Genomic DNA, 563,239 nt, shown 5'->3' on the forward strand with positions numbered 1-563,239 from the left:
AGTGCAGTCTGGTTTCTACAATAGCTGCGGCACTTTCAGATGAACGAGCTGAATCCAGGAGCGGGAAGCGAGGAAAAGCATTACGACGGAAGCCAGGAGACATTGTCCCACGCGCCAACGCCAAAGCTGTTTATTTTACACATCAGTAAATCATCGTTTAACTTTCCTCGCGATGTTTTAGTGCTGATTTGTGGCTCCCATTTTGTGGCGATGGCATTCTCGGCGCCACAAAAAAACAAAAAAAACCAAAACAGGATTTAGCCAGAAAACAAAAAAAACCCTTGAATGCTTTCTGTCTATTTCTGTTCAACAACAGCCATTTTTCTGCCTTGTGTTGTGAAACAAGGGGTGCAGACTTTTCTGCAAGAATCCAATGGATGCCACACAATGAGCGAGCCTGCCAGCTGTCTCGGCAATGACGTCGTTTGTTTGTTGTATTTCTGTCTCACAATGTTTTCTCCTTGATATACAGTACTGAACATGCATCCTATTGTGAGAATGTTGGTGATATTCAATTGACTCAACACTGGATGGAAAATATGCTCTGAATACATTTTGTCTCTCTTGTGCAAACGAACCACAGGCAACATTTCTCCCAGTCGTCCCGAGGAAAGAATCTAATATTGAACTGCAGCCGTTTCAGATCGGCCTCGTGGTAACACAACGCTGATGTTAATTGCTTCTTATTTAAAAAAGGCAGAGACGCTATCCAGAGCCCCACGCTGCGTGACAGTCAATAATGTGTCTGGACTACAAAAGGCATATTGTCTACTCGCACAATGCCGTGTGATGTAGACGGCTTTACGAGCTGGAAGACCATTTACTTCCTGTAAACTCGCAGTTCCTTTCCATCCCTAAACTGGCAGTACACAGGTTTTCTGCTTTGACTGTAAAGTAAATGTTGATTGGTACGATGGAATAAAAAAATCACTGGCGTCTGCATTGGTTAAAACTTGCTATTGAGGTACAATTTCTGTTTGCCACCGGCAAAAAGGAAGGTCAACTGGTTCATCAAGACAGGTAAGTTGTTACGTAGGTGTGCTTTTTAAAGATTTGGCTGTGAAGCAGTCAGATCCGAAGGTTGGCGGTTCGATTCCACCCAGGGACGAGTTCATTTCACACAAACTGAACAGTGAGAGAGTGCAACGCCTGTGTCTGCATGCATCGGGCTGTTGTAACTATAACAAGACCCGACAACTCCTTCAAGTGCGCTGTACTAGAGCGGCTGTGGGGCAGGGGTAGAGCCGGCGTCTTGTTATCGGAAGGTCGCTGGTTTGATTCTCCCTGGTCTGCATGTCAAAGTGTCCTTGAAGAAGATACTGAACCCCAAACTGCTCCTGATGTGCTGGTTGGCACCTTGCATGGCAGCCACCACCATCAGTATATGAATGTATGTATGAATTACTGTCAGTCGCAGGAAACAGTCCAGTTGTCTTTGCAGCAGCGGCACCAACAACAACACCACCTGCAAAAGCTGTTTGTTGCCACTTTAAGTTAACTTAAGGCTCATTTGTTTTGGCTTTATAGAGTTTTCAGACTTTTTGTCCATTTTGATAATCACCTCGCTATCAAGGTAGCCAGTCAGCTAACTGGAGGCACTGTCGACTTCCTAAGCATGAGGTCGGAGTTTTGCCACACACATTTATAATAGTTACCGATCTTTATTTCCACTGCACTGAATTATAGTTTCTGTTACCAAAAGTACCAGTGGGTGATCTGTAGCGTGTGTGAGTAACACCAGAATTCAGTGTTGAATGACAACCATTTCAGAGACGAGTATCACATCTTATTTAAATATAGCAATGTAAGCAGGCTAATGTGTCGTACAGTCTGTTTTGTGCTCCGTCGCATGTGATCGTGGTCCCGAGACACATAAACAGATAAAGTGACGTGGAATGTTGTTGAACGTGATAAACAGTGAGGTGAATTAACATTACTGCTGTAGAGTCAACTCTAAGTAGTCGTTAAGGTGGTTTACTTTTTTTTTTTTTTTTTTTTTACAATTAGCTTTGTGCATATTACCTTAAATGTGTGTGTATATTTAGAGACAAATACAATATGTGCCCCATTTATTTGTTGTTTTTGTTTCATTGTGAGATGTGAGTCGTTTCGCAGTACATGGTTCTGTTGTGTTGCACTGACAGTGGTGTGGAATAAAAGGGAAGTCAGAGGGGGCAATCAAGTGTTGTAGCTTTAAATATAGCGTGTCATTAATGATAGCTTGCAGGGCACTGTACTGTGCTGCATCTTTACCACTTACACGTCTGTACATACTGCAGCTCTCCAAACATAACAGGGACGTACAGACTGAACCTCAAAGCAGCTCTTCAGCTGTAGTCTTCATTATGTCTGCCATCTGTTATTTCTCCTGAAAATATGTTACAGGCAATTTTCTTTAAGTTCCTTTGTGGAACGCAGCAACCAGCGCTGCACAGCAGTTAGTTAGCTAGCTCTGTTTGAAGAGTCAGAATTACTAAAGCAGCACACAGAACCTGTCACAGACATCAATAGTAGGTGTGTACATTATTTATTTCCAACACTGGAGATTTATGGTCCCATTTCTCATGTCTTTCTGAAGCCAGCCTTTTTCATCCCGGTACGACATGAATAGTGAGAGCTTACCTCTCACTGAAATGCCACGCTGTTTAGCCGGGAAAAAACCTGCAGATAGCGAGAGAGAGAGAGAGAGAGAGACAGCTCTAAATTATATGTCTGTGTATATTGGGCCCCCGCAGGAAGACGTGAAATAAATGCATGTGCCCTTGTGCTGCACGAGGTCCGTCGCAGGTTGGACAGACGGCGCAGATTAATTTGTGCCACTGGCGTCGGGGAGGTTCCGTTGGGCGTGCGGCTCGAGCAGCGGCCTGGAAAAAGAGGGAAGAGGGCAGGGGAAAACCACGGGAGCACTTGCGCGCCCTTCATCGAGCACCGCGGAAAAAAGGACGGAGGTGAGGAGATGTTATGCATAAATGGATCCATCTGAACTTTCAGCGCCGCTGCCCGTTTTTGACTCCCGCAAAAGGTCCCTGGAAGAACGGAGGCCTTTTCCAACGCTGATATAACCTGTTTTAACAGCATCACCTCAAGTGCTGATAGTGAATAATGGAGTGCCTATTAGTCTCCCATTTGCCTGGATGCAAAGTCTCCTAGCAACATTGCTCGACTCTGCGATCAGGTGGGTGTTTTGTGTCACAGGGAACGCTGATGTCGAGGTAGCGCCGCACATGAAATGTACTGCAGTTTCAGATTTTAAGCATTTGACACAATCACCGGGGTACGCGAAACGATTTGGAACACCTCTCTGTGCAATTTACTGGACAAACTTTTTAGCGGCGATGTGGATTTCATCTTTTTAACCATTTGAAAAAAAATCATCCCTCCCACACAGATAACCTTCATTCGAGTTCCCAGGGTTTGCTAGGTAACACTTAAAGCATTTGAGTGCTAGCTCAGAGCTCAATAACAACTAGATGGAAAGAAAAAATACTCTCCTGTCCCTCTTATTTATTTCATTTTTATTGAGCGGGAAATCCAGTATTCTGCAACGACCTTGTGCCGAGAAATGAATCCGACCGAACGCTGAAAGCGGATGGGACAACAAGCCGAGTAGAGTGCAGACGCTATCAACAGGGAATATAATGAGCGGGCTGAGATGCAACGATGAACGTCCGTGATGTATAAAAATTCACTAATGATGACTCAGACCAATCCACCGCACTCACATTTTGATACAGGCACGCCTGCCCACACTTTGAGGCTGCAGAGATTGTAAATGTCAGTGCCTTGTCACTCAGACTCAGTCCCACATGGGCAGCGAGATGGAGCCTGCTAAAAGGGAGGACCGAACGACAGGACGGACATTAGTACCCTGTCTGACTCACTCAGTGTCCCGCTGTCAATCTGTGGACATGTTTGAGGCACTGCTTTCACGCTTTTATGCATTTTTTTTTTCTTTTTTTCTCAAATTTCTTTTCAGTGCTTGATTATCTCCATTCAATACCTCACCGCTGGATGCTGATTGGTTCTCCTCCTTGAATAACTGTTTAAGGTCTTCCAATTGGCCCTGGGTCCCAAATTGCTTTCCCCCAATTTCAGCGGGGTTAGGTTGAAATGAAAAAAAAAAGGGGGGAGTGATGTCTTGGATTCACGGATAGGACGTGAGTGAACGTCTCCCCGCACAAGAGAAATGAAAAGTTAAGCCTCTGCAAAACATCATTACAAATATCAGACATCCTGATATATAGCAGAAGCATGATACTGTCGACGACAGATCCAGAAACTGATCCAGTTTTTCTGTCCTCTTTCACACATTCATTTCACGTCTGTGAAAATGTATTAGAAAGCAATGAGGAATTCAAATCCACCGTCCACTGAATTACAATTATTTATCACCGCTGGTGGACTCAGGGGAGGGTGCAGTCTCCTCTGATGCCCCAATATTCGAAAAAATGCAGAGAAAGTGCCCTCTTGGATGCTCCCATGAAAGATAAAGTACAAAAAAGTGTCCTCTAGGGTGACCTTCTAGTGGGGGCTGCATGATAAAGTTTCCTCTACAGTGCCCTTCTAGTGGGGAAAATGTGTTGAAGTGTCCTCTACAGTGCCCTTCTAGTGGGGAAAATGTGATGAAGCGTCCTCTGGGATGTCCCTGTAGCGGAGAAAACTGCCGTCTCTTCACTATAAACATGTCAGGACTTGGACGTGCCGCACCACACACAGCTGGTGCCGCCGTCCCTCAAACATCCTGAGTCTGCCACTGTTTGTCACATCCGATTCTGTTGGACAGAACGGTCCGCTATAGGTTGAGATGTCTCTGCTGCGTGAGACAGCAGTGATACGCGTCCATATGCATATCTATGGCAGCCGTCCAGATCTGGCTTCCTGCAGTCATTTAGACTCTGCACGTCGGGACTCAATAACAAAACACCGTTCTGGAGCCAAATGGCCACTGGGCTCCTGTATTAGTTTAAATAAATCCCCCTTTGGAGAGGAATGTGTTCCTCTGGACGCTGACGCAGTACAATATCCTGGGGTTTGAATAAAGTGACTGCGAGCGCACCAGCGCCTTCCATCTGCTCGTTGAGTTATGCTTGTAAATTCTGCAATTAGATGCATAGTTAATTTCTGCTATCTATCAGATTATAGCTCATGAGTTTGGTGGCAAAGACCACCAAGCTGTCAAGCGCTGGCACCAAGTCGAGAACATTTTATCTCTCGGCGCGATGACTCGTGTAGCGACTGAGAGCTGAAGAATATATTAAGTGTCGGCTCGAGTCGCCATGATGGAGGCTTTCCACGCTTGTTCCCAAACTTCATTCATTTCGTCTGCGCTTTTAAGAACCGTTCGCATTCGGTGAGGACGAATTAGTTTGAAGTTTTCATCGAGAAGAAATATTCTCACAGTGGACGAGACTGCCGAGAGAACGTCTAAAATCATTTGTAAAAGCCACTTGAGGTGTCTTTGAGACTCGGGGAAGATTTTCCCGGGCTGGGAATGACCGTGACGTGGAAACCGGACAGCTTGGCGGCAGCTCACAGGAAGCAACATGGTCGCCCGGTTGGAAGCAGGATCTGGAGATTCAGGGATCATTAGACACGGACCTTTATGCATGAACGGAGCTGCAGAGAACACGGAGAAAAGAGCAAAATAAACCAGCAAAACCACTAAACCATCTCACTTCCCCTTCTACTAAAACACAGCAAAAGTGATCACATCATCTATTACTGTATCGATCAGCACTAGTGGGAAGTGAGAGTACAGCAGCAGCCTCCCACACAAGTCTCCGTCAGCACCTCCACCCCACCACACCCCCCCACCCATGATGACAACCTTCCCATCTGTTTGGCCACTAATTAATATGGACCATGAAGTCGCATTGTCACAACAGAGACGAGCTAACGAGGAAAAAAAGACATGCAGAACACTGTCGCAAGTAAAACTGCTTCGTCACGCGCCGTTTGAGCTTGAAAAAAAAGATTTTGAGCAACAGAAATATGACACGCACACACATTCTCTGTCTCTCTCCATCTCTCCGTCTCTCTCCATCTCTCCGTCTCTCTCCATCTCTCTCTGTCTCTCGCCGTCTCTCGCGCTGCTCTCCATCACGAAAACAAAACTAGGCCAAACTGTGGGAGGATTTCTGAAATTCTAACAGGTGGGTAGGTGTCGTTTCCAAATTGGAGAGGAATCAGATTTGACTGACAAAAAAAATAAAAAAATGGGCACAAAACTCGGCACAGGGCGAAAGCAATCGATCGCGTGCACAAGGCGTATATCTTGCGTATTGTCCATGTTGCATGCAGAGACAAAATGCTCTCCACGTCTCCCACGTCTGTGTTTGACCCGTTGAAAGACTGTGATTGCAGGAGTGCTTCGTTTAGATTTCAAGGGTGGACTCAGGATGTTTGCGGGGGGCAGGGGCGAAAGACAGGGGGAGTGGAGGAGGAGGGGGTAGTTCAAGTCCACCAGCACTTGATTGTTTTCAGGTAATATCAATGCACGTGCATGGGACAGTGTGCAGTAAATCTGCCATTGTATAAAGAGGTAAACAACATGCGGAAGTGGATCCCAGGTCAGATAAGGAGAAAAAAGGACGTTGTGTTTGTGTGGAAAGGTTTCGTAAGACCGCTCTTCCTGGGCGCGCCGACTTCTCTTCTACATCCGAGATTGCAGAGCTCAGAACGTAATGGCAGCAGAAGGTGAACTACAGCAACCAAAAAAACTGAAATCATATCGCTGCTTGAGTTGTCTGGGAAACAGGTAAATGATCTCTCACGACACTATTCAAAAATCCCTCAGATGTATTGGTGTGCTGTAGAGTACACCCTAAGTCTTCATTCCCCCCCCCCCCCCCCCCTTGTCCACATGCACACACACACACACACACACACACACACACCAGCGTCAGGGGCAGCAACCCTCCTTTGGCAGGGACACTAAGCACTGAACAGCTCTGAGCGCAGCAGGAGGCTCCGGCCACCTGCATACTGTGGCGAGGAGATAGAGGGACAAATCCAACACTGAAATTGGTGATAGACGCTACAATACTTTCCTTTTTTTCCACTCCAAGGGTTTCAGCAATTTGTTTTGGGAGGTTTACACTGTGCTTATACATACGCAGGAGCAGCAACGCGATAAATCAAAGATGTCAGGATTGCTAAAACTTATCCTGCTTCCACAGTAAAGTAGGAAAAATAAACTGCTGTTATTGTTCCCCAGGCCCTTTAAAGACCTATGCAAAATGTAAATAATGTTTGAACCCACCTCTGAGCCTCGTTACAAGGGGCCAACTACTGTGCAGTGTTCATTAGAGTGGAAATGATATGTGCAAACAAAGAGAGGCGCCCGTGCAGCACACACTGCTGCGTCTTTTTCATCTCAGAATTGCAAATGAAGGCAGCCTCCTCACCTGGTCCCTGCAGGCAGCGTCCCAGCGCCTCCCAATCAGCGCTTTATTGACAGTAGGCATCCAGCAGGAAAAAAAACGGGAGCACTAATAGTCGAGGATGATGCCTGATAAACACGTTCTCTCTCCCCTCCCTCCGAACGCTCCCCCACATATTTTACTGCCTGGCAGAGTGGCCTCCAACCAAGGTCATGGTGTGAGGATGCTTGGCAAACGGAGCTGCTTATGCAAAAAAAAAAAAGAAAAACTGGCACGCAGTTTCACTGAAGAGTCAGTCCTGGCTCAGTTTGGCTGTTCTCCATCTGCTTTGTAATTTTAAAAAGGTGCAAAGTGTTTTCAAAGAATAAATCAAGAAGTACGCGGACGCATTTTTTTTTGCAGACGAACCGTAAAGAATGCGAGGAAGCGAGCGCCTGAGATGTTCTGCTCGGTTAAGCAAATGTACGTTAACGCACGGCCGCTTTAAGGCTGTTCGCGTGTTTCTGTGGTGTTTTATAGGGGCAGCTGTGTCCATAGAGGCGCAGCATTAGACTTCCACTGCGGCGAACGTCTGTGTCCAAACCGTTCTGTCTAAATAACAGGGAGGGTGGCACCGTAAACACAGCCTTGCTTGGCTTTGTCGAGCTAATGACTTCCTGCTCCAGTGGCTTGTGAAACAGTGTTAGAGCCCAAATAAGTAAAATCGGGAGCAGAATTTAATCTGTCACTCAATGGAAAGCCTTTAAGCAGAAACATGCAGCCACCCAGAGGGTGCACGCAAGTGAAGTGAAATTACAGCGAAAGCTCCCTGGCACCGAGCGAAGCACCGGAGCAGGTTGTGTATAGGAATGAGGATTACAGATTGGTTGGATAAATAGCAGATTCTTTAAAGCAAAAACACACGGCGCGTGAATGTCAACCAAGGTGGTAAGCTAAAACCATCAATCCCCTTTGAATCTCAGTAAGCTCCAGCTACGTAGAAATCGAGATTGATGTGGGTAGGAAGGCTGCGCTTGCTCTCCATGTTTTGATCTTCCTGAATTGGCCCCGAGCTTTGGTTTTGAACCTCGCAGCCGCGCGGCAGTCATATTAACGACCCCGAAGGGCTGCGAGGTAGTGCGGGGAAACGTTGGGTCTCAGAACGGATCCGAATTAATCATTCCGCCGGATTGTTTGCTTCCTCTGTAGCCTCCTGGGAGTGCCGGGGTGGGGTATGATGAGGAGTTACTCTTGGGGTGGATGTGCTAAAATTAATCAAACACACCAATGGCTTGTCTTTTTTTTTTTTTTCTAACCTCCTTCTCTGCGACGGCTCTCTGACTGGTGGCGCCGATGAAGATGAAACAGAAAAATCGCATTTCCAGATCACACCTCCACGCAATTACAGCAAAAGCCAACACGGATTCTGTAAACAAACAGCTGAATTTATTTACTGAAAAACACCTCCAAAATCACTCATGTTACAAATGATCTGTTCAATAATGAAAATAGACAAGCCCCCCCCCCCTTTTCTCAAAAGATGCCTGGATGTACAAACTTGTGAATCATCATTTGTAAGTGCCAGCATCACCATCTCAGAGATGCTGAAACTTACAATATCTTCTTTTTTTAAATTTAACAAGTCTATTCTGAATCACTGACATCAAAGTTTCTTGTATTCCATATTAATATTCATATGTGAAGAAGAGGAAGGAAAAAAAAAAACCTCATAAAATAAGACATGAAATGCAGATTAGCCTCTTGTGAGAAGATATGCAAATAGCAAAAGCCCAGACACTCGGAGAGCTTTTCTTCTCTGCACATGAGCAGACACTTCATTTGCTCACACATGCTGTATGTGCTCCTGTACTCTACCTACATGTCATTTAAATAGTTTTAAAATGCAAAAAGTCACAATCGTCTAAGGATATCTTTTTAATTCCGTAAGGCCAAATATAGAAACAAGAAAAAAGAAACGGCGAGCGTGTCTAGACAGCAAAAAAAAAAAATCACACAGTACTGAATTGTAAGAGCAGACTGGCTTTGAATTAAGGGTATTTTTGGCAGTAGTCTATGAGGTAACACAGAGTCAACAGGCAGCTATAAATAAACGAGGGTCTGACATGGAAAACTCTCCCGAAAACTTCACATCTACCATCAGAATAGTGTTGGATATTGAAATGCACACAGCCTGGGAATCACTCGCTAACAGAATAACTGTAAATCTGAGGGCTGCTCACGACCTGCGGTAAGAATCTCAGTCCCAAATGTTTTCACCAGTTCTACCAACACCGTCTTTGGCGTCTTGAAAAAAAATGGGAGGACCATGTTGTGCTGAAAAAGGATGTACTTCTTTTTTTTTTTTTTTACTACTTAAACCAATTTGGCCCAAAAAAATCCCTCAGTTCAAGACAGTCCGAAAGAAATTCAAACTTGTAATTATAACATTTGCAATATTAATGAGGTAATGATATGAACTCATAGATATTTATTTCATACATAACTGAATAAACAGGCTGTCTGCAGCAGGTCTGCCACATATAAGCAAAGTAAAATAGTATTGTACTGTGTTGTTCTTTAAGGTCAGTTTGTTTATCCAGTTTATTCAGTCATGAAAATAAAGAGAGTTTGTTTATTGAGTTCATTTGGACGCAAATAAATCAGTCAATGATTCAAATTCCTTCCTCACAACTACATAGTGCACCTTTAACAAAGGAACATTATACATACGCTTCTCTGTCTGGGTCTCAAGAGAGAGAGCTCCTTTCTAACGGTAAATAAAAAATTTATCCCCTTCGAAACCTAAAGAAATATGACACGGGTGGATGAAAGCATGAGTGAGCCTCAGATAATTTAGGGGTCTCATTCCACTACAGGATGAGAATATATGAAATAAAGCTTATCTTAATATAATGTTCTCTCACTAGCTTTAAATCGTCTTAATTCATTTTAAATATCACATTCAGGTAAAGACTTCCATTCCACATATAATGTTAAATAATCTATGTAAACTGTATTTACACTTCTTAGATCAGACTCTGCTTTAAATCCGTTTGTCGGCGTCTCAAACGTCACATCTTACAACTCGGCTCAAATGGGAAACACATCCCTCCGCGATGATTTCGCTCTGATGGGAGCAATCGCGAGCGAGCATCGCTTTGTTCGCGCGATGGCTATCTCAACGCGGGAACAAGAGTCGCGTGTGAACTTACAGCGAGATAATTAATTGAAAATGGGTTAATTCCTCCCACTGTGCTAGTCCACATTAATGGGAAAAGAGATAAGAACAGTCTTAATAGTTGGTCAGACCCTCTTGGTGAAGTGTAGCCAGAGCGGGCTTATCTAAATCCTCTTGGCAGAGCTCTGTGGATGGTGAGAGAAGAGGGCAGAGGAGTGCTTAAATTTGCCTGAAAAGCAGCTCTTATAAATAAAGCGGCAGCATGAAAGCTCTTCTGATAGCGCTCAAATTCACTTTTCAGTTTTGTCTAACTTTTTTTTTTTTTTTTTTATTTCCACAACAAGCACATATTAAGCCACAGAAGCGACGTCACTTCATGATCTATTGGAAAATCTAAAAAACAGTGTTCTTTGCGAGCCTCTTCTCCGTCCTTTGCCTCTGGATTCCTCTCTTGCTGGCTTGCCAGGTGGTGGTAAAGTCGAGGTGGGGTGTACGAACCATGTCCCTCCTTTTTTTGCGCTTCGATGTCACCGTAAAGCACCGGGTGACCTGAGTTTGGGTTACGACGCGCTCTCTGCCAAAGTGCCCTCACCGCTGCTCTGCCTCGGCGACTGCCCGCTGGAGTCTCTGTCCGCCTCATCTTCTTCATCAGATCTGCCAAGACCCAGGTGTCTACGGCAAGCGGGAGGGCTGCAGGGGTCAACACACATACAGACACACCATTATATCATTACTTGGCAAGTTACAGCAGAAAAAAAAAAAAAACAGAAAGGTGGAGGGAAGAAAAAAAGGTTGTTGTAAAAAAAAAAAAAGATGGCACGGGAACGCATGAGCAATTCAGGCTGCAGGATTACACTCTTCCCTAGGCAGGAAACAGCACGTCCCCCTCCAGGTGTGCACAGCATATGTCCACATACATTTTTTTTAATGGCATATAGAAAAGATGCATTGCGTATATTCTTGCTCCATCATCCTAGACACAGTTCTACTGAGCTGAAATCACACAGAAAACTCTTGTCTTTTACCCTACAGGACAAATATTCACACTTTCCATGCACGAGCAACGTTCACACACGGTATTAGCAGACAGTGTGTGGAGTTAGTGAGGTAAAAAAAAAAAGTCAAAGGGTCAAGATTTCAGCACTGATGAGCTCAGGAAGAACTCAGGGAGAATTAGTGTGTCCGGCGTTCTGCCTTGGCTCTACCCCCACCACCGCATTCATTAAAAAGGTCATTTAAAACCCAGGTTCTTTACATTCCTTAGATTATGTTGTCATGACAACACATGGCACGGCAGTCACTTAATGCTTTTTTGCTTGACTGGCAACTTGATTCTCACACACGCCTGAATTTAATACAAACCCAGAGGCCGAGAGGAAAATAAGAACTGCGACGTGTCCTCAGCATGTCATTGAATTCCACCCCACAAACGGGTGATGTACTTCTGAAGTATCAGACACAAGGACGTCACTTTGTGCCGAGCAGCGGTGAGGACATGATGACTCAGAGAGAAAGAGTTTTTTTTTGGGAACAGTCTTCGACATGCAGTATGGGATTACAGCCGATGTGTTTGGAGGACGGTGTCGTGTTGGAGGTTGGAGTAGATATTCACGGCAGTAAAAAAAAAACAAATGTTAACCAAAGATAACATTATTTAAAAGACGTTAAAGGTGGAATATGTAAGAACTGGCCATCTGTTGGGGGAAGCTTAACACAAGAGCAACCGCTAACTGTAGCTGCTGTTAGCTTGTTAGCTCGGTTGGCCTTACATCTCGAGAGCTGTTCTAGCTTGTAATACACTGGTTTGACTGATTATTCAAACTAGTGTATTACATTCTGATTTTGCAGTAAAAAAAAAAATCTCATATTTATCCAATGAAAAAGGGTTTTACTGCACATGTTGTCGGCTGTGGCTTAGCATTAGTTTGCATCAGAATAACCAGCACAGTTTTGACTGGAGGTGCCGATGGAGAGCAGAATATTTTGTTTTTCAGAACATTTTTAACAAATGATGCTTTCTAAGAGGTTATAGGACCAAAACTTGCCATTTCAAAAAAGTGGTTGAGACGTACTGTATTGGGGTCCTTACGTCACCCTCGTTCCCTGAGTGCCTGTAATTTCACATCAAAACGAGTGGGGATGAGAACTGAAGTGTCCTGATACTCAACTACAGGCACGTTTATGTAAAGCTGAAGTGACGCTTTGTTCAAAACGAGTATTTCAATTAATTTTTCCAGTTTAGCTGTTTGTAAATATGCATTAGAAAACAGTGCTCTTGACAAACTGGAAGCCTGGAGGCTCTGTGAGTATTGTGGTGTTGGTGAGGTGGGATTTCAAACACAGAGTGCTTAATCTCCAAACTAAAACACTGTTTTGTCAAACTGTCATTGAGTACTATTATGAAAACCGTTATATCATCAATGTGGCCACGTGATGTAACAAACCGGCACGTTTTGATCCTCAGTCCGTTCAGCCTGGCTCTCTAGTTTTCAGCTAGAGAGGCAAACATGTTCAAGGACAATTAAATAAACAATGAAAGAGAAAAACTCGAGCGCGCTGTCTTGCAATTTTTTTTTTTAAATCACAGAGGAGGCAGAGATGCTCAAACTGTCAGTTAAATTACTTTCAAAATAGATGGGCTTCTGAAGCTTAGAGCTAATCTCAGCGTTTTTAATTATGATGCAAAGTATTCTCATATCAGCAGTCGCGTCACTCCTCTTTAAACTCATGTTAAAGCAAAAATTGGCGTAATTGCGTTTTTGCCTAATTGCCAACATCTGTTTGTGCTTGAAGAACAGCTACAGTCAGAAAACCCTCTTGCAAAACACTATGTACTTACAACAGCATCAAATGCAACATTAGGAGAAACGCTCTCATTTTGGGGACGTGCAATCCATCTTTGCAGAGTGGAGACAGTGGAAGTGACGCTGCTTTACAACACTGGCATGTCTGATGACTGGCGTTTCAGTGCGCTGCCTCTGATGGGACGAACACGCGTTCGAGCAACAAAGAGAAAAGTAATCTTCACTGGATTGCGATGATGAATTACACCCATACTTCTCGATAAGAGGTATCCATGCCATTTAGAAATAAAACTGAGGCGACTGGAGTGTGTCGGCAGTGCAGACCAGAGGTATAACTATGGCATACAGCGGTAAATTGATCAGTTTTTAAATAAAGACAAATGTTGACAGGAGCAAAAGAAAAAAAATCATCGGTGGCATGCATTAAGTGGCTAATGTGACTTTCTGAAAATAGTAGCTAGTGCTTATCTTAGTCAACGCAAGTGTTTCACAAAGGTCAGTCATGAATTCAAAACATTCACACGCAGCAAACGTAGTTAGTAGAGTGAGGACGAGTTCCGTCTGTCTCAATCTCAGTTGCAGTTATTTCAGGCTCCTGAGTTATTATCACACCAGGCATCACCTTTAACTGCAGGTATCAGTCACTGTCAGGCCTGTAGAGGTACTTCATCACCATGTTATCCATCTTCTTCTGCTTCTTCTTGGTGTCCTTCTTGCTTGATGGCCGATGACCTGCAGGCTCCTTGTCATCATCATCGGACGGATGCTTCGGGCTCCTTTTAACACTGCTGGAGCTGCGGTAGGAGATGGTCGAGTCGGATGAAGAGGACTCGGACGTCTTCGACGAGGAGGAGGAATCCTCGGACTCGCTTTGCTTCTTCTTGGATCTCTTCTTGGACTTCTTGTCCTTCTTCCCCCTTGAGCTCCTCTTGCTGTGGCGATCATCCGAGGAGGAGTCGTCGGACAGAGAGACTTTGCTTTTTTTATCTCTGCGACTACGGGAGCTGCTGGAACTCATGGTGCTGGATGGTCGATTGCTGTAGTCCAGAGCGGAGCTGGATGAAGAGCGAAGCAGACTGGATGTGCCGAGACCTTCGTCTTCTCCCCTCCTTCTGCTGTCTTCGCTTCCCGGCCCCTTCTTCTCATCCTCTTCCTCGCTGCTGGACTCGTCAAGTTTGCTGCGCTTGAACTTAATAGGTTTGAAGCTCAGCACCTCGTTGATTGCAGCCTCTAAGTCAGGGTCCAGGTAGTTGCGGTGGGAGACCGTCTTAATGTCGGACGAATCCGGCAGAGCGCTGTCCGAGGAGCGCGACTGGCCCGGGTTGGAAAAGCTGCGACTGAGGGAGCGGGGACTGTAAGCTGACGTTCCCCCTTCACTAAAAGCTACACTCTTGCCGCCATCATCGTCGTCGTCATCATCTACATTGAGGCCGAATTCACTGAGGCCACAGCTACGGGCGAGGGACAAGCGTGAGCTACTGCGTCTGTCGTCTTTCCAAGAGGTGCTGCGATGCAGCGCTCGGGGGCTGGAGCGGCTCACGCTGCTGATCGTCGACTTGTTGTCATCATCCATGTCCAACATGCCCCGCCTGGTGGACATCCTGCTGGGGGCCACGGAGGACACCATGGAGTCTCTATCAAACTCAGGACTGCTACGGGAGGCCCAGCGGGACTCCAGACCCTTCCTGGCTCTGCTGGTGGCTTCAGAATAGGCCTGGGAGATGACAGAGCCTTTGTCGTCGTAGTCCTCTTGTGCCTCTCCGGACTTGGACTTGGCTTTGCGGATGCTGGTGTGGTCCGGCGTGTCGGGCTGTTCTTTGAGGGTACTGAACAGGGAGCTCTCATCGCCTTTTCCCCCGATGGAGTCCTTCAGGTTGGAGCGCTTCCTGTAGCTTAGGGTGCTCATGACGGACACCGATCTGGCCTGATCAACCTCTTTCCCATCTTTACTGCTGTCACTCAACTTCTCCTTACCTTCTTTCACATCCTTGACGTCTGCATTTGCTGCATTTCTAGAGAGGCCACGTAATAAAATCAACACCAGAGGCGACCGACAGAACACAAAAAGTAAATATTTAGAAACACCGGGAACTTAAAGGAGTATATTACACACACAGCATGTAATTTCTGCCACTGGATCTCAATCAGAGCACCACAAAAGACATAAGCAGCGTGGAATCATCGCTTTCAGTGCTGAAACAAACACTACTGCAGATAAAAAAAAATCTGTTAAGACTGTTCACAGATAAGGTCGGTTTCTCAAAGTTCTATTCATTAAGTCACCTTCCCTCAGCGGATGTTTCACTGGATGCTATAGCAACAGGGGTCCACAGAATCACACTGTTACCTTGAATAAATGTACAGATTTGTTGGGGTTTGACCACTGTTGGAAACATTTGGGATGATGTTGAAGGTTCTCAGTCATCAGGGTCATGGTAAAGCTAGGTGCTGTATCGTTGGCAACTAGACTTGTTTCAGTTTCTTGATTTGGGAGAATGTAAGTATGACATCCCAAGAAGATAAATAACAAAGGTCCAGTTGTTTTATCGCATTATAATGCTGAAATGTTGCATACTTTATCTTTAAACCTCACCTGATGAGGAAACTGAGACTCACTGGTTTTTGGTACCTTGACTCATCCCTCTCATGTCAGACCGCTACAGAATAAATTAGTCATTTTCATTTTTGTCCTTGGGACCAGTCATGAGTCAGGGAACATATACAATACCTCTGGCTGTCGTCGTTACGTACAGTACACACTGTAGAAAGTGAGGCAATCAACCAGTGAGAAGATCTATCTAGCTGTGGCAGAGGCGTCATTTAGCAGGCGTGCCAACTGGCCATGGGCCACTTCAATAAATTTGACAGCAGCCGCTTCCCCGTTCCGCCTTCTGTCATTAGACAGATTACAGGGAGAGAGAGATGACACCTAATCACATGAAATACCCATCCTTCTGTTACAGTCTGCCCCAGGTAATCCTAGGGCCTTTTCAAGGCTGGGATTGTGGGTAGTTTTATCTCTACCTTACCACAGGCATGTACATGGTTATCTGTCACAATGGGAAAGGATGTGAGCACTAACCTGGTGCTCTTCAGGCTTCCCTCATCCGACACAGTCTTGCTGGAGCCTTTGTTCCTCGAGAGCCAGGACTTAACTCCGTCCACACGGTCCTCCACCTCTGAATCTGTCTCCGTCTCATCCCCACTGGGAAGACAAAAAAAAAAAAAAAAAAAAAAGGCAGCTAGAGTGGATGAGAGGCACCTGGGACTCCAGCACCACTCAAACTAAAAATCTTCATCTTCACAAGTCATTTTTAACATCTCTAGTGCAAAAGTGCAGAAATCTTGCAATCAAGTGAGACACTCGCTCTTGTTTCTAATACGATTCTTTGAACAATTTTCCCCAAATCCTCACTCAGCTTCTTTTTCAGAATCAATTTACACAGAATCTCAAGCAAGAAATTTGACTAAATGACAACTTGTCATGTGAATAATTTTACACAGTGTCACATCACAGACAAAATAATGGTTAGCTTTCACATGCCAGAAGCTTTTGTAGGTAATTACACAGTTGCATTAGTTGTTTTATAAAGAGATGGGTCAGTGCGATGCAAGGCAATACAGATGGTGTAAATCTATAACATCAGCGAAGTCAAGATGCCTCTCGACAGAGTGTGCAGCCGACGTGGGTGAGTGAAGCCAATGCATTATGTAGGCAGCATGTAGATGAAGCTGTCGGAGGCATAATTAACTTGTTTGGCTGCTTCTGGGCTGCAAGCATCTGTGTGGCGTGTCACCTGCTGCCTGGTGATTGTTATTGGAGTGGAGCCATGAGACAGCGCCGTGGCCCTACGCCTGACATAACAATCAATATACAGAGAGACCTGCGGATCCAGATGAAAAAGCTCAGTGGATCCCATCTGAATAAGGTCACTTCTCATTCGTTTAAAAAATCCACGGAGAATTTTCTGAATTATTCATCCCCGTTGTCCAAGGTTAATGTGACAGGAAACAGTGGGGGGAGAGGAGAATAAAGTGACACGGCCTCTAAGCCTGACCCGCCATCGTGGCTGAATGTGGCACTGAATGCTTTATTTGAGAAATTCCTTCTACTTGTTTTGAAGACTGCCTGTCTGATATCGCTGCGTTCTGTGTTGATCTGACAACATCGTAATTCATGTAGTGTCAGGACCAGGAATATATTGGTACAGTGATCACTTCATATTTACACTAATTCACTCATCACTTCCAGCTGAGAGGTTATGTTTTTCACCTTTGTGCATTGGTTTTATGGTTGGTTGGTTGGTTGGTTGGTTCACTTGCTACAGAATTCCACGTAACTTGGATGTAAAATGAGTCTCGTCCCAGAACAGACCTCCCTATTTTTTTGTGTGATATGCATTTAAAAAAAATGGATCGGGGAATTTTTTTTCTCGCTTTCTTTACCATTACAAGATAAGGTGCTTTTGACATTTTTGTGATGGAAAGGTTGTACTGACATATAGGGACATTTGAACTGAAGTCTTGCACCTCTTAATATAACCTGTTTTTCTACCCTGGTTTAGGGAAACGAATATTCACCCTGTCTGAACTTTCTAGGTTTACGTGACTTCCTCTTTCAATAGACTCAATAGTAGTCACAGAAATAGAGTTTTAAGACACACCAACAGAGACAGACACACACATATATATATATCAAGCTTTCCTCCTCACAGTCTGAGACTTTCCTCTGTAACAAACCCGTGTTGTTGCTCTGTGATTGCTCCTCCTGTAAATTAAACTTTGTGAACTTTGAGCTGGCTCCGATCTCCTTCCTCCAGTTCTAAATTGTCTTAGTTATTTTAACAGAAATACGCATGGATCTTGCTATAAAGAAATAAGGCATATTTAACTGGCTGGTATATGGTTTAGCATTCATGGATGGTTTAAATTTTGTGTGTTTATTATTGGATTAGCCTTGCTTGAATTAAAGGAGACTGTTGCGCCTTGGCAGAGGTACCTCTCTACTTTTTTTTTCAGGTTTCTCCAACAGTTTGCTAAGGTTTTAGAAAAAGACGTGTGAAATAGTTTCCAAACAGACTCTTTCGCAACATTAACCGTGTGTTTGAGACAATAACTCCTCTCGTGTGTTTTAATTTCCATCTTTTTCTCGTCCCTTGAGTTGAAGAAGGCATTACAGAAATGTTGTCCGGTTGCCATGATAGTCCTGAAAGCAATGCACCAAATTGGTGATATCATCTGAGTCCCACTTCAGCGCTAGATACACAGTCCTCCTTGGCTACGTGACGTGTGAAAATGTATTTGCACATTTCACAGGAGACAGTTCAGACAAATCACATTTTCTATTATAGAGTTTTTGTTCCATAGCAGGGTGACGTACTGTATATTAAACACACTGTAGCGGTGGGTTGTTGTAGGGGAGCTGCAATTTTCCATTCCTCTTGATGTATAACGGCCTTTGAGTTTCATCTCAACTATTATTCATAGCCTCACCTACCCATCAATCTAGAATATTTGCCGTGTTTATCACTGCGCTGTACACACATTTCATCCGCCGTCTACAGACAGCTGACTATCGCTACAAATGAGGAACAGCAACGCAGGTAACAGATCCCGATTCTTGGACAAGCTTATCTACCTGAGTCCTGGAACACGAAAAAATGCTCTTAAGGAGCAAAGACTGTATTCAAAGCAGTGTGAGATGACAGGCAGGCTGCTGAGCTCTGTCATTTGTCCACATGACACGTATCCGTCTGTGTAGGTGTGCCAGCAGAAAGTGTGCGAGCTCTTTGTCATCGAGCTTTGTGTCACACATTCACTCATGTTTTTCTCAGAGAACAAAGTGTCCTCTCTGCTCTCTTCTTTTTTTATGTTTGGTGGTCTGCCTAAAAAGCCATTTTTTCACACAAAAAAAAGGTGGCAGCGGTGCTGCTGGTGGTGTTTCGAGTATTGTGAGGGAGCGAACACAGAAAATAAAGAGACGCCTCGGATTCTTGGACTGAATGGTATCCAGGCTTTCAAGCTTTTCCAAGAGCATTAACATATTTAACTTTCTCATCATCGACCTTAATACCAGGCTTTTCCGGGGGGACGGTAATGATGATCTCAGAAAAGACTAAATGGCCTGATTATATTATTTTCCACCGGAAAACCTGCTCATTCAGGACTGTGAGAGGTGCTTCATGAGGCAGCAAGCAAAAATTGTGAGTACAAGTTCAGCTATTATGTGTCATCCCTTTTTTTTCCTACCACCTCTCTTCTCCACCGCATGCTAAATACAACTGATAAAAGCCCCGACAGAAAAAAAAAGATAGCAGATTCATTAATACTCGAAAGTTGATTACGCACGCTGCCCATTTGTCGTCTCTGTGATACTTTGACTCCTTCGCATGATACATTACACAACAAAATACTGAAACCAGCCCACAGCAAAATCATCCCCCTCTTTCCTCTCTCCCTAACACACACACAGACACACACACACATTTGAAATAGAAGGTGGCTTGCTATAGAGTGCTGTGCAAATGGTGTCACAAACGATTTGTCCTTGGCCCCACAGTACTAGCTAACCAGTCCTGAGGCTCGCAGATACAAACAAGCCCCGAGAATTTAGAAGCGAACGTTAATAGCTTCTGACAATCGGCCCGCGCTGGTTGTAAATCTGTGTCACAAATGCTTACAGTCAGCATCAAATCTCGTATGGCTCGGTTCTATCAGTTTAGCACGTGCGGTACCGACACCCTGCTTTGATGATGTCTGCTAATTTGTAATGATAAAAACAAATGACACAGGGCATCGAAATTTTATACAAAAATAAGAATACTTTATACTGATTCACACCTTCCACTAGGGGTGAAATGGACAGGGACAGATGGAGGCAGAAGCCATCCTAAAGACATCCTGTTAAAATCAAGTATCTGATATTAAATGTCTTAAAAGTATCAGAAGTAAAAGTAAACTATACGTATATCAACTTGAATGTAAACACTGTATATCAATCATGCCGATTGTTGGATCCATTACTCAGCGTGTTTATTACCACTGTTTGTATAATTATTATTATTATTGGAATCAGTCTAAAATAAATGGCTTTTAAGACCTATCATGCTTTTTTTGTTTTTCTTCCTTTCGTTCAGGGTCTTATATGTCTGTAGTCCCGACTTGAATTCTGCAACTTCCTGACACAAAACTACGTGGCACAAAGATATTTTAATTGATGCTACAGAAAAAGGGGCATGTAATATTCCCTTTAACTCGAACCTAAAAACACCCGAGTGCAGGCGAAAAACAGAGAGAAGTTCACAACCGTCCATTTGCATTCACTCCCACGTTGTAGTTCTACAAAGCTGGCTGAAAATGGTCAAAGTTCACGTCTTAGTACTGGAATAAATGTACTTATTTACATTCCATTGCCGGCATTTACATACTTTGCAATGCACAGTCCTGTATTATACGCAACCCCCCTATACTTAAATAAGGCCTGCTGCAGTCTGCAGGGAGGTCCAGCTTGAAAACCAGTCATTTAACCTTATTATCTCCTCCCACAATAACGAGAACTCAGCCGGCGTAACCTCTGTTTTGAAGCACTGAGTGCAAAATATTGAATAGTAATGTAAATCATCTGGAAAATCCACTTCATAATTAGGAGAAAAAAAATCACCTCATCCATTACTGTTCATCGGTGCCGCTAATGCAATGATGTCGAAGGAGGGGAAAACGCAATTAAGTAAACATGGGAAAATCATTGCTCCTTTCCTCGAGTTGCACCAAGAGAAAAAAAAGCGGAGCACTCGCTACACGCGACTGGTTTGATGAGAAATGGATAACAAAAAAAAAAAGGCAACGTGATAAAGAGCGTGACGCCACGTCTCTTTGAAGAAGCAATCAGAGGTTAAAGCGGGAAAAATTATGGATCGGCTGCAAACTGAGGACTACGTTTTCTTTCATACGCTCTGGTGAAGGTTTAAATTATTGAACATGCCACAAAAACTCCTTTCACTGTGTAAAGACTGCAAGAAAATGAGGATTCACTCGAGTCAGTCAAAAGAAAAGGTATTTAACATTCACAAGCAATGACTACACATTTTAGAAAGCCAGACAAGGTGAACATTTGTGTGCAAAGTTAAACGTTTCACAACGCCGTCTAATGGGATCGGATGAGTGGAGTGTTTGCATGCGTGGGAAAAGGAATAATCAGTGCACGGTGCCGACACTGTCGGCTCGTTCACGGTCGCATGCATCACTCACACAGTTTGTGTTTGAGACTTTTCCAGATCACATGTGAGTTAGTCCCCACTGTGCCAAGTTTGTGTAAAGGGAACATGAGATAACTTAAATGTTTCTTAAGTAAATTGTGCTGAATCATTTACAATGGTACCATACTCCCATATATATACACCATATAACTGTAGGACTTATTTATTACCATATGTTAGCCAAAATAGAACAGAAAAGGACTTGGATATGGAGCGGTATTGAGAGGAAAAGATGAAAGTTGGCAAATAATATCATGTCATCTTAATTTAAAAGGAACACCAACTGTTTTACACATTAAAGTGTGTTTACACATCTTGGGGAGTTACTACTTGTGTGGCTCCAGAGGAAGCTGCACGTAATCTGATAAATTGCCTTTCAAACTTATATTGGAATTTACTTTTGATTGCACGTACAGTTATCATTAAATGAAAAATAATCAAGAGTATATTCCCAAGACAAACTCAGTGCCAGTGAGACTTTCTTGCATGTGCTCTGGAGAAGCCACAGAGGAACAGACGATGGGTAAGAAATCAGTGGAACAGCTTTAACCCCTTGATCCAAACAAATGCACGATGAAGGTGTTTAATGATGCTGCAAATTTAAGGGGGAAAAAATGGCGTCTGATATATATTCACGGAGACAATGATGCAGTATCACCGCAGGTCTGTTTCATATATACTCTGCTACTCTTGAGTCATATTTTGGTAAAAGTATGAGCAGCAAGACTCCAGTTTACAGTTTCTCTAAAGTATCCTGGGTGCCACCAAGTATTTCAAATAACTTGTTGCTGCTCTGAAAGTAGAGGACCAACAAGCCCCTGAAAACATCAGAGCAGGCCGACTGCGTGCAGGCACCTGCAGACACTTGGTACAAAATGAAACGAAACTGAATGAAACACCCGGGCCGGTCCATTAAGCTTTTATCATAGATGCATGGCACAGACGCCAGCTTTACATTCGATTTTAAAATTACTTCTCCTCTCAGTGTTATTTGGAACAACACTGACTGAAGGGGATGAAGGAATACTGCATGATTCTCTCCTGCTCTTGAAAATCGGTGAGGAAAAAAAAACACACACAAACAACTCCCCCCCAAAAAAACAACTATAATGACGAAATACAAAGCATGCGTTTTTTTTTTTGTTTTTTTTTTCCATTCTCACGTTTTGTTCTTTCTTTTCTGATATTTTGTCACCATGTCTTGCAAACTGGAACACACCAAAAGGGGAACAAGGGAAAAGAAAAGAGAAACAGAGGAGGTGAGATACACAAACAACAGCGTGAAAAGAGGACAAAACGAGATAACAGTAAATAAATAGTTTAACGCTCGCACATAAAACAACTCTCTGTTGTAAAGCAGTGACTCTGTAAAAAACAACTCTCCCCCTCTCTCACGCGGAGCTGCTGTGTGTAATGCCTTCCTCTTTTTTTTAGAGATCTGTATTATTTCAGGCTGTGTTTACCTCAGCGGGCTCGGAGCTAGCATAACCCCTCAACCCCTCCGCAAAGAGCGTTGGAGTAACCAAACAGGGCAGGCTGCGCCGAGACAACAGATCAGAAGGTGAGGAGTCGAATTAAACCAAGTGAGAGGTATTTGGAGAACAAAGTGCATTATGACTCGCAGAGTACAAAAGACGTACTCTGGGGGAAGACGTGGAAGGCTCAGAATCAAAATATACAGGTTGTGATTGACAGGCTACGAAACTGCAGTTCTCATTTGCTGGGTTTCTTGCAGTGTCTTGGTAAGGCCTGATGTACCGAGCGGGCATTACAGTGAAGGAGAGGCAATTACATCTTCTTCTGTAGGAGATTAAAGGTGCGCCGTACCTGTTGATCAAGTCGTCATTGTCATCGCTCTCCATCTCGTCCTCTATTGCAGCCTGCAGGTCGCCTATCCTCTTGAAGGCCAGCTTGAGATCCACTTGTAGGCTCTGATTTGCCGCCTCCAAGCTTTCAATGTCCATTTCCTGGTGAATGGATCACAGCACAGAGGAAGCACGTTTACCTCCCCCAGAGCAAACTCCAGCCGATCGTATCAACTCTCCCAGCACCCCGTGAAACCTACCAGTTCGTGCTTCTTGCGGCTTGCCTCGCCCTCTTTCTTGGACAGCTCTCCCATTTCTTCTTTCATGTCCCTTATCTGCCGCTGCATTCGCTTATTCTGCTCCTTCTCCCTGTTTTCTGCAGCGATGCGCTGGTTCCTCTCCTCTGTCATCTTTTCCAGGTTCTCCTTCAGACGACCCACCAGGCTCTGTGAAAGGATCAAGGTGAAATCAGTGAAAGGTGACAACAAGACACATATCTTATTGTGATTAACTTATGAAATATCAAAAATTTTGTCAAACGTTTGTTATGGTTTGCTTCCTTTGTCCAACCAACAGTCCAAAACCCACAAACTTCATTTACTATCATATGTGACAAAGAAACAGGTGCATTATTTATATTCAAGAAGCTGGAGCCATCAAGTTTGAGGCCATTTTTGCTCATCTATTATCCAAATAGTCTGCAGTTCTAGAATATCAATCAACACATCTGATGTTGTGAGGATAAACAGCAGCCAGATTGTGAGCTCGAGGCATCGGGGATGTGTTTGTGTTAGCACAGGAACCGCGGAGTGGTCTAGGCTAGGGTCAGCTGGTTAGCATGCTAACTTCAGTAGATATCGCTGCAACACAACATGTAGACATCGCAATGACAAAACTGTTGTTTCTTCAGATTATATTAATAATTCTAGCTAATTTTGGAATATGCACCTTGTCTGGTATCATAACATGCAAGCTGCAAGCTGCAGTAAGTATCAGTGTGATCCATCAGTGGCCCTGACGCAAGAACAACATATTCTTAGCCTTAACTGTGAAACTCTCTTAACTGTACAAGTTGGCATAAATCATTCATTTCAGTGCGATGGGTGCCGCCTGCTGGTGCAAATTTCACAAGATTTCATCATTAGCTTAATTAATGCCACCTAGAAGTTCTAGATAAGGTGAACTGCTCCCATTTGTTGGTATGTCTCATTCTCAAAATGTTATCAGAGAGTAAAAAAAATAAGAATTTGACACTGTGGAGCTTCAAGTACTGCTCTCAGAGATCAGTGTATTGAAATGCAGTATTACTATTACAGCTGTCACGTAATCAAAGCCAGCCATGTAGTGAAAAGGGGGGGAAGGGTTCAGGCTACATGAGGTCAGACGCGTCTCTCCAAAGCGAAGTAGTCGGTGAATAAAACAAGAGATATTAGAGAGAATGATTTTGTAGGCGATAGAGGATGTTGTTACACTGGACAAAGACCCAGAGACAGCTGAGGGAGAGAACTTTACCCTGTAAAAGTGAATTCATTCTCACTTAAGCATTATGATTTCAGGTCAATTGACAGGTCTGGAATAATGTGCACACCTCTGAAAGAAATGACAGAATGTAAACGACAGAAATTCTACTGTGTGCCACTCCAGAACAAATGATTGTTTGTACGAGTGGTTCTTGAATGAGGCCCCATTGACTTTGATTACAGTTTATAATGTTCACGGCCGAACCTGTAACAGTAATGCCTGCTATAAATTCAAGTCATAGTCGGAGATGATTGAATGCATTTAATAGTCCTGTTCGGCAGCACAGACTTTTCACAGATTTTTTTCTCTCGTTTATATTATACAGTAAATCATCAGCTTCCCCCCAGTTGAAAATTACTTACTCGACCTTTCAAGCATGTAGAAATCACAAACGTACTGGACATGGTTTTTTTCTCAATTATGAATAAAAATGCATTTATTCCCTGCTGGGTCCCTTTTCTTTACCTCAAAATACGGAGCCGCGCAAGGGGAGACCGTAACCCTCCCCCTTTATATCACCTCTACCTCTTGAAAAATATGAAATAAAATGTCAAATTTTGCAATTATCTCTTCACAAAGCATGTCTTTCCCATTTAGGAGCCACAGAGGATTATCTCACCTCCAAGCGTTTGATCTGTGTCCTTTCATACTCCAGCTTGGTCTCCAGCTCGCGGATCTTTGCCTCCTGACGGCACACAAGAGACTTTTCCACCATGGACTGTTCCTGGAACTCCAGCTGGCTCTGCAGCGAGTGGAGCTGGAGGAGGGGACACACACATGCATACAAACATAATGCATGAACACTCGTACATGCCTTGAGGAGCTGGAGCACCTCTACATTTGACCTCTGCGTTTCCACTTCCTCTGTAAAACTTAAGAGGAGCTGATGTTCCGTGTATGTATTCAAACTGAGTAAATGTTCACTTTTCCCCCCCTCATTTCTGTGTGTACTTAATCCATCTTGGTGCATGTAAATACTGTGCATCCAGTCAAAGTAATGAGGTCTAGATAAGCCCCCCCACATCACCACCCCACTCAATCTACCATAAATGTTCAAGAGAAGAGCTTGTGGTTCAGCCTGAGTAACGTCGAGTCACAGTAATTTCACAGGCTTTGGGAAAGAGCCGAGCTTCATGCAAGGCACGTTTGTTCCATCTCAATCGTTTTCTCATGACTGATAAAAGGAAGAAAGATACGTCACAACAAAACCGGCCCAAAGGGCAGCGTGGCACCTAATGAGGGCCTTTGCATCTGAGACAAGGCAGATTCAGAGTTCTCCTTTGATATTACTAAAGAAGCCAGACTTCCCTCCTACTGGGGATGTGAGATAACCACTTCAAGGTCAGGTGCTTTTGATGGCTATCGCTGCGTTCCCTGGCAGGTTTTAACAATGCCTTACAGCCTGCTGTGTGTCTCTAGTGTAGCCAAAAATATTCTGATGGGTGGGCCTTGCATAAAATCGACCGGCGATTTGGCACAGGTATGGCCTAATCTAATAAGAAACGGCGTCTGCGGTTGGAGGGTGGCAAGGGCTCCATTCTGTCCTTTAGCGAAATCATATTTGAAACGCGTTCTGTTCCAGGCAGATGCTTTTGTTTGTTTCGTCTACCGCGTGTCAACATTTGGAGGGAAAAGTCCAGTCATTCCGAGTAATGTGCATGCAAACAAACACTTAAGATTGACAAATGCCAGAGCTTGCTCGCGGCCCCTGGGAGATACACTTTGAACAACAAATGCATCAACAAATTATAGGCTTGCATTAATACGTGACACACATGACATGTCAAGAGGTTATCCTCTGAATAAACGCGGCTCCACTGGGAAAACTATTATTAGAAAAGCACTATCATCAGCGCAGGCACAAATCAGGTGCATTAACCTTTTTACCACGTGGATCCACATTTATGCCGCGCCTCAGTCACTTAGCTGACAACTCAAGCAGCATTTGCAGCAGCTAAAGCAATCAGCTCCGAAATGGGCAAAATTAAGCAATCTTGGCAAAGTACACTGTTTGACAAGTAGTTCCATCTTCAGTCAATCACTATAGGCATGCTAACCCTTGCTAAATGACACTACTTAGCACAATGTACAGCTGAGGCTAGTAGGTCATGAATAAAAGTACTGAACAAATTCAAGTTCTGATCTGACGATGGTGCCACTGTAGATAAATCTCGTGTTACAGTTCATTCTGAGGGGAATATATGAATGTGCATGTAATGTCAATCCAACCGGTGGTTAGTGGAAAAACTCCCTGACCCAGAACCTCAAACGTAAACCGCAAAATCAGGAAGCTCAGGTGATCGTGAAAGTAAAACGATTCATCCTCTGGGGACCATGAATATTTGTACAAACTTCCACTTTCATCCATCCATTGCTTAAAGCATCTGGACCAAGAGATGAACCGGCCAGCCGATATATTGATGGGACTATCTAGGACAGAAAGAGCCGATAGCTATATGTCAACAGGTTAGAATGATACTTAAACTCACGTAGTGTTGTGGTTTTGGTTTCAGTTTTATTTTGTAGAATTCATCCTTTTGTTTCTTGTTGTAACTTTCCATTTCCTGTCTTTGTATTTTTCTCGCAGTCCGGCCTGTGTTCCCCGAGTTTCATGGTTGGAGCTTGATTTAGTTTTGTATCTCTCTTTAGTTTTTTGAATGGGCCCCTGAGCTGTGAGATAAAGTCATCTTCAAAACATACCTTGTTCAGATTGTCCTCGGTAATGGTTTATGATGACTCTAGGTAATTACCGCAGTCTGCTTGTGCTTCCTTACAACAAAGTTAGGAGGCATGCATGGATGGCAAGCCTGCAACAAACTAACCCACAAGCTAAAATTGTTTCTTTGGCACACAGACAATTAATTCTCACATTGTTTGACTGTTTATACATATAAAAGCACAGAGCTACAGTCATTACTCATGCCAGAGCTAACCTTAGAAACATTGATATTTATCAACACAATTATTCATATTTATTCAACATCATTTTTTGGGTCATACCTCTGCCTTCTAGTAAAAGCTCCAAAAGGCCATTTACCTATATAATATATGCAGCAAATATTCTGTGGTGGTGATGACATCTGACTGACATCTCTCCATGGTACTGGAGTTTGACATTTTCAGTAAGACTCTGCTGTTAGCATCAGTCATGAGGACATTTTTCCATGTGTGAGAGTAAAGCAGTACCTTTCAATTGATTGCAGTAATCGTGTGAATCACATATGAAATGTGCAGTGCAGAGTGACTGTTATGTCCAATTACCACACTTTTTCCCAAGCCCTATCATTTCACATGGTTTTTATACTTGTCTTCTATAACCAACCTTCTCGTTTCACAGAGAATTTTCTGATATTTCAAAATAAAATGATGCACTGGCATTGGCGATGACACAAAAAAAAAAGACCCAACTGAGATAAATCCCAGAGACAGAAGCTGCTGCATCACGTTGAACGATAAGTGCTGAAAGGAAAAGAGGGAATAATTCAATCTAATTTATGAAACCTCTGAAACAAGGCATTGACTTTATGTACATGACCCTTCCTTTAAATACGAGCACTGAGAGAGGAAAAGAACAATTTCCCCCCTTGACTCTAAATCTTTGCTGATTCCTACCATTTAAATGCAAATTGCGTTGCAATTTTCGAGAAGAACGCTTCCACGGAAATGAAGCTTTTTTTTTCTTTTTTTTGGTTACTATAATCACAGAAACTCTGCGAAAAGCAGTCTAATCAGAGAGGAGTGTTGAGGCAGCGGGCAGGTTGCTGGCAGGCAGCTGTGGTGCTTTTTGAACACTTTCTTGTACCTTTTCCTGGATCTCCTGCTTCTCCTTTGTGGCCTCTTCCAGCTGAGCCTGCAGGTCACTGATCTGGCTCAAGTCCCTGGCAGACTAGTGTAGAGACACACACAAACACACACACACACAATTTAGTCTAAGAATTATATATAAATATATGTAAGACAAAGGATATGCAAGCGTCAAGTTATGTGTCAAATATCAGTGCATGACACTGATAAATAAACATGGAACGTCCATGCCAGATAATTTGTCATGTGATCTGCAGCAGAACAGATTGCATCTCCCTGATTGCAGAGCACACACTGTGTTTAGAGGGGAACATGTCCTCCAAACCTCAAAGCCACTCGACTTGAATATGCAGAAAAATAACAAAATGTTAATGCCAGGGTTAGAAAAGGGCACCCCGCAGCTAAATATCATTGAATCAATACAAACAATCAAAAGGAATCACATAAGATTTTTTTTTATCTCTGTCATGGTCAGTTTCACTTCTTTTCAACGTTGGATCCTGCATAGAGGAGTAAGACTGAGTATTAATAACAAAGGGATTCTCAAAATAGCGTTCTCGATGGTTTTCCGAGCTGCCCACCGAGGCATCAGGCAGGTTGTTACCTGGGCAACCGCGGCTTTGTGTTTCTTCATCAGCTCGTTCATGTCCTCCTGATCCTCCTCCATCCGGGACTGCAGGTCATTCTTCTCCCTCTGCAGACGGCTGACCTGCTCCTCCAACTGAAGCATCGAGAGGAACAGGATTTACACACACTTTAGAAGAAAATGACAGGATTTTATTCATGAGCTATTGAATATGATAAATGGTCATTAGCTGGCCGGGCCGTGGCAGTCCTGGAATCTCATCTAATGGCAATGAAACACAATCTGGACGGAGGTTCTGGCTGGAGGATGAGACCAATTGGAGATAATCAATTGGCTCATTTAGGTGGGAGAAGAGTGCAGCCAGTGCAGCATACTGGTGATGTCCTATTTAGAGTTCATTCTCCGTGTTCAGTGGGGGGAGACTCGGGGGCCCCTCAATATGCATTCTCTAATCTGAGACATTTACAAGACCTTCCCTCGCCATAAATGCGGCAATTAACAAGCAAAGCAAAGGCACACAACACTCTGTGTGTCATCCCCAGAGACACAAACATCCTCAGTCTACGAGTGTGAAATGCAGACAGTGCTCTCCTGAGACAGCCATTAATGAGCAGATGGAGGGAGAAAAAAAAACATTCGACAAAGCTTATTTATCCATTAGAGCAAAATGTTGGAATCAGATATATGCCAAAGGGCATTTATTATTCTAATGTCCTACTATGGTTTGATGATGTGCGCATATTAATTCTAGAGCCCTGCTGCACTTTAAAGGGTGCAAATTTGATAGGCAAATGCCCTCCATTAATTAAACACTGTTTGTTGTTTGTTGTTTTTGCCTTTTTAATTTGCGCATGAAAGGAAGGGTGCAGAAAACACTTCCTCCGACAACTCCTCTTTTATTGCAAAAATCTGTTTCTCCACTGAGATTTAAAAAAGGGCTGGAATATTGTACTCATGTCTGAACGTGTGATACCATCTTAATGACTGATTATGAACAAAAACATAAGTAGCACTGATTGGCATTCAATTTAGTAACTGAAAGACAATTAGTGAAGTTCTGCTCTATTATTATTTTTATTCTATTCCAATTTCAAATCTGCTTCAATGAGAGAGGGTTATGAAAGAGTCTCAGTTTAATTCTGATGCCTCTATATGAGCTCCATAAGCAAACGAGACCATCAGCAAAAGGATTTCTGAAGGCTTTCTGAAGTTCACAATCGAGTGCTCATCCATTTAGTGTCATGCAGATGGAAACTTGGTTGTTTCGCGGTCAATGAAACATTTCTGGAGCTTCACGGCAAAACAGCGATGCAGCATTCTGACTGTAGGTGGGGGCTTGTTTTAAAACGTTAAAAACACAACTGGTTTGAATCCCGACTTCATCTCGGTCGGATAAGTCAAAAAAATTACATAATTTCTACGGCGGAGTGCTGAGGATGAATCGAGGAGTCTCGCAGCCTGAGGAAAGTAGCTGGTCTGCAGTCATTTTGATTCACATCCTCCACACTAGAACTGCCAGAACTGACAGAAACGAAAGGTCCTTGTAGCAGCTTTAGATATTTTTATACATTTGACATTTCATCGTGCAGTCCTGTGTTGTTAAATGACATGTTGTGTGCTCAGGCATCATAGCTGAAAGATTTATTTAAAAAAAAAAACTCACCGAAATCTTGTTTTTGGCCACATCCTCCATTTGGATGTGCAGGTCCTCTATTTCAATCTCCATGCCCTTTCGGGCCTTCACTGCCGCAGCACAGGTGAACTCTGACTCCTCCAGCTGTGAGAAACGGGAAGGAAGGAGGAGGTACCAGACAGATTATTAGACAACCTGTGAAAGTGTTATTGAAATGTAGTTTGAAAGCATCATCTCCTGAGACACAGTGAAGCGTTCACTAGAGTGGCATACCTGATTTTTGAGCTGGGCGATCTCCCTCTTGCTGGGGGCGTTACTCTTCAGGTGGTCCAGCATAATCTGTGCATCAGCCAGAAGGACTTTGGTCCTCCTCAGGTCTTTCTTCAGCCTCTTCTCCGTCTCCACATCCCTCTGGCTCACCTGAACGGCAAAGCACCACTGTTTAAGCACATGCTCTGTTTTTCCCCATCCTCCTTCAGAAAAAAGCCGCCACAGCTCTCGAGAGTCAAAAAGGCAGTTTCTTTCCAATCAAAAGAAGTGCCACACACTAAATCGCACACACTTAGCCGCACTGACAGAAACCGGAGGCAAGAGTGATGGAAAAGTACCTGGTCCTGGGTGCTGAGCAGTTTGGACTCCAGCTCTCTTCTCTCGCGCAACACTTTCTGCTTGTCTTCATACTCCTCCTCCAGCTGCACCTCCATCTGTTTCAGCTGCGGGACGCACAAGCAAGCGTGTCAGGATGCACAAGCAGATGATGGGCGATAAACAAAGTCAGACATAACACACCGTGGAACCATCCTGTTCGACATGGCTGCTCTCACACATCAAAGACACACGGATCGCCCCCCCGAGCGGATCTGCCGGCCTCCACGCAGCTTTTCAAAATAAAATATCCTATTCTAGCAAATGTTAGCAGTTTTCTTCACCTATGATACAGATACAAATACAAACATTGCATTTTAATTTGTATCCAGTTTTTTTGTGATTGACATGCATGTACCGTTTTGGAACAATGTATGATTTTAAGGAATATTTAGTGCTTGTTGTTCCTCATACATGATAAGATGATGAACAGCCTCTGCAGGGTTTTTTATCTAGACTTTTTTTCTGATGAATACAGCAAATTTGTATACACACTCCTAAATCCAACATGAACTTGAAATGAGAAATTCAAGAACTAAATATCAAACAAACTAGCTATGCACGAATCTCAAAGTACAATGAACTTTAACACACACTGTGAATATAAATGTTGTTTCTCCTCAGTTCTTTCCTTGACCGGGCCTGAGCAACTAAAGACGGAGAGCTATATAGACCCGGTGTCACCATGCAGTTCTGAGTGATCCGATCACAAGTGGACAGTTCTAGGTACAGGCGTGAACGCCACCGAGACGCACTGAGGACACAAGGAGTGGAAGGAAACCGCAACAGTAGACAGAATGGATTACACTCTGTCTGATTTCCATGTGGTTCGGTGAAATACAAACTATTTGTCCGGGCTCTCTTACCCTGCCAGAGTTTGTATGCTGACTGGAAACCGAAAATAACCAAAACATCCCCAGACTCCCTTATAAATTGTGCTATTTCGAGAGTTGTTGAGTGAGAAGAAAAACTAAGAAAAACTTCACAAACCAGCTCCTGCAAGGTGTAAAATTTGTCAGGCCTTCTTGTAAATCCTTTCCGATAAATTGTTTTTCTGTTCTTGTAAAAAGTGTCAGTCTGCTGTTGGCTTCTGTGCCTAAGATGCATCTTGCACTTGTTGAAACACGCAATTTCAACTTATCACATAATTGATCGCTACATTTATGAATGATGACAACCGTCTGTTGATGTTCAACATGTCAGTAAAAAAAATACAGGAAATGGTAACAAATATAGGCAACTTTCTTTGACGCCCAGAGAGAAAGTCCCCAGACACACTTTTAATATCTCTCGATTTAGTGGCTTGTTGAATTAGGAGAAACTTTATACACTTTGTGAAACTACAACAAATGCTTCACTGTTTGTGCCATCTGGATAATTCGGCAAATGTTATACAGGAAGTTCTCTCTTCCTTAGATTAAAAGTTTTGTTTGTCTGCGATGTTGACGAATGATCACTGAGGACGGATCTTAATAACCAGGTCTGAAAAACTTTGTGCGGATGTAAGAGTGAATATGAGCAGCGCCTACCTTCTTACTGCAGGACCGCCTGATCTCGTCGACCTCTTCATCCTTGCTCTCAATCTCTTTAGAGTGGGTCTGCCGGCGGCTCTCCATCTCCATCTCAAGCCGCAGCTTAGCCTGAATACATGGTGACGAAACAAAAATATAACAGCACGTTAAAAAAAAGGCACAAACAAATTTGAGAGACAGACATACACAATATGATGGTACCTTCGAAGGCAAAAAGTTTTCTTTGAGTTTGCACAATTAAAGTTTACCTGCTCTAGCATCTGGATGGTTCCCGCCTGTTCGTCCAGCTCCTCCTCCTGGTCTTTCACCTTGGCCTCCAGGTCGCGAAGCTGCTTCTTGACCTTTGCAAGAGACGCTTCGTCCTTAGACTCCTGGGAGGACAGATCGTGCAGCTCTGCCTCCAGCTGCTGCACCTTCACATTCACGCTGCACAGTTCGCTCTCCTTGTCCTGCGGGCACAAGAGAAGACAGTCAAGCAGCCGCCCATCTGGACCCAGCCCAGTTATGTCAAACAGGGAGCAGGGAGACCAGACATGTTGTCCCTAAGAGAGGACATCAGAGAACATCTGTGGTACATGCTTTAAAGTAGCTTACCTGAATCTGCTGGCGAAGGTTGAAAACCTCGCCGGTCATTAAGTCTTTGTCTCGAGCCAGCTTCTCCCTCTGGCTCCTTTCTCTTTGTACCTCGGCCTGAGACTGGTTCTGCTCCAGGTCAAACCTGGAACACGCACACACAAGAATACACACACAGATACAAAGCTCAGCAAAATGTTGCTTGAACATAGAAGAGGGACAGTTGAGTGCCACTATGTGCCAGTTTCAAAGAAGGCCAGGCTTCTGTGACTATCTCTATTTCAGCGCTCCCCTGTTCTCCCTTTCCATTAGCCATCAATTTACAATTGGGTTGTAATAATGTGCAAAATGTTTTCTTCAGTTGTCTAGGGCAGAAACACTTATGGTTAGTGAACTTAACAGCTAAGTGTTTCATGCTGTCAGCCCGCTGTAATTCCCTGTTTTTCTCTCTGAAGCGCGGCTGAAAATAATTTCACCCACAGAGCATCTTCAATTAGCCACAAGGGAGAGATCACATTCTGCCACAGCGATAGCTTCTCAAGTGCTTAAAGTCTGAGTCATTTTCTCGGCTAATGCAATTCCACAGATTACAGAACATTTCAGTCACTATTCAAATTAAAGAAAACGTTAGTGTTCTGCCGAGTGGGTCAGAGTGGCCTTTCGGAAGAGAGGGGGAGCAATATGTTCTCTGTGAGAAAAGGACAGACAGGAAAAGGGGAGAGAACTGGAACTGACTTCCTCTGTTTCTTCTCCAGATCGTGGTTGCGGCTCTGCAGGCCCTCCAGGTGGAGCTTGGTGTCCTGCAGCTCCGCCGTCATTTTCTGGCACTTCTTCTTCAGCTGCTGCACAGAGCGCTGCACATCCTCGTTATCTGTCTGCAGATCAGCCAGCTGCAGCGTGCAAACAAACACACGCGCTCTTCTATTATTCTTCTGTGACAGCTCAGTGCATATCATTAGATTTGTATAACTAAGTGTGGCAACCAAACAACTTGATTTAAAAAGTGCAATATGCAAGAATTGGCCACCTTTTTTAACCAATAACTGAGCATCTGGTGGTCATCTTGATACTGACTGTGTCACCCTTTGACGTACAGACTGATCGGGGTTTGCTGGTTAGCCTGCTCACTCCAATTAATATGTCAGCAACATTGTACAAAGATGCTTTGATACCACGTCAGCACTGTCACTTCCTCACACTCTGTTGATAATGTGAGTTCATTTTTGAATGTTTTAAACCAAAATCCTTACACATTGCACCCTTAATGACTCAATATCGTAGGAAAAAGCTTCTTGCCCTTCTCTCCAGATGTCTTTTGGCCTGCTGCTCCGTCTCCAGCTTGTCATCAAACTCCTGCTGCAGTTTCTTTTTGGTGAAGTCCATTTCACGAATGGCTCGGTTGTACTTTATCCGCCACTCGCCGCCTGGAGGAAAAGTGTACAATTCAGAAAAATGCCCGAGTGACATTTGGCTGTCTCCTGCGTCTAATGCAGGCCTGGCACAGCATACAGACGGAAAAGGGCTCAAAAGCTCGGAAAATGATGGATGCTGTGGATTATGGAGTGCACCGTACTGCCTGTGATGGTTATCGCATTCAAGGGCTGAAAAATAATAGAATCTTTCAGGAAATAAAAACTATTTTTAATCAAATCCCGACCTTCTAAGGTCAAAACATTGGACAGGAAACTAGAAAAGGAGGCTTTTGCATTTCAGCTCTAATCTTGGATAAACCTGAGGTAGGGATTCAGAGCACGCCACAATAGTAGTTAGAGAAGGACATGTCTAAGTGGCACTTTCCACAGTTCTTAGCCGGGCCTAATTCTGGAGCTGTCAGAGGCTATCAGAACTATAACAGCGGCCGGGCAGACATTCAGGTTCAGGTTCATTTCCAAGCCTTATCATTTTAGAGGCTGTCCATTTCTCCTCCACACAGCAACACCGGCTCCTCCATCAGTGCTGCTCATTAGCATATATATAGCATAATGACAACTTGCAGGGCCACCGGCTCTGATCCCAACGATTATTTTCTCATTCATCTAAGAATTCTGATATGCTGTGTAATGGCTTGTCTGCTGAGGTGGGTTGAAGGGGGTGTAGGAAAGCAGCGGAAAAAAAAAAGAAAAAAGAAAAAAGAAGTCTTGCGGACAATATGCTCTCAGCGGGGAGCCCTCTTACCCAGCAGGTGGAGACCAATCAGTAACAGGCATTAGTTGTATGCCTGGGAGCGAACATCTTAATCCCCTAGCGGTAAATCCCAAACTTGGAAAATATACTTAATAGCATAATGCAAGATGGGACCGAGTCTCACTGCCATGTCTCCTGCTGAAGCAGTCGAACAAAGCCACTAATTCCCGCAGCCACAATTAGTCTAAGAGAGATTTTTCAAACTGTGCACATAATGCTGGTATGAGCGGTTCAGTAAATTATGCCTCTGACCTGAGCTGACATGCCCATTAGGCAGGCGAAGGCATGCTGCAGCCACATGTCACACAGTACAACTAATGAGGGAATTGAAAACAAATGTTTAGAAATAGTGACGGAGAAAAGAGAAAAGGCATATGCACAAAGTTCCTCAGATTTTGGGCTTAGAATAGGATTCATCGGTTGGATCAGAGCCTGCGTGGCGTCAGTACTAAGTGACAACTGGCTCAACTGACCGGCATCGTCGTCATCGTCCATCTCCCCATTGAGCTCCGATGTTTTCAGGAGCCGAGCTTCCATCACCTCCATCTCCTGTGACTCCAACTGTTTCTTCATGGCATCACTCTTAGCCTGTAATGGAATGGAATGGAATGTAACTTAGTACATTTTACAAGTACTGTTCTTAAAGGGTAATCCCACCACTTTTACATAGAAGTGTGATTACAGGTCTTGTACGACAGCATATGTGGAAAAAATAGTACAAAGCCCCCTGTGGCTCCAGAGGGAGCTGCACTTCATCTCATAAATTGCTTCCAGTGATGTAACTCACTGACATCCATCCCGGATCAGACATTTTCAGCTTAAATCTGTCGCTACACATCACAGCGCCATGCACGCATGCTGGCATGGAACTCGAGATGACGAGATAAATTAATAAGTTATCGCGAGGAAATGATCTTTGCTATCTCAAGATACCGTGATGAATTAACTTGAGATCTCGAGATAGTGGCATTAAACAAAAAAATGAGGTGGTCCATCAAAAAGGGGAATACTTAAACCCTTAATTGGTCGACCAAGGGCTTACAGTGTGTATGTGGTGTATATATAGATGAAGATACATGTATAATTTACTGCATTTTTACTTGAACCTTAAATACTAAAGTAGGCCTCCAGTATGATTTTTGGGGAACTCTTACAACACTGCTTGTCAGTCACATTAGAATCTGAATCTTTTCAAATATTGTGTTGGTACAGTGGGTGTGTCATGTGTTATTAATGTGTTTATATGTGCCTGTAGATCCTTCAGGTCCTTCTCCAGGCGGAGTCTTTCCGAAGTCTCCGTCTCCAGCATCTGGGACGCTGACTCACTGGTGCTTCTCTCATCAGCCAGTTCTGCCAACAAGTCTGCGATCTGGACACAAACACAGAGAGAGAGAGAGAGAAACGCACAAGGTGTTAATGCAAAACTAAAGTCAAATCTTTAACTGAAGTTGAAGCGGGCCACTCCGCCACCGATCTCAAACGGCGTCCTCCCAGCATGCGAGGTAAACCCACCCTGCTTTCCAATCGATCCGTGTTCAGTCTCAGCTCATTTCGCTCCTTCTCCACCCTCTCCAGCTTCGATTTCTGCTGCTGGATCTCCTCCTGGAGCACAGAGCGCAGCAATGTAGGTCACGTGTAACATTACAGGTACAAACTGTGATGTATTAAGTATTACAGGAATTATTAAAAATGAATAACACAAAGTTCCCCTCTCTGCAGAGGCAGACTGAGAGGAATCTATAACGCCCGGTGCACCACACTGAAAGGTCTGCTCACGTCTTTGCTTCGCATCTGATCCTCAGTGAGCTGGACCTTAATGAGGGGCTGGACTGTGGTGAAGAGCTTCCACCATGGCCAGTCCTTCACACCGCGGTTCTTGTTGATGTTTTTCTGGATGCAGCGGATGGCCAGATCCTGAATCTTAAAAACACATACAGGGAAATTGTCACTGCAGAGAAACACGTACAGGAATGCAGAGAGACACACACAGAGAGACACACAGGCAGCAAAAACAGAGATAATAATATATTTATCGTGGCTTCATGTCCATGATGTTAAATTTAATATAAACCAACAGATGGTTTGAATGCAACGCGGATACTTCATCACACGAAGGCAACGTCCAGAGGTCCGTAAAGCAATGCCAGAAAATCACAAACATTTTAATTACTCGCTGGAATAAATGCTTAACAGAGCTCATCCACTGTGACTATATCATCCGCAGCACTGCTAAACAATATTTGAAAAACATTTCACTCCTCATTCTCATGTTTTATTGCCTGTGCATGGGCTACCAGCTATCCCAGGACTTGCCAGCCTCCTCTGGAGAGCTTCTGCAGACTGCGTTCCAAGGCTGGAAGCTAATTTTTGATTAATTAAATCAAACATGTTGGCAGCTAATTCCAAGTATTACACATTTTCCATGCTGCTTATGCATGAGGCTCTCTAGCAGCAGCAGATTACAGGCAAACCCAATTAGAGCAACACAATTCTCAGCATCAGGTACATTTCGCCCTGAAGGTACGCTCTATGACCAATTAGGATTTGTCACACAGTGAAAGCCTTAACGTGGAGCAGAATGCAGCAAATCTCTGACGGAAGATTTAAACAGGTCTCACTTGTCATATTTAGTGGAGAATGAATAGAAAACAAACAAAAGATTAGACTACGTGAAGACCGTGGATAAACATTTTAGGTATTCGCATCACATTACCAGAATGTGACAAGTGGAAACACTGTGGGATGTGAATGAGGGATTGCGTGCCAACATTTAGACTGGAACATGTTTTCCCATTCTTTTCCTCGCATATTAAGTATAAGTGGAGTGAGTTTTTAGTGTGTGTGCATGTATATAAGGACGCAGGCATGTCTGCTTCCATGTAAGATACATACGGTGGACTCAAAATGGTAAAAACACATCATATTGCAATACTTCGGACGGACACTGCGATTGGATTATAATTCATGATTTGTGGGAATGATCTTTTTCTGCATTAGCTATTTTTGGTAAAAGCAGTTACTGAATAACCGGATATATGTCCAGGAAACTTCCAACCAGTTTCTGTCCAACGTCCCTTCAGCAGGCCAAGAAACTGAAGTGAGTGGCTGCAGCTTACATGCCAACTAGCTGCAACTTCTGCAGGTCAGAAAATTACTGTGCATTTTTTAACCATTTTACATTTTCAGCTGGTATGCATAATTTCAGCAGGACAGTCCAACTTCAAGAGACAATTTAATTGCTAATTACTGACAAATGTAACTTCATAATCTAGAACCAAGTGACCTATTTCTTGTTTTAAAGGTTTTTTATTCCTTAACTGCCGATACAGAAGTTGATTGTTAAATTGATGAGAATGTTGCAGACGTTAAGATGATTTTATTTATTAGCTGCTTGATAAAAAAAAACAGCAGAATACTATTATGAAACAATATTGGGCTCATTTTGAACACATTTTGAGGTACTTGTTGTTGTTATTTGGAGGTGATTCCAAGGAAATTTCAAATATGTTATGTTGCTTGTTAAGTACCACCTCACCATAAAACTTTTGGCCCAAAAAAGCATGTTTTCTTACACGTGGATAACAAGATTTGGTGAGGTGAGGGCACCTCTGCAGCACTACAGTACTTCATTACAATGCTTATTTGTCAGACATCTCACCTTCACCATTAAAATTCAGTTTCAATAATATTTTGATGGAGTGGAGCCCTAAAACCAACTGAGAGCTGCAATATCTGATCATCTGATGCTAGGTTTATCCCACTGGAACCAAAGAAAATGTTACTCTGATTACATGAATGGCCGAATCAGGAGCTACTGGTTTGTCATAACGTAACATGATCCTATCAAATTCAATTTAATTTCAGCTACAGTCCTAGCTGTTGCCTTCAAAATTGACAAGGGTTCACACTATACAAAGAAATGTATCTCATATCAATGCAGAGCACATCCACAGCTTCACAGCGGAGGTATTCATGTTTATTCGATATGGAACTATGGGATTGCATGTTCCAAATGAATGAAAATCCCCCGTCTGATAAAAGTGCGTCTTAACATTCAGTGAGCGCTGTTGCAATGAGGGGAAGAGGTTCAAATGAATAGGTATAGTACCTCCAGGTCAAAGCTACCTATATGCACACTGCTTTACATTGATCTCAATGCAAATAACTGAAAAACACATGTAGGGTACCTGAAGGACAAAACTCCCAAAGCGGTGAGTGCCCGCTGAGGCAAAATAACAGACTTTTAAAATGTCAGGTTGTCCCCTTGAGCAGACAGTTGAAAGAGGGGGGAGAAAAAAAAACAAGAGAAATTGTGGCTTTGTCATTTAATGTCACATGGGGCTTGGCACAGCTTCACAAGGGTAAAAAATGCCAGGGAATATCAATCTAGGGAACTTGTGACTTTCTGTCACATCCGTATACATCAACCAGCAAGAGTCTGAGAGGCTTTACCAGAACTCGTCTGCACTGTTCGCATTATCATCTACTGTAACCGCTGCTGAGGACTGGATACTTCAGACAATGCAGAAGGCAACAGAGCCCAATCAATTCTCGTGAAGGGGATGGCAGAGGAAACAGCAAGGGCACAATTGGCTGTTATTATACGCTGATTATTCGAAGAATGAACAGCAACACACTCTGTAAATCTTCTGCACGGAGGGAGTTAGGGAGATGGAAATCACTCACCACAGCCCTGTGTCTGTTTCATTACTCTGGTGTCAACTAATTGAATCAGGAATAACATTTAAAAAAAATAAATAAATAAGGAATGAGATTCAGCTGGAATAAATGCCCCTCAGGTGATCAGATGTGGCTCTACACGTCTCCACATCTTGACATGATGCTGCAGATACTGACCTCATAATGAGAAAAGCTCAGGTTTACATTTTGACAATTTTAAAGATCGCCCTTTGGACATGTTTTAAGAAAAATTCTGTAGTCTGATTAAATCCCTTAATAGTGCATGTAGTCCTTCTCCCTTAATAAAAAACCTGAATATAAAAAAGGTTTTACCGCCTCACAGGCGATGTCTCCTACTTTAGGAGATAAAAAAGTTAATTTTCAGTGTTAGTGCCTTGGTTGGTTTTTCAAGCTGCCGATGACACTGGGCTCTGTACTGTATGTTTAGACATAGCTCAGCCTGAACGGCTTTTCTTTTAATCCAATTATCTTATCAGTGGTCTGTCATCCATTGATATTATCACAAGTTATTTTAATTACACCGTGGTAATGAAAAGAAAAAAGGCCTGGGAATTCATTAATGAGGGGAAATTGTTGCTCAGACATAATCACTTCCATGACTCACCACTATTTTTTTGGGAATGATGGATATAACATGGTGGCCATTTTTCCTCTAACATCAAGCTTAGTTATTTAGAGGAAAAATTACATTCTTCTGTCTTCCGAGGTTGCAAATCGTATAAACACAGAGATTCTGAATGATGCCTAATCATTTCAACGCTTTTTAATTGATCTGTTAGCAATATTAGCATTCATCCACTTTCAAGCTAACATCACCAGTTTCGTCCAGTGTTGTTTCAGTTTCTGATTAATCACGAAGCAATGAAATAACAGTTTGTCAGATTTGCTGTGTTTATAGGCTCTGACTTGTAACACAGCAAAACATAATAATCAGTTTGAGCTTCCAAAGTCAATGAAAAATGGACGCCATATCCATATCTCTAAATATTGGGCTACAGTTAGCAGTAAAATTAGCTTAGCTTAGTTTAGCTCATTGACTGCAAACAGGGCTGGTTGTACCATGGTTGTATTACCATTCACGCAGAACACTGGTATTAATCTTCATTTGACTCTCTGCACAATATTGTTTTTCTAACAATTCTATTTCATAGAATACTATCTATTTGGTGTTTTAAAGAAAAAATGTGCATTTGTGTGCCCTGCTATATATACTTGTTAACTGCTCTACTGAGGATATTTTTTTTTTTTTGCTTTTTTAATAGAACTTATTGATTTTTTAGGGGTAAACTTTGTAAAACAATGTGCACAATCTTGTTTAGATAGCACCGCTACACAGATCCTCCTGCGGCCCTGAGCTGATACATCTATTGGAAGCCGCAGTTCTCATCACTGTCATAATTACACGTTACATCTTACCTTAGCAACCTAAACTGACTTTAAGTGCAATGAAATTACTAGATAAAATAAATATAAGTCTTATCTTTCTATTACAGCTACATTTGCAGGAGATGGGTGATATGTGGGGGCAGAGGGAAAAAAGGGGCCCTCTTCGCTAATGGATTTTGTAATTGCATGGCTGCCAGGCAATTCTGAATAGTTTCTCTCGCTGTTGATTTTCTTCAAGTTCAAGCGGATTATGAAGCACCAAGCTCTTAGCCCTCTTCGCTGTGTGACGACCTTTGAACCTGATAATGAAAATAAACCCCGGCCTCTATTGGTTCCTCATTTTCACCCAGCGTCCATTACTCAGACAGTCAATACGGTCTTATGGTACAAACATTAATAGCAGACGAGGAGTCGCAGTTACATAAAAGGTCATATTGATTTACCTTATTTCAAGGATTTAATTGTTCCAGTGGAATCAAATACAAGTGAACAAGATATTTACTCTCTAACAGCGTGTCATGCTGCTGTGGTGCAGCAGTGGTGTTGACTGTGCTGGTTCATCACTGGCCAGCTGAAGCGGCACATTCACTTAAATAGTAATCACAGAGCTGGAAAGGGACTGCAGGGCTCCATACATCACAAGGGGACATGTATCAGGTCCAGAGAGATGGACCCATCGCACGCCAGGAGAAAAATGGAAGATGGGTGGAGGAGACGGGGAGTGTGAGTCAGCAGCACGTTTGATGAGGCTGCATTTAAGGGGGAACAGTTTGATGAAATGCAACGTAAATGGACGTGTCACCATCAAACATCCCCCTAGACCGCCCCCCCGGAGGGGAGCCGATTGGATGGATTACAGTAGAGGGGGGAGGGAGGGAGGGGTGAGGGCCGATAGATTTAGAGAACACATTTATAATTAGTTGAAGATTTACAGCAGAGTTGGTTAGATCTTCCCCCCGAGTGCAGAGCAAACACGCGATAAAATTAGCTCTGGGAAAGGAACTCGCTGCTGCTGGACGACTCCACGGCAGCGAGGCCTCTTGAACTCACATTCCTCACCTGCTGTTTGCTCGAATAAGAGACAAACAGATCTTGAAACGTGCTTCGTTCTCTTTAGCGAGTATCACATTTTACTTGATTTGCATGAAATGTGTAATAATAAATACTGTATCTCCCTTTTGAACTTGGATGAATACACGCTTTGTGTGTTTAGGATTTGGACTGAGTGTTTACTTAAAGGGGACAGCGCACACCGCAAATCAAAACAACCTATTTGTTCTGTTTCCTGTCGTGCTGTTTATCCATCTAGATTGTTTCAGTGTGAGTTGTAAAGTTCGGGAGAGGTATCTGCTGTAGAGATGTGCTGCCTTCTGTATAAAATAATGGAACTAGATGAAGCGCCACGAAATACATGTGAAAAACTCAACAGCCAGAAATCATGACCCAATTACTCAAGATTATCCGCAGACCTTTGCTGTGAGCACTTTCATGTCAGAGCTTTCCTTTCTTTTCCTTTCTATTATCACCGTAAAAGAAGGAAGTAAGCCATTACTAATACATTTAATGGGCAGTAGACAAGATTGTGTAGTAATTAGTAATTTTGTAGTAATTTTCATGTCTTAGAAATCGCAACCAATTTTTTTTTTTGACAGATGACCCTGATGACACAGACGCTGCTCTCTGTCTTTACATAATCTGACAAAGATATATTGGGTTCTGGGAGGGTTAACTGTCCCTTTAAGACAAAGACGTCCCTCCCGATGTGACCTCTCTCCCACCTTTCTCTTCTTGAAGGCCTGTCGTGCCAGGTAGCCTCTGCAGGAAGCTTGGAACAGGCTCAGGTTCCGCTTGGTCTGCTCATCCCTCTGCTCCTCCAGCTTAGCCAAGGTGCCAGCTCTGAAGAACAACTGGAGCAAAAAAAAAAAAAAAAAGAAGAGACAAACACACACAGAGCAGCAAATTAACTTATTAGCAGAGGATACAATTATTGAGAGATCATGCAATGCTTATTTTAGCCCATTAGATTTAGAGGCAAGCGCTTTAGTGTGAAGCACGAGAGCCTAAAAAAAAAAAACAGGGCTGAGTTAAAAAGTTGCACCGGAGCAGCAAATCAATAAGAAGCAGTGTAATCCATGGACAAGTGAGTGTTATCTAAGTGAGGGAAGTGGTGATTACGTTATTATCTCCGGACAATCAGCCCTGTCTGTATCTAATCTGGGCCAAAGGTAAAACACAGGTAAACAGCCAGCAGAAAGCAGATCACGTCACGGGCTCTCTGCACTTCAGAGGGATTAGTGGGCTGTGAATGCGTGCCGGATATGATGGCAGCGAGCTATTAAAATGGATGGACGATGAAGTATCTCTCCACCCAAGGTCTCTCTTGACAAGTCCCAGCGATTTATTAATTACCAGATCCATATGTGATCGAGCGGCTTCAAGCAAGAGGAATCTGCAAAGCGGTCGGGGAGGTGTGATGCGTTCACTGAGATGAGGGGAGTATTTCTTTCTTTTTTTTTTTTTTTAATGGCTTCATCCGGCTTGAGCAGACGCTGTTTTGTCTCTCATCGTGATCAGATGCATGTAGCGCTTTCCAATATATATATGTAGCGGTGCTTGCTTGCTTTTTTTTTTTTTTTTTTTTTTTGGAACGTTGCTGTCTAATGGCAGATTTCTGTTCCTGTCGAGAGCTGTGTCATTTCCACTGCTATAGGGTTATTCGGGGCTGGTGTAATTGGCATGCAAGTGAGGCAGGTTGCTAGGGAGCCACTGGAATGCTTTGTGAATGGCCAACTGTGCTTGTCTACTTCTGAGCCCATTTCACACTCCAAAGTGTGGCACCATGCTAAACTGCCTCCGAACCCATTCTTGTGTCGTGTGTTTTTTTTAAAAAAGCCGGCCCTGAGCGGCGGCGCACATATCTGGGAGCATAAGTTGCACTGTTTTGTACATTATTGTCTCCTTTGATTTCCTTCTTGGCTGATGGCCACTTTTCCCGGCTGATAGGATTAGACCTCCGTGTGCCAGGCAGTGTTTACTGTGATTACTTTACAACGGTCTCGCTGAAAAACAAAGAGGGCCATCAGTTGCGAGAATTTGCTCCGATGACCCGAAAAAGGAAAGAGGGAGTCGCGGTCACACACTCAGGCAGGGTAGAGACATGCCTCTCGGGTAGCTGCTGGCTAAAAAGAGTGGAGGGAGGGGTAAGGGGCTTGGCGAGCGTCCAAAAAAAAAAAATGATGGCAAAAACAAACCTCAAAGCGGGACAGGTGTAATGAGTCACACTCCTCCCCAGACAGCGAAAAAAAAAGGGATAAAACGAGCCATGTACTGAGCTTCAAGGGGAGGGAAACTGGCGGCGAATCACAGCAAAGGTTTATTCAGTCATTTTTAAAGCTGTTAATTTCTTTGAGATGTTGTGGTAGCACTCACCCTACTCAGACCCATGTGGTAGCTGCTCTTCTCCAAATCCAAGGACTCCAGGAGCTCCTCCACAGCCTGCGTAACGGCACACATGTACACAAACACACACACACACACACACACACACACTTTAGTCTTTCAACGGCTGGATCCGGTGGGAACTTCTACTGACACCGCAACACTTCAGTAGTCCACAGCTCCCCTAAGTTGTCATGCTGAACTAATGGTACAGTGCAGCTTCCTCTCTTCTATCACATCCATTCCCCGGCTGGATATTTCATTTTTTTTGTTTTTGAAAGTAAGTCGCTGAGCACGCGAGAAAGTTTTTGGCTCCCTCTGAACCAATTACAAACTTGTCCCCAAGAATCCACCTGCTCCTGGCTTGTTCCTCGTGACCCCCCCGCCACCCGGTGGTCTCGGCCCTGGACACATAAAGCCTATGCAGAGGTGCACCATTAGCCTGCCTGGAGCCTCTCCCTGCACATCGACCAGCCTCTGCGTACTGTAGGTGTATTATTGCCTCGGCCTCTCCTCTCTACTTGAGCCTCCAACATGAAAGACCACATCTAGATTACACCAGGAGAGGTTTGCCACGAACACTGAGGGGCTTTTGTTTGCCGGTGTTTCCACAGAAACTCAGCGCCCAGCGCAGAGACACAGGGGAAAAGAGCTTTTCTCTTTCTTAACCCCATTCTTTCAGTCTCTCTCTCTCTCTCTCTCTCTCTCCCTCCCTCATTCCTCCCCAGAAACAAACTTCTGTGTTTTTTTTTCTTCTCTCCACTACACTTCAACCGTTTCCTGTCTCGCAGAGGACCAGTGCACTAATGCACAACACGTCCTCACTGATAGTTAACTTTTAAGAATAAAACTTTCTCCTCAAGGTTTCTCGTTTCTACGATCATTGTTCATAAATTAAAAAACAAAGCTCTGAAGAGGGTAACACACCCGCACTGTCAAATTAACAGGGAAAAAAACCTTGGCAGGCTTGTCTGCTATTTCGGCATTACAAAAGATGATAAGCACATCCACTCGGATGGTTATTTGTAGCTTTGAATGCAGTAAAGAACATCCCCAGCCACGTTAATGCTCTGCCTCTTTACCAGGCATGATACTGATAAGGTTAAGTTGATTAGATCATTACAATGGCCCTGATGAATGAGGGTTTACTTCTCCGTCAGTTGGCTGCTGACAAATCAGGGGCAGATGTAATGAAGCTGCCTCCTCACAACATTAATCTTGGCCGTGCTCGGGCACAGGCGGAGCTGCACCTCCGCATTCCTCTCTCGCTGATTGACTTACTCTCTTCTCGTCCTTCACAATGTAATTCCTCCCGTGCTTCTTGGTGAGGTGCGGCGCCAGCACATCAAAGCGTCGTCGGAACTCAGAGAACACCATGTGATCGGGGTAACCTGTGAAGGTCGGCGTTGGATAAAAGCATTATGTTCTGGGAATGTTCCAAGAGTGTAATAGATATTTTGGGAAGAAGAAAATAGATTTTGGTGAGATTTCTTTCTGGACAAGGAGGTCTGTGTCCCTATTGCCTGTCCTCAGTCTTTGATTTAAGCAGCTGCCTCACCTTGCCTGTAGATCCGGAGAGCGTCAAGCAGCTTGGAGCCACGCAGCTGAGCACGGAGCAAGGCTACATCCAGCTGCATTAAGCAGGGATCTCCAGTCTCCCCCTGGGCCTCACACTCCCCCCCTTTGAACAGGGATCCACTCAGAGCCTTGAGGGCATCCGCCTTGGGCAATATGCAGTGAACAAAGTGAATCCTGGACCTCCGCACCATATCAAGGAGGGCATCCTGGAAAAAGACAGAGCACGCTAAGGGACTCTGGTAGGCAACAGGCCAGCACCAAGTATAATATCTTTCACTATATGCAATAGGTAGCATTACTTATTTACTTTAAGGAAAGATATCATGGTCATTTTCAGGGTTCATAATATTATCCTGGGTTACTACAAGAGTGGATTTACATGCTTTAGTGCTCAAAACAAACATCCATTTTCTCACACTGTAAGAAAATACTGTCAACAGACCAAAGAAATATATTTTCATCATGTTTTTAGGGATTAAATGTAAAATGAATCAGGCTATGAATGATACACGAACTAACCCCTCAGTAAAAAACCTTCAGAATATAGATAGGGATAGAAAAAAAAAAGTTTGGTATGTGTGAGCATTACCAAGTTTTCTAAAATTTTATGTTGAAATATGCAAATGAGACTTATCTATTTAAAAAGTCCAGAATAGATATCTGAACAAAAATAAATCACAAAATATATATAATTTTGGACCTTTCTGGACTGAAAGAAGACGTGTTATGGGAGCAAAATCGCACCAGATCTCAAAGTTTCTGCAGCGTCTCCCTAAAATACACCGTCTTAATTCTGTATGATGCTGCTACCTCTATGACAACACCGGGGGAAAGTTAATAAAACACTATTATATCTATGTTTTGGTGTATGTGCTCCCTCATACTATATTCAGTAAAAGCTTAATGTGGATCTTCCAGTTTTTTACCAATTTGTGTTTTCATGTTGATTTTATATCCCTTCTCTTCCAAGGTTGTGTTCCGCTGCAAGAGAGAATTCATTATTTTATTTTGTCCGTTGCTACTACTATTTTTTTTAAGCATCCGTTTTTTGGGAGCAACCAGCCCCCCTTTATTTGTAGGAATTTTAAATCCACGCCTCACAGTTAATCCCCTGACCATATCTCGATTATTGATTGGTCAGAACAATTCCAATGCGCATAAATTGTAGAAGGCGAGAATTTTTTTTTAAACGGCACAGCGTTGGACTTGAAAAGCATCGGCTGTTAACGTAATCCAGGGGTTTGCAGAGTCGAGTAACAGCGTTTTTGGTCAGGTAGCCGAGGTTGGAGGCAACATAGCTGCAGAACGGAACTCACAGCACATTTACGCCAGGCCTGATATCATGTTCAAATCCATCTCTGGCAGTCATTTTGTCCGTTTTCCTTAAATGTGCATTAAGCAATTGTGCCCAAGCACACCACACTACAATTCCAGAACTGTTAGCCTTGATATACTCATCACATCAACCTGTCAAGTTCCCCAGGAACCTGTTGGCAAACCAAACAGGAACCAGAACAGGATACTGGGATGTTGATTCGCAGTGTGACTGGCAGTTAGTTCCATCCTCTCCTCTCACCACTTGAAGCTTTATCTGGATGCACAACGACTTCTTCTTGATAGCGGCCACCCCCGTGGTGAAGGTCTTCCTCATGCTCGTGGCCCGTCGCAGCGACAGCTGGGAAACACCCTCGAGGCCTGCGATGGAACCGGACAGAACGTTGGTTCCGCCCGGTCGGCCCATGAACATTGAGCTGATGATCTTCCTGTAAGAGACACGCTGCGTCAGTCTCAAATTTCATGCCACAATCACCCTAAGATAGACTCTTCCTGTGTGATTCTTACTTTTGGGATTCCTGCAGGAGGTAAGTAGCGTTGATGGAGGCAGGATTCTGCTTGGCGTAGTTGAGCCATCCGCAGGCGTCATACTCCACCCAGTCAGTCCCGTGACTGTGGCCCAGCAGGAAGTGTTTATCCTTCTCACTCTTCAAGAGGAAAGTGTGACCTGGTTCAGATACAGGAGGCAGTGTGAGATTCCCTGGCTCATTATAATTGCAGACTGACAACAAATATGAGCAGTCTTCTTCGGGGAATGGGGTAATATTTACACAGGCTGCATGAAGGCTGATTCATCTCTTCATATGTACAGTCACAAAAGCTTCATAAACTTTAAAGGTACAGTGATAATAAAAGGCAACCTGTTCCCAGCCCAGTTGTTAATGGCTCCGCTTGCCATGTCCACGCAGATTTAGTGCAAGATGTTTAAAACCATCGCACTGTGCTTGCATACATTTATTCATGAATTTATTTTTTATTGTGCAGCTCAAACACAAACGCTGCCATTTGACACACTGTGCCAGATTGTACCTTCAAGCTAATTCACATCAATAATCAAATGGCAGGTCAAAGTGAAGAAACAGCACAATAAGAGACGTCACTGAGAAAAAAACAACCGCACTCTTTTCTGATCAATCACTTTTTTTTCCAGCTCGACAGCCAAGTGAAATGTGGACTCTTTGACTTTCTGACCCCCACCTTACTGAATATTAACTGTGGCACATAAAGCAGCCTTATGTAGCTACGTAACCTCAGTGAGAGGGTCAGATCACAGCGTTACGTACGTGTTTACTTCATTACATGACGCATCATGTTGTGCACAAACCAGTGAAGCTGTTATTGTGGAAGGCTACAATGACACTGTGGCTGCTTTTCCCTTCTTTTAGTTCTGTTGAAATAAATGTTAAAAAACAGTAACCTTGGCAAGTAACAGTTGTCGAGGTTACCAACAATATACATGTGAAGTACTTTTGTTACACTGGTTCATCTGTCAGATAGTGCTTTGTGCACAGGCTAGATATGAGGAGATCATTCTCAATGATACAACATAGTCGACAATGGCAGAAAAACAAGAGTCAAAAATATGTTTTTTGGATGGTACTCTGTAGAGCGCCCTATCCCCAACCCTAGCCCTCTTTTGTGCTCACTCATATAGCAGCCATCAAAGTGTTATTAAACTTTATTTGTCATCATGATCCATGCATCATCGCCTTGAGAAATGAATGTAAATGTCGCCCTACACGCACTCACTCGCAATGTTGAAAAGAAAGTGAGATACAAATCTGCGATCCGTCCCTTTATTTGGATCCCCACCAAAAGTTAATGGGGTCGATTGTGGATTCTCTGACCCGTTCTCCATCCAGGTACTGTGGAAATCAGTTGATTGGCTTTTGTACAATCCTGCTCGCGAACCGACGGAAAGACGGACACGGTTGAAAAAAAACAGAAAAATGTGATAACTGCCAAAAAGAGAGAGTCAAAAAGGATTCTGCTCTCACAAATTGCACATCGTTTTTCTTCAATAATTCAATAGTTATGATTATTTCAACAATACAAGCATGTTTGTTTACATCCTTTTTATTGGTTTGGCAACATCATCAATATTAACGTGATGTCAAGTATATTTGTATTTTAATATTCATGTTGGGAGTTTTTTAGTTTTTTTTTTTCAAAAGATACACTGACATTTTCTAAAAAGGACTTTTCAGTCTGTTTCTTTAAACGTTATGTTACAATGGGGGTCAAGTGGAAAAGCTTGTCGTGTGTGTGTGTGTGTGTGTGTGTGTGTGTGTGTGTGTGTGTGTGTGTGTGTGTGTGTGTGTGTTTGTCCTCCCCTTGCCTTTACTCTCTCCCTCAGCAGGTCCGTAGTAGCTGAAGAGACGTCCCAACAGAGTTTCCTCTGATCCCCCTGGTTGCAGCGCTTCCTCCTCCATCAGCCACAACAGGCCTCGCGCCTCATCTGTTCGCACTGTCCGTACCTGTCACACACACAGAGAGGTCATAGGTCCTATATATCTGCCTCTGAAAAGACTGCCTTTTACCATTATTGCACCATACATGAGTAACAAGCCCCAAGGACGTTCAGCTTTAGCTATTTAGTGGGAACACGTTGATGAATCAGATGATATTTCAGCCTTTATTTGTTATCCACCTCCTGGGTACAGGGAGAAAAACACATATTGCTACTTACATAAAAGATTATGAAAAGTATCTTGAGTGCTGGCCTATATAGTCAGTGTTCCCTTAAAACAGTGTGCTGTACAATATGTTTTCCCCAGTCTGAGCCGGTTGTCACAGGGCCTGACAGTAATACAGGCGTCAGGAATTAAAGTTTCAAAAGCATTTTAGGTCTGTGCACCCTCCAGCAGTTGCTGCGATAATGGCATCATCAATTAGGCTTTTCTCGTCTAATCGAAATGGAAACAAAAAGCAGTTCATGAATACGGAAAGTGGCGGGGGATAAGGGATTAAAAAGTAATACAATTAGTGACACAATTAGTGAGAAAATGGAGACGAAAATAAAACCCTCTCCAGCGCTGGTGAACATAGAGTAAGTACACGCGGGGAGGGTTTTCTGCAGCTTTCAAACAGGTAAACGTGACTTTCCTGGGATTTACTTGAGCACAGTTCAAGATTGAAAAGTTCCCCAGAGTCCTGGGTTCGAATAATGCACTTTTTATCAACAGACATCTGGAATAAGCCACTTTTGTTTTTGTGGACGACAATGAGCTCCACACAGAGGTAGGCAGCTCGGCTAGCATGGCTGATGCCTGAATCCACCCTGGGAGCACAAAACCCCCGAAAACAGTTTTTCCAAGCTATCAGGAAGTTACACTGGAGACATCCTTATCAGCAGTGCACACTACACTGCCTTCAAATGCAACACAGAGTATCAGTTTGGAGGAGACGTACGGCAACCAAGGCGACCGAAGCTTGTTTGTGATAGCGGACATCAGAGCTCCAGCAGGAGAAAAGAAATACGTGAGAGAAGAAACATCCATCTTTGATCAAAATGCAGCAAATCTTCAGAGCTGACTTTAGAAATGACTTTGAAGAATCAGTGTTTTCTTTCCCCTTTGGTTTTTTTAGTGTGATGTACTACAGTTCACCGTTTCCGATGACATTCCCATTAGAGCGTGGACCCTTTGGAAAGTAAAGCACTCAAACCAAACACATTTGAATTATACCAAAGTGATCTATGACTCTGAACTCCACCATTTATGTTTCCATGGTGCGGTTCACGGGGCTGCAAAGGCCACACATCGATTTTCTTTCTTGAAGTCAATTCTCTAACCTTTCTTTCCCTGCTGCTTCTCTCTCTCTCTCTCTCTCTCTCTCTCTAAACACCTTTCAATATTCAAAAAAGAAACCCCCCCAAGACAAAACATGATATTCACTGTCGTGAGAATAGATCATAAGATGGATTCAAGCTATGACACAAACACCAGATTTGTGCGTGAAACTATGAAGACACTCGAGACAGAAATGAAGACATCAGACACATTAAAACATCGAACTTACCAGGGCTTGGCTGGAGGCTTGGTCGACCACTGCAACAGATAGAGATGTGCTGGGCTCTGAGTCATCTAAAGCGAGCTCTATGTTCTCCTGAGGGAAGACAAGCAGATGGACAGACTCTTTTATGACTTGTGAGGATGCTAAATCAAAGAAAAACACAACAAATGTCCAGTGGTGTTTTTTTGGAGAGGAAAGGAAAAAAAAGAACAAACAAATCTGCCTAATTTACATTTGGAATCAGATATTTACAAGCCATTTAGTGATTTAGCGGGTTTAAAATGCTAACTTTGTATTGACACAGATTGTTTTATAAAGAGCGGCCTGATATTCATGAAACAGTAGATAAAAAGGAATAAAACAGCTCTTTCAGTGTGCAGTTAGAGACTGCTCATGCTTTTTAATTTTGTCCTCTCCTTTAGTTTTCTTCCACGCCAACGGAAGCTCCTCTTTCCCACAGAAAAGACTGCTCCTTAAACGCCTCATCACTATGTCAAACATTAATTCTTGCATTGCAGCTCGTTTGGTGTGTTAGATTTGATTTAGCATGCATTTGATTTGGCTCAGGCATGTGTGGGCTGACCAATCAGAGCAGACTGGGTATTTTGAAGGCGGGGACTTAAAGAGACAGGAGCTCAAAGAGAGCATTTGAGACAACATGAGAACACTGATGTGTTTTTTGAGTATTAAGGCTTCAATACTTATTCTAGTAGTAACTGAATATTAGCATAATGTCTTCTTTAATACAGACAAATTCTATGCATGCTTAGTTTTGTGAGCTTGTATTATTCTATTTTCTTTTTATCATCTTTGTGATTCTTTCTTTCAGAAAAGGCTAATCTCATTTTATCTTATCTTCAGAACACTGGACACTGAATCCAGGAGTCTATGGAAACACAGTTTGACCACAAAAGCCTGTTTTCTGTTGTAGTTCATGTCCCTTAAAAAAAAAAAAAATCCATGGTTTTAGAGAGTACTGTCAGATTACCGAGGTGCTGTGGAGACAGCATGACTGGACACTGCTGACTGGTCCCACACAACCCTTATCCCTGAGCCCTGAGACATAGCTGATTAATCCTTTCATCTATAAGATGTCAAAAAATTGTGAAAAATAACCAACATCATTTTCAAGGGCCCAAGTGAACTATTAATGGAATAGCTGATGAACATAAAATCAATCTGTGTGGTTATTTTGAAAACGGATGTAATGGTATTTTCTTAAGCAAAATGTCAAATATTTTTTAAATCTTTGTGACATATGACAATGTTGATGAATATCTTTTGCTTTTGTCCCAAATTAAGACATATGAACACATCGCCTTGGACTGAGGGACTTAAACACACAGATAATTATAAATACTTTGAGACATTCGGAAAAAAAAGCACAAAAAAAATAACTGTTAGATGATTTAATTAACCTAGTGGTGCAGTAGGTGCAGCAGTTGGAGGGTTTCACTCCCTATTTGTTACCGTATAGCAGCTAAAAACTCCCCTCTACGAAAACACATCTAAATCTGTTAGATCTGGGTTTTTTACTATATCTCGCACTGTTACAGTAAGTGATAGAGAAAGCCCTGGATCCATCCCTTTATCCAGATCTGCACTAAAAAGTTAATGGGGTCTATTCCAAGAGAAAGCGTCCTCCATCCAAGTGTCGTGGAAATGTGCTCAGCAGTTTTTTGCGTAATCCTGCTGACGGACCAACAAACCAAACAAGAAAAGGGCTGGGGTTGAAAAAAACATCACCTCCTTGGCGGAGAAAATAATATCATCATCAAAGTAATCGAAAATGTTTATTTCAATTTATCATGGTAAATGCAGTGGCGGTGTGAGAGAGACTGTTACGGATGCTGAAATGAAAACAATAATAATGGCATATTAGACGTAAGGAAGCTAAAAGCCACAACAAATCTATTACAATAACAAGAACGCTTGGCCTTTACGAAAGACTGTTTTTCCTTATAGGTAAATGGAGACTCTAAAAATTTCATTACTGTTGCAGATAATAGCATTTCTGGGGATGAAGTGGAAATAAATATACTAAATTACCTTCACCAGAGCAAAACAGGCATGCAGCAGCTTGCAGTGACAAAGAGCAGGCTGCACTGGAAATGTGGGAAAATGTTGGCAGTGCTAATAGTGTGGCCCTGACAGATGCCAGTGTTCGAGTTGACTGTGTGTGTCTGTGAAGTAGCCTAAATGATTTTTGTTCTCTGCTGTGCTAAAACAGAAAAAAAACCACATCCACACAGCACTCACGGCATTTAATTTTAACGAAAATCTAAAGCAAATGCCTGTTGTGTCAGTTTAACCTGCCTGTCGCTGCCATTGTTGATACGGTGTGCTGTTTAAATGAGTTTGACCCAGTTTTCAATGACAGCTTCACAGATCCTTATACCTTTCAAGATGCACCGACAACAGAGAATTACACTACACAGATTTTATGCAACGCTTCATTTTGCTCCAATTCCCTTTCTCCCAGGCAGGGGATGTGGGTGGAGATGTGGGTGGGAAATCCCAGGATCCTTGTTCACAGTATTAAAAGTAATATGGTGAGGATTTGTGCTTAACTTTAGTGCGCCATCAGCTGAGTTTTGAATAAGAAGGATATTTTCTGAGATTAGAGCTGGGACGGCAGTAATGGGTGGATATGCTGATGTAAGTAATCTCTGATATTTAGCTTCAAACATTTTTTTTTAAATTCTCCAGGATGACTGTGCCTGGTTGTGGTCCAGCTCTGTTAGACAGAAATCAAAGGAGGAGAAGAAGAAAAATAGCTCCCTCATCAGGGAGCAACACCGCGGCGGCACAGCTGGGCGTGTCTCCCAAAGGCACTTGTGAGTGACTTCACTTTGATCTCGGCAGAAGAGGCGAAGACAGGCACCGCTAATGAGAAGGTCTAACACGTGAGCTTGGCTTGCCACGGCCTGTGACAGGTGGAAGGGATAGTGCATCTGATGTGTGGACACGCAAACGTTTGGAGCCGATACATCAGAGAGGGCGCGGCGGTCAAAGAGAGATGGGGGAGGATAAAGACACAACGAGGCCCTACGAGTGCACGGTGCAGAGCGCTTCCCGTGACCTCACCTCTTTGTATCTCTCCAGCTCCTGAACGAAGGTCCGCTGGTAGAAAAGGCCGTGCAGACGCTCCTGCGTGTAGTTGTGGCATAGGTCCTCGAAGGTCGCGCTGCACTCACGCTTGGCCAGCCTGGGGTTTTGAAAGCCTGGCGTGTCCACAACGAGCAGAGAGCACAGGGAATGCTGGCTGGATTTCAAGGCCCTGAAGCGCACAGTGCAAAGACACACACATATACACACAAAAATAATGTTAGCACCGTGATACAGAGGCAGCACTATATTGATTACATTCAGTGCATATAACCTCTAGCTTTAACCTTAGCTCTGCACCACATGCCGAACTTTATCCCTCACTACGCAGAGACTGAAGTGCAGAGACGTGGACTCCAGTGGATTCCAGATATCACGACTTGGACTTGATGATGACTTGACAGGAAATAAATGACTTGAGACTCGACTTGGACATGGAGGTTAAAGACTTGTGACTTGTCTCAAGACGTGATGACTGGAATGACTTGTCAGTGTCTTTTTATGTTTTCAGCTTTAACCTTAAAAGTGCTACAAACTTTAATGCCTCAATACAAACTACCGTTGTCATAGTTTTCCTTAATACCTATCACCTGGTCGAATTCTGACTAATCTGGGCCTGGTAAGGTAAGACACAACCCCAAAAACCTGTGACTTGACTTGACTTGATCTGACTAGGCCGAGAAAATAAATGTCTGCATTATTTGGCCCAGGACTTTACCCTGTCAGCTCCCTGCTCCTAAGTCTGGGACAGCCACATGTAAACAGATATAACGTTGTGCATCACTGGCACGTAACTGGAAGAATACGAGTATCCAAGGGGGAGAAAGAGCAGTCATTTTACACTACGCTGACAAAGAAAGAGAAAATATCTGTGAAACTGAGGGATGACTAGGTTAAATTCTGGCAGCTCAAGCCGATGCCAAAATCATCTGTCAGATCCAGTCGACAGCGAGAGATTTGTTGTAAACACTGAGGATTCCCGCAGTATGTGTTTTTGCGTCATATCCTGCCTCCTGCATGCTCCTACACAGGCAGTGCCCCTCGCAACATAGAGTACTTCCAACGTGTGTGTGAACACATCTGACATGGACAATCTCCTAATGTGTGCCGCATGTGTGAACATGCAAAGATAGAGAAGATCCTGATCTGATTCACTGGATATTGTCCGACGTTTATACACGATAAGGGGCTTTAGTGTGAGGATTCTGAAACCTAAACCCGAGCTCTAAATTCGAAACAGCCTCTTATACTCCTCAACTACTAAAAGAAATCATGGTAGTCTAAAATGGGTGCCAAAGATTTTCAAAAGATATTAAATATCTCCAGCTGAAGGTATTAAATGTGTTCATTAAATAACGTTTGAGGCAGTCTGCATATTTCCATTAAATAAAGGTGCAGCCAAAAATCACCAATTCAACACAGTGGAGCTTTAGTGCTGGTGTCAGAAGTACTGACCGGTTTATCAAAGAAATGAGGATGGTGAAGAGTTCGGAGTAGAGCCCAGATGCCATGGCTTCTAAACACTCTCCGGCTGTGGCCTTGGATCCTGGTATGAGAAGCGTTCACATGGAGAACAAATGACAAACAGCCAGTACACAACAACATCTCTATCAATACAAAATAAACACTGGAACAAGTTGAATTAGAAGCAGAAATGAGCTGTTAGACTAAAAAATATGGTCCCGACATGTGTCTGTAATAGCACGTACGACAGCATCATATTTTATGCGTATTAGGCCCAGAAGTATTCAAACTGGGCCTGAAATTGTGTCATTCGGGACGCAGGTGTTTCCGAACCAGTCAGATCAAAACAGAGCACACTCGTGTCTGTGCCTGGCGGCGATGGCCACCTGTTAAGCTCTCCTAATTCATCCCACTATCAGACAAAGTAACGGGTTTATTGTGCCTGAGGGGTATTTAAATGTGTGCATACACATCTACGACTGTATGCTCCCATCTTGTGTGTGTGTGTGTGTGTGTGTGTGTGTGTGTGTGTGTAGGGGGATACAGGAAAGGTGAAACGGAGGTGAGTTCCGTCCATCCCTGCTGTGGCAGACTTTTAACTGTACCCCTGTGCCCTTCAAAGTGTGTGGCAGTCTTAATGGAAGTCCGAGGACGCGCATGTGTGAAAAATCAATGCGAGGCAATTATGATTTCAAGGACAATGAATGAAGAGAAGATCCAAAATTGCTTGTCCCGACATAGCGTGTGTACTTATCTGTCAATAGCCATTGTTAAGCTCTGGTATTCATTACTAAGATAAGCTTTACTTTCTCCACAGCATGCAATTTCCCTCAGGTGACGAGCAGAGGCATATGTGTGCGTGTATGTGTGGAAACAGTGTGACAAAGAGAAAGGGGGGAGGAGGGAAGAGGGGACGAAGGGAGGTTCAGGAATGTAGAGGCGAGACTCGGTGGGTAAATGTGCTGTGTGGAGTACCTGCATCTGCTGTGCCATTTTCGTCAGAAGCCTGGCGAACGGAGCTGGCTCTGGGCAGGGTGCCCTTGGCCTGGTGCTTGAAGATGGAGGAGGAGAGCTCCTCCAGGGTGCAGCCCAGCAGGTAGGCCGCCTTCTGGGCCCACTCGTGACGTGCAAATTGTTTCCTGCCAGCTGAGACACGTGCATGAAAACCTCCATTAGCCCTTCTGCCAGCAACCCCGGGCACATGGCTAGTCGGGTAGCTTTGTGACAATCCTGTCTCTGACAGGGTAGGATTATGTCTGTGGTCAAGCTGACACAGACACAGCTGGGGAGAACATGCACTAAAAGCATACTCAGACGCTGGCTTGAATACATTTAACTACAGTTGAAGCAAAAGATATATCCACTGGCCTCTGCAACTCATGTTCATAAAAGTCTATGAAGTTGAAGTGATAATTGCCCCTTTTATCATCTGGGGAATGAAAGCAAAACTTATCATTCGGGGACACAATTCATTTATTTATATAAAGACCTCTGTTGGGAGACACAAGTTTCTCTTTAATCTAGCGGCTGAGTGATGGAAACACGCAGATATGAGCGCAAACATCAGTTTTAATCCGCCGTGAAGTGGTATCTTCTAAGACTTAAGAGAGAAACTGGGGGATTTCACACAGAGAGTAGTGGGCCCTATCTGTTTCATCAGCGCTGCAGAGGCCCTGCATGCTCCCGCTGACGATAAGCAGGATGGTTGCGGAGGCTAGTGAAGACATTTGAATATTTGCTTTGAAAGATATTCACCACCACAGTTATTTAAATTGCGGTCAAACATCAAAAAGAGGAAATTGGATTTGCCAATATTACTGAATCAAACATTAGGGAGTGTATGACTCTTAAAGATTAAAAAAAAAAAACCACAGGTTTAATATTTGTTCTTAAAAAGCAGATTCACAGCCTTTTTTTGCTCTCTTTACTTGTCAGATAGAAGTGTAGACAGTACACTATGTGGAGATGAATTCATGTCATGCTGTCCTTTTTAATTTGGGTTTGGTGGATTAGAGACCAGTGCTGCCCTCTTGTGTTGCACCGCGAAGCTGCACTGTCACTAAACAGAGTCATTAATACAGTTTATATTCTGTGTGACAGTCCAAAACACGGACCAAGTCAGGCGGGCGGGGAAAGCTCTTTGTAATTAGAGTATGATTATGAAAAAAAAATCTATACGTGCCATGAATGTGTCATGACTTTCATCCCATGATGCATTGTCGCTTCGTGAGAACCACTGGAGTTTAATGGGAGGTCAGCAGGCCCTAAATCCATAAGTCACCTAGTAAGTAGTTTATGATCTGTATTCCAAATAGCAGATTCTATGAGGGGATGGAAATCATATAAAATCATATAAAACTCTTTCTGGATAGTGTTATAGTGCCATTGAAAAAAGACTGTCAGCCAGCTGGAGAGGATCACTGAAAATAATTTGGCGAGCAAGTCTGAATAAGTGTCTGGCAAGTGTGGAAAAAGAGTGAAAAAGTGAACAAACTAAGTATGGAGTCACTGCTGCTACTCCTTCCTTGTGAATCATATGTTGACTAATATTTCGGTATATCATATTCTGTTAGAAATTGAGTTAATTGATGCGACATCCTCAATTTGACTTGAGAGGTGCCATAAAGACAGCTTCAATACATGATATACAGAGTTCAGTGTGTGAAGTGTAAGCAAGAAGTCAATCTCTTTATTTGAAAAAACATGCATAATTCTATCCTCCGGGCAAGGTCGCCTTCATACAGAAAGTAATCTGAGTAATCATAGCTCACCAACAATATAAACTCTTTTCGACACCCTCAGCCTCTTCACATGGCAGACATCCAATTTTTAAAATAAGAGCAAGAATGTTGCAGGGAGGCAGATCTATTACTTTAAAAGCAAAAACCAGTCAAACTCTCTTACGTTAGGTGTCATCATACAAACAGCTTCAAAGACGCTAACAAATCCTCATGTTTAAGGGGACTGCTGCCTTCCCATTAGTCCTCTGATGCATTCTTATGACAAGATAAAAGGTTTGTCACGGTTTAAGGCCAAAATCAAAATTATGTTTTGTTTTTTTTTTCCCTGAGCTGGCAACAGTGTTTCCTTACAATTATGAACTCTGGGAGTTTGCCAGTCGTACGAGCTGCTGCAGCATAAACAGCATTTGGTTTATTCAGTCTGATCGTTCAGGAAGGATTAACAAGGTCAAACCTGGCAGAGGTTCAGATATAAAGAGATAAAACACAGTGTAGGCCCCAGAATAAAATGCTGGTAATTCATTCTTGCAAACCACTGATGCGTCACATTTGTACATGTCATGTGTACCATAATGACATCTCATTTCACGTTCCTATTACATGATTATGACCTGACTGTCATATCAGGAGGTGGAGGGGATGGTAGTTGAAGAGGTGCCCAGGCCAGTGACTGTTGATCGAGACCGTGTTTCAACATTTGTAAGTGTGAAACCAGTGGATAGTTTTAAAGTGATCCAGTGAGCATCTCCAACTGTGTTTGTGACAGCTAAAATATGATATCAGGGAGACAAAAACAGTTATTCTAAGCCAAAACATCATCTTCTTCTGCGTTACCACAACACAACATTGAAAACGGAACCTAAAGAGACGGAATGTTGTAACGTAAATAAATAAAAAGTTTCAACATATCCAGGATTTTTTGCAGAAATGCACATTGCCAACATTTATTCTGCCGATTCAGGGACCCAAACAATAAGACAAGAGCCAGCAGAAAAAATAAATCTGTGGCAAGGAGTCTCTGGATATTATAAGTCACTGAATGCTTTCCTGCCTGTTTTTCTTTTTTTTGGTACAGATCAGTGCAGTAGAGCAGTTTAACAACCTGTGCACTGTGCAACATCTTCTAAAGTGCAAATGCATTATTGAGTCCTCTGGATTACAGCAGTGTTGCATCACACTGAAGCTGTTACCTGCAGTGAGATAATGCAGGTTTGACATTTTTGAGATTACATCACGTGTCATTGAAAAGGTATCAGCTAACTTTTGGCCATTTTGGCTGTTTCACCGTTCACTGTCGGGTGAACGAATACAGGAGGATCCTTTGCATGTATGCAGGTATGTTAAGCTTTTCCATACACATAAATGATGCAGCTATGAAATGAAAAACTATTTCGGTGGGTCCTCTTACCCTTAGTGGCTCCTGCAGCTCCGAGATGGTAGATGGCCCCGAGGACAAGCCAGAAGGCTCTCTGCTCATCAGCACTGATCCCCAGAACCTTCATGGCTGCTTGCAGCTTGGAAAACTGCTGCGAGGCCCGCTGCTTATCCTCAGTCTGGCAGATAGCACACATCAAAAGTAAAATTCATTTTTGAACTTTTTACCGATAAAAACTTCTCTTTTTATGAGTTAAAATAGGATTAGAACAAGCTGACTCCATCTGCCGTGGTTCAGCGAGGTTATTGATAAATATCACTGATTGCTCTGCCAGTTGTTGAGATTGCACCATCTTTCAAAAACATGCTCTCTGGCCCATTCTCGTTTCTATTGATAAAATTCTTTTGAATTATTTGTCTGTTATAAGAGCACCACATGTATTGAGCAAAGGACTGATGACTTACTGCTCCTTTGAGTGACGACAACATGGAGTCTATAATATTCAGCGTATCTTGGTGTTTTGATAACTCCTGTAATCCATCACAGGACATCGTGCCTCTGTGTGAGAGCCGGTGAGTAGCACTATGCACAGTGTATTTAAAGAATAATAAAACATTTTAGTTTTACCCTTGGAGTGCTGGTGCACAACACACAGGGATTTGTTTTCAGCCGTGCCCGCCAGAAATAGCTGCATTTCGTATAAATCAAATCAAATCAGTTTTTATTCAAATAGCAATTTAGCAATCACATCGCCTGAGTGGGCTTTACAATCTGTTCGGTGAACGACATCCTCTGTCCTTAGACCCTCGATTCAAGCGAGAAAAAACTTGGCATGAATATGCATATAAAGTGCATAAACATTCAGGTTTATAAAAGGTAAAAGTGAGCCAGTCTTCCATTAACAAGTGGTATTTACCTTAGCCTGAGGCATTATTGTGAATGCATGGTTTTCAGCAAAATGGTTCAGATGCAGCTCAGTCCTGATGAAAAAATGAGAACACATAAGACATTAACATCACTCATGTCTGTTTATAACTACATGTTTAGAGTTAGGGAAGCAGTATTATGTAATCGCGACATATAAACATGCATGAATGTATAAAATCCTGACCTAAGAGAGCTGTCTACTCCAGCCATCAGGTAATAGAAGACATTAAAAGTCGACTCTCCGTCTGGTCTTCTCGTCACTCTCATCTTCTCCAGGAGCATCGTCTGCAGGGCCACAGCAGAACAGGATATTAGCAGGATAAACAATAGCATTTATAATAGGCAATGCAAGTAAACATCATAACAAAAAAAACGCTGGAGTTTGGTGAGAAATCTATGCTACTTTATGACACATTGTCTGAGATCATAGCAGATATTGCACGCATGAGTAGAAACTCAGAGGCTGAGCACCAGTGACTTGAAAGATGAATACATGAATCTGTTTATTCCGCCCAGTCACCAGAATAAAAATGTTGGCATTTTATGTTTATGCAATCTCACGGATATGTTCAAACTTGTATGTAGTATCTTATGTAACTTTCGTATCATATTAACATTTCAACAATGTGTGTCACATCCACATTGCATGTATGAGCGAACTTTCACATCAGGAGGTGTAGTGGGATTGTGGCGCCATGACAGCTGGCCGAGGCGGCTTCCAAAGCCAGAGAACAATGTTTGAGTAGACATTTGTGGATAATTTTAACAAGAGAGCACTGTTCTGAACAGCCTTTCAAGATGTGTAAGCACAGAAACCACTAAATATTTTTAACAAGAAGTCAGGACATATTCAAGTTGTGTTAGCGGCAACAAAACTGGCTATTTTTGACAAGATGTCGGGACAATTTGTCAGTGTTTGTGGTGACACAACGTTGTAAGCCCTAAAAATTGTATTTTTCAAACTCTAACCAAGTAGTTCATGTAAACACAACATAAAAATGAACAATGAACCTGGTTGTAATATCATTTATCTGTGGTTTGCAGAAACATTACATTCAGTCTGGTGGACAGATTAGTTTGTACCTGGATAGAGGCTGAGGTCACCAGGCCCGCCTGGTCAAAGTCCAATGAAACAATGTGAGAGAAGCGACTGGCATTCCCATTCATACAGGTAGAGGCATTCCCAAATGCCTCCAACACTGTGTAGACTGCCTGCCATTTCTCTGCTACAGACAACAAAGAAAAATCAAATCAAATCAAAAAAAAGTCATTTGGTGGGTTTTAAAAACATTAACAACAATTTTATACAACAACATGATTACATTCCCTTTAGAGTTTGGATCTTTTCCCAACCTACTGGAGAATGTTTTGTTGGTGCTGCCAGCAATGGTGAGCAGGTACTGGATGATGTGTTGACAATTGGTGGTCTTGCCACAGCCACTCTTGCCCAGCAAGACAATGGATTGATCCTGGCGAGTGGTCAGGAGGTTCCTATAGGCAGCCTGGGCCATGCTGTAAATGTGCGGGGCAGTGTCCTCCCTCCTGCAGCCCTTGAACATTTGCATCACCTGGAAAGAAGACAAAGAAGTAGTGAAGCAGGGGACCAAATAGGACAAAGGTTGTACATGTCAATTTGTGTATTCACTGTGATTCCCATATTCTGATGATTCCATAAGAGATGAGTCATTGCATGAGCGCAGGCAGCAGCTTACCTTCTCAGAGTACATGGAGGGGGCGCTAATGGGGTTAATGACCACCATGTTGGGCCCAGCGTGGGTGTGCACCAGGTTAGCGCCGTACCGCTGCCTCAGGGAGTGCATCACGCTCGACTCATTCAAATATTGCAGCGAGGCCAGGTCTTCCACTCGGTCGAACAGCGGAGGGTTCGCCTGGAATTCAAAGTCAGAGGCGGTCAAATACTCACCCGGTGTCATCTGTAATTGATGTGGTTCAGAGTTGATTTGATGATTAAATACCTTCTCTACATCATCTTCGTCCACGTCCAATAAAGATCCATCACTCTCCAGGCGGATTTTCACCTTCCCCTCTGGCAGACTGCCTGCCTCCGTCTTCAGCAGGGTTGCTGCGCGCAGGAAAAACATGGGAGTTAATTTATCATGATATGATCTTGACCCTGAGTGCAAAATCTCCATCTTATCATACAAGTCTGATAATATGGGGCGGTTGTATCTCTTTTAATAATGTCTGAGCTTCATTAAAACTGAATGAGCATTCGATGTTGAAAACGTGTTGAGGCTAATTACACGCAGCCTGAGGGAAAACAGGGCAGTCTAGTCTGGTTGGCTCTTATAACATTAAAATATTAGAAGCCCCAGAAGCCCACCTCTACGGAAAAGTCACCACGTACCAGGATAGACGGGATAGAGAAATGACAAAGTTTGACTCACCCAATGAGAATCCATCCTTGTGGACAAGCCATACTTTGTCTGTGTTGTACCAGGCTTTCTCCGCCGTGATCTGCTCCTCAGTCTTTCCCTGTTGGGACAGGTTAACGAAATGAGAAAAAAACGCGTAGAATAACCGCACACTACGAACACTGATCGACAGTTACGGACTTCCACAAGGATCCTACGGATGACGAGCACAGATTAACATGCAGTTCACATTAACATGAGACATACTATGAGACGGACTAAAATTCCTTGGGCAGAGTTCTTCTTTCAGTGGTGGCAATTATACACCAGAGCTGCACAAAATAACTGCAGTCCCTGTGATTCCCACTTTAAACCTTTTCGAGAGAGTGCATTTAATGTGTTGAGACGTACAGACAGAAGGTGAGACGTGTGTTTCATCACAAAATACAGTGCACAGAAATATACACCTAAATAATTTCAAACACTACAAAGTACCATGAGTCATGCAAGTAAACATGCATACTTCCCTCAGACATGCAATTAGGCATATCAAACATAATACACATCGGACATTTGCACCAAGAAAGCATATTTGTGCCTTCTCTCCCTCTAGTTACAATGCTGGGAGAGCAAGAAGAAGTTCTGTGATACCACAACAACTAAAGGGGATATACTGTTAAAGGGATTTCCTCACTAACTAAATTATTCGTATTCTTTTTCTAGCTCATCACAGACTAAACCACAAAAACACATATCACTCTGAAAGACGGGGGGATGCAACGAGAGCTACAATCAGCTGTAGCCACTGTCAGACCTTAGCTGCAGCGGAGTGCGCTGCCTGAAGGATCGCCACAGGGTCCTCGACGAGCTTTGACTAGAGAGGAGGAAGGGAAGGAGCAGAAGTCAACTGAGTCAGTCAGTATTTTTAGCGATGGGATATAATTAATACGTTAGGCCGACGTTTGACAGCACGCCTCGAAGTGCACGATCAAAAACAGGATGGTGAGCAACTTTTACAGCACGTCGTCAAATCATTACGAGCGAAACACAAAATACACAAACGCTGCAGAGGTTCAACGATGCAATAATAAGTCAGGCAACAGCAGCAGAATGAGTCATTCAAGTGATCACCATAAAAAAAATTACAATATCAATGCATTAATGAGCAGGGATTACAAGGTGCACTGAAGTGCAGTGTGTGGCTCTGTGGGGAAATTCATGCTAATTCATATTAACAGTCACAGTTAATAAGATCAGTTGTTCACAGTGAGCTATAAATCCAGGGAACCGTGCAGCTAGGTGTAAAACAATGCAATAGTCAATGCTAATGAACCCAGCTATAGAATCAGCACAAGGATATACTGTAATATAATGTACAAATATACTGAATCACTGCAAGCAAAATCAGGGATTCCTCGAGTTTGTTTTGTTTTGATTTTAAGTCACAGACACCCATTTCATCAGAATTATGTAACTGAAGGTCTGTAAAAAATGCGTTGCTGCAGCATATGAGCACAGTTTAACCTCAGTATATACATGTGAGTGTAAAGAACAAAGGCGGAGAAACAAACAAACAGCTGTACGATGAAGTAAAAGTAATCTGTTCTCAATCTTGATCAAGAATCCCTGACCCAACTTTGGTGACCACTGTTTTTGTCACTTTACAAAATTCCGGGCCCACGAACCAGACAAAGTCAAGCATGCAGCCACACACAAAACAGGGCAGAGACGGGTCAGTAGAAGAGAACAAACAGGTGAGGGGAGTGCGGCGGGCCCGCGGTCGAGCAGGCTGTACCTGAGCGGATTTGTGGCCGCTGGCACGCTGGCCATGCAAACAGCAAAGAGGACAGCAGCAAGTCAGGATCCAGTGACCCACGGAGAAGCAAAAGCACAGACATGGGACACAAATTGAGACAACAGGAGATCATAGCAAGGAGCACTCTCGACTTTGAGAGAAGAACTGCCTCATAAGCACCGCCAAAATAATCACAGCAGGCGAAGAACATCGTCGAACAACACACAGGTGCTCCTCTGGACCTGATAACGAAGCAATTATTACTCCAGGATGAATGAGAGCAAGGCAGTGAGAAAGAAAAACACAGAACTAAAGCTGTTAAATTAAATATCAGAGGTTTACAATTGAGTTCAAGTGTTACCAAGAAACCTCAGAGGATACAATTTAAGATAGCATTTATTGAAGATAAATTAATATTAAGAGGTGAAAATTAAAATCAGCGTATCCACAGAAAGTTTTTTTTTTCCCATTAACATGAAGGGATTGTTTCAACAAATCAAAATATTTCTTTCCAAGACAGTCTATCCCCTTCTCCTAAACTAACGCTTAAGTATGAGTCATAGAAAATATCTTGCAAACATTCAGATTTTACACCAGGTGGCTAACAACGAAGGGAGGCCCTGTAATTATAACTCTGGAAGATTACCTATGTTCCCAGGTTCCTATATTCCCCAGGTCCTATGCTCCAAGGGCCCTATGTTCTCAAGGACCTATGTTCTCAAAGTCCTATATTCCCAGGGCCCTCTGTTCCCCAGATCCCATGTTACCAAAGTCTTATGTTCCCATTCTCCTATATTCCCATTCCCTATGTTCTCAGTTCCTATGCTTCTAGGCTCCAAAGATCCACAAGTACTATGCTCTCAGGGCCCTATGATTCCAAGTTAAATAATCTGTTGAAACACATGAGCCTCCTCTTGAATTTGGGTCGTGAAAACTAACCCTTACACTACCACATAGCATTTTGACAAAGCAGATATTGTTGTATCAGAAAACATAGACTCCTTTCTCATGTTCCTCTTATGTGCCACATAAAATCTGGGGGACACAGGGCCATGGGAACATAGAAATGACACCAACACTATTGGCAGCAGGACCTGGTCACAGGGTAATCCTTGGTATACAGTAGCAAAGCAGTTGCAAACCAAACAAATATAGAGAGACATAAGTTACATCTTTGCCATCAGTGGTGAAGATCCTCCTCACGCGCTTGTGATCTTCGTCAGTGGGAATCAGCTCTTGGACCTATAGTTATAGATAACAATTGCAATTTGCAATAGCCAGAAAATAAAATCAGAGCTCCAGGAGTAAATGCCACAATCGTCTACTTTCGACAAACCGAAAAATAAACGAGCACACACACATTCCGTGTTAAAAAAAAGAAAATGTTTAGTGATTCTGAATGTGAGAAACACACACGGTTACATGAACCACTGCAGCCAGATGAACACACACCTGTTTATTTGGTGCAGATTGAGCCTTGGCTGGGTCAACAGAGGAGGGTTTACCATTTGGGGCCACAGGGGGAGAAGGTGTCTCCTTTACCTTCACACAATATATGTGAATATTCACAGACGCACAGTTTTGACATACAGACACACACACACACACACACACACACAGATGTAAATGAAATGGGAGGATGAGAGTGAGAAAGACATCTACATGTTGAGCTTTTCTTTTAACTGGATTCACACATCCAACACTACAACCAAACTTCAAATGAGCATTAACAACCCTAATTTAATTTTCCAATTAATTCAACCAGGAAATGAGTCAGGGAAAATGACTATTAAAGAAAATTGGATCATTAGGCACTGCAGCAAAAGAAGGATGGTTCAAGGATTTTGTTTGTCGGTGGTTACTTACTAAAATCTGTTGCAAATAATTAAATAACTTAGCGTTGTCTCAGCGGAATTCACATACAGCTGCATCCAAATCCAAGAGATCTGGGATTAGCACCTGAAATTAAACCTTCAGGTTTTATGATTTAGCACATTATTGTGTGCAGCTGTGGCACTAGGATCAATGTCATTTGTTATGCCTCATATCTGCTTCTGTTTTCATCTAAGTCATATTTAAAGTTGAGGCTGTGCAGTTAAAAACTTTTCTAATCATGATAAAATCTTTACTCGTGATTCATTTTTACTTTTTGAGACTGGCTGAGTGGAACAATTACAGAGCTGGATTTAGTAATAACTTTTTCTCTGTTGGGCAATATGCTAAAAGTTAGAATTCAACAAACTTTTTTTCCAGGGAAAGTTTTGTTGTAATTAAAAGTAATGGCTGAAAGAGCAAGGTCCATGTGTAGCTCCAATGAGAGCAGAGAAGTCACATATAAATGTACAGTTCAGGCAACATCTTGATCCTGCCCTTAACATCAGAAGACTGAATATCTCCCTAGAGCAGCTCAAAACACAATATCCCTCAGCCCAAATACCAGGCACATATCTCCAAAAATCAAATCCTTCGCTCCGCGGCCAAATTCCAGCTGGTCGCGAAATTTCATGGACATGTGTTGATAAAATTTTCAGATGGCCTGCTGACAGACAAAAATGCCCAAGACACTAAACAACAGGACAAAAACATAACCTTGTCTGAGCTACAAATTGAAAGAGGGGCCATGACAGCGTATATGAGTTTGAACCAGGAGAGCTGCAAAATGACACTGACGAGTACGAGTTCCAACCTGCACATACACATGTCAAGGGAGTCATGAGTTCAGTTCTGCCTTGAAAATCACTCAAAATTAGCATTCGTCTTCAGTTATCAAAACGAAAGCAGTATGTCTCTCGTCTTTACCATGTTCAGCGTGTGTCTGGAGAAAAACAACAACACTGTTGACCCTATTTGTTTTTTTGTTTAACAGCTTGCTCCCTGTTGAATGCTGGAATATTATTGTTACGTGGCCTAACTTTTTAAAGAATGTGAAAATGTAAAGTTGTCAGAGCAAAAAACCAATGACATGCTGATCTTTACAAATCTAGACTCGGTAGTCTAACAATGGCATTAATATCTGAAAAAGGACCTTAAAGGACATCTATTGTGCATTTTTTGCTTGTTTTTTCCTCTCCTACAGTGTTTCACATATATTCTTTAGTGTGTAAAAGATCTTTTAAGTTAAAAAGGTCGAAGTCCTCACCAAAATTAACTCCTTGTCATAAGTCTCGCCCTTAATTCCGTGACTATGTGACATCACACTCTGTCACGGAGTTACACAATTTCATAATTTATGCCTGGTGGCTAGTTAGAACTGATTTAACACAGCTGCTTTGTTGTTGTTAGCAGTGCTGGGTCAGGCATGTGTGAGCTGACCAATCAGAGCAGACCAGGAATTTGGTTGGGGAAGCCTTAAATAGACCGGAGCTAAAAACAGAGCAGAATGACAGTATGACAAAACTGAAAAAATATACAATTATAACCTAAAAATGAGCATAATACGTATAATGTAATATATCAGATCTGTATTGGAAAAGGGTTGTTTAATTTGCGAAAGACCTACTCAATCGTTCGCTTAACAAGAATAGTCGTCAACGTCGTTCATATCCTGAAGGGTGTTTCTTCAAAAAAACCAATCCAAAAAGATCCTTAAAGCCTCAGCCTCAGTGGTCTAAAGCAGACAGAGCACAGCTTCAATGCTCTGCCTGACGAAAGTGACAGTAATGAGTCACAGCTCAGCGCTCATAGACAACTCCAGCTGACCAGTCGACCAGAGTGCAGGCCATTAGTACACCCTTATACCCACTGATGAAGTCTGATCATGAGGTGGTACATGCACCCTGCTTCCCTTCACTTATTCAGGCTGGCTTCATTATATCAAGGCTCGTTTTTTTTGTCAGCACTCAAGAGCAGAACTTGTACTTTTGGAAAAGTGTAAAAAGTGTCATTTGGTTGTAGGCTAATTATAACTCCAAGTCACGATGATCTATATCCAACGGGCACATTTCAAGTTGAAGATTTCTCTCGGGGGTAAACATTATGAGGAGGGTTATATGAACGGGAATGTCTGTGTTATTGTCACGCTGCATGCTCCACTCAGAGGTTAGGTAGCAAAACATGCACCTCTTTCGATCAGTACCTCCGGTTTCTTCACAACAAATGAGCGAGGCTTTGGGATGAACCCTGCAGGAGGAGCCAGGGGGTCTGTCTTTGTGACAGGTATGAATCCTGGAGGTCTTGCCAGGGGATTTTGTTTTGGAGGGACAGGACTGGATTTTCTGGCAGGGATGAAACCAGGTGGCGGAGTCAACAGATTCTGTTTGGGGGCAGGGATGAAACCAGCTGGTGGTGCCAAAGGGTCTGGTTTGGGAGTCGGAGCAGGAATGAACCCAGCAGGAGGGCTGAGGGGGTTGGACTTTAAGGGTGCAGGGTTTGGTGCAGTTGTGGCCTCCTCTGGTTTTTCCACAGGAGATTTTTCCTCTTCTTTCTCCACTTTTTCTTCACCTTTGACCTCTTCTTTGGCGTCCTCGTTGCGGTCTTGGGTTCGAGTGCGAGGCCGGTGTTCCTTGGTTCTACTTCTGCCCATTAGGCTGGTAAGGCCCATGGAGATATCATCCTTGTCCACCTTAGCAGGGAAGGTGGTTCTGACCACAGATTCTGCAGCGGAGGCAGCCTCAGAAAGAAGAGGCCGGGTCTGCTGTTCTGTCCCAGCAGGAACCACACGTCTCACAACTCTTCTCACAACCCTCACAACTTTTTTGGAAGTTGCCTCATCTTTCGGATCATCCGGGCCGCCCATGTCGGCATTAATGTCGGACTCTTCAGCTGCAGATGCAGTCGACTGTGGACCACTTCCGGCGTCTTGCGTAGGTTTAGTCACTGCCTGAGGCTGACTACTATCTACATCAGACTGGATACAAATAGAGCAAGGCAGATGATAGCACAGTTATTCCCATGGCTGATAAGATCAACTGTCAAAGACTTCAACAGCCAGTTCTGGGCACAGAAACTCTGTCAAGGATTATTCAAAAACTGATTTATATGAGCCTGTGTATTTCCATTTACGTATCTTAAAACCCTCACTCAAGCTCGTGCATGCAAACAGGCTGGTTGATCTCAGTCTTTTGGCAAACTGAGCAAAAAATGTACTCAAAGCATCTGTCTGACCTCAAATACGTCAACATCAAAGATTTGGCTGTTATGTACTATAGAGATGTGTTGCATATTGATGCTAGTATCTGCTGGATAGCATGTATCACATGACTCTGAGATTCATTAGTTATTTTCCTAATTATTGTGCATTATATTCAAAAGTGAACTGGTCAGCTTTGCCGTCCAAGTCACTGGCGTGTTGTTTTTTTGCTCTACAATGACATTCTTTGCAAGACGCCTATTTTCTAAACTTTGCTTTAAACTTGAAACATTCTCTGACACTGGGGGGAAAAAAAGTCAAAAATCTAAATCTTGGTAAGTCTATTTGTCCAATTTCTAGTCAAAATATCTCATTACACTAGAAAGCAGCATTTCAGTGAGTTAACCAACACCTTTTTTGTTCAACTTGTTCAGTTGGTAGATTTTTCTTTCTTATTACAGCCAAAAAACACTGTATTTGTTTGTTTTTTTAAGCTGTTATATAAGAACTGGCTGCTAACATACAGGGGACAAATATTCCTCGAGTAAACGCTAACTTCTGCAAACTGTAGCTGTCGTTAGCTAGTTAGCTCTGTTAGCCATGAACATCACTTCAAGAGCTATTTCTACACTCTCAATAATGATTATGGACTGTATTTGTCATCACCGTTTTCCAAATTCCCCACATGGTGTACTGACTTCACAGAACCATGGCGAATGAAGCTGACTTCAGCTTGCAGAGCATTGTGATCATAATTAGTAGCCATTTTTTCTCTTTTATCTCGCACACAAAACATTTTTCAGCATCATGCAAATTACGGCGCCGGTGAAGGAAACACTTACATCTGGCTTGTTTTCAACTTTAACCTACACAAGAAAAAGCAACACAAAAAGAAAAGATCAAACCGCATACTCAGACCAAAGCTTAACTACATCAGCAGCAAGGAAACATTTTCACAGATTCAACAAGCCATCGCATGCAGATATGAACTGAAAAGCAAAAACAAAGAAAAAAAGAAAAACCACAGGAAAAGCAAGAGACTTCCCTTTTGCTCCCAGAATGAAAAGCGTGATTTGTACGCCATGGTGATCGGCCAGAAGTCATGGAACAAGCTGGACGACGTGGAGGACAAATGTATGGAATGATGAGAGGACAGAAAAAAAGAGACAGTTGGAGAGAAGAGGAGGAGGGTGTGCTGTGCGGAGCGATGAAGAAATGGGATTTTTTTTTTTAGGGGTGAGCGGTGGGATACTGGGAACTTGTTTTCTGCACACAACAGGTCATACACCAACAGGGCAGTGGGACCATGCAGCACTGAGGACAGAACACATGAACAACAAAATGAAATGTTTCGCTTTCATCAGACAACAAGAAACAACTGAACAAACAAGACCAACACACTGTGTAGCACGTGGGCGTTACATACAGTACAGTACGATGTATGAGGAACTAACTTTCGGTGTGACTTTCAGAGTTTTTGAGATATCAGCCAAGTTATCTGCCTTCATTCAAATATAACAGAACTACATGGCCCTCAAAACACCAAAAACGTATATTTGTAAAACATCATGACCCAGTTACTCAAGACCACAGACCTTGTTGTGAACTGGTTTCTCAAGATCATCTGCGACCTTGTTGTTTCATGTGGGAACTATTTTCTTTCTACCAAAGCACAACACATCATCATTCAGAAGTAGGCAACGTACAAACCTTTCACAACAATAGCTGTGGATTATCTTGAGTCACCAGGTGATGATTTCCGAGAAGAGGCATTGCTGTCGAGTGTTTTTAAAATACACTTTTCTCGCGCTTCGAGCACCACGAGCTAAGTGCAATCTAGTTCCATTGTATTCGAGAGAAGACAGGCCGAAATCTCCAAAGCTTTGTCACTCACACCAAAACAATCTAAATGGATAAATGGCACTACAGGCAACAGGAAAAATATGTGTTCTTGATTTTGAGGCAAACAGTTGGCAATATTAACGGTTGACTGACAAAGGAATCAAACAAACATACTTGCAATTTTCACACTTAAACATCACTCCACTTAATCACCAGGCAAACATGCAACCTGAGCAAATGTCTAACAATGCCTATCACCACTTTTCATCAACAGTTTATAAACTAAAGTTGGCCTTTTCCACATTTCCTCAGAATGTTTCACCATCTCTGGCCCCGCTTTCATCAGAGTCCACTCCTATAAATAGTTTTCAGCAGGAAAGGAGGCCATTCTGAGACGCCATCAGAGCCCAAATGGAACTGCTAAGCAGAGCATGTACACTCTGAGCCGATTCACACTGCTCGCCACACACACAGTCCACCAGAGGCCCGAGCCCATTACCTTCTCTCTAGGCCTGGTTAACCTTCCAATCTTCGCTTTGCCACTGGAGCGGTGCAGTCAGGGCTGAGGCAGGCTAGGACCCGGGTCTGGCAAGGAGCACACGCTCGCAAGTCCTGAGTGAGTGGGAGGGCAACCTTCGAGGGCGGGGTCACAGTCAGCACAGCACAGTAAAGTAAAGCTGTGTCTGGGGAGTGGAGGGCAGTAACGTGAGAGGGAGCTGGGCAGGGAGATAGAAAAGGGACAGCTGCTGAGATACTGCAGGGCTATAAATAGGATTTGCAGACCCACATCAATTAACACAGACACTTTTCCCTGTCACTCACTTCTGCTGCCGACTGGGACTCAGTGAGGCTGTGTTCCTCGTCATGTGACGTAACATTTATCTCCATTCCACAAAAAAAGAAAAAAACAACGCTGTTAAAAGATTCATCTACGGTAATATTTCCCTGCTCCAGATTATTTCATCTTTCATTCCCCTCCACAATGACAGGCTGAGTAAGACGTGTAACAATGTGAAGCATACTGATATCTATAAACTGAAGGTGCACTATGTAGTTTTGTGGAAGATTAGTAGTTTTTTTTAATGCCTAAACAGTACAAAGAAAAAAACTCTATTTGTTTCCACGACTGAATAAACTGAATAAACAAACTGACCTTAAAGGACTTTTCATACTGTTTTAATTTGTTTATGTTTGGCGGACCCTGCCACCTTTCAGACGGTAGCTTAGCTTCAAAAAAGTGTTCTGGAGACCTTATTATCCTCTGAGAACAGCGTGTTTACCCAGTTATGAAAAAGAATATTAATTGATATTGTGAATATCAGAATTCTGACTTTGAACTACGTAGTGCCCCTTTAAACAAGAAACCCATTCTTTCCCTGTAAGCTGCGCCTTTAACAGGGAAATCTTTCTCTCTATGCAGCCACTTGGAGACGGATAAACATGCAAACACATGCAAACAGCCAAAGTGTTTGGACCTATTATCCAAGACCACAACATGTCTGTCATATTTGTGTGAGGCGTGTTCCTCACTGTGCTTTTCACACCACAAGAGGGAGCTATAAACTCATCTATGGCTCTTTCCGTTTCACAGAGAGACTCTACTGACCTAAATTTGACATGCTGTATTGTGCAGTGACAGACCTTAATAAGAATGTAACACCAGACAGACATTTTAGCAGAACAGTCCCACAATACAATACAATTCTAACAACATGGCTTAAAGTGAAAGTTTTGTCAATACTGCGTTGGTGTAAATCCAGTTTGGTCAAAACATGTGCTGCGTTGCCTGGAGGCAGGCGTTCAGCTCGTTCAGTGCCATGGAGTGTAGCCACACAATGAAAACACAGAGATGTAGCAACAGGCTCAGCTGGGGCAGGGATGAGCTAATCCAATCTCACGCTCTTTTCCTCTTCATAAACTCATGAACCGGTCATTTTATCAAATAAACAATGCTTGTGCACAAAGTGCAAAGCCACTAAGTGAGTCAGCAGAAGCGAAAGCATCTCTGACAACAACTTATTTGTTTCCATTTTAATTGGAATGTGCAAAAAATAGCAGAACAGTCGTCCTGCAAAAAGACTATAATCTACTATAAGGCATTTCTTCATATAAAGTTCCCATGTTAGTACTTGGGCGAGGCAAGGCCAAACACAGCCGAGCTGCTCTATCTAGCACAGTTTGCTAATCCCCAGTTTGCTAATCTCGTGTCGGCTGTTTGTCTACACAGGGCTCGTGCAGACCAAAGATTAAGGACTGTACACCATCAACACTGCTGATTCTGTCCCACTTAAATCCTTCGTCCACATTATGAAAGCGGTTTCGAATCATTTGGCATTGCTGTGTAGTGTTAAGTGGAGTTAAATACGACATTCTTGCAGTATAACATAGATGTTATATACAGAAACAACATAAATTCTCTGTTTGTCCATGACAATATCTTCTATTTCTTTATTGAGCAATCACTTAATCCAGGCACTGACCAAAAACACAGGACGGCTGAACATCAGAACGTCTCCCTGAAATAAAAAGCATTACATTACATCTATTTATATATTTAAGATGATCATTTCAGATTAAAATCTGCGTTCAAGAAGACATTTGACCTATGTCCATGCTTTGGGAACTACTCAGTGAGCATAAATGAATCATGGGACATCACGTCACAGTCAGCAGTTTTTATGAAAGTCCAGGATGTGACCCAGATTTGATTCACTAATAGTAAATAGGCCTGTGAATCAGAACTTTCTTTTCTGAAAGTGGGACACACGGGCTGGATTTTTGGAGCAAAGAATCTAACGTCAGGTGTGAACTCGCCTGTGGTTTGGGGGGGGAGCAAGAAGTAAAAGTTAACAAACTAAATAAACAAACTGACACAATTACATACTGTTTTACTTTGTTTACATGTGGCGGACCCTGCCACCTTTCTAGCTTCAAACAGTGCTCTGGGGACCTTATTTTCCTCTCAGACCAGCTTCTTTATTCAGTTATGGGAAAACTAAATATTTCTGAGTTAATTTGATGACTTCATTGAGATTACAAATATTAAAACTTTGAGTTTGAATAGCTTCTCCAAAACTACACTGTGCCCCTTTAAAACAGACATACCCATAATCTCAATGAAGCAACAATGTATTGTATGCATTGTATCTATAAATCAAATAAATGATGCCCTATTAAAATATATCTTACTTATTTATGGCTTACAAGATGAGGGCGTGCCTGACAAGTGTCAGTTTCCCATTAACTGACAGTCATGCTATCAGTCCCACACCCAAGAATGTCAAACATGTCTCGCCTCAATATGTCAAACAGCAGTCAAAACACTCGCAGTCACTCATTTAATGAGAGGGCGGCATCTGAAACTCGCTCCACTGTATGCATCGAAGCAATAAAAAAATATTTAGTTACAAAGTATTAAATGCATGTTGAGAAAGCAGGGAAGGGAAAATGACATCTTAAGTACAGCGTCTATCATCAAACAACCGGCTTTGTCCTTAGAAAGCCCTACCTCTTTCTAATCCACGCCTGTGCTAATACTGTCTGTTACTGTAACATAACCCTGCTGGAAAGGGGGATGACGTGATTTAAATGGGCATCCTGGGGAGGAGATTACACCATTTGCTAATTTCCTAATGATAAAACTGTGTCTGGACCGCAGAAAGACAGGAAATGCACGGACTGAGAGATAAGTGATGCGGGGATATTAGACGAGACATTAGGCAGCAGCAGGTCAGCCACAGGTCACCCTGGCTCCCAGTGTTAGCAAATGGAAACAGGTGAAAATAGCTATGATCTGGGGACATTATTGAAATATCACATGTATCTGCTTGTGCCTGTGTGTTGCTATGCTGCCACGTTCAAGCTATGTTTTTTAAATGACACCAGCGGGGACACTGAGACTGATCTTGGTTGCTTTGAGCTTTTTTTAATTATCATCATTTTGCTGTGTCATCTCAGCAATTACATGTTTAAATGGCCTGAGTCTAAAAACCAAGATGAAGAACTTACAGTGAATCACAAAAAAAGGCACTGAGAGTACTGGAAGAAAAACAGAAGAGCAGCTTGCTCTGGCCTGTAGAGTAGTGTGGACGGTGGCTGCCACCCAATGGACAAAAAGGTTCATGTGCTCAGCTTCACACACTCAGTCTAGGCATGTAATAATATAAACTTAGACCCAGAATTAATGTAAGGACACATTTTAAGTTCTTTCTTTTTTCTCTTGAGAAGTGACCTGCAGTAGTACTGAGTCTATGAGTACCAGATAAGACAATGTTGGATGAGACAATTAGATTTAGTGAGACAGACTCACGTGTAATTGGTGAGGGGTACATTATTCAGCCTGATGCAAACTATCTGATGATACCGTAATCAGAAACCATATAATGATTGCAAAAAAACCCCAAAACACTTAAAGGGACAGCAGACAGAGAAAGAGCAGGTGTTCAACTGATACCAACTCTGAATAGTACGTTTGTGATCAATAACACATCGACACTGGTTGCCTGGTGACCTCATGGCGATGACAGGTGTCCAGGAAGTCTCTGCACCCAGCCAGCAGATAGTCCAGACCATTAAACCCACAACTTCCAGTGTTTATGCTAAGCTAAGCTAAGAGTCGTCTCGCCGTAGCTCAATTTTTACCAGACAGATACAAGAGAAGTAGTAAACTTCACGTCAAACACTTGAATAAGAAAGCGATTAAACATATTCGCCAAATGATTTTACCGCATATATAATTTCAGCCAACATGTAAAACATGCATTGCATATGGTTGTGAACTGTGTTGCAGAGCTCCAGATCCAGAATTCACATCTTATTATAACCACCTATAAATAGTGCTGTTGCTTCTAGGTCACACTCACATGCACATTTTTCTGCTTTTAAAAAAAATGGCCTGTCTTATAATGATCGGGATCGGTTGAATGTAGGACAAAGCAAAGTGAATGAAGAGGGTTTATTTTGTCCTGGCTGATAACACATTAATTCCCGCAGTCTCATGTAATTCCAATTGCTATAAGGTAAAAAGAATTTGATAGCGGGAGAAGATGAGCACACAAAAGCACATATCAAGGTCACACCTACTGTTTAACAGCGCACTTGACACCATTTCTGCCTTACTTAATATTTGATCACACTAATGGCCCTTTCCTAAACTCAAAGCATGTAAATCCTGCATGAATCCATGTGACGTATCATGATTATTTTTGACAGATTTAACAATTTCAGTATGATTCAGGATTAGTGGGAGTGACCTTTGAAAAAGCTTTTGAAACCAACGATGATGTGACATTTGTTGGGGCCCGTACCAATCAAACATGTTTTTCTTACATCTGCAGAACAATATTTATAGGTCAGAACTTCTCCGCAGCACTACAGTACTTCATCATAATGCTGTTTTATCACAAATTCTATTTTGACTAAAGTTTGATTTATATTTTGCACCTCGTCCCAGTGCCCACTGACATCCGATTTTTCTGGTAACACAGCAGACCAACACGCATGGTTCTAATAACAAGCCTCAAGGACTGACACCGGTGACGCTGGTATTGTTCGGGTGTCTGTTGTAACCACTGTAAACCTGTCAATGTCTCAAGTTTCTGCACACCAGCCTTGTACAGTGCACCTGTGACATCATAATGCCTGAACAACAAGCCAAGTACGGCCCAACGATATGGGTCAGGCACTGAACTTTCACACTAAGCTGAACAAATCTGATCACGGCCAGTCTCCCTCAATACAACGGCAACTTTATGAGTCCGTCTGTGAATTATGAATTCACCACACTTGTACTATATAATTCTGAACAAATCTGTATCTGGCGATCAGCTCACTGTGGTGCTTTCAAATGAACAGTCTACATATTATTTGATTTTCGTTATTTCTATAAATTCTAAAAAATACCTGATAATAATTAGAGTAAGTTAGAATAGAATAGCAAACCATGTTTTTTTGTTTTTTGTTGTTTTTCAGGGCAAATATGGACACTGATTATTAATCATTAATGAGACCGATAGCCTATATTTGTAACAATATAAAAAAAATGGAGGTAAATACAATTTACACAAGTATTTCCATTTTATGTTACTTTACATTTGCACACCACTATATTTAGGAGATATACATTATATATTTCACTCCACCATATTCACTTCATTTATCTAATTCAGGTTACTTTGCAGATTTAGATTATGCAGTGTTGATAGGCTATTACTTATGAAGCGTAACTAATTAGACAGTGTTGTGGCTGGGACATAGGGTGAGATCACAGAGTGGTGACTACAGACAAAGAGGCGGCTGCATCAGCGCCTAAAGTGGCGCATTTTAAAATTAATTTATTCTCTCATAAATCAGAGAAAAAAAAACTGATTACAGTAACCACAAAAAATGAGAGTCAAATCTTAAGGTGTAATCAATTTGTTTGGGCTTTTAAATTATTACTGTCCATTCCATTTTGTTAACATTTTAGGATTAGAAAATAAACCCCAGTGTAATTATTCTTTTTTTTAATCAAATTACTGTTAAGACATTACTGGGACACCTCAAATAAGAGTATACTGGCCAGAGCTAACCTGACCCAAAATGTATCTCACCCACTTTCTAAACTGTACCACAACAAAACACTTGTGTTTGTTGCACCGGCTAATAAAGAATTTAACTTGATGCTCCTCTACATGATTATCCGAGCGAGAAAGAACTGAATGGGCTGCCTGCCAAGTCTTAAAAGACCATATGGCCATGGTCTGTGGTGGCGTTTGGGCCGTTGTTTCCTTCAGCGTCCTATTGTTTGGTGTCAAAGGACTGAGGGGGGGGAGGGGGGATTATACACCAGAACACATTCTCTCTTTCAAAACACACACAAACACACTCCCCCATACGTACAAGCAGAATAGCACATTGCCAGTGTCATTAACAGTTCCGCCCATGATCCAGACACCCCTTTAATCCCCTATATGTGGGTGTACAGCCACATATTTAGAATAAAGAAATATCAAGGCTCGCAAATAAAGCAATATTAGGTGCTGATAACTTTTACACCATGCATACATGCATTTAGCTACGATTGATCCAGATGCACGAGTACAATGCAAAAATATGGGGAATAATTTCTCTAATTGTCAAAAGTGCTACAGGAAAATCATAGCAAACAAAAAAGGAGCATTTTGTAGATGTAAGCACGAAAGAATTGAAGAAACTAAATCAGTAACTGTGGAATTTGTGTTCACAAGCTAGAGTCACTTGCTGACTGTGGAACCAGATCTTTGTCTTTCAACAGCCCAAAAACTAGTCTCATCGTGACCAAGGACTAACTAAAACAGCTTAAGACCACCATTTTTATAAACAAGAACTAGTGTAGTGTGCGTTCAGCTATGCATGGGAGAATAAATAAAAGACTATCACTATGGGCACCAAATCACAGCAACAGTAGTCCGAGGACCAGACATACTTGAATGCCAATAAAGTCCTGCAAAAGAAAATTGGTCCCTGTAAGGTTTGCAGGTTGAACCAACTCCGAACCAGCACTGGCACCAGAACCAGCACTTGGTCCGTTTTGGTTGAAAGGGGAATTCAGTGGGCTTTGAATGAATCAACAGCGCTACTTACATCAAAGATTTCTTTGTGAGGACCTTGAGTCGCCCTCAGCCAGCTGCGGTTCAACTCACTCAGCTCCAAAATCGTCTGCACCTTCAGCCGGACCGTCTCACCCGACTGACGGATCATCTCCACGATCTCGTCCCTGTTCTTGTTCTCCACATTGATGCCGTTGATTTCCACCAGCCTGTCTCCTGGCACCAGGCCCAGAGCCCGTTCCTTGGTGCCAGCGCCCGGTTCCGCAAAGTGTACCACACGCCGGCACACTCCACCGTCGGGCTGCCTGTCGAGCATGGTGGTCCTCCGCAAGGAGAAGCCAAAGTCCCCGGTGTTGCGCCGCTGCAGCTCGAGCTCTCTTGGATCTGGAATCGGTGGGGCAACAAGCGCAGGCAACTGTAGATCCGCACCGGGGAAGGTCTTCTCCACAATCTCAGGGATGTTGACTGCACTGGTGCTTTTTGTGTAGGGGTGGAACTTCAGAGAAGATGTAGTCCAGCTCTTACCAGAAAGACTTGAAGCCTCTGTAGAATCTTCCTCTTTGATCTTCAGGGAAAATGACACGTGCCTCTGGACCGCCACAGAATTCAACTTGGCCAATTCCCCAAACTTCGCTGCTCTCTCCTTCACAGAGCGCCGATGATGCTCCAGTTCGTTCTCCTTCACGTATTCACCGGAGGTGCTTGCACTTAGTTGGTTCGTATCCTGCTCCGGGGTGTTCTGAAGACGCTCAGCCTCCAGGTCTGTCAGGCTGAGCTCCATGTTGCTGGCCACCTTAATTGGAATAGGGCTAGAGATCTCCAACCTGCTCCTGGACTCCCTCTTGGAGCTCCCTCGATTGAGGTTGAAAAAGCCTCGGCGTATGCTCATCTCCTCCAGGCTTTTCAACTCTGCCTGAGACATACGCTCTTTCTTCTCTTTTTTGTCTTTCTTCTCCTTCTTGCCCAAGTCCTTCTCCTTCTCCTTCTCCTTGTCTTTCTTAATTAGGTTAAACATGCTTGAACTTTTCTTCAGTCTTCAACCAGTTGGAATCGTTAACAGCAAGAGGAGGATGGATTCATGGAGATGATTATAAGACGTACCTGAGATTATCGACAGTGGGTACGAACCTATAATGTCACCTGTAGGGAAGAGGAAAGAGATGAGAAAGTTAGGGAGATATTTGCTGACAAATTAAAGGTCCAATTTGTAATGAACTATCCGACAATTTAGACCTTAGAACCATCTAACTTAGTTTGCATGCCAATTATTGGCCGATATTGATTGACCATGCATATGTGTAATGAAAAATACAGTTTGATGATAGATAGGCAAAAGGAAACTGCAGTAGATAAATTCAGAGAATGCTTGGAAAACCATTTCTTGCATCTTTTTAAAAACATGTTTGTTATATTTCTGTTTTTATCTAGATTGTGATACTGGTCTTCTTCCATACATCTTAGAGTTTTAGCTACTTCTTATATTTAATGTGATGATTTGTGTGTTTTGTTTACTCTATTTGGCTTCTCTTGTAAAGTGCAGTGTAGCTGGGGACACATCTGAGATGTCTATGAGTTGTTAACAGCACCAACAAATAGTGATTTTTCCCTTTAGATATTGTTTCATTTCAATAAAAGTTGAAATGATCCAACAATCAAAGATTAGATTAAAGAAGACATTATCAGGTTCATAATTTTATTTAGGGTTTACTTGCTTTACTTAAAAAAAACACATCACTTTTCTCATACAGCCAAACTGTATTCTCCATATGTCTCTGTTTTAGCTCCTCCTCTCAAAAAAAACCACTCTATTATGATTGGCCAGCTCGCACACGCCTGAGCCAGCACCGCTCACTATGTCTCTCTGTTGTGTTTTCGGTTTCCAGTTAACTTCACCTCTGCCCTGAGCCTTGGCATGAATCATGTAAATATGTGGCACGGTGACATAGTTTGATGTCAGGATGTCGAAGGATTAAAGGCGGGACTACTGACGTGGTGTCAAGCAACTTCTGTGGAACAGCAGAGTTCCCGCTGGGGTGGATTTTAGTCTTTTTAACTTTCAGAACCTTTTGACAACACACTTAAGATGGTCTGTATATCATTGTTTTTTCCAGCAGCTAAAACAGTAACATGCTGATCACACACTGATGCTACTTTTATCATAATATAGCAAAGCTAAACACTAACTTCAGTTTGCTGCTAATACTTATGTACTTTTACTCAAGCAGAATTTGAATGCAGGACATTTATTTGTAATTGAGTGCTTCCACGTCACTCTATCAAGGTACAAAGGTGTGTTAATTCAAATACTTCTCCCACCACCGCCTCTCGTCTTTTGCAGTTTTAATGGTAATTTCTAAACATAATCAAAATCATTCACATCAGAGGAAAGATACTGTGTCAGCTGTGTTTTGGGGGAACTGACAGCTTACACTGATGCATTAAGCTGCAGACAAAACAAAGGAAATGGCCTAAAAACACCAGTATAGATTTGGGATTTATTCCCTTTAGTCAAATATACTGGCACATTAGAAGTTGCCCTACTTACAGACACTGTTTGGAGGTGCTTTGACCTCATCTGTGTTGCTGTCATGTTAGCATCACCATCAGAGTGAACATTTTGTGCATGAGGTTCTCCATGCCCTGCACACGAATGAAAGCCTCTGTGTGAACACAACAAACAGTAGATTCGCACTTAATCCACATTTAATCACACGTCCTGAGCTCAGAGACATTAAAACAGCAATTACAATCACTTCACAGCACTTTTGCAATTCTGTTATCATATTCACCTGGTGACTTCTGACAGGAAATGAGAAAACGTTCCTGTTTTTTTGTTATTTTTTCTTTAGCTTTAATGCCTTCACTGTACTCATGGTAAGCTACAGCTAGGTTGTCGCTGCTACTGGTCCAGAGCTTGGCCGTAATGCTCTCCCTTTAAGCTGCTTTGCCCTCATTCTCTAGCACCGGTGGCCTTAAGGGAACACTTTCAGTAGAGACTGGAAACATGTCATTCATATCAAATAACGAATTAAAGCCTGTTAGCAGACATGACACTGACCTACCTGTGACCGCCCCGCAGAGGACCGCCTTGATGTCCTGCTTGAAGTTTGCAGCATTTTGGAATTGACAGTAGGTGCGAGAAATGTACTTGTGGTGCCTTCAATTGTCTCCCGTGAGCTCCGACTTTCGAATTTATTGTCATACTCAATGATACAACCAACGTTGAATTGTCGTTTTAATTAAAAATAACTGCATTTTCTTGTAATTTGTTCAACTAAAAGACGAAAAGAAGAAAAATGCAAATACAATTTGAACGCACTTGGGTCGTCAGTGCGTAACTGCTCGCAGACTGCATAATTCCAACGGTACATGAAGGCAGCACAAGTGTAAACCGGACAGCAGTGACCCCTCCTGGTACTTTCGGTAAATGGAGCACTGGATGTGCAGGTGCAGCACAAGTAAATACTGCCAGGGTTGCTGCCCAGTTCTGCTTATCTGGACTCACCTTTGGACTCAGCACACAAACACATCATCGTCATCTTTCTGTATTTATAGATTTGATGAGATATGGTAAGAATTGTTTTAAATCTTTTTCTAATGTGATGTGGCTCAATACACACCACGTTGCCCTAGTTTGTGCCTTTGAGACTTGTCGCATCACACTCAAATTCTCAACTGTGAGCTCTTGAAAACTTGATACATTATGGGACGTATATGATGCAGGACAGCAAATGTACCATTTGCACAGGTAGCCTTCTGCACAGGTTACACTCCGCTGACTTTGTCTGCATTTGTGAGAGACAATTTACCAACAGACTTCTGCACCAAAAAAGCCTTACTGCATTGCTACTTAAAGTGCAAAAAAAAACAATTAGGTGTGGCCCCAGAGGACCTACCCTGAAAATGTGTCTCTGGTGATGTCCCTCGGTTTGCTAAGTTGCATTGTGGGTAATGTAGGCACCAGGTTTTTAAAAAGGAAGAAGAATGCATTAAAAGGTGCAATATAAGAGTTTAGTGTCCTGGTTCAAAGCCTCTGTGCTGGTGCTAAACGCCAGTACTTCCCCCAGTACTCCGAGGTCCCAGTCAGAATCACTAGCTGCATGGCTAACTGAGCTAACTAGCTAAGGGTAGCTACAGTTAGCAGCAGTTAGCGATTACTGGTTCTTCTGTATTGATTTTGATCATTTGTTTTTATGCTGTCCATTATAACAACTGGCTCCAACATTACCCAGAATGCAACTGAAGTTGCTGATGTTCTTTTGTGTTTTTTTTTGTTTTTTTTTTACATAGGATCCTTTATGGCACTCGTTTCCTCAACAAGGGTAGTGTAAGTATAGGAGTAAATGGAGGTACAAATAAATCACAGCAACTACATTGATTTGACAATATTTACAGACACGTTTTCATAAAATGTTGCACTACAGTAATATCAGCGATTCCCTCTACAGTACACCTAATAAACCAAGAATGGTAAAATGCAAATCGTCCCCAAATCATTCAAAAATTCAATTTTCTGAGTTACAGAATCAAATACACTGAATCTATACAGTTTCATCCCTAAAACCTTTCAATTTCAATCAGCATAGAAGTACATGTGCATTCATAGATAAAATATCCTGTATATGACACCAATTTTGACATAATTCATAGCCATGATTTTTTGCCTCTTCCTATTTTGGCCATGTTGTGCAGTTTAGTCTTTGTGCGTTCCTTCTCATCCGGATTTCTTTTCGACGTGCACTCCAGCGTGGAGTCCGTCTCAAAGGAGATGGCCGGGGCCTGGTTTGGCACGCTGCTGATCTTGTCCCGGGACATGGGAGAGGTGGTCTGCAGGACCACCCTGCCGCGTAAGGAGTGTTTGAGCTCAAGCAACAGTGGGTTGCTGTCCGAGTACAATTCCACCTGCCGCAGGGGGTCTCTGTTTGACTTACAGCATATGCAGCATGCAGAGAACAAGACTCTGAAAATGTATATCCAGCCTAGATAATGCAGCTCCACAATGTTCAGGATGAAGCAGCCCAGACTGACACTGAACATGAAGTTGAGGAAGATGGTCTTCTCTGTCGCTCGAGACACGAAGCAGTCGGTTCTGTTCGGACAGGGGTATGTTTCACAGATGAAAAGGTGTGGAACTTCAAATCCAAATAGGTAATACTGCCCAATGAGGAAGATTAACTCCATGATGGAGCGCAGCAGGACATGTATGATGTAGATAAGCAGTACTTGGCTGGAAAGCTCGGTCGGGTCCTTTCCTACCTCTCTTCTTTCCTCATCCAGCTGGCTCCTCTCCTCACACTCTTCTCCCCGAACACACCACTCCTCATTGTTATAGGCTGGGTTATAAGAACCGCCAGCTTCCACCGTCGTCTCTTCTCCTCCCATGTGTTTGTCCCTTTCCAGTGAGGGCGAGGACCTGGTGACCACTTCGACCTTCTTGACCTCTACCTTTTCATTCTTGGTGATCTTCTGCAAGACGTAGACAATGTAGAAGATGGAGGGCGTGGAGACGAGGACGATCTGAAAGACCCAAAAGCGCAAGTGTGATACAGGAGCAAAAGTGTCATAGCAGACGTTATTGCATCCAGGCTGTAGGGTGTTGCAGGTAAACTTGGACTGCTCATCGCTGTAGACGGCGTCCCCCACCAGGGCCACGAGCAAGATGCGGAAGATGAGCAGCATTGTCAACCATATCTTGCCGATGACCGTGGAATGGTTTTGAACCTCCGTTAGGAAGCGGCCAAGAATGGACCAGTCTCCCATTTCTGTGAGAACACAACAGTTAAAAACACATTTTAAACTGAAGCGGTTGTTCATACATCCTGCACTCCTAAGGGATGAAAAATATGACTCTCACCAAGGCAGCAGGTGCACGAAACCAAATGTATTTGCACATGAAACATTATCCAGATTCAAATAGTGAGCTAGAAATCCCTCATGAATATACAGTGAATATAATAAAATAGCTTTCTCAGTGTGTCTCTGCTTCAAGATAGTATGTCACAATCTGGCATGACCATATCCAGATGGGAAGAGCACTTTAATGTTTTAAGTTTGGAAGCTACAGCAGAGATTCCATCTTTAAATGGATTGCTTTGGAAAAATCTGAAAAACATTTTGTGGACTAAGAAACTACTTTTCATCCACACGAGGAATGAGTAGATGATGACTGAATTTTCATTTTTGGGTGAGCTGTTCCTTTAAGTGAACTTCCTGAGTGATAATCAATGACTTGTAAATGACTTGTGTTTTCTCAATTACTCGAAAGTTTACCTTCTCAATGAGACTACTGCCAGTAACAGAAAATTGTGTATTTTCACAAATTAACACCCAAAGTATTATCCAAAGTCTACTCCTAATTCATGGTGAGATTATTCAGGAAAATGTACCATATAAGAAATTAAAACCAGTTTAAATGTAATCCACCTCTGTGATGTTCACTCTGTTCTCCTGCCCAGGAGGAGCTTACCTTCGGAAAGTTTTCCTTATCCAAAGCTGGAAAAATATCAGAGGAAGCAATCTGCATAACTGTATTTTCAAGTGGAGCCCGTTGCTGGATGTTATCGTGTCTTTTGAGCTGGATGAGGGGAGAATGGGCTGACCACACATATTCCCCAACTCTAACTGAAACGTTCATTGCACTGTATGTGAATAAAGGCTTTCAATGTACAGTGGGACAAAGATTGGAAAGTACAATGGGGGCACCTTTACTGAACAGCCATTCGCGGGCGAGCAGAGTTCAAAGAACCTGCTGGAAAGAGTGTGCACAATACTGTTTCAAGCACGGATATTTGTCCACTTTGATTTTAGAGCTGAAATACAAGTTCACCAGGAGGATTTTCAGATTTTCTTCTGGCCTCGGTGGATACATGAAAAAATGCAATGTGAAGAATCCCTACAGCGCTGTGAATCAATTTTGTCATTACTTACGGTGAAAGCTTTCAGGATGACAAGCAATCTTTCTCTTTGTTCAGATTTGATTTAAAGTGAGTAGTCTGCGGTGTTTTTTTTTTCCACCTTTGGCTGAATGCAGTTTAGTAGAGGATTCTATATCTGAGACGTGTCACTGGGATACAGATGATCTTTTTATTTACCCATACATTGGTCCTTAACTCATGATAAATTCAACACTGTCTGGCTTGCAATTTGGGCTATTTTGCTTTGGTGACGGTAGCTTTAAACTGCATGCTTTTTTGCTGCCTTGAAACTGATTGTTGAATGGAAAAAAGAAAAAGATGCTGAGGCGACATCTTACATCATCCGGATTCAAATGAAAAAGTTGGAATGACATACAATCGTATGTGTTATCCGAGCCTCTAGGACCGTCCTTGTCAGTTATGAAGGTCATCTGGCATTACCTACTGTAACTCCAGATGCCCTGTGCCGTTCTGTTGGCTGTCCACAAGGTTGAAGGTGTCATTCGACCTCACACAGGCATCCTAATATTGCCGGCCTGCATTTAGTGAGACCTGTTATCCTGCTCCAAAAAGAGACATTTGTAATGAATTAATCAAACGACTCATGAAAAGATGAGTGAAACATCTTTGAGACAGTTGCAAAAACACCGGTACATCAGAAGTAATTAAAGGCAGCTATGATTCAGCGTGAGTCACTCTTCCTGAGGGTTGAGTCAACTACATGTTAGTTCACCATGAGGTATACAGCGAAGGACAAATGTGCACTTAGCTCTGAGACAGTTCGTGAATCATGAATAAACAATCATGAATGAGCAAGATTACAACTTGTCCGCAGAACGATTGCACAAATGATCAGGTTTGGTGAGATGGAAAGCGTCAATTCACATTTTTGTGAGGTGCATCAGACTATCTTGTTTTTCCCGACACACCCAACTTTCACTTTAACAAATTATCAGCCTTAAAATGTGAGTAAAAATGTTTTGTGTGGCAATAATCCTAATATTAATTTATACATTTTTGTCCTCCCTAGACCAGAAATAGGGTGATTTCCTGGAGTAAATGCACTTCTACCTATTTCTGTAATGCACAACGTACAAGTGAAAATCACGTTTCGTTTTTTTTTTGTATTATGTTTTAAGGGGTTATTTTTTCCAGTCAGGGATCAGACCGAATATATGCTATTTTGGTCCACTAGAGGCAATACGTGCAATTTATGAGCTCAGTCGTTTTCATTCATCCCCATCCCATGAATGAAAATAAACTGCTACGCACGAGGACTATTTCCTGCTCGGTAGAAACTGAAACACCTGTATTTTGTGTAGAAATGAAACTCCCCGTGTGTCCTCCCCCACTATGTTTCCCCGCCATTTTAATTTTCTTGTAAAAATAAAAACGGATGGAAGGTTTCTGAAATACAATCAAATCCCAGCCACATGCGACAGTAGTCGACTAACAAATGCCCCTCGCAGACTCAGCGAAAAACCATCCAGAGGGGTGTTGCAGACGTCCAAATGCGTTCTGTGACGGGACAGGATCTATCCAGGCAACCTCTTGCAAATATGTTTTAGACTAAATTACATGTTGACAGTCTTTATTATTTTTCTTAATGTTACATAATCCATATTAACGATTAAACGAAATCTTTTTTTACAATCTGAATTGAACACCCCGCCCCCCGAATAGTATGTAAAGTGGTACAGCCCGCGAGGTTACCGGAAGTTGTTTCAGCTGCCATGTTTGGTTGCTTTGTTGTAGGCTTCTACTTGGTTTCCTACAGAATTAGTAAGTGTGGAAATGGAGCCGAGCTGGAGTACGTTTCTTTTTCAAGTAAGTTGACTCGTCGGGAGGGGGAAACTGGGATCGCTCGTAAAACAATCTCGACAACGTGCGCACAGTATATTTTAGCGGTAAAAGCTGTTTTTCAACGAGTAACGCCAGTATCAAGTAACCAAGCAAAACAATGGTATATGAATCCAGGCTTCCAGCTGTGAGGCTTGGGAATGACGCTAGAACAAAAAATCAATTCTCCCCAACGAGCGGGTTGAAAAATATGGCTCGTTCTTCTAATATAAAGAAAACTTGGACACTGGATGTTGAATAACTCGACAGCGTTCGTGTTTTTCTCAAAGTTTGTTTAGCCAAGTCGAAGCTAGCAAAACATGCGGGATCATTTGAAGTAAAGGCTGGAGACGCCACTGCACCGTTACAATCGAGACAGACCTGTTTTTTTCCCCCTGCCCTGTGATTGAGGGCTTTGATCGGACGCCGTAGCATAATGAGATGTAACGTCGTGGAGGTTTTTTTTTTCTTTTCTTTTGTGGCGAGGATAATGCCACAGATAATTTCAAGATTTTTTTTTTCAAGTAATCCGTCTTTAGCACGGTCGAATAAGTGTACACTTGGGTTATTAGCTGCTGAGATTTACTAACGGCTATTCTCAAGTCCGCGGTGAACTTTCCGCTTGCCTCAGCCGGCTCGGCAGTTACTAGCCAAGTTAGCTAACGATGTTGAGGCAGCCTTTTTTTTGGGGACTAAACTCGCTGGGTAATTTAGCTTAATTTGGGCGAGGCTGCCGCACCGAGCTTGCAAAACTAAACGTTACACGACCCCCGGTAACGAGCCCCGTAAAGCCCCCTTGTTTATTAACTCGCTATTTATTCTGGGAGACCGCGGTGGAGGAGGAATTCAAACTATGCACACAACATCGGCTAACACTAGCAACCGAGGGGGGAGCACATTTGAAAATTAGCAGAACGACATTACGCAATTTTTATAAGTCCATTTTGAGCCAGAAAAAAGAAAAAGTGAGCGCCGCCGTGGACTGATAACTGCCACGGTTTGGTGGTTTTCAACCGTGTGCTAAGATGGAAGTCCATTGTTCGGTGAAAATGAATGAAAATGTTTGATTCCCATGGCCTTTTACTTCGGCTACAAGAGGGGGAAAAATCCAGCCTGGTGTGGAGAGAGGGAGTGTTGGAGATGATTAAATGTTTTGCCGCGGATTCTATTGTTGGATTATTATTTTTTTTTTTTTTAAATGCTGGTTTCTGTCCGATTTCGATCCATATGTGAACCCTTAGCTCAAGTCTTGTGATCTCGGGTGTATTTCCAAGTCTTAAGAAGATTTTCTCTCCCCACCACACACCACCACCCCCCTCCATGTATTATCTATGAAGTTATGCCTTAGTATGAGTCTGGAAAACTCCTCTTTGGTGGGGGGGGGGGGAACTTCCTGAATGAACTTTTGCAGCAGTTCAGTAAAACTTCCCATGCAAAAAAAAGAAGCTTTTTTTGGAATTTGATTATTTTTGTGATCAGATCTACAGCCCTCACATGTTCCAGGACAAGAGAGCTGCAGCCTGCTAAATTCATTTTTACTGCAACTTCAGATGGGCGACTGTAATGGAGAGCAGGGTCAGGTATAGATCATGAGTTCAGTGCCAGTAGTTCTCTTGCCAGTGCCAGCCAATATGTGTATTTACTACTTGGTGTAGTACACAGAGAAACATGTTTACTTTGCACCACTTGCCATCTGCTGCAATAATAAACTAATTAACAAAAATAGGTTTATAAAAAATGTGTCAAACAGCTGCTGAGAAGGATTAACGGGTGTAACATAGCAGAGCGGACCTATAGATTAAAGTTAAAGTACCTTGCGTGCCATCATTAGCAGGCTACTGGAGCTGGATTCGTGTGAAGAAGCAGTCAAGAGGAGGTAGAGTTTTGTAGAAGTGCCACAGGGAAGCATGAACAAAAATATGTTTGAGAACGTCTTTTTTTTTCTCTCTGTCTCTCTCTCTCTCTGTGGATAAAGGTCTTGTTGCGCAGGCCAAAATTAACATTACTCATCCAACGTTAACACTAAGGCTGCCTAGTTTTTAAGCAAGTGAAGAGTTGCAAATTGTATGAATAAGACACCGTGGGATGTTTTTTTTTTCCACTCATATTTATAATAAAGTTATCACAAGTGTGAGGGTGCATCACCTTTTCTTTTGTGATATCTGTAACATTTTGTTGAGCTGTCAGAGACTGACCGCTCACTTGCATTTTTAAGCATTGTTTTTTTTTTTTGGGTATGAAAAAGGCAGCTGGACAGTGTGGCTTGTTGTGGAGTATCTGGCATCTAGCCAGACGCCCTGCATGTATTATGTACCTCGCACTGTTACTGTGTCAATCTCATGTAAATCTGTGTTCAGTTAGCATTCGGCCACTTGACGTAAGGAGGACAATATTTCATTTAACTACTAGCGTGCTGTGCAGCCTTTTTGTTTGTTTGTTTTAAAGTTCTCCACTCTAGCTGTTTTATAGAAAGGTATTTTTTATTAAGAGGTGTAGATTAAACGATGATGATTTACATATTCTTGTTTCAAATTCTTTGTCAGGCTCTCTAGATTATCTATATTGTTGTGTAAATGAGCTTGAATATTACCATAATCGCAGCTGTATCGCCTCCTATTTTTGATAGATCTTGCAATATATTAAAAAATCCAATATCTGACAGACTACAGTAAAAGAATCATGTTGTTTTGACCAGTTTGAATCTGAATTAAACCAAATATTCTGTAGAGATAAAACAAAAAAAAACAGGAAAATGCTAAAGAGTGCCCCAAAGTGAGAAAGTCACATATTGCAATCCTTATGTGCATTTAACTCCATTCTGACTTCCCTAGGAGACTGCAATAGCCTCTCAAACACTATATAAATGGTATTACAATAACAGAAACACTTATTTTTTTTTTAAAAGTGCTGCTAATTTATTAATTCTAGATGGATCTGGCCAATTTAAATGCATTTGGCCAACAACTTCCCAAATGTCTAAAAGAGAATGATGTTCAACAGGTGGACACTTCATACTGAAAATGAGTAATGGTTTGACAGATTGACTCATGTTGGGCTCATAAAATTGCCTTTACAAGGAGACATACAGCATAAACTCAATTCAAAGAAAGCTGCAGGGTGTGCACCTGACATTTGGAGGCCATTTTGTTGACTTGCTGGTATAGGTCTGTTTCTTAATCCAGTAAACAACCGCACACATGACATTTTAGTCACATTCAGCGCAGTTTAAATTACATTTTTAAATTGAATTAATAGATTTTTTTCCTCCCACAGGGGGCAGAAACGCATTAAGTCGAGCTATAATATAGACTGCCAAGTAATGACTTGCGTGATAGCAAACCCTTGCGCTTCAGGCAGACGTGAAGCAACATTATCAATTATTGACAAAGTCCAATGTTTTAGCGCTGTTTAGTTCACTACTAACACCTGAATATAACTAGACGGTAAGATGCTCACCAGCTAGCCACTAACTGCTCCTCTCTGCCATGTGGTGCTGTGCAGGTAGCTTCACCACTGGATTGTTATCAGTGCTGGTTTTGCTTGAAATGGGTGCATCCTAACAAACAAACCTCTATTTGAAAGTAATCTGATTACATTCATAATATGTTAATGGATGGAGCTTGAGCAATAGTCAGAAAACCTTAAAAGTTTAAGTTCCTGCGCCGGAGAATCGTTGCAACATCTTCTCACTTGCCCAATCCTGTTTGTAAATTTTAGAATATATGAAAACAGGCTTAATAGTGCCAGTAGGAAATGTCTCATCAGTTCCATGTAATGAACTGCTCATTTATGTTCTAAGTTTTCATCAATGATCTTATTGCAAGGTAGTCATTGTGACTTGTCATAGCAGGAAAAGCCTAGCGAAAACACATTTTGTAATAATATGTCCCCGGTGAGTCAACATGCACACCTAAAAGGAATGCAGCAATTTCTAATGTAACGGTTGCACTTGTCCTTTTTCTGCTGTAAACAAGCCGAAATATCTGCTGTGAAAAAAATGTGTATTATCTTTCAGAAGTGTAGTAATAATCACTTCTGGGCAACAAAAGCTGATAACAATGGAATGTCAGTGAACATTACTGCACAGCACAGATTCAAATTATCGAGAACTTTATCAGTATTTTACAACACTGTTTACAATGGTTACTCACCAGGTGTTTTCATTACTGTTTTGTGTTAATTACTGCAATGTAGTTATTTGCGTGAGGTAGGATTTTCAGTTGAGCAATTTAATCACGGCTGTGATGCCAAAAATCTTAGATCAGTCCGCATCATGCGTACGCATGCTTCACTCTAGATGTACTGTATGTCAAATATTGGGTTGCTATTTTAAATACTAGATCATGTTTGATCAGTTATCATCTGTCTGAATGTTTTTCATGTATAGTACCTCCTTATTAAAGTCCCAGTTGTGGCCACTTTTAAGAAATGTTTGCAGTTTTCTTGAATCAAAAGAGCTCTTTGTGCTCTCAAGTGATACAAGCTTCATAGATTTTTAAACTGCGTTACATCTCACAGCTGTTAGGCATCTACTCTGTATTCCTGACACGACTGTTTGCTATGGGATGTTGTAATAAATGCCATCACTTTTTTTAAAGGTTTTGGCTCATTGATTTCAGTGTTATGGGAAGACGGATGACGTGGGTAGAAATGGCTTATATCATCCTCTTGCATGATGCAGTCCAACCCCAGGCTAAAGAATTAATATATCAAAAACCTCCACAAACATTTTTTGCTCACTCCTAGCAGAACTGAAAATACCTCTCCTTGCAGCCGACAGCAGCATCAAACATTGCGCTGAATTGCCGCAGTATTTGTATAGCTTTACAGGCTGTGAAAAAAAAATCCACAAGGATTACAAACATTACAGAAGTGATGTTTTGTAAGGACTCGCGTCAACTCAGCAAAGGCCCTGAGTAGCAGCCAGATTTCAGAACTTGTAAACAACCTAGAACAAACTCATAAAATAGGGGAGAGAAAACTTCACATATCCCCTAAAAAACAAATAATATATTTATACATAAGTATTAAGTCTCCGTCAGCATTATTTCCCCGCCTATCCCCTGTTTTTTTGTCATCAATTATTGTTTTGCTTAGTAAAAACAGGGATTTCTTTTTTTTTTTTTTTTTTTTTTTTTGGCAAGCAGCTGTAAAGTGTGACACAAAAGATTTCAGAGACAGTGCATAATCTGACTCAGACCATGAGCTCGATTCAAGTCTACAGTGGCCCGTGGAGCCATCAGGACACTCCCTCCATTTTGATGTTATTTATGAGGGAGCAGCCCCAGTTGTCAGAGCGCATTTGTGTCAAAATGGTCAGAGCTGCATGAAGGCACAGCAGCTTACAGGCCCTGCACCTCTGTGTAGAGGCAGGCCGTCTGCAGCGGCTGTGTCTGCTGCTCACAAGCCTCACAAAGAGGGTTCCCGGCTGGTACCCCCCTCTGCCCCCACCCCCCCACCCCTGGTGTGCCAGCGGACTGGCATGATGATGACTAATCCTGGAAGGTGGCAAGTGTGAGCAGGTGCTTAGACAAATGGATGGGTGGGCTTTGGTGGCCTTCTCCACGAGTTCCCAGGTCCCATTGCATATGAGGGAATGATGGCTAGTTTAGCTGAGTAGTGTGTGGATAAACAATGTCCCCGTCTCATGAATAGATGAGCCAAATCAATGAAGATGAGCATACAAAGATCCCCCGCTGAGGCATCACTGCTCAGATTTGTGTCTCTCACAATAGGCTAGATGACATAAGGAGGACATTGTGTGGTTCATTTTTCTTTTCTCTCCACTGCCTCCTATTTTGCAACTCCTTTCTTGGCTGGCCTTCTTCGATGGATGATTGAACCTCAAAGGGAAGGGTCAAGCATTTCACCTTGCCCTTTCTTGCTGGTGGCTGACAACATTGTTGTCTTGACTGTGTCCGTTTTACCGAAACAGCAGTGTTAACGAGACACAATTTTTATGTCATATGTTGGAAACAATGCTGTTTTTTTAAAAAAAAAAGTTGACTACAGATAACCCTACACTTAAACAGAAGTATTAAATCAAAGCATTATTTCCCAAGGGCCTCTGCGGGTCCGCAGGGAAGTTTGAATTAATAGAAACTAATGATTTTCCTAAAACATTGATCCTTGCCAATTCTGTGTCTGCATCCCCTGTTTAATTGCAATGTATGTAGGCAGGCTAGTCCTGAGGTTAATGGGAATCTAAGGAATTTTGTAATGGGGGTTACCAACTCGTTAAAAACTGGTGTGACCTGTGTCTGAATGTAGGTTAAGCCCCAATTTCTAACCTTAAAACCTAACTAATCTAAGCTGACAAACACCAATCTTTATCAATAGCTGCTCGGCAATAAGAGCCATAATTGTTTCTGCTGCTTTTACTTTTAGGGGACTGCGTAGGAAGTGTCACATTTGAAGGCAGCTACAAGAGCCATGTCTTCTCACTGAGCTCTGTCGCTGAGCTAATGGGTTGTTCTCTTCAGTGCACTGGTCTCTGCCATGCCTCTAATTTGGTATGCTTGCTTTGCAGTCACATGATGAATCAGCACCGTCATGATGGGATCGTTTTTCATTCAGTATATTTGGATTCTTTTGCATTAGTGGCACGCTGCGTGCTCCAGTGCCCATTTTGTATTCTGTAAGATCTCCCTCTATCCTTGTTGTTTTCATGGATTAGTAATTCTGATGCAGGCACTGGGAAGTAACGACACAGTAGAGATTTATCACTGTTTTGAGTTGAGCTTGACAAGTGATGGGTTATATTTGGATATTTGGCATTTTTCCACCATCAGAATCTGTTTTTTAATAAGATTACAGGGGAGGTAAATTAATTAAAAGATCTGTGGCAGTCCTCTAGGTTCAACATCATATTAAAACTCTCCATTTGTGTGTTTTTGTTTATTTAGCAGGCCAATGAAGCCCTCCACCACCAGCACCATGTGGCCCAGAACAGCCTGCTGCCACTACTTAATGCAGGAGCTGAACCTATCGACCAAAAGCCTATCCTGCCCATCCAGCTAGACCAGAAGCCCCCTTCCAGTGCCGCAGATCTCCTCAAAGACAATGTGGCCAGTGGAGGAGGCCAGCGTCCGCCAGTGCCTGTCATAAAGAAGGAACACAAAGGCAAGACACCTTTCGTCTGTGGCTACTGCAACAAGGCCTTCCGCGACAGCTACCACCTGCGGCGCCATGAGTCCAGCCACACCGGCATCAAGATGGTGTCGCGGCCAAAGAAGGCCGCCCAGACAGCCCCCACCATGGTGCCCATGATCTCCACCATGCCGCGAGAGAACAACGGCAACCCTTCCTACATCTCCACGGTAGCGGGAATCCTCTCCACAGCAACCACTTCTGTGTCCTCCAGTATCATGACATCATCTGCAATGGGCAACCAGCCACAGCAAAACATGCCCAAGAAACCCGCCAAACCTGTCAAGAAGAACCACGGCTGTGAGATGTGTGGCAAGGCCTTCCGTGATGTCTACCACCTGAATCGCCACAAGCTGTCCCATTCAGATGAGAAGCCTTTTGAGTGCCCTATCTGCCAGCAGCGCTTTAAAAGAAAGGACCGGATGACCTACCATGTTCGCTCTCACGACGGAGGAGTCCACAAGCCCTATGTTTGTTCTGTGTGTGGAAAAGGCTTTTCCAGGTAAGGATGCAATTTTGGGGGGGCTTTTCAAAATGGAGCTAGCCTGTTTGATCGAGGCATCCTGTGATGTTGTGAGTGATACTCAAGTAAAATATGAAGTGTTTCAAAAATGGGAACAATGACCGCTTTCAGTATTACCTCGGGTAATGCAACTGACAAGTGCACACTTGTTTTCTGAACAAGCCTGTTTTTCTCTTTAAACCTTTTTTTTTTCTTTTTTTTAGTGTCTTAGTGTCTTTTTTTAGTGTCTTACAACAATAATTTATTTATTGTTCCACAGCATAGTTATTCAAAGCTCTCTAATACTCATTCTTCCATAAAATGTCCCTTTTTACAATATTTGAACTATCAGTAAAATGTGGAGAAAACCCTAGTGACTTTTAAATGTGTAGACATATTTTCTGCATGCTGCCAGACAGACTTGTCAAAGTAAGTCTGACTGGCAAACCCTCAGCAATGGATGGCTGCTAAGTGCTAGCAACAGATTTCATGGGGGGGATTATATTACCCGTTTCAAATGTCTTTCTACATTCCTTATATAGCTCTTGAGGTTGCAGAATCAGTTATGTTCCCTCCTAGACCAATTACATTAAGGTGAAAAAAGAATGACATGCTTAGGACATTAAAAGGCAATTTAATTGGACTTCAAATGCTCTAAACTTCCAGTGATATGTCAGTTACGAAAATACTTGGTTTTATCTGTTAATAGACTTTTACTAAGTCGAATGGAGTCTCCCTCAAATCCATAGTGGGGCCTAAACTGAAGCATCTGTTTCTGGTATTATTCACTGCTGTTTTCCAGCTAAATCAGCTTCTTGAGACACGTCCAGTGCGGCCCCTTAGACTCCCACAAACATAACTGGAAGTGTTTTCCAATGGGGGGCCAGCTGGGGATCATGACCTTGTCGCTGCACTAGCCACTGGTTTGTTTGTGATGTGTCCTAAATGTGAGCGTCTCGGCCGGTGAATCCCTGAGTTAAACTCTCCCAGTGAAAAGAAAAGCAAAAACAAAAGGCTTGTAGGGCTTCTGTATGAATCAGAATTTCTGAGTGTGTCTAAGGAGGTGTTGGGTTGGTAATGGGATCAGCAGCAGCACTGAGCAGTGACAATAGCAAATACTTAAGTGGTGAGAAAATGGAGGGGGGGGCCAATGCAAAAGCAGATTGTTTTTACAACTCCTCTAGTTTATCCGTAAGCTTTCAATCAACATGTTACAAGGCTTTTTGTAAACAGGAAGTATGCTTCTGAGATCTCATTTATTCTTATGTTAGTGTAGACGGAAAGTAATTTCACCCTCTGATGGTTGCATTGAAGGGTCAAAGAGGAAAGTCTAGGCTTGTCTGCATGGAATTTAAAAAGAACATAATGACAAACAAATTCTAACAAACATACCTTTTTTGACTCTGTGCTTGGCAGTCTGAAAATTAGCTTTTTGATGTGTTTTCAAGTAAGAAAAATATGCTGACTAAACTGAAGTGTATCCTTGTACTGTATATTTATACTGTTTGCAATTAGAATGTTTTTTTGGCAGCGAATACAAAGGGAGGATTTATTGTAGCAAAGAATGCCATCGCCAGATGCTACATTTTTTTTCTGCTTTATCGGCGGCTCACTGAACAGCGACCCTGTTGCTCGTAGCATGACTTCTATGTTTGAGTTATTCAGTCGCACCATGATCTCATATAGAGGGGTTATTGTATAGCCATTTACTGTTCACGTAGCCTCCCAGAGGCTGTGTTTCCATATTTATAGTCGTGTAGCAGTTTGGATTTGTACTTGTACTGACCCCCCACGCCATTTTAACCACATGTTTAAACAGTCGCACATGGGAGAGCACCAGTGGTAGAGTATCAAGGGAGGGGGAGGCGTCACTTGTCACTTTGCGGTTCCCGCCAGCATGTCACAGACTCCCTTTCCCCTGGGAATTCAGTGAACCATGTAGTAATGTTCAGGTCAACACATTTACTATGATATTTTGTCTCTAAAGGTGGCTTCATATTTAGATTTATCGACACTTTGCTGTCTTTTTGCTATCTATTAAGTCAGCATATCTGGTGTGTGTTAGTCAGCATGCAGTGAATATTAATAACATCAGATGAGTTCTGTGCTGAAACACAACTTCAACAAAAACATCAGCAGTGTTCCCTAGTCAGCCAAGCTGTAACATTAGCACTGTGCTTTGTAGGGCAGTTTCAGGCATGCCTCCAGCACAGTGACGTGGGGTAGGGATTCATCAGCATACTGGAAAGTGAGAATGGGGACTGAATAACAGGGCACTGAGTCACTGCCACTCAGCCAGATATGTAGGCAGGCACTGTCTGCAGTCTGCGCTCCTCATCAGTGGGACAAAAAATAAAAGAAGGAAAGAAAAAAAACCTGATTCCGGTTCATGGCACTACTGAGAAGACTCCACTTGACTCCTAGTTTAAAAAAAAAAAAAAAATCCAGCAGCATGAAACTTCTTTCCGGTTTGGGAGCAGCTGCCAGCGCTGTAACCCTTACTCACTCCATTATGGCACTTCTAACATGATTCAGCTCACAACTTCAGTAGAACTAACAAGCTGACCGACGAGGATCAGTGCCAAGAAGAATTTGTGAAAGCTGGAGTTTCAGTGTAAAGGTCAAGAAGCAAAGAACAGTTTTCTTTTTTTTTCAAGCGCTGATATGCAGTGAGCGGCAAATTATATAAAGAACGCTGAGAGATATGTTATCTGTTTTTTATTTTTAACTTTCATTTATGCACAGATTTTTTTTTTGTACAAGCGCTTACTTTAGGGCACTAAGTATTTGAATTATAAAGATAACATTGTGTGGGTAAAACTTTGATTTAGTTTAGCAAGAAGTCATTTGCATTTATATTTACAAACATTCAGAACCAGGGTTGTGATAGATTGCTCATGTTTTTCATCACTTTCAACATACTTTTAATATTTTATTAAACCGTTACAATACAATAATCCGATCCTCAGAGAGAGATGTTGCACAAATTCAGTCTAGGATTTTCTTGGAAACTACCAACTAAATTCCTGGAAAATCTCAGTAGCATTCTGTTCATATTTCTGTAAGTAATGCCAAAGCTGCAGCAGATAAATTGTACTAGTGTAATGTAATATAACTGCCAGTCAACGCTCAGTAAACAAGTGGAACATGTTCAGAAGTGCCATCTTGGTGTGGTGCGTTTTTGAAACTAGGTCAAACTAATTCATGCTTGATTGATCACGGAGAATTGACCGCTATTGACTGAGATTTTACAGATTTCTTTTTTTTTTTCTTGTGCTCATCACCTCATTATCAAAGCAAACAGAGCACATCCGAACACACACTGACGTTCTTGCATGTAAATAAAGGTCGAACATTTGGCTTTCTTAATATTGAATGTTATTTTTCTTTTTTCAAATCCAGGCCAGACCACTTGAGCTGCCATGTGAAGCATGTGCATTCATCAGAAAGACCATTTAAATGTCAAGTAACGGTAAGAGTCATTACTGTCAGCTTCATTATTATTACTATTTTGGTCATTAGTGTTGTTGTACCCCACTGACCTTTGACCCCATCTGCAGGCCTGTACCTCTGCTTTCGCCACCAAAGACAGACTCCGTTCCCACATGATCAGACACGAAGGCAAGGTGACCTGTAGCATCTGTGGGAAGATGCTCAGCGCGGCCTACATCACCAGCCACTTGAAGACTCACGGACAGGCCAACTTCAACTCCTGTAACAAAGGTTTGCCCGTCAGAAATACGTACCCCTAACATCACAATACCGAGGGTGTGCAGTTGAGTCAGGAAAAGATGCCCAATTCTCATTATCAGTTCTTCTTTTTACAGGCTTCTGTAACACTATCTCTCAGTGTGAGTTTTCTCTTTTGTTTTTGTTGTACATTACATTACACAAATAATTTCAAAATAAATGTAACTTTTATATAGCGTGGAAGTACCTTGTTATGATACGAAACATTTCTATAGCGGTAAATTCACAATTTTACTGTAAGATGTTAACACTGAAACAATATTTAGAAAAGTTTCTTGTTGTGACATAAGTTTGTGTTCGTACTAATGCGAAGACGTCTTGTAATGTAAAAAACTTATCATTTATTATTGATCCAGTCTTGTTCTTGTGTGGCAGCAGTACGCTTCCGTAGTCATGAGGGTGTTGCCCTTTTTATTTTACTTTTTTATCTCTAATCAATGAACCAATATTTTGAGTTACTGCAGAGCAACATTTAAACACTCTTTCCTGTTTTTTTTGTTTTGTTTTGTTTTTTTTTTTTTTTTTCCCCCCCAGATGGAAACGATGTCTGCAACTCTGCCTCAGCTACACCTGTGACCATTTCTGCCCCCATCACCTCGGCGATGAACCGGAGCCACAACAACAACCCCGTCACCATAGCTGCCCAAATGAACATTAGCACCAACACCGTCAACATTACATCTCCAGTCAGCCTTCAGCACCCAGTCACCATCACCGGGCCTGTCAACATTGCCTCTGTCAACATCCCTGCCTCGGCGTCCATGAATATAGCCCACCCGGTCGCAATAACGACCCCAATGCCCATGAATATGGCCGGGCCACTCAACATCGCCATGCGGCCAGTGGATAGCATGTCTTTTCTCTCCCAAGTCTTGCCTTCTTCCCCACCTTGGTAAAAAAAAAAGGAGAGAGAGCGTTGGAACTGGCCAGAGAGAAAGGGAAAAATGAAGTAAACCAAGAGACTCCTGTCCAACATGATTTGCACCTCGAGCCGAGCTCTTTCTCCTCCCTGAACCACGTTTACTTCACCAAACCTTGAAGTGAACATTTACATGAGCTGTGCGGCCGGTAGGATCTCCACCACCCCCCAAGACACAGCTGCATCCCAACTTATGTAAAGAGGCTGGCACGAGATGCAGAACACTTGAGTAGAAATCGAGTAGGATTTACCTTGAATCAGGAGACTTAGAGTAGTCAGTTAGAATGATGAAACTGTGATTTGTATCTTGACAAAGGAGAGGTGAGGATCCCTCAAGCACCTTGAGGACCCCGTAGGAAAACACACCCGTGCTTTTGTAAAAGGGAGATGAGACATGGACTAAAGCAATAACTATAAATTGCTGTTTTTGATGTTTTACACGTTCTCTCCCGAAGCCTCTGGGTGTTGCTTTGTATGTTGTTTTTTTAACTATAGCCTGCTAATCACTATCTATTTAATGTTATAGGAAATGAGTCTAGTAAAAGGGACAGCAGCTTCCACTTGCATGGAAGAATATTTTTTCACAGTGCTATAGCTTTTTTTTTTTTTTTTTCCTTCTGAGATAGTAGGTATGCTCTTGAGGTACAGTGACTAACTTGTACAGTTGACATAGTAATGTATTTTCATGTCAGCGTTTTAATTTTTTGCTTTCGTCATTCGAGGGGATAATCTCGACACTGTCCTCTCGACAATGAAAATATTTGTACTTTGTTTTTCTGTTTGTACGGAAACGCAAAGGTTTGTTTTTATTTGCCTATTTGTAGTTTCTTCTTTTTTTTTTCTCTTTTTTTCCTCCATGAAGTCAGAATGGAATGAGTCTTGCACTGAAAGCATATCCTACATACAGGTGAGCAGCAGTATTATCAAAGATCAAATTGGAGTCTTAAGTGTTTTGGTTAGCCAGCCTGCACTTAAGGGCCATCTAGTGGCTGACCGTGGAGGAGAGGCCTGGCCTTGTAGTGAAGCTTTTTTCAGGCTGTTACTGTCATCATAATGGTGACTATTAGTTTTGTCTGACTCTTCTGTACACTGTTTTTTTTTGTTTTTTTTTTTTGTTTTTTTTTATCATTTATCTCTCATAGCCCCTAGATGATACTAAGGACCCCTCACTCAGGAAACACACCTAAAAGCCCATAAATCATGAATTTGGTTCCTGTTTTTAAATTGAGTATATCGACCATTTTTCTTGATTCTTGACTTCTACATGTTCTTTTTTTTTTAGATTTCCAAAAATCATTCGGCATTAAGGTGCTAAGATTTGTCCAGCCTTCCATCGGGGACAAGAAGTCCGACAACTATTGATTTTAAACATAGCCGTCCATTTAAAAACATTGTCAAGTTCAGCTCTGGCTGCACAGTTATGTAGCTGATTTCTGAATAGGTTTGATGAAATGCAAGTACGTGTCCATTAAAGTAATGGGACAAGATTGATGTTGCATGATCCCAAACACTGTAGCTGTTGAACATTAAGTATTTTTAATGAATGCCATGTGATCTCAACAGTGTTGCAACTCTTTGAGTTGAGACAGTTTATACTGAAAAATGCAATATGCATGTTTGTCATTTTTCCCAAGTTTTGTTTTAAACAAAATGTTAGTGTAGCTTTTTTGTTATTATGCATTTACGTAGATACACTATGATAGCCTGTTTGCCAAATTTGATACAAAAAATATGTTAAACTGAACAATTCTCGTGGAATCGAACATCTCTTTATTTTTAAGGAAAACAAATAATTGGAAATTCCAGGACCCTTGTGGAAGCAGTTGAATGTATATCTTTGTACAAAACTATTTTAGTTCCAAGGATACGGTAGTTACAATAGATGTGAAAGATAAGATAACCTTTTTTATAAATCTTTTGTATTAGAACATTAACAATGGTAATTTTGTATATATGAGAGGCTAGGCTTTCTGATTAGCAGAAAGGTCAAACATTCCTACATTTTTTTTAAATGTACGTTTGTCAAATTATTACATAAACATGCGCAATGTTATGTGCCTTTTATTTGGGTTGTCTAAATAAAAGAAAACTATCAAATGTGTTATGTATTAAGTAATTGAGAAAGCACAGCTTCAAATAGATGAGTTTATTGCTTTTCATTTCTTTGGTAGAAAATGTCCCATGTTTTGACTTTTTTAAGTTTGTTTGTTCATGAGCACTTACCATCAAATACAAACTTTTTAATGCCTCGGCAGGTATGCACAGTGTACCATACCAACCAAGAGCCGGGACCGCTTTGCAGTGTTCAGTGCTTGAGTTTCACATTTTATAAACAAACAATAAAAGAATAACTAGACTTAATTAGGAGCATCAACTCAAGGCCAACTCTGTTGTACCACTTCCTGTTCTCAAATGCATTGCTAGTAATTGGCTGGCTTGCAGCAACTACAGTTGGACCATTTGGTGGCCAAGTGTTGGAGTTTCCCCACTCACTGTTTTCAGTTTCTGAATGAGTACAGAAATCCTTTCACATTACATTATTGGGACCACACTGACCGTACTCTTACTAGGTTTAACGTGGTCTTGCTGGTTGTGGGAAAGTGAGCATCATTTGGTTAATGATGGCGGGGCACCCTCAAAATTGGTTTTGGCTCTAGGTGAGGCTGAAAGTTGGCAGCCAAGTAAGCTTACTGACAAAGAAAGGCAAGGATCTCAGTTGATGAGCTGATATCCCAAATATTTACTGTACTGGGACGGTAGGAGTGGTGTTGTACCATGTTTCCTGGAAGTGTAAGTTGAATACTTGCCAAACAGTTAGCCATAAAACCTACGTTTCAGAGGAAAATCTAATTTTTACTGTACTCTATCAAACAGCTGGTGTTGATGTAAGCAGTTAATTTCATTCAAGGTTTTAAATAAAAATAACATTTTATAAAATACATTGACACGAGGTTGCCATGTTTTTTTGGCTTGTTGGCGATTAACAGAAAAGTCATGTCTCATTTGAGCCCCGTGTCATGTTACATACATGCTGTCAAATGTACACTCTAAACAAATGGGGTGGCAGCATATTGCCAAGATTACAGTTGCTAACTGTAGCGACCATAAGCTAGATATCTTAGTTAGCAGTGCAGCTAGAAGTTCAGACTGGGAGCTCGAGCACCAGACGCAGTGGTGTTTACATAACTAGCATAGGAGCTTTTGAACAGATATGGAGCTAGTAGGTTAGCATGCTAACTCCTATAGAATCCCTGCATGGCAATGCATAGATGCTGTGATGACAAAACGGCTGAATCTTTACATTATGTTGATAAATTAGGTTAATCTCATAATGTTGTCAACTAAACTCTGTACATATTGCACGTCTGAAACTATTGTCAGTTTGAAATACATTTTAAAAGCCAAAAGTTTAGTTTAAAGAGTACAAGAGTGCATTTAAAATGTTTACATTATATTATAAAGTACACTGTAAAATACACTGTCCTCGGGGTCAGACTGGGTTAATGATTCAAACCAAAAAAATAAACAACCCTATTCCCGGCCACGCATTCAACCCAGACCAACTGTTGAACTGTGCTCATGTTGAATTGGTCTTGCTCTGTCTTGCTCTGATGTCACTCATTGGCAATTTGTCTTCACCCACAGAGCTGCCTCTGTCGATACTCAATTCTGAACGGCGTAGCTCATGAAAATCCCTCAAGGGCAGCTGTTTTTCTGAGATGGCAGCGCTCCCACATCTGGCCCAAACAATCACACAACATTCAGAGTCTCTTAGATCATGCAGCTTGCCCCTCTGCCCGCTCAGACTGCCGAGGCTCTCGTGTTGCCTGCGTGTTTACTGAGTGGCAGCCAAACAGTGTGGAAGCCCATCGGCTGTTTTATTAAATTGACATTTACTTTGAAAATGAAAGTGAAGCTCCAGGAGCAGGTGTTCGTGTAGAGCCATTAATGTCCATTGTACTTGTGACACAAAGATGACTCATTTTATAAAATCTTTTCAAAATAGATGCTTTTTCTAGTTCAGATCAACTTCTTCAAGGAATCAAACGTCATTTGCTGGATTCTAGATATTAATCTGTCTTGTTTTGCATATGATTGATTTGGAAAGGTGTCATTTACAGCCTTTGTTTAAGATGTAATATTCACTGTAGCGGCTAAGCTAAAAGCATTAGCGCTCAAACTGTGTCGCGGGTGCGTGAACTTCACCCCTGAAAGGAGTCAGTGATCAATTCAAATCAATTTGGGATGTCTGGGAGTTCTGAAATCCTGGATTATGCTAAACGAGTTCATGAAACCATTTAACGTAGTTAATTTTTTATTTTTTTAAATCTTTTTTTTACATATTAAAACAAGTCCCCATCTACTTCAGTTGTCTGGGGTACCAAAAAGACACACCATCAGCATGGGGCCGAGTAGATAAGGTCAAAATCTCTCATTTTTGGGTGAGCTTATCCTTTAATGCTTTTTTTGCAGTACACAGTTGTCCAGCAGATGGTGTTGTCTGTGCATATTTCCCTGCCCTGTTCCACTGGAGTCCCAATTTTATCCACCCCTTGTTCCCACTGTAAGGAATAATCCACATGGTCTCCAATGTGAGCATTTTGACTGACATTCTTGTGTGCGATGGCGACGAGTTTGCCTACTTAACGGCAAAGTTTGTATTCTATTTGGCCTGGATGATGTTTATCCTGTGGCGTGTAAGCTGACTGACGCAGCTGACACATACAGAGACACTCTGGAGAACAGTATCTGGTGGAGGATATCCTAGAGTCGAGCGCATAAGTCAACATTTAAGTCCTGTGTGCAGAGGCAGTTGTCTCTTTGGATTGCAGCACGAGGCGTGGCAATGTAACATCCTCCTTCATGTCATATCCATCTGAAGGTATTGACAATCCTAAAGGTCAGTGAGAAGAGACAGGCCGGATGCAGCTCACAAGCAATGTCTGTTTGTTTTTCCTCTTGAGAGTCTAGTGGAGTTCAGCAGCTAAGGCTTCATGCTGGTACAAGACTGAAGCCCAATACTTTTTCTCTGGTCCCCTCCACCACCTCCAAGTTTCCCCCACCTTTGTTTTGCAGCTGTATGTATGCAGTAAAAATAGTAAAGGCTAGAAGACCGCCTTGTCCCTTGGCCACTCTGTAGGGTGGAGAGTTCAGCTGGAGTTCACGGGAGGCCTGCTCTGTCCAACTTCCTGTTTTCATATTAATGTAATGATATCAAACAAGACAATGGGCGTGGATATGCGCTCTAGATTTATTTTTATTTTTCCCAAGGGGCTTTAAAATACATTCAAATGAAGATTTTTAAAGCGACTGCGCACGCTTAAGAATAAAATCAACTTCTATACTGTGAGCGTTTATTCGGAGATTTGTTATTTAACATACAAGTAAGAAAAAGAAATATCAGATTAAAATAAAATATTATGAATACAATCTACTGTGGTACCAGTATGATGGTGCTCCTACTGTCCTACACCAAAACACCAGTTGGCATTTAATTCAGCTTTAATCACAACAGGGCCTGCATGGTCGGAGACGTGGCCAAGGCTGCTCAAAGCGGGGCCGGCGGAACAAAGTTGGGCCACTGTGAGGGTTTTAAAAATGGCAGAATCCCAAATTCGTAATCTCTTCTGATAATCTGAACATGGTGGGCAGAGTCACACTTTGTGCAGGAAGTCAGTCAATTAAGGTCATTAGTATTTTACATTTTGCATGTAACAATACAATACAATAGGTGTTTCCTTTTGGTGTGTTGTCCACCATTAAGCTTCAGTTTTGGCCCACTTAGGGAAACGTTTGGGCACCCAATGCTATAGAACAGAGAACTGGGAACCTTGTTGCATAATTTCCTACAAAACACATGAAGTTAATGGGCTCGTATAGCTTTTAGTAAAAAAGCAGGACTTGAAAATGTAGTTTTAATGTTCACCATCAGGAGGATGATAACAGAAATGTTCGATTGTGTGATAACGACTATGTGTGAGTCAACAGAATGACTGAAGGGCTCTGTGGAATGGCTTCAGGCAAGCATTATTATATAGTTTTTAGCACTTTGTTATATTTAATTGTTTGAGATAGATATGACTTATATACTTATATGTAATTCACATTCAGTGTTTCCAAAAGACTTGGAGCTTTCATGGCACACACTCGCACTATAGAGACGAGGTAAAAATTGAACATTTCTATAAAAAGTTGACATACTTCCCTGATCGTCACTTCTATGTTTTGTTATTAGTCATCCCTCAAACCCGCCAGAGTTCTTGTATTTCTCGGCACAGCTAATGTGACGCATATATCACACTCTAAAATTGATAAACTGGTTTTAATATGAAAATTTGATTGTATTTTACGCTAAATCCATAATGTTATGGCTGTTTCGTGACACTGTGTGAGTTTCGGAACAGACAATGTACATTTTAATCAACTTATCGTCACACATTTGCAAAATATGAAAATTCTGCAGCTGCTGCCTCTGAAGGTAAGTCTTCGCTGACTTAGGAGACCTCTGCTGCGCTCTTAAATAATTTGGGAGCTGTGAAACAAGTACTAACACTTTAGGAAACATTTGCCTACATCTATATTTGGCCCCTCATCTCAATTCTAAGAATAACAGAAGAATGACATCATTTTTAAGAAAACAGAATTTGACTTTCAGCAGCTTTATGCACATTAAGGCATCATTTTTTTAGGCTACTTTGCTAACAAACATCAGTATTAAGAAATGTACAAAAACTATTTGAAGGAAAATGCAAACAACATTTTCATTTTTTCCATTTTAATGCAGCAGCAGTTAGATGATTAAGAAAAGTATGAGGCATCTATGAGAAAATGCTTAACAATGATAATCTTTCTTATGCTATTTATTTCAGGGTTTCCTTTATTAATTGTTTAGAAAAGTGACTGGCAGTCAACTGTGTTCTACTTTTCATTATATTTGTTAACCAACATAATTGAAGTCTATACTAAAAAAGATTTAAACTTGCACCCTTGAATGTGTCACACTGACTTATGCAACGACTGGACCTGAATCAGAATCATGTATCCAGACGGTGTCATTTCAATCTCAGCTGCAGACTTTAGGCTAAAGGCTGTGACTCTACAATGATCCCGTCAGGGCTCAACCTCCCCGAGACCTTAAGGGTTAGCTCCTGGAAATCCTGGCCAGCAAAGACGCTGAAGTCTGACTGTCCACAGTCTAATTTAATCCGAACACCCTTGAGCGCCACGCTGAATGTGGCGTCCTGGCTGTCCAATAGTACAACAGTTTAGACGGCTTAAGAGACCGTCAGGCTGGGAAAGGATCATGCTGTCCTCAGCTGAGTGAGTCGTGTCAACAAGCTGTCAAGTGCCTGTGACCGTTTCTCATGCATCTTTTATTTCACAACATTGGTATTTTTTATGAGCTCGCCTGCATGATGCATGTGATTTGTTACTGAACAAAGGTCAGTTGTCCTTATGTGTTGGGGGGAAATGAACTGTCGGGAAGCTGCAGCAGAAGGTTGGAGGAGGAACACACGGTGAGACATTGAGGTGTTTTTCATCAGAGATGCCAGAGTCTTTAATGAAATACATTGCGCATGGGATAAGGAGATCGAGGGGAATGGCGGCATCTGCCGCACTCACATTTCACCTTGCTGTGATCAGTCGACTGAGTGGTTAAATAATCACAAAGATAATCACTTTCTCACGACCAGAGTCCTTATGCTGCAGTTATGCAATCGATGATGAGCCAGACATATGGAGCCAAAGAGGTTTAAATTAATATTTCCCCAAAACTGCAAGATTTAACTTGCTCACAGACTTGGCTTTTGTGCTACAGCAATATTATATTTTCTGAATTAGTTGCCATTATGTTAAACAACTGAAATAGGACTCATAAACTTCACCCTATTTGTGTTTGTCCAAATTATACAGTCTTTGTTTGAAGTTAGATATCAGTGCTTTCTAAGAGCTGGGCACATACAACTACAACATTTTCCCTTAAAGCCTTTGCTCCGATCCCACTGTTGCTACTTCAGTAACTTCAGTTTGAAGGAAAAGAAGTGTTGAAGCTGGCACTGTGTTCTGCTGGCATGTCACCATCAAGTCTGTGCTGTTAATACAGCAGGACAGAATCTACAAAGTAGCCTTCAGGACCAACAACAACAATTAGTTCATGGTCACGACTGAGACTCGGCTTTGTGCCTGTCTCATTCCATTGTCTGCACAGTTTCATGTTATTTCAGAGGAATTTATGTCACTGGTTTTGGTTTAGTTTCAACTTCAAATCGGAGGTCGACTTGCGGTGCACCAAAACACCCTGACCGAGGTTCCCAATTCCTTAATTTGGTTTTTCACTCAGATCCCTATACGTTACCGTGCAGGGGCTGCTATTTAGACCGGTTCATGTCTGGCCGGCATCAGATGCAGCACAATTTCTCCCGCGATCAGAGTCTGAGAGGAGACAAGATAGACAGATGGAGAGGAGGAACACGGGGCTCCATGAGAAGTGACTCACGTCCCATTGTATAATCAGGGTATATTAAAGGCAGGAACATCACACCCTCATTGCAGCAGTGAGCCATGTGTACTGTTGCTTCATGGTTGTGGAAACCTGCACACACCTCCCACCTCCACACTTATAATATGCGCCGTCCTGATATGACGGTGCATATCTGTGAAGGTATGGCAGTGAAGTTGCAGCAACTTCCATCGCTGTCAAGATTTGTAACATTTCTTAATTTTTTTTTGGCTGCATGCTATTGTTTTTAGTCTGGGAATAAGACTGAGTGGGAGGAATTAAGTGATCAGTTTCAATTTGACCACCTCATTTGTAGTAACTCTTTGAGCTTTTTGGAGGAGTGTGATTGTAAGCACCAAACAACAAAATAAAATGTGTACTATTAAAAGCCCAGGAGCTCTTTGGGTGCTGTACCCTTTTCAAACATCACATCATTGTGGAAAGTGCACAGTCTGCATTTGAATGCAGACCATGTACACTCAACTACATGCAAGTGGAATGTCAACTATGTGGACTTGGACTGGTGGGATGGGATGGGAAGGGAAGGGGGCTGTGCTCTGATCACAGATTGTACCTACGATAAAATACAAAAAGAAACCCGTCCTACTGCTAAAAATCTCTATAGTCGTCCTGTCCGCCTTATGGTGCATCTCTTTTGCTCAACACGGAGTATGTACTAACAGTGCATGGAGCTGCGAGCGAGGTGAAAGGTGGTGATTATTCTTGGGGCCCAAAGCTGCTCTCACATTGCCAGCCCTGCCTCTCCACACGACCGTGCTATTGTTGCTGTACCAGTGTAGGAGAGAGAGGGAGAGAGAGAGAGGGGAGTGTTCTGGATCCCAGAATTCCTCACAGCACCCTGTTGTTGCAGAGCCTATCATGTTACTTCACAGCACTATTATTTATCAGCAGACATGTTTGACTTTTTACAGCAATAAAAACACAGGTGAAACTAGTATGTTAATTATGACTATTCCTCTTAAAGGTACAGCTCATCCCCAAATCAAGAACATATATTTTGACCTCTTATCTGTTTTGAGTTTTGGAGATATCGCCCGTATTGATGTCAGATGGCATTTGGCATGTGGTGCTTATAGTGACCAAAAAAACCAAACAATGTCTCTTTACAGAAATCACGATCTGGTCCTCAATAAATAATCCACAAACCTTGTTGTCAGCAGTTACATGCAGGGACTGTTTTCTGTCAAACAAACTACACCCACCAACTATATCACCGTGCGGAAGGGGACATGGAGTTTGTGCTCCTGACAACATTAACGACATCCTGCTCGGCTTAGCTGTCACATTAGCTAGTTAGCTTAGTGAGCTAGCTTCTACCATGAGTAGTCGCATGCTTCCTTCCATGCGGTGATACAGTTACTTGAGTAACTGGGTCATGATTTCTAGAGAGAGCACTTTGAGCAGTTCCATTATATTCCAGAGAACGCAGACATGTCTCAGCAACTCACACCAAATCTATTTAGATGGATAAACAGTATTACAGGTAAGAGACTAAAAAAAATTTATATTTTGGATTTTGGGTGAACTGCCCCTTTAAGCATCCCATCAAGCCACACCAGTGCAGCAGGCACAATAGGCCTTTTTCAAAGCACAAATTCTGACCTGTCAGGAAAAGCACAGGTGTTACCAAGGGCTCCATTATGTCCCAGGAGGCCATGACGGTTTGACAGTGAGCCAGCATAAAACAGAAAGCAGCAGGAATTAGTCTGACAACCCCAAAATAATTTAGCATATTTCGCTCTTCTGATTTTACTCGTCTCAAAGTCAGTGGGTTATTTGAATGTGGAAGATGCCTGAGATAAGGTCTGTGGTTAACACAGGGTTTAGGTATTTACATGTTTTGTTTAACGACATAAAACACATTTTAAAGCGTTCATATCTTTAATAATGAGGTCGCAAACAACTGGCTAAATATTACAGACATTTCACATCATTACACTGAACACGGAAAATCATCTCCAATTGAAAATGTGGTCGTTTTTTTGTCGAGGGTCAAGGCTAATGTCCAGATTAGCAAAAAAAAAAAAAAAAACCTTCTATCTGAAGCAGCAATATGGAAATCAGCCATATTTTTTACTCTTGTGCTTCCTTGTTGTAACATCAGTATGCCAGTATGAAAAATAGTGCTATATTAAGGCCCTTAAATTTAAATTAACCATTATACAGTGCCATCATTGTTTAAGCTAACTTTTTTTCTCTTAATAATGTTTAAACCTCGCTTGAAGAAGCTATCAAATCCCCACCGTCAAATGCTAAATGCTAAATGCTAATTGATTTCCAGGTTTAAGGGACTACAAAGGACACCAGCAGAAGCAGCGAAATTGAATTCAGCCATATTATTTTGCACTTGTGCTTTACTATTGTAACATGACAATATTAAAATGGCGCAATATTAAAGCCCTTAAATTTAAATTAACCGTTATATAGGCCATCATTGTTTAAGCTAACTTCCTGTCCCCTCACTCCTCTTACTGTTTTAATAATCTTTAAAATGTACTTTTCCTGTTATAAACGTTTGAATCTCGCTTTAAGATGATAATAAATCACCTTCGTTATCAGTCAACTGTCCCTTTTCTTCAGCTGTGTGTGTGTGTGTGTGACACGGCGCCGGTGGGGGGAGGTTGACGGGATGTAGCGTAGAGCAGTGCAGCCCGTGTGACTTCATTTCCCACACTGCACCGCGCCCCATGATGTTCCCAACAGCTGACAGACGGTGAAAGCCTCTGCCAGAGCTGTCGGTGGAAGAGAGTAGCCTCTCGTCGGTTGGTAGCATACACGGACCGAAAAAAAACACAAGTCGCGGCATTAGCTTGGACTTCGGACCCGCTTCGACAACCCCGAGGTTCGCCGTCGAGCGTCTTCTTTTATTTAGCTCACTGAACAAAAAAAGCAGAAGAAGAAGAAGAAAAAGAAAAAGAACAAACTGCTTTTCGCATCCTGACTCTTCCAGATTGGGAGCTGTAGGGGGGACAATCCGCTGTCAGCTAACTTCCCCCACGATAAGGTCGCCACCGGACTGCTGCATATGTTGTATTCGAGCTTAACAGTTTGACTCCAGCCACCTTCCAGCCGTGCCCGATGCTGAGGAATGGATAGTGTGTCTGCTAAAGGTGGGAAGATGGTCGAGAGTGATGAGCAGCCGAAGAGGGATAGTAGCGGCGGCAGCGGCGGCGGCGGTGGTGGCGCAGCGATGGCCGCACTACATCAATGCGAACTCATCCAGAATATGATTGAAATCTCCATCTCCAGCTTACAGGGGCTACGGACCAAATGCGCCGCGTCCAACGACCTCACACAGCAAGAGATACGCACTTTGGAGGTAAAGGAGCATTTCAACCAACCCCCCCGTGCGTGCGTGCGCGCGCGCGCGCGCGTGTGTGTGTGTGTGTGTGTGAACCGCAAAGCAGTGTAGTCAAATTGCGGAGTCATGAAGCCCAAACGCGATGTCCGCCACACACACACACACACACACGCATATGTATATAGGCTGAATATTGGCTGCAAGCGAGGGGCCCTTATTATTCCCCCTTAAGTGTCAGTGAGCTGTGGGCACATTTTGTCGCTGCTGGGTCGATGCATGAAGTGAGGTGTGTGTGTGTGTGTGTGTGTGTGTGTGTGCGCGCGCGCGTGTGGTATGGGCTCATGAAATGATAGTCACTTGTTTTGAGATTTCTTTGTACCCCCCCCCCCCAAATTGAGGTATATCAGTGATGTGACCTCTTTTCTCTTTTGGTGGAAATTATTTGTGAGGACCCCCCTCCTCTCCTCCTCCCTTTGGATAGTTGCTGTGCAGCTGAATTCAAGCCTGGCCTAATGGCACACATTCAATAATCTAGATGCTGCTGCTATTAGCTATTTATGTCCTCCCCCACCCCCCCCCCACCCCCACCCTCCACCGCCTCCTCCTCCTCCTCCTCCTCCCTTGTTCTGTTCCCTGCACAGGATTTTCGTGTGTGTGCACTGTGAACGAATGTACGACGTGTACCATGTGTGTTTGTCCGCCTCCCCCAGCCGTGCAGGGGGGGAGAGAGGAGAGAGAGAGAGATAGAGAGAGGCCGCTGCTTTTTTTTGTCTTTTCTTCCCTGCATCTGGATGCAGATTCGGTTCAGTCCGTGTTGGGATGACTTGACATTGCTTTTTTTTCTTTTGCGCAAGAGCCACACGGCTGGTTGTAGGCCCTCAGCATGCCCCTACTATAGTATGGCAGTCATGCCTGGTAGCATGCAGGCATCAGCGAGAGGCTGCACTTGGTATTTTCACCCCTGCACATCAGGAAAAATGATGCTCTGGTGGAATTCAGATGCAGGTTTTTTGAAAATGCAATACACGGCAATCTGTAGTTCCACGCAGAGCTGCAGCGATTAACCGATTAGTTGTCGATTAATGGCCTAATATTTGGATAATTGATTGAGATCCTCTGTGACAGTAAACTGGATATCTTTGGGTTGTGGACAGTGCAGGACGTTTGAGCTTGGTGTCCTTTTTAACCGTTTGTGACCGATTGACCGATTAACCAACAATGACTATAATGAAATTACAGTCGCCAAAGCTCCCAAGTCGTGTTGATGTAAGGGTCACTTCTTTTTTTCTCAGGCCTGCATGTTTTCCACCCATGGGATGTTTACAGTCACGTAATGTTTTTGTAATAATCTCAGCTGCAACATGACTGAAGGAATCATGTCATGGAAAGTCCGGCTTCATGTTGTTAGTAACAATGCCATGAGCCGACAGCAGGCTGAGGGGGGGGCGATGGGAAGAAAGGAGGTCGGACGTGGAGTTAGACGGTAGAACAGCACATGGGTGATGGCTACAAGAAAAGCAGGTGAACGTATCGCTGGCATAGGCTCCAGACAGGCCGACACTTCGGGGATATGATAGATGGTAAATGGGTTTTCTGGCTCATGCTTTATTTAAACTTTATACCTTGGATAAAAGGAATAGTCCACTCCTGATTGGCTCGAGGCTATCAATTATCCATGTCTTGTTTTATTTCGGTATAACTGAACACCCCATGAACAATTGTGCCGCTGCCCCTATAAACCAATGTTCCAGAAAGCTCAGAGCATTTAGTTTCAGCCACACGGCGACGCAGCGTAGGCCTGGCTGGACTGGGTTATTTTGTTTACTGACCTTCAAACTGGTCAAGAATCACGGCCCTTAAAGAGAGTAGCCCTTTATAAAGCAAGCTGCATTGTATACGTAATCTTGTTCCTGTCAGACGGTTTTGCTTCGGCCAGTAACTCCTGCTCAAAAAGACGTGTTTGTATTTGCGATGTCTGCAGGACAAAATAAGAGATAAATTAGAACAAAGGAGAGTTGACAAAGCAGTCCTTTGTCTAGCTGCAGCTTTTTATCCATTTTCATAATATTAATGTCTGCAAAATAATTTGGTAGCTCAGCTGGCTGGCAGGCATCAAGTGCAAGTTGGCAAGCTGCTGTGTGGGAACACATTTTCACAGGCTCAAGCAAAGAAGCCCAGTATTAAATGAAAAATTCAAAGTATTAACTGAAAATGGAAACCAGACCCGATCAGTTTGCATGTTTTGTAGTCGTCCCCCTTTTATTCCTCCCGACGCCTTCCTGCAGTGAGTGTGAATGAATCTGCTGTACGTAGCGTGTTTCCTCACACAGATTTTCTAGTTACAGGTTAAAACGCGAGTCTGGATGCAGGTTCACGGCCTGTTCCTTTGCTCCACACACTGTTTCAACCCTTCTTCATCCGCTGTCATGCGTGCCTCCTCGCTGCGCGGAACAGGACGTGATCTGGCAGAGTACTTCCTGCGGTGCGCTTGTCTCATAGGTGCATTTTTGGACGGCATTGTTCGACACGACAATGGGCAGGCCGCGCCGGGTTTCATGTGTTTCTTGAAGGCTGTTAAAACTGCTCCGAGGTCTCTTTCCTGTGGTCGGAGGCCGTTTTTAGGGGGGAATCTCTGAAAGTCAGAAGTGCAAATAGTGGGTCCGGTTTCCTGGAGTTAGCTTTGCTGGTTTGTGGTTTGGAGAGGGTTCAGTTTCAGTTCAGGATCAGAACAACTAGGAGGCTGCGCTGGACACAGGTATAGTTTGTACTCTTGTGTTTTACAGCACAGCTAAACGGTCTAAGTGGTACATTTATTTACATTTTGTTTCGTTTACATCTTCTTTCTCTGTTTCTGGTCAATGGTGAGTTCATAGTGCAGCTACTCAGCCTAGCTTTGGCTTACGGTGTTTCTGGCTGTCACGAAGACTAAAGTAAAGATAATGCTCGACTAAAGCATCCTAACATCCCACATGAGTGGCGATGTCTGAGGTCACAGCTCAAGATGAAACTTCTAGGAACTTCCCTTGAACTGATAATTTGCTGTTTGTCTCATAATGCATCAGCAGAGTTGTCGTAAGAGTCTGTTTTAGCTGTTAATGTGCGTGATACAATCAGCTTCAATTCCCTTTGACCTCCAACATGTTTTATTCTTAAATGAACTCTTACTTACTGTCTTACTGTCGTGTGATTATTGCCTACTTTGTTCTTGATTCTTTCAAACCACATTCCTGTCACTCAAATGAAGTCACAGCTATTTAATCGCATGTAAAGAAAAGCAATGGAGTAGAGAGGCTTAATGCGTTTTGCTTCTAAGATTAAAGGAGCAACATGTAAAAGAATTGGCTGCCTGTCAAGTTCATACTTAAAACAAAGAGTGAGCAGAGTAACCCCCAATTGATGCTAACCTTTAGCTCGTCAGCTAGCGGTTCGGGCAGCTAAACTTTGTACATACTGCCCCTTTAAGTTGCACTGTTAACATCAGTACATATGCTGTCTGATGACACATATGCTTTTAAAATATGACATTTTAAAATGTTTTAGAAATGCTGTTCTGTAACTGGCCTTGACCTTTTGAGCATCCTGCGGTGGGCTGGGGGGATCAACAACATGTCATTCAAATACAGAACCTTCAAATGTTCATTGTCGTTTCTAGGAAGCCTGGCCTAGATGTCTTGCAACACAGTCTTTCAAGTGGGGCTCACGTGGCATGTCTTGATCAGCAGTCTTACTTCCTATGTCTTTTACTGGCACGCCGTTTTGAAACCGCGTCTTGCCATAAGTGTGCACTTTCACTTCTTGCTTCAGCCCTCATTGAGATTTCCCTTGCCACATGCCTCGAACTTCTTAATGTCAGCAGATTGTGGAAGCTAGGAACAGTTGTATTTGGCGGGCTCTTCAGGATTCGCGATTTCAGCCAATATGTCAGTTTGGCGATGCACAAGACGTCCCGAGAAGCTCCTCCGTGTTGTGTCTGAACCGTGACCTCTTTAATGCGAGAGATGTAAAAACTTCCACTTCCATCATGCAGGTGATCGCCATCCTGTAGCAGAGGTAGCCGGACACCATAGACGTCATTTCAGCTACTCTAATTCATCGGATGAGTCCGAGCGAACCGTGTGAGGGTCGGAGTAGTTGTCGCGCTCGTGGTGCAAGCGGGTATCGCTCTCGTATTGCGCTGGAGTGCCATCAAGAGGGGCTTGAACTCGGTTTATACTCTTGTTGAGAGAGCTTTATTATTCCACTTGAACTGTGTTTTTTTTTTTTTTTTTTTGCCTTGCCAGTGAGAGGATAATGATACTGGCCTCTCAAATGGAGTGCTAACTGGTACTTCACTTTTCACATGTTAATCCCACTCAGCCTGCTCTGTGCCTCTCACGCTGTCTCCGTGTTACTTTTACTGTAGCTCTTTATGTAGCCCTGACTTTGGCTTTATCATGTCCTCCCTTGCGCTGCTCCAAGTTGGCACCTTGTTTCTTTTAAACCCAGGGTCCAAATCAGTCTAGACAACTGGAAACATGAGCTCATAACATCCTATAAACAGCAGACCTGAAGTGGTTTTACTGATGTGCTGTGTTTTTAAACAACCTTGATATTTATGCATTGGTGTAAATCTTCACGGAAAAAGCAGCTCTTATCCGTTTTAATCACTGCCCTCGGTAACGATCAGCAAACAGCAAAGCGTCACTCTGTTTTGTCTCCTCATGGTGTTGGAGAGAGTTTTGCTGTGCGCTCGTGGTGCGAGCTGTTGTGGCTGCATCTATATTTAGACATCTTTCTTCCTACGCATTTTCAGGGTTGGTTGTTAAATAAGAAAATCAAATGACGCGCAAAGAGCCTGTGCGAGAGGGGAGAGCGGGGAGGAAAGGGGAGGGGAGAATCAAAGCCAATCCGCTGGGCTGCTTCTTATGACATGACAACCGCTGCGTGTCTGTGTGTGCGTGTGTGTGTGTGTGTGTGTGTGTGTGTGTGTGTGTGTGTCTGTGTCTCTGTTGGAGGCCGAGGAGAAAGACAATGGAGAATGTTGCTCACATGAGAGAGTAAAGGAAACACAGCTCTAGTGAGTGTAGCAATGCCGACCCACTCTTCGTTTCCTTTTTTCTTTTTTTCCTCCTCCAGTGCAAGCGGTGCAGTCAATAAGAATGGACGGCGTGATGTGGGACTCGGAGATGAACAGTGTAGGCAGGCCTCCATCTATTCTTGAACTGACTCAGGATGAGTTGCATTACATCCTGTAATTTTGAGGTCTCCTGTGCCTCTTTTGTGGGAGAGGGGGCATTTGCTCATCCCAGCTTCAAATTATAAGGACGTTAGCGTGGCGTGGCTGCTTTGCAAATCGTTATAATTGCCATTGTGTAGTGCTGCTGCTGACGACCGTTTTCATCACAGTGATTATTTGATCTATGTAATGTCAAACAATTGGTGACCCTGACACGCCAGAGCCAGAAGTGACGTCAAATTTGACGTCCAAATGTCTTCTAAACACAAAGACTCCATCCATCCAAAAATATGTTCCTTGCGATTTATTGGTCACACTAGCGCGCCTGTTATTCAGCAGATCAGATTAAACACTAACTGGGTTTGTGGACTGTTGCCTTCGAACAAATGTACTCCTATTTCCATTCATTTACATAATTTGCTAAAGCATTAAATGAATTGTTAGGTTCACCTAAATGAAAAAATGAGGTGCACCAGTGTAAGAGTTTTGTCTGGAGCCCTGTTCTGTCATAAAAGCAGCAAATTGCAAATTTTAAGAAGCTGGAACCAGCAGATGTTTGATCCTTTTCCATGAAACAACAAATTTTTTTTTTTCAATCGGCTAATCAATTAATCGACTTATTGTTGCAGCGTCAGTCACGATTCCAATGAAGTTTGGATGCTACAGTTCTTACCACTTTAAATGATACTGCCACCGGATTCAGTCTGAGCGTGAATATTTCAAAAAAGATTAACGATTAGAAAGTAATCAGCATTAACTGCATTCTGTGTTTCAGATTTCAGAACAGCCTCCCAGCTCTTCTGGAATCTTGATTGTACTGTATATTAGCACTTAGAGTTGCAATGATTAATCGATTAGTTGTCAACTATTGAATTAATTACCAACTATTCATCAGTTTCACAAAACGTGCCTGATGTTCAGTGTCACCTGCAGCAGCGTTACAAATTGTGTGTGCTCGTATATGTTTGAGACGCTTGAAATGGCCCTACGGACCACATGTCCGTCTGTCACAGATACGTCACAGTGTAAGCCTAAACTAGGCCAAGGTTCTGTCTGTGTGTATGCGTGCAGGTCGTAGGCCGGGATGTAGACTATCCTTGCACAGCCCTTGCCGCAGAGAGTTGGAGGCCACTTTATCACCCCCTCCTCCCTCCCAGCCCAGTTGAGGGGTCAACTTGCACTGGTGGTAACAACAGTGATGGAGGAGGGGCAGCAGGCCATTGTCTGCGACTGTCAACCATGTACGTTCAGCCTACCGTGAAAAAAAAAAAAAAAAAGTCCATGTGACCTGGCCTCTGCATAACTACCTCTGCCTGGCTCCATTGTGTTTTTGTCTTTTGGCGTTATCGTCATCATCTTTTTTTTTTTTTTTTCCAAATAAAAATTGTGCGTCAGCCATTAAACATCAGTGTGCTCTCGACGGCTTCCGTGTGTGAACCTGTATGAAATGTGTCCTTGAAAGCAATATTAAAATTAGCCCGTAGATTTGCATTATCTTCAAGCTCCAGTGCTGCTGTTGCTGCTGTCACATTTCATTTGGACAGTGACACTGACTGGAGCTGCCACATGTAAAGACAGAGGAGACTACAGGCTAGAACAACCAAAGCACCCCCGCTCTCCTCGTCCTCCTCATAGTGACGGTATTGTGTGCAGATCTGAGATCTTCTAGGTGTTTTTTGTTTTTTTTTTGTTTTTTTTTTGTTCTGAGGCACTTTTTAGTCTGAGAGAAAACAAACTGACCTTCCTGTGCAAATATAATTTTCTGGGGTAGAGCATTGCTGCTCAGTTCTCAAGATAGGCCAGTGCTATCCTTGGCAGGTGCGCCAAAGTTGCTGTGTCAGCAAGAGCCTTGAGAAAACAATTGGAGCGGTGGGATCTGCTCCCCAAGTCTGCTGTGTCAGGCAGGCCGCTCGCTGCTGGGACTCCTCTCGCTCCCCGGTGGCCGACACACTGGCTGTCACTCATCTCCTCGCAGCATTAGGCCGTTGCCATGGTGTTGTTTAGCTCTGCTGACAGGTGGGCTCTGACGCCATCCCCCTCCCCCTCCTCCCCCTCCTCCCCCTCCCCCTCCTCCTCCTCCTCCCACCTCCAGGCCACACGTCAAACGCTGCTTTTCTCCACTCTGCACCAAAAATAATATGCAATGGGTGCCTGTCATGTTCTGGTTTTGTTGATGTTGCCCGACTGTGCTACCCACCACGAACACACACATTACTGATATCAGTGAGGGATTTGGGGACTTGTGTAATCCTATCCACCTTATTTACCCAGGATGATAATGGGCGTATTGAACGCTCCGAGTGTGACTTGAGATTAAAACGCTGCTCGTGTTTTGTGGCCACGACACTTGCCGTCCAGCGCAGACCCGCGGTGACATTTATGTGTCGAGATGCATTGTGTCTGAGCCCCGTGTTTCACATGTATGGGGAAAATCCCACTGAAATGTTGCTGACGACTCAGAAGAGGGGTTGCTAGGTAACCTGACGTCACAGCACTGCACTGGTGTATAGGGAGGTAGAGCAGGAGGCTAGCTCATTAAACACATCGAGTAAAGGCCTCTCTCTCGCTGCTGGCCCTGCTAGTGCGGAGCTGCAGAAACACTGGATTCACACACATGATGTGAAGCCTAATAATAATCTGTGTGTTTGAGCAAAGCTGCCTGTCTCTGTCTCATCCACCCACAGAAGGAAGCTGCTCTTACCGGCTGGACTCTAAGGTCAAATGCTCAAAGGAGCTTCATTTTGGACACCATTTGAGGGGGCACGCCAGTGATTTATTATTCCACTGGAGACTCAGAAAAGAAAGATTGTGAAAAGAGCAACAGAAAGATGTCCTCACTGCTACTCCCCAATATCGACTAAGCTTAATAAAAAAAAAAAAAACGCTGGATCCTACGTTTCCCATAATGTAGCTCAAAGGTGTCTGTAATTACACTCCACCTGCCTCAGTATGTCATACTGATCACAGTTTGTGAGGCAGACTCTTTGTTAAAGGTGCAATATGTAAATATAGGCCACCTTTCGAATTCAACACCATGCACAGACTCAAGTCGACGCTGTTACTTCTTCACATAAGTTTTAATTTTTTTAACTAAATTTCTTAGAGTTTTTTTTTTTAATCTACAGGATGTGAAGAAATAACCGTGCTGATATTATGGTGTCTGTGCATTACGTTGAAGAGAGATCTACTCAAGCTAGCAAGCTAACCAGCTAGCCTTGGTCCGGAGCTCCCGATCTAGATCCCGATCTCCTCTGGTGCTCCAAGCAGCAATTACAAGTGATTACGCTGGAGAAATGCTGCTCCCTTTTTTGTTTTAAGTTTAAATTCTTACATATTAAATTTTTGAGCATGAGCAAACTGAGCTTAATGTGCAGAAACGATTGAGTGCCTCTTTATTTTTTTAATCGTTATTTATTAAAATATTTTGTAAGGATCGACATTTAAGTCCTGAAAGTTTACAGTTAGGCAAGTATGGGGTTGTTATTGGCATTATATTTTCCTCTGGACCCGTCAGATCTTGCTTGTAAGTTTTTGAAAACATCACCTTTTATTAGTTTGCATTTAATGATGCATGCTGTATTATTATTATTATTATTATTATTATTATTATTATTATTATTATTATTATTATTATTATTATTATTATTATTATTATTATTATTATTTTTATTTTTATTTTTTTAGTATTATTTTTTTCATACTGCTCTCAGTGCAGCTGCTAATTGACGAGTAAAAAGCTGCAGTCAGAGTTGACACGGAGAGCGTTTACCTCCATTCCATCCTCTCTCATCTCTCTAGCCCACAGTGGAGGTGCTTTTGTTGGCAGCCTTTTTACATCCCAAGGCCACACTTTTCTGAGAGCAGCGAGCGCGGCTGTGTGAGTTTTTCCTGTCTGTTCGGCGAGTGAATGTGTCAGGGAGAGACCGTTGAATGAGCAGAGAAAGACATGCGCTGCCTCATTGCTGCTCAGGCACTCGAGAGGTGTGCGACGGGGTCGAGAGCCGGCTGGTGTCGCGCAGCTCATCTGAAGGTGCGGCCTGCTGTAATGGACTCTTACAGATAGACGGCGAGATAAGGAGACACACTATACGGCCGCGCCGGGCTGCACAACGCGGGCCGCTGCAAACCAATACCACGGTGTTCATTGTAATACTTACTCACAGGACCACTGCGCTTGACATCGGCTTGGAAAAAGTGGGATAAAGTCTCCCGGCTTTATTTGTTGTTGATCATTTGAGTGTCGTGCGATTGTCACAGGTCCAGCTGAGGAGTTTGGGATGTTCTTGTCATGTTAACTGATGCTCCCCCACGTTATGAGACACTGCAGCAAAGGTCCTCACCAGGGCTTTAGTCATTAATATGCTGATTAGCACATGCGAGCACGAAGAGGAAGATGAGAGGGGGGTGTTGCTGTGTAAGCAAGTGGTTCCAACCTTGGGGGTCCTAAACCCCATTAGGGACCCCGAAAGCTTCAAGGAGGGGACCGCACAGTTTCATACTGTTTGACTCGGTTTATATGTGGCGGACCCTGCCACCTTTTCTAGCTTTAAATGGTGTTCTGGGGACCTTATTTCCCTCTTGAGAACAGCTTGTTTGTTCAGTCGTGGAAAAGCTACATATTTCTGAGTTTGTGTTATTACGTCATTAAAATTGTAAATATTAAAATTCTGACTTTAAATTTTCTCTCAAAAAAGTCCACGCTGCCCCTTAAGATATAGAAAAAATCTCACAGGATAATGGCACAGTGACGACCTTAAACACAGGCTACATTCACAGAGCCTTCACTCTCAGCCTCGTCCTGCATGAGCGCACACAGTTCTAATAGGCCGAGCTAATAGATTAATGACACTAAACACTAAATTTGTCAAAAACAAAATAAAAATATACAACAGGGAACTTGTCTTCAGTTATGAAAGTGTCTGGATTTAATAGTAATGCCCTCTACATGACGTACACGAGCAAATCAGGGAGAAGTTTGGTTATTTCTGTATAACAAATTACAGTAATTCGTAATGCCTGTGATCTGGTTGGAATTCCAGCTTGTCTGGTCTGGAAAAGCCATAAAATTAAGACGTTTTTTTATGACGGGGAGGATGATTTGCGGAGTCTTGCAGCCAGAGGAGAGAAGCCGCTCTGTAGTCTGGTGGCACTAAAAGAAAGTTTACTTTGTCTAACCTTCGTCATCTTTTGTCTCCAGTAGCCGCCAGCGTCAACAAACAATTAAGGTTCCCTGGTAGTAGCTTTAAGTATGTATGATTGTCACAAATGAAAAAAAAATACATAATAGAGAGAACTGTGTAGAAGTAAGAAAAAAACTCATCTGTGATGCGATATTTCCAGGAAACAATTTATCCAAATCACTTGTTTCACCATAAATTACTGCAGTTTTTAAATTTGCTCACACTGGAATCATGTCAGATATATACATCACGTCAAAAGGTTCAGGTCTTTATCATGTCCTCCAGGAGCCGGTTGATGAGGTGCAGAGCAGTACAGTAGCTTTGTAATTAACCGGGAAATTGACCGGTCATGTGGCACTTTCTTCCGTCATTAAGTCACTAAGTCGCTTACTTGTTCCAAACACACTTGTTTGCTGTGCCAGCACCGCAGACGCTCTCATTAGATGACCGGCTCGTTGTTCCCCTGTATGATAATAGCTGTTTATATCTAATTAACTGTCTTGTGCGCTGGGGGCATTGGGGAAATTGGGTTAAACAAACACTGGAATCGTCACTGCAGGTACGGCTCCGAGCTCGGAGTGGAAAGAACGGTGCGAGTATACAGCACTTCATGCATCAGGTTAACCTTTTATTGTATTGATGGAAAATATATAGCGGCGTGTCGCCAGCCGAGGTGATGAATGTGCACACTCTGCCCTCTCTGAGGTCACTTTTGTAGAGGCGGCCAGTGGCAACTGTTGCAGCTGCAGAGATTGAGTTATTGTGTGTGTGTGTGTGTGTGTGTGTGCCTGTGTGTGTGTGTGTGTGTGTGTGTGTGTGTGGTATTGCAAGAACAATAAAACACGGCACGGTGCCGACACACAGAGGTGTGACAGATATCCTCCTCAGTGAAGGCCTGCTCCTTTTAGCTGTAGCTCCTAGCAGGCTGTGAGTCTCTCCTCTAAAACTGCCCCTCCCATCTGCGCTGTGTTCTCTATTGCTCCCTGCAGGTGAAGCTGATGAAATACATCTGTAAACAGCTGCAGTGCAAGCAGAAAGTGCCAGAGACGGAGAGGCCCGAGGCCCTGGACAGCTACCCACACTTACGGGACTGGCTACGCACCATCAACCTGCGACCGGAGCTAATCGAGGTAGGGTCATTTATCTCTCCTCCCCCCGGTCACTCTGGCCTGGGTAACTGTGTGTGTTCAGTTTGTGTACACTCACATGTGCATGTGGAATACTTGACCCAGTGACCATCACAGTGTCGCTGGAGTGGGCAACAATTCTGAACCTGATCTGATTTAATTTTTTGCAATGTTTATCTGCGAGCCCTCCCGTCCATTTAAATGTTTATCTATTGAGGAAGGAGAACCCTCGCTACATCAGACTGTTCAGCAATAGTTTGTATTTTACAGCCGGTCAGATAATTTCACTGATCCGTAATCTTTAACAGAGAAAAAATATGTAACAACGCCAACTGAGGACAAAGTAAAGAAAACCCCCCAAAAAATCAACAGAGAAAAATTAGTAAATAGAATTAATATCTAAAAGATGTAGAAAATAAATGAACAGGGTGTCAGACTTTGCCGCAGCAAGCAGATCAATGTGCGTTTGTCTATTTTGTTAAAAATCGAAAACATGTATTTAATAACTACTCCATCTGTTGTCGTCAGGACATGTGAGCTCAGAGAGGTGACCATACTGCCTTGTACTTGTCTAGACGGCCAGTATTCATGATCATCAGTGCGTTAGTTTGGTCTTGAATATGTGGAGCTGTTGATACTGTCCAAACAGTTCTACTTGTTCTCACACTTTTGCCCCACCAGCTTAGTCATTCTATCCACATTACTGATGACTGTTAATAAAAAAAGAGTCATTTGTTGATATTAATGTACTGTTAGGCATCCCTGAAATATTATTGCAACGTCGATACTGAGGTTTTTGTTAACTGAAATATTTCAAAACATCGAGTTGTAACATCCCCAAGCTGATGGAAAGTCAGGTGAAGTTTCGCTGTCTACAAAACTGAAAGAAAAGCATAAAATGGCTCCAAACATCTCTGGAAACGCTGAGATCCCAGATTGATTTAATAGATGTCATATACACTGATTTCTAAAGCTGAAATCTTTACTGCAGCTGCTCAGCTAAAAGCGTTAGCACACATTGGAACGAACTGTATGACTCCATCTATTGTACTTTTTAGCTTAACCAGCTGTAACTCTGGGTCTTACAGTCCTCTAGTCATAATATAGCACAATATGAGTGTTCCTGAATAAAGCCTGACTGATACTGATATCAAATCTAGAAACGTCGCACTTAACGATGTTTGGCAACTTACACCAGCACACAACCACCGGATGCTCACACACACCTGACGAAAATGAATCAGATGGTTTCGTGCAGCCGTCATCCCACCGCGTTTTGTTTTTGTCACCTTTTTAGCGTCATTTCCTCGCATTCGTCTGGCTCCCCTTCCTGCGCTGATGTAAACAGTCCTAATCCCTCTCGTCTACTGTATGTTTTCCTTCTTCTTGTCAGTTCGTCCTTGTTTGTCGACCTAACCGCAATCTGCTTATTTTTACGTGTTTCTGCACTTGTTATTCTTTAATATGTCTCCACTTTGTGCGCAATCTGTGTTTTCGTTTTCACTGCCTCGTTCCAGAGAAGATTATGTGTCTTGTGTTTTATCGCTTACTCATATCGGTTTACTTTGCAATTTAAAAACCTCAACACTTTCCCGTCAAAGAATTCAGCAAAGTGCTGGATTAAAAAAAAAAAAAGGTTTCTCGATTTTTATGCACTTGTAGACCAACCGGGATTTCCCAAATCATGTAACCCCGTCATAGCACGATGATGACCCATTTAGATTAAACATCATCGGATTGCATTGTATCTACAATGCATCCCCTCACTCTATAGCGTGAGAGCGTGGATTATGTAACGAGTAGTCCAAAAACATTACAACGATCGTATGCAGCATTTTTTTTTCCCTCTAACCTGGAAACCAACCCCTCTGTTCCTGTGCTGCAACTGACAGAGAGCTGTTGCATAATGTTATACAAGCGTGTGGCTGCCATGATGGCAAGCCTCCTAAATGGTAATCTGTGCCTTTCCGTGAGCTAATTAATCTTGTCTCTGGCTCCACTAAGTAGCCTGGTCATGATTAAAGGTACAGCTCTCCCCCAAAATCAAAAATACACATTTTTCCTTTTGATTGTTCGTTTTGGTGTGAGTTGCCTTATTTTGGACATATCTGCCTTCTGCCTTTTGAATGTCCGCTGTCCCTTGACGATAACTAGATGACACTCGGCTTGTGGCGCTAAAACAGGCGAAAATATACATTTGAAAAACTCGACATCGATTGTCTCTTCTTAGAAACGATGCCCTGATTACTCAAGATAATCTGCGCACCTTGTTGTGAGCTGTTTCTTCTCTGTGTCGATGTGCAGAAGCAGGCGTGCATCTACTCATGGACCAGAGGCTATCTAACACGAGGAGGACGCCTTCAGACCGTGAGCCCTCCCGTCCATGAGTACTTGCACGCTCGCTTCTGCCCATTGATACGAACAGGAAATAGTCCCTACGTGAAATTGCTCACAACTGAGTAACTGGGCCATGAGTTCTAGAAAGAGAGATTCTAAAACTCTGCTTTCCCAAAAATAAAAAGATGGATTATTAGTACAACAGGTAAGAGGAAAATTATGCATTTGTGGTGTTTGTGTGAAATGTCCCTTTAACACTTGGCTCACTACAAGGAAAAAGGTAGCCAAAGAATCTCGAGCCAGATCCAAGAGAGGCAAAAAACCTGTCTATGTCTAACTACAGCATGCGCACGTGAGTTGTTATATTTCATTTATGTTCTATTCTTATGCCAGCCAGCGCAGGGCTTCATATTTAGGCTACTAAAAAAAAACCCACTTGACTTAATCTGTAGAATCAACAATAATGCGACGTTAATTGCTTTGCCAGGCCACTCAGCAAGTCTGACCAATAACACTGTATCAAGGAGGCCCACAGCGCGGCAATCACGTATGCAAGCTTTGCTGTTCACGGTGCTAAAATTGTAATGCTATTATGAAGTGAGTAGGTGGAAGGGGAGCGGAGGGCCCACAGCCACTTTGGAATATCACATCACTCACCCTCGCCTGTGTGTCGGTGTGTCTGTCTCTGCGTGTGTGCGCTCGCTTCCTTTTTGCTTACAGTGTACACACGAGTGTGGGAGGCTGCCCTAGTTTTCTGATCAGTGTTTGCCCTCTCAGAGCAAAAGGGTTTAACCTGACTGATAAGCGATTGCGTACTTCCCATGTCCAAAAAACATCCTAAACTCACTGGACGATCTCCCATTTCCTTCTGCGGTCCGTGTGTTTGTGCCGTCTGTCGCTTTGCCTGCCGTCACAGTAACAGAACATTCACGTGGACAGTGAATGCGTCAGGGACTGTAGGTCTGCATCCACGTAGCTGCAGTTTGTTTAAACCCTGGTTGTCAGCTACTCTTCTCTAACAGAGAGAAGTCTACACACACACACATGGGAATATTGCTAGCTTCTGAATTGTTTCTTACATGTGTGCATATTAGCTGGAGCTAACGGTGGCTACAGTTAGCGGCTGTTATTCTGGCAATATTCTCTTGTCAGTTCTTTCATAATGCAGCTTTAACTCAATAATGATCATGCACTGCAAGGTCAAGGGTACTAGGAGTGCACATTGTGAGGAAAACCTGCAATGTGCACTAATGTGCACTGTGTCAGCTACAAGTAGTTGGATGCCACTTGTCACATAATGTAGACCTTTAATTTTGGAGGAAAGTGTTTTTTTAATTTTCTTTTCCTGAATATGTACATATTTTCACACACAGACTCACACACACACACACATTCAATATATTTGTTCCTGGCAGCATTGTATCTGTGCCTTGTAGCCGTCCAGCTCTAGCCAGTCTGCCTCCCACTCTGATAGTGCTCGACTGAGGAATGTGTCTCCACTACTACGCGTATTACATGTCTGTCTTCTTCCTCCAACTCATAGATGCGTTGGTTTGGAAATCCTGAGTGAATTTTAATGAACCACAACTAACTCTCAAACGGCGGAGTATGAATATATTGAATGGAAACTGATAAAATTGCAGTTAAAGCTGGAATCAGACTCAACCCTCACTCGCCTCGCTCATCGGCGGCCTTCACCACCTCAGATTTTTTTTAAAGTTCGTACTCGCATCTACTGATACAGGCATAGAAATCATGTCTGCCGTGCTGTATAATCTGCTCTTATCTCCCAGATAAGTGGAAGAACTGGTATGTGAAATGCCCCAAACAAACAGGATTACACTGATTTCCAGGAAAGGCGCAAGTCAGAGGTTGTGTGACCCATTTAGTAGGCGACCACGCTGCCCTTTTAATGCTGCGGCACCAACCTACTGGATCACTATAGCCATGATGTTAAGACCACTGCAGTGTCAGAGAGAAGTTTTTTTTTCGTTTACTGATGTTACATAAACCTTCTCTTTGCTTTCACCTGAGCCTCTCTCACTGATGCATCATGTGTTTTTCATTCGTGTACTGTTATTGAGTTTCCCCCCACTCTCTTTCTTTCCCTGGTAATGCTCCTCTGCAGGGAGTGGAAGCCAAGTTGTCCCTGGATGCCTTGCTGCAGATGACAGGTGCTCAGGTGAGGGATACTATGCGAAGACTAGGGTCCAGCTCAGAAGAGTGTGCCAGGCTCAGTGCTGCCCTCTCCTGTCTGAAGAGTGCAACTGAATCGGGTATGTTTTCCTCCATGAGCAAAATACATCAGGTCATGTTCTCCTTTTAGTTTTTGTACCAGATGTTTTATTCTGTGCCGTCCAGGAGGTGAGATGAGGGAAGATGGCGGCCCCTGGCTGTCTGAGCCCACGAGGAGGGACAGCGGCTCTCTACTGACTGCAGACCAGCTAACCAACCTGGGCACTCCTCTCCGCCCTCACAGTCCGTCGCCTCTCGCCCGCCCATCCACCATCCAGTCCACCCCATCCACCCCCTGCGCCACATTCCCTCATCCCCGCTCGGGGTCAGTGTCGGCGGTGCCCACGCCCGAGGCGCTGGCTTCATACCTCCACTGCGACAGCCCTCTCACAGACCCATTCCCGATGTCGGCGGCTCGGGCAGCTCGGCTCCACGGATGCACGTCCACCCCACCCATCACTCCGCCCTCAAAGAGGCGACACCGACTGAAGCCCCCCTGCACCCCTCCGCCTCCGTCCCGCAAAGTGTTGCATCTGCTGCCCAACATCACTCTGACGCGCAGCAAAAGCCACGAGTCCCAGCTGGGCAACCGCATCGAGGACCCGCCCACCAACAAGTAGGTGTTCAGGAGGCTGTTACAGAACTCACCTCCTCATCTCATCTGGTCTTTAACTCGACTATGCAGACTGAGTTATCCATTACAGCCAGCTTGAATGTCTCAGTCTGTATTAACCCTTCAGTTCCTTTGTTCTAATGACTAACACACACATCCTGCTTAGATCTAAACTTAACTTTCTTGTTTAACAGATTATTCCTGTGCTGCCACTTATCACTAGTAGATGAGGGGATTCCATCAATTCTCAGTGACGTACAGAACATTTGTTTAACAGTTTGCCAGTCACACTGATTCAGGATTTCACTGACACACAGAAATTGAATTGACAAGGGATCATCAATTGCACATCAAACTGGCAAAACATGATGTAGTTTTTTTGAGGGCTGCAACCAATTATTATTTTCATGTTCCAGACGCTGGAACCAGCAAATGTTTGACATTTTTGCTTGAAAAGTGACTTAATACAATCAATCAAATTTAGATGAATTTATCAAAAACGGCAACAAATATTCTCTTAAATTGATTGACAAATCATTCTGGTTCTTTCTGGTTCATACTTCAGCTTTTTGCTTTTGGCTAGTCAGAGTTACAAAGACAACTTCATAAGTTGTGTTATTCACAACTGTATACATGATCAATTGTATCACCTATAAATCACAGAGATGAATAATCATCTGTTCAAGGCCAAACTGTCCTATGAGCACAGTGAAACTGGGACAGCTAAAGGTGCAATATGCAACAATAGCCCACCTCTCAGATTCATACTCCAAACAAATACGGTGCAGCATTTAAATGGATTAACTGCTAACTGCAGCTGTCATAGCTCATTAGCTCAGTTAGCAGTTAGTGGTATGGACTGCTGAATCAGAGTGGTATTAGGAGACAGGATGGGTCAGCATGCTTAACTTCAGCAGACAAAATATCTTTCACATAACGTCTTATTTCCTCACGTTCTGTTGATAATTGTAGTTGATGTTTTTCTTACATAAATAAAATGTCTACACACACACAGGTTTTCCTGAAATCCCAACAAATATCAGTAGTGGGTGCTGTAGCCTCTCTAAAAAGAAGCATAATCACGGTGGTGTAACAGTCAGTGTGTTGCTGCTGTAGCCTCGTTCCTCTCATCACCTGCTGATGAGAGCAGTCGCCGGTGCAGTTTTCAGGACAGAAGCCGAGCTTTTTTTTTCTTTTTTTCCCTCACATGCGTTCTCTCTCCCTCTTTCACATCCTGTTGGTCCTTTGCTCTGACTGTGCGTGTGTCTGTGTGTGTGTGTGACGAGCTAATCCCCGCACAGATTCCCAGAGATTATGACTCATGTCAAAACAGGAAGTATTTCCTAGGACTAATGCTCAGAGGTGGCTAGACACACAATCTCTCTCTCTCTCTCTCTCTCTCTCCCCCCATATCTCCCCCCTCTCTCTCTCTCTATTGTGATTGGATGCACATACACAAACAAGCCACATGTTTATCCATAATATCCTGTCTGTTTATGGAAAGCTTTACTGGGGGGTGGCATAGGCAGAAGTAAATAAGGCTGACATGGATCCAGTGCATCTAACACACACACAGACACACACAACCAGACGACCCTGCTAGTTTGTCTTGGTATTTGTACAACACTGTACAGTAAAACAGGTCAGAGCTCTCATAGCTGGTTGAACAGAACACGAGAGTCAACACATGGATTAATTTTCTAGCTGGGATTGCTCACGTGCGTATGTGCATGTGTGCGTACAAACCAGAGAACTGGCACCGCTCGCTCCTTGTGACATCAGTTTGGGTGTTAAGGATGTCACCCTGGCGATCCCGTGCCAACGCTATTTACGTACTCCCAACGTGCGTCTCTCTCTCTCTCTCTCTCTCTCTAACACCCTGACATAACTTGCCCCAATGCAGTTTGGTGTTCGAGCCGACCCGCTTGCAAAACCCAGTCTTAGCTTTTGCCCTGAGCCCATCTGCTTTTCCCTCCTCTGCAGGTGTGTTAAAAAGAATAAGTTGCTCCTGAATATGCAAGTCAACGGGAATGGATGTGAGGACTCGCCTTCCCGTTACCCTGTCATGCCTGCGCGCACCCCTGGAGTCGCCCCAGCTGCCACCACAGCATCTTACACCCTGCCTGGCACGCCCACCCTGCTGGAAGAGCACAGCACCATCAAGAGTGAGTTTTTTTTTTTTTGTTTTTTTTTTTTTTATAGCTGATTTAGTGAATATGAGTGTTAGACAACTTGTAAAACAGTCAGTTATTCAATATGATCTGTCAAAAAAAAGGGGGATTTCTAGACTGATGCAGCAGTTTGTTTGTAGAAATTGGTGTTTATTTCATATGTATTTATGTGCAAGCTTGTGTGTTTGTGTTTGCGCTCGACTGTGACGGTAACATCGCCAAAATCCTTTCACTGTAAGGGGATCACATCCCAAATGTGGTTCCACCGTGTTCTAGTGACAACATCCAAACTGTTAAATCCTCAGTTCTTTATGTGATTAACCACCTAATGAGATATCAGTCTCCTCGTGCCATATCCCAATGATCTTTTTCTCCTTGGCTTCCCTTTCTTCTGTCTCTCTCTCTCTCTCTCTGTCTCTTCCCTGGCCAGATAACGTAGCAGTGCATCGCAACTCCCCGCAAGCAGTGAGGAGGGACATAGGCCTGGCAGTCACACACAGGTAGATCTTTGTTTCACTCACAACATGTTCTGTCCAGTTTTATAATAATGCAAACAAGCTAGATGTGTTGGTAATGAAATGTGACACGTATCTGTAATAATAATGGTAACAACTTAAAGGTGCAACATGTAAAAATTTTGGTTGAAGGAGTTCTCGACATTATGACTTCTGTATTGTCTTTGAGAGCATGTTTAGCGTGCTAGCTAGCTAACTAGCCCCAGCATACCCCAGTCCAACACTTCCCTGGTGCTCCAAGTCCCAGTCTAGTTAGCTAACTGAGCTAACAGCAGCCACAGTTAGCAGCAGAAAGCAGTTACCCTATTTGTTTTGAGTATCAAGTGAATTCTTGCATATTGCTCCTTTTTAAGAGTGATGTAGTACTGTGTTTGTGATGCCGTTTCTTGGGTTCATGAAGGTTTTCCACCAAGTCCTGGCTGTCCCAGACGTGTCAGGTGTGCCAGAAGAACATGATGTTTGGGGTGAAGTGCAAACACTGTCGGTGAGTTGGGCGCTTTTTATGTAAAAGAGTGTGTCTCTCACTTCGTTGACTGAAACGGGAGAAAGCCTTAACAGTGATCAGTCTTGGCCTGATATGCGGCTGCTGTTTCTGTGCAGGTTAAAGTGCCACAACAAATGCACAAAGGAAGCCCCATCCTGCAGAATCTCCTTTCTACCAAGTAAGCTTTGTTTTAATCCTCTGGCTGCGGCTGATGGACACACGCTGCACGTTTGCATATTCATTGTGACATTTTACTATTTTCCCTCCTAGTCGCCAAAATTCGGAGGACCGAGTCTGTTCCGTCCGATATAAACAACCCTGTGGACCGGCCGGCAGAAGCACCACAGTTTGGCACACTACCGAAGGCCATTACGAAAAAGGTAAAGGTGCATTACAACACCTAGTATCACTTTAATGTTGCACTTTAAACAGTTGTGAGTTGTTACATCTTGATATAAACTGTGTAAATCCATAAAGTGTAGAGTTCACTTTAAGTGTTTGTATATATGAAAATTAAGACCACATTTGTCATAATCCTCCATTGGTTCCTGTTGCACAGATGACCTCTTGCTGATCCTCTTGTGGAACAGACAAATAATAATTCTGCGACTGATTTATCCGTCAGATTTCAGTCTTTGTACCGTCTGGTCTTTCCGGTCAAACAGTCATAAAACTATTGACGTTCTCCCGATTTCATGCCATCAAACAATCCTTTTTTTTCTGCTAAAACATAATCCAGCAGTTTTCCCATGTTGCTGCTACAATGTGAAATGAAACTAACACAAAGTGCAGAATCAGCGGGAGTCATCTTGAATATATTTGCAATGTGACTGTTATCGATGAATACTGACCTGTGCTTGCTTGCTTGCATCCATCCCGCACCACCAGGATCACCCTCCAGTGCTAAACCAGCTGGACTCCAGCAGCAATCCGTCCTCCACCACCTCGTCCACGCCTTCCTCCCCCGCACCCTTCCAGCAGAGCAACCCCCCCAGCGCCACTCCGCCACCCAACCCCTCGCCCAAAGGCCATCGGGACAGCCGCTTCAACTTCCCAGGTAAGAGGAAACGCACCAGGTGGAAATACACCAGAAACCAGACCCATGTACAAATACAGATTCTGTTCCCTGGATCACTTTTTGAGTGGCTCGCTCCACAAACACTCTTCTCTTCCCCTCCTCGCTCCGTATACGACATTAACACTGAACAATAACTGTGCTTTTGTTTTTTTTTAACAACAAAGCTTCTCTAACCTGACGTCTCTCTCCCCTGCCATCCTTGTCGGTCTTTCTCCTCTTTCTGTTTTTTTTCTAATCACAAAAGCTGCCTGTTACTTTCAGCATAGACAGCAGTTTATCTTCCCCGGTGAGTTGACGGTTGCAAAGCGTCGCGCCGCATTGTTCTTCTCCCACTTTAGTAAACCTTCGATTCACTGCCGCACTCTCTGTCATCTGCATGTTTGCTTTTAGGGCTGGGGCAGTTAACTGTAGTTCTGTCTCACTGTGTGCCAGCGTAAGGATTGCATGTTGACAGTAAAAAAAAAAATAAAAAAAAAAAACAGGCTTTTGACACCATCTGGTGGTGGTAGTGTGAAATTGCATGAGCAGTCTTGTGTATGTGTTTTGGGCTGCGAGGGGTTCATGAAGGGAGGAAATACAGGAAAATTTTGATTTTTGTTCCCATCATTCCTCCAAAAACCACCTTCTTTTTTCCCTACAGATGTTTCCAGTCCTGCACATTTGCACCCGGATGTCCTCCAAGACACTGTGTAAGACATTCATTAAAAAAAAAAAATATTGAATATTAATTATGTAGTTTTTCCTGGTGTTTACCCCTCTGACATCAGTTCTCTGTATCGCAGCACTGAGATAGAGCAGACGGACGACATACATGCTGAGCTGGTTGAGGATGAAGATGAAGAGGTAATGTTTTCAACATACAAGATACAATTAATATGTATTTTTTCAAACAAACTTGTATAATTAAATGTAGTTTGTAGTCACTTTAGGCCAATCAGAAATTATACAAATGGATAAATCATGAAAATAAAACTGGTGGTGCGACCACAGAGACGCTAAAAGTGATTGATAATGATTCAACCTGAACTTTTCCCAGTTCAATACTTATATTAAGACATTCTTTTGTATTACTAGTTTTTGGAAAGTATATGTTCATGTATGACAATGATGCTTGTCTAGGTAAAATGCACAAATATGCATTTATTCTTGAACAAAAATCTGTGCATTGGATCCAGAAATCAGAACAGAGATGTCATTTGTATCACAGTTTCAGTATTACCCAGATCACTCGGACTAGAGGATAAGAAACATCACATTTACAGCTGCAGTCACAATTACCAAGACTTATATCACAGTTTCATAATACTGCACAGTAACCTTAAGTTATACTCTTAAAACAATTGAATATAAAGTTTGATAATAATGTGTCTCAGACCGGACCCCCTACACAGAAAAATTAGAAAATTAGAAAAAATGAGAAAGAAAATGGAAGAAAAATGTTGAGTGAATCGTGTTTTCAGTTTCTTGAAGACGTTTCACCTCTTAACTCGGTACAGCATAGTAAGTGGGTGATAAGCTGCAACACTGAGTTCTCTCCACAAACAGCTTAACTACCATTCACACCTGGTCTCACCGAGCCTTAGCAACCCCCATCAAGGCCGGTTTGACCAATAAGTGGCCCTAACGACTCTGAAACTCAGAGCTCACACGTGTCCTTAGCGTCTCTGTAAGAACACTCCCACACAGAGTTTAAAACCCGGCCAAGTCTGTCCAGTTAGATTTCTTGCTCTTCAAGAAACTGAAACAAGTCCAGTCGCCTGCGCTACAGCATTTAGATTTAAAATGACCTGGATGACTGAGAACCTTCATCAACAAACCCCCTCAGTTAGAAGTGAGCAGTTTAGTTCATGTCAGTGCAGCTGAAGTGGAGATTTCTGACTGAGAGTTTTAAGATAATGGATGTTTCTTTAACTAACAGATGTCACATGAAACTGAAACAGGATTTGGTAAATCTGAATTAAAAGAAACACCTAAATGTGTATTTTTATTTCCACCAGCTCTAAAACAACCCTTGTTATTGAAACCCCAAATCTCAAAACTGATCAGTGCATGAAAAATTGTGTTTTTACCTTTAGTGTCTCCCCTAAAATTACATTTTTACTGTCAGTATAATGAGGTTGTTTAGAGTCATATTTCTAAAAATGTATCCCGCATCACATTCTGTTCAATTTGTGGAAACTGATATTTCCATCCATCACAGGAAAACACAGAGATGTCAAAAACAATAAAAATGAGTGGATGCATCCGTCCCAGCGCCCAGCAGGATCTGAGTAATAATGAGCGTAAACAACCTCTGGAAGGAAGCACTAGACCTGTGACACAGGAATGCAGATGGCCTGCTAACCTGAGACAAAAGATGAAAACGGTGGCGGAGAAAACACGACGATAGTTACGGCACCAAAAATGAGTTTTGAAAATCGTCTGTCAAAACGGGGTGACGTGGGTCAAACTAATTTCTCTGGAAACCGTGTTGGACTTTGAAGATTGAAAGGGCAGAAGATCTGTTCGATTAATTCAGTTACAGCAGGTCACTTTTTAAAAGGAGGAATGTAACATGATTATATCAGTTTTTCACAATATCAGGTATCTTGTTAGTAATTTCAGCGAGACGCTCCCTCCTCTGACAGTTTTTTTTTTTTATTGGAACCCACTTGACTTGTTTTGCCAGTGATGTTATTAATTTATCCCGGAGAGTCTTGCTGACATGAAAATATCACTACAATTTACAAATGAGACAGCAACACAAAGCTGGAGACACAGTAAAAATAAAACCTTCAGGTCCCATGCTGGCTCACGTTTACAGATGCTGTTGAAGAACATTGTGCAGACTCGTTTCCTTTCGCTTATGTGCTGTTGATTAACGAAGCCGTGCTCTTGCAGGAAGGCGAGGAGGAAATTGAGGTCGAGGATGAAGACCCCGAAGCGGAGGAGGAGAACGAAGACGATGAGGAGGAGAACGATGATGAAGGGGAAGAAGACGACGACGACGATGACGACGGGGAGGACATGAGGATGAACGTGGGCTCGGACGGAGAGGTCGACGAGCTGGACGACCTGCCCAGCTCTCGAGGAAACCAATGGAAGGGCCCCATTTCCCGCAAGGCGAGCCAGACCAGCGTCTACCTGCAGGAGTGGGACATCCCGTTTGAGCAGCTGGACCTCGGGGAGCTCATAGGAAAGGTTAGCAATCGGACCTAGATGTTTAAAAACACATGTATTATGTCCCAAAATGGCCCTTTTTTAACTGAAGCTGACGTTTGTTCAGGGCCGCTGGGGCAAAGTGCACAAGGGCCGGTGGCACGGCGAGGTGGCCATCCGACTCCTCGAGATCGACGGGAACAATCAGGACCACCTGAAGCTCTTCAAAAAGGAAGTGATGAACTACAGACAGACCAGGCACGAGAATGTGGTCCTCTTCATGGGGGCCTGCATGGCTCCACCCCACCTCGCCATCATCACCAGGTGAGAATATCAAACGCATCTCGAAAAATGGTTTTAAACCCAAAATCCATGTTTTTAATCTCCAATTATATTTTTTTCTTCTCTCTCCCTGCAGTTTCTGTAAAGGGAGGACGCTGTATTCAGTTGTTAGAGACACTAAAAACACTTTGGATATTAATAAGACGAGACAAATCGCTCAGGAGATTGTGAAGGTAATTTTTTTTTCCTTTTGTGAACAGGAGCAGCTTAAACCTCAACATCCCTGTCTGATATAACAACAACACTTCACGGACCATCTCTGTTTGTTTTTTCCGACACAGGGAATGGGCTACCTGCACGCTAAAGGCATTGTCCACAAAGACTTGAAGTCGAAGAACGTTTTCCACGACACCAATAAAGTCGTGATCACAGACTTCGGGCTGTTTGGGATCTCTGGAGTTGTTCAGGAAGGGAGGTAAGAAACGCCACTCAAGAGGCCTTCAAAACACAAACCTCAGCTTGGAGTGCTGTTCACACTGCACTGCTATTACCTGGAGAGGTCCGGTGATTTGTAATAATTGCTGAGGTCCACAGCGGCTTCAGTCCTGCAGGCATCTCCCCCTGTCAGCCAGTGTTCTGTGACTGAAGTCTACCTCTCTGTTTCATGTCTTACTGAAACATGTGTACCCCCCCCCTTTTTTTTTCTTTTTTTTTTCCTCAGGCGCGAGAACAAACTGAAACTTCCACACGGCTGGATTTGTTATCTGGCGCCAGAGATTGTGCGCAGGATGAGCCCAGGTAACAACGAGGACCGCCTCCCCTTCTCCACCTCAGCAGACGTGTACGCCTTTGGGTAAGTCCTGCACACTGACGCATCGTAGAGTACTGTGTAAGAAAGGTCCCAGGTTTGTGGAAAGAGAGATTTCCTCAAATGAGCCGGACTTCGCAATATGCATTCAGTTTCGACAGTGCAGAATCGCACGTTTCAGATATTCTTTATTGATGAGAGGAGAGTTCACTCAAAAAGAAAAAACTGAGCGGAAAAAACTGCCAAAGATCCTTGATGAATTTTTTTGGGAAGATGGTTTACTGACTAAACTTTGTAACATCTATCTTTTGCCATTTATTGTTGAATCACTGAAGGTTTTTGAACTCTGGACTCTTTATTTTTTTATGTATATTATTTGATCTTGTTTTTGCCTTAATCTGCAAAAAGCATCCAGGACAAACATCTGTTGTTGTAAGATTTCCCCTTTTTAAAGAAGAATGAGAAAATGCAAATGACAGCTGTTGGGGCATAACAGTCGACGTCTAACAATAGCAAAGATGTCGGTGCAGAATTTTTCTGTTGTCGAATCAAACCCCTAATCACAAACTATACAGTCGCCACTCTCAGAAATTACTGGTTGACAATCAGGCTCAATCAGTCAGTGTGTTCATGTTTGCAAAGACACTGGCAGAGCTGATTCAAAGACCTACTGCTGTGTTACAATGAGAGAAAAAGAACTTACTTTACCATTTGACATAATAATCCTACTTTTGTCCCCCCCTCCCCTCTTTTTCAGCACCATTTGGTATGAACTTCAAGCTAGGGACTGGCCAATCACCAACCAGCCTGTGGAAGCTACCATCTGGCAGGTGGGGAGCGGAGAGGGCATAAAGAAGGTCTTGACGGAGATCAGCCTCGGCAAGGAGGTCACTGTGAGTTGAGACAAAAGCACAAATGTGTCTGTGCATGTTCATTCTGCAAGTGATCAAGCGTTGATTTAATGGTGCAGAGATATCATGAGCTCCAGTGCTCCGCTTAGACGAGTACATTGACTGAAGGTTGGTGTGTGTTCTCAGGAGATCCTCTCTGCCTGCTGGGCGTACGACCTGAGAGAGAGGCCGACCTTCACCCAGCTGGCCGACATGCTGGAGAAGCTGCCCAAACTGAACCGCAGGCTGTCTCACCCCGGACACTTCTGGAAGTCTGCAGAGTAGGTATCCAGACAGGGACGGACCATGTGAAGACACTGGATATGTGAAAAACACAAAGAAAAAGCTGCCGTAGTTTTACTGTGGGTTTTCTGGCTCCCTGTGGTACAAGGGCTCGTAGTTTTCAGAGTATTCCGGAGGGTTAAAGAGTCTTATTTATAGTTGAGATTGATAAATGGATATTTGTTTGTTATATTTTTGAAAATAAGTTAAACAGGTTTTGAATTCATTCATTTTTTTTTTTCCTTTTTATCATCGCACATGATCCCAAATACATTCTGTCACTGCAGCGGCTCAGCTCCTCTCGTGAAATGTGAACTTTGTTGTTTTAGATGTCTGAATGTGAATTGTAAAGTTTTAATTTATTAACTGTCAAAAAAACAATCCTGACTGGTTGTTGGACAGAAATGGTGCATTTTTTAAACATTTTTTTGCATACTTGTCGCTGTCATCACAGAATATAAAGGACATTGTGAGCGACATCACATGCTGCCGCACAGTTTGATTGGATTGAACACGGCAGGCAGGACAAGTTAAACAGACTAATGAGACAGATGTGCACTCATGTACAGTTTGAAATGGAGTTGTATTCATTTCTGTCAAACAACAGTAATTTTGCCACTAACTGTGTGATCACATTAAAAATCATTCCTTTGTTCACGCCGACATCGAGGAGTAGATACGAGACATTTTACAACATTCCATCTTAAATTTTAGAGTCACTAAGTGTGAAACAAGTCCGATTTTAAAGGAGACCTATTATGCTTTTTTGTTTTTTTTTCCATTCCTTCAGTGTGTTGTATTGGTGTGGGTGCTTGTAAAACATCTTAATAGTTAAAAAGTGAATGGGAGTTCCCTTCTCCCACAGAAAACACTGATCCTGAAACGCCTCATCAGCAATCGCACTCATGACATCACTGCGTCACTGTGTCATATATTTCCATAATATATGTCTATATTCATGGTAGAAAGTGAAGGGAACTGGAAGATGAAAACACAACAGAGCCTACCGGAGACACACGGCAAGCGGTTTTGTCTCAGGCATTCGTGAGCTGGCCAATCAGAACAGACTGTGTATTCTGAAGTGGGGCCTTTTTTAAAGAGACAGGAGTGTTTCAGACAGCGACACTGTCGTGGCACTACAGACACTAGAAAACTAGAAAAAAATCATTTTTAAGCGCTGAATTATGAGCCTAGAAATCAGCATAATATGTCTCCTGTTGAATACATACAAAAAAACGTAGAGTCTTTAGAATTTCTGGACCTAAAAAGTCACAACAAGAGTATAAGTCCCCCCCAAAAAAACGCATTTAAAATCAAACCTCACATGTCATCTCATCGGTCTGTGGTAATCCTTCATCTTCTTTTCACACCCAGATCAGCTTTTTTCCACTTCCTGCTGCCACACAGCATCGCTATGTTTTAATTTCATGACCTCATCGCAGCTTTGCTCTCACGCCACGTGTTTCCCCACTTTTTTTTTAAACTCCTCATTCATGATTTGCTTTTTTCCACAAAGTTCTGTCGCGTCTGCTCCGAGACCCCACACGATCAATCTCTCGTGGTTAAAAATCCAGTTCTTGTTTAGATGGATGATAAAAAGAAATGGAAGCATGCTTTTCTTCAAAAGAGAAACATTTTGCACCAGGTCTGCTTGGTCATAAAATGATTAAAAAAAAACAGATCTTAAAACAATGATTCGATTGAACTCGCACGTTTGCAAGCGAATGTCCTTTTAACTGATCTAAGTGTGTGTGATATGCTGCTGCTTTTCTTCACTGTTACTCTCACTAACCGTCTAACGTTTGTGTTTTTCCTTTGCTCTCTTTTTTCCTTTTTTCTCTCTCTTTTTTTTTTTCTCTCTAATCTAGGTTGTAGCAGTCGCTCTGAAAACATAAGCAATGCAAAACAAAGCCTGGGTCTGCCTTGCATGCTCCTGTATCCTTAACTCTTACAGGATTGATCAAAGCATTGCCGCTGCCTGAAACAGACACTGCTTCCACTAATCCACAGTCTGATCTTCCATGTCTAACCGTTTTCTTGTCGGAAGGGAGGGGGGTGGGTGGAAGAGAGGGACCGGTGGAGCGAGGCGAGGAGGGGGGGGGGAGACGGCGCACCTGTCGTCCTCCACGCTCTCCCCCTCCCTCTCGTCTCATATCTTTGCCTTCCTCTTGGTTCTGTTCCGTAACGTCTTACGAGGGGGGAGACTCTGCGGAGGCTTGCGAAAATAACCGGCTTGTGCTGAGACCGACCGGCGTGCTGTGGTCTGTGCCCGCCGACGGCTGTTCCCCCGTCCTCCATCCCCCCCGCCACCCCCGTTCACCTTCTCTGTGCTGCTGTACCGTGGTCGCTCTCGCCCGGGCTCCTACCACTCTTTCCCTCAAAAAAAACACACACACAAAGAAACACACACTGCTGGACATAAAAATGGACCCTTACGACTAAATCGGACCACTTCATTTATCTATGTTCGCCCCCGAGGGGTTGACACACGTCTGACAGGCTGCTTGAGTGATGTTCTCGACACCACCTGCCCTCCTCTCCTCTCCTCTCCTCTCCTCTCCTCTCCTCTCCTCTCCTCTCCTCTCCTCCCTCGCTCCTCTCTCAGTTTTTAATGTTCGTGCGACGGCGTGTGCTGAGATGGTCACCAGCCCATGTCTCCACACAATATGCACTTTGTCAACAACGGAGGGGGGAGAAAATAATCATGAACTCTTTTTTCTTTTATTATTATGATTATTTTTTTGTTGATGTTGTTTAGTTTGGTTTTTTTGAATAGTCATATTTGCAGTGTTTTTTATATATATATATATTTTTTTCTCTTTGGGAGGCTTGGACAGTGTGAAGTGCTCACTTTGTGTGTTGTCTTTGTTGGAGTGTAACCCGGTAAATTCACTGTTTCATTGGATCGCATTTGGAAAAACAGGGCACTGATGAAGACCTTCTGTATGGGGGTAGAAATAAAAAAAAAAAGAAAAAGAAACAGGCGGAAATATTCCCCTCATCGTTCAACAATCTGCGTGGGAATTGGAATGATGCTGGCTGTTTATGAGTCAAGATTTTTTAATTATTTTTTTTAAATAGCAATGTCCATCCATTGAAGTGTAAAGTGCACCTTATAAAGAATACGAGTTGTTAAGAAAGATCCTCCTCTCGAGAAGCGATTTCAATTCTCTGCGCAGAAAAGAAAAAGAGAGGAAAAAAAAAAAACAGAAATCAGGAACCTGGCGCAAAAGTGTCCTATATCTTCCTAAAACATTACCTCTTGTGCGCGCTTGTGTATACTGTTTGTGATTGCTGGCTTCAGTTGGCGTGCTTGTATTTATGTGTTTGTGTGTGTGCGTGCGTGTGTGTGTGTGTGTTGGGGTGCACGTGCGACTGAGTTGAGCGTCCTGTGTTGGAACACGTGGGGTCGTTTTTTTCTCGTGAAAAAGACTGCAGTTAAATGTCGTGTTGCAAAAATCCAATGGTATGTAATGTACATACATTATTTAATGTATAGCAAATGAAACCCGATTCTTCTAATATTTGTACAAACGTTTTATATGTAAGAAAAAAAAACAAAAAATACATCACGACATTTTTTGAATAGGTACTGCTATGGCTATTACAGATGTATATATATTTATATTTTTTTCATGTATAAAAAGACTGTAAAAACAAAACAAAAAATAGCTGTACAATTTTTTTAGAATGGGCCAATACATGTTTTTTTATGTTATTGTAAAAATTCATATTTTTGTATTGCATGTGAACTACCATTCTGTACACGCAGTTTTTGTTTTCATCCATGGAAGACAATAAAATGAGGCTTGTCATGTAACAATAACGTGGGCGCTCTTATTTCCCTGTTGTGCTGCAGCGGCGGCTGCGGCGGCCTTCCTGGCAGTAGAAGACTATGAATGATTTAGTTTTTTTTTCTTGTCTCATTTTCCAATACAGGCTTAGACGGTGCATTCCAGTTCCAGATGTTGGATTTGTGAATATGTGCACTGGCTGCATGAGTTGTACAAAGAAAAAACAAAACAAACAAAAAAATTGTGGCAGATGAAAAGAAGCAGGACTCTCGCGCTGCAAAAGAGAAAATGCAGACGAGCATAAGAGATGTTAAAAATGCCCTAAGAAATTCAACTTTACTCAACTTAGGGTTTTAATTGGTCCACTTTCACAGTGAGTACTGTAGGTGGTAATTACCAAGCAAGATATATGAAGTTTCTTAGAACTGACCTCCCCATGACAACAATAATTACCTCAAAACTGATTTAAAAATTACCCCCAATGTTATTTAATATCATTCTGCTGTTTCTAACAAGCAGCCAATTAAGTAGCTGATAGTTTCTTTAGTGGATTTCCAGGAAACTTCCAACTGGTTTGCTGCTGATCGTATCATTTTTTAAATTCCCAGCTAATTTCTGTCTTGACTTCCTCTCAGCAGGCCACTAAGGCCCTCGTCCACGCGTTCACGGGCGCTTCTTAAAATGGCCTTTCATACATGTAAACGCCGATCAGGGCGTCCAGAACTGATCTTGTTAGAAAACTCCAGCCAGGGTGAAGAAATTTCGAAACTCACTTTTCACCGACCTGCAGAATGTGTTATGGTATCGTAGTATTTGAGAGACAGTGTAAATCTGCCTGCTCAGTGTACACGAATGACAATGGGATTATGCGTTTACTGACCATGAAATTCGCAGACCTGTAAAATATTTATCAGTCAAACATGTTATAATGAGATAGATGAGAGGCATATAGATTCTACGTTTTAATAATAATGGTAATACAGTTTATTTAGATGGCACTTTTCATGATACACAAAGAGACAAACACAGACAGAGATTAAAAGAAGCACGTATTTTGAACGAGCAAGCCGGTGGGATCATTAGTGCAGCGGGTAGACGAGTGAAAATAGGCTTGTTGTCGTCTTGGGAAAATGAAAAGGCGCCACTCTGGAATGTGTAGGAAGCAGAGCTCTTCTCACTCATCTGAGGGTTGATGCACATAACAGGCTTATGAGAGCACATTGGGCGGGTTTCACGTTCCCTGTTGGTCCCACTCGAGATGGTCAGCCCCGCAAACACACGCAGAAACAAAGAAACCGCTCTTTTCAAGGTCAACGATGAACCCTCGAGCTCATTTGAGCAGAAGGTTACGTCCTTGTAGCAGCTGCAGGATGCTTGATATCCCAGTCGGCCTCTAGGTGGCATCAAGAGCCAACAGAAAGTGATCACGGTCATCTTTTAGTCGTTGTGTTGTGCCTTATGCTGTAACTCTGCACATTTCACATGAAGTTTGGTTGGATTTTTACCCCCTTTTTTGTGGCATGGTATTCTTTTCTCATGTGTGTGCTGTGCAAAGATTACCGGCTGTGAAAGAGTCATTTGTCTGAATCGGATTGAATCAGAAAATCTGAAAATGAAGTCCTGAATCTGGGAGCCACTCTGAGCTGTGTGCAGATCAGTGTGAACTCAGAATGGCTTGCATGCCTTTTCTCACACTTCTGCTTATGCAGCTTTTCATGAGGACTTTATCAAAAGTTTACAAAATGAGGGCCTTGGGAACTGTCAGTGAGATGATAACTACAGTCCCTGAAACCTGTTATCAGGAAGGATGCATCTGAAGCGTGGCTTTAAATGATGAAAAGTGATGGATAGACTTCTGTACACTGGTACATCAATCCAGCGGGAAAAGAAAAGGACCTGTATCTCGTATCCCCCCCTCCGCTGGTGGTGCACTGCAACCAAAAGCTCTTTGACTCCAACTGGTACCGGATCACGTGAGCAGCGTTTGGTGAGAGGAAACTGGGAGGTCGGACACAGAACGGCCTTTCTTCCCCCGCCGCCCGCATGGTAATCAAAGCAAATGACAATCAGTTGTTTGGTTTTTTTTTTAATGTTTCTTTGCCAAATTTCTGTGTCTGATGATTTGAAACATCTTTGTAGAATATGTGCAAAACTGGTGCCAACGATTATGATCACGTCATGTCAAGTGATTAAAACTCAGAGATGATAATCGTTGCAAAAGTCACATTTAAAGGGACGCTGTGTGTTTGTGTTGTGTGGGAGGCCTGTCGTTAGGTTATGATTGCGTTCTCGCCGCCTTAAAATAGCGTTCCGCGCTCCCGTTGCTCTCTGTTAGCTGAGCGGAGAGAGATGTTGACATGAGGCACTCGATGAACATGCATTAATCCACAATCCAGCTGCGTTAAACAATTTATGGAAAACGTCTGTAGGCTTGTGTAGGAAACTGAGAGACATGTGGCTCTTAAAAATAAGACTTGTTTTTTTATTTCCTTCCATATTTTCAACAGGTTCTTGTGCATGTAAACGGAACTGAAAGTTAAAAAGTTTCCACCAACTGAAGCACCTTTTGTGTGCCTTGAGTGCCTAGCAGCTTTGTCACGTAGGAACTGATTTAGCACAGCTGCTCTGTTGTTGCTAGCGGAGCTGGCTCAGGCATGTGTGAGCTGACCAATCAGAAGAGACTGGTTATCCTTAAGGTGGGGGGGGCCTGAGAGAGACAGGAGTTAAAACAGAGCGATGGGGAATACAAAGCTGCAGCACTGGACAGTATGAGAGAACTGATGTGCTTTTTGAGCATTAAAACATGTAAACCTCTTTTAGTAGTAACCCAAAATAAAATGATGAACCTGAAAATAGGAACAATATGTCTTCTTTAATAGATCGCTGCATACTGTACAGCTAGTTTCTTGTAACTACTGTATAAATTGGATGGATAATTTATCACAACTCTGGATTTCAATCACCTACTTTGAAAAGCTTTTTGCTTCTCACATAACAGTAACATGGTGGGCGAGCGACAGAATTTTTTGGACTGCACTACGCCTCTCGTCAGAATCGTTGAAGTGCACGGGCTGTCATAAATTGTCAGAGATGATGGCCGTGCTGGAGACAAGGGGTCCGCGCTGAACGAGTCCTCTGAACTCCCCGACACTCGGCCAGCGCCTCCTGCCAAGCGAGTTCGTTCGTCAGAATTCGACCGGACACGTTTTTAATTGGGATGGCTATCTCTAAATGACGCCGTAACTTTCCCCGAGACTCACTGAAACGAGACTGGCGAAGTCATTGTGCTGTGAACGCAGACTTGTAGCTGCGGGGATTATCTGGCTGCCAAATCTAACGATAAGTGCCAGACTTTACTGTTACAAAGGGTCAAACTTTATGGATTCAGTTCAGTTCAGCAGACTCCCGAGAACTCGACACATGGCGAAGCAAAACCAGAAAGTCCAGAAAGGGATCAGCTACATTGATAATTTCAATCTGTTCTGGGGGCGTGGGCATCTTGTCAGGGGCAGATGGCCTCCACCCAAGCAGATCTGGAAGTGATGCACTAATGGGCCTTTTTTTTTTTTTTTGCAGCCAAAGACAAAACACTACAGCCTCAATGTCAGCATGTTGTCAACCAGCTCGAGGAGCAGTCTTCTAATCCCCTCTCGCCCTCGTGGGATTTACTGATAAAATGGAGGGGTTGGTTAACACCGACATTAAATTCGCCCCCCCGACCACCACCACAGTCGCATCCACGTCATCTGCCTCCACCTCAAACCCCGGCACATTCTGTAACACCAACCTTGCTGATAACAAAAAACGACTAAAAGAGAGAATGGCTCTCTCCTGCCCAGGCGGACAAGACTGATAAGAGCGGCAAGGTCACCTAAAAATTTGCCTCATCAGTCTCCCCTCCCCTCCCCTCCTGCCTGCGTACAGACATCTCTAACAAACCGAGGTCGGAGATTAAGGACCCCAATGTGATTGCTAATAGATGCCACTGAATTGACGCAACTGCATCTCAAATGACCGCCGCTGCAATCAACACTGAGATAATCGGCCTGGTATCAGCTCGGACAGAAGAGGAGACAGACAGGGTGTTATTCACACAGAGGCCATTTTCCTCTCAACGTCACAGTCAGGGTGGGATCGCTAAGATGACGTAATGCTGCTGTGTTTCATTTTGCGGTTCATGTAAACATGGGTTATTTACCTGTTTACCTCCGCACCCTTATTTACAGCTTCCCGACTGATCAGCAACTGAAAAGAAAGTGAAGTCATCCGGAGTTCAAGATGCATGTTGATATATGTGAATTAGTTCACCCCCTTCCTACTCGTATCGCGTCAAAACAGTGTCGTATCAAACTGTAATGTTAGCTAGAATGTAGCTGAATGCTAATGCTAGCTGTTGTCTAATGAAAGCTAATCTGACATGAAACCTGTTGTTCTACAATGACATTTTTGTTCCGATGTCCCTCTTGATTAAACTATCCATCATCTTAACGGTTGCTAATAAATCAGGAAGCGGTCAAATGAAAACAACTTGTTGGATTGCTCGCGTTTCCACCCCAGAACATGGCAGTAACCAACAACATTTGAGCGTAACGTCAAATGGCCGCCGTGTGAATATGGTCCATGGGCATGTGACTACCTGCTGCCTTCCATTCAGTACAAGCAGACATCTTGTCTAAGTTTTGTTTGTTTTGAAGACGTTGTTGAGATCCTCATGTCGAGCTGCCATCTATTATACTTTGACTGTGACCTTGCACTTACTAGATTTTTAACATTTACGTTGATTAACCTCCAGAACAACAAAAAGAGCTGCGTTGTATTCTGGACATCTGCTCTTTGACTTCCACACCCTCCCTTTGCATGGGTCTCAGTAAGTTCAGTTCTAAAATTCCATGTTGATCCCCACCATGGTAAAGGGAGACTCTGGTCAGAAAATAATACAAGAGAATGAAGGGCAGACGAAGAAAAACAACTCTCCAGGTGCACTGTGACGTCTAGTAGGAGAGACTTTTTATTTATAGCTTTTGAACTGAGAAATAGAAGGAGCCCTCCTTCTTTGACATCACCACCAGAAACAGTAATCGGTGCTGACAGGCTGACAAACCCCTCCAGTGTCAGTAGCCCCTGAATACTTCCCAATAAGTTTGCCTCCATTTGCAGTGACGCAATGGAGAAGGTTTTTTTTATACATGCTATCAGTTCCTCCACATCAGCATAGGGAACATATTGTACTTGCATCCACTTAAAATCAGTTCAGATTGTATGAAACAATCTGCTCCTGTCAGAGAGCATTGGAAGACATTGTGCGACATCTGAAATCCCCCTCCTGCTACCGCGACATTCTACCTACTCGAAAGTAGCCAACACTTCACCCTCTCAGGTTATTTCCCACAGGCCCTGAAAGCTGAAGTTAATAAACCCCTGTTACCTCACTAATGAACAACTACTGGCCCGTATAAAACGTCCTATTTTTAAGTATCATTGTGTTTTCTTTTGACAGCTTAACACAATCTTGGCTCTTGAGAACAGTTTTTTTATGATTTCCATTTTCTACCACACCACAGCACCAAGACTGCTGTTAAGGTCGTAAACAGCATGCACTTTAGTCTAGATGGGAAAGTTTTCAGTCTTGGTAGTATTTAATCTATGTGCTGCATTCAACACGGGTGACTACAATAGTTTATTAGACGTGCTGGAAAACTGGGTTTCTGGCACAGGGGTTACACTGGTCTGAATTCTTTGAAGAATGGGAAATGTCTTTGTGCTTTTAGAAAATTGTACATCTGAGCATAGAAAAATTACAGCTGGAGTTCCCCAGGGCTCCTCTCTCGGGCCTCTTTATCTCCCATCTACTGTACATGTTCCTATGGTGCAGACTTTGAAAAACAATAAGACGTCCGACTCTCATCATGCAGACAACACATAGAGCTGTATAATACACAAGCACTGAGTAAGTGCTGTTTCCTCCAGTTAATGAAGACAAAACAGAATAACTGTCTTTTGACCGAAAGAAGAAAAGAACTTAAGTCTCTATAGAACTTTTTTCAGTCTACTGACCGCTCAAATTGCTCGGCAACACTTGTCACATTTACCTTTTCATGAACACATTCAAACACTAATGGCAGAGGCTGCCGTGCATAAGCCAACATGTTCACCAGGAGCAATTTGGGATTTCGGTATCTTGGTCAAGGAAACTTGCAAGGACGTGCAACCAGGAGAGCCTGGGAATCAACCCAGAGACCTTCCGATTCCTGGACTACTTGTTCTACCTCCTTAGTTGGTTTTCAGATCATCACAATGATCCCCTCTTTGTCAAAGAATTGATATCTGAATAATATCCTTGTTGTTCCAGCTATTATGACTATTATTTTCATATCTTGCACTGGACTCTTTCTTTCGAATCAGTGTCATTCTGTTTGAGTTTATTTACTTACTTTTTTTGTTATATTCTCAAAAAAACTAAAAACGCATTATATACTATATGTATAAAATTCCTACCTGCATGTTGTTATATTGTCTTTTTTTTCTGCCTTGATGATAAAAGGTGCTTTACAAATAAACCTGCCTGGCTTAATGGCAAATGGGACTTTCCGTTACTCGGGGGAAGAGGTGGGTTTTTTGAGATGAAGTCATCTGTATTCCTTCTATACTCTCACTTCCTCTCACACATAATTAGCCTGATGATGCTTTTTTTTTCTTTCCTTTATCGGATTAAATCTGCGCCAAGGGTAGGAGCTGAGTGAACACTGAATGTTATCTGTCTGGGTTGACAAAACACTCCATATTCACTGTGTTTAATCAGCATCTGTGGCCACTGCTAATATGTGATGAAAGTGATTTTGAATGGCAGGTCGTGTGTAAATAAAGCGACTTGTGTTTCAACTTGTTGCATTTCAGAGCAACATTTATAACACAAGTCTTGCAATAGTCTTCAGTTTTACAATTAGGTCCTTTTGACGGTCATGATGATGAGAATGTCTTGACGGATATTTTTGGGTCGCTACGTTGCTGAACACTGCAGAGCACACTGGCCTGCGGGGTCTTTCGTTCCAGGGTCTTAATCTCAGTACATGCAACAACAGTTCTCATCGAGGCATGGCGTGTGTCGATTGGCTAAATCCTGGGCTTGGTACCTCCTGTCTTGCATGCTGCCGGTATCATCTGTGGGGAGATGACTTGCTAAGTCAAGCATTTCGCTCAAGTGCAGGTGCAGACACACTGCAGAAATGAGCAGAAAATGCCCAGAAAACTCAAACATGTGAACTAAATACACTTGCAAACAATCTGCAAATTGGTAACACTTTGTGTGATAAGAGCTGCAGCATTCTCAGTTGCGTGTGGTTTCAACTAAGGCCTCATTTGTGCGTTCCGTTCAACATGAGCTATACTTGGACTGAACTATGAGCAATTGTGGCTTGGCCAAAAATACTTTGATGACACTGAACAAGACACACGCATGTATGTTGAACAAGGTTACATCACCTAAAACAACTGTGCAAGTGCTTGTCAGCATCTCAGCTTTAGATAAAGGGACACCTGCGATGTGACAGGCTTTAAAGATAATATAATAACCATACTGGTGAAGTTTGCTGCTTTCCTACTTGTGGTAAAGCCATACCGTTTATATCTTTGGTTTCATGCAGGTTGTGGGTTTGGACTGAGGGATTTAGAGAGTTTTTATTGATGTCAGCTTCACCACAGCTGTAGTTGCACATGGCTAAAGTGCTTGTATGCTATATGTAAAGCCCAAATTGCATAAATTCAAAGGTTTAAGAACAGTAATAATAGTACAAAGTAGAAATTAAAGTTTTGATCAAGGTCTTACTGGACTCAAGCAGCTCAGTTTAGCAGGGCCTTAAGCTTTTTATAGTCTAGTACCTCGCAGATGTTTGTGTGACCAACTTTAGCTTCGTACATCAGACCAAAACCACTTCCTTATCTTCTCTGAGTCCAAATGGAGAAGTAGGAACGAGGCAGCCAGATGAGTTTATAATTGATTACAGTCACTTTCTCTCGGTTCTTCTTCATCTCGCTCTACTTGCACACAAAGCCCTTTTTTCTTCTTCTTGGAACTAGATCAGGATCACCGTCAGTGTAAGTGACACATTTCATTGATACTTTAAATTTGAAAACTGTAAATGGTGATAAAAGATTAAATGATTAAATATATGGACTTCACTTTTGGGACACTAATGGAGAGAGCACAGAAGAAGGAACAGGTGCTGACATATGTATCAATAGTGTTTTAGCATTATTCGTCCTAAATCTGGATACTAAAAATCTGCTGTTTTCTGCTGTTTTTTAAAATAATTTTCAGACAGCCTCGTAAATGAAGGGAGATACTGTTACTGTTTGTATGTTGACTTCACTTCAACATGAGTTGAATTAGTCATTTAGAGATAAAATATAAATATTATTAGTATTATTTCTTTTTTTTTTTACAATTTAAGTAAAATTTCAAAAAAAATCTCAAAGCTAAATCACTGTTTAAGGACGATACCAGTATTTCAAAGAACATATTGTATAAAGTGCAACAACACTGTTGACCATTTTCTAAACCATGCTGACGTTTTAAAAAGGGCAGTTGCTTTGCATGGTTTCCAATGATGTGAGGATGCACCGTAATGAAAATGTTTTTCACCACCTTCTAAACAGGTAGTGCTAATGTATTTACAGTATTCTTTTATTCACTCTTGCCTGCTTACTTTTTTCTTTTGGTTTGGATTTTCCAAAAACCATAGCTTGTGACACAAAATCAGCTCAGTAGCTGACTCTTAAGGGGCCGCGGCACATGAGCCGTGACATACTTTTCAGATTTCTCCATGCGTTCAAAAGCTGACAAATAATTCTTAGACAACAAAATGCTCATAATATTTAATGTTTATTTTTGTTAAAAATGGTGAAATTATGATTAGAAAGGAGAAGTTGCATTGTATCTCAAAATGACCAAGTAAAGTAGACGAATGGTTTAAACTGTTTAGATTGTACAATTTAGATTTGGTAGTATCTTTTACTTGGTAACTCTGAACATGCATTAATATCAGAACATATGCAAATTACTAAAAGTGAAACTACTTATTATGTAGAATGGCCCAAATTTGGAACTATATATATTATGTATATGTCTGGACCACCAAACAGTTCAATTTAACCGGCCAGATTAAAACTTTATTTTATAAATATAAATAGATATAGACAATATTATATATAAGTACATAAGTATATAAGTACACAACATTTTGCATCTTTACAATACAGTACAAACAATACAATACAACACAAGACAACACAACAAAATACATAGAAATACAAAAAAAATACGAGGCGATATGATATGAAACATTACCATACCGTACCATATGATACGATACAGTGCAATGCAGTACAATACAAAACGATACAATACGAAGCGATGCAATACGATTCAGTGCAATGCCATGCGATACGATACAAAATGATACGATGTGATGCAATATGATACAACACAATACAATACAATACAGAACAAGTACACTAAACTACATCACAATACAACAGAGTGCAACTGTACTGTTAGTACTTTCTATACTGCCGGGTATTTAAATCATTAATATTGTACCATAACGTATGTGTTGATGATATACTGGAATAATTAGAATCTGCATAATAACTCAGGTAAAAATTAGGTTTAACCACAATCCATTTTGGTTTAATTATTGCTGCCGCATAGATTTTATATAGTACAGTTGTTATTAATGTTATGGTTAGGCTTACTTCATCTGTGCTTCCTCCTAATTCTCCTTACTGTATGACGTTTGTGTTTCAAAACTCATTTTGAATTGAACTCCCAACCCATCTCTTCGCAGATACCAACATGAAAGGCCTCCTCTTCCTGTTGTGCTGCATAGAAATCCTGGGTGTGCTTTTGTGTGGAGCTGATGATCTTCAAGCATCGCCTACTCCTGATCCGATAAATTCTTCTGATCCGGCTATTTCATTGAGTCAAAACAACGTTTTAGACCCATCCACTGCTGTTCTACCCACTACTTCTGTCAGCACATCTACACTCGACAAGTTGATAAGCAGTCAGTCAGCTGAAACAATCTCCCGCGACTCCAAAAGTCCTCCCAGCACTCCCCAACCAGGCCCCAAGCACAACACATTTATCGATACGTTTTTCAAGGGCGAATGCCTTTCACTGTTAATGGTGACCAGCGGACTGTTCGTAGGCTGTACTCTTCTGCTGCTTGCAACTTTGTTGTTGGCGTGTAAGGTGTGCCGGCTGAGCAGACGGATCAAGGTGCTGAGCAGCGACAGCGACATAATTAGCAGCTCCGAAAACGGGATGGGAACGGCCAAGAAGGACAAAAGCAAACCAGAGGAAGAGCCCAGAGAGACCACCGTGTTAATGGCTGACGTCAATCAAACGCAGGAGGAGGTGGGTAATGGCGCTGCCAAGGAAGGGGGAGAGAAAGTAAACGCGGATGAACAAACGGAAGAGGAGGAGAAGAGGATGGAGGAGGAGGGTGACGCTGCCAAGACGGAGGAAGCTTCAGCTGCACCTGTAGCAGCCGCTGAAAACTCATCCCCCCCGAAGCAGCAAGAGGAGGCCACTGATTCCCAGCCCGACGACGCTGCGGCAGCCTCCGCCTCTGAGGGCACAGAGGAAGCAAAGGATGTGGTGTAGTATTTGTGTGTAAAGGCAAAGAGTTTCCTGAGCAGCTGTCCTCACTTCGCTATTGCTTTACGACCTGTTAACTGTACATAAAGGATACTTTTATTTTGTGGCTTTTCCCCTCTTTTTTATAAATCTGTCAAACTGAGCACTGAGCATTTCTTGTTTGAAAGCAATAGGCCCATATTGTGTTTTCTCTGGTACTTGTGTGTGTTTTGAATATTAGAATATTTTAATATCATCATACATTTTCAGTGCGAGTCAATTTGTGACTCACTTGCTTTACTTTTTTGTGATGTACGTACATTTATGACCTATGACCAGGGGAATAAAACAGAGATTGGTAACTTCTTTGTCTTGAATTTATTACCATCCCTCCATTTTCCGTTTTTTAGTCTTGGCTGTGTAACATGTGTGGGTTAGAGGGCGAGCGAGAGAGAGAGAAAGACAAAGAGAAAGAGAAAGAGAGAGACAAAGAGAGGTCTGCTTGATTAGCAAGCAGAGAAGGTGCCTCTTCCGGGCAGCGCCACTCAACTCAGAATGAACGCTCTCTTTCACCTCAGCAAGAGCTGACAAAGACGCACAAAAAAAGCTTTCAAAAAAACCAATATGCGCTTGTTTCCGCCGTCCTGTGCAGATATTTGTTCATCTACTTACTTGTGACGTCGTGATGGATGTGGAGCTTTCATTAAGTGTCTGAATAGTTTGCCCCTTCTCAATGCAGCCCTCTGCTTTAACTCCAGGTCAGCTCTGCTCTGACTTGCTGTAGCTCTGGGTGATGTGGTGTGATTTTGGGGAATGAATCAGGAACAATTTGATAATTAAAGAACTATGTTGTTATGGTGATACCAGGACTAAAGTAGACAATGACATGCTGACCACTTTTGAATGAGTTGAGTTGAGATGAACTATGAACCAGCTGTCGAGTGGCACAGCAGTGACGACTTATGAATTACAAATTTCTTAATCCATCTTTGAGTTAATACTGAGTAGTTACCAAGTAACCAAATTTAGTTGTAATAATCATTATGTAATGAGTTACTACTTAGTGACTACTCTGTATTGTCTATCACTTTACTTCAGGGGGCACAAAAAGAGTAACGATGATTAACTAATTAGTTTATGATGAGGCTACTTGGTAACTACCCAGTAATGGAGTGGGCACTAAAAGAGTAACTAATGATTAAGTAATCAGTATTTAAAGAGGCTACCTGATTACTACTCAATAGTTTGTTATGCCATACTTAAGAGGGCACAAAAAGAGTAACTAATGATTAACTAATTAGTATTTGGTGAGGCTACTTGGTAACTACTCAGTACTTTGTTTTTCTTTACTCGAGGGGGCAGTAAAAGAGTAACTAATAATTAAGTAATCAGTATTTAAAGAGGCTACTTGGTAACTACTCAGTATATTACTTTATTGAGGGGCACAAAAAATGTAACTAATGATTAAGTAGTGATTAATGACTTTAATTGCTAACTACTTAGTAGTGTGTGCCTTTCCTTGATGGTACACAAAAAGAGTATTTAGTGATCAAGTAATTAGTATTTGATGAGTCTGCTTGGTAACTACTCAGTATGATATCTCACTTCACTTGAAGGAATACAAAACATGAAGGCTATGATTAGGTAATTGGTATTTAATGTGACATTACTGGTTTCAGTGGCTGGTTCATAGTTAATCAGGATCAGCTTACGAAGAATGTATGTCAATTTGCAGATGATTATGAACTAATCATTACCTAGTGATTCATTAACACAGCATTTTCCCATCTTTTCTCTTTTCTTAACAAGACATTCCTGATTCATTCCTCTTTTGTTTCTTAGTAACCACTCACTTTTTTGTGAACCTTTTTGTAAAATGTTAACGAGTTCCAATCTCTGTGCAGCTGGCTACTGGAAACAGAGGAAGGCAAGAGAGGAAAGTACAGACAGTGCATGTGAGGAAGTAGCCAATGCATCGCAAAAGAGGTACTTTGTTGAGTTTGCATGACAACGGAGCAAAGACAAGTACCAAATGAGAATAAAGGAAGTCCCATTTGCTGCAGTGCAACATCATTTTGAGGAATATGTCACATTTAAACCGTGATCACCATCCGTATCGCTGTCCAGTAGAATGCACAGTAATTATGTGCGGTGGAAGTACAGCATTGCGGTGCAGAGCGGAGAGCTGCTCATACTGCTGATGGCAGGTGGAAAGCTGCAGTGGACGGGAGTAACTCTCCCGTAAATCTTGAAGGTTTTTGTGGCGGTGTCTACATTCACATGAGGAAAATAACAACCAATTACAGCACAGCATTACTTTGCAAATGGATGCTTTAGACAGGGGTGATATTGATTGGGGTGATAACCGATAACAGTCTAATTTATTTTGAGTACAAACAAGACTGCAATCAGTCAATTCATCTAACCGCAACAATGGCTGTCACTTTAAATGCAGAAGTAAATCCTGAACGCTCCCAGATAAGGGACTGAGGAGTTTTCTTTGTAGCAGCCTTGCATGCAGGGACCCCCCTCCATTATGCGCTCCATTTCGCCTTCACCCCCCTTCCTCCCCCTTTCCTAATACTTCCCCCACACTGACACCCCAGCCCTCCCTCACTTCTACTGCACAGAGTAAATCCAGAGCCTGCAGTGCCTGATCGCGCAAACCCAAAAGATCCATAAGAGGACAAAAAAAAAAAAAAAAAAAGGGGGGACCAAAACTGGCAAGGCACTAAGGATAACTTCAAAAACCGGCACTGGACAAGTGAGCAAGGGTCAAATTCTATGAGGAGAATTCAGGCGTAGAACAAAAAAAAAAAAACATTCACCTTCAGCAGAGCAGCAGCTGGTCCCGAGGCTTGAAAGCAGGAGAGGAGAGGAGAGGGGAAGAGAGGCTGGACAGCAAAAAGGAGCAGAGAAAAGTGACTGGAATGATAAGATGAGAAGGTGAGTTATGGACTAATTCAAAGACTTTTTTTTTTTTTTACACACACACAATCTGCCACACCCCGGCTCGCACATACCGCAGCGTAGAGCTCCTGGCCGTGTCTTTGCCTGCCTTCGGAAGCCAGCTGATGCATGAGTCCTCCGTGGAGTCATTAATAAAGCCCATCTATTGAGCTAGTTCCCCTCCTCTGAGAGCATGGGACTGACTGCTCTGACAACCACTGATGACTGAAGACACAAACTGATGCCAGGGAGAATGACTACAGGGATTTCTCATCCTCTGTGATGAATGATGTTCTCGGATAGACTAGAAATATCCTCCTGCAGATCAGGTCAAATATTTATCAGTTATATATATGTATATAAAAAAAAGGACACATTTCAACTCTCTCTCTCTCTACTGATGCTGCAGATTTACAGCATGAGCGTTTCTCTGAAAGGATGCTGCCACAGCGTCTCCTAACACATTCGTCCTGTGGTTTGGGGGAGTGAGTTTGGCGTGTAATGTGACTGTGTATATCTGCAAGCAATGCAGTGATGTGCAGCCTTGTGTGTGTGTGTGAGTACAGCACAGAGAGGGAGAGAGATAGAGTCTGGCAGAGGGTGGAGCTTTAAAGAGACGATGAAACAAGTTTTATTCAGCGCCGCTCTCTGCAGTTAGCACACGTCTCCTGCAGAAGTGTATCGTCCCTGTGTTCTCTATCCAAGCACACTGCAGGCATCACTTCTGCTTTCACAGCGCACCTCTTTGAGTTCAATAGGATGCCATGTAAGACTAACATTCCCCTCTCCCTATCTGTCTTTTAGCAGGCATGTGCTGCTGAAGCGCCCCCCTAATGAGGCCCTCCTGGAGCTCCTGCTTGTGTTGTTGCTGGGGTCGCACGTCCTGGCCGTGTGCCCCACCACGTGCTCCTGCAGCCGCAGCCACAGGGAGGTCGACTGCTCCTGGAGGGGCCTGAGACAGCTGCCCGATGGGCTGCAGCACAACGTGCGCTCCCTCAACCTCTCCCACAACCGAATTCACAACCTGGATGGCCAGCTCACCTCGCACACCCATCTCCGCATCCTCGATTTGTCTCACAACCGACTGAGCAGTCTGCCCAAAGACTTGCCTCGTTCCCTCTGGCACCTCTACGCCGCCTCCAATCGCCTCCAGCTGCTGGACAAGAATGATACAGTCTACCAGTGGAATCTGCGAACGCTCGACTTGTCCAACAACAAGCTGGAGCGAGCCATCTTTATCAACAACACACTGACCAATCTGTGTATGCTCAACCTAAGCCGCAATAATTTCTGGACCCTGCCTACAAACCTGCCTGCACATCTGGAGACTATTGACCTTTCCCACAACTTGCTTTTGAAGGTGCTTCCAGGCTCCCTGGACCGGCTCTTCAGACTAACTTACTTCTACCTGCATGCGAATCGCTTTTCCACACTGCCCTTTGGAGTGTTCGATGCGATGACATCCCTTAGAGTCATCACTCTGGGCGACAACCCTTGGGCCTGCCACCTTTACGCCGACATCAGCTACTTACTCTCCTGGACTCAGAACACCCCTGCCCACGTCCTGGGCTGCCCCTGCCACACCCAGCCTGTCTGCGGAGGGGCTCGCCCAGGCAGGACAGGAGGGTGGCACTTTGCCTCCTACAACCAGCCTCCGCTTGCAGCAAACGCCCAGGACCTGACCTCCATGCCACCTGACCGAAGTGTCACCGGGTGGTGGTACTTGTCCGTTTCTTCTCTCCTCAGCACCACACATGCTCCCAAACTGACTTGGAACACGCCGCACCAGCCCTTCACGGCCACACCCATCACCATCTCCACCCTGTCACCCAGAAGCACGGGCACACACCTGACTATTAATCACCTCGCAGCAGAGCGCATGCCCCACATTGATTCTAATCTCATCTCCGGCACACAGGAAGCCTCAACCACTGACACCCTCCACACCGCAGACACATCCCCTTTTTCTGAAATGCCGACGCCGGCCACACACCGTGTTATCACAACAGAGAGCCCATCTGCACAGACAAAGAAGACGACCACTCTTCGCACCAGGAGCGTGAGGAGGCAGAATCAGTCCCCTCCTGGCGGCATCAGCAGCAGCAGCCCGGCTCTGACAACCTGCTCCTACCTCCCTCTCCTACACAACCTGGGGCTTCTGTCGCTCATTCTGCAGCAACTCATCTGAAAGACAGATGAAACAGCACAAACAAGTACAGCACATACAAAGCCTGCTGGTGGCTAAAAGCCCATTTACAGCACAAGTTCTCCTAATCCTGATCCTGAGTGTGGTTTGATGCTGCTTTTATGATGATGAAAAAAAACAAAAAGATGTTTTCTGATAAAAAATGTTAAAGCATCCACTCAAATGTCACTGATTTAAAAATAAGAGTGTAATGATTATAGCTAAGCACATGGTGGCACTATACATTCAGGTACCGGTTTATTATGTGACTGGATGTGGCCCGGTGCTCAACTGCAACAACCCTTTTCGAGGTTGTCCAGCGCACAGTACAACCCACAAAATGTTGTGAATCCTTTTATTTCTATTCCTGGCAGGATCTGACTTTGAATTCGGTGGTTGCCTTTTTCTTATCGTAGTGATATCCTTTAAATTATTGTTATTATTTTTTAATATAAATTGCACCGGCGTTCAAGATGATGTGATGATCAGTTCATTTGCAGCAACAGATAAATAACACTCTCAAAAATGAATCCACCAACAGCTAGTTTGATTGATTTTCCTTTGAGTGTGCAATATTAAAAAAAAGAAGAAAAAGAAGAAGAAGAAGAAAACATGATTTATGAAAATTAAAACATTTTGAGATATCTTATCAAAACAAAGCAACACAAGTGTGATTAATTTTAGCTTGGAGTGCACCCAAGAAAGCATGATTGAGGAAATTAAATAAAATGGAGATATCTGTTCTTCTGAATGAACCCTTCAGTGTGACACTTAAAGGAGCGTTACGTAGTTTTTTTGGGAAAGACGTTTTAATCAGAGAAACACACTAAATGAACAAGCTGTCTTTGTTTTTCGTGAATACACTGAATGAACACGCTGATCATAAAGGACGACACAGTTTCCTACTGTTTTACTTTTGTTTATATGTGGCGGACCCTGCCACCTTTCTAGCTTCAAACAGTGTTATGTTCATTTTCTCTCTGAGAACAGCTTGTTTATTCAGTTATGGAGAGAAATACATATTTCTGAGTTTGTATTATAACCTCTTTTATATTGTAAATATTCAAATTCAGACTTCAAAACTACACAGTGCCCCTTTAAAGTTTCATTTTACCTATTTTGACAGCTCTTAATAGATGTCCTTGATGTCCCTTGTCTTGCTTGATACATGTAACAAACCACATCGCTCATCAGAGAAGAAATATTTTCTGGGGACAGGGTAAGGAACTGGCCATGTGTTGCACCGGGAGCGACAGAGACACATCGGAGCGAAGCTGGGAACAAAAGGGACAAACGCCGGCGTCACTATCTTTAACAAACTCTGAGTGCCGCTTCTGCATTTTGATCACATCTCAGACTTAAGTGTCCTTCATGATTCAGTGACGCTTGTGAAAATGATCTGCATGGTGACTGAACGTTCCAGGAATGCTAACCTAACCGCTGTATTGCCGCAGAGCGTCAAAGCACAGGCGCCCGCAGCTTATTTGTATGAAACGTTAAGATACTCCCATCTTGACTGCATTAACAGTGACGTGCCAGCCCGCAGGATTTCACATCTTAGAAAAATACCTTTTCGGTCCCGAGAGAGTAAATGCATCTCAGCAAGCCGCATTTGATAAACTTAGGAGGGATAAAGTGCGAGGGGAGGCACTTTTCTGTAAAGTGGAATAAAATGTGCTGAGTTATTTACACCTTTTGATGATGTTTGAATTTTGCCTCAACTGCTTTTTTTTTCACACCACTTTTTTTTTTTTTTTTTTTTTTTAGATTTTATTTTTATCCCCGGGGAGATGTCACACAAACAGCAATTTATTTTCATTTAGTATTCAACACCAACATCTCCCACGAGGCTCTGACATGGGTGTCAACCCCTCATGGCCTCTGAGGCAGTCGTTTAATTAGCAGGCCATAGATTTGTTTGATTATTGAAGGAAGATTCATGAGGAACAAAAAGCACTTATTCCCACGTGGAAACTGCCCATTACACAGAGCATCACATCTGTAAGCGCTCTGAAATACTGTGGAGGAATGTAAAGAAGTACATTTGTACCGTGAGAGGAAATTCAAACTACTTTTCTTCAGTATTTTCCATTTTGTACAACTTTAGACATCTACATTTTACTTCATTAAACTTGTCTGACAGCTTTAGTCACTTGTAACTTTTCAGATTAAAATCTTTCATACCTTTTCTTTCCAGCAGAACAAAAACAAACGTGGTGATTTTGAACAAATTAAGTGATCCTTCAGGGGTTGAGAAAAGATCAGCCCAAAAATGACAATACTGTCGCTATCTACTAATCTGAGGAAAAAGTCAGGTGAAGTTGTCTAGTCCACAAAACATTTCTGGTAGATTCACAGCATTTTAACAACTAAGGTCATTGGGACTTGATTTGAAATCTAAACAAAAACAACCAAAACTGCTCCGTACAGCTTGTGTGGCATAATCCAAGTCTCTGGAAACCAGAAGATCCCAAACTGGTTTGAAAAGAAAGAAAATTTACACCCTTTGAAAGCCAAAATCTTCATGGTAGCGGCTAAGCTAAGAGCATTAGCATCCCATCTGAGGAGTGTACATGAGCTCGGGCGGATGTTGAGGGTGTAAATAATGTCTTTTCTAATCGACTTGGTTGATACACAACTTACATTATACTGGATAAACTGTGTGAAGCCATTTTATGTTGGTTTTAAACAAACCATCTACTTCAGTTGTTTAGGAGAATGCTGCAATGTCGCTTTGCTCCAGAAGCTCCAGAAATGTTTTGTTGGACTACAAAACTTCCGGCCAACTTTTCCGTCAGCATGAGGGCGAGCAGTAAATGACTGAATTTTCCATTTTTGTCCTCTGAACCAAATAAACTGTTTTCCAACAGCCCTCTTGGTTTAGCTGTAAAATGCATCATCGCCAAGCTGTTTGTTCTTGAGCTCACGAAAAGTTGAGTGTTTTAAAAATAACGTGGTTCTCGCAGGACAAAACATTTTAGATTGGAAGATGATTCATTTGCTGTAGGCTACCCAACAGCATAAAAAGTAGATAAAACTGTCTCAACCCTGAACACCTGCAGCCGTAAAATGCAACATTAAAATTAACGCAGCAGCGATATCAACCCAGGAAAAACATTATATATATAACAGTCAAACTATGACAGGGAACGTTTTAGGATTTTTACTGCATAATGAGCACTTTTTTTTTGATGGTTTGAGGACATTTTGCTGATAACACTCACCCACTTTTTATTCAGGAAGTTTTATGAATGACTTTTACTTCTAGTGGAGTATTATTTACAACGTGGTGAGGAAGTGGACATGTAAAATAGTCTGCTGTACATGCAGAAATATATATGACATGGAAAAGAGCCTAAGAGCTCTGTGATCTTTATCGATGTCTTGAAGAGACGTGTGAGAAAATCTCCCATGCTGAAACATCTGTGATCCTCCAGACGCCGTGTGGTGCAGGGAGGTGCGAGTCCGGCGAACAGGTGACCCTGCGGCTCAACCACAAGAGCAAAATATCACCGTCAACACCCAGACTGTGAATAATAAACATCTGATCTGATGCCAGTTTGGCCGTGGATCACACATGAAGGGCCAACAAAAAGAGACTTTAGAGAATTTCTTTTTTTTTTTTAATGACCATACAACTGGATACAAAGATGTATAATTATGTGGTTGATGACAACTGGATGTTTTTTTGGGGGGGAAAGAGCAAAACATCAAATCTTGACATTCTTCTGAATAAGAAAAAGAAATACAAAGTCAGGAGGAGTGAGTGAAAAATAAGTGATGATTTTTATCTGCACGCCTGCCTTCATACTGAAAAACACCTGCTGAATAAATTGTGTGTATTTATAGCTTAGAAGCCGGAGCGGAAAGAAAACTTGTGGCTGGCGCGCAGTTTATTTATACGCCCGATTCAAGTATCGAAGTAAAAGATAACTATGGTTTCATTTCCCCCCCACGTCAAGTCTATGCTTCTCCTTTGACTCGCATCCCCTCATTGATTATTAAATGATTATCTTATTGAATTTCTTCCCCCAAATTAATACAGTTCTGCCACTATAGCCAGATAGTTTGATTTTTCTTTTTTACTGTAGACCTAGTTTAAGGGACAAAGGGGCAGAGTGAGGATGTGGTGCAATTTCTGACTCTGAATTCATATTGGACCATTTTTATTATATTTTGCTGAGAAAAAAAGATGGAAGGGAGTAAATAGAAACATGTATGTATATATATATATATATATATATATATATATATATATATATATATATATATATATATATATATATATATACACTTATCCTTTTACTTCCCTTCAGCTGCACAACCTCAAAACATCTCCTCGATACAGTACAGCATTGTATAGGTGCCAGTGCGCTGGCCCCTGCTTGCCAATTATTTTCTCTGTAGACAACACAAAGTCATGTCAGATTTCTCTTCTGGCTTCTCCTAATAACTGACAAGGTGTAGAAGGCGAGCATCATTTACTGCTGCCATGCCTCCTCTCTCTCTCTCTCTCTCTCTCTCTCTCTCTCTCTCTTTCCATCCGGGCTTGTTTCTGAGTGAGCTGCCTTCTTTCACTCAGCCACACTCAATAAGACTCAACCTCAGGGTACTTCTTTATACCCGCTGCCCTCATGTGTCCTTGCGCATTTAATTCTCCCATCGGCTTCATACATCACCCAGTTTTTTTTGGACATATGGAATAGCTTTAATAGCATAGAGTTTATTACAGTGTAGGTGGGTGAGTGTATATGGACTTTATTAATCTTTGTGTGTGTGTGTGTGTTGAAAAAGTCAATTTTATTATGTTTTTTTTTTTTTTTTGAGGAGGAACACTGCTTGCAAGTCTGGCTCTCCGCCAAGCTAACAGTTTGGAGTTAGTTTGGAATTGAACTTCTTTTTTTGGGGACTGTACAACAGAAATAACAAAGCGTGCAGGAAGCAGACCCTGCATCCGAGCTGTTCCCCTTCTTGCAGCAGCCTGCGGACGTCACACAATCTTTTCCCTTTCGATACGAGAGGCCAGAAGGCCACTGTGGGTGGTGAACCGGGGTGTGATTTCTTCCTTCTTTTTCTTTTTTTTTGTAAGACTCGCCACTCCCAAAAGGAACACAAGAGATGTGTCACTTATTTTTTCGCACCACCTCCATGACCACGCACACGCAAACAGAAAGACACATGAGCACAAATGACATCAGCTCCTCTTTTTGATTGCATGTGCTCAAAGTGCCCTCTTGTGGCGGTGGGACTGAAATGAATGTTTATACCCAAAACATGACAACAACAGGAAGAGATTTTGGTGCCTCACCGAGACACAACATGCCTCCGGAAAATGTTTCAAGGTCAGAATCTCTCTACACTTTGGAATACATAAGGAATTAACTGCAGAGACATGACCTTGATCATTCAACATGAACAAATGGACTTAAAGGGTCACTCCACCAATTTTGCACAGTCAAATCTTTTTTTCTTTTTTTTTTCAGATCATGTGGAGAGCTACTACTATGTGAGGAAGGTGAAGCATTTTGTGGCTCCAGAGGAAGCACTCTGTAATCTGATTCCCTCCGGTGACGTCAATCAGTGGCTGAGTGGCACTGTGGGCAATGTAGGCACCAGATTTATGAAAAGCAGTTACAGCAGTAACACACGTTGCGCCTAAAACATCAAAACAAATGATCAAAATCGATACAGCACAACGAGAATCATCACCTTCTCTGTTCCGCACATTCCTCCTCCTTGTCAAAACTCGACGCCTCCATTTCCCACAATGCAGCCTTGCTACTGAGTGCCAATTTATCAGATTACTTGTTCCTCTGGAGCCACAAAAAAGGCTTTATACCACTTTTTCCACGCGCGCTGTAGCACTTCCCAAGACCTGTGAAGACACTCCAATGTGTAAAATTGTTACCCTCTAAAAACTTACGGCTATTTGTCTCCGAATTTGTGGACTTATCTTTCAATTTTTAGACCAATCTTCTTCTCGCAGGACATCATCCTCAAGCCCGAGATAAGAGAGCAACTAAAGTCAGAGCAAAAGATGAAGGATAGCGCCCCACAGCACTCAGGGGAAACCTTTATCTCACATCAAACGGGACAATCACGATGACCAGCAACCCGCCGGCCTAATGTACACCTAATGAAACGCTCGTTTTCGTGGACCATGTATATGCCAGCGCTCCTCCTGAGAGCCAAGAGAAATGTTACCCCCCCACCCCCACCCCGTCTGGCCACTGATCAGCTGAAAAGCGAAACGTGTAGGAATCTGGAAGAAATAACAAGGTGTACTCCAGCAACCGGAAGACTGATGAGACAGGCAAAATTCTACCCTGCAGCATAGTGAGGTTGGGTTGGGGGCGGAGGGAGCTGAGGATATGGTATCTCTCGCTCTCGTCTCAATGGCACAGACAAGGCAAGGTCAGTGTTAAGGTCAGTGGTTGCAGGATAGGGAAGTGGTTGGCAACTGAGAGAATATATGGTGGCAGCCAGTTAGTGGGGGAAACAAAATAAAGTAAAAAGGAAAGGAGGGAGAACGGGTCGGGGTTGAAAACAAAGAATGAGCCAGGAGACAGAGAGCGACTGCTCAGCTGTTCTGTCCATGGAGGCCTTCCTCTTGTACCACTCTTAGAGATATATGTGAGGTGCAGCGCCCGTGTAAACAAACTGAGAACGAGTGACCAAAAAACCCAGGGCGTTCAGCTCGTAAACCGTAGGCTTGTTGTGTGTGAGTCTGCAGCTGCGTGCATGCGTGAGTCTGTTTTAACACCGTGCTAAAGAGGAAATCTGGAGTGTGTGCTGTAAATTTGCATGATAAACCAGAGAGCATGCTGCACAGCTGTCCGGAGGAGGATCTCAACAACAACAAAAAAAAACGTGGTTCAGAGAGTGGAGAAAAAAAAAAAAAAAAAAAACACAGCTCACTTTTCAAAATAATGCTCAGCAGATTCAAAGAAAAGGCAGTTTCACCTTCAGCGTCTTGCGAGAAGAAGGGTACACCACTTCCTCTGTCTTAACAAAGCCCTCCGAAAAGGCCACCGTTCACATGTTCTCCCCCCGCCCCCCGGCTGCCCGACTGTACCGGTGATGGGACGGCTCCTCGCGGCGCTTTAATGCCACTCGTCATCATCTGTGACACACAGCTCTCTCTGGAGTCGTGCAAACAGCAGCCCGAAACATTCCAGGGAGCAGCGGGGGCACGAGCTTATCTCCCAGCCCAGTGGAGCAGGTAAATGATGTCGTCATCATCCACTTGTGTTGGAGCCTGATTGGTCTAAAGAGGCCCCCGCATGCAAATGGTCCTGTCATGGTTGGGGTCAAGGAAGCAGATCCAGTCGCTCGGTCTGTATCGTTAAAGGTGCACTATGTAGAAATTGTAAATCAGAGGAGGAAGATCTTCATCGGAAAAATAAAAATAAACGAACTGCCTTTGTTTTTTTCGAGACTCTGGAGTATTTTCACAGCTTGTTTATATCCTGCCAACATTTCATCTTCAAAACTAAGCAGTGCCCCTTTAACACAGACAGGCAGTCATTCTTGAAAATGGTTTTCGCGCATGTAGTATTTTGAGGGATTTAGTTTGCATATCCTGTAAAACTCTAAGGGATCTGCAGTCCCCTGGGGTGCTACGATCTATTACCTCCAGGCGCTTTTTAGGCACTTGGCACGAGGGATTACAGCATTTTTTTTCTCTTTTTTTTTTTTTTAATTTGCAAGGATAATTTGCCATCTTATTCGTTTTTAGATATTTCAAAAAGTCAATATTACAGTTTCATGTTTTAATAATGTGGATGTCTGAATATCACAGCGGCCCATCTTACCTGGAATGCTGGTGTGTAGCCTCTGGCACGGCTTAATTAACTCATCTTGCGTAGTTACAGAAGGCATAATGGGGGAGGGAGAAAAAAAAATCACTCATCACCAGAACATCCTTCCCACTGATCTGACTTCAAACAGCTTCTCTGTGTTCTGACTGACTGTGCACATTCCCAGTAATCCCCACAAAATCATGATCAGTCAACAAGGTCCTCTACATGACGACCCCTCACCAATCAATGATGGGAGCGGACATTTTATTTATTAAACTCATCTCACTTTTTTTTTTTTTTTGCAATTAAATAATCCTGTGTGGCTGAAATAGACTTTCATAAGATGCTAAGTTATTCCAGGCGAAGATGAAGGAGCAGGTAGACCGCAGTTTGGTGGGTGGCTAATTCCTGAAATAGGACTGTCAATTATGCATGTTTCGGCTTGGCTCTCGCTCTCCCTGCAGTCTGAGAGGTGCCTCTTTTTTTTTTTTCTTTTTTCTTTTGCTCGGCAGAGAAGAAAAACAGAAAGGAAGAGGACACTAGAGGGAGACAATTTGTTCACATCTGCAGCCTTCTTCTACAGCTTCTCCTCCAGTTCTGAATTTTCACCCTGATGGAGGGGCCCCTCCTAAAGCAAAGAGCAGAGATCACTCAATCTGCAGTGATCAGTGTGGAATCATTCACAGTAAAACCAAACAGCCTCTCAGGAGCGTTCGAGTGACATACAAAAGCGAATTCACAGGAGGAGTTAACTCTGAGCTCTCTGTTCGCGTTGGATTAATATATATTGGCTCCTCTCACATGTCAGCGCTTGCTTACAGCACATGGCAATTATGCAAATGAGATACACAAATTTTAAATCCCTGTGAAGTTCAAGTTTCACTTTCACAAAATAAATATGTCGCAGTGTCATCATCGCCAATATTTATGTCTCCTGACATTTTAAGGATTGAAGAAAAAAAAAGAAAACATTTTGTGTTCGGCGCACAGCTTATATGGAGCAATCTGTGAGGAGAAAATGGGTTGAAGTGATCCACGAACAATTCCTCCAAGGTCAAGTGAAGATTCGAAGGGGTGTAAAGTGATTACTGCAACAGGAAACAGGATGCCTCTTCTCAAAACAGCATCTCATAACACTGCCAGCGAGTCTGTTGCTTCTCTCACTTTCTTTTTTCCCCTCAGCTCTTTCACACACTATCAATTTTACTTCTCTCTCAATCCCCAAATCCTCCAGTTTTCATGCAAAGGCTCGGTTAGTTACAAGCCTTTTTTTTTGCATGCTTAGTTTCCTCTCTATTCTATTGAGGAGTGCTTCAGCATTCAGCCCTGAATACGAGCTGCCGTCGCCCTGATGCCACTATATGATTTCAGAAATCTGTGCATTTCCCCCTTTTTGCGACACAATGAATTGTGATTTGGCACAGATGAGTTTAAGAAAAAAAAAATGAGTCTATTGCTTGAAATTCTTCGTCTTCATCGTTAATCAAAACGTCTTCAGCAGCTGTCACATTCACAAACGCTTCCAAGCCGTGATGTGTTATGATGCCGCGATGCCATTAGCATCACTTTCATAGAGATGTGCTCACAAGTAATTTGTAGTAAAATACAACCCTTCTCTTTCCTCCTCAGTAGGTATACTGCACGCTCAACTGCTCCAAAAAAGCAGAGCTGTCAGAGCGCCCAAAGTTGCTTAAAGAAGTATAAACACTCTAGGCACTTTCATCAGGCTCTGGAGGCTGCTCAGATTAAAGAAGAACACCTCTCAATTTTAAAAAATCTATACATGTTTCCTCCTCAATCCCTGTAAGGGAAAGATCCAGAGGGCCCAAAGCCTGACCCAGATATGAAAGCTGAAATCTGAAATCTGATATGTTGGCACCAGTCTGAGAGAGATCTGCTCGGGCGGCGGGTTGTGTTGGGTTCAAACTCTCACAACCCTTGATCAGATACTGTAAAACGTCACGCTCCTCTTTGCACTTGCAATCTTCAGTGGTGTAACGACGGTGAATAGAAAAAGGCCATGATAACAAAGCAGAATAATTCACAACTCCACCGTGAAACCTGGGACCCCAGTGTTTTTTTTTTCCTTCTTATTTGAGCATAAAACAGAAGTTACTCTTCATGTGTTAAATCCACTGTGATTTTTTCTCTTGCACACCTTGTGATGGGCTTTAAAGCCTGTTGTTCCTCGGCGCTCCTACTCCTCTTCAATTTATATCCTCCCTCTCACTCTTCTCCGTCTGCAGCTGCATGAGTGGATACGGTTTTTCTTACATTCACCGGTGTGAGGACGCTGCCACACGTCTGACAACTTAGAGGAGAATGCAACACGAAGATAATCTTTAATGCATCACAAAACGGCATGGGACAGAAAACCACAGTGCATAGACAGCAGAGTAAGTAATAGCGTTTCACACGAGGTGTCATATTTCCATTCTCTTTGACACTCCTGTGCTATAAGGAATTGCCACAAATTGCTTCCATACCTTTGTTTCCAAGACACAGACAGCAGCATTGTGGAGTGTCCCCTAACTAATGACGGAGTTCTTCAGCTGTTAAACTGTCAGAAAATGTTGCTATTTGGGGTTTTTATCTAAGTCATTGTTTCAAAAACATGCTGCCTGGCCAGATAAGAAAATTCCCTCTGGTTGTGCCCCTGAACAGTCGGCACACAGAAGCCTATTCAAGAAAAAAAAAAAGAAAAAAAAACTTCACTGAATGGGAATAATGAAATACGATCAGTAGTCACGTTTCATGCAGGAACGGTTTGTTGTAAGTATTCTAATGCTAATGTGCTAATGGAAAACTGCATTTATATAGAATCTATTGTGATTCTGTGAGCTGTCGGAGCAGGATATAAATGTATAATGCGTCATTTAAAGCATAATTTGTACATGAGTGTTTTTTTTTCTTTATGTCCTGTGGGTAGAATACTGTGCTGATAATGTATATAAGAAGTGTCAGGCACGTTCACGTATTCGTCCATTTCATATCCTGCTTCTTCTTCTTCTTCTTCTTCTTCCTCGGGGTCACGAGGGGGCAGAGTCAGCTTATCTCCACATACATTTGTGCACAGGGCAGAGCTGGCAGCTCATTATAGGTCATGTACATGAGAGCATCTGTAATTACTCCACCGTATGTGCGAATACCATTCTTTATTGATCCCTGCAGGAACATTTCTTTGTTGGCTTTCATAATGACTGTTGCAGTTAAAGGTCAGACTGCGGGGTCAGCTACAGAGATTCAGCATCTTTGCTCAGGGAACCTTCTCAGCAGGATTTGAACACAGATCGTGAGGCTCTGGAGACTTTTTCTAGTAATCAGACCCCCTCACAGCTTTGATATAGATTTACATTTATGGCATTTATCAGACGCTTCTGTCCAAAGCCACTGACAGTAATGCATACATACATACATACATACACTGGCGGCTGTGGCTGCCATGCAAGGTGCCGACCAGCACATCAGGAGCAATTTGGGGTTCAGTATCTTGCCAAAGGGCATTTTCAACATGCAGACCACGGGAATCGAACAAGCAACCTTCCGATAACATAACACTGGCTCAACCCCTGAGCCACAGCTGCCCGTTTAATACTACTTTTTTAAACTGATCACCCTAAACTGAGCTGTATTCGTCAGTGTTACATGTTAGACTATAACATGTAACATGGATAATCAATACAGACTTGCATTGCTGGCTCAATAGCATGATTGATAAAGCTGGTGCGTCACATTATATGCAGATCTATTAATACTCCCAAACAAAAAGTGACCCCTTATTGGCAACATGTTCTGTATGACATATAATTCTGCAATGATATGCAATGCAACACTACTGTTAAAAAACTATATATACTTTACGTATACTATATATTGTGTCTGGGGGGAGAAAACATTCGATAATTACTGTTTATATAAACATAAACTCTTGACCCATATGTGTGTTGATGTAAGTATGTTATTATCCTTTTTGTAATTTTGGCAAGATCTGCGCTGTCTGGCTCTTTGTTTGTTGATGTAAAATTATTATTATTATTATAATTATTACTCATATCGTAGTATAATAATCATGCACGATATCTATTTCCCATCTTCCCTCACATTTCATGCAACTTCTAGCTGAATGAAACGCTGCCTCTCTCTTAACAGAACACCTGTGAGCCATAACAATCGGGATCATTTAAATATAAGCATGCAAATGGGGATTGCCCCACTTTTTAAAAAATCTATTTTTTTTTTTTTTTTACTTCCTGGAGAGGGACTATATTGCATGGCGGAAGAATAACAAGCCACATTAATTAATGATTAAAAGCTGGGTTCCTGCTGCTTCCTTCATACAAAGGTTTCACTTCTCAGTCGAACAATAACAATATGAGCTAATTAAGAGTGAGAATTGTTAGATAAAGTTTTTTTTATTATTTATTTATTTTTTTCCTGAGTGTGTGTGTATATGTGTGTCCACTGGTTTAGAAGAGCAATAAGCCACTTTCACCTCTAGTGGCTTATTGCTTAATTAAATGACAAATCGGAGGATTGGTTTGCAGATTGCCTGAATTGACGTCAATTGGATTGGTTAGGTGACAGAGGCAGGCTCCGCCCCCCTGTGGGCCAAGGTAGAGCACGCTGAGAGAGAGAGAGAGGGGAGGAGGGAGCAGGGGGCTGAGCTGATCCCACGTGTGACGCTTTCATTCCCGGCTCAGTAATATTCTCATAGCGGGGCTTTGCATATCTCCTGCCCGTATCTGTGTGTGTCTGTCACTGTGACTGTAGTCCCAGCCTATAGTTTGAAATAGATATGGAAGGAGACGGGAGTCAAGCCACATCCGGAAGCCTAAATGATTCACAACATGACCCGGGGTAAGAATCTTTTTTGTCTTTCTAAATATATTTAATCCCGAGGTACGAGGGATTTTTTTTTCCCCCTCCTCTCTCTCTCTTCATGTTACAACATCTTGGAGAGGACTTCGACTGCCGTGCCGGATTTCGTCCCCACAGTACGCACTTGAAACCGTGCACGGGTCTCCTTCCAGATGCAGTTTTAAAGACCCCGAGCTTCTTCTTCTTCTTCTTTTTTTTTTTTTAAATGTAGCGAGAGTGGCCTCCCCCCCCCCCGCCCCCACCTCCACCTCCACCACCACCACCACCAACCTCCCCCCCCCTTCTTCTTCTGTTTTTTCGCGGAGATAGACTGTAATTACTAAAGCGCGAATGTGTTTTCATAGTCTTCCTTTATCCTTTAAGGTCGCTTTTAGAAGTAGTTAGTCGTCAAAATGGCCGAACTGACATCTGGACTCACTTCTGTTGTGTTTTCCCCTTACAGTAAAATGTTTATCGGTGGCCTCAGCTGGCAAACCTCACCAGGTGAGACTGTTATTCTCTTTTACAGCCTGTCTCGGGATTTCTTGTTGTTTTGTGTCGCTGTGGACTGAGTGCTCGTTTGTCGGCTTGCCTCTGCCTGCCTGCCTGCCTGGTGCTTGCTTTGGCGGTGTATGTGCGAATGTGCACCGTACTGTATGGGATATCTGACGAGAGTGTGTGCGCACGATGTTATTTTTGATCTCCGTCCATCTGAAGTCCTCTATTCGACCCCTAAGCGCATCGCGGGGTGTTTTTTTTCTTTCTCTCTGTGTGTGTGTGTGTGTGTTTCTGTTGCAAATGCAGTGACAACAGCATGCCCATATGTTCCTGTCAAAATGACCCGACATCTTTTCTCTCTCTTTTTTCTATCCACAGACAGCCTTAGAGACTATTTTAGTAAATTCGGAGAAATAAGAGAATGTATGGTGATGAGAGACCCCACGACAAAACGCTCAAGGTAAAAAGCCTCCGCGGCTCCCTCTACTTTTTCCCCTCACACCAGTGCATGCGGCGATATCGCTTCACTTTGTCCGTGTTCAGTGTTTAATCCAGCGTGTGTGTATGTGTGTGTGTGTGTGTATATGCGTGCGTGCGTGTGTGTGTGTGTTTCTGTGTCCGCGCGCGCACGTGTCTGCGCGCTCGGCGGTGTGCGTGTGTGTCCCCGCGTGTGTGCGCGCGCGCCTGCGTGTGGTTTCACAGCGAGCCAGATAAGCTTAAATGCTCACTGCTGTAAAGCTGCAGCCCGAATGCAATTTGACATTGACTTTGTGACTGCACCACAATGTTGGTGTGCTGTCGTCTCGTTATTGTTACAAACGGGCGCGCGGGCGGTTCGGCCGCGTCCTCACTTTCCCGTCTCAAATCTGCTCCAGGACGTCCATAACGTGGATCATACGGCACATTTACACAGAATTGTTGGGACAATAATAAGGTCACGGGAAATGCTGCTGTTGTGCAGCTTGGTTGCAAGTCACAATATATATATATACACACATATATACATACATGAATGTTTATTTTAGTGTGTGTATGTGCAATAAAGCAAATGTGTTTTTGGTCTCACCTTGTATGCATTTTAACGCTGTTGTTATTTCTGTCTCTTCTCTCCACAGAGGATTTGGGTTTGTTACGTTTACAGATGCTGCCAGTGTAGATAAAGTCTTAGCTCAACAACACCATGAATTAGACTCAAAGACGGTGAGTTCATTTTTTTTTATTTTTTTACTTTATTTTTTTTTTTCATCTGCACTTACATAAGTGTTTGTCCCTTGTTTTGGTTCTGTCCTGCCCTGTCATAACTGTGTGGCGCTTTTCTTTTTCACCGCCCTGAGGGGCCTCGCAAGGGAAAACACCTCTTGGGGGTTAACAGTGTTGTGTGGATCAAGGTCATGTGCCGTATATAGGCTAAATGCATGATGGGCCCTTCAACGCTCAGCTTAGCAATAAACCAGGACTAGAGGGTGAATATTATACGTGTTCACTTTCACTTCTGTGGGTGAACAGGCGGCTGACACGCCCCCTTCTTTTCGCTGCAGCCACATGTGCGGCGTGCACATATCTCATGTTCCACTGAAGGGCGTGCTGTCTCAGGCCCTGCTGCCTCGCTATTGTTTGACCCGGCAGATATTGCATTGTATCACGCCTGATGCACTGATACTGTAAGTGTGAAAAATAGATTTGAAAACAACGCTCCCCCCTTTTAAAAGAAATACGGCCCCGACGTCAGAAAACATGAAACTCAGCTTTTGCAAGTTAACTAAAGCGGAATTAATTGACTTTCCAAACAACAACAACAACAACAACAACAACAAAAATCACGCACTCACTAATTTCTCGCCACTCTCTTACAATTTGATTAGAGGAGCATGACATTATAAAAGCATGTGTAACTTTTTGATAATCACCTGATTTGACTTTAGATAAATAAATAAATAAATAAATATGGCTGTTGATTTACAGACATACGCCCATGCTCTCATTTATGAAAAAAAACTTTGAGCCATTGTGGATTCCACTTCCCTTTTTGAAATTAGTCAGTAGATGAATAATTAAAAAGCGCGAGTCATTTTTAGAAGATGTCTGGAGTGATGGATTAGACAGGGTTCATCTGAAATCATATCTGCCTGGGATTTCTCCTCGGTAGGTGGTAATATCCAGATATGCCGGCATACTGTTTTTTTTTTTTTTTTTTGAAATGCAAGAGTTGAGGGGTGTGCTACCTGGACGGAGGAATAGTTTTCTGGATTTTGAAATACAGACACTTTGTACTTCAGGTAGTGGTGTTTAATCGCACGATCTGTGTGCGATTCGACAAGCAACGCCGATTTTTAGGATTTGCTGTTCGCCAGGATCACATTCTTGAGCTCAAGTGTGATTGGCACAGAGCTGAGAAAATGTGCTTTTTGTTGGGGAGTGGACCGCACTTTGTATTCCTTCCAATTCCTTCAACTGCAAAGTTTGTAGTAATGTTGCTATTGTGTTTTTATTTATTTATTTATTTGATTTTTTTATGGAGCCCTGAGCTTTTCTGGGCCAGGATTCACAACCAGCTTCCTTGATGGAGGCCTTACTTCTTTTAAATGGGCTTGTGGGTTTTTATTTATACTGGTCTTAAAATGAGTTACTTGCCATTATGGAAAAAAAGAAAAAAGACACGCATACCATTACGATATTATTGATGACACTAAATGAAAAGGCATTATATAAATGCAGCCAGTCAGATCCTTGTGGTTAATGTTTCTTGTAGTCTCAGGTGGGTCAGTGTCAGACATGGATGTTCTTTAGCTCTGCAAGGCGTAACGAGGAGATACAGTGGTGCTGCTGTTTTGATTCAGAGGTTATAGAGGGTAGACGAGGTTTTTTGGCAGTGAAATGATCGATCAGTTGGATTGATTGCATTGCAAAACCTGCAGACATCTGTAGAGGGGAGAGTGTGTTAAAGGGGTAACAATTACAAACATACTGTGACTTAGAATCTACATTTTGAAAACTGCAAGCTTGACATTTTGAATCAGCAGCTTTGTGGCAACTTGACAGCACATACATACATACATACATACATACATACATACATACATACATACATACATACATACATACTTACAGTAAAGGTCGCGGTGTGAGGGAGGTTAAGATGTACTTATACCTGGAAGCTGGCTGGTACAGCTCCAGTCTTTTGCTGGTGCACGATTAATGGAATAGTTGTTGGTTTAATGCCTTGCCCGAGGGCACTTTGATAGTAGTGGTGACAGGGAGGGGTTAAATTCCCCGAGCATATTTAATGATTCTGTTAAGATAGTTGCTGGATTTAACTTGATGACCTCTCACTCTCTCAGTCTCCAACCACTGCTGCTACTTCTGCATGTCTGACTTATTGACAGCAATTATTTACCCATAGGAAGATAATACTTGATTTTTTTTTCTTTCTATAGTAAAGTTACGAAACTTCTGCCAGCAGTTTACTGTATATTTAATGTTAAAGTCACTATCAGAGTGTAGAATACTGTTGGCCTATTTTGTTTATGTGTTATGCTGGAGTGAGACCAGGGCTCCATGTTATTGCTGCTTTGGTTGCACATGCACTCAAAACATGATATAAAGTGTGACTAAACATCAAAAAAGAAAAAAAAAACTGAGCATATTATAAACATTGTAAATATGTGTAAACTTTTATGTCTGTTTATTATTATTATTATTATTATTATTATTATTTTCACAAATATCCAAATAATATTTGAGTTTGATTTATTTGACCTTGTTAAGCACATTTAAACATCAGCACTTTCTAATTTATTGCCATTTCTTGTCGTATGTGCTGTGATTTTAATGAAGAAAAAACTTGTATCTGCACCCCTATTCCTGTTTACAATTAGTTACATAATGTGTTAAGAAATATAATCAACATGTATTATAGGGTGCACCTTAAATGATGTGTTTATTGATGTGTAGATTAAAAAAAGTTAGGTGCAACAGTGTAACTTCACCTCTGTTTTATGTTCATTTATAGAAGCTACAGATATGAACATAAACAACTGTGCTATATTTCACACTTATAGTTGACTATAGGTCATATTTGGCAGACTTATGTCATACTCCTCAGACTTGACAGCACCTCAGCCTGAGAACTGAAAAGTGACATTTTAAGGTCTGACATCCAATCATCATTTTCTCTGAATTGTAGCCTTTGGCGCACAGCAAAGTTCTCTAAACTTTTTGTTGTCACGTTGATCGGCGAAGTCACTCTGGGCTTATTGTTTAACTCCTTTTATATTATATTTATCGTTACGCCTGTCAGGTATTATCTTTTCTTAAAAAAAAAAAAAAAAAAAATCCATATGTTATATGGGAGTGGATTTCCGTTCAGAAATGTTTAAAGTTTTGGGGGCTTTATTAGAGAGCGTGCAGAGAGAGCTGACAGGAAATGAGTGTGGAGGAGAGGGAGGCCTGGCTGGGGCTGGATCACAGGCCGTTGGGGTTACATGGTCAGCGTTTACACCCTCGGGCCACCAGGCTGCCCCAAATAAATAGTTCCTAATGACCATTAGCTTAATCATGTCGGACGTTGACTATATTTAAAAAGTTCTGGAGCTAAATTTGATTTGTTTTTCTCTGTCTGATGTTAATGAAACATTTTTTTTGTCTCTAATTTATTTAGTTTTGTTTTTGCCAAACCTGAATTATATCGATGATACTCCTGTAGTAATAATAGGAATAGCCAGTGGCCTCATTGGAATGAACAACAAGTGTAGCCATGTGGTTTTTTTTTTGTTTTTTTTTTAAATTTGCTGAACATCATAATAGGATGAGTGCCCGACAGTTTAATTGACACACCGAAGACCCAGTTGACTCAAATACATGCAGAAATTGATATTTCCTCGCTGCTAATGTGCTGGTATTTATCCGTCAGCCAGCAATGAGAGATTACAAACCTGAAGCGGCTGTCTTTGTTGTTGTTCTCCCTATTAGTCACTCGGGCCGTATCTGCTGTGCGTTTGTATATCTTTAACATTCACATTATCAGGCGTTTGGATCTATCATATCTAAAGTTGCTCAGCAGTAATGGAAGGAATGAACCGGTCCAGCAAAAAATGTTGGCTGGTTCTTGATGTGTTTGCAGATGTTGGTATGATACAAGCCTCCTACTTTTTTTTTTTTTTTTTTTTTTTTTTTTTGTGCTGTGCTTGAATGAACCCCCTACCCGTGTTTTTGTCCCCAGTAACCTTGAAAGGAGCGAGTGGCCGGAGGTGCTGTGACTGCGGACAAGTTGAGTCCTATTGTTCGGACAGGGAAAGTGGAAATCATACCTAATTTACATTTCCACCCCCCCCTTTCTTTGGTCGTTCATCTCTTTTTTTTTTATCTAACAGATAAAACTGGATATGTTGCTTTAATATTCAGAAAAATGTGCAGATTATAGTCGCTATTATTTAGTAATATCAACTGAAAAGCATGTGCGATGCAGGCACTTCTTGCTTGAATTACACTGATGAAGGGATTTCAGACATGGATTATCATTTACATAATATTTCCCTATGGTTGAGGTTAAAAAGGCGATGGAATCAATATAACTAACCTCCAGAATGCCAAAATGCATGAAGATGGACACACTGCCACAGTCCTCCTCCTCGCCCTCGTCCCTTTTTTTTTTTTTTTCCCCCACATTGTGCTCTGCTTTCTGTCCGGTTATGAAAACACTCAGACTAGGATGAATGTGAATGAGACATATGGGGAAGCACAGCCCGGGGCTTCAAAACACACATGCTGGTAATTCAGAACATATTTACCATTTTTCATGATGCTTTGTTCAGTTTAGAAATATGCAACTCATGGCATCTGTTCTGTAAGATGTTTCAAGGCAGGCTGGTACGAACAGGGGATAGAACAGTACATGAGTTTTGCATTTGAGATGTAACAGTCGAGAGATTAACGCTGGATTGATTCCAGGTTGGCGTTTGTTTTATTGTTTTATGTAAAAAATAAATAAATAAAGATACTTGATCAAGTATTTATCAGGGCTATGTGTGCACCTAGCGCAGGTTGTATTTGAAATATGGATTTACTCCTGACAATGTGATGCCATTCATCATAGTTTAAACCGTGTAAACATGGTTTCAATCTTCATTCATTGTTCTCTTGTAAGACTCTATGTGGTCTTGGGGTAAATCCAGCCTTTATGAAGTGACCCCCGGGTCAACACACACTTGCAGTTTTCATGTTTTTTAGGTGAGGCAGGAAACAACACGGGGGGGAAGGAGGAGAAAAGGAGCAGCTGTTCTGGCCCCGTCGAAGTCATATTCATCAGATAGGATTTGGAAGTGAAGTCAAATCACTGAGCTGAACTCTGACTTGCTCTTGTTTTATGTATAGCAGGTGCTCTGTCTTCTGCAGTTAATTATGGCTGAAGGCGTTATTAGTTCGCGCTGTATCTGTCTCTCGTCGGCACATGCAGAACATCAGATGTTTGTCAAAGGCAGTAATGTAATATCTCGTGTAATACCAGCGAATCTGGATTATTCTCATAATGACGTTGCATATTTTTCGCGAGCAAAAAAGAAGATGGGCAATTTGCTTGTTGAGCGTGACATTGGCAAAATTCTCATTATTGATTTGAGGGGCATAACAAACTGCCTTTTCGAGATGTTATTCCAAGGCGCAAAATCGCTAAAAGATTGACAGCACAGATATGAAACATTTATGTTTTAATTTCATGTCTGCGCCGCCAGTATCACACACGCACACCTGTGGACCCACTCGCACTCTTGAGTTGGGAGAGGCTGCAAGCTTTGATAAGCCTTTTTCCCCTTTTAGTTTAAACGCCACATCATCATGCGAGTGTAGATATGTCTTAAGAGAGGGGGAGAGAGTTTACCCAGGAGCCGCATTAATATATGAAATCCTTTTGTAAGATGTGAACATAAGATATAGGCTGTTTCTCTGCCCCGATCTCCCACAGTCGCATGCAGAGGCGGCCCTCAGAGACCCTGTACTAAAAGGCTGCGCGAGATAAAAGATGGCGGGGTAGGGTTGGAGGGGATCCTCTTGGTCTGTTCTCATTTATTACGTTGACATATCGGGTTGTATGATGTCTCGAGGAAATCCGCGTTTGTTCTGCTTGAGCTCATGTTTCATCATGTAACAAAGGTGTATCCAAAACTATTAATTTGAAACAGGCTTGTTAGGGTGATGTAAAGGGGGAATAAGGTGAGCAAATACTTGAAAGCGCTCCACTGGAGAGGCTAGTTTTGCTTCGGATTGAGGGGAAAGCTCTTAATATAGAGCTGTGTGAGATACTTCAGCAGTCGTTCGTCTCTAGCATGTCACTGCCCTCGTGCTCCCCCATGAACCGAACTATGGCAACTTGGTCAGACGCTTAAGATTTTATCCGAGTTGCTCACAGTGCGAAAGGCACACACGCTTTGTAATTGCAGAGCCCTTTGAAAATGACATCACATTAGGGCCTGCCACTCAATTGTACGTAACAGGTATCATTAGATAGTTGATGGCAGCTATAGCGCTAAAAATTACACTCTAATTCATCTCGGAAGACCTTTTTGTTTTCTCACAAAGACACAGTGAAGAGGCAAATGTGAACTGGACATGGCACAAGTTTAAAATTATGATTTTGTTTTGGCTCACACATTTTTTATCGCAGTTTTTAGACCCACCACATACCATCAACAAACAGTAGAGCCTGACCAATACTTGATTCTTGGGGCTGATTCCTATACCAGTATTCTGATATCGATATATCTCCCAATATGCGCACATTTTTCACAATTAACCATCAAATGCGGTTATCAAATAGTTTGGAAAAATACCTGTTACAGGATGTTTTACTCCTTAACATTAAACTTTCTTGTGTGACTAAAATGACGCTAAAATGGAAACTTCACTGGGAAATCTTTAATAATCACCATGAGCATCCATTTCCATTCCATATATAGTCTTTGATTTAAAAAAAGTAAGAATAAAATTTTCATGTCAATGTATAGGCGTTGACATGAACGGCTTGGCTTATAAACAGCCTATCATATCCCTTGATAATGGAGGGTGCTACGAGTGAGGTGTGGAGCTAGCTGATGGGCTAGCTCTACTCCGCCGCTGCTAAGTCACCTGGCCTGTTTGCTCTACCTGTGAGCCGAAAGACTCGGCAGCAGCGACAGCCAAAGTAGTTGGCACCACCGGGGCAAATATGACTCACAATCAACCAATCGTGAGAAAAAACACAAGCGCGACCCATTGACACCAGAGTGATAAAATGAGTGCTGACGGAGAGGAAATGGTGATTTTAAAAGTGCAGGTCAGCTTTTTAGTTTTCAACTGTTAAATCAATCTACAGCTAGCTTCATAAATGTGAATATTATCTGGTTTCTGTACTAATAAACAAGGAGTATCATCACTTGCTTCTTCCCAAAGTCTGCAGTTCCCAATGACCTTTATTCTTCCTCAGTATGAGAATTATCAACAAAAGGTAAATTCTAGGTGTTTACCTCCTTGATACTGCTGGCTTCCCCTCGTTTGAGCAGCTAATCTGGCAACCAATAAAACGTAATGTTCGAAGGTGGAGCACATTCATGTTCAGAGCAGATTGTTCAGTCAGCTCTAAGTCAGGCTTCTAAATATTTATGTGCTGTTAAGTTAGTGTGAACTGCTTGTAATGTCTCCATGATATAGACATTTCCCTAGAGGGTTGTTAATAAAGTGCTTTTACTGCTACTAGCTGTTAACCATACAGCTGCAGCTGCACTGGAGGTCTAACCACACTGTAGTCATGTGTCCTCTGTTTATGATGGTCAGTATGTTCATGGGGCCTCGGTTGGCCACCCAATTATCTTTAAGGATGACTGGCTATCTTCTGGCAGGGAGATGTGGGACCTTAGTTTGGGCCAACTGCTAGTTAGATATATTTGTTAGCTCAGTTAGCTGTGCAAACAAAATGCAAACACAGGAATATAAACACCTGTAAGACAATGTTATTTTGTTAATAAAAGGGGCCGTGTGTGAGAATTGGTCATCTGTCAAAGGTAAACCTAAACAAATAGCAGGCAGCATATTAGTAGTGTAACACTATATACAGTTTGCTGTTGCTATGTGTGGCTGTAGCGACTGTTAGCATCTTAGCTCAAGTGTTGGTTGGAGTCTGCTATCTTGCGTATAGCACCTTTTAAAGAAGTAATGAGAAATAGCAATTTAATGTGTTTCCATCTGTCAATGGCCCCCACGTCAATAAAAGCCGTACATGCCCCTGAATATGTTACAGAAGTGATTGCATGCTGGCATGTTTTTAATGTCCTTTTTTTTTTTTTTTTTGCTACATGTGTGCTCTCAGTCTTTTTACATCAGCTTGTGATTTGTTCCTACAAATCCATTTCCACAAACCACAGAGAGTGTGCCTAAACTTGTTGCGTTCAGCTGATGTAGATGGAGAATGTGAAAATTACAGTGAAATTCATAGCACAGTGAGGACAAGAGTGTTTTTTTTTTTTTTTTTTTCCTTTCACCCATTAAGAAGTAGTAGAAGTACTTTCCCCAAAAACAAAATGGACCAAAAACATACAAGGTAAATCACAAATGGGTATATTTTTAAATTAGTGTTAACATTTTTACAGCACTGATAGATGAAAACAGACTTGAGTGAAATAGCATTCGCTGTGTGTACCGTGTCTGTGTGTGTGTCTGTGTGTGTGTGTGGAATTACTGAAACAAGTGCACTCCCAAGGTCCGGTTGACTGATCCCAAACCTGATGGTGTGTGTGTGTGTGTGTGTGTGTGTGTGTTACATAACAAAAATGTTTCAGGAAGGAAGTATCAGGTGAAACTGAGACAGCATAATCTCCGCTTCAATGGTACGGTTATCCAGTGCAAAGGCTGATGCATATTTTAGCTCTCAGCCCTTAAGCACGAAGGCGCGCTCACCATAGAAATCACATGCATATGAATGTGTAAACCGAGGGGAAACAATTGCTTCACCTCCCCTCCTCATCATTTTAAATTTCTCAAAGGAGCCATTCATCATAAGTTGTGACCTAAAAAGGTGCTGCTACAGCATTTCTCAGAAGGATTGGTTAGTAAGTCCTCATTGCCTAATTTGGTTGCGTTGCTCCGAGTGTGATTTAAACAATCTGCAGCATCACAGCCTCATTTTTAACACATTTCTGAGCAGATAACGAGCCCCTTTTGATAATTGTAATATTTTAAACTGACAGGAAGCTATATGACCTCCGTCGCTGCCGCGTTAAAGCGCCCTCTCGCGCACATTGAAACTGGAACATTCGAGTAAATAGGGAATTCTCAGCAGGACAGGAAAACAATTAGTTTATGCGAGTATGATGAAATGAGGTTTGATATGTTTTTGTATGGGTTTAAAAAGTAAGATACATTACCAAGTAAAGGACTTTGGTATTCAAAGCATAATGTGTTGTCTTTGCTCAAATAGGGCGCACGAAATAATTGAGTTTGAATTGGTTATGCCTGGGGGCTAAGTGCTAAAACAAATCTTTAAATGAAATTCATTACAAGCGGGGTTGCCATACCCAGGTGTTATTGAATTCATTTCTCATTTTGACCTGATTTGGAAAGATAACAGTAATAACTGAGACTGACAGAAAAGATGACAATGACATTGCACATCATGGTTTCCCTTCAAACGCATTAAAACGCAGTCATTGTCATTGCCTTAATTGATCTGTGCAGATGGTGTGTTTTTGTTCTCGCATTCCCCGATTCATTTTCTTTCCATTGTTTTTCGCAGCGGGAAGAGATACATTTTTTTTTTGTCTTTAAATAAGTCCATCTGTGCTGAAGGAGTAACTTTTATGAATGCATAGAATTGGTACACTTATTGTAAATATCTCAGTGCGGCAAAATACGGCGCAACGTGAAACAGGCTTTATGTTTCGACACTAATGAGCAACACTATATCACAAGGCTCATTATATCTGTTAGTGTTTTTGGGGGGAGAAATTTCCATTCATATTGAACAATAGAACATTGCTGTTTTGAGATTGTTCCTTGTCATTGTAAGTGCAAGGTTGATGAGACCCCCCCCTACCACCACCACCACATACCTTCATACCAGTGAAATTAACGAGGAAAATGAAGCTAATGAGATAACAAGCACAAGATGGCGAAACAGGCTGATCTGACGCATCCTCCTGGTTATTTGGCAATATCTGGAGGCGTCACCGGCCTCAGACTCTCATTTTCTCCCTGTCATATTCAATCAACCATTCCTGCCTAAAATAAAAAGCGAGCCTCTCCCTGCCGCAACCATGACCAGCAGAATGATGGCGTGGCTGGTCTCCATGCTAACTTTTTTTTTTTAAAGCGGCCGTGGTTCTTTTTCTCCGTGTATATCATTTGGCAGCACGAGAAGATACGGGGGTAGCGCCAATGTTTTTCGTATTGAGACTAATTCACACAGTCGCAGTAATTAATATGTAGTTTTCCTCCGGTTCCTTGCCCACTGCAATGAACGCTGTGCCTAGAATGTGTCATTAAGCTCCATCAATTGTAGAAAGATTTTTGCTACAGTAAGTAATGAGGTCAGTGATGTTAGCCAGCTGTCTTCAAATCCTCATAATAACAAATTGTGTACTAACATTAGTCAGTGAAGATTTAAATTGTTGAAGCGTGTGCAAGCAAAAAGGTCTGCACACAGTCAGACTGTCCTAACAAACTTAACTCGTAGCCACAGCGGTTATTGTGCCAAATAACTTCATCTGCATTATTAATAAGGAACCGGGTCAGGTAATAGGCCAACGATAAATTCAAACGATCAGCTGTTTTAGCAAAGGAACTATCACACTGACTAATATGCTCCTGTTACTGCACAGAGTGATGAATGGTAGTTTAGGGCTGCAGCAAACAATTGAGTAACACATTCTGTGTATTAAAACACAATAACAAATACCAATTATTTATAATGATAGTGTGCCTAAAGTTCAAATTATTGTTGTTTGAATCTTTATTTGCCTGCAACACATTACTGTTAAGCATTTTACAGTGACTTAAAGGGTCAAATGTCAAGTACGTTAACAAGCACAGAAACAAGCAAATGACCAGCTGGTTATAAGTACATATAGAACAGGTCATTGTTTGCTTGAAAATAAGATTAAGTCAATGCAAAGAAAGCACACAAAACACTAAGTACTAACATACCATGAATAGATTACTTCCATCATATCCATCATATTAATGTTCATAATGCACAACTGACACTGGTGTAATAATGTGACGATATGACGATATTTGTTATAAAGCATTATTCATGAGTGCTTAAAACAATGATTACACATTATTTTCAAAATTAATCAATGACTTTATTTACTGTCATGGCAAAGAATAGCAGCTAAACTCAAAACATGTCTAAAACGATTAATCGATTATCAAAATAGTTGTGGATTAATCTCCTTTCAAGTCGACAAATAGTAGCAGCTGTAGTAGGTTACAGATGAAGTGCATAGTGGGAACACACACTGCTCTTAAGAATTGATTTAACTGTATTCATCTGCATCACTATAATTTTATAAAGTTTGTCTTTTGTGTGTTTTACTCGCTTCCGAGTTCTCAAAGCCAGTGCACATTCTTGCAAGAGAAATAAAAAAAGTAAAACAGATTGCAGGATATTAAGCTAACCATAACCATGACCCGGCCTGGTCTTTGTAAAAAAATAACTCTGCCTAACCTTAAACCACCGGGAGGAAAAACAATGACGTCAGATCCAACAAAAGTGAGCAATGATTCTAACAGACTCCAGTGAGTTGCAAAAAAAAAAAAAAATCATCCTTTCTCTGTTCTCATTATCACTTTTGTTGGGTCATTCATGTGCACTTAATTAGCCACCGCAATAATTTTGACATTTCTTGAACGCAGCTCTAGCTCCTGAAAATACTTCTCGGATTAAAAAAAAGCAGACTGTATCGCTACAGGCTGATTACGCAGCTTTTGTAAATCCTAATGGCTTTCGATAAATTGTTATCATTGAATGTGTTAACTTTTGAACATGTATTACTGCTATTAAGACACAAGCAATTCTTCTCAAAACCAGAGAGGATTTTTTAAATGTGACTATGTGAATGGTCTGGTTTCCCCTTTGTAGGCTCAGAGTTTGAGAAATATTTTCCGACAACTGTTCCCTGCCTTAAAAATATCCCTGCTTTCTCTTTTTAACAACAGTTTTGCTATTCTCTTCTCATCCTCAGATTGATCCTAAGGTTGCCTTTCCCCGTCGCGCCCAGCCTAAGGTAAGAATAAATTGGTCACTAACCCTGCTCAAAGAAAATGATTATGTCTCATGTCACCAGCTTACCTAATTTTGTGTGCTCACACAGCAGATACAAAGAGGCAGCGGTTGCCTGTTTTGTTATTGTAGAGAAAAGCCAAGTCTGGCTCCATTGTTCTCACCTTGTCTGTGCTGTTGCACCAAAGCAATTAAAGTTGGACATATTAGACTTAAAGGAAATTTTCAGCATGATTGAGGTTATGTTCTCTTTTGTATCACCTCACTGTTTTATATCTGCGGCGGTGCTTTTATGCTCATATTTGCATTTCATCCCTCATCGTGGTTGTTTTTATTGTCAACTGTTTAGAAAAGGAAGCTCTGTCTTATTATTGTGATATAATAATAATAAAAACATCAAGCGTTATTGTCTGTTTAATGCAATAGAGTAATAAGTGGCGAGACCATCTGTTGGCTCAGTGGAGTTGTTTGACTGACAGGAGACGGCGACTCTTATCTGCAGCAGACGTTACCTATTGGTTGAAAGTTTTTATTCTGATGTGGGGAAAGGGGAAATCAGAAAGATTACAAAGAGAAGTCAAGATCCTGATTTTTGAAGTTAAAGAAAAAAGCGAGAGTTTTATTTTGAAGTGAATAGCCTGACTGAATTTTCGAGAAACGGTTGTTGACTCCTCATTGACGGCGATGAATTACATTTACTGGCTGAATTATAAGTCTATTGAGTTGGTATCTGTAGCGTTCCGAGTTGAATGGGATTTTGAATGACATAAGTGATTTAGAACTATCTTTAATTGTGGTGCATGCGTGCAGGAATAGTCACAATTAGCATCGAAAGAATGGGTGATTTAAAAAATAAGCCCAACTCTAATCACGCAGGAACTGTCGTATGAGCTCCTCATAATGCACATTATCTTTTCCTTTTCTTGATTACTGGTCTCGAGCAGTCCTATTGACAATTAAATATTCAGCGTGTGCAGATGGTGCTGTGGCATAGTCAAGGGCTTTGTTGACATGCCCTCTCACACCATCCCCCCCCCCCCCCAAAGCTTCATGTGCAGGCTGTAGCACAGTACAGTGTAGCGCTATTCAGCAGCGCTATCAGGGCTTTTTCCACCTAAACCAGGTGGAAATCGATAATAGATTTTCTCCATCCCACTGGATCAGAGAGAGCCATTGTTAAAGAGTTGGTCAGGTTTCAAATGAAGAATTGGCAGCGCCGGCTTTCAAAGCCAGAGCACATGGTGACTTAAGGATATCGGCATATGGTTGAGAAACTACCAGTGTTTCCCCACACTTCTTACATAGCAAGTATATCACTTTAACTTGTTCTCTTCTGAGCCGCGCTCATAAATGTCGAAGGTGTAATAAAACAGCTCAGATGTTTGATGATTCTTCCAATTTTTAAGTGAACAAGGAACTCTTCTTGCTGTCGTGTTTATTGTTAATCTTTTTTTAAACAGTGTTAGATTTTTTATTTATTTGTATTTTTTTTTTTTAGCAATGACTCAGAAAAGGAAATACGATATTTTGAGCTGTTCTACTGGTGTTAAACATATTTGTCATTCCACCTTGCATGATTCATAACTCGGTGAAATAATGACACCATAACAGAATTTGTGGCACCGCAAAAGCCTTGTACCAATGATTTATAAAATGGCTATAGGGCAAGCTTGTTAGAGAAGAAAAATGGTTGTATTGAATGTGGATTATAAAGGATCTTAAAGCAATGGGATTAAGCCCGATAGATTAACATTGCATGGGTTTGTACTTTCTGTTCAATTGATTTAAGACCTTTAAAAAGAGTCCCATTCTGAGGTTCCCATTTAGAAAGTCCTCTCTGTTTTGCATTTGCTTTCTTTTGTCCCTCCTTTCCCCTCCACTGTCTGCCTGCCTGGCTGCTTATGCAGCTGTTGAATAGGCCTCGTTCTCGTTTAAAGAAGCTCGCCTTGGCAGGTGCCTCGGTGGCACGGGCTTCGGGGAGTGAATCGTGACGAGACCAATCAGCGTTAATTTTCTCACGGCTAACAATGACCTCGCAAGTAACCCTGCCAATGACCTCCCACTGCTGAATGCTGCAGTACGGTGAAACCATACAGTATGTACAGCACGTAGCGTAATGCTGAAAACAGACAGGAAGTGAAGGTGAACACAGAGGACATTTCACTGTAAACAACTGAAGGTGTTTGCACCGGGATGACAGGATCACAGGAAAAACAACTTGTATCTGCAGGCATAACTGACACTGCCCCCAAAACATGGACAGTTCCACTGTAAAGAGGAGAAAGAGATGGAGAGGAGTTTGGCAACACATAATCATTAGGCTATATTTAAGTAGACAGTCTGATTTGACAGGTATGACAAGGTTGCCTTAATCAGAGGATTTATACGTACCATTCCGGAAAACTTAATGGGAAACATAAACATGTCCTTGTATAAGAAGTCAGTCACGGTGCGGATTATGTCTGCCTCGCACCTTGCATTTGCATCCTATGGTTTTCGTGACCATCTGCACTAGAATGCTGGTAAAGGGCACAAACGGGAGATAACCACGGGACCTGTCAATCAAAGGAAATATGCCAAAGAAATGCAAAATGGCGCACGCATTACTAATGAATAATGTCACACGACCAAAGCTTATCTTAAGACTTTAAAGTGGACATTTTGCATTAAAAATAGAAGCTGTGCTTACAAGTTCTGTCAAAGGTATCAATGCACACTCGCCCGCAAATATTCAGGGATTAGGTTTCATCTGCAGATGATTGACAGATGAGAATGAAAGGATTAAACAATGATGATGTGATGCAAAGTGCTTTATGCACATTCATTTATGCCTTGTTTCTCCCCAGCCTATTCAGCCTGGCCGGGGTTAGCTGTGGCTTTATTAGACAGGCAGCCAAAAGTAGCTTTAGAAAGCCAGGATTTCAACATGAAATGTTTCAGCATCTTAATATTTAGTTTCACAACATGCTGTTGTTGATCTATTCTATCAGTGTGAATGTAATGCCGTCCTTGATTCATTTTCATAGGAGCTTTTTTCTCGATATGAGTACTGATCTGATGAATTTAATATATTCATCACGGTTTTCTTATCCCAGAGTGTCATGACATGACCAGGGTTGCCTCCAGGAAATTGGTTAGAGGATGTCATACACACTAAAGCCTTAAAAACACAGTGTTTTCTTCCCTGAGACTGCAACATGCTGCTCTGATTAACTGTGAAGCGAATGTGTTATTTGATCGGTCAATCACCTTTTGAGCTGAATTAGACAGACCCCTCCCCACTCGCTGCCTAACGAGCCCAATATTAGATTTAACGTAGACGGTTTCTATAGTTTGGTCGAGTCTTGATCTTTAAAGGAACAGTGAATATATTTTAAAGACTGTATTAATATAATACCTCCTTTCCTAAAAAAGTTGGGATGCTGTTCAAAATGTAAATAAAAACAGAATGGAACCATTAGTTGAGCCTTTGGAGGATATCCCTTTCACACATCATGATTCTATCAGCCGTTACCAGCGAACCTGATCACCTGTGGAATGTTAAAACATTAAATATATTGTATTTGTACTGCGTATACGTCAGAAGAGGATTAGCAAATTGTCCCATTCTGTTTTATTCATGTTTAAGTCAGCATCGCAACTTTTCTGGAGTGGGTGATGTTTGCATGTCACCGCTGTAATTTCTTCTAAGCACAGCTGCACTGTAAGAAATCTGTGACAAAATCTGACGTCCGGATTCTGAAGTTCAGCAGTTAGAAATTCAAGTAAATTATTCTAGTATGTTTTTTAAAGCCCCAATCCTTAATTCTTTCCCATCTAATTTTCGAGCCTGTTGAGATACTGACAGCAGTATAATAATAAAAAAAAAACCCTGCGTGCCTTTCTAGTGTTGTGGCTGTGTACAGAAAGTGGTAAAGAAGACGGAGATGAGATGATTCTGTTTCTTGCTGTCTGCTCGTTTGATATCTTCCAGTAAGGTTCGCACTGAAAGATGTAAACGAGGCCTGCTCTCAGTTTCCTGGAGAAATCAAAGCGGCGGTTTCCGCCGACATTGCTCGAGATTTACCACTCGACTGTTGGCGTCATTACTGCTGCTGCCGCTGCTTTTTGTTTCCCACAGTGGAGTCGCACACAAGCATGGCATGTCCCAGCATGATTTTAATTGCCAGCGGGACTGTGGCCACTTCAGTGGGAGATGAGTTCTGATGGCTTGTTATGGAAATGAAAGGAAGGAGCAGCGACCATTTACGGAGCAATGGGCGTAACCCTTTCCTTGCGCCTCCATAAAGGGATTTGCCATGTAAGCCATCCCGAACAGGTTGTCACCGCGTCTCTGGCAGTCTTTCGGATGCAGCACGAAGACTCTATCTGTGCACAAAATAGATGTGTGCTGCACAGGAGCAGCTGTGACAATGCTTCCAGATATTCTGCTTATTTTGTTTGCGTTGACAGTTCCTCTCCCGAAACGTCCCGTTTTAAACTGCTCGCGTTTATGTCAGCGCGGAGGAACTGTGCTGGTACACTGGTTGAGGTAAATCTGGGCTTTCAGTCAAAAATACCATCAAAGCAACCAAATTTTACTCCAACCTGTGACAGCTGTGACTGTGCCTTCCCTGTTGTTGGCCTGCTGTTAGTGTCGGTCTATCTCTGGCAGCTGGAGCCTTCTCTCTCTCTCTCTCTCTCTATCTTCGCCTGTCTCTACGTCTCACTCTCTGTCTTTACATGTCACTTTCTCTTTTCTCCATTTGCCTTCTTTTTTCTTCTCTGTGGAAGGCAAATTGACCAGCGGCCCCCATCTCCTCCTCTTGTCTGACCCCCCCCCCCCACAACTCGCTCAGGGACCCTGTGTGCTTTATGTTCTTACCTGCAGAAAAGACTCTCAGGTGTATTGCTGTTCTGCAGATTTCAGGTCTTAATTTTTAATGAAGTCTAATAATAATGCAGCACGGAGTAAATACGCGCTCTCATCCCCCTGTGCATTTGTGCTGCGTGACATAAACACAGACTCGCGGGCGGCCACTTGTACGCATGCTTGTATTAGGCAGGCACAGGTGGGTAGTTTCATACGTGAATACAAAACAAACTTCTTTCCTTGCTCTCCCCGTTTTACTTTATCTGTCACTCCGTCTTTACCTCTTTATGCTCTTTTCTTCTCTTTCTTTTCAGCCTTTTAGGATTACAAGGCCTTGTAAAATCCAGTCTTACACCTTGCTCAGTTATTTGATCTAGATTTAGCATTATGATATTCCCCCCCTTTTGAAAATGATTCTTATTTTAAATGACACAGCTCACTGCTGGGAAAATGAAACCTCTGTAGCTGCCAGCCCCTTTGAATGTCCCTGTGAGTTTATTAAAAGCACCAGCTTCCCCCGTTCCAACTCAGATCTGCACAGCTGCACCAGTCTGAAAGAATATTCAAGGACAAAAGTCTTTAATGTGGAACAGAATGCCGTATCAATATCTTTGTTCGGCTTTACAGTTCACGACAATGAGCCCCACCAAATATTTATTATGTGAAAGGAGATTATTTCTTATTACACATTTCTTATTTCAAGGCATTTCTACTGTGCAGATAGCACACGGAGTGGAAGAAAGAGAAGGAATGTTATGCTGTGCCGGCTATTATCCGAACCTGACGTCGCATTTCAAGGCATATGGCACAGGTCTTATCCCAGTGAGCGACCGAGATGCCCAGCTGAAAAGATATTTGCTGTATTTCTCAAAATAAATGCACTTTTGAAATGGCTTTTTTTTCTCGTCTTCTTCTTCCCACAACTGACACTAAATGCACTGACGTTTCAGTGAAACCAAGAGTCAGACGGAAGACGACGGAGAAGTGACAAGCGAGTTGATGGGAATTCTTCGCTGTCACTCTCCTCTCACCCCCTGAATAAAAAAAAAGAAAAACCCACATGTGCAGCCAACATAAATAAACCCTCCTTTAGATGGAGGATGACACAAAGAGTCACTCCCCCCCCGCCCTCCAATCTACCACCTCACCCCCACCTGGTGGTAATGGCTACTGTGCCGAAGCTGGAGATGGGTTTAAATCCCTGACCCGTCAGCTCCTTTGCTTTCAGTGGCCTCTGTGGAACTGCTCCAGATGAAAATGGGGCCAGAGCACAGACATATGAATGACTGTTTGTTTGGTGGTCAGACACAATCACCAACTGAGTGACCCAGTTAACGGCTAGTCAAAGCGATGCTCAGTTTGATTTCGGGTATGTTTTTTTATTTTTTTTATTTTGAGTGTGTTTCACACTTTTCTAAATGTGTTTAGTGTCCTCTTTTTTTTCCTCTTCTTCTTGCTTTCCTCCAGTTGCTTAAGCTTCAATGGAAAGATAAACGATGTGTAAATGTAAGGGCTTGTTTAATTACGTTTTTTTTTTTAACCGCCGATATAATACGAACACACATTTCTTTTGTTTGAATAATTGCCGGAGCGCTTATAAATGGAGTGTACATGCGTGTGATTCTCCCCCCCCCTCGGCCTGCCTCTTTCTCCGGTCTCCTTGGTTGCGGGTGGAGAGTAATTAGGTTTTCTAGGGGATTGAGGGGTTCTTACAATGCTTACCAATGGCAGCAGTCAGGCAGGCTAGTGCTGGCAGGGCAGAGAGGACAGAGGGCTGTGCAGGAGCCTGGCACTGCTAAACCTGATGCTGACTGACAGTAATGAGGACAGCCTGCTAGCCAGGATAGAGAAGAGAGGAGAGGAGGGCATGGTCCTCCACTATACCTCTCAAGACCTCTTATCAAAGCCTCTGTGCACACACATGTGCTTGCAGAGATACAAACAACGCGAGCAACACACGCACAAAAACACATGTTTGATGTGTTCCTGGCGGCTCGGAGAGAGAAAGCATCACTGCTCTGTGTTACATCAGTCTTATTTTTAAAGGGATCTAAAAATACAAAGAGACTGGTGTCCATTCAGAAAATGAGGTTTGTTACAGCAGCAGCAGATTTGTGACTTTCTGTTCATTCACTGGGAAACGGGAGTTTTCTTTTGTTTGTTTGTTTTTTTTTGGAAGGACCCAAGAAATTGTGTTTTCATTCACATTAAAAATAGCATGTTCTTGGTGTTTTTTTTTTTCCCCCTCCAATAGATAAAAACAGATGGCGTTCAAGTACGGCTGGGCGAAATATTATCACACTATTTTAAGGCTCGGTATTTTTAAATCTCCTCATAAATGCTCCTACTCTGGGTGTACAGGATCACTAGCTCTTGGCTAACTGAGCTAACAAGCTAGCAGCAGCTGCAGTTCGCAGTAGTTCCTCTGGTGACTTGCTGTACAAATTCAACAAGTGGCCAATTTTGGACACACCTCACCTTTTAACAAAATGAGAGTTTTTATAGATATTTGTCAGTATTGTGGATATAATGACTAAGTGGGTAAACTTGTACTATACTGTGCCGTAATGCTGCCTTTAAAACCAGAGAAAGTCGACACAGCTATATCCAAAATGGACGGTCTCATATCCCGAATGCTATATTATCGATATTAAGCCGGGCCCTAACTGCAAGGACCAGTAATAAAACACAGCGTCTGGTTTTCTAGTAGTCTCTCATCAGAACAATGTCAGCCACAGTCTAAATGGCTTTGTTCAGCACAAGCCATCATTGATTCTGACCTTGGGCCCTCCGCAGCTGTAACATTGTTCTGTATTAATGCACTGCGATTATATGACAGGTGGATTAGCTCGTGGTGTCTGGCCCTTTTTCATGATATGAACATCTTTTTTCAATCTTCATCAGTCTCCACCCATCCAATGTGGAAAAAACTAAGATTGTGACCGAAGCAGAGTGGCCACTTAACTATGAAAGTCATCGCCTCAGGGAGTGGCTTTGGCAGCCGGAGAGGCCGATGAGGAGCGCATTTTCTAATTCTTGTAACGGTGACCTTTTTTTTTTTTTTTGAGATTGCGTTTAGAATGAAACACTAGAAAAATAATCATTTAAGAAAAAAGTGATGTCCAGCTTAATCAGGACAGTGAGGTCCATTGTGTTGTCAAGAAGCATCACCTCGCTGTTCGGTTCTGAATTCTCAGCACCTCTCAGCACCGTCTTCGCCCCGGTGTTTCAAACCTGCAGTGAGGGATTTGTACAACAGACAGTGATATGCCATCAGTTGGCAGAGCGGCTCAGGTGTGTCAGGACATACATACAGCTATATATACGGTATTAGCATCTCTTATGAAAAGATGGTAGAAGCATATTATATGTTTCAAAGTACAAATTATATGTGTATATATCAGTAAAATACAATGCTTATGTATTATTTATGTACCAACATGATCAGAGTAATTTTTGCATAAGTAAGTTTTGTATTGTTTTTTGTTAAGTAAGTTATACAATATCAGAATTTTAAAATTTGATACAATATAGGTATATATAAAAAAAACAACTTTTTAATGCTTTTGATACCACAGAACAAAGAAAACACATAGAATACAATTTTTGCATTTTTATTTTTTCTAATTTATTCACTTAAAATGCATAAGCATTTACTGTAATATGTAATATATAGTACAATATACTTGGCCAGTATTTTGGCTGTGCCTTTTTTGTTAAGATGCTCATTCGGGTAAATAAGTTGTATTTGTTGTGAATTGATGTTAAGTTGCTTACTTTTACACCAGTAGCGACTACTTTTACTCCAGTAGTGAGTTTAAACATACAGTGTCTTACAGTATCAATAGTTTATTCTGTTGTATAAGTAAAGCTGAAGGCTGATCATTTTGTTTTGGGCACGTCCGCCTGATTGGAGGATCGTTTGGCTGACTTAGCGAAGTGTTCTGCCATGATTGGATCCGGTTGTCGTTGTAGGGTAAGATACTGGAATCTCACAGGCCAGATTGCTCTTGTTGTGTGACAGGTCATGCTCTGGATTTTTCGTACCATGTTTTGTTTTGTTTTTTTTTGCTCTGGGGCACCAGCCTCTCAGTTTGAGAATGATGTTCCTTTAGCAAGAAGAACCTGTCAGGTTGTTAGTTGCGCTGTTGTCGGTGGTGCGAAGAAGAGCGATAGCCGGTAGCTTCTGTTGCCGTTCTTCTGGTTCAGCTGATTGTTTGCAACGTGACACTGTATCCAAAAATGGGGCATTAGCTGCAACATCACATCCTTTTAATTCATTTCAGAATGCATCTGCTCATGCTTGGCTTACATGACTTCTTTTGTTCTTGCGATGGTGTGACTGTTAAAGGCCTACGGTCGTGGTTTACCATTACCGAACCGGTCTAATGTTTGGTTTAGTCACCGCCCTCACACAGTCAATAGAGCAACACTCTATTAATAACCAAACATGACTGGATAGACCAAAATAACAAGAGGCAAACGGAAATATCTTCTATGCTGTAATTACATATTTCAGAACTTGCGCTGTTATTTTACTTGTCACTCTCAGCAGCTGTGTGATGCGTTTCCTTTGTGTTGTAGCCCCAAAATATCTTAACTAGAAGGTGACTGTGGTGTATCGGTTGTCACTCTGATGTACAAATATTATGTAATTAGCTGAAAGCATTTAGAGCATTGATTCTTTGTTGTTTAATTAAAATATGCTGTAATTAGGGGGTATTTTTTTCACTTGGACGGATCCGTCTTGATAAAAGATAAAAAAGGTTCGACCGGAGATAAGCGTTTCAAGAGTATTAACATAAGGAAAGTGTAAGTGTTCTGCGGCGGTAAATGCAGGTGGCCAGTCTGCTTATGATAAGAATCATAGGCCTGCCATTCAGTCCCAACCTGTCCTCAAACAAAACCTCCGTGGTATTGTCGGTCGTAGAAAGGACCAGATAGAATCTGAGGGGTTGAGCTCTAACAAAGCACGGCAAGAAGGACATATAGAAGGACAGACGGAGAGACAGAGAGACAGACAGGCATGTAGCGCCACATTCATGATGGAGTCCCTCACCTGCTGTCCCTCTGCAGTTAAATGCAGGGTGGTCTGTCATTCAATTCCATAATAATGTACAATCTTCCAACCTAAATGGAGATGGAATAAAATTGGTGACTCCTCTGTGCTGAAATCACATGTTTATTTTCACATGATGACATGTTGCCACGGCTGCCATGAATCACATTGTCCAGTATGGTAAAAAAAAAAAAGAAAAAGAAAAAGCCCCACACAAATAAATGTGTGAATGTGTAAGACAGCGAGTCTTCAATACTGAATTATATCTAAGTCAGGGCGCTAAAGAGCTTAGCTGTTCCTCAACATAATGCCTCGGTCCTCAGCTGTGACCTTTCTCTTCCGCACATCATTCATGATTATACTGCTGACATGTTGGCTCATGCCAATAATTTTTCATTGGAGGCAATGTCAGCCACATCATATTTTATCATCTGGATAAATTTGTGTTGTGTGTGCATGTAGGCTCTCCATAATTTGTATTTGTCTGTTTATGTGCGTGCCCTAGAGATTAGATTTTGCATTCAATTCAACTCAGAAAACTGATTCAGATGTAAACACAATGTGGCAGCGGTGGGAAAATACATATATCACCACTAAATGAGTGATATATGTAACATGAATAAATAAGATGCGAGTGTGTGGGCAAAATGAATGCATGCATGTGAGCCATTAGCTGGTGCGATGGTCGGACGGAAAACGATCTACGACCGCGGCTGCACATACGGCGAGCATGATGATCAAACACACAATGAAGGAGAAACTGATCATTTTATGTATGATTATCTGAACCACGACGACTAAATTATAGGTGTTATTGTATGTGGATGAGCAATATTCAAACCAGACGTAATAGTTAAAATGAACGCTTTTCACGCTTAATGAAACCGTCTCCAGAGCGATGTTGTTTCCAAGTGCACACACCGTTTCCCACAAGTCTGAGTGTAGAAGTCCCAAATACGGCTTGTTATATTTTGAGTGCTTTGGCTGCAAATAACAAAATGGACCTTGTAACAAAAGCAGACATTTTTGTGACTGTTTTTTTTTTATTTTTTTTTTTATAAGCATAGAGCTACTTTGTGCTGCAGTGGCAAAAGAAAATCAACAGGAGTGAATGCACGACCGGCGTGTAATTCATGTTTAATTAATGTAATAACAGTAGTTATTATAGATGGACAACATGTCTTTATACATTTTTCTCAACAATAGAAGTAAAACCCTAGACTAGATACTGTTTGCGCTAGATGTGCAACGGTGCTAATTATCTCCACGGAATACCAAACAATAACATGGCAATCCATAATTTCCACTCTTACATCAGTTGTTGACGCCGTTCTGAGTCGCTTTGAGTCAGTGACCTTGCCGTGCCGCCCAGTTTCCTTCAGTGTGACTGCGCCACCCACTCCACTGATCATAGAAAACTAGCCGCTCTTTTTCAACAAAGGGGAAACTACTGTTTTAGATAGGACTTCAACGCTCTCTATCTAATTGAGGCAAACACATAACTGAAGTAATTACCGTTCATTATCCGTTCTCAGAAGATATTCAGAGTTAATGTCAGTGTCGAGCTTGGCTGTTCACAGATTTTGATTTATTGTGCCAATTGTGAGATTTCAATATTTGCGGCAAAATTAATTCAGCTTTAAATTGGATATCATACGTCTTGGCAGCACATTTCCAATGTCTGCACCTCGCAGACATCAACAGATTTCCTCTGCTCAGAAGGTTTCACGGGGCGGCCAGTTTGGACTTTCATTTATGGTGAAACTGTCTTTGCCACATGGCGGGGAGCTTGTTGCTTTTAACAGGAATGAGAGGACCTAATTTAATTGACTGTGATTGACACCGGCCCCTTCCACATCTACTGGTAATTTATTCCTTCTAATCCAACCTCTTTTTTTTGCGACCGCACCGCAGGTGTGCCACCGCTGCGCCAACATATCTGGTCACAAAATTACCAAAAAAAAAAAGGAAAAAACTGTGTTCTCGCACATGTGCTGCTGCCACAAATTTACACCACTGCCTTTGCTTTCACCTCGATTCATTAAAAGAAGACCCCTTGTGACACTCTGTCGGGAAAAATGCAAAAACAAGCCCGGTCTCTGTGTCGCTGCTGCAGAGTCGCTGAGAATGTGAAATAATCAAACAGAGGTAATGCATAAGCAGGTCAAGTCCGGCTTGTAACAGTTATTTTGTGACTTAATTTTCTCCCGTGTTATCGTACAATAATGAAAAGTGTTGACAGATTCATTTCCTCGCCGCTGCCGCCTAGGACCATTTTGTGATTTCTAATTGATAGCTACATGCAGCAATTTTATAGCACGAGACAATTTTATAGCACTTTTAATTAGTCCAACTTTGACCTTCTGTTCGCTTTGCATTTATATTGCTCCAAATTATTTTCACCTTCTTTCCTCATTAACTTTTGCCAAATGAATACAGGCATTTACAACGTATTAATCCATATATGCACTGTATGAAATATGGTGGGACTCAAGTGAATTGATAATGGGTCTCTTGCATTAATTGTTTGATTGATTTCGCACAATTAAATAATCCGTGATGTGAATATACTCGGAGTCTTTGACCCCCGGAGAGATTATGTTTGTGCACGATTTGCAAAATAAAAATAGATAGGTGAATAAAAAAAAAATACCTCTGTGGAATGAGGCTGCAACAACCACTTAGTTGACTAATTGACTAAGAGGGGAAGCCCTTACATACGTCATTAGGGAACACAGGTGCATGATGACTCCACTCAGATAAATCCTTCATATGGAACTAGTTAATCTCCCATGTAATATTGAGCAGATGTATATTGGTAAATGAATAAACACAAACCTCAGATGAATCTCAATTGACAAGGTGTTTAGTATTCATTTGGAATCCATCCACGGAATGAATATTGAATTTGTATGGGCACGCGTGCCAGCATGCGCCGCGTGCCGACCCGCCGTCAGCCGAGCAATTCTTTAACTTTCTAACTGTTGTTGCGGTATTGTGATTTTATGCTGACACAATGTTGTCAGAGCTTATACAGAAAGGGCCTTGTCTGAGACCTGGCAGCCAGGTGTACACACTGCTACTGTGGAGTTTTTAGGATTTGCATCCCATGTAAATCTTGCAGCCGAACAAGGGCAATTTTCAGAGAGGACGTTTGTCGGAAGAGGAAAGGGAAAAAAAAAAAGGAGAGTAGGAAAAGGAGAGAGGCTGAATTTACCTCCGCCAGTAAAACATAGTGGTGAATGACAAGATTCCATTCATTGCAAATGGAAGTCGGCAATGAAGAGCAGGCGAGGGAGACTGGCCAGAGCTGTAAAACCACTTTTATATTTGATGCTACTAAAAGTTGACCCGTCGTTAGTGTTTGATTGGCAGCAGATAGTCAGTAAACCGAATTGTGTTGGCCACAATTTTCAATTAGGGAAACGTGTCTGGGAACGTTATCTCTCAAGTCCCCCAGATAGCATGTCTGAAGATAATTTTAACCAAAAAAGGGGTGACACTGGTGGCTGGGTCTCCAAAGTTTATTTTCAGAAGATAACGGTGGTTTGAAAAAGTGGCAAGTCACGTTGTCTGAAGCGCTTCATTTGCATAAAGCAGTCAGGACCTCCGCTGGTGATTAAAAACAGCAAACAGCAGCATCTATGAATGCATTAAGAGTAAATACTGGCAAAGAATTCATTAACATCATTGGTAATTATATGTGGCGCCACTTTTAATGAGGCTCTCATTTCACTCCGCAGAGTGGACAGTTAGTGGACAGGAAGTAGAAATTCATCCCAAAAAAAAAAAAAAAAAATTTGCGAGCAGAGGAGTTTCACAGCTGACCTCTTTTGACCTTGGTTCTATTCTCTGTCTGGCTTGTCTGTGGGTATATTTGTGTTTATCTGTGTGTGTTTGTTTAGTGTGTGAATGAGTTTGCCTCTCTGTCCATCCGTCTCTTCTATCCCACCCTCTTCTCGGTATTGCAGTCTTTATCTGCTTGGTTGACTTTATAACTGTAACACTAGTTTAATTTCCTTACCTGCTTAATTGAAATTCACATCTCTTTTCTCCTCATGTGTCTTGCCGGTGTGTGCGAACCTATATGTGTGTGCGCCGGGGCGGATATTAGCGGAGATGTATTTTCATTCTAAAAGTGGCAAGTGATGGACAGGATCTCCCAGACAATGCCCCCCGCTCTCCCCCCCTCCGCCACCCTCAATCTTTTTGTCTGCTGCACCTGTCTTTTAGATACCTTTCAACCTTGTCTCATTCTTTTGCTCTCTCTATTCCCAAGTCCCCCTTCCCTTTTCCCTGGATTGCCTCGGCTTGATAAATCTGATGCTAAATTTAGAGACATATTTCTCAAAGACACCGGGACTCGAAAAGAGAGAGGAGAGAGCAGACAAAATGGCCTCTCTAATCCATGTTTATCATCTTTTATTTATCTCTGTGAAAAACGTGAGGCCGTCACAGAAATCCCTGTCTCTCTTTTGTCTCTCTCCTTGTTGCTGCCATGACTGCTATTTGCCGTCCTCCAATTAAATCGCAGTGACCACATTCTTGTCCCGGAAGGCCACATTTAAACTGACAGCATATTCAAATTACATCATTCAGCTCAGTGGGGTTGTGCATCACAAAAATTAAGGGCTCGCAGAGGTTCTAATAGAATATCTTTTGCCTTTTTAAATTACAGCTGCAAATGTGCTGACAGTGAGTGCAGCCTTCATTACACTCCCCTTGGTTCCCAAATTCTTTGTTAGCCCTAATATTGTTTGATTACAATATGGCACCCGCTGACGGAAATTATGTGTCCGCCCGGAGTGGTTTCAGCAGCACCTTACAAGCTTGACTCATCTCACTTTTGTGAAGAGATGTGTTAGCCACGGGCTAACACATTAGCAGGAAAAGCAATAGAGCACCTCAACATGGACATGGACGCATTAAAAAAAAAAAAAAAAGCTCTGTGATCTTTGAAGTGCCATTACACTGTAGGACACAGTTGTTCCTTTATTTATGCACAAAGTGAAAGAACATTTTGAGCCTTGCAGATGGTTCAGGGTCTGTAACTGAACTTGGACGTGAGCTGAAGCAGCCGGGATGCACACACGTTATTAAAAGTTGCCACAGGAGAGGATGGACCATGCAATACAACCAAAGCTACAAGTCAGAGTATCAATAATAAATGTCGGTGTGTTTTAAAATCTCCGAAATGGTATTTTGTTTCCGGGGGAGAGGAGCAAGAGAAGAGAGCCTGAGCAACTGCACAGTGTTTGTTTGATTTTATTTGTGGAGTTCGAAACAAATACAGGGTTTGGGAATGAAAGTGGTTCAGTGCATCCATATAGCAAGTTGATATAGATGTTTGTCTTGTTACCAGAAGAGCATATGAATGGAAATCCAGATATGAGACTGTAAGCTTTCTGATCCTTACTCAGCTCTTATATCGCATATTTAGTAGGGATGAAAGTATTAAACAGTGGAGCTAAACTACTTAAACAGAAAACATGGTCTCACTGTTGGATGACAGCTACACAACTCCTCATACATAAACAACTGAGTGACTCCCAGGACGATCTGATATGATCTTTGGACAGTACCTGTGACAGCTGTACCGGACCTTGCTTGTTCCCTGAACTAATCGCTGTTTGGTCAGGTTAAGGCTTAGCGAAAGATCATGGTTTGAGTTAAAGATACATTGCATAATAGTTAAGTTATGTGCATGATAAGCATGTTATGAAAAACTGAATTTGCTCTTTGTTGACTTTTGGTTTTACAGGAACAGATATGACCTTTTGTGTCCTGGATAAAAGTTCTCTGTTTGTTTGACCCGTTCTACTGTGTGACTGACTCTTTAGAGACAGTGCAACTAAATTTTATGATTAGGAGCACCAGTGCAACTTGTGTTGCAGTGCATGTTGATTGAAATAGTGCTCCGAAATTTTGTGCTGGTGCTCCTAATATTTTCAGTAGGAAGCACCAGCTCCGATATGTGATAATATCTGTTGACCAATACATCTGTCAGTCTTTATCCTAAATATCTTAAACGCTCCCTAAATCAGCGTCACTCCGAGGCTCAGTTATAATACAATTAATTGAAATGGTACCTAAATCACAATATGGCAAGCTTAAAATGAAGTATTTCAATGCTGCAGAGATGTCCTGGTCTACAAATCTTGTTGTCTGGATGTAAGAAAACATAATTCCCACTAATCGTGAATCATATCGCAATCATAATATCTGTATCATATCGCACAGTTCCTGTTGAATACTGTGAGTATCGCCGTGTTTGCGAAGTGGCAAAATATGCCTTCCTGTAAATGTACAAGTGTGTTTTGTAAAGCTCATGTTTGTCATCGGAATAGTTTGTAAGCAGAGTGCAGTTTCCTCCGCCTTGTCCTATACGGTATGCTGATGGATCGATCTGCTGAACAATACACACACATTCCTCACTGTAGTGTCTCACGAAGCAAGGTAATGGCTCGAACAGACGAGCAGCTCACTCTGCCGCTTTCTCTCTCATTGTCCCCGCTTTCATAACTTTCTTATCTGCCTGTTGCCAGTAATACTTCTCCTTTTATCCTGTGTTGTTTGCCTCTTGTTTATGTTGATAATGAAGGGTGGAATATTTCCTCCCCGTGCAGTAAAGTGGCATCCTGCGGTGGCCCTCGGCTACACTGTACTGTACATTTTTTCCAGAAGGAGAGGGAGTAATTAGTTTGCCATTTGGATTCTGCAATGCAATGATTTGCTAGATTCTGGAACATTACAGGTAAACAGTGTCAGTTGCTGAGAAAGTAAGGCCGGGAAGATGTTTCACAGAAAAGCACATTAGCACAGATGAAAATTCAAAAAGTATCTTTCGCAGATTACAATGTAATTTTGTTTTATTATCAGCAGGCTACAACATCTGTTCTCTGTGTTGTCTTTCTAAAACCTCACATTCGAGTCTAGTTGAATGGATTCAAATCTCTATCATTAGGGATATGGAGAAATGGTTTCTCTGTAATTTTCACAGTTATACAGTGGAGCTAACTTGCTTATACATCTACTTCTAAGCTGTTTGATTGGAGGAGAGTCACAGAGAGTCAACCAAGCCTTCCACTGGGATGCTTACCTCAAACATATTATCAACTTCAGGTGCTTCTGAGCTGGTAGACGGCAATCTTCCCAAAGGAAAAATTGTACACTGATTGATTTGCAGGCTTTACTTGTGCAAACAGAGTGATGGATGTTGGAGTAAATCGGTGTGGTCCAGTCCCTTTTTTTTCCTCCCTTGGATAAGATCCAAGAGTTGTCAGACATTTCTTTGGCGTTATCTCAGTCAGAAACGGGTGCTTTTGCAATGACGTTTAAATTTACCTTTGGTGCAGTTTGTTAGAAGTTTGTCATGAGTGAATCGGCTGATTAACTACCAACTGCCCATTGCACTTTCCCAAAGTCAAAGGTGACAAATTCCAATTAGTTGTTTTGTCCAAAACTGACAGATATTCCGTTAACTAGTATACAAGCCAAAGAAACGCACAAAGTATTCACATTTGGGAAGCAGGAACCGGAGGATGTTTTGCATTTTTGCTTGAGAAATGTCGCATGAATGAACAGATGATTGCCTAATTGATCCGTGGGCGAATTGTAGTTGCACTAATCCTGAAAGTAAGCTTAGTGGGGAAATAAATTCTCATGAGCAAAAAAATATTTGTAAGAAAGCAGGTTTTTTTTTTTTTTTTTTTAAGATTCTGACTGATTTTGTTTGACCACCATATTGATTCTGATTCGGGGTATTCAGTGCAGAAAAATAGTTTGGGGAAATATTGTGAGGGTTGGACAACATTTCAAACTCTTGCAAATAATGCACCAATTTGATAAAACACCACAACGAAAGAGATGCTCTTACAAGCTTGTACCGAACAACAGCATTAGTAGGCCGACATTAAATAGGAGAGGTCGCGTCACAAACATTTACAGGAGGGCTGTAATACCAGAGAGCCGCTCTCTCCCTCTGCAAAGCATGTGTGATTGACAGCGGATGGGAGGGGAGGAGAAGGGCAGATGGTGCAGTAGAAGTGTAACATGCTAAATGGGTCGCCAAATATACTTGGGTGGCCGTTTTTTAATATACCTGTGTGGCCGCCCAAGTCTATGTTTGGGGAAATGCTGGAATAAACGCAGAGTGTTTAAATGTTTTTTTTTTTTTACTGCTTGAAACCTCAACTTCATCTCACATCAAAATGTCAAGCACATTTTGAAAGGCATGATGATGATAGCTGGCATGTGTCAGTAACCGAAACTCTCACAGACTGACCCTGTGTTTTTTGTTTTTTTTTTAATTGTACCGTTGAGAAAAGAATTCTTGTTCAGAGTAATTGCCTGTGAGGTGTAGATTTAGCAGACGGGAGGCTTGCATAAAAAAAAAAAAAAAAAACCCTCTGCCTCGTACTTGGCGTCTGACATTTCCCAGTCTTTGATCGATGAGCTTGCCACTGGCTCCTTCACTCTGGGCGAGTCCTTCTCCCTCTGTCACCGAGAACTCTACAAGATGGTGAGGTTAGCACCTCCCTATGCAAGATTATAAGCACAACACCTCTCCTCCTCTGAAAAGACCGTGTTACATTGTGCGGTGGAGGGATGCCCAGTGAGCAGGAGAAGTGTACATCGGATGACTGTATGCTGCAACAGGTGTGTTAACGCAAAATGCTTTGATGTGTCACCACCGTCGCTGATTGCATTGAATATGTAAATCCAGACGGGATCCATGTTTCTTTTTAACGGCACCAAGATGTTGTTGTCTTTGATTTGCATTTTTTGCCATCCTGTGTTGCACTAATTAAACAAAAGAGAATTATATATCACAGCATTGTATTTCCATACTTGATAATCATGCAGTTCATTTATATCGATGTGCTGAAACACAAACACAGTGCAAAAAAAAACAAAAAACAAAATAAAATAGAATCCCTGCATAAAAACTGTTGGTGCTGACTTTTCAAGTCTTAATGTGACAATATTGTTGTGGTTCCTTAAAGTGAATCATCGTGATTATCTTACATTTTGAGGTAATTTGGTTTTAAATCTCTGGGTTAAATTGGGGTTTGTGTGTGTGCGTGGAGACAGGGGGGGGGAGGGTGGAGGGGGGTGATTTGGCGGAGTAATTGCGAGGGTTTGCACCATTATGTAGTCGTCTTTGTGTCAAATGCAGCTTCATATAGCATTATAAGGACCTAATGAGCTTTACAAAATCATTATAATTCACACACACAGAGTCCATTTATTTCATTATTCAGACAATGTCCACAGTGATGCACCCGCATAGTCGACAGTCTCAGTTCATCTGCTCTCAGATAGCTTGATAAATTGAACTCCGAATAGCTGGACATCAGTTTTTTTTCTACATTCAAGTGGTCAACAGAGCTTCTGTTGAGAGTTAAGTGTTCACATGCGATGTTTAGTTGTGATTAAAGTTCTCAAAAGTTGCACTGAAATGCTCGCAGTTATGAACGGCATCGTTTTAAGCGCCACATATTTACAGTAAATCCAATTTTTAACCTGTATACACATGAAACAGTTAATAACCAAATAACTCAAACCTTCATCCGATTTAAACCAAAGATTGAAACAATTACTCAACTATCAATTCAAGGTCAGTATTAAAAACTAAACACACGTTAGTAATGATAAGTAGTGCTATTAATATACGCTTGATAAGTGAAGCCTTGCAATACATAACCAGCCAACATTAATGGCTGTATGCAACTATACATAGCAAGTTATCAGACAGCCTCCAGCGGCAGAGATGGACCCATTCGTTCCTGGCTTTTTACATAGCTCTGCCTGATTGACAATGCCTTCTTGATTAGCCACGCTCAACGGTCGTGGCGTGCGTTGAACACAGCCCGGCGTGCCGACTGTCAGTCATTTTTTAAGGGAAGGGAATTTATAGCCAAGAAAAAGTAGCTGTTCAGTTTAAGGACTGATATGAAAGCTATATTGGTTCTTACTGTGTTTGAAGTGAATACAATGTCAATGGATCCACTGACCCCACTGAGCTTATTTAACCTAACGAATGAGATTCAGTACAATCAAATGTTATTATTAGGTCATTTATGTTGTTTTCCACTGCATTTGACTAAATTGTGGCATATTTAATAACCAGTACCATATTAGTTGAGTTTTAATGGATGTTATCACAGTAAAGGTAAAATATTAGGAGTAAAAATAAGACTGGGTGCAAATTTCAAAAAAATTCTCTGCCGAGGACTTGTAATAATTCAATAGCAAAAAGCAGGATGCACAAACAAAAACCTTTCCTGAAAAATGAGGCAAATTCATCGTCTCACTGATAAAACAAAGTAGTCAGGATTCTCCTGTCGTGTGTGTGTGAGCACAACTTCAGGCATCTTTTAGTCCGAATGTGACCCATTTAAAAACCTCGGAGGAAATCTTGCCCACATACTGTGAAGCAACAGGCAGCTGGTCAAAGACTGGCTGTGACAAAATGCATGCTGCTTTGGCTGTTTGTGAAAAATAAGGCCTTATGGAAATACACAGAGAACCAAACGTCCCCCATGACCTAAATCTAAACTCCACGACTTCACAAACACATTTTCACCTCTTTTCTTTAGCCTTTGGATATGACAAGAATACCTGAACTGCAACTGCACATTTGCAAGTGCAGAGACAATTATAACACTGAACAAATAGGGCTTTACTGTTTTTTTTCCTCCCATCAAAAAGAGTCCCTGTGCGTAGAGACAGGAATCACGCAGGGGAGTGCAATAAACAGCACCTTTGGCCTGCACGACGGACAAAAGGACAGGAAGTTTGTTTGCTCTCTTTTGTGGAATATTGTTTTCCTAACTCGGGAAGAGGGAGGCAGCTGAGAAAGCAAGGACAGTGGATTTCTTTTAGGCTCCCGGGTGGGGCTAGGGGCCTCGAGGATGAAACGGGGAGCGGATGAGGGGAAGTAAATGCCAGCGCCCTGCCGTGCAACAGGCATGGAGGCCTTTTGACTCGGTTGCCATGTTACTGGCTTTCGGTCGCAGGTATCCTCTCCCTCGGGCTCCCAGGCGGAGGAGGGGGGGGCGTTCTCGTGATACGAGCAGGAGAAGAGGAGCAAAGTTCTTTCACCACGGCTTTGAGGTGGAGGTGGAGCGGGGGGGGGGAGTGAGCGTGGTGGTGGTGGGGGGGAGAGTCTGGTCTGTGGATGGCAGGTGGTGGTCAGAGTTGGGGCATGTCTACCTGTCTTTCCATCTTGTGCCTGAAGTCGTAACAAGACTGGGGCCATTGAAACCACGTACAACACCGTCCCTAGAGGGCCTTTTACCTGCCTGAAGGCTCGTCGTAAGGGGGAGTGAATCTATCAGTGCCGTATTTACACTACCAGATTTAGTAATGTAGATATAATTGTGCCATTAATATTATTTTTTTCTCAATTTAATAACAAGCTTTGAAACCAGAGCAGCCTGACGTGTGCGAGGAGTGACTCACATGTGGAAGTCATGGGGAGAGCATGGAGGGGAGAGCTGGAGGGACAGTGAGAAGGCACCCGGGAGTAGTTCCCGGCTGATTTATGAAGGCACATGTGGGAAAAGGTGACCGGGATGGTAGAGAGCAGGTTTGTGTTTGTGCTTCGGGAGCTAAAAGTCTGCTTTCAGTGTAATGAGTTTCCTTTACTAGAACTTTTTACTAAAACCCCAAAATACCCGGCTTAATAAAAATGGATGCCACCATTTGTGTGCGGTATTAAACTCTGGTTCTTCCTGCCTTTCTCTCGGCGCTGAGATGGATCTCATAATGTGCCGTTTTAATGTATCGACCTGCCTAGTCACTAAATGTCAAGCGGCGAGGGAACAGTTGCATGTTAGAAAATGTTTAAGCTGCAAATGGTTTATTTACACTTGTGTTGGTGTCTAGCATAAGAGCAAATGTTGTAGCTGAATATTAATGCGAGCAGAGCAAATACGTTATTTGCCATCAGCCGCCACACCCGTTTAAAAAATGGGCACGCACACTCCGAGGCCCCTCGCTGAAAACAAATCTGAATTTAGGCTTCAGTTGTCGAATGAAGACTGGTATTTACTGCTCCAAAGTGTAGGTCACCCTTGCACTAAATGAGCATAAGAGACCCCCCTTATTTTTTATTTTTTTTGTTTTTCCTGCGAATTTGTCCATCAGTGGAGGCGAATGACAAAAATGTTTGGAGAAAATTTCTCCCGAGCGATGAAGACAGAGAGGCCCCCGGGGTTACACATCTGACTTCAATTCCACTCTTGTCAGGTAGACACAAAGCTGAGGGGCACACATGGCAAGAGAAAGAAAGAAAAAGAGAGAACGACGTGTCATTTGGTAGTTTTCTGCAAAACCATTCTGCGATTTCCCCAAACCTGAACCAGTTGTAAACAAACAGTCCTCCTATGCTGTATCGCTTAATACAAAATATTGAAAAGATGAGCTAAATTGAATTTAAAAAAACACATTAAAATCATTTCACAAGATCTCTGCAGCTGCTTAAAAATACTCAAAACATCTTAAATTAAATGCAATAAGAAGTAAATCTGAATGTGTGAGGTCAACATTCAACTTATCCATTTTTATGTCAAAGTGTTTCAAGTTCTTTTGCATGAAAGTCCACGTTTGTCTTTGTGTCATTACTTTATACTTGCAATTACCTGTTAGCAAAGGATAACATAACTAGGATTGTTCAAGTCATTGCTGACTAGCCTAAGAATAAGAGCACAATCAAAATTGAGCAGAAACTTGATGCATAAAGTTACACTTTGTATAAAAAATATTGCAACATGACAGCGATATAAGTACTTTCTACATAAGAAAGTAGTGGGCGGCTGCGTTGTAACTTACATGCAACATTTAGCTTGTGCTGCTTATATCAGTAACAGATGCTTGTTTTTTTTTAATGAAGCAACATTTGACCTGGAAGGAGTGACTATTGAAATGTTCACATTAATCACACAAAACAAAAACAAAAAATTAGCGGACTTGTATGTGGTGCCAACTTAACTGGCTGTAATAACCATATTCCCACATAAAACCCACCTCTGCACATGACTAGATATAGTCCACTCCCTACAGCCTTAATACTTACCTGCAATGCTTTAATAAAAAAGGATAATTTGTCCTGTAACTGTAGAAAATCTATTGCAATAAAGCCTTATGTAGTATTTAAGAGAAAATTATTCAGAAAGGCCCTAAGGTGCTGATTATTCCTTTTCATTCTGGACATTTTCTGTCTCAGGAAATAACTGTCTGCTGCTGCGTTTGCGCTCAGGTCTGTCAATAAAGAGATGACTTGCTCAGTGTATTGTAGGGGCCAAAACAAGCAATGATGTTAACCTGGTGCATCTATTTATGTCCTTAACCTTTGACCTCTCCCCGTTTGCTAGTTGTCCCACAGGACAAATAATAAAAAAAAGAGCAGTCTTTGCTCTTTTGTGTGTTCAGCTTTGATTATGAGCGCTTGCGAGCCTGAATTTTTGCTTATGTATGATGCATGTGGAGAAAGAAAAAAAAAATAAATGACATGCACAGCAGAGGTTACGGCGTGATTCCTCTCAGGTCTGTTTCAGAGAATAATGTTGACTGCTGATAGCAGGTTCTTTGATCCGTAACCTATTGTGAGTGTAAAATCAGAAGGGCCGGGCGTTTTTCTTTTTCCCTTTGATAATGCCGCGGTAAATAGATTCCACATCTCAGCTGCTTATCATATTGTGTGTGTGGTTGGATCTAAAGGTGCTGGCTAAGACTAGAGTGCAGGTCATTGTAAATGGCTCCGGGTAAAGCTTTTTCACACTGGATTATTGCACTGTGATACAGATTTTGTTAGCCTGTACTTTATTTATAGATGATAATACACTGCCTATAAGTCTAGAAGTGATTGCCTTGATTTTTTTTTCTTTTTTTAGCGGTCTGCTACTGCTCTTGGTAGTCTGCCGGTATTATTGGGGTGATAAGTCGAAGTTAAGCAAGCCAGAGTGCATCTGCACTTAGTGTTTTTGCCTCATATTATCCATGGGACTAAGCTGAGGTGCTCTGGGAGTATTTAGTGCTCTGCTGTGCTTGTAGGAATGATTACCGAGGCTCGGTGCTCTGCATTTCCCCCCCGTTGGAGAGCGAGAGAGAGAGATGGCGTCGGAGAGGGCGAGCGGGAGTGGAGGAAAAAAGGGTGAGAGGTAGAGGGAGTCCTGTGTTGTTGGCAACGGCGGGGCTATATCTGGGCAGTCTGCAGAGACAGGCGCGCTTTGTCTCTAGCGTCATTTGCAGCTTAAACAAACAGGTGTGATGCAAGAGCCTCTCGAACAAACACACCGCTGCTTTTCAAAGTGGAGACAGGAAGAGACGCCGGGCGAGGGAGAGTGGAGGAATAATGGGGGAGGCATGGGCAGTCAAGGGGAGAAAAGCGCACACGTAGACAGGAGTTGAGTCGAAGTAAAAAGTGTTCTTTTTTTTTATGCTGAATTTAAGTTAAATCCGTGAGTTTTCTTCAACTTTCCCTCGCATTTGTAGGTGTTAGCCCTATATTTTCTTCATTTTGGCTTTCACAGTTTGGAAAATAAATTGGTCCTTGTTTTTTGTTTTTTTTTTTGTTTTTTTCTCCTCACCTCCACTAAAAATGTCTGTTTACGCTCTCTTTTACTCTAGTGCTGACAGCCTCTTACCTTCTCTACTGCTTCTCTACTCTCTCCCTCTCTCTCTCCCTCTCTCCCTCTCTCTCTCTCTCGCCCCCCTCTCCGTGGCATTGTCACTTGAATCAGAAGTTGAGTGCTGGCTAAGTGAAGGGGTACACAGCGAGTCCTCTCTAGACAGGCCTGAGTGGTGCTGCACTGCTTTGCTGCCTTTCCCTCCACAGAGCCTTGATTCAGCCCCCACTGGTAGGGGGACCCAGGCATTACTCAGCCCCCCCTGCCTGCCTGATGAGCAGCATCTCTAATCCGTACAGATGTTAACCCTTGCAGCTTCCGTTCGTTACTGTCATCTCCATTCAGCAGACGAGGCGTTCACTCATCGTCGTACATTTTAATGATGCCCTGTTGTCCTTTCCTTTTCGGTTCCTCGGTCAAAAAAACTCAAACTCAACTCTCGCCCTCTCTTTTTCTTTATATGTCCAGCGGGCCTTGTTCCTCCTCATCTCTGCTATTCATGTCTGGAGCATAGTAACAAAACAAAGTACGATGCCGCAATTCTCAGAAAATAAAGTCCAACACCGCATGTCTAATTGTAATATGCACATCTGTAAACTGCCGTTGCTTTTAAACACGGACGGGGTTTTTTACCAAGTAATTGAATTTCTCATTAGATTACCTCTGGCATCATTTGCTGCATTATAATCAGAAAAAAAACAAAAGGTTTCATATTGGCTCATATCAAACAACATGTACGTTGATAGCAGTATATCTGTATCAGGCCAATATCAGATGATGATCATTTTCGGCAGTCTCTAATAAATACATTAATTAATCAAACCGTCATTTAAAATAATAATTTAAAAGTTGGAAGTAATTGTAATCATGTTGAATAATCGTGATCTGTATCGTGTAAAGACATTCATTAATACTCGAGTCGGGTAAAGCATGGGCCACTTTTTCCAGGCTCGCCCCCGATGTCTGGTGCAGATCTGCTCATTGCAGCCAAGCTGGGATCAGAGAGGACAGTGTCCAGCTTTAAATATAAATGTAAGGAGTAGGGACGTTTGTGGGCCGTATGGGTGCGGAATTCAGATTCCGTGATGGGCGCCACATGAGTTAGGCACAGACAATGTGGAGCTTGTCGAAGGGACCCAGTGTTGGCTCAGCCCTTCAATTATCCTCATTATTACAGAATGTCCTCATTTTGCAGACACTCTCACCTGCAGTGATATATCACATGCACAGGATTAGACTTTGCTATGAAGAGATGGCGCATTATACAACCCCAAAACTTTACTCATTGCGACCATAAGAGAGAGACGGAACAGTATGCAGTAAAACAACAAGCGTATATCACAGGCCTAATTGATGCTCTAATGCAAAGCATCACCCAGGCAGACAGACGGAGAGAGGGTTCAGGTTCTCCTTTTCACACATCCTAAGCTCTTAGGCTCAGTGGAGGTTATTTTAGTGGAGGTATATGAGATATAATGATACGTCAGAGAGATCTGCTGGGACAAGAGGAGCAAGGTAGTGCAGTAGAGCAGAGGGCTGATTTATGGGCAGGATAAATGATGCGGTGGGTGTCTGCCTGTGTAATAGCACTGTGCTCTGCACACCGCACTTTCACTCAGCTGTAGTTTATAGTGTGATGTGTGATGGGGATAAATGTCAGCTTGGCTTATCTAAGAAGATCTGATATGACTTTAAACTGGCTCCTCTCAAACACTTTGACATGTGTTGAAAGGCAAACTGTTAATGGCACGTTGACAAAATGGGACAACTGAGAATTTGAAAATTGTGCTGTATTGTTCATAACAAGTGCATAACTGCACAACAAGGATTCATCGCGGGCCATGCTGAAGTTGCCATCAGGCCCGCTCTCATCTGTCAAGTTAGTCATGATATTAAGCAGATTTCTCTGAGCAATATTTATCCTTTTGATATTCATAAGATTAAACATATGAGCTGGTTTGAAAATGAAACCAAACAATACCAGATGCTGCTACTCTGTATTAATAGCTGAAGCAATTATTGTTTGAAAGCTGCTGTACTCTCTCCTCACTCAGTTTGGCTGTTGGGAAAAAAATAAATAAATGAATAAAAATCTACCCACAATGGTGGAAGCTGAGCCAAAGAAGCTTATTTGCTTCTGTATCTATGGGGCAATATTGAAACAGTGAGGGGTGAAAAGTGGAATCCTGTTCCTCGCTCTGAGCATGATCTCAGAAAAGAGTGCACATTATCCCCATACTGCTTGTGCAGTGCTTAGCAGTTAACCCCGGGCCGGTATAGTCTTACTGTATATACAACAGGGCTGTGCTGGGACGCTTGGCAACATATTTGCCACAGTATGCAGTGAAAACAGCCTGTGTTATGTGAAAATGCTGCATGCGTTTCCTGAGATGTGTTGCTCAGAGGCCATGTAGGAGTAGACAGTGGACTGTATGTTATTAATGTACTGCAACATGTTCAACACAAGTGCTAGTAAATTGTTTTAAAGCACGTATGATGATAGCTCGTATATCTCTTTATTTTATACAAGTGCACGAGCTGTCGCCATGGCTTTATTTCATGTGTAAGTGCAAGCTTTTAAGGAAAACAGTTAATACGTGCTTGCTGAGGCATTGTTCTCACTTCTCACAGATCAGGTAGCAGCGGTGGTTAACTGTTAATAAGGCCATAGCTGCATGGTAACCAATAATAAATATATAATAAAGCATATATTAATCTAGTGAAGACCTTACAATGAAACATGTGTTCGCAGTGCTGGTATAAACAATTATAAGAAGCTTGAGCTATCATCAGAAAAACAGTCATCTAGGTCCAAACATGATAGCAGCTGATTAAGACCCATATTTACGCTTCTTGTGAGACGGCAACCCTCTAACTCCTGTAGTGTTTAATACACCTGCAAGTGAGGAAGTGAGGAGTGGTAGTATAAGTCTGTATAGAGAATCACAGAGAAATACAGTACAGAGAAATCTGTACTTTAAAGGTACCAGACAAACACCAAATGGTATGTCGGAAGTTGGGAGACGTGAGCATGAGTAATGTGAGTAAAACTTAAAAATGGTATATTGGCCTTGTTTTCGTCTGCAATGGTGGTTGTTGAACAATGAACATAACAACTTCCATGATCCCGTGCTACTTCACAAAATCTTCAAACTATGCCTTTTGTCATCTTTGCTTTTTATCGAGAGACTCCTAGTGGCAGAAATTACACACTGCGTATTTAACACAATACAGTCTGAACAAAGAAACTGTGTGTGGTTGTCTGTGTTTGTGTGAGTGTGTACATACATCCACACAGAGAGAACACATATCGAAACTGTGGTTTTGAATACTGTATTGACAGCGTCTCCAGGAAGGTTTGTGGGTTTACCCTGGGGGGAGGCGGGGGGGAGGGGGATGTAAGGAGAAGCAGGTGCGACCGTGAGGTTTACCGTTATTCTTTCCCAAGGCCTTTTCCCTCAGACTGTGTGTTCAGCCCCGCCTCAAACAATTGGCAAACAATAGACTATAGATTTTGTTCTTAAACCAGTACTTACGCTTCACCTGGAGTAGAAAAGCAAGGTAATCTGGTCTGTCGCTTACACATACACGGCTATCCGTGGCTAGCGGGGTGGATGAAGCGCGTGTTTATCATATAAACCCACTCCTCTCTCGTTGTTTGTACGATAATATTGAAATTAAAATCAGTGGGTGCCAAACGCTGCAGATGACCTGGTAGCTTTGCTTTCCTTGCAGTTTTTTGCTTGCTAATTTCTATGCCTTGGCCTCCCGCACGCACCCTGGTAATGAGAAAATGTGCTGTTGTCTTTGTTTACTGAGCCAGTCTGTCTGGCTGCAGCTCTTCACATTGTTTGAATATAAACAGCAGCGAAATTATTAGCTCACTTGGAGTGTTTCTGCTAAGTTACACGAGCATACAGACGTGCAGGGCAGTAGTGTAGTGCACAGTGTACATATACTAAGCACATGCTCCAAACAGTATATCATCTGACATCTGAGATAATGTTGCTAATGTTTGCTTCTTCCTTACTGTGTTGATAGTCAATACTAATAAAACCTACTTGTGGTCGAGAAGGAGAAATGTGTTTGAGCTCGAGAGCGAAATGTGTTTGATGACAGTTTGAAGGCAAACCGCCATGATGGGTTTCTCTCTGCTTATTGATCTTTTATACACACATGAACCGCAAATTGAGAGACGCCGCAGCCGAGATGAAGGCGTTTTCAAGGAAACGGTCGACTTTGGTTTTCAAACCTTTAATAATTTTTTTGCAACTTATTTTTTTGTATGGAGATGCCTCATTTTGAATATGGTTGACTTATTGGAGAGGAAATTTGCCTGTCAAGATGATATCAGTTTTCTTTTAATATATATCCACAGCTGTTTCTCCAGGAAATTGCTATTTTATTTATTTATTATTTATTTCTTGGTTTATTAGATTTAATAGACTTTGAAAATGAAAAGGCTTTCATACCGTATGACAGACCCCAAAGCAGATTTCCTTTTTTTCCTCTGTTGTACACACACGAGAGATGAGCTGTAGATAATGGTAAAAAAAAAGAAAAAATAGATTCCCAGACTTGGAGGCCTGCAACTTAATTGTGAGGCAAAAAGACTAAAAGATAAGAAATGCCAACTTTTGGCACTGACCCCTCACATAAGCTGAGCCAGCAAATCCTGAAAGTCTGATCTCAGTTTTTTTAATCAGTATGGCACAACGAGGCCTAAAATCCTGGCTTAAAGTTTGGTTTGTTAGAGCAGGTTTGAGGCTGTGAGAATCACTGTTTTAATAGTTTTTCTCATCAGAAAATTCACCCAGAGGCGTTGGAAGCAATTTAAGGTAATTTCTGTTCAACACTGAGAGATTTGGGCAAATTTTAGGTTATAAATTCGGCATTAATTTGATATAATGTGTAGCCAGATTAGGTTATTATTTTTTACAATCTGCCATTTTCTGTTTTTCCTCCTTCGCTGCGAGCTTCATATCAGCCCCCCCTCCGTCATCAATCTGATAAACCACCGCGAGGAGGATTCATGAGGTCGTAATGCTGTAAGCCAAAATAGTAGCAGGCTCAATGCGAGGAAATCCATTTACGCCGTTCTTAGTTTGATAAAAATATTGATACTCGGCACAAGTGCATCGATAACATTAGGCGGGAGGAAATGTTGTGATATTGAAATATAACACCATATTGATTTTCTTGTCCCAACCCTGTTTAACGCCCTAATTTGTAAGTAGACTGAGGAAGTAAATGAACGGTCCAACAGTACTTATATGCCCATTTTACCGATTTTCAATCTGCTTTTCTATCATTTAAATCTTTCATTAAATTCCAACTGTGGTGAGAGCTTCCACTACTTCTGGAATGAGTAAGTCTACCGCCGTCATTGTCATATAGGCTGTGAGTAGGGAACAATTCATGTCATATCGTGAGGTATATTCAGATAACCCATTCTCTCTGGAGTTAGGTTGCAGCTGTAATTGTGTTATAACTCCATGTTTCTCCAAATTCCTTTAATATCACCAAGCTTTATGGAATATACTAATACATTAAGACTGAAACGTTTCAAAATACATTTCATTCTCTAACGAATCAAAAAAAAAAGAGTATATATTTGTCTGCATGCATGTCAGAATATGTTCGCAGGGCATGCTTTAATGAGTGTTTGGGTGACATTTGAGTGTGAGTGAGGGTGGATGTAAATTGCTTTTTTATTATATTATCTGCACTGTCCTGTTTTTATCACACGCGGTGGGCACAATTTCCCCTAAGCGCTAATAAAATTGCCTCGTACTTGCTCAGAAGTTTGAGCTCCGCTCTCTTCTTATTAGCCGTGATAAATGTTAAACACTCTGTCCAGTTTTTATTCCTCTGTGTGAATGTAGTTCTTTGTTTGGGAAATTCCTTTTTTTTTTTTTTTTTTCAAAATAAGAGCTCATCACACGAAGCACCCGGAAACAATGACTCCGATGCGGCCTCTCGCTCACCTTCCGCTGAGTTATCAAAGGGACTATATGAAGTCCGATTTGTTGAGCTCCCATGATTCTCCTGTTCTTTCCCGTTTCAGCGAGGTAAAAATCTCAGCGTCCAGGTGATGTCAGATGATGATATGATACCCAGTAATACCACAGAGAACAGATTTTATGGCTCAGTTTCTTGCTTCACTGCTCAGGACTTATTTTATATTGACACAGACAACATCACCCAAGCAATAATAATTTTGTGACCTAATGCTCCAGAATTGGACATCTTTATGGAGCCGTGTTGTTTGATATTTCAAACCGAGGGTCCAGGTTTTGAACGCTGTCTCTTTTATAAAACAGCTCTCAACCTGCCATCTCAATCTGGTCGTTCCTGTGCTAGAGTCTCTTTCCATGTCATTAGTTGATTCATTTACATGACAGATGCCCTCATGCATGCTGTAGAGAGCCTAGGGGTGCACTGCAGCTGAACACCACCTGCGGTGTGAGTTTGTTATTTGAACCCATGGTCTAGAGTTCCCTTTCTGCCCTTCTCATGCGCACTCACTGCTGACCCTGAGTGGTACCGGCCCTCACACTCAGGCTAACAGTACTGTTAAATTCTCACGCTTGGATCCTTTTTTTCAAAGTGTGATCTCTTATGTGTACAAGTGCTTACTTCTCTCTGAAGCCTTGCTTAAAAAATGTTCACAGGGTGTTGCAAACAAAATCTCAGAGTAATTTTTAGACTCTAAACATAGTCCAAACGGCCGGCTGAGTTGCAACACTTCACTGCTGATTGGGGTTAAAAAAAATAAGCCAGCAATCATTTCCAATCATGTATCAACATGGTTTTTCTTCCTTGATGGTAGGTGGGATATAAATAAGCTTGATGCAGATTTCTTGTACTGCAAACATATAATCTGTGTCCATGATAATTTTGGAAGTTTCTTTTTGACTGCAGTGAAGTTAGAAAAATTCCTGTCGCATTGCAAACGCAGGACTTGAAGGGCTCTAATGAGTGGTTGGTAGGATGTGTTACAGATTACTCTGAAAATGTGATCTCCTTGATTGTGCACTTCTCAACTCTGAAAAGAAGTGTATGTATGTCTGGTTTCCTGAGTAGTTTGTTTGTACAGTAATGATTATGGGTGGAGAATTCCATTTACATCCAATGCAGATGCAGGTTGATTTGCCACTTCGTACTTCATAGCAGCGGTGAAAAATGGCAATAATACCAAAAGAGAAGAGCTAAAAGTATTGCAGGGTTGTATTCAACAGACATTATTCAAGCAAAAAAAGTCAAACATTTGCTGCTTCCAGTTTCTTAAAGACACAATATGTAACAATTGATACATTCATACAAAACATACATAAAGAGTATACATAACTGCTGTTAACTAAAACTGCTGTTAGCTGGGTAGCTGTGCAGCTAGCAGTCTGTGTTGGTGTTTGTGCTGCTAGCAGAGGCGCTTTGGACCGGGCCCGAGGCTAACTGGTTAGCATGCCAAACATGCTTTGCAACATGAAACACAGGTGATAATACATCAAATTTGTAATGTTTTTGACTACAATTCCTACATATTGGCCAGTTAAATTAAATTATTTGCTGTTTTTTTTGTAATATATGACAGTAAATGAAGAGCTTCTGGGTTTCGGACAGTAAATTGGGACAATAGGAGCAATTTGAAGGCGTCACTTTAGACTCTGTGATGAGCAATTCCTTCTACACAGTGAACTGATAAATCTTGAAAAAAGCCTGATAACAACAGTAAATTAAGCATTATGAAATCGGTTGACCCTGGTAACCTATCCAGGGAGGGATGGACGGACCTTGAGCTCCGTTTCCCGACAGCCATCTTTGGCCATCCTTTGTCACTGTCGCTAAGGAAGAATAGATGAGAGGATTCACTGCTTCTCCATTAAAGGGGCAGCCACTTGAGAGATGAATGGACTGATTGATTAAGCATACACATGCACTTTTACACTGCACAGATACGTCAAGGTGAGTGGCTAAGTCTATATAAAGCCTGCACATACCAATTAAGTGTTTATGTGAATATGTGCTAACATGTCCTGATGAGCCACGGCACAGGATCAGAACTGATCTAGGTGTGTTTTTTGTTTTTGTTTTTTTTAAACGTGTTTTTAACGTTTTTAACGTGTTGGGTTATTTTTGGGAACAGAGCATGACTTTTCATTTAGAATAGACATTTAATCACAGGAGTCACACGGGGCTTTGAGCAGTAGTGCAGCTGTTGACATTCTCCAAGGTTCTTCCCTTCTACGAACATGCAATCATGCATAGTGGTCTGCAGAACTGGTGTAAGCTGCGTGTGAACCAGATGTTTTTTCCTGCTGTGGTTTTTTTTTTTTACGATCTTGATGTTTCTGAGACACATCGATTATAAACCCTCAGCTGATCGTGCAGTCATCTCGACCGTTCCAAGCGTTCTTTTTTTGAGCATACGCATAACTGTTAATGAGCAGTTTGAGATTCAGGTGTATGTCCTTGGACGTGTGCTTAATTACAACCTCGCTGTTGGAAATGTTACAGAAATTACAAGTTATTTCATTTTTATCTGCTGATGTAATCGGAGGAGGAACATACCCCCGGTCATCTGATGATGACAAACGGCCAATGAATGGAGGGTATATTGGCTTGGGACAAGGATGAACTTGCACTGCAACAAAGACACTGGCCTGTCCCTCTGCCCGCTAGGTGAGCTGTGTTAATGTAATGGCTGCATCCCTCCAGGGGGTTGATGAAGCCGTGCCCTACATGTATTTCCAGAAGAGTGAGTACCAGAGCCGGTTGCACAGTATGTGCTACAGTGCTGCCGTAACACCCAGCCCTCCCTGGTTTGCTCCATCAGCCACCTCTCTGTAATCTCAGAGCTTCAAAGCTCCTTATTGTCCTTCCCCACATAAACTCAAAGTCACTTATTTTCATGAGTCATCCCACCCTGCCTCTTGATAGAATTCCTGCTGTATGTTATCTTTTTCCTCTTCCTCCGCTTTTCACTGTTTATTTACACACCACTGGGGCTGCTGTTTTCTGAAGTGTTCCCAATGATAATGACTGCTGCAAGATAAGGGTTATTTTTAGGACATTGTGTTTGCATTTTACAGAGTACTGGGGAAGCTATTTTTTATTTATTATTTTTGTAGTAGTAGATTCACTGTACTCAGAGCTGATCGCCATTCAGTTTTGACATAGTGTTTAACGATGTACAGTACAGGACAGCCAACATTTTATTAGTCGGCACAGGACTTTTAGATGATTTTTTGATGACCATAAATATTGATTCAAAGCTTTCAAGTTCCCCAGCATCAAGGGCGACGGCAGCAACCGCCAACAGAAAAAAAAAAAAAACAGCCTGTTCTTTCTTTCTTCAAATACATATTTGCGCAAGAGCTGCTTTCTTATCTCCCAGCTTCAGTCTTTCTGTTCTGTTCAACTTCATTTGTAAAACAGTCGTATTTGGACTGTCTCGTCCTGGAACAAAAACGCAGGCAGTAATTACATCTCGTTTAGACCCCTGAAAGACACACATTTGATAGGTGATCCCCAAAGCTGTTAAGTCTTTTTTTCTTTTAAAGCTACACACAAACATAGCGGCTGCTGTGGGGAGGGAAAAAAAAAGCAGGAGGGCCTACCGTGATTCAGTCATCACCAACACAGCTTAATCGTGCCAATTCAACAGGGCTATTCTAGGACACAATAGAGGGGAAAGTGCAAAAGTGGGTTGTGTTAATTGAGTGTGTGGGCTGGATGATTTTTTTAAATGGCCCTGTTAATTGTTCTTTAAGGAATGGGTCCCCAATTGGTGCACTCGGCTGTGGCTACCCAGCGGTTGTGCTACAACCGGGGCACGGCTGGCGGTGGTTATTAAGAGGGGCTGTGAGAGCGGCTCTCATGTGTCATTAGCAAGATTCTGTATTTTATTGATGCTTTCAGATTAATCAGCCGTTCCTACCAAAGAGGATGCACACTGATAAAAGTATTTTATGTTACGGAAGCATGATCAAAAGCCCTCGCCTCTATCAAATGCAATGCAAATACAGAGGGGCTCGGCGGCTGAACCGCTCAGCGCAGGACGTTCTGTTTGGTACTCAGATTGTTTTGATAATCAGTGCACATGTGGAAGGAAATGGGAACGAGCAGTGAGTTTATTCTGAATAGCAGGGCTTCACAGTGAAAAATGTGAACATACATAACGATGGACGATGTGTCTGCACTTCCCATTTCCTTCCACTGTAACAAAAAAAACAAAATATCCTCCTGCCAGACTCAGTCCTGAGAGGTGCTTACAAGTCACTCATGATGCCATGCCCCCTATTGGTAGCATCAGAAAACTAAACATAACTAAACATAGCAGAAAAACTAAAACTTGAAAATTCCCTTAAATGTAAGAAACTGTCCTTGGTAAAATATGCATTTGTCCATCACTAGGAAGCGATTGAGATGTTTAGGCTTCACGTTTTGGGAGCTGTTGTGACGTCGCCTGTCTTTATATACAGTCAGTGGTACAAAGTTGCAAGTCAACTTCCACCTACAAAGTTATTGGTTAATTATTAGTTTTGGGGACTTTTGGCTTCAAGGGCATAACATTGTCGAACCAGTCAGTAGAAGTGACCGTGTATTTAGAAAAACGTTTTGCTTCCTGAGCAGAAATGGAGTAAAATAGGCATCGCATCGTTTTCTTTGTCACTTTTGATAGTAAATGACGAGTCTCTTGGTTTTGAAACATTGTTGGAACAAAATAAGCAATTTGAAGAAATCACCCAGAGTGCTGGGAAGTTGAAAATAAAAAGACATATTAAATTCTGAAAATAATCATCTGTTTAATCGCCAATGAGATAAGTCTTTAGTTGCTTTGGTTGTTTTTTGGAATTTCAGCAGCAGTCTGCTGGAGTATCAAACAAATAAAAAAGATCTGAGTGTCCCCCTACTTCCAGATAACAGAGCCACATTTGTCAGGTCGATGGAAGTGTGGAATAGTTTTCTGTTTGGCCTGAATGTCCTCTTTTAATTCAGGGCTGTGTTGCATTTTGCCACCTGGTGGTCAAATATCACTTTGTTATATTTTGATTTAATAAGTAGACTTGCCTTCACAAGCTTTTTGGGATACTTTCTGTTTGCATGTGGATCTACACTGTGGATCAGCAGACAGGCAGTGGTAAGCTTCCTGTGTGTCTTATGACAGATTCCACTGACTTGATCGTGTGGCCTATAAAATGTGGGAAGTGTTGATAAAAGTATTATTTTTATGAAGGAGGGTGTTGGCTGTAATCTTTCCTTAGGTCTGGCTAACAATGTTGGAGGCAGAAATCTCCTCTGGCAAGTGTCCTTGTGAACTCTGCTCCACAAATGGCCTCGCCATGGAAAAAGAGTTATATATAGAAAGTGTGGGTGATGCTGGTAGCTCTGGTGCCAACAAGAGTTGCATTTGTGTCTTAAAGCCACCCGCTACCTATGAATGATTAACTCCCACGGACACAGCGCGGCACCTAAGGAAAGGAAAGGAAAATACAGAGGTGTGCTTGTAAACAGTGATATCACAGCTTCATTGATTCATTTGTTCCCAAGCTAACCACCGCTAGCACATCGGGGGAGATTCTTTTTTGCCATAAAGGCCTTCAACACAACTCTTGCGAGGCTCCCTGTGTCAGGAGGCCTAATTACACTTACCAAGACTCATCATCTTAGATTAATGAATCTTCCCGGCCACTGCAGCCAGCCCGTGCTCTGTATGTTGCCAGGGAGTTCACCGTTTTCCCTGACCCTTTCTCTGTAGTTACAGGCTAATGGAGCTATAAGCTATCATTGCTAAGGTACGCTGGCTACCACATCATTCATCACAGACCAATGGACAGAATCCTTAACAGCCTCTAACTCTAGTAGACCCTGCGGGATTCATCCTACTTTAGAATCCCCATTGTTGAGCACTTAATATAGTCTGGTTGTCTTTCTTTGCAACATTAAAGGGGTCCTGGTGAACAAGGGGGCTCAGACTGTACTGTTGTAGTCCATGTCGTGACGCCGATTCGGGTTTAAAACGACCCGTTATCCTTCCCCTTCCTACTTTGGACAATGGTTATTTGTTATGGAACCTCTCAGTCTATAAATAACTCGGGTATAGTCAAGAGGGCTTAACCGGTGTCTTTCTCTGTGAAAGAAATAGCTCTATATAAGGGTAGAAGAGCAAAGGGGAAAGCCTGGGGGGGAGGGAAGGAGGGAGCGGGGTGCTCGTGCAGGTGAAGCTGAGGTTGTCTCCACCATTTCAGCCACATGTCATTATTTAAACTCTTTGTATAGTCCTCTCCTCTGTTGTCATTCGATCTCATCTAGCTTAAGTGCTGATTGATTTAGTTTTTTTTTTTTCTCTCTCTCTCGCCGACCGCTCAGGGCAACCTTTTCCTAGAAGGGCGCTGTAACCTTGTTAATAACCTTATTTCCACCCAAAGACACAGCAAGCTCTCCTTTTCCTATTAGGGAGAAATAAGGTTTTTTTTGTGTGTGTGTAGAATCCTACCCCCCTGGCAGGTGTGTGTGTGTGTGTGTGTGTGTGTGTGTGTGTGTGTTTTGTTGCAAAAGAGACAGAGAAAAAGAGGGGTGGATAGAGGTGGTCAGATAAAAGAGATAGGCTCTCTAGGCTCTGTGTGAGATGGTCAGATAAAACATGACACTGCTCTTTGAGGTGGAGTGTGAAAAAGGGAAGTATAAAAAAAAAAAAAAAAGAAAAAGCAGGAAACATGAATGCCAGGCCAGAGCTTTGTTAAAACAATGATAACACTTGAAATGTGTTACCGTGCCTGGTGAGTGTTTCATCATCAAAAGACGAGGGGAGGGGGGGGATACGAGGGGGAGAAGACAAAATAAGCGATATTGAACGGCGCTGACCTACTTTGCACTCGTCCTCGGTGCTTTTTAGAGGATAATTCAGGTTAGTTTAAACAATTATTAGTAATTATGTTCAAATACTGTAACTTAATTACTCCACTGTTGGAGGCTCTTTTTTTTTGCAGCGCTGCCAGTTTGCTCGGAGCGCTGCACTCTGCTACACAACCAAAAGGGGCCCAAAAAAAAAAAACGAGCTACAACACCTGAGGCCCCTTTGATACTCTACTGCTTGGAAACACACTCACAATTACCACATTTATTGAAGCAGGAGAATAGGGGGTAGCTCAATTTTCTTTTCTTTTTTTTTTTTTTTAAATAATAAAGTAATATGGGGGAACTGGGAGGGACACTGGTGCAACAGAAGCTCAAGCTGTGGATGATTTGGTTGGAGATTAAGATGACAATCAAAACTGACCGGATGCCATCATGACAAGGTGAAGCCAGGTAATGCTACCTGGGGCCATTGCTGTGATTTTTGGTTTTGACTTTTACTTTCTGCCCCCTTGTGGTCAAAAAATCACTTTAAACACATTTGATAATCCTGCTCTGACCACTTAATCATAACATTTACTATAACTCCATCTGATTCTTGATTATTTGGGCTTTATGCTGATACCAATATTAGGGAAGGGAAAACAAATCCTATACATGTGTATCAGCTGATATTCTTCTATACTGACTCTGTCCTTCACACACAGAGACACATATGCATGTATACATATATATCATATACTTGCGTGTGACAGAGCTATGTATTTGAGGCAGAATATTTTACAGTTTAACAATAAAGTAGAGTTGCAGTGATTTTAATTTCAACCAAAAAAATTAATCGCTAATGATTTCTGACAATCGATTCATTGATTTAAATCAATTTTAGATTAAGATTTTCTCATTCCAGCCCCTTAAATTAGAATAATATCTGATTTCTCTACTTCTTCGGGACAGTAAACTGAATATTTGGGTTGTGGGCCAAGACAAGACATGTCATCTGGGTCGTTAGGAGACACTGATGGCTTGATTTTCTGCTACATTATAGACCAAACAACTCATCGAATAATCAAGAAAGTAATCATCCAACACTTAAGATAACCATAAGTACAATAAAGTTTATTGTCCTAAATGACATCAGTGCACTTCACTGGGAATTTTATCATTACAAATCACTCATGGCACCTCTTTCCCATATCGTGATGACAGCCACTAATATGAGATGACCAATACATCGATCGAGCTCTATTATGCCACAACAATGTGAACTATTGTATATATTAAGAAATGCATTTATCCAATTGAAATACTAAAATAAGTAATGGAAATAGTTATGCAAAATTAGTATTTCGGTCATTTACAACTCCTCATTTGAATCCATACACCGTTGACAGATAGAGTTATAATTTGTTTTTGTCGTGCCTTTCCAACCATTCAATGATTGACTGTTGCCGTCCTAAAATAGACCACTCTAATCAGGCTGGTAATACCTCCCTGTAGGGCAAACATAGTCGGAACGGGTTTTAGATTCACCGCAGCTTGTCATCCCCCTCCAAAAGTTACAAGTGTACCTAAAGCGTCCCAGGGAATTGCATTTGGCATCCTTGAAGAGTCACCAGAACCCTGGATTTCGAAATATTTTGTTATCCCTTAATGCTAAGCGAGGCGAAAATGCAAAACAAGTGAGGATAAAAGTGCAGTGTGGAGGGAAAAAAAAATAGGTTGGAGCTGCAGGGGAGGCCACGCGGCTGAAAGCTCTCTGACATGATGATGCTATTTATTAAGAGTTATTTATGCAAGACTGAAGAGGTGATGGATAACAAGAGCATTGCCAAGGCTCTCCTTTGTTTTCAGGGTTAGTAAGTGTTCCATTGAAGCTGTAATGGCTGGTCAGACGGGAGGCGGCGGGTGAGGGGGAGGCGGGATGTAAACGTGCACGTAAATGGACACACACGCCGACCGGCGTCCATATCTGCGCGTCATTTATGGGATGTGAATCTATTCCAGTGTTGTCCTTTGAGCATACAATATTTGCTAGGCATCGTGTGGCCTTTGGTACATGTGTTTGTTTGCATGTTTGCACTAAGGAAGTCTGAAGACTGACAGGGTCTCGAGGGAAGGCCCGAAAATCTTTGACCTGAATACATATTTTCACATATTAGTGATGAGTGAGGGAGCCCCAGTGAAACGTGACAAGGCCTGTTTTCCTGCTTGTTTACAGGTAATAAACACTCTCCGGCGCTAAGTTAGAAAAAAAACCAGGCCAGGAGAGAGAGAGGGGGTATAATCTGGTCTGGGTGGAAATGGAGGGAATACTCATTGACATTCAGCATAATTAACCATAGTGCTGCAGTAAATACCTCAGTGAACGGTAGTAACTTCATTTCACAACTGCATTTTTTTGTTTTGTTTTGTGTTTTTCATCACCGTCTCGTGTGATATTGTTTATCTGATAAGTTGGTGAAATGTCACTCTGTTATTGGAGAAAGTGCTCGCAAACATGGTTAGGGGGGGAAAAAAATGTTTCATGCAAGGAAGAAGGTTTTGTTTTCTTGGGTTTTATGGCGATTGTCTTGCCAATTTTTATTTGTTTTTATTTTCTTTATTTTGTTTTTGAGGTAAGCATTGATTTTCATTGTTTGGTTTCTTTTATTTGTACATTTTCATTGACGTGCAGAGACTCCAGGTAGGCAGATTCCCCCAAAAAATCAAAAGAAAAACAAAAAAAGGCAAAAATCCCCCCAAATAATAAAAATGTAGCCTTCCAAAAACAGCACATTCCTTATGAAAGAATAATGGGAAAGCAAATTATCACAACAGAGTTTTTATCTACAGGCTGTCCAATTTTAGCACTTCTGAGTATTTTACAAATAAGAATGAAACAGAAAAAAGGGAAAAAAACCCCACAAGGATAAAAGATGGAATACAGAAAATCGAGGCTGCAGTTTACTACAAGATGACCTCAAATGTCTTGTTTTGTCCACAACCCAAATATATTTAACTTATTGCCATGACGAAGTAAAGAAACCAGAAAATATTTACGTTTATTTTCTCTCATTATTCACATCAGGGCTGTCACAACATCGCATTTGTCACTAAATGATTATCGTGACCTAATGAATTCATGGTATGTGACTTTGTTTGCTGTGTGTTTTTTGTCTTTTTAGCTGTTTTATAAAGATTAAAAAAAAAGCCAGCAGTGGGGCAGTTTTTCTGAAGCCAGTAGTTTTGTAATGGCTTTTTTTACTTGCCGTCAGTGAGATCTTCAGGAGATAGACATCAGAGTCGGAGAATCTGGAGATTTTTTCTTGAAACATGACTCAAACTGACTAATGAATAGTCGACAGCTCATCGATGAACCGTCGCAGCTCTACAGAGGACGAGCCTACACGATCTTCAATTATTGCGCAGAAAGTCTCTCAAGAAGATTTACTGGCTGATATTAAGTCACGAAGAAATGAAATAAATATTTGTACCTTCGGGTGTTTGTTAAATAGAAATATCGGCACAAGAAAAAAGATGTAGCCAGCCAAAGATCAGCCTCTCGTACATTTTACTGTCTGCGTCGCTGCAGTTTAGATATTGTTTGGGGCTTTGTGCCGTGTAAACTCTTATCTGAGATTCAGAAGGGACGCTCCGTTCTAAAAATGAGTCTCTTCTCTCCTTACACTGTCAGGGGGTATTGTCTTTTTTTCTTCTCCCCTCTCGCTGTTCGAGCTGCAGGTGTGTTCAGTTGTGATCGGCAGGAATTGGATATGAAGGGGACTGCCAACTCCAAGTATGACCTCATTAATTACATCTGTCAGTGATTCCCTGCAGATCTGTCTCCTGCTCTTCACATGCTGCCACTCAGCCAGCCAACCAGTCAACCAGTCAACCAGTCAGTCAGGAAATTTTCTGCTCTGGGTTAGACAACCTGCCGGGCTTCTGCTCACAACACTGGCAGGTGGGATCGGAAGGAGGGAGGAGAGAGGGAGAGAAGGAAGAGGAAAACATTAAGGATGGGGGGGGGCAGTGAGGGAAACAGATGAACACATTCATGCAAACTCACTTCCGTTTGATTGCATAAAAATGCAGACATGCGCACACACACACAGACACACACACGCAGGCAGACACCTCTTCGCAGTGCAGCCGGATGAATTTGATCTTTATTTAAATCCTTAAATTATAGCTGATTAAAAATTCATGGAGAGCCGTTTATATGAAAGCTGGGCGCTGTGCAGGCTGCCCTGTGATGTCTAATTGGTCTGAAGGTTGCCAACCCTTTGAACAAGTCAGGACGGAGAGTTGTGGCTGCCTGTGTGCTTAGAATGAGGATGTGAGGGTTTACCACCCACCTACCCTTCATCCCTCTCTCTCTCTGTCTCTCTCTCTCTCTCTCTTGTTCACTGTCCTGCTTTTGTGTGCCGGAAAATGACTGTCGAACCTCAGAAAAGTTAGCAGAAACAAGCAGATAAATACTTGATCTTTGATACGCTTTGATATTTTAGAAATGCGCTCGATTTAGAACGAAGCCTGCTATTGTTTTATGAGGGTTTTTTTTTGGATGCTCAGTGTGTGTTGTTGTTTTTCTGGTGACGGTGGATTTCCATTCGGAGCGGCTCTCACCCTCGAAGCTGTCTTTTTTTTTTCACGATGGAGAAAATGATCTGGCTGTCTTACGGCGGAGTCTCACTGGAGGTTTTAGGGAAAAGGCTTTCGGGGGGCCGCCGCCGCTGGAGGTCCACTACAGCCCGGCTCACACCGAGTGTACGAGAAAGCCCCATCTTTATTCCCTCTTCTCTCACGATTCCCGTAGCACATGCATACGCAAAAACACACACACACATGCAGGCGTGCACAGGCATACTGCTCAATGGCAGGGGCCCTCCTGCTGCCCCAAAGCATGGAATACCACATTTGTTTGTTTACGCCTCGTTTTCTTTCCCTGAACTCTATTAACATTTATATTGCAGCTGAAGGTGCTGGAAGTCCCTCCTGCAGTGGGGGAAACTCAGCTTAGATGAGAATGAGCTTCAGTCGAGCCTTCCTAGGCACAGACTTGTGTGTTTATACCTACATTATCCAGCTATTCCCCAACTGCCTCTTTTCCTGTCTCGGATTTTTTTTTTTCCCTTCCCTTTTTTTCAGTTCATATCACCATTTGCTCCGGCTCGCCTCTTATGTGACTCTTTAAGCTTTTATCTCTCTCCAAGGTAAATTGATTGCTTGGGAAAAAAAAAAAAAAAAAGAAAGAAAAAAAAAAACCAACAACAACTTGGTGGTTGGAAATGCTTCTGGATTGGACAGCCTGATCTGATTGAGCATTAGCATATGAATAGGAGAGAGACAGCTCAGCATGTCAGAGGAGGAGGAAGTGTTATGGGAAACATCCGCTAGACATCTGTCTTTCAGATGTTTTTTCTCGCAAAATTTTTTAACACGTTTGATCGCTGATCCGCGGGGCTTTTCCGAGCAGGCGTTTTTTTTTTCAAATTCACACTGCTGTCGGGGCTTTTTTTTGCTATTCGAGCAGGATTTTCGGTACCGCAATCTGTACTGTCATTTTCGAGGAGCTCCGCCTTCAAGCAGGAAAAAAGATTCACGACAATTTCATACTCTGTTAAACAAAGAAAATGACAAAAACAGTGCAAATGAGCTGCATGACGCATGCGTGTTGACACCAGTTTAACTCCTCCTGGCCAGAACACCCAGACAAACCGATAAAGCTTGTCACACGTGGCTGATGCCTGTCATGTCGATTTTTTTTCCCCCCCTGCATGCTAGACCTGCATCAATTAGGCCCTGATACTGCAGGTTATAGATCTGTATCTGTCTATATCTGTCCCCGGGACCCGGAGGCCAGGCCTGCAGCAGGGACACAATGCTCTGTTTGATGGTTTAGCACAGAGGGGACAGAGGCATCAAACCTATTATTGTGCAATGTGTTTCTTTTTTCCTTTGTATGTCCGCTGGCTACTGCGTTAAGGATGTTTACCTTATGTGCACAATCCAGATGTGCTCACAACTGGGAGGGACTGTCGGTATATGGCTGTGTGTCCCTGCCGATGAATTGAATTTCACTGGACTTGCATTGTAGCCCCGTTTGTGGGTAAACACTCACAAAGATGGGATACATTTTTAAAGGGCCAAAATGGAAGAAAAAAGAAAAAAAACAACCTATGGATGTTCATGTTTTCCAAATGCGAAATCGTAAAAGTAAAAAAGGAAATTCTGAAAAACCATTCACAGTCATTTCTCTCCACCAGATGCTGTATTTTCAGCGTTCCTGTGCGCTAAGATGGAAGCTGAATATCAAGTTAATGTCACTGGTCTTGTTTGCCTCATAATGCCATTAACAAAAGAAAAGCCTGGAGGACTGTGGGGACCGGGATTGCATCTATTAATGCAAACCGTAACGTCCATATTCTGCTGCCTTGGCCTGTGCACTTAGAGCACGTATGCTTGGATACGTAGAGTCCCCGGAATGTGCCTGCAGCCTCTCCGCTACTGTATGCTGTAAAATGCAAAACACAAAATGTATCAACATGTTGTATTTCCAGAAGAAGAAATATATTCAAACAATTCTGAATTCTGATTGGCAGCCCGTGGCTTGACTTTATTTTGTACAGTAGCTTTTACCGCCGTTCTTTGTGGCGTCTTGTCTCTCGCACACATCTGTGGTGAAATAGGTGCCCTACTGGCCTTTTTTTTTCTTCTTTTATGTCCACTTCCGTTTCCGACACACACATGCGTGCACAGAGAAAGGGAATAAATGTATTCAGAGCGTGTTCTGCGTCACATGCTAGAGATTTCTGACACAAAAGCTTCCTAGATTCATGAGTAATGCATCGCAGTCGCAACATCCTTTTTTTTTTCTGCTTTCCATCTCTGTCTCTCCCCACATCCCCCACATCCCCCACATCCCCCCCCCTCTCCTCCACCAGCTGTCCTCGCATCCTCAAAGTTCACATTGGGTAGGGTCTTGCGCTGTCAGGCAACTTCTGGTTTGTTCTGCTCTTTAGTTTCCCTGGGCTGAAACAAACGCAGACAAACACCCGGGGAAGCGCGCACACACACATACATACGCACACACACACACACACGCACACACACACACACACACACACACACACACACACACACGTGCCCTTGCAACACGCGCATAGAGAACAAGCGTAGTGTCGTGAGAGCCCTTTTTATGCTTTTTTTTCTCGACTGCACCGTGCACTGCTGCAACATTTTTACTGATGACTTCCCACAGCCAACAGCAAGTGTCACTTTCCTTCGATTTGCTAATTTGCATTGGTTCCCTTTTCCCAGCATGGTTCTGGGTATCAGTGCCCACAAGCTGAATGTCAGTGTCTCTTCTCGGCATACAAATATTCCCCTGGTACAGTATGTCATGTATACTCCTGGACATCTCTAACATTTTATAATACTCCTGATAATTCCCTGTCAACATTTCAAATTGCGTTTTATTTAATCTAATACCCAGCGTGCGTGCACCAAAATGCCCTCACTGTTTTAAATAGCAGCACCGTTGACCTCAAAAGACACAAGTATATATTTTCACATTAAGAACTGTATTTCATCTGTTGCATCTTGAATTAAAAAGCTGATTAAATTCTTAAATGCACACAACTGAGGTGCCCCCAAATGTTCTGTTCTTGCGGATTTGGAAGCAGTGCGAGACCGAGCGGTATAGGTGATCTGCCATGGCCTCATCTAATCTGATTTGCATGCCAGAGAGAATTATGTAATTGGCATTTATGCAGAACAAAGAAGGATCAGCTCATGGAAAAGAAGGGTTTTCATGTAGAACTGTGTGTCTAAGCCTGTTTTCTGCGGCTCTGTGCTGCCTACGGTTGGCTACTGCGCAGACAGTTAAAAGAGATGGCTGTTGTGTTGCGCTTGCTCTCGTGTGTGTTTGTAGCGTACAACGGCATGATGTGTTGTATTAATGCATGATGAGCTGGCACATGCCCTGCAACAAGGGGGGATATTTTGGGAGCTTACCAGATCTTTCTTTATTTCTTTTTTTTTTTTTTCCACATATGCTACCTTCCTTCCAAAGCTTTTAACTCTGCCGTAATTATTATGTTCCAATCTCAAGACTGTTCTATGAAAAAGTAATGGCTGAGATAGGTTTGAGTAGTATTTTAAGGCTCTGAGACACGCTGTTGACATCATTTACTCACTACCTCGAATTAAATTCTGGAGCCATTTTTCACACCACACATATTCAAGCCCTGGGCAAAAATTAAGCGCTGCCCTGAGAATAAACGCTGCGCTGTTTTGACCTCTTAATATACATAAAATTAAGCCTAAGGCTAACCTCAGCTCAGGGCGACACGACTAACAATTATTATTAGCTTCAGGTCTTCTATCTAATTCAATTAATGAACAAAAAAAAGGTGTGCACTGAAGAATCTATAGTAAGACTTAATTTTGGCCCAGTTTTACGTAAGCTCGGGGCTGCCCTTTGTGTCTCAATGCATCCAGAGTCTTTAAAAATAGGTGTTGATTAAAGGCGCCCTGTGTTATGCGAGCAAAATGTACATTAGTTCTTCCAATCCAGAATGTCCAGTGCCAATTTTTTTTACATTGGTAACAGTGTTTTAAATTCAGCATTGTTCACATCCAATCTTCTTCTTCCCTTCTTTTCAAGTGTATCTTGTGGATCTTATGAATATCTTGTAGTGTTACTGCCACCCTTTAACCTGTGGAATAGTGTTAAACCATTGGAAGGCATTGGCATTGTACAGTACTTCCTTTATATATATATATATGCATTGGATACACAAAATGTGGCCATGTAGCCACGCATAGAAGTTTCAACAATTGTAGTTTTATTAAAAAGAGAAGTTGTTTCTGTACCTGTGTTAACATTTTCTGGCAAATGTTTGTTAATAAGTTGGTACCGATACCGGACTTTTGGGACCGATGCCGATACCAATTTTAGGGAATAAAAGATTCTGATAGCGACACACCGGCCTATATTCTCACAAACACAGAAGGTATACTGTACATCAACGCACATTTTTTTTGCGTTGATCCCTCAGAAGTGGTCATCAAAAAACAGCACCAGAAAGTCACTTCATAGTTGAATAGTGAAGCTCATATACAAGTCCCTGCACAATCAAGTTAAATGTCAAAATATTGTGATATAATTTACCTGCCCTCAGGCTGTGCTATGATGTTGTCAGTGCGTGGTGTCACGCTGTGGGGTTTGAGGGGACACCTGTGCCTCTGTAAACAAATTGCAGATGAATGAAACCACATAAGGGATAATAACGAACTAAATACATTGAGGTCGATGGGATGAACGAGGAAGGCAACTTTCCCTTTTAGCTGCAAACCTCACCAATCACAAAACATGGCACCAATCACAACACCTCTAAATGACGCTGCTGTAAACATAGTTACACCACTACGACCTAAAGAGGCGAGTCAACACTCACTGGGAATAGTATAGAATAGAAGTCCCATAGGCTAAACCATGACAGTTCATGCTGCAGACAGGTCTTGGTGTCTTGTGCCCTGATGTCCCTAAAGCAGCGTCCACATAATGTTTGTTGATATACGTTTATTATTGTAGAGCACAAAACTTTTCAGTTTGAAATGAATGGGTTAACAATGGCATACATCACCTGCCACTGTTACCTGACAGAAATGTAATAATCCGTAATGAATTTCACATTTATTATCACATTTCTTATGCATAAGGAAATTAAATTCATTAATAGATTAATAGACCCCTCTTGGAAATGAGATGCTACACACGAGCCAGTTTGAGGTTGTGGAAGAGTCACCTGCTAACCAGTGCTTTCTTTATAACTTTGTACGTTTATATTTTTACGCAGTAGTGCACATCTGAGCCTCTGATGACACGGACAGTGGATAAATATTTATGAGAGATGCCAAATAAGTGGTGGTGATAGCTTTAGGAAGATTCTAAAAACACTGAGGTTCCTCTGAACTGCAGTGAGTGCGAACGGTCTTGTCTGTTCTCACGACCTGCTGGGCCGCTAACATATTACAATTTACAAGCCAGTTTCCATTTTTAGCTCATGAGCAGAGCTGCCTGTGCCGGGTATCCGTTAACTGAGGTCGTATTTGAATTTGTTTTCCTCGCTGTGAGGGAAGAGCCGAGGCCTGACTCGTGAAGCAGGATTGATAAACTGGATACACCTGGAACTCCCCCAAATCTGGAACATGGCCCTAGGCCAAACCTCCTGCAGTGTGCATGAGACTCCTGCAATGGACTCTAATCTGACACGCTCTCCCCGCACCTCCTATTTCTCACGCTCTGAATTGTTGACGTTGGTGTTGCTGTTTTGTGGGTACAAGCCGAGTCAGACGCTAGGCTCGAGCCAGAGGTTGGCCTGACGGAGAGCGAGCTGTCACATGCAGAATGGACTGTGATTAGTCTGCCCGGGTCCTCCAGTTGCCCTGTTTTTTTTTTTTGGTCCCATCACGTGCGTTTATGTAAATGACGTTGCACCGCGCACTGCCAAGAGCCCCAGACAGGGAGAGAAAGAGGTGGCAAAAAACCCCCCCCCCGATGTATTCAGAAATAAGAATAGCGGACTCTTTGGAAGCACTGCAGTTGCACTGGCTCCATTTTATAAAGGTCAAAATATTTGCAGGACAAAAAGGCTAATTTTTCTCCCTGAATCGGAGAAGTAAAGGTAGGAAGAGTGAAAGATCAGAGCGAGACTGGGCTAAAGCTCTAATAAGCTTTCGTGACCCTGTAAAATTGGGGCTTTATTCTCATTTGTTTAAATATTACTGGACCTCAGCTATGTGGGAAAAATATGCACTGTAGCTAGTGTAATTGTAATGACTCAAACACTCCCACGAGACAATTTCCTACTTTGTTCTTACTTTTGTGATCTTCCTATTGTTCCCTGTAACCTGCTCATTTAAAGAAAAAGAAAAATAGAAACTACATTTATGAAGTGACTCAAGAAAAGTAGATTTGATTTTCACCAACAGTTATTTCGCAAATGTCACATTTAATTGTGTTGATGTTTGAATACGATCGTTCATTTAATCTTTGCTTCTTCATTTACAAACGTCCGTGTTGACATGGAAAAAAAAAAAAAGAAAAATCACACCCAGAAAAGCAGACGCTGCTCTTATCCTCGCTGATTTATCACAAAGTCAGCTGCACACCTACTGTATAACACCTTTTGTTGTGCAATCTTTTAGAGTTTGATTCCTGGTCAGTAATAGGCAGACATTGTTAATACTGAGGATTCCATCAACACCGCACTGTGCAACTCTATAAAACTTTAACCTGTTTCACAGCTCATTGACTTGGTTCCAGCACCAAAACAATGCCAAGCCCCTGTAAAACCGTGGTCAGCCGCTCCCAGTATATGGCACATGCCTTAGTGTACAAAGGGTGTTGAACTAAAAAAGAAAAAGAGAGTGTGAGGAAAGCCGAACCTTTAGCGAGCCAGAGAGAGGCACGCTATGACTTAAACTCAACTTCAACAGATGGGGCCAAAGACATGTCACTGCTCTGCGGCTGCTGGACGGCGCAAGGAGGCAATTGTTAAGCTAATATGATTGCCAGAACAAATAGATCAGCTCAAGGATCATTGGATTGGTGAGAGTTCGCCTTGAGTGTTGTTGTGCTAAAAATTGCTCAAAGCCTTATTGCATTCATTCAGTGTAAAACGTCTTCATTAAACAGCAGTTTATGCATTAGAATTAAGATTATGGATCATTTTGCAGTTACAAGCGGAGCGTGTGCGGTCATCAGAGAGTTCCAGTTTAATCACTTCTGATACAGTTTTTCAAAAAACACGAAAATGTAATGTCAGACAGAATTAGGGCTGGGGGTAGGCACTTTACAATAACCAGTGTTAATAAATGATGAATTAATAGTTAATTAAACCTCGGTTAAGAGTTTTTTTCATTGGTGACAAACAATGAAATGCTTTATAAACATCACTTGTAAAGGGTTTTCAGCATCAGTAACAGTACCAGTAGATGGACTACACAGTATGTATAAACCATTTACAAAGCATTACAAACATCAGTTGCAACTTAATAAATGGGTTGTTACATACGCAGCCCCGTGTTGTATAATGACGAATAAATCCCTTGAACCTTGACGAACTGTCGGGCACATCAAGAAAAAAAAACATATTTTCATGATTATTGGATATTCTCTCCAGCGTTCTGACTGGTTTTAATATCTTCCAAGCTTTCAAATTAACCCCCCTCGTCCTCCCAGTGCAGTGCAGTTCTCAGGCCGGAGGCGAACGCGGCCTGAGGTGTGCGGCTCTGAACCCGTGTTGATCCGTTACCGCTCTTTAAAATGCTGAGCTGTCAGCAGGAGCCGGGTGAGGCAGTTTGTTCTGCTCACCACTCAATGGACATGTTTCATTGGCACCTCGCTGGAGGTCAGCAGTAAGTGACGGCCGGAGCTGTGGGGGTCAGGCCTACTACCCAGCTTTAGCTGGAGAGTGAATTACACCGTAGGTGGGGCAGGTGGGGCTGAGCCAAGGCTGGGGGGCTGAGATTGTGGCCCAGCAGCATGTTAAGGGCGTGTGTGGACTGTGTGCAGAAATCCATTTGACCATAGTGTCACACAGCTCCCATTTATACGCCTGATGTGTAAGAGCTGCTCGGAAACCCAGCAATTCCTTTTTCTTTCTTTTTTTTTTATCTTCTCACAGATTCTTTAACCAATAACTATTCTGTAGGGTACCTCACTCGAGTGATGGAGTTGGAAGAAGATGTATCATTGAAGGATTAGGACTAGAGCTCATCAAAGAAAATAGCCTGGTCAGTGTGACATGCCACTTTAAAGTGCCTGAATATTTTAAGCGAGCCCTCTTCCTCAGAGGAAATGAAATGCAGACAAAGAGTGGAGAGGAGGAGGATTTTTGTTTGTTTCTGCCACTGCTCAGGGGCAGAGATGGAAGATTTGGAGATGTGGAGTAGATTGTTGGGGAGCGACGCAGTTGGGGCCCATTTTCACCGCAGCTGAGGCCTCGACTAGCCACAAGCAGTTTATATAATTCCAGAGATGAGAGAACAAAATATCTTCTACCACACATAGTAGGATTTTACTCCCCTCTCCTTTTATTCCTGGCTCGTCTGTATCTCCTCCTCTTCTGGTTTTTCTCCAATCACCTCCAGACAGCACTACCGAGGTGCATCAAGGACAGTACAAGGCATCGCAGCATGGCCACACACAGACAGCTACAGTGCGACAGAGTGTAAACAGTCGCCTTTTACATGACATCTAGTCAGGATCATTGTGCTTGCTCCGCCATGCATCACCTGCCACTAAATGATTGTGTATTGTGGGCTGAGTGGATGTGTGTCCAGGTAACTGGCCGCCGGCTGGTCAGGATTGCCTGGGAGCTATCCCCGGCGCCATGGAGAATGACTTAGCCGAAGCGCCGCTGCTGCTGAGCTCTTCTGAGCATGCTTAAGAGCTGAGAGTTATTCCACTCATTTCTAGGTTCCTGTGAAGCATGACAAAAAACTCGAGTGCTTCATGCTCGCCCAATTCCCCTCCTGAGAGGAGGCGAGAGGCTCGGGGTTTAGAAGTCGCTCAGCAAACACTCACCATGATGAACATTAATTACATCAATTAAGTGGACCACGACCATTGTGTGGGGTGACTAAAAACACTGTCACAAATGCCAATGACAAAGCACAACAATGAGATACAGTTGGTTTAAGGTAGCTGCCAGACAGTAAATAAAGGACATGTTCCTCTTAATGTAGAAATGAATGTCCCTCTATTTTCTTCTTAGTCTTCTTAATTTTGTTTTCTCAAGTTATGAGTTTAAGATCTTTTTTTTTTTTTTTTTTTACCTCATATAGCCTTCTTTAGTTATTCATTACCATCCTTGTGGAGCAGGAGCAGTTTTCTTTCTAGCCATTGTTCCTGAAATGCACAGCGCTGGCTTGTTTAGGTTTGTTTGTATTTGTATTGATTGATCACTAGTCAACAGTGCAAGAAAGCCTTTCACTATAGTTTACACAATACGTCACTGTGCAAAGTGTCCTGTACTTTGATTAGGTGATCAATCAATCTACCATTTTTATTGGTATCAGTCATTTTTTTGTCAAACAGCTGCTGGTTCCAGGTTTTTAAATGTAAAGATTTGGTATGAAAAGAACGAGTCTTTAAGTGCTCGACTGTGGGTTGCATGAAAGAAGCAGTATGAAGAGTTGAGTTTGGGTTCTGGGAAATTGATTAAACTAAACGATTAATGAGTTAATTGTGAAAATAATCGGCAGATTAACCAATGATGAATAATCGTCGGTTACAGCCCTAATGTACTTTACGTTATTGTATCAGGACCATTTATTTTAGTTTGTCGGAGGTTGTGTGTGTGTATGTGTGTGTGTGTCTTGCGACCACAGTTCATGGTTCTCCTTGTTAACCGTGGATCAAATATGAGCTGTCTTTAATATTTGTAAAAGAAACAATACAGGAAGAGGAATTTCAACCATGCATGATTAAGAGAGCCGTATGAAATAACTGTATCTGATTCGGTCCACATGCAAATACAAACAGTAGCCGATAGAAAATGGAACGTAAAATGATAAGCAGAAAATGACCGGTCGTGATTGCTCATGAAATGTGGTGGATGGTAGTCATCTCAGCCACAGCAGCTCACCGACACAGAGTGCAGACCATGTCTTTTTTAATGGGGAGGAGAGGCCTGACTGGCTCCCTCCGTCGGGGACATTCTTGTCCTTGAGGTTAACACTAAAAGGCATAAATGTATAACACCCAGGATGCCGCTAACGGCGCATTGGATTCGTGTTTCTGAAGACACTGAATGCCTGATGACCTTGGTAGCCATGCATAATGATGCACACTTAGGGTTTATTTTTGGAGCACAATGATCCACATAATTAACTCTGTAGTACAATGAATCGCGTTTCCATCATCTTGGCAGTTGCCTGGAGTTTGTTTTACTTATAAATGATTAACAAGGTTGCGTTCAGTTAGTCATATGTGGCTGCGTTTATATTTAGACAACAATGCTGCCACTGCCAGTGTGAGGGGGGGAAGTGTGCAAGTGTAAACCGTTTATGGTTGCATAATTAATTAGGGCTGCAACTAACGATTATTTTCATAATTGATCATTCTGCAAGTTATTTTTCTCCCCCGATCAATCAATTAATCGTCTTGTCTCTGAAATGATAGATAATTGTGAAAAATGCCTCAAACTATTCCTCACAGCTCAAGGTGACATATATTCAAGTTGCCGGTTTTTGTTTGACCAGCAGTCCAAAGATTCTCAGTTTGACAATGAAGCAGAATTCAGTGGAAGCGGACCAAGATTTCACAGAGCTGTGTGTACGACATCATTAATGTGTCCCATTTGTCCATTGTTTGCACTCTACTCTTTCTGATCAATGTCACGCGGTCTTCTGAGTTGAACATTAGAAGAAAGGGCTGGAAAAGCGTCTGTACAGTTGTTCTCATACTGTTCGAGGGATGCTAGATTTTACACATTCGAAAGGGAGGGACTTCATTCATCCCATTACCTGCTCGGCGTCAAGGTATTTTTATCACAGTGATCACAGCCTTGAAAGCAAACTAATGAATTGCTTTTTTAATGATGAGAGTAAGACTTCGAGCTCAGACAGTTTTAAAATATTAATTCTTAAAGGGGCAATGTGTCAAAATATCAGATATCTATGTATTTGTTATTACAGAGATATATATATACTAAAGGAGGCATGCGAACAGGCTTGAACAGGTCCAAATCTCCTGTACTAGCTGTGTAACTGACAATACTGCCCCGGTCTCCCAGTCAGTACCACTAGCTGCACGGCTAACTGAGCTAACTAACCGAAGTTGGCTACAGCCGGCAGCAGTTAGCAGTTGCTCAGGTAATATGCTGCCCTGTTTTTGTGTTCGGTATGAATTCAACAGGTGGCCGATACTTACATTATCGCACTTTAAATCAAACTAAATGGTGTTTAAAAAGAATGTATTAGTCCAGAAAAATACAGATTTATGATAGTGAGAGGGAAATTGAGTTGGACAACAAAGAAAGTTCATGTAGGGTCACCAAAGGATATTCAATTTTTTAGGCAATTGAATATCCTCGTCCTGTTTATCTCCTCCTTCTTTTCTTATCACATCACTCACATGACCACATTTGGAGAGATTAGGGTTCCTGGATGATTAGCCACATTGTTTTCCTGCAATGTGTGTGTGTGTGTGTGTGTGGGAGGGAGGGAGGGGGGTGGAGGCTAAGGTGCGTAGTTGGAGGGCCTGTCATAAAAAGCCATTATTGTAATTGGAAGTTAAAATCCCATTTGTTTTCCCCTCTAGTGCTTACTGTCAGGACTAAGACAGGGGTCTTGTTACAAAAATTAACATTTGGTATCAGTGTCAAGGGTCATGCAAGAGAACATCAACTTACTGAAAAGGCTGCCAGTCAAAGCATCGAGGCAGGAGAGATTATTTACTACAGAGAATTTGTTTCTCTTGCACAGCCGCCGTCAACGTTTTGTCTCAGTGGCGAATGCGGCTTCGGGATAACAGTAGTTCAATTTTAGATTTCACATTTGGTTGCTCTGAATGGGAACATTTGATTGTGTTGATAATTTTCTAAAATGCTTGGCCAAGGTGAATGTATACAAATACTGTAATTGGATTTTTCTTATACACTGCACAGAAACTATATGTCAATAGCTGTGTCAATCTACCTTTCCTGGCCTTGTTTAGCACAACACGTCCTCCATGCCATTCCGTACACTGACCACCTGACCCCCACTCCACCTGGATTATGGGGCTTTATTTGATTTACTAATTTCCAGGACCCATTTGTTGTCATGTGTTCAGATTTTTTTTAATCTTGTTTGTGAAACTGCTACAAATGTGCTGACTCGATATTTGGTAAAAAAAAATGCAGACAAAGACCCAACAAAAGCTGGAGGACCTTCAACCTGGTGCAAGTTCAGAGACAGGGAGAGGGCAGCAGAGACCCAAAGTAGACTGGGAGTCACTATAGTGTAAAGATCAGAGCCCAGTCCCAAATATAGCTGTTAAAAGTGACTGCAGCGTCCTGACTCTGTCTCCCCTACGTGCCATTGCTGGACTGAAGGGAGGATCAGACTATGCCAGGGAGTCAACCATTGCTTGGGAACTGCTCAGCCCTCTGCAGAGGGTTTAAAAGGTCAACGGGATTACTTCAGTCAGGTCCACATCTTTCCAGTCCATGTTGTGACACATCTGATGAAAAGGTTTTATGGTTTAAAAAAAATAATTGGAACCAATAAATGAACAAATAAAAGACATTATGGAGGTTTGCATGAGAAATGTGAATTCATTCAGACGTGAATCCTCTGTAGCTTTTTGGAAAAAATTAAATAAAAAAACACGATTACTTGCTAGTAGTATTGGGCTGAACATTTTCAAACTGGTTTGATATTTAGCCAATTATACCTAATTTTACCACTAGGTGTCGCATTTTGCTCTGCTGCTCCTGATCTATGGACATAATCAGAAACCATAATTGAGTTTGTAGCAGCACCACAATCCATCACGATAACTGTGACACATTGTGTCTCAAGTTTTATCAACAACTGTTGAACTCAAATCGGGATGGGAAGCTTGTTCCTGCAGATCTTTCACAATAAATGCCAACTGAAGACATGAAGGGTTTCTGCCCACTCAAATGCTAGAGGGCTTTTAATATGAAACGGATACTTGAAGTATTGAGTCCTAGTAACGGGGAAGGAGGAGCGGATCCAAACAAGGTTTTGCACTTGGATATTGTTGCAGGAAACATACACCGAATAATCAGCACCAATGTGTTACTAATGTCAATCCAGGTAGTACAGCAGCAACAGTCTCAAACCTGGTACGTTACAACAAAAAAGCAAAAAGGCAAATATTTACCCAACTCTACATTGCTGTCTCTCTTCTTCTTCTCTTCTGTATTTGTGGGCACTTTGCTACGTGTCTTTGCACCTTTATCACCACCAACTGACTGAACTGGCAGCAGCTCACATGCACATTACAAACAAAACCATCCAACACCAGAACCAACTTATACAAACATGCTCCATAGCAATACGGGAGTCTTAGTAGCTGTACGAAATAAAATATCAAGATATTAGTTCATGTAACTGTTGGACTGTGTTTGTGTAAAATGAAGACAAATTGAAAGCGTTTCTCATTAAACTGTCCTTTTTCCCTTCATTCCCTGAAAAATGTCCTACTTTTGTGGGGCATGAACAAGGCTTAGATATTTGTATTATTAAAGAACATTTTCATAATATTTTTTTATTTGTGTTTCAAAGCATGACTGGCTCGTGTCAAAGCGAGATTAATTTCTAGCGTCGTGCATGCTAAATAGACCTCCGCTGCCGCATGAAGTCATGCTGTGTCTCATAACCCTGGAGTGAGTGTTGGATATCCCGTCATGTTCACAATATATTGTCTTGGAAATCTGTTAAATGTTCAAAACGTGCTTGCTCAAATGTCCCAGATTTAGCCACAAGCAAGCATCTAATTAGCATAATATTCATATTTCTGAAGAAGCTCTTAAGAGCACTTCTGGCATTGTCCATTTCTCTTATTTGCCTCTTATTGCTGTAACGTTTGCTTAATGCCCGGCCTGTGCCGAGCGATCGCATGCTGTGCTCATTGCCAATGCAGTGTGAATGTGCTGTTTGGGTATGGGCCCATGCATCTCCAGGGCCCTATAATCAGCTCTAAGCTGCTTCTATCAATCTTCATAACTGTAGTGGGTTGAGGAGGGAAGTGCAGCTAATCAGCTCTAACCGGCCCCATGTTCAGCCTGACTGTCACTGTTACAGCAAGGCCATATGCAAACAGTGTCCCTACCACGTGTGGCCCCGTATTCGCGTCTTGGCCGCCTCGCAGGGCCGTTCCACAGATGGCCAGCTCCGGCAGAAGTCGGCTTTTTGAAAGGGCCTGTGACTTTCACTGAATAGCTGTTAGTGTAGGTTAATATCGGAGTGGTGGCCCTGCAGCGGTGGCAATCACAGCTCTGATCAGAGCCGGGCTTCAAAGACGTCTGTGCAAGTTGAAGCCAGAGTTGTCATTAGCTTCTGCCCTGTACTTGACAGCCCCACCCCCAACTCCTTCTTCCTCTCTCTCTCTCTCTCTCTCTCTCTCTCTCTCTCTCTCTCTCTCTCTCTCTCTCTCTCTCTCTCTCTCTCTCTCTCTCTCTCTCTCTCTCTCTCATCATGCTCATTTTCCGTCCGTGTGCAAACGGCTACTGTAATCCTGGGTCTGGGTGCTTGGGCCTGTCACTCCACATTTGCACTAAGCATCTTTCCTTCTCTCATCCCCTTTGCCCTAATTGTATTGTAATAAGCAATTACAGATCTATTTATGCACACTAGAGCTGAGATTGGACCACTTTTTAAAAAGGGCATGTAGGGGAGTAGAAGTGGACCAAGCCGTGCCCCCCTCACCCTTAAACTTGTAGCTGGACAGAGACGCCACTGTTGTAATCGCGCTCCCTTTCTCCCACTGATGATCTAATCCAGCTTTACTATCCTGTGCCGAACGCCCTCCAAAGCAAAAGTGATTGTGCTGTTGTTTGTTGTTTATTGGCTGTGTTCTCTCTTTGTGAGTCAGCTCCAGTGATGCAAATGAACAGAGGCAGTGTTTACCTGGGCCGGCCACGTTTTCACCTGTTATGTGTGAGCGCGTGCACGGGAGTGTGTGTGCGCATCGCGCCTGCTCAACGTCTAGGCCTTTGATCATACTACATTGCATTGACAGATGCTCTCTGGTGCTTTTCTGGTTGCTTATGAACGAGGCCACAGACGGGATCTGAATGCCAGTAATTATATCCCCTTGCTAGAACGATAACAATTGTGGCTTATACAACAAAGTGCGATGGCTTTTTTCTATCTGTCCCATTATTTTTAGGTATGAGAAATGACATCGAAATCCCCTGTCTGCTTCCTCCCTGTCTGGGGCTCTGTGTTTACAGCTGTTTGAGAGCCAGTATGTGTGAGAGGTGGGGGCCATGATGAAGGCTTACACCTTGTAATCATAGCTGGATGTGTGATCTCAGCGACCTGGCTTGGAGAATGGTGTGCACGAGGTGTGTGTGTGTTTGTGTGTGTATGTGTGTGTGTTGTGAAAGGGAGGGTGATAACTGAGAGATCCACCAGCAACAAATTTGCGGTATGGTGACAGTCAATTAGCGAGGACTAGGACCGAATCAGAAGATTTGGAGGCTCTGATGAGAGAAGAAAGAAAGATTTGAAGTAAGAAGTGCGAGAGAGTAGGGCTGGGCGATGTACTGATATTATATTGTTATTGTGATATTAGATAGATGTTCTCAGAGCATGATATGGTGTAAGTGCTGTGTTTTCCTGGTTTAAAAGGCTGTATTACAGTAAAGTGAACTGAACTTACGAGACTGTTCTACTTGTCCTAACACTTGCCTCCACTCACTAAGTCATTATATCCACATTAATGAAGATCATTGATCCAAATAAATGGTATCAGTGTCACTTTTCCAGACATCATTGACATGTTGGTTTAGTTTTTAATTCAGAAAACACAGGGAATTTGGCGTTAAATGCAACAGTTTCCTTAAAACATATTCGATTCATTTGTGAAGAAGTGTGACCAGCAACTGGGACTAACATGCTGTCCACCATTGATCAGTTTTGACCAAGCAACTAGTCCGTCCAAGCATTTAGCAAACCAATCAACCCATAATCAATACTGACAAAGTTCATTCCTGCAAAACCCTCATGGTGCAACTTTACAAAATACACGTTTTTTCTGTGATCTCCTGAAAAATATCCAGCCATATCACATTTGCAAAGGTCGGATCACCTTGGTCCTACGTCATCATATGTCCAGTGGTTTCACCCTGAAAAATATTGTCGCTGAGGTCACTGGCTTGGCAGCTTAGTCACCTGTAACTCCACCAATGTCATCTCCACCGCCCTGCGCAAAATGGCCAACATTTATTAAGGATCATCAGCCTGTTGTACGCATGACAAAATAAAATTGTGTCTTAATTTACAAAAGGAATGGGAAGCTAATTTGCAGGAGCACCACCAAAAAGATGAGTCAATTAGAGCCACTGTTCCTGGCTTGTGCAGCGGTGGTCGGGCTGCGGTGAAAAACTGTGTCTGAAACTCTCACATCCGGGAGGAGCAGGTGTAAAAAATCTGCCGCACTGTTTCATCGTGCACACGCGAGGAGGTGAAACACAAATGCCGGGTCAGAACAGCGATGTGTGAGAGATGGCCAGAGGAAGAGAAGTGAAATTGAAAAGGATGCATTATGCAGCTACTTCACTGCAGATCACCACAGGAGAAGATCAGCAACGCAACAACCTGTTATTTCTTCACACAGCTTTAACTGTCTTTATCCCTCTGTGGCCTCCAGCTTCAGTAACTGCTTTTACTAACTTTTAATGGCTCACAGCCTTCCAGTCCAGCGCCATATGATTGAAGCAGCCACGGAGATGCTAAGTTTTGCTCCCCTGACGGTAATTTGCCGCGGGCTAACTAAATATCCCAATACAGTTTGATTTAACTTAAAAAAAAGGAACATTTGAACGTGTGAAAACAGGCTGCTTACTAAAGGGCGAAACTCAAAATTGAATACCTACGCTGAAGAGCTGAAGGACATGCAAGTTTAATGTGAGAACAAAGACGGCATCGAGATATGTGAAGACACTGATCTGTAATCCAAGAATGAGCATTTTCATCCCCTTTCGGCTTTCCAGCTAAACCATTAAACGTCTCTCGTCATTGTCGTCGCCTTTCCGGGTGGAAATTTAAAAACAACATACTGGAGCGTCAGAGCTGGAGTGTCTGTGTAAAATCTCAAGATTTGCATAAATATGTTACACATTTTTCTGTCTTACCCCGTGCCTGCTTCTCCCCTCCGTGTTATTTTTTTTTCCACATTGTTTCACACTATATTCATTTCCTCTCATATCCTACTTGGGGAGTTAATCACATTCACGCTTTGTCTTTGCGGCCTCAGTTCTGCACGCATGTTCAAAACACTAATAGCTTTTTGTAGGCGCGACACTGAGGCTCTTTGAATTGTGTTTGCTGCCACAGGTAGAAGTACTAAAAATTTCCACAAATAATAATGACATTGTGCGCCGCAATATTAGCTACTGGCTTATCTTTTTTTTCAACTTCCTCAGCACTCCCAGCAGCAGCAGAACACCCCCCCCCCCCCACACACACACACACACACACACACACACGCTTTTATAGCACATACTTAAACCGGCAGCGCCTTATTATAAAGGATTTGCGACGAGGTGCATTGTTTACACTTAAGAGGGAAAAGAGGAAAGGGAGGATACACCCGTGCATAAACACACACACACACACACACTCATCCAAATCAGACAATAGATCAGAGTAATCAAAGTGAAGCAGCTGGGACTTGAGTGACTTTGATTATAACCTGCCTGGCATGGCCCAAAAAAAGATATTTCCCCAAGTTTGTCCAGGGCTTTGTGAGTCAGAGAGGGGTGTGTGTGACACGAGCCAAACTGCCCATGTGTGTTTCGCACAGATTTCGTATTTCGTCTCGAGTCCGTGAAGGTTCGCCAGTAAAGTCACCCCCAAAGTTATTTGAAAACTCAGAGGTTTTAAGTTTGCAGAAAAGGGCTGAATATCACTCGACTCCTGGTCGTTTACATTATCGACGGGTCAAATTTTTCCTCCCTGCTCTGCGATTATCAACACTTTTTGTGCAGACTCGGCTGCGTCTGGAGTCTCACGTGGAAAACACTGTAGCGCACCTTACCCAAAATGATCGGGCTGATTGCTGCAGCCCAAAATTTATGGAGGAAAAAAAAAAACCCTGAATATTAAACATTTAGAATTAGGCACTAGACTGCTACGCATACCTCAAACTTAACATCTTAATGAGGGCACGATGTGTCAGGCACAATTACTTGCACTGTGGTGTTCCACTCAGGCACATATAGAGACAGCTCTTTGCCATTCTCAGGTACTTTGACCGCACAAAACAGCGCTGCAGGGTCTAAGAACAGAGAGAGTAAATCTTGTCTTGATGAAAAGAATAAGGGGCTTTTTCATGCAATATGCTTGTATGATTTTTTTTTTTCCGTGTGTGTGTGTGATGGATATGAATAAATTGAATAGCTCAGGGATTTACTAGGTGTCAGGTTTGTGCTTCCACTACGCTAGCCTCCACATCCACTCGCCGTGATGTCAGCAGCTGCCAAGAGCATCTCACTGTGTGTGTGTGCGTGTGTGTGTGTGCGTGTGTGTGTGTGCGTGTGTGTGTGTGTGTGTGTGTATGCTGCAGGGTAGGAGTTTGGGATATTGTTCCTGAGGTGTCTGGACAAAGCAGTCCTTTTTAAAGCATTCTCTGGACAGTATTAACGTGACCTGACTTTGTTTGTTCTTTTTTTTTTATGTGGACTGACAACAGCTGACGTCCTTTACACATTGTTAAAGCACCGGCGTCAGCTCCACAGTGTGGGCTATGTAACAGTGTTTTTTTTGAGTAGAAGAAATAGTCAAGATTCCCTTTTCTGGCCTCAAATGTTCAAATTTGCTAGTTGATGCACTGAAGTTACATACTAAAAGGCAGAGTTTGAGCTCTGAAGAAGATGTATATTGAGAGTTATGCTCTTCTGAAAATCAAGATGCAGAGGCTTATTGTTGCTACTTCTGGAAAGATTGAAATAGTTAAGTGGCGGGCAGCGCGAGATAGCTTTTGTAGCTTTTTGTTGACGACCTCATGGAAAAGGTCCTGCTTTTTCTCGAGGTATATGGTTAGTCATTTTGCACTGCCTGTCATTGTTAAAAAACGCTAACAGGTGTCGATAAGAGTGCACCAGAAGCTTTTTACATTTTTGTCTCCCTCTCTGTACGTATCTGCGGCATGCCTTCTATTACCATGGTAATGCACTAGGGCAGTAATTGTTGCAGCCCTCTGCACGCACAGCCTCGCGCACTCAAGAAATTAGACACACTCGTGTGTGAACGCACCCGCACTCGGCCGTGCACGCTCCTAACTCTGCTTACTGTCTCTGAGGGATGTGCAAAAATAACTGAATGTTTGAAGAAGTGGGTTAAAGGAAAAACTGGGTTGAAGAGTGGTCCATTTTTAAATCTGTCAGCTTGAATTGAAATGTTTTGTCGAAAAAAAAAAAAAGAGACTTTAAAATACCAAACCCTGCCGGACCCAAATGATCAGAACTAATGTTGAGGTAAACGCAGCGAGGAAGGGGAATTTCCTGTTCCCTATTGTGACTTGTTTGTGTATCATGGCATTGTGCTATACATAACCGATGCGTATAGTTTGTTTTGGTTAAAATGCATCAAAAATCCAAGCAGATGCTGCAAACCTTTTCCTGCTGTAGTATCTCAAACCAAGTGGTACAGCCATAGGCGTACAGGGACACAGTATACAGCCATGAGGCTTAATGTCTGTTGTCACCATGGAGAGAAAAATAGAGAGAGTAATTGTGTTGTACCAGCACTCAAGCAATCTCATCAGCTATTGGGCAGGCAGACATGTCAAAGTATAAAGACAAGGCTGAAAACTTGACCGGTTGCAGCCTGATGGAACACGGCTGGAGAGAACAGCCGAGGGAATGGGTGGCCCAGGAGGGAAGCAGGACAAACAGCTGATGTAGAGAGGCGAGCAGAGATGAACATTGACTTGTTTATTTATTTATTTTTACTTAGATTGGCAATGATAAAAGTGAGTGATGCTGATAAATACTTGCACAGCCAGTTTATCAGCAGCTGTCTGGCTTGGGGTTGCCGGCGGCAGCATCCAAGGCTGATAACCTCTGAGGCCTCAGGCATGATGCTGGGAGGAGGAGGAGGAGGAGGAAGAGGAGGAGGTGGTGATTGGGGGGGGGGGGGGGGGTGATGTGGGGGTGGGGGTTGATGATGCAGCTGCTGGGTCTCGGCCAGTGCATAACCCTAAACCGGCTAGTTGATATTTTGCATGTCCATGTAGTAGTAAGTTGAACATTGCAGAGTAGGATATAGAAATAAATAAATGGATGAATAAATAAATTAAGAACTGCTGCCATAAGCTCCACTGACAGCCTGTGATGCTCATTACAGCATCAGGATCAGAAATACTTTATTGATCCCCGAGGGTGAGTTGCATCGCAGTTGCTCTTGCTAGAATAGACATGTCACAGTGTAGAGAAATTCTAAGAAAAATATTAAAATAGCAACAAGATAACAAGAAATGTAAATAAATAAATAAATAAATAAATATATAAATATATAAATATATAAATATATAAATATATATATATATATATATATATATATAATATATATAATAAAGCATATACAGAATGTAAAAATATGTGCATTAAAATGCGGCTCCCTCTCAAATATATAATGGTGAAATAGGTCAGATTTCACAGTGATTTACAGTATCGGTAAATGCTACTTTCCAGACATCAGTAGAATATGAAATGATAATGCAGAGAAAAAAAGATATCGGGCGGTGAGGAAGTGAATTGAGCAACAGGAAATAAAATTATTTGACGAATGATAAATGGAGACAACTAAGTTATTTTAAGATCCTAACCTCCTGTGGATCGTAAATCATCGCTATCGTAACACTGTACGTCATCTGTGATGCTCAGACGCATGTTAGCGTCTAATGTTATTTCACTTTGTAATCAATTGAACAAGCTAACATCAGGTTCTTTTGCATCCCTATGGGATAGCATAGCATAGCAATACTGTCATGTTAGCATGTGTGTGATGACGGGTTTTAAAGGCTCATTCAAAAACGACCGGATCTTTGTTATGTATTTTGTCAAGTTATGCGGTGACATCATCCTCCGTGTTTCAGGGAAAATCGGCATCGCATCCCCCGGTTACACCCTCCGACTGCGAGGAAACGCCAGGCGATGCATCAAACAGCGACGGAGGAAGCGGGCAGAACAGTTTGCTCGCACCTCTATTGTTCAGTGTTGTCTGTATTGCTCAGGTGTAGATAGATTTGAAACATCTCAAGACATTCGGTGTTGTTTTGATTGAGAGACACCTCGTGGCAGAAATGACGTACTTGAGCTGATGCTGTGACCCCTAGTGTACATGTCATGCTCAAGTTTTACAAATATCTTCACACCCACTTGTGGGTTATTTACCTCCTATATATGTATATATATTTTTATTTTATTTTTTTTCTATATTGTTATCATTGGAATTTTACCTTTGCACCTGTATTGATTGTCAGAGATGGTCAAGTCTGTTGCCTCTCGCCCATTGCACATCTTCACGAGCGCTGAAGAATCGCCGGGGTGGGATGTCTCGTCCTCGTCAGCGTAATCAAACAATCCAAACCAATTATTTTTGCTGCATGTTGAGTGAGCAGTCTCCACCACAAACTCTCGCGGTCACCTTTTTCCTGATTAAGTGTTCATCTTACAGTTGCCAGCACCTCCACCTCCAGCCCTGGAGCGCGCGCTGTGAGCTTTTTTAAACCAGAGCTACACTGAAATGTATTACGCTTATCCTCCTCGTAATTTTTTTTTTCTTCTTTTTTTGTGTGCGTCTGTTTTACAAAAGTTAGCTTAATCTTCTCTGTGGTAAAACAATGCAATACAAGCGCAAAGCATGAAACATCACAGAGGCAAAGTGGAAAAAAGGAAAAAAACTGTAATAAGAGAGGGCTCATGTGTGGGAGGCTGTGTGCATATGTGCAGGCGATGTGCCTGCGAGACTGTGTGCACCTGGAAAGCACTTGACAGATGGTTACTTCGGCTCGAGCTGAACGTTGCTTCTTTTTTCTCTCTCGGCGTTAAGCCTCTTTCATAAATCGAAAGTGTTTCGGTCAGCATTTTGATCAAGGTAGACTCTTTCAACCTTCTTGATAGTTTGCTGTGCATCTCCCGAGTATGTTTATCCTGCCCTGCATCATTTATTTCTGTTTGATTCTGGCGAGCCGGTGGGGAGAGAGAGATCAGGGCTGTGACTTTCACCGCTGCCTCCTCTGTTGCCTTTTTTTTGTCGTTGTTTGCCAGTAAGATTACAGAGAGCAGCGCATCAGAATCATTATATCAGTAAATTCGCGATCTGTAGCATAAATTGCGGTACTTTGGAGGAGACAGTGAGGATTATGTATGGGAAAATGTGTGCCGTTATCCTCCCTCCGTTCAAACAAAAGCAAGAAAAACTAGTCAAACAGATACTTTCTTATCCTGTTACTGCACTAGTTAAGAGCTTTAATCAGTCGGCCTCTTATTATCTCCCAGTAACTAGACAAAGAATAGTAGATCGCACTCGATCTGTGTCGAAATTGCCTTAAGCTAGGAAACGTTATGTCCACATCAGACATGCTAAATCATTTGCGGTGCCATCACCTCTATTACCAGAGGTCGACTGAAACAGGCTCTCCACAGTGTTCGAGCAGCCTCTCTCACTGCAAAGTCATATCAGGCCAAAGCAATAACCATAATAACACCATAGGTGTCATAGAGACATGAAGAGCTGGAGCCTCGGTTTTATATTACTTTACATTTTGATAGTGACCTTAAAGAAAGGATGAATGAATCAAACTTTTTGGTAATGTTTCGTCGGTCTCCGATCAGGTGTTTACTGTCGTGTGTCAGTCAGGGAATTCGGCACGGATGCTCACCACTTGTTTCAGATGTTGGTGTATATATCCAATAAATTCATAGGTTAATTTTTAATCTTGTGCAAAAAAAAAGGAAATAGTCCCTTGCAGATTCCGCTCTGACACTGGTGTTGGATTGCTACTGTATTTCCCTGAGAAATCGTCCGCCTAAATTTAGCATGTACTCTCTGCAGCAGATGTTCGTGCCCTTTTTGACGCCGTGGGTAATAATCCTTAATATTCTTGCCGTTTGAAACTAAATGAGGCTTTAATGCACTCTGATTCCATCTTCCAGCACTCATTAATTGTTTTTTGAAAAGTCCATAAATTATTTCTGTTGTTTCGTCTTAAGTTTAGCGAAGATAAACAGAAACTTTTATGGCTGAAATGGAGGTCTTTAATTCTGTGACAGCCTGTTTTTGATTAGAGATTCAATTTGAAACGTCATTGTGAGGGGAAAAAATTCACGGAGCAGCTTTTTTTTCCTCAGCTGAGAGTATTTTCCTCCCTGCCAGAACCTTCAGCATCTGCGACCTTGCCATAATACTGGAGTGTTTTTTGAAACTTAACTGTGTGAACCCGTTTTATTCCTGTTGAGCAACAGTGTGTCCTCACTCTTTTATATTGTCCCCATCACAGGTGCTGCTCACTCAGTGTGTTTGAAGCCTCATTAAAGGTGTTGTGTGATGCATTTGAAGCCTCATCACTAATCCTCTCCTCTCGCCCTTTTCTTTCCAGATGGTCACAAGAACAAAGAAAATATTTGTGGGTGGCTTGTCAGCCAATACAGTAGTGGAAGATGTGAAGCAGTATTTTGAACAGTTTGGGAAGGTAAGACCGTTTTTGTTTTTTTGTTTTTTTAATTATTACCCTGCAGAGTGTTATCACAATAACTACACTTTCATCTCTTCGATTTCGCTACATGCTGCAATTATCATCACTGAGAAAACATGACGGCGCAGTAAAGCATGTAAACCTATCCTGGTATTAACCCTAAATTAAATAATGAACCTGAAAATTAGCATAATGTGTCTCCTTTAAAGACTCAGTGTACAGCGCCCCCTGTCGTCACTCCTGACAATGTCAGCCCTCTAATCCCTACATCTGTGAGAAATTTGAGCTTTTAAAAGAAGCCAGTTTGGCTCCTTTTTCACACAGAATGACAAATAAATCTCAGTTGTGAAAAACAAACAGCTGAAGTTATGGCAATAGCTTCACGCGGCCCAACTTGCCTGGTCAACAACATGCATTTTGCTTACAGAGCAAACAAGCGAAAGGCATCCAGCTGCCATGACCGAACCCCCTCTGCAAAAAATAACGACGGAAAACAACGGTTATTTTCTTATCTCTGGTAGTATAGCATTAGAAACCCACTATAACTATAATATTAAGGGAATCGAAGCGATGGTGTTTATATTGTGGCAAGGCTATTGAAGAGAAACACAAAAAACACACCCAGTTCATTCAGCAGAGGCCCATATTCAGCTGTTTGTTCCTGTCTGCTGCAGCAGTTTCTGCAAGCTGTTCTCACGACCAGCACCCCCAGCTGAGTGAGGCATATATGCAGACGCTATCATACAAGGACATGCATATTGCAATCCCACACACACGCAGACACGCACGCACGTGTTCACGCACTCTCAAGTGCATGCACACGCACTTGGGCGTGTGCACGCACAAACAGGCTTTGATACAGTGGCAGCATTTCACAGATAATTTCCCCACACTGAGTGGAGATCCATTTCCCTCATGTCATATTCCACATCAGTCAAGGTCACCTTCAGCTGATACAGTCCCTGTAACATCAGCACTTGACCTTGAGTTTAAACAATTTCACTGAGGATGGATTTTTCACGGGCACATAATGTACCATGTCCTGAAGGAGACAGAAGAGCTGTTATAGATTAATAGAAAACTGTTATTTTTTGCAGAGACAATATGCAACCAGCCCTCCCTTGTAAAGCCATGTCTTATTTTCTTGACTAAAGGCGGGCAAGGTGAAGGACTTTGTTTTGCTCTTTGTCTGCGGAAGTGGTGTTGAAGACCTCGCCGTGGCCTGGCCTGCCGTTCCAAATAAAGACGGCTTATTTGCACAATAGAAAGCAGCGAGCAAATATTCAGCACGACTTCGCAATCAATGTATCTGAGAAAGGGCTCGAAATGATTTTCGACTTGATTGAATGACATAATTGACTTGATTATACAAAGTTTTTTTCCTCCTTGAGGAATCCTCAAATGCTTAGGAGGAAACAAACAAATCAGACTGATTGAGCAAGATCTTGTGCATGTTTCTGTGTGTGCTTTTATAGCCTACTTGTGCATGCTTGGATGTGTCTGCAGTACTGCTCTCGCCATGCGAGAGTGTGTCAGCGATTAAGTGTATTTATGTGGGTGCATGATTAGGGGTGTGTTTGTGTGTGAGTGTGTGTGTGTGTGTGTGTGTGTGTGTGTGTGTGTGTGTGTCTATGTGTGTGTATGAGCAGGTTTGAGTGTCTTCAACAAAAAGGAAATCAGAGGAGATATTGTGGGCAAAAAAGAGGTATCATTCTCTCTCTGTTTTGTGTGTGTTCTTCCGTTCTGCCTTACACATCCCGGGATTTATTAAATAACCTGCCTGTCACTGCAACCTACCATTATCGCCACATACACACAAGTCTGAGGACTTATCCACAGAAGGGAAAGCCAATTAATTCAGTTTCCCCTCCATAGAATCTGGGTGGCAGTATGCGTGTCAGTCAGTCATCTGTCTGTCTGTCTGTCGGTCCTGTGCGTATGTCAAGAGGACATTAGCCGGCGTGGTCGCGGGGCAGCGAGTCATTTATATTTCTGGGAAGTATGTTTTCAGGCACTTATCAATCATCACGCAAGTATAGCTTAAGGCAGCGGCAAATGTTCTTCCTCAGTGGGAACAAGCCATTTCACTGATATTATTTAGCAAGCACTGTATTTGTGTGTGTGTGTGTGTGTGTGTGTGCGTGTGAGGCAGCATAGGCCAATTAGCAGGATGTGGTCTGCAGAGATGGCGGTGGTCGGGAGGCAGTGGAGGGGAAACAGCTGGTGTGGCCACAATTGGGTCACAGGTTCTGTCTGTAACCTCCACACCTCTCCCCCCCTCCCTCCCCCATCCTCCCCTCCTCAGTCCCTCCCTTCTGTCTCCATTCTGTCAGGGGGAGAGGTGGCATTTGTTATGGGGAGAGGCTGACAGCTCTCATGCACATCAGTCTCAATGCCACTCTCCCAGCCGTCACCATTAGGAAAGAGCACATGCCCGAGCTTGGCACGACTTCAGAGAGGCTCCTCCACAGCCACAGCCCCCCCCCCTCCTCCAACACCACCACCTCCATCACCACCCCTCCTTTTTCTTTCTCTTCTTTTTTTTTTCTATGACGCCTACAGTGCATGCTGAAGGTGTGCATTTGAAGTGATTGTGACAGTCATTTGAACAGAACTGAAGTGTGGTTCTGTTTGGCTGATTCTAATGCATCTCAGATGGATCCCATTACCTGCCTAATAGTAGCCACATCCTGCCCCTCCATTTTTTTCTCTCTTTCTCTCTCTCTCTCTCTCTTTTTTTTTTATTCTCAGGCAGCACACTGCACCTTAGCCCTGCGAGCCAGATGAGACAATCTTATCAACACTGCCGGCCCTCCCTTTATATTCAAGGACTCTTAACTGGAGGCTGCTGCTGTTCCTGGCTTGCAATAAAGTCAAATGAACCAGTGTGCTATTATGTGCTACTGTGCACACTTTCTACCGAGTAAGAAAAGACAATGTTAGCCTTTAGAGAGCCCTTTTTTTCTGCCCTCATATGTAGGCCTCTCCAGATGACATTTTCCTGCCATTTCTATCTGATGATGTTGTTATATCTGATGATGTTGTTATTGCAGTAGGCACCGTCATATGTAAGTATTTTTTAATGCAATTACCGTACTCCCTTTGCCTTTGTGTGTGGTTTGCATAACAAGAGAAACATCCCCCACAATATCAGCATACTGAGGTGACAGCGCTGAGACGATGTTATGATATTATCATGCATAACGCCCTTTATAATTTTGGACTCCTTCAGAGACCGTGCTTCCTCTCAGGTCAAAGGCCAGGGACAGCTTAAGAACAGCAGATGTGCCTTGCAGGTATTTCAGCAAACTCTAAAGAGTAAAGTTTTATTGAGGTAAGACACTTCATACTTCAGCAGGCCCTTCTTAAGTAGTCTTTTTTTTTTGTACGCTGGTATACAATGCCCTCTTATTTGCCAATACATCAAACACCTGTTAACAACACACCCACCACCCCAAAATGTTCCGCCGAGGCGAGCACTTGATTAAAGATGGTGGATGGTGTGATGACACCTTATAAATTTGGATGTGACGTACTGCCAGAGCCCTGCCCAGGCATGAAAAGAGCTTCTCCCCACAGTTAAAGGCATAATTAGCTGAGGTGGCTAATGCTTCCTCATTGGTTTATTGTAATCAGCTTTGGGAGCGTCTCATACTGCCCTTATTTGGCTCAGCCGAAACAACTCACTGACTCACTCTGTGCGCCCCTGTCCATTGGCTGGGCTTCGCTGCGCACGCCTGAAGCTGACTTTTAGTTTAATCAGTGCTACTTGCTTCCATGTCACTGGCCTGCTACAATCATCCCTTTATGTCCAGCCTGTCCTGGTTCTCATGCTCCACTGGTCTACAGCCAGATCCTGGAGGTGGAGCTGAATGGGAGGAGGAGGAGGAGGCGGAGCTTAACCAGTTCACTGCCACTGGGCTCAGAAGGGATAAAGGTGGACACACAAAGGTCACGGGTGGTGCAGCGAGTCCACAGACGAAACAGTTGCCTCCAAAGTTTAAATCAAAAGGGTGATGACACCTGTTGGAGGACAGTGGAAATGTATAGATAAGAGTGAAGAAGCCTGCCGCATTCCGTCCCTCCCTCTTGTGTGTTTCACCTCCGGCCAGGCAAGCGTCTGCATACTTCTCTCATACTTTCACTGAGAGGAAGCAGATGAGAGGAAATTATAAGAGCGTCAGGAAAAGAATTCCTTGCTTGGTGCATGAAATTCTTTCTGGGGCTTTGGTAATCTAATACCACGGCTGACATTTCGTGTGCCCTTAGATTTTGTAAATGGCAGAAAAATAACTCTGTGTGACCGCCTGTAAAGACTGTAGGAATTAATTTTGCATACCTCCCCCGAGTGCTTAGGCCTTTAGCAACACTGGCAGTTTTTGAAAGAAAAAAGAGAAAAGAAAATAGCCTGACTTTCAATTAGCAAAATCAGTTATCAAATATTGTTGTTTAATATTTTTTCCTGAGGATAAGCTAACTACTACTATTCTAGCATTATTATGATGCAGTAAAGTTGCTTTGTCTAATTTGAAACTTTTAACCCTTAAAAAGTGCATTTAAATCCCTGAGCAGAGATTACAAATCACCAATAATCATCGGCGTGACATTGATGTCATCATTTTTGTGTTATCTATTTGATTGCAGAATTTAATTTCACCTTGGGATGACAGTGCAATTAAGCTCTTACAGCGACAGGCACATACGCAGGCCTGAGACTGGAATCTGTGAAGGTGCACGTTAAAAGCACTTTGGACTGAAGTGATGGGCGCGCTGAAGAAAGCCAAACCCAAATACACTACAGCTCCATGTTCGTGGGTGATTAATGCAGAAAAAATACACTTTACATGAGCGAAAAGAACCTAATCAAAAGGCCACAGTCCTTCATTCCACTTCCTCAGCTAGTGCAGGTGCACATTTGCATGCCATTTACATGGTAGCTCGCAGTGACCACTGCTGCTCCGACGTTTGGGTGTCCATCATCCGCTGACATTCTGTGATTGTTTCCTCTCTGCTGCGACTCAGCCAATCAGTTGAGGATATAGTCTGGTTCCAGTGATTATAAGGAGTGATCAGAGCAGCAATGATGGAGCATGTGCCTTGCAGTGGAGATTTAGCCAGAGGCTTCAATCTCATTGCAGTCACTTGTAGTTAGTGACTGAGACTAGCAGCGAGAAGGGCAGAGCAATATAAATGAATTGGCTATGAATGTGGATACGGCCGCCGTGCTGCAGGGACACACGGGGGAAAAGGGCCAGTTAGACAAACTATTTCATATCCCCCTTGACCTTTATTTGCCCAGTGGCCCAGCAACATTTCCAATAGAGTAGCTTTTAAATGGCCGCTGAAGAATTGAGTGGTATTATTCACGTCATTTTACTTTTTTTTTTTTTTTTTTTTTGGTCCGTCTTTGTATATGAGAGCGAACGTGTTTGTGTAAAAGCGAGTGTCTTCTCTGCAGGTGAATGAATTTTTACTTTAAAGGATCAGACCTTTAACAGAAGATTAAATAGATTTTTGACTATTGCTGATCCTTAAAAATACCTATCAGACGTCTCCTCCAACCACTAGATGCTGCGCAGTATAGGCGGCTCACAAAGAGAGCCGTGGATCAGGGGAGATTGACACCTTTCTGTAGGTCTGTAGTCTCATCTCCCAGCTGTCCCTCCTGAAATGGCTCCCTCGGGATAAGCCGGGATTGGCTTGATTGTGTTATCGGTGACTGATCGGGTCATTGAATGATGGAATTTTGAGCCCCTGTTCTGCTTAAAGAATGAAATGTTTAAAGAAGATTGACTGTGATTGGATCAGATCCAGCACCTGCTCAAAGGGTCAATCAGGTGAAGGCAGGAGGCAGCAATCTCTGCTGTGCTATTGTGACACGAATGGAAGGGGGAATTAATGTGTGTGTTGGGTTAGGCTGGTGATGGTGGTGGTGGTGGTGGTGGTGGTGGATGGATGGTAAGGGGGGGGAGGAGATGCCATTCAACACGGAGGAGGTTGAAAAATGTCATCAGAGGAAGTGTCATGAGTAATTTGCAGCAGTCTCACCATCAGACGGGCGTGGAGGTGGACGCCTCCACCTCCACGCCTCCACCTCAGCCCTGCAGACTCCAATTTGGTCTTCAGGGATACCCATGTGGGAGAAAACATCCGTGGGAACAGAGATTCAAAGACAGAGGGTTTATTTCCCAGATGGATGGGAAAAAATGTATTGATACGTGCTGCATGTATGTTCAGAAGACTGGCATGGCATGAAGGGTTCGGAGTGTGGTCGCCTGGCAGAACATTAATGTACAGGAGGTCCAGGGGAACACTTTGAGAAAACAGCAGTGTAGCATGTTTTTTTTCTGGTGGATTTGTGGCTGTTGGACCAGAAATTGGATACAATTAAGACGATGATGTGAGAGTATGAAATTAAAGGGGCCCTGTGGAGGCTTGTTGTAAACGTGCATCGTTTATTTTCAGCTTTACTCCCCAAATCACGTGTGTGTATCTTTGAGGTCTAACAAATGTGTCAGGTGTATTTCAGTGTTTTAAACATAACTGTGTCACATTTATTTTTTTTAATTTTTGCAGTGTCTTCTTCTCTGTCTTTACTGGCACACTGAAGCATAACGTGGTGCGTCACTGCCTCCTGTTGATCAGTGCAATAATGTGACACCTTTGCATGCACGTGTGCATGCGTGCAAAAACAACAATCTATTTATTGGGTTGCAGAGATATCTACTCAATTTGGCATGTTCACCAGCTAAGAATAACACTTCGCACACCAAGAGGTGACAGTCTGATAGTAAAAGCTCTGGTGGAGTTGCTGCTGAATAGGACTGTTAGCTGCACAGTCAACAGAGCTAACTAGCTTACACTAGCAGCTACAGGTAGCAGCAGTTAGCGGTTACTCAGGTAGAATGCTGCCCGCTATGAATTCAACAGGTGATCAAGTGTTACATATTATACCTTTTAAATGATATAATTATATATATTGAAGAGTGTTTTATATGTATATATATTTCCTCTATGTGCCTCTTAAAATCTCTTCAATCTGCTTCAGATGTCGGTGTTGGTTTTGCTCTCTCAGATTAGAAATAAAGCAGTGTTCGATACAAATACATTATAAATGGGTTATATACACATTGAATTTAGGTTAGTATATAAAAGTTATGTGACTAAATGTGTTTTTCTATGATACTGAATGAGTCAGTTCTAGAAGAACACTCTAACTAATCTGTAAAATCCATGAGGTTTTGGTGTTACACACCACATCTGTGGTGTTACAGCAGCTTTACTAAAGATAATTTGATGTCTTCTCTTGCACAAGTAACTTCTTTCTCTACGGTTTTACTCCAGTCGCACAATGTCACCAATCCTTCTGACGTAGGGTTGAAATGCGACGCCCAACAGTTTACCAAAGAATCAAGTTTAATAAACACTATTTAATGAAGTCACAGCCCCTCCGTTAGTTAAGAATAGATGGAAGTGAGAAACAACCGGGATGAAGTTGGGTGAGGTCACAACTAAGCATGATCGCTCGTTTTACTCATAAGTAAACTGAAGACTTTAACTTTCTCCTTGGAATGATGGGGTTAAATAGCTCCTTTTTTAAAGAAACTAACAAAGTTCCTTGAAATTTCTTTTTGTCAAAAGATGGGTGGATAGAAAAGCATTTCGTCGCTGTGGCTCAAGTGCATTTCTTAAGAGTAGCAGAGACAGGCACATTTGAGTCGAGGTCCACAGAAGCCGATGTCGGCCCCTCTGAGTGACGGACCTTGCGCCCCGGCATGTCACAGCAAAATGAGAAACAAAATGATGGTGTCAAATTTCAGCTCTCATGTGATGGGCTTTTAAAGAGGATGAAAAACTGCTTTTCAACCCAAATAACCCTTTTCATCCTCATCAGATCTTAACAGAGGGTTGTCAGTGCTCCACAACACAGGCACACACACACACACACACACACACACACACACACACACACACACACACTGTAGAGCTCCAGGAAACCAGTGAGCATGAACCATGACTCAGCACCACCTGGCGAACAGGCAAGTCGACACAGTGCAGCTCAAATGATGACGATCTGGGCTGTACGTGCGCTTTTATGGATCTTGAGACATTTGCTCAAGGTGTTTGCGTGGTCCTCTCAATGGATTTATCCCAAATGTCTAAACAAGCGAGGCAGGCGGCGGCAAATCGAAATGCTCGGGGTTTAAACTGCAAATCTGATGCTTTGTTCACATGTGAGGGGTATACAGCAAACAGAAAAATTCAATAGGGTAACAATCCTTTTTTTTTGTTTCTTTTTTTTTTTTTTTTTTAAATGTTGACAACCTTTGCCATCTCGAATATCAGCAACTTCCAATGTGCAGCCATAAACACGTGGGAAGAAAAAGCTGAATATTGGTTTCGAGTTAAGTTCTTTCCATGGATTTGATAATATCCTTTTCATACACCTGTTTTAATAATCTTTTGTGAAATTGCACTCTGAAAATTACCAGTTACATGAGAAGAAAACGAGGGGAGTGTATTTTGTCACCGGCATTTGCGGTGATTGACGACTCTGACAGTAAGTCTTTTGTTGTATAGCACAATGGCGGTTCAGTGTTGGAAAAATGACTTCAAGTAGCCCCGTTGCATGTGCTTCTTCAGCCACCTACCACAGCGTGACCAGGTCCACCGGCAGCTCACTGCTCCTGCCATGAGTGCCCTCCCACACATCGCCTTCTCGAAATCACCGGGTAAATGTTCTTGCGTGGAAATGTACACAATGTGCTGGCGCTTGTTGTGAAGGACTAATGAAGTCTCAAAGGTTTCACTTATCTGAAACACTTAGTGCTCACTCCTGCTCGTCTACTGTGTGTGTGTGTGTGTGTGTGTGTGTGTGTGTGTGTGTGTGTGTGTGTGTGTGTGTGTCTCACGTGCTCCGTTCTGTTCAAAGTGTGAGACTGTTCGAGATTTAAGGCCCCCCGAAGTTGTCCACTGTCTTAAATGATGGAGTTGTTGGGAATTGCTTGTTAGGTTTCATTTTGATACAAGTGTAAAAATCCAACATTGGTAGTGACAGACTCATTACATCCAGTAATATTTTTGCTGGAGCAGAGTAAGTAGGCCAAACAAAATGGGGTAATTGCAATGAAAAATGTAGTTTCAGCAAAAGACGTGAATGCAGCGGTTCCCGTTTTGTTTCTCACACATTCTGAGGTCTCATACAGCTCTTTTGTTGAAAACTTTGTAAGCATTTTTTTTTTTTTGCCTCCTTCTCTCTCTAGTTCATGTTAGAGATGTGCTCATTTTGAAAGCTTTTATTCTCTATTGTTAAAACAAGACAAAGAGTCAACAGCCATGCTAGCAGCTCGGTGAGGCTTCGCTTAGGCATATCAGTGGATTGAGCGAAATGCTGACGTCGGCATGCTCGAGCTTTCATTTTGTTTAATCTATGGCCCAGCTGGTAAATTAAGTCTTCCAACCCTAACGTTAGTGAATGTATGGTTATTCAGGCATCAAATGCATTTTAGATGAATGAGATAGCGTCATGAAAAAGGGCAATTAAACTGTACGTAAGCTGGATCGCGAGGCGGAGGCGCTCTCCCCTGAAGTTGTTTTAAACAAACATTGTGATTGGTTCTGTGCAGTCGATGCTCTGGACCAAAGTGCTGGACCAGCTGAGATTGCCATCCTTAGACTGGGACAGAGAGGTCAGTGCTTGAGTGCTTACTCACTGCCAGTGCCAATTAATGTGTTAATTTATAATGGCAACACACGTACAACCGAACGAGTAAGCCCTCATTGACTTCACAGAGGGGGCGGGCCTAAAAACTACATGCAGCTTGTTTACATACCGTTGCAATGAACAGTCACCCAGATGTAAATTGTCCACTAACTGCGTGTGTGACATTGTTGGTTAGAGTTTAAACAGAGTCCACTTATTCACCTATTTGCACTTGTATTTAGTTAATGGAGCCAATAAAAATGCTTATTTGATTCACAGGCACTGAAAACAAAAGTGGTGTAAAAGACTTAAACACCAAACAATGTCATTTAGAAAGTCTGTTTCAAACTTGTATTTTTTGGTTGGCAGCATTTTTCTCATTGTATACTGATTATTTAAACCAGGTTGCCTACATTACCCACAATGCAACTTAGCAACTGAGTGACATCATTTATCTGATTTCATGCATCGTCCTCTGGAGCCAAAAAAGGCTTAAATACCACTTGTTCACACATGCAGTATTACTCCCCAAGACCTGTAAACACAGTTTAGTGTGTGAAATTGGTGGAGTTGCCCTTTAAGGCTTTTTTTTATGTTGATTGAAAGGAGTGCATGTCGCCCTCTGATATCAACCAAAGCTCATTTTTACTTGAGGCGACTGTGTGACAGTCGGCACCACACAGGGGCGCTTTCACGGATCTAATGTCAAGATTTATGTGACCCGTCTTTTATATTTGAGGCAAAATAATCTGTGCTCATCCTCTGACATTTTTTTTAGGCATTTGTATTTTTTGGTTTTTAGTTTTTTTGTAATATTTGTCCTGAAAGCAAAAGTAAAAAAAAAGTAAACTAGCGGAAACGAGAGACGACAAAGAAATAATCTTATGATAACAATAATATTAATCTTAAACCGTGAACATTAATGTTGAACACAAAACACAGAGGTATGTATGTATCAAGAATACTGTCACATCTTGTATCAGAAAATCAGCTTTAATCAACGCTTGGTGTTTGAGATGTGAAGCTGCGTATGTCTAAGTAAACCCACAGCGAGAGGCGGAAGAGATATATATGATGGAGATGGAGACAGGGTAGATCAATATATCAATGTTAGATTAAGGCAAATGTATCCTTCATATTCCATCTTGAATAGTATAGGTGCACCCACATAAAATACATCATAAAAAGAAATGTAAAGCGGTGGAATAAAAAATTGTACAGTCGATTCAAAGATGAGGTGAATGTTGAGGTAAAGTCAACAGCACTCGTCTCACGCTGAATTGATGTGATCTGTAATTACCTGAGACGTTTTCCTGGTTCTTAAAACAGAAAGCACTTACTTTGTGTCACGGTGGGGGGGGCGAGGTTACAAGTGGGATTAGAGTGACTTGTCATGTAGTCGCGTTTTATGTTCATTCTAATTTATATGTGTGCGTCTACATGGCCGTCGTTATGTTTTCCTTTGCTCCGCCGACCTCTGCGTTTGATTTATTGCCATTTTCAATGCCTTTTTTTTTTGTGCGTGCATGTGTTTCTAAACACTGCGCTTTACCCCCTCGGACAGGAATAATGCAGTGAGCGAGCGGACGTGCACGTGATGCCAGAGACTGACAACAGATCCCTATCTTAGCTGCCATGCCATGAATAATCTTTGGCTTATTTTCTGAAGTGGTATCTCAGGGTTCTGGTCGAATTGTCTAAAAGCTAAATAAATCTGCTTGATTGAACTAATGGCACAGAGCCAAGATCTGGCACCAAGTCTCCGTCTCTCGGCCTTATCTTTTTGTCACGGACACATTGACCAGCCTTTGTACGCACACACATAGACCGAAGCGCCCTCCCAAGTCACTTCCTGATCGGGGGGAAACTTTGAACCCGACATGTGGCCCATAAGTCCTATCCACAGGTAATTAGGTTTGATGGTTAGTTGAGCAGAAGCATGGATTTTTATCCTCCTCTCTGTCTCGCCTCCTGGAGGGTTGCCTCAACTTGTTTTTGATAAGCCCACTGCCAGCCCAGCATCAGTCTCTTCCAGCTGAACACACATTGTAAAAAGCCACCAAGGCGCAGTCATCCCTTTTCAGAGATGAATGACCCGCTAATGTAAAATTATGTCATCTGAAAAAGGTGTGTGTCAGGTACAAGACTGAATATACATTTCAATTCTGATTTGAAAAATTACCCTCTCCGTATATATTACATACCTGACTGTCCTTTGAGGTAAATCACGGCTTATTTCTCCCTCTAGTGGTCTAGGTAAAGCCAGCTGTATTGGATGTGTTTGTGACAGACAGGAATATGTAAATGTCCCCCCGACACACACACACACACACACACACACACACACACACACATCGACATCCGGACCAACTGGTGTGAGCATCGTCCCAGCAGACATTGTATTTCATAAATTCATTGAATCGGCCTGATCGCATTAGTGTCACTTAACATTTTCGCCCAGCTTTCTCTGTGGTTTCCTTTCTTCTGTTCCTTTGTGGAAGCACGGAGGACATTTAAAAAAGAAAAAAGAAAAAAAAAAAAGTTTGTTTAATTTGTAAACCCATCTTTTTAAAAACCTTAGCAAGCAATCCGTGTCGCAGTGTAAACGGTTTTGTGTTAGCTGCTGAGTACGCTGTCAGGAGAAAAGCCAGAATTAGGTTTGAAACGGCTTTGAATTAGATTTGATTTGAATTTGATCGGAGGTGAGCACAAAGTAGGACAAGCGGTATCATGCTCAAGTGACGGGTTGATTGCATTGAATCATCTGCCAGCAAGTCCTCAGCTGCCAAGTCGCCGTGTGAATGGGAGGATATGTGCATGTAAAAAAAAAAAAAAAAAAAGTTACTTTCAATGAAACAGGAAATAGGAGCTACTCATTCACTCTGTCACTACAGCTGTGAGGAAGCCATACGCCAAAAATACAAAGATATTTAAATGTTATAATGAGCTAAAAAATATACATTGACAGATGCGTGCTACGTGTATCATTTGGATTGATCTATTTTTGACATACCCAGCAGCGAGACGAAAATTTTGAAGTTGGCACAGGGATGTGTACAAAATGTGATTGTGGGTTCGCATTTCAATTGAGTTTGCTTGTTTCTTGACAAAAGAGACACAGGAAGTGATCGTCATTTTCAACACATGCTTTGGCTCAAACCCTCTTTTCTGGAACGTGAATGAAAGTGACATGTTGTAACCATAGTGAATCTCAGTAGGTGCGGTAAGCACACACTTGATGTCACTGAACAAGGAAATTAAAAAAGACACACATTTATTTATTCCATTAAAACCCACCTTCCACAGCTGAGATCACAAAGTGTATGCAGTTTTAAAGAGTGTGGGCTGTACTCTTTATACTCAAATACATTATACATACATATATTTAGTGTTTTGATGTAATAGCTTGTTCAATTTGTTACATTTCTTTATGATAATGATTAACATTAACATTACATAATTAGGTATGTGTTCGATATGTAAGAATTTTATTTTACAATACATTTTTTCAACTATTATTGTATTTATATGTTAAGTTTTGGCCCTCAAAGCACTCCATATGCGATGTCCATCTTCACAGAAAATATTAAGTTAAATGACATTGAAACAAGAAAATGAGTAAAGCCATCAGTCACAGTCATTGTGTGCTCATACATATATACACTGCTTTTATTTTGTTTCTTTACTGCCATATTTTGCATGTTTAAAGTATGTGTGTCTGAGTTATTGTATGTGTTTTTTTTCACTGGTACAGCACACTCACCGTTAAAAAGTGTATAGCTGGCCCTTTACTGTATATTCCAATACGGCAGTGTTGTCGTCTTCCAGCCAATCAAGCTACATCTGTGTGTTTGTGTAGCTGATGGTAGTCAATGTTTACACGCACACACCCGAAATACACGTGTGAGCAGACATGCCTGAACATGCTGCACTGGAGATGACCCCGTTATAGGGACCCACACAGCATGTTGTGTTATTTACATGCAACCACATCATGATCCGTGTTGCTGAGTTTTGGGACAGTCTACTCCAAAAAAGATGAACTTTGATTTGAAATGTAAAGATATCATTTCCAAATAACCTCAGGAATACTGCAATTTATGGACCACTATAAATCTGTGATAGGCTATGATTGGCTAATAAAAAAGGTGAATTTGAACATGTTGGGCTGTCAGTAAATATAGGTATCAGGTGTATAAAACAGGTTTGGAGTCTTGAGAAATCTGTGGCACACCACTGTCTGTTTGATTGTAACCTTTTCCCTTTAATCTTTGGCAATAGTCTTTCTTCTTTCTGGCACTAAGTACTCTAAAAGACAAATGCTGATGAACACATGATGGCGGTTAATGTGTTTTTTTAGAGAGTGAATGGTATTTTCACAGTGTGAGTTCCAACCCATGGTGCAACAAATCTGAATTAGCAAAATAGCCACATATATCAGAATTATGTCCGTGCATCGCTTTAATGTTTCGCTTTTGTAAAAAAGTGGAATAGAAAAATTTCCTCCAATGGCGTTCGTCTTTTAATTAGGAATCATTAAACTAAATTGCCGCATTGCCATCTGCTTTGACGATAAAACACATGCAAAAGAGATGCAATCTTCCGTTTGAATAAAGGAGGTAAACTTGTCAGTGTGAGTGGAGTTTTTGGAAGTGTAACACAAGACACGCTTTAAAATCCCAGAGAGTTTGGGCTGATTTGGTTTCCAAAGTCAAAATAAAAAGCTTGTGTACAAGGTCGTTTGATAGATCTGATGTCCTCCAGTCTGTTTCTTCCCCTCACCTTGCAGCATGTATTCTCGCTCTTTGTTGTTAATACGACTGTGTCAATATATAAAACACAATTTTCCTTCGTTCTGAGATGGGGCCAGCATTCATTACTACCTGCAGCCTCACAGACACACTCCTCTCCTCTCCCACTCTGTCTGGCTGGCTGCCCAGTCATTGGCAGCTTGCACATGTGGCCAAACTGTAAATCAGATTCAGACTTTCCATTCAAGTGCCCTACTCAGGGGACTGGACTGGCCTTTATTCTGACCTTGTGGACCTTTTTATAGGCTTAGAAAAGAGCAGCAGAATAGAGATAGCTCCATAGTTCACACAGAAATGAAGAGCTGAGTGTCTCTTACCTTTGATTAAAATCTGACCTTGTGGCATTTTAGAAAATTTGTGCATTTGAGGTGCACCTTTTCTCTTTTTTCGAGTCTAACATTTCAGTGCGCGCTGTAAATCATCCACAGTGTAAATATGCTCATGGAGAAGCAGAGTGGTGTGATTTAGAAATTGGCTCCTGTGTGATTAAGGTTTGTTGTTGGAGACACTCTCCTCTCAAAGCAGAGCCGTCCTCATGGAGGGGAGGGGGGGTGGCGCGCATGTTTTGTCCCCCCACAGCTGATGCTCCGAAGAGAGTTTGGCAGGGCTCAAGCTGTTCAGCCCCTCACTCCCCCTCCTCCATCCCCCCCGCTCTATCTCTTCCCTCCATCACACCTGATTGCATTTGACAAATGCCCCTATTGGCTCCATATCATCAGGTGCGGCGGAGGCAGCCTAAGACTATATTACTCTGCCCATATACCACATCTGTTCTCCATTTTGCATGGCTGACACACTTGCTTCTGCAAGGTTCGAATGGGGCCAAGGCTCTGTCAGTGGAACAGCTTCCACTGGCGAAGGGGAAGTCGTGGTGAGTGCATTGGACATGGCATCCAACGTCACTGCTAATCTTTTAGAAGGTGTGGAGACGGCACGAGGGGAAAAATCATGTTCACATAAACTCTAATGACAGACACGGGGGTAGGGTTTGGTATTGAAAATAGGCTCTGAAATGGAGCTGGTTCCAAGTATATAGCACTATTCTAGTCAGGCATGCATCAATATGCATGTTTAAAATTTGACATTTTCTAATATATATTCTCACTTTAACCCCCACCCCAAGATCTAAGTAGAAGCAGCCAATATTTATACTCTTGTTATTTAATAGAAATGCATGAAAGTAATTGATTGATGGGGTATTTTTATGGTGTTTGAGACCAAAAGGAAAAGACCAAAATAATTCAAAGGACAATATGTGAAAGTGAAAATATTTATTTCCAACGTGGGTCCAAGTCTTTGTTAAGAAATAGTAATTAACATTTTAATATGAAGGAATTGACCACATGTCAAGTTCATGCTCTAAATAAATAGATAAATAGATAAGTAAATTGATAAATAGATAAATAGGGGGCAGCATGTCACCAGAGAAACCTCTTTCTGTCGGGAGCAGTAACTGCTGTTAGCCGAGTTAGCCGTGCAGCTAGCGGTCTGGACCGGGAGCTCGGGACCAGGGGAGTGTTGGTGTTTAAACCACTATCACAGGAGCTCTGGACCAAGACAGGCCAGTGCTAGCCAGTTAACATGCGAACTTCAGTAGATATCTCTGCAATACAATACTATACATTTTACTTTATTTTTATGTTTTTTAAGCGTTGCTACAATAAGTATTCAAACAGGAGGAAATGACCATTCTGAATCCCAGTTATTAGATATAGGAAAAAGCTTAGATTAGCTTTTTCTCTGCTGCAGAAACTAACTATTATTAGACAGACATTGACATCATTCTGTCCTCGCCTTTGCTCCGGTTACATCATGGCGATGATGTGCTTTGAGGCAACAGTGAGCTAATCAGCTGCTGATAGCTTCATCACAACTTTAGCCAGTTTGACCCGTGACACATCTCCTTGGTAGCTGATTATTAAATAGAGACTTTGAAAGTGACTTTGGGGAGATTTAAGTGGGGGGGAAACAAAAGAGCATTTCAGTGGCTCCTACCAGCGAGAGACGCTGATGGACTGTCATGGCCAGCATCTCATCAGCGGGAATGCAAGTAGGGTTGGCACAGTAGTCACCATGTGGTGGCAAGGTTAGGTCGCATCAGCTGCCTCCGGCTCTCATACAAAGAAGATACCGAGTCAGAAAACGTAAAAAAAAAAAAAAAAAAAGTTGAAGGAAAAAAAAAAAACTCCTTTACCTCGATTTCGCTCGGTCGATATCTTTGGAATTACTTTCAATTTGGAGAAAACAAATTGAGGAAGGGAGATAAAAAGAGGCAATGGGGGAAAAAAAATATTTAATTAAAAGTCACACGGGCACAGAGGGGAGGGGCAGAGGCACAAGACTGCCAGAAAGACAGATAGAGTGGCTCAGATCTATGAGGGTTCCTCATGTGCGTCATGTGTTCTCATGAGTCAACCAGACACTGCACCTGCTGGGTGGTAATTGGAGGGCTTCCTGGGAAAGGTGGCCGCTGCTCTGCTCTGCCTCTGGGCCGCCCTCCGCAGTCTGAGCCTGCTCTAATTGGCACAGCATATCGCCCAGCTCATGGGGATGCACTTGCGTAGACTACAGACTAGCTATGTTACTGAGTCTTAATCATCACCAAGACTTTCTGATAAGTCTAGAATATGATATCAATGAAGTTATAAACGACTCCTTATTTAGTGCGGCAAGAACAGAGTTTAAGACTTTCAGGAAGCATGAATTTTTATTTCAATTTCATGAGCGCTCATGTTTAATCAATAATAAATTGCTAATAAGGCCGGTGATTGATAAAGCGAAACCACTTGACATTTACATCCCTACCAGAGACACTTCGGCTAAGGAAGTGCGGTTAGTTAGCTGTGCTGTTTCTCCCTGCCCGCCCATTAGTTTAAATGTGGGGGGGGGGGGGTGCACTGGCGCCATATGGTAGGTCCTTGACTGTGACAGACTGACACATTAGTCATTGATGGCTCACAGCCTCTCAGATGATAGGCAGTGCTTAAAAACGTTGACCTACAAACACACACACACACACAGACTCCCCACACACGCACACTTAATTGATCCTGAAACACTCACAGTAAATATAGAGGCATTTTTACGGAGGTCAGGCGAGCTCAGTCAATTCGAGGGTAATGCATTTGTAAAAATAGTGGAACGAGAGACGAAATAGTTTTGAAGGGAATAATCGTGGCGGCGCTAGTTATGACCCTGTGATAACAGGACAACGGATCGGTCTCTGTCCATTTGTTCAGTTAATTTCACGCAACATGGCGAGATTGTGCATCTCGCCGCGGCGTTTACAAAAATTCAGTGATTGGCCTGATGGTGCACTGTAATTGCCACTCAAAACAAAAGACATATTTGTCCCTGATTGGCCTCGGGAGGGGGTCTGCCTTAATCTTTAGAGACGGCATATTTCCTGTCACTTTGCAACTCAGCCTTACATAAATGCATTTAATTCCCCTCGGCAGTAATGTCTAGTTTGCTCAGTATTGGACAACCACTAACCTATATTTAGTTCCTCCAGTCTATTCGTTCTGTAATTGAGCTTCGTAGGCCTGGAAAAGCGCACTAGGTTCCAGTAGAGATGGCCTGTGTCGCAATATGGATGAGATTAGCATCAGCCTGAGGGAGCTGTAAGCCCTTCTCCCTCTTCTCTGCTTCTGACTCTCCTCAACAGCACCAAGGTGCTTGCACGTCCTGTTTGAAATGTGTCATCAGCTGTCCTGCCAGGTACGTTGCCACATAAACCTCTGAAGTGACGGCACTTCTTGCCTGGAAAGGTCATCGCAGGAGTGGGTTAAATGTCCCCTGGAGGAGAGAGCAGCAAGCCAGACAGTCTGTGATTTGTGTGAGTTTTACGCTGCTGGAGCTGCTTCGCCTCTCTGAAATGACCTTGACCAATTCTCCCTCAGTTTTTAACTTAGAAGTCACTCTCGAGAAAACGGGTCCGGCCACCATGTGTCAGATGTGCCAGTAGTCATTAGTCTTAGTCTGATTGCTGATCTGAAGAAAATTAAAAAAGGGGCTGCCATTAGAGGTCAAGCCATCACAACAACAGCACACAAAACACATCCTCTGTTTTGGTTTAATCCAATTAGACATCCACTGAAGCTTCAGTTGTTTTCAGGCAAGCCTGATTAACTTTGTTGTGAATAGCTGTGCTTGTTCCTGTTATTTTTCCCCTTTCTTGTGTTTGCTCACGAAATTATCTGCCCCTCTTATCTGCTCTTTAACATGCTTTGGGTAGAATTTAAGCGCTAAAATGGCGCTTTTTAAAAAAACATATAACCAAGAATATCATCATTGAACTAGAACATTTTGAATTTAAAGAAAAGTGCATTAGAATTGATGAGTGACGTTCTAAATAAGACTTTTCTGGACCTGATACAAGGACTGAGACATCTCGCTTCTTTTCTCATCTCTGGTGAGAGTTGCACAAGAGCAGCAGTATCGAGCGGGCAGCTGGCAAAGATGGGATACCGACAGTGTAACCGTGGTTACTTTCTTAGATAAGTTTTACTTCAATCTCACTTTCCAGCCGGCGCTGACTGAACAAGGCCCATGCGCTTCTTAACCAGAGACAGATGGAAAGCATTATTCAGCCAGCCTCCTTAACACCGATGCACGTCGTAGAATTGCACCTATAAAAGGGCGAAAATCAGAGTGTCCAGCCGTTGTTTGAGTTGGTAGTGACTCCCGATTATAGTCATTCCCATTAGAGACAAAAGCCAGATTTTAGTGGGTGTTTGGGTTTTGTTTTTTGTTTTTTTCCAGGGTGAAAGGGTTATAAATCTTTCTGCCTTTCTTCGGTAAAATGGAGGTAAATGGGATTTTGTTTTTGGCGCTGAGAGCACTGAGAAAGTATATTTAAAGAATTCAGCAGCTTTGCTTGAGAACAGTGTCCTGGTTGCGCTGGATCGTAGACAGACCTGTGAACAGTCTTCACTGATCTACTGCCTGAAAATCTGACAATTTCTCTCATTGCAGTTTTGAATAACAATGCGGCAAGTGCAATCAACAACATAAGAATAATTTGATCATCGTGCCCTTAAGAGAAACACCTCTGATTAGTTAGATAATAAACCTGTGAACAGGCTAGATTTGATACCAAAGCAAGGCGTTAAAATGCGGAGCTTTACTGTTTCTAAGTTTTATAGAAGCTTAAATCCTGCTGAAAATGCTCCAGTATTGAATGTGCAGCCCTGGGCTAAAATTGTATTCTGCTGGGTTTTTTTTTTCTTTTTTTCTTTTTTAGAAATGACCTGCCCTGTTCATTGTCACTTTTGTCTTTCTGTCACTCTGCTTCCCACTGGGGCCAACATGTGGAACTGGTCATCTCCCACCACACGCCTTTGTGCCTGAATAGAGCAGATTACATGATGGCTGTGATTTACACTTCCTAGTCATATTCACACAGTTGAAATAGAAGCCCTGCCATCAATAGTGCCGCTCATCGCCAGCTTGAAGGCTTCTATTTAACAGGCAATGGTCAGAAGCAGCACATATCCCCCGGATCAAATGAGGTCAGGTGCTGTTTTGCCACTCGAGTATGAATTAGTTATAGGTATTTTTGTTTGTGATAATGATAGTCCTTGGACTCATTTTGGAAAGGGAGTTAAGACATTGACAGTTTCGTCTCATGTGCCACAGCCCTTTGAGAAATATGATTTAGGTGACAATGAAAGCCAGAGCCATAATTATTGAGAACAATTTCTTATTCTACTGCTCGCCAGCCAGATCTTTGTAAAATATCTTCTGGGCCCTCTTGTGTAACAAGGCTCAGTGGTGTGGTCTCCTCTTGTTTTTAAAGACGCCATTTGGAATTCATTACCAGGACTCCGTATGCAGATTTGGAAGGGCTTTGATTAAAGCTCTAACAAGCACTTGATGGGTGGGGATATCACATTTCCTTTTGTTTTAATGCACTCTGTTAGGCTCACTCACAGTTAATAAGTCACAATCAATCTACCTGCTGTACGCACCGAGGCTTTGTAAGAGCTTAACAGGACCCCTGAGAGATGGAATAATTTCACTTCTGAAACAGACTGACAGAGCGAGCGTGTGCATTGATGTTTGCGTCTGTGTGGGATCGTAACAGTTTCCATTGTATATTTATGTGCTTGTGTATGAGAGTGTAAGAGAAAAAGGAGACTGCTAAAGGAGGGCTGTCAGATATTGCCAGACTGGAAGACAGGCGCAGTATGTTGTCTCCTCTCCATCTTCTCTTGAAAGAGTGGGTGCAGTCGCCTTAAGCGAGTGTGTCATATTTGATGACCTCAGAAGCAGCTCTCCCAGAATACCTGACTTGTGCTTTCTAGCGTCCAAGTCATCCCCATCCCATGGATGAGAATATCAGATTTCATCCACGGCTGTTAGAGCAGCTCGCACAAATGTGCACGAATGCACAAAATGCGACGGAGACGCATCAAAGGTCACACTGCACACTGGCATCTTTAGTGTGTCAAAGCTGTACCGCTGAAGACTGTCTATGAACCTTGTGACGGCTTTAAGTTAAAGGTCCTGTTTACGGTTCCCGTGCGTTAAATGTCTTTGCTGAGGCATGAAGCACAGGGAAACACTCTACAAGCCGAGTTAAGGCTCAGAATGCATCAGTGCCGTTTTCTCCTCGGTGACATATTAAGCTGGCATTTTAGCAGTTTTAAGGTTGATTGAATATTTCATTAAATTCAGATTTGTTCCTTTTGATTTATTACAATAAAATATTCCTTAGGTGTTTGTACAGAAAACGTAGTTAGAGAACAACTTTTCAGAAGCGACTGTATGTTGGCCTTATCAGAATACACATTAGAGCAGGTTGTGCCTTTGGGGCATGAGTCATAGTATTTTAAGTGCACCCTGATGGATATCTGCAGTGTTTATATGCATGTCTACAGCCAGATATAACAGTTTTACATTCAAATAGAAGCCGAATCTTTACTCTGGTTTTTAGGGCTGATTTTGAAGCAGTATCTATCCACAGCAGCTTGTAGGATGAGTAAATCCTTCCAGCAGTCTGAAGGTAGCAGGAGTAGGGATGAGCAACCTGCAGTTATTTAGTGCACTTTCTCAAATTACTGCAAGTATGAACACAGATTTTGACTTTAAGTACATGTGTTTATGTTCCCATATCGCCAGGTCATACTTGTATTGTCGTTTATTATCTACTGTATGTTAAAAAACACATTATTTAATGCCTGTCTGTTTAAGGTGCTGTGACTGTATAGTTGTGACATCACAATGTTAGGAGAGTCCTGATGGCTCATTTTAAAGGAGCAGTATGTAGAAATTGGCCATGTGCCGAATCCATTCTCACTACAAACAGGAAGCAAAGCTTAAACATTTTGATCCTTTAAGAGTTTTTATCTGGAGCCTAAACCTGCTTAATGATAATAAAAAAAAACACACACACAATGAGAGTCTCAGTCTCTACAATATGGGACATATGAATCTATGCCACCGGCCACTTAAAAAAATATTTTTGCTTCCTGTGTTTGTGCTCTCCACATTATACAATAATATGATAGTAACTTTTAACAATCTAATCAGGGTTACCCAAGCATGGACATTGACATTCTGGACGCACCGATGCACTGAACACACCAGCTGACAGATCTTAACAACATTTCAGAGTTCTCTTGCTTCTTCTCCACCCTCCATGTCTTCATCCAGAACACGGAGATGCTGTAGTAGCCTCATGCATCTTTCCAGCTTTCCGGTGGTTTTCATAAAAAACTTTTTTTTTTTTATTGAAGGCAGTGCTTTTTTAATTGAAATTGAGACAGCCTGTGGCTGCAACTTGCAGTTTATGTTGTGGCAGGGCACAGTCGAGGCTTTTAATTGTTTTGATTAAATTCGATGGTGGCAAAACCCTGAAAAGTTACTTAGCGATGAAAAAACATATCCTCACTCGGTTTTTGAATTAATATCTCCATTTTATGAACTCAAACTGTTATGCTGAGTGTCTTTTTTTGTATAATTACATAAATGCCTTTAAAGGCTAATGCCTTATTAGAAATAAAGGCTTTATTGTGACCTCAGCCAAATCTGCAGCCTTTAGCCATCACTTGAAAAACACCTCTGGCATAATATGGAGATGGGTCCTCTCATTCTGCTGTACATTGTTGACATGATAAATGTAATTTCCTGATAAACATGGCCGTTCACCATTACGCATGGAAAATATTGCACTTGGGCTCCCAGTGTCTGAAAATATTTACACCTGTGTGACTCGGACAGTAGATTCATCTCAATAAACCAATTAGACTGGTTTTATCGGCCATGATTGATGGTTCTTCTTTCTTATTTCCTGCCGGTTTCCATTGTTTGTGTGTTTTCTTTGTGCCTGTGAAAAGAATTGACTGCACTCGGCGGCGGCGAGCGACAAAATGGGGTCTCACACATTCGCTTCACACCTGTTAATAACTTTGCACCTTCAGACCCAACATCCTGTGTATCACCGCGCCGCTGGGTGTACTTTCCCCTTGTATTCAGAAAAAGTTTGAAAAGAAGCAGCAGGTTTTGAATAATTTCCGTTGTCCCCTGAAATTTGCCAAATTAAGGGTATTCAACCTTTCAGACACAAATCTGTTTGCAGACAAAGTTTAAGCTTGTTGATGTTTTTTTTTCTTCATTTTTTTCCTTTTTTTTTTTTTTTTCCAAAACACTCTTCACTTCAAAAGGCAGCATATTTCTACTGTCAGAAGTTCCAGCCTGATCCTTCACTCAAAACACAAAGCAGCCAAATGCAACATTGAGCAGGCTTTTTTTCCGGTCCTATCTGAAAGAGATTAGAGGAACATGCATTTCCTTCTGTGAGCTCACATTTCAAACTCTGCCTCTGTCATTACTTAACCACTGGTGGAGCCGTCGTTGGAGAAAAACAAGACTGTAAGCCACATACTGTAAGTCAGCTTGGACATTTTGGTCCTGGTTTTTATGTCGGGACCTGAATTAGATTCCAAGACTAAATAGCTTAGTAATGGTGTCACCGGGATCATTTTTTACAATCATATTCTTATCATCTTTCTTTTGCTTTCAGCATGCAACACCTTTCTATTTTCCCCACAGCATTAACAGAGAATAAAGTCTGTTTCGAGAGGGGATGTGCGGGAGGCTGAATGTAGTTCAGTTTGTTCAGTGGTGTGTCTTTGGAGAGCCCCCAAATAGCAGACAGATTTTTTTTTTTTTTTTTCCCCCTTTCAAGATGAAATGTGCATGTGTGTCTGTCTTATTGAGGGAGAGACAAAGAGAGGGAGTTGATGTCACAGCGAGTGTGTGGAAGGTTTCTTTGATTTCCAGGAAGGTTCGATGACAATTTGACAGGGGCTGAGAGGACATGGAAGAAAGTCCTTTGATGCTGACTGTCGACAAAAGGCTCCTACCACATACAAATAGCTCTTTATCCTCTCCTCATTTTTCCCCTCTCCTCCTCCTCCTCTCTTTGCTAAATATTTGGGCAGTGCTCTTCAGACTTTTGCACTGATGTGCACTGCACAACTAGGTGACTGGACACCTCTCTCTTAAAGGGACAGTTCACCCTTAAATCAAAAATATATATATTCCCTCTTGCCTGTTGTACTGTTTATCCACCTAGATCGTTGAACTGTCGAACTTTGGAGATATCAGCCATAGAGATATCTGCCTCCTCTTGTATGTAATGGAACTAGATGACACTCAACTTGTGATGCTCAAAGCACCCAAAAAATAAACCTCTCTTTCCAGAAATCATGACCCGGTTACTCTAGATAATCCACAGACCTTGTTTCATGCAGGAACTATTTCCCTATTGCTAGAGGCCGACCGATATATCAGGCAGATAATATCAATATAGGCCTGATAATCAGCGTCTATGCTGTTAGCTCACTGATGCTGGTTTTAGAAGACTTTTCTATTTTAGAAATTATCATGCAGAAAAAACATGCCTGGGTTTGATAACCACATTTTAGGAATCGCTGCAAAACATTTGTGTATATCTGCCATTATATTGATATTGGAATATTTTAACTCCCTGAAATTGATATTGGCATTGTCCCCAAAAATTTAGTATCGGTTATCCTCCACTGCAAACCGTGTCACTGCACAGATGAAAGCATCCATCCACTCAGGGCTAGCTATCTAAGCTAAGCTAGCTAACATCACAGCTCCAGGGAGGAGGATGTCATTAAGCTCGAGCCTGTCGTCCATGAATAGATGCAGGAGATGGAATGAGTAGATCCAAAAACACGGCAACTCACACCACAACAATCTATGCATGAACAGCACTAAGGGTGATTTTTGGGGTGAGCTCCCCCTTTCACTTTATCTTTCTTACTCTCTCAGTGCAAGAGAAAGCAGTAGAACATGTGCAGCGAAGACCATTTTCAGGAATGCCACAATGAGTGATGAAACAATGGTTTTTGTTGGTGTTTGTAAACTGGACTTGATGGGTAAAGGTAAAAAGGGGTGAGCTGAAAACCAACAGCAACCGGTGGCACTATCTCCTCGCAGCACAAAGCAGCTTTTCAGGCTGTGCTCTCAATTGCGAACAGGTTGAATATGGCCTAATAAAAGGGAGACAGAGCGGAAATTTCACCCAATTCCTGCAGATAAGAGGGTATTGTTTCAGCAACTCATGAGCTTTTTGTTAGAAAAATGTGAGAATTTAGATTGGCTAAAAGAAACACGAAATCTTTTTCTTCCTGCTCTCCTCTTTTTCTTTGTATTTGAGGCCCATTCTCGTGCCGTTTTATAAAGACAAGCCAGGGCGACAAAATGAATCCTGGAGATTAATTAGAAATAGTTGATGTGGGTGTAGACAGCGTGTATGTATGCATGGGGAGTTGAGAGTCATGATACCCGTTGGTGTAGTTTGGCAGAGTGCCAATACAAAGTTCTTTTTTTAATAATTATTAATAGTACAAAGACAACAAATATACGTAATTGCCTGTTCTTTGAGTGGCTAATTAAAAAATCTGAAATGGCTCTGATATCTTGCATTTCTTTGTGTTGAGCAACGTTGCTTCAAGTCAAGCCAAACACTGTTCCCATATTCAAACAGTGTTGCTAGAATTTATCTTAATGTGTTTAGCTTTTACGCACCCCACACTACACCATCTTGGACAGATATATTTATTTATGCAAACCTCTTTAGGGATACAGAATATAAATTTCCATCTTACATTTGTGGTCATGTCACAGCAGAAGCTGCAGTTACCAGGCTGGTGTACGGAAGCCTCAGAGCATTGCCTGTGTTCATATGATTAGGCTTATAATGCCCAGTGGTCTCACTGGATGAATAATTGTCTGTTTTAAATTGAGCCAGATTTTGTTGCTTGGTCCAAAGAGTCTGTTGCTCTCGTGCTATTGAATTTATTTCTCCACAGGTGTGCACACTTTCTAAAAGCAACTTTAATGAGAATACGTTAATGTGGGAACACCATGGCACCATAGTGACTTGCCACAACACTCATCGGGTTGGCTAACGCTGGTACGGAGGGATCACAAACAGGAGAGACTAAATAAAGTGTTTATAGAGAATAGCAAAGTTAGATTATGATTGTTTCCTGAAGTCTAAAGTACTGTAGATGAGACTGAATTACATTAATGCCTCAAAGAAATGGGGACATGGCAGCCACAAATGTAATAACCCCAACCGGTAACCAAAACACATTTTCAAAAATATCACATCAATACAATAAATACATATATATCCAGCTCCCTTGATGTGGACATGAGCCAGTTTCTTTGCAGCTGTGGTGTAATATTCCCCATGCAGTCACACAGCGATCGAGGGCTTTATGACGGGCGATAGAGGACAGAATTGGTAACACTACCAGATTATATCACTTACTTTCAGTGAGCTGAACAATTAAGGAGCAGTGATGGAATTTGTGTGAGTATCAAGCCATACTTGAAGATATTCTGTCTTTTTAAGAATTCTCTCAACTCCCCAAATGCCCTGTCGGATTGCGGTGTGATCACATTGGGCCGTGCAGAAATGGCTGAATTGGAATCTTATCTTCTTCCATCTTTCCCATTACGGCCAGATTGAAAGCCCTGCAGCGGTGCTCTGGCCCGGTCCCCAGTCAAGACCGCTTTTTAGACTGCAATTTGACAGCTTCTAAAAATGTCACATTTTGTTGTTAAGATGCACTGCCAAGCACTTGAGCAGTACATGCTGTGGCATCAGCACCAGTTCGGTTGTGAAGCTTCGCTGACCTTCCCTTCACTCCTGGGCATCACCCCTGGCACTACCTGTCTCCTGGTGTCAGTATGACATTATGAACTTGAAGAGCCTGATGTGTAGCGGTAGGCGCAAAGCCACTTTTTCCCGCCTTTTATCTCATACTCAATAGACGGCACTGCAAGCCTGATGAAGCACTGATAGAAAATGTACTGTATTCACTCCATTTCTAATGCATGGTAATAGCAGATTCTTTGTTATTTTAAATGTAATTATTTATTCAATACATTTCCAACAATAAGACACACTGAATGCCTAAATATGAACTGAATAAGACTGAATTTCATAGTAATTTATTCTATTTAACACGCTGGCCAAAACTGAACACAACCATTATTCTTATTTTCACATAAATACCTTTGTGGAATTAAGCATGGTAGGTCTGGATTGGATACCAACAGTACTGAAAAAGGAAAAGACTTTTGGATATTGTTGTAGTGTAACCTTGCAGCTGAGTGAAAGAAAACCACATTTGAAAAAAACAGCATAAGCAGATGAGGAAAAGAAGCAAAGAAGTGAAGGAAGTCAAGTGTAGTCAGTTTCTCTCCCGAGCCTGTCCTGATAATTTCATTTAAATAGGAGTCCAACCTTGCGACATACAGACCGACTAAGCTGGTGGCGTTTGAAGAAGGAGGGGGCTGAAGGGGCAAAGCTGTTGTCACCCGTTGGTTTGGGGGACTACCGTTTCAGAGCCTCATGTTTGGCATTGCGGCGGTCACCGTCTATATTTGGAGCCAAAAGTGACAAGAGGGGAGGACATCCTGACTGCATGTGACGAAGAACCCAACAACATGCCTCGTCTCACCCAAGATAGCCATGGCCTGAAGCTTTATTAACTATTTCACTCGAAAGGGGGCTATGATTTACCAGATGAACGTAATGCTGTATTGAAGAAGACTTAAAACTAGCGATGGAGACCATAGGTTCATTTTGAAAAGGTTTACTGTGGTTATAAATCAAGTGAGATTTAGGGTAATTTTTTTCATAAGCTTCTATGCAAACCGGTGGAGAGGCCTTGTGTTGAACACTTGGCAAGTTTCTGGCACATTGGCATGTTTCCGATCACCTTATCTCAGTAAAGTATCACGATGCCGGCCTTAGACCAGTCAAAAGTGTGTTTTGGATGGATGTGTATCCTCAAGATTGTGACCTTCGCATGAGATGACATTTGTTGCAGATAAAATAAGAAAGACAAGGTTACAATAAGAAGGCTGTGTGAAGGTCAGATGTTTTTATATGTCTGTTTACCTTTTGTTGTCTCGGGCAGTACAGATGCACATCTCTCTGCTCTAGTCTTCCTTTTCATTTGGGCATATGGGCCAAAGATGCATCTCAGACACACTCAGGGGGGCAGCACTTCACTGACTTAGAAAGTGTGTGTGTGTGTTTGAGGGGGGGGACCCCTGCTGTCCGCCATCTGGGCAAATGGCAGGTCTTTATGCCAGCATGGTAGCCACCGAAGAAAGAGGGCACAGGGGCATGGGAGGAAGCTCCTCAGACAGACAGAGGGGGCATTTGCAGACACAGGTCATTCTTTCTCGGTAAAAGAGCCACTCAGTAACACCTGTGCTCCCACTCCCCTCTGCCCTACTTCAGACATTCTGTCAGAAAGCCCATGCTCAGCAGAACTACAGGCTCCAAACAAAAGACTTTGCAGGCTCGGCAGAGTGCGTGCAGGTGAATAACAATAACCACTTGTTCAGTTATTCATATATTCATATGTGTGTTCATATTTAGCCTTCACTGCGAGGGTGATGAACAGCATTGGCCGAGGCTGACGCAAAGGAAGCGCTGGCTCAGTTTCTCTCTCCTCTGGCATAGAAGTACTTACTGGGTGTGAGAGTGACAGGGCGACTGGTCAGGGCGTCCTTTTGTGGGTGTAGTGTCGGACTTGCTGGGTAGGCATGTTAAAAGAACAGCGCTCCTAATGAGGAGAAATCAGGGGCGTCTCAGCTGGAGCAATAAAAAGAGAGAAAGAGTGAAGTCGGTAAGAGCTGTGTGGCAGGCCCCTTATGCTCGACTGATAGATTAGTCATCGAGGGCTCATACGGCCTCTCAGATGGCGGGCTGCAGTTACCCAAAAGCTAATAGATACTCTCACATTATTTGCTGCCTTGCTCCTCCCAGGAGAGGCTCCATACCCATCCTCTGTAAAGCATTACGTGAGCATGTTCAACCTCGCACTGAAAAATCTCTCCCCCACGGCTATGGTCTCAGTGCACCCAATCCTTTCATCCTCGTATCTCTCAATCCAGGTAAGGCTTGGCTGGAGACCAGTGCTCTGTAGAAAAAGGAGAGGCCTTTGGCTTGCGCGATCGATTTCTGTGGAGCAGAATATACAGTATGAGTGACCGTGTCAAGTGAAAATGTAAATGGCCCGAGCTCCGAAACGATCAGGCGGCCTCAGTGTGCATGGATCAGGGAGTATGTAAGCACGAGATAGCATTTAGCCCTGGTTTTAACTAAAGCACTCAGACGTTCTCCTCTCTGCAGCCCCGTACTGTAATTCCCTCTGAGTGCTCGGTGTGAAAGTGAAGCACTGTTATCAGCCTCTACCAAATGCATTAGACCTCCTCTGACCGCTGAAACAGACCACCTTGTTGTAGATCATTCCCTCTACACAGAATGGAGGCGATGAAGAAGTTGTAAATTAGGATTGTATAGTTTCATGCCCCTTAATGATTACTGCACCCCTGGGCTGCACAACCACCCCCTCTGTGCAGTTTTGAGTTAAATACGATGAACGCCAGTAAGCGATGAAAGAATAAATTGAAGGTATTACCTGATCTCACCTATGGTAATGATGTATGGTGATGACACAGCAGACTTCAAACCACTTTGTGCTATTTTTCTGCATGCCATGTGGGCAACGAACAGGGTTGCATCTTCCCAGAGTGCAGAGAGCGGAGTGAACTGGGGTTGGTCGGTTTGATGGGACTGCTTCTAAGTGCTGTTTGCTGTTAGCTTTTTGGGGGCATCTCTTTTCTTATTGAGGTTATTTCAGTGTAGAGATTTGCTGTTGTTTTTGTGTGTGTGTGTGACACTGTGGTGTCTGGTGTTTTGTGTGAAAAGACTGGGCGAGCCAGATCCATTTTTGTACCAGTTTGAACACCTGAGCTGGCATTTAGTAGCTAAAAGTGTTTTGAACAATGTGGATGAATGGCAGGTTAGTTCAGCCGTTACTTTAACAACGAAAAGTAATCAACACTGTAGATAAACCTTATTGAAGGAGCTGTAATCAACAATATTAAGAATTCTGTATGTATATAATAACATCATAAAGTGTTAAGATTTATGATTCCACTTCAATGGTAATGATAATACTACAGACTGTATATTACATGGATGGAGGTAAGAGCTCTGAAGCCAGTGCCTTCAACCTGCATTCTATTAATGCCCAGTAGGGGGTGCCTCCACTGGTTGCAAAAAAAAGTCCAGTTGTATTGAGTACAAGTATATGAGAACATGACCCTACTTCTCACATAATGTGTTGCCCCAGTAAAAAGTTGCCTGATTAGTTTACAGTCAATACGGCGTGACGTTATCTTCCCACTTTGATTAAAATACATGACAACAGGGGTAACTTGTGATTGGCAAGTCGCTACTACGGATTGTCCTCGGGTTCTCAGTCAAATCGAATCAAGACGTCCTCCCCAGCTCCATCCTCTCCTCTGAGAATTGGCAACAGCTGTAATGCCAAACTCCAGGCTTCAAAACAGAAAGCCTACAAAACCAGTGGGTGACGTCACGTTGGGTTTACACTTGACTGATGCTGATTATTGCCCAGCAGTAATTTGGTGCAGGAATTTCATGCCTGTCAACACGACTGAATACATAATCTGTCTGTCTCACTTCGTCTCTGTTCTATCTGCCTTTCTTTGTCTCTCTCTCTCTCTCTCTCTCTCTCGGTTAAATCCACACTTAAACTCTGCTAATTTTGAGTTAAGAAGACTTTACATGATTTAGCTCTGATTCCATTAAATACCCTCGATAAACTTAACATTGACCAAACATTCTGTTAGCATGCTTTAGCGCAAGTTTGCAAGCAAACTTACATTCAAATACATTTCAAATTCTTTTGGGTTTTTTTTTTGGTGTTTTTGTATTTGTGAAAAAAACTTTTTCTTTTTTTTTTTCAATATCTCTCCAAACGTTGTCGATTCAGAGGTTATTATGTAATGTTTCTCGGTTCTGGTGTATTTGAAGGTTGCATTTTTCCATTATACGTTACAGTTTCAGGGAGGTTGTGGCCCTGCAGAGATAAGATGACAGTGGGGCGGTTTGTCCCCTCCCTATTCAAAACATGTCTTCAAAAGCAAATAAACTCCCTCAGCAGCTGTTTGGATTGGTTGAGCTGTATTGACAATCTGTTAAAGTGCAGAAAAAAGGGCTTATTTTCCCTTTTGTAGAATTTGACAGTGATAAAACTGGATTGCAGCAATAATGGCTGTCATGGATCAACACCTAGAAACATTTTACTCTGCTGATGTGGACATGAATGGGATCCAAAGTCATGTCTCCCTCTGGCTGACTGCCAGGACCTTCACAGGAGCTTTAATAAATGGTTTGTACCAGCAGACGGTCCTTGGCCTGTGCGCGTGCTGCTCTGTGTGTGAGTGCGTGCACGCGTCACTGTGTGTGTGTGTTTACATGCCAGAGGGATTTTAATAAGGACTAAGTGCGCAAGAACCCTCCAGAGAGGAAGAAAGACCAATAACCTACAGTAGTGCCATGGTGCTACTAAAAGGGTTGAAGGAACACTGAAGGGGAGGAAGCAAAGGTGCACTAGCTATTTATTCGCCGCACTGGGGTGCACATGAATTATTCAATGTGACATTCATTCATAATTAAGTTTTTTAATGGATAAATAAATAGACAAAGTGTAGGAGCGGAATGGGTTTTTACATGACACATATAGATGTGGCCTCAAGTTAATGACAATACATAAGTATGCATTTAATGAGCAGAAAACCACTGCAAAGCTAAATGCATGTATCAGTCCTGTGTGAGTGCAAGAAGAGGGGAGGAGGTTGGTGATGCTGCACAGCTGGGATAAGATGGAGAAATGAGTTCAGTAGGTGGGCTGCCTCAGGCGTAGAGGTTGGTGGTCAGGCAGCTTGCACAAGTGTAGGCTCCAGCCTGTGGGCAGCAGCTCTGAGACCTTGAATGGGAGGATAGAGCGGACTTTTGTAAGGATCCACTGGTCTTACAGAGAGGACATGAACCACAGTGGCTGTGAGAGAGAGTGTGGAGAATACAGTATCCTCCATATTCTGAATGCATGTCTGCTTTGGGTTTAAAATACTGCGGTGAGCAATGAGCCATATTATGACTTTTTCAATGAATACATTTGGAATTATAGTCATGCTTGGTGCATGCAGTCGAACCTGTGTACAGGGCTGGATGATATCTTTTTATCATCTCACGCCAGGCAGCGCGTGTTGTTCTTCATTTTCATCACTGTCACCTTAAATCACAGAGCAGATCTCTGAAGGTGTCAACAGTTGCCAGTCGTTTCCATTGTTTTCCATTATATATCTGAGACGAAACAATTTCTGGGAGTATCACTTATTCATCTCCGAGTTTATTCACTATAACATCAGATGAGCAAACTTTAGTGTCACTAAAAAAAAAATGACTTGGATGCACACTGCTTTCCAGTCCATTTCTAAAGAGAACAACCTGTCACAGCATGCTATGAATTGATTCTCTGTTAAAAGGGTTTGAATATAATTAAAGCTACTGTTTGCTACTCAGCAATCCAAGTGGATCTTGCCATCACACTGCGAGTTGCATCTCAAATTTGTCTCCCTGAACACTATTAACACTATTTAACTTGGGGGCATTCATTTAATTTGCTATAATTGCTTTAGAGCCCCTCTCTCTATGCTCAGCCAGTTGTCTGTAGGTTTGTGTGGGTGGGGGTTGGGGGGGTTGTCGTCCTGTCTGCATGCTTATCGCTGCACAGTTTTTTCACGGCTATTGTGTCCAAACCTAAAGCACTAATACATAAATGAATACATTAAAGGAATGATGAACTTCTAGGCCTCTACTGATTATCAATTTTTTACATTCTGGGCTTCTATTAAGGGTTTTTAAATGAGCCTTCGAATGTCTGCGGTCATATTTTATAATGTCGTAACCGTTAATAAATAAAAAAATACTTAATTTGAATAAAGTGATTTATTTGATTAAACGGAGCTCCGAACACCAAGCGAATGTGGATATAGAATATGATCTTTTTTTTTTTTTTGTAATGACTTAACTAATTAACTATGATGGTGTTAAATCTGTGTTAGAAGAGAAGGACTCGGGGCAGGGGTGTAATGTGCGTTGCTATCGTGCGGTTCGGCAAGCGAGACAGAGCGAGCAGCAGGAGAGTGACAGTGAACGCAGCAAGTTGGCAGTTTAGCGGTAGATGTAGCCTACAGTGCAGGACTACAGTTTGTCAGGATATAAATGCCTGCCGCTTCTCAAGACCAAAGTGAAGTTGTTTTGCAACTGCTGGAAAGGTGAAGGGCTTTAGCCCCTCAGCAAAACTCGACTTAGCCTGAAGCGAGAAAGACAAAAATCTCCTTTTCCCTCACTATGGTCTGGAAACTGGGGGAAATGTTCCGAACATATGGTTCAGAAACAATTGTATGCAGGCACCACTGACATCTTATTCTAAAAAAATAGTATAGTACTAATATTAGCATAGCTTAATTAAGATTATCAGTTGGACGATGGTATTGCCGTATGTTGTCAGATATGTGCCAATATGAAGACGTTTTGGGGGTTTATGAAGAAAAAGATCCTTGTGATAATTTATATTTTTTTAAATTCCCAGTTGAATGAACTGCTTTAGCTCACTGGAGTCATTGTAGAGGATACATTCATGGTTAAAACAGCTATATATACATTTTTGTCCTTTTAAAACAACATTTTGGTAGTGGTGTCTTGTAAAAGGATGAATAGTGTCCTCATCTCTCGTTTCTGCACGATGGGTAGGATCACAGCATCATGAGCATCTTTACTGGAATAGCTACATTCTCAACTAACGTTATTTTGATGTAATGAGAAATTGTTACAGAGTTGGGATTTTATGTTGATGACAGTGGTGTCGCACTTAGAAACTTTGGGGGGGTCGGCGAATTGCACAAAAGGCTAATTTGTACATCATCTTGATTTAAACTGTAAAATCACCTGCCTCTGTTACATAATACATCTCGTCTTGACAACCACATTCAGAAATCGAGTCGGCTTGCTCATTATCTGGAACTGTACGGAGATACAAGGGTTTAAACAGAATGAAATGGCATTCAAATGTTGATTTAGAATCCAAATATCAATGCTATAAATGTAGCTTCCGCCTACACTCACCTTCTACATCTACGCTGACATGGAACATAAATTGTGTACTTAAGAAGAATTAAGTATTTAAATTCTTCGGCGACGCATATCAGTGGTGTTTCTTTAAAGGTCTTCTAAGCAAGAGAAAGTCATCAACGTACATCCCGATGCAACGTACATGTTTGTTTTAGTAAAAACACCATCCTGTAAATGCTCTGCTGCTGTTAAATCCGTCGCAGTAATGTATATATCTGATAGACAGAAAAAACAAACAATATTACAAAGCCATAGCAACGCAGCAGTTATGTTCCTATCAGCGAAAACAGTTAACATGTTGGGGATGTGAGGCTGGTGGGGGGTGCTGAGCAGGTGTTGGGACTCCTTGGGGAGCTGGAGGTCACATTACCATACAAAAGCCACTCTGCTGGGTAACCTTTCCAGGCGCTGCTCCCTAGCCAGGGGGGCCTGCGGTCACACACTGGCACTGCCACAAGTGCCTCACTACCAACCCACACACACACACACACACATGCACCCACACACACACACACAGAGGCACACGTGTACACAGATCTCTCTTATTCAGCCCCTGAATACCCCCCTGCGTTCTCCATGACAGAAACATTGCTTGTATAGTGACATGAAATATTTGCACTCGGGGAACATAAATCACAGGGGACAGCTCTAAAGCAAAACAAATACTATGATATGGTCCATTGCCGTCATAATGCACACTAAAGGGAAAGGCATTCATGTGGAATTTAGATCCAAAGCCTAACATTTTATCTTCGCCAGCAGTCTTTCGCACAAATCAGCTTCTTTTTTGCTCCCCAAATCCCTAGAAAAGCAAGGCTGTTGTCATTTAAGCTCCACTCTATTTACAACTCGGATATGCCTTAGATGTGTGCAGAAAAAAAAAAACCACAACAGTGAGGAATGGGAGCGGTGTACTGGATATCCGTAGCACAAGGGAGACAAGAGATAGACATTGACTTTGCCTGGAAACATGCGGTGGTTCTCCTCGTGGAGGGGAAGAGTAACTGGGGCGAGAAAGAAAGATTGAGAATGGAGGGGGCGCCTGGCGGGTAGCTGCGGAGTAAATGTCGATCAAAGGGTGGGGGGTTGGGCTGGGAGTATGGGTGGTCATATTGATGGACAGCAGCATCAACAGGGATTCAGGTGGCTATTAGAAATGATGCAGGTTTAATGTTGGAGTCGGTTTTTTCCCCTTACTTTTGGAGGATGGAGAGTGGGGGACCGTTTTTCAGCGGATGGCGGAGACGGGGAGGCATGGAGAAGCTGGGCGTCTTTTCCATCGGGGCTGATTTTGAGTGACAGGTCATAGGGATGGAAAAAATATGTGTTGCGTTCCACATGTGTGTGAGGGCGCTTGTGTGTATGTGCTACCCCACAGGTAACACATGCGCACCATGTAATTATACTCATTACACGGCAGGCTGTGGATCTGCATGATATGCTAGTAGACACTAGAAAAATATCTGGATTGTTGACAGCATAGTGGCACAGGAGCTGTGACAGTCAACTACATTGTTTATGCTGCAATTACCAAGACTGAATTCAATCAGTCAGGCCAATACACTTTTTTATTGCAATTATGCAAAAGACCTTACAGCTCACTGTGTGGTGAGACGTGATGTGCAGTAGCTTATATTGATTACTTTATTTGTAAAATTAAGTCTTTAAGAAGTCCCTGTCACTCAACCCTCACTGCATCCTGTATCACATGCAAGCGCTGCACCCTCATGACAATAATAACTCTCTAATATAATTGATGTAATATGCCACACGCAACAATAAGGTATAACATCTAATCACGTTAAGTAGTCATTGCCAAGCTGTAATTAAACTGTTTGAGACAAGTGATTACCAACCCTGATAGAGAATGTGAATATATAATAGGGGTGTTATGAAAATACTAATACCCCATAGCTCTAATTGCGAGGCAATGTTTTTTTTTTTTTACTAATATTGATTGCTTTGTATATGTGTTATCATCACATTGACCATAGCGTGCTGGGGAAGAACACAAATATGGCAAGATGAAGCCCTCCTTCGCTTTGTTATGCTCCGCTACACATTGTAATGTTAACAGCGGGGCCCTGCAGTGTGACTGGGCTAATGGTGTGCCATCCCATCAGGCCATGCGCCCAACCAGAACATGCAGAGAGATTGTTCACATCAAGCCTGTTGGCAAATTAGCCAACACGCATTAAGCTGTGGCATTATGCTAAAGCTGTCTAAATACTACTATATGCTTAGTGACCAGTGAATGATTGCTGAAGTCCACCCCCTCCTCTCCTCCCTCGAGCCTATCGGGATGAGTGTCTGTCCTCTCAAACTGGAGTGATGGAATTAGCCGTCACAGATTCTGGTGCAATGGGAGTTAAAATGAAGCAGGCTCAAGAGAGTTGAAAAGGGGTGGGAGTGCAGCCATACAACACTGAAACATGTCCTGGCTCACTGCGAACGTACTAGCTTCCTGTGCTTAATGGTGTCCTTTCAATAGGCCGATATTTAGGTGGGATGAAAATGGAAATTCACGTTATGGATGTCAGATTTTAAATATTAATATTTTATGTAGTGGCAGCTGGAACATTTAATGGCAATCAATTGATCACAGCAGGTGAAAGTATTTTTCACAGCGTGATGTGTGATCTGACAGACATTTTCCTTTCACTCTCCTAATTAATTTCATCAGACACCTACAGGGACTTGCCACCCTGTAGGTCGGCTCGCTGACCAGAACTCCTGTTCCTTCGGCTAAACTGACCAGCCTTCTCCTAAAGACACGCCGCTGTACACTTGCAGGCATTAATTTCCTCCCACCTTAATGAAGGTGTTTGTGCAGCTGATGGACGTGCGGCCTCCGCTTCTCACCTCAACTCCATTCCCCCTTCATAGGGTTATAGTAGTGCTGATGGAGGTGGGCGAAGACATATGACATTGTTCAGTACCTGAAATACTTCTCCCTTCTGTTCTACCTCCCTTTCATGCTTCTGTGAAAGTAGATGGAGAGAAGCAGTGGAGTGCTAAGTGGATTCCAATTTGAAAACATTTGACTAGTGCATTTTCTTAGACGATCCAAAAAGCTGAGTATAATGTCAAATGTAATTTTCTTACAATTAACTGCATGTTATTAGATACTACGTGGGGCATTTAGGGCTGAGTGATAAAATGATCTCAATATGTATATATCTCGATTTTCTCAAAAAACATAAATCCGGTCAAGGTTATCCATCGTCATCATCTAACACAAAAAAACAATTATAATTCCTCCCTGCCACACAAATATAGAGCATGTATGCAGTTATGTATATACATGTATACATTTTTAAATTAGCATTGGAGGGATTATAAACAACAGCAACAAGATAGTGATAATGATATGTTTTTTTTAATTTCCCAAATTAAAAGTTTGACAACAGGTTAAACACTTTGACTGTGTTTAAGCATCAACCATCAATATTGTTAACACAGAGTCCATCTCCACACATTCACAACAACAGCAACAGCTTGTTCCAGGATGTTGTGGTGAAGACAGGTCACTGTAAAGATGCATGCCTGTGACTAGTGTTGTTCATTTAATTTTCTTGCGACCGGACATTAGCTGTGTACACATATTGATGAGGGTTATATCAGGATACTCTTCAAACTTGAAGGATTATCAATTTATAAATTGTGTGTGCTATATTGATCACTATGGAAAGAATTGGACTGGAGTAGTGTTTGTATTGGCCTTTGTTCCATTCGTTAAAGATCAGAATTTGTTGGGGTCAGCAAGAAGCAAACCCCTTAAACACCATATCTCCAGATTAAATCCGGTACATTATTGAATGTCATCCTCCTCTCCCACATTTGCTGTCTACTTCTACTGTCAAATGAAGGTGAAACTATTCATAAAGGAAGAATATCATGTTCTACAGATGTTACCGGTGAAGAAGACGTCAGACACATCTGAAGAGAATACACATTCTCTTAACGTTGGGAGTTGCAGGCAACATCCCGGGGATCTCCTTACAGGTGCATAGACGTCACATGTCCCCCGTAGAGAACGAGTGTCAAGAAATCCCAGCTGGGTGCTGATCCTTATACTTATAAAACTACTGATCTGTCTCAGGATTTGACTACCTTTTTTTTTTTTTTTTTGCAAGAGCAGCTCTACTCCAGTTAATTTCATCCACGTGTAGTTTGTTGGATTAAACAGCCTACAGGTACATATCAGGCTCAGTCAGAGTAATAATTGAATTACACCATGAACACAAATTTTGCCCTATTGATTGTTTCCTCTTGTTGTTTTGACACTGTATTTGCATAATGGCTTATTCAATAGAGTTTAGGAATCAGCAGACTCTTACAATATTTACTTTGAATTATAAGCAACTTGTTCTTTGACCAAAGTGCAAGTGCACTTTGAAATCATAAGGAAATACAACTCATCCCTTTGCTCAGTTATCTTAGTTCTGTGTGCCACACTGACAGTTAAATAGGCTTTTAAATGAACAGCGAATATGTTCGGACAAACATCCAGGAAGAGGAGGTACCAGTTGTGGTCTGTGCTCTTACCAATGGGGCACATCCAGGTGTGGGCAGCTTGACTGATTGCCGAGACGGCCAGCAGAGCGGAGGAGGATCAGACATACAGAGAGGTTCTACTAGATTACACAAGGCTTGTCTGAGCTCAGGATTTCCTCGCCTTTTGTTGTAGGACCTCGGCTTGCGGAATAGCAGATCAAAGCTTCACTCACAGCATCTCTCGCGTCGCGTCATTTACACATCTGTGAAATCCACAATCATAAAAAAAAAACAAAAAAAACTATGAAAGCTCTCCTGCATTCATTAATGTGGAACTTTGACCGGAGACAAAGGTTAGGTGGAGGACAGAAAACGGTCCCTCTCTTTTGAGCAGCATTCACAACCGTGCATTTGAGTATTCACAACCGCTCATTAATTCCATTTCTACTTTGAGTATTGGTTATTTGCTTTCTTCTCTTCACTCGGGCAAGCTCTCAATTCATTAGCCGATCCCACCGTGAATGTATTATTCAATGCCGATGGCTGGCGTTGGTGGGGGAGCGGTGTGTTTACCATAGCTCATGAAATATGTATCTGTTGAATGGGTGTCCATGTAAGAGGCCGCCTGATGTGGTCATGATGAGGGAGAGGTTTCTGTGACAGTCACTCAAGGACAATCCCTTATAGCTCTTGCGGTAGTGTTGATTGTTGTGTTGATTATCTTACATTAAAGCTGTGGTGTGCAGTGCAGATAACAGATTTACCTCAAGGTGTGTTTCTGTATCAGGGATAACTCTTTTTTTTTTTTTTTTTTCTCTCCCACTTTCACATTGCATGTTGAAAGATAAGCATTTCAACTTTTTTTTCCCTGAATGTAAAAGCTACTTTAGGATCTAATTTATGGGTGGAAAGGGAAAAAAATGTAATACCCATTACACGCACACACACAACAGACACCAGCAGCCACCTACGACAAAATGACCACATTCGTTAAAGTGATAGTGAGGCCAGGACATCCATAAAGAGCTGTTTGTTAGATGTCAACTGCTGTAATTATAACAGAGCTGGCATGGCTGAAACTATATTGAGTGGCCTAATGGTGTCTATGGAGAAAGAGCAGAGTAGGGCCTGCTTTTTTTTATGCTCAGATGAAGTGGCTCGCCACAAAGATGAATGATTGCTTTCTCTGCGAACTCCTGGGCTCACGGGTTGATTTAATTGAGTTGAATTAAACCTAAGCCAGGTAGAAATGGAGACAGAGAGAAAATCTATGCCGTCGATCTATAAAAGCCTTTAGGGCTTCGATCTGGATTACGTAGATTATTTTCCTGTCTGGTCACAGTCACACTTCATTCCTATCCCTACAGTCTGTATTCCTCAGTTACATATTGTTTAGGTGGAGTGTTGATGGTAGGCACTCCGATCAGAACTTACTGTGAGCATGTAATGGACGGAAAGCATGTCGTGTTCATAGACATCGGCATGACACATTTGCACAGTTCCCTAATAAAAAAATAATTTCCATGTGTTTTATCATGAGGCTAGAACATGTACGTTTAAATATGCAAAGCAAAAGCATGAAATGACTAGCTTGTGCTGGCACTGAAAATACATGTTGTTTTTGTTCTGGCAGGGCGGCAGAGACACTCCTGTGGAGCTGCTTCTGCCATACAGTGCATCTACTATAAATATAGCCTGCTGACGATAAAGTAATTTCATTGACGTCGTTACCTAATATGGGAAAAAAGCCTCACTTCCCGTATTATGCTGAGAAGAAGCAGTGCCTGGCCACAAGAGCAGGAATGCGCCGGCCCAGGTGAATTTGAAGTTGAGACCTCGCTGATTGCTGCAAAAATACCACCATGAAAACAACACATAAGTCCTAAATGAGAGAAGGAGCTGTGTTTTTGAGTTGAGTTTGATTAGCTGTGCCAGTAAAGCCAAAATACCTGCCTGTAAAATTCCAGCCAGCTATATGTCAGCGGCGATCGTAAAGTTGTTTTGCTCGTATGTGTTCCAAGTCCCCCACAGCAAATCTCCCAATAGTGTTAAATGGAAATAAAAAAAAATTTAAAAAATGAAACAAAAAACAGCCATGCAGTAATTCAGCGATCAGCAGATGATCGGGAGCGTATGTCGCAGCCTGCCAACAGACATGAAGCCGAGCTGCCAAATCACTCTTAAAAGGAAGCCTGAGCAAAGGGGCTTATCTCAATGTGTTGGTCTTTCTCTGCTTCAGCACATTTCGCCATATGTACACAGAGGCAGGGGCACGATCTCATACGTCTTTCTTTGTCTGTATTTGTCTTGCTGTCTTTATTGTGCGCCCTGTGCTCTTTCTCTCTCCGTCTCCCCTCTCTTGTTTCATCACCGCTTCAGCCCTTTGCCTCCCCTGTTGTTACCCTACATTTCTATTGTGCTCCCATAACGGCATTGTCATCTGCTAAGAAAACCAACCTCTTGTTCTTGACAGTTTCAAGATGACACGTTGACTCTTAAAATGTTATGATTAGCCAACATTGTTTGAGCTTCCCTTTGAGTAAAGCTGCTTAGGGGCAGCAGATAAAACCACAGCGTATATTTATCTGCTACATTTCAATCCGTCCTTGTGTTGCGACAGCAGAGATGATACGAGGAGAAGAGGGCAAGGTGATCCTATCCCGCTATGTTCACTTGAGGTTAAACCTGGGGTATTGTGTGCTAGATGGGAATGGAAAGCTGCACCGTGAAGTGGACATAGACACTACCCGAAAAACCTCTTGATCAGACAAAAATATTATATGCCTAAGGTTGAATTACATTGTGGGGCAGGTTTATTTTTGCCTTGGTTTTTTTCTTATCATAAAAAGCATGAAAAGCACACTGCTGGGCTCAGTAGAGGTGTCATAGGGAGGGTTTTAAATGGATCTGACTGCAAGTTGTGCTTGCATCAGCTTGAAGCTCCCTAGCATTAACATAACCAGAGAATGCAGGAGATTGTTTGAAATGATATCAAACTCTTGAGAGACCTCAGGCCCATTTCAGTCCTTAGGAGATGTCACTACAGATCTGAGCAAGGTCTTTTTAGACACCCGCTGCTCTTTGTACCCGCTGAGTGTTGTTGCTTGCTTACAGGTTTATTGAAAAACCATGTCTTCTTTGTCCTTTTCCAGCAGAATACTGGTATTTTTTGTCCAGCAATACCCTTTATGCCATTTTGAATAAGGACAATAGTGTAAAAAAATAAGTTGCAACACGTTTTTCTTCTATGAAATTACAGAACATCATTTAAAAATAACATTTTCCAGGAGGCCTGGTAGGTTTCAGGGCTCATCAGATGCAAAATTAATGCACAGAATTTTATAATAGTATGAGAGAGGTTGACCTTGTTTTTTTATGTACTGCAATGTGTTGGTAACCCCGCTGCAAGATGCAGCCTGGCCTCATTCAAATGAATGAGGTGGCTGCATTATAAACGCTGCCCAAGTGCCCCCACTGTGCTTCTAAAACACTACATGTAAAATTATCTGACAGCATCTCAAACCCCCTTTTTTTCTGATGAGTAAATGTGTTGCGTCCAACCATTTTTTGGAACTTTTTCCAAAACAGACAAAGCAACAATCATGCACACTTTACCCAGCAATTGGCAAGACCCGTTTAGGTGTCAGAGCAAGGCACCGTTTGGACATCTCATTCAAGCTCTCTCTTCTTTTTTTTTTTTTTTTTTTTGCCACACAACTATTTGCGTCATTTATTGTTGTGCACATCAACACTAATGCCCCCAAGGAGAGACTGTCCAGAAGTCTGTGTCCTCATCCTCAATGAGGGAGAGAGGTCACGTAGGGAGTGTGATGCAGGAATAAGTTAAATATTTATTGGTCGTGTGTCTTTGAATGCCACCCTTCACATGTGGCATTAACTATACCATGGGAAGCAGAGATGAATCCAGTCATTTCTGACAACATGCCTGCACGCCCTGTCCAACTAATGCAGCACCTGTCGCCAAGATGGAAAGGGCACAAGTTACCTGCAGTAACACTGGAGGAATACTGTCGGGCTCTGCACATATGGTTCAAAAATAGAAACCCTTAGTCGTCTGTGCTCTAGCCGTTTGTAAATACTGGATGCATAAGGGTCTGTCAGACTCAGCACATTTTTAAAAACACTTTTTTCTGGCACCTCTTGTGTGTCCTGGTTACGCTGTCTCCTTTGATGATTCCTCAAAATTTAAAGTGACTTACGTGTGAGATGAAGTTGTGTAGAAGTGTGGGAATGAGATGAGCGAGGAGGCAGCTTGTGCAGTGTTCATAAAAGTGCACTCCAAGCATTCAAGGAAAGGGACTTTTCTTCTTCATGTTTTTTTCAGAGCTTAGTTAATAGCACATATACAGGTCATTGCCTTGTGTTTGTGTCTGAAGAGATGGTGTTTTTGCCTCAGATGGGACCAGTGGGCACATTTTCCGGTCTTAGGTAATAAGGGGAACGTGGACATCAGCTATTATTGAGTTTAAAATATCCTGGTACACCTATTTGCTGCCAAACACAACAAACATCCGTGCATCTTTTGTTTGTATCTCTAGAATTGAAGTTGTGGAAGTATTCCGATCACAGAGAGATCACACAGCTAGCTGGAATTGGAGGGATTCATGAGAGCTGCTAATGAGCCACTTGGCTTTTAGCTTTTAGTCGAAGTACACTCTGACACAAGTAGATCAGAGTGTAATGAAAAGAGCACACAATAATGAAAGGGGTATGGATTGAGGGGCATATTTTACCTTTGAGGCTTTGTGCTTCATGATGCAGTGTTTCTTTGGGATTTTGCACACAGTGACATCCAAAACTATAAACTGTGTAACCACGAGGGTTGGGTATGGAGAACCATTTTTTGTTTGGTGCTGCTCAACTGTTATAGAAACTGGAGGTATGTCGGGAAACTGGACACTAGTTCTCAATTCCTAATGGCAATGTTTGGACCTGTCCCTCCCTGTGCATGACAAGTGCAAAGTGATTTCAGTAATACCACTTTTACAGCAAAATTAAGAAGGCAGTTGGCCATTGGTTTGAGTCTGGGCGGTGTGTGGGGGTCTTTAAACACACTGTCTTGTAAGAAGTCAATACCGAAGATGTTGGGGTGTAAGACATCCTGATACGAAGCAAAGCAAAATGATACGATATGATATGATTTACTTTGTTGCCCCCGTGGGAAAATTGTCCTGGACTATAATACTGTGCACATCTCGCTACTTTCACGCCACACTTCACTTGACCAACCGCAGCATTCACAATAAATACAATTGGAAGATGTTAGTGGGCGTGAGTGTTGTGAAAGGGGGTGTAAGGTGACTTGAAGCAAGTCCTTAACAAAGTGGCTCAAGGAGAGGATGTAGTCCAAAATGTAGTCTACGTCAGATGGTCCTTTGTAGCCGTGTGGATGAGGGGTTTATAAATCGGGCCCTATCTTTACAAACAACTCAAGCAACAGAGTAAAAGGACATCACTGAGATAAAATAGTTTCCTGCAAGGGAAGAAGTTGGTTGAACTGCAACCTGATAAAAGAATGCCAAGTCCTATTGCCTCAAAATCAGCTAATAATGGTGCCTCCTCAAATTAAGGCAGGGGTAAAAGAAAGAACATTCAACTTGTGCATATCGAGGATGTTTACAGTTTGTCTTTTTACCAGAAAGCATTTGAGGCAATCACACTGTGCCAATTGGCTGTTTATCAACGCCTAAATCTGCTAGAAATAAAGGAATGGGAGCCAGAATTTGATAAGAATTAGAATTCATGAATAGAATATCAGTTTAAGCGATACACAATGTTACCACGCGGCTTCTACGGATAAGTGTGAATCAAATCCTGGTAAATGCATGCAAAAAAATGCAATGGACTCCACCATTTTGCTTTCGACAGAGTTTTCAAGTGTCTTTAGTTTGCATGCATGTGCGCACACTTGTGTATTTGTTTGTGTGTTTTCCTGTTTTACGTGCGTGCATGCTCCCAGAGGGGAAACAGGCTGTGTGGGGTGTTATCTGCTTCTACAGAGGGTGACAGCTAATCACCAACCCTGACAAACACTGGGGGAGAGGGGAGGGGAGAGAAGGGGGAGAGATGACAAACGAGGGAGAGAGAGAGGAGAGGAGAGGAGAGGAGATGGCGCTGGGCAGGGGGATTGGCATTTGAATTCCACAGAGTAACCACACAGCGCTCCGGATCCTGTCATCACAACCTCTGTATGAGTTTGGACCTGAGCTGGACCACTGCGGAGCCTCCCACCTGGCCCACTGACAACTAATAAACCCCCATCCATATAGGTACACAACGAGATAGCGGCCGCTGAGAAAACATTGCGACAATTCTTGATGAGTTGAATAAATCTTTGTGTTTGCAGAATCTGTCAACAGCGGCTTTGATCTCCTACCTGCTGCTCGTAAATTCCCAGCCTCGCAGAGAAATGTCTGCACAAGGGTTCACTGGCTGTCTTTATTGCTTGGGAAGGCACCATCCAAGTGGTAACTTGTCACATTAGCACTTACAGTATTTGCTAACTGTGCCATTAATCGTACCAAAAGTCTATGCTAAATGCATTTGTAGACTGGTTTGCCTTGCAGATGGGCTGATGCATGCTGAGTTAGTGCGAGCTGCCGGTGTCGCCTGTTGACACAGAGATCAGAGGGCTGTGAGAGATGGAGAGATGCTGTCGTGAGATGGCGGCAGGCAGGCAGGCTGCAACCGGGGAGAGAGGAGGGAGAGACGAGACAAGACGAGGCTCCGCTCTGGTTTGCAAGGCAGGGTTTTAGGTTGATGCATTCCCTGTAGCTGCTGTCATTTGTCATTTGTTGCAAAGGTGTCTATTAAAGGCAGGCAGAAAGATATCGCACCGTAGACTTTTCCGAGCGCCTACCCAGTATGGTATGTGCTCTGTAGGATCTCTGAATACTTGGTTTTTGACATTTGAATGGACATCGATGACAGCTCAGTCTGATTAACCAATACCCAGATTGAAATATCAATCTTTCCCTGGTGGTCCGGTTGGCTTCTGGCCTCCATGTGGCTTCCGGACTCCCCGCCGGAGCCAGCGTGGGTGGCATTATCCTGACCAACTGGCGGCTGTCTGGGTAGCCATGATGGGTGTCGTGCTGGGGGCCTCCGTACGGGGGAGACCCTAATCTGCTCACTGTGTCACACCTCTCGCCACTTTGCTCTCTCTATCTGACCCTGTCACCGAGGCACAGAGTGACAGATACAGGCGGTGAGAAAGAGAGACAGAGAGAGTGGGTGGCACATCCTTTTAGATGCAGGCATAGCTGAAATCCTCGCTAAATAAAATCAAAGATAGCTGTCAGATGCTTTTACCGAGCACACTGCTTGAGAGCACGCAAATGGCACTATCAGTGAAGAAGTCAAAGGTCCACAGCTACTGGAGAATTGAGGTTGTCATTCATGTCTTTAAGCACACAGTTTAAGCGCCAGCAGTCTGTTTAACAGGCATAGCTTACTATAAACTCAGGTTGGCAATGAGTTGATGAATGTTGTGACTTTTGCAGTTTTTCATACTTTTCATATTTTCACCTCAGTTTTGTATCACTGGAGGTTTTTTGGGGAGCAGTGAGTGCAAATGGACGGCATTGTGTTTATGTATCTCATCCACAGATGGCTCGTGGTGGTCCGGTCCGAGTGACCGCATAGCATCTGTGTTCGAGTGTGTGCGCATCTACATCTGTGTATTTGTGTTGCGTTGGGTGCTAATGACAGTTGGCATTTGGCCACTATCAGTGGATCGTTAATTAGTATTGAGAGGTTTGGGGGAGAAGCACAGATTCCCCTCTATCTCACAAACAGATGTGTGTTTGATCCGCTAACCCAGCTTACACACACACACTTACGTGCACACACTGGCCATCCATAGCAATTGCCTGACATATGGAAATGTCTATAAGCAAGTCCCACTCAGCACAGGGATATTGACAGCAATGGATCTAACCGCAGAAAAACTTCAGGAGACAAATATGGATTAAAGTGAAGTCTGTTGTGAGCCAGCCAGAGGAAAAAAGTAAAGACATAAATGACGATAACAAAAAGGTAAGCAGACGTGCACTCATAGTACAAAAAGGGCACTCTGTGTTTAATTTCTAAGTTTGATTTAAAGGCACAGCGTGTAATTTCTGCCACTAGGAGTCTCTCAATCAAAACAAAATCAGGGGAATTGTTGTTTTCATTGTTAATTAACCAAAACTACCAAAGAAAATCTTCTGCACATGCTGAAATGTTCACAAGGCATCGTTTAAAAGTTAAAGTTAAAGTTATGTTTCCTCAGCTTCCTTCCCCGCTCTGTCACGTAATCTGATGTTTCCCTGGAAATTTAAGTGACAGGTGATTAAATAAACACATACTAGTATCCGCGTAAAATTATGTAGTTTTCCAGGTTTATACATTGTGTGAAACATTTGGGATAATGTAATTAGATTTCTAAACAAAGAGGTTTTTTTTTTTTTGTTTTTTTTGAGGAATTAAATCCAGAAATTTTACATTTTCAATCTTGACTGTATGAAGCATGTTTTCACCATTGTTATTCTACTAAAAGAAAAGGTGCAATATGTAAGAACTGACCACCTGATGCTGCTAACTGTTGCTAGTTGTTAGCTAGTTATCTCAGCCAACCATGCTGCTAGTGTCCAAGTGGGGAGTTTGGAGAACCGGAGGAGGGTCGGCACAGGAACTTCAGACCAGTTGAGGCTAGCTGGTTAGCATGCTAACGTTAGTCTATGTCTTTGCAAAAACAATACATAGATATCATAATGTCTTATGTTATATTATTTGTTGATAATGTTTGAATATTTTCAACTAAAATGCTGCACCTTTTTAATCACTCAAACAAAAAAACAGACACACAGATGTCCTCAGTACATAAACAACAAACATGCACTTGGCTGCATCAGTAATCTCTGAACACTTTTTACATCAGAGCAGAATAACAATGAGGAAAAAAACCTAACAATGAAAGAAGGACTGCTGCGGTGGAAGAAGAGCAGTAATGAAAAGACTTTCCTGTTTATTTCTTAAAGCCAACCTTTAACAAACCTCTACAAACTCGCACACTGGAGTAAAAGATTATTATAGCTCTCACCAATGTCAGAGCCTTTGTCTATTCAGTTAATTGTAGCATAGTTGTCCTGATGGAATTGCTATGTGACCTTTAGTATTTTTATTTCTTCAGCCCTTATATTTGCTAAGTGATGGTATTCTGGCTGATTAGCGCACCCTCGTCCCCCTAGACACACACACACACACATACACACACGCCATTACAAAACACAATGTATTCACTCCCAGAACCCCACTCGGATTGTTCTGCTTTATAACACTGGGAAAGGAGCATCAGTCAAGTATATTAGCTGGATCCTATTACTGTCACCAGATTGCCTCTCTGAGCCATCTTAAAGAGCCCCCAGACAAAACTTCCTGTCATGTTAATCCAAGCTTTAATAAATAGAGGGATGTGTAACCATATTCAAATAGGGGCTCCCGTATTTATGCTGACAAAGAGAGACGGGCTATCACCAAATGACAGATGAAAGTGTTTTGCATGAAAAGGAGGAGAGAAAAAAAAGTTTTTTATCGGTGCTCATTCTCTCCCATTCTGGGGAGAAATGTCAAATTATTGAAATGGCCTTTAAAAAAAAAAAAAAAAGCTTAAGCCTAATCTGAGTAAAACACTGCAGGTATTAGCGACGGTGGCCATTGTGAGCGAAATGAATGCCATTCAACTCAAGCTACCAGCTCATTTTATCCCCCTTGTTCACCTATTGATATCAAATCACACAGCTTGTCTCCTAAGAGAGATTTATGTTCACCGGACCTGAGAACATCGGAGCACACCGTCATTGAGCACTTTCACTGATTCGTGATTACAGATTTTATTTTCTAGCTGGTTATTCAAAGGCGTCACTAGCTGTGTCATTTAGTTAAAGCACAGGCGGTAGCAAAAGGTGGAGTGGAAGCCCTCTGCGTCCCCGAGTAGTCTCTCAGCACTAACAAAGACAGCTGAAATAGACCTCTTCAATTCAAGGCCATCTCTTAGATTCACAGGTGGAAAAGAGCACAGGCACTAAAGCTATGACAGAGAACGGCATGCTCTCTTTCAGCCTTGGTTAATTTCCTGTGAGTCATTGCTTGACACACTGAAGAAAGAAAAAAAAAAAACACCCAGTTAAGACGACCACATGTCTGCGTATGTTACGTCGTGCTTCTCATTTCATTAATAAACCAATTGCATCCGAACACGGTTGGTCACTCCAGCTGTGTGACTGAGATGTTCCATCTTTGCTGAGGCTGCATGGGGTTTTTCCCGTTGCCTAGGGTACACTCAGCGTTATTAAAAGGTGTCTTCCCAGGATTTATGGCCATGATGGAGCTATCAGTTTCAAAAACCTCCGCACCACAGAATGCTTTTTAAATGCAAAAGCCCTGATAATTATAAATGATAGTTTTAATATTGACAAATAATAATGACTATACAGTTTTAGTCATGTGTAATTACCATTAGAAGTGATAACAAGTAATGGTAAATATTGGAACAAAAAGCACCACATAGACAATTGGATAGATGGATAGATGGACATGGATTTGGATGGTTATGTTTGATGCGTCACAACGGTCGGCATAGTGTCTAACGTTGATTCTTGCAGAGGGTTTGAACATTGCTAACACCTTCATGTGTTGGTCAGCAGAAATTCCTGTTCGACTTTACTGCCTCAAAGACAAGAGGACACACAGTAAAAAGAGATGTTGACTCTGAACATTTAATTCCAAATAAGCTGTTAAATATTAACATGATACAGCACCGGCTAGATTATAAATTCCATATGGGATTTATTAGAAATTAATGACCTTATTGTGTATTAAAAGGGCAGTGTGTCTAATAAAAAAAAAAAGCTGTGTATACCTAAACACACGTTGGCTCTTCCATTGTAATCCTGTTCGTCCTCTGCATCTTCGCTCACACATTCAAACTCATTTGCCCATTTAAACAAACGTCTCCACGCTCATCTCACCCTCTGCGTCGTGTCTTCACGCTGTCTCACCAAACATTTCATAGTATCCTCTGACCTTTTTCCGTCCTCCAGTCCAACGCAGCTGGCAGCTATATTTACATTAACAAGGAGGAGGGAAGAAGGGGCGGATGATGTAAAACGCATTTTGTGTGTGTGCTGTGTGTGCCGTGTGTCTACTAAAAGAGAAATCTGATTGGCTTTCCAGGAGGAAGGGCATCATTTTAAATAAGTCCTCAATGTTAAACTGTTTGCTCTAGGGCTTAGGGATTGCTCACCTCTCCAAATACTATTTTAGCTTGAAAGCACAATATTTCCCAGCCTGAGCTTTCACATGGGAGAATGAGGGAGGGCCCTGGTGCAGCAGTTTTCATGGAGGTGGCTTGCAGGCATACTCCATTCTGACAGAATGAGGAGGCACTCTGCAAGAGTGTGGCGGAGAGGAAAGGGGCCCTATTAATAAAATGACTCCATAATGGGTAGTTCCCTGCAGCTTGGCAAAGGAAGACAGGCGGATTGATGGACGAGGCCAAGGCCTACTTCCTCAAGCATACTGAGCTCAACTATGTGGACATGCCTCTGTGAGGCCGAACGCAAGGCCAGACCCCACAACATACTGAAGTCCCATTCATATAGGAAGGAAGAACCTTATAAATGGTTTCCTGTTTTGTGTTAAAAGGTCAAAGGGGCAGTTTTAAACGAGCTGCACCTCACAGTTAAGCCCAGTGGAAAGCTCACCCGAGATGGATTTAATGCTATATGACAGATTCAGGCCAATTTGATAAATTATACACTTGGCTTAGTAAAAAGGTGATAAGGCCCTGTAAGTCCATATAAGATGTTTATTAACATGATTTTAACTCAATAAGTCTGTGCTAGTGTTAGTAGCATTAATCACATTTATTGAAAGCATATACAATAGATGCTTGTGAGAAACTTAACACATGTCAGCCTTATGAGTTTCTTATAGTTGTATGTAATACCATTTCAAACATTTAAAGGTGTTATTGATAACATTCAGTCTAACATTGCATTCACGTCACACTATTATTCATCTGTGGTTAGTGGTTGCCAGTTTGTTGCAGTTTGTTTGCTAACACTACCATTATAAGGTTAACAGGACTCTCTGGGCAGCAGGCAGCATTACATTTGTGTAATGCATAATTGGTATTACTGACGAGTACAGCATTCACCAGAATTATTGGCTGTTTACAAGAAAAGGGTGTAAAATAGGGTTCATTTTTTCAACAGCTTTTTTTCTGTTTTGAAGATGGGTAGGGCATGGCTGGAGACGTGCTAATAAAACATTGTTTTGCCACAACAGCGTTGCGTTCTGCCCTAACAACATAGCTGCCTCCTGAAGGCATCACTTCATCATCCTTTCATTACATTTCTTTGTAACAGTACATTGATTAGAGTGGCCTCAGCATGACTGCCTTTTTAATTGTGTATTTGCTGATCTGAAAGCTGCACAGAGCGCCGTGGTAGCATCTGTACTAACCATTTCAACAATGCTCTGAGGCATTCTCTGACACACAAAGTTCATTGTTGGAATATACATCAGCTTGTATCACCATAGCGACCTCCTTGGATGCTGAGCAGGGGACCTCATAAATATGTAATCCTGACAGATTTGAGGAATTGTCTTCCTCAAGTGTTCCTCTCAAGCCATTTTGTTAATGTCAACATGAAGGAAAGTTACTGGAATAAGTGTTGACATTCAGCCCATGGTGTATATCATTAATAATTACATACACAAGAATTTCTGTCAGACGACAGCTGAAAAACACTCGGATCACGTTTTTCTGTCACTCTCATTTTTCGGTAATTAGGTATAAAAAATAGATGAATTATGTGCGTGAACCCGCTGTCTTTCCTGTTGCTATAGAATGATCTTCATCTGCAGAGCAATCGTATGATGTGCAATATGACTGCTTGAGATTTTTATTTACATTTATTCCACGGATGTGATTGTCCATCAGGAATTGAAATATTGCTGGGGCGTCGTTGTGATACCCCTCATTTCATCTCTCTGTGCAAACATACACAAGATATGGTATACAACATTTACTGCCTGCATTGTATTTATTTATTTGTTCTGTTATTATATTATCCCAGTCGTTTCCAACAATTATCGAATCGGTCAAGGAATAAGGAAGGAACAATGCAGACAACAACTCCCAACTCCCAAACTACTTGCATCTTTGTTTCATTAAGAGCAGAAATTACAAACTGTGCCTTTAAATCATTATAGAAGTTGACGGTCGTTGAAAAAAAATAATAGGTAGACGCTAGCTGAGGAATCGAGTTGTGCTAGAAGAAACTATAAAACAGACATATTTACGGTAAGAAAAATAAAGAGGAATGGGGTAGTCAGAGTAGACAGCAGATAAGCGGCGCTTCGCCCTGCATCACAGTGCCTCTTCTATCTGTTGCGTGTGTGTGTGTGTGTGTTTGCACTCTAGCCGTGCATTTTTATCACTCCTGCTGAGGGTTGCCACTCATCCATTATAATAAGGAATATTCCTTTTGGGGGAAAGAGATGGCTTGTGTTCCAGATTAAACATCGCTGGCCTCTGCTGTGGATCTAAAAAAAAAAAAAGAGAGAGAGAAAAAAAGAAGAAGAGTCTCGTCCGTCTGGGCTCATGCTTAAGAACAGTGTCCCTTTTGCCCCCTTGTGTAATTGCAAGAGCTTATAGGGAGCTAAAATTTTGCCCTCTGCTCCTCGTTAAACCACCACTTGTAAAAGCGCTCGAGCGTGGACGTAGCACATTGCAGCTCAACGTTCCCAGACAATGATATAGATTTCCTCTACAAAAGAACAATTGAAAGGGTTGTCACAAATTTGTCCATTGTCACTGGGTCGCTATCATTTCTCTGTTAATTGCCATCATTGTAATAGAATATTAGATGCTCCACACTGCAAAGGGAGTGTTGATGAAGGGGCAGTGCCAGCTGAGTTTTTCTCCTTGACCGTGACCCATATCTATCGTGATAGAGATGATAATAACGATAATGTGATACTTCATTGATCCCTGCAGGATCTTTTTTTTTTACCCCCTTTACCCCGTCTCCTCAGTAAGGCTGTGGTGCAGGTCCAGCTACAGAGTACAGCCCCTGGAGAACGCAGGCGGTTCAGTCTCCGAGACACTGAAGGGAAAAAAGGGATGCTTGCCAACAAGGGGGCTTAAAACTGGGTCCTCCAGTTAAAGAGTGGTCTCTCTAGTCCATATGTGATTTTACTGTGGAGTCTATCGAGGGTGGAAGAGGTTCAAAGTGGTTCAGCTGTATTCACTTTATCTCTTGAGGTTTGGGTTTTGCCAGTAAAAATGTGTATTTATGACTTCATCCACCATATTGAGGTGTTTTTTTAATCATTCATAGAGCAGAACCTCTTTTAAATGTTCAACAAATCTGTGTTATCGGATGTTGGATCCCCAAAAATGTTTAATGATGTTTTAAACGGAGCCTTATACTATAAAAACTTCATAGTGGTCCTTTTACATACTTGGCATGACTCCCCAAGCAATGACTGCTGGCTAAACCCCAGACGATAAGCATCTGTCCAGTTATTGCTTTTATATATCTTGCTGTAGTCACATTTTGAGGGGAGAAGGAGTCAGTCGGCTGGACAGTGTAATGAACCTGATAGGGACCGAGTTTAATTGTCCAACCCTAATGTTAAAGTGTGATTCTCGTACTGCTCTGTGATGGCACCACCACTCCAGTCATGGACCAAGTCTTTTTCTTGGCTCCATGGTTTGGATGCAACAATGGCCTTCAAGATATCGCTAAAAATAATGCAACACAGAGTCTGTCAAAAAGCTCTTTTGATTTTTACAGTGTAAACTTATGTTGCACCAACTAGTTCCTCTGTTAGCAAAGACAGCTAGCGATCCAGCCAACTTATTTGGTCTGAGGCACCACTTACTGATGCAACCAGTTATTGTACTCAAACTGCAGTACATTTTACACCAAAAACTGTCAGGCTGTCCATCTTCTGCCTTGTAGATTGATGTGTTTTTGATTTATTAACATTACTGTCACGGCTCAACGCTAAACATCCTGCAGCTGTGTTTTAAAAGAAAATACAGACTTTCTTTCCCTTGCTTCCAAAAGAATTGCACACTATATTTCCAACATGAATTGGTGAGATGCTCATACCGCTTTAGTCTACAGGGGGCAGTAAAATCAACAAAAGAAGAAAGCTCTGGGCTGCTTTAAGTTCAATTTGCTGCTGTAAGTTGAATTTGTCACATATAGTATTGACAAAGTCATTTCTAAGGTTTTCGAAGATGTTTCTTTTGAGCATCACCTGGTGAACCCATTCAAACAGCACAGACGGTGTGTGAGCACAAATCCCTGTAATCCTTAACAACAAAACTGACACGAAAATTGCCTGATAACTACACACACATACACTACAATTCCTTCCACTTTGGTAGAAGCGACGTTCACAGCAGTGTAATGGATGAAGGCAAGTAAGGAACCTCTGTGCACCCAATACAAGCAGCACAATGCCCCAGCGGGTGTCAGCGTAAATACAGAGCCCAAAGCCTCAACAAAAGGATGGGTCCCAGGTCACTATCTGTGGCTCTGGTCTCTGTTCCTTTGGCATCAGATATGATCTATATCAGTGTCACCCCCAAATTGCTGGAAAGCTCCTCTGGTAGCCTTCAGCCGTGAGCTGAATGTAAATGTGCATTTGACACCTCTAAATCGCTGTCATAATTCATTTCCAGAGCTCTTAAATCTCTCCCTGTCACCTGGCACCTCTGCTGTTTTCCTGTCCAAAAACAGAGCACATTAGCCTTTATTGATGCCTTTGTCCTTTGATACATAATTCATCATTCAGCAACCTTTTTTTCTGAATGATCATGTATTTTTGTGAGGGTTGTTCAAACATATGCATTGATACAGACAAAAAAAAAAAGAGGTCACACCTGGTGTGGTGTTATGTCGCATGCTGTGTGACAGGAACAAGATAAGTCTTTTTTTTTTTTCAAGCCACATCAAGTTTTTGTTTTCACTTGAGCTGACATAATCTGTAAAGCTTGCATCGTCATCTTCTCGTATCAGATTCTCACTCTTAAATCAGGTGCTGTTCACCACAAGATGTGGGGATGTTTTGCCGTGTTACAGAGTTCATCTCAAGTCATCCAACAGCTTCCATTATTTAAAAAAAAATGGCTGCATAGGTCAAGTAGCAGAAAATGACCTGTATTTACATTTATTGTGAAACAGTGACCTCTAGTGATCTTACTAATTATGACAGGAGCAAAGGAGGAAGTCAGTTGACATAGTTTAAAGAGCAACAATTGCACATAGGGTGGGTTTGGGTGGCTGAGTGGGTCAAACCAAAACAGGACTTTGACCCAGGAGACTGCTGTTCATGTCAAGTGTGAAACCCAAAGTCAGCACTGACATATTTTAATCAACATCAGGTTGCATTACAAAGTTATTTATCTGAACTGAAACCTTGACATATATTCTAGTAGTTTTGGTGGCTAAATCAAACTGTGGGTTGTTTTCTAAGTTAATCATGAGATAAAACTGTTAAACCTGCCGTTGCATTTCTCAAACAAACATGGCAGACCAGAGTGAACAACCACTGAAACCAACAGAAAATAAAACAGTCTCACAGCCTGCAAAACTGAGAGCTTCCATAGCTGCATTACAGGAACTTTACTGATCCATCAACCCACCTTAAAAAAGCAACTCTGAAAGCTGCAGGTAGTCTGCTAACGCTTTGAGCTCTAGCTTGGATTAGTTGTTAGATCATACAGCAGAGGGACAACACCTCCAGAGCCAAAGCCATCACTTTCTCCAACACGATATTCATGAGGCCGAGTTGATTGCTGCCAAGTTGACAATAGACAGCTTCCAAGAAATGATAAAGACTCAAACTCTTTCACTCACTTACAAACCTTGCCACTTCCACGCCGTCACTGTGCCCGGCAGTACAGACGAGTTTAAATTGGTGCTGCCTCTACCACTTGGACTGCCACTGTCACTGTTACTACTATTACTGCTACTACTGCTTCTGTCACTTCCCTCACTGTTGTTCAGACAGCACTGTTCACACTTGTATTATTACACTTTTTAAGCTTTTAAGACATCATTTGCCTTGTTTAGATTAATGAATGCATTCATTATGTAGGATCTACATAAATTAAGAGGAGAAATATCCCCAAAATCTGAGCATTATTGCTTTTTTTATGAATATAATGTTTTAAATTATTCCTGTTCAGTCAATGAAGGGATTTTACAGGATAAGACTAAAATAAAAAAAAAGTACTGATATCGAATTGCTGCTTTCTGACTTGTGTGATAAAATGAAATTGATGGTAAGCTAACAGTTCACATAGCTAATAAAGTCCTGTCAGCCATTTTTTTTTTTTTTTTTGAGGAGGAGGTTATTTGGTTCAGCTGTGTTTGCCACAGGTTTAGTTAAAGAGCTGCCCGGCCTTCTTCCCCCCTCCTGACTGTCTTCCAGCAGCGTTCTCTCTTTAAGTGGTCATGGACTGTTCCAGTGCATATAGCACAGTGAAATAGACTTTTGCTCTTTTCTTCATTGTCACAAAAGGCCAGGCACTTCACTGGAGTTCCCATTCCCCTTTTACATAGTGATAAGACAGCCATTATCCTTTGAACCTTTCTTTTCACCGAGCCAGGAGAAAAGGAAGAGTGAAAGAGAAGGAGGAGGAGGACAGAGAAAGATTTCTTCCCTGAGGTGAGCCTGGCCTCACCTCTGTGTGGCGGGCTTTTTTGTGAGCAGTGAAGAGGTCCTTAACCTTCTATCAGATGGAGGCACACAGTTGTGTTCTGCTTGAATAACTACATTGAAAAGCCCTGAAGCACGGGAGATGGTTCTATAGACTCTGCAAGTGGCAGAGAGAGAGAGACTGAGAGTGAGAGAGGGTGTGAGAGAGAGAGAGAGAGAGAGAGAGAAAGAGAGAGAGGGGGGAGACTGTATTGTATGACCTGCTGGAGTGTGACTCTCACATGATGTGCACATTCTTTGTTAAAGTGCCCATCAGTGCTTCACTGTGAATCTGTGTTCTTTGTTGTACGGGTCTCGCTGACAGGATGGTCCTCCTCTAATAATGTCACAACAACACAGTTCACACATTTATACAATACACTTCCTTTAATAGACCTCACTTCATTTTACAAAGTAACAGTCTCTCTGCTTGCAGGCTATAAATGGCTTTACAGCGGCAATACCATCAATATCAGAGTACACATATTTGAATGTCGTGTTGCATGAAGGGCTGGCGGCGGTCGATGGCTGATGATACTGTGGGGCTGTTTTTTTTTTTGTTTTTTTTTTTCATAATTCAAGCCAGTCAGATTTCATGTGCTCACTTGTTTACCCCAATAAAAACAATAAATCCAGCGATTGTAGTTGTGCTACCTTATAAAACAAACTAATCACATACCACTGCAGAAGTCATAAATAGTGTTGCGTCGGGTCCATTATTTATTTTTTTCCGCAGGTGCACTTTGATAGGTTTTATGTCGCCACTGAATCACAGAGTACACTTTACAAAATTGTGACTTATCAATCTCTGCCGTAACATCTCTCGGAGTCTCCTCTACCGATGCACTCGAGCAGAAGAGACTCGAAGTGGCTCTTTTGGTTTTCCTGCTTCCGTATTACTGATATTAGATGATGAGGTCAAACGCGATAAATGTTCGTCCCCCCATGTAAATGATCACACGCTGTCAGCGCCGCTTGTCAAATTAAGCGTTTACCATAGTTGGTAAACATGCCATTCAATCTTCACTCTGCAGTGGAGCTCTCACACTGTCAAATGTAGAGACGTTATGAAATGTTTCTGGTGTTGTGAGCTGAATTTCAGCCCAAAAATAACCAAAAAAACAAGCCTGAATCAATGTTTTTCTCAGATTTGATTCCAGAATGGTGCTTTTATCTCCTCAGGTATTTAAAAGGGCACTAAGTAGTTTTTGAAAAGAAATGCGACTCATTCACAACCTAAACAAGGTAAAAAATAATACAAACTAAGAAATGTTTATCTTTTTCATAAATTAATTTAAAAAAAAAGCTGTTCTCAGAGGAAAATAAGGTCTCTGGAAGACTGTTTGACGCTAGAAAGGTGGCAGGGTCCGCCAAATATAAACAAAGAACACAATTAAATTGTGTCATCCTTTAAGGTCAGTTTGTTCATTCTCATTATTTAGTCGTGAAGTTTATTTAATTTGTTTCAGGAAAAAAAATGTAAAAAAAGAGTCAAGGAATATCTTTCCCCTCTGATGAAAAGTTATCTTCAAAAACTACATAGTGCACCTTTAATGTGACAATAAAGTTACCGCGCTGCAGAGAAATGATACAGAAGTTTCTCTGTGTTCTTCAAACCCAGGCAATAAAATCCCAACCCACTGCGCTACAAATTCCATTTATCCCACTTCCTCTCACTTTAATGTGATTTTCATTAGATCACCTGGCGTGAGACGGAGGTTAGGTTACGTGACATTATAAATGTTTGTTTATAAAACTGTCGCTGCAGGTGATATTGCTTGGCAGCTTTGTATTTTTACTCAACCTTTCTATGTTTTCCCACCGCACATTTTCAGAGACGTGGCAAACATCATTATTTTTGTGTGTCGTGTCAGCAGAGGAAACACTTAATGACTTTGTTAGTGTTTGTTGGATAAATAGTACACAGTTTCACCTTGATACTTTTACTGTTAAACCTCACGTAGACCTGCCGCACTTCATCCTTCCACCCTCTCATGCGTGACACACACTCCCTTTCTAGTCTGCTTAACTCAGCCATACTATATCTATTGTTTTGCTCTGCCACAGCTGCTGCGCCGCTGTTCGTTTGCAAACATTTTTTTGCTGCCAATGCTGCTGCAGCCGCACCTGCATCCACCTGTAGGCTCTGCCTCCCCGCCCACCTCAGGTGCTCTAAATGTGGGTATTTTATTTTTGCAAAACTTGGGAATATTTTGGGGCGGTGCAAATAAAGTGCCGATGAGCCGCATGTGGCCTGTGAGCCGTACAGTGAGTAACCAGGTCCTGCAAGCTGTGCCAGCGTCTTGTGTGCCAAATGTGTGGCAAGAGGGTGGCATGAGCAGTGTGCCAGCGCTAGTCTGCCTGGCTGCCAGGCACTTCTCTTTATCCAATCAGACAGTTCGGCTTGAGTGAGACCCCCATTCTTGTCTCTTCCCATCTCCTCCTGAAGCTTTGTCACCCTACCATGAAAAACACAGACGTGTGCTCGTGCGCTCATATTTCCCCCTGCACAGCATTGAATCTCCTCGGTACACCGTTACACTTACCTAGAGACCATAACCAGTGAGCGAGTGGTGCAGAGTGTTCCCTCTTTTGTTTCTGTCTGCTGCTGCTCTCTAACCCTCTGTGCTTTTTTTTTTTTCGTATTCATCTCCCAAGACAAAATCACAGGCTAAATGAGCATGCCTCAGTCTGTTTTTTAAGCATTTCGTCAGAAAGCAGAGTGTGTCTAGAGATCTGTTTCTCTGGGATGTGTGAAGAAAAAATGCTGTCTGACTGTGTGTGGCTTTATTGGACATGATGAGGGATGATATTATGGTGGATGCTGCTGCCGCTGCGGCTGTGAGATGAGGAAGGATCCCATTTGTCTCACACTCGCTTAGCGTAATGTGTCTATCTGTCATCCTCCACAAGACCGGACTTTGGTGTTCATCAAAATAAACATATTGTCCACACAGTTCTCCATTTTTTTCCCTCACTGCTTGTCATTATCGTTAACTTTCCCTCCTATTGCCACTTTCCCCCTCACATCTTAGACAAATTCCTATATCAGTAAAAATCAGACAGAGAGGGAGCTGGTAACCTGGCAATAATCTTTAGACGGCAGGATGATTATACAGAGGAGAGGTGCTTAGAAAGAAATAAGTGTAAAGCAGCGAGAATATATATTCTAAGAGTAATTACAGTGAGTAGAATGAGATGTGATTCAATGGGGAGAGGGTGACGTGAGCTACTTGCTGAAGAGATTAGGCTAATTTCAGTGCTTTTCTTGTGTCTTCCAGGTTGATGATGCCATGCTTATGTTTGATAAGACGACTAACAGACATAGAGGTAAGTGCACAGTGTCTGCTCTCTTTCCTCCCATTTTTTTTTTCTTTTTTGTTTTTTGTTCTTTCTTTCAGAAAGGTGAGAAAATAGTCATTTTATGTCCTTTTCCCCATGAGATAACACAGAACAGTTCCAATCTTACATGATATTAGCTGTACCGTCTGTTCAACAATGGGAGCGTGTCAAGGTAATCAATAAGCTGGTACGCTGTTTGGAATGTTTGAACATTTGGATGGTGTGTGTGTGTGAGTGTGTGTGTGCGCGCGTGATGATGCTGGTGTGAGTGTTTCAGAGAGGTGCTTAAAGGGTGTAAAGATTGTGAGATGGTGGGTGCTGTGCAGTCAGATAACAGCATCAGATAAGGCCCAGGAGAGGCACTGACTTTATCGCTATCTCTCATCGGCTCCTTATCTTAGATGAGGGGACGTTTCTCTCTCAAGCAGAGGACTTTCCAAAGACAGGTTTCCTCCCCTGCACCACAATGCGGCGTGGTGCATTTAAGCCAAGCCGGGCACTGACACGCCAGAGTTGACCGCCGGTAAGCACATATAGGACTGTCACTCTGATCCGGAGCCCTGCGCGACGGCTGTTATTGGCTATGAGTCCTTCACGTACGAGCTGCGTTAAAGCAACTTTTAGGAGACAGACTGTCCCCGACTGTGCATGTGTGCGCATGTGTGTGCATGTGTCACTGCGTGCACGAGCCGTCGACAGGCGCTGACAGGTAGTTCTGCAGGAAAAAGGAGCAGGAGCAGACACTTCTCTGTTTGTCAGCAGAGCTGGCATCGCACCATCTCGCTGAAGCGGGCTGAGCGCCGTTTTTTGCCATATAGTAAACATTTGTTTGCAGTGAGCGGCTCGTCCTCTCAACCTGTATAAATGTTTAAGTGCAGTTGGCTTGGATCGAAAGCCATATTGTTCTTTTATTTTGTGCAAACTCTCTCTCTCTTTCCGCATCTGTGTGTGTGTGTGTGTGTGTGTGAGTGAGAGTGTGTATACTCTGTGCAGACGAACTCTTTGAGTCTGGTAAACAGTTTCTAAGTGTGGAACATGTGAACTATAGTGGAAGTGATCTATGGCTTTGAGGGGATTTTGATCTGTAGTGACAGAACCCAGTGTGAGGTCTGCTTTGAGACGAAGGGTTTTTTTCTCTCTCTCTCTCTCTCTCTCTCTCTCTCTCTCTCTCTCTCTCTCTCTCTCTCTTTCTCTCCCTCTCTCCTGTCTGCTGCACTGCCAGTCCTCTGTATGTGAGAGAGGGGTTGGGCGCCACGCTCAGGGAGTGTGTTAGGCATTTGCCTTTGGGCAGTAAAATGCCCTTCAAATGAAGACAATGATGGTGAAACAGCCTCCTTGGCAATTTTTCTGATGACAGCGGACGTATTTATATTGAGTGTGACACCGAGGCGGGAGGCAGGAGGCAGGTGCGGCGCTTTCTCCGCTCGCCTTTTCTTCAAACTAGCATTTTGATATTTTGTTCCAGCAGGAATTCGAAACAGTGGATATTTGCCGCCGTCGTGTGAAAAACACAACAGGTCTTCCAGATGAATTGCATAGAATATTACAGAGCCATAAGAAAGTCTGAATAATTCATCACAGCCATTGGTGTGATTGTGTAATATTAATGGCTCAGCTGCCCCGTGACCACATAGGAAAGGACGTTGAATATATTATCAGTGAAACCAGTGCCTGGCCCCGCTTTACCACTGCCTACAGATCCGGTGATGAGCATCTGGCAGCCTGCAGTCCAAATCAATTTCCCACCTGTGTTCATTTTTATCTTACAGATTGATTCATGAAAAAATAATTCCCCGATCTTCCTGCTGGACTGCAATAGATAAAAAATAACACATTCTTTATTTAACAACCCTAATGTTACACAGCGCAACTCTTCCAGAACCGCGGTGCCTATTCCACAGTCGCAAACCCTGAAAATAACAGTTCACATCTGATGCACTGCACCGCAGGAAAGGGCATATATTCTTTAACATTTGCCATTTTTTGCATTTGTTTCTTGGTGATCTGCAGCGCAGACACATTGTAGTTACCCTAGCTTGTGTTTGCATTTCAGTGGAGGGGGGACAGTTAATTGGACAATTAAATTATGAGATATCAGCCAGATATTGGGAAATGTGTATTATGTATTATTCCCAAAATGAGATTATAGCCTTTTATTGCTTTCATTGACTTCACATAACTTTTTATTTTATTATTCCATATGTATAAAGTAGCTCCAGATGAAGCTGCATGTTATCTGATGACTAACCTCCAGTGATGTCACTCAGTGGCTAAAGGTACATTATAGGTAAAGGAAGGTGAATCTGTGAAATAAAAAAGGCGATATCTTTGGTTTTCAGTCCACATGTGTTACAGGAGTGCGATGCCAGACCAGCGGACTGCCTTTGAAAAAGCCTACATTACCCACAATGCAGCTTAGCCACTGAGTGACATCACCAGAGGCAATTTATGAGATTATATGCAGCTTAATCCGCAAACGCACTTTGATGTAACATTGGTTGTTGGTCAGATCTATGGAATAGTGGATCATCGATTTATTCCCGCTAAACTATAGGCTAGGCTAGAATACCAACATCTGAGATTATCACTCATCACATTTGCTACAAGAAGCACGCTATTATTGACTATTGGTACTGGCTGAAAAAAAACCCCTATCACTTATCATCCCTAAAGTCTTTTTTTTTTTGTTGAGGGCCTCAGTTTCTGTTTTCTGCCGAGGCAAAATAGGCGGAAAGGAAAATGTCCCTGAAGTCGGTGAGCATGTTATATTTACTTGAGCGTGTGTGAGGCAAAAATAATACCTTTGTCTCTTCAAGCAAATTAAATACACTTTTGAGAAGAGACGACATACTTGCGGTGTATTACGGAGGGTTTGGACAAGGTAAAATTATTCCTTTAAAAGAAGAACATGGAGGGTATCTGAGGTAAAACTCACAGCAGTTAAAAATGATCTGCTGTGGCACACTACGCCTTCACATTGCCTCATTTGAATGTTATCTCAGCGCCTTTTTATTTCTCCCATTAAGCTGTTTATTTATTTATATATATTTTTTTCCCAACACACACAGGCTGTATTGTATATTACTATAACGCATTGTATTTTGTTTGGGGGGGGGGGGGGTTTATTGTGTATGAGATGCATGATCGACACTTGATTGTAAGTGTGTTTTCTTTGGGGCCGTGTTGAATTGGATAGAGGACAAACGTCACACTCCACTAGTAGCAGCATTGTCCTTCAGACGGTCCCTGTGAGGCTGGTGAAACGACAGCCAGAGGAGACATTCTCTACCCTTCTCGTTTTCTCTCTACTTTTTTTTTCTCCTTCTCCTCTCTCCTCTCTATCTCTCCCAGTCATTCAGTCGTATTCTTTCTCCCTTTTCTTTTCCCTCACTATTTCTGTCCCCCACGCCGTCTCCCCGCCCTGCCCTGTCTTCGCCGTCTCTCCATTTCTCTCTCGTCTCTTTCTCCTCTCTGTCTCTCCTGCTAGAGGACGTTCGCTGTAAGCAAAGCTCCTCACAAAGGCACACGCTGCACACCATCTCCTTGGCATTTAAAGGAGTAGAATACGGCCAATTGTGTTGGAAATTGAACTCTCTAAAGCCTCCCTTCCCACTGCAGCAGTTCATTGTGGGTGAGTTCAGTGTCTTTGGTGAGCAGCTTGGGCTGTCCAGAGGTTGATGCCAGAGGGCGCCTATTGTTCCATGTTCCACTGCAGTGTCCCTTCCACCCCGCCTCCCTTCCACCTTCCCTTCTTCTCCTGACACTCGTTTTGTGACTGAAAAGAGGAAATCGGGAATGTGTATTTGACATTTTTATATATATATATATATATATATATATATATATATATATATATATAGATATATATATATATATATTATATATTATATATATATATATATATAATATATAATATATATATATATATATATATATATATAATATATCGGGAGTTTATTCAGCAGTGTAGGTGGTCCAGAATATATTATATCCTGCTCCAAATCACAAGCTACGTCGTGAGACAAGGAGTCAGGGACTACACACATCAGTCGTCATTCCCGCCACCCTCAACATGACTTCACACGCCACCCCTGGATGACAGGACGAGCTATACGGTTGGGAAATAAAAAGCTTTTGGAATCGCCCTGAGTCAAAATCATTCTGTCATCCGATGCCTACCCCCGTCCTGCAGGCTGACATTTTATCTATGATCTAAGATGTGATTTTACTGTCAAACACAATTGGTAGTGCCAAGGAGAGTGTTGCTGAGGTGAGAAAAATGGCATCTCCTCGAGGAGAGCATGGGGGAGACTGATGAAAGAGTGGCAACTATCGGCATTCAGGTTTAATTTGTGAGTAATAAAGGTACAGTAGGTGATGGATGAATTCTTTGTCCTGCTGCTCGCACGCGTCCTTTTATTATGTGCCACTCTGCCACGGCGTAATTAGCCCTCCTTCTCCTCTTCATCTCTCCGTGGCAAAAAAATTCCACGCACATAATCCACGTGGGACCTTTTCCGATGGGGGGAATGTATGGTATAGAAACGCAGTCGCTCTGATTTTGATTGTTCACAAGCGGCTTCTCAGCATCACGCCTAATCCACACGAATCCAAAAAAAGATAAGTATATACAATGCAAATTAGTACATTGCAATCCCCAATGCTAAATTACACTCTTAGGATTGTAAGTAGCTGATTAATTGGGTCAAAACTGCACGCCACAATGATTGTTTGATTCATGCTCTGCTAAAAAAAGGCCTGTACTGCTAAAAACATCAGCGTCAGCCCTGCACTTTTCATCAAGTTTTTTTCTTTTTCTTTTTTTAACAAGTTTGTGTTTAATTGCTGCGAGTCAGAATATTGAAGGTGGCACCTATATCTCTGCACATGTTCTCCCTCACCTTTTTTTTTTTTTAATTACACCATTAAGAAAAGATGATGAAACCCCTCTGTAATATCTTTCGCATTGTTTTACAATAGTTTGTAACCAGACAGCACCCATTAGTGTGGCTTTATAATGACTGTGTGACTGATTGTAAGCCAAATTCCTTCTTTATTTGAATGATGCAAGTAATAGTAATGCGCAACAGTGTTAGGGACCAGGATAAAGAAACTGGAGGCTGGATTCTTTCAGTCACAAGGCTGCTTTTGTACAAGCGAGCCACTGAGCGGGACACATATTAGAAGCCACGTTCCTGGAGAAGAAGGGGGATTCTTGGGGGTTTTTTGAGTGAGGACGGGGCAGAGGCTGTGTGAATTTGTGTACAGCCCCCGTTTGTTTGTTTGTTTTTTTTTTCTTTTTTTTCCAACGGGCTTAAAGGGCTGGTTTTCTTCTTGGCAGACAAACAGAAGACTGCATTGTGTGTGTCTGTAATCTCTTTACCTGGATTGGCAGCAAAGCTAGCAAGTGCAGCTCCCAGTGTGGAATTGGCACCGAGGAGTCAATGTCACACTGAGCGAGCCGCCTTCCAAACAACCAAAAAACTGGTTGTGTGTCTGTGAGACTGTGTGGATGACAGCACGCAGTGTTTTTTTTTCTTCTATCCGTGTGTCTTTGTTCGTTTCATAGGTGGATTTTACAGCTCCTGCATAAGCAGTGTGGACAATATCCCCATGAAACAATATTGCCTATGAATATGAAAGAAAAGTCAAACTTTCTAGCACTATTATTATTATTATTATTATTATTATTATTATTATTACTATTATTATTATTATTTAGTGGTTGTGCTCGTGTGTGTGTGTGTGTGTGTGTGTGTGTGTGTGTGTGTGTGTGTTTGTCGCAATTTCAATACGGTGCTTCATAGAGCAAAAGCCTTTGCTCCAGGATACACAGGCTCCTACTGTAACAAAGGCTTGAGTGGTATTAGGTGTCATTATACACCAACTATTTGACACAAATTCGCCTCTCCCACCTCACTGGGTGAGAAGAAAAAAATAATTGGCCTCATTATCTTTCATCTCTTTGGCATATTACATTCATTATTTTATACAAAGACTGCCAGTATGAGTCCTGTAACCTGGGAAGCTGAGCTGCGCCTCCACAGGTTAACTGTTGCTCCCTGAAAAGCTCCGGTATTTGACGTCACCACAATGCCTCATCAGCCACCGGTGCTAGGGATTGAACATGGCCGACTGAGCAGAGGATGTCTGTCTGCAAAGTGATTGCTGGCTCATTGACTGAGTAGGAGAGGAGGAGAAAAGGGGGGGTGGGGGTGTGAGGGGGGGGAGGAAACAAGTACAGTTAGCGAAGAAATGGGAAGGAAAAGAGGAGGATGGAGAGAAAGGGCAAACTGAGCCACAAGAAAAGCAGGACAAAAGTAAGAATGAAGGCATGGCGAGGGGGGAAAAATGGAAGGAAATAAAGAAAAAGGAGAGTGCCTCAGTGGGAAGCCTTCCCCTGCTGGCTCCTCTGGCTGGAAGCTGCTGCCGATGGCTTCAAAAGAGCGCCAGGCAGTCTAGGCCTCCGCTTCTAGCAATTAGAGATCACTCCAGCGGATGCCTCCTGGCCAGCCTGCAAATCCCTCAAAAATACCCTCTGATTACTACTGTAGGACACAGGCTGTTTACCAAATGGATCTAGCACTGCTGAGAGTGAGGTTTGATAATGCCTCCTTTTGTTCAGGCAAGAGAGGGAGCAGGGTCATTTGAGTTGTAAAGATGGCGCGACTTGAGAGATGAATCTCCGCCAAGAGAAAAGAAGAAAAAGTTGACCGATTTGTTAATTTCTCGTCCAAATAGCCCTGCGAGCAAATGGACGGTGATTTTTTTTTCTTTGTTATGTTGTTTTTTATGTGTTTTTTTTTTTCCTTTACAAGAGAATAAAAACCTATTTGGACAGATAATCAAATAACAGGCTTTCCACCAGCACGTTTACAAGAGCCAGGTCTTCTTTGATGGTTAATATCCTCCACTGCCAATCCCTTTTTAAACAACTGAATCCCTGTAGGTTCGGCGGGAGGTGTAGTGTTTACAGATCGCAGCTCCTCTGTGCTGTGTGACTACTGTATAGCGGCACTGATGCAGAGTAAAACAATCAACCGCCGTGCCTGACTTAACTGATTGACACAGCGTTGGCATCGAGTGGGATCAGATATCCCGGCACTTTTTCCCTGCGACGCTTCAGCGACGTATTCCTCATCGCATTCTCCCACCTTGACAGACCTGATATTAGCGATTAGTGTGAATGTCATTTAAATGGCAGAGCTAATCATACACTCCGGGTCTACCTCCACCTGAGGGCCCCTCGCCTTGGCCTAATCACAGTGACAAAGGAAATGATGTGTTTAGCCACTCTTAATAACTGCTCCAGCTCATCAGCTCCTAGACGAGCTGGCAACCCCTGTGCCTCGCTGGGAGGCATGGCACGAGGCGGGGAGCCTGGCCTCTGGCCCTGCTCCATCCTCTTCGGGGTGTTTGTTGTGATCCACGTCCTGACACCAGCCACCCAAAAGACTCACCTCCGAATCAGAACTGGTGCTACAGTAGTAGCTGTTTACATCCCTGCTTGTATTCTGCGGTGAGCCCATGGAGACGTACTTGACAGGTAGGTGATTAAACAGTAGAGGAACCTCCCCTCCTTGTCACCTGTCGGTCTTCTCCTGACATCCGCCCCTCCTATCACTTTTGCATGTCGTAGTGTGTACGCACGTGTGTTTTTAGGCTCTACTTTGCCAGACCGGATGGGTTTGGTTTTGAATTAAGAGTCTGCTGTGCAGGCCCTGCATGACCATTGCAATAGGATGGAGGATGAAGGCAGGAGATTGTGGAAGAAAGCCTGGGGTTTTAATCTCTTCCCCATGTTTATCTCGCCACCAGGAGACAAACCATGTGCCATTAAAAACATCAGCTGCTCCCACTGGTTGGCTGCGCGGCCGCACCTCTGAAGACGTTTGAAGGACAAAATGAAAGTGACAAAAAAAAAAAAAAAATCGTGCAGAAAAGCACGTTTGAGTATGATAGGCACGGTCTGATTTCATGCATGTGTATGTAATGGAAAGCCATATTGATTAGAACTTTCCTGGGATATGCAGGATGTGTGAGAGACGCACAGCGAGGCCACACTGCATATTTGCAGTATGCTATATTCTTTCCTAAAAGCAGAAGAGAATGTATTTGAACAGAAATAAGCAAACATCTTTGGCCTCAGCTGCCACGGGGAATCAGTCTCTTCAGGAAATGAAAATGCCAGCATGGAATTGTCATCATATTGAGAGTTAGCCAACCTCTGACCTTGTAATACCCCCACAGCTTCTCTATTTGTGACCTGCTGGATGCTCTTAGAAAGTGAAACCATCGGGGAGGATCTACTGCTCACATCATCATTCTCAGAACACCTAATAGTGGATTTACCAAGGTTAAACCTCCTGTGAGATTGTAACCGCCGTCACCTGGAATACAGAGTTTACATCCGCACACACGCACGCGCGGATACAGAATATAAGACGCGCACTCGGCGTAGCTCGCGTGAGCCCCACGTACGCACGCGAGCTTGTTGAAAATTACATTCTTCACGGACAAGCACACGCAAATCCGGATAATATGTAGCTATTTTAAAGTGTCAAAGTCAAGACATCTAAACGAAGGTACGCCAGTACAATTTATTACAGGAATATTGTTTTTTACATCTTATGTGCATGAGACTGTCACAGAGACAGACAGGGGAAGTGGAAGCTTCCCTCCGCATTGTCCCCTGTATTTACAGCCTGATTGGTGCCTACCCAGGCGTCTTACAGCTGAGCGCAGCACATGAGGGAATTAGCTAAGTGTCTGTTGTGCAGTGTTAGTAAAATGTGTCGCTTCTTGTCTTTGTAACATTTTTAAAACATGCTGATCGCATGGGCCTGTATTTTGATGGCCTTCACGCCCACAGAAGCACAGCACAAACATCTGCAGACCACACAGTCCTCATTTGAGCAGGAAATGCACTTTAAGAGATCTTTTCTTATATAAAAGGCTGAAAAATATCTATCAATTTAAGTGTTTGGTTTTTTTTTTAAAAAGCAGATTAAATGATAAGAGATATGCGGTTCCTTTTGCTGTACGTGAAAATGACTGTGTTATATTTACTCAGCTGCTATAAAAGAGTGATTTTAGGATTTATTGTCCATCTCCATCTTTTCAACAGCTTTATGGCGACTGTCAGATGTTTCTTATGCTGATATACAGAATCTGATGTCATAACATTCCTCAGTGCCATGGATAGTCTCTGACTTATGCACTTTAGAGGCACAGAGAGATTCATTAAAATGACAAAGATGGCATTTAGGATTAGTCACTGGTGTTTTACCTGAGAAGAAACACACAAATAAAACACAATTATTTGCCATTTTGTTGTGTAAATGGGATATAGTTCAGGGACGCATACTCGTGGTCTGAAAAACAATGTTTAGATTATCCAGATTAAAGAAAAAGATCCAATCTCGCTGTAGTATTGTTGATGGTCCAATCATTGAGATTGGATCACAGTCCTCCAGAGTGAAGCCTATGTGACCAAATCAGCCCCAGATCTCTTACAAAAATCAGAGTTTTAGGAGTTGTTTTGCTCTTGGAAACTTCCATCTGAACCACTTATCCTTCTCAGCGTCACCTGTGTTGCTTTAACTCTGCTGTTGATGAACAGAATAGACATAAGTGTGTAACAATAAGTAAGAGGTATGTCTTCACAGTGCACTATGGAAGAATCGGCCACCTGTCGAATTCATAATCCAAACAAACTCTAAATGGGGGGAGCTTATCTCCAGAGTAATCGCTAACTGCTGCTAACTGTAGCTGCCATTCGCTACTTAGCTTGGTTAACCTTGCAGTTAGTGGTCTGGGCTGGTAGCTTACAGCAGCAGGCTTACACCACCAGCACAGGAGCTTTCGAGCATTAATTAAAAACTTAAATCAAAACGTTTTTCAGTGTTCGCTTGTTCTCAGATACCATGTTGTATGTTATGTGTGGTGTTACACCTACCTCAGACTGTAACACAGTGCAAGCCAGGCTAAGTCCAGACTGGATCGGGCGGATCTAAACATGTAGTATTTAAGCATTAACATGCAGCCTCAATACAATTCCAGTGACAGAAGACAACTTCAAACCATAGTCTCAAGTCTCGGCACAATTGCTTTTAAGCCTGTGCTGTTACTGTCCCTCTTAAGTGTAATGGTGGTCAGAGCGCTCCAACCCACACGGCCGAAAATCACAATCAGCCGCTCGAACCGCAGCAATCACTCCTCACAGAAAGATTGCGAGCTGAATTAGATTACATCACCCCCGGTCCAGGCATCTAGTCTTAGATTAAAGCGGAAAAAAGGGAACGATCCTCTGGTTCCTTTCATATGTGTTTCTTGTGTCTTTTTTTTTTCCCTTCAAGCTCTGTGGGTCAAACTGAGTGTCTTAAACCGAGATGCCAGTCATCCCCAAAAGCAAGCATTTCAAAGCGGTCCTCCTCCCACCTCCACGTCTGTCCTGGATCTCATGCTGTCCTGCCGTTTGATGTTTATTTGACCAACTTTTACCACGTAGGCCCCCTCGCTGTAGTTTGCGGCTGATTGGCCTCCCACCGCCGTGCTGGTTTACCACTTAAACAGTTGTAGGAGGCTCTTTTGAAGTGGAAGAGATTTTTTTATACAGAAGCAGCCAAAACAATCACAGCACTGCAGGGTACATCCTGGCAATGACTTGTATGTTGCCAGACAAGATAGACTTGCTTTTTGTGCCTCTTGTTATTTTTTTTTTAAGTGTGTAGCTGGAGAAAAAAAAAAAAAGCAGCGAAAAGAGCAATTTTGTCTGCCGTCATGAACAATGAAGCGTCGGTAATAACCAGCGACTCAGAGGGGGCACATGGTGTCTGTCCTCATATTCACCAGCAGCCTTCAGGCGGCCTCATGTATTTGTAAGGACTGGGAACTTGACGTGTCTGAAACTGACGCGCAAACACACTTAAACCACACGACGGTCTCCCCACGACGGCAATAAAGATGCATTTACATATGCCGAGCTGCTGTGATGACCTGTGATGGCCAGCGTAGTGTGTGTGTATGTGTGTGTGTGTTTGAGTGTGAGTGAGTGTGCTTCCGCCCCGTAATAAGGGTTGCCTAGCCAAGCGTAAGTGTCAGGGTGGAGATGCCTGGCTCATTAGGTACCGTGGCAGGATAATGTATGAACAGAGCTCGCGAGGAGAGAGTGAGCAAGAGAGAAAGAGGGAGGCAGCCATTGTTCTTTCTCCTCTCTCCTCTCTGTCTCTCCCCGCCGCCTGCTCCTCCTCCTCCTCTTCTTCCTTTCCCTGCTGCCAGTTTCTTCTTTGTGTGTGTGCGCGCCTGGGGATATTTAGGCTCCCTGGTCACATTATGCCCTGTTTTTTGATGCAGAGCTGCCACTCCACGGGTTTATACCATTTACTCATAAATGAATTTATTTATTGGTTTATTAAATTTAATTCATCGCGTCTTGCCATGATGCTTGTTTTTTTTTTTTTGTTTTTTTTTTGCGGCTCTGTTGCTCGATTGACAGGTTGCCAGTCATGGTAAGATCCCATATCCCATCGGCGTCATGCAGCAGCACGTTGCTAATTGAGTTGAATGCGTTGCTCGTCTCTCCTCAGTGAATCCATCTGTCGCCGTCTTGTCATCAGTTTGTTCGCACTTGACAGGTTCCAAGTCGCTCTTTGTGTGTTTAACTGTGCGCTCCTGTGTAGGTGTGCTGTGTGTTCTTATTAATGCAAAGGTGTGTGTGTGTGTGTGTGTGTGTGTGTGTGTGTGTGTGTGTGTGTGTGTGTGTGTGTGTGTGTGTAGTACAATTGCCATATAAAATGGGTGGCTGCCTAGGGCCCATTTTCTGTATGATGTGCAGAAGTCCCACAGAGAACAAGCCCTCAGCCAGCTACCCTCTTTATACGAGATCGTCCATGACGCGCGTATTTATACACAAACAAGCCAAATCTCAGCTGATGCACACGAGCGCGACGCATAATGATCTGCAATAAAAGTGTGTTTGTGAAATTACGGGGGTCAGGGATGACATCTGACATCATTAGGCTTATTTATTTATATTTTTGGGGGTCTAATGCAGCTTTCCCTGGCAAAAAAAAACCTCACAGCTGTAAGAGACCCTTGACATGGCAGCCCATCAGTAGTTCACGAGGTTACAAAGGAATGCGTGTGGGATGATGCTATGGTTAATAAGCCTCGCGCTCAGCCGCCTTTGTTTGGGTTTTTGCCTCCGTGGATTTGGCAGCGTAATTGGAGAGAAAGGGGGCTACTTTGTGTTTGTTTGGACGTGTTTGTTTGTGTGTTCATTCATGTAGGAAGCACATGGTCGCGTGAACGTGCAGCTCTTGTTCGTTCCAGATCCGCGTCGGGCTCGAGCTTGGAGAGAGTTAACTTAAAAGACAGAGTGTCTGTGTGATGTGTTCCCTCCATCAGTAGATAGATGACGTCTACAGTGTATTTTATAGCCGCACCTTCATCACTGTCTTTCATCGCCACTTCAAGCCTCCCCCCCCCACAACCACCACCACCACCACGCTCTGTTCTCTCAAAGTTGAGCGCACAAGGACGAGATAGAAAGAGAGAGACATGAAGAGAACACGGAGGAGGAGAAGGTGTGCGTCGACACGTACGTTGATGGGACTTCACACGGCGCCGCGTGTCCTGGCTTTGATACCGTACGAGCCCGCTGTAAAGACGAGGGCGAATAAAGACGGGGGCTGTTTGAAAGAGGAGGTTCACCGGCGCTCGTCTGTCAGCAAAAAGCTCTGGGAGGGGATTCTTGTCTAGAGGAGAGCCTTGAATATTTCTGCAGGGCCCCGAGTGTTTCTCGATACCTCCAGAGGCAGTTTTTCTGTCTGCCTGTGTGTTTGTGTGTGTGTGTGTGTGAGTGTGTGATGGCGTCTCGCTGTGTTTGTGTACTTGAAGCACGTGGGAGCGAAAAAACTTCTTACGCACTACAAATGAGCAGCTGCCTTATCATCAAACCCGCCCTTTCACGCTCATGTGAACTTTATTATAACAGATACTTGCATACGCCGAGCGTGTTTGTGCACGCGCACATACAGCAGCACGTGCACGCGCACGCCCCTCTGCCCAAAAAAACCCGCCACAGTTGAGGAGCGGTTGCATCAAAGGCAGCTGTCTCTCATCTCGCTTTATCTCCGTCATCTCTTCCTCGCTTTCTCTTTCTCGCCTCTGTCACTTCACACGTTCTCTTTTTTCCTTCTTCTGCTCATTCCCTCGTGCTTCTCCCCTCTCTGTTTCCCCACCCGATCTCTTTCTCACCTTTGCCTCTCTCTCTGCTCTACCTGCCTGCCAGGGAGATGCTCCTCTAAAGAAAAGTGATGTTTTTTTGTATTTTTTATTTATTTATTTTTTTTTATTTTCATCTCGCATTTCTGAAGTTCATGTTTTTCTTCTCTTCTTCTTTCTTTTTTTTTTTTCGGGGGGAGGGAAATGCTGCCTCAAAGGATCCATATCAAGGGTTCTTCTCCGTCCACCAACTTGGGGAAAAAAAAAAAAAAGCCATGCCCACCCTCACACCTCCGCCCCCACCCAATCCATCAGACAGCAGCCAGCCAGCCTCACCGACTACTGCCTCATTTCTCATAAATTAGTCTTACCTCTCACACACTTTCTCTTTTGTTTCTTGCTCTTACTCATTCCATTCTCCCCATGCCCTCTCCCGCCTTCCATCTCTCTCTGGTCCTCACATTTCATTTTTCTTCCTACAAATGCCACACAGCAGTCCCTTAAGAAATGTCATTTCTGTCTTCTCCTTTTGTTCTGTAATTTCTCCGTGTCCCTCCTCTTCTCCTGGGAATTCATTTATCGTTGGCTCCTCTTCTGTCCCCAGCTCTCTGATCTCTCTGTCTCCGTCTCCCTCTCTATGTCCGTCTCTCTGTCTTTGTCTCTGACACTCCCCTGTTCCATTTCTCTCCTTTTCTCTCTTTTTTTTTTCCCCGCTCCCTAACACACAGTTAATTCAGTGCAAAAGTGAAATTCTGTTTTGGCATGAGTATCAGGTGACGTATTTTTTGCCATATTGTGGCATTAGCAGTGACACGCGAGGAGACGTATCAATAGAGTACAGGAGGAAATGTCTGGCCAAATATGTGCGAACATTAATTATGTGCGCGCATGCCTTCCTGTTTGTGTACGTTTGTCTTTGTGTGTCCTTTATTGGAATCCTATCAGGCTGTTTTTCTACAAATGTCTTTGCCGTGCGTTCTCGCCTCACGTTTCCTTCGATGGATTTATGTTGTTGAAAGCATTGTCGAGGCAAAAAGTGGATGATTAGCTTGTTTCGTCATGACGCTTTGTTTGATTGAAAGCAAGAAAGGTCCAGCCGCTCTCATATCCAGGTTATTGAATCATGCTCCTCGGTTTGCCATGCAGATGCAGGAGGTACTCTTTGGTGTGTGGCGATGTGTCACACACAGGACCTTCACCCTGGAGAGCAGGGTTCCCTTCCCGTGTGAAATAAGTTGTCAGCCATCTTTTTCTTAAAAAACGAACCTTGAGACGGGATTGTTGACTGTTGAGTCTCATTCCCAGGTCATCAGATACCGACCCTTTTTGTGGCCTCGTCTCAGTGCGTCTCTACACTTAGCTAACAGAGAGCAGCAATAGATAATGTTTGTTAAGAGATGGAGTCAGCTTGCATAAACTAAGTTCTGCAGAGCTTCTTTTAATCGTAGAAGGATTTGCACATTGTAAACGGGCGCTGAAAAAGTACCTTTTTGAGATGCAGTGGCTCGTGACAATGCGCTGTCAGTATTTGACGAGCTGGGATGAGAATGTGATGAAAGGTCCAGCAAATGTGATTAGCATGACGTAATGAACCAGGAGAAACGCTTTCGAATGACATGGATATTAATGTATGAACGCAACAATGTCCGCTGATGGTGCAAAGAAGAGCTGCAGCAAGCAAAAAGGTGGAGGAGATGCAACGAACGGGGTAAACCTCTGAGTAACACGGGGTTAAAAAAAAAAAAGCAATGTACACACATCCTTTCAGCTGTGGCTGCGTATAAAGTAAATAATTGCTAACACGAGAAATAATAAGTGTCTATGTTCCTTTTTTTCATGCTCGGGTTTTAATACCGCCGGTCAACACTGCAAATTAGCATCTACACTCACTTTGCATAGCCGGCAAGCAGAGGGGGAGAGAAAAAAAAAAAAGCCATTTTAACCCGGAGCAATTGTCAGTTATCTCTCCCCCTCTGGTATTAGTGAGATAATCCTTGTCACAGAGAGACGCTCAGATCTAGCATGGATGCTTTAGAGCAAATTGGTAAGATGTATCACAGAAATTCTGTGCTTCAAATGTGATTCTGATTCTCCTTTCGCGGGGGGAAAGCATCACACGCGGCACACATACTCCCAAGTGATCGGAGAACCAATTTGTTAGGCCTCTGACAACAGACGAGCCGCCTATATGAGAACACACAGGTCACAGTCCCGATGTATAAACACATTTGTCAGATTTTATGTGAACTGAATGTCCAGTTGACCAGTGTTCCCTTTTTTTTGGGAAAGGGGGATGAGATAGTAGGTTACGGTATAAAAACAAAAATCCACAGTTTCATCACGGCTGTTGCTGATTTTGATTTGTTGTAGCGGATTTTTGGTAAATATCGTGAGCAACAGAGAGAAGAAACTCGATCACTGGTTCAGTGCTCACGTTAAAAATCCAATTTAATGTAACAGCTATCTGATGTGGATCCACCCCCCCCCCCAAAAAAAACTTTGTGTGAATCTTTAACATGGCTCTACAGCACACCTCATGCAGCGCCGTGCCTTCTCTCTCTCTCTCTCTCTCTTGTTTCGTGAGCCTGTTTTTGTCGAACCAGAAGTGACTCTTCCCCGGTGGACCTCAGCGAAAAAGATTCCACTTGAGGACGGTTCTCTGGCGTGCAGGCATGCAGGCACTTGTGTTCCATCAAAATGCTAATAATATCATCTGCAATATCCAGGGCAATATTATTGTAGTGCTAATTGGTGAAAAAAATTGTTGATGGGAGCACCTGCCCACCCCACTACTCAATTATTTTAATTACAATGGCTGAAATAAAAGGGAGCACGTTGTGTAATGATCAATGTTTCTTCGGTGAGGTGACAGTTTTGCTCTTATTTGCTTTAGCGCGGCCGCCCCGTTGCTCATTTAGATGGCGGGGAGACGCTTGCGTTTGAGGCGAGCAGCACAGAGTCAATGTGGGCCCTCAGGAGAGGAACTTCTCTCCCTTTGGTTTTTATGCAGCATGGTTTATTCATCGCGCCACATGTCTGTAGACGTGGTCTTTGGGGCGGTTCACATGTGCCGATATGTGCCGTGTTGCCTCCCCACCTCCCTTTTGGCTTCGCAATTGGGAAGGTTGCTTCGTCATACATGTGTGAGGAGGAGGAGAAGGAGGAGGAGGAGAGGGAGAGAGAATAAAAATTGTCTGTATGAATAGAGAAGCACAAAAAAAAATAATAATTGCAGAAGATTCATTGAACCGAGTGGGAGGGAAAATCCCTTATTTCGAAACAATCCCTGTCTTCCAAATCGTCAAATTAACTTTTTCTGCAGCAGTGGCTAGTGAGAGGGGGGTAATTAATAGCTTCTTTTTGGGAGTTCTTTCCTAGTATGTGTCAGTTTTTCTGGCTGCCTTCAAAGTGATAATGCTCGCCGGCTGTTGCCCCCGGGGACTGCTCCATCTTATTAACTTGTCTTGGGAGATGGGGCTGCCATGCCGCCTGCTTTACTGCCTGCAGAAATTGAGAAAGGACCACTAAGTCGTGTTCTGTCTTCTTCTGCCCCAAACACTCACCGCTCGATGTATTTCTTTGTATTCACATGTGGATGGGAGTGTGCGAGCTCACATATCAACTGACACTAGAAAGGAATAGTTAAGCAGTCAAGAGACGGTGATTAAATATAATCACTTAGTCTTCTGGTGGATGGGATCTGCAGTCAGAGGCTGCGTTCGACTACACAAAGTTGTTAATGTGGCGTTAAAAAGGATAGGTTCAGTTCAGGAGAAGACAGGTTGTGAGTAAGGATGCTCTGATCTAACTTTTTTCTTTGCAGATACTGAATCCAATACTTCAGCTCAGGGTAAATGCCAGTATTGAGAACAGATCCAATACCAGCACTCTTGTTATCAAGCATTTAAAGTTTGTGTTCCTCGCTGTATCGAATATTTTTTATGTAAGGTAACTGGGATTGCTGAGTTGGCAGCCTGCCGGGATGAAACCCCTAAATTTAATGATGACATGATGACAAAGAAGCTATATTTGATATGAGTCCATCATCACGTCATAGTCAATACCCGATCTCCTCAGTAAGGCCAGTATGAGTTCCCAGCACACAGTTTTGAGGCAGTTCACCAAGAATCAGTCCGACATAAGACAACAGTCACTGATGTTTTATTGATGTTCTAAGTAGACACATGCTGCCGACAGGCCTGCAGACAGACTGTAAGAATGGAAGCGCGCACACAGACATGGATGTGTGTTGCCTGAACAAACAATGCAAACCAGTAATTTTTGACAGGAGCAGACAGCAGACAGATGTAACCATCGCCGCAGTCAGCCTAGAATTGTCCTTGGTGCCTCTGGAGCTTGTCTGACCGGCGTATATTACGTGTTGCTTGCTCACCGTCACTCACTTCCTGCACTAAGAGGATGCTTTCACGCTGCACTTTTGCTTTCTGTAAGCTGTTGTCACGGCCGTGGTGTTGTATGTACAGGGAATAGGATTGACACAGACGAGCATCATGACATGTGAAAGGAGAACTATCCAAGACACCTGAACAAAAGCGCGTTAGAGACCTCCAAAACTCAGATGTGGGCAGACAAACAACGATAGCTGTGTGTGTATGTGCATGTGTGTGTGTGTGTGTGTGTGTGTGTGTCCACACGTGTTTGTGTGTGCGTAGCATTGTAAAACCTGAAATACAAGATTGTGTGTTTGCCTTCCTTTTTTTTTTTTTTTCTCACCACGCCCTGTTAGTTTTAGTATGTGGCAGTTTTTTTCATTGTGTTTTATGTGAGCATCTTTCATAGTGCCACTTCTAATAAAACACAGAATCATCTGGTACTCCGGTTAAAGTTGCATTCTCATGAGTAACAGGAAGACAAATGGCAGGTGTCTGCAGCGGCGCCTGTTAATTCTCACACAGTCATGGAGTCTGACTGAAATGACACACTGTAGGGAACGAAAAAAAAAAAAAATGGTCGCACAACATTGAATTTAAAGCAGCGAGACGTGGAAGCAAACCTCCTCGCTGCTGTTTACTTAACGCTGAGCCGAGTTTGTATTTGCTGAGAAAAATCAATCTTAAAAAGATTTACCAAATGTAGACAAATTAGGCAGCATAAATTAGCCAGAGCATATTCATTATGCCCGTGTCTCGGTGGAATACAGCGCACACTGCAGTGTCTTTATCGTTTAACTGCGCTATCATAAATGTAATCATGTATTTTATCTTGAAGTCTCTGATGGTGATAAACACTGCCTCTCGGCTGTTTCATAGTCGGCACCAATATGCAAGAACACACCGAAGCATTTTGAAATGATGGTGCATCTTAGTGCATTTGAACGGAGATACTCCATTTGTTTTAGTTAGCTTAACCTCACTTTGAGCCTCTCCGGTCTCATTTTTCAAACCACTTCTTACCCTGCTCGTGTTCAGCTCCTGTGTTATTGTCCTGTCTTTCATGCATCAATAGATGGATTATTATACATCCTTATTTGTAATTGGAGGGCAGGTTAGACAAGAGGATAATTAAAATAGTGTGTGTTGCTACTCCGTCTATTTTCTGTTACTGTCTCGACGCGTGTGGCTCGGTGTGTTTCCGTGCCCTCCTTTGTCCTCCAAGTTAATGTTGTTGATGTGGCACTTACTGAGGACACGCAGGCTCGCTGACAAACACACACACACACGCACACTCCCACATATGCGGTTATGGAAAAACTTACTTAGCCTTCAGAGCGGGTCCGGCAGTATTATATGGTAAATTATCATATTATTCTGGTTCAGATTTATTTGCGAAGGTTAACATAACTTAAGTAAAGAAGCAAAGCGATGCTAATTTGCCAATCGCTGGCAAATGAAACTATTTTCATAATTTATTCATTGTTTTTTTTTTTTTCATATTTTTTATGGCTTTATTTGACAGGACAGCTTAGAGAGAGTGGGGGTGGGTCAGTCGCAGCCACAGGGCCACGGGTCGGACTCGAACCCTGGAGCGCTGCGGCGAGGTGAAAGAGTCTGTTTACGGGGTGCTTGCTCTACAACCTCAGCTACTATTTGTGAGCAAAAATGCCAAACAAGGTCTTTAAAATTGTGAGATATGTTTCCAATCATCTGGCTCCAACAGGTGGCTGCTAACACTAGCTAGCGTTACCTCTGCTAACATCAGCTATTGATAACATTGCTCATGGTAGCAAGCTATTGTTGATGTGTTACCAGTCCAATGATTTGCCTACATAAAAATATTATCTTTATTTGACCATTAGAGGTCCGGTGTGTAAGATTTGGTGGCATCTAGTGGTTCAGTGTCCAACTGAACACTCCTTCTCTCCCCCTCTGTCTATCTGCGTTCTCTAAAAATGTGCAAAATGGGACAGTTTGTCTGTTCTGAGCTACTGTAGAAACACATCAGTGCAACATGACCCTGTGGAAGAGAACCTGCTCCCTCTGTGAGTGTTAATGGCTCACTGTAATGTGACAAAAACACAAATATATATGTATTTACAAATATTACATTTAATTTCTGCCTATATCCCCTTTAATCCTACATACTCATCCTTTTTAAATGAACGAGTGTATCAAAAATTAAACAAAAACATCCGTTGCTGGCCAAAAGCCAACATACTCGCAATATTGTGGGTCTGGTTTGTAACTTTAGTGTCTCACACTCCATGTGTAATTTATTTAATGAAAGGGTTATTATTATCTTGGGGAAGCTCACAGTAGCAGTAGGGATAATGTCAGAGCTCAGACGAAGGATAATATTGCGTGGGCTGACAGGTTGGGTTCCCAGCTGGCAAAGGCTGACCATACTAGGGTACTAGTATTGCCTGCAGCAACAGGAAAATTGGAATGACTGTGGCAAAGTCATGGATCCAACCACCAAGGCGAGAGCAGGGAGCCATGTGTTTGTTTCCGCGGGTCTGGAGGCCAGTCCTCATTATAGTGGCTGGTAAAATATTACAGTTGAGCTGACACTGTCTAAGTGAATTGTCCAGAGCCGTTTTGACAGCTAGTGGAAGGCAGGGCTAGATTATGATGGATGATGACAACAGGGGTGGTGCAGAAGGAGCATTGATGTGTTTTGTTGCTCATGCAAGAGCTAACGTGTACACCTAATGTGGGACGGTTTCGGTGACGGCGTGCAGAGACACACACACACACACACACACATTCGTGAGCGGCGGATGCCTGATGGGTATGTTAAAATGTTGTTCGAAATGATGTCGCCATTTTTCATACCTACAGAATTCATTCAGGACCGTGCGGGTTGTTTTTTTCATACAAGTGAAAAAGAAAATTCATTATAGTTGTTTACCATTCCGTCTGCTTGTGTGACACTGTTGTTGTGTTATTCGTTGTTAAAGCATTCGTTGCTTTCTTGCTTTCCTGTCGATGCAGTTTTATTTCAATGAACATGAACAGTTCCGCTGGCATGTGAAAATTCAATCAGTTTATTGATGAAGCGTTGATTGCCGTCTTTTTAAGCCTTCAGTCTTGCTTTTTTCCCCAATTAAAAAAAAAAGGGACTGTAACATTATCAAAGCATCAAAAGTGTTGCTTGTTTTCTTGATAAAACTGAGCCAGCTGCACCAGACTGCTGACCGCCGCGTGCTGTATAACTTTTCAGAGGTCAGATAAAGTAAACGGGTGGGGAAAAAAAAAAAAAACAGCTTGCACTACACTGTGAAGTTCACAGCACTGAAAACATACTCTGTGAAAAGCACACTGTACAGAAATTGCTGTGAAGATAAAGACGTGTGTTTGTGTAAAGACAGAGAATGAGCCTTTTTTTAAATCAGATAGCTACACCCAACACTTTTTGGGTGAGTGTGAGTAATGAACTACAGCTGTAATCTGAGTTTCTCCCAACACACGTCAAAAAGGTTTTGCTCATGATACAAGATAATGTGCAATATCTGGATTAGTGAGTGGTCGGCTGCGGTTCTTCACAATACAGTATTGATTCTCCGGACAACAGCGCGATATTTGCCGATATCACAAAGTCTCGATGGGATTTTCGATTCAGTTCAGTTCAGGCGCCTGCGATCGATGTGAGACAATATCAGCTGCGGATTTAACACAATCGCTAACAGAAGAAGCTGCTATTGTTTCTTGTTTTGCTTTTGGCCATAAAAGAGAAAAACAATCCATAGATATTTCTAAAAGATTGTAACCGTGTAAGTGCAGTAAGGTTTACTTGATAAAACATAGATTTACGACTAGAACATTTAGCAGAAGTATCGAATTCGAGAAGACAAAACTGTTTTTTCTCTAGTCACCATTATCAGCTAAAACCAATGGCATTTCACATTGCATATGTTAGCAGCGAAAAGATCTTTTCTAGACACACTGTTTAAGAAATTACTCACGCGTTGTTGTATTTCAGCCTGACATTGTTAAAACAGCAGCTAATGTTAGTGCAACAAGTGCATGGACAGCTGAGTGAGATGCTTTGTTCGTCTGTTGACCTGTTTTTTTTCTGAAAGCCAAAGAACTTTCCAAACTCCTTATTCATTCTCACAATATCTTAATCTGCCTGGAGCTGGCACTGTTTGTATATCTAGGAAGGAGGTGTGCTGGGTCAGATAGGATGATAAAGGCGTATCTTGCGGACCAATGTCTGTAACTTTGCGTCAATAATTGAATCGATACGTCAGTCAGAGTCGACGGATCGTTACACCCCTCTGGATGGCCAGGACGATCCATCTCTTGTAACAAAGTGCGTTGTCTTCTTTCTGTTTACTCGCGTTTATCCTTTTCATCTGTACGCGCGAAGATCCTTGTTCACAAAGAAGCAGGATCACAACGTTAGATTAGTAGCCCTAACAACGCGGAGTTTTCCTCCTCCCGTCCTTCTTTGGAGCAGATGGGACGAGGAGGACACTTCATCCCCAGGTTCACTGGTCCTTTGGCTTCTTCTGGCGTGGCCAATCCATCTCCCAGTAGTCACTCCAGCTTCTGGGTTCTTGCCCATCCTACTTCCCGCTTGTCCTCCCTCCAAACAGACTCATTCACTCATTCCCCCTCTCTCTCCCTCCCTCTCTCCCTCCCTCCCTCCCTCTCTCCCTCTCTCCTCCGCTCTTGTCTTCCCAATTTGGCCACCAGGGAGGTGTGTGGCACTGAAGCAAGCATTATTGATAGAGCATCTGTTTAGACATGGTGCAGGATCTGTGGCATGTGGGCGAGCAGCTGGGGGTTCGAGCAGGGGAGACATTATGTCATATTACATATCTTGATATGTCTCGTTCACTTGTATGCATGCCCATTTCACAGGCGCACGCTCCCACAGACACTCCGAAAGAGAAACACATGTCGCCGCCGCCCCCACCAAGATTATTGTAGTTTCCATCTCACTTGAAAATGTGAAAACACAGGCTGGTTTCTTTACAAGGATGGCTTAAATTATTTATGGACTAACCACTAGAAGTTGTCTAATGTCACAACTGTGCAAGCAGCAGTTACAACAGTCAGTTTTAGAGGCCATTTCAGACTTGGGAGCCAGAGGCGAATATTCTGGCATCATGGCTTTATTGGGCCAGCCAGACAGACAGAGTAGCCCTATCCAGATAATCACCACACATCTCTTCTAGATGGCCAAACTTGTCAAAGCTCATGCAGCACACTGCCAATAGATTTTCATCCTTGGCAGCTGATGAAACAGAAGATTTTATGGCATTTTACACTACAGAAAGCGTGTATTTTTATGATGTCACTCTGTGCATCATTGCGGCAACGGAGTGGCAATGTTTTCATCAGTTGTGCACCTTCTCTTTTCTTGCATCAGCAGGAGAGGTTTTTCTTGGGGTCTCATTGCTATACGCTTAATTGCACCTTGTTTAGGGTTTCATAAACCAGAAGCAGTTCAGGGTTAAGCGAGCACTGGAAACCCTGCTGAGATGGTAGAAATATCACAGACTGCCAAAGATCCCACTTAAAGATGCAAAGGGAAGCTAAATCTTCTGTGTAACTTGAACTAACCAAGCACACCATTGAAGATGTAATAGAACCTTAATACATTTACAGACCTGTCAGAGAAAAAACCTCTCACAAAGAAATATTCTTGTGATTTTAATCCATCTGACAAATCCTGCTGTAAAGGTGCAGTATGTAAGAATCAAACAGAGGGCGGCATATCACCAGAGTAACCACTGACCGCTGCTAACTATGGCTGCCGCTAGCTAGTTAGCCTGCTTGGCCGTGCATGAAGTGGTCAGACTGGGAGCTGCCAGAGGAGTGTTTGCATTTACACTGCGATCACAGGAAAGTTGTATTGGAATAAGTTGTTGCTAGCATGCAGATTTCAGTAGATGTCTCTGCAACTTAATATGTCTGCACTATTATTTCTTCACACTGTGTTGAGGAATTTAGTGAACTTTTGAATGCTTGCAACTCAAATTCTTAGATATTGCACCTTTTAAATGGGACCAGGCATCTTTTTACTTTCAGGCTCTGTCAAGTGCAACTTGCCTCATATTCAGATCCATGCAGAAGCTCTTTGAGATGTGAGGTACCTCTGTTTCTGGCAACATTTCTGATGTTGGCCTTCATCTTTTCAAAGTATTTGTTTTCTCCTGACATCATCTGTATCCATTCATGGCAACCACCTGCTGGTTCGCGTGGCTTCTCACTTATGATGAGGGGGTTGATGCCACATGGGAAAGTAGAAAGATAAAGAGATTCGTATTGTCTACAGATCTTTCTCACAGCAAACATTTTGACATATCACAGAAGGAAAATCACACTACATTTCAATCATGCATCCCAGTTCAGGGTCCCCTGTGTGGAGGTCACAGGTGTGACCAGTAACATTAATGATGGCTCCATTGCACAATACCAGAGCTTTGGAACAAGCTCTCCTAAATGGAATGCAGCCATCATTTATGTCGTGCTTTTCCTGCATTGACAAGTCAGAATGTCTGCAGTGAAAATGGTCCTTTTACACGTGATAGTTTACCCACATGGTTTGGCACTTCAATGGGAGTGCGTTGTCGTTAATGTTATGCGGTGCACCTTAGCGTGTCTTGTTACGAGGAAGTTAAAATGTCTTCTAACCCCCCTGCACTTTTTGGTTTTCAGTTAATCACCAGACCACGATTGACTGACATCTCACCAACCACACCGCTAGTTTTATTGCACCTGGTACTCCAGCGTACACATCGGGTTTTTATTTTTAGCACAAGTAGATTGTGACCTCACATAATTCTCTCTCATATCTTCAGCCTTATCAGACGTCTAATCAGCCAGAATAACTGAAAACACCTGTGAGAGTATGTAGAGCCTTTAATGTGCTCTCGTCGTTGAGTGACATCTCTCTGACTGGTGGTGAGACAATAAATACTCTTAATATTTAAGTGTGTCATATCTGATGAATTTTGGGGGGCCATGCTGGTGTCAATATTTAAATGAAATTACATTTATTGACCAAAAATCACTTTATATAAGCCGGCAGGCTTAAAATGATTCCTCAAATTTAGTTATAAAACAGTTGAGACAACCATTTTTCCATTCATCAGACAATATATACTCAGATATAAGTAAACTGTATCGCTATTAAAGATGTATCTTAATATTACAGTATATTGTGAAAAAGCCACAAAGTTATAAACATCACAAGAAAATCACTTTTGCAGTTTTCAGGCTTTTTTTCTTTTTTTTTCTTCCCACACTGAAGTCCCCATTTGCAGCATCTTGTTTTTCAAGGGAACAACTTCATGGCTTAAGTATGTAAATGGTTCAGTGCACACCTGATCTTGGCTCTGAGTGGCAGAGATCAGGTGTGCACAATCATTTCATCAAATTGAAAAGCTGTCATCGTAAGTAACAGAGAGTTTACTGAAAAGGTACAGGTGCAAGTCCAGATGAGGAATCAGGTAATTTTACCCCCCTTTTCCCTGCAGCTTGCTTTCATAAGGATTTCTTTTTGTTTTTAAGTTTATTTCTGAGGTACTTTATCAGTGCATTTTATATGTGGTTACACGGAGGTAAATGTTTAAATACTAATAGTTTTAATATGTCAGTAATATCCATTGACTTGAGATTATTCTTTGTGTCTATCTTGGCCTGAACATACTGGTTATATCTACATTTCTCTCCATCCATGTTTTTTTATTTTTTTTATTTTTTATTTTAGAAAAATACCAAATGAGAATACTGGATATTGTTCTGGCAATTAAAAAATAATAATTGATATCAGGAAATTGGCATCTGCTGCTTCACATTTGAATTCTACTAAATTTGCACTTTAACAGGAAGCAGCTGTAAAGTCACTGCACAATGTGTGTGTTTGTGTGTGTGTGTGTGCGCAGAGGACATAAATTAATGAATTTATACAGCATTACATTTTAGGTGGGAAGCTGCAATAAAAATCCATGATGCACCAGAGTTACAAAACAGTGGCTGGCCCTCCTTTAATTACGTATCATAAATGTTCAAATGGTGGCTGATTTAGCTCGACTGCAGAGGGGACAGGCTATTATTAGAGGGGACAGGCATTTATTTCTAATTTCCTCTGCTTTATAAGCGTGTGTTTCACAAAATGTTCACAAAGAAGCCTCCCTTGTTGTATGACCTGCTCTCATTCATGTGTTAAATTGCTGTAGTTGATGTTTGTTTGTGAATGCGATCCTACCTCACTAACTTTCTATAAAAAAATAGGTATTTACTGCGAGGGCGGCCGCAGGTGCTGATGAATTTTCTCCGACAGCAGCTCAACATCGAGCCGAGTCGCTCAAAAATGAATTGGCAAGTTTGGTCAATGTGTCTGTTAAATAGACAAACGGCTCAGCTGTGTTGTTGTGCTAGTAGGAATAATGCTGTAGAAATGTGACAGTCATTAGCCTGATACGAGCGGTTTTGCTTTGTGCTTCTCAGATTTTCTAAAAATTTTTTCCACTGGCCTGTGTTCCACAGACTGCACCCTGGGCTGTCATACAAGACCCGGATATTATTAAAATACCAGCTTTTATTTGAGTATTATGGTAATGTTTTTACGCCCTCTTGAGTATATTTGCATAACACTGGTTGATGGAAGCACGCGCTGATTTGCATTTTTTGTTCACCAACTTGTGTTTACCCATCTAAAAATCTGTGAAACTTTTGGATTGAAACGATCAGGCGTCCGGTCGGGGTCTGACGGTGGTAACCCAGTCCACGCGCCGTCCGAGCTGCAGACGCTCTTATTGGTCAGCTGCGGGTTTACAGCCAGGGACAGAACTGTCTTCCATGCCATTTGTTGTGTCTGACCTTTAAGATGATGAAGCGCGGAGAGAGTGACCCCTGGCAGGATTTGTTCAAAGAGCAGCCTCGTGGTAATGGCGGAGGGGTCCAGAGCCTGGCGGCATGCTGAGGGATTGATCAGCCCCTTACTCAAAGGCCAAATACAGAAAGCCTGGCCAGAGGAGAAGGCCATGCAGGACGTGGAGCCATCCTCTGCTTTGAAGCTCTCTCCAATACCTCAGCTGTTTCACCGCATGAATAAACATGTTTAACTTCTATCTGCTAAAGCTGTTCTTCCCCCTCTCCCTTCCCTCTTCTGTCCTCTTTCCTCGTGGATGAGCTAAGAGTCGCCTTGCTGCAGATGGAGAGAGAGAGATAGGAGCGGAGGTCACAAAATCCTTTCTCTCTCCTTTTTTTTTTTTTTTCCTTGTCGCCTCTTTCGCTCTTCTCCCTCTTCTGTCTAGTTTAGCTCGCTCCCTCTCTCCCTGCTCCTTGTGTTGAACACTTCCTGTGCTCTAGCCTTGTTGCACAGGATAAAAATCCACTCATTTAGAGCTCGCATTGCTTCCACAGATGTCAGCTTTGAGATTGAAATGAGCTCCCCTTCTGCAAAGAGGCTGAGTTAAAAGGAAATTTCAGAAGGGGGGGGAAGAGAGAGAGAGAGAAACTAAACAGAAATCCAAAGCCTTTTTCAGTTCCATAAATGTAACCAGAGGATGCTTTAACATGTGTGGTTGACCAAGGGCTTAGGAGAGTGAGCGTTAAAATGGCTCAGATAATCATGGACCACACCTATGTTGAAAAAAAAAAAAACATTCTGTAGCATTTATATTGTGCTTCTATATTGTTATTTGTCAGGCTGTTGTTTTTATATCAGGCAGTATCAGTAGCCAGGATACAACCTCAGGGCCAAATGGTAGAAATTGCTTGTTGTTGAACAGAACAGGGGAATATTCTGTCGTGATTGTGTCGGCTGGTGTGAAAAATGATAGATAGATGGATCGATGTAGTGATGGATTGATGGATAGATAGATGGTGTTTAAACATTAAAATTACCAGCATTTGCATTACCTCAGTGTAACTCTGTGAGCAGGAGATCATCAGTGCTGAAGGCCGTGTTGTCCTGTGTGCAGTGACACGGCTGCAGTCTGGGTGGTCCGGGTCTCGTAAACCTCATCTGAGTGCTGAGCGGTCCACCTCATCTGCATGTAGAACATCTCCACACCTCTCACAGAATTTAGGAGACAGTGGATTTGTTATGACTTCTTAAGGTTGGCCTTTTGTGCCTATGCTAATATGAGGCGGTGACCTCTCTTTACCCTTCCTCAGGTGTTCCAACATAAAAGACAAACACAAATCAATGCGATGAATAACTTCAACAAAGACATAAATAAGCAGCAGTTACGGCCGTCCATGGAGCTTTCTCATCTATGCTAATCACTGCCCATAGGCATTGATGAAAGGATATTCTGAAGTTATGAAGACGCTGCACTGTGTTCAGTTTATCGTTTGATTATATACCCAATTATAGTGCAAGTAAGCAATTAAACCAAGCCTGGATGTTGTGAGCAGACTCCGTCTGCAATTGAACTATGCTGCTAGACTTTGAGCACCCCACAGCTCTAATTTTGTGCCAGCGTGAGTGAGTGCATGTGAGAGAGTGAGACGTCTGATGAAAGAGGGGTGTTTCATGAAGCGGCGAAGCCTGCCTTGATTACAGGGGTCAACGGTATCAGAATGACATCACCGTTCATGACTTGATGAGTCCATGATGTCATGCTTTGAGCTCCATCTTGTGCACACATGAGGACAAAGGGAAAGGCTGTTTTCTTTGAGAACAGTCCTCTTCCTTACTGTTTCACCACAACAGCATCTGTAAGGTAAACACAAGTGGCAGTTCCGCCTCTGAGCATTTGGCTCACTCAATGAAAGCAATCTCTGCTAAATGGTAATGGGCTTCTGCAAAGTGGCGTCATCAGTGTTCTTCATTTCAGATGAACTGCTACTGTGTCATGCCTTTAAATATACCCCATGCTTAAATATTAATAACAATCTGGCCATGCGGGCAATGAGAGGCCTAATTCACCTAAATCAATTTTACTTTGCAACCCCCATTGCACGTAATTCAGTGCTTTAAAGCCTTGTTGTTTTGAGAGGATTATTTTGATTAAATGCTTTTTAGTCCCTGAGTGAATTCCCCTGTAGATGCTCTGGTGGGAGGTGTCGGCATCCCCAACATCCTGCCAAGTTCTGTATCCGGACAAAAAGCTGTTCATCAGGTACAAAACTTCTGAGTGATCCTCTTTTTCTATCTCGGCGCGTTCACCCACGACTTATTATTCCCCCGCTTTTCTAAATGTCCACTTTCATCAGGAATGAGAAATGCTAATTACGTTTAATGAAATTGATATCTGTATCAATAGGTCAGAAAAACACAAAAGGTGCGTATCTGTTTCATTCATTTTAAGTCCCACGTTGCCTCGCACCTCAAAAGAAAATTCATCACGCTGGCTCAAAGCCTTTTGGAAAAAGGCTCCTGCCCCCGCGTCGCACCGCCTCCTCCCCACATTGGTTGTTACTGTATGTGATAGAAATTGAGACATCTATTAAGCTCGGCCCATTGCTTGGCACAAAAGAGTCTGACATTCTTGAATGAAGAATCCTCTTGTGGTTCAAACCTTTGGATCTCATTACACCGATACTCCATTTGTACTAAAGAAATCCTATCAGTGTGAGCAATTATGTTCAGGTTGGTTTCGTAACTCATATTCTAACCACTTGTCTTGCCCGGCTTGCCCGTCTTACCCTCACCGATGTTTGCTTAACCTTGCTTGTATTTGTCTCTGGCCTCTTTAGCTGTGGCTACTTACACTGTGTGTATTCAGTATATGAGATGCTGTCGCAGTCCATGCAGATATAATATGTCTTCAGGCGAGTACAGTGGCATCAAGAAGAGATAGAGCGATAACAGTGGCTGAAGCCGAGGAGCTCTGTCCCTCTCTCAGCGGTCGTGACTGTTTTTTTTTCCCCACATCGCTTCTCTGTATGTGTGTGTGTGGGAATGTGTGTTTGTGCTATGGATATTAGCCACCAGAATTGGATTACTCCAGAAGAGACAACATTAATTTTTCCATCACCTTATCATGGATAGAGGTCCCTTCATCGATTAGGTTGGGTTCACAGGGACTTTTTTGTTTTTTTGCAACACTGTCAAACTAAATTTCAGTCAGGCCACAGTGAGAAATTAAACAACGATGAGAGGAGGATCTTTCTAATTCGCTCAGAAAACAAAAACTAATGCCTGACAATATACTTTATGCCCACCAGCATGTACTGTAGGCTAAATGTCAGGCTGAGTCCACCCAGTTGCAAATTATATTTGGTCTAAATTCGGGCCTTGTTTTGTTTTCTGTAATTATATGTATTGCCTCTTTTTTAGTCCACTGCTGCTCATTAATTGGTGGTGTATCATGGTGCTGCCACCGTCGGTGTTCTCTCTGTATTTGGCCTGTTTGGGTCAACCGTATTTTAGATCAGGTCTAATTATCCTTGACACTATTTCCGACTGGGGGGTCCACATATCCTTGGACCACTGTTGGATTCACTGGGTTTGGTTTCTTACATGGATCTTTTTCGTTATCTTTATCATATTTAAAATTTTGGAATCTTATTAATTGGTCATTAAAAAATATTACAAGTAGTCCAAAGCCAACTGAAATATGGTCAGTTTTATAGGTTTTAATGTAATTAGTTTGTCACAGCAAAATTCCTTGGAAACAGCAACCTCTTTGCTATTTCTTGAATGTTAGTGGATGATGATGTTAAAGGAGACATATTATGCTAATTTTCAGGTTCATAATATTACCTTAGGTTACTACTAGAATAGGTTTACATGCTTTAATGCTCAAAAAATCAGTCTTAAAACTGTCCAGTGGAACAGAATCTACTCCCCCTTTGTCTGAGACTCAGTGTTTTAGCTGCTGTCTCTTTAAGGACCCCCCTCCTTAATACCCAGTCTGCTCTGATTGGTCAGCTCACACAGGTCTGAGCCAGCACCACTCACCAGGTCTAAAGTTGGCTCTGTTGTGTTTTTGGCTTCAGGTTAGGGTTATGCAATTGTATAAGACAAAAGACAAGAAAATAAAAGGTGGGACTACTGATGAGACGTTTACAGAGCAGTGTTTTCTGTAGGAGAGAGGAGCTTCTGTTGGTGTAGACGTTGGACTTAATACACCGAAGGAAAGGAAAAACCAAAAACCAAAATAGATCTCCTTTGATGTTGTATGTTGGATCCAAAAGATGGAGCTAACCAAATCCTCATCAACACTAGACAATGACAATTGGGAAATTAACAATCTTTGACTTCATTAGATTCTAGATAACTGAACATGTAAAGTTGCTATTTTTAAGGAACGTTGATTTTTGGGTCTCATTCCCAACTCGTCAAAGCCTGACTGATGCTGTGGGATGGTGGCCAACCCGTCCTACAATCCCAAAGTGTCAGTTTCGGACAAGTACCTTTAAGGCAAGTCATAAGAAATAAATGCATGAATCTGGATCTTTGAACACCACATTCAAGGTTCTCCACTCAGTCCCTACATGACTGGCGGAGGCCACGCAGCCATTGGCCAAAACGATTAATCGGTCAACCTCTAATCCACACACTGAGCGCCAAAAGAAGGTTTGTGGGAAGATAATATAAATAGAGAGAGCGAGAGAGAAAGTTACAGAGAGAGAGAGAGGGAACGAGAGAGCAGTTTATCCCTTCCCAAATGGACTGAGCTTATTGGGAAGCAGCCCAAGTATTCTCATGACCTAATTGCCACAGACTGCAAAAATAGTCACTGTATTTGTCCTGGTTAAGTGTCAGCGTTAAGCTCTGCATTACCAATATGTGTTTCCGGAGTCCAGCACCCCTGTCAGACTCTAAATCTCAAGGACTTGACATTTCGGGGCGACGTAGAAGGCATGAACATGTTTTCACAAGCGTAGAAAAACCTATCTAGAGCTCTCGTTTCACGGCACAATCACCATGGCCAAGTGTGAGGTCATGTGTGCAAGGACAATGAGGATGCATTCAAGTGCATTTTGTTCCTAGATGGGCACTTCACTATCTGGTTTGGATGAAGTGGAATATGAAACTGAATATATATTGTGGTTAATCATTAATCTATCAGCCGGTAATGCTCCTGAGCTAATAGATTTGAAATGGGAGTGGTGAACAGTGAAAATGGCTCACCTAATGGGCAGGCATGTCTAAACCAGATTAGGAAATACTATTATTTCTTTCCTAATTCATATACTTTACATTTCAGGGGGATATATTTTACATGTGACTCCTCGTTCTTGTAATATATCTAAAAAGGAAAAGAGTGTACTATGTTTGATAGCCTGAGCACGCCTGCAGCCAGCGCCATGCTCGATCACGTAGAGTTGAACTCTTCCTGATTGTAGAGGTATCAACTTTCTCGATCAACATCTTTTATGTAATTAATTTGCTAGCTGGAGAAGTTGTTGTTGGAGGGTGTGCACGGATTTTTAGCATATGCGAAACCTTAATATGGAACAATTACTACATGAATAGTATACTATTGATGGGGAATATAACAGTATATAAGCACTGCTGTAGTGACAACAGTAACATCTTCTGTGGATCAGTCAACAGCATATTGCTGCTTTCAACTTTTTTTTTCATCAATACTCCTTTTGACAGTTATTTATATTTTGCATGAAGTTCAATACTGTGCTGAGGATTCAACAGTTTCTACATTTTAGTCAGGTATCCAGGTTGAGTGAGGTGCACAGATATAAACAATTTCTCCAGCTGTTTCCAGGTCTTTGAACAGCGTCCTCCTTTGAAGCAGCACCCGTCGTATTTAAGGACTTGCATATACCATTCATGTATTATATTGCAAATTGTTGTACTGATACTTTTTGCCATCATAGCAATAATAACTCTTACATAGAGAGAATATAGTTAGTAGACATAGCAGGCACATGGCGAAAAACATACTACATATAAGAGATCATCACATGATCATGAAGCCGATGAAAAGTCAATATTTTGGCCTGTAGAGTTTGGGTTTCTCACCTTTTCGATCCTTAGAGGAGGCTGTGCAGACCTCAGGTCAGCTCCTGATCTGTGGATAGAGGGTCCTTGTCAGGTTTGACCTGCAGGATGATTTTCTTTCATGTGATGACACAGATAAGAACTTGTGAACACGGCCGGCTCGCTGGCAGCCCACCTTTTGGGTAAAAGAGGTAAATGTCCCCACTGCGTTTCCTCTGTGACAGTTATTTACCTCACATCGCAGTTTGTCTGTTGAAACATGTTTCGCTATTTCGTCATGCTTCTTTTTATTTTTAGGCAAGTCTTTGTTCTCTATAATTCTGCTAATCACAGTCACATCTTTCTTATCTGTTAAAGCAGAATTCTTGTTTTTACGTCTCAGATTTCTTTTGACTTTTTCATCAAGTGCTCTTTTTTAGCTCTTTGTGGCTTACTGCTTTTAGCCTGCTGTCTGGGTGCTAGTGAGTACAGGGGTAGTTAGTCACCCTCTCTGTGGATAATTGCTTCCATTGAGCTAGAGCAGCCTTGTGATCATATAGGAGGAGAGAACTTCACACTTATGGCTATATTGTTTGGCACTAATGAGGGTCTTTCCTGAGTTAGGAAGTGTTTGAAAGCGTACTGAAGAGGTGGAGAGAGATACAGTCGTTTCAAAAGTACACACTCTGTGTTGCTGTTAAGGTGCCTATTACCACTGACCACGCCAGAGCAGGCTGCGTGTTGACAACCCATATTTGTGTCGTCCAACGTGTTTTCAAGATATAGGTTAGGGATAACGTTTGACGTGATGTGTCCGCGATTAGAGCAGCAGGTCCGGTGTACAGTCCTCATATGTAACGCCAATGTTATAAATGTGTGTTCGTGTTTGTGTGTGTTTGTATGGTGATGGGGTGTCTCTTTAAGTAGGACAGTGGAAATTGATGGCCAACTCTGAAAGCTGACCTACATAGAGGCACAGACAAACTAGTTTCCTCAGCATGCATGCTGAGCTCTGCTCTGCAGAAAATGCAGAGGAAGCAGCATATTGTATGTTGCTGTAATCATTTAGTAAAAGCACACACTACTAGGTCCTTCTATATACGGGGGTCTGCAAGCCTCCCATCCTCATCTTACAATTGTGCATTTTGATTAATTTGAGGAAAGGCTACTTTTATATCATCTTCTTTTTTTCTTTTCTGCTCCAAACCCACTTTTTTCTCTAATGTTAGTCCTATTCCCCTCCCCAATGTGCAAAAACACAAAATAAATTCAGAGATTTTGTTGAAAAGATGTCCAAACAAGTTTTTCTGAACTGATAAGTACAAACTCACTGGGGCATCGTTAAATGATAAAGGCCAAGCGTGAAGAAAAACAGCCATCACATTGAAATCTAATTACATCAATTTACAGTCACATTGTTTCTGTCTAATTGTTCTCTGGCCTGCTGCTTTATTTCATTCTGTTATTAAAAGCTCCTTTGCGACATATCTCAGTAATCAGTAATGAGATGTCCTCTTTAAGATGTTGTCTTAACTAATAAGTTCCAGCTTTATAAAGCCTCAGAGCCGCTGCTACACAAACTAGAAACTCTGTGTCTAGTAAACAGCCATCTGCAAAAAACCATCACCTTTTTATTTTGGTCAAATTGGAGGTGACTTCACACTGTGCAGACCAAAGTGCTGAGATTAGCTTGTATTAGCTTGTATTTGCGCACCTGCTTCAAGTGTTTTATTATATTTGACTTATTTTTTGTTTTTTAGCTTTCCCTCACATGGTGTCAGATCCTGCTCAACATATTAAACCTATGCACATGTTTTAAGAAAATGCCTTTTTTCCCCAACAACAACATAAGCCGAGCACTCAGGCTGGAACATTTAAGTGTTCAGACTCCGTTAGCGTAGGCTGATGGCCCATTTTGAATAATATTTAGGCTAACAGGGCTTCAGGAGATGAGTCAGACACTTGTTACAGAGTAGATAATATGCACAAGAGGCAGTGTTCATCAGCATTATTCAGTATGGCCCTAACCAATGCCAACGTAACGTTGCTTCATATGTATGGAAAAAGCATGTTTCATAACAAACACACCTCCTCCTTGTGATATCGGAGATACACATTAACAAATGCACGCAAGTTGTGATCTTCCGTTTAACTAACAACAAGCCACCGTCGTCTTATCGTCTGACGCTGTCTCATCTGAGACGGGAACTCATGGCTCGCTGTAGCGAACACCTGGGGGACTCATTTCACACCGTCCATCTTTACTTCCCCCAGCAGACTTGCATGCATTAAAGCAGTCACATTTCCTTGTTTAGGATGTTTTTATCAGTTGGTGTCTTGTGATTAGGGAATCCGGACACCTATGGGAGTCTGTCTCCGTGTTTGTTTTTCTATATTAATCAACACGTCCTCATCCCAAAGCAACAAAAGGTATATCACCGTTTCCACAACAACAGGACCACTGCTACGTACAGGAGACAGGTATACCGCTTCACCTGACTTCCTCCTTTCAAGTCATCATAATACCCACAGCCACTAGGGGTCACCGCCTAACAAGAAACATTAATATGGGTCTTAAACATCTGCTGTAACAGTCGACCTATGTGGTTGTAAGAGCTGATTATGTAATTGACCACACGACTCACGTCTGCAGTAACATGATTAAAATTTCATCTTTTAACTCATGTCATCCATCCATCTCTCCAACAATTATTTTGAGTCCTTCCTCCTTCAGGTGGTCTTTTATTACAGTTTCTAATAAACTTGATTAATACTAAATTTAATAGATTTTCAAACTTTGTTAGCTGTCAGCTCTCTCTGTGGCCATTCTTCAGTGTAGTGTTTTCAGTGTGTTTTGTTTTATAAATACATTTTCTAATGTGCAAAAGAATTTTCAAGCCTTTTTTTTTTTTAAGCTACAATACCATCTGAAATGTTTTCTGCCTCTAGTCTCTTCTCTCAGCTATATTGTGCCCTGTGCTGTTTGAGGGTTCATGGCGTTAACTGTATTAAACAGGGGATTAACGCCCGGGGCTCTGGATCTCTAGTAATAGCAGACGGAAATACTGATCAAAGGCCTCTAACTGTGCTGTGGGTGTTCGGACTGCCTCTGTCTGCTTCAATGCATTACAAGAAGATGAGGCTCAGAGGCAGGGGCACGCAGACAGACAGGCAGAGCAGGAGCCCTCTGTAGACTTACTCCTGATTGGACAGGTGAAGGTTTGATCATGCATAATTAGAGCAAGATAAACAATTCAGTAAGGGGAAGTATAGGAGGAGCAGTTGTACCTGCAGGTGGGTTGCACCTACGACCTTGCAGCTTAAGCTCACACGTACAGTTTGTGTGAGCGTGCGTGTGTGTGTTTGTGTGTGTGTGAGTGTGTATTCTGTGGTTGTGCACGTGCATCGCCCACCGGGGCAGGGGGGCCTACGTTCCCTTCATGCTGTGTCCCAGAGGACACGTCTGACACTTCCTCCAGGTTGCCCCACTTCCTCGCTCTGTGTTGATGGGACCAGCAGTCAGAAGTGCTGAGCAGCAGGCTACTCTCAGTGGAGGCAGCTAAAATCAGGAACAATATACAGTCCTTATCCTCAAAGCAGTAGATGTACATGTTTATGGGTTTTTTTGAATTATATATGCAGGGAGATGTGAGGGATTTTGTACTTAAATATAATAGTGAATCCTCACACAGCCCTTAATTAAAATGCTCCTGTTTAAAAAAACAAATGTTCCCTTTCTTTTCCTCGCTTTACAGTGACCTAGAAAGGTGTGTGTAATGAGCGCCCGGTCTACGCTTAGTCTGTCACTGATAATACATATGTGCTTTACGTTCTCTCTTATTGCGGTATATTTAGCTGCAGTCATTAGGGAGTTGGGGGATGCCTGCTACACGCAGCAGCTGTAAATTTATAACAGCCTTAACACCGCCTCGTGTTCATGCTCTCACAAGCTCACCAGATCTTCTTTATAACAAGAACTAAAAGCATGACAGATAATAATACCCCTCCTACAACCGCTTCCACTCCTTACTGGCTCATATTTTCTGTCGCATAAAGGGAAGAAAAGACAAATAACGAACATGAAACCCAGTAATATTGTTGATTTTACAGATACAGTATGTTGGTTATCTGCGTTAAATGACAAGACCCTCCAAGAGAGATCCATAGTTTTGATCTGGATAATGGGAAGTTCCATTTGGTCGCCTGTTGCAACAACATCCGAGAGGTTCAAAGAGAAACAATGGAGGCCGATGAACTAGATTACACATGAATAAGTCGTTAAAGGTGCAATATGTAAGAACTTGCCATCTTGAATTCATACTCAGCGAAAACAGGAGCAGCATATCACAAGGGTAATTGCTAACCACTGTTTATTGTGTTCTTTTTACACATCCATGATTGCAGCTACTTACCAGCTCAGTTAGCGGCAATGTGGGTATGTGGGTTGCCTAACATTGCAGGCAACAACTCCCATGATCCCACCCTACCTGTGTCTTTTGTTCCGTTTTGATTGAGGGACCTCTAGTGGCATAAATGACATTCTGTGCATCTATAATTTACTCTTGGTATATATTTTTGAAGATATCTGCGTCCTCCATATGTGAGTCTTGTCAGGAATCAAAAGAAAAAACATAAGAGAAGAGTTTCCCCGAGCTTTACATTGGTGGTGGACACATTAGAGAATCCTTCATTTGAGGCTTCAACGCCACTTTTAAAGTCAAACGCAACTTAGTTGCATTACTTTTGCAAGTTCTTCCTTTATCTACCTCTGGCAGAATCAGCTTTTTCCTCAGGTTGAGGCGTTGAGGCAACAGAAGCAGAGAAACCAGGAATGAGTGTGAAATAAAGACCCAGTATGGAGAAGCTGGTAAAAGGCCGTGAAAGTAGGCTCCCCGTCGATTCTGTGGAGTGATGAGATAAAGCCAAGCCCGGCTCCCACTAATAAGTGTGAGGAAGTGCAGCCAAGAGGGCCTCAGCCAGTAGCCGAACAACACCTATTATCAGCCATCCTACCACACATCCATGTGTTTCCATTTACAGGGTATTGTTTAAGCTGTTGGAAGGTTCTTCAGTGTGAGTGCGTTGACACCTCTCTCCTTGCGTCTGTCGGCGCTGACAGTCTTTAATAGTCTCGTGGAGGTCAGCCTCCTGCCATGTGTGGATAGTTGGAAGAGAAGGGCTGGCATACACAAGGACAATCTCACTCTGCTGACATCCCGCAGACGGGGGATGGGGAGAGAGGAATTCTTCTGTTGGTGCTATTTTGTGGCCTGTAATTGTCTGTAAGGTCTGTAAAATAGGATAGTAGAGCAAAAGAGTGCACTGTAATGGTGGGGGCCAGAGGTTCAGACGGTCCACAGGGGACTGACCAAGAAGGCGTGTGCTGAGCCAAGGAGAGAGGAAAGTAGGGATGTTTGTTGTAAGGGGTTTTTTATATATATGTGTGTATTTGTACAAGACACATTCCAATAGTAGTTTACACCACTGCAGAATGTCTTCTTTTTTTGTTCATTTAAACAGATCCAGTCATGGGTGGAAGGGCCCTGCTGGTGGTATCTGTGGTGGTGTGGCTTGGCCCTGACCCTGGTGGATATAATGGTGCAGTGGAAAATGTCCTGTCAGTTGATGGAGGAGCTGCCTGTAGCAGCAGGAAGGAGTGTGGCGACAGGGGCCATGTGTGTTAACCTCCTTCCTTGTCACTTTTTCTGTCTTTCTCCCCACTCCCCCCCCTCTCCTTCTCCTTTCATCTCCACCTTTTTCTCTTTCCCTTTCCACCCACCTCCACTCCCCTCCAGACTCCACTCCCTCTACCTACACTCTCTCTGTGACAAATTACTCCTGGCGGTTGATTTGTTGGTTGTCAAAAGTGCTCCTTGCGCTGGCATGGAGGTGGGGCGAGCAGGAGAAGAGGTGTGCAGCCCCCCCCCCCCCCCCCCCCCCCACACACACACACACACACACACACACACACACACACACACACACACACCCCAATTCCTCTCCACCTCCATCGCACCTCACACATGTGTGTCGCCACAACTCAGTGTTGAGATGTCTCAGTGGAAATTGATATTCTGTCTCATAAGATCTCATCAGATTAGATGTTGTCCATGTTTAATCAGTTCACACATTAGGTTCCCAACCCTTCTTTTGACAAGGCTGTTTTTGATTCTGGCTCGTGTCGGGAGCAGGAGAGAAGGTTTGCTGTTTGCGGAGGAGGAGCTGGAGGAGGAGCAGGCAAGAAAAATGCGAGCAAGCGAGCGAGCGATAAAGACTTTATGACAGAACTATAAATGCCAGCGTTTGTGACAGGCTGGCTAGTAAGCAGCCGCACCTAACAAAGAAGTCTATCTTTCTCTGGATGATCTGATGAATTAATAGAATAAGCTGCTTAGGAGACTAATGTGTTATAGTACACCTCATCTTATCACTTCTGCATGGGTGTGAATATGAAGACGCTTAAGCTGCTAAATATTTGCCAAAGAGCATGTAAACAGCAGGTAGCGGCTAAAATATGTGCAAAGGTGTGCGTGATATGTGTTTTTATGTTGTGATATTAGTATGAGATCAGTAACTGATTGTATATAATCCAGCCAAATAGGATGTCAGAAATGAAGGGAATTAAATACCTGACAAATGAAGGTATTTAATCACATTGATTCAAAAATCCTGAAAATCCAATACTGCCATGAAGCAGTCCCGCTCATTGATTCACAACATAGCCAGCAGTGGCCTAATACAGTTCAGGGAGTTATCCCTTTAAGCATACCTGAGTAAATGGGAGTCAACTGGTGGAAATCACTAAAAGGTCATTTACAGTAACGACCTCGGTGTAAACTAGAGCCGCAGTGAAACACAGCAGAAAATTCCAAGTTGACATTTTAAGTCACTTCTTTTCAGTGAAAAGAACGGTCTCCCGGGTCTCCTATTTTCTCCGTAAACTGAATATCTATAGTTTTGGACTGTCGGTTACAACCTGTGATGAAAATTTGAATATCAAGTTATCGTAACAACCAGATGCACTTCCAAGCTTGTACAAAAGATAACTCCATAATTAAACCTACATTAAAATCGGAGTGGTCACATCACAATCAGTGCGTTTACAGGAGGGATGTATACCAGAGACCATCTCTCTCTCTCTCTCTCTTTCTCCCTTTCTGTGGGTTTTTCTGCAGAGATCATGTGAATGTCAGTAGAGGAGAGGTGTCGAGCGAGGGCAGATTGTTCCCTAGTTAAGTGATCACAGATGGCCTCATTGTCTGACAGATAAAAGTAAAGGCCCTGAAATAAAGTGTGTGGGATACAACATTTTGTTGTTTTTGGTGTGTGGTTGTATTTTATTTATGTTCAAGTTCTTTAGGTTATTTGAATACTTCCTCATTCTGTGTTTCACATTCTAATTCATTACTAGTTGAAAGGGTGTACTTGTGCTATTATGCTCTTATATTGTCATTACATCAATAGTGTAAAATGGTCATAAAATGGCAATAATACCTTTTATCGCAATTACTTCTTGGACAATTTATCATCTAACAAAAGTAATTATGATGACAGGTTTGGTTTTTTTTTTGGACAAGTCTGTTTCTTCTTTCTCTCGGCACTGTTCTCTAATATTCTGTCATCCAAACATGTGATGGATCCAATGAGAAAACAATCAGCAGGTGAATCAATAAGGGGAATGTTCATTAGTTGCAGCCCTGGTGAATGGTTCAGCGTAATTTCTTAAAGTTGATATATAAACCTCTTCTGTTTGTGGACCTGGCAGTGCAGAAGCATGAATGTTAGTTTACACGTGCAGGATACTGGTCTCTGAGCAGCTTCCCTCGAGTCTTTGACCTTGAGATTTGTCCTGTGAAGTGGATGATGGCTGTGAGCCGACGCCTGAACGTGTGGATTTGTGTTAACTTGAATAGGACGATATTCCCCCCACTGTTCAGCCCAGTCAACAATTTGAACTGTTCTCCCCTGTTAGTGCATCAGTCCCTTTTTCCCATGCAGTAGGAGACTGTTTTTCCTGTATCATCTGACGTTCCATGATAATAAATTGACGGCGCTGCTGTCTGCAGAGTGTGTGCCAGTCAGATGGCGTTTTGTCGGCAGTGACAGCTGTTTAAGCTCAATCTGAGGTGATTTTGCTTCATCGTCGGGTGTTTGCCGTTTTGAAAAGAAACTCATCTCCTTTCAGTCCCACTTGCTGCTTTATTCACTAACTGTTTCTCTTTTGTGCCGTTTCCTCTTTTGCAAAAGTAATAGAATATCAGTTTTCCTTTCAACACCCGGCTATACAGAAAGCTAGATTGCTTTGTGCGTCGCCATCAAAACACAGAGGAGAGCATTGCAATCCACTTGTGTTCAAAAGTCTGAAACCATCTTGTCTCTCTGTCTTTGTGTTTTAAAAGAGGGGTTAAGCTTTTATCCTATAAATATGGCATGAAAACCCCACTGTCAACGGCGCATTCATTCTAAGGCCTGCATTAACATAAAAACGGGGGCTTGTTATACAGTGAGATTTCAATAAAAAGAACACAAAATGCATTTAATGAAATTCAGATGCTGGGCCCTAGCTCCCTGAATCTCATTAAATGAGCTTTGTGCTGTTTTTCCATCTTCTCTTTGTAGAAGAGGTCCTCGAGTGCCCTTAATAATGTGGCAGATTTCATCATATTCCTGATTTAAAGAGGACAATGTCTGTCTTGTTCACTTGTTCTTTTCCATGCCAGAGCCAATCTCCACAGATGTCCTCGCACAGTTTCTGGATCTGGCTCCTGATAATATTCCATCTCTGGGTGCTCTTTTTTTTTTCTTCTGTGAGTCGCTGGAGTTTTGTTAAGGCTCTCCACTAACTCTCATTCTCTTCCCTCTTTCTCCCCCCCCCCCTTTCTCTGTTTCTCCCTGCATAGGATTTGGTTTCATAACTTTTGAGAGTGAAGACATCGTAGAGAAAGTCTGTGAAATTCATTTTCATGAAATCAATAACAAAATGGTAAGTCCACTCATTTTTTTTTTTTTTTTCAATTCCAGGTGGGCGTTGAAGGATTAATATTTGATTTCTTCTTTCCCCTAGTATTAATAGCGGAGGAGGTGTGTGTATGTGTGTGTGTGTGTGTGTGTGTTCATGTTCATATGCACAGGCTAACACACACATACACACTCTCCGTGGGTCTCTGGGTTTCAGGGATGGGAAAGCAGTGGTGTGTACTGCCCACAAACCGTGAAATTGTGTGGCTGAGTTCTGCCTGTCAGGCTGAGGGACGGGAGAGTGGAGCCTGTCCCTCTCTTTCTGAATCCCCTAACACACACACACACACACACACACACACACACACACATGCGCACACACACACACACACACACACACAGGTGGAGATGTCCAGGGATGCAACAGGGAAGCTACTGGCAGAGGCAGAGTTCATTAGTCAGGGATTAACACCTTCCTCAGAGTCCCACTGATGCTTGTTTTATTTACACCAGTAATATGGTCATCTCGCAGGACTCTACAGAGTTCAGTAGCACTTTTCTAAGCCATCATGTCACTTATGATAATTGACAGGAACCGACTTCAGTGTAGGGACTGTGACATTAGGTCCTCCTTCACCCAGTTCCACCCTGCAGGCCTCTCGAGACATCCTGCATCATTTGAGCGGTTCTGTGGACTGTGATTGACTGGAGGGAATACTTGTCTTACCGCCGTTCATTCCGGCTCCCTCTCTCGCTGCATGTGTGTCTCCACTCTCTCCCAGCCTTCTTCCTGAAAACTGGCTGACTGACTGGTTGTCTGACTGACAGGACCAGTGTAGTAGAACCATGTTCACCAGGGACCAGCCCAGGTCACATATGACCCCAGTATACATCCCTTCCGTGTCTCCGCAAGGAATCATAGCCGACGCTCAGGACTGCAGCCAAAAAAAGCGAGTGTGACAGAAATAACTGTATGCGTATGGAGGATATTCTGTCACAATCAGATGTCTCAGATCCTTTGACACGTAGGCATCGCAACTCTGTGAACACACAAGTACCACACATCAACATGAAGCATGAATGCACATGCCAGAGCATCTATTTATGCACACAAAGCACAGCAATGGCTGCCACTGCTGTCAATTCTTGATTTTCAGAAAAAAAAACTATTTGTGGAGTATTTTTGCTCAATTTGTTGTGTTACAAAAATAGTAAAGAAGACATGTGCTTACCAATAAATCTGATGTCAGATCTTTAGATTACATCTCTCCATTGAGGTTGTTTTCTTTTTCTGTGTCCTTGTCCAACTTTTACCTCGCAGAACAAGGAGCCTCATTTACTCCAACTCAGAGCCTCTTTGTAAGGAGTCCTAATTAGATGATAATTGGATTGTAAACAGTCGTGCTAATTAAGGATGTAGTAATCATTATTAAAGGTCCAGTGTGTAGGTTTGAGTGGCATCCAGGGGTGAGGTTGCAACCAACTGAATACCCCTCCCCTCACCCTCCCCTTCCATCGCTACGTGGCAGCTAAAAACTAAAAGGCTCTCTGTAGAGCCTGAGAGGCAGACGCAATAGAGAAGGTCCTTTGATTATACAGAAGTGAAAACATAATCATGCTTATTATATCACATTTATGCCAACAGATCGACTTAAATGCTACACACTGGACTTTGTATTTAAAGACTTAATGTTGACTGTTTTTTTAAAACATAGCTATCTGTTGAATAATATGATTGAATCAGGAAGACAGTTGTTTGGATAATGAAGTTAACATAAAATAACACAGTTGTTTTGTCACTAAAAGTGATGTCTGGAGTTTTTAACTGAAAAATATCAACGTAAGATGCCAGGTTCAATAACAGAGCGCAAAACTTCTCAGACTTTTATTGAAACATAAATAAAACTAATAAATAAGATAATTTACTCCTGGAGGAAATGTTGTGGGCACTACAGCAGTTTATGTCAACACACTGAACATGAAGATATGTATCGATGTTTTGATATTATTGACAACACAAGTCAATGATTGCCAAAGTTGCAGAAAATAAATTAGATTAGAGTTACTATGTTGGACAGCAGCTGAAGCAGCTCTTCAGACAAGATTTTATATTTGTCCAACAATACATACATGTTATCAGTAGATTTAGAAGTGGTGACACCATGCATCTGTCTGACTGGTTTTATCAGATGTCAGACATGGTGTTTACATGTGCATGGTGAGCGGTGAGTTGTGTAAACAGTACAGGACAACTGAAACTTGTCCAGATGCTGTAAACATCTGACGAATGTCACTTTTGCATGATATCTAAGACCAGGGAATTGTTGGCAATTCAATGTAACCAGCAAATACACTTCGTATGCAGAGGAGAAGATGTCACATTAATCTTCTTTTGAAAAAGAAGAAGTTATTTTTGCCTGTTGCACATGTGGATAATGTTAGGTCATGAGAAGCATGTACATTTCTTCAGGAGACACCAAATTGGCAAAATCACCAAGAGTGAAGTTGTTAGTGCCTCCCAAAGTGTTTACAGTCATTGTGTATATAGGTTGCATTATACCTCCCACTCATGCATTGCACCTGCAGTTTTTTATTTGATTTTATAGAAAGAAATCAATAGAGAGTGATGAAATCTTTATTTTTGTTTTTTTCATCCTCTGCTCTTGCATCTTGCCAGCAACATCAAAGCTCCCTTTGATGCATCATCTAACAGTCAGTGTTTACAGCTGACTCGCCGATGTGTCAGAGTCATGACAGTTACTATTATTGTTATCAATGTTTAGTACAGCCTCGCTGCTGAAACGTTGCTTTATAGTATGAAATAAGCAGTTAGCCCGTTTGGCTGGAGGCTTCGTGTCTCTTGCCCTGTCTGACCACACACAGCAGTGGTGTGATGCCCTGTTTGTTTGTGACATGTTGAACCTCACAGGGAGTGGCCAGAAAAAAAGCATCCGCTGCACGACTGCGAGAACAGTATTCCTGGCTTGTATGTATCGAAAAAAGGAAATCACACATGTGGAAAACCTCGTGGCCCATCTGGGAGTCTTGGTGTATCTTAACAGAAAAAGATGAGGATTATAGAGAGGACACAGTGTGAAAGGACAGAGCAAGGGGCCTGTTTTCAGAGGCTTTTGTCACCTCCATGAGGGTCCCTCTTGGCAACACCTACTGTACATTAAATTTCCTAGGATGCCAGGGAAAAATGTGTGTCCCTCAGATCTTCTACAAAGTGCTGACATCTTGGAATGTCGGCAAAGTGGAAAGAAATGTGGAGTGCGTTAAGAGCATTTTTCAAAGACACTCCAGGCTTTACCTGAGTCGCACAGAAGAAGAGAGGACTGGTTATCCGGTGTCTGAAGCACCAGCACACAAAATAAAAAATGCCTCCTGTCTTCATCCTTATGAAGTACCATACAGAAATAGACCTCATTCATCCTCCCCGCGAGTGTTATCTAAGATGGTTCTTGAATAATTGATGCCGACAGAAATTCCACCCCACTTGGGAGGGTTGTGGATGTACAGGGCACCCCACCTTCTCCTTGCCCGTCTCTCAAGGGCTCTGGCAGTGTAGTGGGTCAATGCCCACTCAGATGTGAGCGACTGGACCTTTAAGTGACTTGGTCAATCACCCTGTGTTCATGTGCCAGCGAGGCCTCACACTCAGGAGCACTTCCTCTCGTTCGCTGTGAGTTCTGCCTCATATATAATTAAAAATAGGGTGCTGCTTAGCAAGAAAGTGCTCAACCTGCCTCACCCAGCTGCACCGATTTCAGCGTTGCTCTCACCTCTGGAGACCTCCCTGCTTTAGTAAATGCAGGATGTGATGAAAGTATGGATTATCCTCTGCAGGCCTCCACGGACTGTAGAAACATCCTGTAGCTGTAGCAGGACCTGCTCTTGTAATAAAACCAGTAAAACTTTTGGAGTAAAAATCAATAAGTAGAAGATGGCTTGACAGGTTATCACACCCTCTGGTTTCCACGTATATGAATGTCTCAAGTAAGACAGCCCTTTAATACAGCTAAGGTAAGGGAGTAAATCCCATTTTCTAAGACAGGAGTCCCTCTATCATTCCCTGCTCTGCCGTTATGCATGCACAGCTAATTCATAATAATACCTATCAAGTATTGGCTGTGATGAGCGAGCAGTGTGCCATTAAAATGGACTCACATTGGTTTTAGTCAAGTGCTTCAAGGTAATGTTCTTTAATGTGTCATTTTTAATATTCAACAGTAGCGAATGATCACAACAGGAGGGCGGAATTTTCTGTTAGTCGTCAATTTCTCACTGTGTCTTCCTGACATGACCAACCAATTACTGCGCTGAGGAGGAGAATAGGCTCTGACTCTGCCAGTCGCTGAGGAAGAGTCTGATGCAGGAAGACATTTATACATCAGACCGCAGCGTATAGATACAGATGTACTCTGCACCCTGCACTGATATCAGCAGAGGCAGAACGGGAAAATGGCATCATGTAACACATACGGTATTGGGCTGTAGATACAAATGCTCTTCCAACAGCAGTGTGATTTATCGGTAAAAGAATAAAAACGTTGTTTCCTTAAAATTCATCTTAATTTTTCTCTACAATAGGATGTAATCTGAAAACAGGCACATAGCAGAGTCTATAAATTAATCTTCTGTTGTGATTTACCTTTCTTTTTGTTTCTCATCAGCACAGAAATTGAAACATAACAAGAAAAACTAAATACGTTTTAAAAACCTGTATGACTCAACTCATATGTAGGTCTCTGTGCCAGTTTGAAACTCACTTGTGACGCATTTAATTCACAAAGACAAGGAAGAAAACAGCAGTGAAGTGCTGCAGTTGGTAGAGAAGTAGTGTACGTAGCGCAGTGTTTTCTGAGTTTCAAGCACTAATTAATTATAGAAGGACTCACACTAAACCAAATACACTGAAGCTTTACTAACTAGCGGAATCGGGTAAAAAACTGTTGCAATCTACAGCCAGAATTGTCAGGTGCTGTTTCAGTAAGCTTGTTGAAAAGAAGAAAAGGTAGAGTGCAAAACAAAGAATAGATAAAACTGACACTACGAATTTGACTTTTCAAGTTAAAGGCACATCATGGGATTTATTTCTGCCAGGGTTGACGTTAAATAAATGTGGACTAAGAATTTAACCAATTAAAAATGTATTAACTGACAAATACATAGAAAGGTATCTTGGTACAAATGACCAAATGCTGCTCATCAAAGATATCCAAATGAAATACAAAATACAAGTAATTTGTCATTTAAAGAATACAAAGAGACATTCTATACAAATTGAGTTATTACATTTTAACCATTCAGTAGCCTCAAAATGGGTCATACATAGATCGTGACTGTGATTTAAACAGTTTTTTAATAGAAAGATGTCCAACGTATCTCATATATTATTAATGATTAGCCGATAATCGATTGTTAAGGCAGCTGACTATTAATAAAAGAAATTCTCATTCTTCTTTTTCATCTTACGTCCGATCATAATGACATTATCATATGACGGGAGCCTCCTGAAATGATTTACGACGTTCGCGTATCATTATAACCTCAGCGGCAAAAAAAAAAAAAACCTTCAGGAGACCTCTGTGGGGGTGTGATGTGATGGTCTCAGTGACAAACTCTCAAAGAGAAGTCTATATATTCCAAATTTTCTCATAGATGGAAGCCATGGTTGGCTTTAGTGATGTTGTTTTTATTCATTGAAAAGGTTTTATGATGCCATTTTGATGTCAATGAAAGACGTTTACTCGCTTCGCTTTACGTTGAAGATCAGACCTTGACAGATCATACGATAACATTTTCCAGGAGCAGTACACATTATGTTATACATATACAGTATCTGTGATAAAGGTTTGTGATATCAGTAAGCTTGCAGCCTTTAAGCCTTGTCTATAAGCAGTGGGTTGTCTGTGATCAGCTAACCAAACATAATTCCTTTTAATTAAACCCACCTTCTGAGTGTGTGAACGCCAGCTGCACTAGTTCTGCTGTTCTGTGTCAAACCTGCAAACCAATCAGTTGCATTGCCAACGAAAATTAAAATCTACAGCCCTCCATCGAGGGGCAATGAAGTTAAGTTTGTGTGTTTCTGGTGTGCATCAAAGTTTATTATTATGCAAATCACCCCTGGACAGATTTGGTCATAGAATCAGACTGAACTAGCGATCTTTTTTTTCTTTTTTCTTTTTTTTTTTTTAAGGAAATGGCTAAAGAGAGAAACTTTAAGTCTCAAGTTGTTGTCTTTGAAAATATATTATTTTTTTTTAAGGAGTGGAAATCTTAAACAGTGTTTGAACATCAAGTGCCTAATAACGAAGTAGGACCACCCTTCAGAGGAGGTTCAGTCCCTCACGGAGTGTTGCCTTACAAGTTCTGGACTGTAAGTAATTGGATGTTTACCCTTCAGTGATGAAGGAAAGCTTTGAGGGATGAAGGAGGTGGAAATCCACTTCGCACTCTGCACTCCAGGACTTTTCCATAAAAGCTCATTGATGTTCAGATCTGCTGATTGAGGAAGTGATGGAGGCCATTTGACGTCAACCTGATGACCATGGCATTACTTGAATGTGTCTCTCAGTGTGTCTGAGGACAATATCATCTTGGAATATAGAAAACATGTCAAGGGAACAATTTTGGCACCACAGGGAGCACCTGGGCCTCAAAATGACCTCATATCCCTCAGCTTTTACATAACCATGCAGAAATATCATCATACACAATGACTCCTGTGAGATTGCCAGCCATTGAAGGCATCATTTTGTTTTATCTAAAACTTCTAACCATTATGATACGTTTAACTTTAACTTGTTTATTTTTTTTATCGACCATGGACACAAGTGGTTTCGGAATGGAAGGTCAGCAGTAAATAACTTCTTTAAAGAATACATACACTTTTAGTTTTGACTGGTTGACAGGGGGCTTAAAGTGATACTGAACCCCTGGAGGCTTGTAATATTTGGTGGTGGATCTATTATTGTATTCTGGGGCCATAAACACAAATATTCCAGGGCTAAAGGGAGTCCTAAATTTAGGTATCTTAATCTTCAGTCAGGGTAATTCATGACACAAGCTCTAAAAGTAGGTCCCAAGTCTGAGAGAAGTCAACTGCTGCAGGTCAAATGCCTTCTTGCTCCAATGTTTTGGAATAATCAACAGAAAATATCAAGGCTTATTTTGATGATGGGATTAAGGGTTAAGGTTAATCTCAACTGTCTGCCAGAATTGATAATCAAACCAAGATGCACTCTTCAGACCCTTATGTGTTTGACAGTATATTAGGTGTGCTATGATAAAACATCGCTCCCTCAGAATGAAATCAAATGTTGTTTCCATGGCCATTGCCGGATTTTCAGGAAAATTAACTTAATGATGTCATCCGTACCGACAGGATCAAATTAGCTCCCTTTCACACTGGACAAAAAAAACCCACTACAACCCACTAACATCTGACTTTTGTCTTTGATGGGACTTGGTGCAGTTGGCGTTCACCTCTGTGTCAAAGTTAATCAGCGATAGCTACGGATACATATCGGCTCCAGCTCGTGATTTTAAAAAAAACACATGTAGATGCTAATTTTGGTGCTAATGGTAAGTAAATATGGACTCTTGTCATCTTGGATTTGCAGGAATTATTATGGACAAGATCACATCGTATATAGAAGCTTATTGCAATTCAGTTTCTTCTGTTCATTAATAGATTCAGTTCTTTTACATGCCCTTTAGCTTAAATCAAGCATTATATTTTATAACCTAGTTATCTGTCATTCTGTTCTCTAAATAAACCTCTTGTTAAACGTTCATGTGACATTTCTTTTGTTTTTATAACCCCACACCCACCTTGCCCGGTATCGTGCGTTCAGATCCGTGACACTCTCTCTAACTATTCAGTCTGTGTGTTTTGACTGTTCGGCTGGGAGTGGGAGCTGGAGTAAATGAATCACACTGTTTTCTTTATTCAGTCTGCCAGTCTACTGATGGAATCCATTCACTAGTGAGGCTAATAGTAGCCGTACACCTCCCCCTCGACACACACACACACACACACACACACACACACCACACCCACAACACTCGTCCCTGAAGGACAGCCATTGCCAGTCCGTCCCGCCCACGCCCTCCCGTTCCACCGACAAGGTTAATATGTATAGAAGATGTATTGAAAAGGTCATAACTGGAGCGTCTCTCAGCTCTGTATCACAGGGTTCGTGCATGAAAACAAAAGGCAGCTGTTTGTTGTGTTCTTCATCGGAGGGCTGCACACTACACTGATCGAGTAGTGCTCGTCAGGTCCTACAAGAGAACACTGCTGTATGTTTGTGTGCACGTCATCATCTGCTTTTCAAGCATGTTTATTGGTAGATGGGGATTTTTTTTTTTTTTTTTTTTGTGGAAGCACAATAACCTCAAAAAGGTTTCATAACCAAAACAAGACAGCAGCAGAACAAAATACTGGATATACGAAATTCATATTCTGCTGTGACGCTGAAATATTTGGGCTGATGGAGGCGATGTTTAATATATCACCTACTTATTTTATCCTTCTTGTATTATATACCCCAAAATATACAAACCGATATGTAAAATAAATACATGAGGACTTTTAAAAACAAATTTTACTCCAGTATATGTACTTAATACTTACAATACAAAAAATATATAGTGGGGATGCAGAATATGGTTTGTCAGTTGATACTGATAGATAACTTCTTCTCGTAACCAGTAATTATTTCACATTTTTGTATTTAGTTAGAACCCGTCTTCTGCTCTCTAGTCTGCAACATGTGACTCCACCAGGTGCAGCGAGCCGACACGTTGAAGCGTACCAGCAGCGCGCTACACTTCTTGTGTTTTGTTGACAGATTGCAAACCAACTTGAGAGGAGCTCGCTGCCAGGAGTATGTAAATGCTGCACTTGCAAAGTTAACTTGGCGTTTTATTATTGGCTCCATTAATCGGCGATAATTTGAACAATACAGATATATTACAGTATGAATTTCCCAGTATTGGGGTGATTAATATATCGAGCCTATAAAACATAATTCGCCGTTGATACATATATATATATATATCACATCATATGCTTTTTTTTATGTTGTCATGAATGTTGTTGTCATGTTTACTTTTCCAGTCATGAGTTTTTTCACTGGTCACTGTGTGTCAACATCTGTCTTCTTGTGGCACACAGCGTTTTGGGGTCATTTCCTGTTTGTTGCTCTGGATTACGTTTTACTCCACAAACCGGGCAGCAGGTTGCTTGGACGAGATCCAACGCCTGCTTATTTTCTTAACAGCTGCGATTGGTTGAGCTAACATGGTAAAAGAGTTTCACGTTGTTCTAATTTAACAGTCCAAGCGATCACAGCCACGATTTTTACAAAATAACTTGCTAAAAGGATTTCTTTAAACGTTTCAAAGTGTGTGTAGGTACAACTGTTTGGCATTCCCCCCCCTCTGACTTTATCATGTGTTACAGAATGACACCAAATCTCAAAAGATAAGCTATCAACTGAAGGATATCAGAGGAGTTGTAGGAAACATCTAGATAAATGTGAAATGCACATGAAATTCACTTCAATAGTCAGCTGTCTTGCAATCTGTAAATCTGTGTGTGCGTGTGTCTTTGGGTGCTATTTCCACACAAAACGGTGTAACCTGCCTGGCTAGGAAGACAAGGCAGGTTAAAGAGGGTGCCTACTTTCTCCTTTTTCTCGAAGAACACCTACCTTTCACGATGTCTAAGTGGTGAATCATGCTACCTTGGACATCACAACACTCAGCCGCCTTCGCAATATCAACAGTCCTTGACAACTTACACCAGTCTTAATCCGAGACAATACTTAAAATGAGAGCTTGTGGGTTCGGTGTTTTCTCAGTTCATGAGGCAAAAGGTTCACATTCCACGCAGCAACATTTGAATCTCTGCATTCGCAACGGCTTAACCTTTGTACTGCTTCACTGTCAGACTCTGAACTGTCTTGCCGTCCTCTCTGTTCTCCTCTCTTTGACTTAGTTCACTCTTGAAAGCTCCTGCCTCGCTCCCTCACACACTCCTGTGTTTTTGAAGCAGGTGAACACCCACACACTCACACCAGCACAGATCCCGGCTCCTGGCTGGTTTTAAATCCATGACAAGGAGCCCTCTCTCTGAATATCAAAGACCTGCATCTGAGAGCATGTAGGCATGACTCACACCCAGGTCTGTCTTCCTCCCAGCAGGCAACTGAGCGCCCAACTCGCTGGATGTGGCGAGCGGCTACCACAGGACACTGATCATACGCCGCCACGTCTCCGGCGCCGGCCCTACTCGGCTTTATTTGTCGCCCAGCTATGTGAACATGTGAAAATCCCAGCAGTGTAGTGAGTTTCTAACAGGCCCATTTGTCCCACCAGGGCTCCTACTTCCACGCTGGGGGTCATTCCCTGATGATAAGAGTGCCTGTGCTCTCTTCAGCACAATGTCAAAGCATACCAGGCGAGCAAGGAGGGCAGAGTAGCTGTGACAGCTACAAAGTGGCTGAGGGAACTGTGTACTTTAGTTGGTCTGCTTCAAATGAAAGGGCTGCTAACAGCAACAAATCACAGCTCTGCAACGCAGCAACTTTCCCTCTGTGATAGAAACCTTTTTCATTAGCGTTCCCTCTTTACATTTGTGGCTCTCTGCTGGATGTACGAAGCTTGTTGGAACTATTATTTAACACAGCACCTTCCTACAGAGGTGGGGCTTTATTTCAGTTTGGCAAATTGCAATAACACGCTGCGTCTGCCATTGTGCATGTTTGAACATGTGTGCAGTGGCAGGAAGTAACCATGTACATTTACTCAAGTGCTGTGAGGTACTTAAGTTGACTAGTCTTCATTTTCTGCAATGTTAACACAACATTTCAATGGCAAACCCAGTATTTACTCCACTACATTTATTTGACAATATAAGTTATGACTGCAGACTTACATTAATAATACAAAAGGTAATTATGTCAACACAAAAAAATGTAAAATATTATATGAATTAACAATTATATAATCCAATAATATGATCACTGTTGGAAAATAAATCAATGAAGCATAAGGCTAGGTCTTTTTTAATTCATATTCAACAGACAATGGCCTGAGTTACAGTTTGTTCCACCTAGTGTTGTTTAGTCGTCTTCTTTGCTGGCTGGAAACCCCAAATGTTCCCACATAGCTGATTTCACAGAAACATTCAGAGCCCATAGATTGAATAACAGAACTAGATGGGACAGCAAAAACTGCAACCGTTTAATCAAACGAGTGATTTATTGATGCAAATTAAAGGTTTTCTAGCTTTTTATTTCCTCTTGGCCCATAGAATTTTCATTGTGATGAAGTCACAGCAGTTCCAGGTGTCCTGTTTTTCGGCAGGTGTACTGCGGTGACAGTTTGTGGGGTAAAAGCTTTTGGGGCAGCAGGGTAAATTTAAACCGCAATACCAAGCGTGACCATTTGGGGAAAATTGGAAGCAAGGCTGAGCATTCCCAACATAACCAGGTCAAAATTCTGGTTCGAGTGTGGATCAGTCAGACCTATTCTTTTCATGACCGCACGCGCTGATGAATATAAGGGTACCGTTATACTCCTAACTTAACTAACTTAATTCAGAATTGAAATACATGACTTTGACTCGTAGCAGAGTTTGCCTACACTGTGGTACTTTCACTCAAGTACAAAATCTTAGTTAAATCTTCTTTCACCTCTATCCGTGTGTATGAGTTTGTTTGTGAATAGTAATGTGCACCGCCGGCCTGTCAGAGACGCGAGCCTATTTGTATGGATGCCGGGCCGTACCTTGGTTGAGGTGTACACAGCACTGGCGCACTAGCCTGTCTTGTGCAGCAGGCCAGGATGACATGTGAATCGCAGCAGCCGAGAAAGCCCCGCTTAAGTGGAGGCAGTAGGGAGAAGCAGGCGAGAGCCAGGAGGCAAACAGACAAACAGATGGACAGGCTGATGCCAAGCAGGCAGTGGAGCAAATAGATTGTGCAGCATGGTGAACAGACTCAGCCTACCAAAGAACAACCAACAGACACAAGACCATGCCACCCTTGTCAGCCGATCGCGCTTCTCTATAATTCATCGAGATAGGATAGATATGTGGTAAATAGGGCTCTCATCTTCCTCCTTCTCCTCATCTGCCCCTGTCACATCCCTCATTTGATATGTGTTATGTAGGAGGAGGAGATGTCAGTCTTGCAAGATGGGAAATGAACAAACCTGTATGTGTGAGAAGTGGAGTGAGAGGAAGAAATTCAGGAGAGAGATGAGTGCTGCAGGTGGAATTGGACTGTGGGGCACCGGGGACTTCAGCCCAGCAGACAGAGTACACAGATGCACAATGCACAAATAGAAGCACAGACACACACACACACACAAAAAAAAGTAGAGATGTTAGGTTTGAAAAACACTAGCTTCAGATTTTAGACACACAGCGCTGGCGAGACTTGAGTTAAATCAAAAATAAGGAAATAGAGATTTTGTCACGAGAGATAAATGCTTTTGAGATTAATCTGTGTCTGGATGAAACAAAGAGCCACCTCTCACAAAGAAGACGGACATACTGAGACGCAGCAGGACTGTGGGTAATGGCATTGCAGAACAGAGCCTCTCCTACCTTGATGTCTCAGGAACTCTTGGAAAGAATTAAGCGTGTATTTCCCCGAGGCATTGGGCACATGCTCACTGGAGCAACAACCTTTGCTTTAATGCAGGAGGAGCATGATTGTAAGTTTTCCTCGGAGACTTCCCTCTAAAATGTGAGGTGCTCGGATTGACTCACTCTTGTTTTTCTCTATGGAAAACATCTAGCGCTGTGCAAGTCAAATAGAAAACCACCTTAAAGAGCTGAGACAGCCCTGTCAGATCTGTCTGCTTGTGTACCCTACACAGTCTAATGGTTCGTCTCTGTGTGTGTTTGTGTGTGTGTGTTTGTGTGTGTACATGTGCATCTGTGTGTGTTTGTCTGTCTACATAGGTAGAATGTAAGAAGGCCCAGCCCAAGGAGGTGATGTTCCCACCAGGTACACGAGGGCGAGCCAGGGGTCTGCCCTACACCATGGATGCCTTCATGCTGGGGATGGGCATGCTGAGTGAGTTGTACACACATCAACTCACACTGAAGTACACACACACATGCAACACATACACATTTTTTTAGCAGGAGTCAAATAAAAATGGTTTTCAGTTGTCCTATAAAACTAGGCAGTAGAAATCCCTGGATTGTGAAGACACTTTAATTCAAGTTTACTTATTTACAATAAATTACATTAAATAAGATAATGATATCAGCTTGTCATCAAGCTCTGCTGACCCCTGATGAAGACCTGTACATTTGAATCAGGCATGTTGGAGAAGAGCCCTGATTAAAAAAAGCATTGAATGTTTATTAAATGGTTTAGAAGCTATTTCAATGTACATCAACCATTTAATAATGGTGGTTATTATGAAGTGTTACCTACATAGTGTACTATGGAAATAATGGTTCCTTCTTCATGGGAAATGTGGGAATCAAATAAAAACACACTTTTGTTAAAATAGGATTTATTGTGTCCATTAGTTTCATATTCCAACAAGTCACACCGATATATGTCTGCACCGAATTATCTTTTTTGTTCCTCTGTGTGACATCAAAAGAAAATGCCATCAAGATTCTAGATTCAAAGGTTTATTTATCACTGAAGAGTTTGAAGAAGACAAATACAAATGCTGTCAAGTTTTTGTATTATTGTAACATTTCAAGACATTCTCTTTTAAGCAAAGCAAATCCACCTTGCCAATCAAAAACACACGTTTTTAGCACATTTAAAAAACATTTATCTGAATAAAACATAATGTTCTTCCATTTAGCTGCCTGGTAAGCGTGGAAAGACAGTACATGTTTCCACACTATCACTGTGGCTTAAAGTGGCAGCAGGCAGCTTTCCCAGCCCCTCGCATTTCCATTTTCCTCAGTCACATATAACAACAATAACACAGGAGAAATTGTAAAATTCTCAATTATTTAGTCTATAATAGAGATGAGAAAGCAGTCCAAAATGTTGCCAGGATGCCAACCTGACAGGCTGGCCAGGTAGCCTTCCTCATCCTGGGAGAATTCCTGCCTGGTTGGCAGACAGAATTGTAAAGTGAAAGTGAGGTTTTATAGACGAGCCAATCTAAATGATTCATTCATTGTTCTATAGCTATTACATTGTGCAGTCGACATCTACTTCTTATTGATGTGTTGAAGCAAAAAAATGTTGCTAGTTTGATGTGACCAAATGTATAAAAAACAAAAATGAGTGCATTAGCTTACAAATTATGTGTTTATTCTTAATGCTATCACGTACAAAATATTCGGTTGGTTTGGTTTTTTTTTAATTTTGAAATTCCAAGGTCAGACCACAACAGTTCCAGTAGAATAACCCGACATGTACCAGAGGAAGAGTCAGATATACACGCCATTCAGTCATCAATTTCTACCTGCAAAAAAAAAAAAAAAGAAAGAAATCAACTTATGCAAACTCTCGTCTGGATAGCCCCATTAGGTGGGCGCTGCCCCTAATTAGGCCGCTTCAAGGTGTGCCACCAGTGGCCACTGTGGTCTATTTCTGGTCGAGTCTGGTACAGGCAGCCCCTGGGCATATAGGAGCAGACCAGCACATTATCAGGCTAAATGAAGAGGAAAATTGGTGTAATGTCATATTAAGGATTCATCACTGTGCCCCCCTTAATGGGTAATGAAGGGGACACACATGTCAGGGAGAGATCTCATCTACAGGGACCTCAGCTGCTGGCCCACCCCTCTTCATTACCATCCAGCCCCATGCCTGTGGCCCTTTTTATTTAACACTATTGCACTCTCTCCCTCCCAGCCTCCCCACCCACTCTCTCTCTCTCTATCTCTCTCTCTTTCTCTCTATCTATCTATCTATCTATCTATCTATCTATCTATCTATCTATCTATCTATCTATCTATCTATCTATCTATCTATCTATCTATCTATCTATCTATCTATCTATCCATCCATCTAAATATCTGTGGTTCACATTTCCTATGCATATAATCTGTATGTGCGACCCAACCAAATGGATTTGCCCCCGCATAAAAGATTTATTTTTTCCTTCAAAAGCAAAAGAGACATGCAGCTGATTGTAAGAGACTCGTTCTGCCGTGCGACTAGCCCTCCCCTCCCCTCCCTCCCCTCCCCTCCCCTCCCCTCCCTCCCCCCCCTTGTCGCAGGTGCAGGCGAAGCCACAGTCATGCATTTTGATCTGCACCAGGTAATGTTGAAAGCAGCTCTCATAGGCGATAGCGAGTCATATTTAGCTGTGGCTTGTTTTTCATTTTCTTGTGAAAAAAATGGGATGTAAAAAAAAAAAAAAAAGCCAGTGGACTCAACCGAATGCTGAGCTGAGGAGCGCGTTTGGTAAACTAATTTTCTAAAACGTCTATCAATCTAATTATCTGTCTTCATACAGGTGCGTAGACCGCTGACCTTGCCGTGAGACCGATTATACTCAGTTGTTTGTGGAGCCCATGTCGTCTCCGTCTAAGTCGCTCGGCTGCGTCTCATCCGTTAGAAGTATTTAACAAGCACAGTGAACTTTCCAGAACTTATTACGGGCTAATGTGTCTGCGACGAAGAGGCCAGCACTCTTCCACTCCACTGGGAGACGGCAGGCAGAAAGGCAGTGATGTGCTCATGTGAGAATATTAACAGCCAACTTGTTTGGAGACATTCTTATCTAAATGAAATTGGAACAAGGACAGCGAAACATTCCTTTATATAATTTGCATTCGGAAAAAAGGGGACCCAAGGCTCATTATTTAAGAAAGTGTAAGCTCCTTTTGTGCCAAATCTCATTAAAGCCATCCCTGGCTCCTTTGTTTACTGCCTCTAATCGAGGCATTTATCTTTATTGTGCTGTGCCCGATGTATGTTTGCTGAAATTAATACACATTTGAGCCCGGGCGAGGTATGGGTGTACCAGATGGATAATTGATTTTAAAGTGAATCAGAACTGTTGAGCCATAAAATAGGTACATTAGCATGCATATTAATAAGGCAAATAAGAGCACTAAGAGGCTGCCACCAGGCCAGACACAATGGCAGGCCTCGTTTAGTGAAATGGTAGAGAAGGCAGCCTCTCCTCCTTTCTCCTCCCTCTTCTTTCCTCCCACTCTCTCGCAATATTCGCAGATATGCACATATTAGAATAAGAATTTCATGATGTAGTAGCTTAACTTGGCATGTATCTTAATCCACTTTCCCGACACTTTCATATGCCTCTCTATAGCTCTCTCCTTAGACACTCAGTGCACACATCTGGCGGCAAATTCCTCATTTAGTAATGTGAAACCCATTGTAATGCGGTACATCAGAGTAGGAAAATGGTTTTTGCTATTTCACAAGATGTTGAAATAAGGGCGTGTGAGGAGCTGCGGTATCTAAGCCAGCAATTTCGAGTTGGCATTTATTCTGTTTGACAGTAAGACAGTATCAAACACATAATATCCAATATTTTGCGGTGCGTGATGGCTTTTCATTGTATCACATAACAGTTCTTTTCAGAGCAAACAAACAATGAGGGGGGTTTTGTGAAAGCTATCCATCTGTAGCTTCCTGGTGATGACTTCTCATCAGCAGCTGATGAGGATTTTCTTCTTTTTTTTTTTTTTTCTCCCGCTGTAGCCTCCATCCTACTTCATCCACACCAGGTTAAGGTTCCCCTCACCGCCTCCCTGAGTCCCATTCCTTTTTGTCTGCGAGTGAGCGGGAAAGGGTCTGGGAGAGGCATTTTCCCATTGGGTCAGGAATAAATTGAACTTTTTCATGGACAGCAAACACTGATTAGATATTTATGACCAAGGTCAACCTTTCTGATTCCAGCTGGCACGGGCTCTGAGGCATACAGAACAGAGCATCCACACAAATGCTCTCAACCAGACACACACACGCACCCACATAGCAACCCGAACACACACAGGCGCACACTCATACAAGTATTCATGTGCGCAAAATATTGTCGCCTTCATGCTGAAGACACATGAATACAAGTGCGTACATGCCATATTCGGACAAAATGTAAAAATGTAAAGCTCTGTTCTTACTTCAAAACTGTAATTCCATACAGTTTATCTATTATATCGATCATTTTTAGTAGATAATATTTAGAATAGTGATGCACATGCAGGGTAGATGTTTATCTGTAGTTTCACATTAATTGTTCCTGTGCACATTCATGAGACTTTTTGTCTTTGTAAGAAGCAGTGACTAAGTTCTGAGGGATTTAAAATACTCTCATAAATTTTAGTTTCGGGTTCAGTCTCATTCTTGTGAACGCATTAGATTTTGGTGGTAAGAGTCAAGGTCACTTTGGCCTCACTAAACACATTGTTGGCCATTTACTCAACACTTCACGTGATAATCGTGACAGAATTTCATACAAATGTCTAAAAGGATCAAATGGGTCACCTTCACCGTGAAAACATAATATTCTGCAAAAAAAAAAATGTTGAGGTTATTACTCAACACCAAAGCTCAGGAACAGCAACGTGAGGCAAACAGCCATGTGGAGGTGATTCTAGTATTTTATAATATTTGTCATCTCCTTGGCACAAAAGGGGGAATAAATGACAAAACATGTAAAAAGTATGTTAAACATTGGTATTAGAATTTAGAAATATCTCAGTTGTCGTTGCCATACTCTCACACTCTGCGGTGTCAATAGGAATTAGTAGTCTAAAACTATTATCTGCACATATATATGGTAACATCACTGCAGCCTGTTTATTAGGCACAGTACATTTTTTAACAAGAACTGAAAACACAAAAGCCTGATAGAGGTTTCCGAGGTCAGTTTCAGAGATGTAGCTCACACACTGTAGAGTGAATTATCAAGGTTAGCTCCTGTGATTCATTTCCTGGCCTAAAGGACTTCCTCTTATGAGGTAATTTAGTCCAGACTCATGGTTGAAGGTGATAATAGCTTGAGGAAAACAGATAAAGACTGAGACATATACCATAATTAGAGGGTTAATTATGTTTATATTACCTTTGATGGTCCTCAAATTCTTACTGACTCACACTCGCGCACAGGCTCACTCGCTCAGCCGCCCACTCTTCTCAAATTTCTCTTGTTTTGTCTGTATCCCGCTTCCCAGCCGCCTGCTCGCTCACACCCCGTTCCTCAATATGTTGCCCACAGCTGCTTCTGTCTGAAAACTGTCCTGCTAATTAACTGGTGGCTCTGTGGTTGTAATAAGAATCATGACAGCAGATGAACAATACATCTGCTGCTCTTAAATTTTTCTAATGACACTGGGTCTTCTTCGGGTCTCATAGCAACTCTTCATCCACCCGGGGACCGAGCAACTTCTGAACCCAGTCTGGATCCTCGCACAGACTTTGACTTTGGTTTGCAGATGACAAATTTGTTGTGACATTTGCCATCCTCAGCAAGTTTTTAAATGTAGTGGCTGTGGTGAAATGCTACCCTATAATTGCACAAAAAGTAACTCTGACTATCAAATCCTTGGCTCCCATTAATCTGTTTATATATCTGGTCCTGAACTGTCTGCTCTGATATTTTTGTAGGAAAAGAACACCACATAAAGGCCCAATCTGTGATATTAATGTAAAAAAAAATTTGTACCATCTTGAACTTGGTCCACTTTTCTGATAAGCGCTTTAGACATAAACACATCTGTGATGTTGGATACATTATTTACAGCGGATAAAGTCAGACCACACTGACCGGGGTCACACACTCATCTAAAAGTTTAAATGACACTGAAGTACAATTTGAGTCGGATATTATATATTTCACATAATGATTCATTGCAGCAATGGACATGATTATTTATTCATCAGCTTTTCAACTTGATTTTGTTCTTTTGTGTTGTTTTTTTATAGTTTTTATTTGTTTAAAGCAAAGTGCCCTGAGCTTCCACTTTGTTTTGCTGTCCTCCCCTTCCACATGTAGCAAATCATACACAAAAAATCCCTGTTGTGTGTCTCCCATGTTTTTTTTTTGTTGTAGAAAACAAAGAATGATTAGCACATTTGAATCCCTAAAATGACACCTGTTGCTTCTCCATTATTAAAGCAGCATTATGTAGAAATTGGCATTTCACTTTCCTAAATACAAATCCCGAATCCCGAGATAACTGTAGTACCATTAATACAAAATTAGTTTTTAATTCAGTTTTAACAGCTGGTTAAACCTTGTTTCAACCTATAAAGCAGCGCAACACACAGTCCTCGCCTCCTCACCCACAGCAACCTTTTTAACAAGCTGCATCCAGCCGTCATAACACACGAAGCTCTCCGCTATGCTAAAGATGTGCAGAACATAAACGTCATTCCAAGGCGCCTGCTATAAAGTGTCATTATGCCGAGCTATAAAAATGCCAGAGAACTTATGGTTGGATTAAAAAAAATGAAGATGAAGCGGACCGTTAATAAAATAAAAAAAAGAAAAGAGGCTTGCTGTTTGTTCAGGAGGATCAATGCTTTGGGTCTCAAACACAGAACGGTACCAAACAGATACAGTTATCAAATCCTAATGAAGATCAAACTCTTATGGATGAAGAGGGAATCAGTTCAGAAATGCTTCTGTTGATGTCTGATGTAACTGTGACGATTGACCATTGATTGAGAATTACGCTTGTGGTCAAACAGCACATGCAGTGAGTGCTTTTCAACATCATGTGCCATAAACACGTGCCACCACTAAAGTTGAATCACTTCTTGTTTATTACAGTTTCTTTCGAACAAATCAAGCTCGGGTGTCACATAATAAAAATCCAACAAGACATTGTGTATGAGAAGTATTGCTCCAAAATGTAACACTTAATCCTCACTATTTTCAGGCACATATTAAATGTGGATTATTGTATTTTTTTTTAGGGTATTAAGTAACATTAGAATTTGCTTTGACGAAATGAGAACAGTCCCTAGGAGTTTTAAAGCTTCTGAAGCTTCGTTTCCATGTCAATTCAACAATACCCCAGTGCACGTGTGTGTTTGTGCTCCTCATCTCTTTTTTTAATCTCTTTCCTAGGTTACCCTAATATTGTGGCAACATATGGCCGCGGATACACTGGATTCGCACCCAGCTACAGCTACCAGTTCCCTGGTGAGTAAAAAAAAAAAAAAAAGCTTTGTTCAAATATCAGCGCTGCAGCTTCTGTCTCTGGCACATTCAGACATACATGCACAAACGGACAAGAGTGTTTTTTTACGCACACACAAATGCTGCTCATCAATATACAAGTCAGTCACCAGATAATCTGCAGGGCTATAAGGATGTTGCGTGTCCGGATTGCTGAAGCAGCTTTTGAAAGCTGACGTATAGCGAAGTAAATTGCTTACTTCTTTTTATCCCGCACTCGGACACCACCATGACCAAACGTCTAAAATGGGGGAAGTTTTGCGTCCTCCGCGGCCCAATGTATGCAAATTCCTCAGAGAAGAAGCAGAAAAATGAGCGGGGCTTTTGTGTCGGCCGATTTTTAAGACGTGGTCCTCATAATGGAAAATGAATGAAGTCATTTTCTGCATTAAAAGTGTTGACTCAGAGCGCTGGCCACTTTAATGGGAGTCCAAATGGGAGGCGTGCAGTCTGGAGGTGAGCAGCTGCACCTGTCTGCTGCAGGAGAGCCCGTGGCTCGGCGGCGCCTCACTTAGACAGGCGTCCTGTCAATTTCATGCTTTATTTAGGGACTTTGCACATACTTTGTTTGCCATGCCAGGCATCATTTCTTCCACTGATAAGACGGAATGAGAAATACCTGACAGCAGCTCAGATCTCTGTAATATCTTTGTGAAATAGATTCAGGAATGGTAAGACATGAGGTCCAGCTGTGACCACCTGCAGATCACACATATGCTTGAATTATACTTGACCACAACATCGTATGACAGCAGTAAGGGGAGAACGTCGTCTTGTCGGTGTGGGTGAACATGACTAGCATACAAATGTAGGAATCAAGTCATTTTTATCTGTTCATTTTTATTTTCAAAAGGGCACATTTTAGGATTATAATGACCCTTTCTTTCAATAACCGATTGATGTGATTGTGCTTGAGAAGAGCAGCAGTCTGCGTAATTGTTTTTGACATTTAGAACTGGACGAATTGAGCGTTTATCTATCTATCCTTCATATTCTGTTAAAAAAAAAAAAAAAGCATCATGAAAGTTTATTAACTTCGATATAAGAAAAATGGCGAGAATAGAACTAAGGGGAAAAAAGCGATCAGTATTTATGGTGTGTAAGTAATTCTAGTTTAAACATGGATTTTTAAAATGTTTACTGTTTAGTACAAATTAAGGGATATCACCTTCCCTGAGGCAGAATGTATGATCCTGTCCATGTTAAACTCAATTTAAAGAGTTTGATAAAGCTGTATGATTAAAACGGCCTCCTCTGGGCTCGCTCAACTCTTGACAGGGTAATTGGAATTTTTAATGTATGAATCAAACTCCTTGTCCAAATTAAATAACCTCGGGCCAAATATTGACTAGTGTCCTTCCTTACCAAGATGTGGAAAGCATCCTCAATTTAAGATCAAAAGCTTTTTTTTTTTTTTCCCACTGTACACCACCTCGCTGGAACACTCCTATAAATAAACGGAGCCAGGGCCGGGCAGGCTGGATCCAAGAGGCGTAAATTGTAGGCAGCATTTCAAGGCTTTTTTTTCTTTACACCCAGTAAACCTCAGGGGTCCACTGTTAACAGGAAAAAAAGTGGTTAGGCAATTGTCCAATTGTCAAGATAAAACAGTGATAAAACATTGATCAGTGATGAAACACTGAATTAAGTAAGAAAACTCAATAAGACATACACAAGAAAAAGCGAAACCAGAGCTGACATCTCCACGGCTGAAACAGAGTTCAAGCGTAGAAAAACAGAGCCTAGAGGAGAAGAAGTGGAATATACACAACATGTGTTAAAAGACAGTATTCAGTGCAGCCAGTTCGACTGTCAGTCAGTGGCTCAGCGGCTGTTAAACACTATCTGACATCACAGCACTCTGGTCCTCGTGACATTCCCAATTAATCCCAACATTGATCACAAAGTGCGTTTGATATTGATCCCATATGTTTTCTATGTGTCTGTATTTGTATTCCGTGACTTGCTTACAAAAATTATTCCACCCCGGCACAGACATCATTACTATTTAATGCACTAAGAGACCTTCAAATATTACTGATGTAAATCACATCATCCTCTATCCGTCAGGAACTTGTCCACGCAGGCAATTATATATCAGAGCTTTCCCCCCAAAGGGCAAAACCAGACAGTGGTATTTATTAGTGTTTAAACTAGTAGTTAGTGTAAAATTAGCTCTGGCAGCGACGGAGAAAAACAACTACAAACAGATGTTTCTATGACTCAGCCTGTTGAAGTTACATATAGTATATAAGATGGGTGATATTGAAAAGCAAACATTTTCATACATATGATGACACATGACTATCAAGGAGGTGGTGAGACAATTGACCAGTTATTCCGTTGATTTTTATAGTAATGTGGCAATTAGATAGAAGAAAAAGTCTGCTGATGTTAAGCTATCAGTGGGAAAATTTTTTTTTCTCTCAAATTAATCAGAGTATTAAGCTACAGGACGCGTATCAAATGCTTTTTCACAGTTTTTCACATGTGCGTGGAAATAACTTTTGCACATATTATCAGAGAATGTTTGTCCCTTGTTGAACCAATACAGAATGCATTCATACTGTCAACAGAAAGAGGATTGGAGTGTCTGTTAAAGACACCTCTTATTTTTTTGCCCGGCTTAAAAATTCCAAGCTGTATTTTATATGCACTTCTGTAATCACACACTGATTTCCTTGTGGCGGCATCGTTTCAGCATTATGCTTCGACTGAAGTTGGAATTGAATTTCAAAGATGATGCTGCACGCTGCATGTGTAGGGACAATCAAGAAGACGTGTTTACCATTACCTCAGAATTACAAATGGTGAGGAGGTGTTACAAATGATTAGCGACATCCCCAGAACAACAAGTGTGTTTGTGTCTTTTTACGATTCATTACAGCGTTTCTTTGTAATGGTGGACGCAATTACTTGATTGTTTGCTATGTTTAAGTAACACATTTTTTCTCAGCTTAACATTCTTCGCAGAGACACAGTGACACACAATCGCTCATGACGGTTGTCTTTGTCGCATCTCATTGTGACAAAATATCTCACGTCTTCTCAGACTGCGCCGTTGTACATACATGCAGTGGTGTTTTCAGTGTCAAATGAAAGCAGAGGCGACTGTAATGTCTGCATGCAAATGTGATATGTGAGTGTTTCCATGTTGCTGCTCTGCTCTGCTCTGTGTGGATGTAGTCCTGGATTAGTGCTGAGGCTGTTACTGCCTTTACCTTCAAGTCACACCGGTCCCTCAGACTTGTGTCGCTGCACCACCGTCATCATGTGATTTTCACAGAAAATAATGAGATGCAGCTGAATCTCCATATTTATTATCGGTCCCTCAAGTAACCTCACTTTGAACTCTTTGAGCTTCGTCTTTGCTTTGACCAAAAAGAAAAAAAATCCTACACAGTCGGAAAATGTTTTTGAAAATGAAAAAAAAAAGAAGAAAACTATATTTGGGAGTCTGATAACCCCTGCTTCTGAGGGTAGTGTTAATCAATTTGATTGACATTTTTGCGTAATTGAGGTTAACTTACTGGAAAAGGTAACAACATGACAACCACCATCCTGCATCAGCAGACTACTTAAAGAATTGATTCCGCTGACAATCAAAATGTATTTGACACCAAATCATTTTAAAAAATTTCCCTTACAGTTCATCTTCTGGTATCTATCCATGCAGATCATTTTGGTTATATTTGCGTAGGCTTTGAGATTGATGCCACCACCCCAAGTTAATGGAGGGGAATGAAATTGTCTTTCATGCTTACAACATGAAACAAATTCACTAGCAACGCGTCTCTCCAAAATTCAGTGCCGCCAGTACTCTGAATTATCCACAGACATCAATGTGAACAGTTTTATTCAGGAAATTCTAAAGAATTCAACTCAACACCTGGGTTGTACAACACACTGAAGTGAGTCTGACAGCTGGGGGAATGAAGCAGCTCTGTAGTCTGGTGGTATGGCAGTAAATACCTCTGTATCTTTTGCCAGATGGCAGCAGGGTGAACAGACTCTTTTAGCATCCTTTGGACTTTGGACTGTGCGGACATCTCACTTCAGTGATGTCACTGATGCTCTGTAGATAAGTACCAACAATGTTCTGGGTTGTTTTAACCACCCACTGAAGAGCCTTCCTGTCCTTTGCTGTGCACGAACCATTCCAGTTTCCAGTCAGGATGCTTTCTGTGGCTCCTCTGTAGTGGCCAAGAACTTGGATACAGAATTTAACCTTCCATGGAGCCTTTGCTGTGCCTTTTGTGTTTACCAGGGTGGTTGTGTGGAATCAGTGACCATGATCGGTTCTCTTTGATACTGTTTTCCCAGGAGCCTGAAACTGTTCACATGCTCCACCTCAGCTCCACTGATGTAGACGGGGGGGTCTTTGCCCTCTTCTCTCTAAAATCAATAATCAGCACCGTAGTTTTGCTGACGTTGAGCATTAGATTGTTCTATACGTACCACTCTGCAAGAGTGCTGATTTTTCTCCCGATATGAACTCTCATCATTGTTTGCAACGCGGCTGATCATTGTAGTGTCATCTGCGTACCTAACAATAGAGTTCACTCGATGTCAGGGAGTCCAAGGTAAACGTTATGGGTGTAGGATTCAGTGGCATCTTGTGGTAAGGTTGCAGATTGCAACCTTTTCCAGAGCCAGTGTTTGGCTATGCCATTCTGGCTTACTGTAGAAACATGGCGATCCAACATGGTGGACTCCATGGGAGAGAACATCGTAGATATAAAAGGCTCATTTTAAGGTACCCAAAATGTTTATTTTCCGATGATTATACACTAATGAAAACATAACACTGAAACATAATATATAATCAGGATATTGTATTCTGTGTCTGTTAGAACATCCCCCTAAATCCTAAACACTGGGCCTTTTTAAGAGAAACACGATCTTTGTTCGCAGTTTTAGTGAACTAGCTCTTAAACAGCTGATGCACTGTCACCATCATCAGCTGGATGCAGTAATAAATATGCTTTTCTTCTACGGTGACAAAATTGGCAGGTATCCTGTAAAGAACTGTCAGATAGCTTTAGAGTGATGTCAGGGTGGTTCATATCTGTAAATGTAGGTTTCGGTATCACTTAGACTGAGCTGAGGTGGGTAGTCGAAGTGTCAGTCATGTAGCCTCGGTTTATTTGCAGCTTTTGAACCCACACACAGCTGCCTGTGAATGTACAGTTGTAGGATCATTGTGCATCTTAGTGAAGGCTTGCTGTTAATATGATGTTTGGCTAATTTAAATTGACTGTTGCATCATTCAGTCAAGAATATAGCCACACAAAGGACAAGCAGTGAGTGGTGTGATGTTCCCTGTCAGAAAGGTATATAAAAACCTGTACAACGACAGTGAGATGTACATATTTTGCAACTGCTTTTGACAGATGTGTGCATTTGCCCAAAGAAACATTGAAAGTAACATTCACTACTCACAACGTTGTACGCGTCTCATCCTGGATGGCAGCCGGGGCAAGAATCAAAGTAGGAAAGCACAGCGTACAACAGCATTACAGAACTTGACTTAAATAATCCAACTTCAGAGCTAACATTTATCAGGCTAGAGAGGGCCTAGGAACTAAAACTGAAAGTAGCTTTGAATTAAAACGAGGAACAAAAGTGCCTCGCTGTGAGTCTGTCAGACATTAAAGAGCGCATTATTCCCTCGATACAGCAGTTAAAAGTGGCTGGACGGCGCTGATTTCTCAGGCAGCTTCAAAAGAGGGGAAATTCTCAAGTTTTGTTGAAATTGGGAGCCTCGCCTTATGCCACAGTAGAAGAAATATCTCGCCTGTTTTCAGCTGACTGCATCCGGTATATTTGTCGCTTACATTTCAAGTGCTTAGCTACAGTTCTTACCACCTGAAGTGCAGCTACAGCCAGTTCTCGCTCACCATAAATTCATGTCATGTCTGTTTTTGTCATCCCATCTGAGTAATTATGATTTTCTGAGAGGATCAAACTCACAGTAGGATAATCATTGTTTTTTTTTTATGTATTTAAACACAGATACTAATAGTTTAGATAAGTTGCTGTATCTTTCCACACTTAAACTCAAAAAGCAGCTGTGGTTTCTCGCCAGAAACGGAGCGAGCCGGAGCTGACAAGGCATACAGAACATTACTGTACATTATTCTCGTTTCTGTGCGACAGTCTAATTAGCATTAGCTAGCTGATAAATGTGCTATTGTATTATTCAACTCGCAGCGCCCAGGGGATCGTCGCGAGATGTGCCGCGTTTAAAGCATGAGGTGTCTCGTTTGGAGGACCTCGCGTGATTAAGGCGTCGAAAAGCCACATTCAAAAGAGTATCTTATTTGATCACGGCCTTACAGTACGCCTGAGTGTTGCCTCTTTTCACCCCAGGCTAAGACTGCACACGGTGGAAGGTCCATGTGTTTACAGCAAGTATTAAGATGCAAATGGCCGGAAAAGAAGACGTATTTTAAGCAATAAGTGGAGGTTATGCTTCTTCGCTGTAGTTTTATGTGCAGCGTAGCTTCTGCCAGCGGTGGCGGCAAATATATAAGCAGGTTTAAGAATGGTAGTGTATTCAATTATGTGTGTGGTGTGTGCATGAACAGGAAGCTCGTTCGTGTGCAATTAAAAAAGGAGAATGTAGTTTCATAAGTGCATAATGCATGTGAAGAAGATGTAGAAGTGAACATTAAAAGCAGTAGCTCTTACACTCTTACACTCCTCATATTGTACTGTCTATTGCTCTACCAGTCTTGTATCAGTTCCTAAATGCATTAAACACGCATTAATGCACAGTTACATGCCCACACACGCACACACACACACACGGATGAGCTGTATTCATACAAAGACTGAGATTTAGGAGCTGCATATCAAGGGATAAAGGCAGAGGTGGAGGGACTTTACCAGGAGCTTCTCTCCGCTCTCCCGTCTTCCTGTGCGACGCGCTGCCTCCACAGCCATGCCCTTAGAGCCTCCCCTGGCATAAATGACCATTATGGCTCCATTAGGGCTGCTACTAGGAGGTCATTATGCTACACTGAAAAACCAGGGATGAAGATGTTAGTGGGGTCCCATCAGGGGAGAGACGCAGACTGAGTGAGAGGAAGACATAACACTCAGTCATCCAGCTACTCCAGATGTCATGACAGACAAACAGCAATTCAGGTCCAGTGAGTCAGCCTCTTAAGTGGCAAAAGAATGGAGGCAAAGGATGATTAAGGAGGGAAGAGGGCAGTGGTAAGTGTTGCAAGGGTGCAATGAGGACAAAGGGGTGGGTGATTTTGGGTTACCAGTTACCTCAACTCTAAAGAGATAAGCTATCCAGGCTGGATAGGTGTTTGGATAGGGTTGTTTTAGTTTAGTTTTCCATCTCCTTTTCTCGTCAGATCTGTTTCCCCGGTAGACGTGATGTGTGGGATAGTAGCCCTGTAGCCTCTGTCCCTCCTCAACTCCAACTCCACTAACCAACCATGCCTGAGACACAACAGCACACTCCGTCATTTTTAAGTGACAGAAAATGACATTTCAAAGGCTTTAAATCAGCATGGAGTAGATTGCTCTTTCCGTGTGGATGTAAACAGGATTTCAGCCTAGCAGGTGATTTTGAATTCCACATCTTCACTTGCTAGTAAATATGAAAAGCTGCAGGGTGGTTTGCATGGCAACAAGACCGTCCCTTACACTGAGGATGAGGGTTTTGGCTGCCATTTTGGCCGACCCCTTTAGTTTTTGAAAAAGCTCTAGGTCAGGTGTTAGGGAAACTGAATCATCTACCAAAAAGAAACACTAACATAAACACATTAATATATTGGAATATTTTTAACCGATAGAAATGCATTTGTGGGTTGATTGATCCATGCTACTCCAGCTCCAAGATTTTCTGCCTCAAATATAGGCCACAGAGCAACAGATGTTGTGTGGGTCGGGGTTTCACCTATAGAAGATGCATCTTGCTCTATGTAACAGTGGAAAGAAGGCTGCTGACCTTTCAACCCCGCTTTCCCCGTAGGAGAAGAATTTAAAGGTACAGGAAGCAGCTGTCTTCTCAGCGAGTGGCATATAGGAGAGGAGAGCTGCTGACCTGTGCAATTGGTATGATGGTGGCTGCTCCTGGAGGGCTGCATGCCCCTATAAACTGGGGCAGAGCCAACCAAGCATATGATAAATGCACCAAAGGTCACAGCAGGGCATTGGCCTGAATCTCCAGTTAGCCTTCCAGAGTTTAGCAACTGTCTGCTGTGTGGAGACGAAAAAGGTGTTGACGTGGACTTGATAGAGCTATGAACTTCTGAAGCACAGGCAGCTTGTGCAAGGCTGGAGGTCAAGGACGAGATGGTTAAGGTGGCTGTGTTGTGATCTGACCAGTTTTATGGAACGAAGTTTTGCAGATAGCAAGTGAACATGAGAAAGAACACGTGTTTTCATATGTTAACATGGTGTAAAGAGTGAACTCTTCCAGTAGTTCCTTTGCATAGTAAAGGCCCTCAGGCTTTTGTCTTTTCAGTTCATCACAATGTCAGAATCAAAGACCAACTAAAGGTGTTATACATCTAGCGAGAGTCTGACTTCAAGAACTCTGCTCCATTCATTGGCATCAAACTGGCATTGCTCCAGTATGGAAGACACCATTTTATCAATGTTCCCTCATACTTCTTTTAGCACTGGATGGAAAATCCACTCACATCTGGCTTAAGTCTTCAATGGGAAAGCGTACCATTCATTCCTGGGTGAATGAAAAGAATGAAATGAATCTGAAGTAGTCACCGGTATTTATTTACCTTGCAGGCAGCTGGATTCATAAGCTCAGGTGATCACGTGTTTTAACTAATCCATCCTGCCAGGCTTCAAGCTGTGCACCTGTTGCCAAACACACAGTGATTCTAGTGTATGAGGAGCTACAGACAGCGAGCAACTCTTCATCTGAAAACGAGAATCACAGTTCCTCAGCAGGTTAGCACAGATGCTACTTTACCCTCAGTGATATCAGAACTGGAGATTATATTTCCATGAAAGAACAGCAAACTGAAGTGCTTTTCTTGATGAAAAAGATGTAAATCAAACTCTTGCGACTGGTTCCGGCAAGAGTTTGATTTACCAATTGGCTTCACTGGTGGTAGCGATCGCCGACTGTCAGTCTGATCCGGCTGAAGTCAGCCAGTGATCGACTGTGATAGATGGTTTGTCGATTACCTGCAAAGTATTTTTCAAAAGTGCTCAGCCTTTCCCAAACAGTTACTAGTGGCGCTGTCCTAGATGGCCCTGTGTAACAAACCATCATGTAAACTTGGATTGGCAGTGATGGAAACGTGAGTGGACACGCAAAGCTTATCCCCACAAATTCCGTCCATCACCTTTCTAGCAGCACTCAAACATTGTTCAAGTCAGTGTTTTATTACAGGAGAGGCTGTTATAAAGTTTTAAAAGGGTAAAGACTAGATTAGAGTTTACTTCCGTTTAAGATACCTGCATATGCGTGCTAATTTTGGGGTAAAATTGGCTGAATTGGAAGTGTGTAATATACCTTCTCAAACTTGCTGGCTATAGTTCATTAGTTCCTGTTTGGATGATGATGCAGTTTGGGACACCATGCACAGTCATTACCAGCAGACCGGAAGCTCTCTTAAGCATCCAGACATCTTATATTTCCCATTTCAGCACAATAAGTACCGCACATCTTGGCTGCTGCACTGGAACAGGTGGAAAAAAATCAGTGGCCTGAGGCTGATGAGGAGCTTACCTGTGTCATGGGTGCATGCAACATTGTCCTCCATAAGACAGATCCCACTGTTTGTGTTTTTACTGCACCCATGAGAAGGGACGGCAGCGCACACAGCGGTGCTGTCAGTGGAACAGGTTTCTATTCAACTGGAGTTACACAGCAGATTGTTCCTTAGATCCTGTGACCATCTCTCTACAAGCTGGGTGAGCTGTGACCCCAGCAAGTGGTCCCACAGGCCAGAGTGAGTGCTACAGGGCTGGAAGCAGATGGCCCTCCTGATGCCACACTGACTCACAGATTGGCTTTAATTGCCAAGGCTGATCATTAGCCCAATGGGTCTGTGGAGGCCGGGGCACTCCATGAGTCGCAGGCCTTAAAATAGAGCCTGACGAGGAGCGTCGTGACCTCACACACTTGAATGGCCATGCACAACGCATCTTTCTCTCACACCCTTGGACCCACACACACACAGACACATAAAACTGACACAATCAAAGAGTCTTCAAGGCTGTGTTTGAAGGCGAAGGAGGTGGAGGGTCTTTACCAGGGGCCTTGCTCTCCTTTCCTGTCTGCCTCTCTGACTCACTGTCTCCACAGCAATGCTGACTGCACACTCTCTCCCTCTAACACACACACGCAAACAAACACACACACACACGCATAGGAACACCATCGCACATCCAGACTCTTTGAGCTCTTCAGGCCATGACTGTCACAGTAGTGAGTGTGCTGCTCTGACGTCAGTGGACAGAACTGTATGTCACGCCCTATCTACTTCTGTGTGTGCAGTCAGAGGGCTAGACTGTCTCCATTAACAGCCCTCAAATCTGTTTCCTGTACATGTGCCTTACTCTCAGAGGAAGACACTATAGGGTACCAGTGTGCTATATGTGTTTCCCTGGACATTGAGTCAAGAAACTGGATGGATTCAACAGGTATAGCAGCGCTTCACCTAAATTTACATATTTTATTGTTTCTGTGCAGATGTGATGCGTACTGGTCTGTCTACATGCTCACATGCACACAAGTCAGGTCACTTGCACATGCACGTGTGCCTCCACGGGTGTATGTGAACACCTGTCTCCACAAAACCAGCTACTGCAGTCTGACAGAGGCAACGCTGAAAGGCTGGCTATTTCCTGAAGGTGGAAGAGATGGCTCACCTCATTTGCCCGGGTCTTAACTCACCCTAGGACAGCAGACACATCCTCACACACTGAAGCAGGCAAACAGTCTGCCACGGAGACCCACAGTCTTGGTTCCTGTGGTGGGGAAGATGAGCTGCTGTAAGAGGCAGAGTGGCAACACTAAAGCTCATTACGTCTCGGCTGTTGAGCCGCTGGTCTAGAAATGAAACTTTAGCTGCCCCAGCCTCATACATGGCTGCCACCTTTGGACGCTGCTGGAGACCAGCAGGAGAACAGAACAGCAGCACAGACATGGAGGCAGGCAGAGGAGTACAATATGTGTGTGCCTGTGAGACCATGCTCTGTGTCTACTGCCTGTTGTTTTGATGCCACCCACTGTTCGAGAGCTTCAGGCCCAGCAACTTGGGTACTTGCTAGGTCTCCTCACAGCTGCCCCCTCCTCTCCCTCTGTCCTTCCATACCTCCCTCCTGCTGACTGTGCTAATAGCCCTCCAGTTACTCCCTTCCACTCGATCCCAAGTGCATGCACACACATGCATACATATATAAACATACATACATCTATTCATAATCCTTACAGCACAGCCCTCTGCCTACATCCACTCTATGTGGAAACATTGTGTACAGCGCCAGTAATCAAGTGGAAGCCAATGTTGCAGTGCTATTTTTGGGTCATGCCACATTTTACCCTACTTGCCCCTGGTATCTGGAGCAGCGGTAGATTGTGTAACTGAAGTCCTCGGAGCTGGCTCAAATATTATAGAGTCTGCAAGTGCTTTAACGTGGCTATAAAATCATGTTTGTGATATGGTGTCAGCAAAGCTGCTTTCTCTTATTATTATCATTATCACATTTTATTTTCATCCTTAATCAGTTACTCCTGCTAAAGCAAGTTTAAACTGATTAGTGCAAATCTACAAACACATATTTAACTTGAATGGTGAAATGACACTTAATGCACTCACTTTTATTTGAGAAGACCTGAAATTACCCCCCTTCATCATTCATCTGTCCCCTCCACTGTCACCCTCAGAACTGGGAGATGGACATTAAAATGCATAAAATATTAAGGCTGTTTACTTGGACACTAATGAGAGGAGGCTTAAGTAGTCTAGTTTAATTAGTATGATTGGCTCTATGGGGACCACACAGGCAGGGCCATAACAACTGATTCACTCGGAGCTCACAGGACCTTTTTATACTCTCCGAGTGTCAGAAGTGATGTCAGAGGAGATTGGACTGCAGAGACATGTTGCCTTTGCTGATCCCAGGTTGGAAAGGAGCACTGCAGTTAAATGCACTGAAGCAGACCATTACATAAGCACCACTGCAAGGTCAGACATCTGTGTCCTCCCTGTCTGTCTCTCTCTATTTAAGTCACCATCATGAACTGCCTTGGATATTAGGGTTTTGAACCAAGACACCGTCCCTTTCACAAAACCAATGTTGCTGTTTCCAGAACCAAATGGATTTAAATGTTTTTTGCCTTATCTATTCTGGCAGATTTCCCCTCTCCTTTTTGAAATGCATTTTCCTTCCCCGTACCTCATTGTTTCGCTCTCCATTCCTCCTTCTTCAACTACTGAATGTGTTTGAGTGACTGAGAGTTATGTTGAGGTTTGTGTGCAAGCAGAATGTGTTTAGATCAATTCCGCAGCCGAGCTGCTGTTTCCTTTTTACTGAAGTGCATGGGAAGGAGCACAAAGAAGAGGTCGAAAGTGCGGCTACACTTCAATAAAGAGCCTAGTTTGTCCTCTTTGATGCTATGCTGCCATGCACTTCAGCTACAAAGAAACTGTGCTCTTGTCACTGAGAACTGAAGGAAAAGACACTGAGCTTTTTCCTGAGCTCACTTCACCACATCGCAACAACACAGTCACTCACACACAATGTACAGCAGTGTGATGTGAGTGCAGAGTTTCAGAGACTAGAGTTAGCGGAAACACACATTAACCATTAAATAGCTGCGGATTATCATGGATATTAGTGGAATACTGGGTCTTTATAAGTCATTATGAAGACCTAATTCCTTATTACAAGCCCTGGTCTTCCCTTAAAAATCTTTTAATTTCTGATTATTGATATTAAATAACAAAGTCGTCTCATAATAATTAAGAATCTTAATGTGCTTTGCTCGTGGAAGTACCACCGGAGCAGATGGAGCCAGGCAGGAAGTTAAAAAAAGAACAACTAACGACAGAAACACTTTAAACAGACAAACAACAAAACCATTTAAATATGTGGATATGCTAACAGTATAGTAATATAGTAGGATCAACAAAAATATCAAGGAAAGAATGATGAAATAAACACAATCTGTCCATGTCAACAGTATCAAGCTGCTGAAATGAAAGTTGTGATGCAGAAATAATCATTCTCCCTACTCATACTGCAATCATGTCAAAACAATTGCAATATATGTATATTTAATTTACCACATATCGCAGTACTATGTTCTCTTAATAAATAACTCAATAAATATGGTAAATTCTTATGTTACAAAATACAGAGCTACAAGTGCAAAAAAAAAAAAAAAAAAAAACACTCTTTCTTTCTCTCTTTCCAACCCTAAAGCATTTGAAATTGAGGTCCTCCCCAAAACTAATTCACCGGTAAAGTCTGTGTGGGTTTTTAAGTGTCAGCCTACTAGGAATATAATGAGGTATAACTCTTAGTTAATGACCTTGTAGTTTAAAGTAAGTGCTTCATGATGACTAATACAAAGTCAATATGCTACTGACATACAGGCAAATAAGCAGTGGTTAATGGTAAAAATGCGTTCCCTGATCTAAATTGTTACGGAAGTCGCCTATATAGCTATATTCCCCAATGTCATATAGAAAAATGTTGTGGCAAACTTCAATTCATTATCCCAGTTTTGACAGACAGCACAGTGAATATGGAGACTGCTCTTCAGCTGAAGGGCTCTGGGTTGAGCCCCCTCATCAGCAAGAACCCACCCTGCTGAAGGGTCCTTGAGCAAATCACTCAAGTCAGTACTAGCTCCAGTCTGTAGCTCATCGTTCCCTCACCTCTGACCTTCCCTGTGAAATCCACAGAATTCAGTTTTTTTATTTTTTTTATTTTATTGTTTACCATCATGTGGCTTTACAAGACGCACCGCTCTCCTCAGCAGGCAGAAGTATGTTTGTGCTGCATTTAAATTCAGAATACACTGATTTACATCCATTTTTCTGTCCAGCCTCTTTGATGTGATATAGTTACAGTGGATGAGATGATATGACACGGTGTGTCAAACTAATTTTAGTAAATGATTCTGTCTTGTAAGAGGACAGAACCGTTCTCTCCTCCAGCGTGGTGGATTTCAGTTCCGCGCGCGCTTGTGAAAGGTTACCCGGTTTAATTTTTACCAAATATATCTCCGTCCTGGCCTCATCATTTTGTTCAAAGGTATCAGATACGTGCGCAATTACCGCCATAAAGCCAGGCTTTGCTGAGCTCCGAGCTCACTCCACCTCTGTAATTGACTTTTTCTCTCCCCAATAAGAAGCCACAAAGTCTTAGTGGCAAAGGATCAGTGTGCCAAATGGTTTCATTACATACAGAAACCGTTTGGCAAAAGAAAAAAAAGAGAGAGAGAGAGAAGCCACGGCTCAGTCAACGGGACGTACACACACTCACAGAGAAACAAACAAACATACGCATTGGACCACACACGCACACACACACACACACACACACACATACGGCAGTGAAGTCATGTACTATAATATCAGCGAGCAACAGAAAATTGACTATCCTTATCATGCTGTATAGAGGTCACTGGTCTTGGTATTGTGGAGTCAATATGTCGGCTCCTATACTGTATTTAAAGCTCTCCTAGCAGTATTACGACATAACCCCTGAGGGAGGCTCGTAGTAGTCAGAGATACATAACATCATGTGGTCAGATGTTGCGGTGAACACTAAATGTAGTTGAGTAGTTAACGCCGAGCAGCTTGAATGCTAACAAGCAACAGCAGGATCTCACGATGCTGGAATATCGTGGTATCTGTGCTGGGCTCAATGTTCTTTTTAAAACTGCCATATTCTTTTAAAGGAACGTTTCACCCAAAAATGAAAAATTCAGTCATTATCTTCTCGCCCCACATGCCTTTTGTAAGTCAGATGGAGTTCCAGACCTATCCTCTTTTCCAAGTTTTATGGAAAACCGTTTTTGCTGTGAAGCTCCAGAAATGTTTCTTAGACAACAAAACTTCCTCGACTTTCCAATCGGCATGATCGCGAACATAGCCATTAATGACACGGAGCATGTTGAAGTGATATTTTCAGGCATTCTATTGACGTTAGATCATGATCAGTCTTATCTACTAACTATTATTCACTGGAATCTTCGAGATTGTGGGATATCCTCATAGTTATGTTTCCAAACCTTACACAACCTCATTGACTACTAGCATATGTAACGTATAACTTTACGTGACTTCTATGTTAGGTAACGTGATCTGATTAATGCAAAACGAGTTACAGCCCATGTCACGGCAGATGACGAGTCGATTTGTCTGTTCTGGGTTACTATAGAAACATGGTGATGCAATATGGCAGGCTGAATCATACGAAACCACCATTTTTCTTAATTTCAGGTAATGATACTCTAATAAAAAAAACCTATTTAGGAATATAAATTTCCATTTCAGCCAATAGGTCCCCTTAAATTCCACTCACTGGACCTTTATTGCAATATTGAGTTTTAATGGCGCAAATGGAGAAATTCACAGGCCATTTAAAATCTGGCTATATTTCAAAATTGAGAGAAACGATCGCAGTTTAGATGGTGGATTGTGATTACACAGCTAGTGACATTAGTTTTTTGGCCGGAGTACCCAGTGAGTAAAAATATTTGGCATCTGTCACAAAGTCACTCGCAAAATCAAGACAGCTGCGATTGTTTTGTTATTTTTTTGTGTGTGTTTTTTTTTCCATTTCTCAACATTGTGAACAGTTCCTCAGAACAGTTTGTAGCATAAGTGGGGATGCTGCTGTATTTTATATTTACATATTTTATTGATATTCAACCGCAACACTTACACAGTCTTGCCTATGCACACTGCACGCTGTCTGTCTCTCTCTAGCAGAACAAAGGAACAACAACACACTGCCACGGATGAATTTAGAGCATCCTCATGTAAGCGCTCGAGCTGCCACTAAACTGTTTAATTCTAGTTATCTCTGCTCTCAGCGTCGTGTTTCAGACATACCGCTCGGCATTCCCGTTCACCGTGTGACCTTTTGCGGCGCGTGCACAGAATCCAAACAGTGGGAGAAAGCAGATGTACGCACGGCGAGATTAATTTGAATGATTGACAAGCAACCCAGCTTTTGTTAATCAAGTTATGCTTACTCTGATTAGGACCTTAATGTGAGTAAGATAACCCGGTTAAGGTGTTTACACGAGAGTTGCAATAATATGCGTATTGCATTAGTCTGGTTATAATTGAATTATTGGTGTGCATGTAAATGCTTTTTCCCCCTCTCGCTCTCTCTCTCTCTCTCTCTCTCTATCTGGCTCATTCCCAGACAGCCGTCTCTGTATTTTACATGAGGGGGAAACCTCTGTGTGTACTGTAGGTCTCCGCTGATCAGAGGAGAGGTGAGACATGAGCATGTGTGCAGCAGTTCATATGAAAGCCACCTGGCTCTCTCTCCAGCTCTGTGATTTATGCCTTTGATAACAACAACCCAGAGATGCTTTCAGCAACAACAAAGTAGTGCTGAAGGATGACAACAATGGGACACTTGTCAGTCTGGAGATGAAAAGATGTTTTTTTTTTTGCGAGGTGGCTGTCTCTATTGTAACTTTGATATATTTTTTTTCCGCTTTTGTTTTGTTTATTTGTCTCGATGTGTTTCTCTATATCTTATCAAAGGTTATTGATGAGGCAAAATGTGAAGTGGAGTCAGTTTTCCATCTTTTGACAGAGCGCCTCCCTCCTCCTGTGAGGAGGCGGCAGTGTGCTTCACTGCCTCCGCTATGACTTATCAACAGACTTATTTCCGCTGGCTTGTCCTTCTTACTGTCATACAGTGACAGGAAAAAACATGCGTCTCCTGTATGATTTCTGTTTTTTCTCCCTCAAATGTTGGTCTTTGGATTTGCTCCGATCTTTGTGTCGGTTCATCCAAAATTATATGAACTGCTCAATTAAATAGAAGGCGTTTGCTCATTTTACCTCAACTTGTATATTTGCCTCAGAGGGTAAAAAGACTCTGTATCTGTAGAAAACATGTAGGACAAGAGGCCGTTATGTTCAGGAATGAAAAACATTTTGCTAGAGTTTTTTTTTTTTAACATTGCAGTGATCCTGTATTTATACTATTTTTCGACTTTCCACTGTAACAGTGTCATAGAAACACTCACATTAATGTAGAGGCACTTTCTTGTACATATGGCTGTCGTGTTAATATAATAATTTCTTGACACATTTTCTCGTCCAAATTACAGAATTCCATGAGAATAAATTAGACACCTATGTCCTGGCCTTATTTCTCCCTCAGTTTCTCATTCCCCGTGTCCTTTCTTCTCTTTGTCTTCCTCCTCCACTGATGTGGCTGCTGTCCGTCTCTGTTCATCTGTCTCACTCATCTCTGCTCTGTGCTCTGTTCATCTGTCTCACTCCTTCTGTCTGCCCCCAAAAATCGACTAGCTGCAGGCTCAAAGGCTTGTTCACAAGCCTCTTTTCCAAACCCAAGCTACTGTGTTAACCAGCGTAGCATGAAAACTCCGTTAGCCACCAAGCTAACCCTGGTTAACCGCACTCCAATACTAAATGTTACAAGCATATCTTTCAATGTCCTGTGCATCTGCTGTAATCTTTGGCTAGTTTGGGGAAATGTTGCTGTGTTAAGTCTTAGTCTTCTGTTATGCCCTATTAGCTTTCACTTTCTGAGAGATACTAAAATAGGGCAGAGGCTATTTCGCCCATAGGGTCTCCATAGAGCCTCAGCTGTCCCTGGGCTCCTCCTGTGCATTAGATAGTTGACAGTCTTCTTATAGCAGAAATGAGTGGAGTGCTCTGTGACTGATGGAGCTCCTTTGTCAATGACAGGGTGGGTAGTGTGGGGGGGCGGGGGGGGCTGCTGCTGGCAGTTTTGGGCCAAAGAACAGTACAGATTACATTAACATCAGTCAAGCTGTTCTCAGACTGCTAGGACATAAATAGGACCTTATTGATGCATAATGCAACAACTTTTCATTGTGACGTTTTCTGAGTAATAGGATCAGAAAGTGAGTCCGTGGCTAAAGAGGCAGTGTGCCAAAAAAGATCTGCGGAAGGGTGAAAAATAGAAGGTGATGTGGTGAGTTTTTAAATCTTGCTGTACTTGCTGTAGGGTTAAAAATCACAAAGAATGAAGGTCAAATTGTAGGAGTCACTGTGCGTCAGCTGACCAGGCTTCGTTGAACGTCTGCTAAATGAAAATACACTTCCTCTGATGAGTATTTGCGACAAATGCAGACAATGTGTGGCCCACCTGGCAAAAGCAATCTGTCATATTTTTGCTTTTGCGGAGCAGCTTAAAAAAATTGTGACATTATGATGAATACATCACCAGTGGTCAAAATCGAGGGCTAGAATTCATGTCACCGATCACATCACCTCCTCCTCTCAGTGTACTTTTGTGAGAAGTGCAGTGACTGCTCTGTAACAGAGAGAAGAAAAAAAACAAAGCTTTTGACCTGGTCCACGCAAGAAGTCGGTGCGAGCAAAAAAATCTCGGGAAAACCTTGACACAAAAATTGCACTGCGCTGTTTGATCACTCTGACACTGCCCCTACTGTGTTTCTCCTCCTACTTCAGTACAGTCAAGTTCACAGAGACTCACAAAATATAGGTGCAGGGAGAAAAGAACCGGTGTGCACCCAAGAAAAATGCCACTTTACAGGCATAAAGGAGCCGGTATGTGCAATGCACTGTCACGAAATGGAGCCTTGTGTGCTCTGGATGCACAATGTGCCCGTCTCAATCCAAATCACAGGACCTTTAAAGGTTTTCGAAGGGTGTGTAGAGAGTTACTACACAAAATAATCTCAGATTTGAAAATTTCTGTAGAAATTTGCAAATATTCTTTGTGCAAATATAGATAATTATATGAAATGTTAATGTTTGTTTTAAGGAAATGCTAGGAGAGAGGGTGAAACGTTCGACAGACTTCATTTTCCTTCAGGTCTAATCTCTCCTCCTCTCCGTGTGCACTCCTGGAGAAGGCTGAATTTCTGAGCTGCAGGCTCGAGGAGAGAAAAGCTGAGGACAGTTCCCCGGAGTCCGGACACCAAGGCCCCCGGGCCTCCACAGCTCATAAACAGATGTGTCCTTGTCCCCAGCCAAGCGCAGCCACTCAAGTGGCAAAGCAGGGGCCCAATAATTGTGAAGAATTGAAAGCTAAATATTGGCTTTATCTCCTCAGTAATAAAAGGGCCATGAAATTGATTTAATGCTGCAGCGCTTCTCTTGGGTGGCTTCTTACAGCGTGAGCACAAAACAATGAGCAGCAGCCATCTATTAATTAACCCACCTAATCCTGCAAAGTTAATCTCTCACCACAACTTTGCCCGCAACTAACTTCCAAGCCAGTGGGTCTATTGGGGGTGTCATGACAATGGCAGCGAGGGGAAGATAGATTCAGCACTTAGGAAAGGAGAGAGAGAGAGAGAGAGAGAGGGAGGGAGGGAAAAGAGGTGGAGAGTGCTGTATGAAACACTGTTCCGCACAGCAGCCGTGGGGACACTCTAAGTGGAAATGCAGGGGTGCATGGCCATCATTAGCATAGTATCAGAGTTGATTTGTGTTTTTGTGAAAAGAGGCGGAGAATATCATTTAAGCTGTTGGAATCAGTTCCTGGTGTGGCGCGGCTGCAGCGGCATAAATGCGGCTGATTTGAGTCGCCTTTTTGTCGTCTTTTCTTTCTTTTTTTTTCCTTTCTATTCCTTCTCCCCTGTCACCATGCCGCCTGAGTCCCTTATTCTATCCTGAGCTGTTAGATAGTTTGGGGGGAAAGTGGCATTTTCTTTCTCTTCGTCTTCACCTGCCTGCCTGTCGCAGCATGACGGCACCTGACACCCAACGCGCACATTCGTGGTCGTATTGTGTCGACAGAGTTGTGAATTACCTCCTCCTCAGCAGCCTGATGAAAAGCTATGTGTTTTTCTCTTTGGCTGCGGCTCATCTGACCCTGCCCTCTCACCTCCCTCGCCCCCCCCCCCCCCCACCCCCATCATCTCCTCCTCCTCCCCCCACCTCTCATCAGTCTTTTGTGCGAGGCCCTCTTCGCGGAATAGCAGTACAAGGCTGACTCGGAAAATAGGTCACCCGCCAGTGCTCCTCTCACCTCCGCAAGCATTCAAAAAATAATCCTCTGAGGTGTCCTGTGCCATTTTGTAATGTCTTAACCACAGTCTCCAGGATGTGACCAAAACAGACTGCGAGCTAAAAAGAGAAATCAAGAAATTGAGGGGAATTTGGAGATCTTTTTTTTTCTTTTCGCTAGTGAGGAAAGCATTTCCTGTGGAGATAATTTTAGGAGGCTGATTAGGCATAGACGGTGTTGAGCCCAGAGTGAGGAATCTCATCACCGCTAATGACATGCCATTCCTGTGCTGAGAGAGGAGCCCAGGCCCTGGGCATGGACTAGCCTCTGTCAGCCACCTCTAGCTACTGTGTTCATTAAGGCCAACAATGTAATTACAATTCACAGATACTGCGTTTGGCTTAATTACAGACTGATTATTAGGCCGATATTTGTTGGAATAATCAGAGCCTAAAGACGTGGATTTATATTTGCATGGTATTAAGGTTCTTATTAGTGTATCATAAACTGACAATTTGCTTGGTTTTTCCATGAATGCTTACATAGACATATTTTCAAAGCTTCAGAAAACCTCTGCGTTGGAGTGCTTTTAAATGTTTACATAAGAAGAAACAAGCACGAGAGACTTTGTTCAGTCATCACATAAGCTAACAGATTAAAGTCTCTTCTGAGTGACAAATCATCCCAACAGATGTCTCCATCTGATTGTGGGAAATGTTTTTCTCCTCTATATTTTGTAGCCTCCCCCTGCAAAAATAAAGAAACCTGCGTTAATGCTTTGCCTCCTGCGTTACAGTGGATGATTCTGATTCCATAGAAAGTCGCAGTAATTGGGAGCACTCCTGAACAAAATGCTTGGGTAGTCCCCAGAGGTACGGGGCTATTATGCCCCATGTCTATGCAGCTCAGAAGTGGCTGTAATCTTTCATCCAAAGCATGTGACATAAACACCCCCCAGAGCCAAATGCTTTCACTAATATAATCAGGGACTTGGTGAATTGCGAAAGTCAGTTTATTCACAGTTTTATAGGTGAACAAGAATTTGCACCTTTGCGGTCAGACAGACACAGACAGTGAAATTTAAATTTCAGATCATAGCGATTACTCAGTTGTATGTTACTGTTTATGAAGCTTGAAATCATACAATAATTAAAAAGTACCAAGACAATATATTGAATGATTTCTTGTCCAGATCATTGATATTTGTGTTTATTCTGAATTTGGTGCCAGCAACATGTTTCAGACAAGTTGAGGCCCGAGCAACAAAAGTCAAGGAAAGCTGTGAAATGCTCCAAAAAACACCTGTTTGAAACGATCAACAGGTGAACAGGTTCGCTGGTAGCAGCTGAGGGTAACATGATTGTGTTAAGGACATTTCTGCATGGAACTCGGGGGAGACACATTTTTTGCAAATGTTTGCTTTCTGTTTTGACTGAAACAGTTTTTATTCAGTGGTTTTGATATAATCTGATTTTTGCCTCATGACTATAATGTCAAGTGTGTCATTTTTATTTAAATCTGATGTTTCGGCGAGTCGCTCGTGGCTATCTCTCTGTTTCTGCTCCTGGATCAGTGGATCTGCAGGCTTTTTTTTTTTTTTTCTTATATCACAGTGGGTTCAGTTATAGTCCTCTGATAGATGTCGCCCTGACACGAGCCCCCGACTCTGACAGCCATGGTTTTTATCCCGTAGCTCAGCGCTCGTATCAACATTCCTCCTGTAGCTCTGCGCTGTACTCATCCATGTGCAGGAAGTGATGTATGTACGTGTGTGTGTGTATGTGTGCCTGCAGGCTTCCCAGCGACAGCATACGGACCGGTGGCGGCAGCGGCAGTAGCAGCAGCGCGTGGCTCAGGTAGGGGGGCCCGTGGAAGAGGCGGCTACTTGGCGTACCCACAGAGCACAGGGCCAGGTAAACGCTCTGTCCATGTTCTGTGTGGCTGCTGCTCTCTCCAACTTCTCCTGCTCTGCTTCTCCCCATAGACGTAGTCCCCTGAGCCCACATGCACACAGTTTAGACTGACTGCATTATACACACATACAGTAGAGCTTGTATCCAAGATCTCTTACTCTATATATATATATATATATATATATATATATATATATATATATATATATATATATATATATATATATATATATATATATATATATATATATATATATATGGTGCTTATACACTGTAAAAAAAAAAAGTGACTTTGATCTGACTCTATAAAAAACTTTTGTGAAATGTTGAGTTGGGTAAATAATGTATACAGTAACAATAAGATTAAAAGTTAATTACCGCCTACATGAGTAAAAAAGGCATCCAACTTAATTAGTCAGTATATAAATCATCAAGTACATCAACTTTATTAAACTGAGTATAAGTTTGTTTTATAGACTATTTTTATCAACTCTTCTTTTTGTGTGTATTGCATCAAATCTACAGGACTTTATGTAATAATAAGTTAAGTCAGCATTAACACACTGCACATTTTAACTAATTAAATTACATGGTAACACTTTGTAATGACCATCGCTGATAAATGGTACAACATGAAATTCTTTATAAACCATTTGTTCAGCAGTTGTAAAGGTTTGTAAACATTAGTTGCAACTTACCATCCAAATAGTGTTTATAGATTATAGAACTGCACAGTATGCATTAAACATTTACAAAGTATTATAAACATCAGTTGCAACAATTGCTTAATGAATAGTTAATAAAGCATTTCATTTTTTTTTTGACAACGAATTGTATTAACTATATATTTACCATTTATTGATAATGTTATTATGAAGTGTTACCAATTACAGTTAAAAAAAATCATAATCTTAACGTTCAATCACGTCTGTTATATAACCTAATGTTAACTCATTGTTGTTATTATCACTAACCTCCCGTAACACAGCAGAGAAAATAATCCTCACCTAACATGTAAACAAAGCAACTCCTGAGACAGTAGATGGAATATCCTCGCCGCTCCCTCCGCAAAATCTACAATTCAACTATGCCATGGTCAAATATGAGTTTTCCAAAATACCCAACATCTGTAAAAACCTTCACAGGCCCATACGCGGCACTTAACTAAGTACTACTATGCTGACAAGTGTGGGGGTTCAAATATTCACTGTTCGCAAAATGACAAACTAGTTTTGAATTGCAGCTCAGTGTCTCATTTACAAAACAAACGCCCTCAAACCATGAGCTTCAAAAAGAAGTCTCCACGCCCACTTTACCCCTCACACTGGACCACATTTTTCAAAACACACACAGGAGCCCCGTCAAGCCCAGCAGGCTGTTTTTTAATTCCACTCTCTGTGTTTTAAGTCTCACAAAGAGTTTTTTAAAAGTCAGAAGAGTTTGGAAGGATACATCTGACTGAGGGTGAATGTCAGGCCGTGAAGGATGCAGCACACACTAAGCCACATTATCAAGACTAGTCAGCTCCACGATCCCTTTTTTAAGGTTCTCACTGCAAAACACCCTCCATGGTTCCCTTTAAGACAAACAAATAGACCACTAGTTTTAACACGCTGCAGGTGGAATATAAGATAAATTTGGTTGCGATCGTGTTCGGGAAGACTGACTCAACTCAGCTGTCAAGTTCAACTTATAAATTAATATAAATATTTTAGGCGCTCGTGCAAAAATATTAGAAAAGATATTAGGTAATAAAGCATATATATATATATATATATATATATATGTATATGTATATGTATATATATATATATATATATATGTATGTATATGTATATGTGCCTATGCTCCTTTTTGGAAAACACATGTATGCTCACTCAAACTAATTTAGTTTTTTTTAGACATAATGCGTTTTATCCCCAAAAAATAAAACAACACAGGCCTGAGTAGCTGCTTGGGAGTTAAAGACCTAAAACAAATCTCTGCTTCACCTGCTAGTGGAGGCTACAAAAGAAAAAACACACACACATGCAATGGTAGTTTGCACTCACGTGTCCATGGGAGGTAACATGAAGCATGAGCAAGTGAAAGATGGAGAACAGACGAGGAATGGTGGAGAAAAGGCTGTGGGTGGATGTCAGGCTGGACGCTACAACAGTCCAACACAGTCCTCCGGCTGGCAGCAACAGTTCAGAAGCTGTAACATTAGCAGCAGCATTAGAGTTTACCTGTGCTCTTTACAAGTACACATCACCTGTAAGCTCATTTACTACATCATACAGATATATTATAAGATGTAGTTCGAACAGTACACAGTAACATGGGCTGCTAGCACAGTGAGCCCTTTAATAATCTCACTATCATTGCTAATACGCTAATCCCAATTGGCCCCCTGACATAAGCTACAGCACCACAATTTGTGCATTGATTTGAGACATTTTTTAAAAATGCACACATATATTTAACTTGTGTAGATTGCAGTTAGTGTATCAACCAGGTGGAATATCTCTGTGAACATATTTAGATAAACCGACATCAGCTGTGTTCACATAGCTGTGTCTGATTGTGTCTGTAGCCTGCAGCTCATCCTGTTGTGTCACCTCTACTACAGTTTTTTTTTTTTTTTTTTGCTCAAACTTGGATTTAAAAACACTGCAAAAAGAGTATTTTATGTGTCTTAAGTATAGAGTATAACTCCTGGGAGACTTCATGCATAACTGACCCCAAGAATCTGCACCGCCAGCAAAAACAAATTCAAACTGGCAAAGTGATCAGCATAGAAAACTTTCTGCGAGCGCTGTCAAGGAGTCCTGTTTCAAGTTCTTAACTCATCATAGCATTATGTAAAACACAACTTTGACATCTTTTAATCAGGTATGACTTACATGAAGGGATAATTAATTTCTTTGATAATATCTACTGTTAAAATGTAGGTAATGTAAACTGTAGCAGTGAAGGAGCTTTTACTTTGTAATTTGTAAGTTTCCTAAAGGCATTATCTGCTTTAATTTTTGGGTCCAACCATGAGACCCATGTCAGAACATTGATCAACATCCCTTCTGGAGTCCAAAAACAACACAAAAGATACTCCTGAGCCACAACAATTACCAACTCCTACACCAATGGTTCCCAAACAAGAGTCCCTGGTCTTTTAAGGGGCTTCTTAAGACGGGTTCTTTGGATCCAAGCAAGATCCAAGATACATTATAATTTATTCATCAATCATTATAATGTAGCCCACTTTACTCTGCGGATGGTAAAAATCCTACATGGAAGTTTATTGAACAAAAACTTAAATCAACATCTGTACTTGAAGCTTTTCAGGGTTCTTGACATTGGGAGGAAATTGTATGCAAGAATCTAAAAGTAGGTCACGGCGATTCACTGAGTTCTTTCTTGAAATTCCCCCTTGCAACAAACATTTCGGTAAATAGTATTAGATTTTTAAAAAAAAATGAGTCAAGAAAAAAATCCCTGGAAACTAGGCAGTGCATTTACACTTCTGTCTTCTTTACCAGATAATTAAACTTGTTCTCCATGTTGTTTGATCTGAAATAACATGATAACCATCAGCGGTGAACTAACCTCGTTATGGTGAAAATGTCAAGTTGCTCAGTGGTGGATTTGGTTTTGGACCCAAGTAGCAGTAGCAGTCAGCCAATTTATACTAAAGCCAGTCATGTTTTCTTCTTTTCTACCTCTCTTTCTCACTATATCATGTACTTTTCTATCCATAATGTGTGACCTTGAACCTTGGACACTTCTACTAATTACCGTTTACCATGTTTGTCATTGCACCCACTCAAAAGATAATTCTGCCGCTGCACCTGTATGTTCCAAACACTTGATTAATACAAATGTTAAAATATTCAAATAGAAAGATTAGTCAGTGCCTCTGCGTTAGCGCATAAGACACCTGAGGATGTCAACTTACATTACACACACTCCACAAAAGCATAATTACAGGCACACGCCTCGATCACACACACGCAGGCAAATATCTGCCGAGAGATTTGTTCCAAAAACAGGATGCAAGTCTTACACACGGCATTGATTAACTTGTTGGCTTCATTTAGACATCCTGCTTTTTCCACCCTTACAACTGTAGATCATTCAGTAGCTGTCAATAATAGCTCCCCTGACTGAACACACAGCCTGCAGGCTTTAGGGGAAATGTGTCTCTCCTAATCAGACTTACCATTCGGAGCTTGTTGGTGGAAAATCTGCTTTAATTGTAACTCAGATGTTGTCTGGTTTGTGCAGTCACTCGCTGATATAAAGTCGGTAGACAATGGCTGTTTAATGTCATGTGCGGTGATGCCTGAAGATGCACACGCCCGCACACGAACACATACGGCGGCGGCGAGCGCACACTACCTACATCTGCAAACACGTACAGACAAACAAATTCCCCCCACCTGTCCTCATTTGCACGTAATTCAAATCAACAGAGGGAACACTGGAAGCCAATCAGATGCTCTTTCTTTCACATCGGGCTATTTGATTTTGCATGTTCAAAACAAACAATTTGCCCAACAATTGCAATGAACATCACTAAGAAGCAAGAATGTTGATTTGGGGTTAGCAGCAGCCAGGAAGCAAGAGACGTGATGGCAACCATTATGTACAGTTTAATTCTGACAGCTGCAAATGGAAGGGAGACAAGCAAATGACTATGAACAGGGGGGGTGAGGGGAAGGGAGGAAGGGGGAGGGTGAGAGTGGTAAACAGTGACATCATGGGCCTGTTTTAGAGTACTTAAACAGGCATGAGGCAGTTTTAAGGACATATCACTCAGTGAAATCTCCATGCATCCTCACTAAATGGCAGAAGCTGTCTGCAAATCAAGAAAATTACCTCAATAACAGCAAATCTGGGGGGGAAAAAAACCTGTGGGTTGTTGCCTCAAACAGCTGTTTCCTTTTTTGTCCACAAGAGAAAAGCGTCACCAGTGCATCTCGATGATATAACAAGTGCGGTCCTTTGTTCTGTGGTTTGTGGCTTCTTGACAGGGATGATTTATTGATGATTTAGTTTTTAAATGAAGCAAAGCCTTCTACTCGGATTAAGACATTCAGTGGTCTCTTCTGTCCACCCAGACACAGACATGAACACAGGTTGGACACAGATTGTTTAGGCCTGACCTTCCTCTCTGTGTTTCGTCTGGGGACGTCGCTGCATCTCCATCCCATCTTACGACTTAATTTGCAGCAAGCTCGGCCTGAAATCAACTCAGAAATAGCCATTCCAATGGTTAAATTCTCTATTTTTAGCACGGATGAGGGTCTTTGTTGTAAAAAAGAAAAAAACCTTATGGATGATGTAAGGCTGGATTCTTTGTGCTTTGACTCCACCTACAGTTTCCATAGAGCACCACATATTATATATCCTTGGACTAGTTTGACCCAGCAGGAGGGATGCAGGGAAGCTGGGCTGTCACCTGAACTCGCACTTAAAATCACAGTTAAATGTAAAAAAAAGAAAAAAGAAAAACACTTCTTAAACAACCCTCGATACATCTGTAGTAAAATGATGTATTATTTAGATTTATGTTTTTTGTTTTTCTGTGCATAGACGTTGCCTTTGTGCGGGGCTGCGAAGCTTGTTTGTCAGCGACACGCACACTGTGAGTGTTGTGTGATCGAGGAAGACATTTCCCGTCCCTGACAGAGGGCACTTTCACCCTACTCCCGACGCTCGACAGACAAAATGACAGCATGCTGACTTCCTCCTCTATGACAGACCGCTGCTGATGACAAGGTGTATTTTGGACTTCTCGCTGTGGCCCGCCACTTGCAGGAAACTACACCCTCGATGCAGCCTGAGTTGTGTACCATTACAGGAAAAGTTACTGAATATGTGGACTGTGAGCCGTCTTTTCTAACTTTGCCAAGATACGATACATCCTGCGTATGTTGTCATTTAGCTACCAGAGAAAATCTTACTGCTTATTTCTGCATTTGCAAAATTGGCAATTGCTTCTCATGCAGACTTGGTACATTTACAATTAAATAGAATTCAAGAACTCAATATACATTTCTTACTAGTTTGCCAACTGTAAAATAATGCAAGGTCAAAGGGTAACTCCACCAAATCTACACATTAAAGTGTGTTTGCAGGTGTGTTTAAAAGCCTTTTGTGGCTCTAAAACCAGAAAAATTGCCTTTTTAAATTCTGTGTATTCTTTTTCCTGGTGCCCACATTACTCACAGTGCACTCAAGCAAATGAGTGACATCACCGGAGGCAAATTATCAGATTAGATGCAAACATCTTCTGGGGAAGAAAAAACATGTACTAACATTAAGAGAATGTCAAGAAACAATAGTGTTGACATCATGTCAAATAAATACGATCAGACTCGACACTAGCTAAATTAATCTCACCGACACAGTCTTGGTTTGGTTCTCACATCACCTCTGATTTGGTCAGTAGGAAGAAGTGGAAATATTCCAGTTCTATCCCCAGCAGGATTCACCATCATGTCATGTGGCCTAAGATGAGCTGGGCCCTGTCAACTCCAGGGCCACTGGCTCCCTGGATAACTGAGCCATGCGCTAAAGTAGCTAAGGCTAGGTAGCTACAACCAAGGGATAGCTAGCAAAGAGCCGCAGTCGCCGCTCAATCTGGTGGTAATCCACCTGGGAACTGTGGCCAGAGTCTACAAATGAAACCTTTTAATGTGTAAAATTGGAGTCCCCCTTAAAAGGATTTGAATGCTTGTGACCTGTTTCAGTGCAGGAGAAAGTGCCAGTTATCACGGCCAGAAAACAGAACACTGAGTTTCGGTTACTTCTAGGAAAGGCAAGGCAGGATGTTTTATTTAGTAAAGGCCGTGTCAGTCCACGTACCTTTTTGAAGAGGTGGGTCTTCAGTGGGTTTTTGAAGATGGTGAGGTATTTTGCTGCCATGATCCTCTACCAGGAGCAGGTTGCCCCACTAAAGAGCAAGAACAAAGACCGGTCTTTCTTGACGCGTGTCGGTGAGGACGTCTGTGGCTTCAGGCTAGAAGTAGATCAGAGAGATGTGGCTCCTGCACAGTTTACTATCGCCTGCAGGTAGAGAGGTCCAGGCCTATACTAGGCTTTATAAGTTGGTACCAGGGGTTTGAACATGATTTTTAAATACTGCTGGGTGCTGCTGAAGGATACAAAGGGCAGCCGCATTATATCAGTTGGAGGGGATGAACATCTGCATAGTAAAGCAGGAAGGAGGAAATTGCTAATTTGGAGATGACTAATGCATACAGCAGCACCTGGGCTGCAGTTTGGACAAGAATAATCTACCTCTGCTGTTGATATGAAGAATGAACCTGCAGAAGTGAGCCACAGTCGCCACTTTACCTGTATTGACATGTAGTTGATACATGAACGGAACGCAAACGTTAGACATTTATGTCAAAAACACCTTGTTTATTGATGCGAATGCTTGAAAAATCACTCTGAAGACCAGCAAACGCAACAGATTGAAGCATTCCTCAAAAGAAGCCCGCAGCCCGCAGTAGACTTATCTGAAATCTCCTGTGCTATAGCATTGTCAGGTACAAACAGAGAAAAATGCAAGTGATGCAGATGGTTCTGACAGTCCGGGGAACTTCACAGGTCCCAGTCTACTCTGGTTGAGTGTTTTCCTGAGTCCCTCTGAGCTTTCTGGGAAGCTCAAATGTCAGTCTTAGATCTCAGCTCTACCTGCAGCGTTCACAAAGCCTCATTCAGCTGCTTTTAGAGGGCTGGCTACTTGCTATGTACAGTATGTCTGACTTGACTCAGGTGTTCAAAACTGAAATAGAGTTGGCTGTGGGCAGTGTTGTGCAGAGATTGGACTGCAGCATAAATTGCTGGTTTTGTTGTGACTCTAGATGGTGCTTCACATTTTTTTAAAGCCCCATTCCTTCCCTCAGTTAGTTGTCCCTGCTTTTTTTTGGTCTTTTCTCTCTTTTACTCATCCCACTTCTTCTCCCACCTCTTTTTTTCTTCACCAATGAAAGGAAGGAAACTCATGTGACAGACGTTTCCAAATTAAGATCATTATCAATTTCCTCCCAACGAGCTGTGTGATCTTCAGCAGTGCCCGAGAGGAGAGCGGGATTGGCTGTGTGTGCGCTGGTCTTAATCAATCTGGCTCTTGGTGAGCTTAGGTCCATTTGTCCCAGATGCTAATCTGCAGAGCTCAGCTCTGAGGCCAGAGGCGCTTTACATGCATTTGGTGCAAAATAACATGAGCAGGCATGCCAAGCCCATCCTGCATGGGTTTTTTGTTCAAGGCCCAGGGAAAGATGTGACACATCGGGGAGGGCAAAATGTCCCTTTGCGCCTCCACCACGAAGCGTTGGCTCTCACAGCTGTGGGTAGCAGATGCTCTGAGGTTACAGGCACAGGCCTTCAGGGACATCAGCACTCTGCCCTCCAGGGGCTGCATACGTAACACGTTCTCTGAAGAAAACTTACTGACGGCTTAATGGGAGGAAGGTTTTGTTTTCAGCCCTGTCTGTTTTATGAGATACAGTTTGTGTTGTATCCTTCCTCATCAATACTCGATTGTTTTGTTTCATTTGCATTATATTGATACAACATTATGTTATATTATCGTCATATTATTTTGAAGTGACATTGTTACAAACACTACATTTTTTAAATGAGTTTTTTTCCCACTTATTTGTAATTGCGTACAGATTGCAAGCTAATCTGCATAGTTTGCTGCACCCAGTTTTTATGAGATAAATGCCTCCAAATTAAATTTTGTAAGATGTAAGAAGATTTGGCAATCTACTTAATGTACAGTATCTCACTGAGCTTTGCTGGTAAACATAATTCCTCAGTCACTTAATTCGTATTTTCCTTCCCTCTGTGTCTAAACAAACAGTGGATGAAGCCAGTGTCACTCTCAGATTTTAGCCGCAGTGAGTCTTGGATTTCTTCAAGACCACATAAGCCTGACCAGACATGTTTGGAAAAAATGTGTTCCGCCAAAAGGCCAGGCCTGTCAGCTCTGAGCCTGCTCACGATGGGATAATCTGTGCCGACTGTAGATAACTGCGTGCCCTTTCTCAGTCCTAACCAGGCCAGATACCACAAAGGTAAAAAAAAATCTGCATTAAAATCACATGAGTGTGCTCTGATTTAGTACACTGTTGTGCCTTGTTTTTTTTACCCATGATTCAACGATCGCCTTTCCTCTTCCTCTATAAATTTCCACAGTCGTTCCCCAGCCATGGTTGAAGGTAAATGCAAATCAGTAGCTCTGTTGAGTTTGTCCATTACTGGAAAGAACAGCAAGAAAAGGGAAAAGCAGGCATAAAATGAAAAGTAGAAGAAGAAAAAAAATAACAGAGGCCTGAGTATGGGTGAGTAAATGCAAGAAGAAATCATCTGTTAAAATTAATTAGCCAAGCTTCTCTGAACACAAAATGACAAGACATTAAATATGTATTATTTATGAAATGTCTGTGCTCTCTGAAAAGGGTGTCTAGTGCTGTTAATTACTCAGCCATTCATTCAGAAAAGATTATTTCAAATGGAAAGTGAAAGCAAGGCTAGACAGCAAAAGAGCTGTTAGTTTCTTTCACGCTATTTTTAAATGACATTGGTGAAAATGGAAAAGCTAATTATGGTAGCTCTAAAATTCAAAGCTAATTTGAGAAGCAGCATGTCAGGTTTATTGACGTCTTCTGTAGAGTGATGTGGTTTGATGGCCACCGAGGAATCTCTGCCGCGCCGCGAGGGAAAAGGGAGGAGTGACTGCATGAAAAATTATTCCTCGCAGAAAATGAAAATAACTTTTGGTAATAGATATTTATATTGCCCAATTCCCAGTATTCTCTATTGACTACAGACATAACAGTAAATTCAAAGAGTAGGCTTATAAATAAGAAGTCAACATTTTAAAGGGACAGTTCACATTTCTCCTGTTACACATGGTGCTTTTCTGTAGACATTGGCCAGCTCACAGCTGAACACAATGAAACAGTTAAAGCTGCTGTGAGCGTTGTCACCATTTTAGCTAAACTTCCTGTCTGTTTTGCAGTTAGCAGTCCTCCTCCCTACTCTCTATTTTACCACACTTGCACGACTCCTTTCTTTTCCTCGTTCAGAGGCTGCTTTCTTTGCCTCTCTGTTATTCAAGCAATTTTCTCCTCTTGTCCTGTTTGGTAGTACGAGCCGTCACCACGAGCACTGGAATTGATAGCTTACCCTCTTCTGCAGTAACCGGTGTGGATACCAGAACAGGAGCATCCTGCTCTCTTCACAAGCAGACAGGACCGCCTCTTTGTGGAGCTCTCCATTCTGATTGGATTCATTTGGCAGGGATACCAGAAAATGTCTAAAAGCAGAGAGAGGATAGACACGAGTTACTGACCAAAGACTCCGTAACTGTGGTTACCTTTGGAATTAGGAGTTACTTAACACTTAACAAGAAAGCAGCGCTTACAGCAGCTTTAAATAAGCCAGATGTGGAAGTACAAAAAAGGTGACACAGGTGACAAACTGAACTTCAAAGCAAAGAGTTTCAGTTCAAAGCTAGAAAAGGACTGAGAGCTGAACACACAGAGACTTTTAAGAACGTCTTCTCTGGTTTCCCGCACAGACATGAGTCTAGCATCACACACTGACATGATGACATGCTTTGGCCGCACTCGTGCTACTGCAGTGCCATTTATCCATGTAAATAGTCGCCGAGTTTTGGAGATTGTCAGCCACAGAGATGTCAGCCCTCCCTTAAATGTCATTGAACTAGATGGCACTCGCTTGTGGTGCTCAAAGTGCCTCTTTCCAGAAAATCACGAGCCTGTAACTTAAAAATAATCCACACACCTTGTGTTGTGAGCAGCTTCATGTGGGAACTATTTTCTTACATCGACCAAAAAAGTATCTCTCTGTGGAGGAAATCCTGCGTTACAGTTTCTCGTGTCATTTGTACCGGTAGTAAGAGACCAGTTAATCAGTCTGACGGTAATAGCAGGTTCCAGCAAAGTTTTTATTCTCACCTGTGAGACTGCGGTTTGTTAACGTTTCGACCATGGATTGTGCTATTAGTTAATATGTCGGAGATACAAGGATGGTCGCAAACTTGGAGCAGCGCGCTGGCAAACTTATGAAAATATTTGTCACATTCTGAAGTCCCAGAAGGCCAGAGAGCGTGACGCTATATTTCATCATCAGCGTGATTAGTTTTATTTTCCAACTAGTGAGAAAAAAAAGAGCAGCAGTACTTTCAAGGTTTGTGATTCCTCCTTAAAGGCAGTCACCTGGCAAAGTGGGAACGAGAGCAGGGCATTTATCCACTTAAAGAGAGCCACCCCGATGATGTCAGTAACAGATGACTGCAAGACACTCCCCTCGCCATCGCCTCGCAGCCAGTTTTGGTCACTGAGGGCAGAAGGGAAAGGGGGTGGGGGTGGGGGAGATAATTACCAGTATAAATGAAGCCCTGCGAACGATGCGCACTGCTGGGTCCCCTGATCTAGTCTCCAAGGCAACCTCAGCACGCTCATTTGTTTTGTAGATGAGTAATTACATCCAATTAGTGGCCAGTGGAAAAAAAGGGAGTCCAAGAAAGGCCCATTGTTCTGGATAGATTGTGTGAATATTAATAGTGGTAAGGTCTGAGGCACCGTGATATGATCGGTGATACTAATGCAGCTGTGGGCACACTCTGCCCAGTCTCATCCTGCATAACTGATCAGATAGCCACTGATGAAAATATATGGCTTTGAGAGCGTGCGTCCGTATGTTTTTTTTTGTTTTGTTTTGGTTTTTTTTGCACGAGTGTCTGAGTCGTACTGTTGTCCAGCTGCCTCCATCCGACAAACAAAGCGAGTTTCTCACCTGAGCCTGCTACGATGCAGCTGCGTGCTTTGTCTGTAAATGTTATTGCCTGGCTAAATCTTAGTGTTACCACTCACCTACACCCAAAGTTGCCCCAGTATGTGGTAGTTTTTACTGGTTTGAATGACACTTAATGCCATTTGAGCTTCTTTTCATAAAGCTGGGCAGACACTGCACAGAGTCCCGCAAGATTGTACATTTGAATTTTGAGTCAGCTTCTTTTTTTTTTTCCAGAGTTCCACGGTCCGATTCCCCATACTGCTGGTTGTCAAAAGAAAACTTATCTTGTTTTAATATTAATGGAGTAATATTTTAAGTGCGGTGGCCAAAAACCATCTAATAGAAAAGTGAACTCTGCTGCAGAACTGACAGACCATTTTGTCTGCATATTCCAGCCATCTGCAGCTCCGTTTATTGCATTTTTCTGTCCTTTCTTCTCTTATTAGTTTTTGTAAACTTTTTTGGATGATGCAATGTATAATTTGAGCAAACTTAATTTGAATTGTCAGTGGATACAATTGGAGCTCCACAATTAAAGGAGACATATTATGCTTATGCACTTTTTGCCTTTTACCAATCAGAGCAAACTCTGTATGGGAGGGGAGCTAAAACTGAGCGTTTCAGACAGGAGGGGGAATACTGAGCTGCAGCACTGGACAGTGTGAGAGAACTGATGTGTTTGTTGAGTACTAAAGCCTGTAAAACTCTTCTAGTAGTAACCCAGAATTGAAAAAACAAAATACAATATCTAAAAATGTAAGTAGCTGCTTTAAGAAGACATCTTTGTTTGGTACAGACCCCATGAAATGTCACATCATCATGATTGTAATATTTTTGGGGGGTAAAATAAAAATACCAGTCAAAATATTCACAAAAGGATGTTTTTTTTATTTTGTTTTTTTTTTGTTTTGTTTTTTTGTGACTTGGTGCGGCCTTAGACAAAACCGAGGGTTTTATATTGACGTGCAGTGTGGGGACCCACATCACAGCTGATCCACAAAGGCAAATTAACAGTGTGACGTACAAGACTAAACCAAACACAATGTCTGCCCAGTGTCATGTGTGTTCAGTTTCTTTACAACATAAAACCCACTTCAATAATCTTCTGTTAACAGTATTTGGATTTAATACCCATGAAGCCATATCTTAATGTGGACATGGTCGAGATAAGATGCCAATAAATATATGCAATAATAATAATAACTATCTTATGTAATCTAACCCCCCTTCAAAGATGCTACAACGTCACATTCACCAAGATGACACACATAGTTCATGGTGCTTTGTATATTATATGAAAGTAATATGAAATGGAAAGTGATGCCTGTTTGGCTCCAGTCTGTTCTGGTGACATATTAGAATAGCGTCTTTATGAATTCCCAATAACATGGTTTGTGCTATTGTCAAATGTCCCCCCCCCCCCTCCCCATTATAATTATTCCATTGATCCAGTTTTCCTCATTAGCAAGGCCAATCAATTTTCTCTGACATTTGTCTAAGTGAAGTAAATGGAATGATTGGTTCTTGAGCTTTGTTCAATGTGTCAGGCATTATGTGACGTACGTGGGAAGCCTGCCGTATTTGGAGCCTATAATTTGATGAGTGGGCAGACAGCCCGCAAGTGGTGAGATCAGAGTGCTAAAAAGCATTGGCGGGTAGAAACATGGCTGGTGCTTACATTCCATTTGGCAGAAGTGGACTGTCTCACTCTGAACGGGTAGAGGTGAAGTGGCTTTGAACGGCTATTCGCTCCAGGACCCAAATAAATAAAATAAAAAAAAAAGAGAAAAGAAAAACACACAGCAGGGGAAACCCAGCATGAAAAAGCCGGTGTCACCAATCTCAGCCCCTCCTGAGTAGATTAACTCTGTTATCAAAGAGGTGTGAGAAGAAGCAGTTTCTTTTAATTGCACGCTTTATATGAGCAGCTTGTCTCAGATTAAGAGGACAAGCAATAAATGTCAGCGCGACTTATTGCTGAAAGACATTTTGTTGATAATCCACCATCTGTGTCAAAGGGAGAATCATTGGAAGAGGCCAATCTGAGACGTGCTTAGAGTACTTAGCGCACTCGAGAATGCCTGTCATCAATAAACACGAATGTCTCTGTATCTCATTCACATAAAACCTTATCATCTGTTGCTACTGGTCAAAAAAAAAAAAAGAAAAAAAAGAGGCTTTAAATTAATTATCGATTGGTTGCGCTTTCTGTTTCTTTTTCATTTAAATGACAAAAGCTTCCTTCAGGTATGTCGGCGAAGAGTTGCCGGTTTGAAATGAGAAATGTATTGACGTGTGTTTTAATGGCTGTTCAGTTTTATCTCACTCTTTGATGATTGCAAGCAAACATGGAGGACGCAGGTCAATTATGCTAAACCCAGAAATATCAATATTTGTGGCCTTACTGTATCTTTTGTATTTATTGTTATTGGTCCATTTGAATCAAGTCAATTAGACTCATTGAGTAGGTCTTAATTGCAGGGTTTCTGTGGGTGCTTTTAGAAAAAAAGAGTCCAATAATCGGAATTTTAGGCTTTAAATTGATTAGATTATGAAGTTAAAGTTACTTTTATTAAGATGTATAAACCTCAGTTTTGCTTTTAGGTGTGTCTTGGTTAAAAAAATATATATTATTCCTGCTGTAGAATAACAAAACAAAACTAACATGGAACCAATAAATAGTTACACAAACTGTGCAGCCTGGTCACACCTAGCTAGTGTGGTGTGTGGGCTAATGTTGCATCTCCTCTCAAAATAATTTTAAAAATAGCGGCTTCTAGAGGTGATCAGTCCAATTTGTTTGGTTTTTTTTAACTTCTAATATGGGTTCAGAGCAACTTCAACAAGATATAGCTCCTTGTATACACACACACACACACACTCAGAAACACAGTTCTATGCAGTCATGTTCAGTTGAATGTTTATGTTGATTTACTTTGCAAGTGATTTCTGGGACATTTCTCCTTCATATCCTTCATACGGTTTTTTTTTAAAATAGGTCTTACTGTAAAATTGCATTTTCACAATGGTCTGATGAAAGGTCTTCAATCTAACTTGTTTAAACCTGCAGAAACCCTGTAATTCTGTTTTTTCAGGGAGAGGTAGTATGCTTCCATAACTGTACAGCTAAATGTTTAAGATCCAGCTGAGTGTATCACACACAGACCATATGCCAGGGGGGCCTGGCCACATGGCAGAAGCTGCTGGGGAGGGAGGGCAGGGAGGGCCAATTAAAGCAGACAAAACGCATGAATGTAACCTAAAAAGTACACAAAAAAAGAAAAAAGTGGTGTAACACAGCACCAAGCTATGCTCGACAATCTGGACATTGACTTTGACAGTGAAAAAAGTTGATTTCCACAATGATGGAGTCCCCTCCCCTCCCCCTTCCCACCCTATACTGTATCTCCCAGGCCTCCCCGATTATGGGTTTTACTCTGCGCCCAGTGACCAGAGGGGGGGGCCCTGCTCCTTTGCTGACTATGGCTCCCTGGGGCCCCAAGCGGCTCAGATGCTGCACAGTGAGCATGCCACCTCCGCCTGCAACTCCCCCCTCCAGCACCTACACAGCCCGGATCAATTTAAGAACCCAGGTTTGTATATGCGCATCTATCTCATCCACGTTTTTGGAGTTTTCAGTTTGATTCATGACATTTATTCCATGCAGATGATCTAATCTTTTTTTTTTAATTTATTTATTTACCTATTTATTTTGACATTTTGACATTTTCCTCTTGCATTTGTTAAAAAAAAAGAAACAAAGAAATCCCCCCTTCCCTTCAAAAAAAAAAAAAAAACTCTAAATAACGTCTTGCTGACAGAATAGCATTGCATGTTCTTCCTCCTTTTTTTTTTCAATTTTTTTAAATGTAGATTTTCTGTTTTCTTTGTGGAGTTTTGTTCCAGCCCCTGCTTGCACATAAGGGGCCAATGCACACACAGAATGTAATCCTTTCATTTGCATGTGAACAAAATAACTACTGATGATGTCGGAGAGAGTACACCGGCTCTCTCTAACGCCGCTCAAGTTTTCTGTGAATTTTGAACAGCGGAAACAGACGAGTTAAGTGTGGGAGTGGGTGTCATTTTTATATATATATATATGTTTTTTTTTTTTTAGTTGAGCCCTTTAAGTATTTTAAGTGTAACAATGATTGCTTGTGTTATTAGTGTGTGGAGGTCTTAACAGGGAAATCTGTGCAGCGTTAGACACTTAAAAGACAACATTTTTGCATAATACAGCCATTACTCTACAGCACAAGCATATTTCCATTTTGCGTGCCTTTTTTTTTTTTCTGAGGTTCTTATCGGCCTTATGTAATCACAGCTTTCAAAAGATTTCACTGACAAGTAAAATATACTGCGCATTTCAGTAGCTGCATGTGGTGCATAAAAATGATTCATGCTAGTTCTACGAGAGCAGACAGCAGTGTTCAGGATTAACAGCCTTTTTTTTAGAATTATTCCAATGCTCATTTACGTGTTTGCACTGACATGACGTACCACCGATGTGTATATTTCATCTGAAGTAGCTGTAAGTAAAAGGAGGTCTAGATTTGTGTGCCGGTGACAGTGTTGACCGACACACAGCGGTGAGGTTCCCTTCCCTCCAGAGAGAACCTGCGCGCCCCTGCTGGGCGTTAATCCTGCCACAGCCTTCGATCTCATGCCTCCACTACCTTCACAAACAAAAAAAAGATGTTGAGAATAAAAAGCAGGGCTGTCCTCTCACCCTTCTGGACCGAAAAAAGTAAAGCGTTGTAAGTGTTGGGGCCCAAATCCTCAAATGGTTAAAGTGTTGGCCAGCTGCCCCGGGCAGATGTTGGCATTTCCGACAGACTTTCGCTGTGAACTTTAGCAGGAAAAACACAGACAGGTTGCAGAGAAAACAGCTTCGCAGATGTGATTTTGTGAAGGATTTTATTTTTGTAGGCCTGATGTTTGAGTATCTTTGTCCACTATACTCTTTATTTTATGTATTTATTCCCTATAGAGCTGTAAAGCAGTGTGTAGTGTTTGATTTCGGGAAGATTACTTCTATTTAACATCCCTGCAAATGCACACAGCAATGCCATGGAGTTGATGTTGAAGCCCGGTTGCTACATGTTAGTTTAGCGACAACATTATAGTCGTCATAGGAGTAGAAAGGATTTGTGTCAAATCACCCTGCCGACGCATGGTTGTTGTTTTGCTCGGTTGGCGAAGCGCAAGGTTTCTCCTCACCTGAGAGGACACGTTCGGATCCTGAGCGAGTCGACGTCGTTAAACACAATTTATGTGCTTGTTGTCTGTGAAATAGACTTTTTATATTTGTAGCCAACCTTGAGCCTAATGATGTAAAAATCACATTATTTTAAATAGAATCACAATGGTGCGATTTATTGGGATGTTTGTTTGAGAGCAGAAATTAATGTTTTTTCAGGATTTTTTTTGGGGGGGTGTATATTATGATGGTGATTACCAGTTAGAGGTCAGAGATTACGTATTTGTCATTTATCCTGTCATTACTGTGTACAGCAGCCCCTCGAAGAGCTCACTCGCCAGCCTGAAAGGGAGAATAGAGAAGAGTTTGATGGCATATCTCACTGATAGATGCTCTTCTTGCACACAAGCGCCTACATCTGTACAACGTTTAAACGAGTTAGAGCGAAGCAAATACAACTTTGCCGTCAGAGAAAGGCGACGCTGCTACACAGCGCTCTGTATAGAGTTATACATTAGACATTCATTACCGCAGCTCTTCCCATTTTTCTTTCAAACCACGTTACACACAGAAGTCACTCCGCGGAATCAAATGATTTCCACTCCGGTCTTTTTTTTTTTTTTTGTCCTTTTCAGTCAAATGTGTCGGTGCCACAAGTGCAAGAAAAGACGGAAGCGCTATCATTCCCTTTTTTTATGAAAACAAATCAAAATGAATAGTAACAGTGGCCCTCGTTCCGACTAACAATCTGACCCACATTGCACCCTGGATTGTTTTTTCCTCTCCCGGAGCTAGATGCAGAGCCGGTGCAGCCCCGACGTTAAAATGAAAAAAAGATGAGCTTCACAGGGAGAGAGGGGTGAGCCGCACTCTTAATAAAAATCACCAGTCGTAGGAAATGAGGATTGCCATTTTGAGTGAAAAAAAAAAATTCCTTAATTATATAATAAGCCAGCCTACTGGGGGCTGTGCAGGCAAGATAAGAGCACTAGCTGCTCACTGTTTAAAGTCCTTATAGTTTAAACAGCAGTGTCAACCGCACTAGATGTGTGTTTAGTGAGATGGCTTCATTTTCTAGAGGGGCTATACGCGGATATCTGGAGTGTGTTTTCAGGTGCTTCTAATGGACCTAATGTGTCGACTATAGCTTTGTAAACATGGTGACAGCGATACAGTTTGTACGCCGTGTGCATTTTACTTCAGCAACATGTCGGATATATTGCAGCTAAGCTACACTCTTTTATGTTTCTCTACATGTGCTACAAAGACTCGCTCTCAGGCATCGTAGGGTCCGTGAGCTCGTATATAAATACACAAGATGGAGCGTTTTCTGTGTTCGGAAGATTTTTCTTTTTAATGCAGTTGAGCAGTTTTTTTTTCCACCCTGTGAATAAGGGTGAGACAGAGGGTTACGTGGAGCTGACAGCGGAGGAGATTGCTGTTAAGAGATCACTGCATTTTTCTTTCTGCTCGGCTGTTTTTTTTTTTTCCTGTATTGCCAGTGTTACTGGCCTTTAGCAGGCATCTGAATTTTCAAAAGACATTTTATTAGTCTGAGTTGCTCTTACTCACAGGGCAAAGGTGGTAAGTCATGTACAGTATTTCTTTTTTATCCCTCCCCCCGAGTTTCGACCTGCAGATGAACAGGTCAAGCCTTTATATTCCCCTCTTTATGCCTCCTTCTCTTGTCTCACATACTTATTTTGCTTTATACCTGAAGTTGCTCTACAGCAGACTGAAAAGCTGAAGCACGCAGCGGAAAAAAGTATGGAGAATGTTTTTGTGCTGGGATTTCTCGCCGGCACTGATGAATCATTAGGTCGTATAGGAAATCAAATGTCTGGGTGCAAACTGCTCAAGTGAAATCTAAAAACCCCTTCCTACGATAACCCTGTGTTACTCTTCTTACTCAACAGCCGATGTTGTTTTTACAAGTACTCCTTCACATTATGCATGGCAACATTTTACACTGCAACCTTACTAGATTATTAGCATGGTGGAAGTATCTCTAGAAATGTGCTTGTTTTTGTGTTGTGCATGATTTATACAAAGTGAATGTTACTCCTATGCATAATACACACAGCATGTAGATAACATTTAGAATATCATACTGGATTCAGCTTAAAATTCTGTCTTTTTAAACCTACAAATCCTGCACCATTTTGTCAAATGAATTTTTCTAAGCAGTAAGTATCTAAGCAAGTCCTTGGAGACAAATGTATGAATCCAGTAATGTGTTCTTTTGATTTAAATGTCTTTATAGCAAGTAAGACTGGCAGCGACGGTCGTTGGGTGTTTCTGAGCCGCTCTGCTCCCCCGCTGTGTTTGTATGCAGGCACCAACCCATCGAGGCCCGGAGGTTTCCCCGGCGCTAACAGTCCAGGGCCGGTGGCCGACCTGTACGGACCTAGCAGCCAGGACTCGGCTGTGGGCAACTACATCAGTGCTGCTAGCCCTCAGCCTGGCTCTGGGTTTGGCCCCAGCATCACAGTGAGTACTCTCATGCAGACTCTGTGTCGTGTCGTGTCTGAACGCACCTTGAGCTGAGCTGCTGCCTCGTCTGTGTCATAACAGCGCCGCCAAGATTAGACACTAAGCCAATGCACACTGGATACGTGTTAGTAGAGCTCACTAATTATATGACATTATACTCTTCCACTAAATTGATCATGATAACCATCACCTGCCTCGATGTGAGTACAAAGTAAAAAAGAAAAAAACTCGGTAAGAGTCTGGATTATTTCTTAGCAGGGAGGTCTCTGTCGCCGAGTTCAGAGGTCCCAGAAGCATTTTGTACATCAGGGTAAACCCCGGTCTTAGCTGTGAAAGTTATCTGTGTCAAATGCAAATGTTTATCCCCTCAGCTGCTGCACAAATCACCTCACTTCAAACCCTGTGTCACCTTCCCAGAACAAATTTCCTTTATTTTTAGAAACCCATCTGTCCCAGAGCTCGAGCTTGCTCCGTCACCAGGACAATGCTCCCGAGCAGGCTTTTTTTTTTTGTTTGTCTCTCCCGGTGTCCTTGTCCAGGTGTAGATGTTCAGCCAGGTGCTGTGTCACTTCTTCCTCCTGCTGATCAAGTTCAGCTGCCAGTTTCCATATCAGCTCATAAGTGTAAGATTATCAGGGCTGGTAGAGGTGTTCTCAGTCAGACCTTTTCTACTGTGTTCATAATCCTGCCTCTTGCTTTCACTGCAATCAAAAAGAAACCGCTACAAAAATGCTTTGATGCCCTCAGCCCCAGAACTCAGTAACACGTCCTCGTACATAAACAACTGAAGAGGATGAAATGTTGGTCTGTTACCAGCAACAGACAAACCAGACCTTCGTCGTATGCTCACAGTTTGGTGTAGGCAAGAAAGCGACTTTAGTTTTGCGGTTTGAGATCAAAGTAAGCGTGATACTTATGTCCCTTATGTGCTTCATTAAGTTATGTACATAAAAAAACTTGCATGTCAGTAAGCTAAAACAGCTCGCAGTTGACTTTTTGTTTCACGCTTGACACGAACGGCGGTCTTTTTGTTTCGTTTCGTTTATTATAACCCCAAAGTCTTGGAGAGATCATCTCAAAGGTGCGATGTGTAAGAATTGGCTACTAAGTGGCCATTAGCTACTTAGCTCAGTTAGCCGTGCAGCTAGTGTTTACAACGCTCACAGGAATGGCCGGGGCTAGCTGTTAGTAATTTTACTTGATTTAGTAGCCAAAATTCTTACATATTGCCCCTTTTAAAGCCAATAAAATAAGTAACTTTAACCAAGCTGCTATAATAAAGTCACCCTCATTTAGCATTCATGAGTTAGCTGTCTGAGAACAGGTAAAAACTGCGTGATGTGTCGCCCAGACATTCAAATGTCCACAACTAAATCCTGTCAAATACAAACTATCTTTCTTAGCTTCTGTTTAGGAACTTGTTGTCAATGAAGGGAATCAGCTGTTGGTGCACTTTGCCTGAGTGTCGGTCCACCCTGGATCACACCGAATGATTAATCTAAATGTTTCACGATCTGCATTTTTACGGCCCCCCTCACGAGTTACATCGGGGCTGAGCTCTTCAGACTCACTCGCCAGGCTTGTTGGGGCATGTTTGTACTGTTTTACATGACTGAACTGAGTGACACAGTATAGGTTATGAAAATAACACCTGCTTTCTGAAAGAAGCTAATTAATGCATGGCTTAACTGAGGTGGAATAACAACAAGCCCATTAGTGTTGCGAGCGAGACAACGGGGTGAAGACTCTCTTCCCAAACTTTACGGTCCACATCATTAATTTGAATATCCTACAGTAACCAGGAAGTGCAGGCAAAGATGGATTTTGGTTGTTTGTGGTATTGTTGTAGTTATTTGTTGTATTTTTTTTTTGTAAGCTGAGTTTAGGTTTATCACTGTGCCCGGTCCTGGTACAAAACATTTTGTTTTGTATGAAAAAGTGCAAGAGATTAATCACTGTGTGCAGTGCAGTGAATCAATGGGACAAAGTGTAACAGCTTAGCCAGGATGAAGTTAATGGGCGACTTGTACAGACGTAATTTCGGCATGGGGCTGTGTCACTGCAAGCAAAATGTGCAAATGGCTCATGAGAGGGTAAAATGGCTCTTTTTTAATGTTAGTAAGTATGTGTAATTGATTTATGATATGCAAACAAAAAGAGAGCTTAACGAGAAAAATGCATTTTATTGGCTTTTTGCTTCCTAAGCAAAGCCGCTCTTATTAATTGTTTTAGGTCCACTGGCTATCTGCCATAATCTGTTGGTCTCAGTGTAGGAAGCAAAATATTTGTTATGAAAGGCCGGGCTGGCTCATTTTCAAAGCAGATTTAGCAGCAGATAGTTTACAGATGGAAATGAGGCGATTTGTTTCCATTATTTTCCATTTGTTGCAACAGTTTGTGACCAGAGTTGAGTGAGAGGATGCAAAAAAAAAAAATAATAATAAAACAAGCCCACCAATGCATTAAACGCTGTAAATGCTATAGGAATGTCCTCACGTTTACCTTTTTAAAGGAGGTGTGGGAAAAAAAAGAAGGGCTCATTTATAAGCAGATCAGTGAAGAATGTACTGTATTTCTGTCATATAATCCAGTCGAGGGTTTGTGATTCCCTTACAGAATGTCAAATTGTGCCTGCGACGCCGCGCACTAAATCACCACTTCAGAATTACCCAGTGAATCAAACCGAGTGCAATAAAGCAGAGAGGTGATGCAGCAGCCCTGTGACTTTCTGCTCTCGGCGAGATGATCTCTCTATTCAGACACATTAAAATAGGAAATGATTCAGAACTAAAATGTGCTTCATAATTCTTTTTTTTTTTTTCCCAGCCGAGGACGCTGTCGAAACTGAACGCACGTAAGATCATCATATGTCACAACCTCACGGATGACTTCGGAGTCACTGATTTGTCCCTCGGTCTTACGCTCCAGCGATTTTATTAATCCCTTTAGCCAATATCAAAACAGCCACTGTGAAGAGGCAGTAATGAACTTAACTGTTTTTTTTTTTATGCAAGACAATTAGAGCGCAATTAGCTGATTGGAGCGATAAAGACAGATAATCGCTGTGGAAAGTGCTCCTCTTTTCACTGTTGTGTGTGAATTTCGAAAGGATTTTCTTCAGACCTGTCAGTAGCTGTATTCACAGTATCCTGATAACCGAGCGGCATAATGAAAACCGTTCAATACTCCAAAACACACTGATCTCACTGAGGGGCTGTTCATGATCCTCTTCCTCCGCATGCTTTCAGATAAACATCTCCCGTGTATGTCGGCATGAATAGGGATGGTGTGTGACCTGTATGTGTGTGCGTTTTATTATTATTATCTCCTTCACATATTTGTCACTCAGGTTATTGTAACCTGAGAACTACACTGTGTTGGTATAGAAAAGTAATATGAATTTAAGTTATGGTAGCGCTTTCTTTTTGAAGACCACCGTGTGCAGTGCATTATGGGGGGCGTTGTGTGTTATAATGCATTCATAACACTTCATGACAACATCAGCAAAAGACCCATAATGCTTTATGATGCTCTGTTCCTGGGTTCAAACATCTTGCGACTTACTGGCGACTAGTTATTGACAGGAGGTTGACTGATGTGTCTTATAATGCATCATGACCTCAACAATCAGCTGTGGTGAGGACTTACAGTATCATAAGTTATCATTATATGTGATTAGTAAAGTGAAGTACATACTGATGCATCTATAACGAGGCATAATTGCCACAAATGTATTAAGAGTTACCTCCAACGTGATTTTATAATCATATTTTTACCATCAGATGTTAAGCAGAAACCAAACCGCATGAACTGCTAGTAGGAAAAATGTTACTGTTAATGATATTGGGGTCATTTTAATACATTTTAAAAGGAATTGTTGTGGCATTTACAGGTCAGTTTCAAAGACAATTCAAATGTGTTGCTTCATAATCACCACCCACTTACGGCTAAACGTACGGACCTGGAATATTAAGTGTTTAGACATACGCACAAATCAGTAGCTGGATTCGTCTGCAGATCGTCACAAAGTCTTACAAGCCCCAACAGTCCATCTCTCTTTTTATATAACTCGGTGAGACCGTCTATAAGACACCTAAACTTTTAACTCATTGAAAGTCCCATCGATTGTGTTAATGACTGTTGTTTATAGTGCATCAGAGAGCATTATGTCTGTTTTATGAGTGTGGTTGTGAAGACTAACGAATGTATTATAATACAACATAATAACCATCATCAGTAAACGGTACATTTATAGTTGATTACACTTTTGATAATAGTGAATCTAACTGTGAAAAATCAATGAAATGCTTTAGAAAGTGTTTATTGTAAAGTCGCAATTGATGTTTATGGAATGTCACAGTTGAGTAATAAATGGTTTATAAAGCATTTCATTGTTTGTTAGCTGTTAACTAAAGTTTAATTAACTGTTCATTTACCCTTTGACGATGACGGTTGTTTTAATCTGCTACCTGCGTTATGATTTTCTCCTCAAAAGCACCGCAGACGTGGTCTTCACAGGGAGTGCCGCCACAGTGACTGTATCTTGAATGATTTAACGAACAGAATGAAATCATTCACACTTCTCTCCAGAGCCAAAAAATAATAATAATAATAATAATCCAGCTCTTGTTAACATGAAGTGATTTCTCCATTACAAAGATTTATACAACAACACACCTGTGTAATAATGTATATATGACATGTACGGTGTCCTGCTCTGCTACTGAACATGATCAAACTGAATGAAAAAGTTCACAATCATGCCAGCTGACACACAAAAGAACAAAAAAACAAAGAAAGTTGATATGATTACTCACTTTTCTCTCCTTTTGAAATGCATACTGACAAAAGCACTAACTGTACACTTTTAGGGCCCGTTGATTGCGACAGCTTTTACAAATGGATACCATTGAACAGGTGGCCGGTTGCCATCTCATCAGAGGTATTGCATTTTATTTACTGTGCATTTCTATCAAAGTCTCTCTCTCTTTAATATGTGTTCATCACATTATTCGTTGTTTCTTTTTCTTTTTTTTTTTAATGCACCTCCCCCCCCCCTTGAAATGACAGAGCTGGTAGTAAAGTTGTGAGCGTGACGGCAGGCGTTCATATCCAAGATGAATTTGGCGTGGTTCTGTGTTTAATATCTGAACCCAAAAAAAAAAAAGAAATGATAAACAGGGAAGATTATGAATATTAAACAAAATCAATCCTGATCAGTTTGTTTGTGCGAGTGAATCTAGGAGGAGTCACGCACACACCCGTACTACCAGTTCTGCATTTTATTCTTTCCTTTTTTTCTTGATCAACATTTTGAAATGTTTCCATCCTAAATTAGTCTATTTTTACAGTATGTCACCCACCAGTTTGTAATGTTTTTGATGATTCTGATCCAAGTTCTTCACTATTATGACTGAAATGAATCTCCCAAAAAACCTTTTCGAGGCAGTCGTTAAATATTTCCCGAACTGTAAATGTCTGACGAACCGAATATTTCAGTTTTATCATGTTTATTTTGTCCCTGTAATCCATCTTTTTCTGCTAACCTCGCCCCCTCGTATGTACAGCGTAAAACTCATTCTAAATGTCTTGAGCTTTGTTGTCTGCTTCCAGCTTACTTTTTGTAGATCCGATGTGTGATATGTGTTGGACATTTGTGCGCTCGTGTTTATTTTCCAGCTAAGCGATCGAAAAAAAAAATACTCGACAGCAGCAGCGCATGCATGAGAATGATTGCTAAGTTAACAAGTGGCGTAAGAAGTATAGATTACTTATAGAGGTGTCAACATACATGCACCAAGGTGTTTAACAGGCTGTCCTTTACTGTAATTACACATATCGATGTTTTCGCCTGCAGCGAGCGCTGACCTGCTGCACTTTTGTGATGATTGCTGTCACATTTATTTCACGTTAATTTGTCTCGGTAGGTGTCAGAAATGTTTTGTTTGGAGGTCGTGTGAATGTCGAGTCATTTCAGGCGAGTGTTTTATGTTAAGGATTCATGCAGATGAAATGTTTTTTCTAACGCTATGTCATTTTTGCTTTTTTTTTTCCTTTTCTTTTCTTTTCCTCTATCACCCAGCAGAGTATATCTGGTGGCCCAGGAAAGACAGGACGAAGTTTCTAATTGGCTTTGTGTGCAGGTGATGCTATCCAACTTCAAGCACTACAGCATCACCCGGGCAAAAAGAACGAAAGTTTGGGGGAAAACCATATGAAGAAGAAAAGAAAACGTTAGTCATCTCAGAAAAATAACAACTGCTGTACTATAATCCAAACCTCCTATAACTTTACAACCTGGTTTGGTATGATGTTTCACGTCAATTTCATTCACCTGTTTCCTTCCTCTTGTTTAGCTCTTTTTCTGTTTTCGATGAGTTTTTTTTTTTTTAGGGGAAGTTATTTTAGTTTTAAACCTTTTTAATTTCGTGTCATTTTATTTTAATCTTATAGTATCTTTGTGTAAATGGAGTTTGTTTTTGTTTGTTTTTTGTTTGGAAGTACGGGAGGGGGGAGGGGTCATAGCCAAGAATATCTGCAAGTCATGTCTTCATCTTCGTAGTGTCAAAAGGCGAAATGATTGGTGTGTTCCAGTCTTTCCTGCGATTAAAAAAGAAAAGCTCAGTGTGGAGAGACTCCGAGGAAAAAAACAACAAAAAAAGAAACATTTTAAGGACAAATTTAAAGAGGGTATCTAAGTAATAAATCTTAGTAGCTGTTTTATTTCTTGTGATGTCTCATTGTTAACCATAATTACCTATTTTTGGGCAATACAAAGAGGACTCCAATATTTTTATGGTCCTTTTTTATAAGTGTTGTTTTTGTTGTTTAGAAATATATATATATGCTATAACAAAAATTTCATATAACTACATTGTGAATTCAAACTTGAGAAAAAGAAATGTAGCTGTACATATTATTCCAGTCACTGCATATAACCAACTCAGTGAGAGAATAGCATATTTTTGTGATGGTGTGTCAAAAAGAAAAAAACATGTTATAGCGTGTGAATAGAAGAAAAAAGCTGTAAACAGTTATTATTATACTTTTTTCTTGCTGGAAGGACGATATAACGGACCCCGGAGACAAACAGACAAAAAAAAACACACTTGCTCTGTAAATACTTGAGCTGAAATAATTTTACAAGTGTCATACCAGCAAATTTACAACAAAAACGGCGAGTTAAGTCACGGTTTTAAGAAGTAAAAAAAAACAACACACACACATATATATATATATATATATATATATATATATATATATATATATATATATATATATATATATATATATATATATATATATATATATATATAAAATACACAACCAGATTGGTATCTTTTGTCTAACTGTTATAAGGTATCAGTATCATTTCAAAGAAAGAGAGAAAAAAAAAGATGATTTAATCCAAAGCACACTGTACTTAGATGTGAAGATCAGAACTTGAACCAGGCATTTTCAGTGCTCTGTGCATCCTGACACTTTTATACTCTTGAGAGGAACTTGTTAGCTCGTATGTTATTGTTTTGTTTTTTTCGGTTTCATCCTGCTCGTTCCCGATTCAATTCTTCTTCTTTTTTTTTTTTTCTTTTTCCGGAACACCAATAATATCCAGGGGGCTCTGTTGCCTATAGAGCCCTTTTTTTTATGTGACACTCGTTCTTTTTCTTCTTGAATCGTTTTTTTTTTTCTTTTTCTTTTTTTGAGTCTTTTGAATGAATTAGGTAAAGAGAAAAAAAACATTTTGATACCATACCTCAGCCTTTTGTGAGTTCTATTGTGGAAATCATTTGGCAGGTTTTTAATTTATTCTAGTGGCAAAATAACTGAAAAAAAAACACTGAAAGGTAATAAAGCGAGTAAATCCTTGCACTGTGAGTAGTGAAGTACAGGCCATTTTTTTTTCCTATTTGCACATGTATATGTTGGCTTTTTGAAATAAAAAAAAAAAACGGCCCTGTGCTTTTGGGATAGTATGAAGGATTTTTTGGGGGGTTCGTGTATTAGACAAACACTTCAGAGTTTTGAGGTGAGTTAACAGCTTGGGAAAATAGTAACTGATATGTTGCAGTGTACACTTGGATTTCTTTATATATTTAGACCCATGTCTCATCTGAAGATATTTATACAGGGTCAAAAAGATGACACTGAATTATTCACTATCTTGTCGCTGCACCAGGTTTTACACAGTATGTGTGGTAAAAATGATTTTACTCAAAACATTTAATTATGACGATAAATAATATACTCCAGAGTGCAGTCCGGGTTTTTAAAGTCACTGATGGAATGAATGGTGTGTATTCTGAAAATACTCTGTTGTTGTTTTTTATTTTTTATTTTACCCACTTCTTCTTCTTCTTCTTCTTCTTCTTCTTCTTCTTCTTCTTCTTCTTCCTCTTCTTCTTCCTCTTCTTCTTCTTCTTCTTCTTCTTCTTGTCTCATTTATTTTCTTTTTTGTTTTTATTTCAAAACAACCAGGTAAAGATATAATGCTGGATACTTCTAAAGTAAAAAAAAAAAAAAAAATTACAAACGACGTGGAGGTGTGATGGAGTGATAATTTAAAGAGAGAGAGAAAAAAAACGAAAAACCCTTGTAATGTTCAAATGTAAAAGAAAAATGCGAAATACAAAACTATAAAAAAAAAAAAAGTAAAAAAAAAAAGAAAGATGCTTCTTTGCTGATTTCAAGTTTAATCAGAGTTTTATTGATACTTTGTGGTTTATATATTAATAATTGTAATATACTATTAAAATGTACTGTGCATCCATTGCTTTTCTCTCTTTCCATTCCCCATCCTCAGAGATCCTACTTCTTTTCGTTTGATTCATTCATGTATTTCATTAGTGTGTAAAGAAATCACAGTTAACTTGTAAACAGAGTGCTGTCTTTGATACCAGTGTAGTGGTCTTTGTTGTTCTCCCTTTGCTCTACCTCTCCTTTCTCTCATATTTATCCCTCTTTCCCCACCCCTCCCCCCACACTCTCGCGCTCTTTTTCTATCTCCTGTAATTACAAAGTAGATGTTATATAGGAACTCATTAATATAATACTTGTAGTGAATAGTGGATTTAGGACCAGTCAAGATAGACCTTTCTCTAAATGATCATGTTATTCTGATATTTGCAGACAATTATTTTGATAGAGGTTTCATTGTAATTTATTCCCTGTATGTTTCTTTTTTTTTTTTTTAATTATTATTTTTTTGTTTTTTTTGTTTTTTTGCCACTCTCACATGGTTTTCAGCTAACCAAAGCTCTCATGGATGAACAATAGAGAAACCGTTTGCTGTAAGATGGAATTGTTCACAAGGCATTATTTGGATCCCCACCCTTGAATGTTTTAAAAGGGGTGTGCCATACTACCTTAAATGCTAACGCTAGATATGCAAAACTTCGTTGTTTTTTTTTTTTTGGTTTTGTTTTTTCCAATTAATTTTCTAAGAGGGGACACAAGCTATAATCATGGAGAAAAAAAGCAGATTTTATGTAAAAGATATTTCATATTTTTTTAAAGAAGCATACCAATGATTACCACTCGAGTCATAATATCAGTCGTAGTGCTGTTTTCAAAAATAACCTGTTTTAAATGTTTGTACCCAGGTTATTTTTTCTAGATGATAACTGTTGTTGATCTCTTTAACTCTCTCAGAAAAAAAAAAGTTTTATCAATAACTCTAAAAACTTTAATCTTAGATATTCTGGGAGCTGCTTTTTGTTTTGAATCTGTCACCAGTGTTCACATACGTTGACATTATAGAGGTAGACAAATAAAACAGACTCCATTAAAACAGAAAGAAAACCTCTTTGCTCAAGTTAGCAGGTGTTAGAGGATCAAGGCTGATTATTAGATGGTTTAAATGTCATGTATTGACGTCGTAGCAGCACCCGAAAATCTGTGACCCACTGCTGAGATAAATGACAGCAGTGAAGATTATTTTAAAGGGGCACTGTGTAGTTTTGGAGAAGAAATTCTAACTCAGAAAAAAAGGTTTCATAACTGAGTAAACAAGCTGTTCTCGGAGGTGAATAAGGTCCCCAGAACACTGTTTTTGAAGCTAGAAAGGTGGCAGGGTCCGCCATATATAAACAAAGTAAAACAAAAACTGCGTTGTCCCTTTTCAAGCTCAGTTTGTTTATTCAGTCATGAAAACAAACAGAGGTTGTTTATTTAGTTTGTTTAGGCATCAGAAACAACCAGCTGCCTCTTTTCTCCCACAAAACTACGCAGTGCACCTTTAAAAACGTACTCAATGCAGCACATCGAGGAGCATGTCCGCCGTTCAGAACCTGCTGGGTTTATTATACAGGCAGCTGTGTTTCAAGCAAAAAAGAAAAAAAAAAACAGTCCTATTAATAAACAAGCCAATTCAATTTAGGAGCTCAAGCTGTGTGCACACTCCAGCCACAGATTGAGGGTTTGTTTGTTTTGCTTTTTTTTTTTTTAGTATAATTTCAAAACATAATTAAGATTTTTACGCCAGTTGTTTAATTTATTTCACCTCACGGGGTCTTAAATTGAATACTGTTACATTAATAGATAAGATTAGTGTCTGTTCACTCTTCACGTCCGGTATGGACCGTCAGATTACATACAGTATGTACAGTAATGGCAGCTTTGTTCAATTGAGGAATTATTCCGATAAATCCAGCAAGTATACAGGACAATGTGTTGTTTAGAAAAATACCCCTAAAGACAAGTCAGATAATAGTTAACTGATAAAAGTAATTGACAACACAGGAAAAGTAGTTTTGGCCCCAAACTATAGAAAAAACAAACAGAAAGTCATTTATTTAGAAAAGTAATGTTAAGTATTAAAGCTTATGTTCGCCTCATTGCACATTTTGATGTCGAAAATGTCTCTAAAAGTAGAAAAACAGTGAATCTAATAGGAGTCAGTCATTTAAGTGTACCAACTTAGAATTAAACAAAGTGTTCCTCTACTTCATTGTCCCTCGAATTTATCCAAATACTTCATCAAATACTAAAGTAGAACTCAGTCCACCTACATACAGATACCAGAGGCTCATTACCAGGCGTCCTGTAGTTGTTTCGCATTTTTCTGCCGTTTCATCAACAAAAAACAAAACAAAAAAAACAATAACAGCACTACAAAACATGATAGTTGTGTTTGTTTCACTGTGGCAGCAGCGCCCGGCGGCGCTTCACGCTATAATTAAACTGGGAAACTCAAACTTGAAATGGCTCAATCTTCCCTTTACCACCCCCGACATCAGAATTGGCTCTCTTCTCTTTGTTTTGTGATCCTGTAGCTTGGACTTTAAGGTAGCATGGCTCTGTTGCTGTAATTTTCATTTTATCTCAAAAACTGACAGCAGTTTACAGCTGATGAATGTTACACATCTTAGTAGACTAGCTTATCCATTATTGGGGAGAGGGGGAGGGGGTCGTGGTTTAAAAGAAAAAAAAAATAATCAAAAAAGAAAAAAAGTCAACCTGGAAGGTGTTGACATTTGTAGTGTACTACCGTATCCATTTAAACTTGAATCTTGAGGCAAGTGCTAGGCAATGGCCAAACAATTTTATCCCATCCGTTGTAGGGGGGGAAACACCCGACCCTGAGAAACACACAAGCTTCTGAGATTCCTGTCGTCCGGGATTGGAGTCTGTATTCTGGATATGAACAATCACACAGGACTGTTTGAGCCTCTGCGCCGTTTTCCGATTAATTAGGCTGACCTTGAAGGCTCATTGGATGTTCTCGAGCACTTACATACCCCCAAAAGAGGCTTATTCATAGTGGTGCTAATGGTTTTTAAAAGCCAGACAATGTGCCCCTTATCTCTGAGAGATACCGGATACTGTCACGGTGACCACAAAAGTTAGCGACCAACATTCGTAGTGTCGACGATCGCTTTCATGCTCGCAAAATCCAGACTGAGCTCTCCCGAGGCGACAGAAATGACACGAGTTGGGCCGCGCCGGTCTGTGTTTGTAAGGGCGAATTTCCCCCCTTTCAGTCCAAACCATTGCCATCTCACCCATGCTCATTATGAAATATGTACACACAAGTTGCAATATATATGTGTATAGATGAATATATATATACTTGCAAAAACCCTCACTCATTTCGAAACTGAACAAAGTTAGACTGGAGACCTCAGCTGTATACAGAATAAATCCTCAGCTCCACACACACGCAGAGACACACACACACACCCAGGTTTCATATAGCGGAACCCGTCATCGTTAGCTTATACGTTCACCCGACACGAGAGTTTTCACCCCTTGGCGTGTTTTGTCGAGTTTGGAGCAGACCGCATGGCCTAGAGGGGGAGCCTGGGAGCTCTTCAGACTGCACGGACGGCAGTGTGAGGCTCCGCTGTGCTTCCGTGTTCGTGCAGGCTGAGCACAGAGCTCTCTCCGCTGCTGTCTGCCCATTCCTAACACTTGCCCCTTTTTTTTATGTTAACCGACTTTTTATGGCGAGAGACAGACAGACTTGACTGACATCTGAAAGCATCTTTCAGGTTATCATATGGCTTGCTTAAGCCCTGTTGTAAAATATACTAAAAAAGAAAAAAAAAGAAAAAAAGATGATAATAATAATGGTAATAATAATAATGGATGGGGGTCTCTCACATATCAAATGTGGAAAGTCTAATTTTATATTTGTATTTTCAAATAATAATATTGACAAAAAATGTCTGTGAAAGGTTTCCATCCTCTACTGTGGTCCAGAAATTGATGTGTCTGTCTGGAAAATAAATAAAATAAACTGAATTGTTATATTACTTGTTTTCACTGTTTCATTGCATTTTTATTTTTTTTTTATATATATATATCTACAAAGAAGAAGGGAAACAATCTGATATATTTATCTACGCATTTCCACAGCGAACCATCACATCAAAGAGACATTATCCACTCTCCATGCTGTTTAGCATCTGCTGACATCCCATAAGCTGGATAACCAACACAAGACTTTCTGTTTATTATTAAAAGACAGCAGTGTTTTCGCCTCCTCTTTTTTTTTCCCCCCATTCCGCATCTTCACTCGACCGCACACTCAGCATCTCGGCGCGGGGGATCCTTTAAGGTCACTCATAAGTCAGCAGGATTAATAGAGTCTGAGCATTGAAGATGCATTTTGAGGAAGCGGCTGAACAAACAAGAGCTGGCGTGCAATTCTGCTGCCCCTCAGTGGTCTCTCGCAGCGCTGGGAGGAAGGAGGAGGAGGAGGTGGAGGAGATGCAGCGCGCCATCCACCACCGATGCTTTATTTTTTTTATTTATTTTTTTTTCATCAGCGGTATCACATGGAGAGCATCAATATTAGCTGAGGCTCAGTGTATAAACGGGATGAGGATGTGATGAGTAGATGAGCAAACAGGCTGCTGCATGACAGAGCCGTACAATAGCGGAGACACACACACACACACACACACACACACTCACACGCAGGCGGAGTGCTCAGGGTTTTTACCTTTCATGTGTTTGTCACAGTGTGATTAGTTCTGGAGAATTTCATTTCAGATGCCAGGAACAAAAATCTGATTCCGAGTCATTTTCCCGCAGCGAGTCCCGAAAGAATGAACCACTGAAAATGTCAGAATAATTTCTTCCAGCAATGACTCTCCTCCTTCTGTTTACTAAAAAGACTCGTATAGAACTGTATGTGTTATTAAATACTGCATCTTGTACTGGCAACCACAGACGTAGCTTATAATAATAATTATGTATTGAACACTTTATAATAAGCCCCATTATTATATAGTATATTTGTAGTTAACTAAACTTTAGTTATTGTTATTTCACTGATAGTAAAATCAATTGAATTAACATGTGCTAAGCAATTGTACTTAATAAATCAATGGTGTGTTAATTGATTCTTAACAGTAACTATAAACTACGGTGTAATTAACTATAAATGTAGCATTAATTAATGACGGTTGCCGTGAAGTGTAAGCTAATATTCTCTATTCAGCGTCTCTTTTTGTCTCTGTGATAGATTGGAATTGTTAGACGTAAAGTTAGTGTTGCATTGAAATTCAGGGATCAGGCTTTTTTTTTAATGCGGCTGCTTGTCAGGTGAGACTAACAGACCGACAGCTTCATCACTCATTCAGACACGGTGATCTATAATTCTGACTGGGATCGATACTGTGGTCCGGCTCTTGTTTTTCAGGCGCTACAAGTTTAGATCACAGCGCAGCCTTTGTTTGCATGTTTTGTTTTTTTTTTGGTGTTTGTGTAATGACCGCAATGATCATCCAATTGACGAGTCTGGATTTTTTTTTTATTGTTGTTGTTGTTTGTTTTTCACTTTTACTGAGGCTGTTTGTGATTTCTGTCTCTGACAGAACAGTGTGGAGGCCAGTCAGGAGGTCTGTGCATAGAGCTGCAATGACCTGCTGATTATGTGCACGAATTAATTGTTTAGTCTAGAAATGTAAGAAAAAAACAAAAAACATTCAAATGACAAATGGTCTCTTTTGTCCAATTAACAGCTCAAAATCCAGAAACTCTGTGAGAAAGACATTTAAGAAACTGAAACCAGCAGTTTTGCTTTAAAAAGGCTGAAATGATTCATCAATTTTCTGAAATAGTTGGCAATTAATTTCCTTTTGATCAACTAATCAATCAGTCAAAAGTTCTCAGCTCTAATACATAACACACAAACATTTGGTGCGGAAGCAGATCAAATACTCAGTCGAACGCTCTGCACGCAAAGAATTTTTATTTATTTTTTCGAAACACTAACTAAAAATTTCATTTTATTTACACAAACATGTTGTTAAATCCCAGGAAATCTAGAAGACTAGTTCGCCAATTGTAATCACACTTAGATTAAAGACATTTGTGAAAGAGAAGATTTGTTAAAATGATTGAAAAATGACTGGAGTTTGGTCCTGGTCACTGTAATTAGCAGACAAACTCATCAAACAGTTGATCCTTCACTGAAGCTGTCTTTTTTTAGAACATACAGGCCTAACTGGTTGACCTTTCCAGTCCACCTGTCTTTTAATTAAGTGCTAATTAAAAGTGCCATTACGATCAGAGAGCTCGACACTCGTCGGCCCTCAAATACAAGGATTCAGGTCCTTTGGTGGAACACTGCAGGACAATCAGCAGTCGTTATGGGAGCTAAATGTCAGCGCGCAGCAGAGGAAAAAAGGGAAAAGCTGTTATTAATCTGTGGAGCCGAAGTTTGTTTTGGAATAAAAGATGATAAAGAGTAATATTTGAGCAGTTATCACTCGTCGGTATCTAAGAGTCCGAGAGTCCCTGCAGTAATGGTATGTTTATTTTAGATTTAAAGGGGGACTCTGTAGTTTGGGGAATTTTGATATTTACGATATTAATGAGATGATACAAGCTCAGAAATATTATTTTTTAATTTTTTTTCCATAAATGAACAAACAAGCTTTTGTCAGAGGAAGATGAGGTCCCCAGAACACTGTTTGAAGCTTGGAAGGTGGCAGGGTCCGCCACATATAAACAAAGTGAAATGAAACTGTGTTGTGAGAGTTTAGATTTATTTTTTGTTTGTTTGTTTGTTTGTTTGTTTAGGGAGAGAAAAAAAATCAGTCAATGAAGATCTTTCACTTGCGATTTATGTCTTCGATGCAGAAATTCAGAGTTTTCACCCACGTTTCTACTGGCAGCATACATACAAACATACAAACATACATTCAGAGACACACACCAAATCTCAGCGCATTAGGCAGCATGTCACCGGCTCATTTGACGGCCTCACCTCATACCGGCGGCTCTGTGTGAATTTCCCATGGGCCGGCGCTAACAGGCCGAATGTGACAGCTCCCTGGCAAACACAAACAAGCCACAGTGTGCAGAAGAAATGTCACGGCGGGCGGATGCAGCATGGGTAACGACGCTCCGGCTCCGGCCGGCGTGGAGGTGTAATGAAGAAGTGGCGGTTCAAGAGGCGCCTCTGCTGCCTGCCACCTCGCCGTGCGTCAGCTTGAAAAGCAGAGGAGAGAAGCTGGAGAATACCTCGGCCCGCCATGCATATTCATGTGGCGACGTGGTGCTGCAGCCCCCGTCCTCAGCCTGCGAGGACACCTCAGGGCCCCTCAGCATTTATTAACGGTAATTAAGAGCTAGTCTGAGATGCCTGCATGTTTAATTGCCAATTACAGGTAGGTTAGATATAGATGAAAATGACAGCTATTTATATAGTACATCAGCCCTAAATAATCAAGTTTACACCTTGAAAATGGGAATGGAATGAAAGGTTGGGAAGCATCCAGGATCCTCGCACGAGCCCGGCATTGTAGGAATTCAAGTGCAATAATGAGCAATGTTCAATGGATATGCACTTAATTTTATGTGCATCACTAAATTATCTCCCTGCACAGCCATGTAATGGTTGCTCCTCTTTTGAAGCGGAAAATTTTTTTGACAGAGCTGTGTAATAGAGTCAATAGTTGATGGGAAGACTGCTGTGGATGGGGAGATGAGGCACTCAGGTGGCTGTTTCCTCCCAGACTGCAGGCCTAATGTAGCCTTTGGCATGGAAATTGACGTGACATTGATGGGCACTCTCCCGCCGGCAGAGAGTCGTGCGCCTGCACAGCCTTCCAATTCACTAATAATTGCTGATTAAAAACTAGTTAAGAGTCCATGAAAACTCAAATGTGCATTAACCAAATGACCTTCTGGGAATGGCAAATAGTCTGCAGCCAAGAGCGCGGGCGGCTTCACATGTGGAACTGGTCCCTGGATTGTTTTTGTAAAAAGGGGGAAGATTAGGAACAAACAACAGCTGTGTGAGGCTGCTGAGTTTCTCTCAAGAATCGGTTTCATTGTCTCCTCAGCTCGCGTGACCTTTACCTCGTGAAAGAGGAGTTGACATGTTGAGATCCTCCTGAACGTGTCTGGAGTGACTCTGGAAAGGAATTATAACGGGTAACGTAATCTGAATTTAAAATGAGCATCGTAATCTAAAAATGTTTTGTTTGTTTTTTTTAAACTAAGCTTTTATTGTTTACAGATTTTAGATTCAATTAATTAGCTGCAGATAACATTAATAAATTATGCAGGGAGTGCTGCTCAGGTGTGAAATACGGTGTCAGTCTGCTGCTCTTCAGTTTTGGGAATCCTCTGAGGCACTCGAGGGATTAAAGAGTTAAAAAAAAAAAAAAACCTTTAATATCTTATATCTTTTGAATCAAAATGACAAAATGTGTTTTACTTTATTAACTGATGTTGGCAACACCTCACACACACATTCAGGGATTTCACTACTTCACTTAAAGCACCCAACAGCCACTTCTGATTAGAAGTGCTGATGATATTAAAAGTGATTAAATTGTATTCCAACTATGATCCTCGCAGAAAGAAATGAGTGACCTGCTGTTGATGTTTGACCTTGTAAGTCGTTCATGACTGCTTATAAATAACGGCATGCAAATGGTAACTCTGTTTATAATGCATTAGACACCGGCGTCACAATGAGTTATGATTATCGGCGTAAAGTGTCAGGAATATTCATGAGTTGCTATAATTATTCAGTGCTACAGGTGCATCATTAGTCATTATAAGCATGTTCATGGTGCATTATAACGACTTATACATTAGAATTAGGTTTTAAACGGTGAGTATCTGCATATTTTTGACTTGCTTGATCAAATTTTTCAGTGCATGTATGTGTTTTTCTTCTCTTTTTTAAAAAAATGTTTCACCCCCTCTATAAATAACACTGAATAGAGTCTACTCTTCGTCATTTAACGTTGTTTTTCCAACTTATCTACTTACAGTTGCACAAAAGCTCAACGTAAAGCTTGACATGGAAAGAGAATTTAAAACAGCTTTGCAGAATCCTCATCTCTGGTGTTTTATGGTTCAGTGCAGAGAAGAAATAAACATACGCTTGTGTCCCTGCTTCTCTCTCATATTATCCACCAGATGAGGCATTACATGCTTTACAAAGGCCATCAGTTTTGGCCCAGATCACAGAGGATGCAGCTGTCTGTTCATTGTTCATCATCATTGTCTTCGCGGATCTGATGCGCCACGATCGATAGCCGCCTTAGAGCAACAGACTGCACTGTAGAAAAAGCAGGTAAGAGTGTCAATTATTACCGGAGGACAGGGCAAAAAAAAAAAAAAAAATACAGGGTGAATGCCGAGAGGGAGGGAGGGAGGGAGGGAGGGAGAGGTATTGGTGTCGATGAGATCATTACTAATGGATTAATGATTCCTCGACTTGGTGCTGCAAATCTCCAGCTTTTATGGCCATTTTACAGCCTCTGCTTTGGGGGGGGAAAAGAATATTCCTCCCTGCCCAGCAAGGTTTTTTTTTTTTTTTTAGCGCATCTCTCCGGTCCTTCCCTGTGCAGAGGCATCCCAAAAACTATCATGACAGCAATTACATTAATGAGAGATGAACGTGTGTGTGTGTGTGTGTGTGTGTGTGTGTGTGTGTGTGTGTGTGTGTGTGTGTAGCTGCTGGGCTGCCGGGCTGTTTATTGCCAACAGGTCAAGAGGCCTGCTAAATCTAATATTGTTTTAGTGGAGCAGCCAGAGTGTGTGTCACTTACAACACTCTGACATTTTGCAATCGAAATGTTCCCCAGTGGAAAACATCCTCATGATGATTATCTCTCGACACAATGCACTAATTAATTGGACAAAGAAATATATGTACGTGCCGACTCAGAGCGAAATTCACAGCTTTCATACTGGATTTGTGACAAATTTGAAAGCTGCGTCAGAGAAATGGCCCGGAGTATCTGCTCCGACACCTCTGATGTCAGGGGTGGAGGTGTCGTGACAGGGCCAGTGTAATGCTGCTGTGATGTGGTTTCATCAAAGTATCGCTGTTATGATACAAATATTATGATCCGTAGAGGCGGCGAAAAAGAAAAAATGCTCCTGCGTCGCTGCCTCTAAAGTCATTCCGGGTGCTAATGAGAGCTGTGACCTACCGAGCATGAGAAAAGGAACAAAAGCGCATCCACTGGTTGACTCTGCCATTCAGAGGTTTGTATCAGATAAAAGGTGATTTATGTGAAATGTCAAGTAATTTGACACGAGTCTGCTCGTGAGAAAACACAGCGCAGGTTTCAAAAGGCAAGGTCGAAGTCAAGGTCGTTTTCATGTTTCATCGGGGGATTTTGATACGCAGCGCAGCAAATGATGTAAACGCACAGTGCTTCATTTCTGCTGTTGAGGAGAACCATGAAAACAGGAGACTAGTTTTTTGTTTTTTTTTCAGATGGCACAAAGTAGCGTGGGATCATGGGAGTTGTAGTCTTCATCGTAAACAACCACCAGAGAGCGTCGCAGGAATGAGTCTGGAGAAGATTTTCCATTTGTGCACTTCAGGTTCCGTCATTTTAAAGTCAGTGTGGGTTTGTTGAATGGGTTGTCCTGAAATAAGGTCCGTGCTGATTTAAAGGACAAGTTCACCCGTAAAAGGACAGTCCAGTCATTTCCTACTCGGCCTCGTTCAGATTGAAAGTCAGGTGACGTTTCTCAGTCCACAAAGCGTTTTCTGAAGCTCAGAGGCAGAACAGCGTCGCAGCGTTCTCCTAAACAACAGAGACTTGTTGTGAAACGTAAGAAAGTAACTGGAAAAAACCTACAGCTGGGCCAGTGTAATCCAAACCTCTGGAGAATATGTTATTTACACTACTGAAGGACAGTCGAGCTTGTGTGACCCCCTAGGCAGCATGTGGCTAACGCTTTTAGCTCAGCAGCTACAGAGTCTTAAATAAATTGAGCTCAAATCAGACGTGAGTAGATAAAGACTGAACTGTTCCTTTAAGAGATTATCACGTTATGGTTTATACCATAGAATACAGTAAATAACCCACTTCTTATTTAACATGTGGGCAAATGAGAGCACAGAGGTTGTTGAACATCATCATGCCGAACACGGAAACTCATCTACTCACTAGTTTGTCTTTTACAAATGCACGTTTTTCTAACTCAAGCTTTTTGACTTCTGCCGACCCCATTTACACTAAAAATAAATCATAAAAGCTGTGTTCCTGCTGAATGTGAAACGTTTAAAGTGTTTTAAAAGTTTGTTTCCCACAGAGCTTATTTTTGTCGAGGGGCTAAGCGCTAAATTCCAGGTTAGCCTTAAAGAATATAAAATATGTCATGCCGTCTGCTCTACTGACCATGAAAATGTATCCGACGAGACAGAAATGAAATGTTTCTCTGAGGTATCATCTGATGTTTCACTGGATAAACATTTTCGTCGGAAACATTCGGGATGATCTAACTACACGTCTGAACAACAATTGTCTGGTCTTGTTTTCGAGATTTTAACATTAACATAAGAAAACAAAATGCATGTTTGACAAATAAATAAACGCCAACCAAACAAAATGAATAGTGAATAAGATAATGTATTTTGTTTTTTGCAGACACGTACCGAAACCTGTGCTGACAAACAGGTGAATGAACTGTAGTTACAGCTTGATGGTCGTATGAAAGGAAGGTGATATAGTTTATGTTTTTTTAAGTAGGTTTTTTTGTTAATGGAAAGAGCAATAGGCAATTCCAAGCCATAGCTTTCTTTTTCATGTTTCGTGTGTGTGTGTGTGTGTGTGTGTGTGTGTGTGTGTTTAGACAACACATACTCTTATCAATCTCTGCACAATAACAGAAAACAATTTGCTAATGTTTTGAAAATAGCTTTCCCTTCCCCTGCTCCAGCATTGAGAGATGTATGCACAATTTCATAAACACAATCAGAGCGCTGAATGGCGGCACTGATATTCTGGAAAAAAAAAAAAAATCTCATTATTGTTCCTGAGCTATGGAAAAGCAGTCAATGGCCCATATCACACAAAAATGCCCTCCCTCCTCCTCCACAGCAGCCCACCAGCACACAAAGCTTAATTCGACCTAGCAGCAGACAATGTGCAGCAGTTTGCTGAGAGAATAATACTGATGACCACAAAGAAATCATCAGCGGGCCAGCTGCACATGCCGCAGTCTTCAGGCGACGCCGGCGGGCCTTGCTGCCGAGATCATGTGGACGCAACCAACAGGCCGCCTCCTCACGTGTTGCTGTTACATGTCTCGAGCTGCAGGACAGGTCAATACACCTGGACCGTGTCAGGTCCGATTCCAATAATTCAATAAATCTGGATCTCTTTAGTGCAGAGCTGAGGAAACGCCGTGACCTGTGTCACAGCAGCTGTCCTGCGTGGATGGATTTTCCAGTCTTTTGTGACTCACTCACTCATGAACAAGTGTCAAGACGAGTGGCTGCGGAGGAGTGCCAGTAAACAGGAGATGAATGATCGGCCTCGTGGGACAACATGCACAGAGTGTGAGTAACTGGTGTTTGTGACCAGACGGACTAGAAGTGGAGACGGACTGAGACTACAGATATGGACAGCTGTAGTGATGGATGATGACAGTCCACTGCATAAACACAGGAGTTCAATGAGCCATAATAGGTGCATGTGTACCGAGACGCCTCATCTCTGTCCTGCAGCTTCATGGTCTTCAGAGGATGGATCCCTCCGACCTGTGGTTCAGTGGAAAATATCTAGAAGCTGCACTGAGAATCATTTTTTGTTTAACACATTCAAGAATTAACATTAATAACCGAATGTGATGAAATAACAGTTTTACTATGTTGTCAAGGATGTATTTTTATATCGTGTTGCAGAGATATCTGCAGAAGTTAGCATGCTAACCAGCTAGCCCTGGTCCAACCTTTCTCAGAATGCCACTTTGTACCTTTGCACCCTGGTTGGAGTCGCTGCAGACTGCTAGCTGCTGGCTGCTAGCTGCTGGCTGCTAGCTGCTGGCTGCTAGCTGCTGGCTGCTAGCTGCTGGCTGCTAGCTGCTGGCTGCTAGCTGCTGGCTGCTAGCTGCTGGCTGCTAGCTGCTGGCTGCTAGCTGCCCGTCCAACCAATTGCATCTACAGTTAACAGTTCACATCAACCTCAGCTGTAGTTTTTTTGTTTGGTGCCAGTTCGCACATGTTAGCATGCTAACAACCAACACAAAGACGATAAACCTGGTTAGGCTGAACTGTTATCAGCAAATAACAATAAACATTAGCACTGTGAGCATGTGGCCATGCTAGCATTAGCATTAAGCCTCATAGAGGTGCTAACATAGCTGCTTCAAAGTCAGAGGTCAGAATTTCCTGCTTGAAATTTCAGTTTTTTCTAACCCACAATTGTTGTTGTATTGCTGTTAGCCAGAAGTTAACAAAAACCTTGGGTGACCATAAGAAAGTGATGTCTCTACCATCAGCCGTGCAGCCGCTGTGCATTTAGAGACGAAACATTTCTCTCTGGGCCACCAGATTTTATTTTGAACCAAAATACACACCATGACTTATCAAACCAACAAAATTAACATCTCATGTACTGTCACTGTAGTAAATTATAGCCTGTTTCATGTTGAAAATCCAGAGTCCTGAAAATGGTAAGTATTTTGTCTTCCTCAAAAGTTCACGTGGGTCAGTCGGCTCACATGACCTGAGAGATTAACTGATCTAAAAAACAACTAGCAAACTAACAAACTAACTAGCTGTTCGAGTGAATTTCCTTGTTATGCGAGCGACCTTCACATGAGGGGCCTCGGCCATCTCCATCATCCGGCCATATCAGGAAGAAGAGACAGTCGTCCAATCATAGGGTTGTCTTGATTCAAATCCTTCGCACGATGAAGCTTTCAGCACCAGACGGACAACCTCAGAGCACACTAGAATAAAATCCTAGAAAGAGTGTGTGTTTCTGAAATATAAATGTGTACGGAATGCGTGTTAAGCACAGTGACATGAGCCGTGCACTTTGCGGCCCCTGGTATATTGCGATTTCACAGTCTGCTAAAGCCTTTTGAGCCCTCGCACCTTCCTGCGCTCACACATTCTCGCCGAGCGCACGGCTGATGTTAATTAAAGTCTGCGAGGGTTTTTTTTTCTGGCTGTTTTAAGGCTCAGCGTGGACATCGGGGACATCGGGAATTTGTTCTATGAACCCTGATGTACATCAGATCAGTTGCAAACTCTGGCAAGTGCTTGAGTGTGACATTTGATGATGTAAGGTTTATGGTGTTCCCCGACAGATCACTTAATGTCAGGGACTGTCTGCTCACGGCTGATATATTCATCCCAGAAAGCAAGTGGTGGGAGGAGGGGGATGCACTCGGATGATACACTGCGGCTGGTTTCTGTCCCTGTCAAGAAAGAATATCGAAAAATGTGTGAGGGGGGGCCGCTCAATAGAAAAACTGTTCCATAAAACACTTCTTGACCCGCACCGCCGAGAAATGTCATGTATCACGTTTTCTGTCAGCCAAAACCGAACGCAACAGAGGAATAAGACCATGGATTATTGAGCAATGTCGTACAAATGTGAGACCTGATTAATGGACGCACAATTACACACGGCTGTAGAGAGGCCGGCCGTTCAGTGTCACTTTTGACACTCTGCGCCACAGAGTAGCCCTGTTCAAGCAGAATGCAAATGTGTCTGTAAGTAATCTTGTGTGCTGTGGACAGACTTTAGATATACAATTTGTCTCGAATATTCTATACAGACCTTTTACCTCTTCTTAAATATGTATAGTGCTTTTTTTGTCACTTGATTACAGACTTTTAGATGAAAAGTATTATCATCATACTATATGTTACATCAGGGCGGTTGCCAGGATAAATTTGTTGGCACTTAACATTTCTGCAAATCCGTGATGAGATTTTTATTACCATAGCATTTCAACACGAAGAAAAAAGCGTGATGTGCTTGTAAAATATGCAAAGCAACTTTAAAATTTAAACCTGTGTGTCGCAACATTTTACGTTCGGGACCCTTGAGAGAGATGCTGTCACAGATTTCCTTTTGTTGTTAGCGATAAACTTCTTAAATGGTTTCATTTGAATAACTGTTTGGGGGTCAAAGAGGTCAAATTACTGAAGATAGATAGATAGATAGATAGATAGATAGATAGATAGATAGATAGATAGATAGATAGATAGATAGATAGATAGAGTAATGGAATATGTCTCCCGTCAGCCGACAGATACTTTCATGTACATGCCTCTGTGATGGATCTATGTCAGAGATGGAGATTTATTTACAGACGTCCCTGCAACATAAATATCATTTATGATGAATTGAAGCAGGAAAGATAAAAAATATTTTAAGGTCTGTGAGACACGATTTTCACTGACAGAAGAAACAGTTGTTTTTTTGCTTTTCAGAGCTACAGTAAATTGAGTGAATTGTAAAGAAATATATATAGATAGATCCTGTGTGTCAATCTAGCTCTTAAGATTGGTGATGTAATGGAAGTGTCCTGGCCTAATCAGGCATGTTGTCTTCCTGATCTTGCTCCGCAAAGACGTGTATTTGTTTTCCTTCACCGGAAGGGTCACCCTGTGTTCATCCTTTTTCGCGGCGGTCCTGGAGTGGGAAGTTCAGAAACACCTCAGCGGAGATGAGCTGTTGAAACAAACATCAAACCTTTTAGTGACCTTCCAGCACATTGGACAATCTCTCCGAGCACCAGTGCACTAACCATCAAGCCCCATGTGGCCTCCGCGGAGTACAGAGTAATCAACGGGGTAAAATTGAGGGGGGCCGGCGGTAAACACCGGTTCAATTCCATGGACAGAATGAAAAGAAAGGTGCACATGTGTGTGTGTTTGTGGTGAAAATACGCCACCTGCAGTGACAACAGCTCCCACAGTCGTCCCAGAAATCACACCAGGCTGAGATTAACAGAGGTGGCAAAACACACACACACACACGATCATATGTGAGCACTTTGCGTCAGTATTCAGTCTTTTGCATGTCCTTGACACTGAAATCTTAATTTTACAACACTGAGAAGATGATTTTATTAACATCATTCAGGAAATATTAACATAATAAAGTCATGTAATAAAATAAACAATATATTAGTTAGATTATTACCCATTTCCATGTAAATATCTGCTTTATTCTGCAATTTATTTACAATACTACAGGAGAAAAAGATGATGAAACCCTCCCTCTTTAGTCTTGTGATGGCTCAGTCCGTGTGTGCGCTCTTCCTCCACAAGGGGGCGTCTGTGAACAACAATCAGCAGCTCAGCCCTCTGAGGCTCCAGCAGCTCCAGTCCCAACACCTCAGATCATGCTGGGCTCATTACAGCCACAAGGCCTCCACCGATGCTGCTGTCCCCTCTCTGCAGCAGCTTGTCCAACACAAAGTGACTGAGCAGGTGCCATTTCCTAACATATGCTGTCAAAATAAAAGAGGCCTTCTGAGAAACAGATGTCTGCACATTCAGCTGTTTGCATCGGTGCCGGTGGCCAAAAAAAAGATTATTTGGAGCCCAGACGAAGACCAAGTGGTCCACGTATGATGGCTTTTTAATTTTTCCTTCCTGGTTTCATACATTTATTTACACTTGGACACTAAAAGATGACCTCAGATTAATTAAATCAGTGTTACCTGTGATGTGTAGTTGATGTCTAAATCTGATTTTTATGTTAATCACTTTCCTCCATTAGACTCAACAGATGTTCAGTCTTCTAGCGGCTCGATTTGCAGTTTACATATCAGACATCTTGTTTATTGAAACTACAGAAATGACATGAACATATAAGAGAAATGCAGATGTAACATGAGCTCTTCCTGACATGTTTAAGATTTCCACTTTTACATTTGTCTAACATCTCATCATGAATACCAAAGCATCTGTCTCAGATCCTGAGTCCTGTGGCCCCTAAAAGCTCAAGAGTGTGTCAACTGGTGTGTGCGCTAATTTATTTGGAAATGTATTATAATAGATTGTGTTTGTTTAGATGTATCTGAAAATCTATTTAGTTACAAGTCAAAGTCTTGAAAGCAAATTAATATTTTTTGCTGGAAGATTCTAGATTAAAGTAGTGTTGAACACCCACTTCATTGTGTTATTAGTACTATAGACAACTTAAACATTACTTGTAGCGTTATTTAATTTTATCCAGTTTGAGGTGGAGCTAATTTTATTTACTTTATCCAGTTTACACAGGCCCTTAATCCTGTAAAGACGATTCTGGCCATGCATTTTTCAAGCACTTTGCATGAACCTGTGTGAAGAACCGGGTGTATCTCGACGTGAGTATCAGTCACATTATGAGTTATGAAAGATAAAACTTGATTTTAAAGAAACTAATGGATGTGCATCACAAAAACAAGCTGGAATAAGTGTTTAATGTGTTTTGAGACAATATGAGTTAGAACTTAACTGCAACTTCAGAAAAAAATTTAATGATACTGTATGTTTTGCATTAAAAGAAATGCCCTCGAATAGATGTAGCGGATTAAAATGTACAGTAATTCCCACAGATATTTTATATAAAAGTAGCACAACATGGGAAACACTCAAGTTACGTATTTGAGTAAATGTGTTGTTACATTATGCTGCTCGATCACAGCGTCAGCTGACTCGTCTCAAAGTTTACTGAAGATTTTGTGATCCAGAAGTTTTTTTTGGTTTTTTTTTTCTAGTTATGTGAAACCAATGTTACGGGTCAACATGTGATCCACGAGGCAAACAACAGAACACAGCACACAGAATACTTCATGAAAATTTGACATTTTTAATGGAAACTAAAATTGTGAACACTGGAGGTTTCTTCTTTTTTATTGACTCTATTACATTGTTTTGGAATTTGAGGGTTATTATCATGCTTTAAAGAAAAAAAAACGTAATGTGACACTTCTGTTAAATTTAAAACGAAAGAAAGAAAATTAAATAAATCAGACTGCTCACTTGAAACTTATGTCAACCTGTAAGACATTTGAAGAAAATAATGCTTTTGCCTCGTTTTCTTTTCTCTCTCTCTTTTTTTTTTTTTTTTTTTTTTTTTTTTAGGGGGGGCAAGAGATGTAGAAGTGATAACAGGAGGAGCAGACGAAAAAAAAAACAAACCAAAACAAAAAAATGCATCAACAAGCACAACAGCCATTTGAGATGACACAGAGAAAAACAAAAAAAGAAGATGACTCGGCACGACATATCACCTCTTCCTCATGACTGCATCCTCTAAAGACACATGTTGCCCTTGTTTCACTTCACTCCCTACATGTGGAATCATTAACACTGTACCTCTCTGGCATCACTGAATAAAAACAATAAAAAGCCCCCTAAATTAAAACAGTTTCCACAAGAGGCAATGACAGTTTAAAAAAGGAGGGACAGTTTTGTTTTGTTTGTTTTTTTTTTTTTCAAAGTCGAGCACAAACACCAAGTCCAGCATTTCCCATAACAGACGATTGATTACTGGATGAAGAAGCAGCACTTTCGGTATTTGTTTTACTTTTTTTTTTGTGTGTGTGTGTTTTTTTTTTTTTTCTTTTAAAGACATCTCCTCTCTCACACCGTTTTTAATAACACGCTCAAAGTGACATTCAGCTGCTACAGTAGTGACTTCTTTTTTTTTTTTTCTTCTTCACTAAAATGCCTCCGAAAAACCCAGCACGATGTCGGGGAGCTGGTTGTGACATCAACAACAACAACCACGTCCCCCTCCACCCGGTCTGTGCGTTTGCCATTCAGTAGCTGAATATCTGAGTAGTGTACCTTTGGCGAAAGCAGATTCAGAGTTGTTGAACTGCACGTTAATAATACCTCACTCCCCCTCATGACATGATCACTACAAGTAAAAAATATATTAAGAGGAACTCTGGGATGCAGTGGATGCTCGTCACTCCATCACAGCTATCTGAAGAAACAAATTAAAGGACTTTGTATAAAATCTGCTGGAAAAGACTTCAAATATATTAACATTGGTGCTATTGGGAGGGGAAATGGGTCTACGTTAGCGTTAATCAGGAACTAAATCATCTAATACTTGTCAAAAATGAGACATCTTGATTTTTCTGTTATCGTTTATTCCTTTTAGTCTCATCCTACGTTTGCATCTATGGATAAATTAGGTTACAACTCAAAAATAAAACCTTTTAAAAAAAAGAAAAACAACACATGTTAAAAACATCAATTTGTTAAATCAGTTCAAATGTGCTACACCTCAGACATTAACTCGACAATGGACTGAAAACAAGTATACACACCAGCAAGCGGTCGTCATCCGTCCCCATTCAAAACTGATTTTGGCTTTTTTTTTTTCTTTTTTTTTTTTATTTATTTACTTATTTTTTTTCTAGGTCAAACCATTCGGAAAACACAAGCCATGAAATTTAAAAAAAAAAAAAAAAAAAAAACCTAACAAAAACACAGATAATGCTCATTGCTTTCAGTGTCCATGTAGCTCTAAAGAAAGAAAAATCAGGATTAGCTGTAAGAGAACCTAAACAGCAAATGTTACAAAAACAAAGAAAATAAAAATGGCACGGATATATGCTGGAAGCAGATTTTTTTTTTTTTTTTAAACAATCAGAATTGCTGTAAAAGTATAATTATTTTTTTCCCACACAGGCACCTGAACATGAAACAACAGGGAGGGTAGGCGGGGGGGTGGTGGGGGTCTGAATTATACAAGGAACTTGCATATAATAGGAAGAACTCGCTAAGCACACACTGAACTCGTCACTCACAACCTAGAAGCCTGCATCCTTGAGGTGATTGCACATCCTGGAGGGGGGAGGGTGGAAATATAAACTCCACATGATCAGGCTTTTCTCTCTCGCTCGCTCTCAACACACCCAACAACAGTCACTCACCCCAGCACCCCGCCCAACACTGATTAACCGTCCTACTCAGCTCCAAGAACCAATTTTTGGTTTGCAGGCTACAGTGCTAAATAATAGTTCCATCATTATAAATGCATATTCAAACATAGCCTTTTTGCTGTATTAAGTGCTTGAAAATAGAGGGGCCTCGGGGTGGGAGGATGGAGATTCTCTTGATTTTCCCTGTACAGGACCATCCTCTCCAAAAAGATAAAAAAAAACACAAACAATATTTGAAAAAGGTCGTAAGACTACAGTAACATCACATACTACTCGTTTTGATCACCCTGTTTTACGTTTAAGAAGCCTGTAGATGCATCACTGTCTGAACTATTTGGCATTTACCTTAAGGGAAACCCGTTTTCCTCACTCTGCCTATGGATTACGGGCAATCGGGAGAAATTAAATTGTGAGTTTTGTGTAACTTCATGACAGATTAAATGTCAATTTCCACAAGCACAGAAAAAAAAACAAACACAAAAAAAAACATGAAAAGCCTAAATGCCAATAGGCAATATCTCCTCAAATACTGTACCCCAGATCCCTCACACAATTGTTCTCATTCAGAGGGCAGCATATGATAATACACTCATCCATCACAAGCTGTACAATGGAAGCCAAAACAAAAGCATTTTTAAATACCAGAGAGCCGACTGAGATTAGACGTGGAAGTTGAATGTCAAGACAAACTGGCTGCAGTTACGACTCCCCCCCCCCGCACACAAGCTGCAATCAGGAGGACACAGTGGAAAGAAGTGTACTTGAAAAACAAAAGCTCATACCCAGATTGTAGCAACCCCACAGAAACACCACCGATGTTCAGCAATAATAAATCAAGAGGTGCTTCACCGTGAACGCACGAGGGAGAGGAATCAACCATCCGAGATTGCAAGAAGATTACAGTTTTAGTTTACATAGATAACGCATGGAGCAATGTGCTTTTCTGTTTTTTTTTTTTTAAAAGGGGAAATAAAACAGGAAAACTTTGATTTTTTTTTTAAGAGCCCATGATGATCAATGACAGCACCCTTTGCATGCCATGACGGTTTCTCCACACAGCTAAATATTTGGTGTTTCGTCACATCATACGAGACTATAGGACTCTCTAATTCAACAATTCCAATTTTAAAAAAAATACATGACGGGGACGTTTGGCAAAAAATAGAAATAAACAAAAAAACAATATTGAACATAGTCATGGCTTTATCAACACTACCTGAGTTACATTTATAATTCTGTTTTTTAAATCAACTTATTTGTTTTCTGAAAAGTAACAGCCCAGAGCCATTCTTTCAAGGAGTATTTCTTGTCAGTACATATAGATCTCTCTAGTAATTAAAAGATAAAAGCAATTAGTTTACATAAAGTGCTATTAATCCACACATTAACCAAATCTCCTAAAGAAAAAAACAAAACAAACACAACCTGGACAGTTCCTTCGTTATGATGAACAAACCGATCCTGATTTGGAGATGGTGATGAAAGTGATGTAACATGCTGGCCAGTTAGCAGTTAAAATTTGGGCTCCCTAGACTTAATTAGATCTTTCAATAGAAGTTCTTTTTGCAAAAAGAAAAAAAAAAAAAAATTAACAACTTGAAAACGCACCTTAAAACATTTTTCTGAACAACAAATGAACTGCAGGCCACACACACACACACACACACACACACCAGCATCTTGGGTGATGATTTTGTAGCTCCATATAACCCATTTCTCACGCCGTATGGATCACACGGTGTTATTGCACACTGGTTTTGCAAATGTAAAATGTTATCCACAGTAAAAAAAAAAAAAACACATTAACAGAACAAACCATCTTCACATTTCAACACAGTTTTGACATAGTGGCTAGTCGGGGTGGGGGAAACCTAACATTAGTATTGCAATTGTCGTTGTTACTGTTATCTTTGTGTGGTGATGAAGAGCGACCTGACTTGTCCATTTCCACCGGTAAAAATGCAAAAATAAGATGTCATAAGACAGAAAAGCAAGGACCCTCTGCAGAGTCAGAAAACAACAAAAAAAAAGAATATGTAGTTTGTAAAAATGCAACACATGCTCCTCTGACAAGAGGAATCCAACAGTTTGTTACACAGACAGAAATGCAGGCAAAATAATCTGACTGGACATCCTGAGTCTTGGCTGAACAGGTAGCACAAAACGCAGAAGACGTTAACGGTAGTGATGTCTCTTGCTTCACACTTTGTCACTCAGGATTCATATTAGAAGGTATATGACTCTGAACCTTTTGCATGAAATGTATGAAAAGCTTTAAGATAAAGAGGTTCTGCCTTTAACATAGACCTGATTTGTAATCTTTAGCACACCTGTATTAAACACTGAAATGAAGGGGCGTAGCTTTACTTCAAACGGGGCACTTCTGTACCTGTGCTCTGGGGGTGGGAGGGGGGTTGGGGGGTTCACACTCATCATGTTAAGTCAGACAAAACAGTATAAAAAGAAACAAAGCAAGCATTTTAAAATTTCTGGGCTCTGATGTCCCCTAACAAGGATTTAAGACAAGGTTCTCCCTTCCTGGATGGGGCCTCACCTGTGAGCTTCCACCTAACTTACAGTTTAACAGGACTCCAAAGATCTTTATTCCACAACTTCAAGGCATTCTTTGCTGAAAAGTGTGTTTTTCTCCTTTCTTCCGCTATTAATTCAAGCTTGCACACAGATGTGTATGTATAACTTCTAACATATCTACAATGAACTCATTTGAACGCGTGAAGAAATAAAATGACTGAGGCATCCCATAGTCAGACTGACGGCTGCCGCAGTTCAACAGGATAAAGGCTTAGGGAGGTGCAATCCATGACACCTTCCTTTTGTTGAACTCCCGAACGTCATCCTAAAGAGCCACGAGACAAACGACCAACACAGCTCCAAAGTTGCGAGTGTCCGTCGTATGTCATGTCGGAGAGGCACCGATCAACTCCTCTAACGTCCCTCCAGAGTGTGTGTGCGTGCGTTTGTCTGATGCCCCAAAAGAAATGTGTTATTCCACCCGAGATTCCAAGGAACATCTGTCATGCTATACTATCAATGTTTTCACAGTTGTCACTTTATCTGTCCGACAGGATTCATGATTTCCAAGGTAGATAACTGCAGCACCCAGAAGAGAAGAAGATAAGTACTGTAGACGATCTACCTCACTGATCAGGTCCATCCTTGGTCTCATCATATACCACTACTCTTTTTGGATCTAGAGTGGTGGAGGAGAAGGAAAGAAGGCAACGGGTTAGATTGTACATCATATCAATCTCAAAGACGACAAGCAACAAATCAACTTGATTAAAATCTAAATTTGGCTAGTTTTGGAAATATTTTATTGAGGTAGTTGTGCCATATTTCACTTTAGCTTTAGGGTGGATATTTAGCCAACATAGCCTGAAACTAGTGATAGCCCTACTGGTCAACTAATTGAATGTTGCAAGTGGGCTACACCATCCTTGACCTCACAGCTTTGTGACTGGGTTAGACAGTGCTTACAGAGAGCCAGTGTGTCTGCAGGGAGGGCTGCCTCTCCATACAAACCTGGCTTGAAAGTCTTGGTTTCTTTTTCGGGAATAGCAGCAGCTGGCCAGTCACGAGGGACTCTAACTGCTGGAGAGTGCAGTGTGTTTACCGGGGAAACTACAGGTCACAGTCCCTGTTATAAGCTCTGCCACTCAGCATTAGAGGGGAAGCCAGAAAATGTTTTCCTTCCAGGCGGACCAATCACAGTCATTGCAGATCACGTCACTGCAAAGTGCTGTTATATATCCTGGAAGATGCACGTCTGGCTACAGCGTACAACATGCTCCACAAGTACGGCTTTGATTCAACATAGAAGCATTTCAAATGTTTTTTATTCACAACATTTAGCTTTATAGATTTAAATTGTGTTCAATTATGTGTTCTGAATTTAAGACAGGTTAAATGTTAAGTAAATTAGTTGTGAGGAATATCCATACCTCAAACATCATTGCACTCTTGCCTGTGTTGATATCAACAGACTGTTGAAATAATTGCTGTATTGCTGGCACAGCAGCAGTACCAGAGGACCATACACCAGCAGTATGTCACAGTCAGTGATTTTAACAGTATCTCTGGGTTTGCTTATGTTTTCAACCATTTAGCACCAAAACAAATGTGACCTTATGTCTTTCAAGAATTTGCAGTTATGTGATGTCAGGGGTACAGACATTTGTCCCCGAGAGGCACACTGACACCATTAATGCAAATTTAAAGCAAGAAATTAGCAAAGAAGCATTAACATTACATTTGGGTACAGTGTTACCAGGCTCTTACTCATATGGAGGGGGTAGTGTGAGTAAGTCTGTGTGGTGAACTCCATTAACAGAAAAAGATAAGATGTCAATCTTTAAATTCAGCACGAACAGCGTGTGTAGCCTGTTGATATTCTGGCAGCTTGAAATGTCAAAAGACTGCAAGTCCTACAGCTTCTGGACCCAATTCTTTAGAAAACTGAACTACGTAAAGATTTCTAAAAACAGACATTAGAAAAAACAAAAAGGAGTTAGTTTACCTTGTTTTTGCAAGTTGAAAATGAATTCCATTTCTGTTGAAGAAAAAACACATTAATTCAGCATCTGCATTGATCTGTCATGAAGAATATTTTCAGAAAATGCAATATATCTCTAATTTAAAAACAAAAAACATATCACACTTAAACACAAATTGTAATCCTTAAGATTTTCATTAAACAAACCTTGTTTTTAATATCCTTGCATTTTTTCTCAAATAACCATTTAAATTATTTAAATTGAGGGATCATCATTCCTGAACTGATTTGAAATTGCCCCTCAATGCATGAGAGTCACAGGAAACGCTGCAGAATGTAACACATCAGTATAGTTTGTAACCCCGTCTCATCAGTATCAGCCTCACTGTTCGCTTTTCACTCTCCCAGTCAAACCAGAGTTGTATTAGATTACTGCTGATGCAAACCAAACATTTCCTAAAGCTTCACGATAAAAGCATTCAACTGCCAAAACACAAGGTTGCTTTGACGGTGAAGCAACGATACCACACATTTGCTAGTTTGTTTGGTGGCACTGTAGACACAAACCATTTGCTCCGCTGTTGAATATCTGACAAAGGAGCTGCTCATGAACTGGTTGCTGTGGTATTAAATCACATTCTCTCTTACCGACAATAAACAGAGTGTTGACAAATCACTGGAAATTAAATCTTAAGGATTACAATTTAACAGGTAAAACAAATTACAGTATTTTGATAAATTGTCAAAGTTACCTTTAGTGTGATAAGCGACAGCAGCTTTAATGTCAATGGGCCCCCAGCTACACCTTTTGCCAATGTCTTTAGAGTGGGCCTGTTCTTTAGATGAGCCAAACAACAAAGTGGTTAGCTGGCCCTGCGCAGGCTTAGCACCGTTGTCTTTACTAGGGGCCGACACAGCAGAACCTGCACCCTTGCCCTCAGCTTTTGTCTTTTCCTGGCCACATGGCTGCAGCTTGTTCTCCTCGCTCATAACACAAGCAGGAGGACAAGCGTTAGACACATTGCAAGGGGCACAAGTCCTTTTCTCAGGGTCTTGAGCCAAAGTGCCAGGCTCCAAGAATGATGGGCTAACATCAAAGCAGGGCTGGGCAGCCTTGGCTCCAACAGCCTGACACTCGCTCTGAGGTGTGACCACAGTAGTCTTGTCCTCCGCAGGCACCTGGCCACTTCCTCCCTCTGGCCCCAAGTTGGGCTCATTGATGAAGGAAAGCCCCCACTGATTCTGGAAGATATCTCCCAAGGCTTTCTGATTTGTCTGAGCAGCCGGTGGGTCAAGGTGACGAGCACTAGGGAGCACAGGTTGCATATTTAAAGGGTAAATTAAAAGAGTACACTTTCTAAGCTCATATGCTTCTCCATCTACAGGACTAGTTGTAGAGCTACAGTTACTTTCCAAAGGAGATGCTACATTCTCGCCACTTGGGATAGATGGGGCTGGTGGAATACTACTAGCAGCAGGAGCGAAGAAGGTACCCACTGGACAGCCGTTTCCATTTCCAGAAACCGGACCATTAGTAAAGCTAGCTGAGGTGATAGTTTTCATAGCAGACATAGGGACCTGTGACAGTCTAACAGGAGGAGGCAGTGCCTCTCCTCCACCTTGAGCTACTTTGTTGAGGTTTTCTTTTACTTTACTTGCATAACTGATCTTGGGAACAATTTTAGCACTGCTATTGTCCACAGGAAATACTGGAGGGGGCTTGAACAAAGTCCATGAGTCCTCTTTTGAAGGTGAGGAAAGCTTGGCTTTGTGCCTTTCCTCAGTCTTTTTACCAAAGGTGCCAAGTGCTTTGCCATCAGAGTTTTTCCTCTGAGATTCACCCATTGAAGCCTCTGAGGCAACAGCCCTTCTAGCTGCGGACTGAGCCTCTATTTTATGGGCAACTCTAAAGCCGTCCAGTCTGGAAGTCACTCCCTTCTCAGTTGTCTCAAGATTAAAAGCCCCTTGCTCCTGTGTAGTGTTGTCCTGCTGCATGTCTTTCTCCTTTTCTCTTATCACATTATCAGTGTTCTTGGCATTGTTACATCTGGCCTTGCGTTTCTTCGGAGTAGTATATCCACCTTCAGAGCCGCTGCCATCATTGTCCTTGCTAGAATAGCCATTTGTAATTAAGCCACAGTTTAAAACGCCATTTTGAAGCAACACAGAGTCTTTCTTATCCAAAGGCTGGCCTTCGTGATGATTCAAATCCAGGGTCTTTTCTTTGTCATTTTTAAGGTCCATATTCTTCTTATGGTCCAGTCCTTTGCTGCTCACTTTTGGAACAGTCGTGTACAGCTTTTGTGTCGACTTCTGCTTCACATTTGTGTTACTTGCTTGTCTGTTACCATTGCTGTTGGAGGGATGCGACATACCAACAGAATCAGACAGATGTGGATTCTTCTCTCCCTCCTCCTCACTGATGTTTACTTTTTTATTGCCTGGAAGGGAAAACAAAGTCAGTTTGTAAAACAGATATACATTTAGATTATAGAGAACCTCAACCAGTCTTTGATGCTTTTCTGAAAACTGCCGTACGAACAGTACGAACATTCACACACATATCTTTCAATGAGCCACATTTCAATATAGAGCTGCACTATACGGCAAAAAGTCAGTTGTCAGTCTCCTGGATTTCATGTTGCAATATTTCTGACAGGTAATGCATTTGCAACATGAGTCAGGATTAGTGGGAATTTTCATTTTCAATGACAAACAAAAACAAAATTAAAACCATTAATATATGACATCTGTTGGGGTCTGCACCAAAAAAAACAGGATTCATAGACTAGGGCATCTTTGTTTTACCACAGTACTTTATTATAATGATGTTTTTTGCAACATGAAATAGGATGGATAGGGGTCCATATTAGGGGTAGACTGATTAGCATTTCCTGATTGTCGGTATTGCTGGTTTTTCAGTCAGATGGACGATAAAATAAACTCATGTACTTATGTGCTGCTTGGGCTGTGATGCAGCATCCCTCTCACAGCGTGTCCCGCCCACAATACTATCTGATTAGTAATGCAGCACAATGAATAGCATATAAACAATAAAACAATCTGCAAAGTCACTAGTAACTACATGTATCAAATAAATGCAGTAGAGAGGAAGTGCAAATTGACAGAAAAATGGTAATACTCCTGTTAATGTACCTGAGTAAATTAGACTAAGGTTTTCATTTTTACTGCACATGAATATCGGTCTCAGTTTTCAGTCTCTCTGATTTCGAATAATCTCATTGAAGAAGCCATATCGGTCGACCCAAGTCCATATAGTGTATTCAGTTAACCTCTGCCTATTCTGATTACTCATCATGGCTTCTATGAAAACAGAGTTTATACTGTTGTCCAGCAACTTCTCCTAAGCAGTGAGACAAAAGACAGACAAGGTGTCTGACAAGAAGAAAATATTCGTGCCATGGCCAATTTACGTTTACACTGAAAACATACGGGCCGACACATTTTAAGACCAGCTTGGGGCTCGATGTATTGATCCAGCAAATTATGAACATACAGTACATTATACTTAACAACTGTCAGCTGCTACTGGACTGTCAGCTGATCTGATCTACACACCAAGGAGCAGTTGTTGCGAGGTATGAAATGAGGGCTCACAGAAGCATTTATGAAATACATATAGACTGACGGTGAACCATATATAGGTCTATGCATTGCACACAGACATGGGAACTGCTGTGTCAACGTGGGGCTTCCCATTAAATGGTGCTTGTCCCCCCCCCCACACACACTGTGAGCACAGCCTCGCATCTCCTCTCATACGAGGCAGTTTTCTCACTTATTTCCACGCAAACGTGTTGACAAACCGGCCAGCACACATTAGGGTCGATGCCCACAGTGTTTGTCCCAACTGCAGCAAAACACACCTTAACAATCGAGCTACTGCTGCTGCGTGGCCTCAGGTTGACAACATGCAACAGGCCTGTCAGAGCTGGCTAGCACTGTGCTAATGTCAACTAGCCAGCGACTCGTCTGGCATCAACACGCCCTGGCCTCTACAGATGGCGGTGCCATATGATAGCCAGCTTAAACCGGCGGCCCGAGCAACGCCTGTCACGACAGCGAGGCGGCTAATACAACACAGTATCAGGGTTGCACAGAAAACTCCCAACTTTAGCCAGGGGAGTGTAGCATTAGCTCGCAGTGATATTCTAACATGGCCGACAGGAAATGGCAGCCCAGAACATTCCAGTGGAGCCGGCTCGTTTTCCTAAACTGGACACAGGCATGCTGAAATGAATAAGCCAGAGCTTTGGGACTGCTGTGGAGGGCGACTCGCCGTGCACACGAAACGACTAATGCACCCAGAAACACACGGTGACACAAGCGGGGTTTCTTTTCTTACACGAACTTAAGTTGCATTTGTGGAGGGGGGGGGGAGAAATGGGTGGTGAAACCGGCGCACAAGGTCAATCCCCGATATGTCAAACCACTACCAGCGACAACTGTCACGCAACGTCAGCTAGCCGGTCCGCTAGCACACCTAACGGCTCGTTTCTGCTCCCACAGTGGCTAACTATCGGTCTTATCAGTTAGCTACTCACCAGCTGCAACATCCTTAGACTACTGTGGCTAACAGAACATAGTAGGAATAGTTAGCAAGCTAGCAGGCGAAGCCCCCCCCCTCTTCTCCTCTCACGGTGGAGTTAACGTTAGTTAGCAGATGCTAGTCGGCAGTTGACATTAGCTGAGTAAGGCTAGCAAGCGTTAGCTCACTTTTCCGGATGGCCCAACCTGTTTTCTTCGTCTGCGTTTCCTGATGCTGGCGCTGGAAGTGGCTCTGATCATGTTTTAGACAAGGTGTGCGTTGAGTAGAGTTTCTGTCCTCTCCGTGGTGATGCTGTTGTCTGTCTTGTGCCCGATCTTTGGGCTGTTCCTCCATTGAAGTGTAGAATGTCGGACTTGTTCAACCAATGCGTTTAGCTCACTTGGGGTAAGCACAGAACACAGTCCAATCACTAGCAGGGTGAAACGGAAGCTATTTGAAGCCTCTGTAAACGTCAGCAGTAAACGTCTAAAAATGGCACTGTTTTGGGTGGTCACCGCTGCTGAGTCCCAAGTCTCGGTTGTTTGGGTTGAGTTATTCTTGCAGGACTTTTTGAAGATGTTGGTGGATGTTTTAAGTGTCACTCCGCGGCTAAATAACGGCTGAGTGATTTATTTATATATTAAAAAAAAAAAAAAAAAAAAATTCAGGGAAGGCAGTAACGGGGTGGGGTTCGTGCATGAACTAAAATCATATGACCGGAGGCGCTGCCACGTCTCCAGCCAGTGGACACTTTTAAGTGGAGGGTCCCGGGGAGACGAACCCCTTACTCCCCCAAAAAATGGGGGAAGAAAAAAAACAAAAACTTATTGCACACTCCACACACTTTGTCCTCAATCATTCCAAGTTTATTTGTAAGTCTTTCACCACATGTCGAATAAAATTAAATAAATAAATATTTAATAAATAAATAAAAGTCTCTGTTGATGTTTTTTTTCCACATTTATTGGAGCAACCTTTAAAGGGGTGATGTGCACTTTTGCATCAGAATTTTTAATATTCACAATATTGCTGAGGTAGTAATGCAAACTCAAAAATATACATATCATATATTTCCCATTACTGAATAAACAAGCAGTTCACAGAAGAAACTAAGGTCCCCTAGAAGAAAGGTGGCAGGGTCCGCCACGTATAAACACAGAAGAAACATTATGAATTTGTCCTTTTAAGGTCTGTTTGTTTATCCACTCATGAAAACAAAGATGTTGTGCTTATTTTGATCTTTATATGACTAAACAATCAGTCAAGAGTGCACCTTTAATGTTCAGAATAATCACAGTGTGTGTGCACAAGTGAGTAATCCACCTGTAAACCACCTTAACTTTGCATCTTATCCTGACTTGTGTGATGAGCCTATATTTGACATGCTTTTCATCTCGATTGCTTAGTTTGATATCACATAAGCCACGTTACACAATCGTAGCCTATCCCTATATCCAAAAATCATGGCGAGACATGCCACCTTGGAAGGAGTCCATCAACAGACGTTTACATTCGTCTAATACGCATTCATTAAGGACTTAAGCACTTATCCTCAGTGAGTGTTTGGATGGTGCAGTGTGCAGATGAACTCATTATGGTATTAAATATATCTTGTGCAGTATGGTTTAATTAGTTTGTATTCCCCTTAATGTCTGCCCTCCCTCCATCCTTTCAACACCATTTAAACAAAATATTGCTCCCTTAACTGCCCCACAATTAAGATGTCTATCAGGAGCAGACAGGTTTTTCCTCTGGCACTATTAAGCGAGTAAAAATCACCCTCTAATTTAATGTGCCTGTGCCGGCTTAATTGCTCATCTGTGACGAGTGAAACACAGAGTAAACGAACACTGAAACAGCCTTTTGGGGTGGATAAGAACAACTCATACTGACTGATGGCAGTTTAGAACCTCACTCAAGAAAACAAAAGCAATTATTGCACATTTAAGTCTCGCACAATGAACTAATAATTGGTCTGTCAGGTAATATCCCAACCCATAAATATATATAACATGTAAAAGTCTCAAACAGCAAGAGTTCCTTATCTCACACAGAGGATAAGGTCTTCTTCAGTGTATGATCTGATCTATGTAATGCGTCATGCTCATACAGGGGAATAAAAGAGCAAACGGCACCCTCTCGTGGCTACAGAAGCCAAGTCTCAGATTTTTGTACATGTGATTCTGAGAAAGTTAAGCATTTGATTTGACTGTGACAACAAAGACAAAATGTAAAATGTCTCCGGCGTGGGAGAAATTATGCCAGATTCAAAGGTTCACAGTTGTGGGAATGCAGACAAGCTTAATGTAACAACAACTGACTGAGATAAATATTTGTGTTTTTCAAAATAAAATGCCCTATCATGTGACATCTTCCTTTTGTAATGGTGTGTGTTTCTTTAACAACCCTAAAAATACAGAACTCATTAAAAACAGGTAATCTTTTTGTTAGAAAACGTTGATTTGTGCCTGAATTTCTACAAATTATCGCTATTTAGAGAATCGAGAAACGGCTACCTTTTCTCAAATGAAATATTAATGTGACAGCTTCATTTTTATGACAAGATTTATAGGTTTCAAGAGATGGAGCCAGAGCTCCAGGCTTTTGCGCACAGAAGTGATAATCTGGCAAAAATGTTATAAGCGCACACAGTGTGAGGTTCTGGGCAAGTCGAGGGATCGCTTCAAGAGACAAGCTATCACAGTGACATTGTGCAACTTTAACTCATGAGAGTGGAGTAGATTAATAGAGTAGAGGGAAGTGTTAGATAAAGACAGATCTAGTTCATTACTGGTTAGATGCATAAAGTCAAAGTTTGTTCTGATAAGTGTGCAAGTTAACTGTAAGTCAACAACATCTGCAAGACAAAAACGCATCATCAAAAAAAGTATTTAAGTATTTTCAGATTCAGGCATTTATTTATTTTATATTGACCAACAAAGTTTCAGAGTTTCAGGATTATATTTAAAAAAATAAATTAAACAAAATCAACAGAGACAATATATTCAATATATTCTCAGTGAGTAAATGAGTTGGGCCAGCTGTTAAACACCAATACAAAAACCCACTCTGCAGGTCTCAGGGGAGCAAAATGTTCTTCAAACTGTTCCACTACCAAACGAGCCAACCTGTGACAACAGATGAAACATTTTTATTGATATATAGTATATTAAATGTGATTGATTGTATTGATTTAAATGTAAACTTAAGTAAAAACTAATTCATATAAATACACCTCCCTCCAGAGCCTGTTGTAATGCCGTCTTTCCGCTTTTAATTTACATAGGAATGTTGATTTAGCAGAATTACTCATTAAATTCACTGGCATCTAATTTGAAACTGAGGACTTGAACTGATGAGTGAGACTGTTGGGCAAGAAATAATAATATATAATAATAATAATAATAATAATAATAATAATAATAATAATAATAATAATAATAATAATAGGAACGAGAAGAAATATATACTTTATCTGTGTGCTGTGCTGTTGTGTCAATATACAGTGAGGTGTAAAAATATCTGGACAGTGTTATCCTTCACCTTCTTTAGACATCAAAGGTGCAATATGTAAGAAATTTCAGTGAAAACGTTCAAAAACTAAAATGATCAACAGAATGTGAAGAAACAACAGTTATGACTTCCACCTCATGTATTGCAGCGATATCTACTGAGGTTACCATGCCAACCAGCTGTCTCCATCCTTCCTGTCCCAGTGACGTAAACATCTGTATGTCCCAGGTGCCCCGAGCCCACAATCTGGACCATGCCATGCCCCACCCCACTATTTTCTGTGAGTATAAAGTTCAAACCTTTATTAAATTTGAAACAGACTATTCTGATCTATATTACAGAGCAGCTTCCTGTTGGAGAGGTAAAAAGGACTTTAGCTGATATACTGTACTTTCTTAGTAGCATTAACTCCTTGATTTCTGTAGCCTACAGAGAAACTAAACATTTTTGATTAATGTATACCCTGTTGCTATAAAGCATACTGTACTTAAAGTGAGGACACCAGCAGAATTAATGCCTGTTGTGAGAGGGGTCATAGTACTGTTTACCTAAGATATTGATTTGCACCGAAAATATTGTTTTTAGATATATTTCAAGTTTGAATCAGGTCATAATATTTAGTGGAATCATAACAAAATGACAGTTCAACCAAAAAAACTCTTGTTGTCATTCCTTTAGTGTTCCCTGCAGCTGTTAATATTTATAATAATTGTATAATATCATACACCGTGATACTGTGGAACCATGATGACTTCTGAGATAGTTACCATACTGTGGAAATCTGATCCTGTTGCAATCCTACCTGTGATGCATATTTTGTCTCTGTGATATGAAGCCTGTAGCTTTGGACACTGTGGACCCTGGCACCGGTAGTTGCTGCAGAATAAATACAAAAAATGTAGGCCTGCTCAGGATGTGCTGCAATCCAATATACACGTGAGTATACAATAACTGCACAAACAGAAATCTCTCCAAAGAAGCGTATTCTTCAGATGCTGACGGTACACACATAACGTACACTGACATGTAATGCATAAAGCATCAGTGCCAATAAAGAGTGCATATCTTTAAGTATTAAAAATTTAAAGAGGCCGATGGACTCCTCCATGTCATGGAATTTTCCGATGGCACTGGACATGCAGTCACAACGCATCTTGCATGGCTCGGCTGAGGACTCTCAGCCTGTAAATGTTTCAGTGATGAGAGCAGAATTAAAGTTATCCACTGTCTTTACGGTCCTCAGTGGTTGTGTTGTCACAGTGCGGCTAGAAGGTCCTCATGTCGTAGAACTTTGTAGGTGAGCCAGTAGAGGACGTTAAACATGAGGAAGCTCATGGGGAAAAGAGCTCGGGAGATGGTGTCAATCCTTTTTGCCCGATCCACAAAGCGCCGGCGTATGTCGTAGAAACCTAAGCCGGGGGGTAAATCTGCAAAGACGGGCGTTGCATCCATTTCCGCTGCGGTTCCTGTTGACAATGATAGTCCATAACTCTGGAAGAGTAAACCCTGTTGTGCCAGCTCCTCCTCCTGCAAGAAGAAGATGCAGCACAGAATAACCAATCTGCTCTCACTGAGAATCTTAACAGTGTAACTGGTGTCTGTGATCAGCTGTTGTTTAAGGAACAGTTCACCCAAAAATTAAAATGTTCTCATTATCTACTCTCCCCCATTTCTGGAGCTTCACAGCAAAACAGAGTTGCAACAACAACAGCATAAGGAGCCATTTTATTCTAAGTCCCCATCTACTACATCTTGGTTATGAGAACGCTGCACCACTGTTTTGTCGTCTTTCCACTGGCCTGTGAGTGAATAACGACAGAACTTTCATTTTTAAACTGAGCATGGTGACAAACACATACCCGGGCGCAGACGCTGCACTGCTGGGCCGCGTTCCCGTGAGGAGCGTTGTTGCCTGACGTGTTGTTTCCTTTCACCTTACTGTCACTACTTGCCTGCTGATGAGGACACAAAAAAAAAAACCACATTGCATTAACTCATCAATGAGGCTGCGGTGATCGAACGGTTCTCAGCACCGACACGACTCCGCCGCACCGAGTGCATGTTTCAAATCTTCTACATTAGCGAGCCATCATTGGCTGCGTCTTGCAAAGTGAATACGAGCCCGGTGTTAATGTGAAATGAGACGAATAGTCAGAGTAAATTTCACAGGCGTTGCATAATTCCAACAAATGAAGTACAAGCAGGGTTCAAGCAGATGTTTCTCGTCTTGTGTTATAAATATTACAAGGTATTAATGAATCCTACAGCTGCTGTCACACTGCTTCATTTAGAGGTGCTTTATATTTAAAGGTGGTTTGGCCTATTTTGTCTCCTGTATTTGTCTCCTTCTCCTGAGATCCACAGTGAGGCAGCAGTATGTTGGGAACATTCAGCCGACAGAAGAATAAGGCGATGGTTTTGAATTAATCACAGGTCAGTGCCGCCTGCATTTCCCCGGCTGGAGCGCGACATGCAGCTGAGTCGTGTTGCCCGTGCATAGCTGGGCGCAGGGAATAGCAGGTGACAGCCGCCCAAGGGGCTGAGGGGGTGGCTTCGCACTCACAGCTCTCTGCCGCTGTTGTTCTTTGAGCTTCCTCCTCAGTCTGAAGAACTCCTTGTGCTGCCGCGAAACGAAATTAACGGCCGCGTACTCCAGCAGTGCGGCGAACACGAAAAGAAGACACACCGCCATCCAGATGTCGATGGCTTTCACGTAGGACACCTGAGAGACGGGAACATACAGAGCAGTGAAATCACTTGGGTAACATTAGCGTTCATGTCAGCATGTCACTTCTGCCACTCGGAGTCTCTCAGTCAAAGCAATACCAAAAGATGCAGTTTGAATTCGTGGTGAAGGAGAGTTGGATCATGGGATTTGTTGTCTTCATTGTTGAATAACTACTGTTGCAGATGACAATCTAATGATCTGAGAACACAACTCAACAAAATATATAACAAAGGTCCAGTTATTATCAGTCATTTGACTGTGAGAATGTTACATATTATGTCTTTAACATCTCAACAGTCTTAATGCAAAGGGTCAAGGTGGAAACAATTTTAACTGCTTTATACGCGTAATCTATCACGATGTGTCCTATTTTATAAACTGATTATGTGTTTTGTATGTAAAATCTTCTCTTGAAAGTCAGTAGTAGCTTTAGATGCTAACTAATGGCAGTGGAGTAAAAAGTATTAACTATAAAAAAGTAAAAATATTTGCCTTCTGAAATGTAATGGAGTAGAAGTGTAAATAACTGATATTTATAGATTGAAAATGATACTGAAATATCGACTCTGATTAATTATTTTTTTTTTTTCCAGCAATCAAAAGTATCTAAGTGCATTTACCCGAGCAGCGTGATTGGAGACATTCTGCTGTTGTAGCTTCAAACATTTAAAACTAGCTTCCCCCTTCCCCGTTTTGTTTGTTTGTTGTTGTTTTCTTTTGCATCCTTGTAGTCAGGGGAGGGTCAGATGAGGGATGTTCAGTTGAATGCAATCTGCAACCTCACCGCTAGATGTCACTAAATCCTACACACAGATCCTCTGAACTACAAGCAATGACGAGGGCATTAAAAGGCCTGGCAGGGCTCAAAACTAAAACAATTTGGGATTTAATTGAATTTAAAATAAACTACGACTTAGTGTATTGTCTCCACAAACCAAACTGTTTGACCTTTGGCAGGGAGGCCCTGGAGCCGGAGCTCTGCGTCGTCATGGTGAGCACCGTGGTGATTCCCAGCCCGACTCTGGCCGGAGCCGCGTCCATGTTGATCCAGAACGACACCCAGGACAGGATGACGGTGAGCAGGCTCGGTATGTACATCTGGATCAGGTAGTAGCCCATCTGACGCTCAAGGTAGAACTTGACCTCGATGCAGGTGAATTTACCTAACCACAGGAGGAGATACAGGTACAACCTGACAGTCTCATTAGAAGTTGATTGACAGCGTGTATCGAGGATGTTGGCGAGCGGGTGGTCGTGCGTCACGTACCTGTGTTGTAGTGCTTGGTGCAGTAGCCCAGGCCTTTCTCCTCTTTCAGCACGAACTGGGGGAGCATCAGATCATCGGCCACCTGCACCGCTCCCACATCCAGCCATTCAAAAATAAGATCATTCATGGTGTAGCCAACTAGAGGAGACAAAGAGAGAGGGTGCGTAAGTGTGTGACGAGATCAAAATGTCTTCAAGCACTGCATAAAGAAAGATGAACTCACAGCTTTCAAGCTGCATCGTACACGTCTGGCTGTCCATGGGGAAGTTTTTCAGATCCATGGGACAGGAGAGGACAAGTGTCAGCCTGGAAAACAGAGGCAGCAGCACCGTAATAATACTGGAATAAGGTGTAAAATGAAAAGGTGATACCCTCACATGCTCTATCCTAGATAGATACCCAGCTAGCCCAGAGCGCAAAAACCCACAGCATCAGCCGCCTGCTGCTTATGTGTCACTCAGAGCCTTTTTGCACACTCACCCGACATTAAAGGTCCCATCAAGCAGCTCTAACCTCTCTGTCCTCACGTCCATCTGTCTACTCCACTGTGCCCCATACAAACCACTCAAAGGCCTGACAGCTGCAGACTGACAACATGGCAGCCTTTATGGAGGGCTTGATGTAAAAGGAGCTGAAAAGACTGCACCACCATCAGTGAAAACAGGAGAGTGCTCCCCTCATCATACTGCATAATCCCACTCCTCAACAGAGGTGTTGGTACGGAGGATTATAATGTGAAAAGTTTGTTAGAACAGGATATTCATTATAAGACAGTATCAAGTTATCACAACATATGTATTATTTGCTGTTTATCTTGTTATAGGTAAAACATTTAACATTATAACGCAGTAAGTTGTTGTTATAACAGAAAACATTTCATAAGAAAAGACAAGTTATCTTTTCCTCATTAGAAGAGAGTTTCCCATTATTATACGATAACTTATTGTTGTAACATAACATGTTTTAAAATATTATAATATTTCCATGTTATGACAATACAAGTTTAGTGTTATAACAAGTTACTCTCACATTATTATCAGATAGTTTCATGTTATTACAGAATATTTATATTTTTTGCTTATCTTGATATTATGTAAACATTTCACTTTGAAATGTAATAACTTGACTTAAAATATTTTAATGCTATAACAATAAAAATATATTGTTATAACAAGATCTTTCACGTTCTAGATATTTTTTTGTTATTTTATAGCAACAGACTTTTCTCGTTATGAAAAATCGACTATTATTTTGTTATATGTGAAACATTTAAAGTTATAAAGCAATAACTTTTTGGTACAACATCAAATGTTTCATAAGATATATTTTTGTGTTATTTTATCATGATATAACAAGAAAAGTTTCCTGCTGTAACAAGTTATTTTCATGTCATTTACGAAATCTTGTTATAACAATATACGGTAATGTGACAGTATATCATACTGTAACATAAATTCTTTTATGTTATAACAGGAGACATACAGATCAAGATATTTAAGAGAGAAACTTGTCTTGTAATAACAGTAAGCTTTTGCATGATAACTTGCAATAACTATATCTAAGTTTGAGTTTCTGTTGCTTCTCTTTATATCAGGCTCTTTTAAAGTGTCCTTTTCCTCTTAATCCCAGAAAAAAATGTAAGTATCTCATGTAAATGAACAATACTGCAGGGAGGAGGACAACGACTGATCCTCAGTCAGTGTCTTCAGAGATACAGTGGTTTGCCAAATGTGAGACAGTGAATAAACACATACGTCCTTTTTAAGCTGTTAAATATGGGGGGAAATATAAAAGCTGCTGATGAGTGATCCAGATAGTTGGACATGTTGTTCAGTGACCGGAGAAGAAACTGATGATTTATTTCATGTTAGATAGAATTGCTAATAGAGCTTTAACTCCCACCTCTTATATTCTAATGACGCTCCTCACGCTACAGTTCACCGCTGCTTCAGCACCACGTTACTGACCTGATTCTGTTGTAGCCTGCAGTTATTGTTTAACATGAACTTGCTCAGAGTGGGTGTTGGACAACACAATGACAACTGAGCTGAACTGGGGTGAAACAAACATTTTGTTGGGACATATATTTAGAGGTTTAGAACACAACACATGATAGAGATCTATATGACAGTTGGCAGCTTGACGAACCATGGAACCGGATTAGTAATGCAGATAGAGGTTTTATTCAGCCAGATTCAGAATAAAAAAACATAAATAAATAAAAAAAAAAAAAAACAGGTCACCTGATACTGTAGAGCACATTTCCATTCTGGAAAATCCGAAGCAGTTTGTTGTCTGTCGTGACCTCGTGAAAGTTGGCTCCTTTTTCATTTGCAAAGAAGAGGTCAGGTTTCCAAATGGAGTCCAACATTGAAGGGTCCAGGTCCAGAGAGTCGTCTGGATACTCCTTATACGCCAGTCGAGGGTCATTCCACTGCTGTCGTAGAAACACGTTCAGCCGGTAGTCCTGATATATGAAAATAAAAGTCAAAATTACAAATTAAAGATACAAAAATATTCAGCCATTCAGGAACTGATGCTGTAGAATCACATTAAGACTTTATATGTTTGTCAGAAATGTTGTGAGGAGCACTGTGCCCACGCTAACTCTCACTGTGGCAAAAAAAAAGAAGAAGCATAAACGCTGGAAAACAGACTTGAGTGCTCCTAAACTGAACGACAGAAAACTCCACTTACAATGTCATCAATTAAAATTTGATGGGCCTCCCCTAGAGGTGTTTTAGAAAATGCATGACTCTTTTCTGAGCTCTAAACTTGAATAAATATAAATAAAACGCTCTCTTTGGGCCTCATGAATGCACAAAAGTCCAATATTTGACAGAGATATGAGAAAAATCAATGCTGACGTTATGTAATGCACTTACAAGACGGCGTAATTAGTCATCATCTAATTACAGCATGTTTAGGCATCGTGAAACTCGCCTCTGAAGGCGTCTCTGGACAGCGGGAGAAGAGCCAGGGACACTGGATAATGTGTATGAGTGTTACCCAGCTCTGCTGTCCAAATAACACACACTGAAAACAATACACTGGCAGCAAGGTCGCTCAGCTGAGACTTCTGTTAAAGCACATTTAAATAAAATCAGCAGTGATACACGACTCAGAGGTCTGCAATCTTTGTTTTTTAACTGAGTAGTGTTTACTGTTGTTTTTGGTGGATTGCTGAGAAACAGATTATGTTACTTAATATTTAAATTATGTTAGTATACATCGAAAATATCTTTAGATTCAAATGTTTTGAAAGTGTTGAAGTGTTGCAATACGGCAACCAAGTACATTTACTCACTAACATACTTACATTGTTCATTACAAAATTACTACTTATCACTTCTAAAATTGACGATTAAGTTCTGTAACACTGTCACAATGTTGTGAAACTGCTATTGAACAATAAAATGACTTTTTAAACGGACGATTACAGACACCAGATCAGTTTAATGAGCATCGCTTTTATGTTTTTTGCTCATCAAAGTGACACAACTTGTTGCAGAGTAAGCTCTTATTAATCCTCACTGCTACCATCTTGTATAGTGAGTAGCAGGAAGTAAATCTGATGCTTGCTAGTATTGCAAGCGACAGTAATGTGGGAGATCAACAAGTGTAGACTAGTAACAGTGATACAGATGAGTTACATACACAGTGAAACGTGAAGTAAGTGCTGAACTAAAGTGTAATTCCTTCACTTCTCTAATGTTTATAAGGCTTCATTGCTATGTTTTTATATTAGCAGTATGTTCTGTGGAAATCATAGAAGCAAATAATCAAAACATGTGTGGTGTTTTTTGGAGTCCAGTCCAACAATCAGATGATTAAAGCAGATGTTCACATTCGTCTGAAATCATCGAGATTAAGTGTGACAGCTGAAGGGTTGTGAAGAAAACTCTCACCATGGTCGTTTCGGTGATGGATCCGAAGCTGTTGATGAAGATGTTACAGGTGACGTTGACAGGAGGACCTGATGGAAGCAGAATGTCATCACACATCACTGTCACACTTTCTAAATTCCACTGATGATGCTTTTCTGAGAACACATTAAGTATTGAAGGCGGTAAAATCCAGAGTGTTGCCACAAAATAACATCTGCTCACTCTCTCCTGTGTCACGCCGTGTCCTGATAAATAGACTCATCCAGGATAACCAGCATGAAATCGTGTTGTCATTTCCACTACGCTCCCATTAGCGTTAGTCCATCTGTCGACCACCAAAACTTTAAATATTTCAGCGACTCATTTCCAGAGAAAGCAATAATTTATTGATTCTCCTTTAGTTACATTAGTGTATATAATCAGGCGGGATTTACCCAGCATGCACTGACAAGGATGTGGAGCAAGGATGAAATATATATGAAATGTGACCCCTGAGACTGAGGGGGAAGTGTGTCAGAGAGAATCTGCTGGCTTCACAGAGATCAAGAATGGCTGGAAATAGGCCTGTGGGGGAACATATGAGGGTAACTGCACATTTCTGAGGTCAGTGCAAAAAATAAATAAATAAATAAATAAAAATCAGAACCTGAGGCTGTGGGTCAGCAGAAAAAAACAGTGACAACACATGACACAAAGAAAAACGTCTCCTGTGTGGAGGCATCAGAGCCGGCAGCATCTTTCACTCTTCCACCCATCTGTGAGTGATTTGTGCTACTTCACCGCCCGAGAGTGTTGCACAGAGCGAGCAGGGCGCTCACTCTCACACCTGTCCTGACAGTAGATGTTCATCCCGCCGCGCGCCGCCCAGCGCAGTGTGTTTGTTACCTTTGAAGTTGGGTCTAATGCGAGCGTCGTATCCAGATGTGCGTCCCATCAGTTTGTCCAGAAAGTCAGATGGTGAGGGGGGCCTGGACGCCTTGCTGGGGAGTTTCATCTCCTTACAGAGCGCAGACCTGCACAGTGACGGGACAACCAAATCTGGATGTTCTGATGTTTCCTGTTTATTTTGGCTTTCTTTTTTTTTTTTTTTTTCTTTGGTTCTCAATATTTAATATCTCCAATTTTCCCTGAGGAAAAGTTTGACCTAATTTATAGGAATCATTTTTAGCTGGAAGTGTCTGTTAAAATGTATACTATAAACTAGTCCAAATACATTTATTAAACTATTTTTAAATTTGTTTTTCTGTCCGTCTCGAATCTTACCTTAATACATTTCTCCTAAACGCAACTCTTGTCTTTTAATTATAGATTACAAAAATATTTCATGCATCATTCACCTCACTTAAGGGAGCAGTAATGCTGACATTTCCTCTCGGTTAAAGAAGACAACAAAATATCACCTAAAAAAATCTTATTTCATCACTTCTTATATGCTGTTAAAGTCAAATCATTAGAAAAAAAAACAGTAAATACTTTGTAATTTCAAGATTTCTCCTGTGAAAAAACTTCAACATGATCTTACCTGTTTTGCAGAAAAATGACAGTTGAAGCCCAAACCACACACGAGACGTGCAACAGCATCCTTAGACAGTAAAAACAGCAGATATAAAGACCAGTGGATGGAAGAAAAAAAAAAGAAAAGAAAGAAAGCACAGATGCAGAGAAGTTGTCGTCGCCTGTTCCAGCCAAGCTCTGCCTTCTGGACTCAGCTGAGCATCCCTCCCTCCTCTGGGCAGGTGTAAACTACAGGAAGCTGCTGCTGTATAATTCAAAATCCTGAGGAAGTTTTTTTTTTTTTCTCCCTCTTCTTCTTCTTCCTCTTCTTCTTTCTCTGTCTCTTCTGGCTTTATCTCTTTTTCATGGCCATATGCATGTTCAAGGAATTACTGCAAGAATATTTAAAGAGACAGGAGCGTGTTTTCTAAAGCAGAACAGGCGACATGTCAGCAGAGATGTTCGAGATTCAAGCATGTTACATTTACAATCAGGCTTTTTCTTTGTCGAAAAATAAGAGACATTATTTATTAAAAAGTGTAGTTTTGGGAGGAAATTTAAATCAGAAGGTAAAGAACAAAGATCAAACAGTGTTCTGGAGACATTATCTTCCTCCGAGAACAGCTTGTTTATTCACTTACGAATCAAATGAATATTTCTGCATTTGTATTATTACCTCATTAGAATTTTTAATATTCAAATGTTGAGTTTGAATTGGCTTTCCATAACTACACAGCGCCCCTTTAAGATAAAAATACTTCGTTTTACCCTCGATCAAACACTGCTGAGTAACCACACAGCTCTCCAAGTGAATATTAACCAAAATCCATGAACTCGAAAGAAACCAACAAACATGAAATATAAGATTTCAACAGCTCTCTTCCAGATTACACCTCTAAAATTAGAACATTAACAGAGTTTGATTGCCACTAACATCTTCCACTTCGGCTCTTTACTGTTTGTCACATGTTGATAAATTGTTGACGTCTTGCTATAGTGCCAATGTGTCTACAAGTGATCTGATCATTTAAAACCAAGATTTAATTAACTGCAATTACAGAACATGTGATCACTTATTATAACATGATGTGTTATCACAGCAAAATGGAAATAGGATGAGGGCATCATGTTTTAATTAAATCAAGTGTAACACGTCTCTTTAAAGTGTGACTACACATCCAGAGGTTATTTATCTTCAGCGGAGCCATCCAGAGTTTCTGGTCCAATTATTTCACCGTCAAAATCGCCGGACAGATTCACTTATAAATGTGGAAGCTCATGTTTATTCCTCCATACAGAGTGGGAGGCAGCTCGGCCATTTACTCATGTAAAATTAATGTCAACGAAGGCGATGGGACGTTATGGCTGCACGTGTTTGCCTCACACTTGAGAGGCCGCTCGGCACTTCGCTCCGGAGCCCACGGTGTCAAATAAGATAAGAAATGTGTGAGAACAAGAAACATGAGTGCATTCCTAATAACAAGAGGCCCACAGTAGAAGAAGAAGAAAAAAAAATCTTTCTGCATGCTTGAACATTTGTACCTCCGGACAAGATAAGTAGGCCAAGCATCACTTTTATGATGCATTTGTCGGAGTGTACATCAGCTCTATTTAATTCAATCGTATTTCTGAATACTGTAAAACGTACTCCTCAGGTGTCTTTTGTACGAGCCTAATTGTTCCCATTTTAAACTGACAGTAAGTGTTTTTAGAGCTCCCCGAGCTGCAGTTCACATGCACGACCCGAGTGGATTTTCCTACAGCGGCACACATTGATTAAAATGCTCCAGGACACATGAGCTCAACCACACCATCACATCTGCAGGTCATCAGTGCCATCATCTCGGAGCCGAACTGAAAATAATGGGATCACTCCGATTTAAAAATAGCCTTTATTGCAGCTTCTCTCACCACAAGCTGCTCTGATCACACAGAGGAAAACAAATAATCTATGCTCAGCATTTTCAGCCTGGTGGGGGAGTGAAGCAAACAGACAACCACAACACGACCAGAATTTAAAAAACAAACAAAACAGGAGCATAATGTTTGGCGAAGGATGAGACAGTGATTTATCCTGAATAGAAAAAAAAAGACAAACGGCAGATAGAAATTCCAAATATGAAAATATTTCAGCGACATGACATAATTTACATAGATTCTCCCGGTTTGCTTGTGTGATCAGTTGTGTCTTCCAAGATTTGTGGCGACGTCAGAGTTCAGTCTTAACATGAAGCGTAACTCCCCTTCTGTAAATGAGCGCCGGGCTCGATCTTAATCCTCGTGGATGTTGAACAGCTTGGCCACTTCATTCAGATCCGCGTGTTCCTCTCCGTCCTTGATTATCTGCAAAATAAACAAGATACAATTAACAACGATCAAATCTAGTTTAATCCCAACTTTCACATATTTTTTTCTTACAAAGTGAGGATACGTACCTTCCTCGCGATGGGCATCCTGTTGAACACGTTCCACAGAATGATGCCCACCACCACTTTGTCTCTCAGGTAGAAGATGACTCCTTTTCCATAGTCGTCCTTGTGCTGCTGCACAGCTGGAGCAGGCGATGATGACGCCACTGGGCTAGTGGCTGTGTCCTCCGTTTCACTTTCGGAGCGGATTCCGGTTCCTGCCACGCATTTAACAAGTAAGAAGACCCAATCTCGATACACCCCTCGTGTTAAAACCACATGGCAAACAAAAAGGAAGTTTTTCACAGGCACACTACAAACAGAGAGTTATGAGAACGCTAGCTAGCTAAAGTTACATTATTATTGCTGATTTGTGCAGGACAGTCCTGGATTTTGACGTATTTCAATGCTGGAAACCCCAAAACTTCACTGGCATAATACACCAAATCTGAACCCTGGTTCTCAAATGTACTGTTTATTGTTGATTGTTTGCTCCTACCTGACTCCTCTGTAGCAGCTTTAGGTGTATCCTTTGCAGTGGCTTTGGCAAACACTCCGACTGTTGGCAAGCTGCTGTCAACAATCCCAATAGCCTCGTAGCCTACATCTGGTCCCAGGTCACTCCTGTGAGAAACAAGAGATGGCAAATCATGTTGAGGGAATGTGATTCATCGCTTTTGGATTTCACTGATTGATTTTACTTGTGCTTTAACGAGACCTTTCAGTGCAACCTTTCAAGAATGACTTAAAACATATTTAACTTAAGAAAAATGACACCCTAATGATATTGTTTTGGGGAGTTGAGCCAATAGACAATCACAATGCTGTCATTTTGGTGCCCGGGGCATTTTAGAAGCGAGAAACAAAATCTTCAACTTTCTGTTGAAAACTCGCTGAAGTTTATCCTCCAATGTGAGGTACAGCAAACTGTCAAAACAGTCTCCAAGACGCTGTGCACATGTTTGTGTACCTCACACAGCTCCTGCTCCAGACACAACACAAACAGGGCTGAAAGGGCACTTGTTAAAAATTTAGCTGTGAACTTCTGTGACAACCTCAGGGCCACCTGAGGAGTTTCAAGCTGGCTGATGACCTGCAGTAATGTCACAGCCGACCGACCTTGACAAATTACCTGCTGTGGTCATTCAGCCCAGAGAGCCTGTACACTTAATGTGGCAGCAATCAGAAGCATCCATCTGCTGGCACCTTCACAGTGTCACCGTGCCAACACTACTGTAAAACACCTGAATTTTAATGCGGTGTCTCAGCGGTTTGACAAGCGCTCGGATTCTGGAGAAAGTGCCTGAAACTGTCTGAACAGTTTGCTTTCTTGATCAAGAATTAGAGAGAGAGCCTCGGGGCTTTTGTCTTTCATACGAAACGGAGACTCCGCTCAGGCCTCGCTTGCCACTCTGAATCTGCACATATGGGACATGCTTGTGTGATCTGTCAGACTTCATTGAAAAGTTCCCTCTGATGAGCAGTGAGCAGGAGGCTAACAGACGACAATATGGCAGAATGTTGCCTTTTTAAATGAGTGTTGGCTTTAAAATGAAAAGATACTGAACAGTTGAAATGGGGACCAAATCCTTGCACTTTCAAGACCTCTAAAGGTGATTAATTTAATAATAATACTTTAGTATTTCTGCTCATTGTACTAATACAGCATGTCATTATCCCGATTTAACAGATTTGATTTAATATTTCTTAGCAATTTCTTCACATTACAATGTAATTAATGGCCTGTGAATTAAAGATTAAACCAATATGCTCGTGCTAGTAGTGTATGTCAATTATGGAAAGTTAATTTACAGATTCTGTAGTGTAACAGCTAATGTTATTACCTTTAAATGACATAGTTAATAGTGTTACTAATGACCAAGCAACCAAGCAGTTGCAGGTAAAATCTGCAGACTTCGTTTTAATTTCAAGTTTTAGCATCTAAATTGTTCACGTGTTTAAAATGCAATATTTGTATGTTTAGAACAATATGAGAAATGTTGTGTGTCCTGTGGTTGCTGTCTGTACACCAACAGCCTGATTCTGGAGACACACAGCATTCTTAAGAACCTCATCGTCTCAGACCACATCTGCTGGAGCATAAACCATAATAGTTTGACTAATGGCCCTCTGTGACCTTTTTTTTTTTTTTTTAACTTCAGTAAACCTGTGTTGTCAGCAGTGTGTCGTATTTCCCCAGCTGCTAAAAGCATGCAGCCGCAGCATTTGTCAGTGTAGCGTGGCCCACACTCCCCACTGTAGTTCATTTTTTTGGAAACTCCCTGAAAATCTGCTTCAGTCCCCTTGTGCTCGTATCACTAATGTTTTTAACAGAGTCAGTAAATTTATGATGGGATTAAAAACGTCTCTTCAAGTGACGCAGCCCTCGGCTGGAAACTCTTATTCTAATGTCCTCAAAAGGCACTTTAAATATTTCACAACTTAATGGTATTCAGGACATCCAAGCAATCATGCATGTTCAGCTGGCTTCTAAAAGGATTAAATCTGAGTCATTTGCAGAATCGTACATGCGGCCCCAGTGGCCCCTTATTTAAATGCATCCAATGAGCGTCACGTGGATCCATACAATCGGCAATTCAGACGGGATCTCGCTTTCTCAAGTATTTCCCTTAATTTCCACTTCAAGCTGATTTCATAGCTTGCAGCCACAGCGCTCATTTGCAGTTTGAATTTCTGACCCATGAAAGCCCTTGGTTAGCATCGGGAGCAGGGAATAGGAGACAATGCAATACCCACCAGAACATTGACTGATGCCAGTAGGGTTTGTTGGCTCCCGTCATGTTCTCTCCTGCGAGTCTTCCACTCACAACGGCGTGATCGTGGTGCTCCACTCGTCTGCGGCCCAGTCTGATGTCATAGAAACACGCAGCGTCTCCAGCCTAAATCCAGACAGAAGGGATGGAGGATGCGTGGATTAGATTTTCCAACTACATGTATGCAGAAGGTGCACTGTTTCAGGACCATGCCACAGTTTGCCTGAGGGGGGCACTGTAATATAAGAAATCACTAAAAGGTCAAAGGCATTTTACTAACCCTTAACCTAAAAGGTAAACCTCATATGTCCTCCACAGGTCTTCATGATCCTGCTGACCGTTGTTGTTGGCCTATTTAAATTACCTTATAAACATTAACTTACCACCCAAATATTGGATCTAGCTTGCAGCTCTGCATTGACCCGATAGCCACCAAAGTCAGAGTCCACCTCCAGACCTGCTGACTTAGCAAGGTCAACGTTGGGCTCCAGGCCAACAGCTGCAACAATGTGATCGGTTTTCACCTACAAGGTGAAGCACAACATAATCAGTAACTAATAAGTCATTTTGTGAATTACACCGAACTTGTGCAAACACCTGGACCTACCAATCGTCCATCCTTCAGTTGGATTTCTAACTTATCATCTTTGCAGTTGACTGATTTCACCAAAGCTTCTGAGATGACTTTTACACCCTCTAGAAAAACCAAAAGGAGGGTATTTAATAAAACAGACATGATAATATACACAGTGAAACTCAGACAGTGACACATTAGAAAACAAAATGGACGTGAACCTCTCTTGACTTTTGCTGTCGTCCAATTGCTCAGATACTCAGGTAACACCTTTCCCATGTTGCCCTTCTCAGGGAACATCTGTATCACCTCCAGGCCAGACTCGTTTGCTGAAGAACACAGAAAGATAATGAGTGATCCCACAGCAATTTAAGTCAGACACATTCATCTTGTTCAACATTATTGTTAATAGTCTTACATCTCCTGCCGAGGGCACAGGCCAGCTCGCTGCCCAAGAAGCCACCTCCGATGATTGTGACAGACTGGATGTTTCTGGAGACTTTATCCAGAGCTTTAAAGTCCTCAATCTGTGGAACAACAGCATTTATATAGAACATACTCCTTTGGTTTTAGTAGTTTAACATAATATGGTGTTTATAAACACATTAAAACTGCCTTATATGTTTATGTGAGTGTGTAAAGCTGTGACATAACTGCAGTGATTGTTTTTCAGTGTAAGACTATAAGAACCAGTTGGCCCTGAAGTCACGTTTATACCACTGGTGTTACTGAGTAATCTGCATTTCTTGCCATTTCTTTTATATTATATCTATGTGAATCTCAAATCTGATAAAATGTTTTAAATGTTTTCAATTCATAAATGTTCTAGATGAAAGTAAGTTTTCAAATGTTTGCTCAGCGGCTTTCTCCTAAATATTTCAATCAAGCAATACTTTTACAATTAATCCCACAACAAAAATATTTTTCAGAGCTTTAAACAAGCTGTCAGAAATCCTTCAAACCGAGAACAGAGAAAACAGAGCTATCGCCCCCTTGTGGCTAAACACTGACCTTGCGGAACAAAGTCGTCCTCTTCATCACCTCGTCCCCTGCTCTTTCAATAACCTGGAGATTTCTGGGCACTCCGCCTGAAGAGAGCAGCTTTAATTAACTTCCACAAGGTTTATTCCACATCTGATAATACATTTATTTTAATATAAGGTGGCTTACCTGTTGCAATCAAACACTTGTCATATGAGATCTCAGTTTCATCATCCAGTTTTACTTTGTTTCCTCTCACGTCCATGTGAACAACCTGAAATGGATCAAATCATGTATTTAAATGTCAAAAATATAATTCAACACAGTCAAAAAATAAATATTCATCCACAATTCTGATACTAATAATTAATCCAAATACTGTCATGTACTGTATGGAATTACAAAGCCAGCAGACTGTAGTGTCTGAATGTTGAAAGGAAATCAAAGATAAACCAACCTTTTTGCCGGTGAGAACAGCCACTCCGCCATTTTCTGCACTGTCCAATTCCTCTGGATTAATGTAGAATGATGCTGGCTGGAAGTAGATACTGAAAAATATATATAAAAAAGGTACTAAAATCATTGCACATGTTCCACCAGTTTCTGTCTAAATTCCCTTCAGCAGGCCATGAAATTGAACTGAGTTGTTGCAACTTAATTTCCAATTAGTTTTCTGGACAACTTCTGCAGGTCAGTAACTGACAGCATACATTTCTAATAACCAACAATTACAACTTTATAATCAAGGTACCATTCTCAATAATGTCTTTACAGCCCTCAAGTTAAATGTTCTTTTTATATATTGAGACAAAGGAAGAAATACATTACAGGGAAAAAGTGAAATAGCAAGTATCAAGGAAGTTAAAATGGTCAGCTGAAATAAAGCAGAAACTCATGCAGAAGTTTCCTGGAAATGTATTAATGACATTACCAGCTATCTATTAACTGCTTCTTGGAAAATAGGAGTAATGTTCTGTCAATTTTGAGGTAATCTGGTACATTTCAAACATGATTCTTGGTTATTACCACAGATTAATTTATTACCGAAATTTCCCAACTCGTAAAATGAAATATTACCCATTTCTCGTATGTATATGTTTCTTAAAACAATAAAATATATTGTTTATGCAAAGTGTCTGCAGATTTTTTTTACACTAATCCAGCAAGTCATACATAAACCAGCCACCATTAATGAGAAATCCCAGTACAGATTCTATTTGAGTTGAAAATGGTGCAAGTGATGAACACTGTAGAAAGAGGATGTAAGTAACCATAGTTGACATGAACACTGACGTCCGCCTGAATAGAAAATGTGCCACCAACAGAAACTCTCTGTCACTTGGACGACCACAAGTCACAGCAGAAAGTGACAGATGACGAGACAGAACAAGCAGACAGATAGTAAGAAAGGCACTGAATCAAAGAGAGGGAAACAGAAATAATAATAAAAAATAATAGTTAAACAGACCAGAAGATTCAAAAATCTTAAACACACCTTCTTTCTTTTCCATTCCACTGTTTGAAACGCAGTGTTTCCGTCACACTGGGGTCATCGGAGAACCACAGCTCCTTGGAGAGAGGTGGTCTCATGTATGGAAGGTCTGGCTCATCAGTCACTATCAACACCTGATAGTAAAGAATATGAAAATAAAAAAAAAATACATAAACAGATGAAGCACATGAAGTAAAACACACAAATATTACAGAGTGAGTGAATTAAAACGAGGTGGATGATGAACTGGATTCTGACTGACCCTGGCACCGGGGTCTCTGGCTCGAATGGACCGGGCAGCAGCGAAGGAGGCCGTCCCTCCACCGATAAGGAGGTAGGGGGTGTGTGAAGGGACCTTGGGAAGGGCAGGGACAGCTTCCACTGCTGGAGTTTGTAAGAAAGAGCGACAGTATGCGAGACAGAGAGAGGAAATGAGGGTAAAAGAAAGAGAGAGAAATGCAAAAAGCAAAAGCAGGAGAGGGACAAAGTCAGTGCATGATCTTAGATGCTCATCAGTACAACTCAACGCACAAACACACAAATACAAATACACCTGGTGGGAGTAAACGTAACCAGAAATCAAATCTTCCATGTGAGTGAGATTACCCTTTATCATTACACGAACCTGGTGGGGATAAATGGGAAAAAAGTAATCAAAACTCTCCATGTGAGTGGGATTAACCTTTATCATTACAGGAACAGACAAAGTGAAAAAGACATGAACAGGGAGGGAGGAAAGCTGTAATGAGGAAAAATGTTAAAAAAAAACAAAACATAAATTGGAGAAAAAAGGTGTTGGAAATTAACATTAACATTATCGAAAATGGGAAGAGGTATCGGTGTCGTGTTTTCTCGCTTTCCCGCTCCAGCCGAGGACGGACTTCGGTCTTACCACTCTCTGACACAACTTCAGGCTGAGGCTCGGCTGGCGGTGCTGCGGGGCTTTCTGCTGCTGCTGCTGCTGCTGCTGGAGGTTCTGTTAGCGCAACCGGAGCATTAAGCAGTTAAGACAAAAATAAAAACCTATAGACGTGGTAAATGTATCACTGGTTCCATGCACAGGTCTAACCGAGTGCTTACCACTCTCCACAACGGGTGCAGGGGGCGGCTCTGTAAGATCAGCTGGGGACGGCTCGGAGGGGGCGGATGGCTCTGCTAGTATAGTGGTTGTAAAGTTACATAATGATCTCTAATCAGCAGAACAGCTAATTAGTGAAATACACCTTTAAGGGGGGACACTACAGGTTAAAACATCTTCCATGCACCAGTCAATTTTTAGATTTTGCTGCGATAAAAACATCTTCTTTCAGACTAGCAGGGGTCCAAGACACACATTCAGGTTTGTTAGGTGTGTGTATGATATTAGTTCAGTTTTCTCTTTCTTCTTTCTCTTTCTCGCATATCTAGAAGAAATATCACAAAACTTGAATTACCAAAAATAACTGTTTAAATTTCAGTGATGTCTCTTCATAAAAGATGTTACTCTATCCACTCTTTTGGTGTTTTCTCATACTCCCATTTATAGTCTGAAGGTTTTCACAGAGGAGTTTGTCATATATAATTCATAGCCTGACTTATTTAACATTTTATTCCAAAGAATATGGTGAAAATGAGCTTTTTATGGCTGTATGGTCTGATTTAGAGAGTGATGTAAAGAGATCTATCGGCGAAAACCCGTGACTAATATGTCAGCAAAATGAAAAAAAATATCTCGATCTTGCGTTTTATCCCATGTTTAGATATCTGTTTTGGAAATGTATCCAATTTAGCTTCTTTTGTAACACAAAAAATGAAAATATAAGTAAGTTTCCTGGTGATTTCGGATATCAACATGACTCAAATCACCTGTAGTGTCTCCCCATTGAGCTGTAGTCATATACGTTCGTACATAAAGACTCCGGTCAGAAGAGAGAGTCCAGTATTTTAAATAGAACGAGCGAATGAATTACATCATAGATGCTTTCATCTCAAATCTTACCCTGCTCCTCAACTACAGGTGCAGCAGGTGGTTCTGCTGCCTCTTCTGGAGCAGCTTCTACTGGAGCAGCTTCTATTGGTGCTGCCTCTACTGGTGCAGCTTCTACTGGTGTTGCCTCTACTGGAGCAGCTTCTATTGGTGCTGCCTCTACTGGGGCAGCTTCTATTGGTGCAGCTTCTATTGGTGCTGCCTCTTCTGGAGCAGCTTCTATTGGTGCTGCCTCTTCTGGAGCAGCTTCTATTGGTGCTGCCTCTTCTGGAGCAGCTTCTATTGGTGCTGCCTCTTCTGGAGCAGCTTCTATTGGTGCTGCCTCTTCTGGAGCAGCTTCTATTGGTGCTGCCTCTACTGGGGCAGCTTCTACCTGAGCTGCTTCTACTGGAGCAGCTTCTTCTGGAGCTGCCTCTACCACTGGCTCCTCGGCTGTTAAGGGTAATCCACAGCATGGGTTATTATTCAACTTTTCACAAGGTTATTGACGGGGACGACCATCAGGATCCATGCATTTCTCCTGCATCACCATGGAAACATTCTGCAGAGCATGCACGCTAATACAATTACAAATGGAAGCCGCCTGAGGGACACTGAGCTGAACATGAACATGTAGCCCAGTGTCAATAACAGCGTGATCATTTTTTACTCCAGCATGTCTCAGCATATTAAAGCAAAAGGGGCATTTCTGTTTTGAGAGTTCCTGTTTAAATCTTAACTTAAACACAGCATGAGAAAAGTCTACGAGTAAAAACTGAATCCACATCACAGGGCAGCTTCCAATTATCAACAATTATCACATCACCATTAACAGTAAAAGAAAACCCCTTTATAGTACACATTCACAAAAAGGTCAGACAGGAGAGGTTCAATTTAACATCACAAATATGACAACAAAGCAGACAAGGAGGAGCCAACATATTTGTCAAATGTACGGAGAACTCCAACAGCTGTGTCCCACAAATACAGGAATATTTACGGTTCAGAATAATTGAGGGGAGTGTGAAAAGTTGTGCTGAAACTGTAAAGGGTTAATATACAAGGTTAGAGGACACATACTAAAAATACATGCGACAAGACAGTCACAGTTCATACAGTGAACCTCGCAGACAATACTCATACAGACGGGAAAATACACATGTAAAAAATACACAGAGGGCGTCATGTATAAAACATGCCTCACCATAACACTGTATTTGTGACATATTAATACTGTGGGACATTTTTGAGCAGGATATAAAGAGGACTGAAAAGACAGGTGTCTTTTACAGCTTTTCTTGCAATAACCTGACTTCGCCAGTTGTTGTCGCCATTTTCTCCCAGAAGTACAGTAAGTATACGCACAATTCCTTTTGTGGTTTGTTTTCTTGGTTCACACATTTTATACAGGAGGCCCATGTTAGGCATGCGTGTAGGGGTAAAGAAAAGTATGTAAACAACCTGGGGGAGGTTCAGTTGTTTCACTGGGTGCTGCTGCTTCAGCGGCAGGGGCAGGGGGGCTCGGTTCCTCTGCTGAAGGTGCTGCTTGGGGTTCTGGCTCAGGGACAGCTGAGAGAAAACATGAACAGAAGTTCAAAGGAAGTCGTTTAACTCAATTAACTGCTAAATTAAAAAGCGGTAAATAAAAAGTAACATTCAGCGTGAAACAGCAAAAGGATTTTTTCTTAAGATGTTTGAAGCTTGTGCACAAGCTCCATGTTCGCTGTTATAAAAACATCATGGTTAAACTTTACTACCTATTTAGTTATTAACAGTGGTGGAGTTTGATCTATGAATGTTATTTACGCAGGAATGAGAGAGAGAGGGGACACTCACCCTCTGGCTCGGCAGCTTCCACAGCTAAAACGAAATGAAATAATTTGATCAAAACTAAGAATTCTTAATGTATTATTCAATCACAATTACCAACAAGTTGGGACGCTGTATAAATGGAAATAAAAACGGAATGCAGGCCTGCAAACAGGGTTTTGTTGCCCTGCTTCCAATTTGTGGGAAATGTGTCACTGGCATCAAATTCAGAATAAGCCAATATTTACGAAAACATATGAAGTTGACACTAGGAAGACATAGTATTAGACTGTTTAAGTTGAGTGTATGTTGAAAAAGGATTTGCAAATGATCACATTCTGTATAATTTATGTTTTAAAGTGTCCCAACTTGTTTGAAGAGGTGGAGTTTGATCTATTAAACGTTACATATGAGAGAGAAATGACTCACGTGCAGTCTCAGGGACTTCTGCAGCTAAAAAAAAAAAAATAGAAAATAGATCATAACATAGCACATGTCTCTGATGGGAATATCTTTAGACATGTTTACGGTATTAATTTCACAGTTTTGTTATCTCTAAAATCATCAGCTGCCAATACAAATTACTCACCAGTAGGCTCTGGCTGGATGGGTGTGTCTGGGTCTTTTGCAGTGGCTTTATTTGGTCTGGATGAAATTTCCTCAATACGTTCCTGATATCTTTGTTTGTCACCCTGCACAGTTCGGTACGCCTGTTAAAAACAAAAACAAAAAATCAACACTTATTTGCAACCAGATCATGTATTAGCCCAAATCTGCCAAAAGTAATACTCTTAACAGCATAAACATTGATTTCAAACTGATCCCTTATGATTTTCAGTGTAGAGACTAAGACAACTCACGTATATTCCAGTAGCGACGAAGGCAGCTCCAACCAGAGCGAAGTACAGCCTGTTTTCCCCTCCTCCTCCCCCTGCTGGCCCGGTGGACATGTGGGCCGCAGGTACAAGTGCTGGTATTCGGCCATTGGGTAACCCTGAAAACACATTAAAAGGTCTTCAGTCCAACAACCTTAGCAGTGCTTACAAAAATAATTCAGAGTCATAGTGTCAGTACATCTCCCCAAAGCCATCTTATGTACGATAAATACAGGACTTCACCTGAGAAACCTCATCCTGGATGTAGTTGCTCTGAGATCTTTGTTTGTGTTTATGTTGATCAAGATTATAAGACTGCTCAGCTTTCTGACTTTCACATAATTGAATCATATTTATATATATCATATATCAGTTGTTTTGTCAATAACATCTCACTTTTCTATTTGGCTGGACATCAACAAGGGAGAAGCGGGGAAGAAATAACAAGCATTCCACTATATGTTTCACCGTCTTTTTTTACAGTTCATAGTACAGCTGCAACGATTAATCGATAAGCTGTCAACTACGGAACTGGGCGCAAACTAACATGACAATATAGGTTTTTATAAGGAAGGAAAGTCATTGTAAAGACCAGGCAACTTATCAATTAATTGAGAAAGTAATCAACAGATGCAGCATCCTCTCACACAATGTCCTGCCAACGACGTCATGATTAATAACCTATAAACACTGAATAATCTGAATCTGCAAAGTAACTAATAACTAGATGTATCAAATAAATGTAGTGGAGAGGAGGTGTAAAGTAGTCTCCATCACTGGTAGTTGTGATTCTGACACAAATGGATATAAGTGCCAAATGTCGGTCTCTTTGATTTCTAATCATCTGTATCAGTACTGGGCCTGAAAAAGCTATATTGGTCAACATCTAATAAAAACAATCTGACCACTGACATGACAGCTGCCTCATCAGGTTACCAAGCCTAGACTATGAGTGCGACTTGCTCAAAATGTGACTGAAGCAATGAACTGACTGTCGAAGACAAACACAGATAAGCAATTTCCAAAAGCTTAAACTACTGTGTAAATGCTGCTGGTAGCGTGATGTTGGCAGAATATTCTTGTGGATGTTGACAAGGAAAACACATCTCCTTACATGAACTCAGTCTAAGCTTATCATGCGAGGTTATACAACATCTCTTGCCTCAACATTTCCCAACATGAAGGGACTGGCATCCTTCGGACTTGTTCATTAAACAAAGCACCCACATAATTATTTGAGTTTGGTTTAGAGGTTTGAATCTTCATTGATATCAAACTCTCCCTTGAACTACTTTCCTCTAATAACTTCCAAACTTCCTCATTTCATAATCTGTGTAGCTTTAGCCCCTTGTGACCCTGAAAAACCCCGTGATTAAAAAATAAGAGGAAAAAAAAAAAAGTCGGCCTTATGGGGGCATGACAAAATATGGTGGGAGACAGAACATGGTGTAACACCTGCAATAACCACACTGCAAACCAGAAGAGGCAGGTTTAAACATCTGTGTCACAATGATTTAAGTTCATGTTCATACATTCTGGTAAGCTGCAGGCAAGAGCTGCAACCAGTTACGTGAAATATGGTTTAAGTTAGCTAACCCTAAATGTCACCCACTTATATGCATGTTACCAACTGTCAGTTAGCTCACATAACATTAGCTTTGTAGCAACCACACGAAGGTCAAAATACTCAAAACTACGCTAGCAGAAGTTAGCCTGTCCTTGTTTAACGACTGTCGACATTGTTGTATTATCACGCTTCTGGAATTGTGTGTATGAATTGAGGCCAGCTAGCAAGAAGACAGCAAGTTACTGGGACTGTTCACTTACCTGTTCTCCTCACATTCTGCCGGCATACAGTGGATGAAGCTCTAGCAAGAGGTGCAAGCTTTTTCCATACAGTTCTACATTTCAGCATTGTGGCTGAGCTCCGCTGTAACGGTTCCCAGTTTACGAGCCGACTTGTCGGACAGGGACACTAGCTAATTGCCGCTAATAAGTCCTAAAGCAGTCAGCCCACACTGACAACTAGCAGCACCGCGCTACACGCCAAGGCCAGAGACAGGTCATACGCTTCAGGGGAATCATGGGTAATTCTGGAGAGTTTGTTTAGGACGGAAGATTGGTCGCCGCTAGAAGACTCAAGAAGATAACCCCGTAGGAGTAAAGATGGCGCCGCCCGTTAACTCAGCAGCCGTGTTGAACACAAGTTCACAAGTTCGACTTGGCATTGTTTTTGTGTTAATGTCTGCGCTATGACGAGATCCAGCATTGTTAAATCACAGAATCAACATCTACATCATTAACGTTGATTTGATTTCAAGGTCTAAGCTCTGTATACACGTTTTTCCAAGGAGTCGCAGCCGTTATGAGCTCTTTTTTTCAAGACTCTCTGGTAACGGCCGCTTCTTGTTCTTGACATTTTGTGCAGATAAACCGCAGCGTCAGTGGACTGCTGCCCCCTACAGTTCATATTTATAGTGTTATTACTATTGATATGATATTAATGTACATATTAATGTTACAATTAATATGAACATTGTTGTTGTTGTTATTTATATAGAAAGAGGAGGCAGTAACAGAGAGGAATAGCCCATAATACTGTGTATATAATAATAATAATAATAATAATAATAATAATAATAATAATAATAATAATAATGATAATAATAATGATAATAATTGAGGTAACAACGAGGTTAAAAAAGAGAGAAAAATAATGTGTAAAATTTTATATAAGCGTAGGTTTAATGTAAGTTAGGTACAAAAATCATTTAAATTTCACTGAGTCACGATTTCTGAAGACTAAATTTACCTTTACTGACAGACTGCATAACACCACCATCTGTTATGTCGCCCTCTGGTGGTGGCGGCGGCTCAAAACACCTTAAACAGTCTGTGTATTAAGTAGCTCCACCTTTGCTGTTCATGTTGTACTGGTGATTTTAGAGGTCATCCCATTTTGTTTTGTAAAAATGTCCTTATGCTAAATAACATTTAAAAAAAAAAAGAAAGAAAGAAAAAGAAGAAGAAGGAAAGAAAATTGTGTTAAAGCAGGCCGGTTAAATGATTGACTGCAATCTATGACTGAATTTCTCATATTGAAAGTTCATAATGTTATTCCCTTTAATTAAAAGCGGTCTGTTGTTCATCTGTCGACAACTGTTAACTATACGGCAGTTGATTATTAGTAATAATAGGAAATGATATTGAATGTGTCAGTGAGGATTAAGCCGACTTCCCCTCAGAGAGGAAATTTTAAAAAATGGTGCGTGTGGAGGATTTAGATCAGACGTAAGTGTTTTTACTGGCAAGAGAAGTTACTTCTCTCACGAGATAATTTGGCAGTTAACAAACCAACATGTTGCTTTGTTGTTGTTTCCTACCACTGCGGCCAGTACAGACTATTACTACTGCACTTCTACTTCCATATTAGTACTTTTACTATCACCTTTTCTTTTGTGAGAAGCATATTTATTACATGCACCAATGCAACACAACACTAAACTTGTAGCCAAAACTAGTCAGCAGTGCCCGTTCTCAGATGGGTCTTCACACAGATACACAAAACTCAACAAGAAGCAGCATACAAAACAGCACAAAACACAAAAACCAAGCAGGAGAAGAAGGAAATTGTGCAATGAAACGACCATAAAACTCAGTGACAAGCATCATCATCCATGATCACATGTCCGACCCTTCTTTAACAGGTGTTTTATCCCGTACATAATCCTAAAATATAGATCCCCCTGACCAAATACGTGAGTCACTGAGGTACCGCCACGTCACTGAGTCACCTTTCAGAGCCTTCTCTCACACGAGTTTATTGATATGTTCGATACTATGAAAATGATCATAAGCATTGGCAGTGCTGGGATCTTATCAGGCCTCCTATGCAAAATTTTAATCGCATGGTTATATATCATCAAGGGGCCTGATTGTTGCAGAAGCTGCTTGTGACTAAGACGTTACATAATAGCTTAAATGTGAAAAGGTCATGGAATGCATGAAAGCTAATGTGCAGCATAAAATAGTGAGCAGCCTCCGAAGAGGTTGAATCAATGTATGTTTTCCTTTGCAACCTTCTGGAAATGCTCTTGAGGGCAGTTCAGCACACTGGTTGTCAGCCTTTAAATCAACATTATTAACTTTTTAAAGGGGAAAAGCAAACAAGAAGTGCATAATTGCTGCAGCATCATCATCATCTTTACATTATGTCCACACCAGGAGCCACCTGAGAGCTCAGACATGAAATAAGCCTCCCTGGGATTATTGCTGAGAATCGGACAGGGGCTGCAGGTTGATGTTTACGTCAAACACTCACAGTTAGAAACCACTTCTGGTTTCTGCAGTGCTCACTAACCACGTTAGCCATCGCAACAACAACAAAGAAGGAATCACTTTATCTGGTTAAACATGAAACTCGAGGAAAGATTTCGACAGCATGTGAATGTGGCTTCATGAGAGCACATCTCAGTCCTCAAAACCAGTCAGAGCTCTTTAATATCTTCTCCTTTAAACTCCCCCCCAAGAGGCCAAAAGCTCCATCCACTTGAGAAACACAAACACATAATTATCTCTTACTCTCTCCCCTTCTCTGCCTCTGTCTCTCCCTCTCTCCCTCCCTCTCTCTGTCTCTCTCCCTCTCTCTCTCCTCTCTCTCTCTCTCTCTCTCTCTCTCTCTCTCAGTGTGATCAATTTCTTGACTTCCTCCTTTTGGAGTGGCTACGCTGAATACCAGAACACAGGATATGCTTCGCAGTGCTCTCAGTTTCACAGCAGCAGCAGCAGCAGCAGCAGCAGCAACAGCAGCAGCAGCAGCCGTGAGGAGAGGACGACACGCTCTGCAGTCAAGATGAGTGCTGGGGATGTGGTCTGCACCGGCTGGCTCATTAAATCCCCCCCGGAGAAGAAGCTGAAGAGATTTGTGAGTAGGAGTACACACCGGACGCTTGTTTATGTCCTCTGGGCAGCAGTGGGAATGCCAGGTTATGCTGCTGCTGAGCCTTGTGTGTGAGTATGTGAATACGTGTGTGTTCATGCTTGTGTCTGTGTGTGACGTTGATGATGACTTAAAGAAAATGCCGTGGGTTTGTGTGCTTTTCTTTTTTTTTTTTTTTGTTAAACTGAGCTGTCACTCAGTCTCCCTCCACATTATCTTCCTCATTTTCTACAATAAACGCCTGGTTTTGAGTGTTTTTTCCTGGCCGGTGGATGCACTTGGCAGCTGTGACAACATGTGTGTTACATTATCAATAATGTGTGTTTTTAATAACTTCACACAGGCATGAGATCCTCTCCCGGAGCAAGTATGTACACGAGCAACATACAGGCTCCAGTGTTTTGTGGTTGTTGGGGTCATGTGATAAGCTCTGCTCTGTTCTCTGTGTGTGTGTGTGTGTGTGTGTGTGTGTGGTGATGAGCGTGCGTATTGTGAAACATGGGAAGTAATGTCAGAGGCAGTCAGACACTTCAGACCTAAGTGGCGAGCAGAAATAGTCCAGCTTTATGATGGCTGTTTGCACTTCCTCTGTACGGCTGTTGGAGGAGGAGGAGGAGGAGGAGGAGGAGGAGGAGGATGAGGAGGCAGGAGGAGGAGGAGGAGGAGGAGGAGGAGGAGGAGGACGAGGGCCATTTGTCAACACCGGTGCAGGGAAAGGGTGGGTGGAGGTGTGAGAGCGTGTGGATGGGGGTTCAGGGCGGGGAAATAGAAACTTATTTTAGTACGCTATGCAAATCCTGTTGGTGCCAGAGCACAAAGTAAATACATGTGTTTTTTCTGAGTGCTGTCATGACAGAAGTCACCGTCCGCCTCATTATTCAAATGTCTAACACAATCCATCAGCCATATGGAAATGCAGGTTATCTGGGTCAAATATATCTTGGGCCCCCGATGGTGTTAACCAAAAAAGAAATGTGTAGATCCTGCGGCGGTGTTTGGTTTTACTTTGACACCTCGTAAAGAAACAGAAGTATCGAAACAGTTCAGCTCTGTTGTCTCGTTTTCATGTCAACATTGCATTTCCACTTTCTGCCACGATAACAGTATCCACCTCACTACAGCGTGTCATGAAGTTAAGCCCTCGCTCACAGTCACAAGGGAGGGATTTCTTGTATCGATGCTTCTCGGGCAATATTTCGATGTTATATCGTGATATGAGACCAAATATCCTCTTAGATTTTGGATATATCATGGCGTAAGTGTTGTCTTTTCCTTGTTCTACAGGCTGAATTTCATCAAAGTGTGGTATTTTTCAGAATTATCCAGACTGCTCGACTTGTTCTTACACGTTACTGATGGTTATTCACCAGACACTTTTTGTGTTCAAATAGTCGTCACTACAATATTGTAGCACTTTTTAGTCGATTTCAAAATATTTAGATACATACAATATATTGTGATACAGCCTCAAGACATTACTTTGTGCAATTTGATGCCCCCAAAACTTGTATATAGATGTAAACATGCATGTGACGCTGAGCTCTGATCCTCTCACTGAGGTGACACGGTGCAGGAACAAGTGATAGGCAGGCAGAGTGGCTGAGACAGAGACACCATTCACGTTAATTTCAGGTGAAAAAGTGACATAAAAGGGGCTTTTTGAAGGCCATAACTGCCTACTTTCCTACAACTGTGATCCTCCCTACACCCTTTGTGACTGTTTTTGATAGACTGTCATTAAAATACTAACCTCTGATTATTCCCCAGTGTTACACAGGAGAGCTACGATATTGAAAGAGATAATAAGTAAGCACTGTGTAGAGATATAAAATAGCTCATACTAAGCGTTGTTGATATGAAGACATTTTGACACGTCACAGTAAGGAGAGCGCGGGTGTAAATAATGAGACGGAGTCCATTTATCTGCATCGGTTTCGGGGACCCTTTGCATTGTGAATGCGGGGGCTCACCGTCACACTGTCACGCAGGGACACTCGAACAGAACAGAGACGCAGTTAATCTAATGAGTAATGCCTGCTTTTCCTGCGATGACGTGTCGAAACGTAAGGCTGTGAGAGAGCGGCTCTACATGATGACGCTTTAAAAGTGCTGGAAACACAAACCTCAGCTCGGGAGTCAGCATTCATCACCGACCTTGGAGAGCTTGACGATAAATTAGAAGGAAAAAAAAAACCCAGCATTTTTCAGTTTTCAGCCAAAGTTTAACACTTCACATCACATAATTACAACAAAGCTACATCCACTGAGGAAGACCATGACCTGTGGGTCGAAAGCTACTGATAAAATATGTGGAGATCTTTTGTGTTGTGTTACTTGATTCTCTTGTCAGACATGTTCTTGTATTAAACAAACACATCATCCAAAGTGGGAAATCACAGGGGGCTTTAACTTGGAGGTAACATAGAGAAGATTTGAAGACAACAGTGAAGTTTGTTCTGTCTTCACTTGCTTTCTTTAAGTAAAAGACACAGATCAGCTTGCTTGAGATGCACCGGGACACACAAAACAACTCAATAATGGCAATGGCAATAATGCTCCACACCCGAAACACCTATAGGATCGGATTGACATCTGTCTAGTTACGGTTTCCGCTTAAATGTGGCACTGTTGTTGGCAGTAAGGGTGGTGTGTCTAACCATTTCCTGGTTATGAACACACAACACACAAATTACCAACTGACTTCAAGCATGAGCAGACGGCCCACATGCAAAAAGTTTCCATACCACAGTCATCAGGAGAGACAACGCACACAAAGCCACAACAACCAAGTGTGAACACGATATGAACATCTAAAGCCTTACAGTTCTTATGAAGTTGTTTACAATCATCGCCGGCGTTAAATATGTAATACGACACCTACATGTCTGGGCGATAGTGACTCCTCAGGTGTTGCGCATTACAAGTAGAGGGTTATAAATACCTGTTAACAGTAGTGAGTTTTCAGTAAGTGCTCAGTAAAAAGAAGTGACCAAGTGATGTATAAATACCTCTTTCGTTGTGTTAGACATTTTCTGCTAAATACAGTGAACTTCCTCTTCTCTGCACTTCTGGGAAATTTGAGTCAAGGTTCCGCTTACTGACCATATCAAAAGCAAAAAAAATCCAGTTAAAAGTTGCTAAGTTAGCTGTTGTGAGCAAGGAGCTGTGATCGAATTCCCATGACTGGTCATGACTAATGAAACAGTGGTGGTGTGTGGGTGTGGGTGTGTGGGGAGGGGGAGAAAGGAGACCTTACTGTTAGAATTATGCAGCTCTGTCAATAATATTGCAGTGTAAGGATAAAAATCTAAAAGGCAACTGTTTGTTCCTTTCTCCTGCAGGCGTGGAGGAAGCGCTGGTTCGTGCTGCGGAGAGGTCGCATGAGCGGCAATCCCGACGTGCTGGAGTACTATCAGAGCAAGAACTCCAAGAAGCCGATCCGTGTCATCGACCTGAAGGAGTGTGAGGTGGAAATGCTGAACGGGCAGCTGAGGATACAGAGGGACTTCCACGGGAAGCACCTCTTTGTGGTGAAGACGTCGTTTCGCGCTTTTTACCTGGTGGCCAAAACGGAGGAGGAGATGAACGGCTGGATCAGCAGCATCAGTCAGATTTGCCATTTCGGGAGCACGGAGGACGCAGGTAAACACACGCCTGAGACGTCTGAAGGTCCGGTTGTTTGGGATTTAGCGGCATCTAGTGGTGAGGTTGCAAACTTCAACTGCCAGAATACCCCTCGCCTCACCCTCCCCAACAGAGAATGGGCCCGGCTGCACATATTCTCATCTTATTTCTTTGAACCAATCACAATCGTTTTAGGCCAACCCAGAATGGAGCCCCTGTCGTGTTGGGGGGGGGACTTGTTTTGCACACAGAGAGGTAAATTATGTCATTAAAATTTCTAAATCCCCCTGCAAAAAGGAAATCTAATGACTGATGGCTTGTTTTAGGTCCGTGCCATTAGAGACCAGCATGTAGGTTGTTGTTATTGTAGCCTCCCTTGAAGGGGATTTTGAGAGCAGTAACATGCAGATAGCAAAGGAAGAGGAGAATGCCACCTAAAATAGCTGCCCAGTGGCATCCTGTGAGTCATACCAGGTCCTCTTGAGTTTTTGGTTTGTCCATTTCGGGCTACTGTAGAAGGACTCTGGACTCTGTGAGAGAGGATCGACTCCCTCTTTAGATACAAAAGGCTCGTTCTAAGGCAGCAAAAGCACAATGAGTCTCAGTTTTCAGGTGATTACACACTAATGAAAACACAACATAACATTACTTTGTGTTAAAGCTGCACTTGGCGAGACTTATATATATACCTCACTCATAAAGAAAGTGGAGTAAAACAGAAGGTAATCCTGTTCGACCTGTTGGTCCAGGACAAATTGGTGTCACTTGTTCCCACACAGGAAGTGGTGAACTAAAAAATCAATCATACAATGAGGTCAGAACAGACTCTTCATTTGTTGCGGTGGGGTTTTCAGTAAAGGCATCCGCAGAACAGCAGGTTCAGTTTACGGATAATTGGCATACGTATTTGAACATCTTCTTTTGTTTTTTGTTTTATTTGGTTTTTCTTCCTTGCCTTCAGCAGTTTGTTACAGGTTGTTGAGCATGTAAAAGGACTCGAAAGTTTAAAAAAGGTCATAGCCCACACCAACAGAAACTGCTCTCTCCCACAGAAAACACTGCTCCACAACGCCTCGTCAGCAGTCTCACTTTTAAGTTGGTGACTTTGTGACATCACACTACATCACCATGTCACACGTTTGTATAATTTATGCCAAGCAGCTAGTTTTATCATGTAAGAATTGATTTAGCAAAGCTGCTTTGTTGTTGGTGGCTCAGGTGTGTATGAGCTAAACAATCAGAGCAGACTGAGCATTTTTTTGGGGGGGTGGGTGGGGGTCCTTAAAGAGACAGGCGCTTAAACAGAGCATTTCAGACAGAAAGGGGGGAAACAGAGCTGCAGCACAGGACAGAATGGAGAAAACTGAGCATGAAAACCTCTTCTAGTAGTAACCCAAAATATAAATATGAAACCTGGAAACAAGCATAATTAGACACCTTTAAAGGCCTCCAATTTCATATTCTCAAAAATCTTGCTGCTTTAACGTCAGAAGTTCAGCTTTACCGTGAATGAGGAACTGTGCAAATCTGTTGTACCCAGAGGTGTGCTGATTACTATGAACTCATGTTGTGCTATTATTTCATTGCACACAGTGATTCCCAAAACATCTGGGTTATCTCCAGGGTGTCCTAAGTTTGATTATTTTACATCATTTTTAATAGTAGGGTTTTTTTTTTTTTTATAGATTTGAAAAAAAAAAACACCTGAAGAAAATCTAATGGGTAAATCAAGACTTTAAAAAGTAAATTGTGATCTCTCTGAATAATCCATCTTAAAGTAGCTAAATTCGAAAACACTGAATCAGTTGAAGAAATCTTAATAACAGTTTTAACGCAGCAGGCTAGCCACAGCGCTGTGGTCATGGACAGATACATTTCTCTGGAACTCTAGCTCCTCTCACATCGTGACATTGTGGTTGAAACCGTTTGATACAAATCAGGCATGGTCTCCTTTCTGCAGCAACAAAAACAGACACGTGTTGCACTAATTGAAGCGAGTTCTCTACACCTCTGCTTGTGTGGAGGCGAGTTTTGATGGGAGCTCCTGTCAAGCAGCGTACATAGTTTAACGACTGAAAGACGAATCGTGACCTCATGTTTTATCATAAATCAGACAGTTGTCTGTTTGTGGGAGATGTTTCCAGTAGTTGGAAATGATAATGTTGCTACTATTCTGATGCTGCAGCTGAATTAGAGCAGATAACAGCAGATCTACGGGGAGAGCTAAGGTCACATTCAAACGAACGGATAAATAATACGAGTTTTGCGTCACTTCCACGAATGTGCTTCAAGGTTACGCAGAATAAAAAAGTCACTCTTTTGTGGACTGATTTTTTTGCATATCATTACGTCCCGCTTTAACTGCCTTTAATTTTTCCCCGTGGCTGCTGTGTATCTGTTGGAACACAGCCATCTGCACGAGGGAGATAAAGCAACGGCGCAAAGTTGCTGATACGGTGCCTTGCATGTTACTGCAAATCACTTTGTACTCTCAGAAAAAACACACGAGTAGTCGATTATAACGCAAATTGTATACACTCTACAAACTAAGCACTGTGATACAGATGATTTTTGTAGTTGAGTTGCTTTAATTCAACGCAGCCCTGATTGCCAACGAGTTCTATGGGTTCTTTAAAGAGGCTGTTCCGCGCAGACAGGCGAACACAAAAATCTTTTTAAGGGTAGCAAATGTTTCATGAGAACATGCAAAGACTTTTTGATTTTTTTTTTTCGTCCCTTGATGGTTCTGCAATGAAAGCCTTGACTCTGTGGCCTTGAGTGAAATGGAATGAGACAAATCTCTGAACGAGGGCCAATCCGACTAAAAGATTGAAGAACATATAAACAAAAGAGGGAACAGGGCTCACGTGGGTCTACTTTCAACGTGACTGCACATTTTTTTTAAAAATACCATTCCTCTTCTCAGATTCACCTGCTCCATTTATTGTAAACACAAGTAGAGGCTGGGAGAAAGCAGTCTGTGTGGGCTTGTGTACTGTTTGCATGCTTTAGCTAGACTGCAAAATGTTCTTATAACTCCTTAAGTGCCTGTAACATTTCACAAACTATGTGCTCTCTGTCCCCGCCTGGTTGTTCTCAACAGAGAGCTCAGAGGAGGGCTTCCCCAACACCCCAACCTCCCGTCAGCCGTCACCCGACAGCTCCGACCGAGTGTCTGTTTCAAGCCAACTGGATTCCAGTCAGCCACCCGACTACCTCTTCCTCTCGAATTGTGAGACAGGGAGTGTAAGCACTAGTAGGTATGTGCAGTCTCAGATAAAACCCTCCACACAAGATGAAATGACGGCAATAGTTCACGTTTAACCAAACAAATGTTTTCAATTTATTCCTCATATTTGCAGACTTGACAGCTTTTCAAACTCTGAGATCTCTCTGGAGCAGAGGTCATCGGAAGATGCCGCCAGGGACATGGTCCCTTCACCTCTTTACACCGATTCCTCTGCATCCTCCGTCTCTTATCCAAGCCCATGTCCATCCGTCTTTGCCCATGGGAGGCTGGCTAACCCTCCCTTCAGCGCCCCGTGCAGCTGCATGGCTTTACCATCGTCGTCTTCCTCTCCGCTACTTCACTGTGCCACAAGTGTCTTCCAGTTTGACAAACCTTATTCTTCTACGTCATTTGATGCAACGAGTGAAGGACAGACGCCTCCTCCACTGCCACCCAAGCCCAGTCACTCGTCAGAGCAGCAAAGTGACGTCGGAGCTCACAGGCCGAGGCCGATGAGCGCGCGGCAATTCTCCAGCCACGCTTCGCTGTTTCCCCGGAGGACGTCTATGTCGTGCCTGGACCATTTCAGGATAGGTATGTCGTCAGTGTAAACCACAAAAAAAGAACTGATTAAACTGGGCAGGATGAGCAACTTTCATTAATTTTTCAATACATATTTGTGTTTCAGGAGATGCTGATAGTAGACTGGTGAGGAACAGGAGGCAAAGTCTTAATTTGGTAAGAGAATCTCTACCCGTACAAGAAAAATAAAAGTCTCATAAAGAATAGTTTGACATTTTGGGAAGAATTCACCCTTTTGCAAAGAGTCGGATGAGAAGATTGATACCACTCTTTAGCCTGTGTTTTAAATATGAAACTACAGCATGCTGGTTTCCTGGCAACCCCCCAACAAAGAGGAGACTCCAGGAAGTCACTGCACCTCGTCACGAAACAGTCCGGCAAATAACTCACTTTTTGTCATTGTTATGCTTTTATTTAACCAACAATATATAACATGTTCATTAGTGAGATTTAGAAGTGCTGGTAGGCATGAGCGTAAGACGCAGCCAGGCTAGCTTCTTCCCCTTGTTTCCTGTCTTTGTGCTAGGCTAAGCTAACTACCTGTTTACTGTATCTGAGGCATGTGAGTGGTATCGATCTTCTCATCCATGTTTGTTGAACTGTATGACAGTATAGCCCACTTGTCCTGACCTCATGCTGCTTTGTCTTTCACCAGCCATCTTTGAATACCGTACGAATTCAAAGCTACGAGGATGAGTCCTACGTTCCCATGGCTTCCCCTTCTCCCTCCGGTGCCACCATCGAGTCTGATGGTTACATCCCCATGAGCCCCGGGACTTTCAGTTTCCTCAACACAAACTGCAAAGCTGAGCCCTCCGTGGCTCTCAGTCCTCTGGCGTGTCAACCTGGAGATTTTGCGCCACCTCCAATTCACCGGCATCTCAAGCCTCGCCTGAGGAGAGGTGAGGGTTATGACAGCACCGATCGGCTCGCAAAAACCAAGGTTTTATGCGGGTTAGGCTCAAGGTCTCCAAGACATCCTGGTCTGAATACTAATTCCCAGACATACAGTCAGAGTCATCTGCTGTAAATGTCAGCACAGGATTCACGCAGACATCCGATGCACACACTTTCCTCACACAGTGAACCTCACTGAATGCCATTGTCTGAAAGAAGGCCGTTCCGTGTACACATTAGAGAATTACAGCCAATCCAAGTAATTGTGTCCTTTCTTGGTTGACAGCTCGACCTCCACCTCTTGACTTGAGAGGCCTCTCTACAATCACAGAATGCCCCACTCATCTTCCATTGAGCAGAGCAATGACTGAATCATGGTGAGAGAAAGGAAAAGACTCTTTATCTTACAGTCCCATCACATGTACAGTAACTGAACATGATTATCAAATAAACACGACCATTTAAAAATGTACGTTTAGATTTTTTTTACTGTAGCATTTTTCAACAGATAAAAATGTTAATTCATAAAACAGAAAGCTTTGACAGCAGCAGAAAGCATTAGCATCTTAAATTATGTTGTCTAGTGATCATCCGTACATCAAATGATGTAATACTTATCAACTGGGAGAAACAGCAGCTTCCAGTCATGTGTTTTGTTTATGAGACCGACATTACAATTCAATACTCACCCAGCCCAAAAATAACGTGTTGTTTTAATGTTTCCCTGCTTTTTGTTTTTATTGTGCATTTCGCAGCTTTTCAGCGAAATGTTTACCTCCTGAAAGAAGACTCGAGAACAGGGACAACTCTAGAGATGAGGACACAAACTCCACAGGACTGGTAAAATCTCTATTTTCAATGGCAAATAAAATATAGGCTTTTTTATCCAATTTGAATGATGTCGTTCCCTCTCTCTAGGAGAGATTGGCGGTCTTCATCCATATTTAAACCTCGAAAATGACCCTGATGCCACACTGGGAACAGTAATAATTTGGCATCTGTGTCTTTTTTCTGACAGGATTCAATGCAACAGTTCTGTCACACCTTCGATGGAGCAGTCCAAACCTGGGCGAGAAAATCAAACCTCGACTATTTGTCGCTGGATTTCAATTCCGCCTCCCCATCTCCTGTGCAGAAGGTATGTTTTCTGATCTGATAATTGACATCAGCTTACATAAAAAAGTTAATATCAACTGCTGCAATAGCTGCAATAAAATCCATCAACAGTAACAGACTTCTTGACTCGTCCTGGTTTCTGTCACCCTTCCTACCTGCACCACCTAAACACTACATGCTTTGGATGTTACCCAGGCATTCTGGGAAATAAATAAAATGACTGTCTGAAGAGGAGAGATGGGACACCAAAACCCACATGTTAATGATCTTTGACAGTGTAAAAAGGAGTTCTCTTTTAACTTAGCTCAGCTCAGCGAGCCCACACACAAGTATATCAGTGGAGAGGTGAGGCGTCTGCACGGAGCACAGAGGAAATAAAAAGATAATACACACCACAGCCACTGTCTGTTCACCCTGCTGCAGCCGAGTATCTGCTGCCATAACACCTGACTACAGAGCAGCTTCTTTCCTGAACTCATTCTCAACACTCCTACATGAAAAGTTGATTTAACGTAACCACATCACGTCACTGTCCCCTCATCTGTCCCTCTCTATGTCCAGCAGAAGCCCTTTCTGTCCGATGACCACAGAGTGGATTACGTGCAGGTGGATGAAAAGAAGACGCAGGCGCTGCAAAACACCAAGATGGAGTGGAAGGACGTACGGCAGTCGAAAACATAAATGGAAACTATAGTATGTGATGCGAGAAGGACAAACGCACCATTGCACCAGCATGAAGGATATCCATGAAGAGGACCAAAAACTATTTTAAAAAGCACTTTGAAAAACAATAAATAAACAAAAAGCACAAGAGTAGAGGTGGAAACACAAAATTGCACTGTAAAAACTCAATTAACTCTCAGTATATCTGTACTGTAAATAATACCAGATTGTGCACTGTATCACACTGATTTTTTTACTGTAGCATTAAGATTTACCAAATTTTTTAAAAAGGGCACAATATTGCTTTGCTTTGTTAAAAAAACAAATCTGTGAGACTGTAAATGTGTGTATAGTAATTGTGACTGTAAAGAAGCAAAATATTTTCATGTTTTTATTTTTTTTATATAAATATATATATATATTTCCTCCCCTTTATGTACCATGAAGCAAAATGATCTATCTTTAGCTTTTCTCCTGCTCCCAAACGTGAGGCGAACTGTTCCTTCTGTGACCTTCATATTGAAGACACTTCTTTTTGTTCAGTGACTCCAACACGTGAGTCACTGACATTTGTTTCATGTATAGTCCCTCAAAAGTCCATGAGCTTTAAAATGTTTTATTTTTGGTCATAGAGTTTTAGACAGCCTTATCCAAATGACTTGAAATTTAGTTGGAGCAAAGCGTCAGTCTCTGTTTTCATGAACAATGTCAATAAATGTACAGAAATTATGTCCTGTTCTCAACAAAAAGATGGGTAAAAGTTGTCAGACCAGTAACTGATCCACATTTATTTCACATCTCCTTCACATTTCATGTCTTGTTTTTTTATTTATTGTGTTTTGTATATTTATTTAATTATACCATGTTGTCTGTCCTGTGTAAATGTCTCCCCATGTGGCATGTTCTTCTGTTTATGCCCCGATAAGAAAAAATAAAGTTTATATTTTAAAGAAAAGTGTTTTCCTTGAAGGGTAAACCTGTTAACTGTATACATTTAAGTCCTTTAAAGGACTTTGGGTGAGCTACTGCATGGGCTATGTGAAAAAAGTAGTATAAATCATTGTGTGGATTCAGAGGGAGCTGTGCGTAATCTGATAAACTGCCTCCAGTGATGTCAGTCATTGTGGGTAATGTAGGCACCAGTTGTTGGACAGCAGAACCAGAGATATCGCCATCACTAGAGGAAATTTATCAGATTGCACAGCTTCTTTGCAATTTTACACATGCATTCATACTCTTCAAGACGTGTAAACACACTATATTTGTAAAATAGGTGGTTGGCCTTTAATTATTAAATGGCTGACGATTTTAACAGGGATACATTATTATCAAACATGCAAATTTGTTAATTAAACCTTATTGCATTATATTAATATCAATAACAATTGTAAACTTTTATATGCAGAGTCATATCATCATAATTATTATTATTGGTGTTTTATTACCCATAATGCAACTGAGCCACAGAGGGACATCACTTGAGGAAATTATAATATTAATATTATTCATATTCATAGTCATACTATTATCGTCATAATTGTTATTATTGCCATTCATTTTACCCATAATGCAAAAAATGCTACACATGCATTCAAACTCCCCAATTATTAAACATGCAAGTATGTGATTTTTATTTTAATATCATCCATAATACCTTAATAATTGTAAATTATGATATTAATATCATTATTATTGGCGTTCATGTCATCATCGTTGTGTCATAAAAGACACGTTACACACATGTTGCGTCACTAACATGCGCCGCCGAGGCAGGAAAGGAGATTTGGGAGATTTACCTGAGAAGTCTGGAGAGGAAGTGAGTCGTGCATTTAAACGCTTATTGTGAACATCTCCAGGCAAAGAAAAAACAAATCGACACGCGTGGCCGAACTACACGCATTCATTTAATCCCCGTGTAGATGCTCTGCGTGTTTCACACAATGCTGCCTCGCTGTGATGTGGTTTAGCCGCCGTTAGCAAGTGTCAGACTCACGTTACAGCCACAAAACTGCAGGACACACACGGGTGAGCGTGTGAGAGCGCGCGCGCGTGTGTGTGTGGCTTACGTTGTTAGCAAGCATCCCGGCTAACGTTAGCTAGCTAACGACCGTTGGGGGACAAATGAAATCGTGTCCGGTCGGGACTACCCCGGGGCTCGTCTCAACAACAAGCCGACTGCAGTAACCCGAAGTTGAAGACAAGTTAGCTGGCAGCAGGGAACATGCAGTGAGCGGTTCTCCTCGTCTCCTGGTCGAGGAACCAAACGGCAGCTCCGTGCCGAGAGGTTCTGGGTCCAGTCGGTAAGTTTGTTTACTATGTGACTCATTTAGCTTTAACGTTAAATCGGTTGAACGTGCTAATGTGGCGTTTAGTTACAAAGTCTCCGAGTTATGTCTGTTAACTGGGCTGAATTAAAAAGCTAGCTACCGTTTTTTTATGTTTTACAAGCTCTCGTTTAAAACAAATGTAAGAGTAGTTAAATATCCACCCTGTTGCTGGGCTTTTGCATTTACAGTTCTATTTGATCTGTGATGGATGTCAAATCAGTCACTTACATTGCATAACTAAACATAAATGCACTAGGTAGTATAACGCCAGCCTGTTTTTTACAGGCACAAGATTCACATTACTATAATGTTGTGTTTATAGGTTTAGTTCTGTCCTCTCCCACAACAGTGAATGCAACACGCATATGTAAATACTCTAAAATGTCCAACAGCGGGGCATTAGGTTCATGATATGAGTAATGGGCATGTGTGTGCAAAAACTGAAAAAAACAAAAAAAAGTGTTGACGTTGTTAATGCGCTGGTAAAGCTTGTGAGCTTTAAACTAATGATGTGAGTGACTTGTGCCAGTTAACAGACTGGCAGCAGAGTAATACCACTCACTGATAACTTTATGTACATGGGGTTCACTGACAAATAAAATGAATCTTTAGTTAGCATTATCAGTTACTATCTACTCCGCATCATGGTGATGGGAAGTCTACACTGAGAGTAAGTAGTAACTGAACACACCTCAGGAAAAGAGGCGGAAACAAAACCTTGTTAATTTTTGTTATGGCAAAATACACTAGTGGGTGGTCAAAGTAAAATAGACTGATGTGATGGCCAATGTGATACAGATGAGCTTTAGAAATTCCAGGTTATGAATATGTAGCCAGTGTTAAATTTGAATTGATCATTAATTTTGGTGTGAATTTCTCAATACAGGGCTTGTATCAGATGGAGGACAAATTCACTGCAGCGACCTCCTCTGCTGATTTTGAAAACTCTGCTGCTATGCCTTCTCTTGGACCGGTGTTGTAAAGTTGGTAGCCATGGCTTTTCGCAAGGGAGACGAGCTACCGGGTGACACCAAGGATTTAGCTCCCCTACCCGGGCATTTGTCCCGATGCAGCCATGATGACATTACGGAAGAGCTTCAGCCTGATATGATGAACCCTGCGGTGAAATCGCAGAAATCTGGCCGGTTTAGGCGGACTGCTCTGACATTTTTTGGAGTCCGTAAAAGTATCTGTATTTTGCCCAGTTTTTTCGGTGGAAGGAGTAAAAATCCGAGCAAGTGGTCTTCCAAGAAAGGCCTTGCCAAAAGCAGAACGCATGATGGGCTCTGTAAGGTCAGTCGCGATGACAATCTGAGATGTGCGTACACCTCAGCTGGAGACCTTGCGTACCACAGCCAGAGGGACGCTGCTGGAGAGCTCCACAGCTGCTGCCACAATGAATGTAGTCACCCCGCTGCTGATCAGAAATCACTGACTCTCACTCGGCAGAGAAAAGGTTTGAGGGGTCTCTTCAACAGTTTTAAGTATCACAGGAACCACCGAAATGTTGGATTGGATAAAACTGAAATGATTGCAATGACTCCTCACTGCAAGAAAGAGGTGCCTGTTGTCCAGGACAACGCCAACCAGTTTGTCACAGAGTGCCTGGTACCTGAGCCTGATGTGCCTGATTTCGCAGATGTTATATGTGATATTTCCATTGGTCCTGAATGTATTGATGCTGATGCGACGGCATTGGAGAACAGTGAGGAGCAAGAAAGCCCAAAGTCTGAGCTTGATGATGAGATGTGTGATGATCAAGTGGAGGAGATGAATTCGGTGGCCGTTTGTGAATACGAGGAGATCTCTAGAGGAGACAGCGAGCCTTGTCTGAATCTTCATACCATGTCTGAGCCTATACTGAAGTCTGACACACCCGCCGGCTCATCGGAGCAGCTAAACATGATTTTTGGAGACGTTGCATCGTTAAAGAGCTTTGATTCACTCACCGGCTGTGGGGACATAATTGCAGATCAAGAAGATGACAGCATCACAGAGAGCACCGTTTCTGGAGAAAGGAGCAGAAACGCAGGAAAAAGGGCCTCTTGTTTTCTCACTTATCAGGGTGGCGGTGAAGAAATGGCCTCCCCGGAAGATTTGGATGAGGAGTGTCTTGATGATTTCTGGGTAAATAACGAGTCAGAGGACATTTGTTACACCTGCACCCAAGACCACACAGATATGACTGCTGACCTGACAAGTTCTCACAATATGGACTTAGTCAACAGTAACAGTGCGCCGCAAGCCAGTGCTATGGACAATTCTTCAATCGCTGATGTGTTAACCCCTCAAAGCGAGCATCAAGAGTCAGTTCCAAATAGCGACGAGGGCTACTATGATTCCACTACCCCTGGGCCAGACGACGGACAAGAAAAAACTGACAGACTTAGGACAGACAGACTGCCCAGGGACAGTTACAGCGGGGATGCCCTCTATGAACTTTTTGCACCTGATGAGAGTCTCATCAGCCCACATTATGAAAACAAAGCAAAACTGCCTGGCTCAAATCAGTGCGAGTTTATAAGTGAGGTAGTTGGTGTGGCAGATTCTGCCTTTGTTCCAGACATGAACCGATTACAAATAAATGCTGAACGCTATCAAGTTCACGAATTCCTAGAGCGGCCGAGCTCATGCAGTAAATCCTCAGAGTCGGCGCAAATTGTAGTCGTTCGGCAGGAAATCGGCTCAAATAAAAACTGTAACTTGAATTCAAAATCCCAAGCATCAATCAACAAGAATGATACAGAACCCGATGTGTTTGATGGAAAGGACCACATGCCTCCTTCCACTGAAAAAAGAGCAAAATCGACAAGCGCAGATTGTGAGAAAAGACACAGCAGCATATCGTTCGGCAGCACGTCCGACCCAGATTTTGAAACATTTTGCGAACCCAAAGAGCAACATCTTGAGGAAAACAAGCCCGTGGCTTTACCATACAGAAATATCAACCCTCAGTCTCCAGATCGTAGCAATGATGTAGACGATGGACAAACTGTGAGTTTCTCTCAAGCACTCGTGGACTACACGAAGCACTCTGAGATGCTGGGTAACTTGCAAAACGACGACGAGGATGATTTGGAGACTAACTCTGCCTTCACCCCAAACATGCAGGCCTTACCTACCATAGTCACATTCGATGTAGTGGATATGCATAATGAGGGTGAATACGATGAGCAGATTCAAATGGAGCTGGAGGAAGACATCTCGTCACCATATCAGGAATTTGAAGAAAGCTACCTGCAAAAAGACGCATTTGCCGAATGTGACTATCAAATGTTAGACCTGTATGAACAGAACCTGATCAGTAACACATGGGCGATAGCTAGTCTCCCCCGGCACCTAGGCCTTACAAGAGTGACTCAGTCCATGCCTAATCCGTTGTCTCTAGACAGAAGAAGCAGGTCCCTGGACACAGAAAGCCTTGAGATGCCTGACACATACAGAGAGAACAGAGCTGCTGTCATTTCTTGTTCTCAAACTGAAAAGGACTCTGAGAGGGATTCCTCACCATATTACAAAAAGAATGTACTCATGTCTGCACCAGAGGTTAGAGACAGTAGCAGCATTATGGCCTTATCATGGCAAACAAGGTCAGAAATGGCTTTAAGCCTTCCTCTGGGGGATGGGGAAATCACTGAAAGTGTGCAGGGTCTCAGTCAGTCACAAGTAAAACAGAAAATGTTTTCCAGTTCATCCAGCAGTGATTTTTCTGATGGCAAACCGCAACACCTTTGCTCTGATATGTCAAACAGAGTGTCCTGTGATTTAAGTCCTCAGAATACAGAGCTGTACAGCAGGCAGTGTCACCATCCACTGCAGTCAGATTCGGGTTCACCCCATAGCACCTTTGTTTATGCTGGAATGATGGAGCAGGTGTCCGATGGCTTGGATGAGGATATATTTTGTAATGCTGCCACTAATTTGCAGTCATATAATCAGTGTGGTAAAAGCAGACCAGGGGCTTGTAGGGAGGGAGTATCACACTCTGGGAGTCCCGTGAAGACAGGTGTGTCTAAAGAAATGGCCGTCCTCAGTGAAACCAGACAAGCCAGGGATGTGGCAGCCTGCAACAAACTCCCCTAGGCAACCTTTGATTGAAAAGTCATACAGTTAGCATTAAGATCACATTTATGTGAGTGCTTTTTTTTCCGTTACATCCAAAGGAGTAATTGTTGCTTAATTTGTACTACTTGCACAACCGAGTCCTTCGAAGAGTTGTTGCACACTTTGATAGACATGAATTTGAAAACCATGTGCCATCATGCGATGTCGAGCACAACGCTGTCTTATTGGGAAGTCAAAAGGGATTTTCTGCATTTGCACAGTAACCATTGTTTGCTTCACACACATCACATGTTAGTCCACTGAAATTATTCTAGCAAGTACTTGTTTTGTTTGCAATCAAAAGTGCACACAGATTCATCTCATTAAGCTATTCAGTTTTACTAGAATGTAGCCTCAGTTTCCAGGTCTCTATCGTAATACCACACTTTGTTTATTAGGTATTCGCTTGCCTGGTTTCCATAGGGCAGACAAAATGGTGCTACCCCAGTCCTGCGTACTTTTCCCCTGAACACTCGTATGCTTTAAGTGCCAGCTTGTGGTTGTGTTGGTTGCTTTTCCACTGCCTCGGTTTGCACCAGTAAGGTTTATGTTGGCCTGTCAGGATGCTCAAATTCAGCATCTGTGGCTGTTTTCTTAGCTTGTCTGATTTCAGGCCAGTAGTATCTCAAAGGGGAACATTACAGATTAAAGACTTGATTAGTAGATTGAAAAAAAAAATATTGCCAATTGTTTAATAAGTGATTAATAGTTTTGTCTTTTTTTTTAGGCAAAAATCTTCTGCTTTTTTTGTCATCAGGATTTGGACTGTTAGTTGAACAAAGGAAAACCTTTCAATATGTTACTTTGGACTTTGGATCTTTTTATAGACAAAAAAAGAGCAGTCGTAAAAAAAAATGCAAAAAACAATTGTGAAAATAGTCGTTTCCTCATCAGAGTGAAATAGCTCAGTCCACATTATAAAACATAATTTGATACCTTCATGACATACATTTAAAATACATTACGCTGTTATTGCATTAAGCTTAATCTCAAAATATCAATAACATGTAGTTTTTCCGCTCAGGCCAGAACAGGATCTGAAGGTAGGGGGGAAATGTACAGATGGACCGATAGTTCTTATATCTTTAACTTAAGCTGCAATTTCAGTTACACACTGTAGATAGATAGCCTTAGTACTTTCATTCGCATAGCACATTTCACACACACACTGAATGCAGTGCATAGAAACTGCCATTTTATCCATGAAATGGTAGGGAAAAAATAGCAAAGATAAAAGGATAGTAGTACCTCAACCTCATCTCAGACTTAGTGTGTTTTGCTTCTGGCCTAACGGCTGTTTTTTTTCCTCTGGTCTCATTTTCATTCAACAGCTTGACCACCTGTGAAATGATGAACTCCATTATCACCATACTGTAAGCTTGTGGAATTAAAAAAAACAAAAACAAAAAACAAGTAGTTTGAGTTTGTTTGGAATCTGGTTTCATTCATTGTTGGTTTGATCAGTCAGAGGTGAAGCTGTCAAATGATGTCTTTTTTTTTGTTCATTTTATAGTGTGATACTGAACAAATGTCAAGGAATTTGTATTTATAATTCTCAGCTTTTTGTACACTGTAACATTGTATTCAGAATGGTTGTTACAAATTGGCAATATTCTTTTCTCTGTTTGAGTTTCCTTCCATTTTTTTATTTTTATTGTTACAGTTACATCTGTGTCGCATTAGGAGACTCTTCTTGAAAATCTGTTACTGTTTTGTCAAAGTAGAACACTGCCTTACACTAAAATAAACACGACGATACATGACTGTTTTCTCACCATTTTCATTTCTCTCACTTGTTGATGATGATGATGTTGGATCCAAGGTTTATTTCAGCATTCAGGAGGCCTAAAAAGGGCACTAATGCTTATAAATACACATTTACCTGATAACTATTAGCAGTGTAGAGTTTGCATGAATACCTAAGAAGAACATGTGCAAAAAAACCCAACAGCACACAGTTTAGAGACGCGCCATATAGATAATTTATGATTACTTATTTCTACGACACCAGGCTGAATGGGAATTACTCTTAAGAGAGCTTGCATAAAGTCACTCAGTGTAATGGGAATAGACATTGTATTAGAAATTTCAGTGCATAGTAAATGTTAGTTATATCTCCAGTTCCTCCATGAGAAGCAAGGACAGATCTGGTTTATCAGGACCCTTATTTTCACGAGGCAGCATTCTCACAGACATGCATGGAAAATACATGACACTTCTCAAACTAATGTTCCGAGCCATAAAGAAAAAGCATCATGAAAAAGCCCTGCGTTGTTGTTACTGTTGTTGTTATTGATGATGATGATGATGATGATGATGATGAGACGCCAGGTTGAAGAAGCGGAAATCACGTTTGTAACGGTGCACTGACCCTGGTGTCTTTTTCACAGCTGAGGTTACTTGTTTCCTTCGCGCTATCTGGCAACCCGGACCAAACTGCGACAGCGCCAATGGCAGCAAAACATAACTGTTACAGGCGAGGAGGATGACAGCAATAAGGTGAGATGAGCACCGTTAGAAGGCAACGATGGCAGCGACGTACGTGCAGGTTGTATAGAGAATCGTGTCGCGTTGCTCCGGTTTCACCTTCCTCTGATATACGAAACGATCGTCAACTTTATCTCAAGTTACTGTAGTATTCCGGCAAATATGTTGGCAACACGCTCAGCAGCTAAAGCTAACGAACGTTAGCTACTTGACGTCTGTGTTAGCCCGTGGAGGCACTAAGTTGGATGTTATTACAGTATGTTAGCTAACTGCCTAGCCGTGATATCGTTCACTGAATAGGGACCGATGATACCTGACAACGCTCTTGGTTATAATTGGCCTGAAATAACTAATTTTTTCGCTCTGTAGCCATTTTCCACCCAGATAAACCGACATTAGCCGGTTAGTTTGTGTAGCTTAAATGTTTACTCTCCCGCAGCTAGCTAAGTAACGGTACACTAGCTTGCTAGCATATGCTAACCGTTACTCGGGGCCTAAGGGTATCAAACCAGTTATCTCTCATTTAATTAAATCATAAAGCTGACTGCGTGTTCAGCAGTGATCCTATTACGTTATACGAAAAAGTACACTGCAAGTGTGAGGAATCTTTAACTGTCAAATTATTTAACCTTCCTACCATTTCGTCCCTCTCAACTCATGATGCTGTAGCTAATGATATCAAGAACTTCATTTTATTGTATTGACGTGTCAGCTTACTTAGCTGATGGATGCAATGATAGCTCAGTCCAGCTAAGTTTATTCACCTGTTCAGCAGGTGTTCTGTATGGTCACTGTCATTGGGGTCAATGCAGTGATTGAATTTGGATGCACACTCACGTAGTTTGCTTTTAAGTAAAGGCAAAAGTGGCTTCATGTGAAAACACAGTGGAGTCCTTACTTTCTTGTTTACCTACTCATAATGTGCTTCTGCTGAAATGATCATTACTGCAGTTCCTAATTTCTAGCTTGAACTGTGCTTAACCTATAGAATTTTAAAAGCCTGTGAAAGTTAATTAGTACTGAAAACCTCCACAGGTGGAAGCTGTCAGTAGAGTAAATTGATGTGGTGATTATGACATACAGTAGATATTAAGGAATGGGGAAAGATGTCATGAAGTATAAAGAAGGTTGCTGCCCAAGTCAGGAGCATCTGTGACATTTGTTTCCTCGTTCATGTTTTCATTAACGGATGATGATTTGTGATTTGTGATGCAAGACAATGATCCTTTTTGTGTTTTGTCTCTTTGAGGAGACACTGGCAAACGTGTACTCTAAGAGATGTTTAGATTAATCATCCATGTGTCTTAACAGTTAAGTACTCTGGAGTGACTTGTTGCTGATTTTCAGTATACAATAATAAATGTCTACTTTTCCTCCTGCTTTGCTTTAAGCAAGAGTGTGACAGTATGCCTCCATTGCAAGCAAACATGATGAGCGACAGCTGTCCACGAATATTAAAGCTAAAAAATACTCTGCAGTTATACCATATGATGAATAAACACACCCTTTTGTCACTGAGGCATCTGTCATGTCTCTTGACACGTCAGAGCACATAGCGTACCAGGGACATATGGAGGATTTTGGTAGCTGTTTGTTGGTGTCAGTCCTCCACAAACGTAGTATAACACCAGCCAGGTTTCAAAATGTCTATTGTTGCAGTAAAGATGGATGTCAGATGGGATTATTGTACATCAGATAATAAGATTATTTTGTTTTTAATTGGTTCCATGTTCTAGATGACAGTTGACTATGACTTTCTCTTGGTAATGGTAAAGCATGTTCCTTTCCAAAAAGCTACTCTCTTATGTATGTTTGTATGTATGAATGTGTGTGTGTGTGTGCGTGCGTTTTCCAGCTCAGTAGATAAGTGGTTTCTCAGCCAGATAACCTTCACATGCCCTTATGACAGAGCTCACTCTTAAAGGCAGCCTTTCAGCCTCCGTAATAATGACTTGTTCAGTGTGTTTCATTCTCTGATTGGTCTGTCTCAACTGCTGGATTTTGAACAGCAGCGGCTTCACTGAACTCCAAATCTGTCAGTCTGAATTTAAACATATCTGACAAGGCTCTCGCCATTGTGCAGTTAATGTCCGTGCTTCACTGTGGATACTATGTAGGGTCAGCAATGTAAAAGATGGCTTAAAGACCGTGCTTCACTTGTTGCTATGAAACAGAGCTACACGAGTCCGTGCATGTGCAGGGATAGTCTGGAGGCCTTGCTGAGTCTAAGCCTGCGAATCTGGAGGTGGAAGGGAAAGGATTGAAAAAGCTCTGCTCCCTTAAACATGTTCCGGTGTGGTCATAAAATGTCTCTTATGTGGAAGTGGGCTGTGAGTTGAGCTCAACAACAGTACTGCAATATCTCTCCTTTGTCAGGTTATGTTGTAAATGTTCAAGCCTTTTTTGCTTCATCTTTGTCATACAAGTTTTGATCAGTGGTAAAACAGTTTGCATCAGTGATGCTGTCAGCTTACACAAACTCTGACATTAAAACTGTGCATTTGTAGCTATAGGTGGATGCTTAAAATATCAATTAACCATCAGGATCTTCCATAAATATCAGACTTGTTTGTTAATTGTCATGTTGAAGTGGAAATTTCAGATATTGGTCATCATTTGTTTTATAAACACATTTAAGTGTCCAGACTGACCTTTCATTTTCACTGGTCAGCACCGATAGAAGTCTAAGTAATGTTATTTATTAATGTAAAATATGCTGCCTGGAGAGCTTTAGTGTAGAGTTGTAGTGTAGCTGTAAGTGTTCTGCATTTACTGACTGCCTGAAGAGAGATGATGAGCTGTGTTTGTGTTAGTCGTGACTGGTAAAAAGGAGTTAGCTGATGACAAGGCTGTGTTGCTAGGCAACGCACATCATGGGCTGCGCCTCTTGAAGCTCGAAGCTGGCTGTATTCTGCTCTCTGCAAGACTGGGGGAAAGTGCAGTGCAGTCTCGCGTTTCTATTCACTAACACACTTGTTATTAAGATGATTTGATTACCAATATCCATATGTAAGAATGCACACCTGGAGCTGTTGACAGTGTTGCATTATTACAGCACAGGCCACCCCAAAGTCCTGCTCTGCTTTATCATAAAATAGCTTTGTTCTCTGAGGAATCCCATTCGATTCAAGTAGTCTGGAGGCGCAGGGATGTACTGTTCAGCCCACACTTTGTCTCAGGTTATCTTAACACGTGCACTAACACTATGTGTGTCTGGCTCAAATGTTACTTGTGGACCAAGACTATTGTGCTCTAGACACGGGGGTTATTCTGCAGTACATTAATAGGTTTTCTATGTGGAGAAGGATATTCATTTTAAAACCTGTAAACCAGAGACACAGGGAAAGTTGGGTGGAGACTGTCGTCTGTTGTCTCTATGTTTTTCCATATTGCATCACCAGGAGGAGATCGGCAAAAGCATCTTTTTTGTTTCGATGTATTTTAGTATATATGTTCATTATGAAAACGTACCAAAGTGAGTTGATGTGTGTAGGGTTGCAACTATTATTATTTTAATTTTCAATTAATCTGATAATTGTTTTCTTGATTTGATGTTTACAAACAGTTTACTAAATGACTGAATTCCCCTTTTTTACTAAAAAAATTACTCAAACTGATTAATCGATTATCAAAATAGTTTAGTTAGGCCAACATTGAAAACACACAGGACAAAGGGCCCCAAGGACAAGGATTAAAAGAACACTGGATTGTAGCACTGTTCAAATGCAGATGCTTTCACCACCTGTCATTAGTAAATATCCACAGTTTTGTTCAGATTTGTTGGGAACTCTCGCTGCATACCAACAACCCCGCAAACAAGTTCACACATGCAACACTGCTGAAGATGCTTTGTTAGAGTTTGAATGTGCACTTAGTTACAGCCTACGGATTTAAGTACATAATTGGCTGTTAATTTGTTGGAGTAAATGGACTTGTAGGAGTGACTAACATTTAAGTCAGAACAGGGGTGGCAAATGAAAAGTATGGTTGACATTGCAGACTGTTTAACCAACCAGTGCTCCCTCCAAAAATGCAAATGAGACCAAAGACTAGATGTGAATAGTGTGTGACCACTAACACCAGAATACAGTCAGAGAGAGAAAGAGCAGTCCCTTGCATGGGCTGCTGTGGTTTTGTAAGTAACTTGTTTACTTGGATGGCTGACAGATATGTTCCATTTGGCTGATTCTGTCACTTACCGCAGATTGCAGTTTCCCACAGGTGAAGCTTTTATTGGTTTACTGCAAGTGGGTTGGACATTATGAGGACGTGATGTTTTCGTGAGAATTCAGTGTTTTCTCACACAGTTAGTTTCTGCTGTTGGACGACTTAACAAGTATGAGAAAGACAAATATTACACCAACAGTCATTTCCAAGATGCAATGCAGCCATGATTAAAATCTACATTTTAAAATTACAATCTCAAAATTAACATAAATCCAGGTTAATGACAACAGGTCTGCTCTGTAATTGGCTAAAGTTTTTAAAAAAAAAAGGACCAGAGGTTGTCTGTTTTCTTCACATACTGACCCTGACCTTTAGCAGTAGCTCATAGCTTTGCAAAACACTGAATCACTAAGCCAGCGTTTTTAAGAATTTCACACTGTGCAGGCCGTTTATTTTGGGAGAGAAAAACACGGTTATAGTCCGCAGGGAGGGCTGAAATTAAGAGAAGATGTGTTTACCAATTTAACTTTCCTAATGTGGACTTTGACAGATGACTTAGTTCTAAAGCTGACCCTAAAGCTTATTTAGCATATCTTATAAGCATATCTAGGACCTACTTAGCGGTATTTGACAACCTATGAATGAGACTCAGTGATAAGCTATCTTTTTCCAGATTGGCTCATTGTAGCATTAAGTAAAGCTCAACACATTTTTCTAATTGAAATTTTCCATTTTGTTTTTGCTCTCTTTCAGGATCTAATAGTTTAATTTGCCTGCCCACATAGGGGACACCGTGTGACTTTGGCTCTAAACAGAGAGCCTGTAGCGCTGAAGTCCAGCACTGAGTATGATTCCCTGGTTTCGGTGGAGGTGAGGAAGCATGGGGTGGAACTCTGAGGTGTCAAGACGAAAGTGATGACAGTATGGTCCATGGTGGAGAAGCTCAAAATGGAAAAACGCCCATGGAGGGAGGAGAACATTAACTCAAACGAGGCTCAGCAAGCCACTGACGATTCTGAGGATGGAAGCAGCTCAGAAAGTGAATCTGAAGAGCAGCAACTTCAGAAGGTTCAGGTGAACAACAGTGGCTGTAAGAAGAAGGACCCCTTGGCCGTCACAAAACCCCACCGACAGCTCTGCCGCTCTCCATGCCTAGACCAACCCAGTTTTTCCCAGAGTAGCACTGTGCAAGATTTTCGTGAGGATGAGACTAGTGCGGGACCAGGGATCAAGTCTCCCAGCAACAGAGAGTATCAGACGAAGATGGATTTTGCTTTGAAGTTGGGCTATTCAGGAGAGCAGGTGGAAACAGTGCTCAACAAGTTGGGGGCTGCTGCGCTTATCAATGACGTCCTTGCTGAGTTAGTAAGGCTTGGAAACAAAGTAGAGCCTGAACCTCAGCCTTGCAGCAGTACGGCCATCACACCAATATCGCGGACCCCCTGTGTTAAAGAGACTGTTAGTCCAGAGGTGTCAGTGGAAGATTCTGACTCTGTGGATACCTTTGATAACCTCAGGCCCATCGTCATCGATGGCTCAAATGTGGCGATGAGGTAAGACACCAACAAGCATTCGCTCGTATTGAATTTGTCAGTGCTTTCTTCAGAACATACTTCTGCTCTGAAACTTTTGCCTCTAATGGATGTCCTTTTATGACATTTAAGTAGACCTCATACCATATTTTTTTGTTTTGTAGCCATGGAAACAAAGAGGTATTCTCTTGTCGTGGTATCCAACTTGCTGTTGAATGGTTCTTGGAGAAAGGACACAAAGACATCACTGTGTTTGTCCCTGCCTGGAGAAAGGAACAGTCGAGACCTGATGCACTTATCACAGGTAGTAAAGCTTTTTTATTACTTAAGTTATACTTGGTAGTTTTAAAGTATGTGTTGATATTTACTGTTGGACAGTAACACTCAACCTACATCATAGAAGAGTAATACGGTATTTGCGTATGTGACTGAAACATTACCTTGTGATTTGGTCAGTGTCAGTAGGCAGAAAGTGCTAGGACATGCTCCACTATGGATTCATTGACAAAATACTATAATATGCCTTATGAAGACTACTGATATTCAAAATGTATTGTGAAATTTGTTTTGGTTATGTTTAATGGAATTATTATGAGCCGTTAATGAAATATTCGTAACAGTCCAACTTCTTCCCAATTCCTCTTTCAGATCAAGAAATACTACGCAAGCTGGAAAAAGAAAAGATCCTGGTTTTCACCCCATCTCGGAGAGTTCAAGGCAGGAGAGTGGTGTGCTATGATGATCGCTTCATAGTGAAGCTGGCTTATGATTCTGATGGAATTATCGTATCAAATGACAACTACAGGGACTTGCAAAATGAGAAGCCAGAGTGGAAGAAGTTCATAGAGGAGCGTCTCCTAATGTACTCATTTGTCAATGACAAGTAAGAAACCATAATGCATTCTTATGTGGGCCAAATGATGGAAAGATGCACTCTAAGACTCCTTCAGTCTGTGAGTACAGCCATAGATGAGCTCTGCTAAAAAAAGAAAATGTGTCTTCCTCTACAACACAAATGATTTGTATCTCAAAGTTGGTTAGCAACTGTTTTTCTGTTGTTTATTTAGTCATTAATTTGTGGAACAGAGTCTTTATGATGAAATTTATAAAGCTGACATTTAGTAATGATATATTTTGAATAGGTTCATGCCACCTGATGATCCACTGGGAAGACATGGTCCAAGCTTAGAAAATTTCCTTCGCAAGCGTCCTGTTGTTCCAGAGCACAAAAAACAACCCTGCCCCTATGGTAAGTTCCCTAAATATCTTTTTAAAGCCTTGTCTGAATCATTTTTGTCAGTGCAAGTTAAGTTAATAATTTTATTTTGATTCTACTCTTTCTTTGATCAAGGAAAAAAGTGCACATATGGACACAAGTGCAAGTACTATCATCCAGAGCGTGTCAACCAGCCCCAGCGGTCAGTGGCTGATGAACTCCGGGCCTTTGCCAAACTGTCTGCGGTGAAGACAATGAGTGAGGGGGCGTTAGCTAAATGTGGCACTGGCCCTATAACTGTAAAGGGGGACAGCAACTCTGAGGCCAAACGTGTGGCACCCAAACGTCAGTCTGACCCCAGCATTCGCTCAGTTGCCTGTGAACCTCCAGAGGCACTGTCCATCGCTAGGAAGTCTGAGACAAATTCAGTGCCTTCCCTTGTGTCTGCTCTCAGTGTGCCCACCATGCAGCCTGCCAAGAGCCACGCAGCTGGGGCCTTGAACACACGATCAGCCAGCAGCCCAGTGCCAGGGTCTTTGCAGTTTGCACACAGTTCTCTGGAGCACATGTCTAGTGTACAGTACCCACCTATTTTAGTTACTAACAGTCATGGCGCCTCTGTTACATACAGTGAACAGTTCCCAAAGTATGACTCAGTTAGTGACCATGGATATTATTCACTGCACAGTGATTTTTCAAACATGAGCATGAGCAGCATGCATAATGTCGACAGTTTCTGTAGCATGGAGCACGAGCATGGTGTGTATCAGAGAAATCCCAGCCACTGCCCTGAGTCCTGCCTCAGCCATTCAAACAGTGACTCGTTCTCCTCTTACGGGGACCTGTACCCAAGCTCTGTGGACAGTAGCTTAGAGGAGAGCATGAAGGGGCAGCAGCAGTCTCCTGCACAAGGTAGGATGCAGGCTTTCTCCCATGGGTTTCGGCATGAAGCACTGACACGGGTACAGAGTTATGGACCAGAGGAACCCAAGCAGGGCACCCGTAAGCAGTCTGGGTCTCATCTAGCACCACACATCCAGCATGTTGCCGTGGGAGCCAGGTCCAGCTGTCCTGGAGACTATCCCCTCACTCAGAATGTCCTCCCACCTTTGTCCTCACAGCCCACACGGTCTCTTGGTATGACTCGAATGGACAGTATATCAGATTCAAGGCTATATGATAGCAACCCAATGAGACAGAGGCGACCGCCACTGTGCCGTGAGCAGCATGCCAGCTGGGACCCTCTGCCTTGTGGTAATGAGTCCTACGGATATCATTCATATCCACTGAGTAATAGCCTGATGCCGTGTTGCGAGCGGGTGATGGTCCGCAGCATGCCAGACAAGATGGAACAAATCTGGAACTCTCCATGGGAAATGCCATCTTCAGTTGAACATCAAGAGCGGTATGTCATCCCAGACCACCAGTATCAAACATATCGGAACCTTTGTAACATCTTTCCTGCTTACGTAGTCCACTCAGTAATGGAGAAAAACCCACATTTGACGGATCCACAACAACTTGCCGCTGTCATTGTTACAAAACTGAGGTCGTCCCATTGAGCAGTTTATCTTGTTTAACATTCAGAAGTGATGTGATAAGGGAAATACAGATTTTGATTGCAAAGATAGGCACTTGTTAAATGTTGCTGTATGTGCAACATCTGCCCTCAGGAGTTTTTTTTTTAACGTCCCGGATGGGAAATCTGGCAATCGGATTTTACATCACTAAGAGGACATAGAAGTAATCAGCGCAGAGCAAATTTGTCTAATAAGTTTATCTCAAATTGTAAGATGTTTCAATATATTAAAGCAACGTTTTTATATGAAGTGTGGTGCAGTTGATATGAGGTAACACCTTATTAGAAATCTGGTTCATAACACATTCATACTACCTGAGCAGGAGCTGCATAGCTTCTTAGCGCTATATCATATTAAATCCTGTTTCTTTAATTAAATACATGTTGTATAAAAAATATGAACGAAGACCAGAAGTTTTTAGTTTTAAATCATCATCATTTTCATGTAATCACAGGATAAAGTTTCCAGTTTCCAACAATGACAAGACACGAGAAATCAGTAATTTTTGATGATATGCTTCATTGGGTTGCTGGTTGCTATAGCAACTGGGGAAACACTGGAAAATCCAGAAGATGTATCAGAGAGTGAGGAAGGAAGTCAACAAACATGACTAAGCGTTACATGAAATCAACTTGAAAACATTACCTCTTCTCTGATGGCCATTTGAATAACCATTGTAGTTTAAACCTATCTTAAACCATAACCATGTCATTACTAATGCAGTAACAACAACGTAATCAACAAATGTAGCTTTGTAGTGTAATACTGAACCTTTTTCCTCATGTGATACATCAAATTGAACTGAGTTGATCATTAAACAGGCTAACACAGTCAAAATGAGAATAACTTTCACCTCCCACATTTGCCTTATTGAATCAGACATAAGACTACGTCAACATTGGACACCATGTAGCTTTTATCAGGATCTTGTTCAGGCCCTGTGAATGTGTTATGAAAGGCATCTGAAGTGTTTCTGGTGGAACAGGACTATAAATAACCTTGCTTAGGTCTGCCTCTGCTGTAAATAGTTCTTGTGACTTTTTTGTGCATTTCTTTTGAAGATAAGTAAAAGGGAGGTAGCTACATACCTCACAGCATGAACTATGACATTTAATGGCCTTATATCTGAATGACCTCACGCTTTAGTCATTGTCTGAGTGGTTTTGATGAAAGTCTTAGTCATTGAAGCCTCCTATTTTCAAATGTAAAGCACTATCTCAGTATCTAAAGAGATATATTTTCTCAGCCTCACTTAACAAAGCTACTATTTTGGTAGAATTTGACAGTGCACAAAGCAAGCCAAAAAAGAGATTTGACTTGTACACGTGCACATATCTATGTACATATAATCACACAAAAGCCATTATTTCAAAGTCATTAATAAGCTGCTAAATAATGCCAAAAAAAAAATATTTATATAGTGTCAGTACTCTACATAACTTTACATTTTGGTTCACATAATTGATTGGATTATTGGACAAATTAACATCTGTGTTTGGATAATTTCCTATGGTACTGTATAGTTACCTTTCTGATTTTATTGGATGCTATGTCCAGGATTTTCCTATTTATATACTTGTCAAATTTGTTGTGCTGATTCTTTTCAATGTGAAAATATTCAAAGTATCTTTGTCTCAAACAGTAGCTCTAATGGACTCCTTCATGTTGTCAGTTGAGCAGTTTGTTTTCAGGAAGAGGCTGAACTTGTTTCTACTACATTTACATGCACTTAAGTAATCCGATGATTTTCAGCTCCTGTCAGTGACCTAATTTCTTATGCAGAAACAAGAAACCTAGTTTCTTTTATCAGTTTTTGGCATGAAGAGAAACTTGCTTCACCCAGCAATATTCCTGATTGAATTTGGCTGTTTATACACTTCATGAAGGCTTGTTTACTTTGCATGTGCTAGTGTGCATGCTATTTATTCCCATGCATCATTACACTTCGAGTAATTACATCCCATATTGAGTCTATGCTCAACAGACCTATTGATCTTACTATTTTAATGTATATGGGTTAGTTTAGTTTATTAAATGGGCTCAGTCTGTTCCATGATTCCAAATATATGCACCCAGTTAAACATGCTATCCCATGGTAGTGCATCAGTGTCCTTTTACTGAAAAAGGTTCTTAGATAACACATTAGTAACACTCAAAATATGGCAAAAATGTGGAGGAGGGAGGGGAAATATCTGCTCTCTGACAAACCACGTGTAAACTGTGGTTTTAAAGAAATTCGATTGAATGAGTTGTTCAGTTTCATGCCTTAAACCTCATTTCTGACATTTACCTGGTTTCTTATGTGCATGTAAACGTATCGAAACTTTGATAATGATTTTGCCGGGCTGTGAGGTGACAAAGTTAGGGAGAAAAGTTAGTGGTAGAAATGTATTACTAGAGATGGAAACAGTGTTTACCATCACAGAATAAATGTTTGCACAAGGAATTCTGCAACAGACTGAATATTTACCTGATGTTACAGTTGTCAGCTCAACTGATGAGAATCTGTCTGTAACACTTTGGCCTGAGAGTGAGTTAGATATTGGACTTGTTTTGTGATATCTTGTGTGGCGTATGAGGTTTTGATAATTGTTAAAAAAAAAAAAATGAAGCGAATGCTAGAAACCATGTAGAAGATTACATTTACTGTATGGCTTTTTAAAAGGAGGCTGAATTGCTCAAATACAGATGTACAGTACGCATACATGCAGCCAGTCTCCAAGGATCATGGAAGGGTTCGGCTGTGCCTTGCAGCACATTGCTCTCAGGATGCTTTCAGTTTTCTAACTTTCAGTCTTGCCCTGCCAAAAACCAGTGGTTACTGGCAAGAGTCTACTCTGATCTAGTAGTGATATATTTTGTGAAGAATCCTACATGCAACATGTAGTACCTTAAAGTTAGTTATGTACAGTTGAAACGTGGAGATGGCATTGCAGAACTTTGTACTTTTTATGTATATCCTTGTTATGCACCTTGAGATCTAGAAAAGTGGGCTAATAGGGTGAGGCTTTACGTGATGCAGCTTTGGCTAGATGAGGTTGTGTTGGTGTCCACGAGGGTGCAAAGTTTGCTTATCACTTGACTTGCCCAAAGTTTTTATCATATGCTGATTGTCTGGCAGTTGTTGAGCCAGAGATCTTAAATTAGACCTTTTTAATTTTGCCCATACTGGGGCATAAGATTACTAATGCTGGATGCTAATCGCCCCCAGGTCATCAGGTCAAACCTATCACCTATCATCAGCTAAGCATATGCATGCTCCCAAGAGGATCAACTCTTGACTTTAGTGTGAGTTTAATTGCCTTTTCTCTTAACCTCCACCCTCAGGACAAAGTGCTAACATGAAACAGTCATTCTGCAATTGCAGAAAGAGGCGTTGTAACATGTAAAGCCAACCCCAATAGCAAGATCATGCTTTGAGTGCCTTTTAAAGGGAAATGCCACTTAGTTTGAAGATGTGCCCCAAGGACAAATATTGGATTGCATGACTTGAGCATTAAGAAAAAAATGTGGTCAGTATGGTATCACTTGCATGTGAAAAAGAGAATCGCTGAAGTCTCAAACACAAAGTCTAGAAAATTGGCCTCCAATTTGTAGGAAATGGACCAGTGCCAGGCTATGTTTTGATGACATCATACACCCAAATATTTGTCCTTTGGTTTAGGAAAGTGTTTCTAATTAAAAAGAATAATTGCATGAGAGTTTTTTTTTTTAACTGAGTGGTATTACTCTTTGAGGGGGCTTATCATGTGAGCCTGATTTCTGACTCTGACTCTCATTGGTGGTGCTTCAAAAGTATATATATATATATAAATATATATTTCTTTATAATGTTTAGGTACAACTGTGGTATATGAACAGACATAAAGAAAAAAAAAACATTTGAATGTGTTTTGCCCAAATGAATTTTGGGCTATGCTGACTTTGTTTTTTCATGAAAAAAGACAAGGCCACTTAAGGCCGGCTGTCTGTTCATGAGAAGGTGAAACAAACTGCCTAAATGTTTCTTCATGTGAAACAATCAGATTGCAAGGCTGCCGTCAAGGTTGTTTCTGGCATTTGGCTAAAAGTTTGCGCGCCGTCCTTTTTCCTTGAGATTGAAGAATTGTTGTTGATTCTGAGAAAAATGTGTTCTCAATGCAGAAAGACTGCAGCACAGTAGGATCCAAGAAATAACACTTAAACTAAAACCATCAACATGGTTGATGATTGCGAGATCCAGATTAAGAACACTTGTGTTTTGAATTTAATATAGTATCATGATATGGTTCTTATTGTTAGTGAGAACCTTCTTAACTTGAATGCTGGAATAGTCAATTTCCCTAATGAGCTCAAAAGTAGAATTACTTGGCTGTGTAATACTTACTGTAATGTAAGCCCCAATGAAAATCTACCAAAACATGTTCAGGGTTACGTGATTGGATTGTGGGAATACAACTTGCTTTAAAAAGCTAAATCATTAGGTACATTATGTGATGTTCACAAACAGCTGAACCAGTTTATGGCTCAGTAAACTGAAGTATACTCATACATGAAATTAGGATGTTGTGAACAGTACATGAAATTAATGTCACATCAATCTAAATTTTGATAAAACTTCTCCCTAAAATCATCATCAGTCCAGTTAGATTATGGTTTCATAAAGTCACAAGCTTGTGTGTAACTATTTATGGCACAGTGCCACATTTCTGGCACTTCTCTGTAATTAGATGATGGGTTTCAAATGTATTACAGCAAATTCACACTCAGAATACACTGATGGTATCTGCCTGTATCCTAAAGGTTGGACTCTGCTATCACAAATTCTGTGTGGACATCTTTCCCACATGAACAAAAGAAAAGAGCAACGTAGGGATGTGCATTTTATTGTTGTGCCTCTCATTGTTTTTTCTTTCTTTATTGGAAATATCTTAATTATGTCTCTGATCATAACTCTAATTCTTAAAAGATTTTGTCTCCGCTGGGCAGTTGACTACCTCCAGGACAAAAAAAAAACCTAACTTTTGCTACGAAAAGTTTCAATGTTCCAGTATTTTACTGCTTTGCTGAAAGTTTACACTAAAGACCGGAATGGTGGTTCATAGTCCCCACCCTCCCTTTGAAAGTGCCGCAAACAACTAAGCCACAAATGTCTAGAATTGACTTTTGCTTGTTGATACAAATTGTATCTATACCTTGAATGTAACAAAATATGAAATGTATAATATGAAAATAGTTTTATTTAAATAAAGGGGAAAAAAATCAATGCCATAATGTTTGTGACACTGTGTGTCACTGGGAGTAGCCCATTGGTATGTACTAATTCTTACTGGGTACAGTAGTTAACTTACAGGGACATTTACGTGCTACATAAAAGTGCACAGATACCCTGTGTACAGCAGTAAGCATCATGTCCTCTCTGTAAATAGTCACACGTGTGTGTGTATATACATAGAAAGCGATCTGTAAATGTAACAGTAACAGTTACTTCAGTTGTTCGAATACTTAGATAATTTCTGTGTTGTAATCTGTGCACCCTGTTTAAGTGCATCTATTTCCTCTGAACTGACACGTCTGCTTTATGCTATTTTAATGGGAATTCAATATTTTTCAAATATATTTTGCCTAATAAAACATGCCAAAGTTATTCTTGGGTGGCTTTGTCAAAAATATTCTTTTTGTGATTCAACACATGGGTTGTCATGCAATGAGTTCTATATTTCAGGGGACAAATGATTTTCTTTTACACATAGTGTAAACCAAGTGCAACTTGACATCAAACTCAAATCTGTGTCTAGTCTGGTGGTTCAAAACGGTTAAAAGCACATAGCGAAGCTGCAGTGTCTGCAGCATACAGTGCCAGTGTTTCCCCAGATTTGTGTTTGATGTTGAAGATACGGATCCTTTGAAAACAGGAATTTATTGGACTGTTTGATTGTTGATTTAATGACAAACCCTGTATATTGACAAAGCAGAGTTGTGTTGAATTGTGATTTATTCTATTTACTATTAAATTATTCACCAATCGTAATTTCATAATTTTGGGCCAGTTTGCACACTGTTGTTTGGTTTTCAGCTGGCCCTGTGAGAATAAAACTAGTGCTATTTTCAATATATTAATACTGATATTGTCAATATATATTAACTTAAGTTCACTATCAGTTGATCAAGACCAAAGTGAAATGATGAAAATTGGGTCAAACACACATACACACAGTTCTGATCAAATACTTGTTGCTTAGTGTCGTGCTGTTTCTGCTACCATATAATTCAAAAATTGAATTATTTGTGTACAAAATTCCACGACAAGAGGTTACACACATTTGAGCATGACTGCATACATACAGTGTACTACTCAGGTTAAATCACACAAATATTTTAAGTCACACACTTGGTTGTTTTCTAATGTTGAGTGGTCACCTTTCTGAAGTAGTGTCGGTCTCCTGTTTGACTAATGTAAAAAAGGGAAATATAAAGCAAGTTTGTTTGTGTTGTGATGATTTGCAGTATTGTAATCCACACTGGCTGGAAAGCATTGCTTTTATAGACCAAAATATATAAAAATAGACTATTTGGGTCTGTGGGCTCAAACAAAATGTAAGTCTTAATGACAAAATGTGTTTCACTCCATAAATAAAGCAAAATTCTGTTCAAACTGTGTTATATCTTTTTTTGTTTTCTTTACAAAAACACAACTGTATCAAAAGTTTTCTTTGGCAGTCATTTAAGTTATCTACTTGAATTAAACGACACATTAAAGCTTAGAAATTGTGATGTCTGATGTGAAGAAAGGTAAGAAAATATTCTCCCTTGTCATTCATCCCAGTATGTTTATTGATCTGTATGCATAGCTGTCATCCTCTGGAAGTCTATGCAGTGTGTGGATTCTTTTCAAAGACTTTTCTGTACAAACTTTTAAAAAAGTAAAATGTATCAAGTTAAAATTCAGTCATACTGACATTAAATTCAAGACAGTTGACTAAATGGTTCGAAGTCTTAACTGTCTCTTAGAGGTAGGCAGGTAAATAAATGAGAATCAGTGCTGCCAATGAGTCTCAGGGTCATTAGCGGGATGGTATCAGCCCTGTTGAATTAAAAACTACTCTTCATTTTTGTGGATGAATGGGCTAAAAGCTTGAAGTCTATACTTGTATAATTCGTCACAAGTTAGACACCAGCGAGGCCATGTTGTGACTCCAATCCATGAGTGTATGGAAGTTAGAGTTGTGCAACAACTTACACAGTACATGCACACTATCTGCTGGTTAAATGTGGTAATAGCTCAAGGCATGTGTCAGTGAGACACATACACAGGCATGTAAATGATTTTACTTGAATTTCACTGACAGACAATAAAATGATCTGTTAAACTAAAACAAAATCCAAGAATCCCTTATGAAAATAATCCTTTAAATGAGTCTTCAGAGACTCTAAAGCCTTTAAAAGTTGTGGTTACGTGGATAATATTCATTCAATTGGATTTAAATCATTCTGATTAGAGATTACAGCAACACACACAAATACTGTTCACACTTATTAATCAGAGTCTATAGACTGTGGTGCACTGATAAGGGTGATTGGGCATATCCACCTCCAACAGGCTTGTTCTCTTTCGCCTGCTGAGTAATTAGCTCTGGCACACGTTCAGATCTGGTGAGCACCAACCTTGACTTTGGAGAACTACGCACCATCTTGTCAGCGAGCAGCTCATTCAGGGAGTTGAGACTGTGGGAGGTCACCCTGCCCTGGGAGTGTAGAGATGAATCAACGTACACAGAAACCTAGTGACGTCTATGTGCTGAGCTCTCTCTCTGGGAATACTGAAGCACCAGATGCTCTCCGGGGGATTCCTTTGTGTAGTCACTTTCAGAGCTTAAACCGGCAATGCTGTCGTCATTTCTGCCTCCGCACTGTGCGAGTGCACATTCAGCAGTAAGCCGTCTTGTCATTATCTAAATTTTGTTTTGAAATTGTCAATTTAAATACGTCATTAAAAACATTTGTTGGAGGGCCATATCTAGGTACATCAACAAAACACCCTGGTAAATTGGACACAAGTAGCTAAAGACAAGCTGAAAGAAAACAAGTGATTAAAAATACGTTGACTACAAAATCAAAATGTGTTTATTGTCTACTAAACCCCCATGCTGATGGAAAGCCAGGTGGAGTTTCATAATCTGCAAAACATTTCTAGAGCTTCACAGCAAAACAGTGCAGCAGTGTTCTCGTTAACAACCGAAGTAGACAGGTGACCTGTTTTAAAACTGAAAAAATTATTAAATGGCTCCATAACGCTTGTACATCGTAATCCAATCCAACTGAATTGAAAACAGAGGTTACTTACACCTTCAAAGCACGTAGGAGCTCCTGCAGCCACTTCAGACGAGCTGCTTGTTAATGCTTTCAACTCAGCAGCTACAACAAAGATTTCACCTTAAAAAAGGGTGCAATTAACGTCTTCTCAAATCAATTTGGCATGTTGGGGCTTCCAAAGACTTGGATTATACCAAGACAAGCTGTATGGCGCCATTTTATCCTTCTCTTTTTTTATTATTTGGTTGCTTTACTCCACTTTAAAACAAATCCCCATCTACTTCAGCTGTTTGGGAGAATGCTGCAACACTGTTTCGCTGTGAAGCTCCACAAAAGTTTTACAGACCGTGAAATTTCTTTGTTAATATACAATAACTGAATTCTTTAATTTACTTATCCTTTGAGACGTACTCAGCTTGGGTCGCTGTGCAGGAAGTTTCATCCACGTCAGATAGATACATAGTCAAGCATCAAGCATTTATTACACATATACACAAAACATGTTGGTAGAAAAGAAACACATAATTCAGTTGACTGAGCAGTGGGGAGACAGTTTGATGAGTCACCGTGCTTTAGCTGGTTCACACCAAAAGAAGTCAAGAGGCCTAAGGACTTGTGTCCCATGATAAACCAGGTAGAATCTCTGCTATAAAATGTGATGAAAATTCATGACTGTGATGTAATTAAAGAATTATTTCTGCTGTTTGTCTGTTTGCCATGATTTTTTTTGGGCTTCCCCCCCCCCGGTAGTTCTCTTTTTTTGCATCAAAAAAAAACCTTATAACTTTCTTTCAACCTAATATAACCCCAAATTACAGAAGTGAAACTGTGAAGTTATCTCACTGTTTAAGTCCTGTGTATCCCATGCACAGAGCTATCCTACTCTCGACATTACCTCACTTACTTTGAATCCTCGTTATCTGGGTGCAGGCACTGTGTAATCTCTGTTGGGGGCTGCGAGGACTGCAATGCTCTTCGCATTCACTTCCTTTAGGCCTATGTCTAAAAGTGAAAGAGTGCACAATCCAAGTCGCACACTGACACAAATCAGCTGAAAAGTTAATCTAGCCCTAACTGTAACGGATGTTGTGGCGATACCATAAGTTAAGACCACCATTTTAAATAAATATAAATAATACTGATTGGAAATATTGGAAATGTGTGCTTAAGCTGAAGCGAATGCCAAAAGATTGAAGACTTAATGGAAACTAAGTACTTCCTATTAGTGCGATCTGTTTAGCCTCTGTAAAGCACTTAATAGGATTTAAGTGGTTTAATTTGTGGGTTAGAGGCAAACTGTGCAAAAACCTTTGAAGGATAGGTTCATCCAAAACTGACCTAGTTTGTGGCTGAACGATGTACACCGCGCATCAAGGGTGTAAATTATTTCCTTTCAGATCTATTTGGGTTCTCTGGGCTTCTGGGGATACGTATTATGTTGGATGAGCTGTATGGAGCCATTTACTGTTTTTTTTTTCTGGTTGTTTGTTTCTTTTTTTAAATTTTAAAACAAGTCCCCATCCACTTCAGTTGTTTTCAGAGGACAGAGCAACTCAATTCTGTTTTGCTGTGAATCTCCAGAAAAGGTTCTGTCAGCTACAAAACTTCACCCCCCTCTCCATCGGCATGCGGGTGACTGAACAATGACTGCATTTTTTTTTTCATTTTAGGGTGAACTTATCCTTTAAATGGGAACTATGTCGTTATGGAGAAGAAATTCAAACTCAGAATTTGAATATTTACAATAATAACGCGGTATTAATTACGGAAGCCAAGAACAGCCATGGATTTTTCAGGGTTTTTTTTTCATGACTTATTATCTTGTTATCTCGAAATAAAAAAAAAAAGTTGTTTTCTCGTGATACCAACTTATCTTGTTATCTCGATATAACAAAGGTTGTTTTCTTGTGATAACAAATTAATTTATTTCATTATATAACATATAATAAAGACTGAAAGATTGAAAACAGCCTTTGTTATATCGAGATAACAAGATAATAAGTCGTTATCACGAGAAAACAACCTTTGTTATATCGAGATAATGAAATAAATTAATTTGTTATCAAGAGAAAACAGCTTTTGTTATCTCGAGATAACAAATCAATAAGTTGTTATCACGAGAAAACAGCCTTTGTTATATCGAGATAACGAAATAAATTAATTTGTTATCACGAGAAAACAGCCTTTGTTATATCGAGATAACGACATAAATTAATTTGTTATCACGAGAAAACAGCCTTTGTTATATCGAGATAACGAAATAAATTAATTTGTTATCAAGAGAAAACAACCTTTGTTATATCGAGATAATGAGATAATAAGTCGTTATCACGAGAAAACAATGTTTGTTATACTGAGATAACGAAATAAATTAATTTGTTATCACGAGAAAACAACCTTTGTTATATCGAGATAACGAGATAATAAGTCGTTATCACAAGATAACAGTGTATAAAAAAAGAAAAATCCATGGCTGTTTTCGGCTTCCATAATTAATACATACTCGGAAATATTAATTTCTTCTATTACTGAATAAACAAGCTGTTCTCGGAGGAAAATAAGGTCCCCAGAACACTGTTCGAACCTAGAAAGGTGGCGGGGTCCAACAAAATAACTAAAATATAAGTAAATAAGTAAAACAGTGAAATTGTGTTGTCCTGTACGGTCCGTTTGTTTACTCAGTTTATTCAGTCTTTTAGTTTGTTTAGACAATGAAGATCTTTCTCTTCCGATTGAAATTTCCTGTTGCAATTACCTTTAAAACAGGTGCCAGTGTCCTTGAGTTTTGCCCCCCCAAACAAAGAGTCTGCATCAATAATAAAATGACAGATTTCTTGTGATGATTTTGTATTGAAGGAAACTGCGGAAATGGAGTGTCTTAGCAGTTCACAACCCAATCAAAACTGCTGAAATTGAAAACACCATTTTAAGTCAGATTTATGTATTTTTTCCCCTCTAACAAAAAAGGCAGCACCCCAACCGGGCCCCCCAAAACTGGTCTAGAAACGCCACTGGTCTGGCAGTGATGTAAAAAGTTAGCGCACTTCTTGGGAAGCTGCTTTCATGGTGTACCCTGCCAGTATTGGTGTGATGTGTGCTTGCAGGCTGGAACACATTTCTGCATCCTTACAGAGTGTTCTAAACATCACATGTTGGTTATTGCTTTCAGCATTACTCACAGATTTGTGTGAAACGTGTCTGCTGAAAGTGAGAGTGAGCTGCTGGACTCTCCGGCAGAGACAGCAGCACGCTGACTGCAGCCATGATGATGCGGCTGCGGCGGGCGGAGTCTGCTGCTGGCCTGAGCCCTTCTCTTTCAGTCTGGCTGGCTTGCTGTCCTGTCATCGGCCTGGGTGTGGTTTTTTTTTCTTTTCTCTTTCTCTTTTTTTGGTGTGCAGTCGGGGGTACCGTTAGCAGGAAATCAAGCGCCAGTTCATTTTCACTTTAAGGGCGAAACAAAGAAGAAAAAAAAAAAACCTCTCTCAGTCTCTGACGAGCAAGTCAGGTCGAAAAGGGGGGCAGTTGTTCGTGCTCGTAGCTAGAAGTACCGTTAGCTTCCTGGAGACGGGAGGGCGTTAGATTGGCGCCGTTGTTCTGATGGGAAAAAAGTTTTCTGCTCTCTCGCTGACTGTTCTTATTTAACGAGTTTTTTTGTTTTGTTTGTAAAATTTAAAAAAAAAAGGAGAAGCTGAACCGGACGTGAAAGGAAGCAAAGATGCCTAAAACGGTAAGAATATAAGCTGCACTCACGTTATCGTGTAAAAATGTTGATTTTGTGAACAACAAAAAAAAAACAACGTATTTTTGTCCGCCTCCCTGTGAAATTCTATCGGGGTACTTTTGCTAGCTTGACATGTCTATCGACTTATAACCAGAAACTAACCGTATTTTTCCATCTCTGATACACATTGAAGCGGTTTAAACTCTTCTTCATCCCCCCACTTCCAGCTCGCAACCGGGGTACTTTCCGTTAGGTGTGTGCGTGTGCGCGCGCCCCCGCCCGTTAGTCCCATTACGAATTAGCGCCTTTTAAATCGAGAGCGTTCGTTCATTCATCCCGGCGGCGGCTGACCTCGGAACAGCCGCCTGATTACATTACGACCAGCTCCTCTTTCCACAAGCCCTGAAATCACGTTTCTGGAGTCGTGTCCAGCGGAAGTGGCTGTGTGGGCCTGTGGTAGCAGGGCGAGCTAGTCCTCCTGAAAGGCCTCCTATTCAGTCAGGTCTAACAAGGAGGGGATTTCAACTGTCACTCAGGCCAGCTGTGTGTGTGTGTGTTAGTGTGTGCTGCCCCAAAATCTGGTGCAAATGGAGGCAAAGTTACAACAAGGGAGGTGGCACAAGGGGAGGCACTGGGATCCATTATGCCCACACACACACACATACAGCCCCCACTATGAAGGAAAGAGATCATGTTTTTTTTTTTTGGTTTGTTTTGTTCTGAGCTGTGGTATCAAAATGGAGAAAAGGCGAAACAGATTTTGTCCCAGTGCTGGTGAACAAAGAGAAGGAGGGTCAGGCGAAGATTATCACAGACACAAAGCCAAGCATGGATGGTTCGGGCCCATGCCTTTTTTTTTATTTCTCCGCCAGTAGGCGAATAGAAGTGAAAGTTCATACCCGTGTATCCTGTCAGGCCCCCATTGAAAGCACGAGTTGGGCTTTGACTCAGCAAAATGCCTTTTGAATTGAATGAATAAATGAATCTCTGCTCCTGGGTACACAGTTTGGTCCACGATATTTAAGCTATCTTTATTTTGGAGCAGCCAGTAACAAGGCTGATGTGGCACTGGATCATTTTCTTTTGTGATTTCAGTGATTATTGATACCTAAAATGCATGTATGTTTATTACTGCCAACGTGTAGTGACAACCAAATTGCGAAATCCCGTACTTCCCGCTCAGAAACATAAAAATACAAATGGGTCCAGGGGTTGTAGCCTGCTTTCTTCCTGCTGCATTGTTTCTGCGTGCACTTCCTCAATACTTTTTCCAGCTGTCAAGCAGAAAAAATGTTACAGCATCCTGGCATTTAAAGGGCATCCACGCACCCATTATTACCTAAAGGAATTACTTTCTGAAATACGCTTTCTAATTTTGTGTAAGTCGTTTGTGAAGGATTTAAAATTGTGCTGCAGAGGCCTTTCATAACTATGAATTACCAAGCAGTGATTAGCAATAATTTGGCACTTTCATTCAAGAATAAAGATATTTTCTTCAAAATTACAGTGACACAGTATTTATAAGAATCTGTTTTGTCTTAAATTGGGCACAACAATGTCTGCGCTTGCCGGATGTTCTTTACAGCAGCGAAGCTAATTGGTATTATCATCATTAATATTTCAATAACGCATTTACTATCCTCTTGATGTTTTTAGTCAGTGTGCCAAATCTCTGCAGAGTGCAGCTGGGCCACTAGTAGCCCACAGATTGTTTTGCAGCTACTGAGGGAACAGCTGGTCACCTCAAAGACCTCAAAAGAAGCAGTTTGGCGGTCACAAGAGGTCCATAAGCACGGGGATATTGTAGGGAAAGTAGGCAGCTGTGTAACAGAGATTTTAGCCTGGATGTAGTAAAGCGTTAGAAAAGAGGAAACTAGTAGTGGGAAGAATGGATGGTAAGGAGGAAGCTGCAGAGGTTTTGAAAATAAACAGGGTAAATGAACGATGACAAAAAGGATCATGGGATATGCTAGACGGTACCAAAAATATAAACTAGGGGCCACCAAGAGAAGTTAAATTGTGCCTTTTATTGAGACGGAACAAAGCCTTAAATACATCAGGCTATATGTGACGTTATCTCTTCAGAGAATCAGTCACTGCACCTGTTGGATGGTGATTTCTGTGGTCATGCACAGCAGTGATCTGTTTCCTTTAGTAAAGCTTGTGGCGCCATGTGAAGATGCCGTAGACGAGGCGTCTGAAAGAGGGAAGCGACATAAACTGATTCAACAAATGCTCCAAAGCTCACTCTGCCCCTGGTGAAATATGTAAAGCCAAATTTTTCGTCCCTTCCACAACAAGCTAGCTCAGGAAGTAAAAGATTCACAGCTTTAAAAAAGTTTTTCCATTAAGTGTTTTGGTGACCCAGTTTTGATTTTCAGTTAACTGTGACTGCCTTGATATTTCATAAAAGCAACAATTATTGAGAAACTCTGCCTTTTCTTGCTGGACTTTTGTTGGCAGTGTTTCAGTTTCCCAAGGAAGTCATGTTGTGACTCAAGGTTTCTGTACTTACATCAGTTCCTCTCTGGTAATTTCCTCGTCTGCAGCCTTATATGGACTTTCACATCACAGTCTGGCTGTTCTCCTCCCTGCTTTCCCCTAGCGTGTTCCTCAGGAGCCATGCTTCACTTCAGATTGCATTACAGCAGAGCAACACGTTCAGACTGACTGTGTATCTTTGTTTATCAGTATTTAAAATGCTAATTTTACATTTCAGTGGAGCTATAATAGTTGAATGCCTTTTATTTGTTTAGACGTTGCTCTGATGTCATGTTGCAGCTCATTAAGGAAGGAGCCACAAACAGCAGTTTTAGATAGACCAGATTTTTCTCAAGCACTAAACAGAACAAGAGACACACAATTCTTTTGGTTTGTATAACTAAAGATGTATCTGTGATACCAATTGGGCCTCAACAACCAAAAAAAATCACTCTCTTATTTTCTTACTTCATGCTTGTGTGTTAAACACATTACAGCGTTAGTACAGCAGCCTGATTTTGACCAACTGGCGAATAAATATAAATCATATAAAAAAGAAACACCTTTTTATCCACAAATGCAGAAACAAAATGTTATTATTATTATTATCACACAAAACTTTAAGTTTAAACTTACCATGTTAGTCCATTATGTAGATATCATAACAGATGCAGTTTTCTTGCTAGGCAGACCAAACAAGTGTGGCCATGGAGAAATGGTAAATGGAAAGAGCCAGAGGTATGCAAGCAGCGGATTAAATGAGTCTGTAGTGCACATAGCAGAGCAGATTAACAGTGTGTGGAGGCAGAGGTGGTAGATAAACTGCAATCAAAACTTGTGGGGTTTTCACACAAATAGCTAGTTCAATGTTTTCTCTTTGGAGGCTGAGAGAAAACCAGACTTCTGAAAGTAAGTTCTTGTTCATTTTGTTGTTATTCATTTTAAAAAAAATCTCTTCTTTGCTTTTAATCCTCTGTTTTTTGTGTATTGATGTGTAGGGATATAATCTACCACTAAAGACACTCAGTTATATGTTACAGTGACATGAGAGATTAATTAATCATTATTGAATGTTATACGAGCTTTAATCCAGCAAACTTCAAACTGTGTACATAATGAAAGCATAGTATAGACAAATCACTACAATGGGCATTAGCCAACATTAGATTGCATTATCGCACATTGTAAACAGAGCTTGTGGTTTATATCAGTGGCTGTCTTGTGTTTGTGTGGTAAATTTGACCTGCTGAGGATCCAGAATCACTCCTCGCAGACCAGCTATATCTGTACTGATTGTTATGGTCAGTTGCAAGAGGAACAATCAGGATTAACATAAACAAACTTTCACCAAAAGTTTGAGGACTAGAAACCCTGCTGACCTGCAAAAACTTGAGCCAGCTTGGATCTAATTGAAGGATTTCAAATCATTAAATCATTACTTACACTGAAGAAATTAAAGGACGTCACTGTGCTTATGATGGGTTACACCGAAGCAATGTATTTAAACTGTAGTTTAAGTAGGTGTAGGAGAGCTAATTGCTATGATTTGTTAGTGGTTAGTAGAAATGTTTTGAACAAAAAAATCTAATGTACAGCAGTAGCATTATCAACTATATGTAGGTCGATTTCTATACGTGGGTTCAGCCTCAAGATAATTTCAAGTGCCTTGGGAAATTGACAATCAGTCAACCAGAAAATCTTTCAGACAGTCAATATAATATTTGATAAGTGAGTTACGTCAGTATCGGTGTCTGATATCAATATGGGATTGGATCTGTCCCAACTCCATATATATATATATATATATATATATATATATATATATTTATATATATATATACATATACCAGTAAAACAATGGATTTAAAACCACAGGGCATACAAAACCAACAACAATACAACAGTCCTTACTTGGTCAACAGTAGGTGAATAGTTGGTGGTGATGGCAGGCAGCGGTCAGAAGGGTGACAATATATCACAACAATGATGGCAGCCAGAAAAGGACAAGTACTTGAAAGCTCAGGGAACATAGTCATTGTGGCTAAAAGTAGTAGCATCAGACTAATAAAAAATACCATAACTAATTGAGTAATGTGGGACTAGTCCCTCAACAGGATGTAGCTGATTGGAGAGCTGATTTCAGTCTCCAGCACAGTGAACGTTTTGTATTAAAAAAAAAGCATTTGCAGGCTTTTTGATTATGCTTGCAGCAACATCTGATTCATTTACAGACGTGATCGTGGGAACCAGCTCCTAGAGACCCTTCACCCTGTGTGTGTACTGTCGCCTGCTTAAAGAGTAACCTCATCCTCTCTTCCTCCATCTACTTCCTGTCACCCAGTTTGTTCTCATCAGCCATAGTTTCAACAGTTAAATGCTAAGAGACAGAGAGAGTGAGGCGTTGATCTTTTTTTTCTAAAGACATCCAGTGTTATTCTGGCAGACAGGTGGTGGAATTTTATCTGTACCTGGCCTAAAAGAGGAAATACAGCCTTCTGAAATAAGATGACTCTTGTTTTTATTCTAGGAACTTAATTGTTTTTTTGTAGAATAGATGATCTCCTGTATACTCGACACAAACACTGTAATATTTGTATATAGGCTTTAGAGGATATAAACATGCTTGTTGTCTTGCTCACAAGGCTTTTCACATGATTTCTCTTGTATTACTGGCTTCAAGCAGTACCATAACAAGACCGTTGTGCTGTGCCTCACACAGGATAGGTCATCAGCTTCACATTCTACCACATTTTCTCTCTTCATATTCAGCTTTGCATCATCCTTAACTGTTAACTGTATGCTGCTGGGAGATAAAAGATTAGAATACCAACTGTACATTTTAATATAAATGTTTGTACCAACTGGATTTAATTTGACTTTCTAGTTTTTTGTGTCTCACAAGTTGTTTGTGTTGCCTTCATTTGTCATTCAGATGATTCGTGAATCAGGTAGTGGTAGATGTTACTAGCATGGTTGCTGTGGTAACAAGGTTTATCCATTGTTGACCTTAGTTGCTGACCTTGCGGGAGTGTTATGGAAGGCATGACTAAGGCGTATGACTCATTTAGCAACCGCCAGGTATTCAGAAGTTATTTTCTTGTATTTCTTTATATTATTTATTCTTTTTGACACTTTGACAGTGACCATCCTGTTCGTGTCATGTCATACAGATAGATATAGATGCCGGTGATCGACAGTTTTATTTCCTCTGACTCCTAAAACCACTTAGCGGTATCACCTTCGTTGTCTTGGCTGTGGCTCAGCAGACTGAGATAACAGTGGCGACTGAATTCCAGGATATCTAGGGTTTCCATGTGAATGAATTAGTCTGTGGTGTTATTCCAGCAACATGATAAGTAATGTTCCTACAGGATTGCTATTGACTAGTCTTGTTTTTGTTAAGTCATTAGCTTTGCAGAAAAATATAGACGTGGCAGGAGTTTTTCTTCCTAACTGATGATAAATATTGTCAAAGGGTCTATTTAATCCGAAATATGATCTTTTCCTAAACTAACCAAAAAATTGTACTGTCTTGATATAACCAGGGAGTTAAGTTGGCCAAACATAACCAAGGGTTTTGTTGCCTAAAACTAACAAAGTAGTTTTGTTACATAAACTTAACCAATTTGTTGTGTTGTAAACACCAGCCTCCTTGGTGAAAGTAGTGTGCTTGACCCGTTCATCCACCATTACCTGCTCTCCAAGTCACTTTCTGCTCAGTTGCACTGCTCGCCTTGGAATAACATCAATTTTGATGTTGTTCAAACAAGACCAATATGGCAATATCATACCACACATAGGGTGTGATGTTTGAGCAAAGTGCATCTTAATGGAGAAAAAGTTCTGGTGGTTAGGCTGTTCTTCTACATCTAAGCCTGAGTCAGCTCTGGGCGTAACTGCGTCTTGATATCACACCTCTTCTGTGTCAGTAGTCTCGCTTCCTCTTCCTTCTAAGGTGACATGGTGTGTTTCTCTGGGTTCACTTTTGGGTGAATTCTTTGGTTGAACATATCTTCTTCATACTGATGATGGTGCATTTCTTTTGTTTTTAAAAGGTCAAAACAGCTTTATAAATGTTTTGTTTTACCCTTCCATCATTGGCTAGTTCAGTTCATCAGATAGCTTCTCGCATTACAGCTTGCATGAAAACTGACATGAGCTGTGATTAAGATACAACTTTTGTTCTGTCAGTTAGTTTGTCTGTCCACCACTTTGATTCAGACTGATATAACAACTGTACCATGAAGCTAATAACTTTGGTTATCCCCTAAATATTCATCTCGGCACCTCATCAGGCCAAAATATCCAGTTTTCCAATAATTTAGTTGTACTTTGTGTTGAGTGCTACTTTCCTAATGCTAGCATGCCAACATGGAACATTAAATTAGTATGGTGAGCTGAAAGGGAAGAGGAGTTTACATCATTATGAGCAATTATGTAAATCGGCTTATGGGATACCTTGAAACTGGATGTAGGTAGATTTTAATACTATGTCATGTGATTGAAATCCCATTATTAGGTTTTTCCATTTCTGATAAATGTTACTGTTTGCGGGTCAGGACTTTTTCAGCATTTCCGTTGTTCTGTGGGATAAAAAATGTCACGTCATGTTTGATTAAGTGTTATGAGAAAGTGATGAGTTGGTTATCATAAATCCGAGGTCAGTTATACTGACCTGAGAGGAGATCAGACCTTTATGATTTCCCTGGGGCCAGTAGTCATAGTAGGACACAGCTGTATATGTAAGCATAAAAGAAATGGAGATATTAAAACAACAGAAAGCCGCAGTCAGTGTGGTGGAGAATTCTTGATGAAAGCTGCACAATGCACAGGTCCAACAACAAGGAAGTTATAAAAAATACACTATAGCAATTGGACAGATTTGGTCTTTAGATATGCCTCTAAATGGTAAAAGGTGAAGAATTTATTTTTGTTTTTTTCAGAGTGATTCAAAACTGTTAGAAGTAAGTAATGGAAACATAACACGTGAGCCTGAGGGGTGTTTTTGAGCATGTGCTAATAATAGTGTGTTAAGTGTTTTTGAATTCTGGCCATGAGGGACACACCCTAACCAGGCAGAAAATGTACTAGTGTAGTTCCTTTTTCATGCAACATTAGCTATTCTGACTCAGGAAATGAAACCGCTTAAACCCCAACAGGGTGGTCATGAACTGAGCTACTGTCTGCTGCACTAACGGAAAAATCTTCATCGAAGTTGATGATTTTCAGTTTAAAGACATGTTATGTCTGAATGATTCCAAGCAGATGTGTGTCGGAGTTTAGTGTGGGCCCAGATTATAGGTTTCGCTACAACTCTCACAACCAGCGATGACAGGAAGTGACAAGAGGGGCAAGTGTCCTGGGTAGTAAATGGGGTCCTGCTGACATAAATGGGAAAGAACGCAACTCTAATCAGCCCCGCAACTGGGAAATAATGCATACCATTGTTGTTCAGGGCAGGCGTGGGCCTCAGCCTGCTCAGTTATTTCCCAATAGTCCTGCATGCTGCTGTTTTTGTCCCCTATAAGAGGTCAGAGAAAATGAGAAAAGGCCCACATGGTCAGTTTACAAAGTACAGAATCAATTTAAACTCTGCCTTGGCGAACCTTGTGGATGGGGATTTAAAGGTCAAATAAATGTACTCAACTTTTGACATGTGATTCTACAGTATGCAAACATTTCCAGTCATCTAAAGCTGTAACAAAGTGTGTTACTTAAAGAGGACATACATACTTTATAAATCTGCTCGTTACAGCATATAGATGACAAGTTGCTTGATACATGACAGGATGTAGGCGACTCTCATGAGAGCTCAGTGTTCAGCAGCGGTGCCGCACAAGGCAGAGGATGTGGTTACTTCCTGCAGATAAGTTCGATTCTGAGCCAGATTAGTGTGTTTCTTATACACACCTTGAGAGAGAGATGAAAATTGAAACAAGATCTGCGAGAGCTTTACATAAAACAAATAATAAATTCTTGGTATGCTTAAGCACAGGTTTATTCAAAAAACCTTCCCATGAGTTTAAATTAAAATCAGCCAACCAAATAAATCATCTGTATTTCTATATATATTCTAAATGCGCGTGTTTAAAACTGATGTGGTGGGACTAACAGGAAGTTGTTATTTTACAGCGGAAGATGATATGGGTTGAGGAGAAGTTGCAGTTTTTATTATTCATGAGGAAAACTATCTCCAGAACAGCCCTAGAATTGAGATTTAGAGCAGTGTTTTTGATCACAAGAGGAAAATAATTATTTATTGAAATGTTTTATTATAAACTACAATAACTATGTAATCTCTTTATAAAGACAAAAATAATTATGAAGCTCTTCTTTCACGCATAAATGTATTGTTGAATTCATCACAATGATATATGAGAGAGGCACAAAATGCTTTCTGTTGATTTTGATTTTCACTCATTTTTCCCTCTTGCTCTCTTCCTCAGATTAGTGTAAGAGTCACCACGATGGATGCCGAACTGGAGTTCGCCATTCAGCCAAATACAACAGGAAAGCAACTCTTTGACCAGGTAAGAGAAACTTCTGACTGACCTGTAATCAGTGTGATGTGCTTATTTATGTTTATGACTTATTTTATTTCATCCATTTATATTTTATATTTTACTGTTAATTAATTAACTTTCAACTATCATTACCACCCATAAAGTCAACTCGCATTCAAGTCAGCAGTCACTCTTGATTCCAGCTTTTTAAACGTGAATATTTTCTGGGTTTTTTGTTCCTCTGTGACAGTAACCTGAATATCTTTGGGTTTTTGGACAAATCAAGACATTTTAGGACGTCATGTTGTGCTTTCAGACTTTGGCTTTTGACAAATAACAGATTGATCAACAATGAAAACAATCATTAATTGAAGCCTTATTTATCCAATTTCTTGTTTTGTGAGTAGCGTAAATAGACAAAACTAGCATTATACAACACAGGGTTAAATAGTGATCAGTGAATTAAGCTTATACCATGTTTGCACGTGAAACAGTGTTCTTGGTTCCAAAATATGTACTTATTTACAGAATATTTTTTATTTGTCATAGTTTGTGTTTGATTATTGTAAGTGCGTGAGAAACCTCACACATTCAGTCTGACAAGCAGCGTCAACCTTTTATAGAGCACTGTGTGTTACTTTTCTAATAAGGAAGCTCTTTAATAACATTTCTGCTTTTATATTTTAAGGTTGTGAAAACCATCGGGCTGCGGGAGGTGTGGTACTTTGGACTCCAGTACCAGGATACGAAGGGTTTCTCTACATGGCTCAAGCTGAATAAGAAGGTGACTTAAGTATTCCTGCGTCACAACAATGCCTAAAGCAACGTTTTGCCCTTCTTTGTTAAGACTGAACTACTCATTTGAACCCAGGTCTGTTTACAGAAACGTGACCTCTCCCTCTGACCCATGTCATGTTTAATTTTAGGTGACAGCCCAGGATGTGAGGAAGGAAAGCCCGCTGCTGTTTAAGTTTCGTGCCAAGTTCTTCCCTGAGGATGTGTCAGAAGAGTTAATCCAGGATGCCACACAGCGGCTGTTCTTCCTGCAGGTGAAAGAGGGAATCTTGAATGACGACATCTACTGCCCTCCAGAGACGGCAGTCCTCCTTGCCTCCTACGCGGTGCAGGCCAAGTACGGCGACTACAACAAGGAAGTCCACACCCCAGGCTATCTGTCCAGCGAACAGCTGCTCCCTCAGAGGTAAAATGGGTTTCTTCTGTGCCAGATAATGTCTGCCGGATGCGCATGTGTGAGCCATGTTTCCCCTCATGAATTCTGACACTCAGATGTCTTGTGTTGTCAGAGTTCTGGACCAGCACAAACTCAACAAGGACCAGTGGGAGGAGAGGATTCAAGTGTGGCACGAAGAACACAAGGGCATGATGAGGTAACCGCTGACACGCATTGAAGAAGAGAAACATCTTTGCCCACTTACTGTTTGAGCAGATGCTTTTCAAGTTTTTCACACTCATATCCCAAAAGGCTGACTGAAATGTGTATATTTAGGAGCACCATAATAGCACCCGATTGTGCTTGGCATATCAAACACCTTTCATGCTGGGCAGAAACCCTCTAACACCCACTAACAGCTGGCTTTTGTCATTGATGTGTAAGGCAGAATGTTCAAATGGTGTGTTATTAGCAGCTTTTACCTCATTGCGTTGATCTTCTCAAGGCTTGTTTTTATCCTTGTTGAATACCTCCGTGGGACATGCCACCTTGAGCTCAGTGTTGTCTGATTAAGTCTGTGTAGCAGTCAGGGTCAGGCAGAGTGTGGACCACCATGTGCTTTAGGGTTTCAAAGCTCCACCATTTTTAGGCTTTTGTGCTACTTAATCAGTCTCTCTGATGTGCTAAAGACACGCCTTGTTCGTCCACAGAGAGGAATCCATGATGGAGTATCTGAAGATTGCTCAAGATCTCGAGATGTACGGAGTCAACTACTTCAACATCAAGAATAAGAAAGGAACAGAGCTGTGGTTGGGAGTTGACGCTTTGGGGCTCAACATTTATGAACAAAATGACAAGTAAGTGATTCCAGTAGTAATTCAAAACCATTATGCTGTATGTATTGTGTATTTATAACGTTTGATATTCTTACCAGTACCAGTACCTGTTCAATGAGTTGTTGTTTTTGGATTTTCTTCAATAGAATGACTCCCAAAATTGGATTTCCATGGAGTGAAATCAGGAACATTTCCTTTAATGACAAGAAGTTTGTCATTAAACCAATTGACAAGAAAGCACCTGTACGTTAACTGTTAATGAAACACAACTTGTTAACAATCGATACATCATCTATCTACGTTTTAGAACTAATAAAAATCTACACTGTTGCCGTTTTAGGACTTTGTTTTCTACGCTCCAAGACTGCGCATCAACAAGCGCATCCTGGCTCTTTGCATGGGCAACCATGAGCTGTACATGCGCCGCCGCAAACCCGACACCATCGAGGTGCAGCAGATGAAGGCTCAGGCTCGGGAGGAGAAGAACCACAAGAAGATGGAGCGGTAAGTGTCAAGCTGTTAGAGAAGTCTACACACATTTTACATGCAGAAGACACATGATGTAATTCAGTAAAAGTGTGAATGTCCAGTCCAATACATCTAATACATCTTGTTTCTATGTTCATCAGAGCTCTGCTGGAGAACGAAAAGAGGAAAAGAGAGGTTGCTGAAAAGGAAAAGGAGAAGATTGAAAGGGAAAAGGAAGAATTGATGGAGAGATTAAAGCAGATTGAGGAGCAAACGAAGAAAGCCCAACACGGTAGGTGACCTGTCAGTGTTTGAGAAAGCTTGTCATTGTACTGTAATGAATGGTGACACTTACCTTGAGACTGTGTGTCTGCACAGAGCTGGAGGAGCAAACACAGAAGGCTCTGGAGTTGGAGCTGGAGAGGAAGAGGGCTCAGGAGGAGGCTGAACGCCTGGAGGCTGATCTGAGGAGTGCTGAGGACTCCAAGGTGGCACTGCTGCAACAGTCAGAGAGCCAGATGAAGAACCAGGAACATCTGGTCAGTCCTGGAAAACTATTTGTCTAGTCACTGGCACTGACACGAGAAGATGAAAAAGTTTGATCACTAAGAAATACCAAGAATCTAAAGGAGAATGTTGTGCTTTTTTAGGCCACAGAGTTGGCTGAACTCACTTCGAAGATTTCCCTCCTGGAGGATGCCAAGAAGAAGAAGGAAGATGAGGCGATGCAGTGGCAAGAGAAGGTATGATTTGAATTAATTATTTTTTATAGTTAAAAATAATCTTCTCCCTTTGTAATTTTCTCGTCAAAGTCGAATGTTCAGTCATTTCTGTGCTGCTGCATTTACCATTTTATTTAGGATGTCTTATGACAACATACATACAAATTACTAGCGCCTTTGTTATGTGATCAGCTATATCAGCATTCAAAAGGAGACAACCATCAACCCTCTGTCATAATACAGTGACGGCAGACATTCCTGAGCTCTTGTTGTGTTGTGTGTTTTGGGGGGGAGGGTCGAAAGCCCACAGCTCGACTCATGACTTTTTTGGTAAAAGCCCTGTGTGCCAGCTCAGCCTCCTCATTTTTATGACTCATGTCATGCTGTTTGTGGTGGTCACGGCTCTCTTTGTGTGAAGGAAATCCTGTTTTGCACTCTTTTGCACCATTATGATATTCTGACAGAAATGCTGTGCTAAGTGGTCGTTTCCATGTTGTGCATTTTTGGCAAACGTTCAGCTGAAATTCCAGTCTTACTCATAGTTGGCTCTTATTACTGGCTGCTTATAGCACTCAAGCACTGGGGCTCATACTGAATTACTGTAATATGTAAATGTCTGAATGGTTACTGTATCTCTGAAGTATTTAAGAAATGAAGAATTAATAAAAATAAAACCAGGCAGTCTAAATACATCAGTTTAGAAAAAGAAAATATTTTCCCTGTGGCTGAAGTCGATTGCTAGTGTGTTTAAAAATACATTTTTAGTGACCAAAATGATTTACACTCTGTTGCATAGCCAGCAGGGTACAGCTGATTATTTCAGCTGAGTCAAATAATCTGTTGTCTGATTAGTCACAGATTCTCTCCCTCTAGCACCACCGTGAGGTCGACATGTCAAGCTTCAAGGGGAAATGTCCCAACAAGTTTTGGAATAAATTACATGTTATTTGGTACAAACAGGAATTGCAGCCCTTCAAATGTAACACATCATCTCATTCCCTCTTCCCACAGGCTACCATGGTGCAGGAGGACCTGGAGAAGACCAAAGAGGAGCTCAAGAACAAAGTGATGGTGGCTCACGTCCAGGAGCCCCTCAACGCAGAGAACGAGCACGACGAGAACGACGAGGAAAATGCCGAGGCCAGCGCCGAGTTCACAGACGCCGCCACGTACAAGGATCGCAGCGAAGAGGAGCGCATGACTGAGGCTGAGAAGAACGAACGTCTGCAGAAACATCTACTTGTAAGTCCTCACTTACAGTTCATCTCATATCTTATACATAAGATACTTTTCATTCATATATCGGAGGGATGTTTTTTATCATTTAGACACAAATGCTTTTTAAGTGTATTTTAGTCAGATTTTTGACTAGAATAAAAGAGTTAGTTGAACTTAATCATACCAGAAAAGAAAAAAAAAATGTTTAGCATGTTCAGAGATAATGGTTCATGATAACATAGCGGCGTGAGACATATTAACACTGTGATGACTGTATTTCTAGGCTCTAAGCTCAGAGTTGGCCAACGCTCGGGACGAGACCAAGAAAACAGTGAATGACATGATCCACGCAGAGAACATGAAGGCAGGACGAGACAAGTACAAGACCCTCAGACAGATCCGGTCAGGAAACACCAAACAGCGCATCGATGAGTTCGAATGCATGTGATGTCTGCGTTCACTATCGCAAAAGCCCACACGGCTGGGCCTTTCTGCCTGGACTGCAGTCCTGCCTCACTCAAGCTGTTTCCTCTGTTTCCCAAATAAATCAGAGCCACGACATGACGTGGTCGCACAAGCACAGCACAATGTACAAATATGGATCGGGAAAACTCCATTTGTTATCATTCCTAACTTTGAATTTAGGCGAGTCACTGGTTGAAAAGGGACATACTGTATTTTATTAGTTCATTCCTCGCAAGGGGTTTGTGTAGCATATTAGTTACGGGCTCAGGCCTCATTTAATTTCATGACACATTGAGTAAGCATTTTGACTTTCTTTATGTTTTTTTGTCACATTTTTTTTTTTGGGCCATGATTTCAAAAAACAAAAGGCTAAAAATTTCTCTTTTCCTGTAGACACATGCACACATTCTTTACAGCAAGCTGGATTTTCAGACAGTAAGATTCATCTAGTGGTCCGTTTCCAATACTCTTAAAGCCAAATGCACTGTAATCTTCATAAGCGATTACATTTAATATGACCCTGAACTGTCTATGTGGAGCATCAACAGAGCAGTATTATTTTTTACTCTTCATTTGACTGTAACTGTTAAGGATCGCACAGTATTTTCACCGCACTCAAAAGGTGATATGAAGGATCAAGTTTAATTTCTGGTGTTTGAAAAGCATTTTAATAACTAGCTAGACTGTTTATCTACACTGAATGTCATCAATTCAATACAGCATTCAGCTAAAAAAACTTACATAACTTTTTGATGCTGATTGTACTGTTCCTTCAAGAATTGTAATCCTCCGCTTTTTACTCCGCTCATCAACAAGGATGTTGTTTGATAATCGAATGCAGATTTTGTGCGTTGATATAACCAGTACAGAATAAGGAATTACACTGTAATTATCATGTCAAGTTGGCTTTTTGTTGGAAAAAAACAGAATCCCAATAAAGTCGTCTGCAAAGGAAAAAGTCGTAGTTTAATCTTAGATGCTTTTCCACAAAATCCACGTAGAATTTGATGCATAAAATAGAATAATTTCATCAAACATGCACTGGACAACCATAGCTTACTTTTGCAAAAAAAAAAAAAAAAAAAAACAAGTCAAAAGAGACTTACCGCCCTCGATGGGTGCCATTTCCAATGCATGCATTTTTGATATACTGTATGTATTTAATTACATTTGTGTATTTTGTAATTTGGATTTTTCAGATGTGATAAAAGTGTGTAAGGTGAAAGATAGACACCGCTTAGGATATTTTTGTATTATAAATCTAGAAGTACTCGTCAAAGATAGCAGTTTTTGCTCAGAGAGAAGAGCGTTTTGAAAACAGTGTTGTGTCGTAGACTAATTGAACAGCTCGCGGCTGTGATAGAAAAGCTGATGGAACAAGCAACACCCCGAACCCTGTGACAGGACCACTGAAAAGCCAGATGCTACTTCGTGATGCTAATTCTGTTCGTGTTGCATTTACGCCGGGCCAAAACATTTTTTCAAAGAAACGGACATGACGTCCGTCCTAGTGCCATTATTCCAGACGCCACACTCCGCTTAAAGGGTTTTGCTTGTTCTCAGATATTTAGAAATTCGTGTTTGAAAGATTTATTTACACTATTTTGCAAGTTCAAAGTGAATGTATTTTAGTGATAAATATTTCTTATTTTATTTTGATTTCTCTGAACATTTGTCATTTGTACCGAGATGCATTTTGATATACAGTATTCTCGCCCATCGCTGCGTTATAGTTCGTGTGTGTCTGCCATGAAAAAAAAAAAATGCAGCCGTTGCTATTTTGGATACCTTTCCATGCCTTTCACAAATAACTTTTATAATGCTGCATTGTATGTTCTACCTGAAGCACCACGTGTTTGACAGCCTTCTGTTAAAGACCGATTTGGACTCAAGTCATCATGTGTGAAAGAAATGTATACAAAGATGCTACTCAATATTTTGTCTCGAATCAAAAAAACGACTGATTAGAATTGTAATTTGACAGACAGTGCCTTGGCCGGGTCAGATCTTGCTGCTTCAAGTCTTCCTTTCACCAATGAATAAAAATCAAATTAAACTGTATTTCTGTTCTTGATTTTTTTTTTTTTTTTTTTTTGCATTTACTACAACTTTTCTAGCTACTATTGCTGCAATTTTGCCCTAACGGAAGTATTAAACCAGTGTTTTTGTCATGTCTCATAAGCATCATTATACTCCATATTTCCTCAAACGTATCTTGACATATATGCAGTTTATTGGCATGTTGACATTTACTCTCACTCATCAGATCCTCTTGTTGTACTTGAGGTTGCAGTCTTGCAGTGAGGCCACATGGTGGCAGTTTGCCCTCACTCTGCAGTGAGAGCAACTGGAAACAATTTGAAGGTGGTTCGGGTTATTGACATGACTAAGTATTTGCTTAGTTATACCCTGGTTTTCATAAATATAAAAGTTACAATAGTCGATAGTGGACATATCTGAACAGAGGATGTTAAAACATTGGAGAAGAAACGTGATTTTGAAGTGAATTTTTATCAGGTTCTCAAAGAATAATTTAAGAAAGCGCAAACTCACCCACCGGATAAGATAACAAGGCAGCACAGGAGAAGAAAAAAAAAAAAAAACACCCAAACACTCTCTAGATATCAAAATGGTTTTGTAAATTACATCTCTGCAAACATTTTGAAACAGTAAAGAGAAAGCACTGAAATCTGTCCCAGAGTTGACATTTCATTCTTTAAAAAAAAAAGAAAGAAAGAAAAGGAGTAATTTTTTTACATTGAAATTCAACTTGGAGCGTTCAGACTTAGACTCAAAACTGAATATAAATAATAAACCCTGACTGACAGGCGAGCAGATGAGATGCCCTCCGTTTGATTTGCATTTTAAAAACCTGTGAATGTGAGAGAGAGATTCTGCCTATTCTATTCAAATAGGAGCACATGTCCACCGCCACGCCTCATGACCTTTACAACGTTCTGCAGTCAGAAACGTTAATTGTATAAGAGCTGAAAATAAAGGTGCCTTTGCTGTAAACTTGCTACGTGCCAAATAGAACTCACTGTGTTATCTAAATAGATGTAGTAATACGAATTTGTACCAAAGGAAATTCAGTTGCTTCTTCATGAACACGTTGATGGAAATCAACCATCTCTTTCTCAACACCAAAGGGAGGTGGTGTTTTTTCATCTCCCACTTCCCCTATATTTGTGGTATCAGTGGCCTGTAAAGGGTGTTGAAATGGTTTGCGCTCTGAACTGCCACTTAGAGATAAGATGCCGTGACTCCTGCTGTATCATACTTGTGTTTGACATGAAAGGAGAAACAGGGTTACTGTAAATAGCTCTCCTTCTCTTCAGGCTTCTGCAGCCTGTCACATGGGGACTCTCCTCTGTTGTTGCAAAAATATCATCAGATGTTACAAGAATTTCATCTAATATCTGGAATTTGTTGTCCGTTTCAGCACAAAAGGCACAAAACTGTGTTGTTTGGTCATAAACAAACAAGTGTTGGCTAAAGTTATTTTCTTAACAGTTGCTGATGTTCAAAATAGAGTGAATTCATTACACTATACTGTATCATGCAGCATCATGCTGTGATATGTTGGACCATACTGTGCTATACTGTAACATGATATACTGTCATATACCATGTCTATGTTATGCTTTACATTGCTATGACACGCTCTGCTATTTTATATGTTATGCTATACTCTGCTATGATAAACTATACCATCCTATAACATGGTATGCTACATGTTATACTAAGCTATGTGAAGCTACCCTGCTGGAAAAACCAGCATAGACATGCATCAAAACCAGCACCAAAACACAACATATGCTGGTCTTGCAAGTCACCAGCAAGTCACCTGCAAGACCAGCATATGTTGTGTTTTGGTGCTGGTTTTGATGCTGGTCTATGCTGGTTTTTCCAGCAGGGTAAGCTATGATTTACTATGCTATGCTAAACTATGCAATACAATACTACACTAAGCTGTACTACACTTAATTCACTTGCTATGCTATTTTATACTATGCTATGCTTTGCTTTATCTTATGCTGTTATGCTATACAATACTATGTGATGCTATACAATGCTACACTATACCATACTATGCTATACTATACCATGATATGCTATCTCATACCATACTATGCTATGAGATGCTAAGCTATGCTATACTATGCTATGCCATATTACACTATGCTATGTGATGTTAAACTATATTATGCCATGCTATGCAAGACAATACTATACTATGTTATACTATACTTAATTCACATGCTATGCCATTTTATACAATGCTTTGCTTTGTTATATGCTAAGCTATGCTCTATACTATACAATGGAATATGACACTACACTGTGCTATGACATTCTTTGTTACACTATACTATACTATTCTATGGTATACTGTGCTGTGCTATACTATTCTATGACCTTCTTGCATATACCAGGAACATTCACTTCACCTTGCAGAAGTAGCTGATTGACCGGAGGTTGTGTGTTCAGTGTGTAATAATAATGCATTTTATTTAAGGCGTCTTACAAAGCACTCAAGGACACCGCACTTCACAACAACAGTACAACAAAAAGCAGGAAACAATTCAGTGCAAATAAAGAAAAATAAATAAATAGATAAAGCAGTGGAGGTGGTTCATGTGCAGAGCTGCATTAGGGTTCTGGTGACTTCCTGATTGCGGGATTTTGGACAAGAATCATTGTAAAGCTGGATCAAAGTGAGCCTCTAAAGTGCACACAGTTATACATTCATGTCTTGAGGTGTAGAGTGACGATGCATCATACAGTCGCTGATTCACACACTGCACTGACTGCACTAGCCAGGGTGGGAGTTAAGTTTCATTTAGGCCTTTATCTACCCACTGGCTTCTCTAAGCTATCTGGGCCTTTCTCTGTCTTGCAGCCAGGATGTGTCCTCCCCCTGCAGGCTGCTAAAAAGAGACTTGTGGAGCAGTTTTTATCAGCGACAAGAAAAACAATCGGCGCTGAACGGTTGGGATACAGTATATTAAATGTTGAGTTATTAAGGAAGCTGAACATACAGTACAGTCGTAGCTTCGGAGGGAAGTCCAGTGAGTGATTCATGGTGCATTGGTCCAGAGTGACATGAGGAAGTTACACAGCTCTGTGCTTTAGTACATTCTGGCCACAGCGAAAAAGAATTGTGGGTAATGCTAAAAAGGCACGGCAATAAAAAAACGTTACGGTGATAACTTTTACAGAATGTTTCTTGAAATTTAAGGAGTCTAGACAGGAAGTTGGTGTGTGCCCTGTATTAGAAGAAGGGAGGATGATAGATAGAACACCAATCAAGAGTGTAGACTAAACACAGATGCATGTCCTTAAAGCAGGAAGGGCAGCTCACGGCCGCATGAGGGTCGAAAAATACCACTGTCACCATCATTAACGAGTATCAGGAGCAGTGATAGACCACGATTGATCTCATGGTTTAAACATCACTCTGTGTAAGTGTAACCTTAGCCATAAAACACCATCTATTCTCCACACTGACTGATCTGAAATGGTCATTTAATTACACAAGAGAAGTCTATAAACCCGTACAGAAACAGTTCCATATGCACATTTCAGAACACAGCAGTAACAATGCACGGCTGCCACAAAAGTCGCGTATGCCTCAGCAAACCATTATCTCAGAAGCTGTGAGCCACAGAAGGCTTCAACAGTCGTTTCACAACCCTGACATGTTGACACTTAATTTCCACATATTTCCTGAGAGCTAGCTTTGCAGTTATCTTCCTTGTTTTGACTTCCTCTTTGCGGCGCGGCAGCTCAATGGTCAAACGGATTGTCTTGTGCAGAGTGTCATCATTGTGAAGTCTTGTAAGGGAGAGACGAGCGGTGCAACTCGGACTCGTCCGCCTCAACACCAGCCAGAGCTCAGCACTCAGGTAACAGATGGGTAAGTCACTGATAAAGTGATGCGTGTCTACAATAATGTTTCTTTTTTGTGAAAAAGGGAAATATGTGCATGTATTTGAATCATGTTTTGAGTGCCATCTGTGTCTTGTTCGTTTACAGAGTCACCTTTGATTTCGCAGAACAGGCCCCCCACTTAGTGTATTTGACAAGCTGAGTTTGACACTCTGTATCCGTGAGTGTCAGTTTGTCAAATACCCCAAGTGAGGTGTCACTAGTCGACAGCTCTTTAACCCTTCCTGGGTTACTCCAGAGACGGAGCAGCCAGCTCCACAGGTTGATCTACCCGGCAACAGACTCGAACTGCTTTTATTTTGAAACTTTTTTAATTTTTTTAATTTTAATGGACATAGACAAGGAAGTTTACTGTGTCATATGTTTCACTGTCAGTTATGAAATCACTCTTAATTGTTTTTTTTTTTCATGAACAGGAAAGGTTTGTTTTACGAGATGAAAATCCAAATATGTGGAAGAAATGAATCGACAGAGCCTTTGTAGAGATGTGTGAATAAAAGAGAGGTTTTGCTTATAGGGATTTAAAACACGGATTTAAAAAAAAAAGTTTGTGCTCAGACTGTTTATTTATAATGATAACAGAGAAGGTGGCACATATTGTTATTTTCAGGGTAGGTGAGGTGGCTCTGATTGCATCATGCGGTATGATTTTGGTTCATTTTTATGTTTCACTTTGACACAGCTTGCAGAGGGATACAGGGGTTAATAATAAATCCTTTAAAAAGTGGCATCACGGACAATAATCTCCTGGGAGAAATCAAAAAGCATGCTCACTGTATCTATTTATATCAAATGTGTTCACAGGCATGTCTTGTGTAAGAGCCAATCCATGTATTAAAAGATCAAACTGTGTTAAAGTGTGTAGTTTGTACTTCATACAAAGACTGAAGGGTTGCAGAGTATTTTTTTTTTAAGACTGCATGTCCGTGAACTGTTTAAGTGTTTTGCCTCATTTCCCCAGTTTGCTAAGCTGCTTTGTTCGGCCTTGATTTAATGCTCTGCTCGCTGCCATCATGTGGGAGAACATTAAGTGAAAACCAGACTCAGACTTGGCAGAGGGGAAGAGTGAAGCCCAATAAATTGTGACCCCGGAGCTTTGTGCGTCCTCATGTGTCCTTTGAATCTTTTAGGGTACTAACATGTGATACCATGATTTGCGAAATTGCATCACCCACGTATGTCACGGTCCAATGACGTGCCGTTTTTTTACAGGCTGATCTGTGATCTCTCGAATGGCTATACTGATATAGTAAAGCTGCTTGGAAGTACTGCAGATAGAAGCTTATCATCTGACCGACTTCTAAAAGAAGACATTTATCGGGTGGCCCTGCATTTCCTGTTCCTGTGTGGATATGCAGCACTGCCTCTATGTGTCAAAGCAAACGTGTGGGCCTCTTTGACATTTAGATTTCAATGAATAGACACGTTCTCGGCAACCTATGTGTCTAACTTCTGCGTTTCCAACCACGACCTCGCACCCAATTAAGCTTCGTTGTCATAAAACTTTTTAAAAAGGAGAAGATCAGCGGGCGACACACACAGTTACTATGACTCGGCGTGGCCTGAGGCGGTTGGTCACATGTGGTGAAAGTCATGTGCACTCTGACTTTGCTGCAGAAACGAAATTGTGTTGCTGTGGTTCACATCTGCAGTGAACATCTGCACATATTTTCCACTCGTCATGTATGTCGAATGATTCCTGGGTATTTGAGGTTTGGATCAAAGTGTTTAGCAAAGAGCATTCAGGCGTGTTTTTCTGTGTTACTGCACACACAAAGTGTATCGTGTTGCTCCTTTTTGCTTTCCAGATAATTTTTTTGAAGGTTCTCCAAATGTCATGATGTACCGTGTACCGTAACTGAGTCTCGTCTCGCCTCCAAGGCTGTTGGAAATGCTCTTGAAATAACATTTGGTCTAGAACAGGAATTCAACACGTTTATAAAAGCAGTCTGAATGAATAAGTCTGTAAAATGATCCTTTATTACTTTTTATCAGATCACTTCCCCATTAAACACAGCACACACATCGTAACTGGATACACCTTTTTTAAATTGTTGAGCCACTCGGGTTCAATGCAATCTGTTGTTCTCAACTGATTTTTCATTGCACAAGTGCGCTGGGCGTTCAATAAGGCTGCCAAATTGTGCATTACAGAAGTTGTTTGTGTTACTGCAGCCGTGCCTGCAAGATGGAGTTAAAAACCGCACCTGCAACACAATGACGTCAGTGGGAATTGCAGAAAGTGTCACTGTGCCAACAGTTACAGTGCATCACACATTTTTCTTTAGTGGGTTTACTCTAAATATAATGTGCAGCAAAATTCAGTGTGGTATGAGGTCAGTCGTGATAACTGCGTGCAGGAAGTTGCTCAAAATTCCACAGTACGACGCAAAAATAAATCTTGTTTTGTTTCAAACTGCCACTTTCTGCACATCTTTTCTGTCTTTCTGCTTTGCTGTGTTCTTGTCCTGCACTTGTGGCAGTGACCCCACCACCACCACCCTGTTCACCCAGTAAGTGGTGGTAGAGATCTGTTCTCTGATCTGTTCACGAGGCCACTTTCACATTTAAGAGTCTGACACTGAACCTGGTACAAGTAATTCATTTCACACTCACATGTGTGTTTTGTTGCACAGATTTCGCAGAATGCCTGAACAATAAAAGCATAAATCTATAACATGTTTAAGATTAATACGGGTACAATACATTATATGTATTAGACATCTATAATGACAGTGACGCTGGTGTGAGAGGAATGTGTGTCAGTGACCATTTGCATGACCATTCACCATTCATAAATACATCATTTTGAAGGTAAAGAGTTATTTACAGGTAAGGACTGCACATTTAAACACAACTATAATGTGTTCACTTTTCTAGAAGTTGCACACTGTTAATGACAGCTTGATGATCACTCAGAGATACATGAGATGGAGTTAGTTTAGACACTTACAAGTAACTAAATATTAGGGTTTGTTAAAATAAATTGTTGTTTGCACACTGATGATCCCAGAGACTAACAATCAGTGTATGACTTTATATAATTGTATATATCGTTTTCACCCATGTTCATTTGTCAGTTTGTTTGTCAGCAGGATTACACAGAAAACTACTGAACGGATTTCCACGAAACTTGGATGGAGGATGGGTCTAGAGGTTTGACTTTTGGTGGTGATCCAGGAAATTTCTTCTCACTTCCCTAAACATGGCCAGACAGGGCATTTTTTTCGAGATTTGGTTAATATCTCTCGCATGGATGTTAAGAAATCAATGTATTTAGGTTCCTGGATTCTAATAAAAATCCAGATCTAGTGGATTTATACATATTTTCACAAATGGTAGCCTATTTTTTCAGCCACTATCAGTAACAAATAGGGATGGAAATGATTGCAATGAGTGGCAGTCGAGAGATCACGCGGACCAACGATGATTAGGTTTCACTGGCCCAAAGGTGAATGCTGGGGTTCGGCGGACACAGGTTTCTCTACCGAACGCTGAGTCGAGATGACTTTGGGCTCACGACTTTGTCAAAGTTAAAAAATTCATTTATATTTATGAAAAACAGTCAGAATACATCAGCGATAATCAGCTGACGGCTGTAATTTATGACACCTGCGAGTCTATTTTAAAGGCTGAAAAGAATCACAAAATGCAGCTACACCTCAGGTCATAAATGTTCTCTGTTAAAGGTGAGAGCGGATCATTTCTAAGACGAACGGGAGTAACTTGAGAATTCCGGGATGTTGTTCGGTTCCAGGGAAAACAAATCTGTGACTGCAGTAGGCCTGCATATGTGATCAATTTAGTGAAAAGAAACAAATTTCAACCTGGGACAAGAGAGCGTCTGAGGGCTTTTTTAAATTTATTTATTTATTTATTTTTTTTGAGAATGAATCATGTTGCACTACAAGACAAACAAAGAGCAAAACCACGATTTCGTGTATTGCACATGCAGACTGTGTAGAAATCCAGTCTCTCGATGACATGCAGGACTTGGTCACATTGTTAAAGTTGTCCGCTCCACCTACAGAATTAACACATTTTGATTTGTGGTGTTCATGAACAGCTTTCACCGTGTGGGAAAAGTCACGAAGATGTTGTGGTGAGTACGTCATGATCGCCTTTAAAGGTCACCACAAGTATTTGCGAGGGTAGTCTGCCAGGCCACAGTAGTAGTTTGTGGGATTCCCTGGAACACTTTTAAGAACAACAAATAAAATGACAGTTAACAACATCCCCCCTGATTGAGTCTCTATCCCTTGTAAAAGTTTCTGTCCATATTGTCTCGATTAACATGGATAATTGTGACGTGACCCCGAGCTGAGTCACCCTGCTGGCTCTCAGTCTAATTCTAAAACGTGTCAGACTGCGTTAGCAAGATGTCGTCATTCAGCAGAATTACTGTCTAAGAGGGTGTCTTTAACATTTCCAGTGTTGCTCTGAAAGATGCTGAAGCACAAAGCACAGTCGCATCTTTCTCTCTGGACCCGGTCGGCCACATCGGAGCTTTCACCTCAAATCCGCGAGAACAAACGGACGAGGCTGAATGCAAAATGATACTTATTGCAGGATCAAGAAATTGATTAAAAACTACACAAAGAGGTGAAAGACACTTGGAGAGAGTGAGAGAAAAAGGTTTTAGGGTTTGAAAGATCTTTTACTTTCACACATTCATCCCATTTCTAAACCTACCAAAGTCTGAAATATATTTGGAAAATAATAAAATATGCAAAGAGGGTTTCGGGGTAAATCTCCAGCGATGTTGTTCATTCTGGTGAAACTTGTTATTAAATGAGAAACTCATAATGAAATATTGACTTCTCGACTGCACACAACTTTGTTTCATTTAATCTGTGTGTGAAAATCACAGTCCAGGTCGATCTCGTGAGCAAACAAGAGTTTATGTGTGAAAGGGTCAACTGTCACTCCACTCAGCACTCACCAGAGACTCCGGTTCTCTCTCTTTTCTCTTTTCCCCTCTCCTCTTTCAGATGTCTTCCTGAAGTAAAGCACACATCCCCTCCTGCTCCGGTCGGCGGGCAACATTACAGAACATAATCAAATGATAATGGAGGTCGTTGCTGAAGTCGTGTTAATGAACAGGAGTGAAGATAAAGCCAGTTTTTAATCGCAGAAGTTTAAAAGTAATCTCTGTGGTAGCTCAGTTGGTAGATCTCGGGTCACATGTACATAGGCTTTGTGTATTGTTCAAGTCCAACCCGCCACCGTTTCCTGGGTGTTGTGCCCCTCTCTCTCTCTCTCTCTCTCTCTCTCTCTCTCTCTCTCTCGTCTTCTTCCCTGTCATCTCTCTAAGGCCAAAAAAAAAAAAAGCTCTCCTCCCGTCAGTTAACTGTTCTGGACCAGAACAGATGCAACTCCGGGTGTTTATTCCACCAGAAGTTCTGACTCTGCACTCGGCTCTCTAGCCGTCTCTAAGCAGCTACAGCTACAGACACTCATATAGCTGCATATTGATTACCGACCTATTCATTCAACACAAACCCTTCTCTTGTGTGCATGAGTTCACCAAAACATGGGATTAAATAGTTTTCAGCTTTGACCTACTGTCAGAGACTTTGGTTCGTACGTTGATCTCAGCCTCAGAATTATGATCAATATTGTGAAGTTCCGATCAAGTCATATAAACAGAAGAACATTGCTGGCGGAGTGTGTTGCTAATGGGGCCAGACCTCATGGGAAAAAGGAACATTTGATTTAACGATTTGCACAATAACACCACTTCACTCAGTAATCTGCATGAAATCGGGTCATGTTTTATGGAGAAGATGTTTGCTTGTTTTGCCTCTGATGTCCTTGTGCTGCTCTGGAAAGAACGCTTCGCTTTGTTGCCATCGTCACTGCTAACAAACGGATTAACAACGGCTAAATTCTGTGTCATTGGCTGCTGCTAACTAGCATTCTGTCATCGTATCTACTAATACATGGGGACTTTTAACTTGTCCAACACTTTATGACCAAATATCTGCTAAACCAATGACATTATAATCATCCTCAGCTGTGGTTTGTGTTCAGTGCTAATTGGCAAATACATGCTAACATATTAAACTAAGAGACAGAGAACATGACGTACATGATAACCACTGAAACTAGAGCCTGTTGATCTTGTCATTGGGAGTGTGTTACCCTGCTGACGTTAGCATTTAGCTCGACTACAGCCTGCTACTAAAAGCTTCAAGTACGTCTGTAGACGCTTCAGGGACGTCCACACCGAGAACGATAGCTATTACAATAAATATGAATATGTTGTTTGGAAAGTCCTTCTAACTGCAGTGGATGGCCGAGTCCACACCACAGCTATGACGACAGCGATTTGATCAACGACAGAGTCTCTCACAGCCAGTCGGGAGTCTGTCTGTATTTACAAGGGCAACACTCAGCTCGATTGTGGGGACATTTTTTTTTTAAATAATAGCAAGTTTCAAAATAATGTTGCAGGAGCGCTTCTAACTTCTAACTGTGGCTGGCCACTTTAGTGTCAGCTAAATGATGGCACTTAAACGGGCACTAAGTGACATCTACTATGATAACTCAGTCTTATACAACTTATTGAACGCTTGGATAATGTATATGAGGCAGACAAGTACACATAAAAAAAAGTTAATTTTACCTGAGACAAACCGCCGTACATATTTTCGTCGCAGGTTGGGTCACTGAAGCTTGTTTTGATGTCCGCTGATGGTGACTCAGCCAGATGTATTGATGTAAAATTGTCCACAGCTGTCCTCAGAGAGTGAGTCATATCTAAAGAATGTAGAAAATAAATCACTCGGTTAGTTTTTCTTTTTTGATTCTTTGTACAACAAACAGCAATTGGTCATCAAAATCCATTTTCCTAAGCGGTTTGCAGAACATTATCGTCCATCAGCGCGGATGCTTACGTCGTTATCTTTGCAGTTATTGTCATGGTGATCGTTCTTGGTGTTGACGGCCATTTAATCTTGTTTACAGATGTTTACCCGTTACATCTGGCCACTGTAGTTGTCAGTGAATGTGTATATTTGCATTTGCTGCGGACTATTTCCAGCTGAGTAATAATACATCTGGTGTGCTGGAGAGTTGGTCTGTTTACAGCTCTTGGATGATGCATGTGTGACTTGTGTTCTTCAGTGTTTTGGACAATATAGCTCGGTGGCAGAGGTTTTAATATCAGTCAGGCAATCAGGCCTCGGTGCTGACAGTATTCCTACTGTCTTATCCCAGCAATGGTTAAATGAAGAACAATTGATTTGCCGTACGAGGTTGATGCTGCAAAAAAGCAAACAAGCGAAGCAGCGCCTTTCCTCCTCGCTGGTGCAGAGTGACCTCGTTCATTGTCGGTGTTGCACTCTCTCAATGTCACTCTGACTTGTGCTCGGAGGAGCCAAGCATCCTTTTGGAAGAGATTGTTAATTGACGTAGAAAAATGGTTTAAGGAGGATTACTCGGTCCCTGCCTGCTCCTAAAAAAAGTAATTCGATAAAAACATCACTGAGCCCACATAATTACTTTTTCAGTGACTGGTTGAACATTATTATCATGCTCAGTCATACGTATGCAATCATACTTAATTGAGGAAGAGGTTTTTGTTTGAAGGGATGATTTTGGTGGGTAGGGTATGTCTGAAATGTAGCATAAAAGACTACAGGGGAGGAAAAGTTAAACAAGTGCAACATCATTAGCAAGTTCAAGATTTCTGACTGCACTTTGCCTCATCGCTCTCCTGTTCTGCAGAGCATCTGCACTGACAATGATCCATAATTGAGGTTCAGCTGAATCTTGGATAAAACACAGTGGATCTAAATAAAAAGATGCCAGATGCAGCCGAGCATGTTGTCCTGGGTGAGTGTCCAGACCAACAAGGAAGCGATTCATTTGTTCAGATGACATTTGCATTTTGATTATCGAGGTTGTGTTTAAGGTTATGACTCGGTGTGAGCGAAGTCTGGCAAAGCTGAAGGTGTTTATGTGTCTGTCAAACGGAGAAAACTTGGGATGAAGTTGCCTCTCAGAGGTTTGTTTTTTTTTTTTTTTTTTTTATCTAGGCTGCAGCTGTCAAAACAAAACCTTTAAGGCTTCGTCGTAGATTTAAATTCCTATTTTGCAACACACTGAGCCAGAGCAAACTCTTTACCATGCTCAAATAGTGAACATTAAGAAAGAAAAATTCACTTCCAGAAAGAAAGTTGAAGAAATCTCAAATGCTTTTATTTCAAAAGGTCAGCATTCTTTAGACAGAGATGTAGTGAGTTTTAATTGTAGAGGCGATGTCACTTTTGATAATGTGATAAATCACTATTGGCTCAGATCCTTCCACCCACCAGTGTGACTTAATGAATAAAGAAGACATATGTTTTAGCCCATTTCCTATTTTAAAGGTCACTTGACAATTTTGCAAAGCATGCAGGAAATACCTGGCCTTACTGGAATTACGCAGAAATTAGTATTATGCGTGATCTGGCGCCCCCAACCGTCTCTGAGTGCAACACAACCAGGTTTCTGTGACAGTTTGTCAGATGTGATGAAATGTTACATGCTAACCTCAATCGAATATCTTCATATATCGTGAACTGAACATGCATACTCAGTCAAAGCTCGCACAAGTGTTGTACACAACTCAGAAGAGTTATGACACAGGCTACAGTACATTACATGATTTTGAAGCTATTTCAAGGTGAAATAATGACATAATGCCACTCTGAAATAGTATTGTGATATTTGTGTGCTATACAGCAACGTATCATGCATATCTCAGTATTTTGAATGAAATCTCTGAAGGCACTTCGTAAATGCAAGGATCCGGCGACAAGATGAAATATCACCCTTTCATAAAATATCGTGTAGTCACATATCATCACATCGATATATTGTCCTTGTAAGAGAAATTTGAAAAAGATGAAGACTGGGCATTTTGCAGAGGAAGCAAGACAATTCAGAAATGCAGGAGGGTTCATCAGCAGATCCAGTCAAAAGGCCAAAAGTATCATTAAACCATGAAGTCGTGTGTCAGCGACTCGTGCAGCACAACACCAGAACTGGAATACAGAGTTTCTACAATCCCCCCGCCTGCTCCGACACACCTGATTCAAATGAATGTTATCAGGCTTCTGCAAAGCTTGATAAGAGCTGATCATGAAGAAAGAAGAAAGAAGAAAATATCAAGGAAGGTAAAAAAAATTACAAAAGCCAAATACTTTAGTAGGATGAGATCGATGCCGTTTAGATTATTATTTGTGAACAAAAGCAGTCTTGAACGCATCGTGTTTAACCCATCGAGTTGAGCTGTGTGGAAAGAATTAAACACAGAGTGAAGAATTTTATTAAACAAGGACCATTATGCTGAGAGATCAAGATCATTATCATATAGTGACTGACCTGCAGTTCAAGCTGAGTTCATGAACCATGCATGTGAAACTGCATGTTGCATTAGAAAAACAGCACAAACAGACTTCCTCATGCTCCACTTTCAGGCAAAATAAATGTCATTTTTGACTTTTTGGTGCAGGATAGACAATTTTTTAGTATGTTAAGGTGTTAAGACTTCATCAGCTCATATCTCTCTCCACATGTCTCGCACTAAGCCTTGAAAATAGGCACAACTGTTTCTTTAAAAGTGCTGAAAAGAATACAGAAGAATCTAAGAAATTCAATTTCCTTTAGTCGTGGATTATATCAGATTTATGATTTTTCAAATGATTAAAAAAGAAAAATGACTCATACAGTTTGTAAAACTTAGTCCTGATGCCATCACAATAGGCAGGTACTGTATATACACAAACCTACTGACTGGTGCTTTCATCGGCAGTGAACAAATATGAAGCAGATGTGAATCAATTAAAAGTCCACCTCTGCTTTTTCACTACAGCAGCTGCAAATAAAAAAAGCCCTGTCATGTGGAGGACAACGTGCACACACTGTCCCATTTTGCTGATACAGTCTGTATGTGTTGCAAGGCAAAACATCAAAACAAAGGCGAACAAAGAGTAAAGCAGTTGTGTGCTTCGGACAGATTCAGACTGGATATTTTGGATATTCTATCTGGCATGAACGCATGTGGAATGGCATTAGACACGGCTAATATTGTCAATGTCAGACGTGGAACGAAAATGTGTGATTAAAGTATGAAGGCTTAAACAAGCGATGTCGGGTGGTCAAAGCGAAGACTGTGTAGTTCCCAGATCTTTTCCAGCCTTTTCATCACAGCTCCGAGCTGCAGAAGATACTCTAGCTTTGTCTATTTTGCCGGTGATCTTTTTCTTTAATGTTGATCCATACTGGTGGTAAATTTTTATGAGCTTCTAATGTAGATATCATTGATGATTTACTTTATGCATGTGAGTTTTCACAGCTACACAAGATAAAAAATAGATATAATTAATACCGTCATGATTTAAAATGCAGTAGATTCGTCAAACTGTATTAAGTTGATGGATCTCATTCAGGGTCTGTTCCTCCATCCCCCCTGTGAAGCTCACGATATGTGCAAATGGTGAGTTTTTGTCTCAGAATTGTTCAAATATCAACTTATTCTCACTTTTTAAAATGTCAACTTTTGTTTTCCTTTGGCGTTCAGAAAGAGTTGTGAATAAATTATTAAAATGTATTTGACTAATTTCATTCATTTTCTGGCCATTTGAATTAAATACATCTAAATATTACATTTCACATTACCACTGGTACATAATGTGTCACTATGATGCAGTTCCCTGGTAGCCACTGGATGCTGGGCTCAAGTAAAGTCAGGTCATGCTACAGTTCTGCAGAAAGGCTCCTTCACATCATTGTGGTCGTTGGTCAGTTAACATATCGATGTTTTAAAAAAGCAAATCTACATTTAAAAGATTTGGAACTGCACCTTTCATAAAAACCTATAGATGAAGTCACAGGGATCCTATTGCCAGACAATAGTAATGTTTCTAAGGTGAACTCAGAGCTTAAGAAATAAAGAGCCTGTTCAACTTTTCCATGACGCGCACACAAAATGTTTTGCTTCATACAATGATCACAGAAGACACAATCAATACTTAGACATTACAGACCACCGACACCTGGACCAGAAGACACTTCTTACTTAATCTGTATCATGTTGCTGGTAGATAGGCAGCTTGTGTTGTCTGCTACGAAGGCTTCTTCAATTGGTGACGAGTGTCCGGATTAAAGGAAGACGAACGTCAAGAAAGACTGAAGTATCGACAGCACAGTTTGAGATACAATGGTATTCAGCAAATGGCAGACAGGGATGAGAATGTCCTCTGTGTTTTGACTGACTCACAGGCGCCGGGAACAAAAAGTACAATCAGCCACTTGGCACCTGTAATGTTACATAGGCTTCACTTTTAATATACTTAAGATATCATAGAGAATATTTTACAAACATTTGTTGGAACAGTATTTCAGACCCTATTTATTATATCTCTGTTGTTTCACCAGAGTACGCTCCTCACAATGTCAGACTGACCTGATAAGGTTTCTGATTTTTTTTTAGCAAATTGTGTCTTCAGACAGACATTATACAGATGACAGGTTTGATCAATTAAAAGACATTCACTGATCTCTGATAGCTTCATCAAAACAGAGGTTTCAGTCACACACATGTTAACAGACAGCTCACTTACCTTTACTGAATGACAGGTAATTAATATAACATTGCATACACCCAGTATTTAACCGAACCCCTACTTACCAATTCATCATTTGATGTGATTGATAGAATACCCAAAAATTATTATGTTTTAGCTTTATATCTATACAAATTATATGATGAGAATGGAGATAAAACCAGGAGATTCTTAGCTGAAGTGGCCCTGAAGCACAGATCACAAAACTCAAACTACAAACAGGAAAACGCAACAGCGAATAACTCATCTGTTAATTCATGTTAATTCATGTTAAATCATTTTCTGTCACCTCAAAGATCATTTCAAGTAACTGCAGACTGGAATAGTGAACTGTTGACAGGATTACTGTGGCATCAAACCACAAAGCTACACAAGTTGTCAGAGAATTAAACAAACTTATTTGTCAGAATCGGCAAAGAAATCACAACACAGCAGGCTCCTAAAATCATATGCTCTTGACATGATGTAAATATGATATCAAATCTGATTATTTTTGAATGAGTCTGACGCATTCTTAAGTGGCTGTGGGTGAACTAAGACTTTCCACTATGGATATCCAATAATAATAATAAATTAGTGATACCCAATCAGTTTGTTTGATACAATTTCATACTTTCTACATGATTTTTGGAGCTGAGCTTCTTTGACTGGAGCGTATGCGTTATAGACAATTAGCTTCGAGTTTCATCACATCCCTTTCTGTCCGTCCTCTTTGAAGGACTGGATTTTGTTCCAAGCAGTACGAAGGCCATGAATGCCTGCCAGATGAAAATGTCCCCGATAAGAAGGCAGCCTGCAACATTTAACACCTGCCTCTTTAGTACTTTCATTTTGTCCTATAGTTGCTTCGTTTTAGCCTGTTGAAAGTCTTCCAGTCACACAATTTACAGAATGTTCCTCCTCTGCTCAGTTGTTTGACTTTAAAGTAAAATAGGGGAGCTGGTATTTTAGTGCAGTGACATTAAAATGTTCCGTTTATGTTTACCTTGGCTCTGCAGGCTCCACTGTGGGAAAAAAAACAACATGCAAATTACACATTCCCTGCACAAACATTTGGACAGAATTCAAAATAACAGCCTACTGTCTCTACTACTGCATTCTGATACAAGCTTAGTGGGTATATGAAGCCTAATATCACCCTCACCCACGAGCTGAAGGAGGGTGGAGATAAAGGCGGGAATGTGTGGGGGAGCAGAGGAGAAAAGGCAAGGTTTCTAAGAGGCAAAATGCCAAGGCTGAGACCTTAAACCTTCTTCTGCTGGAAAAGTGGGAAATCAAAAAAAAATCAAGGTTACAGACAAACAGCATGAAAGATCACAGTCAGGACTCCAAGCCCTCAGTGGAGGAAGCCCAGACACCAGAGTGTTGAACAGGTGAGAATGTAAGTTTACAATGTGAGTGGATCGCCGGTCAGCTGTGAGATTTCATTTGCATGGCATCAATACAGCATGGTTTTAGGTGAACCAGTCTAAAGTCAGATGGTCTTATTATACTGCTCATTATTTACTTCATATGCGTGAAACACTTTTCTAACGCCTGTTAAAGTTCAGCTCCCATTAAGATTATTCCAGAGCCGGTCTCAGGGTCATGCTTGACCGACAAGATAAAAAAAAACAAAAAAACAAACCACACAGTTTGACATGAAAATACCAAAACAAGTGCAGGTTTTCCAACATTTTGTACGAGACTCTTCCATGGCTACTTCCAAGAACTACTTAACAATGGTCACCCCACTGAGATGGAGTCATGATGTCACGTGCCATTTGAAGGGTGGAACTAGCAACGGGCAGCCTTGACATTTTGAGAAGTGCCACTGGACAAACGCCAGCATATTTGAGGAGACAAACAGCGGCCGGCACTAAGGCCCTGCTCCTGTAGTTCACCAAGAGAAACCGCAGTGTCCGAATGACAGAAGGCTGCCTCCCACACCGAATCATGTTCTCCCCAGCTGGCAACGGGTAAGATGGTCCGATAAGGGAGATATATATATATATAAAAAAAAAAACTCTGTGAAGACCACCCTCAGAGAAAAGTTAAGATCAGTGCTCAACGTTATGAGAAAAACAAACCCTCAGATCCACTATCATGATCAGTGTCAAACCAGATTCACAGCAAGGACACAGCCCACGCGGAAGCAGACGTCTCGTTCAGCCGCAAACACAAAACACACACCTACAGCACACACCAGAGTGCTGGGTAGCCCTTTTTTGGACTGAGGTCCATTTGTCACAGATTTTTCTTGCTTATGTGTGACTGTGGTAATGAGCTTTGTGGCAAACACAAGTTTATATGTGAGTATATTATACTTGCAATTTTTGTTCGGCAACATCATCTTCGCAGATGAAGATCACTTGCGGAAGTTAAATCCCTGGAAGTAAAAAGCTAATGCTAGGCTATAAAAAGACTACATTATTGTCACATGACTTAAACGTCACTGCCACGGAGCATCTTACTACACATCCACTGTCCACGTTTTTTATATATCGATAGATCTATGAGTTGTAGAGTTAAAGCTGTCATTTCATTGCATTTATTTACAGACATAGTTACAAATACATATGTAGAAACATCACATTTAAGAGTTAAAAAAAAAAGAGCTAGTAAGTTAAGGAACGCAGTGAGATTCAGGCTACTCACTTGCTGATTAAAAAGCAGCATAAGCGGAATATTGAATTGGCCAGAAAGGAAAAGAAAACTAAAACAAACAGTCGAGAGAGCAAGAGGCGAGTTGACACCTTTGGCCCTGAGAGGTGGGATGAACTCAATGACAAAGAGGAGTCGGAGTCAGCAGTCGAGCTGCCAATCGGTGCCACTTCTAGCAAGAAAGTAAGTATATTCAGTATATGAGCATCATTATTATTATTACTACTAATATTATCTTTTTGAATAAAGTTGTAGTCTGTAACTGTCTTTTTTTTGTTACATTTGCTAAAATTGTCATCTTGATCTGACAGTAGAGTGAGATACAGGTTAGCTGTCTGTGGCTCCACCCCTTTGTGATTTGCAAGAATCTACCAGCTCCTGGATCAACACAACCAATCAGAGCCAAGGGGCGTGTCTGAGAACTGTCAATCATTCTCGTGCCTATGCTGCAGGCAGTGCCCCTCCCCCTGGTGCAAGTGCAGTCCTTGCTCTCACCTGGTCAGGTATGTTCCAGCTCAAACTATAAGCAACTGAGCTGAAAAATTCCCCACCACTGCGCACGTCAAAGATAAGAAATAAGAAGACTGACAAAGAAAAGCAGTGTAAAAAGAAAGAATTGGGCCGAGCCAGAGAGAAAACACAGATAAACAGCGGAGCTCATTTCAGAGGTGGAGGGAGCTGTGGGATTTTTAAGGACTCAAAAGCGATGCAGAGTTAGCTGCTTCTCTCCTGGACAGGTAAGGACCCCTGCTTGATGTATGTTTCATTCCATGTTTTTAACCACAAGGCTAAGATGGCAATGATGCATATCGCCAATGCTGCAGTCGAGCTACGTAGCTTGTCAGTAAATCTAGCTTGTTAGCTTGTATGCTAACTCCAGTGTTTAGCTTTGTCTTTATGGCTACTGGTTAGCAAAAGTGTCTTTTAAGTGACCGGGCAGTTATAATAACGTTAGTTTGTGTTCAGGACGCTCTGAAGTGGTTGAATTGGTTTAGAGAAATAGCTTTACTCATGCTTCAGAAAGGCAGCATGGCAAAAATGTTGCACTGGGTAATGATTAGCTGATAACTCTGTCCTCCAGCGACGTGAGGAATATTGTTTGTTACTCGGGTTACTACAGTGACTCTGCATGAGGCATTCGTCATTGTAATTAGTAGAACAGTCAGGGTTTATGTTGTCGTCATTGTTATTTTGAATGCCAGTCTTGGTTATCTTGCTTTCACTGTTACCATGGTTACAAGCCTGCTCGCTCCTCTGTGGGAGGGGCTTTGAAGGGAGGGCTGCAGAGAGGAAGAAGGGCTGATCTGAGATCTGTGTTCATTCAAACTTTCTGGCTAAGTCCACTTATTTTATTTTTTTCTATACTCCAGACTGCAGCTTTAATAAGAAATATACATTGTTTTCTTTAGCTTGCTTATACTAACAAGGTCTAAATTTGAATTTAAATAAGCAAATAATGACTACATCATTCTTGATTTAGCATAATTGGCTGTCATTTCATCACACATACTCTATCCAATCAAATCTGAGAACATCATACACCACATATAAAGACTACCGATGAGGCGCGCTTCCTCTCCCAACACCAGTACACGACGACTACCACGACGGGCTCAAACTCTGACAGGTTGTTGCTGTGATTGCACCATGTCTTATGAGTATTATGACAAATAAATTTACCTCTTCTTAAATCCAACTGCTGAGTATGATGCTTTGTATTTATCAATTGATACACTTTTTATCAAATTTATGCACAAGGTGGCTCTTTTGATTGATTTGGTTGGTATTTGCAGTTGGTGGTACTTGTGAAATTTGGTTTGTTATATAGTGGTTCAGTTTTTGAACCTCTGTATTGGGCTAAAAAAAAGGTAAGAGAGCTTGTTGAACACATTTCCATGCTAGCCAGCTAAAGCTACGGGGGAGTCAGTCAGCCAGTCAGCTGTTGCACGGTGGCTGATGTGTTTGTTTTAATTGGTTGGACGCTTTTAGGCTCTAGCTTCCTCTTGTTGGCTACTACAGTCTTACCAACTCCAGCTTTAATTTCTTAACATTCAAGGTTATATAAGTATATTGAACCACAAAACAAAAAAGCATTGAAATTAATGGCACAGAAGCAGAACACTGGAGTTGTTCAGTCCTCAGTGATCATATTCCAATTAAGACACAGTCTACATGTCTCAGACTTGATATTGATATTCAGACCATATATTCTCAATTACAAGGTCTTCGCAAGGAGGTCATGTGGACTGGCATGGTGATCAGCTTTAAACCAGCACTGCTCCCTGTAGACTTCACACTGTACTCTGCACTGTGCAATATGACTGAACAAAACTCATCTCTGTTTTTGCACCATCTGGTCAATTTTCTTAACATCCATATTTATTATTTGTACTTAAAATCTTTGAATAAAAATTTGCTGTTAATTTTGCATATCATGTTTTTGTCTGTATACGTCTGTTCTATTTCTTACATTTTTAATTATATTGTTTATTTTTGCTATTGGTTTTTGTCTCTTGTAATATTCTGTCGCTGCTGGGACAAACACATTTACTCGTTTGCGGGACATTAAAGGATTTCTGATTCTGATTTCACGCCATGCAAGATTAAAAAAAAACAAAAAAAACGTCCAATTTGGATTTTCGCCATGCACGTTCCATTTTCCTGCAGGCCTGCTTACGACTTCGGGTTTCATCAGTAAACCAGGGAGCAGATTTCTTTGGTCGTCTTGTCTTGGTAGAGACGGTGCCACAGAATCGAGGAGAGAAAAACAAGTACTGAGTGAACTTCATTAGTGAATTTTTCCACAGGTTTTTTTTCACAATAGCAAAAGGAGCCAGAACCCTGGGCAATTTTTCAATGAGTGTCGGTACGACATAAAAACATTTGTGTCACCGGTACAATGACGGGATCACGATGCTTCAAACGTAACAAGACAGTCACAAGATCTGCAATTAATTCACAGATTTCCTCTAGTGATTGGGAGTAAGGCCCTGGAGGTCTCTGGATAACCACCAGGTGAAAGCCTGTTCCCTGGAAAAAAAAGCCTGCTGTTGGAGAGAGGTAGAGGCTGAAACATCCTGACTCTTTGTCATAGTGATGTCATCAGCATTATCCCTGTTTTTTTGCTCTTGAAGACTTCAAATCTAAACCAGAAAGGACTGCGGGACAATCTATGAGTTTGTAATATGTGGCCTTTGCAACCCGCACCGTTGTTCTGTCACCCTCTAACTGTCACTTATTATCTGACACATTGGGTGAGTCATCTGTTTGTAAGGTGAGGTGCCAAGTTTTAAATTATAAGATTAACCAAATGTTCAATTGCACCAATTGTGGATTTGTGTGTGTTGCTACAGTTTTTCTTGTCATCACACAATCTAAAACATGAGAAGCACCAAAAAGGTATCAGGTGTTTTCTGACCAAGTGCTGGACTCTGGTAGATAAATGTCATGTCATGTCATTGTCCATAACTGCTTATCCCTTTCCATGGGGTCACCAGCTCATCACAGGGCCCTCACTGATGAGCGATGTGGGGGACACTTCAACATGCAGCTCAGCCCTGCCCAGAGCCGGGATTTGAACCAGCGACCTTCCCACCTTCCGACCTGCTCTACCCGCTGAGTTACTCTCCCTCTGGTAGATAAACGTAGAATTAATTGTCACCTAAAATATCCTGAATATCAAAGTTCAATTGGGGAAATTTTTACCAGATAAAGTGCCTGATCAGCTTTCAGTCACAAGTGTATGATGAAAAGTTTCTAGTAGAGTCAGAAATAATCATAAAAAAATATGAATCAGCCCCAGCTGCCTGTTCCTGTAGTATTTCACAATGTTTTAGTTATTTTCAAAGTGTTGTCTTTTGATTTTTCCCTTCAGGATCTGGAGGCACAATTGCTGGTTTTACAGTCTCACAGCAGCAGGAAGGAAGAACCTGCGATACCTCTCCTTCACACACTTATATCACAGGTTATAACAGTTGCTCCAAGCCCCCCTGGACCATCCTTTTATTGTTATGATGATCCAGGGCCTTTCCATTTGTGATTCTCATTTTTTGGATGTGTTCCTTAAGAGCCTACGAATGTCTTTCCCAGGCCCCTTTCCTTTCTGTGGCCTTGGGTGAGCTGTGGCAGCACCTGTTGCTCATTTATTTCAACATTTGTCATTATAAAAGGTTGCATCAAACATTGGTCTTTATCAGGCTCAAGCTGAATGTTAGAGCTCAGCTGGGACCGCAAGGGATGTTCCAAAATCTATTCATTTGAGTGATCATGACCCAGTTATCTTATCTGCCGCCACACATCTGTGTGCAGGGTTGTCTGTGCCACCACCAGCTCTTTGGTCTTCCCGGCACTGAGCTGGAGGTGGTTCTGCTGGCACCAGTCAACAAAGTCCTTAATAAGATCGTCTCCGTCCCTGATGAGGCCGATAGTGTACTTAATTACAAGCGTGCTCTTAATGCTGCCAAGACAGCATATTTCTCCGGCCTCATAAACAATAATAAACACATGCCTAGATTTTGACACCTTGGCTAAACTTACTCAAAAACCACAGTCTACGAGCCGTGCACCTTTTAATGCAAATGATTTCTTGGATTTCTTTTGCAATAAAATTGAGATTAGAACCAAAATTAACTTTTCATCTCCGGCTTCCTCGTCAAAGTTGATTACAAAGCATCCTCCTGCTGATTCTCAGATAGTCTCAGCTCTGAACACTTTTGAAAATATCTCCTTGATCTCTTGAGATACTGTCTGAACTACCTGCATCCTGGAACGAAAACTGTTCAAGGATCTATAGCCAGCACTGGTACCTACAATGTTAAATTTTGTTAATTTGGGCGCGCAGGTGGTCGAGTGGTTAGAGCGCATTAGCACTACTTAGTTTTCATCCCCTTCCTTCCCGTTGAACGTGAGTGTCTATGATAAACTGAAGGATTAGGTGTTCCTTTATGGGTTAATGTTCAGCTAAATAGACTTGATTTGAAACCCCTGTTGGATTAGCTGATGCATGCATGTCACAAACCACAAACAGGCTCCTTTTTTTTTTTTTTTCTAAGCTCATTACGATATCGTGGTTCTCACAGAATGTCCACACAGCTCCCCTGGCGTAATCCAAGTCTCCGGAAGCTCCGGAGATCCCAAATTGATTTTCAAAGAGACGTTATTTACGCCTTCGACGTTGACTGGAGCTTGTGCGCCCCACGCTTCAGACGAGGTGTGCTCTAATGCTTTTTAGCTCTGCTGCTACAGTGAAGATTTCGGCTTAAGAAGGGGTGTTAATGACATTTATTCAAATCAGATTTTGGGATGTCGGATGAGCTGTTGATGTCTTGGTTGCTTTTTTGTCTCTTTGCATTATAAAACAAGTCTCCAACTGCTTCAGTCTTTTTGCTGTGGAGCTCCAGAAAAGTTTTGTTGACTACAAAACTCCAGCTGACTTTCACCGGCATGAGGGTGAGTAGATGATGACTACACTTTCATTTTTGGTTGAACTCTTCCTTTAAGTAAGTCCTGCTGCTAACAGGCCTACTTTTAACATGAGCAAGCCTTTGAACGCAGCAAATATATTTGTTTTTACAGTGAAGTGTCATTACTTTTACTTACGTAAAGGCTCTGAATAGTTGCTCCACCGCTGTCTGTGACGACAGCATCGTCCAGACAGCACCAGTTCTATCTGAAGCTCGGAAACATCATGAATCAGGTGAAGAATTTGACACAATTTATCGAGCAGCTCACTGTAGGAAAGTGAAGTGAGCGTCTGTGCCTGGGCCTGCCCTTGTGTATTGACTGCCACCGGGCAGCCAACGTGTGTGTGTGTGTGTGGTTCTGGCCCAAATGCTCACTTGTTTCAAGCTTGGGTTAGACTGACATCTTCGGCTGCCAAACGCTGCTGATCGGCACGCTGCACAAGCACAAACATTAATTCACACAGCGCGAGACTCACCATGAGGAGCTCCATCATAGCAATTCATTCAGAATGTATTGTTTAGTCAAAAGTAAAGGACTTGGTGGGGAGTCGCACCACGCTGACAGAACCCTGTTGGATCTGAATCAGTCCATCGCTGTTGTGTAACGGTGAGGTGATACAACTTGAAAGAATTAGTCGCATCAACTACTTCTCTTTTTGATGCACATGATGGCAAATAAACTTGGAATTCCCATTTTATTAGCTTTTATTCTGAGACCGAGTCTGGAGTGGCAAGACTTTTCCTTTTTATTTATTTATGTTTTTTGTTAAAAAAAAAAAATGAGTTGTACTAGTGATACTTTATTTATAATTGACAGATATCACAGGGTGTGACATCTGAATCGTCAGTCTTTGGAGCAATGTGGAAACAACTCTGGAGAATGATTAACTTCGGAAATCTCAGTTTATACTGTTGGAACAAACAGCAGTGTTTGACATGAGGAATTGAAGTTGAAGTGAGGAAAATAAACAAACAAACAAAAAACAACCCAAAACTTAAAGGCAGACAGAGGGTTATACAAGTGGAAAACACTCTTAATTGGATGAGGCTGTGTGTGCAGTGCAGACATATCACGTTAATAATAAACGTGAATTCACGTCTCTGCTTCTGCCCAAGGATCTGGGCCGTGCTTTTATTTCAGAAGGGGAGAAATGTCTGATACAAAAGTCCTCCACTGAATTCACCTT

General features: G+C 41.8%; 13 protein-coding genes and 3 long non-coding RNA genes across 45 annotated transcripts; 10 read left to right on the plus strand and 6 right to left on the minus strand.

The window, feature by feature from the left end:
• Positions 1 to 11,092: 11,092 nt before the first annotated feature.
• myo18aa (myosin XVIIIAa) lies at positions 11,093 to 83,719 on the minus strand. Of its 5 annotated transcripts, XM_037119980.1 has the most exons (49): positions 83,655 to 83,719; positions 83,142 to 83,256; positions 80,631 to 81,736; positions 72,029 to 72,052; positions 70,194 to 70,964; positions 67,571 to 67,660; positions 67,289 to 67,360; positions 66,119 to 66,145; positions 65,138 to 65,197; positions 64,357 to 64,444; positions 63,925 to 64,031; positions 63,661 to 63,837; positions 63,306 to 63,516; positions 63,032 to 63,174; positions 62,133 to 62,233; positions 61,938 to 62,001; positions 61,055 to 61,199; positions 57,881 to 58,051; positions 56,897 to 56,987; positions 55,421 to 55,613; positions 52,340 to 52,426; positions 50,658 to 50,796; positions 48,827 to 48,986; positions 48,561 to 48,747; positions 46,965 to 47,190; positions 46,688 to 46,797; positions 45,398 to 45,463; positions 43,747 to 43,875; positions 37,658 to 37,801; positions 37,394 to 37,483; positions 37,131 to 37,250; positions 36,355 to 36,469; positions 34,994 to 35,121; positions 34,433 to 34,587; positions 33,719 to 33,842; positions 33,373 to 33,573; positions 33,122 to 33,232; positions 31,556 to 31,660; positions 31,221 to 31,367; positions 30,978 to 31,091; positions 29,333 to 29,449; positions 28,727 to 28,810; positions 25,544 to 25,681; positions 23,664 to 23,849; positions 23,426 to 23,565; positions 22,762 to 22,806; positions 16,426 to 16,548; positions 13,966 to 15,355; positions 11,093 to 11,229 (listed from the first exon to the last, which is right to left on the minus strand). In XM_037119980.1, the coding sequence occupies exons 3-48, from the start codon at positions 81,609 to 81,611 to the stop codon at positions 13,981 to 13,983; spliced, it is 8,382 nt and encodes a 2,793-aa protein (XP_036975875.1). In that variant the 5' UTR covers positions 81,612 to 81,736; positions 83,142 to 83,256; positions 83,655 to 83,719; the 3' UTR covers positions 11,093 to 11,229; positions 13,966 to 13,980. The 5 variants fall into 5 exon arrangements, with proteins under 5 accessions (XP_036975875.1, XP_036975879.1, XP_036975876.1 ...); XM_037119984.1 differs by lacking the exons at positions 80,631 to 81,736; positions 83,142 to 83,256; positions 83,655 to 83,719 and adding an exon at positions 73,528 to 73,674; XM_037119981.1 differs by lacking the exons at positions 66,119 to 66,145; positions 67,289 to 67,360; positions 67,571 to 67,660; positions 70,194 to 70,964; positions 72,029 to 72,052 and having other exon boundaries at positions 83,655 to 83,716.
• Positions 83,720 to 84,907: 1,188 nt separating this feature from the next.
• Positions 84,908 to 134,327, minus strand: LOC119031483 (gap junction delta-2 protein-like). Of its 4 annotated transcripts, none has more exons than XM_037119993.1 (2): positions 134,220 to 134,327; positions 84,908 to 86,358 (listed from the first exon to the last, which is right to left on the minus strand). In XM_037119993.1, exon 2 carries the CDS (start codon positions 86,354 to 86,356, stop codon positions 85,241 to 85,243), a length of 1,116 nt encoding a protein of 371 aa, XP_036975888.1. In that variant the 5' UTR covers positions 86,357 to 86,358; positions 134,220 to 134,327; the 3' UTR covers positions 84,908 to 85,240. The 4 variants fall into 4 exon arrangements, with proteins under 4 accessions (XP_036975888.1, XP_036975887.1, XP_036975889.1 ...); XM_037119992.1 differs by lacking the exon at positions 134,220 to 134,327 and adding an exon at positions 91,163 to 91,958; XM_037119994.1 differs by lacking the exon at positions 134,220 to 134,327 and adding an exon at positions 87,952 to 89,001.
• vezf1a (vascular endothelial zinc finger 1a) lies at positions 89,196 to 103,770 on the plus strand. 2 transcript variants are annotated; one of them, XM_037119989.1, is made up of 6 exons: positions 89,196 to 89,337; positions 96,255 to 97,000; positions 100,403 to 100,472; positions 100,561 to 100,723; positions 100,828 to 100,851; positions 101,285 to 103,770. In XM_037119989.1, the coding sequence occupies exons 1-6, from the start codon at positions 89,305 to 89,307 to the stop codon at positions 101,644 to 101,646; spliced, it is 1,398 nt and encodes a 465-aa protein (XP_036975884.1). In that variant the 5' UTR covers positions 89,196 to 89,304; the 3' UTR covers positions 101,647 to 103,770. The 2 variants fall into 2 exon arrangements, with proteins under 2 accessions (XP_036975884.1, XP_036975885.1); XM_037119990.1 differs by lacking the exon at positions 100,828 to 100,851.
• On the plus strand, positions 112,746 to 143,672 carry ksr1a (kinase suppressor of ras 1a). Of its 4 annotated transcripts, none has more exons than XM_037119985.1 (21): positions 112,748 to 113,509; positions 124,876 to 125,016; positions 129,479 to 129,626; positions 129,712 to 130,201; positions 132,182 to 132,363; positions 132,800 to 132,869; positions 133,285 to 133,368; positions 133,485 to 133,546; positions 133,639 to 133,748; positions 134,257 to 134,425; positions 134,691 to 134,732; positions 135,087 to 135,135; positions 135,229 to 135,289; positions 137,327 to 137,626; positions 137,712 to 137,908; positions 138,003 to 138,099; positions 138,208 to 138,341; positions 138,588 to 138,719; positions 139,432 to 139,567; positions 139,712 to 139,845; positions 141,715 to 143,672. In XM_037119985.1, the coding sequence occupies exons 1-21, from the start codon at positions 113,279 to 113,281 to the stop codon at positions 141,719 to 141,721; spliced, it is 2,976 nt and encodes a 991-aa protein (XP_036975880.1). In that variant the 5' UTR covers positions 112,748 to 113,278; the 3' UTR covers positions 141,722 to 143,672. The 4 variants fall into 4 exon arrangements, with proteins under 4 accessions (XP_036975881.1, XP_036975880.1, XP_036975882.1 ...); XM_037119988.1 differs by lacking the exon at positions 112,748 to 113,509 and adding an exon at positions 116,030 to 116,246; XM_037119986.1 differs by having other exon boundaries at positions 112,746 to 113,509; positions 139,712 to 143,672.
• A 7,902-nt stretch (positions 143,673 to 151,574) lies between these two features.
• On the plus strand, positions 151,575 to 154,649 carry LOC119030713. The gene is made up of 2 exons (XM_037118504.1): positions 151,575 to 151,731; positions 153,483 to 154,649. Exon 2 carries the CDS (start codon positions 153,491 to 153,493, stop codon positions 154,301 to 154,303), a length of 813 nt encoding a protein of 270 aa, XP_036974399.1. The 5' UTR covers positions 151,575 to 151,731; positions 153,483 to 153,490; the 3' UTR covers positions 154,304 to 154,649.
• A 2,275-nt stretch (positions 154,650 to 156,924) lies between these two features.
• On the plus strand, positions 156,925 to 160,401 carry LOC119031314 (oligodendrocyte-myelin glycoprotein-like). The gene is made up of 2 exons (XM_037119711.1): positions 156,925 to 157,222; positions 158,030 to 160,401. Exons 1-2 carry the CDS (start codon positions 157,215 to 157,217, stop codon positions 159,411 to 159,413), a joined length of 1,392 nt encoding a protein of 463 aa, XP_036975606.1. The 5' UTR covers positions 156,925 to 157,214; the 3' UTR covers positions 159,414 to 160,401.
• An 11,444-nt stretch (positions 160,402 to 171,845) lies between these two features.
• LOC119031202 (RNA-binding protein Musashi homolog 2) lies at positions 171,846 to 421,319 on the plus strand. 5 transcript variants are annotated; one of them, XM_037119518.1, is made up of 15 exons: positions 171,846 to 172,069; positions 172,533 to 172,573; positions 172,946 to 173,027; positions 173,683 to 173,767; positions 185,773 to 185,814; positions 251,552 to 251,644; positions 311,309 to 311,357; positions 352,754 to 352,836; positions 365,803 to 365,917; positions 372,876 to 372,950; positions 394,958 to 395,077; positions 410,314 to 410,493; positions 414,439 to 414,593; positions 419,468 to 419,538; positions 420,679 to 421,319. In XM_037119518.1, the coding sequence occupies exons 1-14, from the start codon at positions 172,008 to 172,010 to the stop codon at positions 419,507 to 419,509; spliced, it is 1,224 nt and encodes a 407-aa protein (XP_036975413.1). In that variant the 5' UTR covers positions 171,846 to 172,007; the 3' UTR covers positions 419,510 to 419,538; positions 420,679 to 421,319. The 5 variants fall into 5 exon arrangements, with proteins under 5 accessions (XP_036975413.1, XP_036975412.1, XP_036975414.1 ...); XM_037119517.1 differs by having other exon boundaries at positions 420,682 to 421,319; XM_037119519.1 differs by having other exon boundaries at positions 394,958 to 395,020; positions 420,682 to 421,319.
• Positions 421,320 to 441,119: 19,800 nt separating this feature from the next.
• Positions 441,120 to 452,918, minus strand: nufip2 (nuclear FMR1 interacting protein 2). Of its 2 annotated transcripts, none has more exons than XM_037118766.1 (4): positions 452,482 to 452,918; positions 448,497 to 450,185; positions 447,769 to 447,801; positions 441,120 to 446,442 (listed from the first exon to the last, which is right to left on the minus strand). In XM_037118766.1, the coding sequence occupies exons 1-4, from the start codon at positions 452,645 to 452,647 to the stop codon at positions 446,390 to 446,392; spliced, it is 1,941 nt and encodes a 646-aa protein (XP_036974661.1). In that variant the 5' UTR covers positions 452,648 to 452,918; the 3' UTR covers positions 441,120 to 446,389. The 2 variants fall into 2 exon arrangements, with proteins under 2 accessions (XP_036974661.1, XP_036974662.1); XM_037118767.1 differs by having other exon boundaries at positions 452,500 to 452,916.
• Positions 452,564 to 456,752, plus strand: LOC119030852. The gene is made up of 3 exons (XR_005078437.1): positions 452,564 to 452,698; positions 455,955 to 456,086; positions 456,642 to 456,752. It is a non-coding gene; the product is annotated as an uncharacterized LOC119030852 (long non-coding RNA).
• Positions 456,753 to 456,776: 24 nt separating this feature from the next.
• glra4b (glycine receptor, alpha 4b) lies at positions 456,777 to 465,454 on the minus strand. Of its 2 annotated transcripts, none has more exons than XM_037118769.1 (10): positions 465,211 to 465,454; positions 464,574 to 464,701; positions 463,710 to 463,777; positions 462,045 to 462,268; positions 460,025 to 460,107; positions 459,802 to 459,939; positions 459,483 to 459,697; positions 458,370 to 458,528; positions 457,666 to 457,758; positions 456,777 to 457,333 (listed from the first exon to the last, which is right to left on the minus strand). In XM_037118769.1, exons 1-10 carry the CDS (start codon positions 465,267 to 465,269, stop codon positions 457,061 to 457,063), a joined length of 1,440 nt encoding a protein of 479 aa, XP_036974664.1. In that variant the 5' UTR covers positions 465,270 to 465,454; the 3' UTR covers positions 456,777 to 457,060. The 2 variants fall into 2 exon arrangements, with proteins under 2 accessions (XP_036974664.1, XP_036974663.1); XM_037118768.1 differs by having other exon boundaries at positions 457,666 to 457,761.
• Positions 465,455 to 467,055: 1,601 nt separating this feature from the next.
• aifm1 (apoptosis inducing factor mitochondrion associated 1) lies at positions 467,056 to 480,307 on the minus strand. Of its 5 annotated transcripts, none has more exons than XM_037118763.1 (23): positions 479,868 to 480,307; positions 478,026 to 478,159; positions 477,755 to 477,875; positions 477,595 to 477,618; positions 477,193 to 477,216; positions 476,818 to 476,925; positions 475,730 to 475,809; positions 475,390 to 475,699; positions 474,492 to 474,566; positions 474,304 to 474,387; positions 473,674 to 473,795; positions 473,415 to 473,545; positions 472,377 to 472,467; positions 472,109 to 472,193; positions 471,950 to 472,026; positions 471,357 to 471,465; positions 471,160 to 471,267; positions 470,972 to 471,060; positions 470,748 to 470,888; positions 470,348 to 470,490; positions 468,090 to 468,214; positions 467,618 to 467,808; positions 467,056 to 467,525 (listed from the first exon to the last, which is right to left on the minus strand). In XM_037118763.1, exons 1-23 carry the CDS (start codon positions 479,953 to 479,955, stop codon positions 467,454 to 467,456), a joined length of 2,532 nt encoding a protein of 843 aa, XP_036974658.1. In that variant the 5' UTR covers positions 479,956 to 480,307; the 3' UTR covers positions 467,056 to 467,453. The 5 variants fall into 5 exon arrangements, with proteins under 5 accessions (XP_036974658.1, XP_036974659.1, XP_036974657.1 ...); XM_037118764.1 differs by having other exon boundaries at positions 475,390 to 475,669; positions 479,868 to 480,305; XM_037118762.1 differs by having other exon boundaries at positions 474,492 to 474,563; positions 475,390 to 475,809.
• A 2,443-nt stretch (positions 480,308 to 482,750) lies between these two features.
• On the plus strand, positions 482,751 to 493,819 carry gab3 (GRB2 associated binding protein 3). 2 transcript variants are annotated; one of them, XM_037118543.1, is made up of 10 exons: positions 482,751 to 482,964; positions 486,321 to 486,621; positions 489,707 to 489,863; positions 489,966 to 490,426; positions 490,521 to 490,570; positions 491,070 to 491,316; positions 491,598 to 491,688; positions 492,067 to 492,151; positions 492,330 to 492,449; positions 492,989 to 493,819. In XM_037118543.1, the coding sequence occupies exons 1-10, from the start codon at positions 482,893 to 482,895 to the stop codon at positions 493,106 to 493,108; spliced, it is 1,704 nt and encodes a 567-aa protein (XP_036974438.1). In that variant the 5' UTR covers positions 482,751 to 482,892; the 3' UTR covers positions 493,109 to 493,819. The 2 variants fall into 2 exon arrangements, with proteins under 2 accessions (XP_036974438.1, XP_036974439.1); XM_037118544.1 differs by having other exon boundaries at positions 492,992 to 493,819.
• Positions 493,820 to 494,829: 1,010 nt separating this feature from the next.
• zc3h12b (zinc finger CCCH-type containing 12B) lies at positions 494,830 to 516,129 on the plus strand. Of its 6 annotated transcripts, none has more exons than XM_037118538.1 (7): positions 494,880 to 494,906; positions 501,912 to 502,020; positions 506,929 to 507,728; positions 507,872 to 508,011; positions 508,356 to 508,590; positions 508,850 to 508,956; positions 509,053 to 516,129. In XM_037118538.1, the coding sequence occupies exons 3-7, from the start codon at positions 507,091 to 507,093 to the stop codon at positions 510,483 to 510,485; spliced, it is 2,553 nt and encodes an 850-aa protein (XP_036974433.1). In that variant the 5' UTR covers positions 494,880 to 494,906; positions 501,912 to 502,020; positions 506,929 to 507,090; the 3' UTR covers positions 510,486 to 516,129. The 6 variants fall into 6 exon arrangements, with proteins under 6 accessions (XP_036974431.1, XP_036974433.1, XP_036974434.1 ...); XM_037118539.1 differs by having other exon boundaries at positions 494,888 to 495,390; positions 501,912 to 502,069; XM_037118541.1 differs by having other exon boundaries at positions 494,888 to 495,390; positions 501,912 to 502,059.
• Positions 516,130 to 521,801: 5,672 nt separating this feature from the next.
• LOC119031207 (moesin) lies at positions 521,802 to 538,441 on the plus strand. Of its 2 annotated transcripts, XM_037119531.1 has the most exons (13): positions 521,802 to 522,522; positions 531,444 to 531,527; positions 532,189 to 532,284; positions 532,427 to 532,701; positions 532,805 to 532,888; positions 533,382 to 533,528; positions 533,654 to 533,750; positions 533,848 to 534,011; positions 534,137 to 534,267; positions 534,354 to 534,514; positions 534,626 to 534,718; positions 535,709 to 535,939; positions 536,199 to 538,441. In XM_037119531.1, the coding sequence occupies exons 1-13, from the start codon at positions 522,511 to 522,513 to the stop codon at positions 536,361 to 536,363; spliced, it is 1,740 nt and encodes a 579-aa protein (XP_036975426.1). In that variant the 5' UTR covers positions 521,802 to 522,510; the 3' UTR covers positions 536,364 to 538,441. The 2 variants fall into 2 exon arrangements, with proteins under 2 accessions (XP_036975426.1, XP_036975427.1); XM_037119532.1 differs by lacking the exons at positions 521,802 to 522,522; positions 532,189 to 532,284; positions 532,427 to 532,701 and having other exon boundaries at positions 531,469 to 531,527.
• Positions 524,524 to 526,751, minus strand: LOC119031208. Of its 2 annotated transcripts, XR_005078551.1 has the most exons (3): positions 525,634 to 526,751; positions 525,032 to 525,146; positions 524,524 to 524,713 (listed from the first exon to the last, which is right to left on the minus strand). It is a non-coding gene; the product is annotated as an uncharacterized LOC119031208 (long non-coding RNA). The 2 variants fall into 2 exon arrangements; XR_005078550.1 differs by having other exon boundaries at positions 525,032 to 526,751.
• A 3,738-nt stretch (positions 538,442 to 542,179) lies between the features above and the next one.
• On the plus strand, positions 542,180 to 543,425 carry LOC119030746. The gene is made up of 2 exons (XR_005078402.1): positions 542,180 to 542,300; positions 542,420 to 543,425. It is a non-coding gene; the product is annotated as an uncharacterized LOC119030746 (long non-coding RNA).
• Positions 543,426 to 563,239: the final 19,814 nt, after the last annotated feature.

This window comes from Acanthopagrus latus, chromosome 13, assembly GCF_904848185.1.
Source record: "Acanthopagrus latus isolate v.2019 chromosome 13, fAcaLat1.1, whole genome shotgun sequence".
Lineage (NCBI taxonomy): Eukaryota > Metazoa > Chordata > Actinopteri > Spariformes > Sparidae > Acanthopagrus > Acanthopagrus latus.

Bases quoted from the DNA above. Each gene is read 5' to 3' on its own strand.
- myo18aa (XM_037119980.1), bottom strand. From the start codon at position 81,611: ATGTTTAACCTAATTAAGAAAGACAAGGAGAAGGAGAAGGAGAAGGAC. The intron at 48,748-48,826 runs GTAAGAATCACA...TGTCTCTTACAG, and splicing joins CTCCTGCAGGAATCCCAAAA to GAAGATCATCAGCTCAATGT. The intron at 31,661-33,121 runs GTAGGCGCTGCT...TGCGTCCCGCAG, and splicing joins GGCGGTCCTGCAGTAAGAAG to CTGAAACAGATGGAGGTGCA.
- LOC119031483 (XM_037119993.1), bottom strand. From the start codon at position 86,356: ATGGGAGACTGGTCCATTCTTGGCCGCTTCCTAACGGAGGTTCAAAAC.
- vezf1a (XM_037119989.1), top strand. From the start codon at position 89,305: ATGGAGCCGAGCTGGAGTACGTTTCTTTTTCAA. The intron at 97,001-100,402 runs GTAAGGATGCAA...TTTCAAATCCAG, and splicing joins TGTGGAAAAGGCTTTTCCAG to GCCAGACCACTTGAGCTGCC. The intron at 100,852-101,284 runs GTGAGTTTTCTC...TTTCCCCCCCAG, and splicing joins CTGTAACACTATCTCTCAGT to ATGGAAACGATGTCTGCAAC.
- ksr1a (XM_037119985.1), top strand. From the start codon at position 113,279: ATGGATAGTGTGTCTGCTAAAGGTGGGAAGATGGTCGAGAGTGATGAG. The intron at 133,749-134,256 runs GTAAAGGTGCAT...CCGCACCACCAG, and splicing joins CGAAGGCCATTACGAAAAAG to GATCACCCTCCAGTGCTAAA. The intron at 137,909-138,002 runs GTGAGAATATCA...CTCTCCCTGCAG, and splicing joins CACCTCGCCATCATCACCAG to TTTCTGTAAAGGGAGGACGC.
- LOC119030713 (XM_037118504.1), top strand. From the start codon at position 153,491: ATGAAAGGCCTCCTCTTCCTGTTGTGCTGCATAGAAATCCTGGGTGTG.
- LOC119031202 (XM_037119518.1), top strand. From the start codon at position 172,008: ATGGAAGGAGACGGGAGTCAAGCCACATCCGGAAGCCTAAATGATTCA. The intron at 352,837-365,802 runs GTAAGTCCACTC...CTGTCTACATAG, and splicing joins ATGAAATCAATAACAAAATG to GTAGAATGTAAGAAGGCCCA. The intron at 365,918-372,875 runs GTGAGTTGTACA...TCTCTTTCCTAG, and splicing joins GCTGGGGATGGGCATGCTGA to GTTACCCTAATATTGTGGCA.
- nufip2 (XM_037118766.1), bottom strand. From the start codon at position 452,647: ATGGAGGAACAGCCCAAAGATCGGGCACAAGACAGACAACAGCATCAC. The intron at 450,186-452,481 runs GTGAGCTAACGC...TTTCCCTTCCAG, and splicing joins AGGTTGGGCCATCCGGAAAA to GCAATAAAAAAGTAAACATC. The intron at 447,802-448,496 runs GTAACTTTGACA...TTTCTTCAACAG, and splicing joins TGTCGCTTATCACACTAAAG to AAATGGAATTCATTTTCAAC.
- glra4b (XM_037118768.1), bottom strand. From the start codon at position 465,269: ATGCTGTTGCACGTCTCGTGTGTGGTTTGGGCTTCAACTGTCATTTTT. The intron at 462,269-463,709 runs GTGAGAGTTTTC...TTCATATATCAG, and splicing joins CCATCACCGAAACGACCATG to GACTACCGGCTGAACGTGTT. The intron at 457,762-458,369 runs GTGAGTGCGAAG...TGTCCTCATCAG, and splicing joins AACAACAGCGGCAGAGAGCT to CAGGCAAGTAGTGACAGTAA.
- aifm1 (XM_037118761.1), bottom strand. From the start codon at position 479,955: ATGCTGAAATGTAGAACTGTATGGAAAAAGCTTGCACCTCTTGCTAGA. The intron at 471,466-471,949 runs GTCAGTGTTTAG...GTTGTTCCACAG, and splicing joins GGACGACTTTGTTCCGCAAG to ATTGAGGACTTTAAAGCTCT. The intron at 470,491-470,747 runs GTAAGTTAATGT...GTCTGGATTTAG, and splicing joins CTAGATCCAATATTTGGGTG to GCTGGAGACGCTGCGTGTTT.
- gab3 (XM_037118543.1), top strand. From the start codon at position 482,893: ATGAGTGCTGGGGATGTGGTCTGCACCGGCTGGCTCATTAAATCCCCC. The intron at 489,864-489,965 runs GTATGTGCAGTC...TCATATTTGCAG, and splicing joins GGGAGTGTAAGCACTAGTAG to ACTTGACAGCTTTTCAAACT. The intron at 492,450-492,988 runs GTATGTTTTCTG...CTCTATGTCCAG, and splicing joins CCCCATCTCCTGTGCAGAAG to CAGAAGCCCTTTCTGTCCGA.
- zc3h12b (XM_037118536.1), top strand. From the start codon at position 496,411: ATGGCTTTTCGCAAGGGAGACGAGCTACCGGGTGACACCAAGGATTTA.
- LOC119031207 (XM_037119531.1), top strand. The intron at 533,751-533,847 runs GTACGTTAACTG...TTGCCGTTTTAG, and splicing joins CAATTGACAAGAAAGCACCT to GACTTTGTTTTCTACGCTCC. The intron at 534,268-534,353 runs GTAGGTGACCTG...GTGTCTGCACAG, and splicing joins AACGAAGAAAGCCCAACACG to AGCTGGAGGAGCAAACACAG.